This window comes from Purpureocillium takamizusanense, chromosome 6, assembly GCF_022605165.1.
Source record: "Purpureocillium takamizusanense chromosome 6, complete sequence".
NCBI lineage: Eukaryota > Fungi > Ascomycota > Sordariomycetes > Hypocreales > Ophiocordycipitaceae > Purpureocillium > Purpureocillium takamizusanense.
The window spans coordinates 1-500,246 of record NC_063073.1 but is presented as its reverse complement, the minus strand read 5'-3'; the positions used below and the strand labels follow the sequence as shown (position 1 = coordinate 500,246).

The 500,246-nt window shown below is 57.8% G+C and overlaps 167 protein-coding genes across 182 annotated transcripts; 79 read left to right on the top strand and 88 right to left on the bottom strand.

The window, feature by feature from the left end:
• Positions 1 to 1,219: 1,219 nt before the first annotated feature.
• ORM1 (sphingolipid homeostasis protein orm1) lies at positions 1,220 to 1,954 on the top strand (the record flags this gene model as incomplete). Its single annotated transcript, XM_047988041.1, has 3 exons — positions 1,220 to 1,361; positions 1,460 to 1,818; positions 1,907 to 1,954. The coding sequence occupies 3 exons, from the start codon at positions 1,220 to 1,222 to the stop codon at positions 1,952 to 1,954; spliced, it is 549 nt and encodes a 182-aa protein (XP_047844032.1).
• A 1,119-nt stretch (positions 1,955 to 3,073) lies between these two features.
• On the top strand, positions 3,074 to 4,174 carry JDV02_006628 (uncharacterized protein; the record flags this gene model as incomplete). Its single annotated transcript, XM_047988040.1, has 1 exon — positions 3,074 to 4,174. One exon carries the CDS (start codon positions 3,074 to 3,076, stop codon positions 4,172 to 4,174), a length of 1,101 nt encoding a protein of 366 aa, XP_047844031.1.
• A 2,613-nt stretch (positions 4,175 to 6,787) lies between these two features.
• Positions 6,788 to 8,200, top strand: JDV02_006627 (uncharacterized protein). Its single transcript, XM_047988039.1, has 3 exons — positions 6,788 to 7,108; positions 7,280 to 7,457; positions 7,616 to 8,200. Exons 1-3 carry the CDS (start codon positions 6,898 to 6,900, stop codon positions 7,992 to 7,994), a joined length of 768 nt encoding a protein of 255 aa, XP_047844030.1. The 5' UTR covers positions 6,788 to 6,897; the 3' UTR covers positions 7,995 to 8,200.
• A 925-nt stretch (positions 8,201 to 9,125) lies between these two features.
• On the top strand, positions 9,126 to 10,833 carry JDV02_006626 (uncharacterized protein; the record flags this gene model as incomplete). Its single annotated transcript, XM_047988038.1, has 3 exons — positions 9,126 to 9,791; positions 9,960 to 10,500; positions 10,607 to 10,833. The coding sequence occupies 3 exons, from the start codon at positions 9,126 to 9,128 to the stop codon at positions 10,831 to 10,833; spliced, it is 1,434 nt and encodes a 477-aa protein (XP_047844029.1).
• Positions 10,834 to 11,008: 175 nt separating this feature from the next.
• URA4 (Dihydroorotase) lies at positions 11,009 to 12,693 on the bottom strand. The gene is made up of 4 exons (XM_047988037.1): positions 12,501 to 12,693; positions 11,664 to 12,433; positions 11,538 to 11,564; positions 11,009 to 11,441 (listed from the first exon to the last, which is right to left on the bottom strand). The coding sequence occupies exons 2-4, from the start codon at positions 12,297 to 12,299 to the stop codon at positions 11,040 to 11,042; spliced, it is 1,065 nt and encodes a 354-aa protein (XP_047844028.1). The 5' UTR covers positions 12,300 to 12,433; positions 12,501 to 12,693; the 3' UTR covers positions 11,009 to 11,039.
• A 604-nt stretch (positions 12,694 to 13,297) lies between these two features.
• Positions 13,298 to 14,060, bottom strand: JDV02_006624 (uncharacterized protein; the record flags this gene model as incomplete). Its single annotated transcript, XM_047988036.1, has 2 exons — positions 13,298 to 13,799; positions 13,870 to 14,060. 2 exons carry the CDS (start codon positions 14,058 to 14,060, stop codon positions 13,298 to 13,300), a joined length of 693 nt encoding a protein of 230 aa, XP_047844027.1.
• A 1,386-nt stretch (positions 14,061 to 15,446) lies between these two features.
• Positions 15,447 to 16,189, bottom strand: JDV02_006623 (uncharacterized protein; the record flags this gene model as incomplete). Its single annotated transcript, XM_047988035.1, has 2 exons — positions 15,447 to 15,953; positions 16,034 to 16,189. 2 exons carry the CDS (start codon positions 16,187 to 16,189, stop codon positions 15,447 to 15,449), a joined length of 663 nt encoding a protein of 220 aa, XP_047844026.1.
• A 690-nt stretch (positions 16,190 to 16,879) lies between these two features.
• JDV02_006622 (uncharacterized protein) lies at positions 16,880 to 19,025 on the top strand (the record flags this gene model as incomplete). The annotated part of the gene is made up of 2 exons (XM_047988034.1): positions 16,880 to 17,260; positions 17,322 to 19,025. The coding sequence occupies 2 exons, from the start codon at positions 16,880 to 16,882 to the stop codon at positions 19,023 to 19,025; spliced, it is 2,085 nt and encodes a 694-aa protein (XP_047844025.1).
• Positions 19,026 to 20,007: 982 nt separating this feature from the next.
• On the top strand, positions 20,008 to 21,069 carry JDV02_006621 (uncharacterized protein; the record flags this gene model as incomplete). The annotated part of the gene is made up of 1 exon (XM_047988033.1): positions 20,008 to 21,069. The coding sequence occupies one exon, from the start codon at positions 20,008 to 20,010 to the stop codon at positions 21,067 to 21,069; it is 1,062 nt and encodes a 353-aa protein (XP_047844024.1).
• Positions 21,070 to 21,159: 90 nt separating this feature from the next.
• Positions 21,160 to 25,347, bottom strand: JDV02_006620 (uncharacterized protein). The gene is made up of 2 exons (XM_047988032.1): positions 23,659 to 25,347; positions 21,160 to 23,599 (listed from the first exon to the last, which is right to left on the bottom strand). The coding sequence occupies exon 2, from the start codon at positions 23,503 to 23,505 to the stop codon at positions 21,529 to 21,531; it is 1,977 nt and encodes a 658-aa protein (XP_047844023.1). The 5' UTR covers positions 23,506 to 23,599; positions 23,659 to 25,347; the 3' UTR covers positions 21,160 to 21,528.
• Positions 25,348 to 26,258: 911 nt separating this feature from the next.
• Positions 26,259 to 28,516, bottom strand: FMT1 (Methionyl-tRNA formyltransferase). The gene is made up of 3 exons (XM_047988031.1): positions 28,059 to 28,516; positions 27,760 to 27,875; positions 26,259 to 27,675 (listed from the first exon to the last, which is right to left on the bottom strand). The coding sequence occupies exons 1-3, from the start codon at positions 28,512 to 28,514 to the stop codon at positions 26,928 to 26,930; spliced, it is 1,320 nt and encodes a 439-aa protein (XP_047844022.1). The 5' UTR covers positions 28,515 to 28,516; the 3' UTR covers positions 26,259 to 26,927.
• A 275-nt stretch (positions 28,517 to 28,791) lies between these two features.
• JDV02_006618 (uncharacterized protein) lies at positions 28,792 to 30,554 on the bottom strand. Its single transcript, XM_047988030.1, has 2 exons — positions 30,323 to 30,554; positions 28,792 to 30,231 (listed from the first exon to the last, which is right to left on the bottom strand). Exons 1-2 carry the CDS (start codon positions 30,338 to 30,340, stop codon positions 28,903 to 28,905), a joined length of 1,347 nt encoding a protein of 448 aa, XP_047844021.1. The 5' UTR covers positions 30,341 to 30,554; the 3' UTR covers positions 28,792 to 28,902.
• A 225-nt stretch (positions 30,555 to 30,779) lies between these two features.
• On the bottom strand, positions 30,780 to 34,431 carry JDV02_006617 (uncharacterized protein). The gene is made up of 2 exons (XM_047988029.1): positions 33,302 to 34,431; positions 30,780 to 33,242 (listed from the first exon to the last, which is right to left on the bottom strand). Exons 1-2 carry the CDS (start codon positions 33,736 to 33,738, stop codon positions 31,322 to 31,324), a joined length of 2,358 nt encoding a protein of 785 aa, XP_047844020.1. The 5' UTR covers positions 33,739 to 34,431; the 3' UTR covers positions 30,780 to 31,321.
• Positions 34,432 to 38,948: 4,517 nt separating this feature from the next.
• JDV02_006616 (uncharacterized protein) lies at positions 38,949 to 43,189 on the bottom strand. Its single transcript, XM_047988028.1, has 3 exons — positions 41,545 to 43,189; positions 41,378 to 41,482; positions 38,949 to 41,323 (listed from the first exon to the last, which is right to left on the bottom strand). The coding sequence occupies exons 1-3, from the start codon at positions 41,657 to 41,659 to the stop codon at positions 39,435 to 39,437; spliced, it is 2,109 nt and encodes a 702-aa protein (XP_047844019.1). The 5' UTR covers positions 41,660 to 43,189; the 3' UTR covers positions 38,949 to 39,434.
• A 1,631-nt stretch (positions 43,190 to 44,820) lies between these two features.
• On the bottom strand, positions 44,821 to 45,153 carry JDV02_006615 (uncharacterized protein; the record flags this gene model as incomplete). The annotated part of the gene is made up of 1 exon (XM_047988027.1): positions 44,821 to 45,153. One exon carries the CDS (start codon positions 45,151 to 45,153, stop codon positions 44,821 to 44,823), a length of 333 nt encoding a protein of 110 aa, XP_047844018.1.
• A 2,544-nt stretch (positions 45,154 to 47,697) lies between these two features.
• Positions 47,698 to 50,071, top strand: INO1 (Inositol-3-phosphate synthase). The gene is made up of 3 exons (XM_047988026.1): positions 47,698 to 47,927; positions 48,014 to 49,485; positions 49,541 to 50,071. The coding sequence occupies exons 2-3, from the start codon at positions 48,170 to 48,172 to the stop codon at positions 49,836 to 49,838; spliced, it is 1,614 nt and encodes a 537-aa protein (XP_047844017.1). The 5' UTR covers positions 47,698 to 47,927; positions 48,014 to 48,169; the 3' UTR covers positions 49,839 to 50,071.
• Positions 50,072 to 50,324: 253 nt separating this feature from the next.
• Positions 50,325 to 54,628, top strand: JDV02_006613 (uncharacterized protein). Its single transcript, XM_047988025.1, has 2 exons — positions 50,325 to 53,434; positions 53,486 to 54,628. Exons 1-2 carry the CDS (start codon positions 50,490 to 50,492, stop codon positions 54,510 to 54,512), a joined length of 3,972 nt encoding a protein of 1,323 aa, XP_047844016.1. The 5' UTR covers positions 50,325 to 50,489; the 3' UTR covers positions 54,513 to 54,628.
• Positions 54,629 to 56,119: 1,491 nt separating this feature from the next.
• Positions 56,120 to 58,531, bottom strand: JDV02_006612 (uncharacterized protein). Its single transcript, XM_047988024.1, has one exon. It carries the CDS (start codon positions 57,440 to 57,442, stop codon positions 56,387 to 56,389), a length of 1,056 nt encoding a protein of 351 aa, XP_047844015.1. The 5' UTR covers positions 57,443 to 58,531; the 3' UTR covers positions 56,120 to 56,386.
• A 2,215-nt stretch (positions 58,532 to 60,746) lies between these two features.
• CDS1 (Phosphatidate cytidylyltransferase) lies at positions 60,747 to 63,564 on the bottom strand. The gene is made up of 5 exons (XM_047988023.1): positions 62,643 to 63,564; positions 62,205 to 62,574; positions 61,780 to 62,126; positions 61,252 to 61,710; positions 60,747 to 61,190 (listed from the first exon to the last, which is right to left on the bottom strand). The coding sequence occupies exons 1-5, from the start codon at positions 63,498 to 63,500 to the stop codon at positions 61,152 to 61,154; spliced, it is 2,073 nt and encodes a 690-aa protein (XP_047844014.1). The 5' UTR covers positions 63,501 to 63,564; the 3' UTR covers positions 60,747 to 61,151.
• Positions 63,565 to 64,782: 1,218 nt separating this feature from the next.
• JDV02_006610 (uncharacterized protein) lies at positions 64,783 to 67,722 on the top strand. Its single transcript, XM_047988022.1, has 2 exons — positions 64,783 to 66,098; positions 66,156 to 67,722. The coding sequence occupies exons 1-2, from the start codon at positions 64,929 to 64,931 to the stop codon at positions 67,407 to 67,409; spliced, it is 2,424 nt and encodes an 807-aa protein (XP_047844013.1). The 5' UTR covers positions 64,783 to 64,928; the 3' UTR covers positions 67,410 to 67,722.
• JDV02_006609 (uncharacterized protein) lies at positions 67,689 to 69,624 on the bottom strand. Its single transcript, XM_047988021.1, has 2 exons — positions 69,356 to 69,624; positions 67,689 to 69,296 (listed from the first exon to the last, which is right to left on the bottom strand). Exon 2 carries the CDS (start codon positions 68,718 to 68,720, stop codon positions 67,869 to 67,871), a length of 852 nt encoding a protein of 283 aa, XP_047844012.1. The 5' UTR covers positions 68,721 to 69,296; positions 69,356 to 69,624; the 3' UTR covers positions 67,689 to 67,868.
• A 1,113-nt stretch (positions 69,625 to 70,737) lies between these two features.
• On the bottom strand, positions 70,738 to 71,673 carry JDV02_006608 (uncharacterized protein). Its single transcript, XM_047988020.1, has one exon. The coding sequence runs from the start codon at positions 71,656 to 71,658 to the stop codon at positions 70,795 to 70,797; it is 864 nt and encodes a 287-aa protein (XP_047844011.1). The 5' UTR covers positions 71,659 to 71,673; the 3' UTR covers positions 70,738 to 70,794.
• A 3,442-nt stretch (positions 71,674 to 75,115) lies between these two features.
• On the bottom strand, positions 75,116 to 76,592 carry JDV02_006607 (uncharacterized protein; the record flags this gene model as incomplete). Its single annotated transcript, XM_047988019.1, has 2 exons — positions 75,116 to 75,372; positions 75,563 to 76,592. The coding sequence occupies 2 exons, from the start codon at positions 76,590 to 76,592 to the stop codon at positions 75,143 to 75,145; spliced, it is 1,260 nt and encodes a 419-aa protein (XP_047844010.1). The 3' UTR covers positions 75,116 to 75,142.
• Positions 76,593 to 77,868: 1,276 nt separating this feature from the next.
• Positions 77,869 to 80,674, bottom strand: JDV02_006606 (UDP-glucose 6-dehydrogenase). Its single transcript, XM_047988018.1, has 3 exons — positions 80,200 to 80,674; positions 79,542 to 80,017; positions 77,869 to 79,484 (listed from the first exon to the last, which is right to left on the bottom strand). Exons 1-3 carry the CDS (start codon positions 80,333 to 80,335, stop codon positions 78,213 to 78,215), a joined length of 1,884 nt encoding a protein of 627 aa, XP_047844009.1. The 5' UTR covers positions 80,336 to 80,674; the 3' UTR covers positions 77,869 to 78,212.
• Positions 80,675 to 85,158: 4,484 nt separating this feature from the next.
• Positions 85,159 to 86,736, top strand: JDV02_006605 (uncharacterized protein; the record flags this gene model as incomplete). Its single annotated transcript, XM_047988017.1, has 1 exon — positions 85,159 to 86,736. One exon carries the CDS (start codon positions 85,159 to 85,161, stop codon positions 86,734 to 86,736), a length of 1,578 nt encoding a protein of 525 aa, XP_047844008.1.
• Positions 86,737 to 87,500: 764 nt separating this feature from the next.
• On the bottom strand, positions 87,501 to 88,873 carry JDV02_006604 (uncharacterized protein; the record flags this gene model as incomplete). Its single annotated transcript, XM_047988016.1, has 2 exons — positions 87,501 to 87,882; positions 88,083 to 88,873. 2 exons carry the CDS (start codon positions 88,871 to 88,873, stop codon positions 87,501 to 87,503), a joined length of 1,173 nt encoding a protein of 390 aa, XP_047844007.1.
• A 5,794-nt stretch (positions 88,874 to 94,667) lies between these two features.
• JDV02_006603 (uncharacterized protein) lies at positions 94,668 to 97,214 on the top strand. The gene is made up of 3 exons (XM_047988015.1): positions 94,668 to 95,068; positions 95,203 to 96,483; positions 96,556 to 97,214. The coding sequence occupies exons 1-3, from the start codon at positions 94,916 to 94,918 to the stop codon at positions 96,682 to 96,684; spliced, it is 1,563 nt and encodes a 520-aa protein (XP_047844006.1). The 5' UTR covers positions 94,668 to 94,915; the 3' UTR covers positions 96,685 to 97,214.
• A 326-nt stretch (positions 97,215 to 97,540) lies between these two features.
• On the top strand, positions 97,541 to 101,358 carry JDV02_006602 (uncharacterized protein). Of its 2 annotated transcripts, XM_047988014.1 has the most exons (4): positions 97,541 to 97,999; positions 98,076 to 98,131; positions 98,210 to 99,266; positions 99,329 to 101,358. In XM_047988014.1, the coding sequence occupies exons 1-4, from the start codon at positions 97,717 to 97,719 to the stop codon at positions 99,949 to 99,951; spliced, it is 2,019 nt and encodes a 672-aa protein (XP_047844005.1). In that variant the 5' UTR covers positions 97,541 to 97,716; the 3' UTR covers positions 99,952 to 101,358. The 2 variants fall into 2 exon arrangements, with proteins under 2 accessions (XP_047844005.1, XP_047844004.1); XM_047988013.1 differs by having other exon boundaries at positions 97,541 to 98,131; positions 99,329 to 100,278.
• On the bottom strand, positions 100,137 to 101,735 carry JDV02_006601 (uncharacterized protein; the record flags this gene model as incomplete). The annotated part of the gene is made up of 5 exons (XM_047988012.1): positions 100,137 to 100,207; positions 100,306 to 100,410; positions 100,526 to 100,859; positions 101,015 to 101,352; positions 101,567 to 101,735. 5 exons carry the CDS (start codon positions 101,733 to 101,735, stop codon positions 100,137 to 100,139), a joined length of 1,017 nt encoding a protein of 338 aa, XP_047844003.1.
• Positions 101,736 to 105,677: 3,942 nt separating this feature from the next.
• On the top strand, positions 105,678 to 107,569 carry GIT1 (Plasma membrane permease, mediates uptake of glycerophosphoinositol and glycerophosphocholine; the record flags this gene model as incomplete). Its single annotated transcript, XM_047988011.1, has 3 exons — positions 105,678 to 105,836; positions 105,956 to 106,280; positions 106,506 to 107,569. The coding sequence occupies 3 exons, from the start codon at positions 105,678 to 105,680 to the stop codon at positions 107,567 to 107,569; spliced, it is 1,548 nt and encodes a 515-aa protein (XP_047844002.1).
• A 204-nt stretch (positions 107,570 to 107,773) lies between these two features.
• Positions 107,774 to 108,588, bottom strand: JDV02_006599 (uncharacterized protein). Its single transcript, XM_047988010.1, has one exon. The coding sequence runs from the start codon at positions 108,416 to 108,418 to the stop codon at positions 107,987 to 107,989; it is 432 nt and encodes a 143-aa protein (XP_047844001.1). The 5' UTR covers positions 108,419 to 108,588; the 3' UTR covers positions 107,774 to 107,986.
• An 824-nt stretch (positions 108,589 to 109,412) lies between these two features.
• Positions 109,413 to 110,111, top strand: JDV02_006598 (uncharacterized protein; the record flags this gene model as incomplete). Its single annotated transcript, XM_047988009.1, has 1 exon — positions 109,413 to 110,111. One exon carries the CDS (start codon positions 109,413 to 109,415, stop codon positions 110,109 to 110,111), a length of 699 nt encoding a protein of 232 aa, XP_047844000.1.
• A 420-nt stretch (positions 110,112 to 110,531) lies between these two features.
• JDV02_006597 (uncharacterized protein) lies at positions 110,532 to 111,286 on the bottom strand (the record flags this gene model as incomplete). Its single annotated transcript, XM_047988008.1, has 2 exons — positions 110,532 to 111,006; positions 111,066 to 111,286. The coding sequence occupies 2 exons, from the start codon at positions 111,284 to 111,286 to the stop codon at positions 110,532 to 110,534; spliced, it is 696 nt and encodes a 231-aa protein (XP_047843999.1).
• Positions 111,287 to 112,324: 1,038 nt separating this feature from the next.
• JDV02_006596 (uncharacterized protein) lies at positions 112,325 to 112,861 on the bottom strand (the record flags this gene model as incomplete). Its single annotated transcript, XM_047988007.1, has 1 exon — positions 112,325 to 112,861. One exon carries the CDS (start codon positions 112,859 to 112,861, stop codon positions 112,325 to 112,327), a length of 537 nt encoding a protein of 178 aa, XP_047843998.1.
• Positions 112,862 to 113,513: 652 nt separating this feature from the next.
• On the bottom strand, positions 113,514 to 114,425 carry JDV02_006595 (uncharacterized protein; the record flags this gene model as incomplete). Its single annotated transcript, XM_047988006.1, has 2 exons — positions 113,514 to 113,605; positions 113,699 to 114,425. The coding sequence occupies 2 exons, from the start codon at positions 114,423 to 114,425 to the stop codon at positions 113,514 to 113,516; spliced, it is 819 nt and encodes a 272-aa protein (XP_047843997.1).
• An 826-nt stretch (positions 114,426 to 115,251) lies between these two features.
• JDV02_006594 (Low-specificity L-threonine aldolase) lies at positions 115,252 to 116,884 on the bottom strand. Its single transcript, XM_047988005.1, has one exon. It carries the CDS (start codon positions 116,659 to 116,661, stop codon positions 115,498 to 115,500), a length of 1,164 nt encoding a protein of 387 aa, XP_047843996.1. The 5' UTR covers positions 116,662 to 116,884; the 3' UTR covers positions 115,252 to 115,497.
• A 56-nt stretch (positions 116,885 to 116,940) lies between these two features.
• On the bottom strand, positions 116,941 to 119,816 carry JDV02_006593 (uncharacterized protein). Its single transcript, XM_047988004.1, has 2 exons — positions 117,793 to 119,816; positions 116,941 to 117,710 (listed from the first exon to the last, which is right to left on the bottom strand). Exon 1 carries the CDS (start codon positions 119,642 to 119,644, stop codon positions 118,424 to 118,426), a length of 1,221 nt encoding a protein of 406 aa, XP_047843995.1. The 5' UTR covers positions 119,645 to 119,816; the 3' UTR covers positions 116,941 to 117,710; positions 117,793 to 118,423.
• Positions 119,817 to 119,956: 140 nt separating this feature from the next.
• On the bottom strand, positions 119,957 to 121,127 carry MET8 (Bifunctional dehydrogenase and ferrochelatase). Its single transcript, XM_047988003.1, has 3 exons — positions 120,974 to 121,127; positions 120,427 to 120,908; positions 119,957 to 120,380 (listed from the first exon to the last, which is right to left on the bottom strand). The coding sequence occupies exons 1-3, from the start codon at positions 121,067 to 121,069 to the stop codon at positions 120,185 to 120,187; spliced, it is 774 nt and encodes a 257-aa protein (XP_047843994.1). The 5' UTR covers positions 121,070 to 121,127; the 3' UTR covers positions 119,957 to 120,184.
• Positions 121,128 to 121,392: 265 nt separating this feature from the next.
• PEP7 (carboxypeptidase Y-deficient) lies at positions 121,393 to 124,193 on the top strand. The gene is made up of 3 exons (XM_047988002.1): positions 121,393 to 121,839; positions 121,889 to 122,768; positions 122,824 to 124,193. The coding sequence occupies exons 1-3, from the start codon at positions 121,567 to 121,569 to the stop codon at positions 123,675 to 123,677; spliced, it is 2,007 nt and encodes a 668-aa protein (XP_047843993.1). The 5' UTR covers positions 121,393 to 121,566; the 3' UTR covers positions 123,678 to 124,193.
• Positions 124,194 to 124,384: 191 nt separating this feature from the next.
• Positions 124,385 to 127,939, bottom strand: SWI6 (transcriptional regulator swi6). Its single transcript, XM_047988001.1, has 3 exons — positions 126,960 to 127,939; positions 125,208 to 126,900; positions 124,385 to 125,153 (listed from the first exon to the last, which is right to left on the bottom strand). The coding sequence occupies exons 1-3, from the start codon at positions 127,080 to 127,082 to the stop codon at positions 124,540 to 124,542; spliced, it is 2,430 nt and encodes an 809-aa protein (XP_047843992.1). The 5' UTR covers positions 127,083 to 127,939; the 3' UTR covers positions 124,385 to 124,539.
• A 628-nt stretch (positions 127,940 to 128,567) lies between these two features.
• JDV02_006589 (uncharacterized protein) lies at positions 128,568 to 130,663 on the top strand. Its single transcript, XM_047988000.1, has one exon. The coding sequence runs from the start codon at positions 128,679 to 128,681 to the stop codon at positions 129,795 to 129,797; it is 1,119 nt and encodes a 372-aa protein (XP_047843990.1). The 5' UTR covers positions 128,568 to 128,678; the 3' UTR covers positions 129,798 to 130,663.
• ats1_2 (FR47-like protein) lies at positions 129,785 to 130,637 on the bottom strand. The gene is made up of 2 exons (XM_047987999.1): positions 130,453 to 130,637; positions 129,785 to 130,381 (listed from the first exon to the last, which is right to left on the bottom strand). The coding sequence occupies exons 1-2, from the start codon at positions 130,490 to 130,492 to the stop codon at positions 129,870 to 129,872; spliced, it is 552 nt and encodes a 183-aa protein (XP_047843991.1). The 5' UTR covers positions 130,493 to 130,637; the 3' UTR covers positions 129,785 to 129,869.
• Positions 130,664 to 131,026: 363 nt separating the features above from the next.
• TNA1 (High-affinity nicotinic acid transporter) lies at positions 131,027 to 133,046 on the bottom strand. Its single transcript, XM_047987998.1, has 2 exons — positions 132,469 to 133,046; positions 131,027 to 132,400 (listed from the first exon to the last, which is right to left on the bottom strand). Exons 1-2 carry the CDS (start codon positions 132,692 to 132,694, stop codon positions 131,100 to 131,102), a joined length of 1,527 nt encoding a protein of 508 aa, XP_047843989.1. The 5' UTR covers positions 132,695 to 133,046; the 3' UTR covers positions 131,027 to 131,099.
• Positions 133,047 to 133,347: 301 nt separating this feature from the next.
• On the top strand, positions 133,348 to 136,590 carry JDV02_006586 (uncharacterized protein; the record flags this gene model as incomplete). Its single annotated transcript, XM_047987997.1, has 5 exons — positions 133,348 to 134,214; positions 134,266 to 135,133; positions 135,194 to 136,001; positions 136,237 to 136,323; positions 136,378 to 136,590. The coding sequence occupies exons 2-5, from the start codon at positions 134,856 to 134,858 to the stop codon at positions 136,588 to 136,590; spliced, it is 1,386 nt and encodes a 461-aa protein (XP_047843988.1). The 5' UTR covers positions 133,348 to 134,214; positions 134,266 to 134,855.
• Positions 136,591 to 136,631: 41 nt separating this feature from the next.
• On the bottom strand, positions 136,632 to 137,733 carry JDV02_006585 (uncharacterized protein). Of its 2 annotated transcripts, XM_047987995.1 has the most exons (3): positions 137,114 to 137,733; positions 136,964 to 137,032; positions 136,728 to 136,889 (listed from the first exon to the last, which is right to left on the bottom strand). In XM_047987995.1, the coding sequence occupies exons 1-3, from the start codon at positions 137,604 to 137,606 to the stop codon at positions 136,876 to 136,878; spliced, it is 576 nt and encodes a 191-aa protein (XP_047843986.1). In that variant the 5' UTR covers positions 137,607 to 137,733; the 3' UTR covers positions 136,728 to 136,875. The 2 variants fall into 2 exon arrangements, with proteins under 2 accessions (XP_047843987.1, XP_047843986.1); XM_047987996.1 differs by having other exon boundaries at positions 136,632 to 137,032.
• Positions 137,734 to 139,780: 2,047 nt separating this feature from the next.
• Positions 139,781 to 142,661, bottom strand: MUP1 (methionine permease). The gene is made up of 3 exons (XM_047987994.1): positions 141,728 to 142,661; positions 140,457 to 141,549; positions 139,781 to 140,386 (listed from the first exon to the last, which is right to left on the bottom strand). The coding sequence occupies exons 1-3, from the start codon at positions 141,810 to 141,812 to the stop codon at positions 139,936 to 139,938; spliced, it is 1,629 nt and encodes a 542-aa protein (XP_047843985.1). The 5' UTR covers positions 141,813 to 142,661; the 3' UTR covers positions 139,781 to 139,935.
• Positions 142,662 to 144,512: 1,851 nt separating this feature from the next.
• JDV02_006583 (uncharacterized protein) lies at positions 144,513 to 145,070 on the bottom strand (the record flags this gene model as incomplete). Its single annotated transcript, XM_047987993.1, has 1 exon — positions 144,513 to 145,070. One exon carries the CDS (start codon positions 145,068 to 145,070, stop codon positions 144,513 to 144,515), a length of 558 nt encoding a protein of 185 aa, XP_047843984.1.
• A 2,423-nt stretch (positions 145,071 to 147,493) lies between these two features.
• On the top strand, positions 147,494 to 147,817 carry JDV02_006582 (uncharacterized protein; the record flags this gene model as incomplete). Its single annotated transcript, XM_047987992.1, has 1 exon — positions 147,494 to 147,817. The coding sequence occupies one exon, from the start codon at positions 147,494 to 147,496 to the stop codon at positions 147,815 to 147,817; it is 324 nt and encodes a 107-aa protein (XP_047843983.1).
• Positions 147,818 to 148,869: 1,052 nt separating this feature from the next.
• JDV02_006581 (uncharacterized protein) lies at positions 148,870 to 151,098 on the top strand (the record flags this gene model as incomplete). Its single annotated transcript, XM_047987991.1, has 3 exons — positions 148,870 to 150,443; positions 150,499 to 150,873; positions 150,969 to 151,098. The coding sequence occupies 3 exons, from the start codon at positions 148,870 to 148,872 to the stop codon at positions 151,096 to 151,098; spliced, it is 2,079 nt and encodes a 692-aa protein (XP_047843982.1).
• Positions 151,099 to 154,973: 3,875 nt separating this feature from the next.
• JDV02_006580 (uncharacterized protein) lies at positions 154,974 to 155,569 on the bottom strand. Its single transcript, XM_047987990.1, has 3 exons — positions 155,352 to 155,569; positions 155,267 to 155,291; positions 154,974 to 155,203 (listed from the first exon to the last, which is right to left on the bottom strand). The coding sequence occupies exons 1-3, from the start codon at positions 155,537 to 155,539 to the stop codon at positions 155,084 to 155,086; spliced, it is 333 nt and encodes a 110-aa protein (XP_047843981.1). The 5' UTR covers positions 155,540 to 155,569; the 3' UTR covers positions 154,974 to 155,083.
• A 1,602-nt stretch (positions 155,570 to 157,171) lies between these two features.
• On the top strand, positions 157,172 to 158,802 carry JDV02_006579 (uncharacterized protein). The gene is made up of 2 exons (XM_047987989.1): positions 157,172 to 158,501; positions 158,559 to 158,802. The coding sequence occupies exons 1-2, from the start codon at positions 157,245 to 157,247 to the stop codon at positions 158,778 to 158,780; spliced, it is 1,479 nt and encodes a 492-aa protein (XP_047843980.1). The 5' UTR covers positions 157,172 to 157,244; the 3' UTR covers positions 158,781 to 158,802.
• A 5,641-nt stretch (positions 158,803 to 164,443) lies between these two features.
• JDV02_006578 (uncharacterized protein) lies at positions 164,444 to 165,463 on the bottom strand (the record flags this gene model as incomplete). Its single annotated transcript, XM_047987988.1, has 1 exon — positions 164,444 to 165,463. The coding sequence occupies one exon, from the start codon at positions 165,461 to 165,463 to the stop codon at positions 164,444 to 164,446; it is 1,020 nt and encodes a 339-aa protein (XP_047843979.1).
• A 2,166-nt stretch (positions 165,464 to 167,629) lies between these two features.
• On the top strand, positions 167,630 to 175,917 carry JDV02_006577 (Type I Iterative PKS; the record flags this gene model as incomplete). Its single annotated transcript, XM_047987987.1, has 11 exons — positions 167,630 to 167,632; positions 167,699 to 168,006; positions 168,061 to 168,403; positions 168,482 to 170,302; positions 170,361 to 171,045; positions 171,114 to 172,345; positions 172,403 to 173,463; positions 173,527 to 173,834; positions 173,911 to 174,846; positions 174,905 to 175,155; positions 175,216 to 175,917. 11 exons carry the CDS (start codon positions 167,630 to 167,632, stop codon positions 175,771 to 175,773), a joined length of 7,506 nt encoding a protein of 2,501 aa, XP_047843978.1. The 3' UTR covers positions 175,774 to 175,917.
• Positions 175,918 to 176,129: 212 nt separating this feature from the next.
• On the top strand, positions 176,130 to 178,604 carry JDV02_006576 (uncharacterized protein). Its single transcript, XM_047987986.1, has 3 exons — positions 176,130 to 177,473; positions 177,557 to 177,615; positions 177,680 to 178,604. Exons 1-3 carry the CDS (start codon positions 176,431 to 176,433, stop codon positions 177,703 to 177,705), a joined length of 1,128 nt encoding a protein of 375 aa, XP_047843977.1. The 5' UTR covers positions 176,130 to 176,430; the 3' UTR covers positions 177,706 to 178,604.
• Positions 177,921 to 180,071, bottom strand: JDV02_006575 (uncharacterized protein). The gene is made up of 3 exons (XM_047987985.1): positions 179,247 to 180,071; positions 178,817 to 179,188; positions 177,921 to 178,745 (listed from the first exon to the last, which is right to left on the bottom strand). Exons 1-3 carry the CDS (start codon positions 179,949 to 179,951, stop codon positions 178,008 to 178,010), a joined length of 1,815 nt encoding a protein of 604 aa, XP_047843976.1. The 5' UTR covers positions 179,952 to 180,071; the 3' UTR covers positions 177,921 to 178,007.
• Positions 180,072 to 181,060: 989 nt separating this feature from the next.
• JDV02_006574 (uncharacterized protein) lies at positions 181,061 to 181,522 on the top strand (the record flags this gene model as incomplete). The annotated part of the gene is made up of 1 exon (XM_047987984.1): positions 181,061 to 181,522. One exon carries the CDS (start codon positions 181,061 to 181,063, stop codon positions 181,520 to 181,522), a length of 462 nt encoding a protein of 153 aa, XP_047843975.1.
• Positions 181,523 to 181,820: 298 nt separating this feature from the next.
• On the top strand, positions 181,821 to 182,648 carry JDV02_006573 (Glutathione transferase; the record flags this gene model as incomplete). Its single annotated transcript, XM_047987983.1, has 1 exon — positions 181,821 to 182,648. One exon carries the CDS (start codon positions 181,821 to 181,823, stop codon positions 182,646 to 182,648), a length of 828 nt encoding a protein of 275 aa, XP_047843974.1.
• Positions 182,649 to 182,898: 250 nt separating this feature from the next.
• JDV02_006572 (uncharacterized protein) lies at positions 182,899 to 184,012 on the top strand (the record flags this gene model as incomplete). The annotated part of the gene is made up of 2 exons (XM_047987982.1): positions 182,899 to 183,603; positions 183,659 to 184,012. The coding sequence occupies 2 exons, from the start codon at positions 182,899 to 182,901 to the stop codon at positions 184,010 to 184,012; spliced, it is 1,059 nt and encodes a 352-aa protein (XP_047843973.1).
• A 114-nt stretch (positions 184,013 to 184,126) lies between these two features.
• Positions 184,127 to 184,543, top strand: JDV02_006571 (uncharacterized protein; the record flags this gene model as incomplete). The annotated part of the gene is made up of 1 exon (XM_047987981.1): positions 184,127 to 184,543. The coding sequence occupies one exon, from the start codon at positions 184,127 to 184,129 to the stop codon at positions 184,541 to 184,543; it is 417 nt and encodes a 138-aa protein (XP_047843972.1).
• A 1,769-nt stretch (positions 184,544 to 186,312) lies between these two features.
• On the top strand, positions 186,313 to 187,121 carry JDV02_006570 (uncharacterized protein; the record flags this gene model as incomplete). The annotated part of the gene is made up of 3 exons (XM_047987980.1): positions 186,313 to 186,360; positions 186,438 to 186,827; positions 186,963 to 187,121. The coding sequence occupies 3 exons, from the start codon at positions 186,313 to 186,315 to the stop codon at positions 187,119 to 187,121; spliced, it is 597 nt and encodes a 198-aa protein (XP_047843971.1).
• On the bottom strand, positions 187,108 to 188,506 carry JDV02_006569 (putative secondary metabolism biosynthetic enzyme). Its single transcript, XM_047987979.1, has one exon. It carries the CDS (start codon positions 188,470 to 188,472, stop codon positions 187,414 to 187,416), a length of 1,059 nt encoding a protein of 352 aa, XP_047843970.1. The 5' UTR covers positions 188,473 to 188,506; the 3' UTR covers positions 187,108 to 187,413.
• An 815-nt stretch (positions 188,507 to 189,321) lies between these two features.
• Positions 189,322 to 191,809, top strand: JDV02_006568 (Ubiquitinyl hydrolase 1; the record flags this gene model as incomplete). The annotated part of the gene is made up of 3 exons (XM_047987978.1): positions 189,322 to 189,562; positions 189,705 to 190,248; positions 190,477 to 191,809. The coding sequence occupies 3 exons, from the start codon at positions 189,322 to 189,324 to the stop codon at positions 191,807 to 191,809; spliced, it is 2,118 nt and encodes a 705-aa protein (XP_047843969.1).
• Positions 191,810 to 192,110: 301 nt separating this feature from the next.
• JDV02_006567 (uncharacterized protein) lies at positions 192,111 to 193,704 on the top strand (the record flags this gene model as incomplete). The annotated part of the gene is made up of 1 exon (XM_047987977.1): positions 192,111 to 193,704. The coding sequence occupies one exon, from the start codon at positions 192,111 to 192,113 to the stop codon at positions 192,927 to 192,929; it is 819 nt and encodes a 272-aa protein (XP_047843968.1). The 3' UTR covers positions 192,930 to 193,704.
• Positions 192,535 to 194,891, bottom strand: JDV02_006566 (23S rRNA (adenine(1618)-N(6))-methyltransferase). 2 transcript variants are annotated; one of them, XM_047987975.1, is made up of 4 exons: positions 194,638 to 194,891; positions 194,354 to 194,474; positions 194,118 to 194,283; positions 192,535 to 194,056 (listed from the first exon to the last, which is right to left on the bottom strand). In XM_047987975.1, exons 1-4 carry the CDS (start codon positions 194,862 to 194,864, stop codon positions 193,077 to 193,079), a joined length of 1,494 nt encoding a protein of 497 aa, XP_047843966.1. In that variant the 5' UTR covers positions 194,865 to 194,891; the 3' UTR covers positions 192,535 to 193,076. The 2 variants fall into 2 exon arrangements, with proteins under 2 accessions (XP_047843966.1, XP_047843967.1); XM_047987976.1 differs by lacking the exon at positions 194,638 to 194,891 and having other exon boundaries at positions 194,354 to 194,518.
• Positions 194,892 to 196,252: 1,361 nt separating this feature from the next.
• JDV02_006565 (uncharacterized protein) lies at positions 196,253 to 197,779 on the bottom strand. Its single transcript, XM_047987974.1, has 2 exons — positions 196,793 to 197,779; positions 196,253 to 196,696 (listed from the first exon to the last, which is right to left on the bottom strand). Exons 1-2 carry the CDS (start codon positions 197,557 to 197,559, stop codon positions 196,345 to 196,347), a joined length of 1,119 nt encoding a protein of 372 aa, XP_047843965.1. The 5' UTR covers positions 197,560 to 197,779; the 3' UTR covers positions 196,253 to 196,344.
• Positions 197,780 to 198,281: 502 nt separating this feature from the next.
• On the top strand, positions 198,282 to 201,532 carry JDV02_006564 (uncharacterized protein). The gene is made up of 2 exons (XM_047987973.1): positions 198,282 to 198,745; positions 198,811 to 201,532. The coding sequence occupies exons 1-2, from the start codon at positions 198,608 to 198,610 to the stop codon at positions 201,253 to 201,255; spliced, it is 2,583 nt and encodes an 860-aa protein (XP_047843964.1). The 5' UTR covers positions 198,282 to 198,607; the 3' UTR covers positions 201,256 to 201,532.
• JDV02_006563 (uncharacterized protein) lies at positions 201,512 to 202,404 on the bottom strand. The gene has a single exon (XM_047987972.1). It carries the CDS (start codon positions 202,080 to 202,082, stop codon positions 201,597 to 201,599), a length of 486 nt encoding a protein of 161 aa, XP_047843963.1. The 5' UTR covers positions 202,083 to 202,404; the 3' UTR covers positions 201,512 to 201,596.
• Positions 202,405 to 202,790: 386 nt separating this feature from the next.
• On the bottom strand, positions 202,791 to 203,875 carry JDV02_006562 (uncharacterized protein). The gene has a single exon (XM_047987971.1). The coding sequence runs from the start codon at positions 203,783 to 203,785 to the stop codon at positions 203,000 to 203,002; it is 786 nt and encodes a 261-aa protein (XP_047843962.1). The 5' UTR covers positions 203,786 to 203,875; the 3' UTR covers positions 202,791 to 202,999.
• A 388-nt stretch (positions 203,876 to 204,263) lies between these two features.
• JDV02_006561 (uncharacterized protein) lies at positions 204,264 to 205,410 on the top strand. The gene is made up of 2 exons (XM_047987970.1): positions 204,264 to 204,319; positions 204,381 to 205,410. Exon 2 carries the CDS (start codon positions 204,518 to 204,520, stop codon positions 205,370 to 205,372), a length of 855 nt encoding a protein of 284 aa, XP_047843961.1. The 5' UTR covers positions 204,264 to 204,319; positions 204,381 to 204,517; the 3' UTR covers positions 205,373 to 205,410.
• On the bottom strand, positions 205,378 to 206,949 carry JDV02_006560 (uncharacterized protein). Its single transcript, XM_047987969.1, has 3 exons — positions 206,705 to 206,949; positions 206,247 to 206,647; positions 205,378 to 206,127 (listed from the first exon to the last, which is right to left on the bottom strand). Exons 2-3 carry the CDS (start codon positions 206,472 to 206,474, stop codon positions 205,414 to 205,416), a joined length of 942 nt encoding a protein of 313 aa, XP_047843960.1. The 5' UTR covers positions 206,475 to 206,647; positions 206,705 to 206,949; the 3' UTR covers positions 205,378 to 205,413.
• Positions 206,950 to 207,114: 165 nt separating this feature from the next.
• On the top strand, positions 207,115 to 208,562 carry JDV02_006559 (Aminoglycoside N(3)-acetyltransferase). Its single transcript, XM_047987968.1, has one exon. It carries the CDS (start codon positions 207,158 to 207,160, stop codon positions 208,010 to 208,012), a length of 855 nt encoding a protein of 284 aa, XP_047843959.1. The 5' UTR covers positions 207,115 to 207,157; the 3' UTR covers positions 208,013 to 208,562.
• Positions 208,314 to 210,807, bottom strand: JDV02_006558 (uncharacterized protein). The gene is made up of 4 exons (XM_047987967.1): positions 209,690 to 210,807; positions 209,508 to 209,644; positions 208,532 to 209,460; positions 208,314 to 208,479 (listed from the first exon to the last, which is right to left on the bottom strand). The coding sequence occupies exons 1-3, from the start codon at positions 210,572 to 210,574 to the stop codon at positions 208,542 to 208,544; spliced, it is 1,941 nt and encodes a 646-aa protein (XP_047843958.1). The 5' UTR covers positions 210,575 to 210,807; the 3' UTR covers positions 208,314 to 208,479; positions 208,532 to 208,541.
• Positions 210,808 to 212,816: 2,009 nt separating this feature from the next.
• JDV02_006557 (uncharacterized protein) lies at positions 212,817 to 214,470 on the top strand (the record flags this gene model as incomplete). The annotated part of the gene is made up of 4 exons (XM_047987966.1): positions 212,817 to 213,138; positions 213,192 to 213,314; positions 213,368 to 213,629; positions 213,693 to 214,470. The coding sequence occupies 4 exons, from the start codon at positions 212,817 to 212,819 to the stop codon at positions 214,468 to 214,470; spliced, it is 1,485 nt and encodes a 494-aa protein (XP_047843957.1).
• A 1,076-nt stretch (positions 214,471 to 215,546) lies between these two features.
• Positions 215,547 to 216,006, bottom strand: JDV02_006556 (uncharacterized protein; the record flags this gene model as incomplete). The annotated part of the gene is made up of 3 exons (XM_047987965.1): positions 215,547 to 215,721; positions 215,784 to 215,859; positions 215,940 to 216,006. 3 exons carry the CDS (start codon positions 216,004 to 216,006, stop codon positions 215,547 to 215,549), a joined length of 318 nt encoding a protein of 105 aa, XP_047843956.1.
• Positions 216,007 to 216,705: 699 nt separating this feature from the next.
• On the bottom strand, positions 216,706 to 219,053 carry JDV02_006555 (uncharacterized protein). The gene is made up of 4 exons (XM_047987964.1): positions 218,857 to 219,053; positions 218,101 to 218,798; positions 216,792 to 218,050; positions 216,706 to 216,766 (listed from the first exon to the last, which is right to left on the bottom strand). The coding sequence occupies exons 1-3, from the start codon at positions 218,858 to 218,860 to the stop codon at positions 217,193 to 217,195; spliced, it is 1,560 nt and encodes a 519-aa protein (XP_047843955.1). The 5' UTR covers positions 218,861 to 219,053; the 3' UTR covers positions 216,706 to 216,766; positions 216,792 to 217,192.
• A 442-nt stretch (positions 219,054 to 219,495) lies between these two features.
• Positions 219,496 to 220,660, top strand: JDV02_006554 (uncharacterized protein). Its single transcript, XM_047987963.1, has one exon. It carries the CDS (start codon positions 219,610 to 219,612, stop codon positions 220,405 to 220,407), a length of 798 nt encoding a protein of 265 aa, XP_047843954.1. The 5' UTR covers positions 219,496 to 219,609; the 3' UTR covers positions 220,408 to 220,660.
• A 1,064-nt stretch (positions 220,661 to 221,724) lies between these two features.
• JDV02_006553 (uncharacterized protein) lies at positions 221,725 to 223,150 on the top strand. Its single transcript, XM_047987962.1, has 2 exons — positions 221,725 to 222,231; positions 222,292 to 223,150. The coding sequence occupies exons 1-2, from the start codon at positions 221,795 to 221,797 to the stop codon at positions 222,875 to 222,877; spliced, it is 1,023 nt and encodes a 340-aa protein (XP_047843953.1). The 5' UTR covers positions 221,725 to 221,794; the 3' UTR covers positions 222,878 to 223,150.
• A 1,655-nt stretch (positions 223,151 to 224,805) lies between these two features.
• On the top strand, positions 224,806 to 226,179 carry JDV02_006552 (uncharacterized protein). Its single transcript, XM_047987961.1, has 2 exons — positions 224,806 to 225,233; positions 225,298 to 226,179. Exons 1-2 carry the CDS (start codon positions 225,099 to 225,101, stop codon positions 225,871 to 225,873), a joined length of 711 nt encoding a protein of 236 aa, XP_047843952.1. The 5' UTR covers positions 224,806 to 225,098; the 3' UTR covers positions 225,874 to 226,179.
• Positions 226,180 to 228,600: 2,421 nt separating this feature from the next.
• JDV02_006551 (uncharacterized protein) lies at positions 228,601 to 229,836 on the top strand. The gene has a single exon (XM_047987960.1). It carries the CDS (start codon positions 228,987 to 228,989, stop codon positions 229,719 to 229,721), a length of 735 nt encoding a protein of 244 aa, XP_047843951.1. The 5' UTR covers positions 228,601 to 228,986; the 3' UTR covers positions 229,722 to 229,836.
• JEN1 (Carboxylic acid transporter) lies at positions 229,690 to 232,164 on the bottom strand. Its single transcript, XM_047987959.1, has 4 exons — positions 231,783 to 232,164; positions 231,471 to 231,683; positions 230,876 to 231,031; positions 229,690 to 230,804 (listed from the first exon to the last, which is right to left on the bottom strand). Exons 1-4 carry the CDS (start codon positions 231,966 to 231,968, stop codon positions 229,806 to 229,808), a joined length of 1,554 nt encoding a protein of 517 aa, XP_047843950.1. The 5' UTR covers positions 231,969 to 232,164; the 3' UTR covers positions 229,690 to 229,805.
• A 4,773-nt stretch (positions 232,165 to 236,937) lies between these two features.
• JDV02_006549 (uncharacterized protein) lies at positions 236,938 to 240,387 on the bottom strand. 2 transcript variants are annotated; one of them, XM_047987957.1, is made up of 3 exons: positions 240,034 to 240,387; positions 239,017 to 239,169; positions 236,938 to 238,956 (listed from the first exon to the last, which is right to left on the bottom strand). In XM_047987957.1, exons 1-3 carry the CDS (start codon positions 240,345 to 240,347, stop codon positions 237,318 to 237,320), a joined length of 2,106 nt encoding a protein of 701 aa, XP_047843948.1. In that variant the 5' UTR covers positions 240,348 to 240,387; the 3' UTR covers positions 236,938 to 237,317. The 2 variants fall into 2 exon arrangements, with proteins under 2 accessions (XP_047843948.1, XP_047843949.1); XM_047987958.1 differs by lacking the exon at positions 240,034 to 240,387 and having other exon boundaries at positions 239,017 to 239,799.
• A 7,971-nt stretch (positions 240,388 to 248,358) lies between these two features.
• JDV02_006548 (uncharacterized protein) lies at positions 248,359 to 250,417 on the bottom strand. Of its 2 annotated transcripts, XM_047987955.1 has the most exons (3): positions 249,891 to 250,417; positions 248,922 to 249,755; positions 248,395 to 248,758 (listed from the first exon to the last, which is right to left on the bottom strand). In XM_047987955.1, the coding sequence occupies exons 1-3, from the start codon at positions 250,126 to 250,128 to the stop codon at positions 248,595 to 248,597; spliced, it is 1,236 nt and encodes a 411-aa protein (XP_047843946.1). In that variant the 5' UTR covers positions 250,129 to 250,417; the 3' UTR covers positions 248,395 to 248,594. The 2 variants fall into 2 exon arrangements, with proteins under 2 accessions (XP_047843947.1, XP_047843946.1); XM_047987956.1 differs by having other exon boundaries at positions 248,359 to 248,758; positions 248,922 to 250,417.
• Positions 250,418 to 251,299: 882 nt separating this feature from the next.
• JDV02_006547 (Pseudouridine 5'-phosphatase) lies at positions 251,300 to 252,965 on the bottom strand. Its single transcript, XM_047987954.1, has 2 exons — positions 252,715 to 252,965; positions 251,300 to 252,601 (listed from the first exon to the last, which is right to left on the bottom strand). The coding sequence occupies exons 1-2, from the start codon at positions 252,729 to 252,731 to the stop codon at positions 251,776 to 251,778; spliced, it is 843 nt and encodes a 280-aa protein (XP_047843945.1). The 5' UTR covers positions 252,732 to 252,965; the 3' UTR covers positions 251,300 to 251,775.
• A 244-nt stretch (positions 252,966 to 253,209) lies between these two features.
• JDV02_006546 (uncharacterized protein) lies at positions 253,210 to 254,187 on the top strand (the record flags this gene model as incomplete). Its single annotated transcript, XM_047987953.1, has 2 exons — positions 253,210 to 253,302; positions 253,372 to 254,187. 2 exons carry the CDS (start codon positions 253,210 to 253,212, stop codon positions 254,185 to 254,187), a joined length of 909 nt encoding a protein of 302 aa, XP_047843944.1.
• A 72-nt stretch (positions 254,188 to 254,259) lies between these two features.
• Positions 254,260 to 256,594, bottom strand: JDV02_006545 (uncharacterized protein; the record flags this gene model as incomplete). Its single annotated transcript, XM_047987952.1, has 3 exons — positions 254,260 to 254,797; positions 254,867 to 256,316; positions 256,414 to 256,594. 3 exons carry the CDS (start codon positions 256,592 to 256,594, stop codon positions 254,260 to 254,262), a joined length of 2,169 nt encoding a protein of 722 aa, XP_047843943.1.
• Positions 256,595 to 258,301: 1,707 nt separating this feature from the next.
• On the top strand, positions 258,302 to 260,322 carry asa1 (Astra associated protein 1 Asa1). Of its 2 annotated transcripts, XM_047987950.1 has the most exons (3): positions 258,302 to 258,556; positions 258,677 to 258,965; positions 259,055 to 260,322. In XM_047987950.1, the coding sequence occupies exons 1-3, from the start codon at positions 258,336 to 258,338 to the stop codon at positions 259,955 to 259,957; spliced, it is 1,413 nt and encodes a 470-aa protein (XP_047843941.1). In that variant the 5' UTR covers positions 258,302 to 258,335; the 3' UTR covers positions 259,958 to 260,322. The 2 variants fall into 2 exon arrangements, with proteins under 2 accessions (XP_047843941.1, XP_047843942.1); XM_047987951.1 differs by having other exon boundaries at positions 258,302 to 258,965.
• Positions 260,220 to 262,760, bottom strand: ALD2_1 (mitochondrial aldehyde dehydrogenase). Of its 2 annotated transcripts, XM_047987949.1 has the most exons (4): positions 262,464 to 262,760; positions 261,845 to 262,405; positions 261,590 to 261,789; positions 260,312 to 261,539 (listed from the first exon to the last, which is right to left on the bottom strand). In XM_047987949.1, coding segments are annotated over exons 1-4 (1,938 nt in total). In that variant the 5' UTR covers positions 262,466 to 262,760; the 3' UTR covers positions 260,312 to 260,364. The 2 variants fall into 2 exon arrangements, with proteins under 2 accessions (XP_047843939.1, XP_047843940.1); XM_047987948.1 differs by having other exon boundaries at positions 260,220 to 261,539; positions 261,845 to 262,760.
• Positions 262,761 to 263,611: 851 nt separating this feature from the next.
• On the top strand, positions 263,612 to 267,042 carry JDV02_006542 (uncharacterized protein). Its single transcript, XM_047987947.1, has 6 exons — positions 263,612 to 263,770; positions 263,968 to 264,527; positions 264,719 to 265,107; positions 265,170 to 265,281; positions 265,346 to 266,377; positions 266,444 to 267,042. Exons 3-6 carry the CDS (start codon positions 264,811 to 264,813, stop codon positions 266,752 to 266,754), a joined length of 1,752 nt encoding a protein of 583 aa, XP_047843938.1. The 5' UTR covers positions 263,612 to 263,770; positions 263,968 to 264,527; positions 264,719 to 264,810; the 3' UTR covers positions 266,755 to 267,042.
• A 366-nt stretch (positions 267,043 to 267,408) lies between these two features.
• On the top strand, positions 267,409 to 269,034 carry pan6 (Pantoate--beta-alanine ligase (AMP-forming)). The gene has a single exon (XM_047987946.1). The coding sequence runs from the start codon at positions 267,577 to 267,579 to the stop codon at positions 268,804 to 268,806; it is 1,230 nt and encodes a 409-aa protein (XP_047843937.1). The 5' UTR covers positions 267,409 to 267,576; the 3' UTR covers positions 268,807 to 269,034.
• Positions 268,969 to 272,093, bottom strand: JDV02_006540 (uncharacterized protein). The gene is made up of 3 exons (XM_047987945.1): positions 271,566 to 272,093; positions 269,638 to 271,492; positions 268,969 to 269,572 (listed from the first exon to the last, which is right to left on the bottom strand). Exons 1-3 carry the CDS (start codon positions 271,739 to 271,741, stop codon positions 269,096 to 269,098), a joined length of 2,508 nt encoding a protein of 835 aa, XP_047843936.1. The 5' UTR covers positions 271,742 to 272,093; the 3' UTR covers positions 268,969 to 269,095.
• A 388-nt stretch (positions 272,094 to 272,481) lies between these two features.
• POP4 (Ribonuclease P) lies at positions 272,482 to 273,796 on the top strand. The gene has a single exon (XM_047987944.1). It carries the CDS (start codon positions 272,568 to 272,570, stop codon positions 273,303 to 273,305), a length of 738 nt encoding a protein of 245 aa, XP_047843935.1. The 5' UTR covers positions 272,482 to 272,567; the 3' UTR covers positions 273,306 to 273,796.
• On the top strand, positions 273,510 to 274,229 carry JDV02_006538 (uncharacterized protein; the record flags this gene model as incomplete). The annotated part of the gene is made up of 3 exons (XM_047987943.1): positions 273,510 to 273,743; positions 273,810 to 274,081; positions 274,142 to 274,229. 3 exons carry the CDS (start codon positions 273,510 to 273,512, stop codon positions 274,227 to 274,229), a joined length of 594 nt encoding a protein of 197 aa, XP_047843934.1.
• A 641-nt stretch (positions 274,230 to 274,870) lies between these two features.
• SMY2 (kinesin-like protein) lies at positions 274,871 to 280,550 on the top strand. The gene is made up of 4 exons (XM_047987942.1): positions 274,871 to 275,480; positions 275,730 to 276,135; positions 276,201 to 279,729; positions 279,791 to 280,550. The coding sequence occupies exons 1-4, from the start codon at positions 275,371 to 275,373 to the stop codon at positions 280,102 to 280,104; spliced, it is 4,359 nt and encodes a 1,452-aa protein (XP_047843933.1). The 5' UTR covers positions 274,871 to 275,370; the 3' UTR covers positions 280,105 to 280,550.
• A 235-nt stretch (positions 280,551 to 280,785) lies between these two features.
• On the bottom strand, positions 280,786 to 284,264 carry JDV02_006536 (uncharacterized protein). Its single transcript, XM_047987941.1, has one exon. The coding sequence runs from the start codon at positions 283,982 to 283,984 to the stop codon at positions 280,799 to 280,801; it is 3,186 nt and encodes a 1,061-aa protein (XP_047843932.1). The 5' UTR covers positions 283,985 to 284,264; the 3' UTR covers positions 280,786 to 280,798.
• A 3,729-nt stretch (positions 284,265 to 287,993) lies between these two features.
• JDV02_006535 (uncharacterized protein) lies at positions 287,994 to 288,530 on the bottom strand (the record flags this gene model as incomplete). The annotated part of the gene is made up of 1 exon (XM_047987940.1): positions 287,994 to 288,530. One exon carries the CDS (start codon positions 288,528 to 288,530, stop codon positions 287,994 to 287,996), a length of 537 nt encoding a protein of 178 aa, XP_047843931.1.
• Positions 288,531 to 291,097: 2,567 nt separating this feature from the next.
• JDV02_006534 (uncharacterized protein) lies at positions 291,098 to 293,501 on the top strand. Of its 2 annotated transcripts, XM_047987938.1 has the most exons (2): positions 291,098 to 291,915; positions 292,073 to 293,501. In XM_047987938.1, the coding sequence occupies exons 1-2, from the start codon at positions 291,419 to 291,421 to the stop codon at positions 293,256 to 293,258; spliced, it is 1,683 nt and encodes a 560-aa protein (XP_047843929.1). In that variant the 5' UTR covers positions 291,098 to 291,418; the 3' UTR covers positions 293,259 to 293,501. The 2 variants fall into 2 exon arrangements, with proteins under 2 accessions (XP_047843929.1, XP_047843930.1); XM_047987939.1 differs by having other exon boundaries at positions 291,098 to 293,501.
• Positions 293,502 to 296,645: 3,144 nt separating this feature from the next.
• Positions 296,646 to 301,008, bottom strand: TEF3 (translational elongation factor EF-1 alpha). The gene is made up of 3 exons (XM_047987937.1): positions 300,511 to 301,008; positions 297,188 to 300,144; positions 296,646 to 297,120 (listed from the first exon to the last, which is right to left on the bottom strand). Exons 1-3 carry the CDS (start codon positions 300,660 to 300,662, stop codon positions 297,065 to 297,067), a joined length of 3,165 nt encoding a protein of 1,054 aa, XP_047843928.1. The 5' UTR covers positions 300,663 to 301,008; the 3' UTR covers positions 296,646 to 297,064.
• Positions 301,009 to 302,670: 1,662 nt separating this feature from the next.
• On the bottom strand, positions 302,671 to 304,391 carry JDV02_006532 (Argininosuccinate lyase). The gene is made up of 2 exons (XM_047987936.1): positions 304,238 to 304,391; positions 302,671 to 304,146 (listed from the first exon to the last, which is right to left on the bottom strand). The coding sequence occupies exons 1-2, from the start codon at positions 304,290 to 304,292 to the stop codon at positions 302,801 to 302,803; spliced, it is 1,401 nt and encodes a 466-aa protein (XP_047843927.1). The 5' UTR covers positions 304,293 to 304,391; the 3' UTR covers positions 302,671 to 302,800.
• Positions 304,392 to 304,773: 382 nt separating this feature from the next.
• On the bottom strand, positions 304,774 to 307,143 carry GLN4_1 (Glutamine--tRNA ligase). The gene is made up of 3 exons (XM_047987935.1): positions 306,395 to 307,143; positions 305,082 to 306,322; positions 304,774 to 305,005 (listed from the first exon to the last, which is right to left on the bottom strand). Exons 1-3 carry the CDS (start codon positions 306,957 to 306,959, stop codon positions 304,922 to 304,924), a joined length of 1,890 nt encoding a protein of 629 aa, XP_047843926.1. The 5' UTR covers positions 306,960 to 307,143; the 3' UTR covers positions 304,774 to 304,921.
• Positions 307,144 to 307,260: 117 nt separating this feature from the next.
• Positions 307,261 to 308,750, top strand: JDV02_006530 (uncharacterized protein). The gene is made up of 3 exons (XM_047987934.1): positions 307,261 to 307,355; positions 307,415 to 308,438; positions 308,524 to 308,750. The coding sequence occupies exons 2-3, from the start codon at positions 307,528 to 307,530 to the stop codon at positions 308,543 to 308,545; spliced, it is 933 nt and encodes a 310-aa protein (XP_047843925.1). The 5' UTR covers positions 307,261 to 307,355; positions 307,415 to 307,527; the 3' UTR covers positions 308,546 to 308,750.
• On the bottom strand, positions 308,439 to 311,379 carry YVC1 (Calcium channel yvc1). Of its 2 annotated transcripts, XM_047987933.1 has the most exons (6): positions 310,878 to 311,379; positions 310,611 to 310,822; positions 310,440 to 310,555; positions 309,459 to 310,386; positions 308,745 to 309,406; positions 308,439 to 308,660 (listed from the first exon to the last, which is right to left on the bottom strand). In XM_047987933.1, exons 1-5 carry the CDS (start codon positions 310,990 to 310,992, stop codon positions 308,759 to 308,761), a joined length of 2,019 nt encoding a protein of 672 aa, XP_047843924.1. In that variant the 5' UTR covers positions 310,993 to 311,379; the 3' UTR covers positions 308,439 to 308,660; positions 308,745 to 308,758. The 2 variants fall into 2 exon arrangements, with proteins under 2 accessions (XP_047843924.1, XP_047843923.1); XM_047987932.1 differs by having other exon boundaries at positions 308,439 to 309,406; positions 309,459 to 310,555.
• Positions 311,380 to 312,168: 789 nt separating this feature from the next.
• On the top strand, positions 312,169 to 317,676 carry JDV02_006528 (uncharacterized protein). The gene is made up of 4 exons (XM_047987931.1): positions 312,169 to 312,567; positions 312,629 to 313,934; positions 313,995 to 317,068; positions 317,135 to 317,676. The coding sequence occupies exon 3, from the start codon at positions 314,245 to 314,247 to the stop codon at positions 316,801 to 316,803; it is 2,559 nt and encodes an 852-aa protein (XP_047843922.1). The 5' UTR covers positions 312,169 to 312,567; positions 312,629 to 313,934; positions 313,995 to 314,244; the 3' UTR covers positions 316,804 to 317,068; positions 317,135 to 317,676.
• Positions 317,677 to 321,179: 3,503 nt separating this feature from the next.
• Positions 321,180 to 322,931, top strand: JDV02_006527 (uncharacterized protein). The gene has a single exon (XM_047987930.1). It carries the CDS (start codon positions 321,547 to 321,549, stop codon positions 322,435 to 322,437), a length of 891 nt encoding a protein of 296 aa, XP_047843921.1. The 5' UTR covers positions 321,180 to 321,546; the 3' UTR covers positions 322,438 to 322,931.
• A 1,575-nt stretch (positions 322,932 to 324,506) lies between these two features.
• Positions 324,507 to 327,334, top strand: JDV02_006526 (uncharacterized protein). The gene has a single exon (XM_047987929.1). It carries the CDS (start codon positions 324,678 to 324,680, stop codon positions 326,358 to 326,360), a length of 1,683 nt encoding a protein of 560 aa, XP_047843919.1. The 5' UTR covers positions 324,507 to 324,677; the 3' UTR covers positions 326,361 to 327,334.
• Positions 326,552 to 327,309, bottom strand: JDV02_010861 (uncharacterized protein). Its single transcript, XM_047992602.1, has one exon. The coding sequence runs from the start codon at positions 327,125 to 327,127 to the stop codon at positions 326,723 to 326,725; it is 405 nt and encodes a 134-aa protein (XP_047843920.1). The 5' UTR covers positions 327,128 to 327,309; the 3' UTR covers positions 326,552 to 326,722.
• Positions 327,335 to 329,354: 2,020 nt separating the features above from the next.
• Positions 329,355 to 331,668, top strand: JDV02_006525 (uncharacterized protein; the record flags this gene model as incomplete). The annotated part of the gene is made up of 4 exons (XM_047987928.1): positions 329,355 to 329,759; positions 329,907 to 330,617; positions 330,699 to 330,720; positions 330,865 to 331,668. 4 exons carry the CDS (start codon positions 329,355 to 329,357, stop codon positions 331,545 to 331,547), a joined length of 1,821 nt encoding a protein of 606 aa, XP_047843918.1. The 3' UTR covers positions 331,548 to 331,668.
• A 363-nt stretch (positions 331,669 to 332,031) lies between these two features.
• On the bottom strand, positions 332,032 to 332,646 carry JDV02_006524 (uncharacterized protein; the record flags this gene model as incomplete). Its single annotated transcript, XM_047987927.1, has 1 exon — positions 332,032 to 332,646. The coding sequence occupies one exon, from the start codon at positions 332,644 to 332,646 to the stop codon at positions 332,032 to 332,034; it is 615 nt and encodes a 204-aa protein (XP_047843917.1).
• A 535-nt stretch (positions 332,647 to 333,181) lies between these two features.
• Positions 333,182 to 333,544, bottom strand: JDV02_006523 (uncharacterized protein; the record flags this gene model as incomplete). The annotated part of the gene is made up of 1 exon (XM_047987926.1): positions 333,182 to 333,544. One exon carries the CDS (start codon positions 333,542 to 333,544, stop codon positions 333,182 to 333,184), a length of 363 nt encoding a protein of 120 aa, XP_047843916.1.
• Positions 333,545 to 333,980: 436 nt separating this feature from the next.
• JDV02_006522 (uncharacterized protein) lies at positions 333,981 to 336,556 on the bottom strand (the record flags this gene model as incomplete). Its single annotated transcript, XM_047987925.1, has 2 exons — positions 333,981 to 335,711; positions 335,774 to 336,556. 2 exons carry the CDS (start codon positions 336,554 to 336,556, stop codon positions 333,981 to 333,983), a joined length of 2,514 nt encoding a protein of 837 aa, XP_047843915.1.
• Positions 336,557 to 337,056: 500 nt separating this feature from the next.
• On the top strand, positions 337,057 to 339,050 carry JDV02_006521 (uncharacterized protein). Its single transcript, XM_047987924.1, has 2 exons — positions 337,057 to 337,799; positions 337,938 to 339,050. The coding sequence occupies exons 1-2, from the start codon at positions 337,398 to 337,400 to the stop codon at positions 338,895 to 338,897; spliced, it is 1,362 nt and encodes a 453-aa protein (XP_047843914.1). The 5' UTR covers positions 337,057 to 337,397; the 3' UTR covers positions 338,898 to 339,050.
• LAT1 (Dihydrolipoyllysine-residue acetyltransferase) lies at positions 338,626 to 341,094 on the bottom strand. Its single transcript, XM_047987923.1, has 2 exons — positions 340,524 to 341,094; positions 338,626 to 340,402 (listed from the first exon to the last, which is right to left on the bottom strand). The coding sequence occupies exons 1-2, from the start codon at positions 340,839 to 340,841 to the stop codon at positions 339,341 to 339,343; spliced, it is 1,380 nt and encodes a 459-aa protein (XP_047843913.1). The 5' UTR covers positions 340,842 to 341,094; the 3' UTR covers positions 338,626 to 339,340.
• A 1,357-nt stretch (positions 341,095 to 342,451) lies between these two features.
• On the top strand, positions 342,452 to 349,367 carry SEC7 (guanine nucleotide exchange protein for ADP-robosylation factor). The gene is made up of 2 exons (XM_047987922.1): positions 342,452 to 343,972; positions 344,034 to 349,367. Exons 1-2 carry the CDS (start codon positions 342,725 to 342,727, stop codon positions 348,291 to 348,293), a joined length of 5,508 nt encoding a protein of 1,835 aa, XP_047843912.1. The 5' UTR covers positions 342,452 to 342,724; the 3' UTR covers positions 348,294 to 349,367.
• Positions 348,509 to 349,572, bottom strand: JDV02_006518 (uncharacterized protein; the record flags this gene model as incomplete). Its single annotated transcript, XM_047987921.1, has 3 exons — positions 348,509 to 348,805; positions 348,918 to 349,135; positions 349,305 to 349,572. 3 exons carry the CDS (start codon positions 349,570 to 349,572, stop codon positions 348,509 to 348,511), a joined length of 783 nt encoding a protein of 260 aa, XP_047843911.1.
• Positions 349,573 to 349,665: 93 nt separating this feature from the next.
• JDV02_006517 (uncharacterized protein) lies at positions 349,666 to 351,245 on the bottom strand. Its single transcript, XM_047987920.1, has 2 exons — positions 350,891 to 351,245; positions 349,666 to 350,825 (listed from the first exon to the last, which is right to left on the bottom strand). The coding sequence occupies exons 1-2, from the start codon at positions 351,039 to 351,041 to the stop codon at positions 349,858 to 349,860; spliced, it is 1,119 nt and encodes a 372-aa protein (XP_047843910.1). The 5' UTR covers positions 351,042 to 351,245; the 3' UTR covers positions 349,666 to 349,857.
• Positions 351,246 to 351,529: 284 nt separating this feature from the next.
• RPC31 (DNA-directed RNA polymerase III subunit C31) lies at positions 351,530 to 352,825 on the top strand. The gene is made up of 2 exons (XM_047987919.1): positions 351,530 to 351,762; positions 351,863 to 352,825. Exons 1-2 carry the CDS (start codon positions 351,649 to 351,651, stop codon positions 352,544 to 352,546), a joined length of 798 nt encoding a protein of 265 aa, XP_047843909.1. The 5' UTR covers positions 351,530 to 351,648; the 3' UTR covers positions 352,547 to 352,825.
• Positions 352,826 to 353,044: 219 nt separating this feature from the next.
• Positions 353,045 to 354,815, bottom strand: NUP49 (Glutathionyl-hydroquinone reductase). 2 transcript variants are annotated; one of them, XM_047987917.1, is made up of 3 exons: positions 354,619 to 354,815; positions 353,965 to 354,513; positions 353,045 to 353,911 (listed from the first exon to the last, which is right to left on the bottom strand). In XM_047987917.1, exons 1-3 carry the CDS (start codon positions 354,684 to 354,686, stop codon positions 353,116 to 353,118), a joined length of 1,413 nt encoding a protein of 470 aa, XP_047843907.1. In that variant the 5' UTR covers positions 354,687 to 354,815; the 3' UTR covers positions 353,045 to 353,115. The 2 variants fall into 2 exon arrangements, with proteins under 2 accessions (XP_047843907.1, XP_047843908.1); XM_047987918.1 differs by having other exon boundaries at positions 353,965 to 354,815.
• A 147-nt stretch (positions 354,816 to 354,962) lies between these two features.
• On the top strand, positions 354,963 to 356,425 carry FIP1 (cleavage polyadenylation factor subunit fip1). The gene is made up of 3 exons (XM_047987916.1): positions 354,963 to 355,215; positions 355,274 to 355,619; positions 355,671 to 356,425. The coding sequence occupies exons 1-3, from the start codon at positions 355,045 to 355,047 to the stop codon at positions 356,207 to 356,209; spliced, it is 1,056 nt and encodes a 351-aa protein (XP_047843906.1). The 5' UTR covers positions 354,963 to 355,044; the 3' UTR covers positions 356,210 to 356,425.
• A 158-nt stretch (positions 356,426 to 356,583) lies between these two features.
• JDV02_006513 (uncharacterized protein) lies at positions 356,584 to 358,963 on the top strand. The gene is made up of 3 exons (XM_047987915.1): positions 356,584 to 356,807; positions 356,868 to 358,186; positions 358,249 to 358,963. Exons 1-3 carry the CDS (start codon positions 356,645 to 356,647, stop codon positions 358,297 to 358,299), a joined length of 1,533 nt encoding a protein of 510 aa, XP_047843905.1. The 5' UTR covers positions 356,584 to 356,644; the 3' UTR covers positions 358,300 to 358,963.
• Positions 358,964 to 362,594: 3,631 nt separating this feature from the next.
• On the top strand, positions 362,595 to 364,159 carry CHT2_2 (Chitinase; the record flags this gene model as incomplete). The annotated part of the gene is made up of 5 exons (XM_047987914.1): positions 362,595 to 362,700; positions 362,754 to 362,810; positions 362,886 to 362,899; positions 362,956 to 363,074; positions 363,150 to 364,159. 5 exons carry the CDS (start codon positions 362,595 to 362,597, stop codon positions 363,826 to 363,828), a joined length of 975 nt encoding a protein of 324 aa, XP_047843904.1. The 3' UTR covers positions 363,829 to 364,159.
• On the bottom strand, positions 363,890 to 365,359 carry JDV02_006511 (uncharacterized protein). Its single transcript, XM_047987913.1, has 2 exons — positions 365,125 to 365,359; positions 363,890 to 364,911 (listed from the first exon to the last, which is right to left on the bottom strand). Exons 1-2 carry the CDS (start codon positions 365,344 to 365,346, stop codon positions 364,297 to 364,299), a joined length of 837 nt encoding a protein of 278 aa, XP_047843903.1. The 5' UTR covers positions 365,347 to 365,359; the 3' UTR covers positions 363,890 to 364,296.
• Positions 365,360 to 366,174: 815 nt separating this feature from the next.
• On the bottom strand, positions 366,175 to 368,580 carry INV1 (Beta-fructofuranosidase). Its single transcript, XM_047987912.1, has 2 exons — positions 367,777 to 368,580; positions 366,175 to 367,679 (listed from the first exon to the last, which is right to left on the bottom strand). Exons 1-2 carry the CDS (start codon positions 368,284 to 368,286, stop codon positions 366,384 to 366,386), a joined length of 1,806 nt encoding a protein of 601 aa, XP_047843902.1. The 5' UTR covers positions 368,287 to 368,580; the 3' UTR covers positions 366,175 to 366,383.
• A 1,996-nt stretch (positions 368,581 to 370,576) lies between these two features.
• On the top strand, positions 370,577 to 374,841 carry CHS2_1 (Chitin synthase). Its single transcript, XM_047987911.1, has 3 exons — positions 370,577 to 371,142; positions 371,674 to 373,355; positions 373,411 to 374,841. Exons 1-3 carry the CDS (start codon positions 371,003 to 371,005, stop codon positions 374,583 to 374,585), a joined length of 2,997 nt encoding a protein of 998 aa, XP_047843901.1. The 5' UTR covers positions 370,577 to 371,002; the 3' UTR covers positions 374,586 to 374,841.
• Positions 374,611 to 380,285, bottom strand: MET5 (Assimilatory sulfite reductase (NADPH)). The gene is made up of 4 exons (XM_047987910.1): positions 380,027 to 380,285; positions 379,693 to 379,841; positions 375,148 to 379,524; positions 374,611 to 375,077 (listed from the first exon to the last, which is right to left on the bottom strand). Exons 1-4 carry the CDS (start codon positions 380,118 to 380,120, stop codon positions 375,048 to 375,050), a joined length of 4,650 nt encoding a protein of 1,549 aa, XP_047843900.1. The 5' UTR covers positions 380,121 to 380,285; the 3' UTR covers positions 374,611 to 375,047.
• Positions 380,286 to 380,584: 299 nt separating this feature from the next.
• JDV02_006507 (uncharacterized protein) lies at positions 380,585 to 382,230 on the bottom strand. The gene is made up of 2 exons (XM_047987909.1): positions 381,984 to 382,230; positions 380,585 to 381,886 (listed from the first exon to the last, which is right to left on the bottom strand). Exons 1-2 carry the CDS (start codon positions 382,026 to 382,028, stop codon positions 381,146 to 381,148), a joined length of 786 nt encoding a protein of 261 aa, XP_047843899.1. The 5' UTR covers positions 382,029 to 382,230; the 3' UTR covers positions 380,585 to 381,145.
• A 154-nt stretch (positions 382,231 to 382,384) lies between these two features.
• RKI1 (Ribose-5-phosphate isomerase) lies at positions 382,385 to 383,995 on the top strand. Its single transcript, XM_047987908.1, has 2 exons — positions 382,385 to 383,308; positions 383,376 to 383,995. The coding sequence occupies exons 1-2, from the start codon at positions 382,606 to 382,608 to the stop codon at positions 383,813 to 383,815; spliced, it is 1,143 nt and encodes a 380-aa protein (XP_047843898.1). The 5' UTR covers positions 382,385 to 382,605; the 3' UTR covers positions 383,816 to 383,995.
• On the bottom strand, positions 383,913 to 385,426 carry ryh1 (GTPase Ryh1). The gene is made up of 6 exons (XM_047987907.1): positions 385,023 to 385,426; positions 384,933 to 384,958; positions 384,773 to 384,861; positions 384,588 to 384,717; positions 384,230 to 384,508; positions 383,913 to 384,173 (listed from the first exon to the last, which is right to left on the bottom strand). The coding sequence occupies exons 1-6, from the start codon at positions 385,067 to 385,069 to the stop codon at positions 384,118 to 384,120; spliced, it is 627 nt and encodes a 208-aa protein (XP_047843897.1). The 5' UTR covers positions 385,070 to 385,426; the 3' UTR covers positions 383,913 to 384,117.
• Positions 385,427 to 385,542: 116 nt separating this feature from the next.
• JDV02_006504 (uncharacterized protein) lies at positions 385,543 to 387,175 on the top strand. Its single transcript, XM_047987906.1, has 2 exons — positions 385,543 to 385,899; positions 385,967 to 387,175. The coding sequence occupies exons 1-2, from the start codon at positions 385,745 to 385,747 to the stop codon at positions 387,120 to 387,122; spliced, it is 1,311 nt and encodes a 436-aa protein (XP_047843896.1). The 5' UTR covers positions 385,543 to 385,744; the 3' UTR covers positions 387,123 to 387,175.
• On the bottom strand, positions 387,096 to 389,719 carry JDV02_006503 (uncharacterized protein). The gene is made up of 2 exons (XM_047987905.1): positions 387,445 to 389,719; positions 387,096 to 387,374 (listed from the first exon to the last, which is right to left on the bottom strand). The coding sequence occupies exons 1-2, from the start codon at positions 389,489 to 389,491 to the stop codon at positions 387,358 to 387,360; spliced, it is 2,064 nt and encodes a 687-aa protein (XP_047843895.1). The 5' UTR covers positions 389,492 to 389,719; the 3' UTR covers positions 387,096 to 387,357.
• Positions 389,720 to 390,595: 876 nt separating this feature from the next.
• URK1 (Uridine/cytidine kinase) lies at positions 390,596 to 393,286 on the bottom strand. 2 transcript variants are annotated; one of them, XM_047987904.1, is made up of 9 exons: positions 392,475 to 393,286; positions 392,332 to 392,409; positions 392,208 to 392,257; positions 392,002 to 392,146; positions 391,896 to 391,938; positions 391,752 to 391,837; positions 391,598 to 391,667; positions 391,303 to 391,534; positions 390,596 to 391,237 (listed from the first exon to the last, which is right to left on the bottom strand). In XM_047987904.1, the coding sequence occupies exons 1-9, from the start codon at positions 392,643 to 392,645 to the stop codon at positions 390,754 to 390,756; spliced, it is 1,359 nt and encodes a 452-aa protein (XP_047843894.1). In that variant the 5' UTR covers positions 392,646 to 393,286; the 3' UTR covers positions 390,596 to 390,753. The 2 variants fall into 2 exon arrangements, with proteins under 2 accessions (XP_047843894.1, XP_047843893.1); XM_047987903.1 differs by having other exon boundaries at positions 390,596 to 391,534; positions 392,475 to 392,751; positions 392,818 to 393,286.
• An 848-nt stretch (positions 393,287 to 394,134) lies between these two features.
• JDV02_006501 (uncharacterized protein) lies at positions 394,135 to 396,036 on the top strand. Its single transcript, XM_047987902.1, has 4 exons — positions 394,135 to 394,456; positions 394,521 to 394,597; positions 394,795 to 394,990; positions 395,217 to 396,036. The coding sequence occupies exons 1-4, from the start codon at positions 394,454 to 394,456 to the stop codon at positions 395,700 to 395,702; spliced, it is 762 nt and encodes a 253-aa protein (XP_047843892.1). The 5' UTR covers positions 394,135 to 394,453; the 3' UTR covers positions 395,703 to 396,036.
• NdufS4 (ndufs4 NADH dehydrogenase Fe-S protein subunit) lies at positions 396,031 to 396,951 on the bottom strand. The gene is made up of 3 exons (XM_047987901.1): positions 396,638 to 396,951; positions 396,474 to 396,578; positions 396,031 to 396,421 (listed from the first exon to the last, which is right to left on the bottom strand). The coding sequence occupies exons 1-3, from the start codon at positions 396,805 to 396,807 to the stop codon at positions 396,112 to 396,114; spliced, it is 585 nt and encodes a 194-aa protein (XP_047843891.1). The 5' UTR covers positions 396,808 to 396,951; the 3' UTR covers positions 396,031 to 396,111.
• A 49-nt stretch (positions 396,952 to 397,000) lies between these two features.
• ATP17 (ATP synthase f chain, mitochondrial precursor) lies at positions 397,001 to 398,251 on the top strand. The gene is made up of 5 exons (XM_047987900.1): positions 397,001 to 397,144; positions 397,226 to 397,240; positions 397,434 to 397,584; positions 397,641 to 397,706; positions 397,765 to 398,251. The coding sequence occupies exons 1-5, from the start codon at positions 397,097 to 397,099 to the stop codon at positions 397,788 to 397,790; spliced, it is 306 nt and encodes a 101-aa protein (XP_047843890.1). The 5' UTR covers positions 397,001 to 397,096; the 3' UTR covers positions 397,791 to 398,251.
• A 716-nt stretch (positions 398,252 to 398,967) lies between these two features.
• Positions 398,968 to 403,678, top strand: JDV02_006498 (uncharacterized protein). The gene is made up of 3 exons (XM_047987899.1): positions 398,968 to 399,476; positions 399,612 to 400,113; positions 400,178 to 403,678. Exons 1-3 carry the CDS (start codon positions 399,411 to 399,413, stop codon positions 403,294 to 403,296), a joined length of 3,687 nt encoding a protein of 1,228 aa, XP_047843889.1. The 5' UTR covers positions 398,968 to 399,410; the 3' UTR covers positions 403,297 to 403,678.
• A 151-nt stretch (positions 403,679 to 403,829) lies between these two features.
• On the bottom strand, positions 403,830 to 407,356 carry MCM6 (DNA helicase). The gene is made up of 3 exons (XM_047987898.1): positions 406,844 to 407,356; positions 404,332 to 406,786; positions 403,830 to 404,251 (listed from the first exon to the last, which is right to left on the bottom strand). Exons 1-3 carry the CDS (start codon positions 407,119 to 407,121, stop codon positions 404,135 to 404,137), a joined length of 2,850 nt encoding a protein of 949 aa, XP_047843888.1. The 5' UTR covers positions 407,122 to 407,356; the 3' UTR covers positions 403,830 to 404,134.
• An 855-nt stretch (positions 407,357 to 408,211) lies between these two features.
• JDV02_006496 (uncharacterized protein) lies at positions 408,212 to 408,821 on the bottom strand (the record flags this gene model as incomplete). Its single annotated transcript, XM_047987897.1, has 3 exons — positions 408,212 to 408,259; positions 408,307 to 408,611; positions 408,680 to 408,821. The coding sequence occupies 3 exons, from the start codon at positions 408,819 to 408,821 to the stop codon at positions 408,212 to 408,214; spliced, it is 495 nt and encodes a 164-aa protein (XP_047843887.1).
• Positions 408,822 to 410,112: 1,291 nt separating this feature from the next.
• On the top strand, positions 410,113 to 412,493 carry JDV02_006495 (Cyclopropane-fatty-acyl-phospholipid synthase). Of its 2 annotated transcripts, XM_047987895.1 has the most exons (4): positions 410,113 to 410,822; positions 410,886 to 411,553; positions 411,604 to 411,859; positions 411,910 to 412,493. In XM_047987895.1, the coding sequence occupies exons 1-4, from the start codon at positions 410,406 to 410,408 to the stop codon at positions 412,018 to 412,020; spliced, it is 1,452 nt and encodes a 483-aa protein (XP_047843885.1). In that variant the 5' UTR covers positions 410,113 to 410,405; the 3' UTR covers positions 412,021 to 412,493. The 2 variants fall into 2 exon arrangements, with proteins under 2 accessions (XP_047843885.1, XP_047843886.1); XM_047987896.1 differs by having other exon boundaries at positions 410,113 to 411,553.
• REX4 (3'-5' exonuclease) lies at positions 411,403 to 413,235 on the bottom strand. Its single transcript, XM_047987894.1, has one exon. It carries the CDS (start codon positions 413,082 to 413,084, stop codon positions 412,101 to 412,103), a length of 984 nt encoding a protein of 327 aa, XP_047843884.1. The 5' UTR covers positions 413,085 to 413,235; the 3' UTR covers positions 411,403 to 412,100.
• A 204-nt stretch (positions 413,236 to 413,439) lies between these two features.
• Positions 413,440 to 415,460, top strand: ESA1 (Histone acetyltransferase). Its single transcript, XM_047987893.1, has 2 exons — positions 413,440 to 413,923; positions 413,994 to 415,460. Exons 1-2 carry the CDS (start codon positions 413,506 to 413,508, stop codon positions 415,082 to 415,084), a joined length of 1,509 nt encoding a protein of 502 aa, XP_047843883.1. The 5' UTR covers positions 413,440 to 413,505; the 3' UTR covers positions 415,085 to 415,460.
• Positions 415,461 to 416,026: 566 nt separating this feature from the next.
• On the top strand, positions 416,027 to 417,803 carry JDV02_006492 (uncharacterized protein; the record flags this gene model as incomplete). Its single annotated transcript, XM_047987892.1, has 3 exons — positions 416,027 to 416,175; positions 416,251 to 417,461; positions 417,526 to 417,803. 3 exons carry the CDS (start codon positions 416,027 to 416,029, stop codon positions 417,801 to 417,803), a joined length of 1,638 nt encoding a protein of 545 aa, XP_047843882.1.
• A 656-nt stretch (positions 417,804 to 418,459) lies between these two features.
• Positions 418,460 to 419,928, top strand: YEY2 (Valine--pyruvate aminotransferase; the record flags this gene model as incomplete). Its single annotated transcript, XM_047987891.1, has 2 exons — positions 418,460 to 418,930; positions 419,014 to 419,928. The coding sequence occupies 2 exons, from the start codon at positions 418,460 to 418,462 to the stop codon at positions 419,926 to 419,928; spliced, it is 1,386 nt and encodes a 461-aa protein (XP_047843881.1).
• On the bottom strand, positions 419,751 to 421,691 carry cdc27. The gene is made up of 5 exons (XM_047987890.1): positions 421,530 to 421,691; positions 421,419 to 421,474; positions 421,161 to 421,366; positions 420,246 to 421,103; positions 419,751 to 420,187 (listed from the first exon to the last, which is right to left on the bottom strand). Exons 1-5 carry the CDS (start codon positions 421,581 to 421,583, stop codon positions 420,018 to 420,020), a joined length of 1,344 nt encoding a protein of 447 aa, XP_047843880.1. The 5' UTR covers positions 421,584 to 421,691; the 3' UTR covers positions 419,751 to 420,017.
• A 205-nt stretch (positions 421,692 to 421,896) lies between these two features.
• Positions 421,897 to 424,114, top strand: RAD18 (RING-type E3 ubiquitin transferase). The gene is made up of 2 exons (XM_047987889.1): positions 421,897 to 422,635; positions 422,691 to 424,114. Exons 1-2 carry the CDS (start codon positions 421,921 to 421,923, stop codon positions 423,515 to 423,517), a joined length of 1,542 nt encoding a protein of 513 aa, XP_047843879.1. The 5' UTR covers positions 421,897 to 421,920; the 3' UTR covers positions 423,518 to 424,114.
• On the bottom strand, positions 423,552 to 425,561 carry JDV02_006488 (uncharacterized protein). Its single transcript, XM_047987888.1, has 2 exons — positions 425,296 to 425,561; positions 423,552 to 425,171 (listed from the first exon to the last, which is right to left on the bottom strand). Exons 1-2 carry the CDS (start codon positions 425,343 to 425,345, stop codon positions 423,794 to 423,796), a joined length of 1,428 nt encoding a protein of 475 aa, XP_047843878.1. The 5' UTR covers positions 425,346 to 425,561; the 3' UTR covers positions 423,552 to 423,793.
• A 231-nt stretch (positions 425,562 to 425,792) lies between these two features.
• JDV02_006487 (uncharacterized protein) lies at positions 425,793 to 428,663 on the bottom strand. Its single transcript, XM_047987887.1, has one exon. It carries the CDS (start codon positions 428,351 to 428,353, stop codon positions 426,029 to 426,031), a length of 2,325 nt encoding a protein of 774 aa, XP_047843877.1. The 5' UTR covers positions 428,354 to 428,663; the 3' UTR covers positions 425,793 to 426,028.
• Positions 428,664 to 428,879: 216 nt separating this feature from the next.
• Positions 428,880 to 430,216, top strand: CWC26 (Pre-mRNA-splicing factor cwc26). The gene has a single exon (XM_047987886.1). It carries the CDS (start codon positions 429,166 to 429,168, stop codon positions 430,156 to 430,158), a length of 993 nt encoding a protein of 330 aa, XP_047843876.1. The 5' UTR covers positions 428,880 to 429,165; the 3' UTR covers positions 430,159 to 430,216.
• TFG1 (transcription factor IIF subunit tfg1) lies at positions 430,156 to 432,922 on the bottom strand. 2 transcript variants are annotated; one of them, XM_047987884.1, is made up of 3 exons: positions 431,263 to 432,922; positions 430,727 to 431,201; positions 430,156 to 430,638 (listed from the first exon to the last, which is right to left on the bottom strand). In XM_047987884.1, the coding sequence occupies exons 1-3, from the start codon at positions 432,586 to 432,588 to the stop codon at positions 430,427 to 430,429; spliced, it is 2,013 nt and encodes a 670-aa protein (XP_047843874.1). In that variant the 5' UTR covers positions 432,589 to 432,922; the 3' UTR covers positions 430,156 to 430,426. The 2 variants fall into 2 exon arrangements, with proteins under 2 accessions (XP_047843874.1, XP_047843875.1); XM_047987885.1 differs by having other exon boundaries at positions 430,156 to 431,201.
• A 445-nt stretch (positions 432,923 to 433,367) lies between these two features.
• Positions 433,368 to 436,929, top strand: JDV02_006484 (RNA uridylyltransferase). Its single transcript, XM_047987883.1, has one exon. It carries the CDS (start codon positions 433,720 to 433,722, stop codon positions 436,864 to 436,866), a length of 3,147 nt encoding a protein of 1,048 aa, XP_047843873.1. The 5' UTR covers positions 433,368 to 433,719; the 3' UTR covers positions 436,867 to 436,929.
• On the bottom strand, positions 436,708 to 439,019 carry JDV02_006483 (uncharacterized protein). Of its 2 annotated transcripts, XM_047987881.1 has the most exons (2): positions 438,633 to 439,019; positions 436,708 to 438,571 (listed from the first exon to the last, which is right to left on the bottom strand). In XM_047987881.1, the coding sequence occupies exons 1-2, from the start codon at positions 438,839 to 438,841 to the stop codon at positions 437,065 to 437,067; spliced, it is 1,716 nt and encodes a 571-aa protein (XP_047843871.1). In that variant the 5' UTR covers positions 438,842 to 439,019; the 3' UTR covers positions 436,708 to 437,064. The 2 variants fall into 2 exon arrangements, with proteins under 2 accessions (XP_047843871.1, XP_047843872.1); XM_047987882.1 differs by having other exon boundaries at positions 436,708 to 439,019.
• A 251-nt stretch (positions 439,020 to 439,270) lies between these two features.
• Positions 439,271 to 441,730, top strand: PRS1 (Ribose-phosphate diphosphokinase). The gene is made up of 3 exons (XM_047987880.1): positions 439,271 to 439,457; positions 439,559 to 439,706; positions 439,791 to 441,730. Exons 1-3 carry the CDS (start codon positions 439,347 to 439,349, stop codon positions 441,026 to 441,028), a joined length of 1,497 nt encoding a protein of 498 aa, XP_047843870.1. The 5' UTR covers positions 439,271 to 439,346; the 3' UTR covers positions 441,029 to 441,730.
• On the bottom strand, positions 441,457 to 443,373 carry JDV02_006481 (3-hydroxy acid dehydrogenase). Its single transcript, XM_047987879.1, has 6 exons — positions 442,637 to 443,373; positions 442,376 to 442,548; positions 442,189 to 442,325; positions 442,057 to 442,112; positions 441,860 to 441,968; positions 441,457 to 441,778 (listed from the first exon to the last, which is right to left on the bottom strand). Exons 1-6 carry the CDS (start codon positions 443,194 to 443,196, stop codon positions 441,743 to 441,745), a joined length of 1,071 nt encoding a protein of 356 aa, XP_047843869.1. The 5' UTR covers positions 443,197 to 443,373; the 3' UTR covers positions 441,457 to 441,742.
• Positions 443,374 to 443,762: 389 nt separating this feature from the next.
• JDV02_006480 (uncharacterized protein) lies at positions 443,763 to 444,464 on the bottom strand (the record flags this gene model as incomplete). The annotated part of the gene is made up of 1 exon (XM_047987878.1): positions 443,763 to 444,464. One exon carries the CDS (start codon positions 444,462 to 444,464, stop codon positions 443,763 to 443,765), a length of 702 nt encoding a protein of 233 aa, XP_047843868.1.
• A 442-nt stretch (positions 444,465 to 444,906) lies between these two features.
• On the bottom strand, positions 444,907 to 448,038 carry JDV02_006479 (uncharacterized protein). 2 transcript variants are annotated; one of them, XM_047987877.1, is made up of 6 exons: positions 447,500 to 448,038; positions 447,046 to 447,445; positions 446,679 to 446,978; positions 446,430 to 446,598; positions 445,659 to 446,365; positions 444,907 to 445,590 (listed from the first exon to the last, which is right to left on the bottom strand). In XM_047987877.1, the coding sequence occupies exons 3-6, from the start codon at positions 446,947 to 446,949 to the stop codon at positions 445,205 to 445,207; spliced, it is 1,533 nt and encodes a 510-aa protein (XP_047843867.1). In that variant the 5' UTR covers positions 446,950 to 446,978; positions 447,046 to 447,445; positions 447,500 to 448,038; the 3' UTR covers positions 444,907 to 445,204. The 2 variants fall into 2 exon arrangements, with proteins under 2 accessions (XP_047843867.1, XP_047843866.1); XM_047987876.1 differs by having other exon boundaries at positions 446,679 to 446,974.
• A 1,597-nt stretch (positions 448,039 to 449,635) lies between these two features.
• Positions 449,636 to 452,045, top strand: JDV02_006478 (uncharacterized protein). Its single transcript, XM_047987875.1, has 5 exons — positions 449,636 to 450,203; positions 450,296 to 450,465; positions 450,539 to 451,111; positions 451,174 to 451,483; positions 451,539 to 452,045. The coding sequence occupies exons 1-5, from the start codon at positions 450,014 to 450,016 to the stop codon at positions 451,892 to 451,894; spliced, it is 1,599 nt and encodes a 532-aa protein (XP_047843865.1). The 5' UTR covers positions 449,636 to 450,013; the 3' UTR covers positions 451,895 to 452,045.
• A 575-nt stretch (positions 452,046 to 452,620) lies between these two features.
• JDV02_006477 (RING-type E3 ubiquitin transferase) lies at positions 452,621 to 453,620 on the top strand (the record flags this gene model as incomplete). The annotated part of the gene is made up of 3 exons (XM_047987874.1): positions 452,621 to 452,697; positions 452,791 to 453,152; positions 453,205 to 453,620. 3 exons carry the CDS (start codon positions 452,621 to 452,623, stop codon positions 453,618 to 453,620), a joined length of 855 nt encoding a protein of 284 aa, XP_047843864.1.
• A 1,077-nt stretch (positions 453,621 to 454,697) lies between these two features.
• YND1 (Apyrase) lies at positions 454,698 to 458,352 on the top strand. Its single transcript, XM_047987873.1, has 2 exons — positions 454,698 to 455,125; positions 455,197 to 458,352. Exons 1-2 carry the CDS (start codon positions 455,113 to 455,115, stop codon positions 457,218 to 457,220), a joined length of 2,037 nt encoding a protein of 678 aa, XP_047843863.1. The 5' UTR covers positions 454,698 to 455,112; the 3' UTR covers positions 457,221 to 458,352.
• Positions 457,488 to 458,442, bottom strand: JDV02_006475 (uncharacterized protein). Its single transcript, XM_047987872.1, has one exon. It carries the CDS (start codon positions 458,301 to 458,303, stop codon positions 457,680 to 457,682), a length of 624 nt encoding a protein of 207 aa, XP_047843862.1. The 5' UTR covers positions 458,304 to 458,442; the 3' UTR covers positions 457,488 to 457,679.
• A 205-nt stretch (positions 458,443 to 458,647) lies between these two features.
• Positions 458,648 to 460,303, top strand: JDV02_006474 (Thiamine diphosphokinase). Its single transcript, XM_047987871.1, has 2 exons — positions 458,648 to 458,933; positions 459,071 to 460,303. Exons 1-2 carry the CDS (start codon positions 458,896 to 458,898, stop codon positions 460,035 to 460,037), a joined length of 1,005 nt encoding a protein of 334 aa, XP_047843861.1. The 5' UTR covers positions 458,648 to 458,895; the 3' UTR covers positions 460,038 to 460,303.
• Positions 459,748 to 460,809, bottom strand: RPB8 (DNA-directed RNA polymerases I, II, and III subunit RPABC3). Its single transcript, XM_047987870.1, has 2 exons — positions 460,352 to 460,809; positions 459,748 to 460,288 (listed from the first exon to the last, which is right to left on the bottom strand). Exons 1-2 carry the CDS (start codon positions 460,708 to 460,710, stop codon positions 460,183 to 460,185), a joined length of 465 nt encoding a protein of 154 aa, XP_047843860.1. The 5' UTR covers positions 460,711 to 460,809; the 3' UTR covers positions 459,748 to 460,182.
• A 1,898-nt stretch (positions 460,810 to 462,707) lies between these two features.
• On the top strand, positions 462,708 to 464,210 carry SEN34 (tRNA-splicing endonuclease subunit). Its single transcript, XM_047987869.1, has 2 exons — positions 462,708 to 463,004; positions 463,210 to 464,210. Exon 2 carries the CDS (start codon positions 463,218 to 463,220, stop codon positions 464,112 to 464,114), a length of 897 nt encoding a protein of 298 aa, XP_047843859.1. The 5' UTR covers positions 462,708 to 463,004; positions 463,210 to 463,217; the 3' UTR covers positions 464,115 to 464,210.
• JDV02_006471 (uncharacterized protein) lies at positions 463,780 to 467,622 on the bottom strand. The gene has a single exon (XM_047987868.1). The coding sequence runs from the start codon at positions 467,260 to 467,262 to the stop codon at positions 464,368 to 464,370; it is 2,895 nt and encodes a 964-aa protein (XP_047843858.1). The 5' UTR covers positions 467,263 to 467,622; the 3' UTR covers positions 463,780 to 464,367.
• A 6,247-nt stretch (positions 467,623 to 473,869) lies between these two features.
• ANP1 (Mannan polymerase II complex anp1 subunit) lies at positions 473,870 to 475,794 on the top strand. The gene is made up of 5 exons (XM_047987867.1): positions 473,870 to 474,147; positions 474,213 to 474,892; positions 474,946 to 475,265; positions 475,319 to 475,414; positions 475,467 to 475,794. The coding sequence occupies exons 1-5, from the start codon at positions 474,071 to 474,073 to the stop codon at positions 475,698 to 475,700; spliced, it is 1,407 nt and encodes a 468-aa protein (XP_047843857.1). The 5' UTR covers positions 473,870 to 474,070; the 3' UTR covers positions 475,701 to 475,794.
• Positions 475,795 to 476,542: 748 nt separating this feature from the next.
• On the top strand, positions 476,543 to 482,494 carry GEA2 (GDP/GTP exchange factor for ARF). Its single transcript, XM_047987866.1, has 9 exons — positions 476,543 to 476,805; positions 476,904 to 477,390; positions 477,445 to 479,978; positions 480,061 to 480,350; positions 480,417 to 480,756; positions 480,814 to 481,205; positions 481,262 to 481,368; positions 481,439 to 481,821; positions 481,887 to 482,494. The coding sequence occupies exons 2-9, from the start codon at positions 476,937 to 476,939 to the stop codon at positions 482,199 to 482,201; spliced, it is 4,815 nt and encodes a 1,604-aa protein (XP_047843856.1). The 5' UTR covers positions 476,543 to 476,805; positions 476,904 to 476,936; the 3' UTR covers positions 482,202 to 482,494.
• Positions 482,495 to 487,440: 4,946 nt separating this feature from the next.
• Positions 487,441 to 492,532, top strand: FIG4 (phosphatidylinositol-3,5-bisphosphate 5-phosphatase). Its single transcript, XM_047987865.1, has 3 exons — positions 487,441 to 488,777; positions 488,845 to 488,945; positions 489,051 to 492,532. Exons 1-3 carry the CDS (start codon positions 487,790 to 487,792, stop codon positions 490,926 to 490,928), a joined length of 2,967 nt encoding a protein of 988 aa, XP_047843855.1. The 5' UTR covers positions 487,441 to 487,789; the 3' UTR covers positions 490,929 to 492,532.
• Positions 489,927 to 493,018, bottom strand: JDV02_006467 (uncharacterized protein). The gene is made up of 5 exons (XM_047987864.1): positions 492,728 to 493,018; positions 492,431 to 492,566; positions 491,966 to 492,360; positions 491,422 to 491,871; positions 489,927 to 491,362 (listed from the first exon to the last, which is right to left on the bottom strand). Exons 1-5 carry the CDS (start codon positions 492,872 to 492,874, stop codon positions 490,937 to 490,939), a joined length of 1,554 nt encoding a protein of 517 aa, XP_047843854.1. The 5' UTR covers positions 492,875 to 493,018; the 3' UTR covers positions 489,927 to 490,936.
• Positions 493,019 to 493,073: 55 nt separating this feature from the next.
• On the bottom strand, positions 493,074 to 495,642 carry CCA1 (CCA tRNA nucleotidyltransferase). Its single transcript, XM_047987863.1, has 2 exons — positions 494,482 to 495,642; positions 493,074 to 494,374 (listed from the first exon to the last, which is right to left on the bottom strand). The coding sequence occupies exons 1-2, from the start codon at positions 495,329 to 495,331 to the stop codon at positions 493,512 to 493,514; spliced, it is 1,713 nt and encodes a 570-aa protein (XP_047843853.1). The 5' UTR covers positions 495,332 to 495,642; the 3' UTR covers positions 493,074 to 493,511.
• Positions 495,643 to 496,694: 1,052 nt separating this feature from the next.
• Positions 496,695 to 497,853, top strand: JDV02_006465 (uncharacterized protein). Its single transcript, XM_047987862.1, has 2 exons — positions 496,695 to 497,360; positions 497,418 to 497,853. The coding sequence occupies exons 1-2, from the start codon at positions 497,207 to 497,209 to the stop codon at positions 497,558 to 497,560; spliced, it is 297 nt and encodes a 98-aa protein (XP_047843852.1). The 5' UTR covers positions 496,695 to 497,206; the 3' UTR covers positions 497,561 to 497,853.
• On the bottom strand, positions 497,653 to 500,246 carry SYF1 (pre-mRNA-splicing factor syf1). Its single transcript, XM_047987861.1, has 2 exons — positions 500,145 to 500,246; positions 497,653 to 500,091 (listed from the first exon to the last, which is right to left on the bottom strand). The coding sequence occupies exons 1-2, from the start codon at positions 500,193 to 500,195 to the stop codon at positions 497,848 to 497,850; spliced, it is 2,295 nt and encodes a 764-aa protein (XP_047843851.1). The 5' UTR covers positions 500,196 to 500,246; the 3' UTR covers positions 497,653 to 497,847.

The window sequence follows — 500,246 nt, the reverse complement described above, 5'->3', positions numbered from 1 at the left end:
ATGGCACGCCTGCGCCGTTGCCGGCGCTGCTGCTGGCACAGATGCAAGCCAACAGCCCTGATCCCAATCAAACGCTCAATCAATCAAGCAAGCAAGCAAGCAAATGCCCCTGCCACGAGCTTCCAGGGCGACTTGCCACCGCGCTCCCATGAGTGAGGTGGTGGTGAGGCGGCGAGGATTGAACGGGGCGTGGAACCCCTTCCTAGGCAGGCACCCGGCTAGCAATAAGCATGCTAACAACTAGACCTACGAGTAAAGGTGGGTGAGCCGCTCCACTCCACTTCCACAGCGGCGGGCCTGCAGCGCGGTGCAGCGTGGTGCAGTGCAGTGCAGGGCAGCGCCACGCCACGGACCCCATTCGCCAGCAGCCTCCACCCGTCCCCGACGTCCCTCCGTGCTTTCCACCATTCCATTGATCCATCCCATCCATCCATCCATCCGGCATCATCGCCATCACCACCCGTCAACTACTCCCACATCTAACCCACCGCTGCCGCTGCCGTCGCTGCCGTATCTGCAACCCGCCCACGACTACCGGCACGCGTACGTGGGCTCGACTGCTCCTTCAGCCTCTTTTTCTTTTCTTCGTCTGTCTGCTGTGTCTCGTTTTCTACGCATCCGCCACTCCTCCAGCCGCCGCTCGGTCCAGGCGCTGTGCCCCTCGTTCATCACCATTTTCCCGTCGTCGCCGTCAGCCGTCGTGGTCGTCGCCTGACCCGACCCGCACCGACTTTGTATTCGTAACGCTGTCCTCCGCGCATCACCGCTCGCCTGCAGACATTTTTGCCATCGACATCCCGCGTCTTCCCGCCCACCCCATCCGTCCGATTGCCCGACCCTGACGACGGTTCTCTCTTGCCTCAGGCCGTGTCGGGGCTCGACGCGAGCTAGACGAAGTGCTTGCATCACCGGCTGTCGCCCACACACACACACACACACACACAACCTTTGCTGCCCGCCATCAGCACTCGCCTCCACCAACGCCGCCTCCGCGTAGCTGTTCGCTGACATCGGCGGGAGCCTCCCATCCACCCCCGTTCCGACCATCACTATCTGGGGGAGCCTGTCACCGCCCTCCCCTCTCCTCTCGCCCAGACCCGCCACCTTCCCCGACGAACCCGCCAATACCGCCAAACTGTCTTCCCCAATTCTCCTCCAGCGAACCGTCTCCTACGACGCGGGAACCCGCCCGCCGCGCCGAGGAAGCATCTACCTCGACATGGCCGACCGCGACAGTGGCGCCCGCCGGAGGAGATCGAGCAGCATCCTTCAGGTGTATCACGAGCCTCCCGAGACGCTCGAGCAGATCAGTGATCAGGCGGCTCTGCCCAATCTCAACGCGAACTGGACCAACGCAAAAGGTACCTGACGCCTCTCCCTTGGCCCCCCTCTCCCGGCGTGGGACTATCATGCCGCCTCGGAGTCGCTGTGTGCTGACATGATGCCGCCGCCGTCACAGGAGCTTGGACCATCCACATTGTCCTGATAGCCTGCCTCAAGATCTTTTATGATGTGATCCCTGGCGTGTCCCAGGAGACTTCGTGGACGCTAACCAACATGACCTACATGTTTGGCTCGTACCTCATGTTCCATTACGTCCGCGGTGTGCCCTTCGAGTTCAACAGCGGCGCATTCGACAACCTAAACATGTGGGAGCAGATCGACAATGGCGCCCAATATACACCCACCAAGAAGTTCCTGCTCAGTGTGCCCATTGTGCTGTTCCTTCTGAGCACGCATTATACCCACTACGACCTGGCCTATTTCATCATCAACTTCCTTGCGGTTTTGGGTGTCATCATACCTAAGCTGCCTTTTGTGCGTTTGACCCACGCAGCCCCAGCCTCCGGCTTTTGTGAACCCCCCAGAATCGTGCGAACCGAGCTAACCAATGTCCCACAAACAGAGCCATCGTATGCGATTCGGCCTCTTCTCAGGCCTCCCCGAGGAGTGAGGGGCACGGCGGTGGCTTGCAGCAGGGCGTACCGAGGTGATTTGCAGAATCCGCACGAAACAAGCACGGGGGCCGGCAAACTCAATATTAGTCCGCGGGAGGGGTTACGGAGCCGGGAGGCGGAGCCAGGGGAACCCAAGGCAGTCAGGGTGGATACATAACATAGCGAGCATCATCGGGCACAATGGCTCCAGGGGCTGTCGCCGCCGGGTCGTCGTGGTTCGGTAGCTACGCAGGCAGAATTGGATGCAGAGCAAAGATCAATAGCGTTTGTGTGCTTTACCCCCTTGGCTGACAGCCTCTTTTCTCTCGAACTACTGCCCTTGATACTCGCTGGTCATTGTTGAGAACGTGCTGACGCGAATTCAAGTGACGCTGGCCTCTGGCGCGTATCGAGGACTGGCGCCCAATATACCTTTGCTCGTGCATGCGTTGACGCGCCGACGTCCCCGCCCGCTGCAAGCCACGCGGGCACGCTTACGCCAGATCAAGATGGACATCACCAGTTCCCGAGGCCGGTGCGATGCGTTGCGGTGGTGACGGCCATTACCAGTTGACCCGTCCCATGGTGCCGAGGTGGCTTGCCTCCTTGCCTCTTTCGAAACCGCAGAAAGAGGGGGAAACTTGAGGAAGACTCGATGGTGCCATGGCGACATGTCGGGCGGGCATATACGACGTGCAGTCGGAGGCGCCTGGCGCATCATGCCCACACGCGCGCGCGCGAGAGAGAAAAGAAACAGAGTTTGTCTCCCCAACGAAGCCAGCTTCCTTAGGGCGCGGAATGGTGCGAAACAGAGTTGCCGAGTGAAGTCAACGACTCGATCACCAGCCCGCTCGAAAGGGGGGAGCGTCTGGGTATAAAGCGAGGTCATCTTGTCGTGTTTTTCTCCCGACTTCACAACTCACCTCCTATTCCTGTTTTCCCATACTCTGCACTCTCTAGGAGCCAAACACTCGCTCGACACGCACGTCTTGTTGTCACCGACGAACCACTACGTCCTCCTCTACTTGTTCAACTTGTTCATCGACGACACGCTCGTCTTGCTGTCCTTACTCCAACAACAGCCAACAACAACAAAAACAACCTTCCACCACCAACCTTTGTCCTGCACTCTCAATATGCACGCCAAGCCTGTTGCTGTGCTCGCCCTCGCTGGCGCCGCGGCGGCGGTCGTCACGTCCCAGCAGGTGCCCAAGGACGATCTGATGCGCGCCCTCGCCCAGTCTGAGGCGCGCGAGTTTGGTCGCCGCAGCGTTGACGACGACGACAAGGTGCCCCGGGTCAGGGTCGAGGAGGTCAAGGTCGAGGAGAGGGAGAGGGAGGAGCGCGAGGGCCGCCAGAGCCGCGAGGACCGCAAGCGCGAGCGCGAGCGTCTCCGTGAGATTAAGCGTCGGCGCAAGGAGCTTCAGCGCGAGCAGCGTGAGCGTGAGCGCAAGCGTGAGCGCGAGGGCCGTGAAGACCGCGAGCGTGAGCAGCGCGAGCAACGCGAGGGTCGTGAAGACCGCGAGCGTGAACGCGAGCAGCGTGAAGGCCGCGAAGACCGCGAGCGTGAGGGCCGCAAGGACCGCGAGGTCCGTGAGCTTCGCGAAGATCGCGAGCGTGAGCAGCGCGAGGCTCGCGAGGACCGTGAGCGTGAGCAACGCGAGGGTCGCGAGGAGGCGCCGGCCAGGATCCCCGAACTCCAGGCTGACCGTCACCGGATGCACGAGGTCGTCAACAACAACAACGAGGCCGACCTGGGCTGCCACAGCTGCGGCTGCAAGGAGCCCGGCTGCTGCAAGTGCCCGCCCAAGCCGACCAAGACGCCGTGCCCGCCCAAGCCCACCAGCAAGACCAAGGTCACCAAGACGCACACCATGACCAGCTGCGATCACCACAACCCCAAGTGCCCTCACCACACCAAGACCAAGAAGCCCACGAGCCCTTGCACCACGGGCAAGCCGGGACACCCGCACCCGCCCCCCAAGCACGGCCACAACTCGACCATGCCTCACAAGCCTCACCACCCGCCTCCCCACAAGACCGAGAAGCCCGGCCACCCAGGCCACCCCGGTCACCCTGGTCACCCTGGGAAGCCCACCAACAACCCCGGCAAGCCCACCAACCCCGGCGGCCACCCGGGCAAGCCTACCCACGTCCCCGTCAACAGCGGACACAGCATCGTCGCCTCGGGTCTTGGCCTGGCCTTTGCCGTCGCGGCAGCTTACTACCTGCTCTAAAGAAGCGGCTGAGTCGACACGTCACGGAGCAGCAGCGGCAGCGGCAGCAGTCGACAAGGACGCGGCCGCGGTTTTCTCCCTACTTGATCCACGGCAGGACATTCTTTTCGCCTCCTCCTTTGTCTTTTTGGTTTCGTTGAGTTTTCGGGGGGCGTCATGCTACACGGGACGGAGTTTGGTACAAAAAGGAGGAAAGGGGGGGACTGAACGTTTGTACTCTTGACCCAGACAACGGGAGGACGGTTGTGTTGGTCGATCGGTCTGCTACTCCTACAGGACCGGTGTGGGAGTGAGAGACACCCGGAGAGAAAGGGGGCAAGCAAAACGGAGGGCGGAAAGGGAGAAAGAGAGGGGCTGGGGATGGTCCAAAGGGGCAACTGGCTGTGATAATGGCGGAGGAGTTGTGGATACGATGGATCGGATTATGGGCGGTCGTGGTGTGCTTTACTGTTTTCTTCTCCTTTGTCGGTTTAGTTCAGGTATGAATAATTGGTGGTGTGATATTTGGCTTTCCATCACATGCAAAGAACAGTAAAGTTTGTATGTAATACCTAGTTAACAACAAACGGCGTCTGTATACTCGAAACTTTGTGCTGATGTGGCAGAACTTACAAAGTACGCAGCGAGGGCGACTGGCAAGGCAGCCTCAACTGGCGGGGCCGCCATGCACGCCACGACTCTATCCGCCGCCACGGGCAGTGAGTGTAGCAGCAGCATGTAGCAGCATGTCCGTCCGGGCCGGGGGCACCGGTGGAGGGGCGGGGGAGACGTGTGGCGTGCGGGACGGGACGGGACGCCGATTCGGGATGGTTCTTGGATGAGCGGCCTGATCTCGATTACGCGTATATTGTACACGGGGCAGGCATTCATGCCTGGGGATATGCTTGGTAGGCTTGCTGTTGTTGCCAACATGCATGCGGGTTCGTTCAAGTCGGGGACGGGGGGCTTGCGGATTTGGACTTTGACTTTGGGAGCGGGACGGACGGACGGACGGGATGCTGTTCTGCCGCGGGATGTCCGCCGTGTCGCTCAGTATACATGCATCTGCCTACATTGATCCTCTTGATGTGATTGATGGTCATGTCTGGGATCAGAGTGGCAGGACGACGAGGCTCCTCCTCTTTGAGGGGCATGGATATTTGGATCCAATGGCCTGCTGCTCCTCCATATCTTGGGCTTCATATCATGGTCAAGTTGGATACAGCAGCCAAATGCAAAGTTCCGCCATCTGCTATAGATACAAGACGCGGTGATGGCCGGAACAGGCACGTCTCGCACCCAGCGGCCTCGTTGTAAATAGCGCCGTGCCAGCCGGGCAGCTTTGAAGTTTCACGTCCGAGTGAGCGATTCACCTTGGTAACTAGCTCCCATGGACCTCACGGCTGGCTAACCTTCCGAACTGGGCCATGTCGGCCAACAGACGACTTGGACGTGCTGCGCAAAGAAGGGTCTTTGGTCCGGCGCGTGGCATCAAATGTGACCAGTACAGTCGACTACCCTGGACACGTCCACGACGCATTGCAAGCCATCATCAAATGCATGTTTCTTTGTCCGTGAATCCATGCACGCGCCATGCCAGTCGAAAAGGTACACGCAAAATTGACACAGAGCGAGCTTCGTTGGTATACTTGGCGGCCGTCGTCGTCCGGCCCTACTTCGAATGCCGAGCCGAGTGCCTCGCCGCACATAGTGGAGGCGCACTGACGATGGAGGAACCACCGGAACCCACAACGAACCACCACCCCTCATTAGACACGCTAGGAGAATATGAATAACTAGCAAAAGGTCCCTGGATCGTCATGCCGTGCTGCGCAAGACTATCAGGCAGCAGCAGCAGCAGCAGCAGCAGCAGCAGCATCGCAACACGAACAGCTGACGCGGCTGACGACCTCGCCCCGTCTCGGAGATGGATTTATTTCGTACGGAGCTGGGGAGCCAGCATCATCACCGCGCGCCTCCTCGCACGCCGACCGCACGCTGCGCACGATCGATCCCCTCCCGGCCCGTCGGGCACGCGCTGACTGACGGGTGCGGCCCCCCGGTCTCCGAGGTTGCGGGAACCGGGATGGCGGGGACCCCTGATGAGTCGCAGCCGCATATGGGGATGGCGCGTGTTCGGATCCCGGCGACTGCCCGTCCGGGAGGGATGGATTAATGGATAACGATGATGATGTTAGCTAGTACGTAGTTCATGATGATGATCAGGATGGCGTGCGCGCGCACGGCAACTTTCGGCGATGGGACCCAGTTCAATCTGACAGACCATCAACAAGTCGCACGCGCGGGGCACCGTTACCGGGAGATCGGGCTTGTGGGGGGTTAAAGCTACGCTCGGAGGTCCGAGCTAGTCCTCTCTCACACACACACAACTCCCTCATCCGGTCCGTGTGCTGTGCGCGGAGGAGCATGGGGCCTGCGCCGAGGCGGTTGAACCGTTGTTGGGGCCGGTCCGGTCCGGTCCAGTCCTCGCGGGGAATGGACGCGGATGGATTGCGTTTACGTGAGTAGAAGGGAGGGGATGACGAAGATGTCACTCGCATGGATGAATATACATATATATACATATATATATAAAGCCCAGATGGGCGGCCATCTTGTAGAGTATCGCCATCACCAAGCTCCTCACCCATCAATAACCCACGTACAAAGTCACATCATCATCATCATCATCATCTCCGACACGAACTCACCCCGCCAGTCAAACAAATAAAATAAAAGACACCATGAAGGAAGGCGGCACGCACCTCTACGCCACGCCCGCGCTGGGCGACGCCGTCACCGACTACGCCCGCGCGCACTCGTCGGCCCTGCCCCGGCACATTGTCGACTACCACGCCGACGCGTCCACCAAGCGCGACGACTCGGACATGCTGAGCTCCAACTTTCAGTCGCAGCTGCAGCTGCTGCTGGCCAACTCGATTGGCGCCAAGCGAGGTACGCATGTGAAGAGGAAGAAGAACAACAACTCCAAGGCTTCGTCACTCAACCCCTCCCCCTTCTTGGGCGTTTACTGGTCATGTCTTCTTCAGCTTCACCTGTTCCATCTTTGTATCCCTTTTCTGATCTTGAAACGAACTAACCCCCCCCCCCCGTCCCCCCGTCTAGTCCTCGAGATTGGCGTCTACGTTGGCTACTCGGCCATGGTCTGGTCCCAGGCCGTCGGCCCGGACGGCTTCGTCACCGGCCTCGAGTTCGACCCGGAGCTCGCCAAGATTGCTACCGACGCCCTCGCCGCCCGGGACATCAATAACGTCAACATTATAGTTGGCAACGCCGCGGAGACGTGCGTATTAATTCTCCTCCTTTCCTCTCCTCCTCCTCCTCCTCCTCCCGCCCTGCGTCGTGCCCTCCTCATGAAAGCCCCTTGCCCCGATATGAGATTCCTTGCCCCCGACGTGAAATCCTTGCCGCTAACAAACGCCCACGACAAACAATTCACAGCCTGCCCAAGCTTCCCCTCCCCCAGCAGGGCCCCTACGACCTCGTCTTCCTCGACGCCGACAAGACGGGCTACTCAAACTACCTGTCGGTGCTGCTCGCGCGCTCCGCCCCGTCCGCCGCGCCCGCCGAGCGCCTGCTCCGCCCCGGGGCGCTCATCATCGCCGACAACGTCCTCCGCCGGGGCTACGTCGCCGCCGCCGACTCGAGCCTCGCCGACGGCGCGTTTGGCCGCGTGGGCTGGTCCCACGACAGGGCCGGCTGGGACGAGCACATTGCCGCCGTGCGCAGGTTCAACGACGAGTGCGTCGCCGAGCCGCGCCTCGAGACGGTCCTGCTGCCGCTGTGGGACGGCGTGACCATAATGCGCCTGCGCGACTGAGGGCTGTTGGGGGCCTCCTCCCTCCTGGTGTCCTGGGTTTTTTTGCGAAGATGTGGCTGTGTGCACGGTCTTGAGAGCTTTCTTTTCTTCAAGCAAGTAACCGAGATGCATGAGGTCATGGCAGGTCGACGTGAGCTGGCTATATATATACAGTACACGAGACAAGTGCTATTCGAATAGACGCCTCCTTGCTGATTGTACAAATGGTCCCCATGATAACTGTTGTCTAAGAAGACGTAGTCGTCAGTCACTAGAGATTGACCTCTATGAGCCATCCGGTGATTGTCTGAAGGAATGATTGTAGTCGTTTCACTCTCGCAGCGGTGTATTGGCATCCATGGTAACCCATGTTGCACATACACGGGGCATCATGTCGGTATGTGGGCGTCGTTACACCGCAGGCGGCCCCAGCACCCGCATAACTTCACACACACAAAGTCAGTCAATACACTTCACATGTTTGGTGGACCGACGACGGCCACAAAAGACAGTTGAGACCACACCACCGTTGAATCGGTTGCCTGCCGTCGCCGCATGAGTGAGACTTGACGTGCCCCGCGCACGCAGCAGCAGCAGCAACATCAAAACGTCTCTCACCTCTCTCCCTCACCTCTCCTCTCTTCTCCTCTCGCCTCCCTGCAGCCGGCCGCACACCGCGCGGTACCTTGCGTCCTGCGTCGCAAACGGACCGTCGTCACCGCAAGTTGAGACGCTGGCATCAAGGTCAAGGGCCGCCTCCGCCGCCGACCTTTTGCGGTGCAACAAGAACAGAAAAATATCTTCTGTTTTTCCTGCTCCCATGGACGGACAGACAGACAGATATGTCCTGTCATCGTCCCTCGCTTGGCCGTGAGCGTGGTAGGTTCGAAAATCCCCCCCCCCCCCCCCAGTAAATCAGATCCCCCTCTCTATTTTACTAGGGTTCGGGTCAAATGTCATGAAAAAAGTTGTTATTGACTTAGTATACCCTCTTGTTGTCTTACACCCACGCAGTTCTTATCCGGAGAGCCAGCCAGTCCACCTCGTCTCTTTGTTCGCTTGCTTGCCCTGCCACATTGCTCGGCCCTTGTCGAAGATTCCAACCGGCAGTGCCCTTTTGTTTCCAGCCTTTGTTCTTTTTTTTCTGTGGCAATGCATCGGTTTGACAAGCGGTACTCGAGCCCTCGTCCTCCTCCTCCTTCGCCCACTCAAGTCCCGTGGACGGCCGAGGGACGATGCGGCGGCGGCGTTCGTGGTGATCTCGTCTCCGGCGCCTCGGCCAGCCATCTCGGCAACGGCAACGGCAACGGCGGCGGCGGCGGCGGCGGCTCCTACCCCACGGCGCGAAGAATGAGCGTACAGCTTCAGCAACGGGACCCCCGGCGCTGCTGGCCTGGACACCATGTTGCTGCTGGCGACTCCGTCTCTGGGCTGTCCGCATCGCTGCGACATGATACTACCGGCGGCGGTCGAGGGGTCGTTGTCGAGGGCGGCTGGACCCCTTCGTCGTCTGCGGGACGACAGCACGTACCGGACGGGGTGGTGGTAGTGCCCCAGGCGATGAGAGTGCTCGACCGTGGCGGCGACGAGGATGGCTCGGGGTGTTATTACCTGAGCAGGGGCAACGGGCAGGTTACGAGACTGATCCCCGCGGACATGCTGTTGCCGCCCCTCGGAGAGGTTCCAGCCAGGGAGATGTATCATCCGGGCATGGTCGTCCTCGGAGCGTTGCTGCCGCCGCCGCCGCCGCCGCCGGGAGGGAGTCGGCCGCATACCGGGGTCGTTGCTGACGCTCACCATGAGTTGGGTGCTATCAAGGTATGTTGTTATCATCACACCGTCCCAGTCCCAGATCCGTCATCCGGCTTGGCCCCTGGGGCGTTTTTGACTGCCTTCTTTTCTCTCTGTCTTCTTCTTCTCTTTACTCAAAAGGCCCGAGACGAGCGTGCTACCGTACCGCCGAGAACTGACGCTTACTTCCTCCAGAAGAATTCCGATCGCCACCACCACCACCACCACCTCGGCGGCGGCGGTCCGGTCGCGACGGGGTCAGCTAGCAACAACAGCAACGGCAGCAGTGGAGGTGGCAGTAGCAGCAGCTGCAGCAGCAAGACTGCCGCAACTGCTACTGCTACTGCTGCTACGACTAGCCGTCGCCACAAGGTATACTGCGACAAGTGGATCCACGAGGGCGTCTGCGCCTTCACGCAGCAGGGGTGCAAGTTCAAGCACGAGATGCCCTTTGACGGGGAGACGCAGAGGTCGCTCGGCCTCTTCCAGGGCCTGCCCGGGTGGTACCGCAAGAGCCAGGACGAGGACGAGGCGACGCGCGGCGGCGGCGGATCCATGCTCCTGGGCCTGGGCAGCGGCGGCGACGATAATGATGGACAGGTTGGGAGGCGACGACCGGCAGCGAGAGTAGCAACAGCAGTAGCGGCGACGGTGGGGGGCCAGGTGAGGCCCTCAGCGGCAAGGAGAGATGCGGTGACGGCCCAGCACCACCATCATCCGCTGGGCGACTACGACAGTAAGTTTCGGGACCTTCCCTCCCTTCCCCTTCTCCGCGCGTGCACACGCGAGCTACCTAGGCAAGACGGGCGAGACACGCTGACGACAGGCCTCCCTTTTGGCAGAGATGCGTACGGTGCAGCCCAACGGCGCAGGTGGTGGTGATGGTCCCCTCGTACCGTATAATTGGGGCCCGGTAGGCACGCCGGCGAGGAAGAGGCTCGCTGGCGGTCCTGGTGTGTGCATCGGGGGGCAGCACAAGGCGACGACGACGACGATGACGACGTATAGAGGTGTCTCGACACAACCTGTGGCCGAGTTTTGCAGGTACGCGGGCGGGACGTATCCGTGAGGAGGTAGCCATGTATGGGGAGGAAGGGGGGGGGGCTGTGGTCTGGTGGACGAGGATATATGATGGGGACAAGTTTGCGAGCAGGCAGCGAGGGTACAGCAGTAACTGGGCTGAACTTGTTGCATCTCAAGAAAGTCCATTGTAGCCAGGTGTTTTCCCATCCGTCATGTGCTATCCCCCCCCCCGCCAGAGGTCAAGTTCGTTCATCAGATCCACTCCACGGTCCAAGTCTGCTGGCCGCTCCGGAACGGGACCACCTCGACGCCCTCGCCCTTGATGTTGCCGCACACCGCCTCGTCGGCCTTGGACAGGCGGATCCGCTCCCCGGACCTGTCCTCGACGCCGTAAAAGGCCCGCCCGAAGCCGCCGAAGAAGCCCTGCAGCAGCTCCTGCGTGACCTGCTCCTCGCGCACCTCGCCGCGCGCAATGGCCTCCTCGAGCGCCGTCAGCACGAGCTGGCAGGCGTACGGCTGCGTGAAGACGCCCGCGGCCGTCTTGCCGGCGCCCTTCTTGGCGCTGATGTCGTGGGGCGCGCTGTCGGTCCCGAGGAAGAACTTGCCCTTGCTGCCTACGAGGGCCTGCAGGAGAGCGGTGCGGTCCTCGGGGGTCTGCTTGTTTGTTAGCAAGAGAACCAAAGTCTTAGGTACCAGCTCTTAGGCTGATGATAAATGTGTGCATGTATGTAAAGGGGGGAAGCTGCTTACCTTGGCAACCGGCTTGCAAAACGAAAACTATATGTTGTGTTGGATGGTCAGTCAAGCGGTCGCCGCAGTCTTTACGAGGGCAGAGCAAAACTGGGGATATATATGTATATATACACATGTACTCACCACTTCGCCGGCCCAGTCGTCGACCGTCAGAAACAGGTGATGGCACGTCAAGGTCCCAACGACCGTATCGCCGCACGCCTGGACGGCCTCGACGGCGTCCCTGGTGGAGCAGTGCTCGAGGACGATGCGCAGGCGGGGGAACCTGGCGTGCAGGCCCTTGAGCGTGGGCAGGAACCTGCTCTCGGCGTTGAGGATGGTGACGCCGCGCCCGGCGTCGCTGGGCAGCTCGCCGTGCAGGTTGAGCACGAGGCCGCACTCCTCCATGGCGGCGAAGACGGGGTAAAAGGGCTCGTACGACACCACGCCCGACGACGAGTTGGTGGTGACGCCGGCCGGGTAGCTCTTGACGCCCGACACGCCCGCCCGCGCCGCCTCGCGCACCGTCTCGGGCGTCGTCGACTCGTGCAGGTACAGCGTCATGAGGTAGTTGACCGACGGGTCGATGGCCTCGAGCCGCGCCCGGTAGGCGAGCGCCTGCGCCACCGTCGTCACGGGGGGCACCAGGTTGGGCATCACGTAGGCCGTGTTGACGCCGCCGCGGCGGATCGTGGGCACCACGGCCGCAGACATGGGCCCGTCGCGGAGGTGCACGTGGAAGTCGGCCGCGGCGGGCAGCTCAAACGGGCCGAGCGTCATGATGATGATGTTGCCTGCGCGTGAGCGGAAGGAAGAGGAGGGAGGAGAAGAAGAGGAAGAAGGAGAAGAGGAAGCCCGCAGTTTGGTAGACTCAATTCCGTCCGGTACGCTTGGTTCCTGTGCCTGTGCCCTCCCTGGAAAATTAGCCGTGAAAATCCGGCGCTCGAAGGCATCATGAGTCCATGACCAGAGTCTGCGAACCTGAGCTGTGAGCGTGTGTGCGTGTGTGCAAAGAGTCAAGGACTGAGGCCCCAAGCCAGAGCCGGTGTGCGGTGATGAGCGGATTGCCAGCCCCTTGACGAGTCGCTTCTCGTCTGGCCTTTGTCCGAGAAAAGGGCAATTCGTAACAGCCGCTCTTTTTTGTCCCAGTCGTGTGAATGTTTGAAGTCGAAATGACTTTCTCTTGGTAGCAAGTGATGCTATTCGCAAGGCAACCCCATCCATCGTCAGCCCCACCTGCCCACGTTTTTCGCCCAATCCCGAGTCGCCTTCTACTCTCGCTCCTAGAAGTCAGTGCAGAAGCGTGATCGATGCCACCAAGGACTGCAAACGAAGCCACGAAATGGCGAGGCCTATACTCGCTGCCAGAACCCCCAACGGGCATGGCAAAGGCCCGAGTCGTCTCAGACGCAGCTACAGCCAGCAATCGCAATCAACAGCACCAGAGGAGAAAGGAAAAGGTAGTTAGACAACCATCTTTGCGAGTCAAAAACAGCGCTTCCATGAATAGCGATTCTTTCTTATAGTATATAAGTTTCATATAATACTTGAGGGGCTTGCATAGACAACGTCAAGCCATCAATAGCAAATGGGATATCATGTCTCGTCTGGCGAGACCAAGCGTGCCGTCTTCCGTCCGGTCATAAAACATTATTGCCCGCTGTTGACGCCGCCCCTACCAGACCGACGCCAGCACATTACCACTTCCGTTCCACTTCCCGGCTCTCTTTGAGCGCAAAGTCGACCCTCGCGGCAGCTACATGTATCTTGCACCGCCACTAGACGCGAGCGCCACGCTGCCAGAAGCGCCGGCGAGCGGGTTCGCCGTATCCCTCCTTGGAGGTTGCCGCAGACCGGCGCTTCTTAGAGCGACCGGCGCAGCAGGTGATGAAGACGATGACGGCGGCGGCGAGCGTCAGGATGGCCGAGACAAGCATCAGCCAGATGCCGGGGCCCCACGAGGCCCTTGCGCGGTCGTCGTCGTTGACTGCGCGCTTGATGATGGCAAAGGCCACAAAGTCGCAGATCATGGCGATGATGGTAATAACAAAGGACAGCAGCGAGAAAATGGCGGCCATGAGCGAGCCGCAGATGCCCGTGCCGAGGCAAAGCAAAAAGGCGATGAAGCACAGGACCGTCGCGACCGGGTGCAGCACCATGGCCCGCGTGAGGCCCTTGGACGTATTCTCCGAGGCGCTAGAGAAGTCGGTACCGGCGACCGTGTTCATCACGGCCGCTGGATTGTAGCCGATCCTCGCGTTGGAGCATTGATCCGTGTTTCTGGACGATGTCAGTGGCCTGCGCCGCCATGGAGACCCATACACTGGGCTGGGCAGTACACGGAACATACCTGATGCCGCGGTGGCAATAACCATATGTGCCAAAGGTCACCTGCGTTCCTACAACGGTGGGCCCGAGGTCGACCTTGAGTATGGAGATGTTGTTGACGACGGGCGCCGTTATATTGACAATGATGAGCAGCACCGTCGCGACGAGTAGCAGCAGCGTGCCAATGTGGTGAACAAATGTGCCAAACCCCATCTTGATTGCTCGATTTCCGCGTATCCCTTTGGCTATGATTCGGCGCTTAAACGACGATTGTGATGATCGAAGCTCGCTGGTCAAGGGGTCCGTGATATGGCAAGGAGAGAGGGAGAGCTCGAGCAGACGGCCTGGGGGAGGGAGGGCGACGACCCGGGCTATATGTTCCCTTGTGAAACGAGCACCCATGCAGGTTCTTGGCTTCGGCAATCAAGACGCAAGCCCTTCCAAACTGGCCGACGTCATCAGGCCACATCCTGGTTGTGCTGCGTCCAGGAGCGCGGCCGGGGGGGGGGGGGGGGGGGGGTCGCACCCGGCCTGGCAACGTCGATGCGACGCAGCGCTGCAGCGCAGCACCGGGAGCCGTCCGTCGACTGGCCTGCCCTGCCCTGGCCTGCCCTGGACCGTACTCGTGTTGGGTAGGGCTGGTGGAGGAGGTGGTGTGTGGTGGTTTGTGATGGTGGTGCTGTGTGGGTGCCTGTTCTTCCGCCGTCGCGGCACCCCTGTCCCGTGCAATCGTCGTCGACGAAATCAAAATCATGGCCAGCAGGGGTGGGTGACGTAGCTTCGGCAGTGCTTGCTGCCAATGGGGGCGCGCTGGAGGTGTCGGGTGGGTCGACTAGTTGCCCTGATTTGAGCCACGCCACGCCCCAGGACGCCGCAGCAGACCAGGGGGGTGCCGTGGTCCGTGATGCGCGCTCTTGGTGTTGTGGCCGGGTGTCGGCTTGTGATGTGGCCCAGCAATTGCGCGGCGCGGCGCTGGGCAATGCTGGGCATCTTGGCGGCCCAACGTCAGAGCGGCCACACCAGCGCTGAAAGCAGGGAATGCCTGCGTGTCTTCGAGAGGTGTGAGCAGGGCAGACATGGCTGGGCTGTGCCTCGAGTGTCTCCACCTACAGTCCTCCCTCCCTCCGCAGATGGATGATGGGTGATCGATCATGAATGCTGACTGCGAGCTTTATTCCGTATCGGGCTATGCGTGGGCAAATGCCGCCAACCGAGGGCGTCTCGCGTGAGTACGCACACTGTCTCGAACCCAATTTCTGAAGCTGCGGTTTGGTGCGATCTTAGTCAACAACCCACCCCTAGCAACGGCGACAGGCCAACAACGTCGTCCGTCAATCGACAATCGAGGCGAGGGTCGCGACACTGCTGAGAAACAGATGGGCGCAAAGAGGTTCGAGAAGCCGCGTCCCGACCGACGTGCGCCCCGCGAGCCCATCCCATTGGTGTCGCGTTGCCCGTCTTCTGTTGTTTCTGTTCTGTTTCTGTGGGTGGCTGACGATTCGTGCGGGTCCCGTTTGGGAACGCTGCATCATGCTAAATCGGGCCACTTGGGGGGGTGCGCAGCGACACCCGGCGTAGCTATTTCGCGTTCGTCGTGGCTCAGACCTTCACCATCTTACTCGGCAGCCAGCTCTTCAGCTGGAGCCGTTTCGCCTTGGGATCCATTTTGGGACTGCGCCCAGTGTGCGGCAGCCAGTGAGACAGACCCTCGGCCGCCAGCGTCTTTGGAAGGGCCTGCTTCAGCGTCGCCGCCACGAAGGACCGGTCTGTTGCGTAGGCCTCCGGCCACGTATGATGGAGCGGAGACCCCGACATGGCGTACGCGTGGTTGTAGTCGGTCGCGGGGAAGATGTCGAGCCTGAACTCTTTGGCGTCGGCAGCAGCGTCGGCATCGGTCGAGGCGGGCGGGTCGGCGGCGCCCGCGTGCCCGCCCATTACGGCAGGCTGGTTCGCATGAAAGCTCGCGCCGGCGCCCTCGAGGCCCGCGGTGCTGACATCGACTCTCGCGCGAGGCGGCGGCAACCTGTACGTGAGGGGGCTGCCGCCGACGAGCCTGGTCGCCGTGGCCGCGTCTTTGGTGACGGACACAAAGTTGGAGTGAAAGCCCTACCGAGAGTCAGTGTCAGTGTCAGAGAGACGTCGCAGCCGCGCGACACTCGGTCGCGCAAAAGCCCGTGGCCTCATACCGGTTCCATGCGAAACAAGTCGACGCGGCCATACTGCTCGAGCACCTGAAGGACGGAGCGCCGCTCGGCAAAGGTCGAGGGCGCCGGGGACACGAGCACTCTGATGGACCGATCCCGCATGGAGCTGCGCGCTGCCCGGGCGGCGAGAGGGGACATGATGCGGCCGGCACAGAAGGAGGGAGGGGGGGGGTTGGAGTTGTCTGTTGAGGATGCAAAACTCGTTTGCTACGCTGCCGTCACTGAATAGATGGATTGGCGTGAGACCAGGACGGACAGCTCGGCGAACTGAAGCGGCAGCAAAAAAGCTACCAAGGTCCCGTCCCATCCCGTCCATCCAATCTGCCTAGGTAGGCGTCGGGCGGTGGGCAATTGAGTGCAACCATTGGTCACAGGAGGCAGCCGCCCTTGAGCTCCAGGCGGGCTGCTGCAACCACTTGACCCGACAGCGGGTGCTGGTTGTGGGGGCAGCGGTCGGGTACCTGTAGCAGGCAGCAACAGCGGCGGCCCAGAGGCGGGCGAGAGGCGGCGGGGCCCACAAGGTAAGGTATCTAACTGGTGGACTTGCCAGCCTTGCGCTTTGGACGAGGGGCGAGGCTGCAGCATCAATTCAACCTCCAACATCCAGCTTCCATCCCATCAATACTACGCCTCACCTGCACTCACCGCCCCAACTCACCCTCTCTCTCGCATCGCGACCCAGGGCTTCTAGATGCAGCTCTAGCCCAGCCCGCGCGCCGTCTGTTCGTTGCGGCGAGTGACGTCTGCCTCATTCAAGCCGCCGCACGGGCGACTCCCTTTAGATCACAACATCAGCCCGACGACAGCCGCGGCCACCACCGAACCATCATGTCGACTCCGACGCCCATGAAGCACGCGCCGTCGCAGCAGGGCCGTACGCCCTCGCAGTTGGCGGCCGCGACGCCCCCCGTGTCAACGCCCTTTTCGAATCCCGCCCACGCAGCCTTCTCCCCGCGAGGGCCTAAGTCGTCGCCTCAGCAGGTTAAGAAGTCGCCTGCGACGTCGGCCCTCATGGGGCAGCCGGCTTTGGGCGCCTTTAACTTTGACAGCCCATCGACGGCCGCTGCCATGGGTGCACTAGGCATAGGTGGCGCCTTCGACATTGGACTCGATAACAGCGTTGTCAACGGCCTCGACGCCATTGGCGCCGCCCTAGCCACCGAAGACGACAAGCTAAAGCGTCTCGATACCATCTTAAAGACCTTGTCTGTATGTGACCCCGACACTGTTGCTTTTGCCCAGTACCCATAATTCTGACGTCGAGCAACAGAAGCAGGGCCTTGTGAGTGAGGCCGGCATTGAGCGTCTCGCACAGCAGATTGGGCTCGAGCTCCTGTCCGAAGAGCAGACCACCGCCGACGGCCGCAAGACGAGGACCTTGGCTATTGCCGGATCTGCCATTGCCTTGGACATTGTACTCGACAACAACATTGTTCAAAGCATCTCGCTTGCCTACCACGGCTCGGCCCCGGCCGTGTCGCGCCACATGGACGACGCTGCGCAGATACTGCTTCGTGACTTGCAGCTGCTCCCAGGCCAAAGTCCGCTGACCAAGAGCTTGGGAGGCTTTGCTTCCAACTTTGGGCGCCTGGCAACCCTAGACAAGCTCAGCATCGTCCCCGGCCTAGATTGCCACGAGGCGCTATCGGGCATCTACGTCAGCCTACAACGGCTGTACGACTGGGACTTGTCCAAGCTGCGGGAACAAGCGAGCATGGCGGGCAAGTCCGACAGCTACGTCGCGGCCATGGCCATGTGTGCGCGACACGGCCGTCCTGTCATGCACGCGCGCGGCAAGGTTGGCCTGGCACTTCAGTACTGGAAGCAACTGCGGTTCGTTCCCCCAGCTTCGGACGCCATGTCTGCCTTTGCAGACGAGCACGAGAAGGTCTGGTCTTTGCTCCTCGGGTGCGCTCCCATCGAAGGCATGGGGCTCCCCCCTGTTAGGGTTTCAGAGAACTGGATCTCCAAGGCCATCGTCAAGGACGAGCCGTCGCTGGATCCCAGTGGCATCCCCTTGGATTGGCAGGAGCCCGAAAACATCTCTTTACCCCAATCCGAGGAGAACAAGGACGCAGGCATGGAGATGCTGCATCCCGATCTATCGACGACGCGCGTGCCCCGGGTCATGTTCACCGTCACCTTCGACCCTCCCGTTATGCTCCCGCAAAACGACTGGGCGCGACTGTACATGATCGCCAACATTGAGCCGCCCAACATTGAGATGAGCAATAGAGGCGGCCCACCGACGTTTGACAGTCTTCTGTTCCCCATACCTGCTGGAGTTAAGGTCGATCCTAGTGAGGTTCGCACGCTGTCGCGTCGGCGCGAGGTGTTAGTTTACGGCCAGGACGGCACGGCCACCACTCGCGTGCACAGAAACATCCTTTACATCTACAAACCCATATACTCACAGACCGTTTCGGAAATGCCCTTCTCTCATCCGCGACAGCTCATTGACATGATGCCCCTGCTACGGCAATACGCATTCCTCTCCACACTCCTCAACAGCAGCTTTGGCGCCACGACTGAACCGTCGGCATCAGTCAAAGAAGATACTACCAAGTCGAACAAGGACCAGGGCAAAGGCATGTCAACAACGACTACGACCCGAGATCAATTGGCAGACTTTTTCGGTAATGACGAACCTGCCGCCGCGAAAAGCAATGAAGCCAGCACCGAGGCGAGCAGCGACGCAGGCAGCGACGCCCAGCTGGACGTCATTCTCTGGGTCCACCCGTCGCCGCACCTGCAGATCGTGTTCCCGCTGAACACCTCGACAGCAGACGTTACCCTCAAGATCCGTGAGGGGGGGACAGTGGAAATCGTCGAGGACAACATCACGACGTCTAGTGGTTCTGAGGCAGCCGGCAAGGGCAAGGGCAAGCAGTTAACGAGAGAGACGCTGGGCAGGGCCCTAGAGCACCTCGAGGACTTGTGCAAGTGGGCAGAGTGGGTTCGCACACGCTACTGATGCTGAGGGAGTGCGAAAGATTTGTTACTTACTGCTTTAACGATACCCCATCTTATCTCACGGCGCTGCCGCGATCCGACATGCGACCGGTCAGGTTGGTACGGCAGTACTTGGGGCCGATTGCAAGGAAGCGCTGCACATGGTTATGCCGTCCTGCATTTAGAAGCAGCGTCACTCGATCCAGGGCTCATGACAAAGAGCAAACACTACACAGGTCGTCTGGTGGTCTATTACTGGTGTCCTTTGCAGTGGTGCTCTGACCGGCAGTTGATAAGCTCATAAAGCCAACTCCAGCCGCACATCGGCCTTCGTCTCAATATCCCTCCCTATCCCAATCACATACGAGCCGGCCAACGCAGAAAAGAAGTATAAATGGATGTTCCATTGCCAAGTTGGTTCTTTATGTATCTCACGACAGACTACCCCTAGCAACACCGGCAGCCAGGAATAGGCATTCGTATAAGTCTCTGCAGCGAACGGGTGCGGACTCATTCTGTACGGCCTCAACAATACAATACGTATAACAGTCTGCAAACTTGACCACTACCTGTCTCTCAACTTTGCGGCCAGGGTTCGAACGACCTGTGACAGGAGCTTCCCACGGCGGCCGCGTCACATACATATGGCGGACTCGAAGGCGCGGCAGCAACCTCGCAGGCTGGACAGCAGGACGCTCCGCCGCGTGGCCAGCAGCGGTCGCGCGTCTCTGCGCAGCAGCATCGTGCGCGCGCGGTCGACGTCCCGCGCGGCCCTGGACGAAGCCGTCGGCGTGCTGCGTCCCGCGGTGCCGGCACGGCGCGGCTGCTGGAGTGACGGCGGCGGCGGGGAGGAGCGGCGGGGGAAGCCGCAGCGAGAGCACCGGAGAGGTGGGAGACGTGCAGAGGCAGCGGCGGGGACGCGTTTGGGGGAGGGCGATGACGAGGAGAGGACGAGGCAGGGGACTATGGCCCGGGCACCGCCCCCGAGGAGGGTCACTAAAGTTATGATATCCTGGCCATTGGAGACGCCGGGCAGGGGCACGACGACGACGACGACGACGGACGATGATGGAGATACGGCGCGCAAGACGAAGAGGAAGAGGTACGGCTTCGCACGAAACAAGCAGAATAAAGGGGCGCCGAACAGCCCCCCGCCGAGTCCACCCCCGACGCCCCGACCGCCGCCGACGCCGCCTCGCACGCCGCCCCCTCCGCAACAACAGGACGGCACCGGCTCGGCACCGGCGCAGCGAGCGGAGAGGCCCGAGGCGGAGACGGGCTCGGAGGTGGTTGCGCTGCCACCACTGCTACTTAGCGTGATGACGGCCAAGGTGCAGAGCCCGAGGCGCAAGCCGCTGCCCGTACCGCCGTCCATCGCGCCGCCTCCATGCTCCCGCTCGAGCATCGCGACGACCGCCTTGTCCGTGTCGCCGTGCTCCCCGCGGTCCCCTCTGGACGTCGATACGCCCCCGCTTCCGTCACCGTCGTGGTCGTTGCGGGCCTCGTCGTTTCCCCTGCCGCCGCCGCCGACTCCTCAGCCGACGAGGAGCAACTCCGCGAGGGTGGCTGCGGCAGCAGTGGCAGGAACAGCAGGAACAGCAGCAGCAGGAGGAGGAGGAGGAGGAGAAGGAGGGCATGGGAATAGAGCCAAGGGAAAATGGGCAGGTAAGCACAGTCCTCGCCCAGACTCGACCACCCTGCCGCGCTCCCCGTCGTCGTGCCGCCACTCGTTCCCGCCGCGGAGCAGCTCCCTCGACCCGGAACGCTTCTACGCCCTGCTGCACCACCACCATCATCATCGCCGCCCCCGCCTCCGCTGTCGACGCGACGATACAGATGCCCCGAGGCCAGCCGCCGAATCGCAGACACAGACGCAGTCGCAGACGCACTACTGGCTCCCCGTCGAGGACGTCCTCGCCGGCCTCCCCGGGCGCCACCACCTACCCCCGGGCCACTGGGAGGCCATGCTCGACCTGGCGCACGCGGTGAGGCTGGCCGACGCGCGCGACAGCGGGTACGACTGGGTGCAGCTCGTGACGGGCTGGTGCGAGGAGGACGGGGGGTGAGCGGAAAGGGGGGGGGGAGGGCAAGGACGTAGTAGCGCGCAAGTTGTTGTCGGACAGACAGGCGGCGGGGCTGGGTCACGGAAGACGGCATTCAAGGGGTAAGGTACGTAGCATTAGAGGTACAGATAAAGGGGAGGGAGATGAAGAGGGACAAGGTGCAGAGGAAAAAGTATCGCAGCAGGGTCAAGCTGCTGTATTCCTCTTGCCTGCGTCTCGGAGCACCAAGCCACCTCACATACATATCATCTCTCCCGATAAGAGAACTAAGTTGAAGTACAAATTATATCAAAGTTACCATCAATGGAAAATTCCAAGCACTAAGTTAGTAGCCCACACTACACGGCAGATTCCCTAGCTCTATGGTATCCATGCTTCAACCCAATCGCAACCCCCGGCCCCCTGAAAACGCACTTCGCAACAGCCAGAAATCGTGCGCTATGAAACCGACGCGGTATCTCTCTACATTATCATGGCCACCAAGGCGCCCATGACGGCGAGGCCGCTAAAGGCCGTCTTGCCAGCGCCGCCGACGACGACCGGAGGCTTGCATTCGGAACCCGTGCAGCCCTCGTTGCCGCCCGGCGTCTGGACAGGGGGGATGCGGTCGGTCGGGACGCTGCTGCCGCTGCCGCCGGGCGGGCACGCGGGGCCGACGCATGGCGCGGGGGCCGTCGCGGTGGGCTTGTAGACGCCGGTGGAGTTGCGCCCGCCTTGCGGGATGGTGTGCGTCTCGAACACGACGGGGACCTGGCTCTTGGGAGGGACCGGAACCTCGGACACAGGAATCGCGCCAGGACCGGTGGGAACACCCGTCTGCTCGCCAGGGCAGTACGTCGTTGTGCTGACCTCCGTAGTGACTTTTCCAATGGGGCAGTTGGTCACGGTCGGCCCGCAGCTCGTGATGGTGTATATCTTGGTCACCTTGGTGGTGATGGTCGTCTGGCCTTGGCTATGGGCGGGCTTGTTGGTCTGCACCGCCGTCGTCGGCTCATGCGAGTCCGTCTTAGTAGCAGTGACCGGGCAGACCGTGGTGTACAGCGGGATCGTCTCGGTCGTAACGTAGCCGCCCGTGGGGCAGTGAACCGTAGGCGGGCACTTGGTGATGGTGCGGACAGTCGTCGTGTATACGGTAGACGTGGTCATCTCTTCCGAAGAGCTTGAGGTAGCCGACGGCGCGGGCGTGGTAGTGGGAGTGACAGGGCACACGGTCGTATACAGCGGAATAGTCTCGGTCGTAACGTAGCCGCCACTTGGGCAAGGGACATGAGGCGGGCACTTGGTCACTGTGTGGACCCTCGTGGTGTAGACCGTAGAGGTGGTCAACTCGACCGTAGAGCTATGCTTCATTGTCCTCGTGAAAGAAGCATGCACGCTAGAAGAGTCCGAGGCCGAGGCCGTGGACACGGATGAATCAGATGTGATGGATCTGGTGTGGGAATGATGGGTCCTAGTGAAAGATGAGGTGGCAGAATGGTTGTTCTCGTCAGATGTTGTCTCGGACGTGCAAGAGGTAGAGGCCGAAGTCGTCGTCTTGGTGGAGGCGGTCGAAGACAGGGTGTTCGAAGTTGCCTGGGTCGAGGAAGCCTTGGTCGAAGAAGGTGAAGTCGAGACCGTCGTCGACGAAGTGGCCGTTGAGGTGTTGCTCGTGCTGGTGTTGCTCGTGCTGGTGTTGCTCGTGCCGGTGGAGGTCTTGGTCGTCACGGTCGACGACCCCTTAGTCGTGACGGAAGAAGTCGACGATGCAGTGGTCGTGGCAGAAGTAGTCGACGACCCCTTAGTCGTCGTAGAGGTAGTCGACGAAGCCTTGGTCGTCGTAGAGGTCGTCGAAGAAGCCGTGGTCGTCGTAGAGGTAGTCGACGACGCCTTGGTCGTGGCAGAGGTAGTCGACGACACCGTAGTCGTGGTCGCAGTCGTCGTTGTGGAAGGCGACGCAGCCTTGAAGACGCGAATGTCCTTGATCTTGAAGAAGGCGTTGGCGAGCGCCTCGGGGTTGCGAGAAATGTAGGTCGAGCAGAGCGACTCGCCGGTCGAGGCCTGGCAGCTAGCCCAGTTGGGCTGCACGGCGTCGCCGCACAGGGCAATGTTGAGGACGAGTCGCTGGTTCTTGAAGATGCCGTCGACGTCACAGTTGTCGCTTCTCAGCGCCGCCACCGGGAGGCCCCAGGTGGAGGTGTCGACCGTCTCGGACGCGATGTTGGCGGGCTCTTGGCCGCTGTTCCACGTGAAGACCTTGATGAAGTCTTTGGTCCACTCCATGGCGAAGACGCCGCCCTTGTCGCTGCCCCAGGGGCCCTTCTTGTCGTTGACGACACAGCCCTGGTACTGCCACTGGTAAGGCGGGTTCTGATAGAAATTGTCACAGTTGCTGGTGACGAGTTCGCCCGTTGTGTTGACAGAGTCGATGTTGCAACGGCCGTACTTGGCGGCATCGCCCATGTGGAGAGCAGGCTTGTTATAGGGATCCGTGTTCCATCCTTCGAGGATGTCGACCTCGCCATTATAGGGCCATGTGGTGTCATCAACGGTCCAGCTGAAGATGGCATCAGTGAGTGGGTGTTGTGACGAGGGTAAATCCAGGAGAAGACTCACAAAGCAGGCCAGACACCGCACGTGTTCTCGGGGAGGTGGTTGAACCTGCCGATGAAGAGACCCTTGTTGAAAACAGACTTGGAGTAGACTCGGACACTGTCTCGCTTAACGTTGTCGGCGAGCTTCGTTTTGGCATCGACGCCCAGGTAAACCTCACCGCCGCTGGTAGAGAAGAGCCCCTTCTTCTCGGCGTCTGCCCTGCCCTGGTAGGTTACATGACCGTGGGTAGGGTCCGAATTCTGTTGTTCTCATGTGTAAGTGGGGTGTCAGTAATATACGTGCACCTCAGGCCCATACCGTAAAGAAATCAAAGTTGTCAACGAAGTTCTTGGAGTTGTAGACGTCTTGGAGCTGCCACTTCTCGGCGAAAGCGCCACCAGCGCAGGCCAAGGCGGCCACGCCAAGGCGAAGGATTGTAGAAGACATTACGATATTTCAAAGAGAGACTGGAAGGACAAAACTGAAAAGAGTGACTTGACGTTTACACACGTCAGAGAACGAATGTGAGGGCCTTTTATGATGGGCACCGGAATGAGTGACGTCCCATAGAGTTTTACGGATCGAGAAAGAAGGGCCAGGGAGAGAAAGTCGGGCGAGAGGGTCTAGTTTTGAGGAGCCGCCCGGAGCCGCCTCATCGAATCTCACGAAGCGTCCGGAGCCGCAGCCTAGGAGAAGCTGACTCGCCCACCATTGTCCATGGCGGTCAAGCCGAGAGCAGGGCTGTGATTTACCCCACTGGCCTACGAAGTACGGCCAGTGGAATGTGGCGGTTGTGCATCTATGGCCGTTCGGGTATAATCTAGCACCACCCATGCGTGATCTCGCGCGGCGTCCAATGGCGGCATGTTATCCCACCCGGAGCCAGCAGTATTGGAGACCTCGACCAGGAGTTGCCGCCGACAAGAGCAGGCCGTAGGGCCGGGCACGTCAGCCCAGGCCCACGGCGTGATGTCCCGAGTGGGTGCCAACCATGGGGCTAAAAGGGGCCGGGCAGGATGGGATGAAGGCGCCCAACGAACGTCCCTTGACTCGGCCGGATGGAGCCTAGCGAAGTTGTTCAACACCATGTGTAGAAGACGATACAGGAAACCTCCGAGGGTCCAGCACATGACGTGGTTGAGCCGCATGGCGCTAATGCAGGAACACTGTTTGTCAGGGACCATGGACGCAGTCTGGGCCAGGAACCAGATTGCGCCGTGGGATATCGTACTGCTGTGCGAACCACACTGCAGCTTGGTCTGTCGTCGCGAGCGTCGGGCACCCGTCCGGATCACCCAGGTTGGGCGCTGTTCTTGCAGCTGAAATTCCTATCAATGGCCTGGAAGCACGAGCCACGAGTCCAAGCTCCCACATTGTCCCACGGTGATGAAGGCATCGTGGACTCGGGCTATCGATTCTTGCCCCTCAGCTCTGCGGTTGGCCCACCGGCAGGGAGCAGGGGTTCTTCAGTAGTGCGTATCCGCCAACTCCGCAAGGCGTCGTGGGTCAAGGGAAGCAACAAAGCCGCCTTGTCCTGTTCGGGTTTCTCTGTGTCGGTGTCGGGCGATCCGGCTGGGCCCGGACGAGGTCCGCTCTGTGACTACCTACGTACCAAGCTTGCCCACCAGCACCAGCGACGAACCGCCCAGCGCTGGGCAGCGCCATCCTTTTTCAATGCAAGATTGGACCACGTTCGATGCGTGCTGTTCGTTAGCTTGGCGTGCGACGGCCGAGACAGGCAACGGCCGTGTCAGTTGCGTCGGGCTTTTGTCAGCTGCGCGTGAGGAGCAGGCAGTCGCCATGGCTTGGGTCGGACCCGAATTAAGGTCACGACTGGATGAAACCGTCTTGCCAGAACGGCCAGCAGAAGGCCCCCTAGTGGAAAGGGGGCACGAACGCGTTCGCGGCGAGGCAGGTGATGCTTGTGCTTTCAAGTTGTTGTACAAAGCACAAACGAACGAAAGGCGGAGCAGCGGCTGACAAGAGCCCCCTTGGTATTCCATGGTAGCCGGCGGGGTCTGCTGAGGTGGTCACTACTAGCCGCTGGCGCCTGGGCCATCCCCTGGCAGGTGCCCAGCGGATCGTACCTGCCCCTACCGCAGCGGCTATAATTCTCACCGACTTCCCAGGCAAAGCCTCCTTCAGCTTCCCTCACTGGTAGCTTTGCTTTTATTTTATTCTTTTTAATTAAGGTTAAGTTGTTATTTCTATCAACAGCGGTCATGTAGACGTCCGTCCCGGCGTTCGCATCTAGCGGGCGGCAGCTGAAAGGCTTTCACGTTTGATGGGCGGCGGACGCCACCAAGCCTGCCAAGTCGGCAGGCAAGTCGTGCCAAGCTGTCCTGTCCATGTAAACTTTGATTAATCGCGACGAACCCTTTATGCGTCCCACGGGGCCACGAACGTTTGCTCAGACGGCCCTGCTGGTCAACGAACCCCTTATGCGTCCTACCACGACGTTCACTCTGACAGCCCTGACTACATTTCAGGGGCTTTTCTTTTGGACCAGCTGTCCTGGCGTTTGACAGCAACGGCCATGCATCAGAGCTACAAGGCGCCTCGATGAGCGTGCCTCGTAATAACGACAGGGAAGGGGGACGGTCGCTTGCGAATACGCAAGGTATGTAGTAAGTATGTACAAAGTACGACGTACAAAGTCTCAAGACCCAGCCCAGCCCCTCGTTCGGTGGACACCAACAAACGAAGACGCCCGGACGAGTTCCGCGGGTCCATTTCCTCCTCCCTTCCGCGTGCTATTCCCGTCGCGCCGGTGGGCTCACCCTGGAGGCAGTGACAGTACCTCAATCTCACATAGACACATTCTCGTACGATCTACCGAGTCGTAAGTCGCAAGTCGCAAACGGAAAATACGTAGAAGATGCTAGGTTGATCCAGGGAGGCAAAGGGTACGACGTCTGATATGTTCTTGCCGTACTCATGCTTCCAAGTGGAGAGGCGCGATGGCGCGATTCCCTCGACGCAGATCCTGGACACGGCATCCGCGGCGAAGGGGCCCGCCTCGGCACAAGAGATCCAGCGCCGTGGTGTTGGGTTCCAGGCAGGCCAAGTTGCATCTGAGAATACGACGGCGATTCCAGGGGCCCTGGCATAGGCCAGTCCAGTAGGTATATACTGGGTCGACCCCGCCGCAGTCGAGTTCCATTCCTCGATACGGAGTACGAGGCCAGCCAGCATTCGAAGCCTTCCTTGTCGACCCTTGGGCTTCGCCTCACAAGGACAGCGGCCCCCCTTGAAAACTTCGTCGAAGCCTCGCCTAGCTTCGCTTCGCTTCACAGGGGCGGCCTCCTCAGGAATGGCCGAAGCCCAGTTGCAGCATTTTGCTCCTTCTTGCCATCCACCTTGACCCGTCGGACCATGAGCCACTCTCGGCAGTTGGCATCGGCTCCATCTCCCTCCCCCTCCTCCTCCACTCCCACTGCCTTGCCGACGCTCACCGCGCATGTTCCCGAGGCTTCGTCCACGATGACCCTCCTCAGATGCGTCGCCCAGTCCTCGCCCGACCCGTCATCGTGCGCAAACTCAACAATGACCTCCTCCCCACGCAAGTTCCCGGCGCCCACTGGCTCCGCATCGAGGAAGAGGACGCGCCTCTCGTGCCCGGCGTCATTCACCGCGTGCGTCCACACCGAGCCGAACACGCGCGCCCGCCGCGCAAACTCCTCGCCCGACGTCCAGGCGTCCCAGTCGACCTGCGCGTCCGCCTTGGTCACCTTGGGTGCGTGCGCGAGCGGCTGACCCTGCGGCGGCCGCCGCTGCTGCTGCTCCAGCAGGCTCTCGTACGGCGGCACGTGGAGCCCATTCCGCAGACCCTGCACGAGCAGCTCAGCACCCCGGGCCGCCGCGTCCTGGATGACCTCCTGCAGCGGAGCGCCTGGCCGCACGGAAATGCCGGGGTGCGGAGTCTGCGCGAGGATGGCGCCGTGGTCAAACTGCTTGTCGTCGAGGGTCTGCAGGGTGATGCCGATGTGCGAGTCACCACGCAGGAGGGCGTGGTGGATGGGCGCGGGGCCTCGTAGACTGTTTTTGTACGATCAGTATGAGCCGTGTTTCGTAGTGACGTAAAGCAGGCCAGTGTTGTTTATCCAAATGAAGGAGACATACTCTGGCAAAAATGACGGGTGAACATTCAGCCCGCCGTACTTGGCCGAGTTCAATATCCTCGGCGGCACAAACAGTCCAAACGAGACTACAACGACGAGGTTCGTCCCGTCGGGCAACTAGATGCAAACACCATCAGTCTCACTTCTGGATCATCCATCACTTATGTTTGCCCTCGGGCGGGACACAGGAAGGCCATTGCTTAGAGCTCTAGAAGAACATTGCCACCAGAGCTTTGGGAGAAGGGCACAAGGAGTAAATCAACAGGAAGAAAAAGCCAAACGAGGAAAATAAAGACTAACATTCCAGTTGCGAAACGTCTCCCGCTGATGCACCCTCAGCCCGAGCTCCTCCGCGACGGCCTTGCACGGCACCTCGCGCAGCTGCTTGAAGCCCCTGCCCGTGCGCCGCGGTGGCAGCACCAAGACGTCGAGCGCCGAGACGAGCGCCGGGTCGCGCGCGCGCTCCGCCTGCAGCGCGCGCAGCGACGCGCAGCTGAAGTCGTCGGAGCCGCAGAAGAGGATGCGCAGCGGGTCGGACGCGCGCTTCTTCTGCTGCTGCTGCTGGTGACAGCGGCACGGCGAGGAGGAGGAAAAGGGCCGTGAGTGGACATGTCGTGGGTATGTGGCGAGGGGGTGCGCCTGTCGTGACAGAGCGGCGGGCTGGACGAGGTGGTTGTGGTGGTGGAAGTGCTGGTGGTGGCGGTGGTGGTGATGGAGGAAGCCCAAGGCGGGCCGCCGGATGATGGGCAGTGTCATGACCGGAATGTCATCCTGTCGCAAAATCTATGGATTTGAGCGGCGGCAATCACGCTCGGTGCACAGAAAACATGCGCTTTGGCCCCCAATGGCTGAGTAAAGAAGCTTGAAATGGTCCCTTGTTGAGGTGTCGTCGGACGTGGATCGTCAATGCAGTGACGTCGTCGCGATAAGTCCACAATCACGCTTACATGCATACGTCACCATCACCAAGCAGTTTACACCCTTCACTGTCAACATCATCACAACGAGACAAAACACAACCCGCGCCGAATCACACGAGGGTTCGTAAAAAGTCGTCAGTCAGCTTCGTGCCGCGAGGCGTCTTTAATCTTATCCAATCCAAAGCTTGCAGTCCATCCAGCCCGTAGTAACTGCCTAGTCGGCATCATGATACTACACTCCAGTCGCACGCGACAGTCCACGTCTCGCCCCCAATGTCCACATCCCACACCGGCCCGCCCACGGCCACGGCGCTGCCCACGGCCACCAGGGCTCGCCGTGCGAGACCCGTCAGCTTGCCTTGGCCAGCGAGGATGATCCGCCGCGACGGCGCCGTCGTCCCGTCCCCAGGGTCGCCTCCGTCGCCCCGCGGACGCGCCCGGACGAGGTGCATCCTGCGCCCCGGGCGGACCTCCTCGACGACGAACTCGCGCGGCGACTGCCGTCGTCTGCTTCCGCGGCCGCCGCCTCCAGGGTCGGCGTGCCCTTGCGTGTCGTGAGCTTCCTCCTCCCACCCCTTGACCTCGGACAGCCAGCCCTGCAGCTCGGCGGCCAGCCCGTCGGGGACGTACCGCGGGCCACCCCTGCGCTGCGGCGTGAAGGCGGCCGGTAGCCCGTCCGTGGCCGCCCCGTCGTCGTCGTCGTCGTCCGTGTCTGCGACAGGTTTGAAGAAGCGCGGGGCCGGCCGGAAGACGGGCTGCTGCACCGCCGCCGCCGCCCGGTCGCGGAAGGCACGGCTTCGGTCTCTGTTCGCGGTGCGCTCCGAGGGGGAGTGCTTGCTCTCGTCGGCGCTGTCAGGCAAGTCCATGTCCTCGCTCCCTGCTGCCCGCGGCGAGGTTTCATGAAGAGGCTCTGGTGATGCCGCGCCCTGCTCGAGATGCCGGGTTAAAGGACTAGAGTCCGGTAAGGGCGACAGCGAGAGTTTCCTCCTCTTTGCCTGTCTGCCTTCTTGTGGCGACTCCTGCATCGTGTCATCCTGTTGCTGCTGCGAGTCCACATCAACAATCGCATCCAGTGATGCAGCATCGGCATCCTCCTCGCTTGCCTGCGCCATAACATCATCGTCGTCGTCCTGCGGCGCGCTCACGGTACCCTCGGATTCCACTTCAATCGAGTCCCGTGGTGCCACCATACTGTCATCTTCCTCTACGGGGATCAGAGCATCCGCAGCCCGGCCCCCGCCGCCATCCCCGTCCCGTTCCCTGTCATCTTCCTCCTCGTCGTCAACGTCGACCACGTCCTCAATGTCGAGCGCCCTCCGCTGCGTTCTCGGCCGCAGCACAGACGACGACGACAATGACGACGGCGGCCCAAAGCGCGGCGTCGACTGAAATTGCGAGTGACTTGGCGGCCCGCCAGGAGTCTGCTGCTGCTGCTGCTGCTGCTGCTGCTGGTGAAGGGCGAGCGGCGGCGGCAGCGGCTGAGTCTGCGGCTGCGTCCCGCCACCTCGGTGCGTGCTCCTCTTGGCCAACAAGAAGCGCCGCGGCGCCGGCGTCTGCGACAAAGTACGCGTCAGCTTCCATCGATGGGCATCTTGGCCCGCGTGGGCGGCAGAGGTACAGTAGACGTAGGAGCGCAAGCCTCACCGAAGGCGGTAGATGCATGGGAGCAGCTACCCCACGCTACATGGCCACGGCTGTTACGCTTTGACGGCCCAGCCAGACTTGGCGCACAGGCTGCAGTCGCGAGACTCACTCAATTCCTTGAGCTGAGGAAAAACAAAATCCGGTAGAGATGTGGCAGGAGTGCAGAATGGCGCAGCCAACGGTGTCCCGTGAGAGACGCCTCTGGTCACTGTGAGTCCAGGGTGGATGAGGTAATAGTAGTAGGTAGGCGGGCATTGACGACGCTAGCGGGCCCCGCGAGAGGCACCACAAGGCGCTGCCGACCGACCTCATCATCCGTGCATACAAACGATATAACATAACGTTAGTTCACGAATCTCGTCTGTGTGGAGCGAAGCCACGCCAAGGCGCAAAGCGATAGATGACCTGCGCAGCAGTGCCATGAGCAATATGGCGGAACACATACGCGCAGGCAGCTTGTGGATTCATTTAGGTATTATTTCTTCAACATGCATTCGTGGGGCCACGTGGGCCATTCTCTATACATCAGACAAGATAAACTGTAAAAAAGGAATCAGCGCGAGCTCCGTGCTCGAGCGCCGTGGGGCAGGCTGCCTTGCTGCGTCTACTCCCCCTCCGGGCGATGCGGCCAGCGACGAATCGCACATGCCATGAAGTACCAAAGAACCCTAACAAGATAACGCCGGGCTGTGCATTTTTCCGTCTCTGGATATCCCCTCCATGCGTGATGACATGCGCCGCGATCAAGTCTTCCAGCAATCATAGTACAGTTGAACGAACCCCTGGGTAAAACGGCCTGTCGACAGGCGTGTGTGGCAGATCCCGGCTATTGGTTGGCCTCGGATTGTCGGTGAAGGGGTGAAAAAAGGGGTATCCTTTTGCGGACGGTATAGTTCGTAACGTTTGAAAAAAAAAAAAAAAGGAAAGAAAGAGAACGCAACACATGCGGAAAGAGGCCAAGTGGCACAGTCGAGCGTCCGACCAGCGAGACAGCCCAGTTTAGCCGTAAGCCAAGCTGAAGCCTGACTTGTGGTCAGCTTCAGTAGGCTCCGTGTTCTTGACCTGGTGCAGCATGGCTGACGGCAGGCAAGGCCGCCCGTGCTGCTCTTCCCACCTGGAGCCGCCGACGCCGGTATCGATCCAGCCCATCCAGTTGTTGTACAGGCGATTCGGAGGCTCCGCACGGTAGTACCACGTGGTGCCTTGGTACCGGCGCTCGCGGCCCCAGCCCATTGGGCTGCCTCGGCCGCCACACTCGCCGTTGGGGCCTGGGTTGAACCACTTGTTGAGGAACTCGCCGCGCCAGTCTCGGTCCATGAAGACGGGGTGAGGAGCGAAGACCGCCTTGAAGCCGTGGAGGAGAGCGACGGTCTGCGGCGTCATTTCGGACGCAACATGATTGCCTCGCATGTTCTCCACGTGCATGATGTCTAGGAGCCGCTTCGAGATGCGCGACTGCGTGACGATGGTGGTGCGCCGCGGCAGATCGGTCGAGTTGTGGTTCTCGTCCTTGTAGCCCCAGATGTGGTTGGCGATAATCCACTGGCTGTCGATGGGGTCGAACATGGGGCCGACGGTGATGAAATCAGCCTCCTCGCCGACGCCCCACTCGTAGTTGTCGTCCTTGTACGACTGGACAGGCGGCTTGGGGCCCACGGCCTTGATGAAGGGCAGGTCTGGGGGTCCCCAGACGGTGTCGTCGCCGTGTCGCTTGGCGACATCGTCGCGGAAGGTCGTGTCGTAGTCTCCGTGGTATTCGGGGATATACCAGCGCTCGTTTCGCTCCCAGAGGTACTTGCGCGGCTGCTTCTTAGCGAAGCTCTCGAGGTTGTTGAGCAGGTCGTAGTGGTGACCGGTGTAGCGGAAGTCCATCTCCCAGTTCCAGATGAAGTCAAACTGCGGGTGGTCGTGGCTGAACTTTTGTACCGACAGCCACTGCGCCGTGTGCACGGTGCGCTCGTTCGGGTCCTTGAGCTCGGTATAGATGTTCCAGACCTGCTCGTCGTTCCAGAGGACGGTGATGCCGTGGAACTCGGTCGGCACGTTCTCGCGCAGCACCTTTTGGTACGCCTCGGCGTCGTCAAAGATGCGATCGTCCTTGCCCTTGGACTGGACGAGCAGGAACACTTCGTATTGGCCGCCCGTCTTGAGGTTGAGCTCGCTAATCATGGCCCGGATGACTTGCTTGTCGTTCTCGCTGTATTCCATGCCTGTGTAAGAGCGCAGCAGGATGGCGGTCCGCGACTCCTTAACGACTTCGCGTTTGGCGGGGGAGCGCCCCTTGATCTTAGGTGGCGGCTTCTCGTTATAGGGGACGTCGGGCTTTGCTTTCGTCTCTTGCTTGTCCTTGGTGTCATCCTTCTTCTGCTCCTCAGGAGTCGGCGAGGGCGTAGGCTTCGCAAGCTCGGGGTACGCGTCGAGATATGCGTTCTTCTTGGCGCGGGTCATGTCAAAGCGGTCGGCGTTCAGCTTGAGGCATCGCTGCTGGAGATCGCCCCAGTTGACATTGTCCCACTTGATGGCCTCGTACTCGCCGCCAACCTTTTTGCGCTGCTCGATTAAGCCGTATGGGCCTAGCCTCGTGTCGCGCTCCCAGCAAATGTTGGGATCGAAGCCGAGAAGCTCGTAGCTGCCGAACTTGGGCGCAGGCCACTTCTCGGGCCGGCCCTTGAAGACCAACAGATCTTCAACGAACTCACCAGTTGCGCTCTTGCATGGGACGTAAGCTGCATGGCCCTGCTGCTTCCATTCGTCGCTGTTGTAGTCGGGGTAAGGGTTGAAGCGCACGGGCTTCTCGCCAGCGAATGAAGCTTCGGACTTGGGGTCCTCTCGCAGCATGCGCGACTGCGTCTCAGTGCGGTTGTCTTTGAGGGTCAATGTCTTCATGGTGTTGCCGTAAATGAGGTTTGACGACTTGAGGCTGTGCGGAATCTGTGTCAGCATCTACCATGTCGAGGCTGCACGAGGCAAGCGACTTACTTGGCCGTGGTCTTGTAAGCGTAGCGCCACATCTTGCGCAGGTCCTTCTCGTGCTGCAGCCGACCAACGTCGCCGGGGGATCTGGAAGTCCCGTCCGTCTCGAAGCCCGGAAGAGTATCGTTGGGATCCTCCTTATCGTCGGGGTCGTTCCAAGAGCGGAGGTCCTCAATGTCAATGTCCCACTCGGCCTTGGTGCCCGTGGGCTCGTCGTGGTGGGAATCTGCGTTCATGTTGTCGCTCAAGGGCTTTTCAGGGTTTGTGGCTCCCTTGGCGCCCGTCTGGTCATGGAGGTAGGGCACAATATGCAGCTGCGGCGCTGGGCCGCTGAAGAGGAGAAACCATGTTGTGACGGCGGCGAGGACGACGAGGAGGATTATTCTCGGCCTCGGCCGCCCCAGTAGGGAGCGCCTGGGTTGTGGTTGCAGCATCTTGTCCATTGCTCGACAGCTGTAGGGTCCGGGCGCAGTGTCGAAGAAAGAGGTGCGTGTCGCCTGCTGGCCCGGTCTTTAGAATCGGTCGGGCGCAGTGTCGCAGACGTGCCGAGTCTGAGGCGCTGGTAAAACGAAGGTCGGGGGGGTTTAAGTGCTTGGCCTCACAGGCACATGGTGATCCAGAAGCGAACGTGAGCAACGCAAAGCCGGCTGCGTAATCCGCCAGTCCGCTTGCCGATGAAGCGACCAACGTTCTCAGTGACCTCGTCGAAGCGGGCGGAGCGAGGGACGGGGTGAGGCGGCGGCGGTTGGTTGTTGCGAGGACAGAGTGCAGCACCCGATGCTGCTCACTTGGTTGGAAGCGCTTCGCAGGGGAGGGGGTCCAGTTTTGCTTTATTATTTTCCAGATGTGCCAGCAAGTGCAGCGGCTGGCCTTTTGGAGGGTGGGATGGCGTCAGCTTCTCTGGCAACGCCCGCGGCGAGTCGGGGGTGTGTGTGTTCCTCTGACGACGTGGCGAGTAAAAGTATGAATCGCGGCGGCGGCGCCCTTCGTTAACGCTATTGTCTGCGGCACGCCTTTGTTTGATCGCGAAGTCGGCGAGAAATAGAGTTTGGGATCACAAGGGAGAATTGAGAAAAGGAACGGCAGCGACCACGTCGAGGGTGCGGAGAGTGGGAGAAAAAGAAGGAGGAGCACCACCACGCTGTCGAACACGGAAGGAGACAGACAGACAGAAAGACAGGCTGGAAGGTCGATAAGACTGGCGGACGCTGGTTGCGTCAGGGGGGTCAGTCAGACAAGTGAAAGGGTGGTGCAGCAGCGCTCCAGCTGTTTGCAGACTGCCTGGCGGGATCGAATGGATTGGATGCGCTGAAGCAGTGCTGCACTCTTCACCTACTATCCGCCTGCCACCCTGGGGGCGGGTCCACTGTAGGTGGCGGGGCGGCTTGGGTGGAACGCCTGGGGCTCGTCGGAGCAGAGTCAGCAACCGCTGGAGCACGCTGGAGCCCCAGTGACCTTCATCACTCTACTTACAGGTAGGTACCCAGCGCAGCGGGCGCTCCAATTCGCCGGAGGCCCATGCGCTTGCACGCCGTGGGTGGGCCGGGTTGATAGCGCAGTGTCCACAGGTGGGGGCGCCACCCGAGTCGAGCGTTGGTGTCGACGCTGAGGTGATGAATAGATCCCTGTCACGGGTGGTTGCTTCGAGGCTTGCACCCCCCGCGCGGCCCCCTAGCAGGCCCTGGCTGTTCCGAATAGGGGCCGGTTATCTTTCGACAGCGGCGCCATGGAGTGCAGTGGCCCGTCCGGCAGCAGAGCACAGCACAACACAACACAGCACAACACACGTGCAGTAGAGATCGACTTTCGGTGTGGGCACGGCTGGGACGACGGGTTGGGCTTGTTGCCAGTTAATTCGCGCGCCAGACGATCGGGAAGCAAGCAAATTTCGCAGACGCCGCGCCTACGGCGGCGATCTGCAGGAACAGGAACAGGAACATTTGATATGGGCACCGCCTGCGCGCGTGCGGGCCCCCCCCGGGCGAGGCATTGATGAACCGCGCCGGAATTTGGGCAGCGGGCGAGCCTCACATCTCGGCTCCTCAGAGGTGTAAGGCGACTTCGCTTGCAGCGCCTCTGCCGCCAGGGCGCCGGGGCATGTATATAGGTAGCAAGCGTGCAATGCAATACTCTGTACGCCATGCTTGGCACGATGCCGCCAGCGTGACACCGGTTCGATCAGCCAGCGTCTCCTGCGAACTGCCTAGCAGAGGACCGTTACGTTACGGGGGGTCGCGGGGCCATGCGGTTCCATCCTGCTGTCACCACCGCCACGTTCTCGCATTCTTGGCGCGGGGACCGGGCAGCCCCAAGACGGGCGCGGCGACTCACCCTTCTCGTGATAGTACCAACACAACCAACGCTCGCTCCCTCCAGGGTCTGAGGCTTGGCTGCGGTGCACAAACCCGCTCTCAATGCTTGGCATCAACTCTGTTTTGTTACCGCCTGTCATGACCCGTAGTAGGTACTAACGTAGCCCCATCTGCTGCGCATAAGCTTACCTATGTATCCTGCTGCCATGATATGAGTGAAGCGGCGGCGTATTCCTGCCCGTGCGTACGAGAGAAACTCGCATAAACATGCGAGCAGGCGACCGATACGATCAACAGCCAACAAACGGTGAGGACTTTTCCCGTGAGGAGACCCCCGCGCGCGGGCGCTCGCCTAACATCAAGGTCGCGACATCACCCAATTCTGCCGGTACTGCGCGGGCAACAACAGCCTCCAATCTCCTGCGCCCCTATTCCCAGCGGTGTCCGGCACAATGAAAAGAACCTTGAACGTTGAACGACGGGCTGCGGGTGGCTGGCTCTCTCTCATCTGGCGCGTGCCACTCCCCCCCCTCGTCTGTCCGTTACGTGCTCGCAGGGGGCCCGTCTTTCCCTCCCTGCCGCAGCCAGGAGATCGTCCGTAGATCGTGTTACAGGATCGCCAGTGCTGCGACATTCCTGCAAACAAACACAGTCAGGGGGGGACACCACTTGACAGCATGACAGCGTACCACACCCCCTTTCCAAACAAGCAAGTCAGCAAGTCGGCGTCAGCGGCAGCGGCAGCGCCTTATTATTACGTGCGCGTGCGCGTGTGAGTCCATGTATATCGTCCCCACTGCGCTCGTACTTTTTCGTTATTGTTGTGCTGTCCTACAGTACTTACCTACGCACTCGTACGTATATGCATCCTCGAAACCGGTACGTACCAGGTCGCAGGAGCACAGACGCACGACGAGGACCCGCCCGGTCGGTCGGTCCGCCCTCCGCGATGAATGTCGCGAAACCTCAAAACCTCATCCTCATCCTCGACTGCTGTTGCGGAAGACTCGGGCGCCACCGCTCGTGGCCGACTCTCGGCGCTGACCCCCAAGACACTTGGCATTGCACTTTATCCGCTGCTCCAGAAGCCACCAAGACGGGACGAACGGGGCGGGGCGGCCCCCCAATTGCATTGTGACGGGTGATGAAGAGAGAAAGTTTCTCAAAGCTCCGGGCCAAGCCAAGCCAAACCAAGCCAAGCCCAAGGCCAGCAAAGCCAAGCACCAAACAAAGACGCAGAAGCGGCGGCGGGCCTTGGAGATGCGTGAGAGTCAGCAGACAGAGAGATGGGCAAAGCCAGTCTAAGCCCTTTCGTAGTCAGGCATGACAGGGAGAAGCAGCCCACCCACGTGCGACCACTAATAATCAGTCCCATCCATGATCTCTCATTCCATGCCACCCGTCATCAAAAGGGAATATTAGCGGGCGGCGAAGGGCACACAATGAATGAAAGACGGCGGGGCGGCCCCCCCGAACGGGTGTCCCTGCCAAACTGGAACGGCCCCCCCGGTTGCGGCGTCGACGAAAAGGGGGGGAGGGCCCGCCCTGGCCAATCACGCCGTCTGGCTGCTTGCGTTCTAATTTCAGCACCCGGCTCGTCCTGGAATGCTGGGGCAATGATGACATGCCCGTCCACTGCTGGGGTGCTGAGTTAGTATTACTGTATTGCTGCTAGTAGTAGCACTGCTGCTGGCTGTCGGGACGGATGCGAGCAGTAGCAGCTGCAGCAGCAGCACCACAGCAGCAAACAGGTGAGGTGTTCTTTCCATGAGTCTGTCTGAAAGCCTGGCCGGGAGCAACAACGACATGCGTCGCACACGGGCGCACGCACGCACGCATGCAATGCAATGTCGCCCGGGACGACTGGCGCAGAATGCCGAGCATTCAAACGGCCCAGACAGACAGATAGACAGACAGAACAGAGCAGAACAGCAGGACACCACTGCGCGCGATCGTCATGCAGCCAAGCAGTACCGCACGTCATCGCTTGCTCGCTCACTCGTTCGTTTTGTGTCCCCCGGGGTGTCGTGCGACGTACTTACTTGCTGCGCGCAAGCAAACTTGTCGACGCACAAACACTCACACACGATGGGCGGTGACATCTGCACACCTTTTCAGCCACCGATCTACTATGGAGCTAAGTTTGTAGTACTGTTTACTACTACCTGACTATTCAGTACACAGCAGCGGGCAGGCACGTCTTCGTCGTCGGTTGACCCGTCGTCGTCTGTCTATCATCTATCATCCGTTCTCCCGCGTCGCAACCAACCAACCGCCCGCCTGCCAAACAGCCCGCCTGAACGACCTGCAGCGTGCAGCGGGGCAGCACCAACACTGGAAGGTGGACTCACGACGTGCATCATCATTTGTATCATCGTCAAAATCAACATCATCATTATCATCACCAACAACAAACACCACCTCCACCTTCCATAACCTCTAAACACCAAAGCAATAGTGTAGCGGCTCTCCACCACCAACCCAACCCAACCAACAAGGTACGTACATAGATACTTAACCAACAGCAACAAGCCAAGCCAAGCCACCGCGCGCCCGCCGCCACCCCGCGGCTTCTACAGAGAGACTGCAGACGCAGACGAAAATTGACAAAAAAAAAGCTGCTGCTGCTCCCCGCCGTCCCGCCCTCCGCCACAGGCGACGCCAAGGCGGCAGACCGGCGGACCGGGCAGCCGCCGCCCCCTCTGCCACCCCCCTCCACCGCCGCCGCCCACGCATTGTTTTTTCCCGCCGCGCCTTGCCCACCGCTCACCGTGGAGGTAGGGCCCTCGTAGCTGAAGAGGGGGGGCCAAGCGACGACGCGCGGCCCCCCTCCCCATCTCCCTCCCTCTCTTCCAGCGCTATCTGTGCGCCTTGACGTGCTGCTGCTGCTCCATGCGCGCCTTCTATTCAGGGAGTTTCGGGCCGGCAGTAGGCGGCGCCGACGCGGCCGGTTCTTTTGCCCTACGATGCGTCGAAAAAAGCCGTGCAATAGTATTTCCCCCCCTTTGCATTGGTCAAGTTTCTTGTTCCTCTTCGTGTTCCGACGTTGATAGTCTTGTTTTTTTTGTTCCCAAGGCTCTCTCTCGCTTGAGCCTCATAACGCTCCCGGGACCTGCCTACGTGTGCGCGATCGCTATGTATATCAGGTGTTGCGCGCGTTGCCTGCGCGGCTTCAACACGAGTACAAGCTATAGCACGAGCACAAGCTGTAGCACGAACGCACACACACAAACAAACACAATGCGACACATGATATCGAGTACAATACGCATATGCGTCACTTTAGATAAGCGGTAGCCATGGAGATCGCAAGGATGCCGATCCGTCACGTCGCATCAACCGGCTTGCACGCCGCGACGCAACCTCTCGCTGCCATTTTGCACATGTTTCGACAGCTCACAGGACAGAGAAGTCGTACAATGTAGACCTCCTCGTAGTTACCACGTCTCTACTTCGTGAGCTTTTCCATAGAAAGAGGCCCGGGCCTCTCTTCAAGAGCTCAAAGACGCCAGTATATGTCACATTAAACCAAAACCTGCCTACAACCAAAAATCAGACCGCCGGGGGGTATATAGGAGCAACAAGCCGGCGACCCAACGAATTAAATCCCAAAAAACCTGCCTAACAGTGCCCGGCTGCGAAACCACGTCAGGCCGAGCGCAACCGCTGTGAGTTGGTCACGTCGGCGGTGACAGATGCCGAGCACATACATTAGAATGCCTTACAGTGAAGCCTTGTGAAGAGTGGTTACCTGCGTAATGCAGACGCATAGAAACCTCGTCATACATCTCGTATTAGTCGCATCCGTGATTCGTGTCTCGTTCGCTTCACATCTGGCCCATGCGCGTCATGCGCTTGTTCATCCTCGGCCAGAGGCCAGGCCCAGCACTCGGTGGGCCGAGGCGGCCTCCGTGTGCGGGCCCGTACGGGGGCCGGGCTACACCGGGCTGCCCACCGGGTCCCGGCCTTGGCCCGGGACGACTCGGTAGACCTTTCATCATCCCCTGCGGCGGCCGTGGACCCGGCCTTCCTGGCTGTTGGCCTGCCGATGGCGATGGGTACGTATTATGCGATGGTGGTGGATACAGGGACGGAGAAGGTGGTTGCGTTCGCCTCCACGCGTCTCTCTCGCAATATGCCTTGCCATCGACCTCGAAGTAGCCATCCGAGAGCGACCGCCCACAGTCGAGACACCGGAAGCAGCCTGGGTGGTGTTTGACACTAGACTCATCTTCGAGGTACTGTCCCTCTATGCCTCGTCCGCAAGTTCCGCACAAGCTGCCATTCAGCTTGTGGTAGTGTTGCTCGCAGTATGGCTTGTTGTCGAGGACGTAGAACTCGGCGGATGAAAAGGGTTCTGAGCATGTCGTGCACACGAAGCAAGCTTTGTGGTACTTGCCCGTCAGTCGTCCGTCCGCCGAAGATATACTCTTGCCGCGGATGGCCAGACCGCACGCCTTGCAGTCTCCGCGAGAGGGAACCATCATGGGGTCACGCGATCCGTTTCCGACGGGAGGTGAATAGCTATATCCTGCGCGGGTCATCGTGGTCGTCGTGCGAGTCGAGTATTCATTTCTGTAATCTGATCTCATGTCCTCTGGCTCCCGGTAGTAACTGTCGCCGTACCTTGGACTCGGCACGGAACGATCATAGCCTCGTCCTTCCGAGTCCAATTTCCCAGCATGTACCGCAGGGTCGTTTCGCTCCCCAATTGATTTCCCGTATGTCGGCGTTACAAGTGGCGACGGTGTACGAAGAGGTGTGGGCAGATCGCGTGTAGTCAGATTCTCCATTGATTTCCCAAGGTTCCTCATGGATCGGTCTGATTGCACTGCAGGCTCAACGTCGCGGCGGTCTATCGGCGACCTCCCCGGGCTTGTCTGAGAGCTCGCCTGACTCGGATGGCTGAAGGTCGTGTAGCCAGATGAGGCCGAGTCAGATGGCGTGTGATACGGGTTTCCGACGCCGAATTCAGCAGCCAGGTCGACGGACACCGAGTTCTTGGGCTTGTGGTTCGCCAGCAGACTGGTCCGCGGTGGCGGCCTCCTCGACGTATCCGGACCCATCGACACCTTGCGATCGTGACCTGCGTCTCTCGATTGTCGTTGACGGTCCGACCGTGTTCCAGGAGCAGAAGATTTCCTCGCCGGCGACTGAAGGCTGGGAGAAGGCTTTGGATACGTCTCTGACCGGCTAATGAAGCCAGAGTTTGGCGGCTGAAGTTCGTCTGCGGTCCCCGGACGGCCAAATCCACCATAACCATTCTTACGTGGCGCTCTCGGGGGTGCAACGGGGTTGCCGGTACCTGATGTACTGGAGGGACTTGTCCTGGGGCGGTCATCGAACGGGGGTCCCAAATCCTCCAGCAAGGGGCCGTCAAGCTTGTCCAGAGAGTCCTTGCGCGTGGGAAACGTTGCGGCAGATGGGCTTCGGTTCGTGTCAAAGGGACCAGGGGCGATGGTATTCATTCTCTGCAGAAAGCCGTTGCCCGCCGATCTGCCGAGACTGGTGCTCAGGCCAGACTCGGGTTCGTCCTTTCTGCTGTCACCAAAGCCGCCGTACCCCCCTGGCCTCCGACTTGCGCCCGGCGAGCGTGAGGAGAGATTACCGGCACGACCAGTGGCAGACAGCCCGCCGTCTATTATGGGTGATGCACTGCGAGAGGTGCTGGGCTGGCTCACGGGCGTCAACTGGCCCCTTTTCATAAAGGCGCGGTCTGGACCAACCGTGTTAGTGGCGTACACACGAGTCGTGGGGTTTGACCACTCACTTGCAGCATCCGTATCTACCGGAGGCGGCGTCCGCCCATATTTTGCAGATATTGGTTGGCTAAGCTGGAGGCCGAAGCCCTCATCGGCCTCGGGCGGCGGTGACACTGCATGACCGGTCAGTCTGTGCGAGATTCGAGTGATGTAGTAGCGGTGGCACTGGACGTACGCTCAGCTGTCGGGCCGCCGCAGAGATGATCTCCCATCATGGAGATTTCCACATCTCGCCCGCATGACGAGCACTTAATGGTCGGCAGGAAAGCCGATTCCCTGGGCAGGGCCATGGCTGCCGTCGTCGTGTCCCTCTGGGGCGTCTTAGTGACCTCTTGACGACGGCGATGATGGCATCGGATCTCGACAACCGTATCCGCGGTTGAATAGGATTACAAGCCGCTCTTGACGTTTCTTTTTTTGAGCACGGAAAAGGCGGAGGAAACAAGCAGAGATGCGGATCTGCCAGGGGCGAGGTGCACAGGAAAAACCTGTTCAGACGTGACGTCTTGGCGATGTTGTCCTCGTGGGCGGCAGGGCTTTGCCTCGTTTCGCCCTGTAAACGTAGAATCCGATGACTCGCTGCGCGTGGTCGAAACACGCCCTCGCCGAAACGCCTCGAACCTGGCCGGGCAGTGTAGTACGTAGGTATGTACGAATGCCTACTATGATGCAAGCGACGGAGGCGACGCTGGCCACCGATGGGGTAGGAGGAGAGAAAGATGAAACCCCCGACTCGTGATCCTGCCGCAGCGCATGAAACGGGGTCTCTTTCGCAGAGGAGTCGGGCGGAGTGCTGGATTCCCGACACGACAGAAGGCTCGCGGATGGAAAGAAAGAAAAGAATGGCTTGTTTGAAAGATGGTCAGTCGGGCCAAGTGCTGCTGCGCTCCGTGTCTCGAATGCGGAGAGGTGGGCTGCTCGAGGGCCAGATGAGCTCCCGGGATGCGTGGCGGCGGCGGCGGGTGCAGGTGAGGTGGTGGTGTGCCTGGACCCCTGACGTCCCCTGACTGCAGTGGAGCTCGCAGGTGGCCGGTGCGCTAGTACCAAGTGGTGGACCCTGCCCTGCCCCTGGGGGGCCCTGGTGCTCTGGGCTCCTGCTCTCCCCAAACGGGCACCTCAGTGTCCAGGGGGGGGCCCTTGTCGGCGGCGGCGGGCTGGGCTGTCGTCAGCGGGCAACCCGCTAGCAGGTACCGTAATGTGGTAGTTGGAAGGACGGATGGAAGAGACGGGAAAGACAGGCGGAACGGCACAGTAGCTGCAGCGTAGGCCAATGGACCAACGTCCGCACGGCCAGAGATGGAATCGGGAGAAGCTGGCGATGGGAGCTCTAAAAATATTGGCGGGCGCGGCGCTGCATTCATATCACTCATAAAGAGGGCCGTGGGTCGCTCGTGTTCAAGGCCCGTACCTTTAATGCGGACGTAACAACTACAGTACTATCCATTTACTTCGTACTCCGTACGGAGTACATGTATTATTGCCTACGAGGCGGGCATGCCGTCATGCGAGGAGAGTTGCTTGTACGGAGTAAAGAGGAATGCGATGCTGCGCTACGTACTCATCTGCTCTTGTTCCGTGCCTTATACGTAAGTTGCCAGGCCTTGGTATCGATCAATGCCCTTTGATGGAGGACCCTTGGTCTCTGCCCTGCGCCACCTTGCCTGTGTCAGTCAGGTTGTCGGAATGGATGGACCCTCAAGACAGCGGCGCAAAGGCGAACTTTGCTTCTGGATGGAAGCCCCTTTGGATGCCCTTGGGTCGTGTTGCACCCTTTAAATGGACGTTGGAATGGCCCTCTCTTCATGGGCGTTGCCCTTTGCACGTCCCCCTTCTTTCTTGTCAAGGTTCCATTTGCTGCTTGCTCCCTGGCGCCAGTGGAGGGCGGGCGGCAGCCCCCTTCTGGTGGTGGGTGCCGGAGTGGCGTCTGGCGGCAGGCGGTGCCCGTGGTAGCGGTGGTGTGGTGGTGGTGCCACGGTGGTGGGAGCCCGGTGGCTGGTGAAGACACGAAAGACCCGAAGCACGGACTGGACTCGGCACCTCAGCTGCCGTCATGGCCCCTTGCGTCCGTGACAGCGAACCCTTTCTGGCTTACCTGTCTTCTCCTCAGATAGATAGATGGATGGTTGGCGATGATGCGAGCCACAACGGGGTGGATATCATCATGCGACACTCGTCAGCTTCGGAACCTGCTTCCATGGGGCGCGTTCCAGCCAGCCAGCCAAACAATTGAAGCTGCATCATCTCTGTGCAACCGCGGTGGTGTCCCTGGCCCACCACATCGCCCATCAGCATCGCAGCGCCCCGTCTCATCGCACTTGGCAGGGAGTCGGCGCAACTTAACCCAGAAGTCCACCCGGCCATTTGGGCAGACTCGATGAGGATGCTTGATGAGTCCGTATCCACTAGTAACAGGAGCAAGTTGTATTAGCAGGTAAGGTATCATTGGAGGAGGCGCACGGCGATGGCTCAGGCGAGTGCCCGGCCCGGCTCACTCACTCTCAACTGCACCTGGATCAATGGATCCTCAGGCCTTGTAATGAGGGCCCACCGCGGCGGCCACTCAGCGCCCCTCGTGGCCTCCGGGTACCTTGCACAAGCTCGGGTGGAGGCGCCGGGTCTCTTCCAAGTTGCTCGTAGTTAGGTTAGTAGTAGTGGTGAGCACCTGTAGATGCCGCTTCCCAATATGGCATTCACAGGCTCCTGTTGGTTCGCTTCCACATCGCGCCCAGCTCGGAATCACCAAGTCCACGGTATCAATCACTCAGTGGCTGGCGACGAAATCACCGCGGTCTGCATCTCGCCGGGAGACTCATCTCCCTCATCCCAATAAAGGCGACGTCGCAGCAGGCGCCCTCGACTTCGCACTGTCCCTTCCCATCATAGGCCATGGCGTCACCCCGTCCCGCGAGCGCCGGCGCGTGACCCATGGAAGGGATAGGGTAGAGTCACACCTACGGGGCGCCAAGGCACGGAAGGGATGCACGAATCGATCGAGAAGAAAGAACAAGGAGCCCTCGAGGCCGTACTGCTTGGTGCTGGGCCGCATGGGCGGACCATCCATCTCACTTGCGTGGGATACGAACCTTCGAGCACCCTCGCGCCTTGGCTTTGCAGGCCCGCCATGCCCGCTTGAGAAGAGAGCACCGGTCATGGTTGCACCCTCCGCCATACCATTTCCGCAGAGCTGTCCGCACGAGGCCACAGACCCAACTGTCGTTGTTCGTTTCCGTGTTCTTCAGCCTCAACCCGACGCCCACGCCAACCCCGGTTTGGCCCGCGATGGCTGCCTTTTATTTCCCATTTCGATCGGCCTTTCCCCTCAAAGTCGCCCGCTGGGTGAACGGATGATCGTCATATCGTGGCAGGAGATCCCCCACGGTTCGCTTCGCTCGCTTTGCAGACCCTCGGGCGGCCGACTTTGCTTCTTCCTCTCGGGACGGGCTTCCTTCTGTCACGGAGATTGGCGACTTACGCCATGTTCCAGAAGCGACGGCGCCGACGAGGAGATGCCACGCCTCTGACACTGGATGGCTCTGCTGTTGACGCGAGATCGGCTCCGCACGAGCAGAGCGCCGAACAAGGCCTTGGTTACCATGACGGGCACGGACATTGCGGTGCGTCGTGGTGCGTTTGCGACGCCGCGGTGGCGCAAGTGATATTGCTGGGCGTTGCTGGTGAGAATTGGCACCTGAGTAGTTGCCATGTACCTGCATGGATCACGGTCCGTCAAGATGGATCCTGCTAGTAGTGTCGAAGCCATGCGCAGGTAATTGCCTTGGGACATACAAAGTACCCTGTAGGCCCCGGCGTGGTAGATAGATCGCAGTCTGTGCGTGGCAGAAGGAAAGGTGGCCCGGCGAACCGCAAGAACTGCGTGTTCATGGCGTGATAAGGCCTCTCCAAGCAGGTTGGTCGTTCTTTCGTCGAGCTATCAACCCTTTCCGACCGAGTGGTAGGGATCCCACGTCCTCGGGTCCTGGAGGTTACAGTATATATGAAGGGTCCTCGTTAAAACTGGCCCGTCACGCACCACGCTCGACAAGTCTCATGCCAATTGATGGGCAGAATCCTTGGCCGAGCAATGTCGCGTGCCATGAAATGCGACGTGCCATGCGTTTGAAACTGCCAGGGCATGGTGCAATGCACTTCTTTCCTGCATCGCGTCTATCAGCCGCATAGCCCTGCTTCAAAAGCGGCTGGTTCTGGGCATACACAACCCACCTGGGTATCCCGATAATACCTCGCTGACGGCTGTTTCAGGAGCAGGTGCCCAGAGGCCCAGCTTTAAGCTTAGGTCCGCCTGTCCGCCGCCACCACCCCACTGCAACTGACAACGAATCCCACTCACTTACTTGAAGCTTGCAGACGGTGACCCGCGCACCTGCGGGAGACCACGCCAGGTCAGGGTGATGAGACAAAATGCTGAGCCTTTGGCGAAGGCGCCGAGATGGTCTAGGTTATCCATACCAAGTTTGTGCTGTAAAGGAGCCTCGGTTCGGAACTCCGCCGCCGCGTCACATAATAGATCCCTTGCAGCCTGTGAAGACTTTTGGCAAATGAATAGGCAGTTGACAGATCAGTTAGAGGTTGGCTGGTAACGGAAGCTACCTAGACAGCGGCCGCACGTTGTTGCCCAGATGGCCTGGAATCAACCAACAAATCTTGCTAGGGTCTAAATGCACTTCGTAGCCGAGGTCGAGGGCTTTCCAGGAATTGCTTAATAGCGCAACTAACAAGCTGACTATCTGATGATGTTTTTTTTTGTTACAACTACGGCAAAGACCAGCTTGTCGACATGAAGCAGACACCGTCAAGTCGACTCGGCAAAGGACGGTTGGCAAAGTTGAGCGCGAGCCCCTTTGACAACCCAAGTCGACCAAGCGGCACTTTTTCAAAGTCGGGTTGCCCAATGCTGACCGCCAAAGTGGCTCATCAACACCGGCAGCACACACCCAATGACACGCGAACGGTGCCTAGGATTCCAGGCAAGGTATGTATGTATGCGTATGCATGTTGGGAGCGATCATGGCAAGTTGCATCTAGGTTGCACCAGGGACGGCAACGGTTCGTACTCACAACCTTGATCTGCACTGCACTGCTCATGCAGGCCGACTGAGACATTTCCTGCCGGGGCACTGACGACCCCCGCTGTTGATTGTTGGGGGAGACGGCACCGGCGACCAGCTGTTGGCCTCTGGGAGCATTTCTGTGCCGCAGTGGGAACGTGACTGGACGCGCAGACAACAAGCCAAGGTTGTTGTTGGACGGTCAAGGCGTCGGCGTCCGGCGGTAGACTTCCAGCGGTTACCCGCAAAGTACTAAGATAGGAAGTGCTTGAGCAGTGTTGCACGGTATGGGCCATGCACGCATGCATGCAGCCGTGTCAGCCGAGGGCGAGATTGATCTGCTGCTTGGCCGACATTCGGCGAGCAGGCAAAAGGCTTCCTGCCCCATCAGGGTCCGCCTCGATTCTTCATCCAAATTGCTTGCTTCTTGGGGGGGCGAGACCGTAGATGGAGACGGTGAGGCCTATCTCGCGCGTGCCACTCGCGAGTCGGGACGAAAAGGCGCTAGCATAGGGGCGCGCTGCGGGTTATTGGCGCCGGCGGCGACGTTGGGGGGCCCGCGCGGGAGCCGAGGGCGGCTTCGTCCCATGTTTTGCTCCGTCTGTCCGTTTGCCATGGAAGGTATTGCGAGGGGCCAATGGAGGCTGCGCGAAAATGTAGCTACGCACGATGAAATGGCTTACTTTGTCCTAAACCTTGGGGCTCTAAATGGGTTCAATGGCCCTCACTGGCCAGCCGCAATGACGACAGCAGACGGCGGATCTGTGATGCTGGGCGCTATGCGCGTCGGCTTTCGCCGGATCAAATGAGATGCTACCCTACAAACAGCGCGTCGGGTCGGCGGGCTCGGGGCACGACATCGACCCGTGGATGGCACGGGGCAGCCGGTGGTCCAGCCCACTGCGGACCTCCGCCAGGCAGAGAGCGAGTGAATCACGGTAATAGGGTACCTGGAGATTGCCAGTCGACTACCTTAGAGAGGCAAGTACTGTTTGTTGGGGGACTAACGGCCCTAGCGGGCGGCCGCCAGCACTGGGTTTTAGGTACCTACCTGACCTCTCCGTTGCATCCGACGCCCGCCGCCCACGGGTTGTCTTCGCCCTGTCTGGTTGCAGATGCCCCTCTGGCGCTGTTATCGCGACCCACCTCGCTTCCTCACCGCCCTGGGGACTGCGGGCGTGACAGCTCCGGGGCTCCACGATATAATTTCACGCCGCACCTGCAAGCCCCTCCCCCTCCTTTTCCCCTTCCCTCTCTTTTCCCTCAACAGCCTTCAACTTTTAACAGCACTCTCCAAACACAATCTTCGACTCTTCAGTCAGAAACATCGCCGAACCTCGTGGCCGATTCAGTCCCTTGGTTTCACCCCATCGAACCCTCGTGTTCAACCCAAAACCGTTTATCCTAAAAAAGACACATAAAACCACAGATCGAGGCATTTCTTCCTCGATCACTCCCAAGTCGTCAAGACGTTTTCCAATCTCCTCAACTCGTAAGTGTCCCGCTGCTCGCCCTCCCCTCTCTACTCTGCCCGGCGTCCGCCCGTGAAGCAGCAACTCGCTGACCCCTTCTCCTCAGGGTGCACCACCCGTTCGCAGGAGCCCGTTGCTCAGCCGATTCCGGAGGAGCATCGGACTCGACCGAAACACAGTAAAGGTCCAACTTTACTGCAAGAACCCGTAAACATCTGATCAAGCCACTTCCGCGCCAAGAAGCCAAACTCGCCAATTCGCCATGGCTCCCCACGCGCAAGTCAGCACGGGCTCCTCGAACGGGGCGGGCCACGCCAACGGACACGCCGGCGCTGCTCGCAGCACCTTCGTCGTCAACTCGCCCAACGTCACCTACACCGATGCGGAGATTAAGTCCAAGTACACCTACCGCACTACTAGCGTCGAGACCAATGCCTCGGGCGACTTCGTCGCCACCCCGAAGGAGGTCCTCTACGACTTCAAGGTCGACCGCAAGATCCCCAAGGTCGGCATGATGCTCGTCGGCTGGGGCGGCAACAACGGCACCACGGTCACCGCTGGCATCCTCGCCAACCGCCGCAGCATCGTCTGGGACACCAAGGAGGGTCCCCGCGAGGCCAACTACTACGGCTCCGTTGTTATGGGCTCCACCATGAAGCTGGGCACCGACGCCAAGACCAACAAGGAGATCAACATCCCCTTCCACAACGTCCTGCCTATGGTCCACCCCAACGACCTCGTCATTGGCGGCTGGGACATTAGCAAGATGAACCTGGCCCAGGCCATGGACCGTGCCCAGGTCCTCGAGCCCGCCCTCAAGGCCCAGGTCAAGAAGGAGATGGCCGAAATGGTGCCCCTGCCCTCCATCTACTACCCTGACTTCATTGCCGCCAACCAGGAGGACCGCGCCGACAACGTCATCGAGGGCTCCAAGGCCTCCCTGGCGCATGTTGAGCAGCTCCGCAAGGACATCTGTGACTTCAAGGCCAACAACAACCTCGACAAGGTCATCGTCATGTGGACCGCCAACACGGAGCGCTACGCCGACATCATCCCGGGCGTCAACGACACGGCCGACAATCTGCTCAAGGCCATTGAGCAGGGCCATGAGGAGGTCTCCCCCTCCACCGTCTTCGCTGTCGCTTGTATCCTGGAGAAGGCTCCCTTCATCAACGGCTCGCCCCAGAACACCTTTGTGCCCGGCGCCATCGAGCTGGCCGAGAAGCACAACGCCTACATTGGCGGCGACGACTTCAAGTCGGGCCAGACCAAGATGAAGTCGGCTCTCGTCGACTTCCTCATCAATGCCGGCATCAAGCTCACCTCGATCGCCAGCTACAACCATCTCGGCAACAACGACGGCAAGAACCTGAGCTCGCAGAAGCAGTTCCGCTCCAAGGAGATTTCCAAGTCCAACGTTGTCGATGACATGGTTGAGGCCAACTCGGTGCTGTACAAGAAGGGCGAGCACCCCGACCACTGCGTTGTCATCAAGTACATGCCCGCGGTTGCCGACAACAAGCGCGCTCTGGACGAGTACTATGCTGAGATCTTCCTTGGCGGTCACCAGACCATCTCGTGAGTATTGTCAATCCCAATGTTAGCTTTGTGTGACGCGTGGCTGACCGTGCAGTCTGTTCAACATCTGCGAGGACTCGCTCCTGGCTTCGCCTCTCATCATTGATCTCGTCGTTATCGCCGAGATGATGACGCGCATCCAGTGGAAGGCGTCCGACGCCGAGGGCGACTATAAGAACTTCCACAGCGTCCTGAGCGTCCTCAGCTACATGCTTAAGGCTCCTCTGACTCCCCCGGGCACCCCGGTTGTCAACGCTCTTGCCAAGCAGCGCGCGGCCCTGACCAACATCTTCCGCGCCTGCGTCGGTCTCGAGCCTGAGTCGGACATGACTCTTGAGCACAAGTTGCTTTAAGCTCTCGAAGTGTGTGATGTCTTTGGACGGGCCGGCAGAGGACCTTGTGTAATGAGATGAGAGATGGTGTCTCTGGCCAGTCTTTACCGGATGCACCTTGGACAAGACGAAGACCAAAAAAGAAAAAAAGTAGAAACAGCCCGGGCTCGTAATACTTGCAGCACGGTGCAAGTCGAGAACGGAAATACCACTGCTGTTTCTTTAACTTGCCTCCTTCATTGATGCAATGTGACGGTAATCTGAGCATGGACTGAGGCGATTGAACGTGACATGTTATGTACCCAAGTCTGGATTAGATGTGTGCCGTGTCACCTGAGCGTAAACGACCGGCATGTGGAGTGCGGGCGGCAGAGTCGTGGTGGTGGCTAGAGGGTTCAGCGGCCCGTGCAGGACGCGGGAGTGGCTGAGGGGTGCGTCGCGGTCTGATGGGGCGCCACCAAAAGTCGCGTCGAGCGCGTCCAAGCCCCCCCACCCACTTAAACAGCACCGCTCCCTCGCCGCCTACAACTCGTCCACACAACCACGCACTCACGACCTGCCGCCAGCATAATTCATACCTATTCTGTGTCGTCCTTTCTATCCATTAGAAATAGGAAACGCCTAATGTATCTTCATTGCTAGATGACCCTCTCGTCGCGAATCTGAACGACAATGGCCTCGTCCAGAGCGTCCTCGCCCGCGTCGCGCGAAGCGTCGCCGGAGCAGTTGACGCCGCGATCCAAGATCAAGGCCCTGCTCGCGACGGTGGAAAGCAGCGACGACGAGGGTATTGTGGAAAAGCCAAATAAATCCCGCCATGAGTCTCCCACGACCAAGCACAACAGCGCTAGCAACCGCGACCTGCAACCAACGCACATGAACAACATGGACAACAGCGGGGACGACTCCGACGACTCTGACATTCCTGTTCGGCCTCGAGGCAAGCTCGCGTCTCGGATGCAAGGAAAAGCAGTTGCTTCCAAGGATGTCGAAGCTCCATCAGACGCTCCTGAAACGGCGAGGGAACGCGTCAGAAAGATGCTCGCACGCGAAGCAGATGCAGAGGCTGCGGCCACGCGTGGCGAAGAGGCTGGCCAGGACAACGATGACGACGACGAACTTCCCGTTGCTCCCCGTCGGTTGAAACGACGCATGCCTCGGGATCCCACACCTGATGGCGCAGAGCAGCCCGCGCCTCGCTCCCCCAGCCCCGGCCTCTTTGTCTCCTCGCCTGTGCGGCCATCTCCCACCAAGAGCGCCCATGCCGATCAAGACTCCGATAACGACCTCCCCGCCCTCAAGTCAGATCGCTTCAAGGCTCTGGTAGAGCGCAAGAGACAGGAGCGCCTGGCACGAGAAGCGGCAGAAGAAGCTCGCAAGGCTGAGCAACGGGCACGCCAGGAGAAGCTCGCGTCGGAGCTGGAGCCTCTCGACTCTGACGACGGCAATGATACTGGCATCACCGATGATGAGGGTGGGCGCAAGCTCACTCAAGAGGCACGCCCGACCCGGAAAGCCAGCAGGAAGGCAATCGAGGAGATGAACCGCGAGACGCAGCGCATCGCGCGGAACATGCAGCTCGCTCACGAGGCGCGCACCAGGAAGAAGATCACGAAAGCGAGCCTGTTCGAGAGGTTCAATTATAGGCCTGCTGGAGACGCGCAGCCGGAACCTAAGACGACGAGCTCCAGCCGACCAGGGACACCGCCTACCGACGTCGAGATGAAGGATGTCGACACGCCGCCTAGCTCGCCCCCGGCCACCAAGGAGCCGGAGTTGCCCGTTGTCCCGCCACATGGAGATGCTACGATGCCCGACGTTGATGACGAAGAACTACCGTCTCTGGATGAGATGATGAGTTCTTCGCAGCCACTCGAAAAGGGAAAAGGCAAAGCGTCAGCCTACGTCTCCGAGCAACCCGGCAAAACAACGCCGAAGCCCAAGCGTCGGGTTCGCGTTCGTCTGCCGACTGTCGCTGCCAATGTGGTCACCATCGATTCGGATGACGAGCTAGAAGTTACCAAGACGACAAGAGACAAGGTCATGGCGGTTTTCGACAAAATCCCGGCCAACTGCGACCACGAATCAAAGTCTATGAAGGCTCTCCGAGCACTTGCGTTGGTCAAATCACCGGGAAAAGATAACAGCCGTGGCCAAAAGGACCAGTCACGCATGACCGCTGGAGAGCTTCAGGCGCTGCTGTACCAGAGAGCAAGGCAGCAGGCCAAGATGGAGCGCGATCGTCGTCTCAATCTGCTCAAGTCTCAGGGCATCGTGATTCAGACCGCTGACGAGCGGGAGCGACAGCAACAGGAAGTCGAGGATCTCGTCGCGAAGGCGCGGGAAGAGGCCCAGAAGATTATGCAGGAGGAGCGGGCTGCCGCCAAGAAGTCTCGAAAGGAGAATGGAGAGTCAGATCCCTTGGCTTGGGATGATAGCGAGGACGAAGAGTATGAAGACCCCGCAAATGAGGCAGACGCCGAAGCATCTGCTGTGGAGCTCTCCGGCTCTGAAGACGAAGAAGATGAGGAGGATGAGGAGGACAAGGGGAACCCGCTGATTGATGAAGATGCGGAGTCCGGAGCGTCCGAGCACGAGTCCGCCGATGAGGGCGAGGCCGTGGAACATGAGGACGCGGACGATGCGCCGATGGTTAAGCGCAGACGAGGGCGCAACACGGCTGTCGTGCTGTCCGATGACGAAGCAGACGTCGAAGCCACACCTAGGCCAGTCAGAACCGCCACTCAGGTAACCCCTGGCGCGCCGAAGACCGTCTCTCCGGCCGCGCCCACATCTGTCCTCCGCTCAGCCAAGAAGACGTTCATCCCCGGACTGCCCGTGCAGGGTCCTGCCGGCTTGGGCTTGACGCAAATCTTCGCCGGCACCATGGACGACAGCCAAGCCAGTCCTTCTGCGGGCCCTACTCAGTCCATGATGCCCGACTTTGACGCGTTCCCGGACAGCAATTTCTCAGCTACTGCGGAGACGCAGGGCGAGGACGTCATCATGGATTCGCAGCCAGACACGGCTGTGCAAGAAACGCAAACTCAGGGCGTTCGGCTCAACATGTCTCAATCGCAGATGCATGGTCTGGACAGCTTGTTCCCAGTCGGGCTGACGCAAGCATCTGAGCCTATGGAGGCCTCGCAGGACGCTGGCCTGCAGGAATACACTCCCATTAAGCAAAGGTTCGTCGAACCGCCAGCCTCCACGGTTGACACTCTTCCTATGGGCCAAGATGAGGAAGATGCGCCTCACGAGTCGCCGCTGGTGCGGCGAGGTCGGCTTCGTCGCAAGATGGAGATGTCCGTCATTGAAGAGGAGTCTGTATCATCAATGGCCGCCCCAGCGCCCCCTCCCGGAAATGCTTTCAGCGCCATGGCCGACGCTGCCCGGAAAGAGAAGAGGAGACAACATGCCGAGGAGTTCAACCGCAAGAAGACGAAGGCGAGGGAGATGGTTGAGGAGCAGGCCGAGGAATCAGAGGACGAATATGCCGGCCTTGGCGGTGCCGACGGCGAAGACAGTGACAATGAGTCCCAAGGATCTCTGCAAGAAATGGTCGACGACGACGCCGCGAATGACGTGGATGGCAGCAAACTGGCAGCATTTTATGCGTGAGTATATATCCCAGCTCTTCGCTCATCAAGGAAGCTAACAAGATGCAGGGATCGCGAACGCGCAAGCGACGAAAAGGAGGTGGAGAAACTGTTCAAGGACATCACCACGGGCATGCTCCGTCGTAAGCGGGGAGCCGACTACGACCTCTCAGACTCGGATGATGGCGGCGAGGCTCGACGAAGAATGAAGCGCCGCCAATTCGCCAAGATGCAGAAGGCGTTGTTTGCGGACGAGCGCGTCAAAAAGATTGCCGAGAACCCGGGTAATCAGGCGTTCCTCCGGACTATTGAGGACCACGGCAGTGACGACGAAATGGACTTTTTGGACTTGGCGGCGGGCTCGCAGGAGCAAGCTGACTCTCAGTCCCAGGAAGACACGGACGCAGAGAAGCGTCCCGAGATCATCCCTGACAGCCAGCCTGCGAAGCAAACTCTGGTGCCGGGAGAAGACAGGGCCCCGGCGCACATGCGGCGCACCAAGGGGGCGGCGGCGAAGAAGCCAGCGAACCTCGGCGAGGTGCGAGAGACGCTTTCAAGCCTGCTTGAGGAGCGGCAACCTTCGGTGGTGCCGGCGACCGAGGTTGGCTCCGATAGCGAGGACGAGCAGGACGGTCAAGGGTCTCCGCGGAGCGACAAGGAGAATCGCGAGCCGAACCCGCGGCGTACGGGGCCAGCCGTGGTCGACCGCATCAGCCTCAAGCGCAACGCGTCTTCGTCATCAGCATCCGGGGCGCGCCTCGCCTTCGCGGCGCAAGGCACGAGCTCGTTCAAGGTCCCAGCGCTGCTGCGCCGCGCGACAACCAACTCGACCATCATGTCGGGATCGACGGCGAGCTCGGGCAGCGGCGGCTCCACGGGCACGGCGGTGATGGGCAGCGCGGGCGGGTTCGGCGAGGACGCCAAGATCAAGAGGGGAGCGGGCAAGGGGAGCGGCATCAACGGCTTCGCACGCGAGAGGGAGGCGGCAGGCGCGGTCAAGGAGAGCGAGCGGCGGAGGGAGCAGAGGAAGGTCAAGGGCGCGGTGAGGAGGGTGGGCGTGGTGGGCGGACTGTTGGGCAAGGGATCGTTTGAGTGATGGGGGGACTTGTTGGTCCGCGGCATGGGATGAGCGCATGTATGAATGGCGTTTGGAGCAGAGCAGGCTTTGATAACTTGAGCGACGATATCGGTTTTATGCAATGTAAAGGATCGACTGATCAATTGGATTGTGTCTACCATCTGGACTACCACTAGGGGTCTCTTATCGCCCCCTGACACGCTCTTTGATATCGGCGTGACTACTAACTTGCCGCAGTCGCCATCCATAGGGTATGTATTTTGAAGTCGTCGCCAGCCGCCCTCGAAGCAAAGTCTCTGAGCGTGATGATAAATCGGGTCGCCCCGGCCGTTATGTACGTTATGTCCCAGTCCCGTCCCCCCTGTTATGAACACAGATGGAATGAGGAAGTAAAAGGTAGACATCATGTGACGTGGGGACGGACGAAGCCTGATGAACCATCGACGCGGGCCGGTGAGGGGTGGACGTCGCATTGAAGCAGTTATTATTTACTTCGTACAAAGAGCATGAGATCATACTGTACTACGTACCTCCACCAGCACCATCACTTGCCAACCTAACTAAGAGGCAAACTCACGAACGAAAAGCAGCCGCCGCGCAAGGTACTTGCAGTACGACAGGCGTATACTGTACTACCACGCAGCTAGGTGGTAAAGCTACCTTTGTATACCAAAACGGCCGGACCCCTTTCTTCCACGTGTAGCAAGACCGACACGACGGTAACGCAGCGCAGACTCACTCACAGCAGCAGCAGCAGCAGCAGCAGTAGCAGCGAACATTCGAAAAAAAAAAAAAGGCTTCGGCATCATCGTCAGACCCGGCGGCGTGTCTGTGCGACTGCTCGGATGCGGCTGCGGCGGCGGCGGCGGCGGCGCTGCTGCTGCTGCTGCCCAACGAGATGCTCATCCAGCGTGCGTGATAACCCAAAGGGCGCCTCACTTTTTCTTTTCTTTCTTTTCTTTCTTTTTCTTCTCTTTTTGGCTTCTTCTGCTTGCTCGCTGTCTTACTTGCACACACTCTCTCACTCACACACACACACACTCTCTCTCCCCTCATTGCACTCACCACTCACACACACGTACTTCACGCACTCACTCACGCACTCACTCACGCACTCACTCACCTACCACCTACTCTCATACGTACCGTGTACTAACTAACTAACGCGCCGCAAGTCATGACATGCGCCAGCCTCGCCCTCTTGCTCGCCTGCATCACGCGTCCCCTGTGCGAGGGCCCGTCGCGCTTCTCCCACGGTACGTCGAAACACCCAACTTGACAAACCCAACCGCCCCTTCCCCCCCCCCCCCCCCTTCTCCCCCGCCCTTTGGACCCTGTTATCTCTATCTCGACCCCTCCCTCCTCCTTTGTACTTCGCACACCCTACCTTACTTTGACTGCCGACCGAGTTCACGTCACCGCACGCAAACACACGCACGCACGAATAAAACAAACAAAAATAAACCAAGGGGGAAAATGAAAGAAAATGAAGGGAAAAAAGAGGGCGATTCACCACTCGCTAACGCAAAAGACACACACACGCACTCTCAGCGACGTGGGTGTCCGCCTGCTTCGTCGCCACGGCCGCTCCGCCAGTGACTAGGAGAGCAGCAAGCAGTCATGATCTTCAACTGTCTTATTCACCTCTATAAAAAGAAAATAAATAAATAAATAAGAAGCCGCAGGGCTCGGTTCGACGCCCCCTCCCGGCAATCCTCACTGCGCCCCGTGGCATGCACCGCTGTGGAAATCTAACATGTCATACATGGCCCGACCTGACATGGAGTAAAAGCAAACATATATGAACCAACAACGCCGCGCTCGTGAAACCATTGATCAAAATACCACCTACTGTCGTCGCCGCTCCCCATGACCGAATGCACCACGCTGTTTCAAGCCGGCTTCTGCGCCGTCACCGCCACCACGTCAAACATGGCATGCACGTCCTTGCGCCGAGAGGCGGCTCTGACCCTCCAGTTGACCATCTCGACCGCCTCGGCGGGCCAACCCAGGATGTCACGCAGCAGCACCGCGGTGAAGGCCTCGACGCCGTCGTAAAAGTTCATGGCCATGAAGGCGCCGACTTCCTTGAGGCGTGGGTCTCTCGGCCAGGTGCCCACGGGCAGCTGGAAGCGCTGCTCGTCGACGCGCGCGAAGCCGGCGTCGCGTGCCCAGGTGGCCAAGTGAGGAGCCGGGTCCATGGTCCGGCCGATCTTGTCGCACGCTGCCTTGAGCCCGTCCATGAGCTCGACGAGGGGGTTGTCGGGGCGCAGGGTGCCATCCTCGGAGTAGACGGTGTTGTCGATTTCATGCAGCTCCACCCAGCCGCCAGGCTTGAGGCTGTCAAAGATCTGGCGGAAGAGACGGGGCCAGTCGCGGATGGAGGCGGCCATGTGGCGGACGTGGACGTAGTCGTAGCGCTCGGGCTGGGCCCAGTCGAGCTCGGCGTCGTCGATGATGAAGCGGACGTTGGAAGGCACCCAGGTGGGTTGGATGGGGCTGAGGTCGTTTCCGACCACATCGGCGCCGGGGCAAAGATCGCCGAGGTGGATGGGCCAGATGCCAGTGCCAGTTCCGACGTCGAGGACACGCAGGCCGTTGGGGTCGATGGGGGCGAGGAAGAGGCGGTCGTCGAGGAGGCGAAAGAGGGCGTGATGCATCATGTCGAGGCGGTCCTGCTCGCGCTCGTCGTTGGGAAACGGGTACGAGCCCGACTGATACGAGTGGTAACGGCGGCCGTGCTTCCACTCGAAACGGAGGATGCTGCTGCGGAGCGAGGTGCTGGCCGCTGAGGGGGCGGCGTTGCCGTACGTCGAGTCGGCCTCGTCCGTGTCCACCTCGACGCGCACGAGCGAGGGCGGGCGCTGCGTCACCTCCATCGGCACGGGCGTCGGCGTCGGCGACGTTGCTGCTGCTACTGCTGCCGCTGCGGATGTCGTGGCGTCCATCTACCTCGCAGCGGGTGAGAGGGACGACGACGATGCGCCCATGAGGGAGGGAGAGGGGGGGAGTGGCCTGCGTGTGCGTATGCGCGTGCGTGTGCGTGTGACGGGCGGCTCTCGCGGAGTGAGCTCCTCGCAACGCGAGTGATGAGTGATCCTCAGACAGGAAAGAGACGAGCGAGTCTGCCCGTGTGAGGGAAGCGAGGTGTGTTGGCCGGAGCGGAGCCAACAAGTCCGGAGCTCGGCCGAGAGGAGAGAGCAAAGCGGTGGTGATAGTTAGAGGGGACACCTCTCTCGTCGGAGCCGGGTGTGATGCGGCGGGACGACCGGCTTGAGATACGACACGAGAGGGAAGTGTGGCGGGATCAGAGGTGACCAGTAGAAGCCGGCGACGAGGCACGCGACGTCGAGGCTGGGGTTGGTTTGGTTGGGCCGGGGTGATGATGATGTTGTTGTTGTCAGGTGGAAGGAAGCAGGTCCAGGGACGAGGCAAGGAAGGCAAGCCAAAGTACCTAGGTATATTCGTACTTCGTACCTGGAGCCCGAGGTGTGAGTGAGCAGGGCCGCGTAATAAGGGAAGGTACGGCGAGTACTAAGAAAAGTAAGGTAAGATAGGTAGTTAGTGCCTGTAATTACCTCTTGGTAGTGGACGATGATGGTTGCCGAGGGTGCTGCACAGCTTCACAGAGCAAAGCGGAGCGGAGAAGAGCAGCGGCACTGTAGATATTATTTGTAGATAAATGCCCAGTGAATCCGACACTGGGTTGCCCTTGCGTGGCAAGAAGCAGAAAACAAGCGCAGGTGCCGGCGAGTCACGAAAGACAGAGCGAGACGGAGGCGGCGTCGCATAAGTTGGCACGGAGGGAAAATGGGGGGGGAGGCAGGGGCTGCTCCATCCAGCTGGGCGCTGATGCGATGGATTCGATGGATGGATGGATGGATGGGTGGATGGATGGCTTGGATGGGTTGTGCCAACGGCCGTTGAGGCCCCTGCGGTGCGTGCGGTGTGCAGCCAGGGCCAGTGAGTGGAGGAGGTGTGCAGTGCGGTGCAGTGCCCGCGGTGCAGTAGTTACCTACCTACGGTGCGGTGCGGTGCGGTGCGGCGCGATGCAGGTCCAGGTGCAGGTGCAGCACCTCCATCCAGGCTGCCCAAGGTACTACTAATAAGGTACGGGCAGTGGCGGGCCAATCCAGCGCCAGAGTTGGCCATGGATTCCATTGAATCATCAAATCAATCAAACCTTCCCACACCACCACCACCACCACCCCCATCATCATCATTCATCACCCACCACGAATCCATCCTCCTCCATCATCGGCCGTCCTCTGCCGCTGATCCCCCGGCGCCACGTGGAGACCAAGGTTTGAGGGGACACAAGGGCCCGCCGCCAGTGCCTGCTCGCCGTTGTCTTCACCGGCCAGGGGGGGGGGGGGGGGCCTCGCTCGTCTCTCGTCCGAAGGGGGACGGGCTCGTGCTGGACGGGCTCCAACGACGCCCGACTAGGACCGCTGCCACAGACTTGCACGCACCGCTGGACGACACGACGATGACGATGCCCCGCCATCGCCGCGGTGTGCTTGCTTGCCTGCCTCGTACGCATGGACGGCGACCTCTTGTTGTGTGTCTCAGCGGCTACTGCACACAGCCCTTCACTCCCTACCTTACCTCGTCGCTTCCCCTGCCTTACTCGGTGAGCTTCCTGCTGTGATGCTGCGGCTGTCCCTGAATCGGGGCTCTGTGCCTTGTCTCGCCGAATCGCCGGGACGCAACGCGCGCAGGTGATGCCCGTCTTGGAGGAGCCGTGGAGGTGATGGCAAGGACAGACCTGCATCCTTGATGAGGGGCGATGGGGGGCGCCACCGAAAGGGGGGAGGCCACGGCAGTTGAATACTGCTGGGGTCGTCTGCGGCTCGTGTGCTTCCTCGGCCAGTCTTCCTCGCGCCCGCGGCTACCATCTCATATCTCGCCCGCCGTCCTCATTGTGCGCTGCTGCGTGTCTGACCAGCAGCAACCTCATTCAGGCACCGAAAAAAAGCAGCAATAGCAGCGGCAACAACAACAACAACAACAACAACAAGCAATAACGGCTAGATCGGTTTTCGACTGCCTCGTCATGGCTCCCTCGAACCCCCCTTCAGCCGTCGCAAAGCGTCAAAGACAGCAGACGGCGGGCCCGCAGCAGCCATCCATCTGTCCCCATCCCCAGCGTTACCATCGTCGCCTGCTTCACACGCAACGACATGCACACGGTCGAGTCGAGCCAAGCCAAGCCTTAGCCCAGCCCCCGCCCCAAGCCCCAGGATGAAGGTCAAAGCAAAGCGTCACCTCCACCCGCGGCAGATCTAGCGTGTCTTCAACGGCGTTGCAGCCGCCCTAAAGATTGCGCCCAGTCCGCAAGCCACCCCTTTATCCGAGGCTTCCTCTCCTCACCCAAGTGCGCCCCACGGCCCCCGCCGGCCCAGTGTCAATTGGCATGCCCGCTAATAAGGCAAAGGTGCTGACAGAGGCTTTGCTTGGATGGGATGGACCCCGTTCACCCCCATGCATCATCCTCCGCAACCTGCTGTGCCTGCGTCTGCGCCTACGCCTGCGCCAGTCGCGTCATGCCAGTTTATTATATGTACATACCTTATGTGCTACATACGCCGTAGTGCTTTAGGTACCTTGGATGCTTGGGTTGCGCAAGCTCGTACGACTGCGCGTCCGCCGTCTAAACCTTACAGCCGCCCCCCCCTCCCCAGCCAGAGCTCTCGGCATGCATCCCTGACCGCTCATTGCCATCCCGAGCAAGTAAGTCCTGGCTGACCTGACTCTTGTTAAGGTTGGGGCTTTTCGTCCGTTTACGATGGGCGCCGGCTGTACTCCGTACATTAGATTTGTAGTATTCGCAACGCGACGGATGCTGTCGCATGGTGTCTCGCCTGAGTCGACATATCAGAGAGGAATCCTCGAGCGAGAGTCGTTCCGTTGACAATGCACAGTACATATTACGAGACCGAGGATCTGGGGGGTCTGTTCGCTCAATTTGGCTGGCCACTTCTTTGCTCTTGTAGGCGTTCGGCCCGGCCCTTGGTCTCGGTGTCTACCCAAACAGGCCGGGATGTGCAAGCCCAACCCAGCACACCGGCCGGTCCCCTCCCGGTCCCTGCCGTGCCCCGAGACCGTCAGTTTGGAGGGCATAATAAGAGAGAAACAAAAAGAAAAACCGCTGACAACGGTCTAGCAGCTTGCATGCCAAGCGCAAGGCGTGACTGAGAGGCCATGCGGTGCGCCCGCCGTCCACGGCCCAGGCCTTTCCCCGACCATCATCATCATCATCACAACCCCCTCCCTTCCTTGATCCGGCCGCACCCGATGTCGTACAAAAATACGCAGTAGGTACCTGATAACTAAACATTCTGCGGTTCGGGAACATGCACATGCAGCGCTGGATCTTTTTTTATTATTCCCCTTGTTGACCCTCATCGTTGCGCAAATAAATGCCCGTGGACAAAGTACGCCGTCCGTCCGTCCGCCCGCCCGCCCGCCCTGCCTGCACAATGCTGTCCCGTTCATCCGCCTCGCCTCCCTTGGTCCGACGAGGCATTATGATGCCGGGCTTCTTGTTTTGTATACCACTGTCCGACCATGACAAATCGTTTCAATGTTGAATATACCGAGGGAGAAAAAAACAGACTAGGGATACAGAGGATTCCGGGCGCCGGGTGCAGCCCATCACCGCTTGACAATCGTCTTTTCGACGCAATCGAGGAACTGACTACCGTTAGCACGCCAAAACTTCCGCGGGGAGCGCACCGGCTGCGTGCAAACTTACTGTTTCCGGCACGACGCCCTGGTTGCCGAGGTAGCGCGCCATGCTCTTGACGAGCTCGACCTGCTCGTCGGGCCCCAGGCTCGTGATGGCCGTCTCCAGCACCGACCCGAGCGTGACCTTGTGCACCGCGATGAAGGTATGGTAGTACATGTAGGCGAAGAAGCCCATGATGAACTGGCAGTCCATGCGGTCCGTCATGCCCCCATGTCCGGGGATCGAGTCGCCAAAGTCCTTGATCTTGAACGTGCGCTTGAGGCCCGACGCGAAGAAGCCACCAAACGGCGCGATGAGCGACGCAAACGACGCCAGAACCAGCGCGTGGATCTGCATCGGCGCAAAGGTGAGCGACAGGTTCGTGTTGGGCGGCAGGAAGAAGAAGTGCGGCAGCTGGTACGTGCGAGGTACGAAGACGGGGTTCGGGTCGCATTCGAGGCCCGTGAAGATGGTGGCACCCAAGTCCTGCGGCGTCCGCCAAGTCAGCCCTGCTGGTTCTCCTCCAACGTGTCAAACTTGCGCAGGTTCACTTACGTTGACGGGGCAGATAAAGTACTTGGACCGGATCATGAGGTTGACCAGCAGCATGGCCCACAACAGCGTCATGATCCATGCGCCGACGAAACCCTCGACCGTCTTCTTCGGGGACAGCTTGATGAGCTGCGTGCGGCCAAACGCGATGCCGCACACGTAGGCAAAAATGTCGTTGGTGATGACGAGCGCGGCGGGCAGGAAGAACCAAATCATGCCCTCAAAGATGTTGTTCATGACGAAGTGCGCCTGCACGACGATGAGGTATAGCGCCATGTGCGTCCAGGCAAAGTTGGTGAACTGGAACTTGTAGTGGCCGGCCTTGAGCGTGGCGACGAATGAGACGAAGCCTGGGGGTCGGTTCCTGTCAGCCTTGTATAACTTGGTTCGGCCGCTTTTTGGAGCGGCAGGCAGGCGAGCGAGCTTACCAAAGACGTAGAGGATGAAGCTGATGAAGCGGTGGTGCGTGGCCAGCGGCAGCAGCACCTTGTCTACCAGGACAATGTGCTTGAAGTAGTAGATGACGCTCTCGCCGTACAGAAAGTACATGGTGGTGGCCAGCCAGTACCAGTTGAGGCTCTTGGTGGAGCGAATGGAGCGGGCGCGGCTGGGTACGTTGGCGATGGCGATGACCTCCTTGAAGGAGACGATCTGGACGGCCGTGACAATGGCAATGATGTAGATGTGGCCCATGAAGAGGGCTCCGAAGAAGATGGCGAGCATGCTAAACGTCCAAAACGTGCGCGTCATGAAGTTTGCCTTTTTCTTTTGGTATTCCTCCTCGGGGGTGGGCTGCTTCTGGAGTCGGGGTTGTCAGTCACTCGTCGTCGCCCGACGCTCGCGTGCGCCCTTCCATTCAAACGCACCTCTTGGACCGGCTCGAGCTGGGCCTGGGCCCTTGAACGGGTCCTCGTGGGCGAGCCGGAGCCATCCTCGCTGCCGCTGAAGCTCGACCGCCGGCCGTCGGAGCCGGCGATCTGGCCGTTGTGGCTGAAGCGGACGCCGCGCCGCGTTCTGCCCATGATGAAGAGACTGGAAGTGCGGGCTGGAGGTATGCTGAAGGAAGGAGAGGGGGGGGAGGGGGGGTGACGGAGCAGCTGTGATGACGCGCGTATACGTAGTGGTCGAGGCAGAGTTGCTACCGCTACGTCGCGCGCATGCACGAATGTTGTGACTTCGGGGGCGCGGCAGCGCGGTGGACGATATGAGGTCCGCGGAGGAGACGGGGGGGTGGTGGGCGCCGAAGACAAGGAGCGCGGCGCGGAGTGCTCGGGGTATCTAGCTAGTCCGGGAAGAAAAGCTACTACGGAGTCGAGAGCGAGCGGAAGCGGACTTGCGGCGCGGTGCGATGGCGCTCGCGCTGAGGTCGTGCAAGGGGAAAACGGCGGCGGCGGCGTGTGGTCTCGACGTCGTGCGCTCCGGGTCGCGAGAGGAGGTTGTGGAGGATACCAAGTTCGGAGGGGGGGGGGGGGGATTGGTGGGTGGGAGTCGCAGAGCCAAGGCGGCGACTTGTGGTGGTGCTGGTGACGACGGGCGGAGAGCGCGAGCAGAGTCTGGGGGAGCTGGGGCGACTGCTGGGCTCGACAGGCTGATGCTGACGGGATGAGCTGGGCTGGGCGACTGACTGACTGCACTGTACTGACTGCGCTGGGTGAGTGGGTGGGACGGGATGGAATTGGGATATTTTTTTTTCTTTGGCCCGCCTGCGGACAAAGTACCTCCATCTTAATTACCACCTTGGTTGGGGCAGCTCCTGAGTGGCTGACGGCCTGCCCGGGCCCCCCGAGGCGGCCAATTGCGGGCGAGGGGCTGAGGTGCGCTGTTGCGCGGGCTTTACGTCACTCCCGCCGCCGCCTGGGAGGGCCCTACTAGGGCTGCTTACAGAAAGTAGTACCTCAGCACTCCGTACCAGCTGCATTGAGTTCACTGGCGGCAACGTTGGACGACCGAGCGGACGCTGGGCTGCAGCGGACAAAGCCGCTGAAGCTGGTCGAGCTGCATGCATGTCAGTGAAGAATTGTATATTCCACGGCATCGGAATCTCGCCCAGAGAGGGAAAGAGCCGCGTCACCTTCATTCACCCAACCCTCGCTCGAATGCCGGATGCCCTCTCCCCTCCCCTAGTAAAGTGATGGGACCCTAGGCTTTCGGGTCGCTGGGATAGGTATGTAGGTTACCTTACCTACATGAGGTAGGTAAGGTAGGTATCGTACGTACGTACTTTGTCCGCTGTAGACAGAGCTGACGGACGTGGCCGCCTCCGGAACACAACATGACATGCATGGCATGGGTTGGGGGCCGTCGTGGGTGCACAACAAGGTGGTAGCTCCCGTCTGTCTCCGCGCGTCAGCACGGCCCTCGCAAGGGTAAGAAGTTAGTAGAGGCGACGTGGCTGTCTCAACAACGGCTCAAGCTGTCTCCATGGGGCGTAGAAATACAAAGAGAAGCACACCAAAAATAATGCAAATAAGAGTCGTCACGGCGGACGAATGGCACCGACACCGTTCTCCATGGCTTTTGTCTTGACGCGAATGCGTGCTCGACGGCGTCGGAACCCTCGTGGCAGTTGCAGCGGCGGGCTATCAGGTCATGCACCATAGTTAGACAGAGACTCGACTTGAGCCGAAACCTTGCCACGACGCCTGAGCTAGGTGCCAATTGACATTTGCGAGCCTCGGGAGGCGCCGTGAGCGAGCTTCATTCTACAAGGAAGCCCTCTCTGTCTCAAATCACATGCCACCGCGGAAGAAAACAGAGTAACATACAGACGAGGTCGGAGTACGTAGAAGCTCAACAACAGCTGGTCCTTGCTCGACTCCACCATATGTAAAGTCCCCTGTCTCTTTTCCCCCAACAACGACAAGGGACTTGTCTTATGGAGTTCGTGCTTGCAAAAATCCGAAGCCTAGCGTTCTCATCCAATCAAGGCACCCAAGCCACACTGCCCATATTGCAACCATCAGCCACAACTGCACCACCAACGCCACACCAGCCCCAACTTGAGACGGGACTTTACAGGAAAACGTGACCTCGCGTCACAGCGCTCATCGTCGTTGCCGTTGAGCAACACGTCCGTCGCGTTCGCCCAACCCACCAGCACCGCCTGATGGACCTCGCCGCCTCAATGTCGACCGCGCGCCGTACCCGGAGCAATGGACATTGATGAGTTCTCAGACGACGGATTCGACGACCTCACAGACAATGTCCTGCAGGAGCTCGAGCGAAACGCCATTCAACTCACCCAAGGACATGCCCTGCGCCCCAGCCAGCAGCAGCAGCAGCAACAACAACAGCAGCCGAGTCAGGATGTCCTGCAGCACCGGTACTCCGACTACGGATGGGAGGAGGAGGACGATGATTTGGATACCACCGAGGTGACCAACGATGTTGGAGCTCCCATAGGCCGCCCAGTCGTCGACAAGACGTTGCAGCAACGGCAGCAGCAGCACCCCTCTGCTCCTCGTCGGCCCATTCCTCCCGTGCCCAACCCACGATGGAATCCCACCGTCGACCCAACGAGCCGTCAGGGCGGTCCCATGACTGCCGGCGCTCGGCCGCCCGGTGCGGTAGCCCCAAGTCAGCCGTTTTCCGCTTCTCAGGGTTTCCAGCCACAAGGGCCAGGCCGCATCACCCAGCCTCAGCCGAGCCAGTTTGCGCGGTCGGCACTTCCGCCCGGCGGCCGCTTCCCCGCGTCTCAGGCCTCCCAGGCGCCCTCGGGCGACATGGTAGCGGCCCTGCAGCAGCGGCTCAAGACCTTAGAGACGGAGTTGCACATTGCGCGAGGCGAGGTGTCCATCATCCGAGCCAACTCGACCAAGGCGCAACAGGAATACGACGCGCAGGTTGCGCGCCTCAAGAAGCTCAATGCGGAGCAGCTGGCGAAGCAGGAGCGCATCGTCGAAGCCGCCGTGGCGGCCGAGAAGAGCGCCAACACGGAGCTGCAGTTTCTCCAGCGGGACATGCGTGAGGTCAGCGACCGGGCCCGGAGGAGGGACACCGCCGGCCCCGCCGCGGCCGCGGGAGCTGTATCTACTCCAAAGAAGACCAACAAGACGTGGGGCATTGCCGACGGGTTTGACGAGATGGACATTGCCCTGAGCCCCAGCAAGGGTCAAGGGCGCGGCAAGGGCTCCGGCTCGGTGGCGGCCAACGTTGGCGAAAGGACACCGAGCAAGGGCAAACGGAAGAGGCCAGTGATGGATAGTCCAATAGCAGCTCTGGAGACGCACACCGAAGACGTGGAAATGGGACATGATAAACCGGCTTCACAGGGGCAGCAGCACCCGGCCGTCGTCATGGCGGTTCCGACGGCCCCGTTTGAGGTAAGTTGGAGATATGAAACCCCTGATTGTCCTGGTACTAACCCGCCGCCGCATCAGTTCCTCCAACTGGTGCTGGATCACGGATCTTTTCACCAGCAGCCGCCGACTTTCGACACGCTGTCGCGCTATTCCTTTCCGTCGGACCCAACAGGCACGTCATTTGCTGCCATGATCTTCGAGAAGCTGCCCCTAATGGGCAACCCGCACCGGCCGATGCAACTGCTGGTGGATTTTACGGAACACATCATCGCCATGTGGACTCGCTGTCTCGAGGAGCAGTTCTGGGAGCCAGTCAAGTATCTCGTCGCGCTGGTGTCCTTTACTTTTGATCTGCACGTCATCTCTGTGGCGCCGCTGGTGGTTGGCAATCTTGCCCCTGTCGCCCAGTCGACAATACTCGTTTTGGCTGAAGCACGTCGTCGCGCGCCAGACGGCAACCTCTCCAACAGCGACGAGTACGCGTTCTTCGAAGAGCACATTGACACGACGCAAATACTCTCGCTTCTCACACTTTGCGCGCTCGCATGCGCGACGACGCCCAGTGAAACGGGGGACGGGGTCGACTGCACGGCCAGCAGCTTCTGGAAGCTCATGTCACTGGACTTGGTGCTGCTTCTCCTGACGCCGCGTCAGTTGTTCAGCGACACTCTGGCCATGCTGGACTTGCTGGCCTCGTCCTCGTTGCCAAGCTCTATTGGGCCCGTCACTGAGGAAGCCGAGCCCGCCGTGATCGCACGAGCCATCATCGAGCGGGTGTCGGCCAAGTTGATAGAGCCTCTCCGGGCGAATATGACACCCGGACAACGTCGGAGACTGCGACTGGCTACATTGCGGACCTTGGCTGCTTTTGCGCGTTACCCCTTTGGCGCCATGCAGCTGGCATGTCACGACAACGCACTACCTCGTCTGGTAACGTGTTTGAGCGCGTCAATAGACGATTTATACGATCAGCCGATCCCAGCATCTGCCGTTGACCCTTTACCCCGGGTCATCACTTCGTCTTCGGTCAAGATTCCACACTCGAATACGTCGGCGGACCTGTTCAAGATCATTTCACAGAGCGTCGCGCTGATTCACACGCTAGTAACCAGCGAGAAGACGTCTAGCGTCGCAGACATAGGCCAGAAGCTGTCCATGACGCACGGGGGTAGCCAGCGATACCTCATTGCGCTCGGAAGGCTGTATTTTGCGGAAGATTTGATCATCGAGCATGGCATCGAATCGCAGGTGGTGGATGCGGCGCAAGAGCTGCTGGAGCTGGCAGTCACGCCGGATGAGGGATATGCCGTGGGTGAGGCGTTTGGTTTCTGAGGCACTTCTTGGAGGGCGGCTGAGCCGTTGGATGGTGTTGAATATACCCGTATTTGCAGGAGTAGGGGAGGCCAGTTAGGCAATATCCTAATGTGATCAGGACTCGAGCAAGAGGGGGGGCCTGTTTTGCTGTCGAGCTTGCGATGCGCACATATCAATATGCATCGATGACACAAGGGCCTCGGCAGCGCTTGTGATCAAGTTTGAATATACGGACACGGCCCGGGCATGCTGGGCGGCTCATATCATGTATACGAAAGCAGAGCACAACGTACTTCGTGGTCAGTGTATCGTTTTGATAGGAAATTAAACCGTGAATATTACGAGCATCTCGCAACTATGCTTGGCGAACCCGAGCCCGTCACTAGTACACCCAGCCCAATTCTGATCCTGACCGTAACGCGCCAACGCCTTGTTCACTCCAACATCGAACACGCTCCATGGTGACTGACACCACCTTTAAGGGTCTCCGAGAAAGTGGTCGATGATTTCGTGGCCAGAAGCTCCCACGACGTGTCCATCGGGCCCGACGCAGAAGGCGGTTTTGTCCGAACCATAGCACTGTTCACCATCGTCGTCGTCCTTTCCATCGCCATGATGAGGCTTGCCCTTGCCGGGAGCCTTGCCGGGAGCCTTGCCGGGAAAAGGATAGTCGCCAGAGGGAGGCCAGTCGTCGCCGCCAGGGGGTGGGTAGTAGTCGTCACCGGGAGGCGGATAGTAGTCACCGGGAGGAGGATAGTTGTCGCCGGGCGGAGGGTGATGGTAACCGGGGGTCGTGTACGGAGGAGGCGGAGGGTGGTTGCTGGAGGGAGGGTGGTAGGGAGGCGGGGGATGCTCGCTGGAAGGCGGGTGGTACGGCGGGGGAGGATGCCCGCTGGACGGGGTGCTGTGAGGGGGAGGAGTGTGATCCGGGTGACTGTAATGGGGATGCGTGGGATCCGGGTGGGTGTGATGCGGCGCGGTAGGCGTCGTCTTCACGGGGGTCGTGTGGTTGTGTGGCGTGGAAGGATGATACGAGTGCGACTCGTGGTGGCTCTCGTGCGGGTGGTCGTCCTCGCAACCACACGTCGTCGTGGCGTGATGCTGGTCATGGGTGGTGGGCTTCTCGAGCATGGTCTTGAAGCCGATGGGGCAGAGGTTGGCGCAGGCACCGTACTCGAGATACGTGGTGACGACGACCTCGACCGTCGAGACGTAGTGCGGGTGATGCTCGGGCTCGCCGGCTCGGGCTGCCGGCGCGGCCAGGAGAGCGGCCAGGGCGGCGAGCTTGGCCCAGCTGGGGCCGCCGCGGCGGCTGGTGTCGCCCATCATGGTGGTGATATGATGATGGGGGAACACACGTCCGGTGTTGCTCTATCTATCCGGGGGGGGGGGGTTGCTGCACGAGTCGTTGACGTGAGCGGGTTGTCGAGATGGGCGGTTGGCGTGAGTCTCACTCAGGGGGCAAAGGGGGGACCGCTTGGTTCGAGGCCATGGTCGGGTGGTGTTTATATACTGAGAGGGCTTGGGTCGTGTTCCTTTGCGGGTGGTTGACTTGACGGGTTGAGTGCGCGGGACGAACGCGACGGTCATCCCACGGGCGCCTCCCGACGCGATATGGAATGTTCGTTTATGGATGAGGGGGTAGGGGGGGGATGGTGAGAAACTACCCTCTTGTTGGAGATGATGGTTCCGGAGATACACTGCCCGCCTTGACCTTGCGAGAGGGCTTCGTGCTCTGAGGTACCAAGTTGTAAGTAGCAACCGTAAGCAGTAGTGGGAGTATAGTAGCAGAGTAAAGGGGGGGGGTTCATCAACCCAAGACAAGACACTTCGCGTGCCTGCATACCGAGAGGCCCAGCCCGTGGCGTCGTCGGAAAGGGAGCAATGCGTGTAAGACAGTACGTACTACGTACTGTTACCAGAGAGAGCGAGAGAGAGAGAGATTGGAGGCGGGACGGACGAACCGGCTCGGCGTTCCAGCAACCGCGTTCTCGAACGCCGTAGGCTCTCTCCCACCCAAGATTGTTTACATTTTTTTGCTGTCTCTTCTACTAAGGAAGGCTGCACGCGGGCAGAAAGACGGAAAGCTGTGCGTGCGTGCGTGCCCCGCTACGGAAACTCAAAATCGCATCCCAAAACGGGAGGGGAGGTAATTGCTGAGCTGCTTCCTGCGTCTCCCCCTTCGGAAGGAAAAAAAATAGAATGAAGTAAACAGTGCCGGCACACGTGGGCTTGATGAGAGAGTTGAACAACAGCGGTATAAGCAGCGCCGATCTGTCGCGTCTCCCCCAACCGACGGGAACGCGTTTTGAGCCCCCTCCCCCCCCTAACAAGGGTCTATCTGTACTGCTACGTGGCACATGCTTCCTCCTAAACGTCAAATGAGGGGTGCGTTCCTAGCACTACCTACTATCGTTACTATCAGCTAGCCCATCTGGAACATGGCCGTCTTTAGTCCCTTGGATGTCTCACCTGCGAGGCGGGTGGTTCAATGCCGGCGAAGGGCAGGTCGAGACCGCGGCGACGCAGCCCTTGATCCGGCGGTCGGCCGATAGTCGAAGAAAGGACGAGAGGGTAAAAAAAAAAGAGAGAGAGAGACTGGTGAGTCTCGAGGGAGCCACGAGTTGGCATGCAATTGCGATTTCGGGGCGGTTCCCCCGTTGTAAAAAGGAGGCGGGAGAGAGAGAGATCTCTCACTCAGGCTTCACGTTGATATCTCCTGCCACCCACGTAGGTAGACTCGAGGAATTTTAGGACGCGTTGGAAAGTGCTGGAGAGGAATTAGTTACTCTTGAGTCCTGACGGTTCGCGTTGAACTCGCTAGTATCCACAGACTCGTGGTGCGCAGGACGGCGCGCCGTCGTCGACGATCTCCCGCTCCGAGCTGCCGGATTCGCGTGCCCGCTTCGGGAGATGCGGTCGAAATGGCGGCGGCGGCGTGAAAACGGACCCCATCACGTACGGACTTTTCTTTGTTTACAATTTCAGCCAAGAGATTGAGACCGCTTCAGAGTCTGTAGTAGTACTAGATGCAGAAGCCTTGGGCCCCTGGCATGGCCGCTGGCTTGGGAGAATAATCATTATCATTACGTACGTATTCGTACATGGTAAGCACGCAGCTCCCAAGACGGACCTGGAGCGAGGCCGCCGCCTACTACCATGGAAAGCACAACAACAATGCTGTGTGGTATGAACGCAGCCCACGATTGTCTCAGTCGGCGGCTTCCAGCCCCCTGGTACTCCGTAGACTGTGCCGAAAAAGCCTTTGATGAGACCCTCAAACTCCGTGGGGCACCCTCATGAACGTGCCAACACATGTCCAAAAGCCCATAAACGCCTTGCTGCTGCTGCTGCCGCTGCTGCCGCTGCACCGACGTAGCTGCTCTCCCGTTGCTATTACTACTTACAGGCCCATGATGCGCCGGAGGCCGACATTCTCAATGACCCACGATGGGCCCAGCTTGAACGCCCCGGGCCCCTCGAGGTCGCCGTCGAGCTTGCCCGTGGCCATTTGCGTCAGGAAGGCGCCGAGCTGCTCGGTGGGCGAGTGCATGCCCCGAAAGGCGGTGCGGATGAGCGGGCCCAGGGGCACCATGCCGGCGCGGTAGAGCGCGCCCGGGTCCGGGATGTACGGCTTGATGGCGTCGTGGCGCGAGGCGTCGACAAAGGCCGGGCGCACCGAGTCGGCCTGCAGGCGGGAGGACAGCTCGCGCGTCAGGTCGGCGAGGGCCTGCTCCGTCTCGCCCTTGACGCGGGCGAAGATGGCGGAGAAGCGGCCGGGGGACTGGGTGGCGCCCTCGCCCGAGACGTAGATGAAGCGGAAGGGCCTGTTTTGCTGTTGATGTTGTTGTTGTTGTTGCTGCTGCTGCTGTTGCTTTGCGCCGCCGGTGTCGCTACCGGAGGAGGGAGGAGATGGAGAGGAGGACGAAGAAGAGGGAGACGAGCGCAGCGTGGCAAAGGAGCGGGCGGCCGCGAGGGTATAGTCCTTGGTGATCTTGACGTACTCGTCTGCCGAGACCTTTGTCTGGCTGATGCCGAGGGCCCAGACGCAGCCGTCGGCGTCGCGCAGCCGGTCGAGCAGCTGGGCGTCGTACGTCCCGAAGTCGCGGTGCAGGATGACGCTGACGCGCGGGTCGCGCCGGGCCTCGGCCATGGGCACGGGCTTGCGGCTGAGGATGGAGATTTTGGTCACGTCCTTGGCCTTGAGCATGGCGTCGAGGGCCGACGAGCCGACGAGGCCGGTGGCGCCGGTGAGAATGAGGTGCATGGTGGGATTGACGTGACTGTCTGGTGGGTGGGTGGTGATTTGAGTCGTGGTGATGGTGGTGATGGTGATGATGGCGGCGATGGTGATGGTGATGAAGGTGGTGGTGATGGTGGTGAATCGTGATATGGTGGTGGTTGGTGGTGTAGGACGAGATGGCAGCTGGGGGATGGATGCCGCGAGGCAATGTTTTTTTAAGAAAAATAAAATAGTACACGGATGGATGGATGCGAGCTCAAGACGTGAGGGTGTGTGGCTGCAGTTTGGATCAAGTTTGAGAGCCGTCAATTGTCCCGACTCCTGAGTGAGTTGTGTGAGATCCCCAGCCATCAATACTCATCCCGAGACCAGGCGCAATGGATTAAATACTCTCTCTGCCTCTGACGTCTGTAGCCGCCTCCTTTGCCTTGTCCAGCTACTGAGTTAACTAAGTTAGTAGTTAGAAAGCAGGCGGCGGGCCCTGAAGAGTCAAGTGTCAATGGTGTTTACGCACGTCGGAGATGGCGTTGCCGTTAACTCCACGGCAGGGCAGCGGGCGGAGGGCGTCCCTCCCCCCAGTCCCCGCTCTCCAACAAGTCCGCAAGCTAGGTTGTCTTACTCTTCCACTTCTTCCGCCGCCACCGTTGTCTGACCACTGGAAGGGTGCTGCCATCCTCCAGTCACGTCATGCAGGCCTTGATACGCGGTCAGCAGCCGCCTCGACCGCGCCGGGGAGAGAAGGAGAGAAGAGAGAGACCCGGAGACAAAGAGAGCGAGAATGAGGCATGGATTATCTTTTCATAAAGTGATTCCCCCATCCCCAACGTCTTTGCCGCATCGTGGTGCTGGGGAATGACCAAAGTCGATGACGAGACAGACAGTATCCCTTGGGCGAGGGAATCTTTCACGAATGGCTTTATTTGAATCCAGCATCGCGTTCCTGCAAGCCAAAGCTTCGCTTCACTCACTTTCGAAATCCTAGACAAGCTTTCGAGAAAGAAAGAAGGCCAACCCCCCCCCCCCCCAAAAAAAAGATTTGCTGTAGCTGGGCCCGTAGGTAGACCCCCAACCGACCTCTTCCGAGTTTTACATGCGGACGCGCAAATGCTATGCTGCATAGATCAGACACATAGTCTCAAATATTGTTCCCAGTCTCGTCGCAAGACGGCGGGGTTGAACTGGACTCGTCGTAGACTGGCGGTGAGGTGCCCATCGTATGGGGGTCGCAAACCACCGTGAGGAGCTCGATGCTATAGCTGCAGTGGTTGCCTTCCGCGCCGCACTGCATCTTGGACTTAGTACGGAGAATTCTAGAGAAAAATGGAAGGAATGGGCAATGCCAGTGCAGGCAGCAGCCGCGGCGGCAGCAGGAGAGAGAGGGGGGGGGAGAGAAGGGGGGGGTGGGGGAGGAGGCGGGACGGAGAGTCTTATATCAAACCTACCGAATGTTCTGCCATGCATGGCAACTCCAAGCTCACCCAAATCCAGCTCGGCGTGCCCCGTCCCTGCGCTGGTATAACGTGGGGGACACTAACGGTGCAGTTGTTGGTGTAGGAGGAGCAGGACTACACCCGCAAACACACACACGCACACCATCAGTGATTGCGTTAGCCAACGACCAGAGCAACAGCAGCGGCAGCAGCGGCAGAAGAAGAAGAAGGAGGAGGAGGAGAAGAAGAAGAAGAGGAAGAAGGAGAAGAAGGAGAAGAAGAAGAAGAAGAAGAAGAAGAAGAAGAAGAAGAAGAAGAAGAAGAAGAAGAAGAAGAAGAAGAAGAAGAAGAAGAAGAAGAAGAAGAAGAGGCGGAGGAGGAGGAGGAGGAGGAGGAGGAGGAGGAGGAGGAGGAGGAGGAGGAGGAGGAGGAGGAGGAGGAGGAGGAGGAGGAGGAGGAGGAGGAGGAGGAGGAGGAGGAGGAGGAGGAGGAGGAGGAGGAGAGAGAAAGAGGAAGAAGAAGGAGGAGGAGAAGAAAAGGTGGCGGCAAACAATGACAGAAAGATAGCAAGGAAAGAAGGAAAGAGTCTGGCTCTGGGGGGGTGGGTGACTCACGCCTTGAAATACGGTGCTCCCAGTGTCGGGATCGTGACATGGCTCCCATTTGGGGATCTTGCTGCTCCTGCTGCTGCCTTTGCCACGTGGAGAAAGGTGTTGTAGGGCCCAAGACGACGAGAGGTGGAGGGCAACGATGAGGGCGGTGGTCGGGCAAGGCGGCTTCATGGTAAAAAGGGGGGCAAAGACTTTCAATTTCGAATGGCGGCGGCGGCGGCTAGTGTAGTAGCCGTTCGAGTCAACAGCAAGTCGTCAGCATGGAGATTCCAGAGCATCGGGGAAGGGGGGCCATTGCATGTCGCACAACCTTATATATATATATATATATATATACATACATGTGCGCGCGCGTGTGTGAGAAAACCACGCACGTCATGTATTACGTACTGGCCATGTTCAACCCTCTTGAGCTTTTCCATATCTGTCTGTTTTCATGTTGTGATGATGATGATGTTGATAATGATGGCCCTGTTGGTGCAATGTAATGCTTCTTTTCCCGCATCTCTCACCCCCTGAATGTGTAAAAGTACCGGTAAACAACGAACCATGGTCCGCTGTCTGGTGGTTCTGCCCGGCGAGCCGCCGCCAACGAGGACGAAAGCCGTCCCAGAGGGCGGACGCTTGCAAAATTGCAATCCGCTTCACAAAGCCCAACAACGACCGGCCGGCCGGGCCCGTGCATACTGGGCGACGACCGCGTCAGGGTCATGTCAGGGGCATGGACCAGCCAACTCCCCGACGGGAGTTGAGCCTGGCCAGGACACGCCGGAGCTGGGCGTAGCGGACACTCCGCAGCACGAGCAGTGCGCTGAGGCGGCGAGGGTTTGTGGCCTGGCCGTCGCCCGTCCGTGGTGCAGCCCGCGTCGCGGGTGATGTGCAAAGAGGGAGGGGTGGCATCGGCGGGATGGATCGTGATGAGCGTCCTGTCCTACTGTGGGAAACACGAACAACTCTTTTTTTTTTTTTTTTTTTTGAAACGTTTTACAACTCGAGCTGGCTATACCGTCATACCAGGCACCAATGTATTCATACATATATAAGCTAGGCTTCAGTTGAGGCCGGCCCCCCTTTCCGCTCACGACTGGATTCGATATAAACCAACCCCACAAAGGCTGACAAACTCCTTGACAAGAGCCGCAACGTCCAGAGAGCCATCCAGGAATTTTGCGTCATAGGATTTCTTTGTCCCATCATTCAGAAGCTCATGTTTGTGTGTTCACCTTGCCTGAGAGCACGCACACACACATCCACACAACACCAGACAACATGCATCGTCCACATCCCTCCCCTCCCGTTGTGCCTCATGAATGCTACCCTGAACCCCCAACCACAGATACCAACGCCGCGCATCATTTGTCTAATCAAAAGGAAGAAGAAGACAGGGACAGGCAAAGGCCCCAAAGAGGGAAAAAAAAAAGCCATTGAAAAAATAAAAATAAAAAAAGTCTGAAAATGTCGGGGCGCTCAACCAAACACGCCCCCGCCCACGGCTAGAGCCACCACCGCCGCTGCCACCAGCGCGGCGCGCCCAGCGGCGGCGACGGCGTCCACGCAAGGCCCCGAGCCGCCGGACGAGGCCGTGCCGTTGCCGGGAGGGCGGATCGCCTTGACGTTGACGTTGACGGCGATGCTGTCCCTGGCGGGGGAGTAGCCGACCTTGGGGAAGTTGCACGTTGCCATGATGATGTTCATGTCTGTGGGAGGAGAGGCAAAGTCAGCAGGCTAGTTTTCTCCGGCAAAGAGATTTACATCATCAATCCCCTGGCTCGGAAAGGTGAGGATGCCGATGTGTGTGTGTGTGTGTGTGTGTGTGTGTGTGATACTCAAAAAGGGGAACATGGCATTCAGATACATAGGTAGAGAGATCAAGGGGGGAACACATACTGTTGTGCAGGTCGCCGCCCTGCATGATGCAGTCGGCGCACAGCCCGGCCACCTGCGCGACGTCGAAGCTGCGGTTCTTGCACACGCACTCCTCCTCCGGGTCCGGAGCGTCTCCGTCCCCATCTCCATCGCCGTTGCCGCCGTTGCCGCCGTGGCCGTCCTGCTCCATGCCCATGTTGCTACCGCCCGGAGAAGGACCCTTGGTCACCGCATCAGCCACACTTGTAGCAGTAGCCGCTGTCGTCGTAACCGTCGTCGGCGGCGGCGGTGGCGGCGGTGGCGGCGGCGGCGTCGCCGTAGAGTCGTCGCCGCCATCATCATCGGGTAAGGATTGCTGGCTCGTTGGCGCCGCTGACGACGGCATCACGGGCGAATTCACGGTCGAGCCCCGCGGCGGCCCGTCGGCGCCCAGGGCCAGCCCCGTCGTGCTGACGCCGATGGGCGAGGGGGGCGCTCCGGGCGTGGGAGTGGTGGTGATGTATTGGTCTGGCTGCCGCGCGCGCGTCGATATCACGGGCGTGACCCTCGATATCCGCGGCGAGACGACGACGCCCTGCTGGGCGGTCCAGGCCTCGGATGACGACGGAGTAGTATCCGGCGTCGACACCGTGAACCCGGGCGGGAGCGACGTCGGCGGCGCCACAATGGTCACAAACGACCTCTTTTCCAGCTCGCCGACACCACTATCGTCACCGGCATCACCGGCCACGCCCGCGACCTCGACCGATCCTTCCGCCCCCTCCCCTTTCTCCTCCGCCTGCTCCGTCGCCGCCGTCGTCGCAATCGAAGCCGTCCTGTGATTCTGCTGCCGCCCCGGTGTCGCTAAATTGTCGACGCGCCGCCGCTTCGCCATCCTGCCGGGGGACGGCACGCTGCACAGCGCCGTCAGCTCGACCATGGGCCCGCATATCGTCGCGCACCGCAGCGGGATGCTGTCCGGCGGGAGCGCGTTGCCCGCCGAGGCCACGGCCGCGAGCAGCACGGCGGCGGCGGCGGTCAGCCCGGCGGCGTGGTGCGGCGCTGCTTTCATGGGGGATGATGGAAGGATGGAAGGATGGATGGAGGAAAGTAGCCAAGTTCGCTGGCTTTGGCTCCTCGCCTCTCGCCGCTCGTGGGGAGCGCGCGCGCTCTCTGTCTGTCTGTCTGTCTGTCTGATGGGCGGATGCTGGTCCTCGTCCCTGGTGAGCGGTGTGCTTGTATCGTCGTGTTCGCATGTACCGTCTGGGCGGCCGCTCGCTCGCTCGCTCGCTTCTCACCCTCCTCCTCACCTCTTTCGATCGGTCCGCTCCCCCCCCTTTTTTTCCCGAGATGATGGTGAATGAATGAAACGTAAATCTCGCAAGTCGTTTTGTGAGCCCGAGCCGGACTGTGAGAAGGCTCTCGCGTGTCGGTCGTCCCCTAGAGAGAGAGAGAGCGGCGACGGGGGTTCGGAAAGGTCAGTCCGTCAGTGTTCAACGACGACGATCCGACAACAGCCTCAGACACTCTCTCTGTCTCTCGCGAGATCGTGGTCGTGATGCGAGGCAAGGTCAATGACACCTCCCTCCTTCCCTCTCGTCTTTCCCGCAACCCTCCCTCGTCCCCCGAAAAGACCTCGTGGCTCGTCCTCGGACCTGAAACGCCATCTGAAAGAGAAGCGATGTTCCCCCTGGGGGGAGTGGTTCTGCCTGGCTGGCCCATGCTGTTCGTGCGGCCCTCCCCCCTCCCCGCCCCCGTCGGGTGCATCTGCCCTCTTCCCCGTGCGTCAGTCAATCAACCCTCTCCCGCCAGGTAGGCTGCCTCACCATGCCGCGATCCGAAACTGCGCATCGTCGCCGCGGGTCGGTTCGGTTCGATTCAAATCCGCGGACGTGCCCTCTTTCTTTTTTTTTTGTTTCCGTCGGGGAGGAGGAGGAGGGGGAGGAGCGGCGAATGGGTGTCGTCATGGAAGGCTGAGACGCGGGTGGATCGCCGGTGAAACACACAAGGAGACACACACACTGAGAGAGAGAGACGAGAAAGCGCATCCGCCATCGAAACCCCGCGTGGCGCCGGGACCACGAACTGTGATATGCCGATGCCATGGGGAGAGCCGCCCCTCGCTGCGTCGGACAAACCTGTCTGTCGCGGGCGGTGCTTAGAGGCGTTCATCCTCTCTCTCTCCCTCTCCCGCACGCACGCGGCGACGGTAGCGGCTGATCATCCGTGATTGAGTTGCTTCAAACACTTGTTAAAGCCGACAATGCCTGTTGTCTTTGCAACAGGATGGGATGGCCAGTGCGCCGCCCCCGTCCGCCCTCACGTCTCATGCGGCCATGAGGCAAAAAGGTATCGCTGTAAATTGATCTAGCAATATGAAGCCACTCGTCCGGCGGCATGAATTTCTTCCAAGCCCCTCTAAATCTCGACAAGGTCTTTCTTTCTTGCTCCTCCTCTCTGGAGGCGGCGGTATTGTGGTCTTGGCCCCCTCAGGGTCTGCCCACCCACGATGAAGCAGTGCTATAGCCTGCTAGTAAACCCCATTCCTCCTGGTCCAAAACTTGTGCTCATGCCCGTTAAAACAATAACGGCGCAAGCCCTCCCGAGAGGAACGTGCGCCGATGCAACATCCAAGATTAACATGGTTTTCGGCCGTTGATATGCATGCCGTCGCTCACGTGCTGCGCCCAAATCAGAAGCGGTGCTGGCGGCCGACGCTCTCGACTCTTACGCCGAGCTTGACCATCTCCCGCGAGTCGATGACGCCTCGGCCGTCAAACACCCACCGCGGCTTGGCCATGGACCCGGCGATGCGCACCCAGTCGAGTCGCTCCTTGGGCTTGTACTCCTCTGCGCTGCCCATGCCCGTGGCCTCGCCCGTCTTCTCGCTCTCGCGCTCCGTGATGCAGTCGGGGCAGTCCGCCTCGCAGCTCGGCTCGACGTTGAACCTGTCCAGGGGGTCGGCTGAAGTCTCGCTCGGACGCTGCACCAGGTGCTTGTGCAGGGCCAGCAATTCGTTCTCCGTCGGTGACGAGCCCTTGAACGGCCGCGGGTCCGACTTGGGGTTTGGCTTGCGCCCAATCATCTTGGGCGCCGCCTCCGGGGCCAGCGCCGGTGCCGGCTTGGGGGCGGGCTGGTTTCGGAACTCGTCAAACTCGGTGGCGATGACGACGGCCGTGCTGCCCTCGCAGGCGTCATACGCGTTGCTATAGACGTGGACGCGCTGGCTGACCTCGGCGCCGAGGAGGTCCAGAATCTCCTTCTTGACCACCAGTGGGTTGCAGCATGGGTCAAACACGGCAACCTCCCTGGGTCGCTCCTCCAGCAGGGTCTTGATCATCTCCAGCGCGGGCGCCTCGCGCGTGTCCGACGTGTTCTTCTTGAAAGCATAGCCGAGAATGGTGATCTTCTTGCCGACCAAGGTGTTGTTGAGGCACCGGATGACGCGGTTGGTGAAGCGGTCACGCGCGTACTCGTTCATCTTGACCACCTGCCGCCAGTACTCGCCCACCTCGGGCAGGCCCATGGTGTCGGCCAGGTAGACCAAGTTCAAGACGTCCTTCTTGAAGCAGCTACCGCCGAAGCCGATACCAGCCATGAGGAACTTGTTGCCGATTCGCGGGTCGACACCAATGGCTTTGGCCACCTCGTCCACGTCGGCGCCCGTCTGCTCGCAGACGGCCGAAATGGAGTTGATGCTGGAGATGCGCTGTGCCAGCATCGAGTTGGCGACCAGCTTGGCCAGCTCCGAGGACCAGACATTGGTCGTAAGGATGCGCTCGCGCGGAACCCAGGCAGCATAGACGCTGACCAGCGCCTCGGCGGCCTTTTTGCCCGACGGTGTAGGCGCAGAGCCGATGAGGATGCGGTCGGGGTACAGCAGGTCGTTGACGGCCGTGCCGGCAGCCAGGAACTCGGGGTTGGACAGGATCTCGAAGCGGACGCCGGGTCTATGCATGGACAGCTGCAGGAAAGCATTAGCAGAGGCATTGAGCAAGGTTTGCGCGTGGGGGCCGCGTACGGTATCGGCGACGAGCTGGGCCGTCCGGCATGGGACGGTGCTCTTCTCGACGATAATGGCACCCTCGCGCGCGTACTGGGCAACAACGCCGGTGACGGCCTCGAAGGCGGTCATGTCAGTGGCGCTGCCGGCGCCGACACCGCGCTCCTTGGTGGGGGTGTTGACGGAGACGAGGACGATGTCTGCCTCGGCGATGCTCGTGGCGACATCGGTGGTGAAGAAGAGGTTGCCGGGGCGGGGCGGGACGACAGTCTCACCCTCGTCGGCCGAGGATCCCTCGCTGTCGGACGCGGGCTCGTTGGAGAAGGACGCCTCGCGGCCACCATCGCGGGCTATGCGCACAATGTCGTGGAGGCCGGGCTCGTAGATGGGAGGGTGGCGCGAGTTCCAGCGGCGGATGCGGGTCGTGTCTCTATCGACGACCGTCACCTTGATGTGCGGATTCTGGAAGGCGATGACGGCGGCAGTCGGGCCACCTGTGGGGAGCAGCAGTCAGTCAATTGCTCGTTCGTTGTCTGCGGCCCGCGCTGTTGGGAAGAAAAGAGGGCGTGTGCTAATGGCGGGGCGGCAAGACAAGACACAAGAAAGACCCTTGGCTCAACAGGCGCAGCGGGCGAGACATGCGACAATGCGTGGTGGGAGAGGTTGTGAGACGTACCGACATAGCCAGCGCCGACGCAGCAGATAGTGCGGACTTTGACGTTGCCATTGGAGGAGCCGTTGGTGTGTTCCGTCGAGCCGTTGAGGCCGAGCCTCTGGACCGAGTCGACGACGGCCTCAGGAAGTGAAGGCATTGCGACCCCGGGGGTGGTGGAGGGGCTCTCCCTAATAAAGCGAGCGGCGAGCGAGCACTGCGGGCTGTCTGTCTGTAAGGGGCGTGGCGCAGCTACAGTGACTGCGCAGCAACCTGCAGCTGTGGGATCCAATCCAAGAGGGAGTTAGGACGGCGTGTGACCGAAGTAGTCGCAGGAACGAGTGAATGCCGCAACGATGGAACCGGACAGCGTCGTCTCAAAAAGAAGGAGAGGACGAAGGGGGAAGAGGAAGTTAGTAAAGAGAAAAAAAAAAGGAAAAAAGAAAGAGGTCTAGCTGGCTGGCGGTTGGGAGGACGGAAAGGGGGCGGCGTGCCTCGGGAAGTGTGAGGTTGATCAGCCAGCCCAGCCCAGCCCAGCCAGCCAGCGCAATCAGCGCAGCCAAGAAGCCGGCCAGGCCAGAGAGGCGGCACGGGGTGGGAGGCGTTGACCTGACTGACTGAGGTGACGGACTGACTTGGCGGGGATCCGATGTCGATTGACGCTCGCGCAAATGCCACAAAGTAACATTCCCCCAATCTGGCACCCCATGACCCTCTGGCACCTCCCCCATCTCCGCTGCCCCTTCCGATCGCCAGGTACCTAACAAGGTACCCTCGTGCTGTGCCACTCACTGCTACAGAGCTGTACGGGTGGACCGAACCCCCCGAGATGGGCTGGGCTGCAGCCGGCACAGAGTTCTCAATGGGTGCAGTACAAGGGAGTCTCTACAGCGGGACGGCCGGAGCAGTACCTACCTAGGTCGGGCCCGACCACGGCGCACGCCGCGCGCTGAAGGTGTGGAAATTACGGGGCGGCGGTGAGCGCTGCCGCTCGGGGGCGCGGGTGCCAAGACGAACCACTTGGCACTCCAATCTCTAGGGCACAGTACAGCAGTATGTACTACAGCAGCACATGCCTGCCTACTATAGAACCGCTGCACTTGCCAGATGCCATCCACATCCACGGTGGGGGAACTATATCGGGGCCTCCATGGGGCGCTGGAAAGGCACCTCCACTATGATAAACCTTGCGCTTACCTTGACGCTGCTCCCAGGACGAGTCGAGGGGGGGGATGCGTTACCACCGCTGCTCATGATTCCATGCATGGATCTACGTACGTGCCTTAATGATTCACATCCTCGCTCTCCATGTCACCTGAGCGGCGAAGGAGGCACAACTCACCTCTTGCCCGGTTCAAGCCGGGGGCCTGCCCAGACGCTCCATGTCGACAGAGATGCGAACCGCTACGCACCGCTATGGCGTCTGGGCCACCACTGCCAGATGCTCGCCATCGCGACCAGCAGCCAAATCTCTAGACAGCGCTTAGTACGATGCAAACACCCGCCAAAGGGGGCCCCAGGCACCTCCAGACGCACCCGACGGCGTCGCCTTCAGTGGGTGGACCCCCGTGGACCCCCCCCCCCCCGCCCTTCCCAAGCCGCTAGGACGGTCGCCCAGGCCAGGCCAGTAGCACAGAGGTGTGCCAGGCCCGCATGCCCGGCGTCGTCGGGTGGGATGGACCTGGGACTGGCACTGGGTAGGAGCCGCAAGGGGCGGACTCGGCGTTGCCCCTATGGCCCGGCGCCGACAGCGGCAGGCCCGGGCTGGGCGATGCCGGCTGGTTGGCCGGACGGAGGTACCGTCTCAGGGCAGCACTGGAACGGAAGGAAGGAGTAGTATAGTAGTTAGCTACTGGTACGGAAGGTCCAGGGCGCCACCACGCAAGCAGCCCTGTACGAGGAGGGATGGCCTGAAGATGCCCCAAACAAGGCAGCTGGGCATCACACGTCTGGTCCGATGGCAGAGACGATCAGAAGATCACTCGTGGGACGTCTTTCCATCGATGGTCTTGGAGCCGTCCCATCCGGCCTGGCCTGTCCTCCCTCGCTTCCCCCTTCAACGCTCTAGTGTTGCAGTGTTGCTAAGAATATCGTCCTCCCGTCGCTGGTGAGATTCTGATGGTGGTGAACGCGTAATAAGTCGGCCACATTCTGCGTCGGCGTCGGCGCTCAGGCCAGCCACAGGGATAGTCGGTCCACTGAAATCTCGAAGTGAAGGTGGGGGACGACGCCTCCCACGCGACTCATCACGCGAAGAATTGGTCCCAACAGCACCTTCAACCCGCAGGCCTCTTGAGTTGTTTGTCTGGACGTCGGACCAAAGCGGGGAGCAGGACGAGACTCCCCCCTGGCCATGGCATTCGTCACGTCTCCTCACTCAGCCGTCGCGGCTGAAATGCCAAGCAGCAGGAGAGACATATGCCAAGACTTGACGCCATGAAAACTCATGCCGACGTGCCGGCACATGGTCCAGGGCATCCCAGAAAACCCAGCACGAGCTTGATGCGAGCAGCCCAGACCGTGCGGTGAGGAATACCTAGTAGTAGAGGTAGGCTTGACAAGGAACTTTACTGTAACGCATGTGTAATCTCTGCGCAGGATGCGAGGCACAGGCCCTCGCTGTGCCGTAATGATACCTGCCTAGGCAGTCCATCGTACTCTTTCAGTCCATCATCGTCAGACGACCGCCTGCCTTCCTCAGACGTCAGGACGTGGCCCGGCAATAAGCCCGAAAACCAGACCAGCCAGCTCCACAGCGTCGCCTCTTTTCACCCGCCAGCGCCGGCGAGATTTTCGCTCAGATAGGTACTGTACCAGCCCAGCCAGAAGCGGTCCACTGAGCCGCTAGAAGCCTGCTAATAAGGAGGGGAGTGTTGGTGACCCTGCTTATCTCGATCGGCGACCAATTGGTGAAGCCTAGTTTGCCCAGCCAGCATCCCGGGCAGGCACGCCGGCGGCCGGTTGCGAATCCCAGCATCGCGCGCCATCCGCTTGGCGCTCATTTGCCATGCTTACACGAGGCCACCTCCGGGCGCGCACGCGAGACTCGAAGCGGACGAACCACGGACGATGAACGACGAGCGCTGGGATCGTGGTGGGAGGATCCTGATCTAGTCCATCACGATCGTGGACGTCCGACTTGGACGCTCTCACGGTCGGATATACGATGAAACTTGGCACTCTGCGCCGGTGGCCCCCATCGCTGACGGAGCGGCTTTGGTGGTGCACAGAACCCGATTAACCGTAATTATAGGGCGTCCCACATGGCTCACCGCCCAGTTCCGCACTCCGCATACGATCGGGCAGTGTTGCGCGGTCGTTGCCAGAAGCTAATTCTAATTGTACTTGATCGTATTATTACTAACGGGGTGGTGACGAAGACGAGCGTTGCACTGCGCTGCGCTGCACCAACATTGTGGCGCCCCCGTCGCGCTTGAGCCACATCGACGGGAAATCAGCGGCCCCTGATGCGGCAGATGGCGGGAAAGAGAGCCCCAGTAGGACCGCCGTTCCTGCCTCCGATGCTACGAAGTGGGTTGCTGCGAACATGTTGAGGAAGGTGCCAAGGGTGTCAGGCGGGTGACACCTCGTCTCGTCTCGTCCCCGCCACCAGCCCCTCCTTCATTGCGGCACGTCCTTTAAATGCTCGCCTGTCTCGACTGGACAGGGTGCCACGATAACCTCGCACACACAAACCGATCGTCCTCTTCAGGCGCACTCGGCAGGTGTCGGTCGCATGAGGACGGCGTTTGACCGAGCCGTGCCCTGGTCCCGCGATGCTGTTTGCTGCGGACGGGACCGTACGGCGCGGGCGGCTGGAACAAGTCACGCTGCCTTGCACCCACGCAGCACTCGTCAGTTTCGGCAACCCCAGGCGATGCCGGAACTCGAGTATCCAATCGCCCAAGGCGCATGTCGAACTGACTTGGTTTCGAAGCCGGATCAGGACGAGTGTGCCCGCCTAGGCCCCTCCTCCGAGTCTCGATCGCACAGCTGTTTGCGGTGTCACGAGGGCCACCCGCTGCCACACAGGTGACATCAAGATGTCTTGCATTGACTCTTGCCGCTCTGTCCCCCTCGACATGACATCCAAACGAGGGCAGGCCGTCCAACCAGCGCGACCACGGGGGAACACAGATGGACGCCTATTCGCGACGCGATTCGGACACTTGGTGTGAAGAGCCGCAGACCCTTCGAGTGACGTCGATTGGCGAATGGGGCACCTGCCTCGATCCGGGTTTGTGATTGGTGCGTCGCCGATTGGTAGCCTCCGCCCACTTACACGTCTGCAACCAAAGGCCGTCCATGATTCGAGTTCCGAAACTGCGACTCTCAAACGCACTTTGCTACAACAAAGTACGTCGCAATAACGTACTAGTGATGGTGTACATTACCGCAGCATCGTGAGAGCAAAGCAGTGTCATCAGAAGAATATCTCATGTTGCTACTGTTGAATAGCACGCGGGAAGCGCTCAATCATCCGAGAATGCGGGACCCGTCGTTGCCTTGAATCATCAAACAAAGACTCTATGGCAACCACAGCCATGATGCTGTCTCAAAGTTCACCAACCGCACTCAGCCCCATCGTTACAACCTTACCCCTCCTCCGGCCATTGCCGCATCCCCGAGATCGTTCACGTACCCCGCTGGACCCTGGCTGCATCTGCCGACAAACGGCGGCCAACCCCCGAAGCCCGTGCCCACCATGGCCTTTCCCATTGAAGCCGATGCGGCCGCAATGGCAAACTATGATGCGCCCTTGCTGAATTGTAGATCTAGGCGCCTCAGCTACTGGCTTAAGCCACGTGCCTTCGCCACTTGACGTCGCAAAACAAAGAGAGGCAAAGAAAAGCACGTCCGTCGCGCCGCGTTCGTGACATGCGCTGATGTGCTGTGCAACCCAGCGCGTTATCCTGTGCGACTCTCGCTCTTCTTCTCAGTTCGGATACTCGTGCTGTGCCGACGACTTCGAACGCGGGCGTCATGTCGACAAAACCGCTCTTGGACGGCTATAAGCTGTATCCCGAGCACGATCTCTCCCAGTTTCCCGAATCGCTGAGGGGAAAGCGCATCTTGCTCTGCACCGAATCGTTCGGTCCCGTCAATGGCGTCAGCAGAACGACCCTCATGCTCGTGACGCACCTGCGGGAGCACGGCGCGCAGGTTGCTGTTGTTGCACCTCACAACCACACAAAACACAACACATTTTCACCCCCGCCATCGCCCAACTTGGGTCCCGCCGACCAGCAGCCCGAGGTGCGGGTTACGGGCTATCCGCTACCCTTCAACCCGGAGCTGTCCATTGTTTACCCCGTCCGCAACTCGACCCTATACTCGCGGACGTTTGGCGACGACTCGCCCCCGGACCTGATCTACCTCGCGTCCCCGGCCAGTCTAGGCTTCCAGGTTATGCTCCAGTTGAGACAGCAGCCAAAGGAGAACCAGATCCCCGTCATATGTAACTTCCAAACCGACCTCGCTGGCTACTGCTCCATCCTGTTCCCGGCGCCACTCAGTCACATCGCCGTATTTGCCTTTGCCGCGGTCCAGAGCTACCTCTTTCGTCACCCTTCCGTCAAAACCATATTCTATCCGTCGCGCTTTGTCAGGAGGTATCTCATCAGCCAAAACGTCCAGGAGAAGAAGCTCGACCTCCTGGCGCGCGGGGTCAACACGGAGCTCTTCAACCCCAAGAGCCGAAGCGAGCAGCTTCGCCGAGAAATTGCGCCAAACGGGGAAACCATCTTCGTTACCGTGTCCCGCATCGCCGGCGAAAAAGGCTTCGATTTTCTATCCAAGGTTGCCAAGGAAATGGACGCCCGTGGTTTGCCCTTCAAGTTTTACATTGTCGGCGGAAACAGGAATGCGGACGTGGAAAAGGAGGTCCAGGAACTTTTCGATCCGCTCAGAGAGCAGGGCAAAGTCGTATTTGCGGGCTTCAAGGTGGGCGAGGACCTCGCAACGGCCTATGCCAGCGGCGACGTATTCCTCCACTGCTCCGTTACAGAAACCTTTGGTCTTGTTGTGCTAGAGTCCATGGCTAGCGGCGTCCCGGTTGTTGCGCGGGATGAGGGCGGGCCGTCGGATATTGTTCAGCACGGCGAGACCGGCTTCCTAGTCCCGCCAAACGACCTGGATGGGTTCGTCGCCAAGGCCGTAAGGCTGGCGCAGGACTCACAGCTGAGGCGCCGCATGGCGGATGCGGCCCGCGCTGCGGCGTGTGAGGCTACCTGGGACAAGATCAACAACAAAGTTGCCTGGCGTATGGCGGATACCATCGCTGAGCGACAGCGCGAGCAGGGCGGGGCGCAGCAGGGTGTCCAGTCCGTGCCTGCGGTGGCACAACAGCTCGTCCCCGTCTATGGCTGGCTGATGATGAATGGGGCGATGCGTGACGTTATAATGCGCCGGGTCGTGGACGCGCGGCTCGTGGGCGGCCTGGGGGTCATCATCTCCTTCTGGGTGGTCACTGGCATTTACATGGCCTTCACTGAACTCCTGCTATGGACGAAGGGGCGCATGCGGGCCGGGGAACGCAGGGCCAGCGTGTCGGTCGCATAGTTGCCCTGGGCCCGTGATCATCTGGTGCTTTGGTACGTTGAAGAGGAATTGAACGGGTTTGGCATAGCGCATGGCGGATAGGGGCGGCCAGGGAGGCCTGCCATTCAACACGATGGTAAGGTCAGGCCATGTGTGTCTTGATTTGGATTGACTGTAATTTGAGGAGCATTCACTATTCTACGAGTGGAGGAGTCTTGGCGCGGTTTAGAGCTCTGCACTGTCATTACAGAGATGAGCACGGTGATGACTAGGAAATACCCAAGGCGGATATGATGACACGACGAGACTTTACGAGAATGCGAATGAAAGCACCCTAGGTAGTTATATCTGAATGATTTAAAGAGTGTCCGAATGGTGGTGGTGGTGTATTATGCAGCGCTTACAATGAGTGTCTAAAGGCTAGTAGTAAATGGATCTATGAGGGGTAACAAGTGCGGAACGGAACAAGAAGAGAAACAGTAACAGAGCTGAGGCACGGGAACTCGTCGCTGGTGCCGGTAGCGTCAAAGAAGAAAAGAGGCTTTTCCTCAGCCTGAGTCAGGGATGCCACGCGGCCCCGTCCGCGGACCCTGGGCTCGGATCCTCCTGCCATTCATGCCATAAATTCATTGCGTGCAAGTTGGTTGCGCCAGCGCACCGTCGCCATCGCCGTGGTGGTTTGGAGGCACAGGGGGGGGGGGATGGAACTGGCTCGGGCCGGCCGCCACCCGGGGGGCCCCGACGACGACGACGACGACGACCAAGACTGACGACGACAAACACATTTAAAACGTCGCCGCCACGGGCTTGCCGCTGACGCGCACCCTCCTCCTGTACGTCTCTGCGTAGTTGACGCGCTGCCAGGTGCCGACGGCGTAGGCGGAGACGCCGAGGAGGAGCCAGACGGCGGTGATGACGAGGCCGATGGGGAAGACCATGAGCTGGGTGCCGGGGAGGACGAAGGCGGCGGTGCCGTTGCGCAGGGCGGCGAGGCGGGCGTCGACGGCGGCCTGGGCGGCGGAGAAGTCGGAGAGGACGACCTGCGAGGCGAAGACGCCGGTGAGGAAGGAGGCCTCGTTGAGGGAGACGTTTGTGGAGATGGGGGTGCCGGAGCGGTCGGTGGCGGAGAGGGTGAAGGTGGGGATGACGAGGGATTCGAGGGCGGCCCTGGAAGTTGGGTTAGCTTTTTTGTTCCTGTCTCTTTTTCTCTCTGTTTCTGTCTCGTTTTCTCTCCGTCTGCGTCTTTTCTCTCTGTCTGGTTTTCGTCTCCATCTCTTCTCTTCTCTGCCTTGTTGCACGCGCAAGCAAATCACATCAAGTTTGGGGGGGAGGGTGTCAAAAGGGGGGGATATGTTGACTTCACTTACATGGACATGCTCTGCTGCATGCGCGCCTTGTCGATCTGGCCGACAAAGAGGTACTTGCGGAGCAGCTTGGGCCCACCGTCGGCAGCGGCAGCAGCAGAAGCAGCAGCACGGGGCGCGACGACGAGCCTGGTGCGGTTGGCGACGGCGCCGAGGCCCATGAGGTCGTCGGCGGCGACGGGGCTGACGGAGGCGCCGCGGTAGGCGACGCCGACGGAGATGTCGACGGGGGAGACGCCGGCGAAGGCGTCGCGCGGGGTGGAGATGCGGTAGAGGCGCAGGTCGGCCTCGAAGACGCCCGAGGCGGTGTCGAGCGAGGGGAGGTTGTAGCACAGGCAGTTGCCCGAGGGGTTGCTGCTGCGCGGCAGGACGGCCAGGGCGTCGATGCAGGCGGCGTCGGTGACGGCGTCCCAGTTGGAGGCGTTGAAGGCGGTGACGGCGCCGCCTGCGCTGGTTGTTACTCCCCCGGACGTGTTGTTGTTGTTGCCTGCTTGAGCGGCGGCGGCGGATAATGATGATGATGATGATGATGATGATGACGGTTCTTGAGAGACGAGGGGCGTGCGTCTCAGAAGGAGTAACGGGGCGCTCGGTTGGTGGGACTCGTACGGGAGGGAGAGGACGTCGTCGGCGCGGAGGAGGGTGTCGCTGGGGACGACGCGGGTGCGGAGGGAGACATGATGATGGCCGCCACTGCCGCCGCCGTCGCCGCCGCCGCCGCCGGCCAGGACGGCGGGGACGGATGTCGTGATGGCGACGGTGGCGGCGGCGGAGAGGGTGAGGGCGAGGCGCATCGTCGGCACGTCTGCACTCGGACGCTCAAGGGAGAGAGCGTGCGGTCGGCAGTCGAGTCTTTTGTTTTCCTTCCTCCACCTCCTCTACTCGTTTAGGCTAACCCACTGTCGTTGCCTTTTCGGGGTTTCGGTCCTGCGTAGGAGGATACGACTTCGATGGTGATGCTGCTGTCTCGCGGTTGGACAGGGGCGGACTATGTTTTCGCGCGTGCGTGTGTACAAGTCAAGTCGTGTCGTTCGTAGGGTTCAGCAGGACATGGCCGCACGCGCGTACACACAGGGGAAGCCGATATCCTGGCGCTGGAGCCAAGAGAGAATTATAATTTAAGGTGCTGTTTGTCCCCTTTTCGACGGGAGGGGTCAAGAGCAGGGCCGACTGAAACCGGCCCAGCGGTGGTTATCCCTACGGATCTCACGATATGAGAACGGGGGCAGAGCTGTGAGTGAGCGTTGAACCCGGACCGGCGGGCGTGTGTGTATCTGGTGAGCTGGCTCGTGGCCTCCTCTGTCTTGTCGTTTGAACGAAGGTTTCTTTCTCGTATGTCGCGAGGGCGGCGGCCGGTGGTGTGAAGAGCGAGCGGACGCACGGGTGACCAGCACGAGGCGGGGCGAACAGGTATTAGACGGACGGACGGGGGCGGGAGTCGAGTCACTGAAAAAGTGAGGGCATCCCGGAGTAGTAGCTGTACTCGGAGAGAGAGTGTGTGAAAAGGACAGGATGGTGTCTCAAGTCCAACGTCTGGAAAGCATTGGCATGAACACAAGAGGAACCGACGACGAGCACAGACACACGAAGAGAGGAAGGAGGAGGAGAAGAAGAGAGGAAGATGAAAGCCAAGCCAAGCCCGACGAACCGATTAGGCGCCTCGGGGGTGGTGGGTTCAAGGCAAGGGAAATGTCAACTGGGGGGCGCCGGCTATGCGTTCAAGAACATAGGTTCCATGCGCAGTAGCTACATACGTGCATACGTACTACAGGTGTCGGATGAGGACGGTACGCGACAAAGATGGGGCACATGTGCGCGCCAGCGGCGGTTCCGTACCGTACCGGGGGGGTATCGCGAGCGGGCTGTGCTGTTCCTTCTCTCTCCATCTTGACCTTGTCCGGTGACAGTGGTGAGGTTCACGTTTGGCGCCGGTTGGTTGGCCGAACGGAGGGGGGCGCGGGCCCGCGGGGCGGTGGTAACGAGAGTGGAGTCGGGGGGGGAGGGGCACGGATGATGGCCTGCTTGCCGTGCGTGCAGACAGACGGGAGGAGGGGGCGAAAGACGCGAGAGCCAAGAGGGTGGTGGAGAGTGAGAGACACACAGAGAGAGAGAGGGAGGGATACGTAGTGTCAGGGGTGGTGGTGGTGGCGGCAACGGAGACGTGTAAGAGAGGAGAGCGGGTTACGGAGGGTTTGGTTTGTCTTGCGACACATGGCACGACAGGTTGGCGTTTCGGCGCGGGGGTGGGTGGTGGGCGGACCGCGGAGCGAGACACGCATAGCCTGCGCTGTAACGGCGGGAAAAGGCAAAGAGGAAGAAAGAAGCAGCGGTAGTAGAGACGTGCAAGCAGGCAGGCAATTGCCGATGATGGGGGGGGGGGGACATCGTGACGACGTGTTACGGCGGGTGCTTCAAGGGGCGGCGTGGAAGGAGGAGATGCCGGCGCCGACGATAGGTAGGTTAGTACGTTTGTCGTCGACGGTACTGCATAACAAAGGGCCAGGCAAGCAGTGTATCTCGTAGAGCAACGTAGTAACGTAGTAGGTGGTTTCGGTGCGGATGGGTGAGACACGGCTTGCGGCGCGAGTGAGTGAAAGGTAAAAGGAGAGGGAAAAAAAAAGAGCCGTTTGTCGTGGGAAAGCGCGCGACTGGTTGGTTTACTCACTGCGGTCAAACGACGTTGCTGTGCGTGTGCATGCGTGAGGTGGTGTTTTGCGCCTCATACGATGGAGGCTCAGCTATACTATACCCTGTCTCTGCTGCGTAAACGAAGACACCAAAAAGGTCATATAGACTCTGTGCGGCGACTGTGCGCGCGACGTGTCACTCCCTCCCTTCCCCCACCCACCAGAAAGGCCGGCAACAAGCGACGAGAGAAGAATTCCCTACCTACTAGTAGTCAGCAGTCGACCGGCGTCTATGCATGACAGGCGCCTGCTCGCCCGTAGGGTTGGCAAGTTGGTTCGCCTATTGCCAACAGGCAGGCTCACGCTTCATCAACCATCATGCGTCGATGCAGAAAGTCAACTTGTGTGCCGCCCCGCCCCGCACCTACAACACCTTCTGCTTGGCAGGCAGGGGTTCCGCTGGGACGCAGAGGACCGGCGGGGCCATGCCGTGTTTCAGGTGTTGCAGAAAACGGCCAGTGGGTTGAGGTACGTACCTGCTGCGGCTGGTGTTAGTGTTCCCATGCCTGCTGCGGTCTTGGGTACGTACTCTTGGCCCACACTTGGTGGGAAGGGGACGCGAGCCGCTACTTACCCAAGGCAAGGTAAAGCCGGGCTGCCACCGGCCAGACCTGCTGCTGCTGTCTCTCTGTCTGTCTGTCTGCCTGGTGGCTGCTGCCACGCTGACAGAGTGCCCGCCCACCGGTGTGCGCTGCAACTCCATACCTGCAGGTATCGTCAGAGGCGGCGAGGCTGTGCATTGTATGTACGTCGCGTCGGTCCTGGGGGTAAACGCTGGATCAAAGAATGACATTGGCATGAATGCTGACGGCCAAATGTGACCATGTAAGGGAGCCCGTCCCGGATCTGTCGGGATGCTAACCGTGGTCGAAGACTCAGGACTCATCCTAATCAACCACATCGTATGGAGTACTGTGACAGAGAATACGCTCTACCTGCCGTCAAACCACGGTTCTCCAGTCGTGGGTCGAAAGCGAGTCCCGCACGTATCAAGTACCAACGTTAGTAGACAGAACACATGGCAGCAGGGACCCTTGCGGGCCCCAACTCTCCCTGTGTGCCAAGCGGGGGGGGGGCAATGAACTTGCTACAACTTGCGCGCGCGCGTGAAGAGGACCCTTTCCCGAGTCGAGGGATGCACCCGGTGCGCGTGCGCGTTGCGTCACGATCGGCGGCATCAGACGAACCCATACGATAGATGGCGCGGGAAGAGGGGGGGGGACCGTATCCGATACATGTCCAGCCCAGACCCGACCTCCGCGCCCCCGTTGTTGGCGTGGTTGCGCGTGCACTTGCCGATGAAGGGGTCTTGCCACTTGAACCAAGATACGACGATTGACTTGCGAAGCCGTCCGCGGCGCTCACACGCGAGAGAGAGGGAGCGGGAGAGAGAGAGAGACAGAGAGACGCCGAGGCAGTGGCGCTCGACGATGCGACCGCAGCCCGAACGGCGACGAAACAGAGGTGAGGCAGTCTGAGGCCGGCCCGAGGAGGCTGTCACGACATCTGCGACACCAAGGGGGGTCCGTCACGTTAGCACGCTAGTTAGCCCGTCGGCATCTGATGCGGAAAGGTAATAAGGAAGGGAAGGAAGGGGAAAAAAAGTAGACAGGCCATGCAGAACGCTTATATTCGCCCGTCTGCTAGCTGGTCTCTGTCAAACGGCCGAGGGAATCATGACGCGGGGCGAGACTACTACTCCCATGGCGACTATGCATGTAAGTCGATGCATCCTCAAAGCGCACCAGCTACACTGCTGCGATAGTGGATAAGTCGTCTACCTGTGATCAGTTTCCAACACTCTCACACAGCGTAGAATGGCTAGCCTTTGCCATTCATTTCCAAAAAGTTTCATGAGCCTGTGAGAAAACGGTGCTATTCGTGTCCTCCGCCGTGCCCGTCGCCGGTGAGGAGCAGCACGTGGGCTTTCGATTCCACTTGCAGATGCCTCGCGATGCCAAGGTACGGAACGCGAGGTCGGATATCATGACTGGCCGGATCGAATATCGCGATGAACTAGCGTTCTTGCGCCATGCGATGCGATGCGCGAGAATACCTGCTAGCGGAATCGCGTTTGTTGTTGTTTTTAATTGTTGTTGGTCTTGTCTTGTCGTCTGTGTGTGGCGTAGGCACTGTCCCGTATGCGGTGACGCCGGCGGAGACTTGATGGCGACATCTTTTGACCCCAATTCTCTATTCTCAAGAACAGTCAGGGGAGCCTTGAGAGGAGGGCAGGCCAGACCAGGCACAGCAAAGCATTGAGAGAGAGACGGTGGCTTGTATCCAAAGCTAACAGACAGCGCACGTTGAAGAGTGGTAGAGGTACGGCCTAGAGCGCGAGAAGGGCCGTCTTGAAAGGCGGGCCGTTGCAGCCTTGACCAAGCATATTTGATAAACAGTCTGCTTCCCGTAATGTGCCAGTTGGTCGGGTCGGCCTTGCTGCGATCTACGTGACATGCTTTGTAGGCAGATGCCTGTATGCGCTTTAAACTTACTTGAACTGCATTGTACGACCGTATCTAGGTCGGTAGGGACCAGCTGCAGTAGCATACGAAGTACGTGATATCACTGTAGCACTCGGCCGATTTGATAGACCTCGACAGCAGCAGCATAGAACGTCGCATCCCCTCCACGTGGAGGGAATGGCCGCCCCAAGAAAAAAAAAAGAATGACATCTTCTTCATGGCAATTGCTGGACCGAACTTGGGCTGCATCTGCGGCTCGGTCAGCCCGACGCAAAGGTCACACCGAACCCTGCTAGCAGAGGAGCACTAGGAGCGTTGGCGCCCGTGATTATGCTCCCCGGCCGATGGAATCATGGCACCGGGCGATGACGTGCTGGGGCGCGATGCCCTGAGAGGAGGGACCTGGGCTGCGTGATGCAGCACCTCACGGTGGGGTGGGGGCCGGCGCCAGCCGCGGGGCCGGGGGAAACCACCACTCCCAGGCCCGTGAGCCCACTGTAGTAAGTTGCTGATCAATCCATCCCATCCGCCCTCTCGGCGAGTTGGACCTTGGACCGGGCATTCATTTCTAGGTACGCGACACCAGATAGCAGCGCAGGCAAATAGAACCGCCAATGAGGGCGTTTGTTTCGTTCACCGCACACGGGTCTGTTGTGTCTCTTAACGTCCATAGGCGTCCGCATGTCCATTGACGAGAAGCCCCTCGCTGCTCTGCCGGAAGCGACGCATGCGGGCTTAGTAGATAGTAGGTACCCGGTCTCCCGCAGTGGTCGCCACCTTCAGGGCCTGTACCGCGCCCTCCACTCCCAGCAAGACGCACCCGTCAGGGCAGCGGGGATCGACACCCATCACCCGCACGCCCCCACCGCATCTGGCGCCCAGTTTCCATTAGCGGCGGCGCGGCGGCGCTGTAGCGAGCAGCACGCCCACTGTACCTTGCCTCAGACGGCGCGCACGCCATGGCGCCATGCCTCCTCCAGTTGGCCAAGCGGACAAGCTTCGTGACATTTGGAGACATGAGGTACACGAAAAAAAAAAAAAACGTTCACGCAGAAGAAGAGCAGGTGAAATTGCATCGTTGAGAAAATTTGACTACTAGGCAGCGGCCCCCGTCAACGGTGACATGCTGGAAAGCCCAAAAGGAAAGCTATTGCTCTTCGGGGGTGAACCTCCGGGAATCCTCCCCGCGGTGCTGGGTGAGGTGCTACCTTGGTAGTACTAACCTGCTGTTGTGCTACTGAGATACGCGGGTGCCTCCACGCCAGTGGCACCGGCGATCGATCCTCCGAGCTCCAGCCCGACGCCGCCCTGTGGGTTGCCCGTCCGGAGAAAGTAGTTACTTGTGGATGGGCATGGCCTTGTGCAAAAAAGATGGTGTGTCGTGACGTCCGGACGTCCATACCTACATATACTACAAGTACCTGTGGCTGCTGCTGCCCAGGGCTGCCTATTCCGGCCTCTTCCCCCCCCCCCTCGTCTGCTGTCTTGTTCACTTTTCACGACACTTGGCCGGCTTGTGTCCTCTCTCCCCTTGACGACGAAGATAGGGACGACGACGACGACGACGACGACGACGACGACGACAAGGCCTCCTTTGTTGGGAAGCGGTGACAGCAGAAGAATCACCATCATCGCCAGCTCCCGCAATCTGCGACAACCACCTCGGTGGTGAGACGAGACACCAATGGGTTCCGACAAGACGACCGACGTCGAGGACGTCACGCCGCCGTACCAGGCCGGCACCAGCAGCGACCTCAGCGACGACGATGCGGCCATTATCCCCAAGGGCGCGCTCGACCCCGTGTACGAGGCCAAGGCGAGGGTCCTCAACCGCGCGGTACGTCTTTTTGCCTTTTGCCTCTGTCTTTGCCTCACTCCTCACTGCTCACTATCGAATGAATCATTTTTAAAAAAAAAAAAAAAATCCTCCAAATTTGGGTAATCCCAAACTGACACGCCAGAGAGGGACAGGTTCGCGAAATCGGCATGGGCTGGTACCAGTGGCAGCTCTTCATCGTCGTGGGCTTTGGCTGGGCCAGCGACAACCTCTGGCCCATCGTCACGTCGCTCGTCTTCACGCCCATCGCCAACGAGTTCAACCCCTCGCGGCCGCCGCTCTTCACCCTCGCGCAAAACATCGGCCTGCTCGCGGGCGCCATCTTCTGGGGCTTCGGCTGCGACATCTTCGGGCGCAAGTGGGCCTTCAACCTGACGCTGGGCCTCACGGCTTTCTGGGGCCTCGTCGCCGCCAGCGCACCAAACTTCGCCGCCGCGGGCGTCTTCGCCGCGCTCTGGTCCTTTGGCGTTGGCGGCAACCTGCCCGTCGACTCGGCCATTTTCCTCGAGTTCCTACCCCAGTCGCACCAGTACCTCCTTACTGTCTTGTCCATTGACTGGGCCGTCGCCCAGGTCATCGCCAACCTCATCGCCTGGCCCCTGCTCGGCAACCTCACCTGCTCCCAGGACGAGAAGCCGTGCCCCCGCGCCGACAACATGGGCTGGCGCTACTTCGTCATCACCATGGGCGGCCTGACCCTGCTCATGTTCCTCGCCCGCTTCGTCCTCTTCTCCATCTTCGAGTCCCCCAAGTACCTCATGGGCAAGGGCCGCGACGAAGACGCCGTCCGTGTCGTCCACGAGGTCGCCCGCCGCAACAAGAAGACGACAGACCTGACCGTCGACGAGCTGCGCGCCTGCGAGCCCGACGGCTACGTCGCGCAGACCACCGCCTCGGTCGCCCTGCGCCGCCATCTCGAGAAGCTCGACGCCAAGCACGTCAGGGTCCTCTTCTCCACGCCGCGCCTCGCCCTCAGCACCGGCCTCATCATGGCCATCTGGGCCCTCATCGGCCTCGGCTACCCCCTCTACAACGCCTTCCTGCCCTACATCCAGGCCACCCGCGGCGCCGAGTTCCAGGACGGCAGCACCTACATCACCTACCGCAACAGCCTCATCATCTCCGTCCTCGGCGTCCCCGGCGCCCTGCTCGGCGGCTTCCTCGTCGAGCTGCCGCGCGTCGGCCGCAAGGGCACCCTGTCGCTCTTCACCGTCCTCACCGGCGTCTTCCTCTACTGCTCCACCACCGCGCTCAACAGCACCGCCCTCCTGGGCTGGAACTGCGCCTTTAACTTTTGCAGCAACGTCATGTACGCCGTGCTGTACGGCTACACGCCCGAGATCTTCCCCACGCCGCAGCGGGGCACCGGCAACGCCCTGGCCGCGACGTGCAACCGCATCTTTGGCATCATGGCTGTGAGTCGCCGTCTAGTTTTGTGATGTTTTGGTTTTACTCTTGTTCGTTTTCCCATGCTGACACCGTCACAGCCCATCATTGCCATGTTTGCGGATCTCAAGACGTCGGCGCCTGTGTACACGAGCGGCGCATTGTTCATCCTCGCGGGCCTATTAGTTTTGATTTTGCCGTTTGAGTCGAGGGGGAAAGAAGCAATGTGATTTCGGGATGCGGAAGAGTGACCGGATTGAAAGCTGTGTTTTTGGATACGACTGGATGCATGACTTGCCCCCACGGGGAAGCGAGAGGATGAAAGGATGGCGGTTGATGGAACGCGCCGTAAATACCTTTGCTCAGAGTCTTCGGACCAACAGTCTACGCGCAATGAACGATGGACTCGCCAAGCGGCGAGAGAACCGCGGTTACCCCGTGGCTGGACGCGATGGCGACGATTCATGCCTGCGATTACGCCGCACACCACGCTCACCCGCGAAGAGATGAATCACGGCCATGACGAGACCGGCGGATGCAGAGCCCCAGCTGCATACGCACGCAAATCAACAGACCGACGAGGCGCCGATGCCATCCCGACTACCAGGGCGTGTCTGAGAGATGAATGCTCGCTAACAAGTGATGACCTCTAGACGACTCGATTTAAGGCCGTGTCCGGCCACCGATGTTGGCCTCGACGGGTGTTCCGTGTCCAATGCCACGATACCCTCGGGGGAAGAGCCTGCCCTTTGCAAGTAAAGTGCTTCAGGGTGCTGCCTCCATAGTGTTTAGTGTACTGTTGAGTGCGGGCGCATGCCGCAATCCCAAGATCAGGCTCGTCTCGGGCACAGGTACAGTATACTTCGTACGTCGTAGGCTGTAGCTATATGACCTGAGAGGAGCAAGACCACGGACATGTCCAGCTTATACAAGACCAAATGCCATGGTGTGTTGTTTATTTGTCGATTGAGTGAGAAAAAACGAATCCGAGGGAGCCAGAGGTCATGGTTGAGGCGTCACGTGGGCATTTTCCATTGTCGTCCGTCCAGCGCAGCTCCAGTTGACACAGGCGGTTCAAGCTCCGCCACTCCACCACCACCTCCAATGATCATCTCTCCATTGTTACCTTATGCGCGCGCGCGAGCCACTTGGGCCCGACCCAACCGAGCTGACAAGCTGCCTGGTCAGCTCGCGCGCGTCCCGTCCCACCTGAATCAACCTCACCTTTTGTCTGCTTGCGACGCCCATCGCAGCAAATCGACATGGGCGAGAGACACGTACCCAGCTCGGCGCCGCAGTCCATCTTCTCGTCGGGCCGAGTACGTGACGGGAACAGCAGTGGCGCCCCCGACTTGCGCCTCTTCCACTACAACGATGTCTATCACGTCGACCGGGCCAGCGCCGAGCCTGTTGGCGGGGCGGCGCGCTTCCTGACGCTCGTCAAGGAGTACCGCGATGGGAAGCAATTCGAGGGGCAGCCGAGGCTGTTGACCTTGTTTTCCGGCGACGCCTTCAACCCGAGCCTCGAGAGCAGCGTCACCAAGGGTGCGCTTCCCCTCTCACCCCGCCTTGGCTGAACCGTCCTCGCTGCTGGATACGCTGATGCTGATGAGAGTTCAAGGCCGCCACATGGTTCCCGTATTGAATTCCATTGGCACCGACTGTGCCTGCGTCGGGGTGAGCGAGCATACATACACCCACCCCTTCGCCTCACGACAAAGGCGACGAGGCATCCCGCTGACCCATACCATACAGAACCACGACTACGACTTCGGCATCAAGCAATTCGAGCACCTCGCCAGCAAGTGCGACTTCCCCTGGCTGCTCGCCAACGTCCTGGACCCCGCCCTAGGCGACAACGTGCCCATGGGCAACGCCAAGCGCACGCACATGCTCACCACGTCCAACGGCATCAAGGTCGGCCTCATTGGCCTCGGCGAGCGCGAGTGGCTCGCCACCATCAACAGCCTGCCGCCCAATCTCATTTACAAGTCGGCCAGCGCCACGGCCCGCGAGCTCGTGCCCCAGCTGCGCGCGCAGGGCGCCGACATCGTGATATGCCTCAGCCACATGCGCGAGCCCAACGACAACAAGCTCGCCGAGCAGACCGACGGCATCATGGACATCATCCTCGGCGGCCACGACCACTACTACAGCCACAGCTTCATCAAGGGCACCCACGTGCTGCGCTCCGGCACCGACTTTAAGCAGCTGAGCTACATCGAGGTGCGCCGCAAGGGCGACGGCGGCGGCTGGGACTTTGACATTTGGCGGCGCGACGTCACCTCCGACGTGGCCGAGGATGAGCACGCCGCCCAGCTCGTGCGCGATTTGACGTCCAAGCTGCAGAGCTCGCTCTCGCGGCCGGCGGGGTGGACGGCCACGCCCCTCGATGCGCGCTTCAGCACCGTGCGCACGCGCGAGTCCAATATCGGCAACTTTGTGTGCGACGTGATGCGACGGTACCACAACGCTGACTGCGCCCTCATGGCGTCGGGCACCATCCGCGGCGACCAGATCTACCCACCAGGTGCGGTGCGCATCAAGGACATTGTGACGTGCTTCCCGTTCGAGGACCCAGTGGTATTGTTGCGCGTCAAGGGCCAGGCGATATGGGATGCGCTCGAGAACTCCGTGTCGACGTATCCGGCGCTGGAGGGCCGCTTCCCGCAGGTATCGCGCATCGAATTCGAGTTTGACCCGCGCAAGGAGAGAGGCAAGAGGCTCAACTGGATGAAGATTGGGGGAGAGCCATGTGAGCCGCAGCGAAAGTACACGCTGGCTACTAGAGGTTACATGGGGCGTGGAAAGGGTATGCACCCCCTCTCCTACCCGGGCGTTTTCTCCGTGGTGATACGTTGCTAATCGTCGCAGATGGCTACATGAGCTTGCTGGTCGCCTCGGAGGGGGGCGAAGCCGAGGAGCTAGTGGACGAGGAGAACGGCATCCTCATCTCGACCATGTTGCGGCAGTACTTTATGGGTCTGCAGACGGTGGGCCGGTGGAAGAAGCTGCCGACGCACTGGGTCGGCGTCGCTGAGGAGGCGGACGTGCCCAAGTCGCCGTCGAGCCCTCGAACCGACAGATCAGCCGCCGCCGCCGCTCTGCCGGCGCAAGCCCACAAAGAGGTCGAGTCAAGCAGTGAGCCCTGGCGCGAGTTCCTCCTGCGACGGCTGGGGCTGCGCAAGGAGCCCCTAGACGACGATGAGGACGACCACTTTGACCCGCACCGGGACACCCCGAGCAGCGGCAGCGGCAGCGGCAGCGGCAACAGCAATGGGGAGGAGAGCGACTCGACCGACGACAAGATGGACGTGCAAATCCTACTGATGCGCAAGTTTTGGGCACGGTGGGCGGCGCGGGCGGGCGTCAAGTCGTGCGTGTGCGACTCTGCCCAAGGCGATTGCACCGTCGACTGGACGAGGGTCATTGCGCCGTGCGTCGAGGGCAGAATCCGCATGGTCGGAGGAGGCGACTCGTCACAGCCACAGCAATAGTCTAACGAAGTCCAGTGGGCACGAAATAGATGGGTGTGGGCACACGGCAGCGTTTGCTCTATTGTGAGTCTTTGTATCCCTGGGTGCTATGTACATGTTGGACGGATTCCGAGTCTCCCGCCGATCTATCTATCCTCTTGCCGTGACGAGAGCTTCCTTCATGCGACCTCCTGGCATATCTTACCTCACTGGGCGCACTTGCCACTGCGGCAGACGAGGCTATCGGCACAGTCATTTTCGTTGCCGCACGACGCGCCTGTGTCATCGTCGTCAGTACTGCTACGGTAGGAGATGTCGAGAAGGGGAGGAGGAGGAGGGACAAAAGGGGGCGGGCAGGCGGGAAAGACGACTTACCTTCGCAGTGACCCTCCCACGTGCAAGTGCTGCGCGACGCGCTGCACTTGCCGCCGGAGCAGACGAGATTGTCGGAGCAGTCGTTGTCAGAACCGCAGGAGGCGCCTGATGGTCGTGTTGCGGGCCGTTAGTATTCAGCACGACAAGCAAGACATGAATCAACGACCCCTGGTCCGAGAGCGATCTTCTTCTGCTTCACCACGCACGCAACGCAACGCACCTTTGCAGTGGCCCTTCCAGGAGCAGTCATCCCCACCAGGGGGATTCGTCGGTGGGTTGCCTCCGTCCCCGCCGATGCGCTGGATGAGCCTGTCGCCGAGCCCCTCGATGCTGCGCTCAAACTCGTCGTAGCTCTGGGCGTTCCACTTGGCGCCGCGGGCCCCCGGCACGGCGTCCTTGCCGGGGAAGGCGATGTAGAGGACGTCGTTGTCGTCGTGGCCGGCGTTGCCGTTGACGCCGCGGCCGAAGCAGGCGGTGGCGAGGGAGATGGAGGCCTCGCCGACCATGGGCTGGTCGCCGTCGTCGCCGTTGGTGTCGCCCCAGACGCCGTAGATCTGCAGAACAGGAAATACGTCAGCCGCAGGTTAGTGCCTAGGCTCTCCCGACAAGGGTCTGTTTGCTGAGGGCAGAGAGACGGATACAGAGCGAGGGATACAGAGCGAGGGGGGGTAAAGGGGTTGAGGGGTTCTCAGAGACAGGCAGGACGCACGAGCTTGTTGTTGCACACCACGGCCATGACGCTCAGGGGCTCGACGCCGTACCGCCGGGGGTCAAACGTGCGCCACCCGGGCTTGGAGCCGTCGTTGCCGAAGACGACGTAGGGGTGGGCGTTTGCGTCGAGGTCGCGCTGGCCGGTGCCGTAGGAGGCGACGGTGTCCCGGAAGGACGTCTGCGACTGCGTGTCGCCCGAGGAGCCGCAGCGGCCGTCGTCGGCGGGGCCGCGCTGGATGCCGTCGCAGTCAATGTCCATGTTGGCGAGCTGCCCGCCGCGGCCCTGCAGGTAGATGACGTTGTGGTCTTGCGCGTGGTCGCCGCAGTAGTCAAAGTCTGGGGATGACGCTTGGTGTTAGCTAGCTGTTGAGATTTTCACACACAAAGGTCTTCTTCCCCCTCTGTGTCTGTCCTTTTAGCCCCTCTCTTCGGCCGCCGCCCCTTTTCTGTGACGAGAACTGGTTATGGTGATGATGAGGGTGAGGATAGGTGAGGGAGGGGAAGAGGAGGAAGCTGGTGGAGGAGGAAGAAAGGAGGACGGCAAACGTACTGCCAGAGTCGCCCTGAACGCTGTGGAATCCACCCGCGAGCACATTGCGGCACTGCCCCTGCGCGCGGACGCCGTCGTAGAAGCTCTTGACGTTGCTGGGCACGTCGCGGGCCGAGGTCACGGCGCCGAGCACGCCGGCCGTGACGGCGAGAGAACTGCGCAACGACATGGTCCCCTTCTTGTTGTTTGTTTTCTATTCACGTATGAACTTTTACAAAATGCGACTGCAGAAAGCGGAAAGAGAGATAAGAAGCCTTTATACTCTGGTCAGGGAGGGGGCAAGCGTTTCTGGTCAAGAGGATGGGCAAAGCTGCTGCTTTCCTTATATATTCTCCCAAAGATGCCCACCTCACTCCACGCACGCACAAAGGACGTACTATACATGGTCTTACTCGCGCTGCCTGTCTGTCCCCTGATGGGCTGGCTATTCGTTCCGGCTGGGCGTGCACGTCGCAGCACTAGCACGAAGCACGCAGCAGCGCCAGCGGCCGATGAGGCGCGTTAGCATCTCGCGCCAGCCATCTACCAAGTGACTACTACTACTACTACTACGAAGAAGCACGTAGATCCGGCTCGTTGGTGGATGCTGGTTGCCGGCAGTAGGCTCTGCGACCCGCCATGCATAAGCCATCCCGAGTCGGCCGCGCCCCCCTCCGGTGTTGCGTGCGAGATGGCGCTTGCTCCTCGGCCAATGCCGAGGGCAGCAACGAGGATGACCAGCCAGCCAGCCAGCCAGCCTCCCGTCTGGGGGCTTACACGCATGCGAATGCAAAGTACTATATACGGCCCGTCGCGTGGCCGGCGCTCCCGACTGGTGAAGCCGCTGTCTCAGCTTCCATCAGCCCTATATATATTGCATTGATACATGTACGAATGCGTAACTTAATACATGGCGCGTGGGGTTTTCGAGGACAATCGGTTGAGGCGGACATCAGCCGCACGAACACGGCTCACGCGCTGTGGGATCGCACTGGTGGAAAATCACATCCGGCTTTTTTGGTTTCCAGGACGGGTTGCACCGCGGGTGATGGATGGATGAATGGGTCAGGGTCGTATCGGTGACACCAAGCAAGGGGTAAAAGCATCAATCCTGGGCGACACCGACCACGGAGCTCTCCACTCTGGCAACATAATGCGGGACCCGGGTAGTCCATGTGACAGTGACGATGAAGCAATGGATCTATCTGTTCTTGCGCGCTGTGGGACTGGAGAAACGCCACGTCCCTTTTTGTTACCCAACCTCCGCAGCATTTTCTACTATCCCCAAGGGACGACGGGTGCGGTTCTGGAATTGGGTTCATGTTGCGGGAGTTGCCTTGCCAGCCAGCCAGCCAGCCAGCCATCACGGTTGGAGATTCGCGCTGGGGGTTTCGCGATAGTAGATGCCAACCGGCAGCCATTATTAGACTTTTGGCGCACAGCTCTCCTCTCCGCTGCGGCGCGGGACTGGGTCCGTAGTTAAGAGGGCAACCAGGGACGGAACGTTCGTTGGTCGAGAGCGACGCCGTGGCGTACGCCTCGGCTCCTTTTCGTGTTGACGTTCCTGGGCCAAGTCGTGCTCTATGGCGAGACTGCCAGGGCTGGGTCATCCGGACACGGCTCGCAACTTGAATCCATGATAAGAGGAGAGGTCAGATTGACCCTTGATCCCCCCGAGATCATTGACACGGCTCTTGCATGATTATTCGCTACGTAGGGTAGGCAAGGAATACATGGTAGCTGCCATGATCCGCAGCCTCATGGGATTGACGGGGGGACTGCGTTCATTGTCGACATCATGTTTGTCGGCGGCCCTATTACCCGACACACGAGTGGCGTCGCCGCGGCGCACAACAGACGCACCGGCCCGGTTGGTGGTGGTGGTTGACTGGCGTAAAAGGCAGACCCTCTTCAGATTCTCGTGGACGTGGGCGCGCCGGTTCAAGTCAATGGAATATCTCTTCGCTTTCGAGTGCGTAGGAAGAAGCTACGACTAGCCAAGCTTGAGAAAACGACCATGGCATGTCGCGTCGAGTACATGAATGGACCGGTGACTCGGCGTCTTGCTGCATGTGGATTTTGAGGCTCTTGGCTCTGGCTACTTGCTCTTTACCCATTGAAGAAGCACCAGATACTACTATTATCACTCTAGCAAAGTTGTTTGGTATTACGCGGAGAGCCACGACGTGACTGAGAGCCAAGATCCATCCGTCAATTTGCAAACACCGATTCAACGTTGGGATTGCGGGGATCAACCCCCCCGCGCTGAGCATGGGAGGTTGCCCCAGACTGCGATCCATCAGCTCAACTGTACATGGTTCTTCATACACATCTCGTATGTACATACACAGGCGGTAACAACAAAAATGACATCAATTGCAAAAGCCTCGGCGGACGGACACCGAGCTGCAGCCTCGCTTGCGCGCAAACCCCACACCAATACCAACAACAACAAGGCACGGGCCCCCAAGCCGTCAATGGCATCCAAGAGCTCCGACAAACCACATGGGAACCAGCGCCCAAGGTCCCTTTGTTGAACGCGCCCAACCCCACCAGAGCCGCGCGGGGCTCGACGTTCGCATGTCGATGCGCGAGGTGGGAAAAAGGGCGTTGGCTGTTGGGGTCAGGAAACGCGGTCGGGGACCCCGAGGCACAGCTAACACTACGAAGTCTAATGCTCCTCCTCATTACTTACCCTGGCCCTTACGCACGCGGCTGGGCATGGCCCAACGTGGGGGACGAAACGGCGTTGGTTGTTTGGCTGTCATATCATTGATGTTACGAAAGAAAGTAAGTTGGTAGTCAAAATTTGGCAGTGGCCGGCGGATTGGATATGAATTTGGCTGGCTACTTACATGGTGGCAAAAATGATGAGCATCGGACACACGACCAACCTCGGGGGTCGACGACGGCTGCGAAAGTCGAAAGTCGAGACTCTGAAGAGTGTCAGCACCGATGCAGCGCGATGAACCTTGTACTCCGCAGGCAGACACGAGACCCGCCCGTGGATATTACTGTACAAACAGCCTTCAATGTTGGGCACTGCCAAAAGACACCGAACTTGTAAGAAAGTGACGATGGCCCGGGCGAGAACGGCCCCCGCCCACCATAGATTTATGCCCAAGCAAGTACATACAGTAGCATTATTTCTTGTCAGTAAGTAACTGACTTTTAGTCCGTTCGCCTCTTCTTGTGAAACGCCTTGACCATCTTCACAAATCACATGCACCCACCCCGCGCCGTCGCCGCCTTCGCCCGCCACAAACGCCAAGCGAGGGCCCGGCCTGGCGTGGGGAGGAGGGAGGGAGGGAGGGGGGAGGGAGGGGCCACGGCACCTGGATCCCGTGTCCCCTGCACAGATTGGTTTCCCAATGGGGAAATGCTGCGCGCCTCCCGCTGGAACACGTGCGTCACACAGCAAAGATCTTCGGAGGGATCCCTTGGGAGGTGGGGGGGAGCAAGGGCGGGGGGGCAGGCAGTAAGCAGGCGGATATAACCAGCCGGGTTAGGCGAGAGACAACGGCAGGGAAAGACAAGAGAGAGAGACAGCACGACTAAAGATAAAAAAACTGACGCCAGCCAGGCCGGCACGCGAGAGCCGAGTTCAACACTCGTGTCGCTCCACCAGCCCTGAATCTCCATCACCACATGGGCGACCCCGCGACGCGCATTGGCTCCTCTCTTCTTCACCCTCCGTCACGAGCAGTACGAAAGGAAGGGAGCGGAAAGAAAAAAAAATTCGTGGTAGAAGCAGCAGCATATTCCATTGCTACGCCGCTGCCGAGACCGCCCCAACTGTGCCTTCTCGCTACTCGTGTGTGAGAAAAAACGTGAGCGTCTGTCTACCCACATCACAGGCTTCGTCACTTACACCATCCATCAAAGTGGGCGCCGAGGGAGGGGACTGGACCCAGGGCGCAGCAGCAGCAGCAGCAGCAGCAGCAGCAGCGAGGCCCCGCGACGTTGTGCGACATTGAAATAGCGAGCACGCGGCCGGTCGGCCCATCCATCCATTCAGATATCAAGATTCTTCTTCTTTCGGCGTGGACATTCCCTTGAGAAAAAAATACACAAAAAAACGGCCATTCATCATCACTGAACTACGCCCGACGCCGCAACACCACGCCACGCCATGGACGAGAACCAGCAGGAAAAGACGGCCGTCGTCGTCCGTGACGGCGCGCCGGCCGAGGACGGGGACAATGCCGCTGCCGCCGCCGTCCCCGTCGCCGAGGTGGCCGAGCTCCCGCCCGCCAGCAAGAAGCAATCCCTCTCGGACATTTTCACCATCGTAGGCCACCCTCGTCTCACACTTACTCACACTCTCTTTTTTTTTTCACTGTTGGCATAATAAGCCCCAAGAGAGGGGAGTGAACGGCTAACACATGAATGATGGGTGTTGCGTAACAGATCTGCGCCGGCTTCGCCCTCATCTCCGACGGCTACCAAAACAACCTCATGACCATGACCAACGTGCTCTTCAAAAAGGCCTTCTCCGCCGAGTACACGTCCGCCGTCAGCACGCGCGTGTCCAACGCCCTGCTCGTCGGCGAGATCCTCGGGCAGGTCGTCGTCGGCCTGACGTGCGACTACATGGGCCGCAAGACGGCCATTGTCATGACCACGCTGCTCATCGTCGTGGGCGGCATCCTGGCCACGGCGTCCCACGGCGCCACCGTCGACGGCATGTTTTGGATGCTGACTGTGTCGCGCGGCGTTGTTGGGTTTGGGGCCGGTGCGTGTTCCTTTGTGCCCCCTTTTTCAGATTCCTCTCCTTCCCCCCTTTGAAGCCTGAATATTGCGAATATTCCATCTCAAACACCACCACACACACCCTTCTCACGATACTACACACGCGCATGACATGTATACGGCAGCCATGCTCTCTCCCAGAACAAAAAGAGTCAACACAGGGCACAGTAAAGATACAGCTGACTGACCATGTCCCCACGCACCACAGGCGGCGAGTACCCCGCGGCCAGCGCCTCCTCCTCCGAGGCCGCCAACGAGCACACCCCCAAGCACCGCGGCCCCATCTTCATCCTCGTCACCAACCTGCCCCTCTCCTTCGGCGGGCCCCTCGCCGTCATCGTCTTCCTCATCGTGCTCTCCGCCGCCGGCGGCGACGACGCGGCCAACCTCTCGCTCGTGTGGCGCGTCTGCATGGGCTTCGGCGTCATCCTCCCCCTGACCGTCTTCTACTTCCGCCTGCGCATGCTCAACTCCAAGCTCTACCGCCGCGGCGCCATCAAGCGGCACGTCCCCTACCGCCTCGTCCTGCGCTACTACTGGCGCTCCCTCGTCGGCACCTGCGGCGCCTGGTTCCTCTACGACTTCGTCGTCTTCCCCAACGGCGTCTTCTCCGGCGCCATCATCTCCAGCGTCGTGCCCTCCACGGGGGACCACGGCCTGCGCACCACGGCCGAGTGGCAGCTGCTGCTCGGCGCCCTCGCTCTGCCGGGAATCTTCCTCGGCGTGTACCTGTGCGACCGCCTCGGCCGCAAGAACATCATGATGCTCGGCTTCTGCGGGTACCTCGTCTTCGGGCTCATCATCGGCCTCTCGTACGACCGCATCACCAACATCACCCCGCTCTTCATCATCTTCTACGGCCTCATGCAGAGCAGCGGCAACTTTGGCCCCGGCAACATGCTCGGCCTCCTCTCCTCCGAGAGCTACGCCACCAGCGTCCGCGGCACCTGCTACGGCTTCAGCGCCGCCATCGGCAAGACGGGCGCCGCCCTCGGCACCCAGGCCTTCAAGCCCATCCAGGAAAACCTCGGCAAGCGCTGGACCTTCATCATCGCCGCCATCTGCGGCATCGTCGGCGTCCTAGTGACGTGGTTCTTCGTGCCCAACGTCACGGGCGAGGATCTGGCCGTCCAGGACGAAAAGTTTCGCGTCTACCTCGTCGACAACGGCTGGAACGGCGAGATGGGGGAGGATGACCTCCAGGGGTTGGCCGAGAATGTGCAAGCAGAGCAGCTGCCTCAGGAGGGCAAGACGGCAAAGGCCGCTATCTAAGTTGGAAAGGGACAAGTCTCATGGACTACATGTGCGTTTCGAGTAACAACGCGGAGAGTGGGATGGGGAATTGGGGGTGGTGTGATATTCCCAGGTCTATTCCTTCGCCTATGAGCCCAAGCCGTGCTGAGCGTATATACCCAAACCACGCTTTTCGTACAATTAATCAAGCCATGCGCCATGTGTGTCTACCAGACCATGCTCCATATAATCGTCAAGTCCACGATTGTCATGTATAAACTCCAAAGCCCAAGCAAAGCATACCTTTCCAGTGAGTATCGTCATATATGCACCGATGTTGGAGGATCGTTCGCAAGAAAAGAACAGGCGAGTGTCCAAAGCCCTTGCTTTGAGATGGCCGCGGAACCGAACCAAGCTCCAATGCATATTGACGGAATCCCGCGTCGCCGCGTCGATCTAGAATGCAACAGAGCATTCATTACCATTTCCAAGCTCGGCCCGTGAAGCATCCAACATCTCGGGATCCAGCTTCAGTTTTTCCATCCACAAGTGTACCTCCATAGGCCTCGACACAACAAGTGCGCCCAACATATACGGCTCCTCCTCGCCTTGCCAGTCTGGCGACGACTCGCACGCGCAGCAAGTCGAGCACGACCATCGCCTTCGTGTCGCACGGCCGCCGCCTTGCGTTTCTCGTCCCATCTCCGCTTCGATCCAGCGCTCGTGGCACCGCTCCACATCCTCCTTCTCGATGATGGAGAGCTTCCGGAAACGCTTTACCGAGTGGGACTTGGCAGCGGTGAGCACCAGCCCAAACATGGCCAAGATGCAGAACCCGACCATGGTCAGGGCCGTCGCGTTGTCTCCTCGCAGGAACAGACAGGCCATGGCGGAGAGCGATGCCGTTGGTGTGGGGGATACGGCTGCGCTTGTTGTGTTCAGGGGGCCCCGCCAGACGTGTGTTGTCAATTCGTTGACCGCCGTTTAATCTTGTCGAAGTAAAAAGTCGTTCTGAAGGGGTTGTAATTCGCAGCTCAACAAGTAGTTGTCTTCTTCGTATACGGCTCCTCGTCTGATGACGCCCCCCTTGGGCGAGCGGTGTGCCTGCACGAGGGCAGCGTACCAATGTAGCACTGCCCGGCAGGCACTTCTGTGATCCCAGAGTCTTCTCTGCGCGGTTTGTTTCGGCTAATAGATGTGGTTGGTATTCTGAGGAGTGGCGGAGAGGGATGCAGCGGCGTCGACCCAGAACTGTCCCAGAGTCTCGTGTAGGATGATGCCTCTATGTGAAGAACGCACGGGTATCTTGAGGAGTGGCCGAGCAGGTACCCAACAGCGCCAAAGGTAAGCCGTCTCAAAAGGTGTCCAGAAGATGTTTGCGATGAGTAGGAGACGCGGGCGATGTCCTGAAAAGCTGCGAAGCGCGTTCACATAGGCGCGGCCGCGGTGCTATGCGTGCGGGTGATGTTGTGTACAGGCAGAGGATGCGCGTCGGAGCTCGACCAAGCCCTTCCTCGAGTAGACGTGTCCGAGTACAACGTGACTTGCTGGTCTTTCGAGGCATAAGGTTAAGGTTGGCTGGCGTGTCTGGCGCTACATGATGGCGGCGTTGCCCGGGCCGCAAACTCTCGTCTCGTCAGGGCCCAGACGCCGCTCCGGCGCCACTCGCGCTTCTCTTTCGGACAGGAGCATACGGTTTCCTTAAACCATGAAATCACCCTCTTCATCACCCTCTTCGTGCACTTGCTTGCTTGTTGTGGTTGACACCGTTGTGCTGTGCCCACTGTCGCAGCCGGCGCTTTCTCGCAACACCAGACCATAGGCGTCTTACCACGATAAACATCGCCCCAGACTCCCCTGATCAGCGACCAAACACGCAAACATGCCACATTACGGGACGACGGGCACGTACCGGATCGTCAGGGCCGCGCCTGTCGAGAACGCGCTCGGGCTTGAGAACCCGGCATCGGCACCTCCCCCCACGCCCATCACCGCGGCGACCAGTCCCGCCATACCTAGCTCGCCTGCCGTGTGGATGAACATTGTCTCCAGGTTCTATTCGGGCCCGGCCAATGTCTGCGTCCATGAAGGTGCCAGCCGTCCTGGGACGGCCAACATGAGCCCCGCGTCCGCTTACAGCGGCTACGACGCCTCCGTCTCCGACATGACTGAGGACGCCAACGACGACGACGATGAGGAACGAACCCTCTGTGGCGACGTCCAAAAGAGCGGGGGAGACTCTCCCGACGCAGGCTGCTTGCCGTGGTTTACGTCTGGGGGCGATAGATACCAGCTCACCTCAGCGACGACCGCCGGCCGGCCCAAACGAAGCTGCGTCTACTGCGCCTTGGTCTTCGCCACGACCGCGCTGCGTTTCCCCGTTGACATAATCCGCCGTATCGTCTTGGAAAATGGTAACGGCAACGAGACGGACGCGACGCCCCCTCCGCGACGCGATAATCCAAAGCTACGCACCCGACGCAACCGCAGCCACAGCCACCTTCGGCGAGACAGGTTTCCACCCGGGCCGTCGCCTCTATCTTTTCCTCCTCTGCTAGCGAGATCCCAGACATCGACGTAGGAGGAGGCAAATTCAACAAATGGAATACAACGTTTTGTCACTTCGAGCGACTGAGGAGTCAGCCGCCATGTCAAATCGATCATGGAAGGGAGGGGGCAAGCAGATTTCGAGCCAGCAGCATCTAAAATACTTTGAAGTGGGTAACCGCCTCCAGACGAATGGTTCCTGTTGATCAAGTTTGGCTCCGAATGAGATGTCACAGGCTTCTGGAACTGTGTAGGTTAAATGGGCGGTGGCGTCAGAAGTAAGGGGGCGCGCAAAAGAATGTATCGAGTTCTCGCTACAAGCCTTCTTAATTGGTCAATGCTGGTGTGGTACGGTACAAGTGAACTTTCTTGTTTTGAAGAGTATCAACGTTGCCAGTCGAGGGAAAATCGCCCGGATGCGTTGGAAGATGCTACCATAACTTGTTATGGCCGCTCACATCTTCACGAGGACGTGGTTCTCAAGAACGGAGTCTTTCCATCCATCCAACGCCACAGCGACCATGGCCTTGCCGACCTGGGATGATTCAATGGCAGCAGCCGTACTCTGGCTCCCAACTAACTTTTGGGTTGGCGTATTGGGTTGAGATGAGGGCATGTTGGAGACTTGGAAGCTCACAGGCCGTAGTATGTAGGCTTCAAATTGGGCCTTGTTGACGGCGGCCACCTCGCAAACACCCTTTTCTGCCTCTGTGACATATCGGCGCGGGTCATTGACGAATGGGAGGCTCTTTTTGGTCTTTTCCGCGTGCTTCGTACTGCACAAGACGAAGCGAAACCTTGTGCCTTCGGGGGTCTTCCCGGCCAGATGCTGGGAAAAGGCCCTGGACGCTGCAAGGGGAAGGTCCAGTATGACATGTCGACAGAGGTCCTTGTCGTGCTTGAGCTGGTCGACTCGGCCGCCAATGGCCCTGAGAATGTGATCAGAGGAGGAAGCGACGGCGCAACTGGAGCGGAGAAGAACACATACCATATACACGCCTGAGCCCCCTCAAGTCTTTTGAGTAAAGTCTCGGGGTATGACGAGAAGTCTCGGTGCATCACCACCTCGACCTTGGGATGGCTCTCGACATCGCCAGAAACGGCGGTTCGAGTAAGGACGACAATCTTTGTAACTCGGGGGTCTTGGATGCAATGTTGGACAACCTGTCGGCCAGCGTTGCCGGTGGCGCCGGTGACGATGACTTTCATGAACGCGCAGCCAGGAGACAACCGTGTCTATTGGCGGCGTCGGCCACGTGCCAACGAATTTTAGGATCGAGTTGTTCACGCTTCGATTCGTCGGAAAGCTTTTGAGCAACTGGGTAACGAAGGAAACCGGTTGTCAGCTCGTCCACGGCATAGCAGAGTTGAGAGCGTCGCGTGGGCGAGAATGCAGAACAAAGGCTGCGTGTAGCGGGTCGCCATGTGGGTTGGGGGAGTGCTGGCACGAGGGAAAGAAGCACGGGACAGAGTAGTCGACGAGCCACGAGACACACAAGCCGCATCAACACACGACGAGACGCTCCAATGCAAGTCGACGCCACGACATCGGCGGTGACGCCTTGGCATTAATCCTCAGCTGAAGCTGGCGGCGTGTGCAACTCACCTTGGCCTGCCCTGAATACGACAGAGCACAGCAACAACGCCTCAACTCGTCCGACTCGGTTGATTCGTGTGACGATACCGGACGGTGGCGAGGACTTGGCTTGATTTGACACGTCTTGTTGGGGGACCAAGCTAGGTCGATAGCTGTGCCAAGAGACGTCTGCCGGGTGTGGTGGGCTCAACGGCTGGATATTTGAGCGCAGTTGATCCTGGTGCGCTTCGTGTGACCGTTGCATGACGGTTGGAAGTCATGAGACGAGGTTCTTAAACCATGGGCGCGACGCCCAAGGTAAACAATTTTCAGACGAGTGTCTCCTCGGCTCGTGGCATCCGATCACTCGGCTGCAGCGTGCCGGGCCTTGGGGCGGGAATAAAGGAAGACCCCTCTCCGCAAATACAGACAAAGATGGGGGAACTAGAACTAGACGGTGTCTGTCAGCAGGAATTTGTGTATGCATGGTCTGGTCTGCTCTGGTGGCCACCTTTTGCTGTTTGCGTCGCCGTGCGCCGCCAGCACCCTCGTCATCGCCAGCCACAACCGCCGCCGCGATTGTTCCCCGGGCCAAGGCCTCTGGTGCAGTTGGTGTGTGTGCCTCTGCAGTCCGCAGATGCGGCGAGGGTGGGGACAGCGAACCGGCAGCTTCAGCTGACCCTTGATTGCGGAGCTGGTGGAGTAGACAGGTCGCGGAGCCTCGCTGCGGGACGATGGGATGAGTAGATCGCATTCTTTCCTTTGTCTTTCGATTCCACGTTTCCAACAAGTCGGCACATGTTAGCCGGAGCACAGATAGTAGCCACATTCTCGTCCATCATCTGTACTGGCATATTGGGTAAGCCGTCCTGGCATCTTCCATTCTGTGGGGGGTCGGGCAACGAACAGACCACTTCCAGAATGATTTTGGCCCCCCCTGCCCAGCGTCCAGCAGAGGCGCCACCCCGCACACGATACAGCGCCTTGCTGGACGTTTCGAGACGTCTCAAGCTGTGGCGATCCCGTTTCGCGCCCCCAGCTGCTACGGATGATGCACATGGACGCAGCCTGTCGTTGATGATGCCTTGCAGCCGGAAAGGATTGTCCGCTTCGGGCGGGCTGTTCAACCACGAATGGTAGCCCGAATTAATTTCCAGGCTGTCGAGGAGGCTGTCAGCTTCTGCCTGGCTTCGGAGTGTCTCATCCATGAAATATGGAGGATTATGAAATTCATTTTGTAGTTTCGGACGGCTCAAGCCCGCAGAAGACGTCTCGTTGGCCTTGTAGGGTGTATCCTGAGCTGTTGGAGGTTGGGCGTGTGCCGGGAGGCAAAATAATGGAACCGTACGGAGAGTCGTCGAGCGGACCTCTTCTACCGTGCGGCATCATGGCAATTTGGAAACTTGAATGTTTCCAATTCGACGGCACGAGCTCCGCGAGTAGTGGAGGAAGGGTAAGTCCCGCCGCCGACTCCCTGGTGCGCTGACGATACGTATATGGCACGCCCCTCTCTACACAAAAAGTTGGGAAGGAGCAAGCAAGGCAGGGTTGCGACGTTTCCGAATATGAATCTCGGGCACCGGGCACCCCCACCGAATGTACTTCGTACCTTAGGTTGAGCTTGTGGAACATGGACATCTGCCTCGTGCTCTGATTCATTTCTACCAAGGTCCTATGGGTGGCCTTGCCTTGGCTGCGGCCTGAACGATGCTGCAAAACGCTGTCCGTTGGTGGCCTCACCATGGTCTAAACGGGTCGCATGAACCCCTTCTCCTCCACAACGCGATAAAAACACACTCGTTACATTTGATGTGTCGTTATCATAACTGCCTCTGCCTTGATCAGAGCTCTTTCAGATTCTCAGATGGCAGCTGTTCCCAGCAGTCCGAGAGCCCCGCTCCCCAGGGCGGGTGTGTTGCCGAACATCCTCTTCTGTCCGGCGATTCTCTTGACTAGATACGCTGGTTTTAGCTGATTGTTTTTGCATGCAGGGGGCCCGGGCACTTCATCGGGCGGTCGGGCGGTCGGAACGCGGCTACACTCACAGTTGTCCCAAGTGAGCGGCTCCCGCAGGTCCTTCTCGGCCTCCTTCCACAGTCGCGCCGCCCAGCACGTCACCAGCAGGTCCAGGTCCATGTCGTCGAGCGGCTCGCGCACCTCGAGGCGCGGCGGCTTGTCGACGACGCCGTCGGGCCCGCGCGTGGGCCGCGTCTCGGCGGCGACGACGCGGCCGTCCATGTTGCGCCACAGGACCTGGGCGCCGCCGCCCTCGCCGCGCTGCAGGCGGGCCGCGAGGCGCACCTCGGCCTTGAAGTGGTCCTCGGCGGCGCAGCCCGACCAGCCCGTCACCGAGGCCGACACCTTGACGCTCCGGTACGTGCGCTTGCGGCTCGTCTTGCCCTCGACGACGACGGGCGAGCGCAGGTCCCGCAGCGAGTAAAAGTACTTTGTCTGGAAGTCGTAGATGTGGTGGAGGCGCGAGCGCAGGCGCGGCTCGTTGTCGTCGTTGTGGCCGCCGACGATGTGGTAGCGCACCTTTTGCACGCCGTACACCTTGGTGCCGGCCTCGCACGGCGGGTTGCTGAGGCGGTAGAGGGGCCGCGAGGGCGCGTCCATGGCGTAGACATCGCACCCGTCGAGCACGAGCGTGGAACTTGGGCCACCGCGGAGCTGCAAATTGCCAGGCTGCTGGTCGTCCAGGTCGTACGGCGGCGGCAGCTCGCCGGCATGTGTGGCCATTGCGTCTCTGTGGTCGTCTTCTGAAGCGCTCATGATGGACGATGTGATGTCGAAGCACTTGCAACGAGACGGGCAGCGAACTAACCCCCGTACACTATTATACTACTACGCACGTCCAAAGTACGTACGAGGAAAGCGTCCGGCCTTCCCCTCCATCTTGGCGAGGCCTTGGCGGGCGTCGTTGTTCAGCAACCTGGTCGATCAGGTGAGACGGCGAATTGTGGTTATTCGCAGCGCCCTGACGTCAGACGAGGCCGGCACTGGAGGCCCTGGTGCGCCCGACCGTCAGCCTGAGCACCGCTACTCCGTAGATTCCGTCAGCATGAGCAGCTACGACGTAGCCACAGCCCTGCGAGGCGGCAATGGCGGGCGATCGGCCATGCATGCGTGCGTGTGCGTGGAGAGAAAGGACAGTCGATGGATCGCAGCCCTGGTGCCTGGGTTGGCTTCAATTGGCCTGGCATGCTGGGCAGCCGAGTGGATGTCGGGCGTTGCCCAGGAAGGAAGGAATGGCAGTGGCGCCCGGCGCCCTCTGTGCGGGGGGCCCGAGCTGCCCAGGGACATCCATCAATGGATAGGCGGATCAGGGGCCGGTTCCACAGGGGCACGGGAACGAACCTACTGAGCCCTAGAGGCAATTGAACTGGGACTGGACTGCACCACAGTGGAACCTTATCAGCGCCCGTCCACTGTCACCCAGGGCTCAGTGTGGCAGAGTAGGAGGCGTTGAGGCGCTGCCAAAGAGGGAGGCGGTGCGAGACCCTTGCCCCGCGTCCAAGCAGTTGATCACCACGTCATGTCTTGTTAATCTCAGCAAATGCGATTTCATGGAGGATGATACTAGGAGTTGCGATATGCCACGAAGTGCAAGCTTGTGTCGTTTATTGATGCTGATGCTCTAATGTGGTACTAATGATAATGCAGTTGTAATGCGTGGAAAAAGCCATAGCCGCCAGTACGTCACCCATCCAACACCTTTCGTGTGCAAGGTGTAACTTTCAGCAGTACTATAAGGTAGTAAGCGTCATCAACACCAACCCACCATCACGATTCCCATCACCACCACCGCCGCCTACGAAATGCCCTCCAGCCTCCCCTCCCCCCCTCACGGCGCCCAGCTCAGCACCGTCTGGTTAAACTTCTCTAGCTGCACCGTGTCCGTCGCCCACGTCGTCAGCAGCCGCACGACGGCCCACTCGGCGCCGCACTTCTCCCAGACGTAAAAGGCAAAGTCGCGCTGCAGCTCCTTGACCAGCCCCAGCGGCAGCACCGCAAACACCTGGTTCGTCTCCGTCTCGGCGCGCAGCGCGTAGCCCGCGCCCACGACGGACCGCGACAGCTTCTCCGCCGCCGCGTTGCCCCGGCGCGCCAGCTCAAAGTACAGGTCCCCGCGGAACAGCTCGGCGAACTGCACGCCCATCATGCGCCCCTTGGCCAGCAGCGACCCGTGCTGCTTGACGTAAAACTCAAAGTCCTGCGCCAGCTGCGGGTGCTTGACCACGACGGCCTCGCCCAGCAGCGCCCCGTTCTTGGTCCCGCCGATCCAGAAGATGTCCGTCAGGTCCACGATGTCGCCCAGCGTCATGTCGTTGACCCGCGACGTCAGCGCCGCCCCGACGCGCGCCCCATCCATGAAGAGCAGCAGCCCGCGCTCCTCGCACAGCGCCTTGATGGCCGCCAGCTCCGCCTTGCCGTACACCGTGCCCACCTCGGTCGCGTTGGAAATGTACACGAGCCGCGGCTTCGCCATGTGCGGGTAGTGCCAGTTGTCGTCGAGCGCCTTCTCGATGCTCGCCGGCGTCAGCTTGCCGTTGGTCGGCGCCACGTTGATGATCTTGTGCCCGCTCGCCTCGACCGCGCCCGTCTCGCGCGTCACGATGTGGCCCGAGCTGGCCGCGATGACGGCCTCGTGCGGCCGCAGGCACGCCGCGATGGAGATGGCGTTGGCCGACGTCCCGCTCGGAACGAAGAAGATGCCCACGTCCTCGCGCCCCAGGTGCTCCCGGATGTGCTGCCGCGCCGCCGCGCTGTACCTGTCGTTGCCATATCCCGTCTCCTGCGTCCCGTTGCTCGTGATGAGCGCCTCGAGCACCTGCGGGTGCGCGCCCTCCGAGTAGTCGTCGAGGAAGCTGTACTTTTCCTTGGGCGGGAAGACGGTTGAGTCGGGCATCGTAGCGGTCGTCGTTGTTTGTCTCTCCGTCGTTGCGTGTGCCTGTGTAGGGTCGATTCCTCCGTCGTAGTCGTAGCCCGTCTCGTGTATTACGGCCATCTGTCGTGATGCCCTTTCCTTCTGCGCGTCTCTGCCACTGCCTCTCTCTGTTTCTCGCCCTCTGTCTCTCTTTCCTTGGGGTACAAAACAACGATCGACAGTCGACCAGCGAGCGAAGCCGTGTGGACAAAGCCAGTCAATCGAGGATGACGACGTGACTGATAGCAATGGAGCCTGATCGGACAAGTACGAGGTCGATTGCGCGTTACTTATCTATCATTCCTTCCCACTTGCTTGTTGGGGGGAAAAGCAAACGCCTCCGCCTCCGCCATCGCAGCACCACCAGTGACCACCACCACCACCACCAGCGTCGAGCAGCCACGCCGCCCGGATCGGTGGCCAGACCAAACTCTGCAGCGGGGGACCAGCGCCGCCGCCCATCCCGAGTCCCATCTCCACCGACGCCGTGGCCCGTCGGATGCCGACACGAGCCGGTAATTGATTGATTTCAGGGCCACGCGTGCCGGAGGCACCGCCAGGCCCGGGCAAAAGTGGGTTCGTGGATGCATTCTTGCCCCTTCGGGGCCGACATGTTAGTCAAGGGAATTGTTCCCCCCTCCCCCCCTCCAGTTGAGACGTGTGAGAGTTTAGTCTGGTACCATCCACCCCAACGGGCCGCAAGCGGCAGGTGTCGTGCCTGGCGTGTTGTGCTGTGTTCTCGCCGGATGAGTTGGCAAACATTCGCTTGACGTCTGACAGCTGGCAAGATAAGATGAGTATACATTGTTTCGTGAGACATGGGGCCCCAATGGTTTCCGTGGCCAATGTCACAAAGTTCGGCATCGTGAGAATGGCTGTAAATGCGTCCTTGGGGCACGCACTGAGCACGGGCACCTGCACCCCCGATGTCGGTACCGTGGGGTTTCGATGTCTAATGGAAAGGCAACTTCTATTTCCAGCACGGCACCTCCTTCAAAATCCCACTTACACCGACACACGCCACCGTGCGGGGTCTCCAACATGCAGAGAACCACGCGGTCGATGCCCTTTGTTGGCTGGCTGCCATGAATGGATGCTTTCCGAGCCGTCAGTCGACAGATCCCTTATTACTGTACCTGCCCACCATTACTATATGATGCAGAAGAACGATGAGAAAGCCGTTGGGGATGAGCCCGGCCAACAGACACGCACCAACAGCCTTTTCGGGATCGTCCCGGCCCTGCGCTAGCACATGCTGGACATGACTGCATGGATGCTAGCCAATGCTGACCGCTTGAACAATCTGCATCATGTCCATCCATCTGTCGACTTACGTGACAGCGAGGTCGCCGGATGTGCCTACCACGTGGCTTCAAGCGAGCTCACGATGTCGTCTCCAAGACGCTGGTTGTTTTCTCCCCCGCTCGCCTTGAAACTGAGGCGGTCTGCGCTTGGATCGAAGATGTTGGTGGTGGGCAAGGTATAGCCCGACGGCTTGGTCATGTGCCCATACATCGTGTTTGAGGTCGTAGTCGATGCTGCCCCCGCGCAAGCGATCGCTCTTCCACAAATCGCGGCGGTTGAGGCGCATTCTGGCTGGTGGGAGGCTCAAGCATTGTGTCGGTTGGGTTGTGCCACTAGCCATGCGTGTCAGGCCCTGTCCAGAAAACGAACGGCCACCATAAGGAGGCGTGTGCAACCGCGACGTTTGAGCAATGTGCCGCCAACCCCGCTGCCTCCGTGTCCGGCACTCAGCCACCAAGACTGGCAGCGCAGTAGCACGACTGGCTCACTTTCGCCTCTCCGGGTTGTCCGCGAGTGTCGCTTTGCTACCAGCTCCGGCTCACTTGACGGTCGCTAGGACGTCGTCTTGCAGTCTCGCGCCCAGCTGCGTCACAAACATCCACGCCGCACGCGCCAGGTCCGCCGTCACGTCTCCCAGCTTCACGACCTTGAGCTTGGACTGTGCCAGCACAAACGATCCGCAGGATATTTGCACGACACGTACGCCTGGATGGAACAGGTTCAGTGCCAGATGGTGGTCCAGGTATCTTGCGAGTGCCTCCGTAAAGGGCTGATCGGGAGGATGATCGCTCGAGCGCCAGGCCCATCCATCATCGGCGTTTCCCCCCACGAGCCTCCGACGTTCGCGGGCGTCGCTAGACCAGGTATCCGTAGTGGAGGATTGGTGCGATCCGTCTTCTTCTCCGGCGCGGACGAAGCGTCGCAGGTCTGACGGAGATATCGTTATCTCCAAAGCTCTCAATCCAGACTCCTCTTTCGAGTTGGCCTCATCATCGGAGTCCGCTATGGCATTCCGGGAGTCTGAGATAGGGGCATGGAAGGACAGAGTCAACACAAAGTCTGGTCCCTTGCTGGGGATGCCCCCAGTCTTGATCCAGCCCTCCCAGACGCTGACGAGCGTCTTGGTTCCCAAAACCAACTTGCTCACGCGGCAATCGAAGACAGTGGACAGCCACTCGCTGATGACAGCCTTCAATGCTTGCGGCATTCGTAGAAGGAGCAGCGGGAGTGAGACGAAGTGAGAGTCGTCGGCCTGCCCAGCAGCTCTGGCACCCATCTCGGCGTCCCAAGGAAATGACTTTGGCGCCTCCTGGCTTGTTGAGAAAGCTGGCAGCAGTATCGCCACATACGTTGCATTCTCGTGTCGGATTTCGACCCAAAGACCTCGTCTCTGTTCCTCCGACAGTCTACTCCATGAATCGTCTCGTTCCAACTCGTCCCCAGCTGTCGCGTCACCAAGGAGTCCATGCGCTTGGAACCAACGAATCGACACCGCCCTGAGGGCGCCGACTTGTCCCATAGGCGTATCGGCCGCCTCAAGTCCAACTTGGATGCCACGCACGACGTCGCCCACGAGCGTGTCGCGTAGCCGCCGTGCGAGATGCTGCAGTCGTGCGCTCGTCAGGCCCTCGGCACCGACGAATAGTGGCGAGACGCGGTGTGTTGAAAAGGTAGTGTTGAAGAATGGGGGAGTAAGCTCCTCGCCGGGCTCCTCGTGAGAGCTTGGCGCAACTCGTGGTCCCGCCCGTCGTGGTGGCATATTTGCGGCCGGGCCGGCGTAGGCTCACACGCGCTGACGGTTGACGCGCGCTAGGTGATTGATCGTAGAATGTATAGTGAGAACCGTTTCAGAAATTAAAATTTCAGCCAAAAGACGCGTCGTCCTTGTATTTTTGTTCGAGATGAACTGTTTTGGGAAGGCGATTGTATTGGGAGACTGTCCCGGTTGAGTCTCAGTCAGTGAGGTCGTCGCGATCCATCTCACAGCACCAACGCGGATGACTAATCCGCTAAGTGTGGCCATTGAAACACCCTCACGCGCATCGAGGCGACGACCGACAACCTGCTTTGTCGAGCATACATACAAGCAGGCGCTGAGGCTTTCTCTTACTATGAATTCAGTCTGGTAAAAGTTTCTTCCAATATCCATCCATGTACTGTTCCCATACACACAATACTCCAGGTGCTATCCATATACTTCGTACAATTGTACAACGAAACACACAACTCAGAGACTAGCAGTCTCGAGTCAATATACTAAGGATGCGAAGACATCGTCCAACGCCACACAATGCTTCCGTCAGACCCCAATGCTGAACCCAAACGATCCGTCAAACACGTCAAGCTTCTTAACGTCGGTGCCGCCCCGCAGCGCAAACAAGACATCGATGGCGGGAACCTTGTTAGCAGGATAGAAGAGCAAGAGGTTCTCCATGTCTTCCTCGGTGAGGTTGCACATGTCCTCCCACTTGTACGTATCGCTGACCTTGGACATCCTAGACCGTGTCAGCGCAGTCTCGCCGGCCTAGTTGTGATACTAACCATCGCATCCGCTTAGGCCCGTCCTCCGGATTCGGTGCAACCTTGCGTAACTTGGTTCTCAGCTCGCCGATGGCTTCGATTGCATTGCCGCAATTCTTGGGCAGTTGGCCAGCAATGAACCGCCGGAGAGACGCCGCCAGACGTGGCCCCTTGCCGTTCGTGCTGACCATAATCTGCAGCGGTCCATCTCGATGTACGCTTCCAAAGTAAAAGTCGCATTCCGGCGGGACGTCGGCGATGTTGGCGGGCACCTTCTTCTCCTTGCAGAGCTTCCAGATGGTGGTCGACGCCGCCGGGTCGTCGATGGCCACAAGCACCATGTCTGCCCCATCAAGGTCTGACGGCTCGAAGACTCGATCGACGTGTGTAACCTGTTTCTGTGCTACTCGGAAAGCGACTTCCTCGTTCAGGCCCGACGCTGGGCAGACGACGGTGATGTTGGCATCGGCATTGAGGCAGTTGAGGATTCGTCCGGCAGCGACCTGGGCGTGTTAGTTTAGCAGTGTCCTGGATGTACCTGCGCTGCGGCAGTCGTGAGTGCTCGTACTTCACCTCCGCCGACCACAAGGACCTTTCTGTCCTTGACCTGCCATGCAAGGATCAAGCTGCCGCCGGGCTGCACTTCGGGGAACGTCTTTGCCATTCCTGGACGCTGTGTGCAGGTGCAGAAGCAGGATCCGATTGTCGGCAGTGGCACGAAGCTAGTCGTGGACGCAGCCGGCGGGCGCTAAAACGAGTGAGCCTGAACAGTGAGGACGGTCAGGGCGATAAGCTGCGATAAGACGCTGGGAGCAGCCGGGGGCAAGCTCCCACCAAATACATAGCGGGGTACCCAAGCCGGCCACCAGTTGGCACCACAAAATCCCGTCCCTCACTAACATGGCGGGGGAACGCACGTCAGGCGGCGGCTGACACGGCTGCTGGCACGCCCTCGCATCCAGCGTTTCGTCACCTGTCGGTGTCTCCAGCTCTACCTACACCCTTATTACCTTGGCTGCGCAGCTTTCCGCATTCGTGGACGTAGCATGCTGCACCAAGCAGTCGAGGCACGGTCCGGCCAGCCGCGGTCATCTGCTCCCTCCGAGCCCGAGCTGCTGTGACCCGGCTAACACCTCGCTCGCCCCGTCGCCCGCCGCCGCCATGTCTGGCCGGAAGCTCGGCGGCGGTCGCATTCTGGGCAGCGGCAAAGGGCTTGCGCCGCCCGCGCCGCCGACGCTTCCTCGCTCTGCCAGCCCCTTGGCTCCCTCGGAAAGCACGATTTCGATCGGGTCGCCGTCCTCGTCGCCGGATGCCAGCGGCAGTCTCCCCGACTTTAGCCAGGACATTGGTTCAAGCATCAGCGTGGGAGCGCAGTCCAAGGGCAACGCGGCCGACGCCTCGGCACTTGTTTGCCCGATTTGCAACGAGGAAATGGTAGGCCTGGCAGTTTTCTCCATACACTTGCGACGATTAACAGGGTCAGGTCACATTGTTGCAGCTGAATCGGCACATCGACGACAACCATCAAGAGCTGCCCGAAGAAGAGCAGGACGAGGTCAAGACGTGGTTCGACAAGCAAGTTCTGAAGGCGAAGCGCTTCCAGCCTCTCTCTATCATCAATCAGAAAATTCGCGGTCTCGAGGTCTTCGAATCCAACGAGTCGAACCACGTTCCTACGCCGGCTTTAGCCAGCAAGATCAACCACGACGGGCCTGTCGACCCTGACGAACTCATAACACGAAATCACTGGCAGCGGTCAACTGCTTACGATGTTTGTACGGACCCTGCGTGCGGCAAGGGCCTCGGGCCCATAAACGGGAGTATCAACTGCAGGAAGTGTGGGCGGTTATTTTGCGAGGAGCACACCATGTATCAGATGAAGCTGAGCAGAAGCGCAAACCACGAACCGGTGCGGGGCTTCTGGGCTAGAGTCTGTGAGACGTGCTACAAGTCAAGAGAAGGCTATAACGACCACGTCGGGGTTTCTGTCGATCACATGGATGCCTTTGCGGAAATACGGCGGAAAAAGGTCGAGAGACAGAATCTGGAGGTGTCGCGGCTAGAAAAGCGGCTGACCAAACTGACGCGCCTCCTGGCGGATGCCCCCGAGAACACGACAGCGTCGAATGGCTCGCTCCTGGCTCCGGTGTCGTCTTTTATGGGCCAGAAAGACACCCGCAAGCTGCTGGAACAGTCCGTCGTCACATGGGAGGTGGACGAGACGGTGCCCAAGTGCCCCTTTTGCCAGCAAGAATTTGGCTCCTGGACGTTCAGGCGACATCACTGCCGGATATGCGGTCGCGTGGTTTGCGCTGACCCACAAACCGGCTGCTCGCTGGAGGTTGGGCTCAATGTCGCTGGTTGTATGTTCCGCCCTGTGCTTACCATCCAGCCTGCGCGAATGCTGACAGCAGGTAGCGAAGAAGACTTCAGAAGAGAAGCCGCAGGCCAACGGGGCAGATGCGATGCATGTGAGCATCAGGATGTGCAGAGAGTGCAACCACACCATATTCTCGGGCCGTGACTTTACAGCGTCCCTTCAACACAAACCCCGGGACCAGAGGGCGTACGAGACCCTCCGCCAGTTTGAGCGCGGGATACGCCAACTCTTGCCATCATTCCATCGAGCTCTGCTGGCACTGCAGCCGGAGAAGTCGAGCAATGGCGAAATCGACCTGTCGAAACCACCGCCGACGCATGCGCAGATCCAGGAGGCAAGCAAGATACGCAAGCGACTGATTGACAGCTTCGGCAAGTACGGCACGGCGGCCAAGCGGATGCGAAACCTGCCGACAGACAGCCCGACGCAGAAGCGGCTGCAGGAAGCCGTCTATCGATACTCGAGCACCTTCCTGCACACCAACATGCTACCGCTCAAGAGCCTACCGGGCCTCCTCCGCCACCGGTCCACGCCGTCGACGTCGTCGCGCTTCCTCTCCGCCACGCCGACGCACTCCACGTCCAGCCTGCGGCACACGGAGCTCGCGGACTCGGAGACGGCCTCGCAGGCCCCCAGCGAGACGAGCACCATGGTCAGCCAGCTCGAGACGGAGGAGAGGGAGCTGCGGGAGCGGCTCGCCGTGCTCGAGGAGCAGAAGTTCATGGTCGACGACATGCTCCGCCTGGCGACGCGCTCGCGCCGCTTCGAGGAGGTGAGCGCGCTGTCGAGGAACGCGGACGAGCTCGACGGCGAGATCGCCGAGCTCAAGAAGAAGGTCGGCAACGTGGAGGAGCGCTGGGAGGGCGTGTACCGCGACGGGACGCCGGCGTAGGGCTTGCGAGTTCCCTGTTCTGTTCCCCCCCTTCCTTCCTACCTCCATCGCGGCCCGTGACGGAACTACTTTCTCTGGTCCGTCCCCATGTGCCGAAGATGAGAATGGGTCGTATTATATGCATTGCGAGGCGTTGGCGGAGGCACCCCCCATCATCTACTACTACTACAAAGTACATCGTTGTATTACACAGCAAGCATGCGTCACGTCCGCTCGGCCATCGATGCAGCGTTTCCCCTTGGCACAAGCAAAGAGGTCTCTTTTCGCCACCCACTATCGAATAGGAACGTGTATACTGTACTCATGCTAGGTACTTAGACTGTCAAGTCAGGGTACTACTAGGTAGGTTAGTAGCTAGTTGCGTCGTGTATAAACCCACGAATCATGTACGCAGAACCTCGCAAGAACCGCACAGAATCGTGCACCCTCTTCTTTTGACACTATTCGGCACAATCCATGCCTCCTCCCCTATGCGGATGGGTTGCCAACGAAGCAACAGGGGAAAGGAAAAAAACAAGCCCAGTAATCCCGTGATATCTCCTCCCCGACGCCTACATGCGTGCGTAAAAGCCAATGCGAGCTCCTCATCACCGATACGCCAGCCCTCCGCCTTCGCCCACCGCATCGGCGGCTCGGCAAAGGAAACATGAAAGAGAGAGAGAAGAAAAAGGCCATGCACATCAAAGCCAAGCCAAGCAGCGCCCCCCCCCCGGTGAACACCTCATCGTACCCGGCGCATGGCCCTCTCCTATCCTGACATGGCTCGCCCAGGACAACAAAAGCAAGGAGGTATAGACATTACGAGTACATCGTCGGCGCGACGCGCGTGGGAACACACAGTTGATGGTGTGTGGCCGCGCTACTAGTGGACCACACCCTCGACGCCGCCGAGGAATCTCCTCACGCGCCCAATATCGAGCTCTTCTCGCTCGCTCTCGACTGCCTTGAGCAGGTTATCGACAACAGCGTCCACTTCGGCTTCCTGCACGCCTGTGCAGAGGGCGACGACGCGGCGGTATTTGACCTCAACGTCCCGACTGCGGAGCTGGAGGGCCTGCACCATCTTGCGCGTAAAGTCTCGCCGACCCTCGAGAGCGCGGATGCGTGCCCGTAGGACGCTCGCCGAGGGCAGCATGCCTTCGACGCCTCCGCCCGCGGCTGACTCGTCTGCGGCTTCGAGCATGGCCGACAGCTCTGTCTCCCAAGAAGACGAAGGGTTCGGCTGCGACGAGTGATTCTGCTCGTTCATGAGCCGTAGCTGCTCATCCTCACGCGCGTGAGCGAGATTCGCGACCTTTTGGCGGGCCAGTTGTTGCTTCTTCACCGTGGCAGTCAGATGCTCGATGTTGCGTCGCGCTTCACCGAGCTGAGTAGAGGTTGTTCGAAGGGTTGCGTGCAGGGCATCTAGGGATGCTTGTTTGGACTTCATCTCTTGCTGGAAAGTGGCGCCTGTTTCATTGAGCAAATGCGTAATTGCTACATCTTGGTCAGCGTTGTTCTCACAGGCTTGCCTGAGTAAGGAAGCCTTACAGGCGATGATCTCGTCGCTGCTCTCTCGGGTCCGCTGGCTGGAGCCCGGGGCGCCGTTCTTCTCAGCCGGCCCCTCCCCGTTCGTCTGCTCCTCCGTATTGTCACCGCCGATGCCAAAGTCAAGCGGCCGAAGGCCAACGCGGTTTGCAATGTTGGGGTCGGCCCCAACCTCGAGCAGTTGTGAGATGATGCTCCGGTTCCCGATTCTCGCAGCGATGTTCAGCGCCGTGTCACCCGAGCTGTCCTGGGCGTTGACAATCTCGGTCATGAACCGCGCAATGCCCATTTTCGGCGCCGCAGACTGCGAGCTGCTCGGTGGATTGCCGTTGGCTTGTGGGTTCTGACTGCTGGGAACGCTACCCTGCCGGACAACCCACTCAAGAAGGCTCTCAAGGTAGTAGCGACTGGCCGCGTTGCGTCCCTTGACTGCGCTGGTGACTGCAATGTGATGGAGCACGGTCCTACCCTTGTGATCGCGAGCCTCAATCGTGCTCCCCAGAACCTCGAGCAAGTCCGGAAAGGAGCCGTGGTCCATGGAGTTGGTGACCAGGCAAGCACGCATGAGCGCCGTTTCACCAGAAGCGTTCACACGATACGGAGATGCCCCAGCCGCTATGAGCGCGCGCAGGAGAGGCATGCGGGCAAGAGTTGCCGCCCAGTGGAGGGCGGTGTGGCTTTGAGGGTCGATGGGCATGTCGAGCTCGTGCGGCGTAAAGGTCTGGAGCATGTCGTGCTTGGAGGTGTCAGATGCCGAGGAGTCCATGAAGAGGCCCATGAGCATGCTGCGTTTCGTCTCGATATCGGGAGACATCTCGTAGGGGAGGGGAGGGAGAGAGCCATTGCCGTCTTCGTTCGGGGTTCGGTCATGCACGGCGCTCTGCGTGTAAATGAAAGACTCATTGGGTTCTGTGGGCGAGCCGGGAAATGTCGCGGCGTACGCTTCCACATTCTGGTTATAACTGCCTCCAAACATATCGGCCGGCGTCATCGTCACTCGTTGTCGCTTTCGCGGGGGCTCGTTGTCGGGTGCCGCGCCGTTTTCGTTGTTCTGCTGCTGGGTCGAGTAGGCCGAGTCCACCCCCTGCCCATAGTCGGAGGCGTAGCTCTGCTGGGAGTTGCCAGGGAATTCATCTCCATTCTGCATAGAAGGCTGCCGGCTGAAGCTGGGTGCTCGGGTCGGCCCGTTGCGGCTCCTAGGACCAGGCGAGTCGAATCGTGCCTTGCTAATAGCGGCGACAGCGTGGCTCGCGGTGCTGGAGATGTTCTTGAAAAAGGTGCCTGACAGGCCATTGGGTCTGCCATCGACACTGGAGTTGTAGAGACGCTTTCTCTGCGCAGCCATGGCTTGCTCCTTGGTGGGCGTGTTGAAGTCTCCCCTGCCAGCGACGCCGCCGTCTTGGCCCATGTCGTACGTCAAGAGCGGCCGAAGCATCTCTTCGACGCCGTATTGGCGGCATACTTCAACGCCACGCTCGAATTTTATCCAGGTGCCTTGGTACTTGCCGTAGCCGCCCTGGACCTTTTCGTGCTCACCAGTCTGAATCTCCTTTTCGAGGATCTTGGTGCGCTTGCCCTTGTCGACGCCGGCAACCTTGAGGATCTGGGTTGCGTTGAGCCATGAGTCGTGGCGCCGGCGCATGACGGCGACATTGTTGACTTCCATTTCGTACACATCGACGCCTGAGTACGAGGCCTGTGAGAAACGACAAATTAGCTTAGGGTCGGCCAGAAGTCTCGCTGCGGAGGACATACGGAGTAGATTTGGGGCGCTTCCGCCGGGCCATTGTAGCCCTGGTGGAACGAGGCAGAGTGCCTCGGCTGCGACTGTTGGCTCATGGTGAAAGATTGCTGTGATGACTGCGACGCCGACGGCATTGTGAATTGGCGAGAGCCTATCGTGCGCGGCGGGAGGGTGTTTGAAATGAAGGGGCGTCGAGGGATGGGCGCTTGTGAATGCTCGACGTTGCCGTGGGAGAACCCTGGCGGCTCGGGCTCGGGCCTGCAAGCGTGCACGCGGCGCGATGGCCTTTGCGTGGGCAAGGGCAGTCAGTGTAAATGGTGCCGTGCCGCAAGCGCGTGCTCGACGCAGCGCAAAAGTCGAGCTGCGATCGATCGCTCGTATCGTGGGCCGGCCTCGTCCTGGTCGTGGCAAGCGGTGCGATGAGCTGATGGATTGCGGTCGAGGCTCAGCTGGAGTGCGTGTAGGCAAGCGAGGGAAGCGCGGGCGGCAGAGGAAGCGAGGGTGGGCTTGTAACTAATAAGCGTGCCTCTTTTTCCGACAACTTATTTAGCGAGCCCGAAGAGGGGGGAGGGAGCGCCAGTCCAGTCCAGTCCAGTCCAGCACGCCTCCACTCGGCGACTGGCAGCGGGCGTGGGAGCACGAGCCCCGGGTTTGTGTGCAAGTGGCTCTGGCCTTGAGTGCGTGCAGGCAGGCAGGCAAGCCACGTCTTTGGCCTGATGAACAATGGCGATGCTGGCGATGGTGATGATGTCGTGTCGCAGCAGCGTGTGCGAGTCGTCGGCAGGCTCAGTCAATGGATGAGAACGGCCCGGCGTGGGGCTTGGGAAAGCTGCAGCGCAAACACCCAAACGCAAAATGACATGTACCAGTCATGCACAGGCCGTGCGGGACGTTGCGGGTGCTGCGACGGGATGCGACAGGTCTTGCGAAGCCGTGTAGCGCGTGGTGGAATGGGTGCGAGGCCGAGAAATCAATTAATCGAGACGTGTCGGTTTCGCGGTTGCCTCGTGTCGGGGCGTGTCGAGGACGCGCGACCGCGACGCTTTGGGGGGGAAACCGTGGTGAGGAGTCCAGTGGATGCGAGGGGTGGTGGCTGGGCGGCCGCGGCCCGGTGGGTCAGTCGTGCCTCTACTGAGAGGCGTCGGGGTCTGGACATGTTCAGTTACTAGGTAGGTGCTTTTAGGTGAGGTGAGGACCTGGAACGGGCTGCCCGCCAGTGCGCAGCGGCTTGAGCCAGCGCAAGCCAGCTCCTCGAGTCCACTGAGCAGTCCCGCCAGCTAGTAGAGAGTTCGCCATGCGGGAGCAACCTTCATACAAGCGCAAAAGTACGTAGGGATCAACTGATTATTCCTCGTAGATCAGAGTGAACAGCCCTCAATCAACATTCAAGGGCCCGCAAGCCATGGCAAGCATGGCTCCAGCTTGGGAAGCACGTGCGACTATCGGGCCAACCCGTGATGCAGAAGGACCCCGTAGAGTGCAGTGGCCGAAGTTCGAACCATCGGCTCTGTTTGTTCTGTCGTCGACCGGGTCCACACAGGTTGCCAGCGGTAGCATGACAGCCAGAGCACCTCCACCCGTTCCTTCACAAGGTCCATTAGTACTTTATAAGGAACAAAATTGTGCCTACCGAAGTTAGGCCATTCCCCTCCATGCACGCCTCAGACGGGTTCAAGCAACAACCACATTCGTCATGAGTTGGCGATAGCATCCCCATTACCTCCATCAAGATGCCCGCGCCTTCCTATCCGATCCCCCCTTTTCTTTCCCCCCTCCATCTCTACCGCCACATCCTCCGCGAAGTCTCATACCTCCCGCCTGCCTTCCGAGCAACCATATCATCCAGGATACGGAATCGCTTCCATCGACACCGAAAATATGACCCGCGAGCGAAGGCCCATCTCTCCAGGGCCTCGAACACCCTGCGGACGCTGAGAGCCGCCAACAGCGGAGACCCTCGTGCAATGGGTGGTCTCATCTCCAAAGGCTTCGGGCGGTCCGGTGGCCGTCGACGGGAGCTCATGGCCCAACTCGTCAAGCCTCAGGGGCCGAGTAATTCACAGGAATTGGAAGCGCTCCTCGATCAGCCCAGCACAACGCACAGCTCAGCTTCAACGAGCGCAGCCGAAGCACCGTGCCCCAAGAAACCGAAGAATGCCTTCTTCCTGAAGTGGGATCAGAAGAAGCTGTTACAACTCATGCAGTCGCAAAGAAAACAGCATAAGGATACCAGGGGCACCGCAAGCTGGCCCAGCAGGACACTCAAGGGCTCCGATCCAAATACAACCGTCCCGACTTCCACTATATGGGGCAAGCCTCCGGCCGAGAGCCTCATTCGAACAAAAAAGGCACGCTGGTGGAAGCTAAACGCCGATAAGATCATGCCTCCGCTGGGTAAAGGCGAGTGGGACTTGCTGGAGCGACTCAGTAATGGCGCCCAAGGCGAAGCCGAATGGGCGGTCCCTGCGAGACGGCCGACGGCAAAGCCAGTTGCAGGACCGGAGAGCATGGCAGAATCGTTCGACTGGGAGTCTTGGGCGACCCAACCTGCCGCCACGGTTGAAAGGCGAAACTCCATGTGGCAAAGAAAGCGGTCGGGCGGCAGTGACAACGGCCCGTACGCCGGCAGGGAGCAAACGAGTTACTTTCCAGCAAGGTGGTTCAGGAGAGCCTACAATAGGACCTGGCAGCTGACTCCAACAATGAGTCAAGATCCAAAGACCCTACGCTACTCCTTCAGATGGGGTTCGGTCCAACCCAAGTTTCCTCCTCCAACCGCGGCACAACTTGAGATCTTTGAGGGCGTGGACGAGCAAGGTCACAGGGTCCGCGAGGGTTCTGTTTCATGAGATCATCTCCATTACGCGAGTCTATACCGCACCCGCACGACTTTGCAACCCCTCGAAGCGGCGCGATCGATTTCAGTCCAGGAGGTGCGCCAGCTTCTCCAGGTTGGGGCCGTCGACTCGCATGCCAACCCACTCGTCGAGCGCCTTGGCTCCGATGCTCTCATAAAACTTGATGCTCGGCTCGTTCCACTTGAGAACCACCCATTCCAGGCGCGCACCCTTCATGGCGACCACCTGTTTGGCCAGCTCAACCAGCAACCTCTTGCCGTAGCCGCGGCCCCTCTCCGACGGCTGGACGAAGAGATCCTCGAGGTAGATGCCCGGCCGCGACCGCCAAGTGCTGTAATTGTAAAAGTACAGCGCCATGCCGACAGCCTTTCCCTCGGGCGAGAAGAGGAGCAGGCAGCGCGCGGGCCGCGACGGCGAAGTCGGCTCGGTGTGGGGAACGGTCGCGGTGTCGGAGTTCTCGCCCGAGGGCGCGAAGGCGATGGTCTCCTGGATGGACTCGACGGTCGCCTCGACGGCGTCGGGCTCCTTTTCGTAATCGGCGAGCGCCTGGATGAGCTCCAGGATCACGGGAGCGTCTGGGCGCGGCGGTTAGCTACAAACCGGTGAAACGAAGGTCCGCGACTTCTTTCTCTTCGCGAAGGCTTACCCTCGCGCCGGGCGTGTCGGACAGTCGCTTCGGGAGCCATTGCGGATGCAAAAGGTGTATATGTATACTGTATGCGCGCGACTGGATGTACTCGGTACTCGAAGCTTCCGGGGCAATTTGGGGCGACCCAAGATCTTTATAGTAGGAGCATGTAGTGGCAATTGGAAGGTTCGGCAAACCGCGTGGATGTGGCCCTTTTAGCGTGTGGGGGGGGGGGAGGCCAGCTCCGGTTGAAGGGCGCGCTGATGAGGTCTTTGGCGGGGTTGACTCTGTCCATGTACGTGGGGCATGGCGACCATCATCGCCCCTCGTCCAGTGCTGGATTCCCTAAGGCTGATGCTGACTACCCTACAGCTTGTTGGGCGAGCTGAAATCGCGACTGAATCCAAATTCAACCCCATTCGGTCCAAATGACATGCAAGTGTCCGTGTGCTACTTACTTGCAGTCGTTAGTTTTCATGTCTAAAATGTTCGTAATGTGTTTCAATAGGACGTGCGTCCAGACGCACGAGTCATGATGACGGGGACACTCGAATCACAAGTGACGTACATCGCTAGATGAGAAAAGGGATCCCACGATTAAGTAGAGGTAAATTATTATCCAATATTAACAGTGTCCAGATGACCTATATAACCTTGATGACTCTTTATAGCAGATATCGGTAGTCAGGAGACATGTCGCCGAGCTCCGTCTTCTGCTCCCGAGTAAGCTCCTGCCCGGCGCCAATCTTCTTGTTGCGCTCCTTGTTGGCTTTCCAGCAGGCAAAGGCGTACACAGAGCACGCCACAATCGAGAGGCAGGTGAAGCCCAGGGACACGCTAAGGCCGCGGACGAACCTAGGCCCGTCCTTCTTCTGGTAAATGTAGACGGCGACGATTCCGCCCAGGTTGCCGAAGCCGACCTGCCACGCGCTACCGACGGCGCGCCGGTGATGGCCGCCGAGGTTCATGTTGAACCAGCAGACGATGATGGGCATGGCCGTGTAGGCACCCATGGCGATGAGGAAGAGCGCCGAGTACTGTAGGTCCCGGTTGTCATCGACGGCAATCAGGATGGAAAAGCCCGTGATGGCGACGCAGGTGGCAAAGACGGAAAACAGGAAGCGATGCTTGATCCTGTCGGAGAAGAAGGCGATGAGCATGGAGAAGCCAAACGACGCAGCCCACGGCGGCACGCTATGGAGCTGGGTCTGGATCCTGGTGTATCCGTAGCCCTGGATGATGAAGGGCGAGAAGTAGGCATAGCCGTAGGCCGGGACAATTAGGCCGAGGTACATGAAGCCGCCAACGATGACCTTGTAGTCCTTGAACACGTTGCCGACGTCCTTGAGCGTGATCTTGCGTTCGCGCGCCGATCGGCCCTGGTCCAGACGGAGGCGGGCGGCCACGAAGTCCTTCTCGTCCTTGTTGAGCCACTTAACATCCTCGGGGAAGTCGGGCAGCAGGAAAAAGAAAAAGAAGCTGACGAGCACGGTTAGGCCGCCCTCGATGAGGAAAATCCAGCGCCAACCGCTATAGCCGCGCAGACCGCTCATCTTGCCGATGGCGGCGGCCAACAGACCGCCGAAAGCGCCGGCAAGGGTGGTGCTGTTGAAGAAGAAGGAATAACGCTTCTGAGCCTCGTGACGCCGGTACCACATGCCAATGAGGTAGAAGGCGCCGGGGAACATGCCCGTCTCAAACAAGCCAAGGAAGAAGCGGGTCGCAAGCAGACCGCTGTAGCTCTGGACGAGCCCCTGCATCATGGTGGTGAAGCCAAAGAGGAACATGTTGAGGGACAGCCAGACATGTGGGCGGAACTTCTTGAGCAGGATGTTGGACGGGATCTCGAAGACGCAGTAGGGCACGAAGAAGATGACCAGGGCCGTGTTGAACTTGTAGCCGTCGGTGCCGAGGTTCAAGTCCTTGGAGAGGTCGAAAATGTCGGCGTTAGAGATGTTGACGCGGTCTGAATTCGGCTTGTCAGCGGCTTTCTCAACGCGCAGAACCATGTCATGTTTCGCGACAACAACTTACCGAGGAAGGCCAGGAGATACATGACGCAGAGGAAGGGCATGACGTGCAAGTCAATGCGCGTGAGGAGCTTGCGCTCGGTCGTGTTCGGAGGGCAGACGGGAACAATCTCGTCGTCGTCGAGATACTGCTGGCCCTCAACGCCCGCGACGTCGCGTCCATTGTCGTTGGAGCCGTTGAGCGAGGCGCTGCCCGCCTTTTCGCGCGCGACCTCTTCCGTGACGGCCATGATGCGCGCGCACAACGATGAGCCGGCCTTGCGTTCTGGTTGACGGGCTACGCTCGGTGAGCCTGCTTCTCTCAGCTTGTCCGTCTTTCGCGCGAGCTCGGCGAGGATCAAGACGCGGTGCAGCCTCTGGGTCCGTCACAAACAGACAACAGTGTGGGAGAGGAAAACCCAAGACATGCGCGCGCGCCGAGGGGCAATGTACAATGTCTACCGAGGTCGGGGGGCTGTGTGCCTGGCTTTTATACCGCCGCTAGAGCCCTCGTGCGCAGCATTTTGGATCGTCCGTCTTGGTTCATCCCTGGACTGGACTGGACTGGCGTCTCGTCCCTCATCAGGCACCGCATTGCTTTCTCAGCTCGCCGAGTGGCACAGAACCGGCGGCTGCGACCGTGCCATCTTTCCAAATGATGACCACCCTCCTTCGGGCAAGGAAGGCGCGAAGTGGACGGGACTGCCGGCGATGGAGCGGCGATTCCACCGCCGCCTCTTACGGCCGCTGGGACTGGTCAGGTTTGGCCCTGGCCCCTGCCAGTTTACAGGGCTCGCGGGACACACCCCGCATCTCGTTTAGTGCCCTCCCCACCTGTGTCACCTCGCTTCTTCCAGGGCGCAATGCGAGTTTTCTCGACAGTCGCATCGTCGTCCATCGACTCCATCATCCCGCCGGCACTTCACCGCCGGGTACGACTACTATTCTTCGGCAGCGAAACCCGCGACGACATGATGATGCGACCTACATGCAGTGCAACGGAGCCATTGCGCGAGCGCAGATCCATCCCGCGCGCGAGTCAGCCGCACACGGGTGCTACTAGGCCCCCCCATCGCTGGACGCCAAGCTTAAATGCAGTCGCCCCCGCGTGGCGTTCGTTCCAGTCACAGAACTTGTCACTGACTCCGCATCTTCTCCATGGACCGGATCCGAGGTCCCTTGGGCCCCATATCCAATACTTTTAGCGGAACCGAAGTCGGCCGTGTTTACGTATTGTCAACGGCGTCTCGAGGACAGCTGGTCTGCGCAGTCAGAGAAGAGCCAACTCCCAGAACCCTTTTCTCGTTGAAATATCACAAGAAACAAGATTGCTGCGCATGTCAGCACTGATCTGTCATCAGGATGAGACGTGCGGCTCGATCCAGAAATCGGCAAATTCTGGCCAAGGCGGCATTGGTCTTCTCGGGCCGCTCTGGTGCAGCCTCTGGGCTTGCTACGCCTCACGGCCCCTGCTCACAGCTGGGCGTGGTGGTCAGCCTTTAAGCCACCGTAGGGCTTGCCAGCCATTCCCGCTTCGTCGAATGTTCCACGCCTGTGTTAGATCGCCAGGGTCCAAGGTGGCAACGGGCTGATTTCTGCACTGGGCCTGTCCGGATTCCAAACCAACTTCCTGTTCAAGATCTCAATCCTTGTTAGTGGACAATCTTCGACGAAAGCCGAGCAAACTTCGACTACTCGCTACAGGACGCCTATTGCAGCGCATAACGTAGGTATCTGACGTTGGGTGCGCCGTGGGGGCAGAGTGGCAATGGTGAGGAGCAAGCCTTGCATTGGCAGACAGACATCTGACTGTATCAACAAGGGAGCTATAATGCTGTGAGGACCACAGACTAGGACCCACGATGCCCGTTTGCGTACGGTCTTGCGATGCAACGCAACGGTAGCCGTATCGATATAAGAGTCCTGGCCGACGTAGGACATCCTCCGGGGCCCACGGTCGTCGTTGTCCGGTACGCCAACCTTGCCCGACCTTGGATGGTGTCGACCTCTTGAGACGCAAGCTTTCCTCATGTTATGGCATTGCCAATGCAACAATGCCGTCGTTACGACGGGTGGCTGCATCTTAGCTGAGTGCCACTGTTCCGCGAGCCCGAATGAAGACTTGGTCGCAGAGTGAGTGCCTGGGGCATAAACGGCTCGAGGGCAACCGGGCAGCCGAACTTGGTTGGCGTGCCGGACAACCAGCGAACAGCGTAGACGGCTCTGTTTGCTGCCCCCTATTCTCGTGTCCAAGCGAACCAAAACCTCTTCCTCACGCTTTCTCGCGTACCTGCTTTGCCCTTGTGGTGTTGCTCCCGACCGCACCCTCCCTTCAGTACCTTTCTCGTGAGCATCCTGAAGCCCCGGCATCTTTTGTGACTTTGCACTGCCTATGCGGCATTCTTTTTCGGCATGGACGATTTCAGACGCGACCGCACAAACGATGAACATGACTTTGCTGCGCTCCGATACGACTCGGCTGACTGGGGCAGCTTTGGATTCGCGTCTATCCACCACGAGGCCCCTGCACAACAACGAGCGCTCGATGAAGACCAGTGCGGACTTCCACCGCTTCTGAATACCAATGTGGTGGACTATAACTTCGCATATCTAGAACAGAGCCTGCAGTGTCCCCAACAACAGACGCAGAGGCCGATACTGCCTCCTTCGAACAATTTCCTGGCCATCCCGTACGTCCTCTGTCTGACCCTTCCTCGAAATGGGTTCTCTAATCAACGGCGATTGTATAGCAGTTATCATCAGACCGTGACACCAGAAATCATAACAAAGATTGCGAATCCGACTTTCGGCGATCACACGAGGCTGTGTCCCCTCCTCAATGAGGCTGATCACCCGTGCTACGAGCCAACTCGAATACCAGGTGGAGGCCCATCGCGACAACAGCGCGACCCGCTCAAGGTACATACAACTGATGCCCAGGAGGAGCGCGATCAATATAGTCGCTCGGTGAGCGCAGAGCATAGAGCGGAGGAACATATTGCCATCACCAGTTTCATGGAATCGACAATCAAGGAGCAGCTGAAGCGCTTCTGGAATCCTGAAGGTTATCGTGTGTTGAAACCCCGCAAGGAGCGTTTGACAATGACAGAGTACGAAACGAAGTTGGTCAACACCGGCAAAGAACAGACGGGACAATGGCAAGGACACTATCGAAGCTTGGATGAGGCAAGGATAGCCAGGATGACCCTCCAGAAAATCTACAGCAAGCCTCCCCACGAATGCACGAGCCCGGTAGACGACGACTCGTTCCCGACTTCAGACAATGCCTGGGTGAGAGTAGTAAGGCAGATCTTTGATGCCATCATGGACTGGAGGTACATTCTGGAATGGAAGAGCGCTCTTGACCGTGAGGGCAAGGCGAAGGCCATGGGGATGCTTTCCCAAAACGGCGAAGAAGAGTCATGTCCGGGCTTGGAACCTCGACCCAGTGCTTGCGATCTCGAAAAATTGCTTCCGAGTCGCGAGGAACAGCAGCGGAGGATTCTTGGTCAAGTCCCGAGCGATCAGACGATTGAGTTGGTCGCATGGGCGATAGTGGTAAATACCAGAGGCGACCGACCATGGATGATTGAAACAAGATCTGACGATATCACAGGAGGCATCGTTGTGCTCCCAGAGAGGAGAGACGCAGCTACCGACCTGGTGCGTGGCGGATGGGGCCTAGGAGCCTTTTCCTTCGTTCCAGGGACGCATAGATGCAATCAGCTTCGTGCTCAGGGTGAGTTATCAAGAGGTGTTGCTTGACGAACGGCATGCGGCTGACGAAAGATAGCACTCCAAGCAGCTTGTCAAATCCATCCTTACGGCAGGCGATGGTTGGAAGCTCAGGATTGTCAACGCTCCAAGGAAGGAATTTCGGGTGAGTTTTCCGAAACGGCTGGCATCGATGGACATGGCTAATCACGAACATCAGGCAAAAGGAAACAACAGGCGCGTGAATGCTGCCAAGGAGAGGCAGCGACAAGGCCTAAGCCAACTTCGAGATCAGGAGGAAGGGTTGGCCACTGGATCTCGGGGTATGAATCAGACGCCAGGCCCCGTGCCGCGCGGACAAGGCTGCCGCACGGGGAGCCGGGAGGAGACGGAGAACGGACAGGCCCCGGGCGAGCCATCGCTCGGCATGTGATGGACGAGACGTCGGCGTTAGGTGCGAACCGCGGTTCTTGTGTGTGAATATTGGCTGTGTTCAGCTCTTGTTTAGATGGGCTGCGGTGCTATGTATAAGAAATTGATTAGGCCAAACCCAGACGAATCATGACATCCTAACACCGTGCGCCCAAAAACCGGTTTGCTTGCATATGTCAACAGATCTGCCTCCCAGTCCCCATCTACCGGCGAACGCATTGGTGTGAGCCTGCGGCCCGCAAGGCTCCATCCCCGTCCTGTTGATCGAACTGGCGGCTCGTTTTGTCTATGTAGAGTCGCCTACTACGGCCATGTGGGTGTCAGCGACGCGCATACAAAGCAAATGGGTCGCCAAGGTAGAGTGCTGCCCGTACGTGTCTGTATCTGCCGCATGCTGGTGTCAAACACCATGAAGCCGTCACCCAGGGCGTCCACACCGGTGCCTTGGGTCAACGGAGAGAAAGAGTCAGCTGTCAGGAGCCAGATGATAAGGGAGGCTGCTACTGCTGCTGCTGCTCGCTCACCTGAGAGGGCGCTGCCCCGTGTCAGAAGCAGCACGGATGTGACGGAAGAGGAAGAGGAGGAGGAGGAAGAGGCGGCGTCGTGGTCTTCAGCCGGGTCCTCGACGCATACGGCCATTTCGCGCACCGCTGCGGTGGCGTCGCACTCGAGGCATGATGGGGAGCCGCAACAGCTCGAGCCTGCTCCTGCTGTTGTTATCGTTGTAGAGTCGACAGACTCTCTCCTGCTGTTCGTTCCGCCGCCGCTCGTGGCGCTGCTACCGCGCTGACAGCCGCTGCTGTTGCTGCTTGTGCTGCTGTCGCTATGCTGACGTCGTGGATAGACAGCGCCACCGACACCGCCGCCACCGCCGCCTCCGTTCCGGAGCAGGGCGGCCATCTGGCGCCGAGACGGGGTGGGATGGGTCGTGGTGCTGTCGGGGCCGAAGAGCGTGGGGAGGTCGCCGACGACGGGGCAGACGGTGAGGAGGCTCGTCGCGAGTGCCGAGGCGGCCATGGCTATCGCAGGGAGCGAGACTGATGTCGACGCATGTGGTGGGGGATAAGGAAACAAAGTGGAGGACGGTAACAGAGATAAGAAAGGGCAGTTGGGCGAGACGAGACAGATGAGGAGGAGGAGGAGGAGGAGGAGGAGGAGGAGGCTGTATATGTATTGTATTGCAGGTTGCTCTGGTCAGACTCCCGGTCCCCTTCCACCCCCTGGGCGGTTACGTCAAAAGCAGGAGAGAGAAGAAGACATGTACAGCCCTGCAGGCACGATGATAAGAGACGACGACGTCGGAAGCATGCTGGTGTGCATCAACAAGCCTCCATGTACGTAGCCCCGTACGAGTAGCACGCAGTACGCACACTAAGTGAGTCCTACCCTCGGAATGGCCCCACGAGAGCCGGACTCCGGGGTATGGCCTTAAACTTGCTTGCTCGCTCCGTTGAAGCCTAATAAGGGGGGGGGTCTCTGTACTCAGGAGGGAGCGAGTGGTCTCTCGGCGGTTTACGCTTCGAGCCTACGGTCGATGCACCAGACGGCGTTCCCCTGTAACCGAATCCCTGGGGCCACACACAGAGTTGGCCGACATGGGGCTGCAATTGCTCGGCGGCGCCTATTTCGAGCTCTGCTGGGGATTATGTTTCTGTTTCTGCCGAGCCCGGGCCGACGGACGTGTTGGGATGTCTCTTGATGTACTTCATTCGAAGTATACCATAGCTGGTCGACTGACGAGAACCGCCGTGCGCGCTTGCAGATGATGTAGTTGGTGGAAGGCAGCTCGATGGGTACATGCCCGCCCCCCTCCCCTGACATTGTCGCCAGTTCTTTTCATGCCGTTGATAATCAGCTCGTGAACAGAAAGGTCGAGCCATAAGGGCAGGCACAACTGAGCGACTGGTGATTGAGGTGGTGACTGCGAGGCACGAAAACCCCCACCATCGCCTTCGGCTGCGGACTTTTAGATTAACTCGTGGAGTCGGCCGCCGAGCCGCCAACAAGCAGCCCCATCATCAAAACGTCAATCGATCCCTTGGCGCGGCGTCTGTTTGGCCCTGTCGTCGCCCAACAGGCAGGCACGGCAGGCAGGGGAGGGGGGGGGGGGGCGTCATGCGCCGTCAGCAACCAGATGCGCCACCAGTCAGTCAGTCGTTGCGGCTGGAGGAGATGCGGGAGGGATGCAGGGGCAGGGGAAGGGGATGCAACTCTTGCGCGGATGGCGGGCCAGTGAAGCGAGCGGGGCGCGGCGTGGGAGGGAGCGATCGGCAAGATGCCTTTCCGGATGTGATTTCTATACGAGTATAGCGACCAAGCGCGGGATGGGGGGGGGGCTGAACAAGCGCGCGTGGGGATGATGATGACTTGTGATGATATGATGGGCGACGATGAGGGATGATCAATTGATGGACGCTCACTCACTTGCTTAGCCGCGATGATGAAACCTTTGCACCTTTGCTCCCGACATTTGATCGCAAGGGAGGAGGGGGGGAGTGGAGGGACGAAAGGGGAATATGTGAACCTCTGCCACCCTGTTCCCACGCCCGTTGTCGTTCTGTCTGTCTGCCTGTCTGCATGGATATGAATGGATGAACGGGCATGGTAATGGCCCAAGTCTTACACACCACCGCTCCTAGCGAGATGGCTATGCTCTCCTCGGCCGCGAATACGCGTGTTTGGGATCATCGCGATGTCCTCTGCTGACATCAGAGCAGCGACGGAACCAGACGGACACCCACTCACCTATCCACCCCCATTGACGACCGGGCTCGTGTATGTATAGCAGATATTTGGGGTTTTTGTTTTTTGCGTGCTGACTGCACTCACTCACCGGGCACTAAGTTAATTACCATTCACCATTCATTCACGCCATCAGCCCGCCTCGGGAGTCTTTAAGCCAATCTGCAGGCGGGGAACGAGATGAGCCTGAATGAATGACCGCACGACGAAGGGGGGGGGGGGGCAAATGTGAATGAGTGCTGTGCGAGGCTGGCTGGCGGGCGGCCCTGCGAGAGCCAGCGAGCGGCAGGCAAGGAAAAGCCACGTCGGTAGGCGCGTGCATGAGTGCAGAATGATGCATTTGCGGTGATGCACGTGAGGGCTTTCGGCAAGTGCAGTGTCACGTCATTGCTGTGGGTGATGCTGATGAACGATATCGAAACTTGATGGGTAGTGCTGCGTCTCAAGCCCGGGCACGCATTTGCACTCAGTTACATGTGTTGGTCAAGGTTGAAAAGAGTCATTGACAATATACATCATCTTCATTATGCTTTCATTATATATGATTCGCTTGTTTGTTGAAAACGAAAAAAGGGAAAAAAGAGACTCGCTGCACCTTGGCGCGTCAGTCTCTCCGTTCCTCCCTGCCGGTCGTCGTCCCGTAGTCCACGGGGGCTGCGTCGTCCTTGATGCTATCCCCCAGCGGCCGGGTGGAAAACTGCGTCCTCTCCCACCCGTCGATGTCGTCGACGACGGTCTCGCGGACGAGCTCGTAGCGGCCGACCCAGGGCAGCAGCTTGGCCCATATCAGCCAGTAGACGCCACCGGCGAAGATGATGCCGAAGCCGACGACGCAGTGGATGTAGTAGGGTAGGGAGTCGTAGACGCTCTGGCCCTCCTCGGGCGGGATGAATGGCGCGACGACGAGGTAGATGTTGCTGAGGAGGAAGAAGATGGCGACAGGCAGGGACGCCTTGAGCGGCGGGTTCCAGTTCCACGCGGCGCGGTGGCGGTAGAGGTGGATGAGGGCGCCGGCGACGAAGACGTTGATGATGGCGAGGGGGTATGAGATGAGGCTAATGGTATCGCTGGTTAGCAGCACGACTCATGAGACACGGATAGAAGGGGGGCGGGGTTTCTTCTTACTTGAGGACAAAGTTGTAGGCGTCGCCGGCGGGCGGGGCGACAATGGTGATGACGGTGACAATGTAGTGCTCGGTGAGACCGGCGAGCGGGGCGTTGAAGGGGCGGTTGCTGGCCCAGAAGCGGGAAAAGGGCAGGATGCCCTCGCGGCCGAGCTCCTGAACGAGGCGGCCCTGGGAGAAGATGACGCTAAGGACGTTGCCAAAGGCGGAGAGGGCGACAAAGACGCTCATGGCGCGCTCGGCGGACTCGCCAAACATGTTGCGGAAGAGGGAGGCGGCGACGAGGCGCTTGGCCTCGAGGATCTCTTCCTTGGAGACGCCGGCAAAGTAGGAGATGTTGGCGAGCATGTAGAGGACGGAGATGCTGCCGAGGGCGAGGGGCGCGGCGAACTTGAGGGTGCGGGTGGGGTTCTTGGTCTCGGAGAGGGCGTAGTTTGCGTTGCTGTAGCCGACGAAGCTCCAGATGACGTTGTAGAGGGCCATGACGACGCCGTAGCCGCTGCCGGTGGTGCCGTCAAAGGCGTGGTGGAAGTTGTTGACCTCGCGGACCTTGGGGAGGTTGACGAGGGGCGCGATGATGATGACGACGATGACGAGGATCTTGAGGACGCCGAGGACATTCTGCAGGCGGATCCCCCACTTGAGCGCGGTGCCGTGGATGAGGAACGCGGCGGTCAGACAGCCGAGGGCGATGCCGCGCTTGTTCCAGTCCGTCACCTCGACGCGGGCGGCGTGCAGGATGTACTCGCCGAACATGACGGAGTTGCCGGCGGCCCAGCCCAGCAGCAGCACGTAGCCCGTGTACAGGCTGGTGGTGAGGAACCGCGGGCTGCGGTAGACGTACTCGAGGTAGTTTTTCTCGCCGCCGTTGCGCGGGAGCCCCGTGCCGAGCTCCATGTAGACGGCGGTGCCGGCGGCGGCGATGCAGATGCCCGCCACCCACATGAAGAGCGAGAGCCCGACGCTGCCGCAGAGGGCGAGGATGGTGCCGGGCGTGGCGAAGATGCCGGTGCCGATGATGCGGTTGAGGATGAGGAGCGCGGCCGACGGGATGCCGATCTGGCGCTTGTTTTCGCGTGCAATCTCGAGGCGGCCTGGAGCATTGTCAAGTGTCAGCCGTGGTCTTTCTTTCTTTCTTTCTTTCTTGGCTGCTGCTGCTGCTGCTTGGGGTGGGGGACCGTTGGAGAAAAGAGAGTCAAGCCGAGATTTGCGAGGGAAAGAGATGGAGTGTGTGTGTGTGTGTGTACGTGAGGACATGTATACTGTACGTACCGACTTCGGTGTCGTTGGTGGCCGAGGCAGAGTCGCTGCCGGCGGCCACCTTGACGGCGTCGTGGTCCACGTTGGTGAGGCCCATCCTTGCGCGCGCGCAAGAGGACTGAACTGCGCTTCGTCTCGTGTCGTCTCGTCGATCGAGGTGGCGAGTGGTAGGATTTTTTTCGTTTCGGCACACGAGGTGATGGTCTTATGTGACGCCGAGGACGACAGTCGTCTTGTCTCCCTTAGGAGAGCAAGAGCAAAAATAAAGATGCCGACTACCGCGGACCGACGGCCATGCAGAAAAGAAAAGCTACAACGCGATGCAAGAAGAAATAACGTCCACGTCGTAGCAAATAATCCTACCCAAGCATCAAGATCCGGGGGAGAAGGAGGAAAAGCAAGTGGTGTGTGCCAACGCTAGCATCCCGCACCCCAAGTCCTTATATATAACTGACCTACTAAAAGCTCTATTCATGCTCGACGTCGTGTGTCCACGCCACCCGCCCATGAATGAGAAGCTTCTTGTTCTAGTACCAAGTTTACTACCGCAACGAGGCGGTCGATGGAGGGTCCGTTGCGGGTCGCGGGCGATGGTGCCATCGCCCCCCTCGGGTCACGACTTTGGATGCATTATTATTATATGCTAATGAATCGGGGCTGAAAGCAGCCATTGCCGCCCCGTCGTCTGTTCCACCAGTCCATTCCTTCATGTACAAGTACGTAGCTGGGTTTCTCCTCGGCGAGGTGATGTTGATCGAGCAGCACCCCGTCACACAATGTCTTCCAGAATTTCCAGAAAAAAAAAGGTTTCAGAAAAAAAAAGCCCTGTCTGCATGGCGCAAGCCACCCGCAGTGGAAGCCGTTGGAAAATGTGGTAGGGCATCCTCCCCTGTCCGTGCTGTCTGCCGCCCGCCGCCGGCACGTGGGATCAGCGAGGCCCAGACAACCTTACCATGCCCTTCTGCCAGAGGCTCGGCTTTTAGCGCCCATCTTCAGTGGCCCTGCCCTGTGCCAACATGGAGGGGACAAGGAGGGGCGCGGCAGCCAACGGCCGGGCAGCGTCCCCATCCATCCCTGGCTCTTGGCCCGATGACGCGATCGGAGCGCTCCCGGTCAGCGACCAATCAGCGCGCCGCTCGCTGCAAAATTTCACCACCAAAGAGTCAGACGGATTTGATGCCCGGCGGCAGTGGCAGTGACAAGCGGCGGAGGCTCGATTAGGTATTAGCTTTGTGGCTACTTGCCAGACCTGCGTGAGTCTGTCTGTCTGTCTGTTTGTCTGAATGACTGACCACCCGGCTGGCTGGCCGGAAGATACATAATTGTGGCTGCAGCTCCAACATGCGGCACATGCATGGAACGTTTGGTGGAAGCCTACCTGCCTGCATGGCCATCCATCCATTGTTTCTCTGCAATGGACGGGCATGGTGCTCACGAGCTGGGAAAGTGGCGGCTTGCCCTCCCTGTCTTGCGTCCCGCTTTCTTCTTCATCAGCGTCGCGTGCTGCTAGCTGCTCCGCTGCCCCCTCCCTCCCCAGCTGGTCATGGCGAGCCGCGATGGAGGCGCGGGAGATCACCTCATCTTTATTCCACGTAGTGCATACGCACGCACTTCTTTTTTTATCCCTCTACTAGCGCCGTTGTGGAACGACAATGGGCTGCTTCTAGAAGCGGGCCGATCATCATGCGTGCCAGATGCAGTGTCGGCTTGCTGATACGACAAAGTAGCTACGGTAGGTAGCACAGGAGATCTACGTACTTCGTACGTAACGTACGGTATACTTCGTACATACGAACTGCTCTGACGGGCTGTGGCTCCGGCAAACAACAAAGACCGCGAGCATGCATCGGGGTTCCAAGGCCGCCGGCCCGCATTATTACTACTTCGCAGGTCGGGATTTTTTGCTCTCATCCTGTCTCGTGTGGATTTGGCCCATCTGGCCATGCGCGACCCACGCGCGTCCGCGCCGTTGCGATGCTGGCTGCTCGTCTCCGACCCAACCCGATGCTGACGGACGGACTGAACGACGGACTGGCTCGCTGACTGCAGCAACGCCCACGGGTCGGGCTCGCATGATACTGCCGATGGCGTGCTCGCGTTGCCAAACACTTGACCCGGCCGGGAACGAGACCAGCTACCTCGGACTGTCGAACGGCGAAACTAGCATTCGTGAGATGCCTTGTTCGGGCTCGGTCAGGTTCTGGATGCCGCCCTCGCAAGTACGGCAGTTATTCACCTCTTTCGCCGCGGGGTAGCGATGTGTCGTATATATGCGACATAATTTTGGGGCTTGCATGTCGGTTACAGCATAATTGCCATGCTGAGGCCCGTAGGTATGGATCCTTACACTGACCAGCATGATTCGATGAACAACAGGTGGGTAGGCACCTGCTCGTTGCCAAGAACAGAGATCGCCAAGCCTGTCACTGTGTGGAGTACATGGCCGTTTGGATACTATCATTTTCCCATTAATCGTAGCAGCGTTCCGCCACCGTCTATATATTTTTGCCCCTCCGGGTATAAGTCATGATCATAAGGAGCGTTATCGGTCATCGTGTAGGTGTGATGCCGAGAGTGAATGCTGAAGCTCACGCCAGCCGCGCAAACAAATTCCCCAAAATACCATCAGCAGTCTAGTCGCATCCTCTCGCCTGTTCAAACGCCATTTTTTGTCGAGTGACGGGAGCGTGTCATTGCGCGTAGACCTAAAAATCGCCATACCGCCGCCGCCGCAGCTGTTGCTGCTACTACTACTGTGACGGGAGGGCTGGCACCATGCTGTGCATATAGTCTGTCTCTAGGCGACGCCACTCATCTCCTTGATGGGCGCCTTGACGGTGACCTTGTGGCAGTCGACGTTGCGCGACGAGTAAAATTGGCCGGGCTTCCAGTCGGGGTTCTGCCAGTTGGTGGTGGTGCACGTCAGGTTGAGGATGACGCCGCCGCGGGCGTCGAAGCGGCTGCCCTCGCCGGGGCAGTTCCACGTCTGGTTGAGCTTGAGCTCGCTGGAGGCGCGGGAAAAGGTGAAGGAGGCCTTGTCGCCGCTGCCGGCGGGGACGTCGCAGTTGTAGATGAAGTTGCCGTAGAAGAAGTCGCTCAGCTGGTTGGACTGGGCGGAGCAGACGGGGCGGTAGGACACGACGGGGTTGGAGAGGGTGAAGTTGACGTAGCCCCACGAGTTTTGGTGCGCGGGCGTGGTGAACATCTCGGACGAGTGGAAGTCGAAGTCGTGCACCGTCCAGGCGGTGACCTTTGTGGACTGCGACGTGCATCGGTTGTGGTTGTCGACGCCTGCTGTTGGCGCCGCGAGGGCTGCCGCGCCGGCGAGGACGACGGTTGTGAGCAGGGACAGCATCTTGTCTTGTTGTGTCGTTTTGTTTTGTTTTGTTTTTGTTTGTTGTTGGGAGGGAGAGAGCCTTTCGACGCGTCGAAAGTGGATAAGGTAGATAGCAGGGTGCGAGGGGGCTCAGTCGTCCTTTAGGGGGAGGGATACGGAGATGAAGAGAGGGAGGGAGAGAGGGAGGGATACAAGTGTGTGTCGAGTGTGCAACTCGAAAAAGAGTCTATAGGAGTAGGAGAGGCTGCGAGGGAAGGAGCTGAGGTCGTCGAACTCGTGTCCCGGGGCCGTGCTCTTATACATGAGGGAGGGAGACGGTCTGGTCGGTTCGCACTAGAGCCCGTGGGCGGAGAATCATGCCTTGCCGTGAGTGAGGAGGGAGTCGGCTCGGCTAACATGTACGTACTCTAACGTGTTATGCAGTGCGGCGGTGACGAGCCGTTGCCCGACTGCCTGTGCGAGGCGCGGAGGGGGAGAGAAAAAAAAAATCGTCCGTGATGCGCAAGAAAGCGCGTGGCGAGGAAGAGCCCTGGACTGGCGTGGGCCAAGATGTCATGACGTAGCAACGGGCTCGTATCGGTGATGCAGCGGTCAGGCCAGCGCAGGCCGGACCGGGCGGGCGAGCTGATCATTGAGCTGGGTTGGCTGCTGCTATGGATGGAGCTAGCTGGCTGGCTGGCAAGCTGCCCGTGCTGTAAGGTAGTGCTGGGCTGGCTTGGCTGCGTTCATACCTTAGTAGTTAGTACAGGGACTATACGGAGCATTGTAGGTGCTGATGGAGGGGGGAGGTGGGGGTGGGGTTCGGGTTCCCGCCCTGGACCCTGACTGCCCCGACTTTTGATGGAGCCTGCAGTGGATGCCCTGGACCGCTGCCGTTTTTTTTGTGCCCCTCCCCCCGGCGCGGGAGATGGCTTGTTGGGTCCGCTGCGTGCGCATCCATCCATCAACGCAGTCGGGATGCGCGCTCAGCTCGCGATCCAGAGCGCACTCTGCCTGCAGGTGGACAATGGGGCAGGGCAGGGCACGGCACCGGCTTGAGCCCTCGGTACCAACGTCCGAGACATGGCAAAGGTACGGTAGCATTTTGTGCGAGTGATATTAATAGCCTCTTCTTCCCCCGCCAGCGGTCGGTCGGTCGGGGCGGAGGACATGAGCATGTAACTTAATGTTGGTGTGTGTGTGATGTGTGGTGGGTGGTTAGTACATACTAGCAAACTACCTTAGTAGGTGGGTGAGGTGTGTCCTGCGATCGGCACTTGGGAAGGCTGGGTCCTCGTATTCCCCTCTTCAGCCGCCGGCACCTCAAAGTGGGTTACAGACCAAGCACTACAATCCCCAAGGTACGTACGTTACTTACGTTACTTCTTTTGTAGTACATGTCATGAACGTCCAGCCAAGAGCGCCGTTGCCGCATTGACCGCCCTCTTGCTTGGCCGGCTCCGCATCGACAAACACCTACGCAGCCAGGCAGGCAGGCAGCCTACGTAGCCGTCGATGCGTGACGTGCATTTGCCGCTGGCACGTGCGGTCGTGGCTGGGCGGGCAGTCCATGAACTAACGTACAGTACCAACGAGAAGATTCAACGTGTACATATAGGTATGAAGCAGCTCTCTCCCTTGGCTGTCGAGAACATCGTGACGTGTCCATGCGACAACACGACGGGCTGAGTTCCGGCGAGCAGGAGCGGCAGTACATCGTATTCTTTTTCCATCGCAACGATTCGTTCGTCCGGCACTCGTCGTCCACCATTACACTTGCAGCATCCAGTCTACGCCGTATGGCATGCCGCACAGGTCATCGTACGACCGCATCGGCCCGCCCAGATGCATGCATGCACGTCACTGGTGTCTCCGCTTACCGAGGGCACAGACCCGGCGTCGCCGGTTGTCGCGCCTGAGTACTATGATACTACCTACTTAGTAGTTAACGTAAGTATGTACCATAGGTAGGTACGTGCATGGAACGACGCACGTTGCACCGCCCGACGGGCCGCATGAATATTGATCGTGAGCGGCGCGTGCATCTTATCTGCGCAGATTTCCGCACCAGTCGCCATTGAACCTTGTTGCTGGCACCATGAAGACGCCCACGTCCACCGCCATGTCTGTTTTTCCACACTCAAAACGGCCCTCTAGCGGGTAACGTATTGGCAAGTAGGTTTAGTACTAGTTTCTCAAGTGATATCATGGCAAGCACAGCAGCATGACCGTGGCGGTCATGCGACGGCCGATACGGACTGGCCCGGCCGAAACCAGCGGCCGCCCCGACGATACGGATAGACTAGGTACAGTATACAAACGTAGGTATGGCAAACGTGGCCCAGCCCTGCTGCAGTCATACATACATACCTGCGTAAGGTATCTCCCTACGTGCATGCGTCTCTCTTCTAAGCGGCGCTGGGCTGCATGCTTACCTGCCCAGTAACCCCCCCCCCTCCGGGATGGATGGCTGGGTGCCGGACCCAACATCGTGTCAGCTCGGCACAGGCTCACTCTCTGTCTCCCCCGCCATCTCTTTCTCGGTCCAGAGCGGGCTACGCCGGTGCCTGCTGGTCAACAGCCGCGGTGGAGGGTCCAGAAGCTCGTATTCGTCCACGAATAGCGAGCAGCGGCAGACAAACTCTCGCCTCGCACGCGGATCGATCCCGACGATGCCTGGATCGGTCAAGGGCAGATCCGGCGACCCGGACCCCGTCCCGGCTTTCCGGGGATGGTCCCTGTTTTCCCTTGCTTGGCGAGATGCCGCCAAGTTCAAAGGTTGCTGAACAATACATATCTTGTGCGCTTTGGAGTCTCTCCCCCGGGCGCTCCATTGGATGTGGCCGCTATCGGAGCCTAGCGCACGAGTTAATCGGGAAGGAAAAAAAAAATCAAATTCCGCAAAGTCTGCTCGGTTTGTGCAACTCGACGCTTGGGGGAGCGTCGCATCTGGAACGTGGGACGCTGTGCAACCGTGAGTCTGACATGCACACGACCAACGCCCCCGCGCGCGCACAGGCTAGGTATGGTTCGTTTGCATTGTTCCGAGCCCTGCGTGCCCACCGCGGCTCCGAGCCGGTGGCCTAATGTTACCGAACCGTTGCCACTCACTGAGAGGGGGGAGGAAGCACCAGTACCGCCCGAGAGGAACGTTGGCGCTACGTAGCTACCCGTCTTGTTCCTGGAGAGCTTCGGTGGGGCGCTTGTCCACGGCCGCTTGCTGTGCGATCCGAAGACGTCGTTGTTTTGCCGCCGGCCGCCGCCAGCTCACGATCGGGTGAAGTGACTCGAAACCGCTCAACGAGAACCGCTTCGTCAATGTTCTGGAGACGTGCCAGGCCCTCGAGGACCCTTCGCTCCTCTGTCTAGCTCCCCAACGACAAGTCCAGATCTTCTTCTTCAGCGCTTCACTCACCCCGCCCTCAGTTGCGGCGGTGGGGCTATCGACATGTTTCGTACAAACAATGATCAACACCACATGGCACGCTGATTGGCATACCATCAGGATAAAGTGTATCCAGGCTCACATCGACGGAGTGGGGGTTCCACGGCTACGAGGGGAAGGGGAAAAAGACACATCAGCATCTTGCTGTGCGCTATTTAGCCGTAGATGCGTGGTCCATCTGATTCCATGAATCAATCATTCTCACGAGGCAACAAAGAAGCAGCGACGACTCGGTGGCTCCTTCCAGTCGTCGGATCTGTCGCACTTTCCTCATTCGTACGCCCAATAAACTGCCCCGCGACCGGTCAAGTTACTCGACTGTCGAGACAAAACCCTTGGTCTACGATCCTCCGCTCGCCGCCTCCTCCTCCTCCGGCACAACGGCACTTGACCATGCAAACAGGCGCACCGCAATACCCCCGTCCCGATTTCGAGCGCACGCGGCTCAAGTGGCAATCACTCAACGGCCAATGGGACTTTCTGTTTGACGACGACGATGTTGGCCTCATCCGCCAATGGCCCAACACGGGCGTCCCGGACGAGGTGACGTTGGACTCTCAGCCATCTGCGAAACAAACGGGCGCCGGGTCCGACAGTGACTCCATCGTACAGCGCATCGCAGCCGGCACCCAGGATCTCTTTCAGGGCAACGTCCTCGCCCGCAGCGCCGCCGCCGCACACCGCAAGCTGGCCATCACCGTGCCGTTTGTGTTCCAGTGTCCCGCCTCGGGCATCAATGACCGGGGCGTTCATGAGGTGCTCTGGTATGAGCGCCAGATCAGCGACCTGCGCAGTTCAGAAGAGAAGAGCCAAGGGCAGCGCCTGCTGCTGCGATTTGGAGCTGTCGATTACGAGGCTACGGTCTGGATCGATGGCCGCCTCGCCGGTTCGCATCGCGGTGGGCATGTGCCCTTCGAACTGGACATTACCGATATGATCAATGCCACAGAAGCAGCGAGCCCATCGCATCGGCTGACTGTGAGGGTATATGACTCTGCGTATGACCTCACCCAGCCCCGCGGTAAGCAGTACTGGGGTGCGAAGCCCGAAAGCATCTTTTACACCCCCTCGGGCGGCATATGGCAGTCGGTCTGGCTCGAAGTCGCTCCGCCCGCACGTCTAGCGGATAGCAGCCACGGGACCGTTCTTAGATCCAATGACATTGAGGCGGGAACGTTGTCTTGTCATATTGCCGTTCAAGGGCGGCGCGCAGGGCAGGCATGTGCAGTCGAGGTTGAGGCAGCCTATGCTGGAGTGACGGTGGCCAAGACAGAGCGCACAAGCCTCCCAAGGGAGAAGAACTCGGTTGATGTAGATCTTGGGATGCGATTGACACAGAACCAGCTAGCCGAGCTGCCACAGACTGCTCTTGACAAGGCCCCAGTGAGCTCCCCCCAGTGCTGGCGTAATGGCCTAGCCCTATGGTCGCCAGAGCATCCACTTCTCTATGACTTGACGATCCGTCTCCTCGGTGGCTCAAACAACACCTTGGACGAGGTCAAAACGTCAACGGGCATGCGGTCAATCGACTGGTCTCGCGGCGACGGCTTCTGGAGGCTCAACGGCAAACCCTACTTTCAAGCTCTGAACCTGGACCAAGGCTACTGGAAGGAGACATTCATGACCCCGCCCACAGATGACAGCACCAGAGTCGACATCGAACTGGCTAAGCGTATGGGCTTTAACGGCTGCCGCAAGCACCAAAAGGTGGAGGACCCAACGTTTTATTATTGGGCGGACCGTCTCGGGTATCTTGTATGGGCGGAAATGGCCAACTCGTATCAATTCAGCGCCGAGTATGTCGACCGCTTCAATCAAGAATGGACCGAGTCAGTCAGGCTGGCCATAAACCACCCCTCGGTGGTGACCTGGACCCCGGTGAATGAGAGCTGGGGATACACCTCGTTAGGTGTCAAGGAGAGCGCTGAACAGCGAGACCACATCCGTGCGCTATACCACCTGACCAAGTAAGCCTAGAAGACTAAGCAACGGTTTTGGTGTTCGTAGATGCTGACAAAGTAGGACTCTTGACCCCACGAGAAGCATCAACGACAACTGCGGCTGGGAGCACGTACTGACTGACCTCACGACGTTCCACGACTACAGTGATGGGCCAGAGCTGGAGAGGACCTGCGCTAGCCGCGACCTTATCCTCGGGCCCAAAGCTGGCCGCGACATGTTCGTGGGCGGTGTGCAACACAAAGACGGAGCGCCCATCATGTGTACTGAGTTTGGCGGTGTCAACATTGCGCCTGCCACTGCCACGCAAGGCGACAATGATCGCAACTGGGGCTACACGACGGCCAGCAATGCCGATGATTTGCTGCAACGATTCGAGAGACTGGTCAAAGCCGTGACCAAGGGCGGAATTTGCTGCGCCTTTGTCTATACGCAACTGTAAGCTCGATAGCGATCCGCCGCTTGCTCGATTTTGCGACTTGAGGCCGTGGATGGGAACCAGACAGGACGAGTAATGCTGACCACCCGATTAGAACTGACATTGAGCAAGAAGCAAACGGCCTGTATACCTTTGACAGGAAGGAAAAGTTGGATTCTGCCAAAGTCAAGAAGGTCATGGACCAGGCTTTACAGCTCTTTTACGACAAAGTAGCGGGTCTGTAACCGTACTCGTATCGAAGGAAGAACAGATGGATATGGACTTATTCCTAGATTTAGTCATTGCCTCGTCAATGTGACTCATGACCGGTCTCATAATCATAGTAAAAGAAGCAAAGGCAGCGGAACCCTGTACATGCTGCATGGAGTAAGTGGTAGCTGGTAGAGCAACCTGGATGCATGGTTGATGCGCAAACGTTCACGGACTACGAGAGCAGTTGCGCAAGTTTAGGGAACCATCTATATATACTCCGTGCACAATGCTCTAGCCGGCAGGAGTCGAGCACTTACAAATTCCAAGACGACAACCCAATCGACAAGATCTCACACCGAAACCCCTGCAAGTAAAACCGAGGCAAATCGAAGTCGTGCCCGTAGCGACCATGTCACACCCACCCGCTTGCGTGCCACTCACTCCGGGCCCCTCGCCCCCCAGCGGTGTGGTACTGCCTAGTCTGGACAATACGACACTGACGAGCCCTGATTCATGCTCAGAGAAAGAAGGAGCATCCAGGGACGCGATTTTCTTGTGTCAATGCTCGACCTGCATCTGCAGGAACCGTGTGACGATGAAGTACGCGTTCCTGTGCAACGCTTGCATGAACAAGGGCCACATGCAGGCGATTTGACGTGTCGAGCCGACTGGACTTACTACTGCCTGGCGCTTATGTGTTTGTTCGGTTCAGTCGTGCCTCGGATAAGGGCTCTTCAATTCATGTTGTATCGGGCTCAGTCAACGGACCCGGATCGATAGAAGTATAAATAACATGGTATTTTAATATTGATAGTTTGCCTTACGTTGGGAACGGAGATGCAAGTGTAGTACATTTTAATCCATAATCCGTGTTCATACATCGCACTGGTTTCAATGTTGCAAGGGGCTAATGCTTTTCCGGGCCACAAGAGCCTTGATTTTCTATCTGTTGTTGGGACCTATGCCCCCTATATATACGCATTTGAGGTCCGTCTATAGGGGCTGCATGACGCCTAGCTGGGCTAGCTGTAGGGGATGTATGACCCGTAGCCAGGGGTTGTGATGATATCAATGACCCCTATATGCGGGCTGCCTCCACATGTGCTGCTGCAGCCACGGGCCATGCAACATTCAAGCTGTTGTGGATCGGTCAGCCTCCCAGTTGGCTGGCTCTTTCACTGGTCTCTGTCTCTCTCTGTCTCTGTCTCTGTCTCTGTCTCTGTCTCTCTCTCTCTCTCTCTCGCGCGCGCGCGCGCGCTCGGCCACCTATGTAGCTCTCTTCTTCCTCCCTTCATAGCCCATCAAGCTCTCTTCATCAGCTGTGCGCCTGTGCCCCCTTTCTCACAAGCTTCACGGCGCAAGGACGCGATTCTTGAGTCTCAACATATAATTGCGAATTCTTGATGTTTTATGCCCTTGTGCACGATTGGCGTGGCCTTGTTGGACGACGAAATAACCCAAAAGCGCCACGGGGCTGAGCTTCCACTTTCCACCCAGGCCGACCGGTGGGCAGGGGAAGTCTAAATTCAATACAACACGTTAGCACTCCGTGTCGCAGCCTCAGCCTATGTTCCACGCGTCGATGCGTAGCAAGGAAATGCCACCACTGGGATTGCGGCAACGTCTATTGGTGTCAAGATTGGACATGCAGGGGGGTGGGGGGGCTTGTGGGTGACGGACCTTTTTTTTTTATTGACTCCGCTGCTGTCAGATTTATGCAATCTCTGTAGTCCGACAATGTTCTGTTGCCTGAGGACAAAACTTCGATATGGAAGGGAAGGAAACATAGTTCTCAGCAGGGCTCTCTCAACGACTGTCGAGAAGAGGCTGAGAGGCGGTTGGGGGGTGGGGAGGGAAGGCTGTTCGGGCGGCACACTCACGGTTCGCAGTGGCACGCAGCCTCGCAGGCGGCGACGACCGCCGCCGTCACCGCGCCGCCGTCGGCTTCGATGGTGTACCTCGGCCCGGAGCAGGAGCCGCTCGACATGCAGGTTGGGTGCGGCAGCATTTCGCCGCAGTGTGCCTTGTAGGACAGGTCGTTTTTGCTGATGGCTCTGGCGTGGAGGAGGGGTTCCATGTCCGCGGCGGCCTCTGGTTCTCGGGGCGGCGCTGCTGCTGCTGCTGCTGCTGCTGTAAAACCACTCAGAAGCAGCAAGGCGAGGCTAACCAGAGGAGTTGTGGAAGCATGCATGTTGGCGGCTGATTTCCGTATGGAGGTTCGCGGGGGGGGAGGGGTGTTGATATTAGGCTGTGAGACACACGAAGAGGACGCTTCTCCAAGGCTGGCGTGTCACACTAAGAGCGCCGAGAGACTCCTATATATACTGGAGTTATATATGGTCATCACGAGTAGATTGATGTGTGTAGGACGCTGCTCCATAGAGGTAGCGTGTCCAATCGCCATGACGTATGTAACGTGTTTAGCTTTTACATACTAAACTGGGTATATCACGCAGTATATTATGCGAATACATTATGTTCCGGTGAAACTTGATACCTGGTTGGGGAATTCTCTGTGTCATTGGCCTTCACGGCGATCCACTATCGGGGGCAAGTGTAATCCCGATGTCATCAAATCCGAGGGTTAATCCTCCTGATGCTGTCGACCATGGGGTGCCGGGCGCGCTTTCTTTTGCTAGGAGAGAACAACGGCAATAAACACCTACGTATGGCCGTTGCTTGTGAGGTCGGAGCGCAAGTCGGCCAAACCGTGTTCCTCGTCGTGGGCATGAGATTGCTTGAGGCCCGTGCCCTGCCCGAGCCCTTGATCAACGCCCAGTCAGAGAACAGAACAGATCGCGTAAGCGCATCTCGAGGAGTTGGCATTCAGTACGGAGCTCTAAGGGGGGTTGGCGACGAAGTTTCGGCAGCCTCATGCTGAATCATCGTGCTGCTTGAAGCTCATGCGATGACGCTTGTGATTTTGAAGGGGGGGAAAAACCCTTCTCGCATGCGTTTCTACATCCTCGGAGCGAGCGCTTGCGGGGATGAGGTCTGGTGATTCCAAGCATGGCGAAGTAAACAACACTTGGCAACATCAATAGGTGAAAAAAGTGTAGCATAGCTTGTTAATGCCTCACACTTCCAAGCATGGAATATGCACGGGGCAGTACTAGAGCCGACGCGCCATGGAAGTCTCACGGGGCTCGCGTTGCTCAGTGCTCACATCACTGCCCCCGAGGCAAGCTTGTTCCTTATCAGTCATCCTCTTTAATGCTGCGCCTGTGACGCTTGGCCGCCAGGCATCTGTCCGTTGAGTTGAGCAGAAGCGTGCGTTACCGCTGCCAAGTGTCCACTACTACCTTGCTGTAATACGGCTGACAGATGGAAACTCACATTCGTAGTCGCAGTACGTTGGTGCCGGCGGTGCATATAGCACTTCGTGCATGTATAGCAAAGAGTTGAGCGGAGAATTCAACGTACGTGGATGAACTAAAGAGAGCCCCTGCGAGCCATGACGTTGCATTTCGCCAAGGCGATATGATGTGGATAGGCCATTATTCACGGCAGACTAGACACAGTTTCGGGCGAGAGCTACTTGCTACACGACCAGACGTCAAGTTCGATCAGTACTGGCTCTGATATGGTTATAGAGCAGCGTGTGGGAAACTTCACAACACAGCAGTCAATGCAACTAGTATCCTGAAACGTTTCATTGACTACGGACTGATAAGACCCTGCTTAGTACTTATGAGATGTCGCTAACTCCAAGAATGTCCTTGGCATTTGATCAGCGAGCGAAGATGATACTCGAGGTTAAATATGCTATCTACTATAAGACTCTAATGCTCATTTAAGACATAGATAGCAGGGTTTCTATATAATGGAACACTTTGTAAGAGCAGCCTCAATCTGCCTATATATAGCTGCCGCAATGATAGTATATATCTATCAAGCTGGAGACTATGTAGCGATAAAGTAAAAAAGCCTTAACCGCACTTGAGACCGTTATAGACAGTAATGTCTCTCCAAGGGACCAGTGCTATTTCGTGTTGACACTTCAATGGTTCGCTTCTCCTACTCTCGTGCAGCATAGAAGCCGTCCAAGCGGTTAAACACCTCAATACGGCGCGGCTTCACAAAAAGCGTCTCTATAAATGCAAAATAGTCCTTGAACTCTTCCCTACCAGATCTTGCCTTTCAACGCGTAATGTTAGCCGCCATGGGACGTTGACAGAGCCTGAGTGTCAAGCAGATTACCTTGAGAAACTCTACTGAAGCATCCCTAGTCAAGTATTAGCTCACGGGTTTCGCCATGCAACTATCGAAAGGGCCCGCTACGTGCCAGTTCTCGACGAGGCGGATATGCCCGGGGTCATCGCTTGCCAGGTAGGCCTCGATGAACAGACACTCCGGCTCGGCCAGTGTTTTCTCGTATACGGGTTTGAACGCTTCGAAGAATCTGGACACGTTCTCTGGCGCGATGAAGAGAGAGATGTGGACGCTGAGCCCGCGCTTGGTGGTCAAAGTCATGTTCTTTGTCGCCTTGAGGTAGCAAGTGATGTGATGCGATGGAAATCAGGTGCGACAAGTGAGTGTGGAAGAAAGTGGCTGCACTTATATGGATTTGGGGGCTGCTTGGCAGGACGAAACGCCCCGTTTCTCGCCGCTTCGCTAACGACTTTTCTAGCCGACGGAGTCTAGACTCCTGCCCCCGCATTGTTTTTTGCTCGCATTCACTCGTACACGTAGGTGTGTGATGGGGTTCCAATTTGGACACAACATCCCATCGTCATTTCGGTGTCATTGATGGCGAACGGACTAGTCTGGTCCCTAGCCTACAACAATCGTTCGGTCTCGTGATTGTCGGCGCGTCTGCACCCGAGTCGCCCTTCTGTCTGCAACAGGGAAGACAAAGCGGTGCCCTGGCAAAAAGGGGTCGCTTCCAGGTTCAGGCAGCACGTGGCAGTTCACACTACATGTATACCTGGTGTGCCAAACTCAGTCATTCCTCGAGTGTCCAACTCCAAGAGCGTGAGTGTGGCTTTCTCAGGAAGGGATCCCAACCCACCTTCGTAATGCGGGCTCATCATGGGCTTTGGCTGACTGACACGGTACCCCGACAACATGAAATGCTTGAACCCCGTTGATCTGTGCTGTAAAGCCAGTTTGATGGCATCGGTGCTGCCAGACCGCAACTTGTATGCATAATCGGCATTCTATATCTTCTCTGGCAACGACCAGACTAGAATCTGTGCTAGTGCCAACGTTTGTTAGTGGCCTTGCGATGAGAACGATGGAACCGATGATATTTCGGAATTCTTCAAGGATCCTTTCCAGTTGATGGGTATATAACCTAGCAACCTGATTCTCCAAAACTAGAATGTACTTTTCGGCTAGCGGTGATATCTAGCCTCCTGCTCGAGGCAGAGGGATATTCTCTACTTGTCTACTAGGTGTTCCGATTCTACGATTAGCAATAAAGAGACGGCCCTTCGTCTATGCGGCCGCCGCTATTGCTGCATATCCCTGCCACTCCTTGTTCTTATGTGTGTCAAATCAATGCTTGCGACACGGCATGGCGATCTGAAGAGAAGGAGGTGGCGATGAAGCACATGACCCCGCAAGCCACACGAGCGGCCTTGGAACCCCCGTTGATTCTAGCCTGTGGTTCGGCGGGCGACAAGTGCCTTCATGCTGGCCAAAACCCCCACTGCGTAACATGGCACTATGCTACCTCTTGAGCACTGATGTTGACGACCTGTCAGACGGATCGCACAGTCTGCGAAACATGGCCGATGCTTCGTGTAAAGGCATGTCCTCCTAGAACTGGCCGTATCTGTGAAAGCGAAGTAGGCTCCGTCATCGGGGCACGCATAACCACTGAACTACGTTAGAACGAAAACCGGACAACTTCGGCAATGGCTCATATACCGACCGGCCCCCCCTCCCTCCTTTTATAAGCTTAGTCCCTGGCTTCTTACTAGCAAAATGTCTCACTGACCGGCGGCCCCCCACCCCGATAAGCGCTAACCAGAGGATAGCGGTCCCTAGACCCTCTATCTATGTGGAGTCTAACTCCATGATGCTCCGCTGTAGATATCCGGGGTAGCGAAGCAGCGGAGGTGCAAGTCCATAAATTGTTCCATACCTAACGCTCGTCCTTGTCAATCTCATTCTCACTGCAGTCCTGCCGTTCTGGTTTTCGAGTCACAATCATCATCCCCTGGCTTTCACAATGACGGTAAAGACGGACGGCCTCGACGCCCACACAGCAAAGGGGATGGAAGAGCAGCGCCATGCGCACGTCCGGGATGAAGTCTATATCGACCCAGCAGCCGAAAAGGCCCTCCTTCGCAAACTCGACATGTGGATCATCCCGCCCGTCATGCTCCTGTATCTTCTCAGCTTCCTCGACCGCGTCAACATCGGCAACGCGCGCTTGTACGGCCTCGAGGAGGACCTCGGTCTGACGGGAAGCCAGTACCAGATCGCTGTGTCGCTGCTCTTCGTCACCTACATTCTCTCCGAACTGCCTTCCAACCTGGTCATCAAGAAGTTTACACCCTCGCGATGGCTCTCGTTCATCACCACGGCCTGGGGAATCGTTGCAACCTTGACCGGCATCGTGCAGAGTTACGGGGGCCTCATCGCGTGCCGCATCATCCTCGGCGCTCTCGAAGGCGGTCTCTTTCCCGGTCTCACCATTTATCTCACCATGTTCTACACGAAGCGCGAATACGCCCTCCGAATCGGTTACCTCTTCGTCTCCGCCGCCATCGCCGGCTCCATGGGCGGACTCCTCGCCTACGCCATCGGCCACATGGACGGTGTTGCTGGCCTGCGCGGCTGGCGATGGATCATCATCCTCGAGGGCATTCCCACCTTCATTCTCGGCATCTCCATCTGGTTTTGGCTCGCTGACACACCGGACTCTGCATGGTACCTGACCATTCAGGAACGCGAACTTATCGATCTTCGAATGCGGCAGCAGATTGGTCATACCAAGTCTTCGAGCCAGATGCATAAGAAGGACGTATATGAGGGCCTTAAGGATTGGAAGATCTGGCTCTTTTGCGTCGGCCAATTTGGTGGCGACGCTATCCTTTATGGGTACTCGACTTTCTTGCCTACAATTATCCGTGGCCTGGGTCAGTGGAGTGCCGCTCAGGTGCAGGCTCTCACCATTCCTTGCTATGCATTGGGCGCCATCAGCTACCTCGTTGTTGCGTGGCTCTCGGACAGGAGCCAGCGTCGTGCCGTCTTCACTGTGATTTTCGGCGTCATCTGTACAGCCGGGTACGCCATTCTCGTCAGCGATTCTCCGGGGGGTGTCCGCTACTTTGGCTGCTTCCTTGTTGCCATGGGCCTGTATGTCGTGGTCGGTGTCCCTCTTGCCTGGCTTCCGAGCAACAATCCTCGTTACGGCAAGCGTACAGTTGCGACTGGTCTGCAGCTCACAATTGGCAATTCTGCCGGTATCCCGGCTCCATTTGTAGGTCCCCTCACAAAACAGAAAAGAAAATGGCCATGTTCTAATAGAGTACATTAGTTATATCCGACCACCGATGGCCCCCGGTTTGTCAAGGGACATGCCATCTCCATGGCCCTGATGGCCATGTCGACGGTTATCTATCTCGCCTTTTGGGCCTGGTTTCGCCGCCAAAACCAGAGGAAGGCTTCTGGCAAGGAGGATCATAGAATACAGGGTCTCACAGAGGAGGAGACTGAGGAGCTCGGAGAGTATAACCCTCGTTTTAAGTATACCTATTAAGCCGTTGGTTTCCTAATAAGGTAAATACTACGCAGGCATAGAGGATTCCTATGTAGGCATGACTGGTGATGTAATACGTAAGAATAAGGGCCTATATCGACGCATACCGTATCCGATCAATCCTGCCCTCTATCGAGGGTGCATAAATTCGTAGCAACTAGATTGTAAGAATATTAAGAATATTTACAACTTGTATTTGACCTAGCAGGCTTAATTGTCTGACATAGTAATTAGCGAAAAAGTTTGGATTGTGTTAACTAATTTGTAGGGCATGTTCTTCACGATCGTTGTCCACTTATCCAATTGATCGCGACGGGCGACACGAACCACTGAACAAACCGCATACGCCTCGACACTTGTCTATCTCGGTCGAAACCAAGGTAAATGGCAAGACAGCAGATCGGGCTAAGAATGCACAGATGAACCCGTCTCTCACATCCGCCCGTCCACCCTCCGCCCCCATCCTCGACTACCCATGATGCGAGATCGGAGCAGAAGCCGGATGTTTTGTGGTGGTGCACAAATGTGTGTGGATCTCGACTTGATCTTTTCTTCTCGCCACAAAGGCTGCATACTTCAGTGTTTGGCGAAGCGTGCAGGTGATCTGGGACGGGAAGTGGCTATGGGACTAGACTGGCTATCAGAAGGAGCTACATGTATTCATCATGTTAGGTGACTGGCACTATGAGACGCGGTCATAGACGAGCCGCGCAGCCGCGCGTCTTTCACCATTCTTGACAACCACACAAGCACAGTACAGCCTCTTACCACCCACTACTTGGAACCCAGAAACCTGCATGGCCTTCCATCCGTTGGCTATGCTTTTAGTGCTATTTAGAATTAGGCTGTCCCCTTCTTCGATCAGCCAGCCCTTCCTGAGGAAGTGAGCATCAAGCTCTTCAAGCTCGTCAAGCTCGTCAAGCCTTACCCACGAACACCTAGTTTCGAGGTCTCCGAAAAGCCAGTGATTTCGATGACGAGGTTCGTTGTCAAGGCAATAGCTTTCCTTTGTGCCTGCCAAGTACGATATCTTGTGAACGATATCGATGTGCGTGGCCATTGTTGATGCCTTGCTTGCCAGGGCTGGTACCGCTTCGTATTGGCTAATTTCTACTTGCATTGGGGCTAACATTGCGGCCTTTCTCGCTAGAAATCCAAGGCCTTGCAAGGAGAGAACTGACTCAACATCATCCGACAATGCCCTCTTCTGTGGAGAAGGGGTCTATTAGATTAGGGTGTAGTTCGAACGAATGGAGAATACCACTTACTAGTGCCCAAACGCCTGTGAGGTTCTTAATTTCTTTATCAATAGAGGTCGCCATAATTCCGACCAAGATATCCAGTCGACAACTGGCGTGGTAGGCCAAAAGCAGTTCTACAAGCTAACAGGAATATCGAGTCGAGACAGTTCCTTATGTGGCTCAGCTTCCTGCTTACACGGCGGGGCGTGACAGTGTTTCACATGTTGTTCCCAATGAGTTATGTAGTCCAAGTGCAGAAATTGGAGCACACGTCTCAACTGGATGTTTCAGTCCAAACTAGCAGAAACATGCGACGTGGCGAATGGTGGCGCTGATGTATAAAACATTTTGATAGAACAGTCTTATAATTTCTAGGCGAGGATCCGTTGGGCGAGAGTGGTGCACTCTAAACATTTGAAACGCACATGAAATTGGAGAGCTGAAGTCATTTAGGTGCTGTTGATTCTTGTCATTCGGGACTCGGTGGAGCCTAAACAACATCACAGCTGAGCGAATCGGAAATCTACGTCCACAGACAGTAGAAGACCAGCTTAGCTTCCTTACCTTGGTTGTCGGGGGCGGAGGGCATGTACTAAGAAACAGCCATAGACAAATGGATGCCGGTCTGCTGCGAGCAGATGTACGGAAACCTATTAAATAGCTGTGGATATGTGTGACTATACGAAGTACACAGAGGAGAGTTTTGCTTTATGGCGTAGAGTCCCTGTAATTGAGGCTGCTGTTCAACCAGCGTTTGAGCTTTGACCTCAGTAAAGACAAAGCACAACGCAAGCAGGCGCCCGACCTCAACACGCAGACTTCATAGCACCGGCCACCGCGGACAACTATCTAGGCGCAGATGGTATGCAACACAAGTCCCCCATACGGCAGCCGCTTTGCCGCCGCCCCTCCCCTGGGCCCTGCCGCTGCTGGCCTGGATTTGCCTACGTCTCGATCCCCCTGGGCCACACTGTTAGGCTGACTCAACTCCTGGTTCACGAAGGTGGCCTCAAAGCAGCCCTGGGACGAACCTCTTGGTTGACCGGTGCCACTTCTCCCACTCGCTACCAAATTTCTCCCGCAGCATTGCCTCTTCCTCTCTAATTCGCTGCGCCGTCAGCCAGCCCGCTATTAGTAGAGCACCTGCGCAAGCCCCGCAGCCCCTGCCACCCAAGTTTTCCTCCATGCTTGCTGGTAACACACACGAGACCGACGCATCCCAACGGAAAAATAGTGCCATATTAGCCACCAAAAGTATCAATAGTCCGGTGTAACTCGGATGCTGGACGTAGCGATAGAGACCGGTCGTAATGAGCTGATTCGGGGCCGCGAGTTTGAAGGTGAAGTTTTTCCCAAGTCCGGCGTACGCTGCCAATCGCAAGGGGGCGCCAACACAGATGATGAGGAAGAGACATAAGACTGTATGCAGATTCCACGCAAAGAGCCCGCCATTCAACCTGGTCGTGTCGCGGCACACTAGTCCTGCATCTGAGGATGATACAACGATGACAGCATGGAAAACAACCACTCCACCGACAAATATACGGCCTAATGCCGTTGCTTTTGGGCCGTTGTAAGCCCTGATGCAGTCCTGTGTCCAAAGTTGGCTTGGAACGGGGTTGGGTGATGCTAGGCAGCGCACTGTGAGGTACCCTGATAGTAACATCAGAAAAGAAAGGACAAACTTGGGGAGGGAATCCATTCTGATAGAAAGGTCTCACTGTATCGAAACACAGAATGAGCGGCCATCATTCCGGTCCACTAGAGAAGGACAGGGCGTTTTATATAAAACAAAGCAGCCGCACACTACGAGCACGGGAGGAAACTTGTCTGAACGGGTTGACTCCGATGGTTTCGCCCGCCTCACGGGTCGCTGCGGTCGTCAGGCCACGTCACATATTTTACGTCCATTCTGTTTCTGAGACTTGATCTGCTGCAGATGTAAGACACGTGCGTGGAATCATGAACGCCCCAATGTGCTTAGAGAGACGCTCGATTGTCCTGGAACCCGTTGATGCTCTTCACACTTTTGTCAAGGCAGACGCCTCGGTAGTCTGAAAAGAAAACGCCAAGTACATTGCAAAATACGGCTATAACGAAGCCATATCACAAGCAGACGTCCGCAATTATCCTGGTGATCCTCCAGCAAAGCGGCAACAGGTTGTGGAGTAGCTATATATGTCGATTGGGGAGAAAGAATTCTCGAAGTGTGTGTATTGAGCCAACAGACCTAGCCTGCTGCAGATTGGGTTGCCACCCTCAGTTATGTTCTTCTCCAGTGGGTCTCTCTTTGCCCCTTGTACGAAGTATATACAGCATACATCACGAGACCCCTGTCTTAACAAGGATCACAAGTAGGGCCGCAGCTGCCCCCCCCGTGCATCTCGCCATGTTGCCGTGGAGTCTCTCGCACGGATCCCATTGGCACCCTGGTGAGAGGCTCCCCCTTTCCCGCCTCGTGGCTTTAATGTCTCGGCCTAGGGGCGCCGATTGCAATCATCTATGCCGTCCCAGGTGGCTGGTCAGAGTCAGAGGAGAGACATGTGTCATACTGGGGGCAATGCTGCGCGAAGGGTTTGGCCGGCGATGATAAGCACCCGTGTGCCGTGCTATACGCACGCATGTAATACAGTACGATACTTGTTACACCGCCGTTCCGAGCCCAAAATGAACCCAGCCGGTGAACAAAGAAAACTTGTTACTGCAGAACCAACACGAGCACCAGACCGACATCGAAGCCACTTTGATGCCTCCAACGTAAGCGCCATAACAAAAACCATGACAGACCACATCAACCATGCGAACACCTATGCCGATTCTCTCTCCTTTCGGTCAAATACATCAGCTTAAAAATTTGAAAGATGGAAAACCTCCAAGTACTTACTCTACTCATTTTTCTCGGGCAGATGATACTTCCCGCCCTCCTAATTATTAATACTGCGAAGCGGTCACGTCTCCGCCTTCTCTGGTCAATTTGTTCACTCGTGCTTACCTACAAGTTTTACCGCCTGTCCGCGGGGTTCGTGGGCCGGCATACTTGGTATACTGGAGCCGGAGGACAAGTTTTCGTCGCAGCTATCCATGCTGCAAACGTGCTTGTACTTAATCCCCTAGCCGGGGAGGATCTCATACGGGCAGGGGTTTTAACTCCTTTCTGCCCGAAACTAGTTCAACTATGGCACACAATCGGATTTTTCGTCGCATCACGAGCCATTGGCACCCCGTGGCAAGTTAAGAACGTTCCGCCACATCCAAAAGTTCTTACCAAACGAGCGAGCCCCAATATATCCCGGACAGTATATCTTTCCCGGCAGATAGCCATTTTCACTTGGCAGTGCCTTGTCGTACTTTACGTTGTTCTTCTGCTTCAGAAACAGCCAAATTCGTCTTCCAAGAACTTCAACTATTGGAGCGTGGATGGGGCGGAGTGGACACGGCAGATTTTAACTGTATTCATTGCATGGTGGGTGGTATCACGCGTGTTCATTGATTCAAGTTATCGAGCATCAGCGCTGGTTGCTGTTGGACTGTGGGGGGCTGCCCCGGAAGACTGGCCCCCTGCGTTTGGCAGCATGTGGGATGCATATTCACTGCGAAACTTCTGGGGGTAAGTGCTCAATTCTCAATATCATTGTCATTCCCTCTCATAGTAGGCCGGTCTCGATGCCTGTCTAGGCGGAACAAGCCTGTCAGCCTGTTCTTGGGCTAATAGTTCGACGGGGATAACAGAAAATTTTGGCATCAGTTCTTCCGATGGCCGTTCACATCCGTCTCAAACTACGTAACCAGGGACATTCTGGGTCTCACGCCACGGTCTCGTCTGGTACGTTATCTTCAAAATCTCCTCGCGTTCATTTTGTCGGGGTGTTTACATGTGATGGTCAATTCCGCGCATGGCATACCGCCCCGTCAATCAGGTGCGATGGTATTTTTTCCCCTCTTCACGCTGGGCTTTTTGATCGAGGACGTGGTCCAGGAGGCTTGGAAGGCATTCCGGCCCTTGGACAAAACCAGTGGGCCGCAGCCCAACCCCAAGCTTTGGCAACGGGTATTGGGCTACGCGTGGGTCTTAGCTTGGTTTTCTCTAACATCCTCACATTATCTATTGGCGATGCAGCAGCGGTACAAGGAGGCTATACGTGTGGTTCCCATGAGCATTTCTACAGTTTTAGGAGATCGAGTGGGAATGACTGGTATTGCTGCGATTGGATTGATGGTTAGAGCTGTTTTTGGAGGGGAAATATGATGCCTAAGTCGTACTGATGCGCCCTATAACGGTCTTAAATCAGTGATGAATTGGGGCTGAGAAGCCATGCACGAGGGAAGTTTCGAGGGTATCTGCATAATAAGACACCCAATTTCACTCCAAACTGTCCTACGGATGACTTCAGAACGTTGACGACACAAATTAATGAGATGCTATTACAACTCGTCCAGAGTCACTTGGAGTAATTCCCAGGCTCGGCCAGGAAGTTCCCCAAACATCCAGCAAGCGTCGCCGTTGTAACTGCCCAACATGGTCATACGCATCATATCGAAAGGATTGTTCGGTATACTTAGGTAGCAGAAGTCTGCAGTCCCTATCGCATTCCTTCTGGCTTCCGATGTGTCGCCTTGGCGAACGACGGCTGAGCTGAAGTCGACATCCAAATCATTCGTAAACCTGTTCAAGTTGTTGATCAACAGCGGCAGTGCGTCGCCGGCACTCGCTATAGCTGTCGTATCAACATCAGCTTCAATGGCCCCGAGAACTGTGCTCAGTGATCGTGCTATATTCTCTGGAGTCGTGGACTCGGCGAGGCAATGTCGTTGAGACAGAGCTGTTCGCCAGAGAGGACCAGATGAAACCTCGGGAGATAGTCTGTTGGGCGCCACTAAGACCAAGTTTTGCATATAGATACCCTTAGCCTTGGCTAAAGAGGGCACAACAAGCCGTGCATTGAGAATGTTTAATAAGTTGAGTGGATGCGGCTCCGGAACCGCTCTCGCAACTTGTTGCACAATGAAGGCCAAAAACAGCTCGTCTGGTTGGTATGTTGTCCATGTCTCCTGGTCTCCATTGGCATCTTCGTCGACAAGGCGCTTTTGAAGTCGCTGCAGGATCTCGAACGGAACTCGGATAATGCGCTCCTCCAGAGGTGGAAGCCGTCTCTCGGACCGCTCCACCTTCTTCTGGCTCACCATCTTCAACAACAGATCGTCCTGATTGTGGCTTTTGTGCTGACTGGCTATCTCTGCCAGGATATCGGTTCTTGCCCCAAGTAAAGTGGGGACCTCATCGTCCCGACCATCAAGCACAAGCTCGAGCGCCTTCATGAAGCCTATAATACCGGAGATGTCCCAGGTGCAATGGGAAAACGTGGTCGCGAAAAGCGTCACATCAGTGTAGGTCATGAATTTGAAGCCTAGTTGCGGAGCGTCCCGGTCTATCATGTCCCCCATTGTGCTCGGGAAACTCGGACCCCTGCCATATTGTCCGAGCTCCTCGAGACTGGAGCTCAGTGATACCCCATTTCCTGTTGTCTGAGGAAAAAGCCGACTTGATGGGTGTTCCGCAAAACGGCAGTGGAACGATTCATGAGCAAATCTGAAGGCCGGCCGTGCCTCGGTATATTGCCTTGGAACATGAATTTCCAGCTTCTGTCCCTGCAAAGGGATTAGTTTGCCGTGATTACATAGAAAGATCCTGGCTGTTTATCACCTTGGTCCTGTACCGCCCTCCAAGCTTTCTCCAGTCTCCAACGCGGAGCAACTTTGAGAGCGCCTCCTTGATTTTTTGAGGATCCAATATGTCGTTGAACCTTAAGAATAAGGTCATGACGCAATGCTGGGCCTTTGTGCCGTCAAGCAGGTGCACAGGATAGATGTAGTCGTCCTCATGGTTATGGAACGGTATACTGTTCCCATTCATGTTGGCAGCCGTGCGCTGCTGGGAAGGAGCGGACATTGTATTTCTTGGGAGTCGCCTGAATATGTAGTCCTTTACGGCAGTTATTTGCGAAGAGTGAGGGCGAATATACAACTTTTGGTGAATCCTGCTAAATCCAAGCTTGGGAAGTGGTGGAAGGACTTGGGCGGCCCAGAGTACCCATCATTGAGCCTGATGGCCCTCCATATTCCAAGTGCTTCAGCCCTGACCCCCGTTTCCGGAAAATCCAGAAACTTGCGGCAATCCAATACGACAAGGGTCCCGAGATCCCAGGTCCATTGGAATGTGCCGGCGAGTCAGATGCTTGCACTGAGCGCCGCGTCAGTCATTGCTTTTCAGCTTTGTCTTGATGCAGTGCTGAGTCCCCAGTTAATGAATGCATCACCTCTTCGCGCCCGTTGAGGCAGTGACTTGCCGAGACTCTCGTTTCCGGCCAGACTGAATCCAGACATGCATACGGAACGTCTTGACTGTTGTCTGCTTTTTTATTTCTTTTTTATTTTTATTTTTTGGCGGAGAGGGAAAAAGCAGGGCGCCACCGTGCCGGGGTACTTGCGATTCGGCATGTTGTTGACATTTTTCCATCCCAGACCGCCTTTTATTAGACTCTTGTTCGCGAATAAGACGCTGTATGCATCTTGAACCCACACAGATTTTCAAGAGTTCATAGACAGCGGCGTTCATCGGTGCCTTACCGAGGCTCTTATCGCTTCAGTCGCATGTATAGCGTCTTAGCGGGGCTGACATGTTGATGCAAGTGGACGATCGAGGTTCATACGGTAGTCTGGGCTTGCTACCGCGAGCACCAACATGAACATCGTGTCATGTGCTTCTGGCTGGGCTAGCGCTGCAACAAGGATACGAAAGTTTGGAGGCCACGCGGCTCGCGTTCAAGACAAGCATCCAAGTGAGACCAGTCGCTGACCGTTTCTCAGTGTTTGTCACTTCCTTTTGCATGACCGTTGTGGCACGAGACGGAGGGATGTGAGGTCAGACAAGATTTGAGACGCGACACCCTGAGACTTTTTCTGGAGGCTTGCAGCCTATCCATTCTTGCAGCCGACTTGCTTCAGCCGCGTCGGTCGAAAAGAACCAAATCCAGCGGGTCTCGTTCCATCTGTCGACATGGACTTCGTCTTCCGTCGGAGCGACAGGGGCCGCACATGGCCTTCCAGGTGACTGTATGTGATCAATACTTTCACAAGGCAAGCACTAGCGGCAAGAGGCCTTTTATTAACGACTGAACCGGGCACTTGCTCCAGTCGCGTGGTATATATGAGGTCGAGACTACGACTCAGCCACCGCTGGAGGCAGTGGGCTACATCGAAGTCGAAAGTTCCCAACTCGTTCGCTCAATACCGAGTATTTAATTGACCTTCTGGGTCGCTGATTGGTGTTTCTCAATTTCCAGCGCGAAACAATAAACCTTTTGTCCTCATCCCGAGGAACTTCCGCCGTCGAAACTTGCAACCTGCGACGACCAATACCGGACGGCTTTCAACATGGCTCCAGCGGATATTGCAATCGTCGGCGTTGCCTGTCGCTTCGCCGGCGACGCCAGATCCCCGGAAAGTTTCCATGAAATGCTCCAAAGTGGAAAGGATGTTTGGAGTGAGGTCCCCTCGTCTCGGTTCAACGCCAAGGCATTTCAACATCCATCCCGTAATCGTAGCGGAACAATGGTATGCCATCAGATGCTCTTTCCCATCAATTCCAAGTTTGATGTTGTCCGTTGACAAATGTACAAGGTGTGCGACGGCGGCTACTTCCTGGATCAAGATGTGTCGAGATGGGACGCGCCCTTTTTCTCTTGCTCCGTTTCAGAGGCTCGCGCCCTTGATCCTCAGCAGCGCCTACTTCTCGAGGTTGCCTATGAGAGCCTAGAAAGTGCGGGAATACCAATCGAAGCTATAGCAGAAACGGATACCGCCTGCTTCGTGGGTGGCTGTTCAGAAGACTATCGGGCCGTCATCTCCAGGGACGCTCATGCGGCACCACAATACGCCAGGACTGGCAACTCGCTCTCCATGCTCGCCAACCGCGTCAGTTGGTTCTTGTAAGGTCCGATGAGCTCGCAAAAAAGTCGGACTGCATACTGAGATCTCAGTAGCAACCTGCGAGGTCCGTCCGTAACGTGCGATACGGCCTGCTCCAGTTCATTAGCGGCCCTGCACCTGGCTTGCGAGACAATACGGTCCGAGTCGAACCCAACCCGTTGTGCGCTGGTAGGAGGAGCAAACCTCATCTTACATCCTGATGATCAATGTGCGCTCAATGCACTCGGATTCTTGAGCCCCGACAGTCGCTGCTTCTCCTTTGATTCGAGAGCAAATGGCTACGCACGGGGAGAGGGCATTGGCATGATTGTTCTCAAGCACATTGATGATGCTCTTCGAGACGGTGACCCTATTCGCGCCGTGGTGCGCGGGACCGGTCTCAACTCTGACGGCAGGGTACGTGAAATTGAACGACCGTTTATAAGGCATTCCATTTACTTGGTCAGAGTGGCTAATAAATGAAGGACTCGCCAGACTGCCGGCATTGTCCTCCCAAACGCGGAGGCACAAGAAAGGCTAATCCGCGACACATACAAGCTTGCTGGACTTGGCATGTCGGACACGCAGTACGTCGAGCTTCACGGCACGGGTACCAAGGTTGGCGACCCTGCCGAGGTCAGCGCCGTTTCCAAGACGATTGCTGGCCATGGCAAGACCGTCTATTGCGGCTCAGTCAAGTCGTGTATTGGACACACAGAAGGTGCGGCGGGTATCGCAGCCGTCATCAAGTGCGTTCTCTGCCTCGAGAGAGGCGTCATCACCCCCAACCTCAACTTCATCAAAGCGAACCCTCGACTACGGCTCGGCGCCTCGGGCATTGAGATAGCCACCTCGACGATACCTTGGCCGCGGTGTAAAGTACGGAGATGCTCCATTAACAACTTTGGGTTTGGCGGCACCAACGCCCACGCCATCATCGACGATGCGTACAACTACCTTCGACTGCGAGACAAGCTGCCCGCCTCCATGTCGACAAAGCTGCTTCATCCGAGAGAGTCGGCAAAGATACCGCAATCTCGACTATTTGTGCTTTCGGCCCCCGAGCAGGATGCTGTCACCCGGCAACGCCTGGCGCACGCCGACTATGTCGAACATGAATCGCGCTTCACTCGCGATACGCTACCGCACCTTGCCAGCACCCTAAGTCAGCGTCGGTCCATCTTCCAGTGGAGGCATGCCGTCGTTGCGAGCTCAAAAGACGAGCTCTCGGTCCGATGGAGGGATGGCAGCGTCAAGCCACTCAAGGCCGGTGCCTGTCCGAACGTTGCCTTTGCCTTTACAGGGCAGGGCGCTCAATGGTACGCCATGGGCCGCGAGCTGGTTTCCTACCCTGTCTTTGCCTCCTCGCTTCGTCAGTCAGCCACGTGCCTGACTGGCATGGGGTGCTCGTGGGATGCTTGGGACGAGCTGATGGCCGGGGAGGGCGAGTCCAACGTGAACAAGGCCGAGTACTCGCAGCCGCTTTGCCTGGCACTGCAGATTGCCCTCGTCGACCTGGCTCGGCAATGGGGCGTCAAGCCTTCGGCCGTAGTTGGTCATTCGTCGGGAGAGATTGCCGCTGCCTACGCCGCGAGTGCGCTGTCTCGCGAGGACTGCCTCAAGGTTGCGTATCACCGCGGCCTTGCCTCCAACATGGCCAAGGCGCGCAAACCAAATGGCTCTATGCTGGCAGTAGGCTTGTCTCCACGAGACGTCGAACCATATCTAACAACAACCGGAGATGCTGTTGTCGTTGCCTGCATCAATAGCCCCGAAAGCGTGACGCTCGCAGGCGACAAGGCCGCCCTGCAGGACCTTGAGGCGCATTTCAAGGAGCAACAGATCTTTTGTCGTATGCTACAGGTTGAAAATGCCTATCACAGCCCCCAGATGTTCAGCGTCAGGGAAGAATACAAGGCGCAGATCAGTGACATTTCACCCCAGAGCGAGTCGTCGTCAGTCATGTTCTACTCCACGGTCCGTGGCTGTCGAATCCCGACGGCTCAGCTCACGGCCGACTACTGGGCTGACAACATGTGCTCGACTGTCCTATTTCTTGACGCTCTCGACGACATGCTATATGCAGATATTGAAAGCAGGCAACGGAAGCCCAAGTCCGAGACGCCGAGCTTGATCCTTGAGATTGGACCTCACGGGGCGCTGGCGGCACCAATCAAGCAGTTCAAGGTTGCCCGTGGAGGGATGGAGGATTTATCGTACCATTCCCTCCTCAGTCGGGGACAGGACGCAACTGTAACGTCCATGGGTGCTGCTGGGTCTCTATGGGCCAGGGGCGTTCCGGTCAAACTGAATATGGTGAGTAGCCCGGTGGCATGAGCTGGACGATTTGATGATTTCTTACAAATTGTGTCAGGTCAACAATGTCGGCGAGTTCTCCAACGTCCTGACAAACGCGCCCAGCTACCAGTGGAATCACTCAGCATCATACTGGCATGAGAGCCGGCAATCCAGAAACCACCGTTTCCCCGAGTTTCCCAGGCACGACCTGATTGGCATGCGGCTGGATACTTGTAACCCACTCGAGCCCGTTTGGAAGAACCACTTGCGTGTCTCCGAGCTGCCTTGGCTTCAAGACCATCGTATCCACGGAGACATTGTGTTCCCCGCAGCAGGGATGATCTGCTCCTTCATTGAGGCAGCCAAACAAGTTGCACACTCCGAGGGTTCCAGCCATGTCGTGTCAGGCTTCGAGCTGCGTGAGCTTTCCGTGACCAAGGCCCTCGTGATCCCCAACAATGATACCGGGACTGAAGTACACGTCTGCCTCAAACGGCGCAAGGTAGGCATGGACGATGCGGGGCCTTGGTTCGAATGCTCGTACTACTCGTGCCAGGAGGACGATGTGTTTGTTCAGCACGCCGCGGGGCTTCTGCAAATCGAACGCTCCAAGGAGGCCGCCGCAGTGGACAGGGGGAAAGAAGAGAGGGAGGAGATTTTGGCGTTTCAAAAACGTTGGGACTCACAGCGTGCAATGTGCGAGAAACCAGTGACGCGTTCCAGCCACTACAAATTCTGTGAGGATCAAGGCCTGTGTTTCGGTTCGTACCACCCACATCAATACTGCCCCAGAGTCGGTTGCGAGTACAACTAACGAGTTTCCTAACAGGCAAGACCTTCCAGGGCCTGACCAAGGTTCGGCAGAAAGAGTCGACTGTAGCTTTTGAAATCAAGATTGCTGACACGCGCGCGTGTATGCCGGAGTTTCGAGAGAGCGACTACGTGGTTCACCCGGCGACACTGGATGCGGTGCTTCAGGCCATGATGGTTGTGGTCCCCAGAATGGACGGCATCGAGAGCCAACTCTGGGTTCCCACGGGTGCTGCTTCGATGCGCATCTCGAATGACATTTCTCGGGCGCATGGCGCCGTATTGCAAGGTGTTGCCGAATCGTCTCATACAGGAGTGCGCGAGATGACGGGGTCTCTACTCGTAAGAGACGGGCGACAAGGCACACTTCCCGCCATCATCATGAACGACTTCAAATTCAGCGGACTTGGGACCGCGCAGAAATCTCCCTCTCAATCGGATGGCTCGCTCTCAACTCTGTACGCGTCTGTCACCTGGAAGCCGGACTTGAGCCTTGTCGACGACCAGAGTCTGCGAAGCATGGTCGTCCGGGACCACCAAGGCGAAGCTGCCAACATGGTGCAGTTCTGCTCGGAAGCTTACAGCCTTGTGAACCAATTGTGCAGACTGGCGCTTCCAAAACTTGACTGCAGCTCCACGTCCCTGCCGCCTCATCTGCGTAAATACGCCGCGTGGGTTCGCAACCGCTGCAGCTACAAGAAGGCGGGCATCGTGACACCCTCCGTCACAGCCGACGTCCCCAGTCCTCCCAATGGTAGTCTCTCGGAGCCCGAGAACGTGGCTGCCTTCATCTGCAAGTATCCCGTCGACGGAACGCTCTTACTTCATGCCTTCCACTCGCTGGGCGCCATCTTCGCTCAAGAGAAAAGCCCCCTTGCCGCGCTGATGGAGGCGGACAACTTCTCGCAAGCTTACCAAGCTGCCTACGGCTTGCACATCAACACGCAGCTGTTCCAGCACTGGTTCGATCTCAAGGCACACAAGCAACCGACTCTGCGCGTTATTGAAATCGGTGCGGGCACGGCTTCCACTACGCTGCCTGTCTTGCAGCGGCTAGGCCCGCGCCGGAGCGAGACGCCTCGCTTCTCCCAGTGGACGTTTACCGACATCTCACCCGGATATTTCGAGAATGCCATGAAGGTCCTTCAGGACTGGAAGGGTCGCGTTGAGTACAAGGTGCTGGACATCGACAATGATCCCACTGAGCAGGGGTTCGATGCTGAGTCTTACGACGTGGTGCTTGCTGTTAATGTACGTTTACAGTCTGCTCAACTATGCGCCTTTCAAGCTTTGTGCTAACAGTCCTAGGTACTGCACGCCACAAAGGACATCAACAGGGCGCTGAAGCACTGCAAGAAGTTGCTCAAGCCGGGCGGCAACCTTGTCCTTGGTGAGTACACGAACCCGGACGACTTGTGTCACTTCGTCTTCGGAATCCTGCCCGGGTGGTGGGCCGCCGAGGACGGTAGAGAAAACAGTCCGCTTCTCTCACAGTCCCAATGGCATGACGCGCTTCAGATTGCCGGCTTCTCTGGCGCGGACGTGTGCCTCGCAGACAACGACGACCCGACCGCTCACAGGATGTCGACCATTGTCAGCACCAAGCCACGCGAAAGGATTCCACTCAGAGACGTCATTGTGGTTGTCATGGTCAGCAGCAGCGGCTTGACCAAAAGTCTCGCCTCGGACGTTTGCCGTCGTTTTCAGCGACTTGGCCATCGTGCAACGGTCAAGGACGTTGCGGCGGCAGTTGCAGACGCCAGCGGCAAGACGGTTATCGCTCTTCTCGAATACGACGAGCCATTCCTTGGAAAAGCTCAACAAGTCGAGTTCGAGCATGCCAAGCATCTTCTCCTTCACAGTCGCGAGACGCTATGGGTCACCCGATCGGACCTTGCGGACATGCCCGGCCATCCTGCCAATCGCATCGTATCTGGACTCATGCGATGTCTGAAGACGGAAGACTCGTCGCGCCGGCTGTATGAACTGCACTTTTCTCGACCTCTGGATGGCGATGTGGAGACGGCCGGTGTTGCTGTGTGCCAGCGTCTTTGCACCATCTGGGACGCTGACGGGGATGGCGGCACGCTTGATGAGATGGAGACGGCGGAGCGAGACGGAGCCTTCTGTATCCCGCGATATACGCCAGACAGGACTATGAATGACAGTATAGCGCGTGCGACACGGTCTGTAGTCACGCCGGAAGTCGGCAGCCTCGTTCAGGCCGGCCGACCTCTGAAGATGACCATCGGACAGCCTGGCATGCTCGACACACTTCACTTCGTTGATGATGATGATGGCCCTTTGTTGCGGCCGTTGCTCGATGAAGAGGTTGAGATTGAAGTGAGGGCTTGCGGCCTCAACTTTCTGTAAGTATATGAGCCAAAGACTCATGTTGTCGAATGCGTACACGGCACATACTGACGGAGCAGGGACATCATGGTCGCCATGGGTCAGATCCCGCGGCTCCTCTTCGGTCATGAGGCTGCTGGCATAGTCCGTCGCGTGGGTTCCAAATCGACCAAGTTTTCTCCCGGGGACCGCGTCGTGTACATCGGCCAAGGAGCCATGCGGACTTGTATTCGCTGTCATGAATCCAGCGCCCACAGACTTCCAGACGCAGTGTCGCTCGTGGAAGGTGCTTCGATCCCTATTGTTTACGCCACCGCGTACCAGTCCCTCATCGAAGTGGCGAGACTGCAAAAGGGCGAATCCGTGCTGATCCACGCCGCTGCCGGAGGTACGTTGACACTCGAGCGGCCCGCTCACGCCCCTTCATGTTCCCGGTTCTGTGGCTGAAGACACCTTCCTTGCAGGCCTGGGCCAGGCCCTCATCCAAATCGCAAAACTGTTGGACGCAGACATCTTTTGCACAGTGGGCACTGAGCTCAAGAAGCAAGCCATCGTTGCTCTAGGTGTCCAGCCTGATCGCATTTTCAGCTCTCGTGATGTTTCATTCGCCAAGGGCATCAGGCGCATGACTGACGGCCGGGGTGTTGACGTTGTGGTTAACTCTTTGGCAGGCGAGGCGCTGCGCCAGAGTTGGCATTGCCTTGCCTCGCACGGCCGATTCATCGAGGTTGGCAAGAAAGATATGCTGTGCAACAACGGGCTCGACATGCAGCCGTTCCTCAACAATGCCATGTTTGCTGGGGTCAACCTCGAGGCCATGACGGTCAACGAGCCACTCCGGTGCTCCAGGCTCATGTCCAAGGTGCTCAAGCTCTTTGAGCAAGGTGCCATCGGCTCGATACGGCCCATTGCGGTGCACGAATTTAGCAAAGTCGAATCCGTCTTTCGAGAAATGCAACGCGGAAGCCACATTGGCAAGTTGGTCCTCCGGGTCACGCCTGAATCAAAGGTTCTCGTTGCACCGAGAAAATCGGCTCTCCTGCGGCTCAAACCCAATGTGACATACCTGCTAGTTGGTGGCCTGGGGGGATTGGGTCGAGCTCAGGCTCTTTTCATGGCAGAGCATGGTGCTCGCCATCTTGCATTCATCTCCCGCTCTGGAGCAGCACGGGCCGAAGCCGAAATGACCGTGGCCAAGTTGGTTGACTCGGGCGTTGAAGTCAGGGTGTATGCGGGCGACGTTGCCGACGATGCTCGGCTTAGGGAAATTATCGATGATATATCCCACAGCATGCCGCCCGTCAAGGGTGTCATTCAGGGAGCCATGGTACTTGCGGATAGCCTGTTCCACAGGATGAGCTACGACCAGTGGGTCGCCGCAACGCGACCAAAAGCGCAAGGTATGATTTCTCTTCGAAACGGGCAGCAAAGTTACGCGATGGATAACCGGGTTTTCAGGGAGTTGGAACCTTCACAAGCTCCTTCCAAATGATCTCGACTTCTTCATTCTTCTCTCGTCGCTGGCCGGTATTATCGGCTCCGTCTCACAGGCCAACTATGCAGCGGGAAACACCTTTCAGGATGCCCTCGTCCATTACAGACGGCAGAGAGGTCTGGCAGCCCAGAGTATCGACCTCGGCGTCATCAAGGGCATTGGTTATGTCGAAGAGCACCATGATTCCGGAGCTTGGCGGAGCCCGCTTAGACTGGTTCGGTTCACCCATTGAAGTCGTGCTTTGGCGAGCAAAGGCCACTAACGTCACATGTAGACGGGTGTCGATGAGCAACGATTCATACATACCTTGCGATGCGCATTGGACGGAACCGCTGACGGTGTCAACTCATTGGCACCGCAGCTGCTCGTCGGTGCGGGCAGTGGAGGCGTCCAACAGGCCTCGCGCAAGTCCGACCCCAGTGCCGGCTTTTACTGGTTGCGATCGCTGCCGCACTTTGCTTATCTGCGGCAAGTTGATGTCAAGGACACGGACGACGCGGGCGACAACGATGATGAAGTCGGCGAGAGCAGGGACATCAGACTGCTCAAGCTATGCAAATCCATGGACGAGGCGATCGAGGCGGTGCAGAAGATCCTGGTGGCTAAGATTGCCAGGATCATCTCCATCCCCGTGGCGGATATCAACACGACCAAGCCGGTTTACACGTACGGGGTTGACAGCCTGGTGGCCGTCGAGTTGCGAAACTGGCTGTCCATGGAGCTGAGGAGTGACCTGAGCATCTTTGACCTGACGAGCAGCGCCCCTATAAGCGATGTGAGCAGGAAGATTGCGGGCAGGTCTCAGTTGGTCCCTGCCGTCGTAAAGTCGTAGGAATCAGGATAGCGGAATGGACATGACTTCTTACAGTTGGAAAAGAGACCAGGCGAGAGCTTCCACTTTCGTTGTAGACATGATGATGCTATCGATATTGGGCCTGGCTGTGTCGAAGAGTTTACGGCAGCCATAAATTAATGGAAATTCCAGAAGTCGTATTCAGAGAATGGCATGTCAATATAGGAACATGAACAGAACCGTCATCGACTAGATGGTGTCCGAGTCAATGAGACGACCTCGATTTTAACCACCCCCCCAAGCCCCCTTTTTTGTCCGCCCGCACTTCTAGTCTCCGCGAGCGGGGCAAGTCCGAGCCCGTCCCGACTCCCGCAGCTCAGAACTCCCCATCCATCCATGGTTTGACCCTTCTTGGCCCCCAGCGCTAGGGCTGACAGGACATACGCAGCCAGCCAACCCCAGCCAGCCAGACAACACCAGGGGTTTCAGGGTCTTGGATCCCGAGTGCCCCAATAGGGCAATGCCCGCCGCTCGCCGTCTGTCGGGGCGACGCAGCGTCCCGAGACCGAACGAGACAACAAAACCGTCGCCCATCGCCGCTTACGTCTGGTGCTTGCCTCATCATGACTTTGTCAGGGACTACTATTCCGCGCGACATACGTCGAGCTCTGGCGTCCCGCCCGACGCGCAATCGAAATGGGAGCTCTCTTCTCGCGGCCCGGTCGTGAGGACAGCGCCCTTCCCACCGGCGCCTTCTCTGCCGGCAACCTCTCCTCGCTCGACAGCCCTTCCATCGCGCCGTACTTGGGCATCAACACGGGCCTCTACAATGGCATCCCGACGTCAGACCTCCCGCCGATTCCGTTCGAATGGATCGTGTCGCCTCGAAACGTCACCGACACGTGCCCGAACGGCGCGCGGATACTCACCTGGTTCGGCGTGACGGAGGCCGTCATCACGCTCCTCACGCCCCTGGTGGCGTACCGTCCGCTCATCCACTTCCTCTCGCGCGGGCTCCTCGGCCGCCGGTCCAAAAACTCCCTCTGGCTCGCCTGGACCGTCACCTTTGCGTGCCAGCTCGTCGCCAACGCCGTCGCGGCGGGCCTCATCGGCAACACGCCCGGGTACGGACACCTCAACATGCTGCACATCTTCACCGTGCTCATGGCCCGCCCGCGGTTCCACTTTGTCGTCCTGGGCCTGCTGCGGACCGTCGTGCGCGTGCGTCGGCCGCGCAGCTGGGACGGCGGCACGAACAACAACAACAAAACGACCATTATCCGGCGCAAGGACGACGGCGGCGTCGAGTTCCCCTACACGGACGCCTGGATCGCCACCTCCCTCTCCGAGATGCTGCTGCTCATCGTCTCCGCCATCTTCACGGGCGTGACGTGGCACCGCCTGCCCGAGGCCAGCAAGGCGCGCGAGTTCATCTCCGACCACGTCAGCTTCGTGGCCAGCGCGCCGGGCCTCCTGCTGCTGTGCATGGTCGCCCTCGTGCCCTTCCACAAGCGCTACGGGGAGGCGTTCCCGTCCGAGGGGAGGCGCTACGAGACGGGCAGGCATTGGGGCGTGCGCGTGCGCCGCGACGGCACGGCGAGGGTCGGCGTCAAGCACACGAAGCGCCAGACGGTGCTGAAGCGCTGGGCGAGCGCCGTCGTCGGCGGCATCGTCCTGGCGTACGTGACGCTGGTGCAGTTTGCTTACTGGGCGAGGTTCCTGGAGATGAGCGGTGTTTTGTGAGTGCATGTTGTGGCGGGCGGCGGCAGCCTTGCTGGCCTGGTGCATGTTGGTGTTGAAACTTGCTGACCGATCGTGGTAGGTTTTGTCCGCCAAAGCTCGTGAGCACTGGGATTGTCTGGACTGTGTTCACGCTTGCAGGTACGTCGATATTCTCCCCTGTTACTGGTACATATGGCTCGTGGAACTTACCGCGCCATATCAGGTCTCGTGGCTGGCGCTGCCTCCTAGATCCGATCGAAAGCATCCGCCAATCTAGACTATCCCAGGTGCATGGCGGAAGCCGAATGATGGTAATGATGATGATGCATTTGCCGAAAACAAAAAGCGCCGGATGGCGATCAGAGTTTGGATTCTATCGTGATTGCGAGGCGAAACTACTTTCGCAGGACTACTAACTACGCTACAAGCCTGTAAAAGGTTCCCATCTCCAAACCAACTCTATACTCAACAGTGGCAAGACTCATACAGACGCCTCCAACAGGGCCTCATCTTCTGTTTGAAGCCCAGCACAAACTATACACGCGTCTCGACTAGCCCGCCATGACGCTGCGGCCTCCATCCTGAGTGATGCGCTTCCGGACGCGAATTTTTATGAAGCCGTGTCCGAGCCGCACCAGCTCGGTGGTGGCCTTGGAGTCGCTATCCTCGGAGTTGACGGCTGTCTCGTGCGAGTCCTCGCTCTTCACCTCACTCGCTTCGCCATCGTCACTGGCGGGAGATTCGTCTGTGACGGGAGATTCAGGGGTGCGCTTGAGAACACCAACAACAGCGCTGGGCGCGAACATCAGTGCTTCGCCGGTGCGCAGGGAGACAATCTGCGAGAATAACTGCATCTCAGCATCGGGATACGCTGTGCAGTCGTCAACATCTTCATCGTATGGCTTGAAGCTGGCGCGGCCTTTGTTCAGGGCCGTTGCGCCCGCGAGATGGCCCTTGAGTGCGCGCAGCCAGTCTGGGGAGGTGAAGCGGTGCACCATGGTGACGGAGCAGAGGTCTAGGAGCTTCGGGGAGATGGTAGGTTCCTGCGTGGAGATGATGACCCGGGCCCCCTGATGGCGCTGGAGACGGATCGTGGTGAGCAGTGCTTGTGTCAAGGTCTCGCACTCTGCCGAGTTCGTCATGTACTTGTGCGCCTCGTCGAGCGCGACGACACGGCCGATCGTCGATGGCTGTTCCAGAAAAAGGCTGAGGCAAATGTTGAACAAGGCGCAGGCCGCTTCCGCGGTGACACATGGGCATGAGAGATCAACAATAGTTAGTTGGCTGGCCTGTAGGTAGACGCATCCGTTAGCAAGACAATTCAGGGCCTCATTTTTTTCGGGTTGCCCAGTTGACGAACCTTGGGAGTCCAATTGGTGCCTTGCCGAACCGTGGCCTTCTTCTTTCCTCCGCCGGGGTTGCCATATACCTGCTCGTTCGCCATGAAGCTCTCGAGAGTGTCGAGACGCTGTTGTAACGGGCCGCGCTGACCAGGGTTCAAGTCCTCCTCATCCAGGTAGCGCCTGAAGGTACTGTACTTGAAGCCCGAGCTGACACTCTGCTGCTCGACGCGAAGCTGGCGTAGAATGCGCGTGACGACGTGAAGGTATAGAGGCATGCCGCCGTGGATGGAGCTCACGGCCATCAAGTCGAGCATTCGCTTCGTGTTGAGGTCACTCTCATCGAAGCGTAGTCCCTCGACCTGAACATGTGGCAGCTTGCTGTAGATTCTCTGGGCCGGGTCAGCGGACGAGTCAGTCAAGATAGAGGGAACAGGTAAGAGGACGTACCCGAATCTGGACAATGTTCGTTGGCGGGCACAGCACGCGCACCTTGACCGCTGGATCCGATGACAGGTACGCAGCCTCGCATGGGGAGCCGCCAGCGTCCGATGTGAAGTAGTCGTAATGAAAAACGATGCCGGTCAGAGGCCGGGGGAGCACGTTTGCGTCAGATGGAAGCAGACAATTCTCCAGCATGCAGCTCAGCGTATGGCTCTTTCCGGAGCCTTGACTGCCACAGATGAAGACGCTAGAGGGCGCGCTGATGTTTTGGAAGATCCTTGGATCGTGGTGTGAGGAAATAATGCTGTTGCTGTACATCAAGCCTGACATCTTGGCCACATCGCCGCCCAGGAGGCCGTACTGGCTGAACGGCTTCGAGGGCAACGACTTGGCATGGCCGCGGGTCGTCTCGGTGAAGATGGGAACGCTTTTCAGCTCGTTTGCGTCCTGTGCCGAGCCATCCTCTTCGAGAAGCTGCAGATGCAACAGCAGCTTGTGCATGTCTACATCGGGATCGAGATTGAACGCAGCCATGGCGAGCCGCCGGCGCCGACAGCAGTGTCCTTCACTTTTCTTTTGTCGTTGCAGGCGAGGTGAGTTTAGGAGAGGGTTTTCTGAAGTCGCGGGCGCGAGGTACTGCGCGTGCGTATCGCAATGTTGTGAGGGGCGGTTGATGTGGCGAGTGGCGAACGAGTGAGTGCAGCAAAACATGATTGTGCCCCTAGCACTACTCTTACTTAAAGAGCGAGCCTGAGGCCCCAAGTGCCGGCCATTCTGGTGGATAGGATGAAAGACTGATTCATAGCAAACGGTAAAAGCAATGAATAACTGACTGAGCAGGCAAACGCCCGCTCACCGATGAGCAGGCTGCACATGTTCGCTCGCCGGCCTCCACGGCAACATACTGACCAATTTAGACCACGCTCGGGCTTACACATGAAGACAAATGCACCGGGCCTGTGTGAGGGAAAACCTAGTTCGAGATTATCGCCATATCGCTGCCAGGTTGGTCACATTGTATGGATAGTCGTGTTGTGTTCAGTGTCTGACGAGCTGACGACCCGCGTTGGCGGAGAAGCCGTCTAGGCGGCCTTTGAGGCCCCCGAAAGACTCATAAACAAGCAGAAACGCTTGGAGAGTACCATTGGGGCGGTAATCTAGCAGAGGGAATCATTTTCGGATGCGGTCGTCAGTCGCGAGCGCGGCAAAAGAAATGTCTTTTGGCCTCCCGGAGACTAGAACCGATAGGAGGCAATGTGTAGCCACCCTGTCACCCTTATCACCCATGCATCACAAGCCTGTTGAGTATGAATGGCTGTGGTAACTCGCATGGGGTAGGGCTTCAAGGCCTTCGCCATGCCCTAGGCTGGCACGGATGAACGAAGACATAACTGAAGCTGAAGCCATCACCGGACGCAGGCATGTCCAGATACCTTACCCACACCATCGGCTTTGGTGTCAATCGGTCTGCTAAGTTGCATGTTGTTGAATTGGCCATCTCCAAGACTTGCCCTCCGTCATCTCGCTCATGTGACAAGCCTGGGAGCCAAACGCCACCGTCGGCTATCGCTTGAGTCTCTGGAGGAAGCTGAACACTAGCTCGTCGCTCACCGGTCTAGACGATTCGAGGCTGAAATCGTTGCCGCTGGTGATGTGAGAGAGCTTGGTGTCAGGTAGGGCTGAAGTGCCGACGCAACGCAGACCGTCCAGCTGCCGACGTAAATAGTTGGCAGTCGCCGCACGACACCCGCGCAACTTCTGCCAGACTATGGCAATCGCTCCCCTTTCGTCGCAACTTTCGCAAAGGAGCCTCCCTCACCATGTCTCACTTAACCGACTCGATCCCGCGCAGCCTCATGGCCGCCAACAGCCTGCTCTTCTCGGGGCTGCTCTACGTGAAGAGCTGGAACGAGACGCACGTCTTCAACCCGCGCTGGCCGGCGCACGCGCGCTTTCACAACGGGCAGTCGCTGTCTTTCGGCGCCATGGCATCGCTCACAGCGACGTGGCTCTTGCACAGGCGCACGCTCACGGCAGACGCGGCGCAGGATTCGCTCCTCCTCGCCGCCATCGTGGGCTCCATGCCGGCCGCCTCCGGAATCACGGCCGTGTTCTACCCCGGGTCCTGGTGGGCGGAGCCAGAATGGGACAACGGCAAGATAATGGGCCCGCAGGGGTGGGTTTACGTCGGACAGGTGGTGCTTACCTGGACGTTGTTTTTGCTGGAGAAGTTGCGTCTGCAGGCCGAGGCGGAGAGGGCCGCAAAGGCCAAGAAGCAGTGAATTAGGTGACACGTTGAATGCTTTGTCGTTTTCTGTTATGCTATTTAGGAATGAACATAAACTGTGTTGAATGAGATGGCGTGTAAATTCGGTTTCACTGGGTGACAAGCCTCAGTCAATAACACTTGGATGAAGCGTCTTTGGAGTCCGGCGAGCGGCTTGACTTACCAAATCGATTCGTGAGCGATGTCGCCATCACGCCATGCATCCCCAACCATCTCCCCCTCGCTGGCGTCTGCGCCCAAATTCAGATCTTCATCTCTCATCATTGCTTGGGCAAACCTGCCACCATCTGAAAATGCCCAACGTCGACACGTCTCTCCCGCCCGAGACAACCGGGGCGGCGGCGGACCTGGCCGCGCGCCACGCCGCCGACCACCCGCTCAAGCTATATGGCGGTTGGTTCTGTCCATTCGTGCAGCGCTCCTGGATCACCCTGGTCGAGAAGCGCATCCCGCACCAGTACATCGAGATCAACCCGTACCGCAAGGAGGCCAGCTTCCTCGCCATGAACCCGCGCGGCCTGGTCCCGACGCTGGTCGTACCCGTGGACGCGAGTGGCAAGGGCCAGAAGCCGCTGTTCGAGAGCAGCATCATCTCCGAATATCTCGAAGAAGCGTATGCGGACGAGAAGCATGGACCTGCTTTGCTTCCCAAGGAGCCCTACGAGAAGGCCCGGGCGCGGCTGTGGATCGACCACATCAGCACGCGCATCATCCCGGCCTTTTACAAGCTGCTGCAGCACACGGCCGACAAGCCGTTCAGCATTGATGAGGCTCGTGAAGAGCTGCACCGCCATATTAGAGCCTTCACGGAGCAGATGGACCCGAAGGGACCGTGGTTCCTGGGCGAGCAGATCAGCCTTGTGGACATAAGCCTGGCACCGTGGGCGAAGCGCCTGTGGCTCATCGACCACTACAAGCCGGGAGGACTGGGCATCTCAAAGGACGGAGACGCTGTCTGGAGCCGCTGGAAGACGTGGATGGATGCCGTCGAGGGCCGTGAGAGCGTCAAGGCGACTTGGAGTGCTGATGAGCGCTATCTTGCGGCGTACAAGAGGTACGCCGATGATACCACCAACTCACTTGTCGGGCAGGCCACGAGGCAAGGGAACCGACTTCCGTAGAATCCTCGGGAGCACAAATTCATTCATGTTCATGTCGCTTTTAGCTGTTTGGAGCGGATTGGTGATCAAGGTGCCATTTATGCCTGCTACAAATCACACGGTGATGGCTGGGCTGCAGGCCTGCTTCGTACAGTGTGAATGGGCTTCTTTTGGCACTGTCTGTCCTGCACGCCACTCGAGTCCAAGCTCTGCACCTGTCCGTCTCACCAACATCGATCCGTCACCACTGTCCCTTCTCGCTGCCGCCGCCATGTCCGACAACACCAGCTCGCGGTTCGCGCCGCAGAACAAGTCTACCCACGAGCGGCTCTCGACGAACACGGTCGGCCTAGTCGCCCTCTCCGACTTTCGCAAGCGACGCGCCCAAGTCCTCGAGCAGCAGGAGCGCGAAGCCCGAGAAGCCGCCTTCTCTGGTGCATCAACGCCCGACCGCTCGCATACGGCGACTCCCGACAATGCTGGCAGCGACTCGGCGAGCGGTCCCGGGATGGCCCCGGCCAAGAAGAAGAAGAAGAGGCCGCAGGGGAAGAAGTTGCTGTCCTTCGATGACGAAGACGGAGACGAGGGGGACAGCTCTGCCGCCGAGAAGAACGGCCACGCCAAGTCCAAGTTCAAGGCCAACGCAGCCGTCGGCGTCATCCCCAAAGCCACCACAAAGTCGGCGTTACGGAGGGAGGCTGCCGAGCGGGAAACACTGCGCCGCGAATTCGTGCAGGTGCAGGAGGCCGTCAAGGCTACCGAGATCGCCATCCCCTTCGTCTTTTACGATGGCATCAATACGCCGGGCGGCATGGTGCGGATGAGAAAGAGTGATTTCATCTGGGTGTTCCTCGACAAAAGCCGCAAGGTGGGCGCGGAGCTGGGCGTTGGCGACCAGAGCACACCGCGCAAATCATGGGCGCGAGTTGGCGTGGATGACCTGATGCTCGTGCGCGACACGGTCATCATTCCTCATGTAAGTCAATTTCGCTATGCTCGCTATTTGCCTTGGCTAACCAATCCCCCCTCAGCATTATGATTTCTATTTCTTCGTCATGAACAAGAGCATCGGGCCGGGCGGCCATCGGCTCTTCGGCTACCGCAACGAGGCTCCTCCAGTGCCCGAGACTCCTGACGCCGGAACCGATAGTGTAGATGCGAACCGCCTTGTGCTCAAGGCATCAAAAGCGGCGGCTCCCGATATTAAGACACTCGAAGGCGCGACGGACGACCCGACGAGGACCAAGGTCGTAGATCGAAGGTGGTACCTGAGGAACAAGCACATATATCCGGCGAGCACCTGGCAAGAATTTGACCCGGAGAAGGACTATGCCAACGAGATCCGCAAGGACACGGGCGGCAACACCTTCTTTTATTCGAAGTGATGACGGCTGAGCTGACGGGCCGTATTGCTGGTCGGAATAGAGAACCGGGCTCATTATTGACCGCTGCTCAGACGGGCCCTTCGCTTTGAGCTGGGCTGTCCCTCGTTTGTCACCATGGACACGTCATGCCCAGAGACGATAGAGCGCCCAGATGGCTCCCGCGAGGACGAGCCACCCTGGCCAAAAGAGCAAGAGAATAAGGGCGTTGCCGCCGCCGAGGATGAAGACGGCGAATTCATAGAAGAGCCTTTGTCGAACCTGGCGCACCGTTTGCGAATCCCAGGCGTCGGCGACGGCTTTGCTGGACATGAGGAGACCGTGGAAGGCGCCGAGTTTTGCGGCACCGACGGCCCGAGCGACGAAGAAGCCGCTGGCGTACCAGGCATGTACGGAGGCGGCGTGGGCGGCGAGATAGGCGTGAAGACAGACGAGGTAGGAGAGTTTCGCGAAAAGTCGCTGGCAATGCGAGGCGAGGATCAGGCTCGGGCCCAGCCGGTGAAGAACGGTCGAGTGGGGACTTATGGACACTGACGGTTTCACTTTGGAAACCGTGAGAAGGGAGATTCGATCCATGGCGATCGCCGATGATGAGCGGCCAAACTTGGCTTGTGTTGAGGGCTTTCCATGGACGAAGCGGCGATGCAATGCGCTCGGCGGCGGCGACGACGACGACGACGATGCCGAAGCGTTCCGCCCCTTATAGCATGACGGACCTGTTCTTCCCCCGCCACGCTGCCGCCTTGACAAGTCCGCACACTCCCGGCGGGCGGGCACTTACACGGGCCCCTCTTTTCCGACGGCCCAACCACAGGCGCGCGAGAGCGCAGATGCAGAATCGGGCAGCCTAGGGGCCCGGCCATTGGGTCGGGGTCGGCCCTGACGGGCGCCGGGTGCGGCACAGGTGTGGCGGCCGGCGCAACGCGGGCATGAACACGGTGCCGGTTCGCGGCAGCGGAGTGGGAGGAGGACAAAGCGTCTCGCCGGCACGAGGCCCCGCGCGGGGCGAACCAGGGATCCGCGAGTCGCACGTGGGGGCGCTGACTCGCCGCTCCCTCTGGACGCCCATGTCGACGACATTCTGCCGGCCTCAGATCTCAAGTGCCTCAAGTGCCGCTCGCGGTGTCCATGGGTTGGTATCGCTTCGGGACGGGCGGGCCCTCATTGTCCGCGTCTGGGACGACTTGGCTTGACTCGCCTTGCGGGGAGAGCGAGCGGTCAGGTGCCCGCTTCGTGCTGCTCGCTGATCGGAGCCCCTTCCCTCTTGTCTAGCTATGTGGTTGCATGCATGGACGACGGGGACTTTTCGGAACGGCCTACCCTCCCTGCCAGGTGGGCGACTCGTTCTCGCAATAGGCATGAAGCCGTCCCTTGTTTCGGGAGCGCCGGTCGCGGCGGCGGAATGAAGCCCACAGGATACAGAGTCGCCCCGTGGCCTCTGTTCGCGATGTTGCAAGCACAAAGTGTGAAGCGAAAAGGACAAAGCACGCACCCGCGCCGCCAGCTAGCCACACTTACACCAAGTCAAAGACGCACGTGCCAACCAAGCCAGCCGTCCGTTCGTGCGAGCATCGACCGACCGACCGACACAGGTTCGACCCCGCGCGTCGGGACCCGGATCGGATCAATGGGCCTGTGCCCAGAGGGGCGGGGGAGGGGCCGTGTGCAAGAGCCGCATTGCATTAGCTGTGCCCTGCGTGCGGGTGAGACGTGGCGCGCATGCCATGGCAACCACCTGGCTTGTGGGCGGCAGGCAGCTCGTGAACTTGGGCCGCAAAGTCATGCGACTTATCTGGATCGCCATGTATTCTGATGGTGAACTATTGTCGCATGGAAAGCCCTTGGCTCGCCTGCGTCGGAGAGTACATATACGAGGTGGCATATGCAGAGATATGGCATTGTCAAACAGTCGCTGCAGCCAGGCACCCGCCACCCTACCTTGGCGCACCTAGTTCTATGTCACTCTCTGGCCTATGCTCGCGGCTGAAACCTCCCCCATAGTACACCATCACGGGCCCAGAGGGCAGAGCCGTTGGTCACTCACCCACCCATTATCAACCCGCCCGCCATTGATCAAACACGGAGCAACGCCGACATGGAGTCACGGGCGCACAGTGGGCTTGGGCAGCAGTCGCCAAACCGAAGAGCGCAAATCGCATCGCTCTTGTTCGCGGCTCTGCTTGCCTCTTCCTTACTTTAAATAGCGAGATTCGTTCCGGCATTTCCGTTGTCACGACCTGTGGTTGATCTCTACTCGAGTCTACAAGTCTCACCCAAGGTCCCGTGCAACCAGCACAGCCACGATGAAGTTCTCTACCAAGGCCGTAGCGCTTCTCTCCCTCGCCGCCCGGGTACGTTTTACACATCTTCAGCAGCAGCAGCAATGGGCCGTCTCTTCTTTGGGCTAACCGGACACGCCCGATAATAGGTGCTCGGGTCGGACATACCAGCGGACGGACATGAAGAGCCCATTGCGTGGGAGGTCGAGGTCCGGCCCGACGAAAAGGTGACGCTCCCCGGCACCGTGCAGGAGGTCCGCGCGCAGCTCCTCGAGCGCAACCCGGACTGGGACACGACCGTGGCACCGGTGCTCGCGGCCAGGGAGGCGGCGACGTCGATACGGTCCCGGATCAACCGTAGGGACGGCGACTATTTCCCCGTGATCCAGTGCGGCGTGGGTCAAGCGGCCGACATACAGGCGTACCTGGAAAACCACATCAAGTACCTCAGCAGCCTGAAGGGTAAGCCGATCAACGGGCCCGGAGGTTGTGGCAGAGTCAGCTGCCAGCACAGCGTCGGGGTGTGGTGGTGCAACGAGGTAAGTATCATCAACCCTCCACCCCTTCCTTTCTTACAACACCCTGGTCTTGTTGGAAGAAGAAGAAAAGGCAGCACCGGCACCGGTCCGGGTGGGGGTTTGAAGGATAGGCTAACGCAACTCTTGCCTCTCTAGCACAAAAAAAATCCACTCGAGCTGAACTCGTGGAAGGCGCTCAGCGATGGACTCGCGGCGCTTAGGGGTAGTTGCATTAAGGAGGGCTCCGGCGCGGCTGGCAGCCTGTCAGGCTACCGCGTCATAATCGCCGGTGCCGATTGCGGCAAGAAAGGCTGAGGGATGGCTTCGGAGTGCACAGCCTGGCGAGATACGCACGTAAACTTCTACAGACATATATAGTCGACCAGACATGCTATTTTAACTTTGCCCGAGCTGGGACTGAAAGCCGAGTGCCTGTTTCGCCGCGGGCGGGGGACGAGAATATTAGCATGTCAAGCCGGCGCGCCTCTCGTCGTCCAGTCTATCCAACACGGGGAGGGGGGCCGAGCACACGAAGACGTAGAGCAGTCTACGGCGCGCCCGCCCGCAACCGCGCGCGGCTTGTTCGGTTTCCGGCCTCTACGATTTTTCAGAAGACGGCGCCGCCGCCGTCGACGATGATGTCGGCGCCGTTGACGTAGGAGCCCGCCCTGCTGAGCAGCATGACGACGACGCCGGCGATCTCGTCGGGCCCGCCCATGCGGCCCGAGGGGTTGCGGGAGCGCCAGCTGGCGCGGGCGGCGGCGAGCCCGTCGCCGGCGTTGAGCAGGGTGTCGACGTAGCCCGGGCTGACGCTGTTGACGAGGATGCCGTGCCGCGCCCACTCGGCGGCCAGGCAGCTCTTGAGGGCGACGACGGCGGCCTTGCTGGCGTTGTAGGCGGCCTGCGGCTGGGGGTAGTTGACGCGGTGCGCCGAGATGGAGGCCGTGAGGACGATGCGGCCGCCGCGGCCACCACGATGGTGCCCAGCGGCCTCATCATGCCCCCCACGGTCTAGTACTGCTGGCGGTGATGCTTGGTCGTTCTGCCTGACCATCTGGCGCGCGACGGCCTGCGCGCAGATAAACGAGCCCGTGGCGTTGACGTCCATGATGCGCCGCCACTGCGCGACGGGCATGTCGAGGGCGTGGGCGCAGCCGACGACGCCGGCGAGGCAGACGAGGGCGTCGACGGAGCCGAACACGGCGACGGTGTCGGCGACGGCGGCGGCGACGTCGGCCTCGTCGGTCACGTCGGTGGCGCGGGCGCGGATGGCGGCGTGCGGGAAGTCGCGGCGCAGCGCGGCGACGAGGTCTGTTGCTCCTCCTCCTCCTCCTCCTCCTCCTCCTCCTCCTCCTCCTCCTCCTCCTCCTCCTTCATCTTCATCTTCGTCGTCGTCGTTGGAGCGGACGCTGTTGCGGACGGACAGGTCGAGCAGCATGAGGCCCGAGAGGCCATGCTGCAGGAGTGCGCGGGCGATGGCGCTGGCGATGGCGCCCGTGCCACCGGTGAGGATGGCGACGCCGGACACGGCGAAGCGCGAGGCGGCGTCCGGGGCGGGTGGTGGCGGGGCGGAGGTATCCGTCGCGAGGGTCATGAACGGGATGGAGCGCTGGGTGAGGGCGCTGCGCTCGGCGGCGGCGGCGGCGGCGGCGGATGAGGACGACATGGCGGGGGTAGATGAGGGTGAAGTGAGTGAGGTGACGGATCGTGAGATGAGGAGGGGCATGAGGGGCGTGGTGACGATGATGTGGGGGAGGGGCCCGAGTGTAAGTTGATGAGGGGTCGGGGGTGACGGGGTGAGGAGAGATGAAGTACATCGGCGAGAAACACTTAATAGAATAGACATGGGCTTTTGATGAGATGGTTGCTGCCAAACTTTGAGCCGCATCGTTGCGTGTCGTAAGGCCGGCACAGGCAACCAGCCATTGACATCGGCGAGCAGTGTCCAAGGCAGTGGCCTGCTTGCCTGCTTCACATTATGCTAGGCCTGTGAGCTGTAGCGATGCGAGGACATCCTTTTTGCCATTCACTCACGTTCGGATTTTCTTTTGGAAGAATTAAAAAGTCAAGACTGCGCCTCGTCAAGTCGTCTTTTCAGTTGCGGCGCATTGTGGCCAGATATTCGTTTCCCCCCGCGCGCGCGAGCCTGATGTAGGCAGCAGCAGTTTGGAACACACAAGTATCGACCAGGACAATGAGGCTGAAGAGTCAGTCACCAAGACAAGGATACAAGCAGGCGCTACGTTGGTAGCATCTCCACGTCATGTTGACAGCTTTCAACTACATACCTAGCTAGGTAGGCAGCATCATTCTCGGCATCGAAAGGCCACGTCGCGATGGCCTCTTCCTGACAAACCCACGCCCATGAGCGTCCGTCCGACTCACAGCGCAGGCTTCAAGTCACATAAATGACTGATACATCCATCACCTAGCCAGCGCATCGTCTGCGCCACTTTGTTTGTTCACCTGCGTGTCAAGAGCCGCCCACCGGCCATTCATCCATCCATCCTTCATCATGAGTGGACTCGTCACCCGCGGCACGGCTCTCGCGAAATGGCTCCTGCCCGCAACGCTCTCCCGTCGCGGGCCCGAGCGCCGCGGTATGCTGGTCGGCCTCGACGCCGCCGGCAAGACGACGCTGCTGTACCGCTGGAAGCTGGGCGAGACGGTCACGACGATCCCCACCGTGGGCTTCAACGTCGAGACCGTCTCCCGCGACGGTGGATTCTTCGACCTTGTCCTGTGGGACATTGGAGGTACGTGGTGCTCCTGATCTTCTTCCCGGTGCAATTACTTGTAGTAGCCAGGTCATGATCGAAGATAGGAAGAAAAAAGACCCGTGCTGCTTGCAACGTTCTGTTGTGTGCGTAACTGACGCGACGGGGTGTATAACTACAGGAGGAGATAGGATCCGCCCTCTGTTCCGACACTACATCCCCTCGACAGAATACATCATCTTCATCCACGACTGCGCGGACCACGAGCGCCGCGACGAGCAGCTCGACGAGTTCAACCGCGTGGCGCAGACTCTCGCCGACGCGGACGGGCGCTTCATCTGTGTCATCTTCAACAAGCAGGACCTCCTGCCCCCTGCCAAAAGACGCCGACACGTCGCCGACCTCGCAAGGCGCTACGAGGAGAAAGCCGCCACGTACGCCGGGAAGCTCGCCGTCGACGTCCTGAACCTGCCGGGGCTGAGCGCCACGAAGAGCTCCGACGCGGACTTGCACGTCGTCCTGGACCATGTGCAGGAGACGCTGCGGCACGGGCCTAAGCCGAGAGCAGCAGCAGTAGCAGCCAGCGCGGTCGAGTCGCGACTCGTGGTTAAGGTCCCCCGTCCAGACGTGGATGACTTGAAGAGAGAGGCGCAGCGGATGGTCGATGCGGATGGCTTGTCGGCGGATGAGTTTTGGCAGGCGCTCGAGCGAGGTGACTTGCAGGAGTGGAATCATTATATGCGCCTGCGTGCAGGGTTCTTTGGTTTGGTCCAGGGCGCCGCAGCTTCGACGACGCTATTGAGTTGCGCAGATGTGCTTCTCCAACATTTAGGACACCTTGAGGCCTTGAAGACGGATGGATTAGGCGACGCAACACCCCGGCAAGTGCTCCTCCTCTAAAGAGCTTCTCAACATGAAAGCCAACCAACCCGCTAACATCGACGACCACACAGCACCATGACAATCTTCTGGCTCCTCCAACTCCACCTCTCGGCAGCCAAGTACGTCCGGGAAACAAAACTCGACAGGCCGCTCAGACGCGAGGACTTTGCCAGCGTGCTGCTCCATGCCCCCGAGTTGTCCGACCCCGGCCTGTGGAGGGACTATTTCTCCCGGGATAGACTCTTCTCGCCCGACGCCCACGAGCGTTGGCTCTTTCCAGACCTGCAGTCCCTGCCGCCCATCTCCGCAATGCCCTTTAGTACCAGCGCAGCGACGCCCATGTGTCTCCATGAGGAACCCGACGAGAGTGATAGGCTCGTGAGCTTTGCCCTCGCCGTCGCGCAAAAGCAACGACAGCCGATAGGCACCGAGGAGTATCGAGGCGGCAGCGGTGATGCTCTCGGGCACGCGCTCGCCGCTCTGCAGTCGTCCATCATGCGCGCTCGCACGACGGACCGTACCATCGCGCCGTACTCGGCAACCAAGGCGCACTTTTGGATCCAGTTTGTGCGCGCGTGCCTCGGCGGCGTCGTCATGCCGCCCAGCGAAGGTACCGAGGACACCAGAAGGAGTCTCAACCCCGCCATCGGACTTGCACACGGCGGGGGCGCGGAAATCGAGCTCGACGAGTTCAGGGACATATTTGGGATCACGGGCGAAGAGTGGCGCGGGTACTACTCGCGCGTCGTGTGGGAGGGCGTGCCCGCGCGCGTGGCGTTTGCGAAGCCGGACCTGAAGCCGCTGCCGCACGCCCTGGCGGTGAAGACGGCGCCGCGGAGTAGTAGCATGGCGAGTGCGCAGCAGCCGACTCTGAGGGCCGCGAAAAATTTCATCGAGAGTCTGGATCCAAGTCATGGGGGGTCTGGTACGCATGACGTTGCCGCAGCAGACATAGCCAGCGATGATGAGGCCCAGCCGCCCTCCCGTTCGGAAGACGACCTCGCCCTCATGGCCGCCGCGGTGATTGACGAGGCCGAGATCATCGCGCTGGAAGACACCGAGGGCTCTTTGGTCAAGGGCAACAGCCACGCCAGGATGCTGCTGCGCCTTTATCGCGTCCTCGCGGCGGAGGAGACGTCGGACGAGGGCGCCATGGCCGCCGCGCTGCAGGTTCCCTGCCCGGGCGTCGACGGCGTGACGCAGAGGACGTTCTGGGCTAGGCGGTTGCACTCCGCGTGGATGGGCTGTGATGGGCGTCTGGGGTCGTTTGAAGAGTTTGTAGACGCGAACAGGGAGCTGGCGGACGAGGAGCTGCCGCTGGCGGTGTATTCGCACTCGCTGTGGGCGGGCGAGGAGGCGCGGAGGAGGTTTATCGAAGCGGATCGCAGGCCACTAGCGAGTTGATGAATATGGAGCAAAGACGAAGCACAAGCGTGCGCCGATTAACGACTGTCGTCCATCTGTTGATCGTGTGAGGTGAGGGGCCGTGTAGGTCGGGGTTTCGGCATATCCGGCCGCGAGCCGCTCGCTGGCTAGCCCACTCCACTTTGGTCCGCCATCACCAGTGACCACCAGGAACAGAAGCCACCCCTCCTTCATCAACAACATCACTTCGTTTGCGTCCTCGTCTCTCATCTCGCTCATACACTTCTCCAGCGGCCCCGGTCGGCCACCTCTCCCGCTTGAACAGGCTGCGCCAAGAATAATGGCGTCTTCCTCTTCGGCCGCCACTACCGCCACCGAAACCTCGCCGCAGCAGCAGCAACAGCAAAGGCACCACCAACAACAAGAAGAGGAAGAAGAGCAGCAACAGCAGGTCGCGCACGACGCCGAGCTCATCTTCCAATACCACCAGCTCCACCACGCGCCGCAGCCCTCCGACGTCATCTTCTGCCTCTGCAGCCTGGACCTGCGCGTCGCCGCGCGCGCCGCCCAGCTGTGGCTCGACGGGCTCGCGCCGTGGCTCGTCTTCTCGGGCGCCTCGGGCAAGCTCACGCGCGGGCTCTTCGGCGGGCTGCCCGAGGCCGAGGCCTTTGCCGCCGTGGCCCGCCGCATGGGCGTCCCCGGCGCGCGCATCGTCGTCGAGCCGCGCGCGACCAACACGGGCGAGAACGTCCGCTTCACCCACGCCCTGCTGCGCGAGCGGGGCGTCCCCGCGCGCTCCCTCATCCTCGTCCAGAAGCCGTACATGGAGCGTCGCACGTGGGCTACGTTTCGCAGGCAGTGGCCCGGCGCTGATGGCGATGGCGATGGCAATGGCGGTGATGGCGAGGAGGACGGGGCGGTGCGCATGTGCGTCACGTCGCCGCGCTTCGACGCCTTCGAAGACTACCCCGACGCGGAAAACCCCCGTCGTCTGGTCCTCAACGTCATGGTCGGGGACCTCGTCCGCATACGCGACTACCCCGCGCGCGGGTTCCAGGTCGAGCAGGAGATCCCGCCCGACGTCTGGGCGGCCATGGAGCGGCTGGTGGCGGCTGGCTACAACGAGCACTTGCCGGAAGGGTTCACGTTGGAAAAGTAGACGGACAGAGTTGAGTCCAACAGAGTCGAGGTATATGGCGGCAGTGTCCACGTCGAGAGCTGGACGCAGCAGGCACAAGATGTAAGTAAGTGGGTGGCATAGCTTCTGGTGTCGGCATGGCACTTTGTTGAGTTCAGGCCTTCATTTTCACTTGGGTTCCTTCGCTCTAGCAGTCGCCGCCTCTACAGTCGTCTTGAGGAACCCCTGAAAGCTCTCGAACGCGACGGCGTCGAAGCCCTCCATCCACCGACACTGCACGTCGAGGTGGTCGAGGGCTACTCGCATCCGCACCCTGAACCCGAACGCACAGACCGGTTCGGCCATGTTCTGTTTTGCCTCTCCTTCTGCGTCTGCTTTCGCCGTTCCCTTCTCCTTGGCCTCTGCCTCCGCGCGCTTCTTCTTGCGCCGCCACGCCCGCGCCCAGACGCGATCCGCGGCCCGTCCGGTCCCCTCCATGGCCTCGCTGTCCCACTCCCAGGACATGAGCTCCAAAGCGACCATGGCATCGCGCACATGCTGCACGAATGCGCCAATGTCACTGGGCAGCGGCTGCACGGGCAGGTGGTATTCCGTCTGCGGCGGCAAGATGCTGCCGCTGCTGCCCAGCTTCGCGGTCGCGGCCTTGGTCCCGCGCGCGACGGCCTGCGCCGGCCTCATGGGCGCGAAGCTCCAGGCCACGGCCCACCTCCGCGTCTTGTTCCCCTGGACGAACTCGGTGACGGCAAAGTTGTCGACGCCACTGTCGCGCAGCCGGGCCACCACATCGGCGACGCTCGACAAGAAGCCTAGCATGGCCGTGTACCAGCGCACGCGGTCGCGCAGTGCGAGCGACTCGTCGACCAGGCGACTCACGAAGCCGACCTCGCCGCCGGGTGTGACCATCTCGGCGGGGGAGCCGGTGCAGGCGGTGCGCGGTGGCCGGGCCTTGAGCGCCGCGCTAGCGAGCATGTCTTTCTCAGAGGCGTAAAAGGGCGGGTTGGTCATGCAGAAGTCGAGAGAGGTAAGGCCGAGGTCGTCAAGTGGGAGGAGGGGTGAGGATGGGTCCCGATGAGAGACGGTGATGCGGGCAGCAAGGTCATTGAGCTCGACGTTTTTCCTGGCCCAAGATGTGCTCTCTGCGTCGGTGTCTGTCCTCACAGTCGGTTAGCCATATAGGGTCCGCTGCCAACCGCAATGTGGTGGACGTACCGGTTGCGATAAAAGACCAGGGCCGCTGTGTGCATCCGAGAAGGGGGTAGATGCAGCTCGCCCCTGTGCCAACATCAAGGCCGACGAGCTTCTGGCCGGGCGGGCTGTACGATGAGGTGTCGAGCAGGTCTTTGAGCCAGAGGATGTAGTTGTGCCGGTTCGGAACCTTTTATTTACTTTTTCATCAGCGACCCTGACCAAGCCTTCAAGTCCGTCTTTTTTTTCGTCATGCATACCGGAGGACATAGCCTGTCGTCTGGCAGCTCCAGCTTAATCCCAAAGTCGAGCTTCAGCAGCGTCTTGGTGAGCTGCATGACGGCCTTCGGGTCGTTAAAGTCAAGCTCGCGGCCCTTGGTCCTGTTCTCCCCCCGCGCGGTACGCCGTGCCCAGCGTCAGCGACCTGAGCAGTCTTGCACCCCGCGTCTCCTCCCCCCCCCCCCCCCCCAGCGACGACCGGGTTGTGGAGGAGGAGGAAAGGCAGGGGACAACATGATGGGAAAAGGGTAGAGGCGCAGCTCACACGGCGGCAAAGTTGGGATCGCGGCGCGACAGGTCCGCAAAGTCTGGGGCGCGGGCGTGGTACAGCTCGCGGAAGCGGCGGTCCGCGGCGGCTTGCTTTCGGGCGGTGCTGTTGCTCGCATCGTGCGCTCGCGAGGCGAAGTCGCGGTCAGGTCGTGGGAGAGGAGGTGAGGCGGGTGCGGGAGCGGGCGGGTCGGAGCCCGGGGATGCTTTACGCTTCGGCCCCATGGCGGGTGGCCGGCTGTGATGGTGGTGGTGGTGGTTGGCGTTTGTGAGGGAGAGCCTGAGATGGAGAGAGTGATGAGTTTTGGTGGGGCGCCCAGCTAGAACTCACTCACTCACTGCACGCTGTGACGTGAATGAACGACGCGTGTGAGAGAGCTGACCATCCCCCATTCCAGGCTTCCTTCACCTACCGACAGGCCCGCACCATCATCAAGCTCGGCCCACGCGAGCAACGTACAATTTAATTCACAACGCCGAGATCGTGCAGACGCCGGAACCCTGCCAGCAACATGGCTTCCATCACCGATCTACCATATGAAATCCGGGCTCAGATATGGACATTGACACTCGAACCTCGGATGGTCCAGGTCCGTGTAAGAGCTCACATCAAACCCGGAGAAAGTCGATTCCTATACCTAGCCTCGTCAACGCCCGTGCCTAACATCATGCACCTCTGCCGCGAAAGTCGTTGCCGAGGTTCTTCTGACTATCACGAAAAGTTCTTTTTGTCGAAGAGATCACAACATATCTACATCTGGGTTAATTTGCATGTCGACATCATCGATATCGGGGATGCGTTCCATTACGCTCATTTCAAAGAATGCGGACGTCGCATCCGGCGGCTCAAATTCGAGGCAGAGAATCTCGCGGAATGGTGGTACCATGGCAGTGCCAACAATTTAACGGTGCTTGATGGGGTGATGCAATGCTTTATCCTTGCGGTGGACGGCTGGGAAGCATGGGAAGATGCCTTCAACGAGCATCATTTCGCATGTGCGGCCGAGGACTTGTTCATCATCGACAAGAGTAGAGGCCGGGTGCTAAGCTTCCCCGAGCTGGAAAGGCGGATGGAAGAGGACGGTTGGCCCCTGATCGTTGACAATTTAGGCGTGCCGTACAATGAGACTGCAATCGTACTCGGCACTAACGACATTGGATAGGATAGGGCAGTCAATTCGGGGTGGGCTTGGTGCCTCGTTAAAGGCAAGTCGTATTGATCGCGACATGAGTCCCACCAGCTCGTATCAAAGTGTATGGGAGCCCGTCGCGCTGCCAACAAGACCAACATTGCTTACTCCGAGGCGTAGAACTAACACCCAACGTACCTGCTTGAACATGAACGTTGACTAGATGAACGCTAGCAAATATACATGCACACTTTGTTTTTGCTAAAGTGACGGGGGATTTAAAGGTAAATATCAGTAGGGTCCAGGACCAATTTGCTGCGTGCATAAGAAAGATTCTCTCGGTATAATCGTAAAAGCCGGCGTGGCGTCTAATAAGGTATTTTTCGACGTTGCTAGCTATAAACGGTCGTTTTAAGACAGTGACGGCCGGCTGCGATAGCCTAGCATGCATACATATATAACCTGGTACCTTTATCCTCATCATCATCGTCGTAGTCGTCGTCGTCGTCAACCTTACAACATCTCGCGTTATAGAGTGCATCAACCCCCAAGCCCACCGCTCCGCTCATCGCTCCTCACCACAACAGCACCCGCCACCGCCAGCCGTCGAGCATCCTGACGTCCTTTTCGCCCACGTCCTCGTCCCCCCTCTCGACCCTCTCCATCAGGCGCCTCACGCGCTTCTGCACCGTCCGGGCCACGCGCAGCGACACCTCGTTCTGGAACACGTACAGCACGGCGAAGACGAAAAAGGCCATCTTGGCGAGGGAGCCCGAGCCCAGCACGCCGTCCTTGATGCGCGCCATGAGGCCCCTGGACCGGCGGAAGGCGTACTCGGTGCCGTTGGACGACAGCCGCGAGTCGGCGTCGGCGTCGTCGTGGCCGCCGCGACGAAAGATGCGTCGGACGGCGGGGATGAACGTTGCTCTACGTGAGGGTCAGCGACTCAGCGTCGAGCGACAAGTGAAGACGGGGTTCTGGTAGGCCACTTGTTTGTTGGGAAGACACTAGGGGGAATCGCACATTAATCCGCCAAAGATCCAGCGCCGCCACCGGTGATCCTCGGCAGCCTTGACGAGCCCACGGACCTCATCTTGCAGCGCGCGCAGGTCACCCAGCACGAGGCCGGCCTGGGCTCGGATGCGCGACTCGACGCCCGCCGCGCCGCCCGACTCGCGCCGCAGCCGCTGCATGCCCGAGAGCTCGCGCAGCCCGACCTGGCAGCTCGTCTTGAGGTCGCGCATGTCCAGGTCCTGGCCGGGGCCCGCCGCCGCCGCCGCAGTGACAGCCTGAGGAGGAGGAGCCACGGCGGGAGGAGGCGGATAGTACGCCTGCGGCGGCTGGACCTGGGGCACGCCGACCATGCTGCCCGGGTGGTCGGGGATCTGCGACTCTGGGCCAAGATGTAGGGCGATGCCGGCACCGGGAGGAATAGGGTCGGGGGGCGGCGGGAGATCTACCCGCGTCCCGGGCGCTGGGTCATCTGGGAAGCCGTGGCCGTGGCCCTGTCCGTAGTCCCACGGGATGCCGACGTTGGCGGGCGAGGAGCCGTGGGGGCCGGGGCGCCCAACGCCAGCGAGGGGCGGGCCGGATGAGCTCATGATGATGGATAGTGGGTGGTGCGCGGTTAGATTAGGCGCCTTGGGCCAGGGACAGCAGGGCCGTGAGGTCAGGTAACGTTGTGTGCTTGTATATGTGTTTGATGTGAAGGCCGTTGTTGTCATGGATGATGTCGGGAAGGAGTAATAATATTCGGTGGCTGGTAATAAAGAGCCCATCCATCCCTGCATCGTCCTGTCGATTGCCGCCGGCTGCTACGAACCAGCGGCGGGACATGCACAGGATATGGATTCAGACGGGCGGGACCTTCCCTTGGCCTCGCTGCGGGGATGCCTGACGACGCGCCCGAGTTGAGTTGCAGTTGATGTGGCCAGTCAATGTGGCCAACGTGTTTGACCTGACGACCGCCGACCGCGGGAAAAGAAAAGGCACCCAGAGACAGAAAGACGGACAGAACCTTACAAGGAGAGGCCGAGGCGGCATCGACTTACACTGGCGTCATGGTCGCAGCGGCAGCAGGCCATGATGGCGTCCACAGGCATCAGCCACACCGCTCACGGGGGCCGCCAGGGGGTTCCAGCGGGCTGTGCTGCCTGGCAAACACCCCAGAGCGCCACCACCACAGGTCCAGGGCTCTACCCATCCAGCTGCAGACAACCTTGGAACCTTGGTTAGGTGCCGACTTGCAATCAGCCTGGCCGTCCCCATGAAGACCCGGGGGGCCACGCCACGCCCACACACGACCTGCAGCACGGGCTGAGCCTCGACAGGGCTCTCCAGCCGCCGTCAAACAATGGACCCCCGCGGGCACAGCGCCAAGGATCCACCGACTTACACCAGGGACGATCGCCCTGGCGGCACCTTTAGTTAGAGCTTAGTAACGTTTAGTAGTATTCTCACTTTCAATGTCTCCGCTCCCACTACAGAACTCGACGACAATCTCGCTGCCACCCTCAAAGGACCCCAAAGGACCCAACGGGGCATCACTCTGGGCGAAATCAACGTCACCTCGGTGCTTCGATATCCCACCAGGCACTGCCGCAACAATGAAACCGGACCTTGCGTCGCCGTGGAGTCACACGCCCCCAGGCACCAACAGCCACCACCAGCCAACATCGTGGTGTGCCTGGCGCCAACTGTGTAGAGAGAGGTAGTGTACAGCCTCAAATCCCATGGCGCTTCAGCCGCCCGCCCGCCCGGACAGGGCATATATATAAGGCACTACGTATCGCCCTTGGCAGTCTTTTGTTCTGGCTCAGCATACAGACAAAGAGGAAGATGAATCACCCACACGCATCCAGCATGGACTCGGTCAACAAGCTCGAGTTCCACGTCCGCCAGCTCTCCACGCGCTCCGTCACCCTCTTCCCCACCAGAGCCCAGGTCGCCAGGGAGCTCGCAAACGTCCAGCTCAAGGTGAGTATTCCATTTTTTGTCAAGAAATAATCGTTATTCAAGAAACACACGCTGACCGCCCTCAGCCCGGCACTAATGAAATCACCGTCTTCGGCATCACCCCCACCACCGACCGAGACTCGGTCCGCGTCGAGACGGCCACCACCAGCGGCCTCGCCATCAGCGACGTCCTCGTCGAGTCGCTGCCGAACCGCGACATTTGGGAGGACATTTATCCCAGCGACCCCGACTGCGACTCGGACTCGGACGACGATGACGCCTGGGACAAGTCCTTCCGCTGGGAGAGGGCTCCCGAGCTCCAGGAGGCGTACCGCAAAGAGGATCACCTCTGCGACATGATGGAGGCCGCCTCGGAAAAGATCAAAAACGCTGAGGCCCGTCTCAAGTACCTCGACGCCTACGCCAAGACCTTGGACCGCAAGCGCAACGTGTCCGTCGCCGAAGAGCTCGAAGCGTACAAGCGAGAACGCGCCAAGCTGCATGAGGACATCGTGGACGGCAAGCGCGAGTCGCGCGACGCCGACCGCGCCAGAACCAGGCAAACGAGGAAGATCGAGGACCTCAAGGACGAATACAAAATCGCCCAAGCGAAGGCGAGCAAGGCATGGGACCGCCAACGCAAGCCCAAGACCAAGGCCCGGGAGCAGCGCGCGAGGCAGCGCATGGAGCGGGCCAAGGAGCGGGCGCGCATCTGCCGCGAGCAAGAGGACTTTTGGCCCAAGATGTGCTACGCGGTGCGCATCACCATCGAGGCTGCCTCGGCCCTGACCCCGGGATGCTCGCGCCGTGCGTCCGTGGCCACCACCATCGACGTGGACGTGACCAAGCAAGACGACGGCGACGTCTCCTCCTCGTCGCCCTCGCCCCTCACCTGCGACCTGCTCCTGTCCTACGTGACGTCGTCGGCGCACTGGACACCCTCGTACGACCTCAAGCTGTCGACGACCAACAACACGGCTGCCCTCAGCTTCGAGGCGGAGCTGTACAACGCCACCTCGGAGACGTGGTCCAACTGCCGCGTCTCGCTGTCCACGTCGCAGGCCACCTATTCCGGGCTCGACGACGCGGTGCCGGAGCTCGCGCCGTGGCGTCTGGGCCTCGCCGGGAACGACCGGTATTTCGGCCGCAATGACAACGCTCATCAGCAGATCTTGCGGAGCAACAAGGAGTGCGAGAGCGTCGCCAAGTGGAAGCAGCAGCGGCAGCGACAGGCGGACACGCAGCGACCCAGGGGGGACATGTTTGGCAGGCCGCGCGACCCGCCAGAGGATTCCCTTTTCGGCTGCGACCGGGGAGGCGTGATGCCGGAGGCTTTCCCGACATTCGGGGGGGAAGCGGAGGACATCTACAAGAAGAATCTCTTCGGGACACCGCCGATGCGTGCACTGGCCCCGCAACCGGCAGGGGCGATCCCTGCCGCAAAGTCGATGGCAGCGCCCGGCGCGAGCCTGGACATGATGGCAACGCGGTCGGATGTGTTGCAGCGGAACATCAACCAGGTTCTGGAGCGCGGTGAGCAGATGGGCGGCAGCCTCGGCAACGGCATGGACATCAGCAGAGCGGGCAATGGCATGGACGTCAGCAGAGCGGGCAACGGCATGGACAGCAGCAGAGCGGGCGGCCTCTTCGGAACCGCTGGCGCCGGCGGCGAGTCGTCCGACGAAGACGACGACGACGACGGGTCCAACAGCCGCACGGGCAGCGTCGTCGAGGAGACGGGCATGACGACGACGTTTGATCTCCCCGGGCTCAAGACGCTCGCGCCCAAGCACTCGTCGACCAAGTCACACGTGGCGCGCACCACCTTCACGGGCGTCGCCTACAGCCACACCGTGGTGGCCAAGTACAAGCCCGTCGCGTTCTTGCAGGCGCGGCTGCGCAACACGTCGCGCATGACGCTCTTCCGCGGGCGCGCCGGGCTGACGCTCGACGGCAGCTTCCTCGGCAAGGCGACGCTGTCGCGCTGCAGCCCCGGGGCCGACATGACGCTGAGCCTGGGCATCGACCCGGCCGTCAAGGTCGCGTACCCGAAGCCGGCGGTGTGCCGCGGCACGGGGGGTCTCTTTAGCAAGGAGAATACGTGGGTGTACACGCGCAGTGTCCTGCTGCACAACACGCGCGGTGCTGGTGCCGGAGCTGCGTCCAGGGGTGGCCCCTCGCACTCGGCGGCGTCGGCAGTGTCCATCACGGTGCGCGACCAGGTGCCCGTGTCGGAGGACGACAAGCTGCGCGTCGAGGTGCTCGCGCCGCAGGGCCTGACGCCGGGCGGCGGGGTCGTGGCGGCGGGGTCGGCGGGGCCCGAGACCCGGGACGGCTCCGGCTCCGGCTCCGGCTCCGGTGTCAGCGGGAGCGGCCGGGACTGGGGCCGGGCGGCGGCGAGCCTCAAACGCGACGGCGAGGTCAAGTGGGAGGTGAGCCTCAAGGCCGGGCGGGCGGTGCGGCTCGCCCTCGAGTTTGGCGTGGCGTTCCCGACGGGTACGTGGCCGTACAACGACGACCGCGAGCAGTGAGGTGATAAGTGAGGTGTGTTGACGAGGTGGGGAGGAGGGGGGGGAACTAGGAGTATGTCACTGCGCGTCCTGCAACGGCACTTGGCGCCGTGCTCGGTCAATGAGGGGATCAACTAGATGACAACACCAATGTGCGAGGGTACTTTGATGGAGGAGGATCCACGTCGATTGCCATAGTTTGTAGCGCCGTATTCGTAGGTAGCCACGTTCAATCCATGACAGATTGCAACACACCCTCGTGAGTCGTGATTTCTAAACCATCCATCATCATCATCATCACCACCACCACCACCACCACCGTAAGCAAACGGAAACAAGAACACGCCTTAGTTATTGAGTTATCAGAGACTCCTCCTCCATCGCCAGGCCGCCCACCCCAGGAACCCCAGCCCCGGCAGCCAGTGACCCCACGCCTTGCCGCGCAGCGCCTCCCCGCCGTGCGCCCAGATGACGCACCCGTCGCCGAGGGCCGCGAACGCGAGCACGCCCACGAGCGTCGTCACGGCGGGCTCGTTGCCCTGCCACTGCAGCGCCAGCAGGGCGGCGCCGTACGTGAGCTCGCGGATGCCCTTGAGGTACATGAGCGGCGAGGCGAAGCCGTCGCTGCCGTCGCTGCCGTCGCTGCCGCTGCCGCTGTTGTTGTTGTTGTTGTTGTTATGGTTGATGATGACACGCGCGGGTGTGGAGGAGGACGTCGTCGTCGTCGTCTCGAGAGGCAGGCCGAAGCGCGCGTATTCGCGGCGCGGGGCGAGGATGGCGCTGAGGCTGAGGCCGAGAAAGGCGGTGCCGAAGAGGTAGGACGGGAGGGGGGAGAAGGAGGTTGCCATGGTGGCGGCGGTGGTGCTACTGCCGTTGCAGCTGCTGCTACTACTATTACTGCTCCTACTACTGTGGTGGTTGTTGTTGTGTAACGCCTTTGTGGTTCACTCGTGCTCCGGTGTAATGTCCTGTGAGTGAGGCGCGACGTTTTTGCTCGGGAGTTGGAGGGGGAGGAGGAGGGGACTTGATGAGGGGGACGACGACGACGGGATGCGCATTGTCCTATGTATGCATATACGGCGTGCGGATGAGTGCTTTATATGGCCCCTACGGCCTAACAGAAATATAGGTTAGACGGCGAAATGCCCAAAGAAGCTGGACCATACCCGCGCATAAACGCACGCACGCATGCAGCGCCGAACTGAAGCGAACGCCGGCCCCCGCCCGCCCGACGTTGAGCATCGTGTTGTTGGCTGGCACGGCCCGGCCGCCCAGGGGTGAGTGGATGGCCGAGGGCGCAGCAGCCTGGAGGTGCCCTGTGAGGTGGGTTGGTGGGCTCGGCAGTTGCTTGACGGGGGACAGCGTCGGCGACACATGGCTTCTTTTGGCAGCTAACAATAAGGTACGTAGCGTAATCCCGCGGATCGTCCCGTTGTACGTATACCACAGCAGAATACAGGATGTCGAGTCTGGGCTTTTGTTGGTGTTTTCATGTCAGCTCCTGTCCTCCTTCTCCTCCTCCTCCTCCTCCTCCTCATGAGATAGCCAGATAAAGACGCTGCTAATAATGAGTATTCAATTCCGACTCCTCTACGGAGCTCATTCTGCGAGTCCCGTCCCATTCGGTCTACCCCTCATCTTAATGTATAATGACAGGGTGGATCGCAGTCAGGCGCACATCCCCAGGCCTTATTAGTCGTGGTGCCAACTGGCCATGGAACCAACAACACCACGACCACCTCTCCCATCATCATCATCATCCGCCTCATCCCCCACCGCCACCACCACCTCCGCCGCCCCCAGCTGCCGCGCGATGCCTCCGCCGCCTCGCCTTTTCATACAGCGCCACGCAGGTCGTCACCACCATGACCTCAAAGTCACGGCCCTCGTTGTTGTCGCTGTTAATCTGCAGCACGCCGCACGATGAGAACCCCCGGTCGCTCGTAAACACGGCGAGCACCTCTTCTCGCTCACCTTCCTCCTCTCCGTTACTGCCGCCACCTCCACCGCCGCCGCTGCCATGCACCTCCACCAGCTTCAGGTTCCGGCCGCTCAGCGACGACACGCTCGTCCCCTCGGCGGCCACCCGCCGCGTGCGCTTCCACATAAACTCCCGTCGCTCCCTTCGCCGCCTCTGCCCGCCGCCGCCACTTTCATCTCCTCCGTCTCCCCCTAGTGTCATCGCCCACCGGTGCCGCGAGTGCCGCACGTCCTCCTTGGTCATGTCCTCCCAGCGCGTCGTCGCCCCCGCCGCCCCCGCCAGCCCGCCCCCGCCGCCGAGCCCAATCTTGAAGTCGCCCGAGAGCTTGGGCATGTGCACGACGGCCACGACGCTGCCGCCGCCGGTTCCTTTCGGGCCCCCCTTTCCCTCGTAGACCGTCAGGTCGGGCTTTCCCGGCGTAAAGGACGAAATGTCGATGTAGTAGGCCTGCTGCTGCTGCTGCTGTCCGTCGGTGGTTGAGTAGATGTCGTAGTGGCGCGTGAAGGAGGTGCGGTTGATTTGGAACTGCCGCGGGCGGGCAGCCGCGGCGGCCTGTCGTTTTTGGTCCATGGCTGGCTGTGCCGTGTCCTATGGCGCAACGAATTTCACGTCTTTGAAGATGGCAGTAGGGGTATCTTTGATGAGAGTGAGATGGTGGTGGCGCAACTAGGTTGCAAGCCGTCCATGAACTGGCGTTGGATTGCTTGCCTCTTTATATTGTGCCAGATTATGGCAAGCTAGGCTGCCCTCCCGTCTACACTTTTCTCGACAGCGAGATCGCCGTGGCTTGGGCTAGCGATTAGCCCTTTGATCTGCGCGAGATGCCATCTCTACGTACGCACCAGTGGCATGTCTACCAGGCTAGATACTTGTTGCATGTCAAGATACGAATCACGACGTGACGTCAGGGGTAGGCCGAATCGGGGTTTTGGGATGCGCGGCTGCCGGTCCGTGGCTGACGGGGGCGGGGCGGGGCAGTCTAGGCTCATCAGTGGGTGTACTCCAGGGGATCGACTGCCGCGTTCCGGCTCTCATGCCCCCGAGCCGTCAGCGCTTGACGCCCGCCCGTTGTGGAAGACAAGACAACGGGCACTACCACCTTCAGTACGTCCTTCGATCGTATCGGATGTTGATACGCTGCAGGGCTGACGGGCGTCACCGCCAGCTCCCACTCATGCCATTGTCGACCGCCCCTCCTCACGCGTCAGCCGTCACGCACCCACGGAGCAGCCATCTCAAACTCCGCGCTCCACTCCCTCACTTATTATCACGTAGTCTTATACACCGCGCAACAACATCGCCATGGCCCGCTTCCGCCTCACCGAGGCCCTCATCGCCTCCGACCCGGACGGCTTCCGGCGCGCCACCCAGTCCCCCTTCCTGCGCAACGCCGCCCGCGGCGCCGTGCCCAAGGACGTCCTCGGCCGCTGGCTCGCCAACGACCGCCTCTACATCCACGGCTACATCCGGGGCATCGGCCGCCTGCTGAGCTTCCTCGCCCTGCCCGAGACGGTGCCGGAGCGGCGGCGGGGGGGGCCACACGCCGCTACAGGCAAGGACGCCAAGGCAGAGGCGGACGGCGAGGACGACGACGACGGCGAGGACACGCCGCCCACGCGGCTGCTGGCCTGGATGATCGACGCCCTCGTCAACATCCGCCGCGAGGAGCGCTTCTTTGTCGACACGGCGCACGAATTCGGCATCGCCGTCAACCTCCCCACCTCGGCGGACGGACGCGTCCCCGACGAGGCCAAAATCGAGGGCCTGCGCCGCTTCGAGGCCCTCTTTGCCGGCCTGGCGCCCGGGCAGGGCGACGTCCTGCCGTGGCTCGAGTGCGCCGTCGTCTTCTACGGCACGGAAAAGTGCTACCTCGATGCGTGGGCCTACGCCAAGGGTCTGCTCCGGGATGACAGCGGCGCTGACCCGGCCGCGGACGCCGACGGGGGCGCCCTGAGAAAAGAGTTCATCCCCAACTGGACGTCCGAGGAGTTTGTCGAGTTTGTGGACGAGCTCGGGGACCTCATCGACGCGGCTGTGGACGATGAGATACGCCGGGGCGGCGAGGGGGTCAAGCAGGAGCTGCTCCAACGGTCATTGATCAAGTGGCGGGAAATACTGGCTGCGGAACAGCCGTTTTGGCCCGCCATGGAGGGATAGTTGTCATAGGGGCTCATTTAATTCGTGTTATCATGCAGCAGCTATCTCTCGCCACGACCGCCCCAATCGCCACCATTGGACAGCCAGGTGGTCAGGTTTCGTATCGACTTGACTCGTAGAGCGCCATGTTCCTTGAAAAGCTCATCCAGCGTTTGCCCGCCATGGTCCTCCACGCTGGCGGTCCCGACAGAGTGGGCCTCAGGGTCGAGAAGCACGGGGCTCCAGCCCGCGTTCCTGGCGCCGACAACATCCTTGGCGTGCTCGTCGCCGACGTACACTCTACGCCACGTCCTGCCAATCTCCGCCTCGGCCTCGGCTTCGGACATGCCCTCCCGTGCAGCGAGGATCCGGACGAGCAGGCCGCTCGCCGCGTCAAAGATGCGCCTGTCGGGCTTCTCGACGCCTACATCGTAGGACATGCAGTGGAAGTCGACGTCGTAGTCGCGACGCGCGAGAACGCTAGTGTCCACGTCTGTGCCGTACCGCAAAGGGCTGACGTTGAGGTCAAACGAGGATAGGATGTCCGGGACGCGGTCGTCCGAGTTGGTGATGACGCCAATGACGATGCTGTCAAAATGCTTCGTGTGGTCCGGGCGCTTGAGAGCCCGAAGAGTAGACACTAGGTTCGGCTCGGCGTCGTACCCCTCCTTGGACGCGAAGCGATGCAGCAGCCGGGGAGCCAGTTCCGTTGGCAGCGAGCAGTGGTTATTGTTGTTCTTGCTGCTGATCAGCGGCGTAAAGGTCTTTTGGATAATCTACGCGTGCGTGCGGCGGCGGCGGCGTCGACACGCGCGGGTCCAGTCAGCTCCAAAGTCCATCCTGCACGCGATGGGATGGGACAAAGGGGCAGGCAGGCAGGCTGGTTGAAGCTGACATTCGTCCACCACTTGGTCGCGCCCAGGCCCGTCGCCCGGCCATAGTTGGGGTTCCGCGTGGCCTCGTCCTTGAACGCCGCCTTGAGAGACGCCTCGAGCTCGCCGTCGGTGAAGCCCGTGAGGCCGCATTGGCGCGCGACCTCGGCGTACTGCTGCGCGACGGAGCGCTTGGGACGGAAGAGGGTGCCGAATGCATCGAAGCAGAGCAGGAGATGTGGCCTCGCCATGGCGATGGCGGTGTCGGGCTTGGCTTCCCCTAGCGGTCCTTGGTGGAACTGGAAGAAGGTCACGACATGCAAAGTCACCGCCGACTCTATAGAAGTTGCGGATTTATTAGCTCCGGTAGGGTCGCGCGAGCTAATTAAGTAATAACGTACATAAATACCTAAGGCAAACCGCCCTAAAAGGTTACGCAATTAGTTATCGCGCGACCTAAACGATATATCTAATAATTTACCTATATATAAAAGAATCTATATAGTACGTAGTTAGCTCGCGCGACTCTATTAGAGCTAAATCTATAACTTTTATAGAGTCAAGCGGGACGTACACGGACTGTAGACGCGAGGGCGTTCGCCCGGACTGGCTGGGGGGCGTCGTTGCTCGGAACCGCCCCGCCTTATACGAGGGCAGCAGCACGGCAGAGAAGCAAGCGCGCTTTGCGGCATAGAAATGCGCAAACTCGGTCGGTTCGCTGCTCGGTGTGACGATGATGATAAGTCGATTATGAGTCAGCCGGGGAAGTCTGCTTGCCGGCGGCATCGACTGCATTGCGCGAGGGCGGGCTCGCGATAACGAAGGGGCGAAGAATAAATACACAGACCGTCATCCACGCAAGTCGGCCACTTATTAGACGCACTCGCTGCAATGAAACCCACCCCCCGTCACGTCGGCAACGCATCCTCCAGCCATGAAGAACTTGGAGCCCCGGTGCAAGACGCCCAAGGGCCCGCTCTGCACGCAGGCCTCGCTCGTCGAGGACCTCGGGCGGCTCGGCCTCCAAGCCGGCGACACGGTGCTGCTCCACTCGTCGCTCAGCGCCATGGGCTTCGTCGTCGGCGGCGCGCCGGCCGTCGTCCGGGCGCTGCTCGAGGTGCTCGGCCCGGGCGGGACGCTCGCCGCGCCGACGCATACGGGCGACAACTCGGACCCGGCCGAGTGGTGCGACCCCCCCGTCCCGCGCGACTGGTGGCAGCCCATCCGCGACGCGACGCCCGCCTTCGACCCGCGCACCGCGCCGTCGCGCATGATGGGCGTCGTCGCCGAGACGCTGCGCAACTGGCCCGGCGCCCGCCGCAGCGCCCACCCGCAGACGAGCTTCGCCGCCGTGGGCGCCCGCGCCGACGACATCGTCACCGAGGGGCCCGCCGCGCTGGAGTGCCGCCTCGGCCAGGAGAGCCCCCTGGCGGCGCTGGAGCGGCTCGGCGCGCGCGTCCTGCTGCTCGGGTGCGGCTTCGACCGCTGCACGTCGTTTCACCTCGCCGAGTACCGCAACCCATACACGCCCGTCGAGAATTCGTTTGCCGCGCTGGTCGAGGACGGCCCGGGCGGGCAGACGCGGCGCGAGTGGGTGACGGTGCACGACGTGCCCATCGACAGCGACGACTTTGCCGAGCTGGGGCAGCACTTTGAGGAGAGCGGCGGCGGCGGCGGCGGCGGCGTGGCGAGCGGCATGGTGGGCGCGGCCGAGTGCAAGCTGTTTTCCATGCCCGAGGCGGTCGCCTTTGCCGTGGAGTGGCTGAGCACGCATCGCAACAGGGGGTAGGAGGTTAGGTTCGTTTGCCATTTGATGCTGGACGCCAGGCGACGAGAGCCAGCCGCGGTATCTAACGGGGCGCCGGAAGGCAGTCTCCTGTATTGTTTGTACGTGGGCGAGCAGCTGTACCAGTTGCAATTGGCTCTATAAAAAGCGGCGGTGATGATGGCGCTGGCCCAGCTACGGCAGCCAAGGACGGAGAGGAGGAAGCTGGTGTTGTTGCGGGCACGGCTGGCCAGATTCATCTCACCACCAAGCTGCATTTACACGTCCGAGACAGCCAATGGACCAGGTATAGATATTTCATCAAGCATGTTCCTTTTCTCCGCTGGCAATCTATGGTTCTGCAGGTATCCCGAAGCTGCCGCAGCGCCGCTCAGTGAGTCTGCCTGTCTAAACGCATTGAGGACTGGAGAAACGACATGCGTAAGCATTTCGAGGTGATGGATTCTACGTAGTGTGTCATCGTGTCGCGCCTGGTGATGTGCGTTCAGCTTTGAGTACAATCGTACCAGTTGGGCAACGTACCAACGGGAGATCAGAAGAAATAGAGCCCGCCAAGTCCGGGCATGAGCAACCTTTGGTCCCAAGAATACTGCTGAACCGAGTGGCCGTCCAACGTTGTCTTGCGCCAGATGAGCTGCAGCACTGAGACCGCATCCAAAGGGCCCAAGACTCCCAAGTAATAGACAAGCTTCCTCAGCGAGTCGCAGATAAAGTCCCTGTCTGCCTTGGTGTGCGGTCCGGGATCCATCTCCATGCCGGCAATAAAGAGTGGCCAAAATGACAGCTTCCCACACCAGTGCTTGACCTTTGTCTCGTCGAGATCCCACAGCCTGTGCAGCGCAGCGAGTAGCATGTCGAGCGCAGACTTGTGCGCAAACTGAACATCAGTTGTCATGTCGTCAGAGACAGAAACGGAAGCTGGGTGTGCGACGATGCCGCTTGAGCTAGCTCGGTCTATGTGCAATGTGCGGATGCAATAGAGCAATACAGAGTACTGAATCGCCTTTATAAGATCTATGCACATATCCTGGACAGATTCGACGGCAGCATCGAGCAGTCGGTCAGCTGCATCACGCTCCTCGACCTGAAGTTGCTCGTCAGAACTTTCCCGGGCGGTGCCGTCCGAGGACGGGGACGAGGCCACGGATATGTTCGGAGACAGCAACTCTCGAACGTGCTGCTTCGTCCAGTCAGTGGCGTCGAAAGACAAGACGTTGGCGACGATCTGTCCGGAAAGGTCGTCAAGCGCAGTGTCGTGGCCACCCTCACGACTCAGTGCTCGGGCATTGTTTATATGAATGATGGCCTCCAGCAGCCTGGCCGGGCAGGGAAAGTCACAGTCCTTGCCGTTCCTGTAGACGGTGAAGAGATGAGATATATATTCGGTTTGGTCTGCTGTCCGGTCGTCCATCTGGGGCGAGGGCGTCATGACAGAGTTCATGATGTCAACCCTACAAGGTCAGTGATTGGGGCGTGTCTGGGGAAGGGCTCAACAGACAGCATGAAATTGACCAAGTCGATGCGACTATACATGTCGCAATTTGTTGCCAGCTGGCTGAAACCTCCCCGATGGGCAATGATTGCTCGGGCGGCTTCCAAGTGGGTAGGCCAAGCGCCGAACGCGGATTGCTGGATCTAGCTGGGGTCAACACATGTCGACAGATGGGGTGAGCTGCCTACCTCTACACGCATGAGTGTGATGACAACGGTAAGCGCCAAGTCCCCGTAGCGTGACTCCGGCTCGCTGAGCTCCTGATTAAGGGCTTTCAGGATACGTTGGAAATGTTTGTATATGAGAGGCAGAGAAGGGCCGTTGAACGAGCCCATTCGGTGCCTCTTGATAGGCACAAGACCGATCCTGTCCGTCTCAAGAGAGAGCTCATGGACCTGAGATCTAATAGCCTGGTGGGTGAGTGATGCGGCTATGATTATGTCCAAACTCATATCCGGGATGTATCGCCAGTACTGGAGTGGTAACCGGTGCGGATTTGCCGCTGTGTCGAGCAGCACCATGTCGGGGCAGATAAAGTTGTTGAAGTAGTCGAGGCAATCGAGCATGAGCCTGTGGTTCTCGTAGTCGAGCGGATCGAGTCCGACACGGGGTTTAGGAAAGCCTGCTCGGTCTGCCCCGGGTCGTTGCCCCCCGTTCGGGCCCCGCGCAATAACCCACTGCGATGGCTGCTGGGATGGCCGAGGTGGCAAGGATAGACGATCATCATTGCGCTCCTCGGGGTTAGACATCAACACCAGTCTCGGCCGACCTTGTTTCCTGGGTTGTTCGACTGTCCGTCCGCCAATTGTACCTTGATTCCCCAGGTCGACTCGCTCTGGTGCGTCCAACGATTTGGGCTGGACCCAGAGAAATGGCTGGGCGCCGTACCCCAGACATTTCACGCCTCTTGCGACGCACTTGTTGCAGCCAGGCTTTGCTCCATCACACCGTAGCCTTTGGCGACGACAAGTATGGCATGGGGGCGCCTTTGGGGGAATGGTTGTTCTCTTGTTAGGTTTCCTCGCAAAACTGGACGGCTCAGCAGCTGAGAATTGTTGCGTTTTAGGCGGCATAGTTTCCGAGTTTGTTGACCAGTCTCCTGTGGTGGGTGTGAGAGTAATAAGAGATATTCCGCGACTGATGGCGGTTGTGAATCAGGCGATGCTCCCCGCTCATAGGCCAAAGTTAAAACCGAACAACCTCAAGCGGACTCACAAGCAGTTGTGGACAGCAGCAGCAAGTTCAAGAGTTTCATCTCTATTGACCGGCGGAGAAAGACAAGCCCTCACCGTTTGGCCGGGACGCCGTTAGAGCGTTGAGGATTGCGGTGCCCACCCGGAGGTAGGGTCATACGTAATCATGACAATCAGCAACGGCTCGGTTCCGGCGTATTTGTACCCGACCTTAAGCCCTATGGGGCTGGCATGAGGCCGCCAGATCCGCGCATGGTGGCGCAGATGCCGGCACAACGGTACTGCAGGTACGGAGTAACTAGTAGTGCTGGGCAGTTGACTGGCCGCCGGCTCAGTCACTGCCGGACGGGCGCGGCAATGCTGGATTGATGCCACAAAAGTGGCGGGATATAGCGTTCCATGTCAAGGATGCGTCACAACCGCGAGGTTGCACCGAATGGACGAGGACGAAGGCTCCCCATAAAGGAAGGTCCCTCCGGGATTTAATAGCTGTTACGGAGGATAAAGAGGTCGCTCCATAACTCGATACGCGCCGTCCTGCGAGTCTAGAGCACGACGCCTATCGCCGCCCTATATCGAGAGAGTAGAATCCCACCAGTCGTATAACTTAGTTTCTCGAAGCACGTCGACTGCGCTTCGCAGCCTGCCTTGAGTGTCTCGATGCACCCACTAGCCCAGCAAGTCCTGCGCCCTATGTAAAGGGACCTGGGCCGCTGAACGGAAAATACAATAACAATAATAACCCACTACTCAAGTCCCCCAAAGCCTTCTGAGCAGCCCATTCCCAGTGCTCCAACCAACGCACACGAGTGACTACCATCATATAAAAGCAGAGGGCCAGGAAGGGCCAGACAAGTACATAGACACAGAACAGCGGCGCCATCAGCTCCAAATGCAAGATTTCTTGCTCTCGGCTGTCGTCACAATAATGTGTGACGGCGGTAACTTGACGCTACGGCAGAAAATGGGGACTTGCGTATGGTACCCCGTGGGCTTCATCGCTTGGTCCATTCGGCGGCTTCACGCCAACATACCGTATAAACTCATGAAATTCGGCACTACCCCACTACGGGAGGTCAGGGTTCATAGCAGGCACTTAGTTACCTCAAAGAAGGCATAGGACAGTTGAGCCAATGAATCCCTTAGGGCTTGACTTGAAAAGCGGGGCAGTGCCGAATCTCATGTGGTTATAACTACGGTAACTAGTCAGGCGTCGATCACCCTTTGGTTCCACAGCCCACAGCCTTGTGGGCAGTGGCTCTTGTGATGCCTCGGGATCCCCACTCCAAAGAACCCAAGGGCCAGACGATATCGGCCCATTCCGGGCTTCCATTGTCACGGAGCAACTCCATCTCACATGGCTTGTCTTCAGAAGGCGCCAAGGTATTCCTCACATTGCGCACGCACATCCGTAAGGGTGGTGGCTCAGCTACGACAAACCGAGCCTCCAGGTGAACGGCCCCGGTGAACTTGACCCGTCTTACGCGTCCAACGAAGTCTGCCATCGACTGTCACCCCGTTCGGGCAGTCGCGCAGTATTTGAACGGCGGGACAATACGAAGTAGAGTACGGTTCATGCCCATATACCCTTGAGTTCGCGCGGCTGGCGCCACTATCATGCTGCGCACTCGGTGGGCAGCAGCTTCAGCTCAACTGGGAGTATAACGCGGCCATGTCACTCCCAGCCCCGGAACTAACTTAGTGGCCCCGGCTGTCGGTAGTAAACATCGAGAAGAACGCAGCCAGGCGGCCTTCGCCCGTGACGTTGCTAATCATCTTGTTCCGTTTGAATGTCGTACACGTCAAGCTTGAATTTGACGACACGCGTTCGCATTGTCATTCCTAACAGCACTGCCCCGTTAGCAACACTACTTAAGCCAGCGCGAGAGACGTACAGCCATCGTAGAAAAGGGAAAGAGCACTAAGACCGTCAAATAAGTTATTGAACAACAGCTTTCATACTGTAAGGATGGTCATCAACGCTCTTCTCGCGCTCGTAGGAGCTTCTTGTGTTGCTGCGACAGCCATCGGAGGACACTGTCCTCCCGCAGGCCCAGTTCTTCCTCCACCCAAGTATCCGGCCAGGTTCGACCCGTCCGGGCTCTTCTCCAAAATCGAGGCCATGCTCAAGGCCCCGGCAACCAAGTGGAACGTCTCGACATCTTTTTCCGTGCAGCTGACATCAGTGGACGCAACATTGTTCGAGTACCACCACACTGCGTCTGTGAGGAATGCGACGGGCGTTACAAAGGTCGACTCGGATACGGTGTACCGCGTCATGAGCGTAACGAAAACGTTCAACGTGTTGGCGCTACTGCTGAATGCGCCGCACAAGCTAGACACGCTGATTGGGGAGTACGTGCCGGAGCTCAAGGGGTATGAGCCATACAAAGAGGTGACTCTGCGGATGTTGGCGAGCCAGATGGCAGGCGTGCCAAAAAACGGTATTGAGTCCATGGATGGGATAGTGGTGAGGCTCTGTGTCTGACAGCTTTAGGATTCGCCTTCGACGAGTTCATCAACCGCGGGAACGAGCTAGAGAAGGTCGGCTTCCCAAAGCCTGACCCTAAGGATGTGCCGACTTGTGACAACCTCTTTATGCCTATGTGCTCCCGCTCAAGTAAGCCCCGTATGTGTCACGATACGCGGCTTTGCCGTTCTGACTTCTACAAGAAATGCTTGAGGTCCTCAAAAGGGATCAGTTCACTGTCCTGCCCGGCGACAAGGCCGCCTACTCGAACCAAGCCTACATGCTTCTCGGTTGGGCTATGGAGAACATAACAGGCAAACCTTTTGACAGGATCCTGCACGATAGTATCATTGGTCCGCTGGGCCTCTCGGCTACGGGGTTCCAGGTGCCGGACCTGTCGCGGGGCATCATCCCGGCGGGAGTCGGGGCCAATTTTTTTGCCCTCGACATCGGCAACTTCAACTAGTGCGTCTTGAGGATCCCGTCTTGCTCACCCATTATTGCGTTGTAGATTCTGACGACATATAGCACCGCCGGCCTCTTCTCCACACCTCGGAACCTCACATCCTACACTCGTGCCATCCTCAACAGCACGCTCCTCTCTCCCGCGCGCACCCGGATGTGGCTCAAACCGGCGGCCTTCGCCGGCTCATACGCCATGCACGTCGGCGCTCCCTGGGAGATCTTCCGACTCGCACACCTCACACCGGATAACCGGCCCATCGACGTATACACAAAGTCCGGATCTATGCCCGGATGGACGTCGTACATCTTCCTCATCCCTGACTACGAAATCGGCGGAACCATCATGGTGGCGGCGGAAGAGGCGAGCAACCCGAGTATGAACTTGCTGGATGTCGTGACTGAAGCGGTGGTGCATGCCGCGGATGCGCTGGCGAGGGGACAGGCTGAGAAGGCCTACGCTGGGCGGTACGTCGGGAACGGAAACTCGTCAAGCCTAGAACTCGTCGTGGATAGTGGGCCCGGCCTGAGGATCAAGTCATGGACACTGGCAGGTAAGTCCATTCTCGCGGCGTTGGCAGACCAGAAGGGGATCGAGCCTTGCGAACTGGACGCGCGCATCTATCCCATCGAACATGGACGATGGCGGGTTGCACAGGAAACGGTCGGAGCCAGTAGCCCGACGCCGTCGAAGCCCAGTGAGGCGTGCAGCAACTGGCTCGCGGTGGACAGTTCACGCTACGGAAGCTTCCCGGTGGATGAATTCGACTTTGAGGTATCGCAGGATGGGGTCGTCAAGAGCGTGTCGAACACGGGCCTGCGTTCGACACTGGTTAAGGCATAGGTAGCCTCGCGTGCAATGTACCTCCCTCGGTACCTATAACCTATAACCTATAATTATTGGACGTCCGGGAGCCTAAAGCTCATGTCGCTTTTGGTCACTGGGAATTGTGTAGATTTTGGTGTGTGTCTGTATTGTGAGCCATACTGCCTGTCCATATACTAGTATATCGTCTTGAACAGTCGCGCGGAGAGGAAAGGAGGAGGCATGTAAAGACGAGGCGCCTCCCCCTTATACCCGGCTATATATTCTAGTCCTACCGCTCTCTATACCTATCTATATAGCTTAAGTCATATCGATGATATCTATTAAACGCTAATTATCCAAGGAGCGAGATCGGGGAGGAGACTATTATAGAGATCAATTATATTCGTGTAGTGCCGCTAAAAACGGTACCCAACACTTCCATTAACCTCGCATATGGCACCGCCGAGCCCGCAAGGATATCCCGCGGGCCGGCTCGAGTGTCCCAGCCGGAAGGACTCCAGCTGTAAGGGAGGTAGAATGAAGGTACCTTGGTGAAGTTGTAACCCGGAACACCGGCCAAGGTATTTTGACAATGCCCCACAGCCGTGCTGGAGATGCGCCCTCACTTCCCAGATGTGTCTCGTCCTCCACGGCCCAAAGCGGATATGTCTCGGCGCTTTTGTATTGCTTCTCTTTGATGTCTCTTGCGAACAGAGAATCCAACGAAGGGGTTGACCCGTTCATGAAGAAAGAGACGATCTTAACCGACGCCTTGACAGCTCCAGCACATATGTGAAGAGGAACGCTCTACTTTGAACCTGGATCCTGAAGCAGGGGAGGCCCTCCGTCGATTCTCCTAGGAGTTCCGAATAATTACGCACATTAGACGTTAGTACCGTTATGGCTTCCGGTGCATCGATATATCAGTTCTCCGAACAGACCCGCGCCGTACAAATACGGGAAGTCTTCCCGGGGTTTGTCTTAAAAGGTACCGTTGAAAAACAAGCTCCCGTTATTATTGAGAATGATGTCTGGGATATTGAGCCATTTGCCCTGCAGGCGGTCGCTATGCACCACCATACTATTACTCTAGGAGTCGTACGGATTGGGTTTCAGCCGTAGTGACCACCAACGGAGACAACGCCGGAGATGATGCCGAAAATGGTCATGGCCAAGTTGAGATAGGCCACGACAGACACTCTCCGATCAACTTTCTTGCTTGCAACGGATTTCGATCGGAGCAGCGATGGCCAGTCACTGGAATGCAGCTGCCGTGCTAGCACAGACCTGAACGGAGATCAACACTATACACCGTCCGGATGTGCGCCTATGCCCTTTCAGGATCTTACCAGCTTGCAGCAGATAATGTTCCATCTAGATGGTTCACCAAAAGAATGCCCAAGAGAAATGGTGCAGTAAACGTAACTTGAAGCACGTTGGTTGTGGTGCATATTGATTAGCCTCATGTTCTGGTTTAGCGACAAGTTGTCTTTGTAGATACGTACCAATCCAATTGCCTAATGCGATGAGGCCCGAAACCCGGTCCACCGTCAGTGACACGACGGTGCCCATGCTTGATGAGCCTCCTGGTCCTTTAGCCGGTATGTAAACCCAAGAAAGAAAATAATACTAGCATGGTTGCTGCTGTTCAGATGAGGGGACCTTCCGTGGGCGGACCCCTATATTACACCAATATCGACTGACAGCCGCGTGACAGCCTGACAGCCTGGCTACCGTTAACTGGAAAATGGAGCGTTGCACTGACCGCCCGTTTTGGCAAGAATCTAACAGGGACGGGTGAGGCGCAAGGCTGAACCACGACATCCAGGAGTGTAAGCTGTACCGTCTTCCGGCTTGATGTTCACCCGCTTCAAGTGACATGTTCCACCCTGCGTGTCAGGAGGATGGGACCATGCAGAAACATCAGTACCATCGAACACGATTTTTTGAATCAACAGCCACTCGCCGCACCGCAAGAGACATTCCAAACGATCCTATTAGATAGCTCAGCGTTTATCACATCGCCCTGTACGGTATCCCTAACATCGCCTCCTACGCATTGTCGACGGGGGCTCAGATTCTCTCCGCTCCTCCTAACCCCACGCGAGGATCGGCAATGGGCGGCTCGGATTCGATCTGAATGAGCAGGCTTTGTATGTAACCAAGATACCGGAAAACAGGAGTTAATACGATCCTAAAGACTCGTACTGTGGGATAAGTTTCCGTCTTATATATTATTTCAAAGACATGGCGAAGCTGGACAGGGTGCAACCTGTAAGCCCTTTCTTTACTGCCAAATTTTGAGCAACATATGTTGGTTGCTGAAGGAGACCTGAGTTACTCCTAGGTCAAAGTGCATGTTTCAGGCGATATGACATTGGGAATTGGCATGCTTAGGCAGTTCGGATCACCTAGCGGATCTCAAGCGCGGTGCCCTGCATCAACTCACTTGCAGGGAGCGGAACGAACAAGGTCGATGATACCCTTCCAACCACGTGCCGGACCAACAGTGGCGACAGCTGGCCCAGTTGTCTTCTCACTATATTTCATGATACCGTACTGCAATGGCGATGCAATATCGTAAAAATGGCTGCTGCGGCCAGGTGGGAAGCGCCTAGATAGGTTCATATTACGACCTATCATGGCGTGACGATTACTTCCCAACCAACATGCGTCCATTTCGATGCAGCCCACACGTCTCCGCCAGAGAGTGGGAAGATGCCAGGCCATAGGAGGCGACGATAGGTTTAAGACGGGCTTAGGGGCTGGAAACGTAGGGGCCGGCGAGAACCGAGAACTGCCCACCAGCTCCAGCCCACCTGAATGTTTTGTCCTTTACTGCTTTGCCGACGATACGCTCTGCGACGCTCACGTCGTCATCAGAGCCGAGCCCAAGCTGTCCTTCTGAGCCGAAGCCCGTGGAATACGCATGGCCATCTGAGCTGACGAATATAGTATGGTCGGTGCCGCAGGCGGCGTGGATGACCTTGCCGACGTGAGGCACCAGTGTAGGGCGTAGACATATGCGTGGCTTGTTGCGGTCATCACGACGCACGATCGCCTCGTCCTCAAGCTGTTCCGATGTAAAGCTAACACCAAGTTGCCCCCCGTCGATGCGGCCCCATACAAGGCAGTCATTGTTCGCCGCCACAGCCACCGAATGATGAGCGCCCCCAGCAAGAAGTGTGACACCCTTGCCACAGAGACCTGGAATCTTCATGGGAAACGGGAGAAGTGCTTCGTTGCCCCCAGCGGACTTTGCGTCGCCTGCTTGACCAAAGCTGTTGAGGCCCCAGCCCCAGACGTTGTCGCTTTGGTCAACGGCAAAGCAATGATACTCGCCACAGGCGATATACTTGGCGCTTCCCCTACACACCCGAACAATACGAGGAAGAAGGCTCTCCTGATGACGGCCAAAGAGGCGTTGGCCGAACTGGTTCTGATTGCCACGCCCCCAAGCCCAGATATTGCCGCTGGCGTCGAGGGCGAGGGCGTGATTGGCTCCACAGGCGATTTGCACAATGTTCTGGAGGCCACGGATCAGGGTGGGCGTTTCTTGCTTCTTGATCAAGGTGCCGTCAGGTTGGTATCCAAAACCCTCCTTGCCTTCTGGATCCTGCCTAATCATTAGTGGAGGTAGTACAACGAGAAAGAGTGCAGGCATACACGAAACGTGCCCCATCCATAGACGAGTCCAGTGTCTGTCAAAGCGAAGCTGCAACTGTCACCAGCAGCCACGTCCGCAAACTTCGTCCCTGGAGGGAAAACGGTGGAGTTTATTTTGGCGGGAGTCGACTCGTGAGGGTTGAGTTCGCCCTCATCGTCAGACTCTGCGTCAACATCCCGCAAACCGCCATCCCAATCAGTACCGCGCCCGAGGGCATTGTTGTCATTAACACCCCAGGATATAATCTTGTTGTCGACCGTCAACGCAATCGTGTGCATGCCGCCAGGAGCCAAGCGAACGACATGGAACCTGGACGAATCCGAAGGGTCAAGATATGTGTTCGCACGAGGCCTCCGTGCTTCTGTCTGTCTCGGCCCAAGGCCCAGTTCGCCGTTCTCACCGCCACCAAACATGAGAACTGCCAGGACCTCGGTAGGAATTTCGTTGATTGGGCTTCGAGCTGAGATCGGCTCGACACCAGGGTGGCGACCGCCCTTCTGAGTGGTTGTGACTGGCTTCGACGGCTTGCGCGGTGAGCTCACTCTAGATTTCTTTGCTGGCGGCTCATGGTGTTGACTAGTAGCTCCTTCGTGATCGTCGACGGCGCTTCGAGCGCGTTTGTTCTTTGTCGACGCGGTAGAAATCGCAGGCGCGACGGCATTTGAACTCCTTGTAGAGCCGCGAATGTTTGCTGACCCTACAGTGATTCGCGTTAATGATGGAAAGGCAGCATCATAGGATATCGAGAAGCTCACCCATCTTACGGTTTCTCTGCGTTCCGCGTCGTCAATCAATCTCTGGGTTGCTAATGTAGCGGACATTGGCAGCACACGCAGACTCGAGTCGCTCCCAATGCGAGCATCCAGAAACAGCAAAAAGCGGGAATCTGGAGTTGAGGCAGGCACGACGAGCTATCAATCTGAATGCGCAATTGCAGGACAAGAAGTTCGAGGTGGCCGGCGCGTCAATATTGGCCCAGTAACCAGCAGACCCGCGCTAGGTATATAGCTAACCTATTCTACTTTAAGACCCCATTCTATACTAATTTAATATAAATTACGATTATATATATATATATATATTTATAAGAAATATATTGATTAAATAAATAAAGCTTTATTAATATATTAATATTAAAGATATATTATAATAATATATTATAATTAAGATATTAATATTTAGAATATTTATATTATTCTATATTTAAATATTAAAAATAGCTAGCGTAGCATTTAGACGGGCAGCAGATATAGGAAAATATAGAATAGCTTTACGACTAGATAAAATAGGCTCTGCGAATAGCAAATACTCCTTATATAAGTCGGGATTACCTCGGTACCGCCGCTACATGAGAAATGAGAAGCGCGGGGAATCTCTCGTAGCCACATCACTAACGTGCTCGATCGCACGTTAGCGGACTTCGTCTATAATTGGTGACTGAAACGCACCCGACTCAAAGTATCCGAGCATTCACCAGACAGCACAAACCCTTTGACAACTTTTCCGCTATGGCGCCACAGGTTACCAGTTGGGAGGAACTGCTCTGGGTGTCTGAAGAAGTTGACGAGGATACCGGGGACTTCCAATATACCATGTTCGCACTGGTGGAAGACGACATGATATACTACGGCCAGTTGAACAAGCCAAAGGCAGACATCTCATTTCAACATGCTACCGATACTCTTGCTCGGATTCCGGACGAAGAGATTTTCCCCCAATGGTCCCAAGGCCTTAGTTTCACCAAGGCTCCTGAGGTGCTCCCACCAGACGTTTTCATCAAGCGGCCCAGGATCGCGCTGTACGACATCTTTTCGAAGAATAAGGTTGTGCATCTCCTCCGTGGGGGGTTGGCAGAAGAGGCAGAAGCAATGGAAATGCTGGCCAGCCAACCTCACCCAAACATCGTGAGATACCATGGCTGCCATGTGCGACGAGGTTATATCACTGGCCTCGTCCTTGACCGACATCTCCATGATTTGGAGAGCTACCTAAAGAGCGGCCACATCATCCAAGACAAAGAGCTCTTTATCAAATCACTGGAGTCAGCAGTCCATCATCTACATTCGCTTGGCTGGGCTCATAACGACCTCAACCCCACAAACGTCCTCGTGGCAGAAGACAAAAGACCTATTCTGATTGACTTTGGCTCTTCTCGTAGGATCGGGGAGAAGCTGTCCACTAGCCGGGGTACGAAAGGTTGGATCGACGGCGAGATGAAGGACTATACCATGTCAGAGACACGACATGACATTTCGGCCCTGACCAAGATTCGTATGTGGTTGAGTAACCCGACATTTGAGGAATGAGTACCATGCTATACATTTCAAGTTGGCAGCCAGCATAGATGGTGAAGATCGAATTCCAATGCAGAGAACCGCATCTATATATAGCGAGAGTTGAACAGTAAAGCGGATATTCACCTATCTATGCCACACAGGATGTAGGCACGGCCCTTTTTCATTGGCTTGCTTTATGTTCTAGCAAACGGCACCTTGGCTTGGATGGGAGAAGGCTATCTGCCACTAGTAGCCCGACAGCCTGATGACAAAGTGTTCGATGGGAACTACTTCATTCTGCTAAATGAGTGACTGTATCCTCCACACTGCACTGCTATCAATACAAGAAACAAAATATTCTGCTATCTTTGCTACCGCCATCGCAGTCATCTCCAAGTCGACCAAGCCATTGAGGGGGGCGAGCGTCCAGAATGTTAGGCAATGATTCCTTCCTGAAGAAGAGCCGCTTTCAACGTCTCCAGGGTCCGTGCATGTGCTTCTTGGGAGCATACACGTCGCCGCACTTGCAAGAAATGATTCTATCGTTCCCTACCTGGAAGAGCCAACCTGTAGTAACTTTGGCGGGCTCGAACCCGATGATATCTCTACTGTCCATCGTCAAAGTGCTCTGTGGCCCGACCAGGAGCTCAGTATTGGTCCCCTCGCTCAAGCCATCCAAGAGCTGTAGCGCAACCAAGCCTGCGAGGTTGGTCAGGTGCAAGAACTCAGCAGGGTCCTGTGGAAATGCCTGGGGATTCTGGGAGCAGTCGGGCGTACACACGTTTCAAGGTTCGGTAAAGTCTTCAGCGCTGGGCGCGTGATGAAGACCAGGGAGTTCTACAACTGAAAGGGTTTGGACAGAAGCCATTTTCATACTCGAGAGTTAACCTGATCGTAATTGGGAATGGGCACGCCGGCTATGAAGCGCGATAATGATGATGTCCAAAGTTACGTGTTGGAACGCTGTTGAAGAAGATATTTGTACTCCTTTTATATCCGGACGTGTAGCTCGTAACCGATACAGTCCCGGGTAACAGGCAATAGCTATTATTCACTTAATTATTAGAAGAGTAATGTTTGACCGATAATAGTTTCGGGCCCGAATACCTTCTAAGGTACCTATAAGTAGTCACTTCTACACGGTGACTTATCTATAATCAGAAATGTCAAATGGTGACAGGCCGTGGGTACCAACTTATCAGTCAGAGAAATCCAAAGCTCTGTCCTGCATCAAAGCGGGTTTGCATGAGGGGTTGCTGCCTGGTTTAATCCCAGCATGTTTGTTGCATCTGTTGTTGGTCAGGCAATCGTGACTTCCCCGCTCGCCAGAACTGCGACCCTCCACCACAGCAGACAACGACTCTTCACGCTGTACCCTCCACCGTTGGCACGACACGAGAAAACTACACCTTCGATAATGACCCAGGCTTCTTGGGCCCAAGAGGCAACCGACCGCTTCTTCAGCGGCCGCAAATCACCAACTCAGAAGCAATGTGACGAAGTTGCACAATCCGTCTCCGGCGCATCGACGGTTAGCCCCGTGGAGAGCCCAGGCTCAATGAGCTACACCGTCGTCTGCAAAGGCTGCCCTGGGCCACAAGATCTCGTTGTATCCTTCAGAGAACCAGGTGCCGCACTCGACGAGGGGATCGTGAAGTTGGCCAAGGAGATACATGGCGACCTTGTGCCGGAGTCGACCTGTCACGGCAATTTGGAGGGGGCTGATCCGCCGCTATTCATCTACTCCATGCCCTATCTGCGAGGCTCCCCCTGCATTGAAGTTCTGTCCTTTGAGGTAGAAATGGATCCCGGCGACGAAGCCAAGCATAGAGTCTTTGTCAAGCACCTGGCTCGGTAAACCCCCATATTAAACCGAGAACCATTCAGAAAGCCAGATTGCTCATATCTTCCAAGGTACTTTGCACGATGTTGGTCCAGCTCTCGATCGGTGCACCGCCGACCCCAGGCCAACCAACAAGAAGAAATCTGTAAACGGCTCTCTCGACTGGCGGAAGAACCACTGTCGTCTATTCTGCCGAACGCGACGCTGCCCAAACTCATTGAGGGTCTTCCCTCCCTCTTCAGCCGAGACTATCCACAAGTGCTCACGCACGGCGACTTCTCCGTAACGAACATTCTAGTCGACAGGGACCAATTCGAAATAACAGGCATCGTCGATTGGTCTCTAGCGGCGTTCAAGCCCTTCGGAATGGATTTGGACATCCTTTTTTTAACTACGGGGTTTATGACCAGAGACGGCTGGCATGACTATGCATGTAAGGCGCGGCTGCAACACACCTTTTGGCAGGAGTTCTGGGTCGTCTCCGGGATCGAAGGGGACGAACTTCGGAGCAGAATACGGGGTCTGGCTGAAGCTGCTGGCCGGATTGGCGCAATTCTCCGATTAGCATTCCGACGTAACGACGATGGGTCACCATCTGAGGAGGTCTTGCGATCAGAGAGTAGGATGAAACAGCTGAGGGCATGGTTCGGCGAATAAGCGGCGGCAAGACTTGCCTGAGGCAGGACGGGACGGGATTGGGGAATGCACGTCACCCCGAACAGTGGGCTGCAAGGTTGAAGTCGCTGGAGACTACGGAGCGCGGTCCGGGCCGCTCGTGTCTGAATCCTCGCGGTCGGAGTCGTGGGATCGTGCGGCCCTAACGGCGTCGATATCCTTGCGCGGAGGAAGGCTAGTAAACATGGTGCTGAAACGATCGTCGTCGATGCTAGCGACGCTCACGGAGCTGCAGCAGCACCGGATGACGTATCCCCGAGTGCCTCCATTTCCCGTGTCACCATGAAATCTGGCACTTTTTGGGCCGCCTCTATCGGCGTCACAACGGCGAAAGATGAGCTTGTGACAAGTGCGGAGCCTTGAACCTGGACCTCTGGCGCTGGAAGCCAGGCAGCGCTATAGCTGACTTCCAGTGCAGGTGGTCATCAATGGCAGTGGCTATGGCAGTGGAATGAAGTGGCGCAGCCGTGGAAGGTGAGGTCCCCTCCACAAGCGGGGCGTTTTTCGAGGGCTCTCGCTCGAGGCCGTTCCTGGTGTCTCTCGAGCCAACCTTCACGTACAAAGTAGCAGCTATTTTTAACCCTCCTTAGGCCGCAGAAGCCACGGTAGGTACTCGTCACATCTGCACTGCCATCTCCGGCATGCCCTGGGGATGCCGTCGATGCATCGCACCGCATCGGCTCCGCCCGCTCGCGTGACGACCTACCTGCCGGGCTACGTGGACCCTTACGGAGCCTCATATCGCCGCCGGATCTGACGCTCGCTCGTAGGACAAGGCAAGGAGAACGCAGCTCTGGCCGTCGGCACACGCGTCGGATCGGACTTGAGATGACGACGCCGAGTGGCTGGCAGCCATGCGCATGGCACAGCTGACACGTCTCCGGCCCCGCATCCCAATCACCTCATCACGGCTTCCGACTGGGTGTCTGTCGCGGCGTCAGGCAGACATCTCCTGGGAGAATGGGACGACTGCCATATCCTGTAATGAATCAATGTGCCGCTCACCTCCCCACCGCGTCTGCTCTCTTTTTGCCTCTTTTGGCACACGTTTCGCAGCCTAGGACTCGGTCAGACGGCGCATCCGAGCTACGTCTCTTTGACCGGGGCAGAAAATTACCCGACTGGGCCAGGCATACCCCGCCGCCACTGGCATCGATGCGAGCCGGCGGGGGTTAGGAGGCGGACATTGCTGGCGATGTTTACGGTGAAACCACCGGGTCCCGCACATTCGTGATGCCGTCAAAGGTGAGAAGGGTCCCTGCAGCAAGCAGACGCACGCACGCCAAGCCCGCTGGGGATGGGCCATGGCGATGCGGACGGCGATGCGAATGGCGATGGCGGGGCGGGGGGGGGGATGAGGGAGGGAGGGGTCTTGACCATGGAAGAAGACGATGGATGCACAATGGAATGCATGGAGACCCCGAAGCGCCTCGCCAGGTGCCTCGCCTGCCAGACCGGGGGTTGCCGCCCACGCTTACTGGCTGGAGGGCAACCTAGAGGGTCTTGAGGGTGCTGCGCCGGCTGCCTTTACAGTGGGTTGGGTTGCTTCGCCACGATTCCATTGATTGAGTCGGGGCACCCCTGGCCCTGGGGAGCGGACCCTGACCGCCAGCACAGCGGAACGCCAGGCCCCTCCACAGACCCTCCAATGGGTGCGCCAGCGCTGCATCGCATCGCACGTCACTTGCCCCCATGCCACCCTTACCATCCATCCATCCATCCGTCCCACCTTCACCACGCCCCCCGTCATCATGGGGTTCGCCGTGGCACCACGAGTGCGGCCACGCCAGCGCCTGGTGCGAGCGTGGCTTTTCGGGTGCCACCTGCTACTCACCAGGTATGGCGATTGGCAGGCACCGTGTTCAGCTTGAAGAGGGGGAGCTTCCATACTTGCAGGGGGGTGTTGGCTGCCTCTGGCTCCTCTCCGTTTCACTTATTAACTAGCAAGCCTCCAGCCTCGTCGGCGCTTTGTGTCTCCTCGGCTTTGCCATCTCCTCGACACCAAACACAGTAGCAACTGCTAGTGGCAGCTCGCTCAACCTACCGAAATACGAAGTGCCCATCCGCACATAAATACCGCTCGGTCAGCCCTTGGCTCGTTCCGCGCGCCGTCCTTTCTGTCGCCATCACCCGCCCACCTACGGACTGACTGCCTCACCCCGCCATCGCTTCCCCCGCGAACAAGAACAAGCTCCCCGTCTCAATGTCCGCCAACGACTACTACGGAGGCGGCGGCCCGCCCCAACAGCCCGGCTACGGCGGCCAGCAGGGCTACGGCGGTCAACCGCAACAGTACGGCCAGCAGCAGCAGGGCTACGGCAGCGGCTACCCGCAACAGGTGAGCCATATCCCCCCCCCCCTCCGTTTCCCCTCACCTCTGCTGACGGCGCCACCACCTGCAGCAGCAATACTCGCAGCAGTCCCACTCGCCATACCCCCAGCAGGACGCCCCCTACGGCCAGCCGCCACACCAGCAGGGCGGCAGCTACCAACAGCAGCCCACGTACGCCCAGGGGCAGCAGCCCGGCTACGACAACCGCGGACACTCGCCGCAGCCCTCGTATCACCAGCAGCAGCCGCAATACGGCGGCCAACAACAGCAGCACGGCGGCGGCGGTGGCTACGGTGGTCAGCCCCAGTACGGCGGCGGCGCGGCTTCCTCGTATGCGGGCGGCCCTCCCGGCCAGCAGCAGTACCCCGGCGGTCCCGGCGGTCCCGGCGGCCCTGCTGGGCCTGGTGGGCCTGGTGGGCCTGAGGGCGAGCGCGGCCTCGGCGCCACCCTCGTGGGCGGCGGCGCGGCCGGCTGGGCGGCGCACAAGGCCGGCGGCGGCATGCTCGGTACCATTGCGGCCGTGGGTGCTGGTGCCGTGGGCGCCAACGTCCTGGAGCACGCCTTCAAGAAGAAGCACAAGAAGCACAAGATGAAGAAGCACGGCAGCCGCGGCATGAGCAGCAGCAGCAGCAGCGACTCGGACTAAAGGAGGGAAGGATGCAGAGGGGCGGTGTAAACTGCTGCTTTTGTTATGGGTGCCTACGTCGGATGATCCTCAGACGATGAAGTTTTTGTCGCAGGGCGGGAGTCAGTGTGGGCGGTATCATGGTTGACTATGCCCGTGTAAGATTCACGACGGCAACGGATTTGCAGATTGACTTTTTATTTTATTTTGGGAGGATTAATGTATCCTGATGATGGATCAGGAGGCATATATACACCACTGCGCATGTCGCATATATATAAATATGACACCCACGAGCGTTGTTGCGCTGGTCGATTGATGAATCCGATTACGAATTTCGTTACTCTTTGTCTCGCAGCTTGCAGTGATGGTTCGTTTCTCGTGCGCTTTAGACGAGCGGCGAGCGGCGGCTGCTCTCTTTATTCCTCGTCGAGCACCGTCTGTCTCCACCGGCTCGACCAGATCAACAACATCCCTCCAGCGTGATGCCCCACGGCAGGCGGCGTTGCGCGTCGACATTGACAACAGACTCTAGAAGAGGGTAGAGCCTCAACGAGGTAGGCCAATTCTTCTCTCCCCCTCACTCTTAGTACATGGCGCTCATGCCGAAATGGGGGCACGCACGTATAGTAAGTAGCAAGGTGGCCAGGCAGGCAGGTAGCGACGTGATTTGATTACTTAGTAGTACGTACATAATATACGTAGTATACTGCACCTAGGCACACCCTGCGTCAGATAAGGTCGTAGCGGTACTACTCTCGGGAGCATGCCGTCTGCCGCCGAGGCAGTGGCAGGTGCGAGGCAGGTAGGGTAGCATTTTTCTTGGTTCTCGAAACGAATGAACCCGTCGTCGGCGAATGCCGCAGCCGGCGGAGAGGGAAAACAGGGGACGGATCGCCGCCCACCGAATGCCTTATTACGTAGGTATGTGACGTTGACACTGCACGGTCTACGGCAAACAACCCTGACCGGATACCAACTTACAAACATTACAATATATATGACAATTAACGACTACTACTACTTCGCAACCGCCATGACATACTTCCGTAGCAGGTCCGTAAGTGGCAGGTGACAGGCATGTCTTGCTCCCGCTCCCGTCACCGGCGCCGAACCCCCCCAGGCGGGGCGGGGCGGTGGTCCCCGTGCTGAAGAGAGCGTGAATCACTCGCTCGCAGTGGCTGCCGCACACGTAGGTACAAGGCAGGTGGTGTGCTAATGGATAGCCGGGAGTGAGTTGCGATGATGAGTGAACATTCGTGCGTGCCGCGCGCGGGCCGGACAAACGCCACAACCAATCCCATATGTGTGCATCACCACCACGTTGCCGGCAACAAAACGTACCTTTATATGTAAGAAGAAAAGCACGGGCACTTGACTAATAGAAAAAACGATATGTAGCATCACATGGGTACAATGAACTGTAGCAAGCCCGTGCGTGGCCTCGTCGTGTTGACAGATCATCTTTTTCGATTATGTTGATGCCACGGTTACGACACCCTCGGTAGTCGACTCGGTAACTACGCAGTACTACACGCAGTAGTCCATCGAGCACGTCTTCAAGGGAAGAGCCTACTACTAACTAACATACGGAGTAACATACTACATAGTACGCAGAAGACAAAGGCGGGCTGGGCCCAGACCCCCCCAGACGTCCCGCTCGCCGCGCCGTTGAGGGGGAGCCGAACTCGGGAGATCTCCGTCAAGGGTTCAGTCAGTCCCCTCCACCAAGCCGACGGGACAGGACATCATCTACCCTCCGGCCCCCCCCCCCAGCGTGTCCATCACTTTGTAGTTGTCACTTGTCTGTCGCCGCGACGTCCTACAGTAACTAAAGTAGTTAGTTAATAGCCCCTCCTCATCAGACGAACTAATAAGACGCTGCGGGCGGCGGAACCGCCCTCACCCCCCGCCCTCGGCGGCAGAATCCCGCGTCACAGAAAAAGATGCTACATACTAGCTCGGCAGCTGTCGTCTGGTCTTTATTAAGCATGTATGCAAGCACCAAGTCACTGCCGGTATATGGTAATACTGTACTAGTGGTAGTTAATATTTCCTACGTATGACGTCCCTGCGCAACCCCTCACCTCACCCCCGGAACCCCCCGGCCAGGCTCGAAACCACGCCATTGCGCCTCGTCGGGGCCCGCTGCCCAAAGATTGAAGGGGGCCAGGACCTATCTTCTTCGTTCCCCGCCTGCCTGCCGCTCCTCGCCGGCGCAGCATCGAATTGTCAGTACGTACTATGTCTTGTGACAACTGCGCTCATGTGTTACATCCGCCCGCTTCTTCCCCCTCCACTGTTCCTGTTCTCCCCCCCCCCCTTGCACGTTCCAACGCTCGGTGCCGAAAGAGTTCTAGGCTTAACTGACGTTGTTATAGTATTAGCCCTACTAGTAATAATAGTATCGGTTGTTCGAGCCCAACGCTCCGAAATGCCATCTCGTTCTGCACCGCCTGCCGCCGTTGCCGTTGCTCAACAGCAACCAACCCCCCCCCCCCACTTACCTGGCGCTTATTAGCGTAATAATGATATCGCGTCTCGCGGGCTCAAGTTTGGGGAGAAACGCACAGCGATGGAGACAATGAAACCACGCTCAACGCCCATCAGCTCACCATCGCGCTACTATGTATCGTGTGAACTGGGGGGGGGGGGGGGGGGGAGATAAGAAAAACAACGGAAATGAGCACGGATCCCACGGGAAACTTTTCTCACCGCTATGCATATTTGCAACATGCCACGTTCTGCGTTCTTTTATCCCACTCGTTGTCGTCGTGGGTCTCTAGCTGGCGCCGCTGTGAGCCTGGCCCTAGAGAGTAAAGATTTCTGTTTCTCTTGCTCTGCGACATGTATGCTGCGTCAACGTCGGTTGTGTGTGTGTGTGAATATCACCTTTTGTGTGACTGTGTATATATATATCCCCAAGTTCTGGCCCGACTTGCCAAACATCTCCAACAGTGTTCCTCCAAGCTTTCTCGCAGCTCCAAGCAAAACCAACTCTCAAGTCAACCATCCTTGAGATCAACAACACTACGCCAAGTCAAGACTACTTCACATCTCACTCCTTTGACCTCAAGGCAAACACACATCTCTTTCAACTCCCCTTGCAAGAACAACAATCTCAAGCCTCCACAATGAAACTCATGACCACCCTCGTCGCCGTGTGCCTCGCCGCACCTTCCACCGTCCTCGCCCTCGCCGGCCAGTCGTGGAAATTCGAAAAGGCCCCCCGCGACGGCCTCGACGACGTCACCTTCCCCATCAACATGAAGAACGCACCCCACAAGAATGGCTTCTACTTCGCCCAGTCCTTCTGGGTCTCCGGCCTCAAGCATTCATGCTACATAGGGATACAGCCCCGCTACAACTCCAAGGGCAAGACCATCGTCCACGGCACCTTTTCCTCCTTTCAGGGCGGCACGACCAGTCGGCATCCCAAGTGCAGTAACGGCGCCGACGGCAAGGCTGGCGTCTCCTGCTCCGTCGACATCGAGGGCGACTACAGCCACACCTATAACGTAACCGTCGAAAAGTCGGGCGAGCGGACGTGGAAGGGGACGCTGGTGGATACCGTCACTGGCACGGCGACCACTATCGGTGAGTGGACGCTGCCTGCTGGGTCGGGAAAGATTAAGAGCCAGCAAGCAGGCTTTATCGAGTACTTTCCCTGGAACGCCCACCGCCATGAGCCCTGCGACTCTCTGCCCAAGACGGAGGTAACTTTCTTCAGCCCGACGTCTAAGACGAGAGGTGCCAGTGGTGGAAGCATTCCCAGGACTTACGAATACGGTGGTCACTGCGTTGGCAAGGTAAACTACTCTGCGAAAAAGGTGTCATCGGGCTGGAACATCAAGCTCGGCTTTAAGTAAAGCGTCGACGTGAGTCTCGAGTTCGAGAAACTACAAGTTTTAATTCGTCCCTTATCCTAGTTTCAATTGATTTGCTGCTTCAGCCTAAATTTGCCTCGAGCCGCGCTTCTCCTCGTCCTGCTCAATTTCGCGCGCCTTTTCGTTGGGGTCGTAATAGTGGTCATCGCGCACGCCCGTCGTGTTCTCGATGGCGTCGGCACCAACGGCAGCCTTTGCGTCGAGGTCGTGTGCCACGTCGAACTTGCGGTTGAGGTGCTCCGGGCCGACCAGGGTGAGGATGATGACGTAGACGTAGACACAGGCCATGAAGATGCAGATGACCTTGCCGTACTCGTAGCGCTTGACACCCTCCTCGGTGGGAGGCAGCGGGAAGCGCTCGCCAATGCGGGCCTCGATGGTCGACGACGCGGACGACACGAGATTGCCGAGCTGGTACGCAGTGCCGACGACAAATGTGCGGAACGCGCCGGGCGACAGCTCCATGAGGTGAATTGGGATGACACCCCAGGCGCCCTGCACGCAAAACTGCTGAAAGAAGGCGGGCGCCATGATGGCAGGTGTCGTGACAAAGCTGTAGGGATACAGCAGCGCACCGCCGACGATGCAGCATATGATGATGCTAAAGCGACGGCCAATCGACTGGCTCGAGAAACCGATGACGGTGCCGCCAGTCATGGCGCCGAGGTTGGAGACGACCTGCGTCACGGTGACCTGGGTGGCGCTGAAGCCGAGCTGGTTTTCGAGCATCGTCGGGTACAGATCCTGGCTGCCGTGGCTCATGAAATTGAAGCCCGCCATAAGAAGGACCAGGTAGGTGAGAAGTAGCCAGTGGCGCACGAGCGCCACCTTGCCCTCACTGAGGAAGACGGAGCTGGCTGACTTAGTACCGGCCGCAACGACGCCGGCCTCGGCGCGAAGGCGCTGACGCTCCCGAAAGTTGTTTGTCTCGGGGAGGAAGAGACGCCAGATGATGAAGATGACTGGAGGGCAGGCACCGAACCAGTACAGGGGCCGCCAGTCATGCGACGTGGTGTTGACGAGGCCGCGCGCAAATGCAGCGCAAAGGAGATACCCAAAGGCGTACTAAGATGTGCGTGTCAGTTCATCATCACCCCTCTTTATTATCGATGGTGACTGTGACTGAGGCGACTTACACCCTGCTGCAAGATGCCACTCATGAGACCTCGCGCCTCCTCGGGCAGGTCCTCCAGAGCCGTCGCGGCGGCATTGCCGTACAGGCCGCCCATGGCGATGCCAAATAGCGCGCGGCAGGCAAGAAATTGCGAATATGTCTGGCAGAAGCCGGTTCCCTGTTGCGCGCGCCATTCCATCAGCATCATAAAAGTAGGTGCGAGCTGCACAATCGTGCCGCCGCCAAGGCCCCAGCGCAGCCGCATGCAACCCCTGCTTTGGCCAAGACGGGAGGCCCCGCCAGGCGTGTAGATCGTCGCCAAGCCATCGCCAGTCGACCTTGGGACACGTCCCTTCACGTGTCGCCGTTGCAATTGTCTCGCATCACTCGTGGTCGTGCCGGATTGGCGCGACGCGAGCACGACGGGGAAGGACCCAAAGGCTGCCCCCGTCCGCCCGGGCGACGTTTCGTCATGTCCGACGAAGAGGCTTGACGCCGCACCAAGTCGATCGACGGTGGCGTGCGCCCCCACGCGAAAACAGGACCCGACCGAAAGACAATTGGGCAGACAATTTTCATGGCGGCACACACGGGGTCAGGAGTTGGGCAGGACTCACCAGCTCCAGCGCGACAAAGAGCGCATTGTTGACAATGAAGGGCCACTTGCGGCCATAGCGATCGGCGGCGACACCAAAGAGAATGGAGCCGACGGAGCGGAACATGAGGACGAGGGTGATGCCCCAAGTGATGTCCGTCTTGGACCTGTCAAACGTCTTGGCCAGGCCGCTCACGGTAAGGGAGACGGTGAAGAAGTCGAAGGCGTCCCATGTCTGTTGCAATCGAGGTCAGCACTGCTGCAGCGAATGGGCAGACGGGACGAAACGGGATTGACAGGGGACGAGACGAGACGAGACGCAGATAGAACTCACCCAGGCCCAGAAAGCGAGGCAGAAAAAGGCCCACTGCTGGCGGTTGAGCATGCGGACCAACTTCCACGGGTTCGGCACCGACAGCATGGGCGGCTTCAATGACGAGATGCGCGTCGCCGCGTAGCGGCTGGCCGACATGCCCTCGTGCGGCGCCGCGCCGCGCTCCAAAGTGCCGGGGTAGCCCATTGTGAGGCCGTAATGAGGGGGCGGAGGGGAGCGCGCGCGCGTGTTGGAGGATTGTCGCCTCGAATGAGCGAGGTTGAGGTGGAAGTTGGAAAAGCGAAACCTGGGAAAGGCAACTGCAGAGAGGGTGCGTCACACGTCAAGGCGGTGCTGGCGTAACTTGGTAGTAGCCCTAGGGAAGGAGATGCGAGGGAAGGAGCGTCCAAGCGAAGGGGCGGCGGGCTCTCGCACGGGCTGGGGAGAGGAGGGGCAGGCGCAACTTGATATACCTGGGCAACACCTTCCCTTATGTACGAACGACCTCAGGTAAGGCGAGGTAGGAGAGATGAGAGCAAGGCCCTAACTAAGTTACTACCTAAGCTGAGGTACTAATAAATCGGGGTCACGCTCATGGCTGACACCTTGGGGCTTTTTTGTTTCGTGTCCGCCGCCGCATCGGGAGCTTCCTGCGGGCGCTGGGGCGCGCCCATGGAAGGCAGTCCTTCCTTGGAACATCCATCCATCCCATCCCGTCCCATTCATGCACTCGGGGCCCCACGAATAGGTACGTACACACGCTCCTTGGGCGGGCAGAAGCAGCAGCTCCCTTGTCGCGGTCCATCCACTCGCTAAGTTAGATTCCTCCAGCCGGGATGTCGGGCTACAGGCACTTACTGGGGCTAAAAGCCATGTCCGTCGCGCATGTACGAAGTAAACCATGCGCCGCCACGGCAGGCAAAGCGACTGACTCTAGTCTCCTCCTGCTCCTCCTCCACCAACCCTCCCTCCCTCGCCTCGAACGGTCTGCGTTCCTCGCACGAAGTAAATAACAGTGTGCCACGTACAAGCAATATCCTGCGTCCCTCGGCGCTCCTCGGCGACATGGCCGCCCGTTCGTCACAGCTGTCCACCATGCGCGATGCATCGCCCGTACGTTCTTTAACCGCAGCCATACATACACGCAGACGCATTGAGCAGCCCGGACGAGGCACAGCTGCTCGGCGCCGTTTGCACCGGCATGATCCCTGCCATGGTCACGCTCGCCTCCCACCTTGAGATCCACGGACGGACACCCCGCAAGAACATGATGCAAACTGGAGCTTCTTCCCCAAACCCACCCTCCCCTCCCGAGTCTTTGCCCCCCGGCCACCCCCGGCCCCCCTCCCCCAGGTCCCGGGGGTTATTTCCGCCAGTAGCAGATCGTCCAAAGAAGGCCTGTGACGCAAACGACGATCGCGAGTCACGCGGAGGCAGGCTCTGACTGCTGATAGCCACCGAGGCAAGTTGTCGCCATCATGCCTCCTCACCGAAAAAGGCACAAACGCACGCACGGGAGCCTTCTGATTACCAGGAGGCATTCATTGAATGTTGGCTTATCCACGGCTCCGCGGCACTTGAGCCGTGGCGGCTTACTGACGAATCTGGCCCGGCACCGACGGTGGGCCGGTGCGTGGGACCCTCTCTGGTCTGGAGTCTGGGGGAGCCACCTCGGCCGCGACGCAAATCATACCCACCTGGGTAGTCGCGAGCCAAGATGGTGGATGCATGTAAGACGCAGTGATGGCAGTGTGCCGCGTTGGGTTGGTGGGCGCGCCTGGCCAGACTGGGCTTGTACGAAGCCGCCTGGCGCGCCAAACAGGTGAATGATGACGCCCAGGCACTGGATCCCTTCCTCTGCGTCTCCACGGTCATAAGGTTCAAGGTAGCTGGTCCTGTGTGTTTACTTGAATCAGCTACCTACGCTAACGGCGGGTCCATCTCACGCAGATTGTCGTCGCCTTGGAACCTATGACTGATGCGAGTTTGTCAACCGGATGTTGACTGCTCATCCCGCGCGACCAAGAATGAGCCAGGCGGACGTCAGATCTGGGCCCCGGCCATTGACGCCACCTCTGCGCAGCGGAGATGGACGGCCCTGGAGATGGAATGGCACATTACACACACAGGGCTTCAGAGAGCCCTCCGACCAGGTGAACGACGGGGAAGCTGCCTGCCTGCCAAACGCCCAGAACCCCGTAAATGTGACATATCTGCGGCTACTGTTTGGGTGAGAAGTAGTACGGTCAAGTACTGAGTGCAAGCCGTGGTGTCTTGCGCCATGTGGCATGACGCCATGTCCCATTCATGCCTTCGCCAAGCATGGCGCGGGACGTTGGGCAAAGGATTCATTCCCCTTCCCGGGTCTTCACTCTTTCCACCTTGTCCCGCGCCTTGGCAGCGTCTGACTGCCGGCGTGTTGGCTCAAACATGGCGATCCTTGCCTCGTCCCAGGCTGCATCACGAGGATGACCCGGAAGAGGCGTCGGGGGACACGCACAACACTGGGCTGCCGGATTACCTTTTTCTTTTTCTCCGCGACTTCGCCATGTTGACAGGATGCGCTACGATTCATCAACGCCCCCGAGGACTAGGCTTCATCCCGGGAAACCCAAACATGAGCGCGTCGTGACGATAAGCCTACACACAAGCTTGTTCGCTCAGGTCCCCCTTCGGGACCTCCACGTCGTTCATCGTCGTCCTTCGCTCACCCATCCATCTTGGGCCGCCCTCCCAGAGCTAGGGCTAGTCCGGCATGGCCTACTCCTGTCCGGGCAGGCAATGACATGGCGCCCGGCAGAAGGTTGCCGAAAGGCGCCCACCGTCTTGGCGCGCCACCGCGCTGGTGGTACTCGGTGAGCAGCCCCTGCCACCATTTCCATTTTGGCGCTTTGGCGACCAGGCTTTCCTTGTCCACCTTGCCTCCGTCCACACATCTCGTCCCCGGTGACCGGAGCCTCTATGCACGGCCGCGCCGGCAGACTGCAGCTCCCGTTGGTCACGGGCACAAACATACACATATACTGTACATGCCGTATGCAGGCACTGCTGCGACACCGGCCCAGGGACAGATAATACGTACTACGAGCCTTTTGTTCTCCAGCCATTATACGAAAAGTCTTCGGGACGCGCAAGCTCCTTGATTACTCCAAGCATCCTCGGTCGACCGTGTACTAACTTAGTTACTGCTTGATTATTACTCCTACCAGCCTCGGTCGACCATGGCGGAACCCGAGCCCCGCCGGCCTTCCCCCCGCCGCCGCCGTCGTGACCGCGGAGGCCGTATTCCAGCGGACTTACAGTAGTACTCCGGCCCGGGGTCGACCACTAAGAAACCCGGAGCCTCCCTCCCTCCGCACGAGCCCATCTTCACCGCGACGCTCGCCCACGGCGACGACGAGGACGAGATCGGGAGGGAAGGGGAAGGGGCTTGGGCTTTGCTGCGCACGAGCAGCGCCGCAGCGGGCAATCAATCGCCTGCGCTCCCTGACAGGTTTTTGTCATTCGGTCTTTTTGTTCAAACACAGCACCCTGGCCAACCGACGACGAGCGCGGGGGATCGTCAACAAGCGACTCACCTTGCATCCGTTCTCCGGACGGACCCACCCCCTGCGGCCAGCGGCTACTGTTGTCGTGTAGGTCCTGTTTACGTGGACGGCGTCGCATCGGGCGAGACATTGCTGCGTCGATGGGCCGAAGCGAGAGAGAGCCCAGTTGGCCTACCTAGGCGAAGGCGGAGTCGCCGCCCCGTCTGTTCGCCAACACCCCCTGGGCCCCCCCCCCCCTTCGATGCCACCGTACCATTCCTATCAACTTTGCATAATGCCATGAGCGCCCGCCCGCTCGCTCGTTATGTCCCTGCCGACATACATACTATTACCTGAGGGGAGGGGGGATGGAAGCGTTCTAGAAGCATATGCTGTCGGCTGCGCTGCCACTGTACACAGTACTACCACTGGGCCAATATCCGGCGCTGCGCATCATGATGAGACGACTTACACAGCCTCCCCCGCGCCGCCCCCCCTCCGTCCATCTAAGTCAATATTCTTCCCCCGTATTTCCCCAGCAGCCCACCGAAACCCCCCAGAGGAAACACGTCCGGGGTAAGCTACGTACCAAAGGACGATGACGTACGTACGTAAACGTGTTGAGGGCTTGTTTCATGTGTATTGAGAACCCCCCCTTGCGAGATGCACGTGCCTGCGACGTAACTTAGTGATCGCCCCCAGTCAGTCAGTCCCCCCTTGTCCACGCTCGGCAGTTGAGGATCCGAGAATCCAGATCCGGGGGACCGGAGCTCGTCGCTCCCTCGTTCGGAGGGGCACACGCCGAACGCTACTTTGCGGAAGAACAGACGGACAGACAAGGGGGGCGTTGTATTCTTCTTGGACGCACACTCGCGCCCAACAAAGCTATAAAGCCATATGCACAGGGGGCTGGGTACTGCAAATGAATTGCCATCCCGTTCCATCCAGATAAGAGTCCCGTTCTATAGCATCACATTATCCATCCGCCTCGTCTTCTCCGTCCGGTCCGTTATCGCCACGCCGAGACAACCCAACCCAACCAAACCCTTACCTTCTACACCCGCAAACCCCTTGACTTTCTTCGCCCTACCCATCGCCCCAAACGGCCCCAAGGATAAAATCGATCCCGTCCCTTACCTGATGAGCCCGACCGGGCATCTCCTTGAGGGCAGCATGGGGCGGCAGGGTGGCAGAGTGGCGGGGACAAGGGCCACGGTCAGGGACGGCGGGTGCTACAAGACATCGAGGCTCTCTCGTTAGATTAGCACACACGCAGATAGATGATTCGAGCCACCTATGCACCTGAGAGGTACCAAATCTTCCCCCACGCGCCAGGGACCCTACTTCGTGGCAGCCACCGGCTCTATCTGTAAAGCAGTTGCAACTTTGGCGCGCTCTCTCAGCGACCGTCCCCCATGCTTGCTCGTGCCACGCGACCCGACGACCAGGATAGCATCCCAGATAGAAGAAAGGGAGAATATCGAGAAGAACTCAGTAGATACTTTACTTCGTAAACGGTGGCCCATCTAGAGACTAAGGAGGGGCCTTTCAAGGTACGTGCACGAGTTGCGGGATACATGGCGAGTGATACTTTGGTACTATTACATCGACGCATGCAAAGCGCATGCCAATGCTGCTACGACGAGCGTCTGTGCCAACGGCTAGAGTAGGACAACCCACCCCAACCGACGAGGCTCGAAAGGAGCCCTCACAGCAAAAAAGGAACAAACTGGAACCGTTTCCCTGTCGTCGTGCCACGTGACATTGCAGGTAGATAGCAACGGCCTTGGCGCCTTTCCCTAGGCGCCCCTGAATTGGTAATACCACCAACGCCTTCCGCCTTTGTTCCGCCATATCGGGTATCCCGCTGAGCTCCGTAAATCCTACAAAGTTCCCCCTTGCCGCTTTCCCCCTGGGCCTCTCAACCGTTCGCTTCTAACAAGACCAGCGGACAAAACGCCCACTTCGCGCGCCGGCGGTAGGCGCCCCTGATCATGTAGGAGTCGTCACTCGACTTCCGGCTGGCGCGTTAAACACCGCCACCCATAAACGCCGCCAGGTCGTCGAGATCAAGCAGCTGGCGCTCAAAGGCCTGGCACAGCTCCGGCGCGGTCATGTCCTGACTGGTGCTGGGGCCTTCGGGGGCAGCTACAACGCCATTGGAGCCCAGCTCGGGGCTTTGCTGCTTCGGCTCCTGGGCATGCATGGGGGCCGTGGGAGCGGCACCCGGCGGGGGCGAGGTGCCGCCAGTGGCCGGCGTGGAGACGCCACCCGAGCCGCCATTGATAGTGGTGACACCGGGTCGGCGAGGAATGGCCACGGGAGGCTCGCTGTCGTCTCGGCCCGACTCCGAGACCGACCGCTGGGGTGCACCGCCTTGGCCTGCGGCGCCGCCGGAACCAGTCGGCTGCTGGTCGTAGTCCATGGCGTCGGGGTTGGTATCAGCGTTGGACGAGAGCTCGTCCTTGATGCCGCCGTGCGAGTGGGAGCCGTGTCGCGATCCTCCATGGGCACTCGAGATGCCCGCACCGGTTGCCGCGTCGTTGTTGAGGACGCGCTGCATAACCGTGAGGTGGCGCAGCCAGCTCGTCATAAGAGGCCAATTCTCGGTGCCGTCGTGCATGAAGCGCAGACCATCCTTAACGATGTGCGCTGCCGTCTCAGCGGCGTTGGGCGGGGTAAGGCCCTTCAGAGACAAGTACGCGACCGTGGCGCTGGCCGTGAAGGACGAGAACAGCATGAAGATGGGGAAGCATGTGGCATGATCCTTCTCGGCACCTGCCTCGACAGCGTTAAGCAGAGAGATAGTGCCGTGGCAAGAGGTGAAGAGACGGTCGACAATGTCGTGGCATCGCGGGCTCGCTCGGAACGTCTCGAGGCTAAAGTTGGGCGCCGTCACTTCCTGGAGCAGTCGGCGGCGGTGCACGAAGACGGTGGCGCAATGGAGCAGGCAGTGCAGCATGGCATACGTGTATCCCGAGCCCATGGTCATGTGAAGGTTGATCTGGCCTGGCTTGTCGACGAACTGCATCGGCAGCGAAGACCGAAGTCCCTCGATCTTGACAATGAGGCTGCTGCAGTCCTCCTCACGGAAGTTGGCAAGAGAAGTGACGGTGAGCATGGCCACAACGTCGCGCCAGATGGTAGCGGCTAGGACAATCTGACCAAACTCACCCACCTCGCCGGGGAGGGCGTGGCCGGGGGAGATGGCGTGGTGGCCGAGCTGCTGGCCGAGCGTCTTGACGTAGACAGCATTGCCAAAGGCAAAGTTAATGTCGGAGCAAGGCAGGGACACGTCGGCCGTGTCCTGGACCGACAATGCCGGGAAGCGACCGGGAGTGCTCGTCAGGAGAGAGTCGAGTATGTAGATCAGCCACAGAGTGCGGCGGAAGGACTCGTCGCGGAGAAATTGGTCGGCAGAGTCCGAGGTGTGGTGGCTGTTGAGGATCCTGTACATCTGCAGCATGCGGGCGGCCTGGCCGAGATAGATGTAGGCGCGGACGGCATTCCGGGTTCCCCATTCGTGGATGATGAGGAGGCACAGAGACTGGATGTCTGCCAGGTTAGGGTGATCCATGTTCTGGTTGATGAGAGCGATGGCCTTGGTGGCAAAGGTCTCGGCTGCCTGGGTGGGAGAGCCATAGCGGCGAATGAGGCTTGGCGAGCTTCTGCGCGGGCGTCAGTGGCGCGTTGAGATGAGGCGAAGGGCAGAGGCGCCAATGACTTACCGGCCGGCGCACGTCAGGAGGCCATGGACGAGAGCAGGCTCAAGAGAGGCATTCTTGAGCTGCTGGAGGAACGAGGGCTTGTGGAAAGCCACACAGGCCGGGAAGGTCTTGGAGACGACGCGCTCACACTCGGCAATGAGCTCCGGGGTCAACCTGGAAAGGATCGGTCAGTACCATGAGAAAGAAGGCGGTGAAACTGAGACGAGATGCCATGAGAGACGTTGCACTGGAACGACGAAGGCCCAATCTCGAGGGAGGCCGCCGCTCCGGACACCCATCGACACGGGGCCAAGAGCCTGACCGGCAACGTGGAGCAGCGACATGGCGCTCAGAAGCCGGGCTCTCGAGGGCCGGATCGAGAATGGTGCAGGCGGGGAAGGGCAAAGGACGGGGAGCCGAAGGGTGCATGCAATTCGGGGCCACGTGCGTGAGACTTGGTGGCGGGCAGGCGACGACGGCGGCCAGAGCTCACACGGTCGGGCGGGCGGTCGGGGGTGGGAGGGGAGCAGCGAGGGGGGGCAAGTGACGGGAGTGAGTGAGTGGAGATGCGAGGCGCTGACGCATGAGGGCGAGCGACGGAGAGAGCGAGAGAGACGGCGGGCGGACGGACGGTGGTGCCTCCTCGGTGGCGGTGCGATGCGGTGCGTTGGTGCGCGTGGGTGGTGCGAGCGAGCCAAGCTGGAGCTGGAGACCCTCCAGGCCTGCGACGGGGCCGCCAGTGCAGCGCAGGTGCCGGAGAGGGGGGCGGCCACAGAAGGAAAACTGGAGAGCCCACGGAACGGGCCAAGGGGGCAGCGCCCGCCCCGTCGTCGGCCGCGACGGCGAGGCGCGAGTCGGCCACCACCCACCCACCCGCCTTGGACTCGCCGCCCGCCGCCGCCGCCGACCAGCGAGAGGGCCCCAGGTTGCGCGCAGTAAGGGGGGGAAACAGACAAAGGAAAAAGAATGCAAAGGGGTGGGTGCGCGCCAAGAGCAAAAGAGAAGACGCAGCAGCAACAAGATGGTTTCGGTACTCACTTTTCAGAGACGGCCGGGACGTGACGCGCCGAGCCAGCGCCCGCGACGGCCTGCCTGGCCTCAGAGGAGGAGCCGGCGCCGGCGGCCGGCAGAGAGTCGCGCGCTGGGCGGTGCGCGCTCGCGTGACGAGCTGGGCTCTGGCCGTGATGATGTGCCATGCTCTCCGAGGGCAGATAGCACTCGTGCATGCCTTTGGCGCAGTTCTTGCACGGGGCGCGCCCGTTCTCGTAGACGCACTTGGTCTTGCCCTTGCGGCAGCGCACGCAGGCGCCGCCGGCCCTGAGGGCGGTAGAGCGCACCACGCCAGACGACATGGCAGGAACGCGCAAAGGGGTCAAAAGAAGAAAGGAAAAAAAGACAATGGGAGAGGGTCGATGCCGGCGATGGGCGCGCGTGTGCGAAAGACGTCGCACGGCGATGCGTGATGATGCTGGAGTTGCGTGGGCGGTGCGGGTTGGGGGGGAAGGAGGAGGAGGAGGAGGAGGAGGAGGCAGACGCTCCGGAGGTCGCGACACGCCCCGTCCTCGGTCGGGCCCGGGGGCGAGAAAAATGGGCGGGCGGCCTGGGCTGGGCTGGCTTGATGAAAATGACGCGACAGGCGCAAGCGGACGGCGCGGCGACACGCCCACTATCAGCGGGAAAAAATGAGGACGAAGTATTCGACGTGCGAACGCGACGCAGACGCAGAGGCGATGACACGGTTTCCGAGTCCGTAGAGACGGTTCAGAGGAGAACCTGCAGGCGTGGTGGTTGTCGGAAGGAGGAGACGGGGGGGGATGGATGAGAGGGAGAGCGAGAGGGAAGGCAGAGGCGATGATGAGGGCTGGCTGGGCTGGGCTGGGATGGGCGGGGGGTGACAGACGGGGCGGGCGGGCGACGGCGGCGACGGCGGCGGCGGCGGCGCTGCTGCTGCTGCTGCTGCTGCTGGACCTGAGGTGGACGACTGGCAGGGCATTGGTGGGGGGGGGGAGGCAGAGGCAGGCAGGCAGGCGGGCGGGCGGCCTAAGGAGGCGAGCCCCGTCCACTGCCCGCGCGGAACGTGCAGCAGCGGCGGCGGCAGCAGCAGCAGCCGCAAGAAGAGGCGACGGCCCTCCTCAGCAACAGCAGGGCCGCCCGCACCACCCTTGGCACGGGCGGATCGGCCTGAGGTGCCGGGCCTGTGCTCCACCCCAGGTACCCGACCCCGACCTGACCAGCTCTGCCGTACCGTACCGGGAGGTACCCCAGACACACTGTGCCGCGTCGTCGGGAGGTGGGAGGGAACCTGCCCGTCCGCCCTGCCATGTCGGGCTGCCGTCGTCGTCGTCGCGCACCTACTTAGTAACTTACGGGCTGGGCGGTCGGCCCCTCGCGGAGGAGGAGGAGCAGGAGCAGGAGGCAGGTCCACGGCAGCAGGTATGTAGGTTGGTACCTGTGCCCGCGCGTCCGCAGCAGGGAGGTCCACATACCCAAACCTACGTGCGTACTTCCGAGCGGGCGCCGGCAGTTTTTTTTGGTCCTTTGTCGTCGTCGTCGTCGTCGTCGTCAACGGCGGCGGCCGCGCGCTCCAACTACTAAACGTCACAAGGCAGCAAGCACGTCACACTCCCGCAAGTCTTCCTCTACACCACGGGTGCCTTGCCCAGGTTGCCACCTACAGGTCTCTCGGCGCATGTTCACGGACGAGGCGACACCTCCCACCCCCACCGACTTGCCCCGAGGCTGGCGGCGGCGGCAGAGAGGGAGGAGACAGACGCGCGCGCGTCAAAGGCGCAAGGCAAAGAAGGAAGCGGGCCAGCGTCCCGGTTTCCTCGTCCTCTTTTATTGTCACACACATTGTCGAGGCTGCGGGCTGCTGGCTGCCAGTGAACGCGAACGGGAGCCACGGCGCCCCGAGGCGCCCGCGTCGAATCAGGGGCCACCGCCCACGGGGCATTGGCCTGTTTTCCTTGCCCATTTTTTTCGGGGAGGGGCCCCTCGCCCGCCCGCGCCCCCCCGTCCGGCGTCCACCTCGCGGCTCGCCCAGATATGGGGCCCGACTTCCTGCTGTGCATACCGCCGCCCACGCCCGCGCCCGCGCGCGCTCGTAGGTACCCGTCGCCGCGGCTCCTCCCTTCTTTTCCCCCCTGTCCGCCCGCGCACTGTGAGCCTGGTTGAGCGTCGCGTCACCTCGAAGCAGTTGCTGAGAGTTTCCCGAGGCGTTTCATGGCCTGCTGCCTCACCCGGAGCGTGAGGCGGTGCCCCCAGCTTGCGCCGGAGAGGTGGCGAAGAACACGGGGGTACGGGGGTACGGGGGTACAGGAACGTCACCGACGAGGGGGGGATGGCCGGGAGGCGCGTTGGATCTCTGGCCCCCCTCCCCTCCTCCTCCCTGCTCCCCCGGATGCGCCGCCGGCCATGGTCCCTCCTCTCCCAGCGCAGCGCAGCGCAGCGGACGGACGGGCGGACGGACGGACGGACCCGGGACCGTAAGCAAACTTGCGTCAAAGTCGTCCCAACTGTCCTGCTCGATGGGTTATAATTAGCCAGAGGATGTGTGATATGTACGAAGTACAGCACAGCAGGCGAACGAGGCACGGCTGCATGTCTCCCACCCAAGCGCTCGGCTGCGCCTGAGCGGCACCCCCGGCCGCCGGTGGATCGACTTTTCTTGCCCGTTGCATCGTGGCCGAGCAGTCACGGTACGCGCCGGCGGCAGGCGGCCAGGCAAGACAACAAGACCAGCCAGCCAGCCAGCCAGCGCTCAGCCCAAGAGACAGAATCCCGCCAGCCGGGAACCAGACACACATGTACTACAACCTAGGACACGCGCGCACACACGCTCCGCGGAGGGAGAGGGGGCTGTGACATCAGATCATCAGGTCAATCAGGTCCGTCACCACCACCACCACCACCCCTGCTGGAGCGTTCGCCAGCCAGTCATGACGATACTGTCAGTGCCTCAGGTCTTTCGTCATTTACGTACCTTACCTTCCATTCGGTTTCGTACAGTACAATGTACAGTGTCGATGCCAGTCGTCGCTATTTGGGGCTTAGCCTGGCCGCCTGGTGCCCGAGGCCAAAAAGGTCCGGCGCCCCGTGTGAGGAGGGTACTCTTGGGGGCCGCTCGCGAGCCGTCTATTTCGTTTCTTTCTCGGCGCCGGGCAGGCAGAATGGATGCCCGCAGATGCCCTGCCCTCTATGCGCCACCGTCGCCGCGCGAAAAGTGGAATTGGAGGCGAGGTGGGGCCGACGAGCTGCCCGCCCATTGATGCCCCCCGACGGCCGGGGCCACCGCAGGTCGGAGGGCGCTGGAGAGCGTTCCCACGCCAGCTTCCTTCTCGGCACAGCGGGACGGGCAGGGTCACTGGGCGGCGAGAGCCCTCGTAAACCCGCTGCCTGGGCTTGTCATATTAGCAGTGCGGGTTCGTACCGACCTAGGTTTGCTGGATAACCGCATGTCCAGAATCCGATGTTTTCTGTTGACATCTTTAGTAGGTAGTCTCTGCAAGGCACCGGTTTCCCCCCTCCTTCTTCTTGTCCTGCTGGTGTGTGAATACAGTGCACACGCGCATGCACCCGAAGGGCACCCGCACCCGCACCGGCGCCCTCACACATGCGCACACGCGCGCGCACACACACGACTCAAGTGGTCCCGCCGCCCTCTGGGCCGGGAACTCAACTCACCTCAGGTGCGTGTTGCCCTGGCCAGGCGCCTCCACCCCTCCCCCTCCCTCCGGAGCGCCGACCGACCGACCGCGTCACGCTCGAGAGAAACGGGGGCCCGTGGGCGCCAGCGCCATGTCCCGACACCGAAGCTTGCGCAGCGCCGCGCAGCTCAGCCCCAGCGAGTTGCCCGGGTGCCAGTGGTACTGTATTGCCGCCGCGACCGCCAGTTCCAAAACCAGGGCGGACCGGGTGGTCGACGTCGAGGAGCTGGCTGGCGGGCTGGCTGGGCCATGCGCCGCGTGGTGGTGCATTAAGGCATCATCAGCCAAGGGGTTCCCGTTTCGGGCTTCAGTACCCTCGGAGGGGGAGCTTGTGAGCACACGAGCGGGGACGGCAGCCAGACGTCCGACGGATGGGACCGGCGCAAGATGAGATGAGATGGCACGAGAGACGGGCAAGACGGGAGATGGAACCATGAGACGGGGGAGGGGGCGGCTGATGGAGGGCGGGAACGCCGCGCGACGGGCCCCCGAACCGCAACCCTCCTCCACCGACGGGACCGCTCCACCGACTCGAGCATGAGCGGACGCGAGGGCAATGGAAGACGGACGGAGGAAAGAACGTCAATGCTGCTGCGGCTGCGGCTGCGGCTTCTGCTTCTGTCACTGTGCCGTGCTGTACTGTACTAGGTACTGTACGGTACGGCACCTTACGGCAGGCACGGCGCGGTCGGTCGTCGTGGTCCTCCTTCCAGATTGCGCGTCGAGCGCGATGAATGTCTCGTCCGCTGCAATCTCGGCTGCACGAGTGCCGGGTGCGGCGGCCACTCCCGGCCCTTTTTGAGACAAAGGCTTTCGCCCCTCGCGCAAACAGTATACAGTATCGTGCTTGGGGGCTTGCTGCGTGCCGTCCCTGGGGGGGTCCAGTGGTGGCCCGCGCCCCCTCAAGGAGGAGGAGGAGCAAATTTTTCTTATCTTTTTTTTTGTTTTGAGGTGCTGCTGCGTGTGTCGCCGGCGCTCTCCCTGCCCAGGCTGCCTGCTCCGTGCGCCGCCTCAGACCTGTCGACTGAGTGAGTGTCAACGCACGCCGCACGCGCGTGCAGTACTTTGCCGCACTGTACTGCACGCACTGTACTGCACTACACCGATGATACCTTAGTAGAGGCCGTACAGTACTATACTAATTTAACTTAACTGTAGGTACATAGGTGCAGTACCGCACAATACCGATAGTGCCGTGCAGTGCAGTGCAGTGCCTACAGGTGGCCCGTTTGCGCCAGGACGGTCGGAGCGATATCCATCTCCGAACAGCGTGCGTGGGCCGCCCGCTTCGGACCTCGGCGATGGGGAAAGCGGTGCGGCGGCCACCACGAAAAAGGGCGGGCTTGGCTTCGCGGTGGATCAACCAATGTCCGGCGCCAATTGAATGCGTGGGGATTGGCTTCCGGGGCTCGTCTCCCGCCGGCCGGCCATGCCATGCCATGCCATGTCGTTCCTGGCTTTGTCTCTCTCTGTGACTTCCTCCCCCACATCTTTTGTCTATCCTCGGCGTTGCGACCCGGTTTCCCCCCGGCCGCCGAATGAAAGCTCGTGTGTGCCATGTCACAATATGGATGAACGACTGATGATGGATGGGTGGCTGCGCTGCGGCGCCTCGCTGCCCTGGTTGTGTCCCCCCCGCCCGGGGCGCACAGCGTTGCACTCCAGCTCCAGCTCCTCCTCCTCCGCGGAGGGGGGCATTCGGCAATGGCCTTCTACCAGTACGTAGGTACAATATAGATTAGTACTGTACAGTAAATAAAGTACAGTACGTAGCAGTATCGAGCATCTAGCATTGCTCGCCAGAAACTGTGCGCACATGCATCCGCGCCGCGCAGTCGGCAGCCCGGAGGGTCCTCCTTTGACGTCCGTCACGCAGGCCGTCACGTCACCTTCTTTCATGGTGGTGCAGCTTCTTTGTCCACCTCCATCCCAAGAGGCACCGAGGCCTGTCGGTGCCAAGTCTCTTGACAGGCGCGTGCCATGTGAGGAACTGACGGTGGTACCTACATCATTGCATGTACGGTGCTACCTTAAGGTACGTACAGTAAGTTACTTCGTACGAGCACACACACCCCGTCGGGGTCCCAAAGCCGCCGCCCGCCTGATGTCGGGGTTGCAGCACAGTAACCACTGCTTCGCTGCATCTCGCCTACGGGGACATTGTTTCGTCGCTTTGCTGCGCACTAGACTCGCGGAAAGGGGTCTTTGTACCGACGGAACCGCCGATGAAGGGGGTCATGGGCGGTTAATCATTCATCCAGGCATCGGAGTAAGTATCAGCGCCTCAACAACTCCAGTAAGTAGTAACTTGCTACTAGACGTAGAGCAGACAGACGGCGGCGCTACGCTGGGCCAGCAGGGGAATTGGCAGACTGGCTGGCCATGCAGCAGCATACAAAGTACTAAGGTAGGGATGGATGGCTTCCACTGCGTCGGTTTGTTTCGGGAGGAGCGCCACCACGGGCTCCTGCTCCGGTGCGAGACAGCGGGCCGGTCACAGGGGTCCTGTCTCTGGCTTTCGCCCTCCGTCCCATCGGGGGTCCGCCGGAGCGGAGACCCCTGTCCGCACCTACGCTTCGTCAAACACCATCCCACCCAGACAAGTCGGCCAGCAGAGCAACAAGCTGCCTGCGGTGTCCGGAGCCCACGCTCGCGACCCCGGGATTCAGGCAATGTGCAGCGTATACACACATACATACATACATACATACACACACGAGCACAAAGCCCAGAGCAACTCCGGTCACGCCGTCGGACGTGGCAGCAGCATGTGCGCACAGCCAGAAGGTGAGCCGGGGGATGGGCGTGGCCGAATGCCAACAACACGTCCTGCATGGTCGGCCTCGTTTTTTTGCGAGTCTCTGGACCTTCCCCCCTCGCGCAAGACTGGAGGGGCGCTGCGTCCTGCGTTCGGCCCGGTCGACGACGTATTGTCGCTATAACGGACCGTGGCCTTGCGGCGTCACGTCCGCCGACGGACAGACATGTGCTTCGCCTTTCTCGCGCCCATTGGGCAGCTGCGAGAGATACTGTTGTCTGGCAATCTCATAGACGTCGCAAGTCACACACACACACACAGACACGCACACGCACACATGCAGCCGTCTTCCGTGGATGATGTCTTTGCGCCCCTGCCTGAGCAATACCAATGTACCCCTACACTTGCAGCGTCCGAGCAGATATGTACCTAGTATGTAGGTTGCGGGCTCCCAACAACAAAAGATCGTCGTCACCGGTCAACGCCCACCAGTTCAACGCGAGTCGTCCATCTGAGACACCTTGGCCGGCTGCGATAGATGTTTGGTCGCCCAGCAAGCCATGAGACAGATACTCCTTGAAGCTGAGGGGCTGTTGATGTCATCCGCTGCGCGCGCGAATCGCGCCCACCTGGAGAAGAAGAAAAAACCCTCGACTCGAGTATTGCGCGCACTATACGATCCCATGATACCTCAAGGTAATACTAACTACCCTTATACCTAGAACGGGGGGTCCAATCCTGCCGCTAGAACGCATATTCTTGCGTCGACCCGCGGACAAGAAAGGGTGCCCCAGCAGTATTATTTATTATTCATACAACTTCAGTAGTAGTAGTAGCATCAAGCGAGAAGATGGCGACGTACGTATCCCCAGACATCCCGGCGCATATATGGGGGGGGTTAATATTACCCTGACCTGGCTGCAGATGGCATCACGAGACTGACAAGACCCGCCCGCCGCCGCCTTGGCAGAACGGCGATCCAAGCTTTCGGCAGACGCCAAGCCAGGTGCCGGAATTCTCCAGTCGATACTGTACGGTAACTTAGCAGTTGCCTAGACGGCAGCCCCGTTGGATCGATAACTATCCAGCCTCTAACGACGACGACGCTCAGCGTGGGATGTGAGGGAGTCAAAGACACAGACATGCCCAAAATGGTCAGTCACTCTCCTCCAGCCGCCGGTGTGGGTTGTTGACTGGTCGGGCAGCGAGCAAACAAAACGATTCTTCTCTCCTCTCCCTCCCGCGCGCGCGGTCCGTCCCCACGCACGGCGCGGCATCCGCTCCTCGCCCTCGGCACATGAAACCGAACACGGAGTCTTCCGTCAATGGTGGATCCGAGACGCTCCTCCCTGCAGGGCGAGGCGAGGCACCGCCGGGCTGCCAGAGTGACCTGACCTGACCTGACATGACATGACATGACATGACCACGACGACCAGCGACCAGCGACGGGGGTTCCTTTCCCTGCCCGGGACTGGGTCTCACCACAATCAGGAGACGGTACCGGCAGCGACCGACGTCAGCCGAGACACCATCCATCATGACTATCTAGTTACACGAAGGAGAAGCGCGGTCGATGGCCCTACGCATTCACGCACTGGCTGATACAGATTCTCGGCCGAGGGATGTCAACTGCCGCCTTGTGTACAGTATAGTGTGTACCTCGGGGCTCTTGTCACTTTGGGCTCAGCTTCTCCGTACTATGAGGTAGGTAAGGTAGGTAGGCAGTAAGTTATTAATTTCATTGACGAAATGCAGCGATAGGCGCGCGCCCCAAGTACCTATACTAGTACCGACTGGCAAACTGCCGCGTCGCTGGCGGAGTTGATGGGAGAAGACTCCACGGCAGGGACCCACATAAGCTATTCTCTCACTCCAGGGCCGGCGACGACGACTTTTTTCAACGAAAGATGCGCGTGCAATTATAAATTATTACGCCAAGATATGAACAGTTTCGAAGCCTCCCCCGCCGCATATACAAGGTTGTGTTGTAGCACCCTGTACCAGCCTGCACACAAGGCCAGGGCCCAGAGCATCCAGTGGGTATTCAACTCACTCACTCGCTCGCTCACCCACTCACTCACTCACCCGCTCCCCTCACGCTTCATCAGTCTCGTAGACTCAGTCACTCACTCACTCACTGGTCAAACTCGCCGGCGTAGAGCATGTCGTCCCGGCGCCCGTTCACGACGTCCCACAGCGACCGCGCGTGCTCGTCGACGCTTCGCTTGTGAACCGCCGTCGAATTGCCCTCGGGCAGCGCCGCGAGCTCCTTGGCAGCAGTCTCCCGCTCCAGCTGGACTGCGAAAACAACGGCGATCGACGTCGCCCCTCGTTAGCCCCCTTTTCATCTTCTCGTATGTACATACAGCTCGCCCCCGTCCCTACAAAGGGAAAGAGGGGGGGGGGGGCATGCGGGAGCCTGTGAGACCCCGGGGATAGGAAAAGTGAAGCCGAAACTCACCGTGCAGGTAGACAGCCGTGCGCTTACCGCTGAAGAGGGCGTGCGGCACGTTGGTCACATTGTCCGAGTTGGCGTCGCCGATGGCGTACACGCCGGGGATGTTGGTCGCCAGCCCCTTGGACGCATCTGCGGCGAGCCGCCCGCCGTACAGCCAGACGCCGATGTCGGGGCCCAGGGTCGACGCCTGCTCCTCCTTGAAGCTCGACAGGAAGGCGTTGCGGCGGACCGGCTCCCCGTTATCGTTACCGTTACCGCCGACGAAGCGCACCTCGAACAGGTCGTGCTCCGGCGCCGTCGGCAGCGAGGGGTCCTCGTCGCCCGTCGTCCCGTTGGCGAGCCGCTCGAGCGACTCGATGGTGCGGTTCTCGACACGCACGCCGTGCAGCGCGAGGTACTCCTGCCACCGCGGGTTCTTGTCCTCGGTGGCGGCGCGCGCGGCGGGCGTGTCGGTGCCGTTGACAAAGGCCACGATGTCGCGGTTCAGCGTCAGGATTTCCCGCACCAGCCCGGGGACCGAGTCGAGCGGTGCGAGCAAGCCCAGGCCCTGGTCGGCGTGCTCGTGGCCGTCGCACCACGGGCACCAGTAGATGCCCTTGCCCCAGTTCTCGCGGATGCCCGGCGTCGCCGGCAGGAGGTCGCGCAGGCCCGTGGCGAGGACCACCTTTCGCGCCGTCACGACCGAGTCGTCCCGCCCCAGGTACCGGCCCGAGACCTTGAAGAAGGTGTTGTTGGCCTGCGGCTCGACCTTGGTCACGGTGCCGTTGGTCATGGAGACGGTCGAGTAGTGCGCGAGCTGTCCGCGCGCGGCCCAGCGGTAGTACGCGGGCGTTACTCCTTTGCCGCCGCTCCCAGTCATCGGTTAGCAAAGAAACATGGCCTCTCTCGGGGCTCACCAAAGGATCCATTGCTGTTGTTGTTGTCGTTGACACTAGCTTGGAAGCTTGGGAAAGGGGAGGGACAACGGCTCACCATCATAGCCTAGCACGTCGTGCATGTGGCGGGTCGGCCCGTTGCGGTACTCTCCGGAGTCGATGAGGAGGGCGCGGCGGCGGACCCGAGCCAGTCCGCTCAACGCAGCCAGGCCGGCAGGGCCGCCTCCGACGATGACGGCATCGTAGTCGACGCGGGTCTCGTCCGACACGGGCGCTGCCGTCGCGAGCAGCGACAAGCTCGACAGGGCGAGCGCAAGTGCGTTTCCGAACAACATTGCTGGACGATGGCGGCGGCACGGGCTGCTCCTAACGGGAGACGATTACACCCTTTCTTTTCTTTCGTTCCTTCTTTCTCCCCTCTCTTCTCTGCCCGACGTGGCGCGGGCTCGAGCTCGTCTTTTATAGTACTTATGCTCATCGCGGCATGTTTCATCGGGCCGCCAGACTAGAGATGTTCGCGGCTAGCGGGCCAAGAGGGAGGTGAACACATCAATTTCCGCCCTCTGCCTCCCTACCAATTCTTTTTGCTAACCTCATGCTACATATCTCGATTCTTGTACGTAGTATGAGCGACGCACGACCCGCCGCGCCGGAGCCCTGTCCGTGCCGCACATATTCGTTGAAGGATCCGTGCCCATCCCCCGTCCATGCTCGAAGACGTCATGGGGCCGCGTCAGACGCTACATGAGGCGGCATGGACAGACACCACGCCTCAGGACGGGCAGGAAAAAACCAAACCAGCTCGCCCGGCCCGCTGCCGAGGCGAGCGATGCTTCAACGATCCCGTCCGTCCGCCCGTCCGCCCCCCGTCCGGCGGTCGCGCCCGACAGGGATCGCCGGCCCTAAATCGACGAAAAGAAAGCACAACGTAGAGACTAGTTATGCAGCCGTACCGGCAGTTAGGTAAGTTTGGAACGGGCGTGAGGGAATACATCACGTCAGAACGGTCGTGGGTCGGCGGACCGAGGTCACATCGTGCCAAATCCACCGAGGCAGCACGCAGTTTGCTTACCTACAGAAATTCGAGCGAAGGCTCGGTGTCAGTCCTCTTTTTATTCTAACGGTAAGTGATGTTGTTGTTGTTGTTGTCCTGCGTCGTCTCCGCAAAGGAAGAGCGACGTCGACTTTGGAAAAGGCTAGTAAAGCATGCTGTGTCGCGTCAGATAGACGAGAAACGTGAAGCCGATCGTGATGACCCTTCGTTTCTGGGTTGGGCATCTCGCTTGCAGATGCAGTGGCTGGACTGCATGCAGCTGAATGCCGGGGGCTGAATCGCCACGGACGGTACCGACGGAGCCATACATACATGTATGCGCGCGAGATCAACAGTTGTGCTACCCAGACCATCAACGCCAATGCAGTGGCTCGTCGGCGACTTGCATCTGGCGCTCGCTGGCCACGAATGCCGCACAGGAGCAGCAAGGCGTTGGTAGAGTGCCATGTCTCGTCCCGTGGCTCCACCGGTTGAGCACAATTGTCGATGAGTAGCACGCAATTCGATTCCCAAGCCAGAGGGCTTTTCGCAATTGTACGAAGTACTTGCTTGTAATCTCCTATGCTGAGTATTCATCGTGACCCAGGACACTCCTGCCGCTTGCCCGTTGAAGCTTCCCACCCTGCTGGTCTGCGCGGGGTCTTCAATGTGGCTTATGAGTCCATGGCTTGTGAGTCTGCTGGCAGTGGTACTATTACGGTCGGCCGTTATTGCGAATGCGGTCTATATGTGCTCTTCCATGCGCCGCCCCTGTCCATCTCACCTTGCCCAAAAGGACGTTGGGGTCGGGCGGCAACGTCATACTACTGGTAGTGGTATCTGTCGCCTATGAAGTACTTTGTACGTCTACGTCTGCCACAAGGTAGCAATGCATGCAGAGTCGGCTGGTCATGTGTAAGACCTCTCGGCATGCAACACCACCCCGGCTTTATTGACCCGCCGGAGCCACCACGATGCCATACTTGTCGTACGGGAACGCCTCGAGCGTCTCCAAGTACTCGGCCCACCCGTCGCCCGGCTCGCCTACCTGATGCAGGTCCACGTCTCCGGCCTCGCCCGTGCGCCCGGCCAGTACCTCCTCCTCGCGACCCGCGACCTCTTTCTTGAGCATCGGATGCGGGCACCATATGACGCGCATGCCCGCGCGGCGGCCCGCCTCGACGCCCGGTACCGAGTCCTCGAAGACGAGGCACTCCTCGGGCGCGATGGGCCGTTCGCCGGCAGGCAGCGTATCATTGATGGTCTTAAGCGCGAGGAGGAAGATATCTGGCAGGGGCTTACCGCGGCCAGGCTGCAGGCGCGTGTCGTCGCCCAGCACGCGGCGCTCCTCGGGAAACACGGAGAAGAGATCACCGAGGTGGCTCGTCTTGATGCGAAAGTTGCCCTCGTGCGAGCTGGTGGCGAGGGCCAGGTGTACTTTTCCAGCCCCAGCGCCGTCACCCTTGCCCGTAGTATTGAGGTCCGCGAGCAGCTGGGGGACTCCCGGCAGAGGCTTTGTCGTCGGGAACAGCTTCTGCTGAAGCACGCTCAGCTCGGCGATGTACTCCTCATGGGTGAGGGGCAGCTGGGCCCAGTCCTGGAAGATCTTGTTGGCAGCCGGGCCGGGCCGGCCCTGCAGGCGAGCCTTAATGGACCAGGGCATTGGGCCCTTGCCGTACTTTTCGAGCACCAGGTTGACGCACAGGGTGTAGAGGTCCTCAGTGTCGATGAGCAGGCCGTCCATGTCGAAGAGGCAGGCCCGAATGGGCGGGAAGCTGTGAGTTGCATCGTTAGCGAGGGCAGGCCCAGGGCCAGACGGGGCGAAGCATGGCATGGCTTCACTCCAGCCAGGGGTCGGGGCCTCGAGACGTCGCAGCCGGCTACATACTCGGTTCGCGGGGCCATCTCGAGCGAGGTACCAGTTGAGTTTGACTGATGGTAGGAGGAGACTTGTGTGCAAGGGCTGGTTGATTGGTGGCGGTGGCGCCTGCTTGAGCGTCCTGCTAGGAGGGAATGGCAGAGCGTGTTCTTTTAACGAGGTTTCCAAATCAAGCCGAATGCGGCGGACCGGCGGTGCGAATGAGGGCCAAACCGAGCGATGCGGGCAAGACGCCTCGGTGAATGAGTCAAAAGGAATGCAGGGCAGTGATGAGGTGTCGGTCGCAGCCATGGAGGGGCAGGATGCGCTGCAATTGAATTGAACGGCCAGCCCCACCACAAAGGACCTGCTGGAGCCCCGCCCCCCACTCTAGCATCCGCAATGGCCAGGCACAAGGAACCGTCGTCCACTGAAGGAGGCATTGGAACATCCGCCACCCACCATCATCTTCCGCCACGAACCGCCCAACCTCGATCCATCGGAACTCACCGGCGGTCGCTCAACATGGGGTCCTCAGCCGCCGACGGCACCAAGCTGCCCACGGCCCAAGACGCGGCCGAGGCAGAGACGAGCAGATTCACCCCCGAGGAAGAAGCGGTGCGATATTCCCCCGTTCCTCGATCCCGCATGCATATCCTCGTCCCCGAACTGACTGAGCGTCCGCAGGCGTTGCTCAAAGAGTCTCGCGATATCAAGGCCGACGCCAACGCCCTCTTCACGTCTCAAGACTATCACAATGCCCTCTCCAGATATGATGATGCCATAGCTACTTGCCCCAAGTACCTGCACTACGAACGCGCCGTGCTGCAGAGCAACATAGCTGCCTGCCACCTCAAGTTGGACGAGTGGAAGGGCGCCATCAAAGTTGCCACGGCCGCTTTGGATAGTCTCACCGAGTTTGAGAAACAAGACCCGGAGCTCTCACCTGCGAAGACTGAGGAAGGCTCAGATTCGAGGGAGAAGAATGAAACAGCCAGCGACACCCCAGCGCCTACGCAAACCAAGACAAACGATGCTAGCGAAGACGCCGAGGAAGAAATCATCAGCTCCGGCGCTTTGAAATCAGCGCCCGCACCTCCGAGCCCCCGACCCGACTCCGTGTCCAGCCTTGAGCAGAAGAAAGCCGATGTCCTCCGCATTCGCACCAAGGCGCTCCTACGCCGTGCTCGCGCCCGCTCCGAAGCAGGCGGGTGGCAGAACCTCGCCGGCGCCGAAGAGGACTATCGCACGCTCTCCGGCATGCCCGGTCTGGGCCCTGCTGACTTGCGCACCGTTCGCGCGCAGCTCGCGGCCCTGCCCCCGAGAACAAAGGCCGCTCAAGAGGCCGAGATGGCCGAGATGTGGGGGAAGCTTCGCAACTTGGGCGACGGGATCCTCAAGCCCTTTGGTCTGAGCACCAACAACTTTCAGATGGTCAAGGATGAGAATACTGGGGGTTACAGTCTCAATTTCTCGCAAGGCGGAGGCTCATCATCGTCATGATCTTCATCATAGCCAAGGACATACGGGCGTTCCATACCATACACGAACCCTAGACGGCATCGCTCCGAGGTTTCAAGTGCCCGTCGCTCGATACCAGGTCTTGTATGGCCGTTGAGGATGATCGATCCGGGCAGAGCTCAGCGGGTTCGCCGTGTGAGCGGTTTTGTCTTTTAGGCCGCGAATACTCGGCTTCTGCCACCGTGCTGCGTGTGTTGCCGCCTCAACTCGGCCGCTGTACACACCGGTGCCTCCGGCTCCGGTAATGGTATCCGCAGATGGCCATCTCCAGGCATGCTTCAGCCTCTGCTCGACCTCCCGAATGTATCCAAGGCCCCGGTTTGGGATGGACCCGAGTATGGACAGGGCCTCCAACTGCTCGGTCCTGTCTACCAGCGCCATGGACGCAACGACAATGGCCTGCATGACCATGGGAATCACCTTGCGCTCCCTGTTGCTAGCAACGATGCCTAGCACTTGGCGTGCGTGGTGCCGCTGGAGAGCTATCATCTCCCTGACCAGGGACGGAGGCTCCAGGGGCTTCATTTGTGTCAAGATACATTGCGCCGTGTGGTAGAAGAGCCGGCCCAGAGTCGCAGCATCTCGTGTCAACCTAGGAGCTCACGTCAGTGAACAGACTGTACCCATGCCAACGTTCATACAGCAGCAAGCATCTACTCACCAGAATCTTGGAAACGATGACTCTTGCTTTGCCGCTCCCAGGGGGAGATAGGCAACCGGCTGCATCGACCACGGGCACAAGTCGTTCCAGCTGTCGCAAAGGCGCTTCAGGTCTTGCCATACCGCCAGCTCGCTTCTCAGCCTGGCCTGCTGATCGTGAGGGTCCGTGTCGATGTATAGCGAGCTCGTGGCGCGAAAGTTGACCACCTTGGCCACGACGTAGAGCGCTCTGTGCATCCACAGCTCCTGTCGCGCTTCCACATCGTCGTCGCTGCCGTCGGCCATTGTCCACTTGGACCCGAGCCCCCATTCATCGGGATCCCAGGTCAGCACCCACTTGTACTCGAGGCACTGCAGCACTTCCATGCCCACGCTCAGCCAAAAGCACGCCGCGCCCGCGCCCACGCCCTCTTCGTCCTTACCCTTGCCGCCCCGGCTCCGGGAATCCCATTCGAGGTTGCGGATGAGGAGCCGCGCGCCCGCGCCGTGGCTCAGGTGCTGGCCGGCCATGACCTCGTAGACGTGCAGCACGAGGGACGTGACGGCGCACTCGGCGACGTCGCAGTCGCGGTTCTGGAACAGGCGCACCAGCATCATGGTGGCGGCGTTGTAGTACCACGCGGCCGTGTCGCCGAGCTCCGGGCTCGCAAAAGAAAGGTGCATGGCACCGCAGGCGAGCAGCGCGTTGAGCAGCGCGGGCGACTCGAGCGCGCGGTACGGCACCACCTGGCTGAAGTGCTCGTGCTCGCCCAGCGAGTCCATCCACGTGCCGACGCCGTCCACAAAGGCCTTCATGTACTCGAGCTCCATCTCCGTGGCCAGGAAGTCGCGCGCCGTGTGCGCCAGCAGGCCGCCGCCGCCGCCGCCACCACTGTCGTCTGCGCACGAGGGATCCTCCAGTTGGCTGTCGACGGGCGTGCCGCTGTATGGCGTCTGGCTGGTGGCCGCCGATGACCCGGCGCTTGAGCTCCCGGCAGGTATGCAGTTGTATCGCGCCGTCTTACTCTGCGCGAAAGCTCCCGTGTCTAGGCAGATTACTAGCTCGCTCCCCGGGCATCGATCATGGCCGCTTCTGGGCGAGGCATGGAGAAGTGACTCCTCTCCCATACCACCAAGCTGTATGTCGCTACCGCCGCCGGTGGTCCATAGGTAATCCATGACTCTCGCAACTCTCGCCCGATGGCAAGTCTTTACTCTTGACTGCTCAGAGTTTCCGGCGGTGGATCTGACACGGCATGTCGGGAGTGCTTGCGGGCTGTCGTTGTGTCCATGGAGAGAGCTGCAAGTTGAGACTGAGCGCACGAGGGCCTCGCCTTCGTTATCCCGCAACCTCGCATAAGGCCGTGTCTCCCCCCTCGCAGCGCCAGCACCAACGCGGTTCGCAGCCGTATACCGCTTCAAGCCCCCTTTATACTCGGAAGCTATATGCAGCGACTCGTCCAGGAAGCTGACTAGCAGAGTGTCTCCGTCATCAGCACAGCCAAATCAGAATAGACACTTGACATGGCCCGATGCACACACACACGCAAGAAAATGGCAGCAACGTACCTGACCACTCGCTCGACCGCGGAAGCCTCGCCGGCACGTGCACCACGATGTCGAGGAAGTTGACCTTGAGCCCCCAGCGGCAGTTTGCGCAGCTGGGCGCGGCCTCGTCGCACTTGAGGTGCCGCTCGCGGCAGGTCAGGCACCCGGTCCGCACGCGCTTGCCCTTTGCTACGTTTGTCATGACGTTGCCAGTCCCCAGTCCAGGTGTTTTTGGTTTCGGAACGGATGCCCGCTCTCTTCCCTGCCTTCTCTCTCTCTCTCTCTCTCTTCTCTCACCCTTCTCAACGGTAAAGAGCCCCCGATCGGTTCTTTCGAAGGCCGTGACGGAAACGAAGCGAGACGGACAGACGAAAAACGCCGACACAAGATGGCTGCTGTGATCCGTTGGGGGGAGAGCGTAGCCGGCCGACGGGAGGGGTTCAAGTAGCACTTTTACACAGGGCCATATCATCAAGTACATTTTGGAGAAGACGATGACCGAGACTTTGTCTGGCCTCTCTCTCTTTCTCTCTCTCACGGCGAACCCTGTTTTCGGGGAAGAGAGGACCGCCAGAGAGCCGCGCATGCCCCCCCCCCCCTCCATGACTCTCTGTGTCCACCCGTCCTCTAGCATAAGCGAGCCCCTTCGCCTCGGCAGTCACCCGCTTCATCGCTCGCAGCGAATACCGGGCTCCATGATATCAGCTACTAGCACGGTTCATTTGCCTGCTGCCCCCTCAGGTGAGACACAGCGAGGTCTCTCTCTCACACAATGGCCGCGGCCGACCGGCTGCAAAGGGTCAAAGAGGAGGCGCGCCGCCAAATATCTCGCTGCCACGTATTGCTTCCGCTCGCTCAGTCTGGTGTCACGGATCTGGCGGTGAGAACAAGATAGAGTGAGAGAGGGGGAGAGAGAGAGTTGCGCACACGTGGTTGAAGGAGGGCCGATTCTAGTAAATGAGTCTCACCAACCAGGGCCGGTCGGTCGGGCCGGGGGAAGCACTCGCTCGCTCTCATCCTCTGATATGAGGCTCCCTGCGGCGCTCGTTGTCGTTCCCTGCTGTCCCTGTCACCAAAGTCCCGCCATGGTGGTAAACGCAAAGGAGGCGACATGACAAACCAGATGGAACGGGTTCAACGCACAGCAGCAGCGTCGCCACAACGCCCATGACCAATGGCCTACCATAGCCCTCATGCCTCTTCATCGGAGTCGTTACAGAAACTAATCCCTCCCTAGGCTGTTGCACAATCAAGCCACATGTGTCGAGTGTCGAGTCGACCTTGATCTACCCGGCTCTTTGGAAGACGCACCCCGCGCGCGGGCAGCCGAGGCTGTGGATCGTGACATCTGAGACGTGGCAGCCGGACGAGACTGCCATTGGCCCTACGCTCGCTTCATGGCCGAGATGCGGCAGCGCCCGTGATGTTTGCGAGTTGCGTGCGTCAAGGTACGTAGTAACTAGTTAGGGGTTTGTTTGCTCATTAACTTGGCTGGGCATGACAACCCAACGACTCATCGTCGCCAGTCTCACTCACTCATTCTCGACGGCTCGCCACTCAAGCGTAAAGACACAATGACTATGAGAAATTCACGGCGCAGTTACATCATTGTGAACTACATGGACTTGATATCTCGAGGCGAGGCAACAGATGTAGTCAGTAGTACTGGGATGTGTTGAGCACCGTCCACGTGACTCCCCAAACGACAACTCCAAAGGCGTACGTACCAAGTCGCAACTGCTCCACCAAAAAAGAGGCATCTCCAACCTCCACCAACGGACCGCCATCCCTCCCCCCGTCGCGCACGCCACGAATCGTCCTTGGCGTCTCGCAACCATGACCAGCCCGTGAAACGCTCTCACCCTCTCGCTCCTCCCTCCCTTCCCGCCAACGAAGATCCCTCCCGGGGGCCACTGCCACCCCCCCCCTCCCCGCCGCGGGCCATGGCCGACGCACCGCCATCGCCCAAGGCCATCCTCCGCGGCCACAAGGCCCAGATCCACGCCGCCGCCTTCCTCAGGGATAATGAGCGCCTCGCGACCGGCGACGCCGAGGGCCATGTCGTCATCTGGGACCTGTCCATCATGCGGCCTGCCGCGTCCTGGCGCGCCCACGAGAACGCCATCCTGGGGCTCGAGGGCTGGGGACGGGGCAAGTTGATCACGTACGTACGATCCCCCGCCGAGGTCGACCGGCCGGGGCCTTGTGGAGCTACACGGCCTCTGCGCAAGTCACCCGGATGAGTGTATCACGGCTGACTCTTCAAAACACAATGTGGGAAAAGACACGGACGGGACCACAAGCTCATCGTGTGGAAACTCGCGGCCGAGGATGAAGCCGCCCTCGGCAAGGCCCTGCCCGTCGAGAGCGTCCCCACGCCGCGCCCGAACCCCTGGATGTTGCACCTCATCGAGGTCAACACGCTCAACTTTTGCTCCTTCGCCGCGTGTGCGAGCCACGAGGGCACAGCCAGCTCTTCTCCTGCTTCTCCTCCTCCTCCTCCTCCCCGTGACCTCGGCGCCTCGCCGTCCGACATCCTCATCGCCGTGCCCAACACGCTCCTGTCCGAGGCCGTACGTGTGCCACGCCACCTTATCCCACACCAGCATAGATAGTCATGATGATTCTGACTGACCGCCTCTTCGTCTCCCCCCGCCCTTAGATTGACATCTTCGCGCTACCCGGCCAGACGCGCGTGCACACCGTCAAGCCCGGCGCCCAGAACGGCATGGCCATGTGCCTGCGGCTGCTCCACCTCGGCGGGCGCCTCACCCTCCTCGCCGCCTTCGAGAACGGGTTCGCCTCTGTGCACCGGCTGGACGCCGCCTCGGGCGCGTGGTATACCACGTACCGCTCGCAGGCGCACTCGCAGCCCGTCCTGGCCCTCGACCTGCACCCCAGCCTCGACTTCTTCCTCACCTCGTCCGCCGATGCCGTCATCGCAAAGCATCCCATCCCCACCAGCCAGCAACCCCTCACAGAGGCCCCCGTAGACGATTCCGACGCGGATGAGGAAATCGTCCGCGACACAGAAGCCGCGCCGTCCCTCCTCTCCAAGGCGTTCAACGCCAACCCCTCGCAGCCTCCTCGGGCAACACCGCAAAAGGTGCAGCCGTGGGCTCACCCGCTCAAGACGGTCAACACCAGGCACGCGGGCCAGCAGAGCCTACGGATCCGCTCCGACGGCAAGATCTTCGCGACGGCCGGCTGGGATGCCAACGTGCGCGTCTACTCGTGCAAGACCCTCAGGGAGCTCGCCGTGCTGCAGTGGCACAAGGTGGGCGCCTACGCCGTCGCCTTTGCCGACGTCGGACAAGAGCATGCCGAGCGACCGCCTCCGACCGAGGCCACCGCTCAGCAGCACGCTATAGCTTCGTCAACGACGACGACGACGACGACTACGACGACGGACACTGTCGCCGCAAGCACCAGCAGGAGCAGCAGTAGTGGAGCTGGGAGCGCGCTCCTTGGCGTCAAGGAACGTCGCATCAGGCAAGCCCGAGAGGCGCACTGGATCGCTGCCGGCGCCAAGGATGGGAAAGTCAGCCTTTGGGATGTGTACTGACCAGCGGGTAAATGCATGGTCATCATCATTTTACCCTCCCGACATTTCGTGGCTTCAGACCAAAGAGTCCGAGATAAGGCCAGGCCTTTGGTGCAAAGCCAGTCTTACACACCATACCCTTGGCTTGCAAGATAGGCCCTTGCCAGGTATGGTAGCGGAGCCCAGGCTGTCAGCACTGAGATGCTCCTGACAATGGTTTGAGCAACGAAGATTTGCAAGTCTCACGCATTCACCCGCCAAGGGTCGCGCACGAGCAATAAATGCCCTCATATTAGTGCCTGCGCGTTGGCAGCGACATCAACGGGTGTTACTACAACCATGCTTCACTGCAGGTACAATCTCTGTTTTTCATACCCTTCAGCCAGCATTTATGACAGTATCAAGCCACCGCGCACGGTGGTGCGCGCTCAGATCCGGTTTCCCATGTTGACATGTACCGCCTTGATCTGGCTATAGGCCTCCAGGCCAGCCTCACCCAATTCTCTGCCAACGCCGCTCTGCTTGACACCCCCAAATGGCACACGAGGGTCGCTGTCCTGGGTGCTGTTGATCCAGACCATGCCGGCCTCGATTTCTGCAGCAACTCGATGGGCGCGCTCGAGATTGGTGGTGAAGACGGCGGCACCGAGGCCATAGGTGGAGTCGTTGGCTCGACCGACGGCCTCCGCCTCGTCGCTGAACCGGCTGATGACGACGACCGGGCCGAAGATTTCCTCCTGGAAGATGCGCATTTCGCTCTTGACCTCGGTGAAGATGGTGGGCTCGACGAAGAAGCCCTTGGAGTTGATGTCAAACGGCTTACCGCCGGACACCAGCTTGGCGCCCTCAGACTTGCCCACCTCAATGTAGTCCAGCACGCGCTGGTACTGCGCCTTAGATACCTGCGGTCCCTGGTATGTCTCCGGGCTCCACTGGTCGCCGACCCGGCTGACCGTCTTGGTGGTCTGCGTGAACTGCTCGACGAATTTGTCATAGATGCTGTCCTGGACCAGAATGCGCGAGGTGGCCGTGCAAATTTGACCTTGGTTCGACATGATACCCATGTGAGACCACTTGACGGCCTGCTCCAGGTCACAGTCGTCAAAGACGAGCAGGGGCGATTTGCCGCCTGTTTCCAGAGTGATATTCTTAAGCGTAGCGGAGGCCATCTTCATGATGCTCCTGGCCGTCGCGGTAGAGCCCGTGAAGGCTATCTTGTCTACCTTGGGGTGCTCGACCAAGGCAGATCCAGCTTCCTTGCCGTATCCGTTGATGATGTTGACGACGCCGGGGGGGAAACCGACCTCCTTGATGAGCGATGCCAAGAACAAGATGCTCAGAGGGGTTTGCTCTGCAGCCTTGATCACGATCGTGTTGCCACAGGCCAGCGCCGGACCGAGCTTCCAAGCGGCCATGGAGAGGGGGTAGTTCCACGGAATAATCTGGCCGACAACGCCGATGGGTTGTCGCAGGGTGTAGGCGAACTTTTGATGCGTGGTCGAGATGGTTTGCCCGAAAACCTTGTCAGCCCAGCCCGCATAGTAGCGAAAGGTGGTGATGGATTCCTCGAGGTCGCCCCCGAGAGCCTCGGCATAGGGCTTGCCTAGGTGAAGCGTAAGCAGATGAGCTACGGTAGCTGCAGGAGTTACTTGCCATTGTCCCAGGCGTCAATGGTGGCCAGAGTCTCCTTGTTGACCTCGATGGCATCGGCCAGCTTGTTCATGAGGTGGCCGCGATCCGAGGGCGCCAGCTGCTTCCAAGAAGGGTCTCGCAGGGCCTTGTGAGCGGCTTGAACGGCGGCGTCGACATCTTCGGCACCCGCGGCCTGGACGGTGGCGATGTCCTTTTCCGTGCTATCGCCAATCCTGTCAGCGAAACGGTGAGCTCAACGAGAGGCCAGATACATACGCAGGGTCGATTGAGGTGATTGTCTGACCGGAAGTGGCCTTGACGAATTCGTTGTTGATGAAGATGCCCGTGGGCTGCGTGTACCTGACGCCGTTGGGCGCCTGGAGGTCGACGGGCTCACTGGCGGAGCGGGTGGCCATGGTGGCAAATGGGAGTCGGCGGGGTCGTGTCGGTGATGTTGATGATGAAGGAAACTTCAAGAGCCTCCGCAGCGAGTAGTAGAAGCCTGTGTTATCTGGAATCGTCGTGAGCTGGCGGCGGGGTTGCCGACGCGGGGAAGCTGGGAATTGAGTGGAGGTAGCCGAAGGTCGCTGGTTCGAGATGGAGCCCGCGGGCCGCGATGGCAGGAGCGACTCGGCACGACGGCTGCCATCCGAGGTGAGCTGCGCGGGCGCGGCTGCCCCTCCTGGACTCGCCTCTATTGGCGGAGAGGAAGACCACGTTGCGATTGCCGCCCTCGAAGCTACTGTGCGACCTGGGAGCGCTCTGGCAATGACGATGCGCCGTTGCAGGCGGGCGACGCGCTGCAAAGGCATCGCGAAGAGAGCCTGCGCCGAACGCGTCTGCCCGATAACTAGTCAATGGCCGTGCACGACAGACGGGTGCGACGCGACGTCATATCCTTGAGCCGGCAATGCAATGCAGGTGAGCCCCGGCAAGACGCGGGCAACTGATGGATGGCACCGCAAACTAACAGTCTACCGTCCCAGGCCAGATTCAGCGGCCGGCGCTTTTACGATGATCCGGACAAATATCGTCTTCGTTCCGGCGTCGGCCACATATCGGACGCGGCGCCTGGAGAGCTGGACGTCTCGCTGGTGCGGCGCCAGACGACGCCTCCGGGTATCCAGTTGTGCCGGCGGCTACCCGGACCCAGACCACGGGGACCCGCCTGTCATGGATGACCCAACCATTGGATGCAGGTGATGAGCTCCTGTCCCTATCTTCAATCTGCTGACACGCAGATGCACGTCGGGGTCACGGTCGTTGACTGCCCATGGGTTGGGGGTGCATGGAGGTCTGTCAAGACCACTACTACTTGGTACGAGATGTCGCAAACGACAGTTGCCGTGGCCCCGAATACCGTGCCGGCTGTCGCTGCGATGCAGCTGGTTTGGCCCAAAACAGCAGGATGAGGGCGAAGGTCGTCAACGGGTCCTTTGAGAGTCCGCCAGCCCGCACTCACCCCCCGATAACCCCGGGCTCTTGTCAGCCACGAGGGTTTTTGACGTTGTCCAGGGAGACGAGTGCGCAGACGCAAGCGGTCGGTCAGACGCTGACTTAGACTTTCACTCGGTCGACGTCACGAACCAACAAACAAACGCAAGTGCCAGGATACAAGAAAGCGCAGCTTTGTGCGAGGCTTTGATTCCACCCCGTCGCCACCACAGGGGTTCGAGGATACGCGCGGCTGGCAGAATCGCAACATGGGCGTGGCACTACGTACGTGCTTGTAAGCTTCGAGAACATCGTCGTCCAAGGCATTCTTGTCAGGGTCGTCGTGCACTTTGTTGGCGTCGTCTCGCATGCACGGCTGCGCATCATGGCATTTTAAGTCCGCAAATGCCGGCCACCACCGGAAGTTACTGGGCCAATTTCATTTCACTCGGAGGCCTTGCTAGTCCGGAGATATCCGAATGGGACCGTAGCGCCGTTTCGCCGGCAGGGCAGCGCCTCGCATCTCACCCATCCCTCCATCCACATGAGTCACTTTGCATCTGCCTTTCAGGCGGCCAATTGTCGTTGGGATCCGCGCGGGCGTCATGCCGTGCGTGCGTGCGTGCGTGCGTGCTTGCTCACTCACCAGGTTACACACAGCGCGCTGCCAGCTACCATCGCATACGAAGGTGGTCTAGTCGCCTTGGTGGTTGGCGTTATGCTTGGCTCGTTATGCCCCCTTTTGGCGTCGCGTCTTCACACGTCATGGTGAGTGAAGTCGATCCCGTCGATTGATGGCCAAAAGTCATTCGACACGGTTGAAGTTCCGCCGTCATGTGGTCATGTTGCTGCGCTCGGGTGAGTGGCTTCACATTGCTGATGAATCGAATCAACAACGTCAGTGCCAAACTCCGCAGTCGACAATCGACGCAGCTGCCAGAACTGCTGGCTCATCAGCGTGGTAGTGACCGACCGCACAGAGGCGTTGACACACGCAAGGGGAGGGGAGGCCTGAGAAAAGTCTCCGAGTTGGTCCTTTGCGGCGCAACCATGGGTGCGAGGAGCGACTTTGTTCGGACCAGGACCCGCCCCGCCGCCGCGACGGATGCGCCAGCGGATTCCTCGAGACCGGCTTTCGCTCATCTTCGGACACCCAGGGCTCCACGTGTTGCGGAGCTTGTTTCTTAGCTGCGGCACCTTGTCAGAGCCGCCTGCTTACTGGGGACACTTGCGGCGCTCGACGCCGTCAGCCCTGCGGACTTGCCATGTCTCCAGCCTTGTCGCCGGCAGGCTTGCATGCGACCCCCGTTCCATTCGTGATGGCTCAGACTGATGTGCGCCGCCGCACCGACTCATCGTCGGACCCGCAAGGGATGGCAACTCGCGGTGCACCCTTGTAGTAGTAGTGGGAGCTGCCTTACACTGAGGCCCCGGGGAAGGAGGCTAGCAAAGTCCGCGCGGCGTGCCCTGGGTTCTGGCTCTGGCTCTGTCTCTGGTCCGTCTGCTTGCGATCTGCCCTGATTTGGTAGGTATCCGCAGTGTTTGCATGTCAGCATGTTAGCTGATGAGGAAATTTCACCATCGGGACGCCGTCCCGGATCTGTGTCAGATCCGCGCTCCGTTCACGATCAATACATATAGGCCTCTCCCCCTCGCTGCTTGGTGTTGATGTTGAGCTATCACAACCCACGACTAACAACACAGTCTGAGCTCCAGCGGCCCTGATAGATGCACGAGGCATCAACCCAGCAGCCAACATCAACAACGCCAACATTGCCGCCATAGAGTACCCACACAAAATAACAGCCATGGCCGCAACAACAACATCGGGCCTCGGCGTCCCCAGAGATACGGATCGGCCCGTGTCCTCGGCCGCCTCCACCTTGGCCGGCGAGCGCACGTCCGTCGACGAGAAGCCAGCGGACGGTAACAATGTCACCGCCGGAGCGAACAGCGAGAAGCTCGACAGCGAGAGCCTCAAGAAGGGAGAGCAGGATCAGGGCGTCTCTGATGAGCTCTCCGAAGACGAGTACCCCAAGGGTGTCAAGCTGGCGTTCATCGTCGTCGCCCTCGTCCTGAGCATTTTCCTTCTTTCCCTGGACATGGTACGTTACACAGCATTCAACCGTCGGCGCTGAAAGAGCCATCACAGCTAACAACGTGCCAGACCATCGTTGCCACGGCTATTCCCAAAATCACCGACGAGTTCAAGGGTCTTGACAAGGTCGGCTGGTACGGCGCCGCCTTCTTCATGACGGTCGGCGCTTTTCAGTCCACATGTAAGCTCCACCACTTCCCTCTCGCACTCGACACCGTTCAAACGAATGCTAACTCCCATTGTAGGGGGCAAGGTGTACAAATACTTCCCTCTGAAGACGTCCTTTCTCATCGCCATCTTCATCTTCGAGCTCGGCTCCGTCATCTGCGGTGCCGCCCCCAACGCCGAAGCCCTCATCACGGGCCGAGCCATCGCCGGCGTCGGCGCTGCGGGCCTCGGAGCCGGCGCCTATACCATCATCGCCTTCTCCGCTCCGCCCAAGAAACGCCCCGCCTTTACCGGCATTCTCGGCGCCTCGTACGGCATCGCCAGTGTCATAGGGCCGCTCCTCGGCGGCGCCTTCACCGACAACGTCTCGTGGCGGTGGTGCTTCTACATCAACCTGCCCATCGGAGCCGTCTCGGCCGTCGTCATCTTCTTCTTCTTCCAGACGCCCCGCAACGCCGTCCCTGAGGAGGCTCCTCTTCTTGAGAAGTTCCTCCAGATGGACCCCCTCGGCGTCGTTCTCGTCATGGGCGCCACCGTCTCCTACATCCTGGCCGTCCAGTACGGCGGCATCGCGTACGCCTGGAACTCTTCCGTCGTCGTCGGTCTCCTCGTCGGCTTCGTCGCCATCATCGCCGCCTGGGTCGGCCTCCAATGGTACCAGGGCGAGCGCTCGATGGTGCCCCCGCGCCTGGCCAAGGACCGCACCAACATGGTCATGAATGCCTTTTCCTTCCTCCTCGCCGGTGGCTTCTTTGCCGCCATCTACTACATCCCCATCTATTTCCAGTCTGTCCACGGTACCAGCCCAATAGCTAGCGGTGTCCGCAACCTGCCTTTCATCATCGCCGTTACATTCGGCACCGTCGGCAGCGGCGCCTTCGTTACCTCCACTGGCCTCTACCAGCCCATGCTCCTCGGCGGCGGCGTCCTGGCCACCATTGGAGCCGGGCTCCTGTACCTCCTGAACGTCGACACTTCTACGGGCAAGTGGATCGGCTACCAGATCGTCGCGGGCGCTGGCTGGGGCATGGCGTTCCAGATTCCCATGATCGCCGTGCAGGGCTCGACGACGCCCAAGGACCTTGCCTCGAGCACGGGCATGCTTTTGTGTGAGTAGTCCCAAGTCCCACTATCACCCAACCATGGTTGAAGCATATGCTAACTGTCCTCTCCAGTCTTCCAGTGCATTGGCGGGGCTTTCTTCGTGTCCGGCGCGCAGTCTGCTTTCATCAACCAAATGGTTCCAGCTGTGCTTCGCAATGCCCCCACAGTCGACATGGGCAAGCTCGTCCTCACGGGTGCCACCGAGATCCGAAAGGCGTTCCCCGTCGAGCAGCAGCCCATCATCATCGACGGCTACATGACGGGCCTCAAGGTCGTCTTTGCCATTTGCATTGCCTGCACTGGCATCGCGACCATGGTCGGCCTGGGTACCAGGTGGAAGAAGCTCAAGCAGGATTCCGGCGCCGCCGTCGGCATGGCTTGAGGGAAGTCTTCCCTGGATGATTCACGACGCGACACAGTAATAATATCGACCAGCGGTGCTTGTCGGCGAATGGGTGTTTGCACATAATAGACCAGTTACATTAAGGAGCGGGTTTAGAATGATTTCGGAGCGTGTTTAGATTGGACAACCGATTATTGGGGTTGCATGAAGTTGGTGGTGATACTCAGCCACTTAGTTATATGTGGCCTACCTAGAGAACATTGAGCTATCTTCTCTCCATGACGTTTACATCGTCTCCAATTTGTGACTCTATGGCTTTTGTTTTTACGTTGAAGCGTCTGTTGTGTCCTTGTTGTATATCGTCGTTGCCCGATCTCTTTAATACTTCGTCTTTGCTAGGTTTCGCTTCATGGCGGGCCTCGACCCGCCAGATCGCCGTAACTCTACCATCTATTAAAACCACCCCCTTTAAGAAAACATGCACAGTAAATGCCAGCATGGTATCCCATATCTATAGGACTCATGCCAAACCAAAAAGACTTATCACGATCAAATAGGAGAGCGTTTGGCCATATAAACTACGAAGGAACTTACTCCGTAGGGTAGGTAGGCCAGTCACGGCTGCTTACTCATCAGAATCGCAACACCAAGCCCGCTAAACATCGCTACCCATCGCACCGTCCTCAAAACTCCGCCGCAGAAACCATCACGAGATCAACCCGTCTGCCGAGGCATTGCGCCTCGACAATGGCCGCTTGGCCTCTTAAACCCCCCTGAACCCCGCACGCGCCCGACTCGCAACCTTACTCCTCTGGCCATTCCTCGATTCTCGACCCCGACGAAGACCACCAGCGACCGACCATGCTGCTGCGGCGGCCCATCCTCGCCGCCGTTGGGCGGTCGGCGTCGGCGTCGGCGTCGGCGGGGACCCCTCATGCCGCCATGCCCGGGATTCCATCCGCAGCCGCGCGGCCACCGCCGCCCCCATCGCCGACGCTCTTCTTCTCCCGCGCGCACCGCAGCAGCAGCGGCGGCGCCGGCAGCTCCCGCCGCCTTCAAGAAACCATCCCCTCGTCGCCCATCCGCGTGCTCCGCGCCGTCGACGCCATCCGGCGCTGGCGCAAGCCGCACGTCGTCAACCACCGCTCCGTCGGGCTCGTGCCCACCATGGGCGCGCTGCACGAGGGCCACCTCGCGCTGGTGCGGGCCGCGGCGCGCGAGAACCACCACGTCGTGGTCAGCATCTACGTCAACCCGGCGCAGTTTGGCGCCCGCGAGGACCTCGGCTCCTACCCCGTCACCTGGGACACCGACGTGGCGGCCCTGGCGCGCCTCGACCGGGAGCTCGCCGACGACGGGGCCAACCTCGGGCGCGTCTCGGCCGTCTTCGCCCCCGCGACCCAGGACATGTACCCCTCGGGGTTCCCCGGCCAGGAGGTGGACAGCAAGGGAAGCTTCGTCACCATCACGCCCGTCGGCGAGGTCCTCGAGGGCGCGAGCCGGCCGACCTTTTTCCGCGGCGTCGCCACCGTGTGCATGAAGCTCTTCAACATCGTCCAGCCCGACCGCGTCTACTTTGGCCAAAAGGACGTCCAGCAGACCGTCGTCATCCGCCGCATGGTCCGCGACCTCATGGTCCCCACCCACGTCGTCGTTTGCCCCACGGAGCGCGAGCCCGACGGCCTCGCCCTGAGCTCCCGCAACGTCTACCTCGGCACCCGCCGCCGCCGCGTCGGCATCGTGCTCAACAGCGCGCTGCGCGCCGCCGAGGCCGTGTACCGCGCCGGCCGCCGGCTCGACCGCGACGCCATCCTCGGCGCCGCCCACGAGATCGCGGGCACGGTGCTGCGCGCGCAGACGGAGCTGCCGCCCGACGAGCGCGCCCTCTTCGAGGTCGACTACATCTCGCTGGCGGACCCGGACACGCTCGAGGAGGTGGACGCCGTCGACCCGGAGAGGGGCGCCGTCATCAGCGGTGCCATCAAGATGCTGCCGCTGGAGCAGGCGCGCGAGGGGGAGGACGTGGGCCACGCGGGCGGGCCGCAGGTCAGGCTGATAGATAACATTATACTCAAGCCGACGAGTCCATAGAAGCGCACATTTAAGGGGAGTTTTACCCGTTTGTTCTACTGGAGATTTTGGAGACTACGCATGGCAGGAGCTGAGTGTGGGATAAGGGAGGGGGGATGGCATTCATGTCGGAGACAAGCATTGCATGGCGTTGCAAAACACTTTGGAGGTGACCCATCATCGTAGGCAACTTCGAGCGCGCGTCCACCGAATTTCGTTTCCTGGGTATATGAAGAGAATACATGTGCTGCAACAACATGGTACAAGAACCCCCGCCCCCAAGTGACTATCACGCATTGGTTGCTATACTCTACAAGTTCGGACGCCCCTCGGCCTTCCTCCTCCTTCGCGCGTCCTTGACGCTCCTGCGCAGCGTCTCCTTCTCCTCCCTGCTCAGCACGCTCGGCACTTTGCCCTTGCCCTTGTCGTCCTTGCCGCCTTCGACGGCATCGACAAAGAGCTTGCGCCCGAGCTCGTCCGTCAGGCGCAGCACGCGCGAACTCACGGTGGCGCCATCACGGCGATTCTTGCCCTCGCGGCGCGCGCTGGCCATCTTCTCGGTAAAGTCCCACAGCTTGCCGTCGGGCCGGAGCGCGCCCGTCTCCGGGTCGCGCGAGGGCCGCCATGCCGGGTCGAGCTGGATGCGCGGCGGTATCTTGGGGTCCTTGGACTTGACGACGTGTACTATTTGGTCCTGCTCGAACCGCGTGTACGAGTTCTTGAGCGTCTCCTTGTTCACGGCCTCGAAGTAAGAGAGGTCGCCTTGGTGGTAGAGTGTCTTGCCGAGCTGTAAAATGGTTAGTACGCGTGCTTGTGGCCGAGTATTGCTAGGAAAGGGGGCTCGACACTCACCATCTGGGCGCTGTTCTGCGCCTTGGTCTGCTCAATCCAAATGTCTTCCTTCTCCTCCAACGGCGGCGTCAAGCCCATGAGCGACACGGCCGCGAGCCAGCTGGCTTCGATGAACGGCCATATGAGGAAACAATAAAAGTCGTAGTTCTCGCGGCCAGCCTTCCTTTCTTGGTCGGAGAGGCCGATCGTTGTAAAATTACCCTCGGGGTCGCGGTCAAGGCGAACGACGTGGTCATTCTCCAAACCGCGCAATGTTGTTTCCAGGTTGGTTTCAAGACCCGCAGCCGAGAATATGAACTCGCCACGAAACAGTGACGAAAGGAAGAAGACGTGATCGCGGAGCTCCTTGTAGGAAATGTCCTGCATGGCGCGCCCGCCGCCTTGCTTGACCTTTGTGTACATGGCAACGCTGACGAGGGCCTCGTAGATGAAAAGGTGAATCGTCATGTTGCGATAAAAGGAGAGCTGAAACCGGTCGACGGCGTAGTAGGTTGGCTCGGCCAGCCCGTCTACGACTCCCACCAGGTCCTTGCCCAGCACCTCAAGGCCTCGGTTCACAATCTCTGACAGCGGCGCGCTGCCAAAGTGGGCGACACGACCACCCTTGGCGCGCACTCGCTCTGTCAACCACTCCACACGACGCATGAGCTCCTGCTTTCCGACACCGCGGCCGCGAAGAGTGAGGAGCACCGTGCCGATGAGAGCGGTGGGCATGACGACCGACACTGCGTTGATGTCACCGAGGACCTTGTAGCCCATTGTACGCAGGATCTTTTCCCTGACGGCGCGGACTTCGGGGTTGCGGTGATCGGTGTCCAGGCCGGGCGGGATTCTCGGCAGTCGCGTCAGCTGGTCGTCGATGAATTTTCGCAAACTCCATGGCTCATGGAAGCGGACATCGACTCGGCCTAGCTTCAAAGACAGGACTGAAGATCCGCCGGAGAGAAAGTCGGCCAGATTTTCTTTCTTCTTGGGCACGCCGAGAAGCTCGGTGACATAACCCTCCGTCTCGATGACCTTGTCGTACTGCGTGCTGACGGGGCAGATGATGGTGTCTTCGACGCGACCCGAGAGGATGCTGTCGAGGATAAAGCTGAGGATGCCAAACTTGGGTGGCAACAGCTTGCCCGTACGTGACCGACCTCCCTCGATGAAGCACTCGAAGTTATATCCTTCCTGAAGGAGCGTGTCGATGTAGGACTGAACAAGTGTCGTGTACAGCGCGTCATCGCCGAATGATCTTCGGATCCACATGGCGCCCGCATGCTGCAGAAAGCTGCCAACAAGAGGGAAGTTGAGGTTGTCTCCTGCGACGACCACGGGTAGGGTAAGACCGAGGCGGTAGCAGATGAGCTGGAGCGAGACGTAGTCGACGTGCGAGCGGTGGCTAGGCAAGAAGACGATGCTCTGCTTCTTTTTGGCAGCAATGTCGGCCACCTTCCTGAGGCGCAACACCTCCTCACTAGAGACATGAATGCCCTGGTGGTATGCGCGAGTCAAGAGCTGCGTAACGAGGTAGTAGGCCCCGCGAATGAATGTCTTGCTTTCCATCTTGCATATCATGTCGTCGGTGAGCTTCTCGGCCACTTCTTGCAGGCTACTCTCGAGCACGCTGCGCCTCTGCGTGCGCTTGATGGCGTAGTCCTTGTCATTCTTGTTCAGAAGGCCTTCCTTCTCCTCAACTGTGACACGGTTTTCGGCGAGTTGGCTGATGCGCTGCTGGAGCAACGGCGCAGAGAGGACCATGGACTTCATGTTCTCGGAGAAGCCTGGGTAGAATACGGGCTGCCCGACGACTCGATCGTAGGCCCGCCATCCTTGGCCGGAGACGTAGAGGGATACTTCGCGCAGAAACCTAGTAGGGGCAACCACCAGTCAGTATCGAATCATGCTATCTGAGCACCGTGATCCGGATCGACGAAACTCACTGTAGAGGCTCAGAGCGGAAGGAAGCAAACTGATGCATCAGAGCCTGCTCCTTGCCCTCGGCACCACCCTGCGGCTCGACATAGCCGCTCGGTTGGAGGGTGATTTCATCGCCGAGGATCTGGAGGTCCGGGGCCGAGCCGCTCGCTGGGTCGAACGTGTCGTCCTTTTTGGACATGGCGACAGAGGAGTCGGTCAATGGCTCGGTACTGTTTGAAGGCAATGGCAGTAGACGGCGGGCGAGCTAACGTGGGAGACAGACGACAATACAGGACGAGGAGCTCAAAGACTGCTTGCGGCGGTCGAGTTCGAGAAGTGGCATCAGCTGGAGGATCCGGTCGGCATGGTATGTCTGTCATGCATCAGCCTCGCAGTGGACGTTGCCACCAATCGCCTCGGTCGCGTTGCAGATTTTGTTGGCCCAACAGTTTGTCTGCCGCCCATGCTATAGCAAGAGCAGTATGGCATCACGAAGTAAGCGGGCACACGAACGGCGTCTCGGGGCAAAGACGACGAGAGACCGGGGGGGCACAGACGAGTGACGGGGGTGGGGGCGGGCACGGCTGTCGATGTCACTCCACAGCTCGCTGTAGCTTCTGAGCCGAGGACATGTGAAGCGCTGGAGCGCGATTGGGTTGGGGGGGCATTCTGGGGAATTTTGGACGGATTGGGGTGGCTTGGCCAGGTGGGGAGCTGCCCATTGGGTCCAGCCCAGCCCAGCCTGGAGCCCTGCGCTGTGCCACACCGGCTACAGCACGGGCGGACAGCGGCGCATCAGCCGCCTGCCCCCGCTGAGGCGCCAGGCCAGCAGTCGGACCACCCAGAAATCCAGCACGTGTAGTAGGTCAATCTGGGCTGGGCAGTGCAGGCTGGCGCATCGCGGGGCAGGCAGCCATTGAACAAATTGAAACTTGCACCATCCATTCCGAGGTGCCTCGGATCACCATCGCCATCACCAACCCCTCCCCGCCTCTGCTCTCCTCGGAGCCTGTCGTCGCGGCGCCATGGCGACCCCAATGGAGCAGCAGCAGCAGCAGCTCCTCGCCCAGCGGCAAAAGGAAAACGCCATTGCCACGCAGAACCTCCTCGCGCGAGCGCACTCGCCCGACAGCGCAAGCCGCATCTACGCCGACAAGATCCAACACCGCACCCTTCACCTCCGGCCTTCGTCACCTCCGTCCGCTGTCGTCAACGCAAGGGCCGCCAGGCGCAAGGCCCGCGAGGCGGCAAAGGCCAAGTGCAAAATCCGGCCCAAGCCCCTGTCGTCCCGCGAGCGACGCCAGCTCGGCCTCCACGACATCTCTCGACACGGTCACAAATACGAAATCTATGAGCCACTCAATGCCCTTTGGCGCGGATATGCCCGCGAAGTGCTTGGCAACGACATCTTCACCGGCGGTCCTACGGCCGCCGCCAAGTTGGCCAGCGCCGAGCTGCACGGCGCTCTTGTTGAGGTGGTGAGGAGCCGCTGCCCAGGCCGCGTCGGTATCCAGGGCATCGTCGTGCGTGACCGCAAGTTCGTCCTCGAAATCATCACAAAACAACGGGGACTCAAGCTCGTGCCAAAGGAGGGCACAACGTTCCGCATCCAGATCCCTGCTGCCGAAGCCTCAGCTTCAGAGCAACAGGCACTGGAGGAGCCCAAGCATTTCGCTTTCGACGTCCTCGGTGATCAGCTGATGTTGCGCTCTGCGGATCGAGCGAATCGAAAGTTTAAGCACCATTTCCTGACCAACCTCTAAATTCTCGGTACGAAGATGCAGCCGTCACTCATCATCACTGGCTCAAACCTTGCCTTTTGGCTTCTGCTTGGTTCAGGGGTGCATTGGTGCCTGGAACCGCAAATGGGCAGGTATAAAGTCGACTGCGGCCTACCGAGCGCGCCATAAGCTGTCTCCAGTCCCTCGGATATCGGGCCCTGCTACGCACCATCTGCCACGACGACGATGGAGCGGCAAACAAGGCCTGAACCAAGCGAAAAGGCAGTCTCGAATATGTTGGAGCCATGGGCTAGTGGGGAGGCCTGTCGCCATACACCCCAGCGCCTACCGCAGCCTTGCTGCAACCTAGTCCAGGGCATCATAGCAGTGCAAGCACTGGCCCTACTAGACAGCATCCATTTCGCGCTCTGGATGTACAGCAATGCAAGCGAGCGGGTATATCTAGGCAGTTCCATTCACGTAAGGAGAATCATCCCTTACAACGTTCGTTGGTTTAGCATGCTGACGCGGCGGGCTTGCTTGCAGCTGTTGCTCCATCTCCTCCTGCTGTTGAGGCTGTCTGGTTCACAGCCAAAACCAGACAGGGCCAGCACGCTGTACCTGATGATGGCCACGGCCGGACTCTGCCGGTTGACACTCAATGGCGTGGCCCTTGGGTTGGCGCTGCTCCAGTGCCGGAGTCCTGCATCACAACAGGCGCGGAATGGCAGCTGTCTCTTGCTGGGCAAGCCTGCTTTTGACAGTCTCGCGATAATGCTGGCGACGGCTCTCAAGTATTCCGTTTCCGGGTGGCAGATGTATGTTCCCCGTCAGCTGTCTCACAGTCAAGGTTGGCGATACGTACTGATCGACGACAGTGCGAGCTGGTATGCATGCTTCCGATGCGCGAGACGCGAGGCCGGGGTGCGGGACGCGGCGCGGGATACCGTTCGTGTGACGGAGTGACACGTCCTCAGTCGCGTCGCCCTGTGCTGTGCCACGTGCACATCGCGGACTGCTGGCTGCACGGACACGACTCTGTGCCGCTGACGATGCTTATCTCGCTTCGTCCGGGGGCTTCGCGGGGAGGCAACGACGCGCAGCGATGGACAGCATGCCTTCCCTGCGCGCTGCCAAGTTGCCGAGGTGGGAGGGTGATGCCGTCTTCGTACATGGGAAGATACCTCATCGGGGGCGGTAGGTATCTTGACGAACAAGTCCAATCCCATTATAATGCGTCCCTGTCCTCGTTGTGCATTTCGCTTCATTTGATGTCTTGCATGTATACTGTGCTTCGTACTGCTGGTAATTACTACTAACTGCTGCCTGCAACTCTCTTGTGCTAGACACGCCCTGCTCTGGGAGCGGCACACAAAAGCCCGTCACGATTTCCATCGCCGGACCTGCTGTAGCGTGAATAGAGCCCGCCTACTGGAACGATGTTCGCTGCACGCCGCCACTGGATGCCGCTAGTAGCTGATGCTGCTGTCCATTCTTTCCAGTACGTACCCTACCACAAGGGGGGCGGGGGGGGGTCGCATGTCCCAGCACGTCAAATGGAAAGCTGGTGGCTGATAAGGTTTCGTTGTCCGGTACTGTACTGCTAGGCCAAGTGTGTCTGACAAGCGTCGCCGGCTAAGGCACGGGTATCCTGACACCCGCCACGGTCCAATGACCTGCCACCTGAAAGCTTGGGCCACCCTCAGGGCGCCGGGGGCCGCTCCACTGCACGCTTCCCTAGACTGGGGAAACCTCCAATTTTGTCTTTTGCAAACCTACCCTCAGGTTTTTCCTCCCGCGACCAGCAAACATCCGCCCCCGTCATACTTTTCCACCTCCGCTCAGCCCTGCAAAGCCATTCACCACGTCGTTTGCCGGCACTGCGCGCGTGCATCTGCATCTACTCACCGCTACGGAGACGAGAACAGCGTTACATGTGCATACTTGTCCGTCTTTTACTTACGCCCTCGCGCCCTCGACTCGACCCTCGCGACCTTCACACGTCTACCGTTGCCTCTGCCACTCTCTATCCCCGGTTCCGAGGACGCTCAGCTGTGACCTCGACCTCGCTGCCCAAAGTTCGACACGCTTTGATTGACCGCGCAAAATGCCGACCAATTTACCTTCGAGCTTCGCCTCGGCTGCAGCTGGTCAGAACGCGAACCGTGATTCGCGAGGTGGGAGGAGTGATGGACGGGGAGCTGCGGGAGGTGACTGGTAAGTCTCAATCTGGAACCACGTTTCCGCTTGCCCTCAACGGACCCGGCGGCTTGTGCCTCGTTCGTCGTCGTGCTTCTGCTTCTTTACCTCGCCGGTCTGGGCTTTCCAATTCTCCCAAGGGGGAAAAGGTGTAGTCCACTGGCTGCGGGCCCCTCTCGTGCAGCCGACACGAACTTTGAGACCATGACACCCTGCAAGCACCGCAAAGCCCGGAATGCGTCACACATGCTAACATGCTCGCGACAGGTCACGACGAGATGGCCGCTCAGCCAACGGCACCCTGACCTTCCGACGTTCCTCCACGACCCCCATCGCCGGCCAAGCCTCGAACCCTCCGCCGTCTAACGAGCACGCGGTTCAGCACCCCAGCATCGACGAGTCGGCGGCCGCGCAAGCAGTCGTCTACGAAGCCGGCCCTGCGCGCTACTCAAAGGACGAGCTGCTCGACATGTTTCGCACCCAAAAACTTGCCGACGACCCGTCCCGTCTCTTCATACCAGGATGGGACCCCTCCAGTATCAATGGCAGCAGCGGTAGAGCCTGGGGCAAGAACAGTGACAATCACGTTCCGCAAGAGCCTAACGCCTGCTGGGAGCAAACGGGCGAGACTTTGCCGATGGGCTTACAGGACTTGACCGGGGAGGAAAAGGATGTTCGTTTTTGGTCCCCCTCCGACCTCGATGAGAAGTATTCTCGCTAACGATATCCTTGGCACAGGCATTCCTAACAGAGATTAATTCGCCGCTCAAACCCCCAACCCAGAACAAGGAGGGACATCAGGGCAACGTTAATGGCCGCAAGGCTTCCGTGTCGCACGGTTCGGGTAACGCCTACGGAGTCAATTCGCCGTCCTCAGTCACCCGACCGGGAACCAGACGACGTGAGACCTTGGACTCGAATCCGTTCAGTGCCGGCAGCGTTGCTTCGCCAACTGCTGGTCGCTTCTCACGCGAGGACTCATCAAGCTGGCTTCCGCGAAAGCCCACTGAGATGAAAGAGTCTGAGCCCGATGACGGCGAGGGCGAGCACGGTTCTCGCGAGGGCCAGGGGAAACTACCGTTTGGTAATCTGCTGCGTTCTAACACGACGGGAAATACCGTAAGCGCCATTTGGCCGACGTCGAATCAGGCCGCCCCCAGTGGTGGCGCGTTCGGCAACTTCGCCCTTCCTACGTCTGTTGGCGAGAAGCGAGGAGGAGGAGCTGCAGGTGGTAGCCGACTCGCCCATCTGATCCCCAAGGATAATCAAGACAGCGCAGCCCTCAAGTCGGCCGATAATGCCTTCTTTCAGCAGCCCTGGCGCTCACGTCCTCGGACCGACACCGATCCCTTTGGTGACGACGAGCTATCTGGCAGCGCTGTGCTTGGCGGCGCACAAGACACAGCTTCGGGCAATCCTGCGTCCGCTGGACGTGTGGGCATCCTCGGCACCCCCGTAAAAGGTTCCACCGGTGACTTCGGCATGTCTGGCTTGAACCTGGGAGCTGAACAGCCTGGGAACGACGGCCCCGTTAGCCCCTCGGAGACGAACCCTTATCGAAGCCCACCCGCCGAACGCCAGGGCCAAGATGACAACGATCAGGCAAGTTCCAGCAGAGGCCTCGGGCAGGACGCGAACGAGACCCACGGCAACTTCGGCTCCATCGGGCGAGGCTTCGGTGCGGCAGCGTTTGACGGCGGCGATCGCAGTCAGACGTCAAGCGCGGGACCCAAGAACTACCAGCTTGGAGGTTTGTCGGGTTGGCCCGCACCCGTGGCACCATCATCCGGCACACCTGATCGCGAGAGGCCCAACTTTGGCAACGCCTTTGGCAGCTCTCTGTTCAGTCCCATGGGTGAACTCCAGTCTCCCGGTTTGTCCAACCTGGGCAGCGTATTCGGCCCACCCAGCGCCGGTGGTATAGGCGCTGGCAGCATCGGCCGGGGCAGCAAGCTGGGATCTTTGTTCCCGCCCGCCATGCAGGCACAGATGCAGTCACAGCTTGAGCAGGATCACAGCATCTCAGACTCGGACCCACGTCAAACCCACCCTCTTGGCGCCATTGGCAGAGCGCCGCCACGAGACACAGAAAGCCCTATGCGATCCAACCGTGGAGTCTTCGAGGAGCTTTTCCCGTCCACCGACGCCTCACGATCGCATGGTCCGTTCAGCTCCGCTGAGCCCCCACAGTCGACCGGGACCGCGGCTGGTCCGCAGTCGTTCACTCCCGTCAGCGGCGGCCTTCCCTTCGGGGGGATTGGTCAAGCCGGGAACGAGCCGCCCGCCGCTCAGGTGCGACAGATGGTCATGCCAGACAGGATGAGATGGGTGTATCTTGACCCTCAGGGACAGGTCCAGGGTCCGTTCACGGGCCTGGAGATGAACGATTGGTACAAGGCCAATTTCTTTACGCCGGATCTGCGCGTTAAGAAGGTCGAGGACCCTGAGTTCGAACCGCTGGGTCAGCTCATCCGCCGCATCGGTAACTCGCGAGAGCCCTTCCTCGTACCGCAGATTGGGATCCCTCACGGCCCTGCGTCACAGACCGGGCCTTTTGCTGCAACCACTACGCCCGGCGGTGTTGTGCCTCCTCTCAGCGGCGTCTTCCCTAGTTTCGGCAGAACCCTGACCGCTGAGGAGCAAAACAACCTTGAGCGAAGGAAGCAAGAGGAGCAATACATCATGGCCCAGCAGAGGGAGTTCATGATGCGTCAGCAGGCCATGACAAAGTTCCAGATGCAAGGCCCCGGTCTGCAGCACCATTCTAGCGCTCAGAGCCTTCAGAGCCAGCCCAGCTTCGGCAGCATCTCTTCTCCGATTGGAGCGCCTTCGCAGCAGCAGCAGCCGCCGCAGCAGCCAGCTCCCATCGGCTCTATACCCCCTGGTGGCTACATGGACCAACCTGCAGGGGGGCAGCATGCTGCCAGACCTGGGGGTCCGGGAAACGGGGAATCTTTCCGGGTGGACGACCTGTCTAATCTCACAGCTGTCGAACGCCAGGTGATTGCTTCTATGCAAGGTGCTGCTGGCGATGATATGGGTCAACAGCAACAGCAGCAACGGGGTATGCAACCCGATGGTGCGGACTTCAGATCTGGCCTTCCCGAGGCTGACCAACTCTCGGAGGATCCCGAGGGGTTTAGGGAGCGCTTGAAGGAATTTGAGGATCTTCGTGCCCAGCACGAAGCCGAACTAGCCGCGAATGCCAAGATGAGCAAGGGGCTCGCCGATGGCACCGAGTCCTCGACGGTCGCCGCCCCGCATGGCACAGCGACTGGACACTCTGGAAAGGCCGGCAAATCTGGCAAGAAGAAGCACGTCGAGGACGCCACGCTGTCTCTGACCCAGCAGGTCCAGCAGGCTCAGGCTGCTGCTGCTGCTGGCTTGCCTTCCGATCCCGACATGCCCATGCCGTTCCCTGTTCCTTCGTCTTCCACTCCGCTCCCGGCGCCCACTGCTCAGCGTGTGCGCTCCAATCTACCCGAGCAGTACAGCCGCTCGCAGAGTGGTACGCCCGATGCGACTCAGCCACCTCCGCTGGCGCCCTGGGCCAGGGAGCCAGGCCACGAGGGGCAGAAGGGGCCTAGCCTCAAGGAGATCCAGGAGGCCGAGGCTCGCAAGGCCGCCAAGGCAGAGGAAGCCGCTGCGGCGCTCAGGAAGGCTGCAATGGAGCAGGAGGCCGCTATTGTGCGTGAAAAGGAGCGCCAGGCTCATGCCGCCGCTGCCGCCGGCTTGCCGCCCACCAGCACTTGGGGCCATGGTTCTCCTGTCTCCGCGACCAGCCCATGGATCAAGCCTGGAGCAGCCAAGGGTCCAGCTGCCAGCACCGCCACTGTGCCTTCGTCCACTAGTAAGAAGACGTTGGCCGAGATCCAGCGTGAGGAGGAAGTTCGCAAGCAGAGGGCTCGCGACGTTGCTGTCCAGTCGGGCTCTCCCGCCATCACTTCAAAGAGCTATGCGAACCTCGCTGGCAAGCCAAACCAGAGTCCTGTCCCGAGCGCCCCTTCGCCCAGCGCACCCCCGGCCGCTGGATGGGCTACCGTTGGCGCCGGCGGTAAAGTCAAGGCTCCCACGGGACCGGCCTCTCAGGGACGATCCGCCAGTGTCAGCAGTGCCAAGGCCCCCGCTCCCGTGAGCAAGCCCGTCTCGAAGCCTGCGGCTGCCGGCCCTACCAACGGCAGTGTTGATGCCGCCAGCGCGGCCATGGAGGAATTCAGCAAGTGGACTCGTCGGGAGCTCTCCCGCGGCCTCACCGACGTGACCGACAGTAAGTTTTGGCCCCAAAATGTGTGGTGCATCTATTGAATCTTGACTAACGTGCCAACTAGTCTCGGACTTCCAGGCCGATCTGGACGCGCTCCCCCTTGACACGGGCGTCATTGCTGATGCTGTCTACATCAACTCCAAGACCATGGATGGCCGCCACTTTGCCGAGGAGTACGTACGCCGCAAGAAGCTCGCGCAGAAGGGAGTTGTGGAGAAACAGCCTCCCTCGGACAACAGCAAATCCCCCAGCTCCGCCGGCGGCTGGTCTGAAGTCGCGAAGCGCAGCAACAGCACCCAGCCCAAAGAGAGCGATAACGGCAGCATCCAAGGCGCCGGATTCAAAGTCGTGCCCAGCCGCAAGAAGGGCAAGAAATAGGGCAGCTCGTCCTTTGATGTGTTGAAGCAGCGTCGGGCATGATAGTCGCATAGGTGATTTGCTTTGGCTTGCTATACTACTTGGCGCGCGTACGTGCTTTCCTGGCTGGTGCGTTCTGGGTGCTTGCATTCAAGGGACATGCTTTTTGCTGTCGGAGGGAACCCAACAGCAGCAATCCGTGGGTGATGGCTCTTGGGTATGGCAACATGGCTGATGAAGGTATTGCTAGCTAGGGCTAAGGGGTTTGCACCGGTAGTGGGCGAAGCTGTGCCCACGCGGCACGGGAGGGTCCGTCGAGGCGCGGTCTCTTTTTGTGTTGAGATGAATGGATGTATGTATGCGATACCTGTATAGTATGTACCTCAGCGTGTGTGTGATCCGACGGGGTTGCGAATAGCGAACTGGTATTGCATGGCGGTACTCTACGGTCTTTTTCCTCTTGTGCTTTGACTGTGCATGCAAGCCGAAGCTAGATAGAGCCCGAGGCGTGGCATGAATCTACTTTTTATGTGCATGCGGTTGCGTAGAGACGGATGTTTACTCTGTATTTTGTAATATGTATCGTGATCTTCTTCGTCATTGATGCTTTTGTCTATCCTGGAGCCCCGTCTATGCTCGCTAGATCATGTGATGCACAACAAACCCCCCCCCCCCTCCTTTTCCCCCTCTCTCCCTTCGTCCCTCCCTCGATCTCTCAAGCCGCCCCCGCCTTGAGGCCCTCCATGAGGCCCTCGAGCGTCTTCCACCCATCGGTGCCCTCCCAGCTCTCCCTGCCGCGGCCCATGACGCTGCGCACCGCGCTCCGCGCCTTGGACTTCCACCGGACGGCCTCGGGGCGGGCGCGGGGCCCGTAGTTCTCGAGCGCCGAGACGAGCTCGTCGGTGCGCTTGACCACGTCGGCCCAGGCGGCGGCGTCGCTCGTCCAGTCCGGGGCGGGCGATGACGACGAGGACGAGGACGGCTGGAGTCCCGCGCCGCCCGCGACGCCGCCCGAGGGGGAGGACCCGATGGCGGCGCGCCAGGCGCGCTCCGAGGCCTCGATCGCGCCCGTGTAGTCGCGGCGCCAGGCGCGCAGGCGCGAGGTCAGGGCCCAGAGCTCCGGGCGGTGCGTGATGATGGGGACGACCTCCTCCTCGATGAGGCGGGCGACGAGGCGCTCCGTGGAGCCGCGCGGAGGCTCGTAGATGCCCTCGTCGTTGTTGCTGCTGCTGCCGCCGGGCGCGTCGCGGTCCTTGGTCAGGACCACGTCCTGCAGCAGGGCGGCGAGCACGTCGGCGTCGACGGCGTCCTCGGACTTGCGGATGCGCAGGATGTGCTTGTACGCGAGGACAATGTCCGGGATGGGCGGCGGGCGGATGCGTGACGCGAGCGTGAGGACGTTGTCCCAGATGCGCCAGTTGTCGTGCGCGATGGACGCGCCCTTTTTGTACGCAGCGAGCGCCTGGGAGAGCAGTTTGCTCGGGCTCTTGCGCTTGCTCCCCGCGGCGACGCTGTCGTCATCGTCGCTATCGTGCTCTCCATCCTTGTCCGCTGCTCCTTGGTCGCTCCTCGTGTCGTCGTCGTTGGGCGCCTGGGGCTCGGCGGCGACAACCTCGCAGTACAGGCTCCAGAGCGAGCTGCCCAGGTTGCTCCACGTCTTGGCATCCTCGCCGCCGGACACGTCCGTCGCGCTGCCGATGCACCGGGAGTACGACTCGGCGGCCTCCTCGAACCTGCCCAGGCGCAGGTTGATGTCGCCGAGGCGGCTCCACATGTCCGGGCTGAGACGGTTCACCGACGTCGCGAGCTTGTACGCGGCGTGCGCCTTATGCCAGTCCTTTTGCCGCAGGTAGTGCTCGCCGAGCGACTTTTGGGCGCGGGCGTAGCGGCGCTTGGAGATTTCCCACGCCCGCTCGTAGTACTTCGCGTCGTCGTCGAGGTCGCCGAGGATGCACCACAGACGGGGCGCGTTGGGAGGAGGGGGGGTCCGTTCGGGGCCGGCGTAGTCGCTGACCCTGAGGCGAGTGACGTCCTCTACTCTCTCGTCGTCGGGGTCCGATGTCGACGCGCCGTCGTCCCCGGTCTTGTGGAACAACCGCCAGCGTATGATGGCCTTGGCCTTCTCTTCCCCACCGCTTCCGCGACCATCCTCATCCTCGACGGCAGCGGCACTGGCCAAACAAAGCGCAACCTCGGCCCACAGGCGCAATCGCTTGAAGATTTCGAGAGCAGACGCCAGGGAGCCGACTCCGGCCCACGCATAGGCGAGCTCCGATTCGAGGTGCCAACGAGGAGGCGTGCACAGCGCGTGGATATAACGTAGACGGACGTGAGCAGGAGCAGACTCCTCGGCCTTGGGGGCGGGCAGGAATGACGTCGGCTGCTGCGAGCTTGCGGGAGCGACTTCTTGTCCGGGCGCTGTGACCTGTATAGCCGGCACCTCGTCGCCCTCGGGGTCCTGACTCGGAGGCTCCGCGGGCTTTTTCGGCGGCGCCGTGGTATCCGTGAGGACCTGGTCCGCGACGGCCTGCAGCTGCAAAACACCGCGCTCGACCGTCCTGCTCCTGTGGACCTCTATCCTTGACCGCACGAGGAGCGCCTGCGTGTAAATCTGCCAGTTGGTCGACTTGTCGGCCAGCACGCGCACGGCGAAGGGGAGGATCTCCTCTGAAGTTAGCGTGTCCGCGGGAGAGAAGGCGTCTTTGAGCGTCGCTTCCGTGAGAAGGATGATTTGATCGAGTGGCGAGAGCTGTGGCTGGTCGTCGGGAGAAAGGTCGGCCAGCGAGGCAGGGAGATCTTGCGGCTTGGCCTCATGGCCATTGTTTTCTTTTGTGAAGTGAATCTCTTCCAGGAGCGTGTCGTTGTTGAGCTTCAACGCTTCAGGCTTGATATCCTCGTCCTGCCCGGCATCTTGTCCCGCTTGCTCTTCGCCTTCGCCGCGGCTGCGTGCAAGAACGACCAGCTGGCTCGTGCTGTTCTCCTGGAACCTCGTCCTCTTTCCGAGAGCTCCCGACAAGGCATACTCCAATCCGCTAGCGTGAGCCGCCTGCCGCAGCGTCTCCTTTGCCTTTTCGTGTCGGCCGAGGAGGATGTAGTTGTTGGCGGCTTCGACGAGGAGCTGGGCTTTTTCTTCGCAGCTCCACGACTCTGCGCTCGTCGACCACACCTCCTCGCCGGTAATGTGAACTATCAAAGCGTCCATGGAGTCGAGGATTGCGGATGCGAGCGTCGGTACGTCGCTCCATTGGGAGCTCTTTGCAAAGTTGGAGCCAGGGCCTAAGCTGGGCTGCGTGAGCAGCTTGTAGTGCCAGACATCGACGCGCATCCTCAACCAGCCTAGGTTGTACCTGCTCGACTTGTTCGGATACGGCGACGTAATCTCCAGCGTTTGCTGGCTCTCGCCGGCCAGTGCCTCGACGAATACATGCCTCGCGAGGGCGAAAAGCTCCAGTTGGGGTATGTGCGCATAGGGAGCGACGCCGTCCACTTCGAGGTGCGTCAGACAAGCCCTCTGAAGCTGCTGGAGACTCGATAGAGAAGCCTTGGGGCTAGAGCTCTTCGGGACGGATTCCCAGGCGTCGGCGAAACGACTTCCGAGAGACGCGATGCCTTTGGCGGGCAGAACGGGGCCGGTGACGTTTGCTTGGAGAAAGGCATCCAGGGCTGCAAGGCCGACAGCCGCAGTGTCCGCGGCGGGAGCTATAGGAGACGGCTCGGGGCTCGGCGTGGTCGCTAGGCGCGAAACGAGGCCCTCGATGAGCTTCCCGGCGACGTCGCCGTCAGAGAGCACCGCCAGGGCGCGCGCCGCATCGCCGTGGCTCTCCGGGGCATATCGTGTCGTCGACTCGTCGACCGGAGCGGCGCGCGCTTCGGGGCCAGGGCCGCTAGCGGCGGCATCCATGGCAGGCGTCTCGAGCGTAAGGCTGCGCAGCGTCTGTCGTGGCTCTCGGCGAGGGTGTTGAAGATTTTTGAGGGGCACGGAAGCTGCTCCGGCACGACTCAGGCCAAAACGCGGTAGATCAAGTCGTAGATGCGCACTGGAAGCTGTTCCGTGTATTTCACCTCCAACATTCGAGCTGACCGGTGGGCAAGGAGCGTGTCAATTGCCCGGCGCGATGCAGGAAAGGCTGGCCGGCGGGGGGGGGAACGACGATGCGTTGCGACGGGTTTCGACAACGACGATGGTGGGGGTGGGGCAGAATTTGGAGGGGTAAAATTGAAGTCGCTGTAGTACTCTCGTTTTTTTTTTGCAGGGCTGTTCTTTTGCTGCTGCAAGCATACTTCGTAGATAGCAGTTTCTGTCTCAGATGTCTCAAAGAACACAAACGATGACGACTGAATTCAGCCCAACGACATGGAATGTTTACGACCGAACGCGACAAGCCCTGTTGAGACAGCAGTTGACTTTGGCTGCCGCATGGGACAGGAGAGAGATAGGCAGAAACGGTAAATTGATCTCATTTACAAAACTTGGCTACCCGGTACCTAGGTGGTGATGAACGGGCGAGGCTCTCCAAGTTACAGATGCAGGGTCTTGAGAGCCAAGCAAAACATACACGGACGGACAGACAGGCAGACAGGGCCTCTTTATCCGGACCCCTAGCCTCGAGCACGTACAAGTGCCGTACAGGCAATAATACAATACCCCTGTCGGTCTTGACCCTTGGAGATCTCACCCAGCCAAGCTCTTTTTTCCCTCCCGGGCAATTGCCTCTGGCAATAAGTAACAGGCAAGCAACGAGGCTAGCTAGTAGGTGCCGTGCCGTACGACAAGGATCCGGGAGAGGACACAGAAGCATAACTGACCTACGAGGTACGTTGCTCCGTACTTGGACTCGTCGTACGTTTGTGCACATGTAGTTGAGTTGTCGCCCAAGCTCATGTCAGTCAAACTCATGACAGCCCGAGTTGGGCAGGTCTGGTCTGTCCCGCTGTTTCTTGCGGCAGGACTCGCAAGAAGGTAAGGCACGTAGCAGCAGCAGCAGCTCTACAAGTCTCCGTATCGCAGCACCACAGGAGGCGCCATTCAAATCGGTCCCGGTTTCTGGACAGCCCAGAACCGTTCACCACCCACAACGCCCTCCCTGCTGGCCACGATGGGACAGGCCAGGGTGCGGCCCAACGTTTGAAGTAGGAAACACAGGCCGGCACGTTCGCAGTCCGTTTCGCCAAGGCCGACAGACCGTCCGCCGCCTTCGCCCCCGACGACGCACACCTCCGTAAGTAATTTCCGCAGAGCTGGTAGCACAAAAAAAAAACTGGAAAAAAAAAATCGCAGGCGCCCCAGGGTCCAAGGAGGGAAGGAAAAAACTGTGTGTGGTCCTTGTCCTCCTCCCTAATGACGAGCGAGGCCCGTGGCGTGTGTCACCATCCATCGCGCCGGCGCAGCCTAATAAACCAACCACCACGCTACTCGGCATGCTTACGGCGTAACTGACAGAGAAGGCAAACCGGTACTTGTACCGTGGCGGAGACGACGGGGCCATGGGGGCGACTCGTTCGTGGGCTGTGGCAAGGGCGACGGGCTTCGGCCAACGATGTTTACCTAGGTACTCGCAGTACTATTAGTTACAGTACGTTAGTATTCACCTGTGATCACCATGTATCGGGCTGTTAGTGCAAAGGGCGGAAGAAAGAAAAAAAAGTTCTTTTCCCGCGCTGCCCCACTGTGCTCTGCCCAGCGACACGCCCGCACTTGCTCCGTCGCAAAAGCTCCCTGCCCACACTGTCTGTACGCCAGGAATAACGGAGGCAAACTTCACCCAGACCGTCTGATGTCGTCTGGGTCTGGTTGGCTGGATGGCCGGACGGGACGGTCAAAGGACTGCGCCCAAGACTCTAGCTTTGGTGCTAGCGAGCGAGCCGTTTGGGGCCAGTCCGTCAGTCACCACGCACCCATGTAGCCGTGCCGTTCTATTTCCTACGGCAGGCTGGAGGGAGGAAACATGTCACGTCTCGGGGAGAGCTGTCGTGCCACCTCTGTCCCGTTCCGAGGCTTCGGCGGCTTGCCTCGCTCCAGCGCCGGGCTGCAGCCGGCCTCCAACTTTAGTTCTGAGTAAATTATGAGGTGCTTTAGGTACTTGCCTTGCATGTCTGCGGTGCAGTAATGTTAGTAGGTACGTAGTATGTACCAAGTAGTAGATCGTGCGAGAAGGGTACTACGTAGTACTATCTTTGTACATCAAGCTGCACGGCGTAAGCGGGCTTGCAGCCAATCTTGACGAGGGTTTTTAACAAGCGTCGCGGACTTTTCATCGACTCGTCCTTTTCGCGCAGTCCAAAGTGAAAATAAAAATATCCCCATCGATTTCTCGGGGCCCACAGCCTGGTCGGCGACGGCAAGAGATTGGGCACGAAGATGTTGGCCCACGACGAGCCGGACGCCATCATGTTTCGCCCCTGATACGGCTGGGCTGGACTGGGCGCCCCCAGGCAAGACCCAAGTGGCACACCTCGTCGTCTTGTACAATATTGTACTTTGCTAGTCGTTCCCGCAAGGCCAGAATACTGCAACAGTATGTACGAAGCTGCATCTCGAGTCGGCGTCAAAGCTTGCTCCCCAATCTGCCAAGGCGGCAGCGGGCTACCTTGCACGAGGCATGCCCGCCCGGCTGGGCGAAACCTTACTCGCAGGTTCGGTATGTTGCATCTCCCGGTGGCTGCAAGTCATCACTGCCACCGCCAAATCAGGCGTGGATGTTGCCCCAACAGATACATATGCATATCGCATCAGGCAATCAGGAGAGGCAGCCACGTCCAAGGACCGGCTCTCCCTGTGGCCCGTGCGCGGCTTTCGAAACGCCATCATGAGCGTCTTGACATCGTATGAGCGTGAGCCTAGGCACTCGACAATACCTCCACCGCAGAAAATATGACGTCCACGACGATGTCAAGACCGCGAGCCGTGACATCTGGCTCCGTTGCCCGCTGGTCCCTGATCCCGCGACTTTGCAGCCCGTGTCGGCCGCAACCCCACGAAGCACTTCCGGGCCGCGGGAGAAGGCGCCTTCTGTCGGTTTGACAGCTCGCTCCCCGCCGGTTCGTCGTCATCGTCGCCGGTTGGCTACTCACCTTCGGGCTCCAGAAGGAATATCTATACGTATGTACCGCGGCTTCTTGGCGTGGGCCGAGTGCCGCCAGCGTCGGTAGGAGGACTACTTCCAGCAGGCAGCTCTCGAGATGCTGCACGAGCAAGGCATGGCCCCGCCAGATGTCTGCTGTTGGCGCGTGGCCGCAGTTGCCCAGCGGAAAAAGGCCCGCCAGCATTTTTAGGCTGCGCGGAGCGGGCACAGCGCAGCCAATTGTGGGAGCAAGACGCACGAGCGGTCATGATTGCGGCGCCAGTGACGTCAGAGTCGCGGGGGGCCCGGTTCCTGACAGCGATGCCGCTTTTCGCATCGTTTGACCGGGGGGTTCTTCTGAAAACGCGGGATGGCATGATGGCTGGCAGCTCCGTTTCGTCGAATCGTCCGCCGTTTCGTGGACAAGAAGGAGGGTCCCACCCGCCGGTGGAGGGAGAAGGGTCTGGAGAAATCGGCACTATCATCTTTCATCTGTCATTGCCCTGGTGAGGGATAAGGAACAGGGGACTGCGGGATTGTAGCAGAAGGTGATAATGGAGGGCCAAATCGGCCTTGAGAATAGTAACTTAAGAAAAGTAATGCGGCTGCCATCACTGCGTGGCTCCATCCATGCCAAGGAGTTGGTGATGTTGGTCGAAGCAAAAGGCTGTGCTCGTGGCTTGGAGTACGATGGCGTCCGGCTCGACCTTCCTACGCCATGCTCGACTGCTCCGTATCGAACGCTTGGTGGGTGTGCAGAGCGTCTTCTGGGACCGGTCTGACGCTCGGGGTGTCGGCAATATGTCGGGCCCAGCCCTCAGAGAAGTGCAAACAGAGGCTCTCCCTAGGTCAGCGATATAACGACGAGATCTCACGTAAGATACGGGGCAGCGGTGAAGAGACCGACTCAGAACGGTCAAAATTGCCAGGGACCGTGAAGGCAGCAGCGGTGACCCGCAATGGCGAAGAAAAAGGGCAAAGGCACTGGCTAGTATCGATGAGATGAATGGCTGGATGGGTCAATGGATGGATGGATACGAAGAGGTCATGGATGAGGTTGACAGCCAGACAAACGTCGTGAAAAACTGCAGCCTGATCGCGTTGCATGACTTTTGCTGCCGTCGCCGCTCCGTTGGGGCGCCTCCCACCCCAGGGCGGCAACGAGACCATGCCAGTTTGGCGATGGGCCGTCGGGGCGAGACCCGCCGAAGGGGGAAACAGGCCATCGCGCGAGATGGTCGACTCGATGCAAGCAAGATGGTGGCGGGACGCCAACAAGCCCGCAATGCCCACCCACCACGCTTCTTGTTCGTCGACGAACCCACCTGTGTTGTGCGGGACAAGCCTCGTCCGGGCAATAAAAGGCGCTTCCTGGGCATGCGTCATCGCGTAATGCACGCGACCAGCCTTCCTGCGCAGCGTCAGCGAGTACGAGAGCACAGGCGTAGGTTAGTTAGCACGTAGTGTTTGCGCAACGATTAGTAGTACCCAGTAGCGTTCCTGCGGCCCGCATGTCGTGCAGACTACCGGTCAGCTCTGGAGGCGGGCGTCGTCGTCGTGACGCCGCAGCGGGCGAATTCGATACATGTCCCGCTATAGACAAGTATTGCCCATGTATCCCGACGCAGATCGCAGGTCCTGGGCCTCCTCGTTCTCCCTGGGCACGACGCCGCGAAACCTCAGCCCGCCGTTGGGAAAAGAGCATGTCGTCGGTCGTGCCAGAAGCCCGACAGCGTCGCCATGTCATGTGCCGCTGGCTGGCTCCTCCCGTTTGTCGGTTGAAGCCGAGAGACAGCAACAGGCTCGCCGGGTCAGGGACTTTTACTGCGAGGGAAAGGGAACCCGCCAAGCCTTTGCTGCCGTCTCGGCAAGGTTCGCCCCTGTTCGCCTACGCGCACACCTAGGTACTCTTCCATCAGCCATCTCGTGGGGCTACTCGCACGTGCGGGCACATTGCTATTGGGATTCGAATGCCTATACGTAGATGCCAGGGTACTCGAGTCCTCGTGCGTGGTAGGTGGTGCAGGTGGGACATGGCCCATGGGGTCAGCGAGGTCCAGCGCAGAAATGGGTCCGTGAAAGTAGCAAGGCACGTACCTCCGAAGGTACAGTAGCACTCCTTCCACCAACTTCACCTTCGTAGACGTACCTAGGAAAGTAGTTGCAGTTGCTGTCAATGCCCGTCGCGCCAGGCTCCGGCGTGGGCGGTGGCGTAGGGTCGAGGTCGCAGCTCAACTCTAAGTGAACCATGGCGGCACGTTCGCCGACTCCGAAACAAAATAAAAAGGCGAAAGAAGCAATGGCGGGCTTCCAGAACCTCTCCGGCGGCGGCAGTAGCGACCACTCAAATCAGGTCACGAACTTGGTTGTACTTGTACCCTTTACATTAGGCTAGTCGTTACATCCTTCCATCAACTACAGGTACTACCACGCATCTTGCGATCCACCCGTCGCACTCACCCTCCTCAGGAAGCAGGTGGGGCAGATGTCGACTTGGTGGTTGGCTGTGGCGCAGGCTCCACACTGAACAGCAGGGCACCAAGGCGCTGCAGCAGGTTGCAGGTCGAGGTACAGGACCTGGCACCGCCTGGCCGACAGGAGCCAAGATAAAAAAACCTCCCGGGTGCTACTGCTGCTCCTGCCGCCGCCGCCGCCGCCGCATTTGCGTCGCAGACGCGGCCGCTCCGCAACTTCGCCACAAAAGTCATGTCTCTCCTGCGATTAGGCGCTTTAGGCCATCTCCGATCTGTGGCGGGCGACATACGGCCAAAGTTACTGCCGGCGCGACGCTACCGGTCTCGCCTGCGTCGCTCGCCGCCGCATGCAGGCAGTGCGGTGCGGTTCAGGGCAGTGTAGTGTCGGAAGTACTGATTCAGTAGGTTGTCGAGGCCGCCGCCGGAAGGAGCCCAGCCCAGCAGCGCTCGCGTGCGCGGGCCCCCCGTCCCCCCCCCCCCGGTCGACCATGCCCGCTGCGGCGCCAGGGCTGCCCGGTCGCCCATGTCCCCTTGCTTGGCGTTGCAAGAGCTGAACGCAATTGCTGCGCGTGCAGCACCACCATGCTGTGCCCGCCCGTCAGCGGCAGGCATGCAGCGCCCGAGAAGCGTGGCTCATCCCTGCGACAGGCGTTGATCCTGCTCTCTTTCGCGGGGGAGATGGAGGGCAGGAGGTCTGCGCCAACAGAGACCTCAGCAGCACGCAGCGGTACCGCAGCGGTACATGTGGCCGTTAGCGTCGCGTTAGCGCATCGCCCACGCCCGCCTGGTGTGGGTGGTGCAGGCTGTATGCCCAGGTGGGTGCGCGACAAAAACCACAGCCATTGTGCTGTGAGGTACTACAGGCAGGCAGGGCAGAGAGACATGTCCGGAGCAATGAGGCCCGGGCATCCAAGGTACCCAAAAAACCCAGCATCAGGGGCCCCGCAGCGGTGGAGGACGCCTGAAGGCTAAAAACGCATCGCAGCCAGCCCGCCAAGCCCGCCTGTTGGCCACTGCGCACCCCCCTGTGGTGACCTCCAGAACCCCCCCCCGCCTTTCTCCCAAAACCAGCAACGCCGGCCGACCTAGGTATCATGTACCATGTATCGTCGAGTAGCGCTGCAGCACTCAGCTGTTCCCCACTTCGGACAGACCCTGTCGGCCCCGGCTGGCGCCTCTTTTTCCCTCTGGCCGACTGAGAGCAGGCGACGGGAACCGCAAAAGATGCGTATTGTCCAGTGACGACGGACCGTCATGTGGTACCCCTGCACCCGGGTACCAGCTACGATGGACTTGGGACTTTGTTCCATCTGTTTTGTGTGTGTGTGTGTGTGTGTGTGTGTGTGTGTGTGCCGCTGCCTTCCGTCCCAGTCCCAGTCCCAGCAGGGTGAACAACTTGGAGAGTCGCTCCTTCTCCCCGTGGAACTGACGTATATACTCTTGTCGCCCACATCTCTCACCCATTCTTCTTTCCTGGGATCTCTTCCTTCCTTTTTCCCCTCTTGATACATCCGCGTCCTTCCTTCCTCCCCTTTCTCCCTCCCCCCCCCCTCTGCTCCTCACCCATCCCGCCTTCGCTTTCGCGACTGGCGTCTCATTCTACTTACACCGTCCCCCGAGCCTCACCCACCTCGCCATTGTGCTTGTGTGTGTGTAGCCGCACGAGCTTGCGCTTGTCGACGCTGGCCCGTCGAGCCACGAGTCCCCAATTCTCTCCTTCTTGACCTCGGGTCGTGGCCCGTCGCAATTCCGATTTTGCGTCTTCGTGAGCTCGGCAATCGCGCTGCGACAACCGCCAACATGGCGACCACGGACGAGGAGAAACAGTCTAAGATCCCCGGATCCCCCGAGGTGGGCGACCTCGTCTCCACCCATTTAGATGACAATGCCGATGGCCTTCACCGACGTCTCAACAACCGCCAAATCCAGCTCATTGCCATTGGCGGCTCCATTGGCACCGCACTCTTCGTCAGTATCGGCAATGGTCTCGCCCTGGGTGGCCCGGGCAGCCTGCTCCTGGCCTACACCATCTACCCCCTGGTCCTTGCATGTGTCAACAACTCGGTCGCTGAAATGACGACACTTATGCCCGTGTCCGGTGGATTCATCCGCCTGGCTGGCCACTGGGTCGACGACGCCTTCGGCTTCATGGCTGGGTGGAACTTCTTCCTCTACGAGGCATTGCTCATCCCTTTTGAGATTACGGCCCTCAACCTCGTCCTCTCGTACTGGGAGCCCAAGATGAAAGAGCCCGGCCCAACCGCTGGTATTTGCGCCGGAGTCATCATTGCCTATGCGTAAGACCTTGTGCTGTCAAGTTGAGGTGTGAGGAGAGGGAATCGGCGTCGCCCGCACCCCTAGCCTGGCGGGTCGCCCTCCTAATCCCCCCTCAGCCCCCCCTCCCCCTCGCCAAAGACAAGATTGCATGCTAAACATGAATCACCGAACTTGTAGTGCAATCAATATCCTCGCTGTACGTGGCTACGGTGAGGCTGAATTTTGGCTCTCGGGCGGCAAGGTCATTCTGATCTTCATGCTCTTCTTCTTCACCTTTGTCACTATGCTGGGCGGCAACCCCGCCAACGACCGATATGGCTTCCGTTACTGGAGAGATCCCGGTGCCTTTGCCGAATACCACACTAAGAATTCGCTCGGTCAATTTGAGGGTTTCCTCGGCGCGCTCTGGAACGCTGCCTTCGCCGTGGTCGGGCCCGAGTACATCTCCATGGTGGCTGCCGAAGCCAAGCGACCCCGAATCTACATCAAGGCCGCCTTCAAGACGATTTACTGGCGGTTTGGCATCTTCTTCTTCGGCAGCGCCCTTTGCGTCGGTATTGTTGTCCCGTACAACAACCGGATTCTCAAGGATATCTTGGACGGCAATGCGTCGGCCGACAACGCCGCTGCTTCCCCTTATGTCATTGCCATGCAGAACCTGGGCATCTCGGTGCTGCCCGACATCGTCAACGCTCTGATGTTCACGTCCATTTTCTCGGCCGGCAACACGTACACGTACTGTGCGACGCGGTCGCTCTACGGCCTCGCCCTGGAAGGTCGTGCGCCGCCTATCCTGCGCAAGTGCTGGAGCAATGGTGTACCCATCTATTGCTTCCTTGTCGTCATGTGCTTCCCGTTCCTGTCATTCTTGCAGGTCGGCAACGGTTCCGCCAAGGTTCTCGACTGGCTGGTCAGCCTCATCACGGCGGGTGGCATCATTGACTACCTCGTCATGTCGGTGACGTTTATCTTTTACTACCGCGCCTGCCAGGCACAGGGTGTCGACCGCAAGTCGTTGCCTTACTACGGATGGGGCCAGCCCTACTGCGCCTATATTGCGCTCTTTATCCAGACCCTGGTGGTCATTTTCTATGGATACGGAGCCTTCACGCCGTGGAGCGTCGACGGCTTCTTCCGCCACTACACGATGCAGATTCTCGCTCCGGTTCTGTTCTTCGGGTGGAAGCTTCTCAAGAGGACCAAGTTTGTCAAGCCTCTGGAGGCAGACCTGGTGTGGGAAAGGCCGACGATCGACCGGTACGAGGCTACGTTCACGCAGAAGCCGTCTGGCTTCTGGGAGGAAATGCTCCGACTTGTGGGCATTGGGCGCAAGAAGAGAGACCCGGACGAGCAGGTGATGTAAGGTCTGGCGCATATGGCGCAGAGCGCGGGACGTACATGTCTTGCCGCTCTGCCGCCTCACAGTCGGTGCGGCCGTGTTTGTAAATTGGTGCGCCGCTGTGATTTGGGTACAGTGACATTACGTACATGGATGGGACCGTGGCTTCTAGATCTGGGACAATGTGCCTAGGCGATGTTTTATACCCCAAGTGGCATGAGAATATGAACTTGAAGATTTCTAAGATGAATTTCCTTGGAAACCGAGTGTGGACCGGGCCGTCTCGTTCGCGCCATGTACATGAGGTGAGGTAGACTGCCGCTGCCTGCGTTTGTTCGAGTCTGGCCGAAGAAAGGATGCACGTAGTCAAGGGCCAAGGGATGCAGCTGGGACGTGAGAGCGGCCCTGTCAAGCACGCCCGACGTCACATCACAGGGCAGAGTGACCCCAGAACGGGCCGCAGCGGGCGTCGGAGCGCAAGCTGGGGTACAGTGGTTTGTGCGCGTGCCACCGGGTCGGGCTGGGCTGGAGCAGGGGGCAGGGGGCAGGGGGCAATGGAACATGGGGAAGCTCGGAGAAGTCCCGGGGTTTTTCAACAACAACGGGTTGTGCTCTTGGAAGTTTCCTGCTGCCTAGCGGGCTGAACCCCGACGAGCCGACGAGTTGAGGGTGGTGGCGTCCGTGTCTCTGTGTGGGGGAGGGGGGAAGTCGGCCATGTTCCCCAAGTTTTTTACGTAGTAGTTACTGTACTATCTAAGAGAAGAAGAGCGAGGAGGAGGGAAGAGAAGTGACGGGCGGCTACCGCCACCGCACGGATGGGGGAAGGGGCAGGGACCCAGTTACTGGTAGTTACCTCGTCACCCGTGTTGGTAATGCGTGAAGTGCTGTTGGTGGGAAGAAGGGTGGTGATGCTGGGAGAAAGGGGAGAAGGGGGGGATATGTCCGTGGGCGCGTGCGTGCGTGCTGCTATAGCGTCGCGCCGAGTCTCAGGCGGGGGGGGAAGACGGGCGTGCGTGTTATACTGCCCATGGAGGTGCCCGGTGCGGTGGCTGCGGTGTTGTCTTTCTCGCTTCCATTGAGAGATGTATACAAGTATATGTTGTTGTTGGTGTTGTCGAGGGGGGCCTTTTGGTCAACCGGCCCCCTCACTTCGCGTTCGGGCACGCGATGCAAGTGTATGTAGGTGATGTCTGCGATCCATGATACGAACTACGTACTGTTTTATATTGCCATGTACTGTACCGTACGGTACCGTCGCGGTGGCTGCGCATGATGAAGGTCGAGACGGGGATGGCGGAGAGGATGGGAATATCCCTGTTGTGGTGTCTTGGTATGCTCAAGGCGGGATTCTGGATGTTGACTATGGATGACTGGCCGGCTTCAAGGGGCATACATGTCCGCAGCTACTATCCGAGGTGCTGTATGTACGTTTCCTACTAGACGGTACTATGCATTGCTAAAAGCCACTCCCCCTCTCCCCCTTGTCTTCCGCCCCCCCCCCCCCCCTTCTCTCTCCTCGAAGCTGCTGCTGCGTCGCCAACGCATCCCCGTCTTCGTCGTCGCCCTGTCTACCTACCCACCCCCGTCAGGCACAACCTCAGTATGCATGCATGCATGCGTGCGTGCGTGCGTGCGTGCGTGCATGGTGTACGAAGTATGTATGTGTTTGCGAGATACGCATGTACGCACAGAGTATACATGGCAGTGACACCGGGGCCACTCCCGAGCTGGCGAACCGCCTTCTATCCTATCTAGACGATTGGATGAAACGCCAGCACGCGGTACGCACACGCCTGCCCCCTTTTTCTCGATTACCCCCCCTGTCGTATCTACCAACTACTGTTACTACTGCTATTATCTTTTCCTTTCTCGGCAAGAGACATAGGAAGGCACACCCCCTCCTTCCCCCGCGCGGGTGCTCTACGAAGCACGGAGCATGTCGTGTCCGCGCGCCCCCGCGGCGCCTTCATCCCATCGTGCGCGCACGGGGGCGCACAAGTGGCTCCCTCTCGGCTGATAGCACGTATGTAGCATCTCCTTTCAACTGGGCACGGGCACGGGCACGGGCGCGGGCGGTGAGATGGGAACAAGAAAGTAGGAAGCCATGAAGGGCGCAGACCTTGTCCCGCTTGTAGATCCCCACCCGTGGTCAGTCCCGTTCCTTGCCGAGCGGTAGACGAGGGGCAGGATGATGATAGACAGGCTGGTGAGGTGGGAGTTAGTGAAGCAGACATCAACGAACAGGTGCACGCAGAGAGAGAGAGAGAGAGAGCCAGAGAGAGAACTACGAGCTGCCAGTTATAGTACGGTACGGTACGGCACGATACATGAGATAGACTCGCGCTCCAGAGACAAGAGTACCCCTTGCAAGTGACAGAAACACCGGCCAGACGGCCGACCGATAGTCCCTTCGAGCCAAGCAAGTATCGTGTACTCTGCACATTGACCACGACAAAACCCTCCCGACTCCCGTGATGTCCCTTGTCGCCTCCCGGAGTTACACCCCCCCCCCCCCCCCGCCCCATCATCACCACCCGCACATATACCCGGACGGAGAATACTGCAGGTCCCATACGCACTACAAGGAAGAAAACGTGCAGCGGGCATGTTGACAATAGTTTCCCGTCGTCGTCGTCGTCGTGTGTCGTCTTCCAAAAAAAGATCACGGCCAAATATCCGCCTCCCCGCCGGTCACCTGACCGGCAACTACCCGGACTCCGAACCTCCATCCATCCATCCAGCCTCCATCTCACTCTCTCACTCTCTCTTGTCCGACTGGCCTCCGAGTTCCCATATGGCGGAAATACGTACCAACTCCCCGACGTCCACACGGATACGTACGGACTCCGGACTAGTTAATGTTGGGGCCGATTCTCGGGATGATAACGAGCGGGTGACAAGAGGCTTGCTTGCTTGCTTGCTGCTGGACAAAGCATCGACGATAACGAACAACACCAAGAAAAGTTACAACGGCGCGCGCCCATCCCTCACCCCCTCCTCTGCCCCGCCCCCTCCCCGAAGCCAGCAGCCATCTCCGTATGTGCGTGAAGCCCGTTCGCCCCGGCTCGGCGATGCGGACTCGGCTCGGCATTTTTGCGTCCGCCGTGCTGCCCTTCGCCTGGCGCTGGCTGGGGTCGTGCGAGGCGGGCGCGCGATCCCTAGGCTCCCTCGTGTTCGGGCCTTGCTCGACCTGCACATGGTGCGTTGGTCTAGGCTCGACCGTATCTGTAAAGAGCGTTTGCGTCAAGGGCGCGTTTCACCTGGCTGTCGGTGCTTGCTTGTGCAGTGATAGGCGGCCTGGCGGTTCTGCCCCTTTCGTTGACATGTACGGACCAAGGGACGTAATAGACATTATGTGTGCATGCATATACCTACTTGCTACCTTCAGGCATTAATGGCGCAGGACAACGAGGGCGAACAGACATGTTGCGGCCCGTCCCGGTATAAACGTGCATCTCATCACCCCGTCAACAACAACAACAACGGCTTGACAGATGATCTAGAAATTGAACTTCTACCGTCTATCATCCTCCAACCCGCAGCCCGAGAGCCTCGGCACAATCAGGGTCCTCCAATCCCAACCAAGCCGGGCCCCCAAGGTTTCCACGGGCGGCAACATCTAGTAAAGGGCCAACAGATGGCAATAACATCTAGTGCGAGGCCAGCTCCGGCGTGGCCTGGTCGTCAAACCCATTCCCAGAACCATCACAACTTTTGTTCTTTTCCATCCCGCGCATGACATGACAAAAGAAAATTAGAACATGGTATTGTCGTAAGAGAAAAAGAGAACGCTCGTCACAATGCAGCGCCGCGCGGTCGGTGCGTATCGCTTATTCGTCCTCATCGCTGAAGACCTCCTCACCGCGCTTGCGGCGAGCCATACGCTCTGTAAACAAAATTTGTTAGCTTGATGCTTCGTAGTCAAAAGAGGCAAATAGACAAGGTAGGCTTACCCTTCTTCTTCTTACGAGCCTCGGAAGAGGTCAGCTTGGCCTTCTTCTTGGTCGTGACAATCTTGTTGCCCATGGCGTCAAACTTGTCCTCCTCATCGTCGTCACCCTGCTTGAGGCGGGGGCCGGAGCCCTGGCCCGACACCCAGTTGTGACCAGAGGGCGTCATCTTGCCGTCCATGACAGCCCAGACTTCCTCAGTCAAGTCCTTGGTGAACTCGGCAGAGTGGGTAATGATGATCACACCACCCTCAAACTTCTTGAGGGCCTTGGACAGAGCACCCAGGGAGTCACGGTCCAGGTAGTTGGTGGGCTCGTCGAGGACGATCAGATGGGGTCGCTGCCACGAGCAGGCGGCCAAGACGGTCTTGACACGCTGGCCACCAGACAGACCACGCATGCGGGAGTGAGAGACCAGCTCGGCGTCGAGGCCAAAGTTGGCGCAGTGGGCCTCAATCTCCTTGCGGACCAGGGGGCGGAACTGGCCAGAGGCCAGAGCCTCCTTCATGTCCACATCGGCAACCATCTTCTGATGGGAAGCCAGGAGCTCGCTGCGGGGCAGCCAGACGTTGTCGGCCGTCATCATGGGCGTCCAGCGCTCACCCTTCATGCCGACGTTCTCACCCAGAGCGAACGAACACTCGTACTCGTAGCTGTTCTTGAACTTTCTGCGCGAGTTGATGCCAATGACACGGCGCTGGGTGCCCTCGATCTTGAAGATCTTGTCCATGGCCTTCTCGTCGGCCTCGGTGATGATCTTGTTGGCACGGTCCATGGTCTCGCGATCCTCGCCAGTCTGGAATCGCCACTGGATATACTCGGAAGGAGTCGAGTCCAGGTGGTTATCGATGTGGGCGAAGGCGTGCTGCTTGATGTAGGCGATACGAATGTTCTCGTGCTGGTAGATCTCACCCTCAGTGGGGATGAGCTCACCGGTCAGGACGTTGATCAGCGTAGACTTGCCGGCACCGTTGGGGCCAATGACGGCAATACGGGAGCCGAGAGAGCACTGGAAGGTGATGTCCTGGATCTGGGGCTTCGAGGTACCGGGGTACTGGAAGGACATCTTGGTGGCACGCAGGATGGCCTTGGCCTTGGTCTTGACACCCTCAAGGAAACCGGGCTCAGGGAAGGTGAACTCCATCTCGGACGCACCAAGCTCGTAGTACGACTTGGCCGAGGGAACACGCTTGACGAACTCGGCCAGGTTACCACGGTAGCGCTTGAGCTTGAAGCGCTCGTAGTGGACGATGTGCTGGCAGACGTTGTCGAGGAAACCCGAGTCGTGGGAGACGATGATGGACGTGCAAGGGGAGTTGATGAGGTACTCCTCGAGCCACTTGACGTTCTTCACGTCCAAGTGGTTGGTAGGCTCGTCGAGCAGCAGAATATCGGGAGCCTCGAAGACGGCACGGCACAGGGCCAGCTTCATCTTCCAACCACCGGAAAGGGCCGTGATCTCACCCTTGACCATGGCGTCGGTGAAGCCGAAGTCGTTGAGCTGCTTCTCGACGTCGTCCTGGGTGGTCTGGACACCAGCCTCCTTGAGCTTCTTCATGGTCCAGTCAATGGTGGTCATCTCAGTATCGGCGGAATCAAGGTCGTGCTCGACGAAGACGGTCTTGACCTCGCTCTGCTTGGGGAAGCCCTCGACCTGCTCGTTGTTGATGGCACGCATCAGAGTGGACTTGCCGGAACCGTTGGGGCCGCAGAGACCATAGCGCTGACCACGCTTGAGGCGGAGATGAGTCTGGTTGAGCAGGATCTTGGCACCGTAGGCAAGGGAGAAGGTGCAGTTGCAGAGATCCTCACCCTCCTCCTCGTCAGCCTCCTGCTCCTCCTCCTCAGCGGCGCCGGGGGAGGCGCGCTTGCGGAGGGTGTCAACGACAACCTCGGAGTTGTCAATGCCGGTGATGACGGCCATGTAGGGCTTGAGGTTCTCGACCCAGATCATGGCCTCGCTCTCCTTCTCGTCGACGAGCTGGCCAGCAATGGCAGCAATGTACTCGGCGACGGGGCCCATCTTCGCGAGGTAGTTGCCGTACTTGGGGGTCAGGACGTCCTTGAGCTTGCCGAGGACGATGTTGAGGTCGCCGTCGTTGCGAGCCTCGGGGATCTTTCCGTCCTTGACGTTGCCGACGCGGGTGAGCGTGTCGAGGGCCTGCTTGGTCTTCTCACGGGCCTCAGGATCAGCCAGGTTGTCGTAGTTCTTCTGGAGACCCGGCATCATCTTGGGCAAGAAGGGAGCGACGATGTTGGGGTCATCGACGAGCTTGCACATGTTGTCGACGATGACGGCAGCCTTACGCTTGATGGCGGTCTCGCGCTCGGCCAGACCACGATCCAGCAGGGGAACCATGAGGGCCAGGGTGGGCTCCTGGACCTCGGTGACGAAGGTGGTGGCACCGAGCAGGTGAACGGTCTCGGGGACGTTCTCAGGCTTGGCAATACACTTGATGAGCTCAGGAATGAAGCGCTCGATATCCCTGTTGACAATCAACTGGCAGATCTGCTCCATGGTCTTGTAGGCGCGCTCCTTGACCTCCTTCTTGGTATCCCACATGGACTCGGAGACGACGGGAATCAGCTCAGGGACGCGGTAAGCCAGCTGAGCGGGGGCCGTCTTGACGAGGGCGTCGATGAAGTCGAGAGCAGTCATCTTCTCGGGCCACTTCTGGGCGTTGCGGAGAGAGTCCATGATGGCGGGGAGGGCAGCCTTGGCGGCGTTGCCGCTGATGGCGCCAGCAATGGCGATGACAGCAGCGCTGGCGGCATTCTTGACGGCGGTGATCTTGTCGCCGACGGCAGCCAGGAGGGTGGGCAGGAGGACAACGAGGTAAGGCTCGACGGAGGCGGAAACCTCGGAGTGCGAGGCGATGGCCTCGATGGCCGTGCAGGCCCTCTCGCGGGCGAGAGCATCCTTCTTGTTGGCGAGCTGCTTCTGCAGGTTCTCAATGGTCCTGCCAAAAAAAAAGGTTTGGTTAGCGTCCTGCAGAAATGCAACGAAACTACCGCCATCCGTTGTTCTCGGTCCCACGATGCGCTGCATGCAACCTGGCCAGAGCGCCAATCGGGCCCCTGAGGCACAGGCGGTGGACAGCACTGACGGAGGCTGATTGGCGGGGTATATTTTGGGGTGCCGAGCGGGCGGCGGCGGTAGCGACCAGTTGGGAAGGCGGGGTGTGTGCGTGGTCGCTGGTCCCGGCAAGAAAAAAAAGTTTTTTGGCCACAGCGGCTCTCCTTTGTGCGTAGCGCAACGCAGCGTAGCGCAGACATGGGGGGCGATGGCGGCAGAAGCAGCAGAAGCAAGGGGCAGCAAGACTCACTTGTTGGGGACATCCTGGTCCTCAATGCGACCGTTGATGAAGCTGGCGAGCTCGTTGGAGGACTCCTTGATCTCGGCCGCCTCCTTGGAGACGGTGAGCTTCTGGAAGAGCTCGTCAAGGACCTTGACGGACTGAGCGTTTTCGGAAGGCATGTTGGCGGGTGGTAGGTAGTCGGGTATTAGTCGTGAGGGGTCGACGAGGATGAGGAAATATCAAAAAAAGAGACCCAGCGTCTATCGAGATCTATGGCCGGAGTCTTTTGTCTATCGTGACGAAAAAAGCCCACAGAGACGACGGAGGGATCGGCTCTGCTCTATCGCGGCTTTTTTTGTTGTGTGTGGGAGAAAATCTGTATCGGCGAGGCGGGGCTGTTCGGTGGAGGAGGATCCAAGGAACAACTCGGCGACGAAGAGACAAGACAGGAACGGTTCGCCTTGGAGGAGGACGACCAAAAGATGAGGATGAGGGAAGAAGGTGAAGGGAGGAGGAGGATGCAAGAGCGACGGGAGAAGGGGGAGTGAAAAATCTGGGGGCGACAAGTTTTATCTGTTCCCCGGCTCTGGCTCTGGCGCTGGCGCTGGCTCCTGGCTGTGGCCTCTTGGTATCAGCGGCGGCGGCGGGCAGCCACAAGATTTTTTTTTTTCGCTCTTCCAATCCCTTGGGGGCGGGCGGCGCTGGGCGGGACAGGCAGACTCCCCTTGCTGGCAAAACCGAGAAAAAAATTCGCAAGGTTTACCCCTCCATTGGGGCTTATCGGGTGTTATCGCACGGCGCTAAACCGAATGGGGGCGGATGGCGAAGGCGGTGAGTCGTGTCGGCGAGCCTCCCACGGCGGCCCCAGGGGACCGAGTGGCCACCCAGACAGGGGCCATTTCAGATCATGGACGCATCCATATCCGGGGCGCCGACACCCTCCAAAATGGGTGGCCCGGCCCCTGGTTGCCCTGCATGCTGGCCCCCCAAGTCTTTCCTTTGGACGACGTCGAAGGGGGGGTGCGGCGTGGTGCTACTAGGCGGTCGCGGGGGAAACAGACGGGGCGCCCCATCCCATCCTACCTCCTCCCCCTTCGCCCCTTGACAATGTCAATAGGTACGAAGTACTTCGTACGTAGGGACATGAATTCTTGCTTTGGATTAGTAGCGGTCCCCTCGAGGGATCTTTGGATGCTTGATCAGATCAAAGGGCGGGAGGGAGGTGACAGAGCCTCGTAAGGGCACTGCACGCGGCACATGTCGCCGTACCTACTGACTCGCAGTGCATGTTCCATCTGCTATGCCAGGTTGGTATCTACGTACGTCCAAAGCACCCTTTCAAGGCGGCCAGGCATTCAGCACAAGCCAGGTGATGCAATCAGACTTCGACATTGGTGGGATGTCCACCACTGACGGACGACCCTGCCTATGGGCGTCATCGCCTCCCTGGACGATTGGCGTCAGCGCCGTCCCTCCCTCCCTCCCTCTCTGTCGCGCCCACGAGCGTCTCACCGCGCCGGCAGCAGCGGTCTAAATTGTAGGTACACGGACCAGGCGGCCATCCATCCATCCGCCTCGCCTCGCCTCGCCTCGCCTCACCTCAGCTCATCTCGTCTCGCCTCGCATATCGTCTCGTCTCGCATCACATCTCACCCCCTCCCGCGGCTGCTGCCTCACCGGCTTGCATTGACGGCGACCCTCCTCTCTCCTCTTCCCCTGGCGCGCCTCGTATCAGGGTACCTAACCTTACTTCTCCCTACTGTAGGTACCTGTCTACTTAACGCAGTTATAAATACGTCGTCGTAGCATATCACCAAATGATGCCGCAATTTGCTGTTGGTCGACTCAACGCCAAAAGGTTGTACGGGCGCCCGGTACGCAGAGCCGCCGCTGCCGCCTTGCACGTGGCATCCGCGGGTTCCTGCCAGAAGGCTTTTTTAGGCGGCTCCACGGCGGCTCGGCCTCGCCGCGCGGTGCTGTTGAGGTGCCCGCGGCCGAAACTCAAATCACCCACCATAGGAAGGCTATTCCGTGACCCTTCAGCGCCGCGCCGCGCCGCGTGCATTCAAAATGGAATCTCGCTGGTATGGTACGTTACCCGGCCAGGCACAAGGTAGTCGTGGCTAGTAGGGGCGAGCCGAGGTTGTCATTCACACTTTGGCGGCGTAAAGAATGTCATTAAATAGACAAGCAACGAGCCTGGCCCGGCATTCGTCATCGATCGCTTTTGCATCCCATTTTGCTTCCCAATAATTACAGTACATGGCCCTCCTGCTCGTCGTACAACGCCACCTCACCGTCCCTCCTGGCTGGCCGCTCAGCCAAGCATCTCCTCGAGCACCTTGATTTGCTCCATGACGCTCGACTTGCTGGTGCCGCCCTTGGCAGACCGGCGCTCCACGCTCGTGTCGTAGTTGAAGGCCTCGGAAATGTCCTCCTCAAAGCGCGGGTCGATAGCCTTCATCTGCTCGTACGAGAGCTCGTTCATGGGGATGCCCGTCTCTTCCGATTTGGCGACGCAGCGGCCCGAGATGTGGTGCGTCTCACGGAAGGGCACGCCCTTGCGGACGAGGTAGTCGGCAACGTCCGTCGCCAGCATGAAGGGATCCAGGGCGGCGCGCATCTTTTCGGCGTTGGTGGTCAGGGTGGCCAAGACTCCGTTGGCGATCTGAATACTGTCCGACACCGTCTTGACGTGGTCGAGCATGGGCTCCACGCTCTCCTGCAAGTCCTTGTTGTACGTGCTGGGCAGGCCCTTTTGCGTCATCATGAAGCCCGCCATGTGACCAAACGCGCGACCGCTCTTGCCACGGAGAAGCTCGAGGCTGTCCGGGTTCTTCTTCTGCGGCATCAGGGAGCTACCAGTAGAATAGGCGTCGGCAAGGCGGACGAAGCCAAACTCGGCGGTCGAGTAGATGATGAGATCTTCCGCCCAGCGGGAGACATGCTGCATCAGCATGGACCCCCACTGCAGCGTCTCCGTGACGAAGTCGCGGTCAGCGACTCCGCCCATTGAGTTCCACAGCAGGCCGTCGAATCCCAGCTCCTTTGTGATCATGTCGCGGTCGAGGCCAAAGGGATTGCCAGCGAGGGCGCCACAGCCGAGCGGGTTGCGGTTGACGCGGCTTATGACTTCGCGCAGGCGCTCGAGGTCTGCGGCAAAGGCCAGGCCATACGATAGCAGCCAGTGACTCCAGCGGATCGGCTGGGCGCGCTGCAGGTGCGTGTAGCCGGGCATGACGAGGTCAATCTCCTGCTCAGCGCGCGCGGCAAGGACGCGGAGGAAGGCGACGAGGTGGCTCTCGATCTGTCGCAGCTCGTCTCGCAGCCACATGCGCATGTCGCAGACGACCTGCTCGTTACGACTGCGGCCCGTGTGCAGCTTGCCAGCAACCTGCTTGCCGATGATCTCGCCAAGACGACGCTCATTGGCTGTGTGTATGTCTTCGTCGACGCCGGGAACAATGGTGAAGGTGCCCGCCTGCCATTCCTTCTCGACCTCGCGGAGGCCACGCTCGATCTGCTGGAACTCGTCCTGGGTGATGATGCCCGCCTTGGCGTTGGCGCGAGCAAAGGCAATGCTCCCGAGGATGTCTTGTTTGTATAGGACGCGGTCGAAGTAGATGCTTTCGTTGTACTTGACCATAAGGGGATCGAGGCCGCCTAGACGTTGGAGCTCAGCATCAATACCAGCTCGTCTGACGTGGAGCGTTCCGGAGAGACAGCGACCATCTGGAGGGTCAATTGCACTCACCGGTAAAGCGGCCGCCCCATAGCATGCTTCCTTCGGGTTTGGAGCTCGAGGCCATTGTGAATGTGGTTGCGCTGTGCAGGTGACGATGCAGGGACGATGGGTGCGGGTTGGGACGAGGGAGGTGGTTGAGGCCCGGGGCGGGCTTTTTGTTGGCAGTGTCTTGAGACATTGCCGAAGTTCGGAGTCGTGCTGGGGCCCCAGTTCCAGTGGGAGTCACAGCAGCCACAAGCAAGATCTGCGCCTAAACTTGGGCGGCAATTGGCAAAGCGACGCCACCAACTTGCTTTGTCCCACCACCCACAAAGCACGAATATGCTGATGAGACGTGGTCCAATGCTACAGCTCACGGCACAGAATCCTATTTCAGAGGAGTGCCAAGCACTCTTCGTGGTATCAATTGGTCGTGTAATGCGTTCTTTGCCTCTGTTTGGCCCGATGCCTAGACAGAGTCCTTCATCACGTACTTCGTACAACTGTCATGGTCTCGCGTGATCATATCAGAGCTCCGTCCCGTCAACACGGAATGAATTCGTGCACTTGCATGCATGTCAATTCAATTGCCTTACTCTACCACGCCTTTTATCGACAGAATGCCATGGGAGCCCCGTTTCAACGGCTAACACGCCGCATCACTCCAACCTCGCAACGCCATGCACACATCGCTTCCTGCCATGTCCCGCACAATTACTGCTTCTTGCCGGCATCCTCCTTTAAGCTGACGATCCGATTGAGAACAATCTTGTCCTCTGTGCTGTCCGAGTCCATGGCCTAGCGCAGTCTTGGATTAGCGGCTGTCTTCAAGAAGGGCGTCAAAAGCAGGCTCTTGTTCGGAGGGTGTACTCACAAAATATGCTACTCTCATGGCCTGGAACCGCACACTCTCTGGTCCTCCCTTTCCAAGCTCATTCTCACCGGCCGCTTCCGGCCACGGCGCGCGACGCTTCACCTCGTCGAAACCAGCTTCGATCATGGCATCGGGATAGATGACCTCGCTGTCAGGGTTCAAGTCATTGAGAAAGCCGCCTTCTGCGTCGTCGGGCTTTTCCGACTTGAACAGCGCGTTGTGAATGCGCGCCTCCACCTTCCTTGAGCCTTCCGTTCCAACCCACTGGATGTACGTCTTGGCCTTCTTAGTCTCTTTGTCAAACACGCCGCGAATCTCCGTCACCCTGCCGGTCGCCTCATCCTTGGTGAATGAGGTGGCTTTCACCGGGAACGGAGCATTCAGGAGCCCAACAGTCTTGCCCGGCGCAAGGCGGAAAAAGTCTTTGCTATCCTCCTCCCGGAAATCTGACCTGTCAATGTATATGGTGGGGGTGAACTTGACGGTATGGTGTCCCATCTTGGGGTCTTTGGGGGAGAATGGCAGCTGCACATCGACAGGTTCCGCATCCTCAATGACCAAAGGTATGGGATCGAGAACCATCATCAGTCGTGGTACCGTCTTCTCAAGGTACTTGCGAATGGTCTGCTCGAAGCGGTGGGTCGGAATGGTCGTGATGTTCGTAGTCACGCCGAGCTCGTTGACGAACTCGAGAATGGCGCCAGGAGGTACACCACGACGGCGAATGGCGATCAAGGTGTACAGTCGAGGGTCGTCCCAGTCGCGCACAATCTTCTCATCAACCAGCTTGAGGATCTTGCGCTTGGACAGGACTGTTCCGGTCAGGTTCAAGCGCCCGTACTCTCTCTGCATCGGCTCATAGACTTCGAGCGACTTGTTGAGCCATTCGTACGAAACTCGGCTAAGAATAAACTCGGTGGTACACAGCGAGTGCGTCACACCCTCAAAGCTGTCGCACAGGCAGTGTGTAAAGTCGTAAGTCGGGTAGATCTTCCAGTCCCAGCCTGTCCTGTGGTGCGGTGTGTCGGTTTTGATTCGGTATGCCGCCAGGTCCCACATCTGAGGGTTTCCATCTGTGATGTCCTGCTTCATGCGTAGGAAGACCTCCTTGGGCTTGTACTTGCCGGCTCGCATGTCCCGGAACTTGGTGAGGTTGTCGTCAACGGTCTGTTCAGCGTGCTCGCACCGATAGCGAGGCTGAGCACCCTTTTCACCACCTCTCTGGAGCTTGATCTCGACATCTGTACAGCATTTTGTTAGTTTCCGCCGTCAGAAGAGAGGGGGCAAGAGGGGGGAGGCCAGCTCCATCTTACCACTGCAAGCACAAACGTAGGCCTTTCCAATTGAAATCAGTTTCTCGGCCATCTGATAGAGCTTCTCGAAGTTGTCGCTCGAGTAGGTAATCTTGAAGGGCTCAAAGCCCAACCATCGGACAATCTCCTGAATGGCTGTGAAATACCTTTCCTCCTCTTTCTCGGGATTTGTGTCGTCGTACCGCAGGTAGCAAACGCCGCCATGGTGCCTGGCGAAGCCAAAATTGATAGCAATCGCCTTGGCATGGCCAATGTGAAGGTAGCCGTTGGGTTCCGGGGGGAAACGTGTTACGACGTTCTTGGCGGGGCGGTCGTCGTAGACGTCGACGAGGAAGCCCTGCTTGAACATGGCATCGGGGTCGAGAGGCTGTTCCTCCTGCTTCGCAGCGGGTTTTGCGGCGGCGGGGGCAGGGCCGGCGGCAGCCTTCTCCTGGCGAGCCTTCTCCTGAGCCGCCTTCTTGGCACGCTTCTGCTGGCGCTTCTTCAATTCGGCCTTGGAGACCATCTCGCCCGTCTCCTCGTCAAGCTGGAGCTTGGCCATCGACTTGGTCGCGTCTTCGGCCATGGTGTCGTCTGCCGTCGAACAAGCGACTATGCACGGATCGAACGGGGGTGAACGCTTCGAGTTGTCGGATGTTATCGCAACGATGCGAGGACTGCGTTGAGTCAAAGGGGCGTTGACCACGACGAACGCGTGGCATCGAGACCGGTGAGTCAAACAAAAGAATTGCCGATAAGGGCGATGAAAGGACGGATGGCGGGGTCGAGAAGCTTGGAGGGGCTGTGGGCCTCGAGCTTAGTTAGGGTAGTGCTGTAGGTACGTTAGTACTAACCTGGTCGTGTGCGGCGCCAAATCCGTGCCACCATGGTAATAAGGTAGTTGAGCCCCTCCCTGTCCATCCAACATCATCTACAGCCCCAGATTGTTCCTCGGTCGAGAACCATCATTTCTCCTCTAGCTGTGTGATCTCTGCCTCTATATCTAAACAAAACGGGGACTCGTGCTGATCTTGAGAGGAGCTCCATTGTCTCTAGGCTCGTGACGAAGCACCATCAGTGGCGTCGTCCCGGAACTTCCATCGGCGGTGCGCAGTCCGTCCCTTGCTTTGAAGCGCTTAAAGAGCCTTTCCTTGATGCACCGGTCGCTCGATCCATTGAACTGGTTGAAGCAGCAGGTGAACAAAGTTCTGTTCGGGTCTGCGTTCTCGCCTGGAGCTTGCCTTGTCCCCTCTGCTTTCCGCCCTTTTCAGGTACACGCCGGTCATCTACCAAGTATAAGGACCCGGACCGTCGCAAGCTCCTTCCCTACTCTTGCCCCCCATCAATCCCCATTCCAGGCATCTTCCAGACACTTTCATTTTCGATCTCACACACACCAGAGTTGTAATCTTTCACTCACCAGACCATTCTCCGTCACCACCATGGCCTCCTCCGCAGCTGTCAAAACGCTCGCCGACATACCCACTCTCAATGACCTCTATCTATCATCCTCTCTGCGCGGCGTCTGTAACCCTCTAGCTGACCCCTCGGCCCCCGTGAATGCCCGCGTCAGCCTCATCCGCGCCGACATCACCAAGCTCCAGCTTGACGCGATCGTCAACGCGGCCAAAACGTCCCTTCTCGGTGGCGGCGGCGTCGACGGCGCCATTCACCGCGCCGCCGGTGAAAGTCTCGTTACCGAGTGCAGGAGACTCGGAGGTTGCCCAACTGGCCAGGCAAAGATCACCAAAGGTTACATGCTCCCTGCCAAGCACGTCATTCACACTGTCGGCCCCGTCTACGACCCCCACAATCCCAAGGAGAGCGAGCGTTTGCTCCGGAGTTGCTACGAGGAATCATTGAGGCTGGCGTACAGGAGTGGCGTCAAGACGATCGCGTTCTCCGGTATCAGCACTGGAGTCTATGGCTACCCGAGCAGGGAGGCCGCTGAAGTGGCTTGCGAGACGGTTCGCAAGTTCATGGACCAGGGCGGCAACCAGATCGAGCGGGTAGTCTTCGTTACGTTCGAGTCAAAGGACGTCACTGCATACAACCAGGTGCTTCCGTAAGTGAGAACCCAGACAGGAGCCTTGCTATTTTCCCCCGAACACTATACATGTGCGCTAACCAAGTCTCTTGCAATTGCATAGCATCTACTTTCCTGCGGCCTGAGTGATGAGGCAAGGGTCGCCGTGAGCCTCCTTCTCTCACGGCATGCACCAAGATTGAACTAGGGGTCGTAAGAGGGACGCCATCTTCTCAGCCGGGCGATTTAGACGTCCTTTTACTAGTGCCAAGATCGTTAGACAAAATAGAAGCTCTGGCGCGCGACCGCAAGTGACTATGCGGTGAGCAGGCGGGGCTAAATTACTCCTTGTTTCCTTCTCAAGAGCCAGAGCCAGAAGCTCTTTCGTCACTGTGTTCAGGTTCGGGGACCTTGGTGTCGTCACTGCGCTGAGACTCGTGAAGGTTGCTGGATGGCTCAGACTTTGACCTTGCCGCGTCGTTGTTGGCCCCAACATTGCGTCCCATATCAACCAGCAGACTCTTCAGCTCCTCCACCTCGGCGCGCAACTTCCTGACCTCCAGCACGGCAGGATCTTCTTCCAAGTTCGGCTTAACAGCGTCACATTTCTTGGTCCATCCCTCTGCCTCAAAGTCGAGCTCGTGCGCATCATGCTCCCACTCCTCTACCACGTCGTCGTCCTCTTCGCCTCGGGCACGATTGTGTCGGATGCGATGCGCCGTACGCGTTTCAAACCAGGCTGCGACAAACAGCAGTGGCGAATACAAGACGCCCATGACGCAGTCGTTGATGAACTCGTATGTCTTCTTCTGCATCCACCACTCGAAAAGACCAGATATTACAATCTCGAAGAGGTTGAGCGGGGCAATGTACACATTCTCGTCGGGAGCTCGCACGAATTGCATCGTCTTCTGAGAGAATAGGGCAAGGTATTCGTCGTCGGCGTTTTCGTAGATGTCTTCGTAAGCCGAGTTGTAGAGAGCGATGAGAATGTTGAGCAGAATAATCTGGTACACAAGTGAGACAACTTTCCTCGCGGCTGGCTTGTTCGGTACGTACCATGACAACAAATGTGAAGCAATAGTAGAGGATGATACCCCAAGGGGGGCCGAACCCCTCAAACCCTTCGAACTCTGGGCTCTGCAAGATTGCCTTCAACATGGACTCAACTATAAATAAGGCATCTTCGGCGACGTTGTCGTCGGCCAGATCAAGACCAATAAACGCCTGCAGAAAACCAATGATGATGATAACGAGCAGAGCAAAGAAAATGACCGACTCCTTCATCATCACCTTGAGGACAACGAGCATGGCGCCAAAGAACCTGAAGCTGTCCAAGTATAGCAGGAGGCGCGACCAGAACATGGGGGCGACAAAGGACAACATATTATAGCTCAGCTTGCTATAATGTTCGCGTTCATCCGAATCGGCTGGTGCAGCTAGCCCAATGATGCGTATGACCAGCGATGCCGTCAGAAAGGAGTATAAGAGGCCATTCAGCGCATTCCAAAAGCCTAGTATATGGTATCCTGCTTTGTAGAGCTTGACCAATTCATCGCAAACGTAGCCAAGGGTGAAAATATACATCAACACCTCCGCTGCGTCCAGTTCGCCGCGTGGGTTGACCGAATTGATTGCAGAAGTGTACAGTATGAGGTAGATGACGGAGAAGAGCAGCTGAGCGGCGTTCTGGTACCTCGGCGCCCTCATGCGGTCCGGGTCCATATGGACGAGAAAATTGGTGTTGTCCTTGTCAGCATAATCGACGAAGACGGAGGGATCGTTTTCATCCTGGACAAGCCAGCCTCGCCAGAGGTAGCCTATGCACTTCTGGTAGCCCGAGGAGCCAATGACCTTGACAGAATGCAAATCGACGGCTTTTTCAATGACATTGACAGGCATGGTCGGAGTGCCCTTGGAAAGGAAGGAGTACCGTCGGAGGAGAACAGCATGCAACAGGTAGTTTGTGTCCTCTTCGTTCTCGATGCTGCAGCAAGTCAGCCTCAGGACTGTTCGATATCAAGATGCAAAGGGCCATACATGGCCTTTGCAATAACGCCACAAGCCACAGCTCGTAATTTATGAAGGCCGGCATCCCAAAGCTCGACGAGAGCCTCATGTCTGAACCAACGCTCATTGACGAGCAAGCAGTAGACCTGAGACGCGCGTTAGCAGGCACAAGCGTATCGGCTCAGAGTGCATTCCACATACCACGCAGCCTTTGTATTCCTCACCACCAGCCTCTTTGGCGGCCTTGACGACCTTGGTCGTGACGATGCGACTGTGCGGCGTCGTGATGCGCGCCTCGTCCATTTCGCAAGGGATGCATTCCTGCAGCAAATGTCGCAGCCGGAGGCACACCTTGGTGACCTCGGCAGGCGGCACATTTGTCTGCAGGTGCTCATTTCGAAGCTGCGGGAGCACTGTGAGCAGGTCAGCTTTGGTTGCGCAATGGCGACGGGGCCAGTGAGGACCGACAAGCTTGCTCCTCTTGGTGAAGCCAGTCGCGATGATGGCCGCTGCCGCCGACTCCGGGTTGTCTCTCGAAACCCAGGGCGCGGTCAATGGCCTTCCAGCGAGATATGTTGGGCATCGTGCAGGTGCCCGAGGTTAGGTCAGGGAGCTAGTCAACGGCGCACGGCGGGCATCGGCAGCCACGGCGTTGTCTTTGTCGGCGGAGGCGGCGTCGCCGTCGACCTTGTAAGCTGGCTCGGATGGACGGTAGGGCCCTGGCAAGCCGCAACTGCGATTCCAGAGACAGACTGCGGTCTTCGTCGCAGTATAGGCGCAAGGGTAACCTCGTATGCTCGCCTTTGCGTGTTGCGCCGTTTCGAGACCGGGTAAGGAAATGAGGGGCCAGAAGCGTTGTGGGTGACGACGAGGCGAGACGAAGCTCAAGTCCATGAGCAGCTACTTTGTAACGTACCGGCTACCTAAACAGGGAAGCTTCAAAGCTTCAAATGACGTTGCGCGCAGGCACTTGATTGGGTGGAGACGCAAGCCACCGCTGGAAACTCAGCTTGCATTGCCAACCTGGAATGCGACAAACAGTGGGGTTACTGTACCCCAAGAGGTGGCGCTGATGAAGCTCGCCGCCTCCTGACTTGCTAATGCGGGGTTGCTCCAGCGGGCCGCCAACGCTCACGAATCTGGCACCTCACTCCATCCATCTGAGGCTGCTCTTGAGTGCGGTCGCTCGCCCTTTGGTAACTTGGCATTGCAGCCCTGTGGTCGTCTCAAGGAGAGCAAATCCGCGGACGATTCACGTCAGAGCCTGTTCCCCATCACCACAACGAACTCAGGCGGTGTGCACGCGACTCGAGATTGATGAGACGAGTGCTTGACCTGAGTTAGTAGCGAGTGAAGCACCCCTACCGCGCCAACGGCTCATGCACGTCGTCACATGGCGTCGAGACTTATTGACCTCCCTTTTCGTGGCTGCGGTATCGGAAGAAATGGTTGGGCTGCCGGGCGTCGGTATCCGGTGCCACTGGCGCCGAGAGAGTGTGTGAGGGTGTGTGTGTTTGCAAATGTGAAGTTGTGACATGGGCGACGAACACGGTCAAGACACTGATGCCATGGATAGAGTAGACAATCTGACGCTCTTGCTTACTTCGCACACGGCTGTTTTTTCGTTCTTTTTCTCTCCTTGCATCTCGTGGCTGGTCTCGCGCTCTCAGCGATTGACCTATGGAAGTATAGCGGCCTCGGTATCTATTTGGACACCACGCAGATCAGACTGAGCTGTCGACGCCAGTCGCGGTCAAGTATTGTCTCGTAAGGCTGTCTCCTCCGTGCTTCTGGCACTCTTATCATCCTTACCAGTGACAACGTCCGTAAGCTTAGTACAGTGGGCTGTACCTTGACCTCTACCTGTACACCATTATATCACCGAGGTACGAAGTCCTTTGTACCTTGCTTCGGAGGAAACATCCAGGCCTCAGCATGGGTGGGCAGGCAGGTGCAACCCATGAGCACTTCCCTCCCTGGCTGCCCAGGTACTCGCTGCCAACGCTTCACGCAATCGCCCGCCTCATCTGTCGTACCCGCAACCTCCAGCAGACAACCCTGAGTCTGACAACATTCCATGTGGAAGCCGACAGGCCCCTTCTTCTACATTGCTCAACAACAGCATGACGCTCGTGACGGCCCAGTGCCTGCCACTTTGGTAGGTCGGCAAGGCCCCGTGCTACGTGCCTTCTAACTTACCACTCCATACTGTGATGCAGTGAGTCATATACAGTACGACAAGCCGTGTCCGAAGTGGACCAAGGACTTGCGAACCGGCGGTCGCGATCTGGAGAATACCACCTTTGGACGCCCGGGCCAATTGCCTCCGTCACGTCGCGCTGGCTGACTTGCTCTGGTAGTTTGCGCACGCCTCGTTTCCGCCTTGCGCCAATCTGTTGGCAGCAGTTGCACAGGAACCGCCGCGGTCTGACCAGGCGGCCACCCCCTGCTGAGCTCCGGCGAGGCCCCCGCGCCCCGTCAACAGCCAGTCAAGCAGACGCAAGATGCATCCTCGCCTGACGACGCGAGGCCAACTCAACCAAGGCTGAGCCGACGAGACGCGACCCGCTGACCGGCCGTGCGTGGCTGCCTACCAAGACTAAGCGCGGCCGGTGCGAGGCCGTTGTCGCTCATCGCCGCGACATCAAGGCTTGGCCTGCCTGGTCTCATGTTCGAAGGCTCCAGGCTTGCACGACGCTGCAAGAGCCACGCAAGGCCGTTTCATTGGGCCATTCGCCCTCACCCTTTGGCTTTGCTCCACGACGCATTGGAGGGGTAGCGTCACTTGACGTCTCACCGGGAACAGTAGCTCGGCCTGCTTTCGACGGCCCTCAATGATGTTTCCCTTGACCCTTGCAGCAACAACCATCAGCCCGTGGGTTGCTTTTAAAGCAAGTCGGATGCCCCAGCAAACCGCTTTGCGCCCCAGATTGCCTCTCAGTCTGCCCGCCCGCTCCGCGCGTCGTTGCCTGACAAATTGGTGCCCAAGTGGCTTTGCCGCTCGTCCCATCCCAATTGCTCTGGTGGCTCGTTATCTCATCCGCCACGGCAAGCGGAGCAGCAGAGTCCGCATACTTCCTGCCTCCCATCTAGAGCAATCCGGCGGCGGGAAAGACAGGGGGGTAACAATTCAGACTACCGACGGCATCGGAGAGAGTAGGAGCGTGTGCTGCCTGGCCGGAGCTCAGAACCGGCCGAGTTGACCGGACTTGCTGCGCGTTTGCTCGTTCACGAGTGCCTGCCTACCGCGTTTCTCCCTCCAAGCCTGCATCACACGGTAGGGGGCGTGTTGGTTGATAAGTCGCCTAGGCCTTCCCAGGCGACTGACTCTGGTCATCGATTCCCGCTGTCGGCAGCCAACTGCGCACCCAGGCAGCCGGCTTCCACGGCCCGTTTGCCGCCGTTTGGGCCTGTTCGCTCACGGCCTTCCCATAGACAGTCCAAACTTCTATTTATACCAGCCTTCCTCCCTCTTGCTCCTGCTTCTCTCCGTCTCTCTCTTGTCAAATTGCACATCCCTCCGAGGTCAGTAATGAATTACGTACTGTAGTCTTGCATCCTATTGCTGACGAGTAGGCTCGAAAGATCATCGTGCCTCTTACAGTACACTTGGGTCATTACGCCTTCACACACTGGGCTTACAGGTTGCCAATCCTCACCGCATCCGCAGGCCACACATATTGTAACACTGCTAATGTGCCCATCTCCACATTCTCGACTCATTTCCAGCACTCGATAGCATTTAAACATCGTTCGGAACGGTACACAGCCTCAAGAGCTCTTCAGCAGCTGCGCCATGGTGACGTAACTCCGACTGAACCACTCATTTCTCATCATGTCCTCTCACGATATCACGATCTCTCCATCACGCGATCCGGCGGAAGAGACATGTCTGCAAGTGCCAACCGACAAGAAGGAAAGCCTCAAGGCAGACAATGCGCAGCCGGGCAACGAGCCCGATTCTACGGTGCTGAGTCGAGCCAGACACAAGATGAATGGCAGCGGTATCCAGGACGCCGCGTACAATGCAGCAAAAAGGGCACGATCGAAAACATTGAATGGCAAAAAAACCAGGAGAATACCATCGGCCACTCATCGCGGAAAGAATGACTCTGATTCGGAGGACGAACTGTCCCCTACTTCCGACTCCGACAGTTCGACGAGCGAGTCTGATTCCGACGAGCCCAATGAGTCGGTGACGCGGAATAAATCGTCCCACACTTCGAAGAAGACAAGGGCAGGGAGAAGGACCAGGAAGTGCAATCGCCACCGCGACAAGTCATATCAAGCTTCCGACTCAGACACAGACTCGTCCACAAGCGGGGATTCTGACCGCCGTCAGAGGCCCCCCCGCCACAAGGGTCGACGCCGAGTCGAGGGGAATACAGCGGGAGGCACCCAAATCTACGATCAGCTAGAGCGACTGGAGCTTCGACTGTTCCAGCTTCAGACGTCCATGGCCTATGGGGCAGCTGTCCCTAATATGGGAGTGGCCAGCACCGGCGTAGCCTGCGGTATACCGCCGTTAGGGACGCGAGTGCCCCAGCCAAGCGGTAGCAAGGGAAGCGTACCGGTGCTTCCGCCTTTGCCATCTCTACCCACCACTCTTCCTGCGTCTTCGCCTCCACATCCTGGGCGATCGGGTCGGTCACACAGACATGGCAAGAGCCCTCGCCGAGCAGCAACTTCATGTGACGAAGGGGATACAAAACGTGCGAAAGAGACCAAGAAAGGGACAAAGGCAGAATACAAGCGCGTCGACTGGGTATGGGACTCCTCTCGCTATACCTTCAAACTTCAAGACACCGCCGAGACGAGCACAAAGTCTCGATATGAAGATTTCATTTTTCACGTCCGGCGGACCTTCGATACTGAGGGCAAGTATCGCCAGACGTTCGTTGACGTCAAAAGCAAACTGCTGCGCGAATGCTTGCAGGACGTGATCGGCAATGTCCGCGGCGCAAGTCTGGTCGACGAGACGCCAAAGTTGGATCCCAACATGCTTTTCCTATATCTGGAGGATTTCCGCACCCATTTGAAACATCTCAAAAAGGCTGAGGCTGCTGGTGATGATAAGAAGGAGCGCCAGAAGAATCGTGCACGGTTGGAGAACAAGATGGAGCACCTCAAAATGCTCATCAAATATCTCGACAAGGACTATGCCAAAGTGAAAGAAAGCCTCTACCCCATGCTCGAGAGCGGTGTCATCACATTCGACCTGCTTTGGGCGTTGTGGAAACCCAACACTATCGTCTACGGCACGGCGTATGGCAACACGGAAGATCCCAGGGCTTTCAAGGTTTCTATGGCCTACCGGCAGACTTCCCTTATGAGGGGTGACTTCTACCTTATTGAGGGCAAATACCTCGACTTTGACGGTAAGAAATTTGGCTACGGTTCTGTCACCCAAGATATCCCAGCGTTTCATGGCGCTTGCAAGATCACGAGCTTGCCGTGCTATCCGCTCAAGTACCACAAGGATGAAGCCATGATTCGGCAGCAGCTGATAGCCAGAGGCCGGAAATTCGTCGCCCATGACGGGGTGCATTTCAAGTCCTACTCCGGAATTGCATATCAGAAGCGTAAGAAGAACTCCGTCATGCGGTTTAGCATCCAGCAAAGCCGAATTATGGTGGATCCAGCGATATTTCGACGCATAAATCCCAACTATGTTGTTTCAACGGTGCGACCAAAGGATCACGATATTCTCTCCGATGACGACCTGTCATGCGATGACGATTCAGGTGAGGCGGACTGCGCGTGCGGAACTGCAGATGAGGACGATTCAGGTCCAAACATCCAGTATGTGTCTAAGGTCATCAAAAGCGAGAAGGGGGCCATTTTCGTGGCCAGGCTTCCCAAACCAGGTGGTGAGGACTCGGAGGAACGAGATTTGGAACCTGTGCCACCAAAAGCAGGGGACAAGGACGTCGACACAACATCAGTCAACCCGCCAGGAGCCGACGATTCAAAGGCCAACACGTCGCCCAAAGGTGTCTCCGTGGACATGAATACATTCTCGGAGGAAAACCTCCTCATTGCCTCACCGGTCATACTTGGGTTTTCGTTCGCTGAGAAGCAGTGGCTTGAGTTTTCCGTTTCTGGAATCGACGAAATCAAGTGGAATGACAAGGCGTGGGATTCGCTTGTCCTGGAGACATCTACCAAGGATCTTATCAAGGCCCTCGTGCAGTCCCGGAAATACCACGCGGCTCAGACGGTCGATGATGTGATTCAAGGAAAGGGAAAGGGACTTGTCAGTAAGTATCTGTCGGCGCCACGCACAAACATACACGCGACTATCTTTCTCTCTCGGCGAAGGTATGATGCTGACACTCATGCTTGTAGCTGTACTCCATGGCCCGCCCGGCACGGGGAAGACGCTGACCGCTGAAGGCATCAGCGAGCTCCTCCAATGCCCACTCTACATGGTCTCCGCTGGGGAGCTGGGAACCGACTCCCGCTTTCTGGAGGCGGAACTGCAGCGAATTCTCGACATCTGCCACGCTTGGGGAGCGATATTGTTATTGGACGAGGCAGATGTATTTTTGGAAAAGCGTAACATGCAGGACATCCATCGTAATGCTCTAGTGAGCATATTCCTCCGCCAGCTAGAATACTTTCAGGGGATTCTGTTCCTGACGACGAACCGTGTCCAGGTAAGCATCAAGGACCATTGATAGATGCGGCGTGGAAGAATGACGCTGACGCTGTTACCATCGCAGACCTTTGACGAAGCTTTTCAGTCGAGAATCCACATAGCCCTCCGCTACGATGCTCTGGACTACAAGGCCAAGAAGGCCATTTTCCAAATGTTCATCGACCGGATCAAGGCCCTGGGCAAGCTCGATCTTGAGGCGTTCACCGATGATGACTTCAATACCCTAGCCAGACGCGATCTCAACGGGCGGGAGATCAAGAACGTGGTAAGCTCGGCGCAGGATTTGGCTGTTAATAAGAGCGAGCCGCTCAGCATGCGTCACATTCGCCAAGTGCTCGACGTCCACACCAAGTTCGGACATGACCTCCAAGGCGGACCCGGTTACGAGGATGCGATGAGGAGCTTCTTTTGAAGTAAGGAGAAGGACGACAAAGGGCTTGATTGGCCGTGGAGAAGCAGGCTGGGACGGCATGCCTCGCAAGGGGGGCAGTTGTCTTGGAGCAGCAACAAGGTGGTAGACGATTCCACTCCTAAGCGCATTAATTAGTATATGACGAGAGCGGAGTAGCGATTAAGATGAGCGTAATGAATACGACAAGTGCTGTTAATCCGTCTCCGCGCTCAATGGAGATGATGACCAGGTTCGTGGATGGGGCGCGGCAGGGGGCTGTCGGCCAAGCTTTGCGGTTAGTGACCGGTGGCCGCGCTCCCGATCGACGGCGCGGACGTGGAGCTTGCGGGCGACACGGGAGGGAGTGGAATCGACACGCTAGGCGACTGCAAGGGTCACAGGTCTGCCTTTGAAGCACGGCGAGGGCATTCGTCCCCCTTGTCCGTGGGCGATCAGTCCTTGGTAGACTCGTGCCACTCGGGCGATTACTTGCAACTGGGGTGCTGAAGGGTCTGATATCCAGCTTCGCGACAACACGCACGAAGCGGTGTAGTACGAAGTACGTGTAGGATGTATGCGGGCTATCCTGACGGGCCGCTCCGCGCTGGCCGGCCATTGCTGCGGTCAGCTCAGCCTCTATGTGGAGTACTCCGCCACAGAAAGGAGACGGGATGGTAAACGGGAGGACTGGGGGACCACGGAACTCACTGTGAGCCCCATATACAATACTATGATCCTGGCTCTTCGCTCACAGATATGGAGAGTTAAAGTATCCGTCATATATACCTTACTGCTTGGTTCGATATACTGACTACGAGAGGTCGCCCGTGGCTAATCATTCAGGGGTGGTCGTGTACGTGCTTACTTCAGCCACGTACCTACAGTATAGTTCCGTACTCAAATCGTGGACAACGCACCGGGGAGGTTGAACGTTTCAGGTGTGGGTGACGGCCAATAAGAGGCGGTGCGCCGCGTTGCCGAAGCCCCCCCAGCCTATGTGAGAAATCGATACGTACGAGGATGGACAAAGAAAGTGCGGCGGCATAGCAGCGTTCATCAGACGACGTCGTTGTCTTCGTCGTCGTTGCTGGGCAGGGGGGCCGGCCACCAGCAGTCGATCATCTGATCATCAGGCACAAAAAAAAAGCGATGGCATTCCGGGGCGTTTGTTCATGTTTCAGCCGATCCGGCCAGCTGCGGCGGGCGGCTACTGACGCACTGTCTGTCTCGGGGAGAGGGAGAGAGAACAGGGTGGCCGGGCCGGCCCAACTGATCAGTTTGTGTTTCGATTGACGCCACACAATCAGTTTCTTTTTTTTCCTCCTAATCGCCTGCGTCAAAAGGGCGGCGGCGGCAGCAAATCGACAGGTTATCGAGTTCCGGCGGCTTCCATGGCGGAAGGGCAGGGCAAAAGGTGACGCGTGCCCGCGCGCATGCATTGCGAGGCGCAGGACGCACTTCTAATTTCGGTACTGAGTTAGTGCACAGAGCTGGGCCACCACCGGCAGCCAGCAGCTGTACTAGCAGCAGCTTGATGAGCAAGGAGGATGAGGAGCAAAGACCGGCAGTCAAATTTGGCGCGCGACCAAGACAGGGGTATTCCGTAGAAAAAGAGCGCGGCAGAGGGCGAACGGCAAAAGACTCCTCCCGCCAGGATGTCGGATAATATTAGAATAGAATGATCATCGCCACGTCGCAGAGAGATCTGCCACGGCCACGCAACGGTTCACCGACGGAAAGTCCCACAGTCCACCATTGTCTCGCCCTGGCACCATCGCCGGGGTCAGTCAGGCCCGTCCTTGTTTGTTTCCCCCAAGCCCCCCTTGGCAGGCACGGGTCTAAGATGGCTGGATGGCTGGCTGCCGGGCGGTCACCGTGTTATTCATTCCAAAGGCGGGCGCGGTCCCCGGCCGGCGGCTGGCTGTGCCCCCCTCGAGGATAGAGTACCGTAGTCGTCGTCATTGTTCTCCTGCCTCCAAGGGGCAAAGCAGGGAAAATACGAAGTGCCACCGCGCGCCGATCGTCACTCACCTACCGGCGGACACGGTGAGGGTGTCATCGTATCTCCCGGCCGCGCCGCTGCCGCCGCCGGTTTTGATGAGGCACGGGCCGGGTGCCAGCGTGGGCGAGCTGCATGCATTGCGTACATGCTGTACACACTAAGTCAGGTGGCAGTATGATGGCGCACAACGACGACGACAAACGCCAAAACACATGCAGCTGCGTATCTGCTGGCTGGCTGCAACGTCGTCACGCAGCGGCCCATGATGCGCTGTCACCGTGGCAGGCCTCCCGACAGCGCGCCCCCCGTCGTGGTCGTCGTTCGCTGGCGCGAGCAGGGGTGAGGAGGAGGCAGCTTGGCAGGATCGCGGCGGTCCGGTCGGCGACCACATGCCCACCCCAAGCCCAAGACCGTGGATTGTTCGAGACGCGTGGCCATGGAGAGACGGAATCGACGGGGAGGGATGGATGCATGGAGCCTCGGCCGCAAACCGGTGGGCATGTGTGGGACGACGCCGACGACAACGCCGACGACAACGATGGGCCTGCGAGGCGTGGCGAACCCTAAAGTCCGAACGAACGCAAGGTACCGACGTTTCCAAGGCAGGGAAGGGTGGTACAGTGTAGTACTGACCTTGTGGTGCGGTACGGAGCACATGCAACGCTTCAAGTTGGTACACCAGCTGAGGGGGCGGGACAAGCAAAGCAGGCCAAGCAAGCCAGCCAAGCAAGCAAGCAAGCAGCCAGGCAAAAGCCGGTTGGCACAAGAAAATTCTCAACAAAGGCCTCACACCAACTGAATTTTTCTCCCCCCAGGGGAGCCTACCGGGCAGGTCATCCAGTGCAGCGTACTGTACTGTAGTGCTAAAGAAATGCGCACACGCTGGCTGGGGCCCCGATGACTGACTCTTGCCGGGAGGAGCCCAGTGGGCGAGCGGATGCAGCGATGGCGGCCGTTCCTGCAGGAGCTGGCTGGCTGGGTGGAGGGCCGTGGGGCCTGGAGCGCGCGGGCTGTGAGTGTTAGTGTTCCAGGCACCTTTGGCGCGAGTAGGTACCGACCTTCAGCCCGGGCATGGCACCCAGGCCCGGTTCCTGGCTGTAGTACCCTTTCAGCACGTGAGTCGTGGCCCCCAGCAGTGTCTGCCCGCCCAACGACTAACTGACTTCCTCTGGTAGTGCCAAGGTAAGGCTTCCCCCCCAAAGTACTTTGTACCGATCCTGGCCTGGTACTGTGCATGAGGATGGTCTTGCGCCCAACGTCAGGGCTGGCCCGACGAACGCGCAACTTGGCCCCAGTTCTTCAGCCCATCGGCCAATGACGGACGGCATGTACCTGGCAGCCATCGACACCTTAATGGCATTCCTGCAATGCCATTGGACCAGCCGCTGAGCCAACCCCTGGCGGCGGGTGGGGCACCAGGGCCACCCACGGTCATTATAGCGTGAGACCCGCCTGTCTAGCGGCCCCAGCGCCCCAGAGCGGGTTGCCTTTGCCAGTGCTGCTGGCACTGTCCTGTCCCCCCCAGACCAGACTCAGCGCTCGGCCTTTGATGATGGGGACGGGGTGGTGGGAAGCCCATGCGAATGGGGTCTGGCAACGTGCAAGCGCGCTGGCCTGTGAGGTGCTCCAGGGCAGGGTGCCCCCCCCCCCTTCACACTTCCAAGTTGGTAGTTAATAATACTACGCCCTCATCTCCCTCCCCCAGCCCCTGTGCCCCTTTACTCCCGCCCTCTCGTATCCATCTCTTCTGGACCTTCGTCCCAGCCCTTCTTTGTCCTTCAAGTCATTCCTTACCTCACGAGCCAAACGGTACCGCTGCGTCGGACCACACTCTCCTTCAAACGTTGCGGACTTTGTCGTCACCTGCCTTAAGGTTCTTGTTCGCAGCTCGCAAACGCCTTCGTCGCGTCGCTACAGCAAAACATCAACACCCACGCTCCCTCGACCCTTCACGGCGTCTCTCGGCTCTCGGTTGGACTCGGTATTCTGGGAATACGGACAACCCTGACGATACAGAAACAAAGAAGAAAAGCATCACTCGAATCGAAAAGTTTCGCAAAAACGAAACCCTCTCAACTTCACGATGAAGGTCTCTACCACCGCCATCTTCCTCGCGACCGCCCTCGGCGTCGCTGCCCACCCCAGCGGTGCCGCTCACCAGCATCAGCACCTGCACAAGCGCCTCGACTTCGTCAAGGCCGGCAAGCCCGCACCCGCCCCCGTCAAGGCCGAGGTCCAGCCCACGATTGTCGCTCCTCCTCCTGCCGCCACCTCTACCCAGGCCGCCCAGTCCAGCGCTGGCGGCTCCGGCGGCTCCGGCGCCGGCGTCAAGCAGTACACTCCCTTCTGCGGCGGCGGCAAGCGCGCCACTGTCGAGCAGATTGCCTACAAGGGCAACGTTGGCGGCACTGGCTCTCAGTACGGCTGCAACATGATGCTCGTCTCCCTCGACATCATGGACAAGTACGACTACCGCAACACCTTTGTGGAGACCCAGGGCAAGGATCAGAAGTGCGCCTGCTGGAACAAGATCGGCCCCGAGGGCCTCATTAACGGCTTCTTCGCCAACGCCAACCCCAACGCCCTCAAGTTCGACCTCCCCGCCAACAGCAAGCAGGGGGTTGTCTTCGACAAGAACAGCCAGGGCGCCTGCGCTTGCGGCGTCGGCGAGCTCACATCGACCAAGAATGGCATGTTTGGCGGCACCTGGTTCGAGTTTGACTTCGGCAACGAGTCCAACAACGAGTGGTCTGGCGGCGATGCCTCGTGCCTCACCGCCTTTGACGAAAAGTCGCCAATTACCGCCATGACGGTCTCGGGCGGTCCCTGCGACGGCTCTAGCCACACGGAGTCCATCGTCAACTCGGACGGCACGGGCTCCAACGCTTTCCTCGGCGGCATGAACAAGATGGACGGTATCGGCTTCAACATCCCCAGGACGTCGGGCCCCATTTGCTTCAAGATCAAGGTCTAAGCGACTTGTGTCCGCTGGCCTCGCAAATGAATGCTCTGTTTACGCACGGTGGAGAGTTTTTGGATTGGATTGTGCTTCGGACGGCGGCCGCGATGTGGCGCCGGCCTGGTGTTTGGGTGCGCAAGATATATGGTGCTAGGGTTTGGTTTCATTTCCCTTCTTGCGGCTCAGGCTCTGGCTTGACCCAAGCATGATCGGGACACACAAACACGCTTGGTCGATGCTGCTCTACCTAGGGTTACATATGCAGCTTTTTTATACATACGTTTTTCGTTTGCCTCTGAGCGCATTGCCGCGACACAGTCTGATCGATTCAGGGGGTCCAGTGAGCTACAGTAGAGCGGGTTGTGTGTTGCACGGAGAGACTTCAAGCCTTGTGCGGTTTGGGATCCAGGGAGTATCGCCCACGACGGCAACAAAGCCAGCCTCCAACTACATTCAACTTCAGACAGTGACAAAGAGGCACCGTCGGCGTACGGGCGGGCAGAGCTGGCAGTCCCGCGGTACTGCAGAGTCTGCCGTCTTCGCTCCGTGTCACCATGGGCCGCGTCCCTCGCTACTGAGTCGCTGCCATGGGCGCGCAGCCATTTAGGTAGGCGTCTGGGCCCGGTCCGGCTTTTCCCCCGTCGTTGGGCGATTGGGTCCTTTTGCTACGTCGTGATTAAGTGCCTGCCTGCAGAAAATGGGGCCGAACAACGTGGCCGTGACGTTTGCCAATGGGCCATCACGGGGGTGCGCGGACGTCGCGGTAACCCAGTCAGGCCAGACGTCCGCGAACCCCCCCCTCCCCCATCCCCATCTGTGCGCACGCAGAGAGACCGCGTTGTGTCAAAGTGACGAGAGGGGGCATGTGCGTTTTGTTCCGTCGGCGCGGAAACGGGGCCGGTTGGGAAGAAAAAAATGAGACTGTTTGAGTCATGGCCAGTGGGCTCTCTAGGGTAGGGTCGCCGTGCGTTGGTCGAAAAAACTTCCTTTGCTCCGGGAGGGTATGCAGTATCTGTGGCTCCTCCCTTGTTCACGTGGGGGGAATCACATGCAATGTCGAATGAGAGTATCTGGAGCCGCAGCCAGCATATACCTCGATTTTGTGTGTTCGAAGTGGAGGGCGGGGACTAACGTTAGTAACTCTATGCGTGCTGGATGGATACAGAACAGTACTACCGAAGAGGGACGGACCCCCCTGACGGTGGCGTCTTGCCTTTGCCCTTGGGCCGCGACGCCGGTGTGTAGCCGTTGCGTTACGTCCCTGATGTGGCAGGCAGGCAGGAAAAGGTGAAAGAGCACCCCGAAAAAAAGAAGGAGACTAAAACCAACGACCATGAAGCATTACTCGTGGCACGAAACTTTTAATGCGTGGGGCTGGCGCTGGCTGCCGAGCCCGCGAACCGTTTCGGCCGCCACCAGGAACGCACAGTGTCAGGACGGAGGGAGCGTGTAAGTGCGTGCGTGCGCGATCGGACTTGAAACACGGGTGAGCCGAGGCAAAATAAACATGTACGGACACCCGCTCGCTGCTCATGACTGCACGAAAGGCACTGTGCTGGTGTGCGCCTCCCGAGTCCCCAAAGCGTTGGTTGAAGCGGTGTAGAACGCCAACACTACTACGCCATGGGTGGGAAAAAGAGGCTTTTTGACAACGAACTTCCGTTCGACTGGGTGGTGGTGGTGGCTGCCGGCGGCATGAACGGCCCACCGCGTACAGTTTAGATGCGTAGAGCCCGCCGATGGTCGAGACTCGTCGAGCGTGCTGCTGGCCTGGGGCCGATGGAGCGGCGGCGAGGGTGGATGGGTGGCATGCTGTGGGCGTATTGTGCTTGCATGCTCTGCTCGTGTTTGGGTGCCGACACCTCTGGATGTGTTGGTGAGCGAAGAGATTCATACTCGTACACCGGGATGAGTTATCCGTAGCCATCTTAAAGTGCGAAGCAACTTAAAACTGGTATGTACGAAGTAGCATTGTAGGTAGACTCGTAGTTAAGAGGGGCATGCTAGAGCCGCCGGAACGGTTCAACCATGCGCCGAAGCCCTCCAAAACCTTGACCTCACTACCCGCTGCACAGGCGCGTAGGCAACAAGGCGACGAAAAGCGAGGTCAAAGAACTTTTTCAGATCCTTTCCAAACAATGAGACAATCCTGACACGAAACACGACTACTATGCCACTGGGAAGGAACGAACGGCAGGGCTTGGGCAGAGAGCACGGTTGGGTGTTCCAAGCGAGGTGATGACCGCGGACACGACATGACGAGTCTGACACCAACATCATCGCCATCGACGCGGGCAACGGGCGCCTTGCAAATTTGTGACGGCACCGGGCAAGCAGCCACGAATGCTGCAGGCAAGCCGACGTCCTCCAACTGTGCCACGACTCGCCATGCCATGTTGCAGACGGCGAAAGACACGCTCGCCGTGCTACAGCCCCTCGCAGACGAGGTTGGGCTACTCCTTGATGGCATGAGAGACAGGGTCAAGTCGGTGCAGACAACAGGGCTCCCTGCATTGCTACGAGACCTGAACAAGACGCAGCTCTCTCTCGAGCAGATGCGTTCTGACCTCGCGACACCTCTAGATGACCCAACCCTCAAGGCCCTCGGCCGGAGGCTCGAAGTCTGCACCATCGACGCGTCCCACGGTCGGACCAAGTGGGACATCATCAAGCGGTGCAAGTCACTCGTGGCCGTCAACCAGTCCTTCCAGGGCTCGGATAGGGATGCACGCAAGAGGGAGATCGCCCGCATGGCTGGCCTGCGTGGTCGCGAGAAGCAACGACTGCACCGCACGCTCAAGGAGCTGGCCAAGATTCAAGTCGACGTAGTCGACAGAGGTGCCGAGTGGCTTGATGTTCGCACGCTGCAGCCGGACAGACTGGCGCGTCAGATGACGGACAGTGGTTGGGGCTGGGGCGAGCATTCGGTCGGCGACGACATCGACCCGTCCGAGTGGGAGGACGTCCCGCTGGCGAGGCAGGTCAGACGACTGGCGGCGGCCGCCCTGATGAACCGACACGAGTATCGGGTCCCGCGAGTGCGCGTCGTGCTGACCAACATTAGTCGTCGGACGAGCAACGACGTCGACGCGTTCTTGGGCCAGCTGTCGAGAATCGACCCTGCGGTCCAGGTCGTCTTCGAGGACCAGGACGGCGACTTCCTGCAGCAACCTTCCCCGCCGCTCACAGAGGCCATCAAGAGTCTCCTGGGCAGTGAGCTGGACGGCCTCACGCAAACGCTGAACCTGGACCATACGGTACTGGTTGACCTCATCTCCGACATTACACACCTTCGCCTCCAGCCCCAGCCGTGGCAGGAGGAGACGACCCGGACGCAGATTGTAGAGGAGAACCAAAGCGAGGGAGGTGTCATGGCGCGGACGCTGTATCCCATACTCGACGGTAGGACCCTGGTGTGCACCAAGGAGGCGGCCGAGCACTTTCACGAGGTCCTCAAAACAGTCGGGACGAGCACCGAACGCGAGCGCGGGCGGCTGCTCGTGCCCTTTGACGACGAGACGCGGCTCATGTCGGACGCGGCTCATGTCGGACGCGGCAATTCGCTCACGGTTCGAGCAACTATCTATACACCGGCTCCCGGCCACGGTGCAGATGCCCGTCCGTGTCCTCGAGCAAGACTGGGACTGGCCCTTGATGGAGCGCGCCGTCTCCGAGGGCCGACTGCCGCCCGTGGCACTCGACGTGGCGCGTTGCGCGAGCTTCAAGAGCTCCAAGCTGTCCACGTACATGCATGGGTGGGCGACGGACGAGGTGACGGTGACATCGAACAAGGAGGTGCGCGGGCAGATTTGCACCTGGGTGGAAGCGAATCGGCGGGACGAGAGCGACTACGGGCCGCGCATTTGGAGAGTCGATGCCACGAGGAATCTGCTCGCCAAGAGCGCGACCCCACGGGGCGCCACGCCGCCCGAACATGAAGCGGAAGCGGAAGCAGACGCGGAAGCTGAAGCCGTCGATCAGGGAAAGAATGACGACATTGGCGCGACACGGCTACGAACAGCATCTGAAAGATTGCATCAATGCCGGCCAGTTCACGGGGCTGCCGAGCTTGACTTCAAAGGATGAGATTGTGGCAACGGCGCACGCAAGACATGATCTTGACCAATACGCCGACGGGAGCTATAGAAGGGAAATATGTACAATAAACAAGCGTTTAGTACGGAAGAACCGACGATGGAAATGCACCAGCCGGCATAACATGACCTTGCTGATTCTTCCCAAACCACCGACAACACCAACCAGGTCCGCGGGAACAGAACAGAATACTGAAGCTCTATACTCAGTGGGTGGGCGGCGCGGTTTCACGGGGCAACTGCCCGGCGTTGCACGCCAATACGGTGGTGGTGTAAGGGGTGGTGGCGGTGACGGTGGTAGTGTAGAGAATCTGGGGCCCAGGGCCGAAGTGAAGGCGGGCAAAGCGGGCCGGGGTGCAGGGCCCGCAATTGACGTGGCGGGTGTGCGTGGCCGTGGCGGTGTAGGTGGTGCTGGTCGGGCCCCAGGTGCCGCGGAGCCTGCCCATGATCTTGCGAGGGCATTTGGTCTCGTTCTCGCTGTAGCCGGGGTGTTTGTGGACGAAGTTTGGGGAGTCGATGAAGGCGCCGTGTTCTAGGCGAAGGCTGGCCGACACGTAGAAGAGAGAGCCCACGAGGGCCGTGGCGAGGAGATGGAACAGGGACGGGGCCATGTTGTCGTTGTCGTTGTCAATGTGTATATCTATATATCGTTGGGTTCGACAATGGCAGTGAAGCGTCGTTGCTCGGGGGGGCTATCTCTTGATGATATGGTTCGTGGGTTGGTGGCGACGACGGCGGCGGCGGCGGCGGCGACTTCGACGACGACAACGACGACACTGACGACACTGACGACACTGACGACACTGACGACACGACGACGACGACGACGACGACGATGAGGGGGGATGGCTCTTAGAGGGAGGATCCCCTGGCCGCATATATAACAGCCGGATGTGAGAGAGAGTCATCGCGTCCACAGACATCAGGCAGCGCCGTCGGGCGGACCAAGCGTCCGGATATGAGGCATTACAAGATGGCGGGCCATGTTTCGAGATGATCCGTCATTTCGAGGTTGGATCGAGCTCGGGTCGTCTGTGTTTAGTAGTGAGTACCTAACTTATTGCCTGCCTACCTATTTAGTTCGGGTAGGGGAGCCAGATCGATAGCCATTATAAAAAAAATAAAAAAATAAATAGAAACAAAAATCCATCCAGGGACAGTGACAGAGACAGAGACAGGGACATGGACAGTCTAGAGCCGTCTCGAAACCCCGACAGCATGACGAAATCATTACGAGCGTGCTTGATGTCGAAGACTCGAAACGAAGCGATGATGGCCCGGCGCGGTACGTGGCCCCCTCTTTCTTAATCACCCCCTTCCCTTCCCTTTCCTGATGAGGTCCCACATGCGATGTCGACGCCGCCGCCGCTGGGCGTCGTTTCGAGCGCGCGTGCTTGTGCCTCGGGGGGATCTTTGCGCGGCGCCACGACGACGACGGCGACGACGACGGCGACGAACGCTGACGATAAACGACGACGACGCTGACGATGGCGACGACAAACGCTGACGATAATAACGCGGGGGGGGGGGGGGGAATTGGCTACTTCCGCGGCGGGCAGCGGGCTGGGCGCGAGCGTGCGTGCGTGCGTGCGTGCGTGTGCGCGAAGAATGGGAAATGCGGGGTCGACGAAGAAAAAATGACGAAGAAGGGTTCAAAGGGAGAAGAGAAGAAACATCTACGTACTCGAACGTGCCTTGTTGCAGACGTCATGAGAGAGCATGGTTGTATGTAGTAGGCTTTTAGTTAGCATGCATGTGTGTCACTGCTTATCATGGGCGCTTGCTGAAGGTGGTGGCGTCGGGGGCACGAACGCCCGCCCTCCATCCATCAAGCACTCTTTTCCCCTCCGGTCCTCCGCTCGCTTCCATGGGTAGCGGATGGGCGAAATACCGCTGCTTCTGATGACAAGCCAGACCCCATCCTGGTGGTGCTCGGTGGTGGTTCCGTAACGCCCTTTTTTGGTCGTTTGTGTGTATCAATCAATGTGCCGCGGACGAGACGAGGGTGTCGGCGACATGGACATGAGCCTGGCGGCTGTTCCCACTGCTGCCTGGGGATGCCATGTATCTCAAAAAGGGGCGGCACGACTGAGGGGAAGGGGGCGTCAATGCAGGCCCAAAGGTAAAAAGGGGGGCGTCAAAGGCAAGTGCAGTATATGGGCCAGCCTGGCGACGGCTTGAGAGAGACAATGTATGTATCATGATTCAGCTGGTGCGTAACTAGTGAGTGTGTGTGTGTGTTCTCTCATATGTGGCTTGCGATGAACTCCAGAGGGCATGAAAGGACCTCTCGTACGTGACACACGAACGTGAAAATATGCGTGCATCTTGCAACGAATTCCACTTCGCTCTTGATGCGGCCAGGACGGGGAGGTGGTCATGTTTGACACGGACATCGAAAAGCATCCGGCCCCAGGACGCGTGACGCCGCAAAAAGCGTAAGAGACGCCGCGACTCTCTCTCACACTTTCTCTCTAGACCAAATCCACCGGGCTGTGTCCTGGCAGTCGGTCGTCGCTCACGAAAGGACCCAAAGTTCGAGGGGCTGGGAAAGGGGGGGTGGAGGGGGCTCGCGCACGCGACGTGCGTATAGTTTGCATGTACATCAACAAGTCCAAGAGGGGAAGCTTCAAGATGCGCCGCAGGAGAATGGTCATGCGGCCGTGGCCTCTCGTGCTTATATAAAGTCGTTCCCGCTTGTCCGACCCGCAGAGATGCTTCACGATGCTTCATGAAGCTGCGTATATCTGCATCGTTCTTTTTTCGGTGCCTCACAACGACATACCGGACGGACCTCCCCGGCAAAGAAAGAAGAAAGAGAAAAGGCCAGAAGACGACATGAACATACCAGACGGACACGACAAGCCGGTGGCGCAGGCGTGCGTCTCGCACGAGGACTCCCAGCCGTCGGCAGCGGCACCGCCCACGATCCTCCTCAACCCCCTCGAGCGCATGTCCGACGCCGCGCTGCTCGCCGACGCCGAGGGCTTCGTGGCCGCCCACGGGCTGGGCGGGGAGCACCGCGAGGCGTTCCGCAAGGGCGCGCTGCTGGCCAAGACGCACAACTGGCCGGCCGGCTTCGAGGCCGTCGACGAGCTCACGCCCGAGGACAAGGCGGCGCTGCGGTACGAGGAGGCCCACAAGTGGTCGTCGGCGCCGCGCATGCTGTACCTGCTGTGCGCCCTGTGTGCCGGGTGCGCCATTGTGCAGGGCATGGACCAGACGGTCATAAACGGCGCGCAGGTACGGGGGATTTAATTTTCTTTTTGTTGGTGTTGTTGGTGTTGATGATGATGATGATGCCGCTTCCCCTAACCCCTTTTTATCCGCGACTGCTTTTTGCCTTGACGCTGACACAACATCATCATCGTCGACGACAACAACGAATAGTCGTTCTACTTTGACGAGTTTGCCATCACAGACAAGCTCCTGCAGGGCCTCGTCAACGGGTCCCCCTACGCGGCGGCGGCCCTCGTCGGCTGCTGGCTCAACGCGCCGCTCAACAACCGCTGGGGCCGGCGCGGCACCATCGCCTTGTCGTGCTTCCTGGCCTTTGTCACGGCGATATGGCAGGCCGTGTCCACGACGTGGACGTCCCTGCTGGCGGCGCGCTTCGTCCTGGGCCTCGCCGTGGGCGCAAAGTCGGCCACGACGCCCGTCTACGCCGCCGAGTGCGCCCCCAAGACGATCCGCGGCGCCCTCACCATGATGTGGCAGATGTGGACCGCCTTTGGCATCATGCTCGGCCTCGTCGTCTCCATCGCCTTCCAGAACCTCGACGTCCTGGGGCGCAACTCCCAGTGGCGCTGGATGGTCGGCGTCACCGCCGTCCCGCCCCTCGTCGTCGGCCTGCTCGTCTACGCCATGCCCGAGAGCCCCCGCTGGTACATGGACAAGGGCAGGTATCCCGACGCCTTTCGCTCCATGTGCAAGCTCCGCAAGCACGACGTCCAGGCCGCCCGCGACATGTACCTGGCGCACAAGCTGATGAGCGCCTCTCAGGGCAATGGCGGCGCGGCCAAGTCGGGCTGGCAGCTGTTCAAGGAGTTTTTCACCGTCCGCCGCAACCGCCGAGCCGCGCAGAGCGCCTGGTTCTGCATGGTGAGATTCTGTCTCCTTTCCGTCTCTCTTATGTGAAAGAAAAAGACAGAAAGACAAGTGCTGACCGGCGTGCTTGTGTAGCTGATGCAACAATTCTGTGGTGGTGAGTTTAGTCCCCATATGCTCCAAGGCAATATATATATATATATATATATATATATATATATATATGCGTGGACCCCCTAAACACGCTCGAGACGAGCAATGCGTGGACGATGCCTTGCTGACCGAAGCGAAAACCACACAGTCAACGTCATTGCCTACTACAGCACCAAAATCTTCGTCGACGCCGGCTACTCGCGCGAAAACGCCATGCTCGTCTCCTTTGGCTGCGGCGCCTGCAACTTCCTGGGCGCCATCCCCGCCATCTTCACCATCGACCGCTACGGCCGGCGGCAGCTCCTGCTCCTGACCTTCCCCGCCATGGCCCTGTTCCTCTTCTGGACGGGGTCGAGCTTCCTCATCGCCGACACGGGCACGCGCCTCGCCTCCGTCGTGGCCAGCCTCTACTGCTTCATGGTCCTCTACTCGCCGGGCCTCGGCCCCGTGCCCTTTACCTACAGCGCCGAGGCGTTCCCCCTGCACATCCGCGCCGTGGGCATGTCCTCGGCCACGGCCATCACCTGGGCCTTTAACTTCCTCATCAGCTTCACCTGGCCCGAGATGATGGACAAGTTCACCGCCGCCGGCGGGTTCTACTGGTACGCCTCGTGGAACCTCTTTGGCTTCGTCTTTGCCTACTTCCTCGTGCCCGAGACCAAGAACCGCACGCTCGAGGAGCTCGACGCCGTGTTTAGCGTGCGCAACCGTGACCACGCCCGCCACTACATGCGTAGGCTGGAGCAGTGCTGGGCGCGGATGCTCGGCCGTGACGTCGAGCCCCTGCCGCCGCTGTACGGGTCCCTTTCCATCGCGGAGAAGCGGACATAGACGGCGAGACGCGCGGCTCACCAGGAGGGGTTTATGTTGAATGGGCTAGCGAGGTCGTCTATGGTATCGAAGTAAGGGGAGATTTGTTGCTTTATTCGTGAAACCTTGGTGTTTGGAGTTGCCGTGGGCTTTGGTGGGTCGCATTTTTGCCATTGTTTCGTGCCAGATCTAATGCTCAACTGCCGAAAGCTTAAGAGAAGGGCGTGGAAAAGCTATATGGATGATCTTGAATCGTAATATAATTTTAATTAGTTGAAATCCTCTAGAAACGGCTGTGACGATGCCGGGATGGGGAGAATCTATTATTCTATTCTCCCTGTGACAGCAACCACTGCAGAAGCAGCCCTTCGCCTCCAACTTGTAGCTCAACTTTTGCCATAGTTCCAAACCCAGCCAGCCCCTTCACTCCTTGCCCAAGCCATTTCAAGTTCCCCCGGAGCAAAAAAACGCCGCCGCCTGTATCCAGATGCACACGGCCCCTCCCTCACTTGGGCGTCATCAGGTAGCAGCAGTGGTACACGTCCGGGTCCGCCGGGCTCAGCTTGGGCGTCGGGACGCGGGCGATGACCTCGACGTCGAAGGGCAGGTGCTCGACGTCGTCGAAGCGCCGCGACGAGTAGCTGAGGGAGATCCAGGCCGCGCCGTCGGCGAGCCGCTGGCGCACGCCGCGGGCCATGCGGGCGAGGGCCTCCCCGCCGGCGCACGACACGGCGTCGACGGTGCTCTTGTCGACGACGAGGTCGAAGCGGGCGCGCGGGTCGACGCCGTCGCTGCCGCTGCCCAGCTGCGTGGCGTCGGCGACGGCGTAGCGCATCCGCACGTCGCCAAAGGCGCGGCGCTCGAGGTCCCGGCCGCGCTCCGCCGCGAGGGGCTCGTAGTCGACGTTGAGCACGTCGAGGAAGCCGCGCCCGCGCAGGTGCGTCGCCAGGTCGCTCGTCCCGGAGCCCAGGTGCAGGATGCGCGCCGACGACGGGTCCAGGCGGTCGAGGTGCGGCTGCAGCATGGCCATGAAGTCGGCCGAGGGGAGGAGCCACTCGAACTGCGTTTCGTGGGTGAAGCGCTCGCGCCAGTAGCTCTGGTTGCCAAAGTCGGCGGGCATCTCTTCGGGAGCATTTGCGTGCGTGCGTGCGTTTGTTCGTTCGTGCTGGCGAGCCTGTGTTGAGTTGTTGGTTGAGAATGATGATGACGCGTGCCGAATCGTCGTCGTCGTCGTCGTCGTCGTCGTCAACAGCAAATACGTAGCAGGAGCAACGGGCGGAGCGCGGCCCGGCTGGTGCTGGCTGCCGCCTCGGGACCGGGACCCCGTCGGCCCGGCAGCGGACCCTCATTAATAGACGGACAACGGGGTGTGCCAAGCCGGCGCCCGGCTGTGGGGTCCGGGCCCGACGCCGGCGGCCTGCCTCTCGCAGGATTCACATCAAACAACAAACACGTGTACAGGAAAGTGAAGCGAAGTGAATCATGTCCTTGTTGTAGAATTAAGCGACTGAGTAGTAGTTTCCTACATTCTTTTGCGGGCGGTCGGGCGGGCTGCCTCCAAGCCCCCCCTGCTTTTGGTCCTACTCCACCGCGTGCGTGATGATACCCTGCCCGTCGCTCCACGCCGCATATGCGGGCATCCATCATGTTCTCTCCTACCAACTCGCCGCACACACCGTCTTATGCTTCGTCGAAGGCGTCGCCTCCGTCACCGACGCCGTGATAATCATGGCCGGGCAGTGCAACTCAGGCCAGCCCCGTACCGCCACCTGATGGCACCCGTGGCAGTCGATCGAGTGCGTCTCCGTCACTGTTGACGTGTAGATGCGCTCCGTCCCGTCGAATGAGCACTGCGGCCAGTACGGCGGCGTCGACAGTCGTGAGTACGTCACCGTCATGGTGGTGATGCATCCGGTCGTCGTCGTCGTCGTCGGCTGTTCAGCCGGCGCGACTCGTGCTTTGCTCTGCGTTGCGAGGTAGGCCAAAGCCATCATGACAGCCATATTCAGTCGAGCCATGGTGTCGGCAAAGAGGAAATGCTAAGGAACGCGATGGATTACGGGTGGGGAGGAGAAGATGCGCAAAGGGAGAAGCGGGGATTGACACTACGTATTCGAGAAGCGGCTTTGAACACGACCAAGGCGCCTTGTGCCTGGCATCACAACGTGGAGCCTCAGCCGTCCTACTCGAGTACCACAACTGCAGCTGGTTGGTGAGCAAGTGCCTTGACAGGTGTGGCTGTGGTACAGCCTGCAGCCGTGTTTCGCCGAGTCGGCATCTCGGAGCCGATACAACAAAGTTCCTGCATCGATGACCACCCAAGTCGCGGGAAGACCCTTTGAATGAAATGCACGCAATGCAACATCTGCGGTGAGTGCTTTCCCGCCGTGTCTACTCGTCACACGGCATCGACCTCATAGCTGGCACATGGCTCGCGCGCGCAGCCCGCCCGTCTTACGGACCTAGAAACTGGTCCGGTTGCACGGCTGGCGAGCCATCAAAGGCACCCTGCGACCACTGCTGCCATGGCAACTCCACTGCGTTGTCCCAGGCCCAGTCCTCCATCCAGTCCAGCTGCATGTCCGTGACATCTCCCACCTTGTCGATTTCGGCCTCTTCCTCCTCGGCCGGAACGCCCTCCCGCTCGGCCACCTCCTTGAGAGCCTCCAGACACCGGAGAGCCGAGTCCGTCGCACGAGATGAAATAACTTCGTTGATGGACGTCTCATCCAGTCCAGCGGTGAGCGCATCGACGTGACCCAGGGCCGCCGCAAGGAAGCAGTGCACCTTGATGTTAGTCTCGCCTGAACGCACACGATCAATGGTCCATGACATAGCCTTTTCCATGCAAGAGCGGAGGTCCGAGTCTCCGAGAGATGGCAGATAGCCCAGGCTGGTTGACTGGCCCTTTTTCTGGTGAATAAGCTCGACGCCGATGTAGAAGAGCGCTTGCACTGGGATGTAGCGAAACATGCCCGACCCACTCGTAATGATGCGACGAAATTCGGCAAAGCCCTCGGCGGGATGCAGGGGGTGCGAGCCGGAAATGCCGTAGATGTGCATGAGCTTGAGCGCGCTGTCGAGACACATCCTGCGGGAGAAGTAGTACCGATGATCGTCAAAGGACTTGGCAATCACCGTCTGGTGCAGGGCGTGGAAGAAGCGGTACAAATACAGCTCGGCCATGGATATGTGAAAGGTGCTAATCTGGGCCGCCGGGTGGCTTTTCGCCTTGCTTCGGAGCGACAGCAGCCTCTGAGAGAGCTCTCGGCAGGCCTTTGTTAGCTCCGAGTTGAGTCGAAGCACCTCCTCGTAGGACTGGCCACGGCCAAAGTCGTTGGCCTTTTTAAGGAGATCGAGACGGAGAGGAAGGGATTTGTAGACTGCAATCTGCACCGAAGTCTGGGTCGGGACCTCGGGTGGCTCTTCAATTGGTCGCTCGCCGTCCGTCTCATCACCGAGAAGCTCGTCGTCAATGTTGGCGGGGGCGAGTGTGTCGTATTCGGACTGCTTTACCAACGGAGAGCCACCTGATTCAAAGGCGCTTTGGAGATTGAGCTCCAGAATGGTGGCCCAGAGACGTCGCCGGATCTCCGCCCGAAACGTCGTCATCTTCCCGAGGCGGCTGGGATCCCTATGCAAGCCCATGTACATGGCTTTCCGGACGAGCGAGCCACACGCGATCCATGTGAGATCAGGTCCGACGCCACAGACGGATTTGGCCAGGACCAAAAGGCATCCTATTTGAATAGCGGCAATGGTCATCCTGCTCTTCTCGGGAGGAAGCATGAGCCACAGCTGGGCCTCTTGAATCCACTGAACAGCCGTGGCCCTCATGCTAAAGAAGTCATCGTACATGACGGCGCCCAAGGCCATGCAGAGCTGCATCTGCATGACAAAGGCGTCGTTCGCGGCATCGGGATTCTGCCAGTAGCGCTCGTAGTCGGCGCGAAACGACGGTACATGAACGATGCGGAGGACGCCTTCAAAGGTGCGCAGATAGTTGTCGACAAGCTGGTCTGCAACAGATCGAGGCGGGATCTGCTTGCCCAACTTGTCGGAGGACAGAGGGCGGTAGCGCAGCTGCTTGATGCGACGGGCGAGGGCCTTGCACTTGACGAGGGCATGATAGACGTCAGTCTTTTCGACCTCTGCACGACCGAGGATGGCGAACTCGGTGGGGAGCTAGCCGACGGCAGGGGTTAGCTGTGCAGCGAACGCATGTGCAGAGGAGTGATGCTGCTTACCAAGTCTATAACGTTGATCCAGTGGCTCGTGCCAAAGTACCTCGTCTTGGAGACGGTACCGCCCAAGGGGGGCTCGGGCCGCTCATTGCGCGCCGTGTCGTGCTTGCTGGTGATGTGGACGACATTGGCAAGTTTCTCTTCGAGTTCATGGACCCTGGCTACGAGCCAGTCGACATTGGACGTGTCAGAGGCCGAGCCGGCCTTTGAGGAGGGCGCGCTCGACGCCGACGTGTTGGACGGCAAGACCATGGCGAGGCCGCCTAGCCTGCTTTTCGTCTCGGGCAGGATGCCACTGGCATCTGCGTGGATCCTTGTCGTGGTGCTTGTTGCGCTGCCCTCGGCGGCCGGCACTATCAGACGCTGCTGGGGCAGGGCCGGCTGCGGCGTCGGGGCAGCGGACGAGGCCGGATCCCGCGGCGGCGGCGGACTAGCGGCCTTGGACGCCAGGGGCCGCTTCGACTTGTTAGACGATCTTGAGGCGGGGATGTGGGTGGGTGCGTAGGTGCAGCTGGCGATGCGGGCCTTGGTGCAGTGGCCGCAGGGCGAGCTGCGGTCGCACTTGATCTTGCGGCTGCGGCATTGCTCACAGGCGAGGGCCGGGCGACGGCGCTTCTTTTCGGGAGTGGGCCGCAGCAGGTGAGGTTGTGATGTTGTCTGCAGTGGTGGTGGTGGTGGTGGTGGTGGTGCGATTTGGTGTGGTGGGTGATGATCTGTCTGGGCTTGAGACTGAGATGAGGGTCGAGGGGCGGAGCCCGCCTGATCTTCAGCTGGTGCACCCGCCATAGGACCTACCTCAGGTACCTAAGATAGGTACTCAGGCACCTCCTTTTAGCAGGGTCTTGTAGGCGTTTGTTGCGGGCAGTGGTGCTGTATCCACGCACAGGGCGGTTGGTAGTAAGGTTAGTCAGTAGGCACCTACACCCAGCGATGATGTCGGGTTCTCAGAGGGCGTGCAAGAGGCCACGGGTAGGCGGACGAGAAGGCCGAGCTTGTCGGGTATTTTCCTCTCCTCTCCTTGTTTTCTCTTTTCGTTTATGAAAGGAAACAAGAGCAGCGACTCGTTATCAATCAGATGCTTCCTCGCGGCCGGGAAAGGGTCTAAACCCTGTCAGCCCCGGCAGACGGGCTGTCGAAAAGGCCGAGAGATGCGTGGCTATCATTGGCCGGTCGTGGCGAAATTGCCGAACCCGGCGCTCGCTGATTGGCCTTGACGGCCAGGCGTGTAAGCCACCAAAGAACTACCACGATCAGGACCACGAACGTACTAACATCAGGCAATCCATCGTCCACATTGTTTAAGCTGTGGCTGACTTCTTCAGCCTGTCATACATACCTGGACCCCCCCCCCGTCTCAGACAATGGGCGTCACCAATGCGCCGCCGGTGGCACTGACATGGTCGGCATATTCGGCCTCAAGAGCCCGGACGGACTTGCGAAGCAGGGGCTTGTTGCTCGCCATGGCCTGGCTCATCGTGTACGGCCATGATATGGTATAAAGGACCTACGTCGTCCGGTTCGATGACGGCGCCCGACATAGATAGCTACAGCAGATCGGATACCCAGGTACGAATACAGTAGGAATAACCAGACACGCTGTGCACGGTGCCATTGCAGGAGCAAAATCATGCCTCTTTCGCCGCAACACCATGCACCACAGGCGCTTCCGGAACACGAAAAGACGGACGCGGACGCCTGCTCCTCCTCCTCCTCACCCCCCTCTTCCGCCGCCGCCGCCGTCGCCGCCAAAGTCATCAGTCCGTCCGCAGATGACAACGGCCCTCCGGATGCGACCAGCTTCCCGGACGGCGGGGCTCGCGCCTGGCTCGTCGCCGCCGGGGCCGCGGGCGCCTTCTTCTGCACCCTGGGCTACACCAACGCCTTCGGCATCTTCCAGGCCTACTACGCTTTTGAGCTGCTGCCGCACGAGGGCGCCGATCGCATCGCCTGGATCGGCTCCGTCCAAGCCTTTCTCATGTTCGCCACGGGTGCCATGGGCGGGCCGCTGTTTGACCGTTACGGAGCTTGGGTGAGTTGCTTGTAGTACTTGTGCTTTTGCTCGTGTTCGTGCTCGCTCCTCGCTTGTGGCACATGGAGCGGGCGGCGGCGGCGGCGGTGTTTTCTCAACGTTCTGTTCCATGCTGACCTTGGGCTGGGTTGGGCTCAGGTCATCCGTCCCGCCGCTGTCCTGTACGTCTTCGCCATCATGATGACGAGCCTCTGCACGCGCTACTGGCAGTTCATGCTCGCCCAGGGTGTCCTCACCGGGCTTGCCAACGGCCTCGTCATGTTCCCCGCGCTCGCCGCCGTGCCCCAGTGGTTTGACAAGCGTCGCGGCGCCGCCATGGGCATCGCCGTGGCGGGCTCCTCCATCGGTGCCATCGTCTTCCCCATCATGCTGTCTAACCTGCTCACCCGCACCGGCCTCGGGTTCGGCTGGTCCGTCCGCGTCGTCGGCTTCGTCATGCTGCCCGCCCTGGCCTTGTCCTCCCTCGCGGTCCGCTCGCGTCTGCCTCCCCGTCGCACCCGCTTCTTCCTCTGGTACGCTTTCCGCGATCCAATGTACGATCTGCTCGTCGCCGCCTTCTTCTTCGCCATGATCGGCATGTTCGTCCCCCTCTTCCTCATCCCCACGTACGCAATCACGCGCGGCATGGGCGAGACCCTGGCTAGCTACCTCGTGGCCATCATCAATGGCGCGTCCGTCTTTGGGCGCGTTATACCGGGCGTCGTGGGGGACAAATTCGGCCGCATAAACATTCTGACGGCGGCTGCCGCCACCACGGCCGTTTTAATCTTTTGCTGGCCCCATGCCCAATCTAATGCGGCCATCATCGTCTTCTCTGCCCTCTTTGGCTTCTTCTCCGGCGCAATCATATCAGGCGGCTCCGTCGCCGTAACTTTGTGCGTCGACCGCCCCGAGAATATCGGCACTTACATGGGCGTCGGCATGGCCCTCGCCTCCTTTTCCGCTCTCGTGGGGCCTCCGGTTAGCGGAAGCCTGGTTGAGAGATACCATGGCTTTCATGAGCTCTCCTATTTCAGCGGCGCAATGACCTTCTTTGGCGCGCTGCTAGCTGTTCTTGCTAAGCTGAAGTCGCCTGTTGGCCTGCTTGGAAAGACATAAAAAGAGAACACCCGATCACGGGCGTGATGCGTCACATGCTCGGAGAAAGCAAGGACCGGCTCTCCCCACCTCTCAGGCGGTGGCCAGCACGTCCAAGTAGTGCACCGTGAAGCGGGTGCGTCACCTACAGATTTAGAACATATCAAAAGTCTCTGCATTGAAGGCGAGGAGGAATAGCAAACCAATGTACAAGCTGCAAACCGGTCCCCGTCCCAAATGCGTCAATCAAGGGTCATTGTACACGGGCGCCTTGCCTCTGGGTTCTCGCAGAAGGCGAGAGATCAACCCTGTCTTCGTGCTGCGTCTTCCGCTGCTCCCGGACCCGCTTGTGAGCGGCCCAGGTCACCCACGCCGACCTAGTCTATAAGGTATTCAACCTCCCACCTCGTTTTCCTGTCGTCGTAACGCTCCCAAACACTTGACTTTACTCTGTACGGGCCCGCTTAGAGGAGCAGCTCCAGGGGGTTCTCGATGACCTTCTTGACCTCGCGGATCCACTCGGCACCAACGGCGCCATCAACGACCTTGTGGTCGAAGCTGGCCGTGACGGTGATTTGGTCCTCCCACTCAACACCAGTGGTGCCGTCCTCGTTCTCGACCGGGACAGCAACCTTCTTGGTGGTGCCGACGGCCAGGATAGCGGCCTGAGGAGGGTTGATGACAGCGGTGAAGTGGTCGACGGCGGCGTTCATGCCCATGTTAGAGATGGAGATGGTGCCACCCTGGTACTCCTCAGGCTTGAGCTTGCCGTCGCGAGCCTTCTTGGCGAGCTCCTTGACCTTTCCGGAGATGGACTCGAGGCCACGGGCATCGACGCCGGCAACGATGGGGGTGATGAGACCGGTCGGGGTAGACACGGCGACGGAGACGTCGACGCTGTTGAACTGACGAATGCTGCCCTCGCGCCAGCTGGAGTTGACGGCGGGCACCTTCTTGGACGCGATGGCAATGGCCTTGATCAGGAAGTCGTTGACCGAAAGTTTGTACTTGCCCTCAGACGAGCTGTTGAGAGCCTGACGCAGCTTCAGCAGCTTGGTCACGGACAGGGAGCTGGTGACGAAAAAGTGGGGGTTGTTCTGGACAGACTCCTGCAGGCGGTTGGCGATGACCTTGCGCATGCTGCTGATCGGGATGTCCTCGAAGGTGGCGCCAGGAGCAGCAACGGCCGGGCTGCTGACGGCCTTCTTGACGTCCTCCTCGGTGATCTTGCCGCCCTTGCCGGTTCCCTTGAGGCCGTCAAGGCTCACACCGTTCTCGCGTGCAAGTCGCTTGGCGGCGGGAGAAGCATTGGGCTCGCGGTCGAGGGCGGTCTGCAGCTTGCCCTTGGAGGAAGAGTACTGCTCAGGCTCGGGCGCAGGAGACGGGGTCGGGGCGGGGGCTGATTGCGACTCGGTCTTCTCTTCCTGCTTGGGCTGGGCAGTCTTGGCGTCGCCGCCAGCGTCCTCGAGTGTGAATTTCTCGAAGGCAGAAATGTCGGTTCCCTCCTCGACAAGGATGGCAATGGGCTAGAAAGAACACGTAGAGTCAGCTAGTGAGCCAATGCAGCATATGCGCAACTTGTACGAGGTCTGATGTGGTGCGTCTCGCGGGACCCAACAAGTATGGGGCAGAAAGAGGACAACTTACGCTGCCGACAGGAACATCCTTCTCGCCAGACTCCTTGAGAATCTTGGCAATGATGCCCTCCTCCTGGAACTCAAAGTCCATCTGAGCCTTGTCGGTCTCGATCTCCACCAGCACGTCGCCTGGGGCGATGGAGTCTCCAGCCTTCTTCTGCCAGGCACCGATGTTGCCAGCCTGCATGGTGGGAGACAGGGCGGGCATCTTGACGACCTGGTGGTCTGGGAAGGAGGCGTAGTACCTCACGACGTGCGAGGTGAAGCCCGTTCGGAGGGCATTGTGAGTTGGGGCGAGGACTCGCCTCCGAAGAGCGGCGCTGAGCATGTCGGAGGGGAGAAAATGGCTCTGCTTTGATGGAGGGGATGGACGGTCGACCCGGGTCCGTCGACAGGGGAGGCTGTGATGCTGAAAACCTCGCGGACGACGAAAGGTGGTGCGCAAAGGCAGCAATTGGCAAGCGGGTGTGAAGAAAGATGAGGTGCGCGCGCGCAGGAAATGTTGACAACGACGACGGAGGTGGACGGACGGGGTGGAGGATCGCGAGGCGACGGAGATTTCCTTTGGGGTTGTGGTTGGCCGCTCAGTTTTTTGCGTTGAGCTCCGTCGCGGACTGGAAGCTATGGGGCCTAGACCGCTTTCGGAGCTGGCCCAGGATATGGCTGCCGGGACCCTCCTGGACCATGCGGGAGCACGCCTATGGCATTTCGCGCGACTCCCCGAAGCCTACGATATGGGCCCTGCGATTGCGCTTTGCCATAACGTAACACGCTTGGCTCTTACAATGCCCTCCGATACGTCCATCGATCTCGCGACGTTGCCCGACATCGCGTACGCAGTGCAACACCGAGGCGACGGCGCCGTCGAGGTCCCAGTCCGTCTACAATGAGCGCCTTCCTGTTCAACCTCGAATGGAAGTTGTTGAGACGGAGCAGCCCAAGACATAGGGAGTTAGGGTCCTGGGAAAGGGCTCGTCCAGGCACCCGGGACTCCCTGCCAAGCGGTACTTGCTCCACAGCAATGATGCGTGCCGCCACCGATGTATGTACGTACTAATAAGACTCGCTGACGAGACTCAATGCGTGGCCTGACCGGCGGGCATTGCACGGATTCACGGACGGCGAGCGTGTGTGGGCGGGCCTGAGGCATGAGGACACTCCTTCCTCTCCTTTCTCCTCTGGGCCCCCCATCCACCGGAAGTCCACTTGAAGGAGCGGCGGTCCGAAAAAAAGTGTGAAGAATGTAATGCCGCCCCGGCCAGGCACTGGGGCCGATTTGTGGATGGGCCGCGACGCCGCCGTCACGCACGTCCGCTGGTGCCTCCGCCGGCCGGAGCCCAGGAGTTGGCGCTGCAGATGGGCCTGGATCCGTCCGTTCTTACCCTAGTACTTACCTAGTAACGTTAGTTACTGTAATGGTGACAGGTAGTAGTAGTACTAGGTTAGCGAGGCACACTACTGTGCACGCTGGTCAGTGGTGACTCTGTGAGTGTCCGTAGGCAGGCACACCGATGCCTGGGCAGGCTGCATTCAACCGCCGTGTGGTGGAGGCTGAATTCGAAGCATCACCAAAGTGCCGCGGGTGGGCGTGCTGTCAATGACCCGCTGGCTGCTTGGGTGCCCGCCATGCCCGCCAGCTGTAGGGACACTAGGGCCTCCGAGGTTCGACAGGCACCCAAGTACGTATTTGGGAGGTAGGAACGACTGGCACAGCTAGAAGCAAGAATCAGACAGGTATATAATACTTTTTATCTATAGTGATATTCAAGAGATTCAAAGTATGAGATACTTGATTGGTGTCACCGAGCACCAGTGTCGAACCACGGGGCGGGCGGGCTCTCGGCTGGCAAGCACAGCACCCTGGTCCCGCTGGGCCAATGGAGCCCGCCATTCCACATCAGTCAGCTGTCGCGTCAAGTTACCAAAGTGTCCCTTCGGCGCTTGTTCGTCAAGACATTGACGATAATACCCAAGCCATCGCGTCGTCGGCCTTGACGCAGCAGCCCAGCAGCACACTTCGCGACGTCCCAGGAACACTCCACGGGTCGCCTCAAGCTCGCATTTGCACCCGTGCGACGACTGCTCCGCGGGCAAACAGGGCAGCCATCTTGGCCGCGGTTGCTTGCGCCTCCCCCCTAATAAAACCTCTCGCTCGCATCCGCCTCACCCGATACCCTCGCGAATGGCAGCTGGTTGACCCTCTGCTCCCCGATGAGCTCCCTCAAGTTTGTGGTATCCTCCCTGGATGCCATTGCCACTTCCAAAGATGCCCAGCGCAACAAGCAGCTCGCCGACTCGGCTAAGAAGGCCCTCGATGCCATCAAGGAGCAGGACCAGCTCCCCGACCCCGACATCGTTTTTGCTCCCCTGCAGCTGGCGACCAAGTCGAACAACCCGCAACTGACAAATGCCGCGCTCGACTGCATTGGAAAGCTCATCTCCTACTCCTACTTCTCCATCCCCACTCGAGAAAACGACGCCAAGGACGGTGCCGAGCCCGCCCCGCCGTTAATCGAGCGCGCCATCGACACGATATGCGACTGCTTCCAGGGCGAGACTACAGCCGTTGAGATTCAGCTCCAGATTGTAAAATCCCTCTTGGCCGCTGTTCTCAATGACAAGATTGTCGTCCATGGCGCTGGCCTGCTCAAGGCCGTCCGCCAGGTCTACAACGTCTTTCTCCTGTCGCGGAGCACCGCCAACCAACAGGTCGCACAAGGCACCCTCACCCAGATGGTCGGGACAGTCTTCGAACGTGTCAAGACAAGGCTGCACATGAAGGAGGCGAGGTTGAACCTCGGCAGCCTCAAGCATAGCTCAAGCAACATCACGTTCGACCCGGCCGAGGCTGCCAACGGAGCCGTTGACGACGATGGGTCGATAGCGCCATCTGGCGAATCTGGCGACGCGAACGGGAACGGCGCGAAACTGACATTGAAGGACCTCGAGCATCGGAAGAGCTTCGACGACTCCAATCTGGGCGACGGGCCTACCATGGTCACTCGATTGACACCGGCTAAGAAGGACGAAACAGACACGTCAGTTTCCGGCCAGTCGGTTACTGACTACCCAACCCACGACGACGGCGATGCGCTGGACGCAGAAGACGAAGTGTACATCCGAGATGCATATCTCGTGTTTCGATCATTTTGCAATCTCTCGACAAAGGTCCTCGCCCCGGACCAGCTCTACGACCTGCGCGGGCAGCCCATGCGCTCCAAGCTCATATCTCTTCACCTCATTCACACCGTCCTCAACAACAACATAACTGTTTTCACGTCGCCACTGTGCACAATCAAGAGTTCAAAGAGCAACGAACCCACATCTTTCCTCCAGGCTGTCAAATTCTACCTCTGCCTCAGCATTACCCGTAATGGCGCCAGCGCTGTGGACCGCATTTTCGATGTCTGCTGCGAGATCTTTTGGCTCATGCTCAAGTACATGCGGCCGTCCTTCAAGGCAAGACACAACCCCCTTTTGGCAGTCCCCACTCACCCTCCAGGGCTAACAAACCGTGTAGAAGGAGATAGAAGTCATCCTCAATGAGATCTATTTGGCCCTGTTGTCTCGGCGGAACGCGCCGCTATCACAGAAACTCTACTTTGTCACCATCCTCAACCGTTTATGTGCCGATCCACGAGCTCTCGTGGAAATCTACCTCAACTATGACTGCGATCAAACAGTGGACAACATCTTTCAGACAATTGTCGAAGACCTCTCCAAGTTCTCTACCACTCCTGTCGCAATCACATCTATTAATGAGCAAGTATACGAGGAGTTGCGTGCAAAGTCTGCCCCAGCAAGCGAGTGGCAGCTAAAGGGCATCCTACCCCCACCATTGACCGTTGTGCACATTGTGCCGCAGCAAGAGGCCGAACCTGATTTCCCCAAAGAGTATGCGATAAAGCGACTGTCCCTCGAGGCCTTGGTGGAGTCCCTGAGATCTCTGGTAAATTGGTCAGCGTCGCTGCGAGCAGACGGCACCGAGACGGTGAAGGCAGACGGCGACACGAAGGCGTCGTTGGATGAACTGCGGCCATCGATCGACCCAACGGCAAGCGAGAGCGCCTCCCGACTGGAGACACCTTTACCGCCATCGACGCCTGTAGTGGACGATGATCCTGATCAGCTGGAAAAGGAAAAGGCGCGGAAAACGGCATTAATGAACGCCATCAGACAGTTCAACTTCAAACCCAAGAGGGGCATCAAGCTGCTGTTGCGCGATGGCTTCATCGCGAGTGAAGAGCCGGCAGAGATTGCCAGCTTTCTACTAAAGGAGGACAAACTCGACAAGGCCCAAATTGGAGAGTTTTTGGGCGAGGGCGATCCGCAGAACATTGACATCATGCATGCCTTTGTTGACTCCATGGACTTTACCAAGAAACGCTTTGTCGATGCTTTACGCCAGTTCCTGCAATCATTCCGTCTTCCTGGAGAGGCACAAAAAATCGACCGCTTCATGCTGAAATTTGCTGAGCGATACGTGCTGGGCAATCCCAACGCCTTCGCGAATGCCGACACGGCATACGTGCTGGCATACTCGGTGATCATGCTGAACACAGATCAGCACAGCAGCAAGATAGCCAAGAGGATGAGCAAGGAAGAATTCATCAAGAACAACCGGGGTATCAACGACAACGCCGATCTGCCGGACGAGTACCTAATCGGAATATATGAGGAGATTGCCAACAATGAGATTGTCCTCACCAGCGAGCGCGAGGCGGCCGCCGCCTCGGGAACGCCAGCTTCGCAACCCACTGGTCTTGCTGCAGGGCTTGGCCAAGCGCTCTCCAACGTTGGGCGTGATTTGCAGCGCGAAGCATATGTGCAGCAGTCTGAGGAGATCTCGTTACGGTCTGAGCAGCTCTTCAAGAATCTCTTCAAGAGCCAACGCCGCAACACCTCCAAGGCTGGGCTTAAATTTATCCCTGCAACATCCTCCAAACATGTGGGCTCCATGTTCGACGTAACCTGGATGTCCTACTTTTCGGCTCTCTCGAGTCAGATGCAAAAGGCACACAACCTCGAGGTCAACAAGTTATGTCTTGAGGGCATGAAACTTGCGACGAGGATCGCATGTGTCTTTGAGCTGTCCACGCCTAGAGAAGCGTTCATCTCGGCTTTGAGAAATACGACTCATCTGAACAACCCTCAAGACATGCTGGCCAAGAATATTGAAGCTCTCAAAGTTTTGTTGGAACTCGGCCAGACCGAGGGCAATCTTTTAGCCGAGTCTTGGAAGGACATACTCATGTGTATCAGTCAGCTTGACCGGCTGCAATTAATCACTGGCGGCGTGGACGAAAGCGCGGTGCCAGATGTTTCGCAGGCCCGATTCACACGGACCGACACATCTGACTCGAGGTCATCGACCCAATCCCGGCAGAGACCCCGCCAGCGGTCAGGCACTGGTTCCCGCGGGTTTTCCAACGAGATCGCATTGGAGAGCCGCTCGGATGAATTCATTCGCAGCGTTGACCGAATTTTCACAAATACGGCCAACCTCTCCGGAGAAGCCATGGTTCACTTCGCCAAAGCCCTCACCGAGGTTAGCTGGGACGAGATCAAGGTCTCAGGCTCCAACGACTCTCCGCGCACCTACAGTCTCCAGAAGATTGTGGAGATCAGCTACTACAACATGGACCGTGTGCGCTTCGAGTGGAGCAACATTTGGGACGTCCTCGGCGAACACTTCAACCAAGTTGGATGCCACAACAACATGAACATTGTGTTTTTCGCATTGGACTCACTACGACAGTTGTCCATGCGCTTCATGGAAATTGAGGAACTGGCTGGCTTCAAATTCCAAAAGGACTTTTTGAAACCGTTTGAACATGTACTGGCAAATTCACACAACATCACGGTCAAGGACATGGTCCTGCGCTGTCTTATCCAGATGATTCAAGCTCGCGGGGATAACATTCGCTCGGGTTGGAGGACAATGTTTGGAGTCTTCACCGTTGCCGCTCGAGAACCACACGAGAGCATCGTCAACCTCGCCTACGAGAACGTCAACCAAGTATATCGGACCAAGTTTGGGGTCGTCATCACTCAGGGGGCCTTCACAGACCTCATTGTTTGCTTGACGGAATTCTCCAAGAATCTGAAGTTCCAGAAGAAGAGCCTGGCGGCGTTGGAGCTGCTGAAATCCATTGTTCCTACAATGCTTAAGACTCCCGAATGCCCGTTGTCGCAAATTCCGAAGAAGGGCGAGTCGACCACCAAAGCTGCAGATGGTGTTGCCAAACCGGTGCCAACGAGAACATCGGTCGAGGAGGGCTACTGGTTCCCTGTGCTCTTCGCTTTTCATGACGTCCTCATGACTGGAGAGGATCTAGAGGTGCGTTCGAACGCACTGGAGTACTTTTTCGCCGCCCTTGTCAAGTATGGCGGGGACTTCACACCCGAGTTCTGGGACATACTCTGGCGGCAGCAGCTCTACCCGATCTTCATGGTGCTCCGGTCCCGGCCCGAGTTGACAAACGTCCTCAATCATGAGGAACTCTCCGTTTGGCTGTCCACTACTATGATCCAGGCGTTGCGCAACATGATCACGCTCTTCACGCACTATTTTGACGCACTCGAGCATATGCTCGACCGGTTCCTCGAGCTGTTGGCGTTGTGTATCTGCCAGGAGAACGACACAATCTCACGAATCGGAAGCAACTGTCTACAACAGCTGATCCTCAAGAATGTGACCAAGTTCACAGCCGAGCACTGGGCCAGGATTGTTGGGGCCTTCTGTGAGCTCTTTGAGCGAACCACAGCCTACCAACTTTTCACCGCGGCCAATCCGAACTCCACGGCGTCACTCTCACTCCAGTCCAATGGGTTCGACTTTTCCAGCAGCCTGAGCCCCCCCACCGATGCCCCTGCTGTCGACGAAAAGTCTCTGAAGATCAATGGCGCAGATGAGAACAGCATTTTGTCTGACGCCGAGTCCATGCACGGGCAGCCATCGCCGCATCTCAAGGGAGAAGAGCTACAGACGCCCACCGCCAGCCAGCCACTGGAGGAGTTCAAGCCCTCGTCCAACCTGCAACAGCAGCCTGTGGTGGTGACCGCCGCGCGCCGACGATTTTTCAATCGCATCATCTCAAGGTGTGTGCTGCAGTTGCTGATGATTGAGACGGTCAATGAGCTCTTCAGCAACGACGCTGTGTATACTCACATCCCGTCCACCGAGCTGCTTCGGCTCATGGCGTTGTTGAAGCGCTCTTTCCAGTTTGCCCGGCGCTTTAATGAGGACAAGGAGCTCCGCATGCGACTCTGGCGCGAAGGCTTCATGAAGCAGCCACCCAATCTGCTCAAACAGGAGAGCGGATCAGCTGCTACATACGTGTCCATTCTTTTCAGGATGTTTGCGGACAACGCGCCGGAGAGACTGGAGAGCAGGCCCGACATCGAGGCCGCATTGGTGCCATTGTGCAAGGACATCATCACTGGATACTCACTACTGGCGGAAGAAAGTCAGCATAGGAATATTATGGCATGGCGACCCGTTGTGGTGGATGTCCTGGAAGGCTACGCCACGTTTCCCGAGGATGCATTCAAAGCTCATATCCCCGACTTCTATCCTATGTCAGTGGAATTGCTGAACAAGGACCTGAGCCAAGACCTCAGGGGTGCGCTCCTGGCAGTTTTGCGGCGGGTCGGTGAAGTCGCCCTGGGTATCGAGGGCCTGACCAAGGCAGGGGACAGAAGACGGGAGAGTGGGGTGACCGAGGACCATGAGGAGCCCAGTAGCGAGCACGAGGCCGCCGCGCGCAAAATGCTCTAAGTTAGCAGCACGTGTTGATGTGTGAGGGGCGCCGCACCCCGGCGTTGCAGGGGAAGGTAGATCTCATTGGGTTTTTCGCAAAAGTATGTGCCAGGAAGCGGCCATGCTATGCTCCATGAAGTGTAAAAAAAGACATATTTCGCATTCTGCTTCACGATTTCCCCCTTTTACCCACAAGGAGGGTTCCCGCCTCGGCCTGGCCGCGCAATCAAGTCTTACCAAGGAGGCATGCGAAACTCGCCACCTTCATATTCCCAGAAGGTGCCTCCCGGAATTGCGCCTGCCCTGGATTCCAACAACTTGAGCACGACCTCGGCCCCATCAAGAGGATCCTTGAGGCCCTTAAAGCCGTTGAGGGCCGTCTTGCAGTGGCCGGGGCTGACGGCCCAGAACGTGATTCTCGCCTTCTCGACGGCGTTCTCATCGTTGTCCTCGGCGGCCTGTAGGTGAAGCGTGAGCATGTTGAGCCCGGCCTTGACGATGCAGTAATCGACGAGCGCGACGGGGGGCAGCTGATGCCTCGTCAGCCGTGATTTCCTCTCCTCTTTCTTGATGTCAAAGCCATGGTGCGTCGAGAGGAGAAAGGGGGGAGGAGGATGGACGACGAGTGAGACGTCAACGAACCTGCTTGGAGGCGGTGCGGCCCATGCTCCCCCTTGTGCTGGACACCATGACGACGCGTGGGCTCGCGCTCCTTCGCAGGAGAGGGGTGAATGCGCGCGTCACAACCGCGTTGGACGTGATGCCATTGTTGAAGCACGCGTTGGAGGCGGCCCTCGCGGCGGAGAGGCCGCACCCGGCCGTCGCCGCGACGTGCAGTTTTATGGCGTTGTTGACGAGAACTGGCGGCGTGTCCCTCAAGGGATCAGCAAGCAAACAAACAAGTGGGATAACACATATTCCATCGGTCGACTTTGGGAGGTGATGGATTTTCGTGCGCGCCGCAGCAGCGTCAGGGCACACACACACAAGACAGAAGAAGAATACACATGTACCGCGTATACCACGTACCATCGAGTCGGCCATATCTGTGTTCAATGGTCGCCACGGCCGCCGCAATGGACGAGTCGCTCTCAATATCGATTTCTACCACGTCCAACTTGACGCCGCCGCCGCCGCCGTCACCGCCAGCCGTCTGTAGATCTCGCATGGCGTCCTGTCCGGACTGCAGGCTGCGGCAGCCCAGGATGACGGTGTCGTTTGGGAGTCGCGCCGTGATGCCTCGGACTATGGCGAGGCCGATGCCGCGGTTTGCACCAGTAACGAGAATGACGGCCATGGTGCCTGGGTTTCGTCTAGCAAGGTTTATACAGTGATCAAATATTTCTTGGGGTCATAGAAACTGATTTACGGTCACTTTTTTTTATTGGGTTCGCCGTGATATCATGTATATGTATGAAAAGTAGGCATCGGCGTTCCGGACACGGACTTATAGCCCATGACCGATCACCCTATCTCCGATAACCCCTGCCAGCAGCTCACGAAGCTTCGAGAGAAAGAATGACCGTGAAACACAATATGGGGTATGAGTTAATGCTTCATAGAGTGCCCGCCAATGTGCGAATCACTCAAGTAGCTCTCCAATGTACCTCCTCAGCGCCTCGGCTTCCTCCTCCACAGTCCGGTCCGGGAGCGTCTTGAGAGCCGTTTCCAGCGCCATGTCGTTCCGCACCGCCGTTTTCACCAGGGCCTTTATGGCTCTGTCAACTCCCAGAGAGCGCGTCGATACCCGCATGATGCTGACGAGCGTCTCGAAGAAGTCAACGAGACTGAGATGCATCAGCATGTCGGATTTGTCCACCATGCCCAGCGCCACCCACTGCAGCAGACCGGATCCAACCTGCTGGGAAACAACTTCAGGCATCATGAACAAGTCCGTATAGGAGGACGTGGAGATGGTCGGCAAGTTGAGCGCGGCGAGACGTGGCAGCAGCCGAAGTAGCCGGCCTTGGGAGATGCTGACTGCGTGGGCAGAACGGGCCGACTCATCGCCGCCCGTCTCGAGGGTGCACCGGCTCTGTATGAGCAACAGGTTTGAATGAGTTTGTAGGATGAGACGCCATAAGCGCGCATGTCCTGGCAGACGACGCTTCACCACCTCGGTGCCATTAACCCCATCGACGTTGGCGACGCCATTGACCCCCTCGCCGCCAACCACTTCGCAATCCGTGTCCAGAAGATCTCCGATAACCTTGGCAGCCCTCTCGCCGACCCCTGTGTCGGGGCTCTCCAGCCAGCAGCGGACCAGTTCTTGGACAACTTCGGGGAGCGTGCTCAGGATGGAGGCGTCCGACGGGGCGCCTGCTGCCTTGTGAACAATGGCCAGGGCAAGGAGGTTCGCACCCGGCAGTGGGGAGCGCAGAGCCGTCAAAAGAGAGGGAGGATCAGCTATCGTGAGAGTACGAGTAAATGAGAGCGGCGACAGAAGCTTGATGGTGAGAGATAGGAGTGGTGTCGGATCCTGTGTCGTGGTTTTGAGGATCTGGGTGAGAGGCGGGAGGAGCGTCGGGAGAAGCGGAGGGATATTGTCCTCTGCGCACGCACAAGTCAGCTGCTAGTCTTGGGTGCCTGCATGGTTCTCCGTTTAAGAGGCCTACCTGTCAGCTGGAGTTCGACATCGTCCATGGCCTTGAGGTCGAAGGGGAAGGCAGGGTCATCAACGAGCTGCTGGAGGTGAGCCTGCAGCTCCTGCAAGCCGGAAATCGGGACGCTATCCATGGCAGCGGTCGGCACGATCCTTTCCGACATCTGGGAATACAGTATAACCGAGTTGCGAAGTAGACGTGACTGAGATGGCTACGATAGTTTGATCCGGATGGTGAGATGCGGGAGTTGAAGCTGGAGGAGACCTTGGCGGCGCGGCAGCAACTGTCCATGTAAGCCAGCGGCTGCCTGCTGGTGCGCCGATGCCGAGCTGGCCCTGTAAGTCGAGACCTTCAGTGGGCATAAAGCCACCTACCAGTGCCCGAGTAGGTGAGGTGCGGTGGCCGCCTCCAGGCTGCCCAGTGGCCATTGCATTTTTAGCACGTCCATAAGGTTATTGCCCGGGTACGAACTTGGAAGCCCCGTTCCTCCATTGCCGTTGACTGCCCGGCCGCCCACACCAGCACCACCCACTGTGATGGATCGTGCTGAGGCCTCGGAAGTACTTCCGTCGTACCCCACCAAGCAAAGTGTAGTGGCCTTGGTGCCGTAGACTGGCTGCATGCGACGAGAGCCTCCAGCGCCGGCTCCAGAAAAAAGGTACACCCCCAGCTTGACCGACCTGACGCCGACTCTACACACTTCCTTTACTCCGTCTCACACGCCCGCGTCGTCACTCGCTGGTCCGCCAACACCCCCGAGCGCTTCTACCATGTCTAGAGGCGGCCGAGGAGGCGGCCGAGGAGGCGCAAGAGGGCCCGGCCGCCCCAACGTACCCTGGGACACGGGCGACGAGCCCGACGCCCGTCCCTCGGAGCTGTTTCCCGTGAGCATCCTACCTATCCTCTCTTACTCGGGAGGTTTCTTTTCTTTTGCAGCAGCAGCAGCAGCAGCAGCATTGCTAACCTTTGCGCGCCGTCGCACAGCCCTACGCAGCCCCGACGCCGCGCGACCTGACCGCCACGGAAAAGAACGGCGTCCAATACTTCCTCCTCCTGCGGCACCAGCTGCACTCGTCGCCGCTCTACACCTCGAAGCGCGCCTCGCTCCACGATCCGACCGCCCCCCGCAAGCTGTACGGCCAGGCCCAGACAAACGCCCACTACGGCGTCAAGAACAAGGCCTCCCTCGACGCCTTTACCGCCGTCCCCACCTACTCCCAAAAGTTCGTCCGCGAGGGCCGCGCCCTGCCCGACTGGTCTTCGCGACCCGTCTGCCGCGAGCTCTTCCCCGCCGAGCTGCTCGACACGGTCGAGCCCGAGGACGACATCGGCGTGCGCAAGAGGCGCAAGCTCGAGCTGAGCAAGGTCAGCGCCCTGCCCAACGCCGAGGAGGCCTTTGGCATGCCCGCCATCGACGGCGACCTCGACGACGCCGGAGTCGCCGCTGCAGGCGGCCGGAGCCTGCTCGAGAAGCTTGATGCTATGCGCGACGACGAGGCCGACGACGGCGCCGACCTCGAGGAGGATGAAGGCGTCGAAGAGGAGGAGGAAGACGAGGCCTACGATGACGAGGATGCCGGCGACTACGACGCCGAGAATTACTTTGATAATGGCGACGAAATGGGCGACGACTACGGGGACGACGATGGGGGCGAGGGGACGTACTAAGCGACAAGTGGCGCGGAGAGGGTTGGAAACCCCTATGGCGGTCGATATGAAGAAGTATTTGAGCGGCGGGGACACAGCGCCGTGGCACATTGGGATGCATGATAGCCGAGAAGGACGCCGATACCCATTATTCACAGAAGCATCACGACTGTTTGCAGGAACGGCTGGCGCAATAGGCCAAAAAATGATTCTCTTGATCACTTGTCGCCGGCCAGGCGTCGTCCCGCATGTTTTGCCCGCCCATCATGCCGCCTTGCTCAAGTAGCACCCCTCTCTGAGTGCCCAATATCGCCATCCTGAAAATGCACCTTGCTCCACCCCCGACATGATTAAATAAATCCCACATCGAAACGCCTAGCGGCTCTCCCTGAACGGTTACTGCCGGGGGAAGTAGCAGCCGACGAGTACGACTTCGGCCATCTTCCATTCGTCATGGTATAGCACTTCATGAGATAACTCTCGCCGACTGCCCAGCCTTCAAGGCGCCGGTCGCGTAACCGAGCGGGTCGCACGCACCGCTCACCAATATCCAATCCCTGCGACGGATCCCAGGGGAATGCCCTCTACCCTCATACCTCTCGCTTCAATCCCAACGCATAAACGCCGCTGTCCACAATGCCGGCTTGTAGCCGCGACAGCCGCTCCCTCGTGTCAGCGATCTGGCCAGCCTGCGTGACAATTGCGTTGCCTGTTTCCCGGAGCGCCGAAAGCACTTGGGTGAGTTGATCCTGTACACCTCCGCCAGCTGCTGCGTGTCGGTCCTTGAGCGAGCGTATCTGCTCGTATAGGCCGTTTTCAACACCGGGCATGTCCCGCTCGATCTCGGCGCGGTACTCGTCCAGCCGCGTCTTGTACTTTTCGACATCGTCGCAGATGCGGTTGAAGTACGTGATGAGGTCTTGCGCACTGGCATGTGCCGATGACGCATTCGCAGGATTGGAGTCGGCTGACGGCGTAGGCCCTGCAAAAAGGCCCGTCTGATGGTAGTGAGTGGGCAGTTTGAGGTTGTCTGTTGCCTTGAACGACAGTTGCGCGTCGGTAATGTTCTTCTTCGTCATGTCCTGAAGGACCTTGACCGTCTGAATATCTCGGTTCAGAGCGACTTGCACGGTCCAGAACTTGGACTCGACAAACTTGACATCCCGCCCCAACTGCTCAATATCTCGCTCATGTTGAGGCATGAACTCGCCAATCTCATCCTTCATCTTGATCACCCGTTGAATTCCCTTATCAATGAGAGCAATCTCATCTTGGACAGGTTGGGCCAAGTCATCGAATCTCGTTCGCGGTTGGAGGTTGTCGTAGTTAATTTGTACGGCAGGAACATTGCTAGTTACTTGAGACTGCGGCGCCTGACTTTGTCCACTGAGGGTAATATCGTTAGTCGCACATAAGACGTGTGGGCGAGGTATACCTACAAAAGTCCTCCCGATGGCTTGGCTTGCGAGGCCTGCGACTGTCCAAACAGACCACCTCCAGTTGCTGGTTGAGTGGCGACTGTAGAAGACCCAAAAAGACCTCCACCAATCTGGCTTTGCTGCTGTTGCGGCTGCTGTTGCGGCTGCTGTTGCGGCTGCTGCGCGGACTGTCCGAAGAGGCCCCCGCTCTGTTGCTGTGGTTGGTTTGCGGCAGACCCAAAGAGGCCACCTCCGGTCGACTGTGTCGGTTGCGTCTGTTGTGCTGTGCTACCAAACAGTCCACCGCCTGTGCCTTGCTGACCTTGTTGAGCACCGGTCGTCATGCCGCCGCCACCACCACCACCACCAAAGAGGCCTCCTCCCGTGCTTGGCTGAGCAGTGGCAGTAGCAGTTGAGGAGCCGAACAAGTTAGAACCCGTCTTCTGCTGCGCTGCGCCAAAGAGGCCGCCGGTGGACGCCATGGCCCCGGTTGTCGTCGTTGGTTTGGCAGAGGAGCTGCCAGAGCCGAACAAGCCCCCCGCTGCCGGTTGCTGAGTTGCCGTCGTATTCCTGAGAATATTTGATATCAGTTGATACTCTTGAGGCGCGTGCAACTCCTAGCGCAGCGAGACGGGCGCTTTGAGTAGGCCGATGGGCAGAGTCCAAAACGCTTACAGAGAGTTCGCGACGCCGGTGTTGATTGTCAGACCACCAGGGACGCTGGCTGAACGCGCCAAAGACATTGGGCGACGAGCAACGGGTCACGGAATCAAATCGCACGGTAGAGGCCTTCTGGAAACGTTGGCAAGGCGCTGACCGGTGGCACGACTGGGACAGGAGGAAGGTGGGAGAGCTTCTGGAAGTTTTGAGCGGGCCGGGTTTGATAAAGGCTGCGATACGCGACGGAGCTGGGGCGGGTCAACACCCGACCCGGAGAAACGTCGGCCCAATTGGAGCTGCCCCGGACAGGTTCATTACCTGGGTACCTCCCCACCTGCGGGCAGCTGTCAACCCATCCATGTAACCTTTCCAGCTCCAGACTTACGTCGTGGGACAACATCAACCCTGCTTCTCACTGCTGTACAAGCAAGCGCTACCACCATGGCCGAACACGAAATGGAAATGGACGGGGACGACGACCTGTACGAACCTGAAGAGCCCAAGGTCCAACTCGACGACAACCAGCAGCCCCAGCAATCCAAGTCGGACGAGCTGGAAGAAGGCGAGGAGGAAGACGAGGGCGGCGCGATGGATGAGGACGACGACGACTCGGTAAGCCTTCACCACCACGAATACGAGCAAGGCTTGCCTAGCTAATCACTAATCACAGGATATTGACATCATCACTGAGCGCAAGGACGGCACCACAGCTGCCCCCCCGACGTATGCCCCTCGCTTTGCAGGGCCGAGATATCGTCGTCGCGCTGACTCCTCCACTTCTAGACAAGCAAAGTACAGCGAAATCAGAAATATACCACAACGCTCCACCTCTACGGACGCGCCCGCAAAGCCTCCGCCATCTAGGAAGGATGAGCCCTCAAAAACAGGCCCCAACGTCGCAGCACCGAGCGCGGATCGCGCCTCTGCAGCGGCGTCTAAATCTACGATAGATGTCAATGGGAACCCAACCTATCCCGCGACTGGGAAACCCATTACTCAGGTTAACATTGACGAAGGTGATTCATGACTCAATAGGGACCGGTAGCTGGAAGCTGACAAGGTCGCAGATCTTCCTGATAACGAGAAGCCTTGGCGGAAGCCAGGCACAGATATCAGCGACTACTTCAACTACGGCTTCGACGAGTTCACTTGGGCTCTCTACGCGGCCAAACAGGAAAGCATACGCGGCGAGTTCGGAGCGGACGCGTTTGCTACAAACAACAAGAAGATGATGGAGGACTTCAACAGCATGATGATGATGGGCGGCATGGGTATGCCCGGTGGCGGCGGCGCTGGCGGCGCGGGAGGTATGGCGGGCATGGACGGTATGCCGCCGGAGATGCAGGCCATGATGCAGCAGATGATGGCATCCGGCATGGACCCATCACAAATGGATCCCAGCCAGATGAACGCCATGATGTCCAGCATGCAGGGCGGCGCCGGTGCCGGCGCCCAAGGCAATCAAGGACAAAACTTCGGCGGTGGATTTGGAGGCAACCAGGGAGGGTACGGATACGACCAAGGCATGGCTGGAGGCGGCGCCGGCGGTGGCGGTGGCGGGCGTGGAGGCTTCGGAGGAGGTCGTCGGGGGCGAGGCCGATGGTAGGACGTGGCCGATAGCAGGGACACGGTTGATGGCAGTTTGCTTGCCGTGCATTGCATAGGATACCCGCATGTACCGAGCTCGGGAGAGCCGGGCAGCTTGGGACAAGGGACAAGGGCCTGGCGTTTGGGACTGGTGTGCATGTACAAGAACACGATCAAGCCCATGGCGCACGGACAAGATGCTAAAGTCTGAGGGAATCAAGACATCAAGTTTTATAATTTCCTTGCGCTGTCGCTTTATTGCAACCCCGTTGCGCTGCGTCGACATGTTGTGGTTAGGAGGCAGCTGGCGGGCTTCCGACTGCTGAAGTCACATCTGCCTTGCTGCCCCAAAGGCGGTGCCTCAGTCATCTCAACAATCAACTACCCGACCACCACGCCGACTCTCCATCACCGATATCCACCACCAGTTGTTCCACATACGCGGCCATGGTCTATGCACTCATTCCACACTCATGAAGGTCCCAGCAACGAAAAGCGAATCGGGATAACCTGCGCGGCGGCCAGCATGAACGTCGCGTGCTTCGTCTGCGGGTACGACGTCTGCGATCGTGATCGCCAAGGGTACTCGACGCGCTGGCTTGAAGAGTTCCGTCTTGGTGCGTTTGATTCGAGCTGGGTCACGTACGGCAGGACTACTCGCGGCTGACATTGAGCAGTTACCAATCATGACGGTCTGGGGGTGTCAATCTCGGGCATCGGCATCAAGAGTGACCTGGCGGGCGACCGATGGACCGCTCCCCTCGACTACACCAAGCACTGGGCCGACATGGGAGCACCGGAAATCGCTCGAGTAGGCGTCATGTTCCAAGGCTTCATCGACGGCAGATATGGCTACCCTGTCCATGTCGTTTGTTGGGAGCTCGCACGGAGGGTCTTTGCCCCAGAGGAGATTGACCCTCCCACTATGTTCTCGGTGCTGGACAGCCTACCGGCCCACGACCAGGACTTAGGCTTGGACTGGGGACACAGATATGGAGGGCTCTTGATGGCTGACCACGATCACCACGACCCTGCCCTGTCCACGCTGCGCATTGATTATCAAGGTCCTACATCGAATATCGCCAAGCACAATCCGTTGAACGTCATTGAACACGAGACACTCCACGATGGGAAGGCCGAGACGCCATTCCCTGTCCCGACCATCATGGACAGACACTACGCGGAGAGTCGTGACCCGTTTGCGAAGCTGCCACCAGAGCTTCTCCTCCTCGTGTCTTGCGACCTCTCAACCTTGGATGTAGCACGCGTCAGACTCGCCTCGAGAGCTTTCCGCCCCGTCTTTGACGAAAATCAGTTCTGGAAGTCGCGATTCACAGCTACTGATGAGCGGCGCTGGGTCTTCGAGGTGAGCGAATGGAGACAGCGTGCGCATAGCACCAACCAGTCGCTTGACTGGAGGTCGCTGTACTACCGGACCAGCTCTTCAAACGGCCCCGCCTCACTTCAAAACAGAGAGCGCATCTGGCGTTTACTTGAACACGCGCGGGAGGTCGTCTCTCTGCGCTGTTTCCAGTCCCCCGTTGAGTTCGGGACGTGGCTTATCCCGGATGAGCTCGCGTGGGATCGAGCAACAGCCGAAATACACGAGGGCGACAGCGCGCGAGACCGAACCTTTACTGAAGGATGTCGACTATTCCACACGCAGCAAGTTTTAATCCCAGACAATGTCACGAGCTTGGAAGTCTTTTTGGTGCACCTCGGCTCGGAAGTTTATGTAGCTGGACTGGCGTTCCGAGCGCCTCAGAGCGAGACCATAGCTCTGGGATACAAATCGACCAGAACTCAAACCGTGCACATGCAAGGAAGACTCTCTGGCCTCGAGGTGAGCATTGGAAACCGAGGGGTACATGGCCTGCAGTGTGTGTTCGAAGACGGGAGCATGTCGCAGCAGGTCGGACGCTGGGTTGACGTGCCTCAAACGGGCCGCTTGGGCACAGGAGGAGGCCCGATTGCAGCCTTGGAGGTCGGCTATGACGTAAGTTTTCTCACCCCCTGAGCGTTCGCGTGGTTGTTCAATGGCTCACACAAGGTCGGCAGGGGTTCAAGATTGTCAGTCTTGCCGTTGGAAGGGCTGCGTCGCCCCCATGACGAGGGTATGGCATTTACCATTTCCTCACTTGCAGAGTATTGGAGCCCAGCAGCCGCGCCATCCGCTTCTTAGTATAGAAGCCTTCTAAGTCGCACACGTGGGCTCGCAATTGTGAAGCCCTTTACACGGAGAGGAAACTCGGACCGGCGAACCCCTTCTACTAAGCTAGATGGAGAGGAACAACGGAAATATGGGTGACACCAGGACCAGAGCGTGCTACCTTCCCTCACGGAAGAGTCGGAAGGAAGATCAGCGCTGTCTCGCGGCCATTCGCTAAGCGGCGCCTACAAGTCGGGAATATGCCTCTAACAAGCTACGTAACTTAGTAGGCAGCTCAGAAATGATGGGCGACCCAACCAGTTTTAGCCGACGCGAGCGTTCCCCCCGCGAAAGGTGTTCCAGATACAGCGGGTCAGAACGCGTAGGCTCACGCCGGATCAGCATCTCCAACAAAAAGCATTAACAGGCATCCTATCCAGGGGCTGTGTGGGGGTTTTGAACAAGCGAGATCGAATGGAACGATCATGTCAACGTTGGTTCCTGGATACGTACGGAAGCCAAGAGGTCGATCTTGGCTCGGTTTCGAAGCACGTAGCGGCAAGGCCACGGAGCTTTACGCGGCCGCTAGAGGCTGTGTGGTACTACAGAAACAAATAGTTAATGGGTAGTGTCCAGAACGAACGAAACGCCATCGCTCAGACTCTTTAATACTTGTGATGCCAACGACAAAAAGTAGTCTTTGGGCGCTTGTTAAAGGATCGGAAAAGAGCCTTAACTTGGTACGCAGCTGCAATTGCCGACGTCATCGAGAGCCTCTGCATCAGCCGCACCAAGTCTCTCCGCTGCGGCTTGACGATTGCGGCTCAGGCAAGGAGGATGGTATGAAGGAGATAGCAGTAGCCTACAGTATCAGTTGGTAGGGTTGGGGGGGTAACGTTACTTGGGTTGCGACTATGTAAAAGTGAGGTCCGGTGTGAAGCCTTGGTGCAGGCATCACTCAACTGGGGGAGGGGGGGGGCTAACTTAGTTATCGCTCCCACTCCCGGCACCCTGGTCTGGTCTCGTGGGGTAAGCCGGGGTGACCAGGGTCTCAAATCGAGCTTCCCAGATCAGCACGGTCGCCGTCCTTGTGTGGTCCGAACCCTCACGACGATGAGGGCCGTGTGGCCCAAAACGGTTGAGCGGTGACCGGGCCTCTATCTGGCCTGCCAGGAACAAGGCAGGGCTTGCAGCAGCGTGAAGCCGCCCCCGACGCAGCACCAGCAGAGCAGCACCAAGTACGTAGTGGCGGCCGGTTGTCTCAGGCAGAACGGACCCCGTGTGGGGTATCCTGGGCCGGCATTGTACAGAGATTCGGCGGAGAGGGAGATTGTGAGCAGGGCGCATGACGTGCAGGCGAGGAGTCGATTCGTTGACACTCTTTGGTTTATGCGGCGCGCGGTGATGTTGGGGCACAGCAACACATGCGCTTGCGCCTTTGTGTTCGTGACTGCGTGCCGCTACCTTTCATGTGGTAGATCCTGCACACGGTGTCGATATACCAGAGTCAAATGTGCTAGGTATGCGAACCGCCCACGGCATGAAGAGGAGACTGTTACCTTGTCGGGCTCACTTTGAGAGAGGAGCATCACTGAGCCGCACACACATGTCTCGAATGCCAGGATCGCATTCGGATATGGTTGTGTCACGTACGTCGGCGCTCCGGGGGGGTTGATTGCGTCGTGGTTGTGACGCCTGACGTCGGTGGGTTAAAGATGAGTTCGCCACGGCGGTGGTGGTGGTGGCGGCGGAGGTGCTCACGAAGCGTCGAGCTGGAATTGCCGACACTAACGGGCGTCTTGATAAGTCAGTTTGGGTTGTGTAGGCACCTTGGCTACTTACCAATACCTGCTAGCCAAGGTACGGACCACACCTCGATGCACAATGAAAGGAGTCATGTGCTTGAGGGCGTGTCGTGTCGACAACATCGGCCCGTCGCCTGGGTTCAATGAGTGTCTAGTTGAGGCAAGCCGCGGGAGTCGCTCCTGCCTTGGTTGTTGCAGGTACCCAACTTACCTATCTTCTCAACGGCCTCAGGCCACAGCAGCCCAGCTTCAGACGACGCTTCGCAGGCTCTCCTTAATCACTGTCACCAAGGCCAAACACGAAACGCCCAACAGTCGTCGTCCGATGCCATCTCACGTCTCTCGTCTGGGCTGATGTCTGTTCTCTAGGCCAAAGCCCTCTGTCGTCCCAGCCAAACTGCGAGCGACGGCCGTGGTAAACGCTCATCAGCAAGGAGTCAACGCCATCGGAGCAAGCCAGCCACGGCCAACGTCACGCTGCGTGCGCCCCGATCTCTTACAAAGCTCAGCTCTCCGTGATCCGAGTCCAGTGGCCAGAGAGAGGCGATAAGAGGCTGCGGATGCACACCGTGGCGTGTCGTCAGTCTCCCAATCACAGCAGTGGACAAGGGGAAGCATCTCACCTGCAGCACCAACAAGGCGGAGAGCGTTTTGACATGCGCCATCTCAATGCTTGTCTCGCCCGTGACGGCGCGTTTGGGGTACGTGACACCCGCCAGGCCGCCGAGCACCTGCACCCCACGCACGGCGCAACGCCCTCTGACGCCGAACCGCCCGTTGAGTGCACGGCGAATTGCTATCGACTACATGTGGATGGAGCCTGACTGTCTGTCCCCTCACCCACCAGACCCTTGCCGTCCACCATCTCGGACTCGCGTCCTCAACCTCCGGCTCCAGTTGCTCTCCCGGCGCCGTCGCCGTCCTCCGCTCCGCAGATACAGGGGGGTCCGCCCCCGTCTCGATCCCTTGGAGCCCTACGCCTAACGAGGCAGCTCACGCCTACAGCCTGTGCTGATCGACACCAACACTTCTTTGAACCGCTGATTTCCCTACGAAGCTGGACAACCCGGCATCCCTCCAACCAGCAGAAGCTGTGGACGCGGCCCTTTCACGTCTTCGGTCAGTTGATGCCCCCCTTCCCACGTTACAGCACATATCAATGTCGCTACCAGAGCGAGAACGCCACGAGAGCGAGAACGCCACGAGCGGTTGTGCGAAGCGTCATGACTTTTCGTATCACCTTTGGGCTGGCGGTTGAACTTGATATTTCGCGGTGCTACGAGGTACAAGGCACATCGCAAGAGAACTGGAACAAACAGGTAGAGGGAAAGCAGATACCAGTCTTCGACGCTGGCCTCTGAGCGAAAGGCCTTCATGAGCCCACATCCGCGTACGATAATAACAAGCCTGTAGCTTCCGGTCCTCGGTCGCGCTGTCGTGAGTCTTCGATTCCTTCTTCGAAAACAAACCCGCATGGCGGGATGGTAATTTCCCCGTCTCCAACTGTCAGTCACAACGAAGCGTCCCCGCATTCCATTCATGTCAGAGGAATGAAACGAAGCTAAGCTCCTACCAATGTTTACCGGATCCGAACGTGCTAAACTGCTGCAGGAAAGGTCATCCTGGAGCTACCTGTATACCCTGCAGGTGCTGGTGTCTTCTTCGGAGCATCGCCGCATTTGCAAACAGCAAGCGGCAACAAGGGTAGCGCCGCGGTGGCTTGAGAAAGCCCCTAGAGCCGAGCGAGCGGCTTGGATTTCCTTCGTCGAATCAACCCAACGACATGCTGCCCTGATGAACGCGAACCCCTGCTGTCTCGGCACGGTCACCACACTTCTGCTAGACACCGGCCACGCTACCATCCACCATCCTAGCTACGCGCCTACTGGACATCTAACCCTTCTTTGCATCCTGTACCCAAGTAGGTAGCGAGGATGTCGTACGCACCTCAATCTTCAGACTTGCTCCTCGACTCCCCCTCGTGACAAAGGACACCCCTCCCACGTCAGCCTGCACCCAGGAAACACTCCCCGATCCCGAGACCCCCTTCCTGCGCCCTCCGTGGCATCCCACGCGCCGGTCTTCGGGCATCTGTTGTGGTCGTAGCGCCGCGGGCAGCTCACGTAAAGTAGCATCGGCGGCGGATCATGTAGTAGACCTCACTCGCTCCAAGTCCTCCGAGATGGTAAGTATGAGTTTGGACGGCGACTCTGATGTTGCTGCGTCCAACGTGACATACAACATGGGGACGGACGGCGCCCCAGTGCCTCAAAGCTCGGGCGAGACTTGGCCAGGCAGATGATCAACCCTACAGCTTTGGCATGTTGGCTTAAAATTTGTATATTAACATGCATGCCCTCGTGCAAAGTCACTGTCCCTTTGGTCACCCGCAGTCACCAACACTCACTTTCATCACCAGCACATAGACTTTGCGCTCTGCTGTCACTACCATGCCGTTTCGCTCCTTTGCTTCTGTCGCGAGCTTGCTCGCTACCCTGCCCTTGGCCCTGGCTGGCTTCGACCCCGGGTCGTCCAAGAACATTGCGGTCTATTGGGGTGGGTAGAACCAAGTCGTTTTTCACACCTCAAATCTAATATATATTGTTCAGGGCAGAATTCGTACGGCCAGAAGGACAGCCAGCAGAACCTTGCCGTTTACTGTGAAAGTGAGTCTCAGGCCCACCTGCTAGCGAGCAAGTTGTCGCCGCTAACTTGTGGCCGATCTTGGCCTGTCCGCCCAGACTCGGATGTCAATGTAAGTCGGAAATGTGTAGTCTGCTGCCACGAGCCCAGGCTGACGGCACCTGTCAGATCATTCCGTTGGCTTTCATGAACGGCATTACGCCGCCCATCACCAACTTTGCCAGCGCTGGCGACAAATGCGACAAGTTCCCCGACAACCCCAACCTCTTGAAGTGCCCCGAGATTGAGTGCGTTTCCCCCATCTCTTTCGTTGTCACTGGCCGCGTTCTAAAAAGAGATAAACCGTCTAACATTGTTCACAGGGCCGACATCAAGACTTGCCAGTCCAAGTACGGCAAGACACTTGTCCTGTCTCTCGGTGGCGCGACATACAGCCAAGGCGGCTGGGGCTCGACGGGCGACGCCGAGAGCGCGGCAGAGAGCCTATGGGCCATGTTCGGGCCCGTCCAGTCCGGCAGCAATGTCAACCGCCCCTTTGGCAGCGCCGTGGTAGACGGCTTCGATTTCGACTTTGAGTCGTCGACAAACAACCTGCCGGCCTTTGGCGCCAAGCTCCGGAGCCTCATGGACGGCGCGGGAGGCAAGAAGTTCTACCTGACGGCCGCGCCGCAGTGCGTGTTCCCGGACGCCGCCGTCGGCTCGACGCTGGACGCCGTGGCCTTTGACTTCATCATGATCCAGTTCTACAACAACTGGTGCGGCGTGTCCAACTTCCAGGTGGGCTCCGAGACTCAAAACGCCTTCAACTTTGACGTCTGGGACAAGTGGGCCAAGGGCAGCAAGAACCCCAACGTCAAGGCGCTGCTCGGCATCCCCGCCAACACGGGCGCCGGCGGGGGCTACACCAACGGCGAGAAGCTCAAGGCTGCGATCCAGTATTGCAAAAAGTACAGCAGCTTCGGCGGCGTCATGATGTGGGACATGTCGCAGCTCTGGGCCAACAACGGCTTCCTCGGCGAGGTGGCGGGCGACCTTGCGTAGGGCAGGGGCGCCGACAACGGGCCACAGGAGACAACCGAAGAGCACAACAGGTACATATATTGTTCATATGCTACTCACTTTCCATAGCTTCCTCACTTCTCCGCACATAGTTTTGGGCGGGCGGACGCCCCCCACGTCACTTTTTCTGTCTTTGCGCCCGGGCGTCGGGCTGTACATACATACCTTAGCTCTACATGTACATAGTCATGATACAAACCCCACGATCGTTACGCCAATGACATGCTCCTGCCTGGGAGCTGTAGCAGTAAAGGAAACTAGGTGGAATAATAAGATGTGACATTTCATCCGTGTCGGCAAGAGTCTAGGTAATAAAGGGTATCATCCGAAAAGCCGTCCCCGGCAACAAATCCTAACCCAGCCACACTTTCCAAATCAACGCCATCTCGACAAGGGAACAGTATCGGAGGGGGGGGGGGGCTCGAAGCAAGCCCGCAAGCCAGAACGATATCAGGTCGGAATAAACTTCTTGGAGTCCTCCTGCTGCTGCTCAAACGACTGCGAAAAGGCGGCTAGGCCAGCCACGATACCCACGGCCATGATGAGGACCGAGATGATGGACCAGATGACGCCCCAGCACTGAGAGGAGCCGCCGTAGCGCTTGGCGAAGACGCTGGCGTCGGACGAGTTGACCTTGCGCAGGATGAGATCGTCGCAAATGTCCCAGACGCTGTAGAGCGAGGACATGACGCCGATGAAGAGGACGACGAAGCGCAGGGCCTCGGCGTGGACGATGAACCAGCAGGCGACGATGAGGCCGACGGCGAGCAGGACGGTGAGGACGGTGAGCCAGTCGCGCTTGCCCCACCACAGGGTGAGGAGGAAGCAGACGCCGAGGACGATGCTGGCGACCTTGGAGGCGACGATGTTGAAGCCGCAGAAGGTGAGGAGGGCGCCGATGATGGAGGAGCCGAGGTAGCCGGCGGGGAGGGTGATGGCGCTGATGCCGCCCTGCATGTGGGTGACGCCGCCCTCGTTGGGGTCGAGGCTGATGGACTTGACGCGGCCGCCGGTGAGGACGGCGGTGATGGCGTGGCCGAACTCGTGGAAGGCGATGACGAGCATCTAGAGGCGCCAGTCAAGTCAGCAAGCGGAATATGGGGGAAAGCCCCGACCACCTTCCTCTCTCTCTCTCTCTCTTTTTCCCCATCGATCGCACCCGCGAGGCGGACGATGTTATGCGAGCAAACCCATGCAAGCACGTGCATCCAATCTATATAACGCAGAACTCCTCCACGGCAACGCACGGGCGATTTGAGAGAATGGGCGGCGACGAACCTTGAAGGGCCAGAGAATCATCTTGACATAGGGCACGTTCCACAGGATGGCAATGGCGACGACGTAGGCGGCGATGACGCCGAGCGTCACCTGCTGCGTGTGCGTCGGGTGCTGGAGGTCGCGCGCATGGTTCTCATGAAGGCTCCGCGTCGGCGCGCTGAAGTCGGCAGCGGCTCCGAGCAGCAGCGGAGAAGGGAGAATAATCGGCGGCGGCGGCGCCATGATGGTGGCTCAGGGGTCCCGCGAGCTGTGGGATGGTCGTTAAGCGGTAGAGATGGTGACGATTCAGATGCAGAACTACGCCTGCCTGCACTCGCGACGGGGGTGGAAACGACGTGCGGCGGTCGGTGGTGGATAGATGGATAGGTGGGTTGAATGAGTCGTCGGGAGCGGTGGTAAAAGGCGAAATGAAGGAACAGGTAGGTAGGCAAAGGTCACGATGGCGGGTGGGAGACGGAAAGGAAAGGCGAAACAAAAGTCAGCAGGTGTATGTGGACGAGCATCCATCCATCTCCATGTCGAATCATGCTGCGTCGTACGGCAGAGGTTGACGCGGCAGACAGTTCCCCCCCTGTACTTTTTGCCTTTCATACGAACTGGAAGGTGCCGTGCATAGCCCCCCTCCCCCTCCATGATGGACGCGCCATGCGCTGAAACAGATGGGATGAGTGGGAGGCTGGATGGCTGGTGGCTGGTGGGCGAGTGCCCGCACACCTTGGAGGCTCGTCGACGTCCACTGGAGGAGGGGACGGGCGTCATTCAGTGGAGGGCGGGATCCAGGGGCCGCCTGGAGCCCAAGCTGGAGTGTGTGGTGCTGGCTAGGTTGCCCGTGTGTGGCTGGCAAGTGGGCGCATGGGGCTGGGCCGGATGGGCAGTGCCTGAGAGTGGCGGTGCTGCCTCTCCCCATTCTGGCCTCCACCATTTCCGTTTTAGTGGTTGTATTTTTAGCACTTCGACGGCACTAACTATGTACCAAGCAGCTGTTGACACCTTCACGTTACGAGCTCGGCATCTGGGGCACTTGAAGCACTCAAAGTGTAGCATCTGCATCGTTCGTCCGAGCTACGTATGTACATACTTGATGACATTGTACCAACTTAGTGCTTCATCTGCCGCCCGGGCCATCGTGACTCGCCACTGTCGGCTGGCCTGGCCGAGCCCCGCCTTCCCAACGCGAGCACAAAGAGCCGGCATCCCCCATTTCCTACCTGCGGCAGTATACCTTCCTTGCCCCTCACACGGCGTCGCCACCGTCTCTCTCATCGCCAGCCAGGCAGCATGCGCCTCAGGTCCTCGGCCCCCGTGTCCCTGCTCGACTGGTTGCCGTGCACCAGCCCGTCGCTCGCGTCCTCCATGCCCGCCCAGGCGCTGCGGAGCGCGTTCACCCGGATACTGACGCGCGCCCCCGCGGGTAGCTCCGAGGTGGCGAAGACGGCGAGCGTCAGCGGCTGCGTCGGGAACAAGGTGGTGGTGGCGCTGTCGACGCCGCCGTCGAGGAAGAGCTCCAGCACCGAGCGGTCCAGGACGCCGCTCATGGTCCACGACCCGCCCGAGACCACGACGCTGGTCGACGCCTTGTCCGTGAAGAAGACGTTGTCGAAGCCCCGCGCGACGCCGCCGCGGTCGACGAAGAAGGTCGGGTCGCCGCCAAAGAACATGCCGCCCCGCACGTACTCGCCGCTCACGGGGCTGGAAAAGGTAAAGTTGGCCGTGGCCCGCGGCGAGATGCCGCCGGACGACGCCTCGGGCAGTAGCCCCGTCACGTTGAGCTCCCAGTACAGGGCGTTGGACGGCACGTCGGAGAAGTCGACCATGGTTGTGCCGTTGGCGACGCTGTTGTTGGACGCGAGCACCTCTCCCATGACGGGGCTCAGGTCGTACGGCGTCGTCACGAGCTTCCACCCGACGCGCGCCGACTTGGCGAGGTGCGTCCGACGCGGGAGGCTCATGGCGCTGCGCCAGCCCTCGTCGGCCGTCGGCACCGTCTGCGTGTACTGCCAGTTGGACGCCCACGACATCAAGACGGGGTCTTGGCCGTCGGGGCTGCCGTAGAAGTACTGCCCGGCGTAGCTGTCCTTTCCAAAGTCGGCGATGCGGGCCGCCGCGTCGACGGCTTCAAAGTGCGTGCCGTTGAACGTGCCCGGGAAATACTGCGCAACCGAGCCCCCCAACGGTGCGCCGGGGTTGATGGAGACCACCATGAGCCACATGTCGTCTCTCCTATCACCCTTGTCATCCACGTGCGGCATCCTGACGAGGTTGGGGCACTCCCATTGCAGACCCAGGAGCCCATGATGCGAAAAGTTGCTGGCTGGCGTCCAGTCGATGAGGTTGGGGGAGGTGAAGATGCCCACGGCAAAGTCGTGCGGGTAGGCAACGGCCATGACCCAGCGGTCCCCGTGCCGGACGACTTTGGGGTCGCGGAATTGAGGCGAGTTGCTGGGGATCACGGGGTTGCCATGGTAAGGGATGAAGCTGTAGCCATTGTCGTAGGAGTAGGCAACGGCTTGCGTCTGCGGGCCCGCGTTGCCGTCCTGGTCGAACTCGGCCAGGGTCTTTTTTTTTTTTCGGTTAACCGGCATCAGCAATTATGGTTGGAGAAAGAGAGCGTTCATGCATACATGAACCATGGGATCAGAACGGCCCACTTACATAGATTGCGACCACGCCGTTGGTCTGGTTGGGGAAGAAGCCGGACGTGTTGTTCTCATCTACGACGGCACTCCCGGAATAGACGTAGACGTTCTTCCGGGGCGGGAACAGGGCTATGGGCTGGTTCACCCAGTGGTAGAGATCGTTGGAGGTGGCATGGCCCCAGTGCTGGTTGCCGGCCACGACGGCGGTTGGATTGTACTGGTAGTAGAGATGCCAGGTGCCGTTGCCGTCTCGAAACATGCCGTTGGGGTCGTTCATGAAGTGTGTCGGCGGCGAGAAGTGGACTTGAGGCCGATGCTGGCCGCGGTAGTCGCCCACAATGGGCCTTCCGACCGTGACGTTGGGGCCGACATAGGCGCCTGCCGGTGTTGTTGTTGTTGTTGTTGTCGCGGCCGGGGCCGCCGACGTCGAGGACGACGATGAGTTGACCGACGACTGCGCGAGGCATGTGCCCGCAACGAGCTGCAGGGCGCCGCAGAGGGCCGTCACACGACGTAAACTCATCATGGATGCGTATCACTGTCGCAGCGGAACGGCGGCGTGTGGTGGTGGTACTACTGCGCAACGGCAATCCAACGGGAGCATCAACCACGCGGGAGGACAGGAGCTGCTTTTAAACGGAGGCATGTCGTCGGAGGTCCGCTGGTACGGACTAGGTCCCGAGTTTGTCTGTACTATACTACGAGTACGCAGTACGAACCTACTACGAGTTCGGCCAAGGCTAGGAAGGAAGATGGAGCCGGCAGCGCGGCGAGGCCATCGTCATTCGTCGAGAGCCGGTCCGACGGGGGGCTGTCTCGGGGGCAAGCAAGCAAGCAGCCATTGACGAACTGGACTCTTGGTCCAGAAAGCTTAACCGGCGCCCCAGACTAGTAATCGGCGAAAAGGCGGGGAGCCGTGGGCCGGCCGTGCATGAAAAAGCTGGGGATGAAGGGCGTCGTTTGTTCGGAGACACTACGTTACTACCTACGTAATGAACAGCTGGTTGTGCTCTGGACCCCGAAAAAAGGTGAGCGGGAGCAGTGTTGTGGAGAATGGATGGCGCATGGCTGAATTCTGATTCGAGCGCAACAGCGCAGTACGTTACGAATACTACCCGCTGTAGGTAGATGGGCTTTGCATGCTTGTTTGCCGCGAGAGGATGACAAGGACAGGCCTGCTTGTCAGGGCTCGATAGCGTCGTGGGGTTTTTTTTTTCGGTCCCAAAGGCCAAGCTATAACTCAGTAATGATATGGGGGCTTTCACTGCCAAACATGACTTGCTGCTGCGTGTGAATATGCTGAAGGCGGTTGGTCAACACCCAGCCACGTGCGCAATAACTCGCACACGTGGACGGTAGGTAGGTTCCTCTTGTTGGAGCCTTGAATCATGGCAGGCCGGTACGCATTGTGGGGCGAAAGAGTCTGGTTGCTTAGTAGGTCTACGATATATCTTGGCGTGCAAATGTGTCTATGACCCGAGGGTCATGACGCAACTCATGACCGCGAGAGAAGAAGCAAGCATTTAGATTGCATGATGAATCGATGAGGGCCATCAGAACGTTTTTATTACCGTGTATAATTTATAGGGCTGAGCAGGTGGTGGTGTGGCGGATAAAGCGCCCGGCACGCAGCAAGGATTCTTTGAGTGTTTGGAGCCCGCAGCACGTTTACCTTCATGTTCGCTCATCGATGGGACATTCAGATCAAGTTGGCGAGGCGCTTGGTTTGTATGTACGTAAGAAGTATAGAACTACGTGTCTCTTGACCAGCAAGCCCTTTCTTCTCACCGACCCCGTTGATGAGCCGCCCATCCATCGGCCGCTCACGGAGCCAGCTCTCCTCCCAGCAATGATTCATGCCCGGCACTGATGTCCCACGCGCGGGATTGGGGCGTTGGATTGGCCGGCGCTTCGACTCCAGGCGATGGTCTGCAACGATGGGACGGGGGCGGCCAGACCCGTTCCTCCTCCTCCCTTGTCAACGAAGACTATCAGTAGTAGTACTTCGTACACGAAGAACAGGACCACGTACAAAATTTCAAGCAAATTCGACATGGATCTCTTGTCGTTCTTATCAAGGTAGGACAGAAGCCCTGGCAGTGATTGCTTGTCGCGGGATCAAAGCGCGTGGGAAAACATGGTTTCTTATCATTGTTATGAGCACCGTCATCATGCTCTTCTTCACCGTTACGTCTCCCTTCACCCCCCACCACCTCCGTGTCGCAGCAACTTGAGCGATCATGACAGCCTCCCGAGCTAAGTCTCGGTCTACGCTGTGTAATCCGTGTTGGTTATTTGACGCGGCCGCGGCTGGAGGAAGAGCATGATGCTGGAGCGTGTCGCGGCCTGCAACGCGATAGATGCCAGCCAATTATTCCGTATAGAGCCCTGGGGTGCTCGAGATCAAATGCCGAGCAGTCATGTCACGTCCAACGCTTTATAAATGCTCCCCATCACGAGTAGAGGAGGAGCATGGCAGTTTCCCCCCCGGCGGGGGTGGTCATTGACCGTGCTAGCCCGTACAAATGCTACCGCACATACGAAGTACACAGTACGAGCCGTGCGCTGAACTCCCATTTTCGGCCCGAGCACAAGGGCCTTGTGCTGCGGTACTGAGTACGTACCAGGTGACGGGTGGGGCTGCAGCTGCAAGGTGCCCAGGGCTGGGATGAACTGCAGAGCCGCCCCTCCCTGCTGTGCTCCCTGCCAAGTTCCAGGTGGGTGGTGGGTTACAGGCGTTGCCGGGTCAACCCTTTGGTGCACAGCCGCCCGCCCCGTCTCACCATCAATCAATGTTGTTTGCATCAACCCACAGAACAGCATTGCGCCAGCGCACCTCAGATACTGGTGGTAGGTACTGTTGGTTCCCGTGCCTTGCCCAGTGTAGGCGCCGGGCGCCGGTTCCGCTTGCCATTGCCCATCTGTGTCCCTGGGCGAGCTTGTCCAAGGAAGGAGCCGCCATCGCCCTTCCCAAAAACACCCAACCTCACTCACCCTCACCTACTTCGTAACCTCGTCACCTTATTACTCTGCTTCGCCTGCTCCTCGCCTCCTCCTCCACAACTCTCCTGCTCGTGCGAAGCGTCAGCATTTTCTTCCCCAACACTCGCACCCACGCCGGCGAATTGAATCAGTAGTTCTGTCGCCCGTCCTTCCCGACTGGAGCTCGTCTCCAGCAACAGCATTCCAAACCTCCCGCGGGCGCCCGCCCGCCCGCCGCACAGCACAACACACGCTCCACCATGGATCGACCAAACACTCCCTCGAGGCCGCCGGACTATAGTCTGCCCAGCTATGATGATGATCATGATACTCCTACCGGCCAGAATTCCGCCGCCGTCAGGCTTCTAACTTCCGTCGAGGACCCCGTCGATAGTGCAGCGTACGTTGAGTCCCCACTCCCTGCTCTTGCAAGTGTTGTTGTCCGTGGATTCTCTTCTTCCTCTTCCTCTGCTGCCGCGTCTCCGCCCCATTGCTCCCACAAGACGTCGACCTCGCAATCGCCGACTCACCGGGGCCCTGCCTTCACGCATGTGCCAATCTCCACAGGGAGCCAAGGCGATAGCGACACGAATACGCCCAGACCTGGCCAGGCAGTCCCGGCGTCGTCCTGCGACAAAATCGAGCTGCGGGCGATTGCACCGAAGATCTTGCCGCCAGCTCCCGCACATCAACGTCACGAGGGTCGCAGCCAGTCTGCAAAGTTGCAGAAGAGGCTACAACACGAGCCGCCAGACCTCGGCCTTGCCCCTATCCGAGAGGCTCTGCCATTCATACCAGACGGACCGAGTGACCGTCTGCGACTGCGGCTCCAGCGTGTTACAAAGCCGCCGACGCTGCTGTCGTCGGCCTATCGCGTTCAAGCTCAGGCAAACATGGCCAAGAAATCACGCTCACACCGTCCACTTCCTAGTACCCGAGCTGCTCGTCGCTCATATCAGCCGAGCGTCACTGAGGCGCATTCGCGATCCAACTCCATCCTCGACGACGCACCCACCATGCCACCGCCGGATTCAACATACGTTCCTTTCGCTAGCAGGGAGCCGGGCACCCCTCGCCGACCCTGGACCCCGTCCACAAGGTCGCCCGAATATTCGAGACCGCCTGCCTCCACCGTCTCTTACGAGCCCTCGGACATCAACGGCAGCCCCAGGCCCGGTACTCCGTCGTCCCGTTATGGCGGCAGCCCACGGCGGCCACTGCCGCCGGCGCCTCTCTTCTCAAACTCAGCGCGACACTCGGAGGCTTTTGCCGACGACGCAACCGTATCTATCCCCCTCGGCGGCAGCGACGATGTCTTTGGACCTGGCTCTGGCTCGGACCTGAGCGACTCCCGTCCACTTCCAATGGACCGCGACTCTTTTATGTCGGCCTCCCAAGAGACACTGAGCGAGGAGCCCGAGGCGTACGAGAAATTTGAGCATTATGGTCCCGCGCCAGATGGTGCGCAAGAACGACGTGGCGTCCGAGCGCCGCAAATGTCCAAGAAGGAGGTGCAGCTCATCAACGGCGAGCTGGTGCTCGAGTGCAAGATTCCCACCATTCTCTACAGCTTCTTGCCCCGCAGAAGCGAGGTGGAGTTCACACACATGAGGTATACGGCTGTCACCTGCGATCCCGACGACTTCGTTGAAAGAGGCTACAAGCTACGCCAGAGCATCGGCCGAACCACAAGAGAGACAGAGCTGTTTATATGCATCACCATGTACAACGAGGACGAATTCAACTTTACCCGCACCATGCATGCCGTCATGAAGAACATTGCCCATTTCTGCTCACGCTCCCGCTCCCGCACCTGGGGTGAGAATGGCTGGCAAAAGATTGTCGTCTGCATCATCTCCGACGGCCGCGAAAAGATCCATCCTCGCACGCTTGATGCCCTTGCCGCCATGGGCGTCTATCAACACGGCATTGCCAAAAACTACGTCAACAATCGTGCCGTCCAGGCGCACGTGTACGAATACACGACACAAGTCTCCCTTGACTCTGATCTCAAATTCAAGGGAGCTGAGAAGGGCATTGTTCCCTGTCAGATGATTTTCTGCCTCAAGGAGAAGAATCAACGCAAGCTCAACTCGCATCGGTGGTTCTTTAATGCCTTTGGCAAGGCTCTCAATCCTAACGTCTGCATCCTGCTTGACGTCGGCACGCGCCCCGGTGGAAACTCGCTCTACCACCTTTGGAAGTCGTTTGACACCGACTCCAACGTTGCCGGTGCTTGCGGAGAGATCAAAGCAATGAAGGGGAGGCTGGGATCAAACCTGCTCAATCCCCTTGTGGCGTCCCAAAACTTCGAGTACAAGATGTCCAATATTCTAGACAAGCCACTGGAATCCGTCTTTGGGTACATTACGGTTTTGCCCGGTGCCCTCAGCGCCTACCGTTACCATGCCTTGCAGAACGACGAGACAGGCCACGGACCATTGAGTCAGTACTTCAAGGGCGAAACTCTGCACGGCCAACATGCCGATGTCTTCACCGCCAACATGTATCTTGCCGAGGATCGCATCCTATGCTGGGAGTTGGTGGCCAAGCGAGGCGAGCGTTGGGTGCTAAAATACGTCAAAGGCTGCACGGGCGAGACGGACGTTCCCGGTAAGCTTCGTGTAGTTTTACTTTCCCCGTCACTTCGTCTCTAACGCAACTCCAGATACGGTTCCCGAGTTCATCTCGCAGCGTCGACGTTGGCTCAATGGCGCCTTTTTCGCTGCCGTCTACTCCATCGTCAATGCGCGGCAGATCCTCACAACAGACCACACCATTGCTCGCAAGGTTCTTCTCTTCATCGAGTTCATATACCAGACCATCCAGCTCCTGTTCACGTACTTCTCGCTGGCCAACTTCTATCTCACATTTTACTTCGTTGCCGGTGGCTTGACGGATCCCCTGGTGGATCCCTTTGGCCACAACATCGGAAACATATTCTTCACCATCCTGCGGTATACGTGCGTGCTGCTCATTTCCACCCAGTTCATCTTGTCCCTCGGCAATCGACCACAAGGTGCGCGAAAGCTGTATCTGGCGAGCATGATTATCTATAGCGTCATCATGGCCTACACCATTTTTGCGGCGATATACATTGTCACGCGGCAGCTCGTCGCGAAGCGAGATCATGGCGAGGACCTCGTCATTGGCAACAACGTCTTCACAAACCTCATCGTCTCCATGGCATCGACCGTGGGCTTGTACTTCCTCATGTCCTTCCTCTACCTGGACCCCTGGCACATGGCAACGTCATCGCTCCAGTACTTCCTCCTGCTGCCCAGCTACATCTGCACCCTGCAAGTTTACGCCTTCTGCAACACACACGATGTGACCTGGGGAACCAAGGGCGACAACGTCATCAAGACAGATCTCGGCGGCGCTGTTGGCAAAGGCCAAACCGTCGAGTTGGAGATGCCCAGTGAACAACTCGACATCGACAGCGGCTACGATGAGGCGCTGAGGAACTTGCGAGATCGCCTTGTCGTCCCCAGTCCGGGCATCAGCGAGGCCCAGATGCAGGAGGACTACTACAAGAGTGTGCGGACGTACATGGTGGTGACGTGGATGATCGCCAACGGTATCCTCGCCATGGCTGTCTCGGAGGTCTACAGCAACAAGGGCATCGGCGACAACTTTTACTTGCGATTCATCCTGTGGAGCGTCGCTTCCCTCGCCGTCTTCCGTGCCCTTGGCTCGACCACCTTTGCCATCATCAATGTCGTCAACATCATCGTCGAGGGCAGGATACGCATGAGCATCAAGATGCCGCAGTGGATGGGCGGCATGGGTAGTAAGCTGAGCGAGACGGTCAGCAGCGTAGGGAGCAGTCTCAAAAGCTGAGGCGCCCGGAAAGATGGTTGCGCATGGTTGGATTGGTAATTTGGCTCGTCGGGCATTGGGTGCAGGGCGTTGATGTGTGTGTTTTGGTGAACCGGATCTGGGTCGCTGGGTGATGTCGAGGCTATATGTATGATGGTATGCTGCTATGCAAAGCGGGAATGATAATCAATGCCGCCGTATTGCATCCCTTGCTTGTGTCGGGCAAATGCTTTGATTCCGCCCATCAGGGTAGGAAACTCGTCGGGCCACAACGGACCTTGAAATTAACATTGTACCCCGGACAAATAGCGTGGTAACGGCGGTGCATTCAGCCTTTGCTTGTTCCGTTGTTGTTCATTGTCTAGTTCAGATTCATTTCCGCCTTGTACGCCAACCAGATACATCTATCCTTTTCCTACTTGCACAGAAATCAAGCTCCCATATCCCAAGGACCTGACTGAGCCCGCACATTCACGCCAGCGTCTACTCTTCGTCAGATTCTTCTTCCGCGACCTGTCATTCAGTGATTAGTTTTCGAACCAAGGCCTCTCTGCGTCACACATCACGGATGGGTTGAGCTTACATTGTCGTGGAAGTCCCGTCCGTCTGTCGTCGCCTTGATGACGCCAGCCCGGATGCAAAAGTCGCCAAACTTCTCATCATCGTGCCTCTCAAGCGCATAACGCTTCAGGAGCGGCTTCATGATGGAGAGAATCTCCTCCTCCTTGATGCTCGACCGGAAGAGCTTGTTCAAGCGTTGACCGTGGTACCCACCGCCCAGGTACATGTTGTATGCGCCGTACGCCTTGCCAACAAACGCCACCTCGGCGAGCCACGGACGAGCGCAGCCGTTCGGGCATCCCGTCATGCGCATGACAATCGAGTCTTGACGAAGCCCGTTCTCTTCCAGGCAGGCTTCCAGCTTCGAGATGAGGACTGGCAGATATCGCTCAGACTCAGCCATGGCCAGGCCGCAGGTGGGGAAAGCCACACAGGCCGATGAGCTGAGACGAAGGCCGGAAAAGTGGATATTGTCAAGCTTGTACTTCTTCATGAGCTCCTTCAGTGCTGGCAAGTCCTCATCCTTCACGTTGCTGAGGATCAGGTGCTGGTTACCCGTCAGGCGGAACTCGCCCTTGTGCACCTTGGCAATCTCGCGCAGGCCAGTCTTCATCTGGAACTCGGGTGTGTCCTCGATGCGACCGTTCTCAATGAAGAAGGTGAAGTGATTCAGCCCGGTCTCGTCCTTTTGCCAGCCAAAGGTATCAATGTTGCTCTTAAACTCGAAGGGGCGCTCCTTGGCAAACTTCTTCCCCCACAGCTCCTCCACCTTGCCACGGAACACGTCGACGCCCATGTCGTCGATGGTGTACTTGAGGCGGGCATGCTTGCGGTTTTTGCGGTCACCGTTATCTCTCTGAACCAGCATGATCTTCTCACACACGATGTGCGCTTCTTGGGCCGTGCAGTACCCAAACATCCGGCCGGTCTGAGGGTACGTCTTCTTGTTGTTGTGGGTGGCGCCCATGCCACCGCCAGCGAGGATGTTGAAACCTTCCAGGTTCCCGTCCTTGCCCTTGATGGCTATCAAGCCAATGTCGTGAGCATAGACGTCCGTGTCATTGTGTGGTGGAATGGCAATCGTGATCTTGAACTTGCGGGGCAAATATGTCGGACCGTACAGCGGCTCGAAATCCTGCACGGCCTCGCCAGCAACTTGCATCTTCTTGTCATTCTCATCCGTCAACCAGATCTCGTGGTAGGCGCTGGTAGAAGGCAATAAGTGATCGCTGATCTTCTGCGAGCAAACGTACACCTGTCTGTGATACTTGGACTGAGTCGGAAGCGAGCTGCACATGACATTGCGGTTGACGTCGCCGCAGGCAGCGATCGTCGTCATGAGAGCACGGTTGATGGCCTGCATTGCAGGCTTGAGCTTGCCCTTAACCACGCCATGGAATTGAAACGTTTGTCTCGTCGTGAGCTTCATGGTCTCGTTGCCCAGGGCATTGCTGATGTCGTCCATCTGCACCCACTGCTGAGGCGTGGAAACACCACCGGGAAGCCTGCACCGGATCATGAATGAGTATGCAGGCTCCAGACCCTGTGCCTTTCTCTCGTCACGGACGTCACGATCATCCTGCATGTACGTGCCGTGAAACTTGGTCAGCTGCTGGTCGGAAGCCGAAATCGCGCCAGTCGTAGGGTCATTGAGTCCCTCCACAATGGTACCGCGGAGGTAGTTTGACGCAAGCTTGATGTCTTCGTTGGTGATTGGCGGTGGTTCCTCCGGCAGCCCGTCAACCTTGTCCACGCCCAGGGCCTGCCAGACCTTGGGCTCCCATTCCTGGTAACCAGTCTGATAGCCATCGGGATCTTGATCATCGCCGAGACCAATATCTGCAAAACGCTTGCCACCGAGGTTATTCAGAACCCGATCAAGATCTTTGGCTGGCTTGTTGTAGTAAACCCTGTCCTCCTTCCTGGGCCAGTAGTGGCTATCACCCAGTCCAAACACGGAGAAATTGACCGTTGCAAGGTCAAGCTCAGTGTTGTCCTTGATGGCGTCCCAGAACGGCAGCCCGTTCTGCGGGAACTCGCCCTGACCAGCAGTCGAGGTCACAAAGACAATGTTCTCTTCACCGGGTAGGTCCTCGAGGGGGTAGTCCTCCATGGCCATAACAGTGGTCTTCAAGCCACGAGCCCTGCCCCTGTTGCCGAGTCGCTTGGAAATGCTGGCGGCATTTCCGTTATCTGACGCGAATAAGATGGTCAAGGGAGCGCCCAGGAGACCTTCCAAGAGCTGGTTGTAGGCATCCTTGGCTTTCCTCTTCTGCTGGGCTCGAACTTCGGTGCCAAAGTCTTGTGCCAGGGTGGCAGCAAACTTGGGCTCCTTTCGCATCAACTGCGTGAGCTGGTTGTCCCTGGCCAGGAAAGTCTTGAGCTCCTGCTTGATGAGTTCGGAGTCAAGCGAGAAGTTGGGCTCGCCCTTCTGCTCATTATTGGGGTTCCATCTATACAGCGGCCAGTAACCGGCGTCAACGGCCTTCTTAGTCTCCTGAAGAACCGTCAATGGAGAGTCGGTCTCGCCGAAATAAGGCAGGTAAGCCAAAACGACCGATGGACCGTCAAACTTGTCGGCCTCGAGCATCGCCTGTAGCACCTGGGTGTAGGAGCTGTAGACGGCCGTTGATGCGACATAGGCATTTCCAAAGTTCATGGCATACAGACCAATATCCTTCTTCCGCCGGTTGGCGTCGGCTACAGCCTTCTCGGAGTATGGGGTGGAGTCGATGATGAGCATGTTAACGTTCTCACCAGAGGCGAGGACGTGGTGCACTCCGGAATTCCCGAGATCGTAAGCCCATGCGTCAGAGCCGGTCAGCCACAGTGATTCTTTGCGAAACAAGTTGCTCTTGGACAGTAGGGCTTGAGCGGCGTCAGATCCATCCGCTTGGAGGCGTGAGATGAGCTCGTCGGCTATCTCGCCAGACTTTGCCTGGTCGTCGGCATTTACCGCCCAACGTGCTAGCCAGCTCTTAGGTTCTTCCGTCTTGAACGAGCCGTTGCTCGCAGAGTCCTTTACTTGGTTCACAAAACGCTGTCGGTATTCCTTTCTGGCCAGCAGGGAGCCAAATCCGAACTCGGGGCTCGCAGAAATCGTAGCAGAAACTCCAGCATTCTGGGCTCTGAGGGCGTTGGCAATATACGTCCGGCTTCCGAACAGCTGGTCCAGAATCTTGGAGTACGCAGTCTCGAGCTGTGGAGACTGCAGGCCGTATTCCGTGGCCTGCGGTGGAACATCCTTCACGCCAACTTCGAGGTTCTGAACCGGCTTCTCCGAGGTGAGATTCTGCACGACTCCTCTGAGCGCTTGGGTTGCGGTCTCCGACGCAATATAGCCCAGCTGATAACCCACAATGGCCTCGACACCACCGGGACCCCGATTGACGGATGATAGGACGTCGACAAGGAGGGGTCCCCATTTTGTGGTGGCGCGCTGGATCTGTTCCAAGACCGCAATTCGCTTCACAGACTGAGGAATGGCCTGGACAAGCTTGGAGCCGATCCATGGTCGATAAAGGCGGGGGGTCAGAATGCCGACGTTGGCGAAAACATCATCCGGCTTCGCGTGGCCAACGGCGTCGGCAAAGAGGCTCGTATCAGAACCGAAAATGAAGAGGCAGTTCTGGGCATTAGGAGGGCCCGTGTATTCAAAGGCATTGTACTGTCGCCCCAGTGCCGTCTTGATGTGGGACCAGATCCGGGTAGCGCAGGTATAAATGTCCTCCGAGGTGACCTGAGGGGGCACAGCCTCTACCGTCGTGGCAACCGAAGAAGGTGCAACGGGCGTAGATGACTCGCTGGCATCGCTAGACTTCACCGACGTGCCAGTAGATGTCGCCTTGGAGGCATCGGCGCTGGTAGGCGGCTGGAGTCCGACGTTCTTGGTTGAGCCACCGTTGAGAGTGGCTTCCGGATGGTCGGAGGAGACAGCAACGTGGCCATCATCGGCATATATTCCCGTGGCGGATATGCCACCCGACTGAAAGCGCCTCACACTCTCAATGTCGATAATGTCCCGGACAACCGCGGCATCCTCTGCGGCGATGGGCTCGTCATGGGCCGAGGTCTCGGGAGCGAAGAAGTGCACAACACCCTTTCCAGTGCGCACGGCCAGTGCATGGGCCGTAATGGCCATGTCCTGGGCCTGCTGCAGGGTTTCCGACTGCACGAAAGTCCATCCCGAGTTTCGAATAGCGGTGATGGCTGAATAATCGGCGCGGCCGCGAGGCTGAAGGGACACGTGGAGGACGACGGGGTAGTTTGCGAGCTTGTATAGGTGGGAGATGGCGGGGAGAAGAATGGTTGAAGCGGTGGTGACGGTGACGAGCTTCCCAGAGCGGATGGGGGCGAAGACGGAGAGCAGCGGGTCGGCATTGTGCCGAACTGGTTGGATCTATAAGCCCAGCGGCACTCGTCAGTTGGATGAGCCAAAAAAACGAAATAATGTCTTGGTGGATGGCAGGAGGGCGTGTCATGTTTCCGCATTGGGTTCATCTCAGGTGCTTGAATCCCATGCAATCTGTCGTGCCGAATCATCACATGGTGGTAGACGATGACTTACATCGGGGACAGAGTCTGGGGTGGCGGCAACCAGGCCGTGGTCTTTGCGAGCCGCGTATCGCTTCAGGTGTGTTGAGAAGTCGGAGTCGACCGCAAGCGACGGTTGCACCGAGACGATGACATCGCTAGACAGGTAGGCAATTCTGGCAACTGCAATTGCATTTCTGTCAGTCGCCCCTCGCGGTCGCGGATTGCATCTGATTCTGGGGGAGGGGGGGGGGGATAGTGGGCTGGCTGCTGCTGCCCACCGCGGGGCAATGGCGACAGCAGCTTCAAAGACGGCTCTCTCTCTGCACCAGGGGGGCCGAGGAACGCGGGACAGGGCGACGACGTACCAGCCTCTTCAGGCGTGCCAACTCGGTGCGAGGATGAAGCCTCCATGGTGCCGTCTCCTGGTGGCGGGTTGCTTGACCTGAAGAGAAAAGCCATGGCCACGCGGGTCTGGGCGAGCAAAGGTATTAAGGCAGGCGAGCAGGGCAGGTTGGCAGTCCGTCCGGAGAAAGAAAGGGTCCATTCCTCTCACTCCCGTGGGCCATGGATGAAAGGTGGATGTGCCCGCCGCCGTGTCTCGCCTGGTCGCGGCGGGCGCCTGCCTGTCTGCGTGTGTCTGCCGCCGCCGACCACCCGGTATGCCGCCATACGTGGGTGCGTGCGTGCGTTCTTGGGGTACAGTACCTGTACCGCAGTGCCTCAGATGCCGCTACCAGTGGGCTGCTAGGAGCGCGGCAGCAGCGTCGCCCAGCGTCTCCTCCGGCTCCTAACCAGACAGAGGTCGCAAGTAACCTCCGTGAGGCTAGGCGCCGCCACTGCCTGCTCCGTGGGCGGGCGCCGGCTCCACCGTGGGCTCCCTTGGGCGCTGCCGCGCTGCCAGTTCGCGGGCTCCCGGCGGGCCACTAAGCTCCATTCCCCGCATGCCCGCCAGTTTTTTCGAGAATTGCGTGATCGCCTAGCGCTGCCAAACGATTGCGAGATCGCACATTACAAATTTCTATCGTCGCATTTGCGGCTGGTCCAGCACGCACCACCCCGGACCGCCCCCCCAAGTCTAATAAGTGTCGCTCCTCCGACTTCCGGGCCCCGACAGTCCGACAGCTTTAATGATGTGATGCCTCATGACCCGTTTCCCCTTCCCGAATGCCGGCTGCTCGGCCCACCGCCCCGTGGGCCATGACCGACGCGCCGTAGACATTCCCTGTGTTCATACAGTACTGTACATTATATGCATGATATCCAAGACGTAAACGGATTCCGCCCACGCTCCCCTGCCCCCGGCCCACGCCTACCAAACGACTTTGCTGCAGATGGTGATACGTGGAGTTCAAATCGCGTCATTCAACCCTGGCCCGGTATGGATTCGGCGCTTTCTGCTGCTGTTGTTGTCGTTGTTGCTGCTGCTGCTCCTGCTCCTGCTCCTGACGCCATACCGGACCCAGGGCCAATACAGCAACGGGCCGTCAAACCTCGCCCGCCAGCGTGCCGCCGGCATGTGGCTTGCGAGTGTGCGTACTTCTCTCCCAATCCTCCATCTCGGCAATATCCAGCCAGTAGCCTCTGCCAAAGGACACCATCAGCCGTCCCAGGCGTCCCCTTCGGCCGTCGCCGTCGGGAAGATCCTCGGCGAACGGCCCGTCGTGTTCATCTACTCCAGGGCCCTCAAGGATCATCAGCTGCATGTACTTCTGCAACACCTGTCGAGCGAACGCCATGGCCACGACGCTGAAGTACACGCGGATCAGCGTGAAGACAATGATCAGTAGCATGCTCGTCGCGGTCTCTTGCGGGACCACTTTTCCATGCATCTCCGTCTCCCTTCGCAGACCATCCAGCCCCTCCACGACGAAGCCAGGGAGGGAGGTCGACGGTCTCGGCGAGCCATCGCCATCTGCCGTATCGCTGGCAAAATACCACTCCAGTCCGAAGGCGGCTGTGTAGGCCCCGTTGAGGAACGTGTCGAGGATATACAGCCATGCCAGCGCAAGGCACTCGAATGGGCTTTGTTTCCTGATGTGCGGGATGAGGTATACCAGCAGGCATAGCACGCCGATCGAGTAAACGTAGGTCGAGAGCTGCAGGAGAGAAAGCTGGTAGCCGGTCAGGATGGCGAGCAGCCCGTATACACCCGTCACTTTGTTGAAGATGAGGGCCAGCGATATGAGCTCGGTGCCTGTTTGAAGACTAATGAGGCCGAAGAGGCTCTGTGTGCAGCGTGTCAGCGTGTGCCCGCTCGAACAAACAAATGATCGCGTCTGGTGCTGTCGCCCGACGCTTCGTCGCCTTTGCCAAAACTCGTACCTGGGGGCGCGGTGTCCGCAGACATAGCCGCGTGAACTTGGACATTGCGGCTGCGCGCGACAACGAGACGTCTCGTTAGTCCAGCCAGCAAAGCACTCGCGATACCGTGGCTGCCGTCGTGTGCAGCGAAGAGGCTGGTGATGATGATGCAGATATTGGACGACTGGCCAGGGGTCTCTTGTTCCTAGTCCCCACTTCCCGTGGCTGCCGACGCGCACGCAGCAAAGCAAAGGCAGCGAGGCGACCCGCGTCAAGAGGGTGAGTAAGCGAGCCGCCGACTTCTTGCTTGTCCACCTACGTAGCTCTGCTGCCGAGTTGTCATATCACGTGACGCGACTGGCTGCATGCTCAATCGACTGAAAGCGGATCTCACTGGGGCCGGTAACGTCACTGTGGGTAGGCGACGATGCTGCTTCCGCCAGACGACTTGGGCATCCTCGGATGACCTGGGCGCCCACAATTGAATTGTCGTGCCGTAATCCCACACGTGGACGCCTATACTTCCCAACACCGTACAAAGTAACATACGAAGTACGTAGTGACTTCCCGGCTGATCAATTGAGCCCGCCTGCGCTGCGCAAGAACAACGAAGCGTGCTGCTGTCGTCCCATCGGCTCTTCATATGCCGCGTCTGCTCACCCGTCAGAGTCAGACCATTGAGAGCCTCGCAAAAGCTTTTCACCCACTCTCGTTCGCCGCAACGCCAGCATCAGCCGCCACCGCACCTCTTGGATCCAGCCAGTCTCTCAGACGGACTTTAGCTGCATCGACCTTCCATACCGCCCATCCTCGCGCCACATCTTCCCGCACAACGAACCGTCTCCAGCTGAAACCTCGACTACCCTACGCCGACAATTGCACTGACAGCCGTGCCCGCATCAACCCCCGACCCAGAGCCACGCAGTTGCGAGCCATGTCTGACGCAGCGACCGCCGCGCAGCTCGTCGAGTCTGCAAAGAAGCTTGCTGCCACCCGCGCAGTCGACGAACACCTTCTGCCTTCGTATAAATACGTTGGCATTGGGTCCGGCAGCACTGTCGTCTACGTCGTCGAGGCCATCGTGAGCAAAGGCCCGGCTTTTTACAGCGGCATGACCTTCGTGCCCACGGGCAGCCAGTCAAGAGGATTGATCAGAAACGCTGGTCTGACACTATGCAACTTGGACGAGCGGCCCGTCGTCAATAGTAGCCCAGTCGCCCTCGATGTGGCCTTTGACGGCGCCGACGAGGTTGACAAGGACCTGAACCTGATCAAGGGCGGCGGAGCCTGCCTCTTCCAGGAGAAGCTGGTAGCAATTGCGGCTCGCAAATTCATTGCTGTGGCTGGTGTGTATCTGATGGGCTACCCCGCCTGATGACTGGAGTCTGATCTGTGCTCACTAAATTATTGCAGACTCCCGCAAGCAGTCCGACCGGCTCTGCACCAAATGGAGGGCCATCCCTATCGAAGTCCTCCCCTTGGCCGCTCCCAGCGTGCTCAACCGCCTTCACGCCATGGGCTCTCCCGGGGCCGCCGTTCGCTCCGGACTGCCCAGCAAGGCTGGGGAGTGTGTGACGGACAACGGTATGTGGATCATTGACGCGCCCTTTCAGCCACTTCTGCTGCCGAGTGAGCTCACCCCTGCCGTCAATGGCAAGGGTGCCAACGGTGTCTGGGAAATCAACACACTGGCGGCAGAGCTCCTCGCCATCCCCGGCATTGTGGAAATTGGTCTCTTCCATGGCTTCAACGGCGAACAGGCCCTCGGCCTCGGCAAGGAGCTTCAGGCTCAAAAACCGGTCGCCGCCTATTTTGGGATTCCTAACGGTGAGGTTGAGGTGCAGCGAGCATAGAGCCAGCAGTGCACAAATGGAAACCCCAAACCGCCCCATTCGGACGATGCGGTACTGCATGCGCTTGTTCTCACCAGGGACCTCCGCCTGGTATCTTCCCACGCGCGTATTCGTAGTATTAATGATGATGCATGCATATGTAGCGATAGTTGGCTCGTTGTCCCTACGGTATTATACAAGCCACATGCGCCAGACGTCCACTCCCCCACCCCCGCTATGCAGGATATCCTATCATATGGGCTTCTTTGCACCATTTCCACACGCGCCAGTTCATGACACTGGTTCATGCGCCAATAGTGGTGTTAACATGAGCAGCCCTCCTGCGCCGGTTGTGTCGTGTTCGTCTTGACGTCAATCACTGTGCACGCAGTTAGGACGCTTCTGCCACCATGTAAACGCGGAGGGCCATCTTACTCTGACTCGAGGCTTGGGCAGCCGCATCACTGCCTTCCATGCCCGGGAGAGCCTGTGCTATCCTCTTGAACAAGTTCTTCACGTTGTGGCCAAGCTTGGCGCTGGTTTCCATGAACATGAGGTTGTTCTTCTTGGCTTCGTCTTCGCCTTGCTGGGTTGTAACTTCGCGCTTGTCGTTCAAATCGGTCTTGTTGCCCACGAGCACGATAATGACGTCGTTCCCTCGCTCCGCTCGGACGTCGTCAATCCACTTCTTGGTGTTTTGGAACGACTTGGCATCTATTCACCAAGCACCTGTCAGCACGACTGGGAAACGAACACTCGCTCAAATTGGTACTAGTCGACAGGAAGGACAAACTGGATATGTCGTAGACAACTACCGCCACGCTCGAGTCGCGGATATAGGAGGGGATGAGGCTTCGGAACCTCTCCTGACCCGCAGTATCCCATAATTGTAAGCGGACAGTCCTGTCCTCGAGATACATCGTCTGTATGTCTGTCAGCATGATTGCCGCACACACCACTGCTCAGCAACTCTCCCACCTTCGACAAGAAATCAATGCCGATGGTGGCCTGGTACATGTTGTCGAACGAGTCGTACATGAACCTCGTGATTAAAGAAGTCTTTCCAACTAGAGCGAACTGGCCGTTAGCAGGTAGTCACGGCCGCTGACCTCCAAAAAGGGGTGGCGCTGCTTCATACCACTCTGCTCCCCCAGAAACACCAGCCTGGTTTCATTGTGTTAGCGCGCCGCGTCTCTCTACCGTTCTTGCAATTCGACGGATCGCGTACTTGAATTTCTTCAAGGGGTTGTTGTAAGAACCACCGGCCTGCGCCATTTTGACGAGTCTGCGCCAGCACGGCTGGATTGACGATGGCGACGAAGGAGAGTTGTGGCCGACTGTGGTTGGGGGCCCAACGGCGGCGAGTGAGTGGGACGCGACAAGGGGCAAGCAGCTGGCAGTCCGACCGACCGAGGCTCCGCCTCGTCCTTGCTGTTCGGTCGCGTGCCACAGAACAAAGGGAAGTTCTTTCGCCGCCAGCGATGCGACTCTGTTTGAGTGGTTGTGATGTCGGTAGGTGTTCTGTCGCTAGCTGAAGGCGGGTCGCAGACGAGGTGGTATGCGGTGCAGCATCAAGTTGCCTAGGTGGCTTGGGAGTAAGGTAGGTAGCTACTAAACGGGGGATGCTGTCGACCCGCTGCTTGGCCGCTGACTGTACCAAGCAGGTACGTGCGTCAATGCCCGAGGCCGCACGTGGTGATAAGAGGCGGGTTGGCCGTCCCACCGTTTTTATCTGCGCTTCCGCCTCCGTTCTTTACGGTCTGGCCTTGGCTGGGACCCCTCTGGCGGCAAGTCTGCGCCCCACTAAAAAATTGGTTACCCTCACCGTCCCCGTGTGCAAGACTTCGCCTGCTTGTTCCCTCTCTGCGCTTCCCATTTCACCTGCTGCAAGAGTTCTCCTTATCTCATTTGCAGGACCGTCTCCGCGTCCACGGTCGCGCATTCTAAACCATGCCAGTCATAAAGGGGCCCTCCTCGGGCTCTGGGGACGCGCCTAAACAGCACAGCCAGCCGTCCCGAAAAGGCAAGAAGGCGTGGAGGAAGAATGTCGATGTGACCGACGTCCAACAGGGTCTCGAGGAACTAAACAAGGAGGTCATTCGCGGGTAAGCCTACTTCGATTGGCGATTGGTGTCTTCACTGCGCAAGCGTCTTTGCTCACATATCTGGCAGCGGTGTCATCAAGGAGAAGCCTTCGTCGGAACTCTTTACCATCGATGTCGCCCGAGGCACCAAGGAAAACGACAAGACTAAGCATGGCAAGAAACTGCTCAAGGCCGACGAAATCATTGCAAGGCGCTCTGCAGTTCCGGCTGTGCCGATGCGCAAACGAGCCGGAGACAAAACCACTGACGGCTTGCTGCCTACGAAGCGGCAACGCACCGACTGGGTGCCACACAAGGAGCTCGCCCGCCTCCGAAGGGTTGCCGACGGGCAGCACGAAACTACCGTTGTGGCCAAGGACGCCACGTTTGACATCTGGGACGCGCCCTCAGATGTCGTGGCCGAGACAGCCTACGATTTTCTGCCTGAGAAGCAAGTGGCTAAGCCCCCCAAGTCGATCAAGCAAGCACCACTGTCCTTGACTGCCACGGGCAAGCATGTCCCAGCCGTGCAAGCCCCGAGCGGAGGGTATAGCTACAACCCTGCTTTCACAGACTACGAAAACCGGCTCGCCGAGGAGAGCGCCAAGGCTATAGAAGCCGAGAAGAAGCGGCTCGAGGCAGAGGAAGCCGAACGAGTGAGGCAAGAAGCGGCTGCTCGTTCTGCTGCGGAGGCCGAAGCCGCCGAGGAACGCGCCAACATGTCGGAATGGGAAGAAGATTCGGAGTGGGAGGGCTTTCAAAGCGGTGTCGACGACGACAAGCCGGCGCAGAAGCAGCCCAAGCGCAAGACACAAGCCCAGCGGAATCGCATCAAGCGAAGAAAGGAGGAGGAGCGCCTGGCCAAACACAAAGCCGCGATGAAAGAGCGCCGGGTGCAAGAGCAGCGCATCAAGGCGATCGCCGAAGAGGTCGCGGAGCGCGAGCAACAAAGGGCTCTCGCTTTGGCTGAAGACTCGGATTCGGCGGGCGAGGTCACGGACGATAAGCTGCGAAGGAGACAGCTCGGCAAATTCAAGCTTCCTGAGAAGGACCTGGAGTTGGTTCTTCCGGACGAGCTGCAAGAATCGCTGCGGTTGCTGAAACCAGAGGGCAACCTGCTCAAGGACCGATACAGGAGCATGCTCGTGAGGGGCAAGGTGGAGAGCCGCAGACACATTCCTTTCAAGAAGCAGGCAAGGAGGAAGCTCACGGAGAAGTGGACACACAAGGATTTCGTATTATAGTGGCTCAGTTCATAGCTGGCGTTGTTCCTGGAAACATGAGAGACAAGCGGCTGAGATCGGTCGCCCACCCTCTGTTCTGTTGATCTGTATTTGGGGCCGTGAACTCGCGCTACAGTACCGTGCATCTAGTATATCGTCGCAAGTACAACACCCAGCAATCATGTCTGCTCGCCGTCAAGCAGCTGGGTCTTTCATGATTCTATGTTCCCATCGGGTCCAGCCCACAAATGCGTGCTCAGAAGCTCATCAAATCTGCGCCAAAGGTTAGCCAGACACGTTTCTTCTCGGATGGCTTCAATGCGACTTGTGCCTCGCCACTTACCTCGTCCAAACAGGCCTCTCTTAGCCCAGTCCATGGCCATCAGCGACCGGGTCCGGAAGCTCACGCTCTGCGCAAAGTAGACGGACCGCCAGGCGTACACTGCCCAAAGACCGCCAGCCACGCTCCATCCCTCGCCGAGGTCGAACACGGCAGAGTTCCCAATGTATGCCAAGCTACCCAAATGGTGGTACTCGAATGCCTTGTACACTGCCGCATCCACGTCACCCTCGCGGATGTCGTTGGCGGACAGGCCTTCCGACAGGCGGGCCAGCTTGTTGAACTTCTGCGCCAAGTAATGCCCTTGCTGGTGAGCTCGCTGTGCCGTGGCTGGCAGGGACGTCAGCTTGCTGTCGATCTGCTTCAACAGCTCGCGCAGCTCGCCGAAGTCAAGCGTGCCAGACTGATCCTTGTCGAACTCGGCGAAAAGCTTGTCCAGGCGCTTTAAATGGTTGATGGCTTGAGGAAAACGCTTCTTGACGTCTTGAGCGACCTGACGCCAGTCACTGAAGTGTAGCTGCAGAGTCTCTGGATCCTTGCCTCGCTTCCAGGCGAGAGCCCGCAAAAAGGTGATGATATGATCAGCGACATTGTTCTGAACCGTGGAGCAATCCCCAATGGCGTAGACATCGCCCAGCGGAGTGCCATTTAGGCGTAAGTGGGTGTCTGTCTCTAGGGCGTGACGGTTCGTCTGGAAATCCCCAAGCTTGCGCGACAGCTTCTGGCCAAGAGCAGTGGGCGAGACACCGGTAGACCACAAGCAGAAGCCAATTGGCAGTTCCTTGGTGACGAGGCTTCCATCCTCTTGCTTTTGCGTGAAAATGATCTTGTCAGGCTGCACCTCCTTCACCCTCGAGTTGGTGAGGACTCCCACTTGGTCGCGAGCAAAGCGCTCCTCGGCATACTTTGATACGGTCTCGTCATACGTGTTGAGGATATGACTCCGACTCTGGATGAGATGGACAGAGATCTCGTTTCTCAGCAAGCGCGGGAAATGGCGGGTCAGATCTTCGTTGAGCAGGTCATACAACTCGGCGGCAAACTCAACGCCCGTGGGGCCACCTCCGCTTATGACAAAGGAAAGGAGACGGCGGCGCTCATCGTCGGGCGTGGTTGGGAGACATGCGAGCTCGAGGTTGTGTATGACCTTGTTGCGGATCTTGCGGGCGTCGTCGATGTCCTTGAGGAAAAACGCGTTTTCGAGTCCCTTGACTCCATGCGGGTTGGTGACTGAGCCGACGGCAATCACAAGCTTGTCGTAGGGCACGTAGAAGCGCACTTCGTTGCCCTTGTGGTCTAATTGGGATACCTCGATGAGCTTGTCGGAGAAGCTGATGTCTTCTGCCTTGGCGCGGACAAAGTGTCCGTGAACACGACTTAGGATGCGGCGAATGGGCTCGACAAGAGAACGAAGCTCGAGTGTCCCTACCGTGGCCGAGGGTAGCATGGGTGTGAAGAGGAAGTAGTTGGTTGGGGAGATGACCGTGACGTGATAGTCATCGGGGTTCAGCTCCTTGAGCAGAGCAACACCGCCCCAGCCGCCACCGAGTACGACGAGCTTGGGCTTGTTCTTGGTGCGCTTCTTCTCGTCGCAGTCGTCGTCGTCGATGAAGACCTCGGCAATTGGCAGGTTCTTTGGTCCGCCGCGGCGTGGCTGGAGCGCCAGCTGGGAGACGTCAATATCGCTCTGGGTGGCATGCTCCTTGTAGGTGCTAGCGTCGTAGAGAAAGAAGCCAAGGACACCGACGCCAACGACGGTAATGGAGATGCCAACCCAGGCGGCGGCCCTGTAGCAGAAATTGAGGATCCAGGAGTTGGCTTGCGGCAGCGGCTTGCCTGAGAAGATGGCGCGGGTTTGGCGGCCGAAGAGCGTGGGCGGCGAGCGGCTCCCTGCCGGTCTTGGCAGCCTGGATATTGCGCGAGCCTGAGCGGGCGGACCATATCGCAAGGCATCGAAGAGACAGCTGCGGGCTTGTGGCCGGTTCTTCGCAGCGAGGCGTAGCACCACCGCCGAGACTGACCCCGTTGGCGGGCGCATGGCACGCTGCATGTGTGTCGCGCGGGAGACACGGGGGGGGGGGGGTTTGGAAGAGCTAGCTCAGCGATGCGACTCGCCGCAACGACATGCCCAGACGCGCTGCGCGGGTCGAGCGGTGCGGAGGTGTGATCAAAGGCTTGTGTGCGCTCCCGTACCCGAGCTTGCAGAGACGCAACAATGGTGAGGAAAGGGAGAAACGAGCGTGAGGCTGGACGACCTGCCTGGTGGTGAAGAGAGTTGATCAGGACGCGAGCGCGGACTGGCAGGGACCGAACCGCCGACGCCTGTGGCGTCATAGGCTTGTAGTGCACCTGGCACACCTCACTGGCGAATGTCCAGCCAGCCAGGCCCGCCGGTCCAGTGGGGTGGAGACCTGGAGGTTCCTTTAGGCTAGCGCCCGCAGTGACCGGCGAAGGCGCTGTGCCTTGGAGCCTGCCCGGCAGCTACCCAGGCTGCCTTGGATAGAGGCACTAAACCGCCCGTACTGCAGTTCCAATTGCCTCCACTGCCCGTACCTGTACGGGTCCGTACTACCTCCACCTAACTCGGGCAGTACCTTACTAGTAGGACCTGCGGAGTGCTCGCTAGATTAGTTGGCACAGTCATTAGAGCTGGAGGCTCCGACCGATCCGTGAACCGTCCAAGTCGCGAAAAGCGGGTGTGGTTTGGCCCTTGCCCAACCTTCGGCCATGGATGCCTCTTCTTCGTAGTGCCTCCTTATCGCCACTGTCCAGGTCCTACGAAGTACGTGTGCTTTGGATGGGGCTGCTGTATCAGCGGGCACTAGATACTAGGTAGGTCAGTACAAATAACCAGGTACGAAGCTCCAAGTGTAGGCATTAGGTGCGCACTTCTGCCTTAAACCTACACGTCGAGATGATGCGCATCGATCCACCGAGTTGGTTTCCAGTTCCACTGCCGCACCTGCTGTGCGGGCTGCAGGTCAAGGAAGTTCGGGCCGTTTCGCTCTTGTCATGTCCACAGCGAGCGCCCCGGCTCGGGAGTGGCGGCGGTTGACAAGGGGCCCGGGCTCGCCGGCCACGACAGTCGGTCTTCGGCATTCTAAGCCGACACCGGCGCCAAGCACACCGGCGCGGAGCAAAGGTACCATCATCACCTTCCCGCTCGCTCTCCAGTTCCCGGTCGCAACGAGAGCTACAACAACCCCGTACATTTCGCATTCATGCAAACGCCTCATATGCTGGTAAGCTAGACTAGCCATGTTCGCCCGCTGCATCTCTGGGTCAAGTCAGGGAACCCACGATCCCGCCATGTCAGCATCGGAAATACCGCTTCTCAACCCATCTCTGCTCCTGATCCCTCAGCAGGTTGCACACCACGACTGTGATTTCTGGGAACACAGTCATCAGACGGTGTAGCCCCAAGCGTCCGGCAGAGTAAGTGGCCAGAACGATCCTCTCCAGGGCCACTCCGTGATCGACCAGAACCTGCACCGCCATGAGCGCGGCCCCTCCGCTTGCCATCTGGGTATCTAGGAGCAGCACGCTTTCATGCTTGTGAATGTCGTCTGGCAACCGCAAGTAATGGAGTTCGGGCTCGCCGGTGGAGTAGTCTGACTGTATCAGAAGTCGCCCCGTTCGGCAGTCCGGAATTGTCTTCCGGAGGGCCGGCTCAAATGCCGAGCCACCTCGGAGAACGATTACGGCACTGACTTCCCCCTTCGACTTCAGTCCCTGATACTTGTATCCCTGAGGCGTTTCGATTGTCGTTGCTGTGAATTGTACGTTGTTGAGTGCCCTGGGCAGTTTGTCAGCAGGCCAGCGGCTATGGCGTGTAGCTGCGGATCGATCGCAAAAACCCACTGTTCGACGATGAGAGCCGCCAGCCGATCAAAGTAGAAGATGAAGTCCTCGGCAGAGGTATCAATGTTCTGGAGGATGGTATTCATGAATTTGAGCTGCGGCGTTTCCCCCAGCACAACCACTCTGTCGCTGAGCGGCTGCTCCTTGCTTGCTGCTTCGAGTCGCGAAAGCTCTTCACGATGATGGGTTGACTTTTCAAAAAGTTTTCTCTCGATGAATTGTACCATCATGTCTGTGCGTTCGCTGTCAGCAACGGATACGCGAGAGCTGAACTCGAGTGCCCCAGCGGACTTACCCAGGGCCACTCGATTCTCGATGCCTCGTGGTACAATCAAATCGGCGACCTTCCTCTGAGGCTCGACGTACTATTCGACAAGAATTGTCAGCAATACTTTCAGCGAGGAGCTTTGTGCCATGGAGGGAACGTATGATGTCGAGTAATTGAGTACCTTTTCGAAGTTTGGCTTGACGAAGCCGAACCACTGCTTGACACAGCCCTCAATGTCACGACCGCGTTCCCGGACGTCCCGGACAACTTGATGAGGTAAGTCAGCGAACGCTGCCATGGTCCTATACCAGAAGTGAGTACTTACTTCTTCGCGCCAGACATGTATCAGCATCCGCTTCGCAATAAATCTGCGTGGCTGTTACCCTGCGAATCTAGATGTAGCTATCGGCCTGCATGCTCGAACAACTTACGCCCATGTCAAGAAGTTCCGTGACCCTTGGATCGTACAAGGCAAAAATGCCCTCCAATATCAGAACATGCGGCGAATAGATGGAGGTGGTGTGTTCCAAGCGTTGATGCTTGGCGAAAGAGTAGACTGGAATTTCTGCGCGTTTCCTGTAACTCGCCCATTAGAATATGATGAACCGCGCCATCCGACGGGAACAAGGAATATTACCCTGCCTTGAGGTCTCGTAGACGTTCAACTAGGATGTCAAAATCGATGGCCTTGATTAGGCTTCAGGTCAGCAGGGGAAGAAGCTTGGCGAGGAGCCAGGTGGTGTCCACTGGGGAGGCGTTACCGCAGGAGAGTCGAAGTCGTACTCGTTGGCGAACGCCAACTTGGATTGCTCTGGCGTCAGAGTCTTGTAAAATGAGTCCTGGGAAATTCTACGTCAGCTGGGTTTCCGAGAGCCTCCTGACAAGCCTGCGAGGTAGCCTATACCATGGACAGAATCACAACCCAGGGAAGATTAAGCTTCCTGACGATCGCCTGAGACAACGTCGACTTGCCGGAACCAGAGCTGCCTGCAACGCCAATGATACTGACATCGGCCCATGGCGGAGAGTAGTATGCCCGCTTCTGAACGGTGACATGGCTCTCTAGCCCAGACATCCTCACGTGCCCCAGCGGACGGCTCGTTGGTGAGTCCAACTCGAGCGCGCCAGGAGCCTCGGCCACGGGCCTGACACTCGCTTACAGTTTCGAACGAAGGCTGGTTCTAATCAGAGGGAAAAGTTATACTTTTGTAGCCTGGCTGTAGTGGAGGGCTGTGAGCTGAACTGACGTCTGGTTCGCCAAGGCAGCGGAGTGCTCCAGCAGACAAATTGGTTGCTCGTCTTTTCTCGGTAGGCGCCCCAGCCTCGGCGGCGCGGTTCAAGATGGTGACAGGACGCAGATGGAAGACAAGCAAAGGTCAATGTTTGTGTAAACGAGCACCAGGACCTCGTTGGAAGCCCCAGTCTGAAGAGGGACATGTCAAAGGTAATCACGGCGCGCAAGGGTCCAGCCTCCAGAGAGGAACAACCGAAGACCAGCCCCGCAGAGTGGCCGCGAACTCGTGGCTTAACCAATCGCAGACGATGCACGAGCTCCGCCCCATGCAGAAAGGCGGACACACGAGCAAAAAGAAGAGCATCGCGGCGTGAGGTACGCAAGGTACGTAGTAGTTGCACGTATCGTGGGCGTCCCGTCAATTTGAGTGCCGATAAGGGCAAACTCTGTACGTGAAGCCAGTGTGGTGGGATGAGGGAGCGAAAAGTGGTTGATGGCAGACACTGTACGAAATATATAGTATCGTATACAGTATACATATACACGTGCAATGTACAGCCTACCTGCATATATTGGGATCCCTCATCGACAAGAACCGCAGTGCCCCGGCATGAACGGACGGTCAGCATCTGGTAGGGCCAGCCAGCATGCACAGCCAAGGAGGTGCAGGTGTTGGGCGAGGCAGCCACTGTGATGCCTGCGCAGATTTGTGCCCAAGGCTGCCAACCCACCTACCTAAGCAGGAGCCTTCTTCATCTTGCTCCTACGAAGGACGTACGGGCATGTTGTATTTTACTCTTTCCGAATTGCAGTTTCGTGCCTGGCAGAGCTCTAGCACAAGCTCTACCTTATCTTAGTAATGTTGGGAATGGTGGCGGCAGAGGGCCGGCGTGTATCCGGGCTTGAACCTGACGGGTCCCGCTTATTGTTAGAGCACAACATGACACAGCACAGCCCTGGAGCGCTGCACAGCACGTCACAACAGGGCGGACAGGCCCCAGGCTCCGTTACAGCAGCCGACAGTCGCGCATGGCGGGCAGCAAGCACGTCTGATGAGCCCTGGAGGTCCGTTAGGTATGGTCTGTCCACCCACTAACCGCCTGGGCACACAGCGCCGCAGCCACTGAATAAGGGACCTTACCTTAGTACTAACTGAGGGCAGACCAGGCTGACCTGCCCGGCTTGGGCTAACGGGCTACAGCAGCTCGGCCTTGAGGCGAACAGCCCTGCCCAGGCTCTGTGGCCCGGAGCCGTCTGGTGGGTGCCCAGGTGGAGCTCCACACACTCACACCAAACCACCTCCCAGCAGTGAAATTCGCTGCCACGTTCTGCTCCTCTTCCTCCACCATCTCTCTCTTCCCACACCTCCAACCACCCGAACGTGCTCCTTCCTGCGCGCTGCTTCCACGAAACGGCACAGCATCCTCTGTGGGCCATACCATCACGACTATAGCCTCGTCGCTGCCTCTGCACGCGTGGGCTTTCGTGGTTCCACGGCTCGGCTCGCAAATGCGCTGAAACGCCCATTTTCGGCTCTGCCCTCGGCTGCTGCTGCGCACCTCGAGGCTCTCCGACGTCGACGCCGCTGCCACTGTCGCACCGTTGGATACGGCCGCTACCGGCTCCTTGCGGGAGCGCATACCAACAGCATGGTACGGTGTGCAGGTCGCCTCGTGACGTCCAATGTGAGCTGCCGCTGACTCCTTGTGACTCCAGACTTCCACGGCCTCCACGGCTACCCCTGCCAAACATGCCTTCGAGAAGCGGGTTGAGGATGTCAAGTCACCCAAGAGGTATGCAGTTCCCACTTGCGCTTCTCCTTCGTTATCCATCCCAGGGCAAAATGATGATTGCTATATCAATGGGAATCTCTCCTAGCTTTTCCATGCGGAGAAAACGATACACTTCTTCTTTCCTGACCACCCTTGCTCCATTCCTCACTCCTCCGCACTTTTTGCGTTCTATCAACTCGAGCTGACCCGGTGCAAAGTGACATCAATGCCCTCATCCTAGACTACTTGACAATGGAAGGCTACCCCAACGCGGCAGCCAAATTTTCAAAGGAGGCGAACCTCCAGCCCCAACAAGACAGCGCATCCATTCGTGCCAGGCAAGAGATCCAGGCTTCCATACATAGTGGGGACATACAAGCTGCAATCGAGACGTTGAATGAGCTAGACCCTCAGGTACGACCCTTTTCCTTCCTTCCTCAAGACGCGGTCCCTGGCCCTCGCCTCCCCATGACCTGCTCTACATGATTAAAACAAGAGTTATACATGCACCACGCAAAGCGCCAGTTTACTGTCGTGTGCTGAGAAACACCACTTATTTATGATTTTCCATCACATCTCCCTTTCAGCCTAATGTGAAACCCGCACTGTTCTTATGGGGTTCGCTGACATTGGCTTCTAGATCCTAGATGACGATAAAGCACTTCATTTCTCGCTGTTGCGCCTCCAGCTGGTGGAGCTGATCCGGTCTTGTAATGCTTCGGGAGGCGATATTGGCCCAGCGCTTAAGTTCGCCACAGAGCAGTTGGGGCCGCGAGCCCCAACGAACCCCAGATTTCTGGAGGACCTGGAGAGAACCATGGCCCTCCTCCTTTTCCCTCAGGACAACCTCGAGCCTCAATTGGCCGCTCTACTGAATCCGGATCTTCGCCGTGATGCTGCCGACAGCGTAAATCGAGCTATTCTGGAGCGACAGTCCGCGAGGCGAGAGGCCGCTATTCGCCATCTCGTCAAGATGCGAGCATGGGCGGAGAGCACTGCTCGCGACAGAGGCTCAAACCTTCCAGAAACCCTGGACATTGGACTCAGGGGTGACGACCCGGAAAACACCCAGAGCCGACGACTGCTCAATACGGAAAACGGGCATGAGCCCATGGTGACAAACTGAAGTGTGCTTGCGATTCGTCGCAATTGGAGGTTTTTTTTTTTTGGCTGACAGGGCTGGCGACTGGGTTTTGCTTGGGACGGCGGCGTAATGATAACGACAAATACCGGCAATGGGTGTGTTCCCGCCAGGGTGCACGGCGTTCATGGGTTCTATTAAGACGGTTTGCAGCGCGTTTCTTAATGTATTATGAAGTGTATGAGGCAAGACTAGACGCAATGTCAAATATTAATTGTTACACCGTCGTCAAGGGGTTTTTTCTCTGCTGTCACGCGGCGAGGTAGTTCCCGTGGGCGGCATCTCACGCACAGCAACTCGCGCATCATTTAGTGCATGGAAATAAGGCAAGCATTGCATCATCTTCTTTAGTGAATCTATGTACAAAAGCGGGACTCCGTGTCTCCTTGGTGTTCTATTTCGTCCGGATATGCTTCAGCTTCTTGGGGGAGTAAAGGAAGTTGTTCGCGTAAGCTTTGGGCGTGAACTTGCGCGAGTTTGGCTCTTGAACAAAGTACTCATAGCCCTGCTTCTCAGCGAAGTGGATAGCATCTTCCTTGGACTTGAAGTTGATATGAGTCCCCTGCATGAAGTCGGCGGAGGATTGCCATCCCATCAAAGGGTTCTCCCATCGATGGCCTTTCGGAAGAATGTCCCAATCCATTCGCCAGCGCTCCCCCCTGAAGTCGCCGGATTGAGTTGCGGGTTTCGCTTCCTTGTAGATTCTACAATCATGTCAGTAGACACAATGGCTGGATTTCCATGGCTGGTACACACCGGACCGTTCGGGCCTGGAGCTCCATAGGGGCGCCAGAAATAACGGCCGCGGGGAGGATGTCCTCGCTCCCATCTTGAACTGCCTTCGGCACGGGAGAGAAAGTTCTAGTAGCGCTTTTAGCACAAACGCTCTTCGGTAAGCCATTAGAGACAGCTGCACATACGAAGTCGCCTTGTCTGCTGGGGCGTCGTAGTCAGGCTGGTTGACGCTGGGAACCGTGTTCGTGGTCGTGACCGCGCTCTGGAAACGCCGCGCTGACAGAGGCAGGCTTATACGCGCCGTAGTGGCACTTCGAAGCAGCTTGCCGGCTCCTTGGATTCGCAGCGACGCCATGGCGATTGTGGTCGTCTCACAATTGACGATGATGGGTTGCGCAGAGGCGGGTTCGAAGTCTCGCGGGAGACAAATGGGTGCTCCGATCGTGGTTGCGGTGGGGTATGCTGATTGGCTGTTGTGGAGCGACGTTTTACCGAGACGAGTGCTTTTCGGCAGGACCCTCGGCCATCCTGATCGTCAACAGATTGAACATCCAAAGCCTGCAATTGAGCGTCGGTCTAAACTCGAAGGACTGGGCAAAGCACGTCTCTGTCTTCACGGCATCTTCTTGCAAATCACCGCCATCATGAGCTTCGTCACCCGTCGGGCGCTCTCCACGCTCATTCCCCCCAAGGTAAGTCATTGACTCCTCTGCTGGCGTTCCGCACCCTTCATCCGCTGCGACTCGGCATGAAACTGACTGCGCTCAATCCAGGTCGCTTCCCCCAAGGTACGTCTCGACAATCCTACCGGTCGTCTATGTCATTGCGGCGGTCGATTTTTGCCCGCGTCGGGTCACGCTGCTCAATGGGTCACGCTTCATGCGACTGCCGACTCGAAACGACTGCCACCTCGACCCGACGAACCATAGAGCGAGCGCTTGTTGGAGCTGTATGAAGGACAAGTGATTGACACGGTTCTAGGCGATTGGCGGTGCTCCCGATGCTCTGCGAATGCAGCGTGTCGTCAGCTTCTACGAGAAGCTGCCTCGAGGTGCCGCTCCCGAGGCCAAGTCCCGTGGTCTTCTCGGCTGGTACCAGGCCAAGTACTTTGGCAAGAAGACTTCCGTTCAGCGTGAGTGGTGTTTTCTCGTGTTCATGTTGCGGGTTGATACTGACGTTGAAGCTTAGCTATCATCCACGCCCTCGTCTTCCTGGTTGGCATCGGCTACGCTCAAAACTACTACTACCATCTCCGTGAGTCCCGCGGCTTCTTTGAGCGAAGAAGTGCTAGTCTAACTGACCCTTGCGTCAGGCCATCACAAGAACAACGCCCACTAAACGATGGGGGGATTCGGCTCCTGTCATGTGAGATGACTTGCTATCAGTTGTGTAAATAGGTAGACTCTAGATGGTGCTGCCTCGCGCACCACGAGAATTCCCTTTGTACTCATAAATCGAAATCATCGACACTCCACCCGTGCTCTAGGATCATTGGAATATCAGTCGTGGGCTAGTGGTAGCCACAAAAATTCGTCTTGTGTGCGACAATTTGGCGGCACTGCGGCGATGAGGGGAATGGGCATGTGGACAACAGGCAGCTCCTCCTCCTGAGACCTCATCGTGTCTAGAGGTCAGTTTTGGATTGGCCGCTCATGTCCTTCTGTTCTGAACTTGACCAAGCAATGAACCATTTCCCCGTCGCGGTCGGCATCCCACGAACTGTCTCTTGTAGAGGCACCGGGGCCACGGGAGACGGAAGCGGCTTGTTCCTGTCCAGAGAATGACACGGGAAAGCGGACTCGGCGATCCAGCGCGAAGCTCGCTCGTAGACAAATTCAAGAAGCGTCTAATGTAGACGGGCCTCTATGATCATCGCCCATGGTACGATGGTGGCTGCAGGGGAAACGGACACAGCCACGTTGAGAGTACGAAGCACCATAGCGATCCTAGTGAACCCCTCGTGCGAGGAGCCCTGCAATGGGGTGCGTTGGGTCCCGTGGGGTCCAGGGCCTTCCAGCCATCGGACTCCAGATGCAACCCAGCAGCGGGCGCGCTGAATCATTGCCGGGCACACAGGTACTAAAGTCACCAGGTAGTGAGTACCGTACCAGTGTCAGGTACTACTAGGTAAGAGGTGCCTCCTAACTTAGGTCCCCAGGCCTACTCGTAACCGGGCTGGACGGTACTGCTGCTACCAGACGTGCCTTGTTACCCGCCTGAGGCGCGGCCCTGGGCGATCCTTCCCAGAGCGCAACAGCTGGAGGTGGGCACATCAGTCATGGGAACCTGAACTGTTCTGGCACCCGGGCTGGCAGTAGGGGGCCCGAGCCACCCTAGCACCGCCCACCACTGGCCGCCGCCTTACAACATCGAGGTCCATTCAAGTTACAGGTGCTGGGGGCCCCACCCACTGGCACACACGCACTATGCCGCAACCAGTCGCCTGCAGCTCCGAAAAGCAGAGCGCTTGTCCCAACTCACCACCATTCGCAGCCGCATCAAACCAGCTTTTGATCTTGACACTCCTCCAACCCAAACTGCCGACCCACGATCACGCATCGCGACCGGGCCCTGCAACACCCAAACCATCCAGCCGACACCTCTGTTCGGGAGGCCGGGATAGTGGCCGCGAGTCAGAGATAGATTGGTGGCGAGCCTGAGCACTCCTTGCGCCGTTTTGACGTGCGCGACAGCTTCCGCGACGAGTTCACGACCCCCGAATCACCTCACCCGCCTGGGATCTTGCCGACTGATAACTGCGGGCTGCGACGATTGCCACAGCACCCTCCATATCCGCAAGTGCTACGAGAGGACGTCCAGTGTCTTCTTGGGCCACTTAATTCACGACGTCGCCGTTTGAAGGCCGCCTAGCTCGCCTTGGAAATAGAGAGGTCCAAGGGTGACTCTGGCAACGTCATCATCGCACTGCGAACGGCGCATGCCTGCCACGATAACCGGATGATGGCAACTGAGTCCTCTGTCGCAAAGCCCGCTGATGTACCAGTCGCACCCGAGCTCCGACCTGTGAGTAGCCCTTCTACCCGGCTGCCTGCGATTAGATACGCCATGGCCTGGCCACTGAGCTCAAGCGGACTCTCCGTCAATGCCGAACGCGAAATGAACTGAGAAATGCTAACGGAGGAGTCGTTGTTGATCAAGCAGGCCGATCAAGCCCAGCATGTCCCTCCTGAGTCATCAGATGTGAACGGCGGCCCCTCCCTCGGCGCCGACGATATCGAGAACAAGCGCATCACCATCGTCGAAGAGCAGTCCAACTCGGCCGATGTCAGCGTCAGCGGAGGTTCAGATACCGAGACATCGCGCACGGACGGAGCGAGGCAGAAAGATAGTGACAAAAGCCATGGTCGGACCAGCTCTCTGGCGAGGAAACCGGCCACTTTCAAAGCCGTCTCGGTGAACAAGACGTTCCTCGCAGCCAAGGCTAGCCCTGGCGGCGGCTCCCCAAAGACGAGTGAGCGCCCAACGCCAAGCTCGAATACACCGCCGCCCGGCTTGCCAACGCTGTCGACATCCCGCCCCCGACTCGTCGCGAAGACTGGAAGTGGCGCCCGGGATTCTACACCGCGATTCTCTTCCGTGGTGAACGGTGCGAAGCCAGCGACTGCTCCAGACCCAAGCGTTGTTTGGAACAAGAATCGACGTACGCACACCCTTGAACACCGTCCAAACACTCCGCGAAGCTAGGCACTAATTTTCATTTCTAGCGCCAGAGCCGAAGAAGTTCACAGACGAAGAGCTCAAAAAGTATGGTATTCACATGGCTAGTCGCCTAAATGAAGAAGATGCTCAGGGCCAGAACAAATGGGCGGATATTGACGATGATGACGACGATTGGGCACCGGAGGCCATCACCTGGGGCGACGGAACCAAGACCACACTCCCACATCCTGACGAAGCAGCAACAGTGGTCTCTGACAGTGGATCAGTTGGCTCCAAAGGGAAACCTATGGAGAAACCAAAGTCTCCTACTCCTATGGGGCTCAGCGCTCCAGTGTTGACAAAATCCAGCAGCCTTGCCTCTGGAAAGGGCCTCGTGCTGAAGCCTGCCTCGCAAGAGAAGCCGGCCTTGGTCGCGAAGCCACCAGCCCCCCCGGCCCCGGCAAAATCTCCTTGGGCCACATTGCCACCAATCGAAAGAGCTTCGCCAGCCGCCGCAGAAGTCATACGAACCCAGACGAATACTTCCTTCAAAGGTGCCACCAAAGAGATTGCCGCTGATGAATTTGGCCGGCCATCTTGGAGAGAGGGAGGGTCTCACGGAAATAGGGAGCTCTACAACTCTCATTCCGGCCGCTACGAACCTGTGTTTGACCGACGTGGTTCCATGCGATCTGACACGCACTCTAAACATCCTGCCTTGCTACAGCGTCCACAGCCGGCAGACCAACCAGCGGAACCGTCTAGTGCGTTCCAGACCAATCGAATCTCTCAAGATGCGCCCTTTGGGCGACGTCGTGGATCTTCCAATGTCAGTGGCGGCAGCGGATCTTTCCTTCAGAGACTGAGTAAGGGGAGTGACGGCGCCGTGCAACCTTCATCGGAGCTTTTGAGCGCTCGACGTCCGTCTCTAGCAGGCTCTGGCGATAGTCCTCTCTCACCAGTCGCTAGCCATGCGCAACCCCGACAACAACCCCAGCAAGGTTGGGTGCCCAGATCATCACCCAGTACCACATTTGCTGCGCCCCATGATGGGCCTCCACCCGCCGAACCAAACATGGTCCCATCCGTGCCTGCTCAGCCGGTCGTCGACGAGGTTGAATACCAGAAGAAGTTAATGCGGGAGCGTGTGGAACTCGCGAGGAAGCGCCGTCAAGAACAGGAAGCCCGCGAGGAGGCCGAGAGAAGAGAACGTATTCAGAAGAAGCTGGAGGCCTTGGGACCGCTGCCAGATAAGAAGAGCGACAAGAAGGAGGCCGGCGCAAAGGCTGAGGCGGTCTTGAAACCAAAACATATTCAGCAGCGAGAACAGCCGGAGGGGTCCCGAGCACCAGAGTCAGCTTCTGCGCAAGGCCCCGGTCTCGATGTCGAGGCAAATGCTGGCAACGCTGATGATATCCATGACCCCAGCCAAAAGGATCTCTCTCCGAAGGGCGACCACCCACCCGGGCCAGCCACCAGACGCTTTTCCCATGGGCAGGACGGGAGGCGTGTTGACTTGTGGGTGGGCTCAGGGCCTCGACCAGACAGGTTCTCCTCGTGGGCTGGGGGAGCACCACCGCCATCACGCAACGTCTGGGGCTCCCCGGACAACGACAGGGGCCTTGGCAACGGAACATTCAACCCGGATCTGGGCCGAATTCCTGGGACGACTGTGGCGCCTTCGCCAGGCCACAAAGGCCCTGCTCCCATCGCTCCGCCAAGCACAGGTCGTCCGCCCACTCAGCGTCAAGCACCCATAGGTTCTTCAAGCTCGCGACACGGCCCACTGAACTCGGATCTTGCCCAGAAATGGGTGGCCGCGGTTGCTGAGAACGATAAGTCAATGAGCGCTGCTCGCCTAGCGGAAAGGGTCGGCCGAGAACGCCAACTAGCAGAACAAGGCCTGTCGATTGAAGATGCGCAGCCGACCATTAAAGACAGCTGGCGGCCCGTGCAGTTGCCCGGCGACGGAACGCGCAGAACCACAGGAACAATCGAGGTCCATTCTCATGGATCTGGCTCCTGGAAAGCGACACAGCCGAAAGGAGCCACGGCAAAGACTGCTATTCAGGATGTGGCTCCGTCTTCAAACGCTGGAGTAATAGGTTCTGGTGGCAGTTCGATCCTCTCGCAAGCCGGGTCCGGTACTCCGTCTCAGTCGCGGGCATCCAGGTTCTTCCCTGCTACCAAGGGCTCCCGTCAGGAAGCGGGCTCTGGCGTGCAGTCGTCACGTCCAACCTCTCCTTCTCCGCCGCCACCCACCATGGAGGGACACCCGGCATATGAGGGTGACGTATTGCATCCACATGTCTCTCTGCCCAGGCCTCAGCCAGTGGTGAAACTACCTCCCTCCATGATGACTTCACATGCGCCGCAGCTTCCAGGGCAGCCTGTTTGGACAGCTCGCGCGCCAGGCAAGGACCATCCGCGAGGAACCCTCGGGCAAGGCCATATCTCCCACAAGGAGAGCGACAGTTCTCAAGGTTCCTGGCAGGACAGGATCAATAACCTTCTCAACGGAGGAAAGGCGTCGCCCCCCAAACACATAGGGGTGGATCCAGCAAGTAGGAGCATGCTGGATCATGTGGTGCACGCCGATTCCGCCACTGTATCTTTGCCCAACATAAATACAGCCGTGAGTGGCGAAAACGAGGCCCAGCGGCGCCTCATCTCAAAGCCGATGGCGGAGGAGTGCTTTGAGGAACAGGAGATGGGATCTTTGCCTCAGATTCGGCTCCCGCACGTGGCCCCCGAGGCGGCGTGGCAGCCTGCCGTGGTTCAAGCAAAACCACTGCCCAAGAAATTTCTGGTGCAGGCATCAATCATGGAGCCCTACTACTTTGCCGCGGACGTGGTTGGGGGCGGTAATGCAGTGAAGATTCAGTTCCCCGGCATGACAGAGGCGAGAATTGCTACGATACCTTTTTCAGCGACTCGAGGCCATCGAGGCGGACATGGTCGACCCGCGCCGCGGCATCGCGGCTCTGGCGGTGGCTCTCGCGGCCCGAAGAGAGAGCCCTCGAGCTCCTACACAGCTGGAGAATCGACGTCTAGCGGCGGCACAAGCCGCGGCGGGACGCGTGGTAGTCATCGAAGCCGCGGCGGCGAAAGCTGGAACCGCCAGGCGGCCCCGTCGACGCAGTCACCAGCGCAGCCCAAGACTCAGGCTACGACGTCCACTTAATACTCTTCTGACCGGAGACAACCGCTTGATATGGGTCTGCTACGGCTTGTTCCACTGCAGCACGCTATCGGGGACGAGCGCAAATGGTCTTCATTGTCGGCCCAGTGTCATTACCCCGTAGCCGATGCTCGGGTTAAACAGGAGGCGCTATGCGCATTGGATGCGTTGGAGCTTGTCGTCTCGCAGAGGCTCGAGATGGCGTGTACAACTTGTTTTAAAGGCGCGGCGGGTGCCTGTCCGCAAAGACGTATCTGGCGTCGACGAGTGCTTCCGCGGTTGATTTTGTTTCACAGACGTCGAGTTCTGTGTTCTTGGCCGTAACGATGGTGTGATGATAGCCTAGGACAGACATCGACAACGGGTTCTTGTGTTGTTCATGACGTTTGCTGCTTTCCATAATGGCCAAATAGGCTTCGCTTCCCCTGTGCTTCGCCGCCGATAAATCCAACCGAAGACGGACGGAACCCCTGATCCGTCGCCACCGACAGCCTGTTACAATTGTAAACGCAACGGCTGCTACTGTGTACGTGACCCTGTTGTAATTCGATGGCTGCCCAACCCGTGGGCTCATATTTTGCTTACAGTAAGTACATCCTTTGTGCGGCTCCCTTTTACGGGCCGTGTTGGCTAGATATTGTCCCTTGCTGCTGACCTGCGGGTAGCCAGCACCTTTGCTCCCCAACTCCTCACTCCCCCATGTAGTGAAAGATTGTCCCGTCCCCGAGCATGCAAAAAGCACCCGTCTACCCCTACCCATCCTTCATTATACACAAACGTAACTCATGGCTGAAGCCGACCGCTGCTGCTCCACTCGCGGTGCGCGCGCGTCCGTGTCGCCTCAAAACTCCTCGACCGCGCAGTTGGGATGTAGTACGTAGACAACACCCGCAGAAGTCGCCGAAGCCGCCTCTCCGTCCACGAGGCCTTCTCCTCTGAGAGCCATAAGAATGTTGTCCTGTTTTTCGCCAGAGTTAGTCCCGCGTCCACTTTCTTCTCGAAGCCGCAACCACGGTGATGGGCGGATATCAAACATACCTTGACCATCTTCTTGAGCACGATGCTTGCCAGTGCCTTTTCTGCGTGGTAGCTATCTTCACCCTCGAGTTCATCCTCCTGCTGCTCCAAGTACCAGTTGATGAGGGCTTCACCCTCGACCCCATCGCCGCTCCCACTCTCGTCGTCGCTGATGCGCTGAACCAACATGTTGACCATCTTGATATACTTCTCGTAGGAGATGGTGTGTTTTCTCCTGGCGTCGGACGAGGCTTCGCCTGGCGCAGCATCCATCGGAGAATCACCCTCGCCATCTCTCCCAGACGCGGCATTTGCGGCTTGCCGGAGAGTGGCACTGTCCTCCTGGGTCTCCTCTTCATCAAGAACTTCCACGTCGTCGTGCTCAACGGAAATGATACTCTGACGAAGCAAATCGTAGGCTTCGACCACCATTTCAGGCGATATTTCCTCGACACAGTTGACCTTGGCAATAGCCTCACTCAGCCGAATCATACTCTCCAGCTGTCGGACGGTAATGCGGTAGGAGTTCTTGCCAACGCCACCTTGTGCGTCGTCGGCCCGCAGCTCCTTGTATTTTTCCACCAGTACCTCCTTGGCCTCGTCGGTAAACTCAGGTCGGAATGTCCTGGCAAAGCGAATGTACCGCTGCAGTTGCTCTGTGCTGAATTCAGGCTCGACAGCTTCGTCTCGCAGCTGATGAATGCCGACAATGTGCTCCGCCAGGTGGCGGTCAATTTGCTCGTTGCACTCGTCGAGGATGACGAAGAAGAGATCAAAACGGGACATGATGGGTGCGGACATGTTGATGTTGCTCCGGAGCGTGGACTTGCGGTTGTAGCGACCCCCTACTGGGTTGGCAGCGGCGAGAATACTGGTGCGAGCATTCAATGTTGCTTGGATGCCCGCCTTGGCAATGGAGATGGTCTGCTGCTCCATGGCCTCGTGAATGGCGACCTGGTCGGCGATGTCCATCTTGTCGAATTCGTCAATGGCGCAGATACCGTTGTCCGCCAGCATGAGGGCTCCAGCTTCAATCGTAAACTCTCCAGTCTCTTCGTCCTTGACCACTGCGGCCGTAAGACCGGCTGCGGAGGAGGCCTTGCCACTCGTGTACACAGCTCTAGGAGCGAATGAGCAGACATACTTGAGGAATTGTGACTTGGAAGTAGAAGGATCGCCAACGATGCAGATGTTGATGTCGCCTCGAAGCTGCATACCCTCGGCAGTCGACTTGTGCACACCCGACATGAGCTGGAGGAGAATGCCCTTCTTCACCACCTCATGGCCGTACACCATGGGCGCGATAGATTGTACCATGCGCGAGTAGATGTGGTCACCGTGCACCATGGCTCGCAGGTCATCGATCTCTGAGGGGTTCATCGACGCAAGGACAGCCGCCTGGGCCTCTTCAACGGACTCGGCGCCATCCGCAGCGTTGTTTTGTGTCAGAGCATTGATCACATCGGCGGCGCCACTGGCTGCAGACTGCCCAGTCGCCGTGGTGTCGGTTACAACCATGCAAGCAAGAAACGCCAACCGGTATGTTAGATCGCGAACACCGAGCGCCTTGAGGCCGCTGATACCGCTTCCGCCTGCATCAGCTCCTCGAGGGGCTCCGCGATCGTCTCGGATGGCGGTCGGTCGCAGTCCCGGTAGCCCGAGCTGGCTAACGTCTGGGACGACAATCAGAGCACCCGTGAAGATGCATTTCTCGCCTGCCTTGGCCCGATCGACAATCTCACCGCGCAGGATGACATCGAGGGTTCTCGGCATGCTACCCGTGGGTATCTCCGAGCTGTTTTCTTGAATGCGGACCTTTTGCCAATCGACAAAGGTACTGTGACGAATGTCGAGACGCCACCCAACGCGATTAGAGCACGTATCGTTGGGGCACTGCGTCGGTTCCGTATAGCGAAAAGTCTGCTCGACATTGGGGACGACGGCCCGGCATGCCTCACACATGAAGGTGGCCAAGGACAACTCGGGGCGCACTTCCGAGGTTCGCGTGACGGTTCCAGATATGGACAGAAGCTGACCAATGTTTGCCGCTCGGAGACTGCGGACACGAGAGACAAGGGGCAGATTGTAGAAGGCGATTGAGAAGAGCTTGTCTGTCTGCTGGTGTTCGTTCTTTCGGTGTGACGCCTCGCTCTGGCTGCCGGAGCCGACTTGGCTCGCAGCCGACGTCGCTAGATTACTCGAGGCTGTCGGCTGGCGATGCTCGCGAAAGTATTGGGGCTCGTATTTGGCGATCATGTTGTGAAGTGCCGCAGTGAGGAATGGCAGGAATCGGTAGTATTGGCGCATAATACCGTCCGCCAAGCTCCCATTCTCCCAAGATGCGAGATGGCGGTAATCGACATAGAAAGTCGACAGCTGGTAATTGCGCATGCCTTTGATTTGAGCGACGTAATATTTGTCGGTTGTGACAGCGCTCGAAGGGGGCGCCCCGGATGATAGAGGGTCCTCGACGAAGCTGAGTGAGAGCGTGGTTAGACCAAACAACCTTCGCGATGGAGAAGCGGCGGCTTACCTTTCGATGAAGGCCTCAAAGTGTTCTTGGACAAGAGAGCCAATCCTGTCCTCGACGCGGGATACAGTGGCGGCTTTGGCGCCGCGTGAGCTTCGCGGAACCTGGTCGTCGGCAAAGCCATCTCCTTCGTCGTCGCTGGCGGCTCCGAGGTTCTCGGACGGCGGGCCTCTGGGGCGAGCTGATGATGACGAGGGAAAGCCGAGCGGTCGTTTCTGTGCGGCAGCAGCCAGTGACGGCGCATCTGACATCATGTAGCCGGCATCGCTCGAGGCAGCCATGGCTGAAGAGTTTGCCTGTTCTCGTGTACCGGACTGCTCTGTGGAATAGCCGGCAGGGGGCGAGTCTGTGGGGAAAAGGATCCGAGACTGAGATGCTGTCTGCTCGAGTGACTCTGAGCACGAACTTTATCAAAGAAATGGTGCGGATGTCAAGGTTCTTAGGTAGAATATGGCAGCGATTCCGTCGCGGCAGAGGCTTGAGGTCGCTAGAGGCGCTCACGAGGGAGAGTGTTCCCGGCAAGAAAACGCGTCGCACACGCGCTAGACGCGTCCGGAGGGGTCGGGCGACACGCGTTTTAATTGATTGCATGACGGTGGGGCAATCGCGGAAACCAAGCACGTAGGGAGCCATGGGATAATACCTTGCATAGACTTGCATAATTATTTCGTGCAGTTAAAAAGTAGGCTGGTGCACAACTCATACACAAAATAGGTACTTCAACAACAGCGGCTCGCGACAACCATTTATAGTTCTCCGGTATTGTGTAGTACGTATATGCCATGGGCTTGTCTCGTCGTTGAAAGCTGCCTAGTTCTATATAGAGAACGACTCTAAACCTCGTGGCTTGCAGCCAAAGTCTGGTAGTCGAGCTACGGCGCTATACGAAGCCGAGGACGTCTTCTAGTAAAAACGGGGTGTTTTCGCATCCAAAGCGGCCGGCAAGACATGTTGAACGACAGAATTCACCCTCTCCAGGCAGAGTATTATGCTGATTGCTTTTGCTCATGCCTGGGCTCAGGTTTCTCAGTCTCTCGCCAAGACTTGTCTTGCTAATACCCAGGTGCGTCGTCCAGTCAAGTCTATGTTCGCTGGCAACTGAAGATGGTACTGTATCCCCCAACACATAGTATTTGAGACCTGAAGGGGTACTGCTCTGGATTGAGCGCGTGTCGGCCGCTCGAGGTGGCGAGGCGAGGCACCGGAGCGAGGCACTGAAACAGCGTCGAATCTCGTCGCGCAATGGCGTCGACTATGCCAATGGGTGCTGGCGTCCTGTTCCTAAGTAGTTGTCTGCGTTTCTGGCCCAGCAAGCAGAGCCCCATGTCGGAATTACCACGCGACTGCTCGTCGCATGTGTAACATTGATCCTTATTTGGCAGCGGGCTGCCCGACCTCGGTTTGGGAATGGGAATGAATCTGATTGGGGGTCAGTCGAGTTCCTTTGCTGTTCATGATGAATTCACCTGTTCTGATACGTGGAGCCATTCCTCAATGCTCCTGATGTAGGGGTCGAACGCGGAATCGGCGGCGACGTCGTGTGACCAGACGGCTATCTCATCGAAATGTGCAGTAACGCGCATGACCCCTTCCTCGGCGGCATCGGCGTCAGCATCCCCAACGACGCCGTGCCCGTGACCCGCCGGATCTGACGGTGCGACTGGGCCTTCTAGCTGCTTCCGCTCGACAACGACGCCCTCAAAATCGTTGGGGATGGGGACTGTCGTTCCTTGCAGTTTCCTCCCGCGGAAGTAAGCTGTACCGGTGGTGCCTGAAAGCGAGCCATCGTGTCAGTGCATGCGACCGTAGATGGAGTGACGCAGCACGACGCGGACTTACCATCGACACGCTCTGGATTCCAATATGAGGCTACGGGGTCGACGGGGCCGTTATGGTGGATGCGACAAGGCAGGAGATTCGGTGTAGCTTTGTTTGTGCGGGATGCGGCGTCGCGCTCGACGGCGAGAATAGGCTGCGACATAATTGTTGGGAGAGACGACGGCGCTGACGGCAGAAGATGCGTCGCGGCTGTTGAGCAGTGAGCCGACTCGCTTCGGGGATGGGGAAGCAATTGAAGGAATCGATCTTGAGAGGGCAATGGACGCGTGATGATGCGTGAGGAGACGCGTTTGATGCGGGAAGGGTGTAGCCTGTCTACCGGGCACTAGTGAGACCTTACTTTAGGTAGCTAGTACGTACTGTACTGTACCAATTCAGGTAAGTTGCTAGCCAGGTTCTCCATCGTGAGACAGGGCAGCCACACCGCTGCCGCGTTGGGCGTTTGGGGTGCATCCATGTGGCTGTGCTCTCTGCCGATTAGGGCATATGTAGCACTGAGCTTTCTTCGTGCTCAGCCTCAATGCGAGTGGGGAGAAACGCTGTTAGTACGAAGTATGATGGAGGAGAAGACAACAATTCCAAAAGATACTACGATAGTATCAGTATCTACCTTAAAAGGGATGCACGCATACTACCTTTATATGTCACGTATAGGATACCTTACCTATCAGGTACAGGTACGTTGCCTTCCAGTCTGAGTCAACCCTCCCCCTCAACTACTTCCGCGTCACTCCCGGTCTCACCACTGTGATAACAAGATGCATCCGGGCTCACCCTCACACTCGCTTAAGCTGCTGCCGCACCCGCGTACGTACTGTACTTGTACTGATGTTGCACACACGTATACTGTACGTATACGGCTGTCCGACGACGCCTCTGGGTGGCCCGTTTCCAGTTTCCGCTTGGCTGGGTTCGCCTTGCCGCGCGCGCGCCTTGCCTAAATGGGTGCGGTTGGCTTCTCAAAACTATAGGTAACTTGTAACTGCAGTAGTGATTGAGTACATACTTGCACACACTAGCGTCAAGATGGCTGGGCGTTTGCGACCGCTTCCGCATCGGCTTTTTTGATATCAATGACATCAAGACTCGGTGCACACTCGGACCCCATCGCAACTGTCTGCTCAATCCTCCACACCCCCTCCCCCCTCCCCCTCCCCCTCCCCCTCCGCTTTGCTTCGCTTCCAGGGACGTCCGTGCCCGCCTGTCGAGCCCCTGCAGCCCGACGATGCAGTGCGAGGGCGCGCGCGCAGCACGTTCGACATGACGCACGCCTTCGCCGAAGCAGCTTGGATCCCCGCCGCGCCGGCGCCTCTCCCGACCCTGACTCGGTCGTCCATCTTCCCAGTTAGACGGAACTTGACCCGCCTGTCTTCGATGTACGTAGTTAACTACCTCTACTATAAACGGCGATGACCCACGCTGGCTATCACCGAGGACGGGGCCCCTACAGCCAGATGCATCCGACCACACCCCCGTGTCAACACCAACTCAGTCCTCCTCCAGGCCCCATCTATGCCTTGACGCCGCACCTCGGGATTCCGGGCCCTGACCCTTCGACTCGCCGGTGCAATAAAGCCCCCTCGACCGCTGTTCGTTCCTGCCCTCGTTGCCATTGTAGCTCTCAGGCTCCCATCTTGCGCCTCGTATACTTGCAGTTGTCCGGCCTAGCAGTCCCCAGTTCTCGGGCTCATACCGCCCGGTCGCTGTCCTTTCCCTCGTACGAGTCATGCCTTCCTCCGAGTCCTCGCTCATGCCGGCTTTTGCTGCCAGCTTCTCGCGCCCCCTCTCCGCTGGCGCTGAGGCACTTAGAGGAACTCTCGGTGGTTGGACCTGGGCCCCGGCCCTCGCCGTGGCCAAGCCGGCTGTCCTTGCCCTCCTCTCCCGCGTCGACACTGGGACCCTACTCCTCGTTGATGAGCCCGGAGGGACGCGGCATGTATTTGGCCAGAGGCTGTCCGGTGAGCCTGGCGAGGTCGAGCCATACACTGGCCTGCCGCGCCGGGCCACCTCCGTCCCCCGCGTTGAGATCGTTGTCAAGAATGATGCCTTTTGGATGAGGCTCTTTCTCTTCGCCGACATGGGCTTCGCCGAGGCGTACATGCTTGGCGACTTCCAGTGCGAAGACCTTACCTCGTTCTTCCGTGTATGATCCATTGCTCGCTCTCACTCCCACTATTGCGTCCAGCTGATGACTTATACTCTCAAGCTCTTCATCGTCAATCGGGACCGCATGGATAATGGGACAACATGGATCTCAAGCCTCTCCTCGATTGTGTCCACAATGGCCCGCTCCACTAACACGCTCTCGAATGCCCTCCTCAACATATCTGCTCATTACGACATAAGCAACGACATGTTCGCCGCTTTCCTGTCTCCGGACATGACATACTCATGTCCCATTTGGCAGCGCGTCTCGTCAGGGCCAGAGCCTCGGGAGGAGTCGCTGGAGGAGGCGCAAATCCGAAAGTTGAACCGCTTCATCGATGGCGCCAGACTCAAGCCCACAGACCACGTCTTGGAAATAGGAACTGGCTGGGGCTCGTTTGCCATTGAGGCGGTCAGACGAACTGGATGCCGCGTAACGAGTTTGACGCTTTCCAAGGAACAAAAAGCCCTCGCTGAACAACGGATCGCGGCGGCTAGCTTCAGTGACAGGATCGAAGTCAAGCTTATAGATTACCGAGAGCTCCCGACGTCGCCCCGGCCGTACGACAAGATCGTTTCCATCGAGATGCTTGAAGCCGTCGGCCAAGAGTACCTGGCCACGTACTTCAAATGTGTGGACCGCCTGCTCAAGCAGGACGGCGGTATCGCAATGTTCCAGTGCATTACAATGCCTGAAGGCCGTCACGAGGCGTATTCCAAGTCCGAAGAGTGAGTAAAGCCGCCCCTTATCTGGGAGAGGCGTGTTGCTTATCGTCCAGCTTCATCAACCATTACATATTCCCCGGTGGTTATCTTCCATCCACCACACAACTACTCCATCATATCAGCCAGCAATCCTCCGGCACTCTCATCGTCGAGAACGTCGAGAACATCGGCGGGCACTATGCCAGAACACTGAGGCTTTGGAATGAAAACTTTCAAGAGAACTTCAACGACAGGATCAAGCCAGCGTTACTCAAGGAGCATCCGAATTTGACAAAAGCTGGGGTCGAGGTCTTCCGCAGGAAGTGGGAGGTGAGTGCTCAAATCTGCGTACGAACAGGACCAGTTCTGACTCTTGCTAGTACTATTTCACCTATTGCGAGGCTGGCTTCGTAACCAAGACTTTAGGGGATGTCATCATAACGGTTGGCCGTGAAGGAGCTCTCGAGTTGATGGAAGGCATCCCGCTATAGTGTTGTGGGTCAAAATGCGGCTTCGTGCGCCGTCATGCCGAATCGGAGACTCCACAAGCTTGGGCTGGTCGTCATTATGGTCATGTATTGCGACTCTTCGACTTCTTCGGCTTTCTGCTAGAAGCCTTGTGGTTATTCGGTGCTGGCTTTGGCGCATAACGATTGGCGTGGTCAACGTCGAATCCTGGCTTGTGCTTCCTGAACAGCAACATGGTAACCCTGGCATCCTCGATGCTTGAATGTGGCCCTTCTTGGATCTCGACTGCTAAGATCTCTCGGGCAAGTGTTCTGAGGGCTGGCTTGCGGCCGTGCCCGTACCTTTTGAACCCATGGTATCTGGCTGTGTCCCGGATATCCCTTGGTGGATGACTCAACTTCAAGGCTTCCAGGTCGTGCTTGATATCATGGCCTACCAGGATGCGGTCCTTGACAATGCTAAAAACAGCACGCTGAACCTCATCGAAGCTTCTGGCAAACCTCATTTCCTTCTGTGAAATCCCACTCACGGCTGTTCTCCAATCGGTGACTCGTTCCTTTTGCTTGACATACGAATCATAAACTTGCCGCCCGTTAAAGTCTACCAAACTGACACGCGCCAATGATGACTCGTGGCCGCCTGGTCCAACACCGACCATTTCGCAGTCCATGGCGACGTATTTGCCGATTTCGACGCCTTCAGAGAGTCCGTGGTTCACTTTGTCTTTTGCAGAGGCCATCATCATCGAATTGTCCCTTTGGGCGCCCAGCTCGTACGCCTCTGCCAAGGCCTCAGTAGATATGTCGTTATCCTCAGCCCAAAGCGCGAGGGAGGGCGATGGCCCATGTCGGGGGCCGGATTCCATTTTGGAACTGTGCACGCCACCCATGGCTCTCTTGGGACTGTGCTTCCGTTGACGAGCTTGACTGGCCGGGCTCGCGGTGTGGTCGGGAGGTTTTGAGGTCTTAACCCTCTTTTGGTGGGGGTTTGTCTCGTCTGTAGCCTTGCGCTTCCTTTGAGGTTGGGTCCCTTCTTCGGCCTTCAAGCGCGCCTGTAGTTCTTTCCAGTTGGAGGAAAGTTCGGCCATTTCTACAAGAAGTGGATGGTAGCCTTTAGCTACCTTGCTGCGGTATTCGCAACATGGAATAGAGAATAATGGGCCGCTAGGTTGTGTGAGCGGTAAGATAGGCCGTTTCGGTCCAGATCGATGAGCGCGAAGACTCCGTGGACAAGATATATTCGAAGTTGCTGCTACAAAGTATGGAGCACTTCGTACAGTATACGTACCAAAGCCTTACAGCGCTGGCATACCAGGAAAGGTGGAGTCGTATGCAGATATCAGTGCAATATTCAACTACCGGGGGTGTGATAACGGCCCTGACCGCCCCGCGATAAGAACCTTTTCTGCCTTCGCCCCGCCACCTCCTACTGACGTTGTTCTACTTCCCACATCAAGTGTCGCACGGAAGGTTTCCATCAAAAGCGCCCGCGCCCGCGCTTCTTTCATCATGGCTGCCGGTACGCCCGGCGGCGAGCCGACCGTTGGGTCTGACACGCCTCGCTTGCGGGGCAAAGCGACTCCTGAGACGCTCAAAACTGGGTGCATCGCTTGGGTGGAAAAAGAAGGACAACCACGGCGGGCCGAGATCCTCAGCATCAAAGAGACAAAGAGCGGCAAGCAATTCTACTGCAACTTCGACAACTTCAACAAGCGATTGGACGAGTGGGTCCCTGTGGCGAGAATCGACTTCACCCAAGACGTGGAGTGGCCGAATCCCGAGAAGGAGAAGCTGAAGGAGAGCAAGTCCAAAAAGGCGCCCTCGGCGCAGAACAAGAAAGCGCAAGTTTCGAAGAAGGCTCAGAAGCGCCCCGGGAAGCGCGAACAATCGGTACAGTCTGAGGCGACCACCCCTCATCCGTGGTCAGGTACGTTAGGAGCTGTCTCGCCTAGAGAGCGTGGTGGCATAATGAGGCTAACGCGCGGAAACACGTACAGAATTTGTCGAACTGCAAGGCCAGCGAAAATCTTCTTCTGTAGGACTCGATGGCGATTCCCAAGCACGGGCCAGCGTTGAGGCGAGCGCGACCCCCGCAGGGGCGGACGAGATGGACATTGACGACAAGGAAGAGGACAACAAGAAAGACGAGGGTACGTTCAACCGAGAGGATGAGATCGAAAAGCTGCGGACGTCGGGCTCGATGACACAAAACCCGGCCGAGATATCCCGCATTCGAAATATATCCAAGGTGCAATTTGGCAGGAACGATCTATTCCCGTGGTACTTTTCGCCGTATCCCGAGGCCTTCAGCCAAGAAGACGTCATATTCATATGCGAGTTCTGCTTGAGCTACTACGGTGATGAACACGCCTTCACACGGCATCGCAAGAAGTGCTCGCTGCTGCACCCGCCAGGCAACGAGATCTACCGAGACGATTACGTATCTTTCTTCGAAATCGACGGCCGGCGACAGAGGACGTGGTGTCGAAACCTTTGCCTGTTGTCAAAGATGTTCCTTGACCACAAGACGCTCTACTACGATGTGGATCCGTTCCTATTTTACGTCATGGCAACGCGGAGCGACAAAGGATGCCACATTGTGGGATACTTCTCCAAGGAAAAAGAGAGCGCGGACGGGTACAACGTGGCGTGCATTCTGACGTTGCCACAGTACCAGCGCAAAGGATTTGGCAGACTTCTCATCCAGTTTTCGTACGAGCTTTCCAAGATCGAGGGCAAGCTGGGGTCGCCAGAGAAACCGCTGTCAGATCTGGGGCTGCTGAGCTATCGTCAGTACTGGTCTGAGAATATCCTGGATGTTTTGCTGGGGTACAACGAGCGGGATGACAAGGTGACGATTGAAGGGATCTCGACGGCCCTGGCGATGACGACGCAAGATGTGGAGCATACGCTCCAAGCAATGAAGATGCAGGTGTACCACAAGAGCGACCACAAGATTGTTATCCCGGAGAAGCTCATCAAGCAGCGAGAGAAGCAGAGACTGAAGCAGAAGCGGGTACTGGATCCACTGAGAATACAGTGGAAGCCGCCTGTGTTTACAGCGTCGAGCCGGACATGGGGTTGGTGAAGTAGAGTCGGAAGCGACTCGGGTGTATGTTACACGCAGCATTGGATTTAGTCAAGATACCCTCTTTTGTGACGATGAGCCAGGGGTCAAACCTGTCTGCGTGCGTGTTCATCAGAAGTTGAGGAAGCGCAACAAGGATCAAGGCTCGGGCGGGCCAAGGTCTGCGTCTTTTGAGAGGCTCTTGCGGTTCGTTGGCTTTGTTGAGCATAGGCTCACTGCTCGGATGTGTGGGGAGTCCGGCGAGTCTCGGCACGCCTCCAGCGCTACTTATGGACCAGCACTTCGTGGTAAGGAAAGCACTGATGCATGAACTTGGAAAGGCGCAAGGCACATGCATTCATTGCCTTACCATGCATGGAAGCACTGGGCAGTGGGGATTTTAGGTATCTTGTCACGTACCGAATGAGCAAAGGAACCTACCAGGAACCCAGTATCGAAATAGCAGTACTCCGTACTCCGTAGAGGTACCTAGTAGTCTTGTTCTTGCCCCCGCCCCTCTCAGGTTACCTACCTAGTAGGTACCTTAGGCTATTGTGGGCACCTAAGCCCCTGGACAGTACGTACGTGGTACTACAGGAGGTACCTAGGTACTAACTTAGTATGGAGTCAAGCTGAAGCAAGCTACCTGAGCTTCCCGTCCACTCTGTGGGTCCAGGTCCCTGCCTCCACTGTGTCATTCCATTCCAGGTCCCGCCTGGGGCAGATCAAACGTCGTCGTGGGAATGGGCCGTGACTGACGATGGGTTGTCGCGAGGTGACGTCGTGGTCGCCCGCTTTCTCCCAACAACAACATGGCCTCTGCTTGAGGATTGTCGGATTGTCCAGCCCCAGTCATTTCTTTTGCAGTAGCTTTGCCCACGCCCTGCCCTACAGGCTGTCCTAGCCATCGGATTGGCATCTGTCGCGATGCTGCACCATCCTCCGCAAGGCCGTCCAGTCCGAATGCCTTCCTGGCGGCGGCGGCTGCTGATCGCCAGCTTCCTGGGCATCTGTTGCTCGACATGGCCTGTCGCAAGCGCCGCAAACGGCCACCACCAGGTGCCTCTGAGCAAGGCGTGTCCCAACTACGCCTCGTACGCCGCATATCCGCAGTGAGTCGAGTCGTCCTCCTTGGTCTGCTGGGCTTGTTTGCTCTGCCAACCGCCGCTGACCCAGTCCGAGTCAAGTCGCCCGCTGAGCACCGGCCCCCTCGCTCTTCCCTTCCAGCGACCCGACCCAAGATGTCGGACCTTTCACTCGGACGAAATCGAGAGAGTCATCAAAGATGTGACGTCGAGGATGGTAGACCCCGATCTGGCGCGATTGTTCGAGAACGCTTTCCCGTCCACGACGGACACGACAGTCAAATTTCACACCAACGGCAAGGACACAGCCTTTGTTCGGATGCCAGGCTCGCGCTCGTCTCAAGACGAGGGGGCCTGGCAGGGTCCGCAGTCCTTCATCATCACTGGCGACATCATAGCTGAATGGCTGCGTGACTCGACGAACCAGTTGCGGCCCTACCAACCGCTTGCCAAAAAAGACCCGGCCATTTTCGACCTGCTTCTAGGAGCCATCAATACGCAAGCCGAGTATGTTATCGAGTCTCCGTACTGCAATGCCTTCCAGCCGCCCCCCATCAGCGACCTGCCCATCAGTTCCAATGGCCAGGACGATGTGGTTCACCCGGCGTACGAGCCCAGCGCTGTCTTTGAGTGCAAGTACGAGCTGGACTCACTTGCCCATTTCTTGGCCCTCGCAAACGACTTTTATGACCACACCGCCTCGACCGACTTTCTCAATGATCGGTGGTTCCTAGCCGTCGACACGCTGCTCGAGGTCTTGGAGCAACAGTCGCAACCCACCTTTGACCCCGAGACGGGGCGGTACCGCAGAAACGACTACACATTCCAACGGTCGACCAACACGGGGACGGAGACGCTCAACTTGCAAGGCGTCGGCAACCCACTTAACAGTGGCACTGGGCTTGTCCGGTCAGCTTTTCGCCCCAGCGATGACGCGACCATTCTTGGCTTCTTCATCCCCGCCAACGCCATGATGTCTGTGGAGCTCGGCCGTACCTCTAGGCTGTTGAAGGCGGCAAACAAGGGGCCTCTCGCCGCAAAGCTTGGCAAGTGGAGCGAGAAACTGCGAGCCGGCGTGATGGAGCACGGGGTAGTGAAGCACAAAAAGTACGGCGACGTGTTTGCGTACGAGGTTGACGGGTACGGCTCGTCTATTCTCATGGACGACGCAAACTATCCATCGCTCCTGGCCCTTCCCGTCATGGGCTTCGTCGATGTCAAGGATCCGACGTACCAAAACACGCGGAAAATGTTACTCGACAAGCTCGGCAACCCTTACTATCTGAAGGGCAAAGATTTCAAAGGAATTGGAGGTGCGTATGCCGTCAGGGGCGGAGCTGGCCTCGCCATATTGGTCATGCTGACTGACAGAAACAGGACCGCACATTGGGTTGCGAAATGCGTGGCCGATGAGCCTGCTGATCCAGGCACAAACGTCCAACTCGGACGATGAGATCAAGGAGTGTCTGAGCTATGTGCTGAAGTCGGCCAAACTCGGGTTGGTGCACGAGAGTGTCGACGTCAACTACCTAAGTCAGTATACGCGCAGCTGGTTTGCGTGGGCCAACGGCGTCTTTGCGGTGACGATACTGGATCTGGCGAAGCGAAAACCGCACCTCATTTTTGAACAAGGGGCCGCGCCTTACGAGGTCTAGATGACGAATGCTCACGCACATGTATAGTAGGGAACGTGCGGCCCTGAGAGGTTGGCCAAACCTGATGGATGAAGGAAGTCATTGTCCTGGCCATGAATGCACTCCAGAGTTGCTGTTGTACGCATCATTGTCGTCTTACATACCACCGCCACCCCGCCTAATGTAACGCCCCCATCTGCCATCATGTAACTTAACTTACTTCATACTTCGAATGCATGGCCATACGGCCCAACACGCCCACCTTTCTAAAACTCTTCCGGCTTCGTTTCGACAGAATCTTGGCCGAAGCTGAGAGACATGCCCACTTACCGCCCGTCGATCCCCACCATGGTGGCTGGCTGTCTGTCTCTCCGCTTGTCGGCATCGATTGCCCCGCCACAAGCGTGGCCCCTCCCTTCGCCGTGAATAGTAGTACAAGCTCCTTGACCATCTGATCTGACACATGAGGCAGACATTGGCGACACCTGGATTCGGCGCATCATCTCACCAAGGCGATTGGTCTGAACGACGAGTGATACGCTGGAAGCAAAGACACTGACATGCAAGCCCACCGCCCGTTCTGCGAAACGCGCCCTTTATAGCTAGCATACAAGTCGTTTTGACTCTCTTTGCGCGCGTACCTCACTCACTCTCTCCTCTCCTCACACACACTCACCATGTCCCGGCCGAACAAGCCAGTCAATCTCATGCGCGGCTGGCCTTCGCCAGATGTGCTACCCGCGAGCCTCCTGGCAGCTTCTTGCCAGCGCGTCCTCTCGGACAAGGCCCAGTACACCCCGATCCTCCAGTACGGTGCCGACCCGGGCTATGAGCCGCTGCGCGAGGGCCTCGCCCGATGGCTGGGCCGACACTACCGCGTCCAGCCGGACCCGCGACGCATATGCATCACCGGCGGCGCCAGCCAGAGCCTTGCCTGCATCCTCCAGAGCTTCACCGACCCGGCCTACACGCGCGCCGTCTGGGTCATTGCCCCCTGCTACTACCTGGCCTGCGGCATCTTTGCCGATTCGGGATTGAACGGCAAGCTGCGGGCCGTGCCCGAGGACGACGAGGGCGTTGATCTCGAGGCTCTCGAGAGGGCGATCCGGCAGGTGGACGACGAGGCCGGCAGCAGGCCTGAGACGCAGGTTTGTCCCATGCTGTCCTGTCCCAGAGCTGTTCACTACTCGAACAAACCCTTGTCGGCTGACCCGCGATGTATTTCGTACAGACGTTCAAGGAGCCCGGGTCCCATCGAAAGCTGTACAGACACATCATATACACGGTCCCAACGTGCTCCAACCCCTCCGGAAAGACCATGTCACGCCGCCGCCGCGAAGCCCTTGTCCATTTGGCGAGGGAGCGCGACGCCCTCATCGTCTGTGATGACGTCTACGACTTCCTGCAGTGGCCCCTCGAGGGCGCACCCACCCCGGAGCGGCCACCAGAGCTGCGGATCCCTCGCCTGTGCGACATCGACCTGGCCATCGGACCTGCCGCAAACGACCCGCAGGGTTTCGGGCATGCCGTGAGCAACGGGTCCTTTAGCAAAATCTCGGGCCCTGGAGTGAGGACCGGCTGGGTCGAGGCGTCCCCGGCCTTCGTCAACGGGCTCAGCAAGACGGCCTCTACGATGTCTGGCGGAGCTCCCAGCCAGCTCTGCGCTGGTATCCTGAGCGACATGGTCCACCATGGGGACCTAGAAAATCATATTGAGACTACAGTCCGGCCGTCGCTGCAGCGGCGGCATAGGCTTATGATGGACGCCATTCGCGAGTTCCTCGTTCCCCTGGGCGTCCAGACGCGACAGAGCAGCCTCAGCGGGAGCCAGATTTACGGAGGCTACTTCATCTGGCTGACGCTTCCACCTGAGCATCCCTTCTCCTCGAGTTCGATAGCGGAGGTTGCCATGGAGGAGGAGAACCTCGCCGTTGGCCACGGCAACATGTTTGAAGTGCTTGGAGACGAGGGTGGTGCAAGATTTGATAAGTATATACGGCTATGCTTCGCATGGGAGCCCGAAGAGAGCCTCGTTGAAGGCGTTCAAAGGCTGGCCAGACTCCTCGGGCGAATGCAGGACAACGTGGAACTGTACCGAGCGCGGTCGAGTAGCGCGCAGGCGCCCGAACCAGACTCCTTTAAATGATACTACGACGGGTTGCGTGGGCTGCTCGTCATCTCGTACTCCCCCGCGCAAGGATCAGGCATGCGTGCTGGCCACACTGGAATGTTTGCCTACTTTTTGGAGAAAAACGACATGATGTTGCCCTGTCCGCTTTTGCCAGTAGGTTTCTTCGCCTTTGGGTTCGATGATGACGGAGTGGGTGTAGGGGCAGCCTTCTTGGCTGGTGGCTGAGCCACTTCATCCTCCGAGAAGGATTCCCAGCCCGGTTCTTGAATTGTTACTGCGGGACAGTGTCAGCGAAGGTGATTGGCAGTGTAATACGCTCCAAAGAAACCTACCCATATATCCTTGATCGTCCAGTATGCGCTTCTTCTTCATTATGCGACGTTTGCCCCGGCGTCGCCCATCTCCTGTGCTTGATACAACCTCGGCTGGCTCTTTGTCCTCGGGCTTATCTTGGGCCGGCGGCTCAGCAACAGTCTGCGTGTCAGGGTCCACAGCGTCCTGCATCTCTTCGTCACTCTGTTCATTGCTCCCATCCTTTTCCTCGTCTTCGTCCTCCTCCTCGTCCTCTTCCATCATACGCTTCAGTTCCTCCTCCCGTTCCTTTCTTGTCCTTCTAACAGCTGCTGCATCTGTGGATGTCTCCTTCGAGGCGATAATATCAGCATCGTCAGCCTCTCCATCGTCAGACAGAGCCATAGCAGAGTCGTCATCCTTTTCAGGGGCCGTCTTTGGCTTGCTGGGCGGTCTTGAAGCCGCTTTAGCAAAGGACTGCATGATACCCCCCGGCCCTCCGCGCTTGGACGTGGACACGGATTTCTTGCTGGAGCTCGACGATGGTGTAGGGTTCTTGGGCGCAGCGTCGGAGGGCTCCTTTTTTAATTTGGAAGGCGGGTCTTGCGTTGCCTTTGGCGGGGATGGGTTTGTCGGCGCCAGCTTCTGCACGGACTCGGCCTTAATTGGCTTCTGCGCTGCGGGAGCCAAGGTCTCTGGGCGTCCATCTCGAGTGCGCTTGCGAAGGTTTGGATTCAGAACTATCCCGAACTTCTGTGCCGCAGTGGCAGGGTCTTTCTCCTGAGGATATTCTGATATAGACTTGACAGCGTCGGTGAGTGAACTGCGGTCAGATATTGAGTGAGGGGCAAGACTATATATGTGAATTGCCGTCACCTCTTGATATGTGGACAGGGCATCTACGGGCATTGTCAGCGCACGCTTTAGCAAGTGACTGGATATGAGTTGATACAAACCTCGAAGGTTCCCCTCGCTGACAAGTGTGAGAGTCGAAGTTGGTATGTCATCAGAGAACGGGTCAGGCTCGGGCATAGAACTGGTCAACCCAACATCATTGTCGCCTTGCCGAGGTTTTGAGTGTTTGACACCAAAAATAAGATAGGTTGCATGGACCGAGTCTGGTCGCTGGGCGTTTTGGTACTGATAGAAGTCATAGAGCATGCTGCAGCCCGACAGTCAGCGCAGCTAGAAAGGTCAAGTCAACGAATTCATACCCTTTTGCAGTGTTCACATGAACGTCGAGGGCCCTGCTCAGTAGGCGGTATGTGATCTAAGTTTCAGCGACGTTAGAGACCAGTCTACTTAAGACGCGCACTGTCACGTACCGAACGCTGCTCGCTGAGCAAGCGATCTGCAAGAAACTTTTGGTGTTCGTCCATCCTAGCGGTAGAACTGTTGCGAAGCAATCGAGGACCGTGCCCGCCGTCGCTAGATCGATCGTTGCCAACGATCTACTGTGTGAGGGTGGACGTGACCCAGTAGAATGGACAGCGTCGGGGAACTTCCTAAAGCTGGCCGCGAGACGCGTTGAACGGGTGACGCGACATCACGTGCCCCTTCACCTTACAGCCACCCCGTTTTCTACATTGCCTTGATAGAGCGGCACCAAGCCCGACAAGAGGCACGGAGACACCGCTTTAAACGCAACTCTGCCTTTATCGATACGCCAGCGAAGGTCTCCATCCTCTATCCCGTTGACGCGTGCAGGCGCGAAGGATGCAGCGCCGTGGTGGGTCAATCGCCGCTCACTGCATGGTCCCGTTGCGCAGGAAGGGAATCATCGTCGCAAAGCCTCCGCTCCATCGATGGAGTAGCTGCCACCGAGGCAGCACAACTACCCTTATAGTCGTTGGCTTCGTATCTCTTGCGCGCACTTACATCACCACTAAGAATCCCAACGTCGAAGCAATGCCCGGCGACGACGTGCCGGACTCGACAGATTGGCTTTCCACGCCCTTGTCCGGGCTTGCCTCTGTCGAGGCCGCGATTCGGTGTCAGGTATGCAAGGACTTTTACAAGACGCCCATGATAACGTCGTGCTCCCACACGTTCTGCTCTCTTTGCATCAGGAGGGCGTTGTCCAACGACGGTAAATGTCCCTTGTGCCGGGCTCCGGAACAGGAGCTCAAGCTTCGATGCAACTGGTCCGTGGAGGAGGCCGCCGAGGCGTTTTCGAGAGCCAGAGAGGCGATTTTGGGTTTCGCGAGAAGTATACCGTCGAGGGAACGTTCGCCGAAGAGGAAGGCCGACGATCAAGCATCTCCTGCGACGCACGATCTTCCCGAGCCCAAGAGGATACGAACTTCCGCGCGCCTGAACAAGAACCGCACCGATCATGTAACAGTGGCTCCACAAGCGAGCAACGACGCACCGGAGGAGGTAATACAAGCATCAGACGACGAGGACGAGGACGAATATATCCCCGATGATCGTAAGTGCTCAAGAGTCGTTCAGCCCGAGGGCGGCCTGCTCACACCGTTCCGCAGCCGACGGCTTGGTTCCCTGCCCAGTGTGCGACAAGAAGATGAAGGCTTGGCAGGTATTCCAACACCTCGAGACCTGCCCTGGGCCATCACCAGTCGCGACAAATAGCAGTAGTCTATCATCCTTTGGTCATCGTCCCCAACGACAACACAAAGCCATTGAGCGTCTGCCTGCGCTGAACTACTCCATGCTTAAGGAAAATGCACTGCGGAAGAAAATGAATGAGCTGGGACTATCAAGCCAAGGGCCCCGGATATTGCTGGAGAAGCGCCATAGGGAATGGCTGACATTGTGGAACGCCAATTGTGACGCTGCCCATCCTAAAAAGCGTTCCGAGCTGCTTCAAGACATGGAGATATGGGAACGGACGCAAGGTGGCCGTGCACCTACGAGCAGCAAAGCCTTGCAGGCCGCTGCGGCCATCAAGGACAAGGACTTTGACGGTGCTGCCTGGGCTGCCAAACACGACTCCTCATTCAAAGACCTGATTGCCAGCGCGAGGAAAAGTCGAGCTGGGGCTACGAAGGCGCACGATGATGACGAGCCGCCGGACAAGGCGATGAGCATACGTACGGAAAGCCCCGAACAAAGAGTGCCGGTCTACCAGGAAGGTCAAAACACGGCGAGTCTAGCGGACAAGCTTCAGGACCCAAGGTTTGCCGATGCGCCATCACAATCCGAGTTCAAAGGACCTCCTAACGGCAATGATGTCATACATCAAGGTAATTCAGAGTCTCATCACAATGCGAAAGTTGCGGGGGTCTCATCTCCCTCTCTTGGGACCGTTGCTGCTCCGGAAAGTCGTCGGCACGATCTCGGCGCTGTTTGATCATAAAGCATACAAAGCATTCTATATTATAGCAACGACGGCTTCATCTTCTGGTACACGGTGGATAGAGGGGAAAGAAGAGCGACTCTGCACAGTGGTTCTAAGCACAAATTTCCTTTTGCTATGATCTCCATGCAATTATCACAGCTTAGCCTACTCCGTACATACATCCGTAATGAAGGCGGAGCTCGCTTGACGGCCGAACCCAAACGAAGTTGGCCAGGTTTCCTATTTCTGCGCTGCGATACTGGCCGAATATGTGCACGAGACCCTTCTTTATATGGCTTCGGCGCTTGCCTGCGGTCTCTCTTTAAGACTCTCCTCACTGGCCGAACCCCCCAAGGAAAGGTTGCCGATTCCAGTTTCAGACGTCGGAGTCGGCGATTTTTGCCTGTCTGGCAAAGCTTCCTGATCTGGCACCCGAGGCAGGCTGTTCAGCTGCTTCAGTACTTGCTCTGCCTCAGCGGCGGACTTCTTCTCTGCCTCTCTGCGTTGGTCTGCCAGTGTTGCGTTCCTCGCCTCCTGTTCCAAGGCCTCCAGTTGCTGATCAATCTCACTCTCGTCTATCACAGTCCCGGTCGCGTCGGCAAGGATGGCAGCCACCTCGTCCGTGTCGTTCATCTGCTCCCGAAGACGATCCACAACGCCGTCGACTCGTTCGGTGCCACCGACCTGGGAGTTGAGGCTCTGGAGTACGCCCGCGGAAGACTCCATCACCTTCACCAGCTGCACTTGGTCTGACGCTTGCTCAATCTTCGCCGCCACTTCTTCGAGCTGGTTCAAAGTTGTGTAGCGTTGAGCAAGCGAGGACTCGGCAATCTTCTTGGACTTGAGAGCCGCCAGTGCAGTCACCCGATTGTTGCGGGAGACTGCAGTCTTGGCCTCCCTACCCAGCTCGTCGATGCGAGCGTTGAGAAGCTCGGTCTGATGTTTGAGACTCGCTGTGAGTTCCTTGATGGACGCAATGGCCGAGTCCTCCTCCGTGATGCCTCTTAGCTCATTGGATGTTCCGCGAATCCGGATGGTACGACCGTCGTATTCGATCATGTTTCTATCTCTAGTCAAGGAAGTGAGTAGCACTTCGAAGTCGGTATCCGACAGTCGTACATGGCTTCCCAAAAGGGCCGTGCCAAAGTCGCGCTGAAACTGCGCTTTTGTAAAGATTCGATCAAACTTTGAGGGCCTATCCGCCATTCTATGTGCTAATTCGGCCGCTGCCGCGTCCACGTTCTGCACTATAACGTATCGGCCCTTTGGCAGTCGATCCTCGCCTCGCGCGGAGTCTACGACACCGAGCTGGCGCAGCGTCCAGCCGAGCGCATTCCACGGGAGCTCGGCCCAGGAGCGAGCGCCGATGCTGTGCTTCGATTGTAGAAATTCTTGTACCGGCAGTAGATCTTTGTTGGCAATGGCTTCGCGAACGGCGGTGGCGAGGGCTAGGGGCTGCCCGAACTGCCTGCTCTCTAACGAGCGCAGCAACGAGTCGTCGAGCTGTAGAACAAGGGGGCTTGAACCGGTAATATAGCGGGACAGGAGTCCGCTCGAAGCAAGGCTTGCGATGGCGCCACGCCAAGCCGAGACGTTGGCACGATAGCCATCGGGATTCAAGGTTCTCTGTGGGCGGAAGTCTGAGTAGAGCGCCGGTAGCCGAGCTCTGAGGCCGAGTTGTAAGCATGTTTATCTTTTTATTTTCTTTGAAAAAATATTACATGAATGAAGATTAAAATAAAAGGCCATCGCGTGATGCGTGCGCACATCGGGAGAAGTGTGCCACCTACTTCCGAAAGTTGGCGTCGTGTTGCACCAGGTAGTCGGCGAGTTCACCCATGTTGCGCCAGCGACCGAGGCGAGGTGGTCGATTCGGTGTCGCACGCGTGGGCGACGCAAACGCGTCTAGCTCTCTGTCGGGGTCGTCGCCGCTGGGAAGGAGAGGTGAATGCGCCGACCTTGGAGATAGACGAGAATGCGACGATACGCGATTGCGAGAATAGGCAACGCGTCGTGGGCTTCGTAAAAGGCGGCGGATGGAGGCAGGTGAATGAGTTGAAAGCGCGGGCCGGGCCAGGTCATGGAGACAGACCTACGGACGGGCTTTATCTAATCGCCCCCAGAGGAGAGAGAGACGTCATGGCCGCCCCAGCAGACCACCTTACCTGCTAGGCAGGCGAGACGCACTGCAACCACCAGCCAGCTCTGGTGCTGATGATGCAGTGGCAGCCTATACGCATTCGAAAGCAAATACATCCCATCACGATATTTTGCAATCAAGGTCAATGGCCTTGACATTATTATTGCGGCGCGAAGGCCCCAAGGGTTCTGCGATGCGCTTCTGGGCCTGCACAGTTCCGAGGCACCATGGAAGTCATTCCATTTTGTCTGCCCACATCGCATATCTCTTCTCTCTACTGCCCCCCGTCCCGTCTCTAAAATGCGCAGCCACCACCGTCACCTAGTCTATAGAGAAAATATCATAGCCGCCAGGAATGTCCGGGTACACAGCGAAGTATATAATCAGGCGAAGCCTTCGGAGGCTGCCGGCGCCAACGAGTCTTCGTCTCGCGCTCCCCCGTGAAGCGGCGCCGTCTCCAGCACTCCCGCCCGAGCCGTCACGCTTGCCCGGCGAGCGCGCATGTCCGTCAAGGCTTCGCTCTCCTCGTCAACCTCGTCCTCTTCTGCCTCGTCCCCGGTCTCGTTCCTCGCGGCGTCTCCCCACGACGGTAATTTCTCCGCCAGCTCGTGCTCCAGGGAGGCCATGTACTCCATGGCGCTCCCGAACGCGCTGATGCCACGCTTGTGCGGAAGCAGACTGTATGTCCTCTGCGCGTCGGCTAAGCACCTCTCCGCGGGAATGTACTTGGCCTGTTGGCACCAAGCATCCGCGGCTAGGACACTCCAGGCAGCCGACTTGCGGTGACGGCTACCCCAGCCGAAGCTGCCAAGGCCCGCCCTGGAGGCGTAGCATACGGCTAACCGCTCCTTGAATAGGGCATCCGCCACTCGACCGAGCATCTTGGACTCGAGCAATCGAAGACCCCACCTCCCGGCGTCGTCAATGTGCGAGCCGCCTCGAAGGCGTAAAAGCTCAAGTCCCAGGGCCAGGGATCGCGTCGCTCCGTACGGCGCGCTGCATCGAGTTCCGTATGAGTAAAAGGCTGACTCGAGCATCTGATCTATCGTTTCCGACCGGCTCTTGGAACTCAGATTTTGCGGCATCAGCAACAGACTAATGGCCGCCATCTCGTTGGCCGCCGCGTGGTACTTCCAAGCCTTGGACTCGCTAAAGTCCGATCGCAACAGGTCGTATGTGGAGTGAGCCAACTTCCAGTCGCGGAGCATGAAGGCGTAGTCTGCGAGCTTCCTCATGATGCTCTCAGGTGTGTCTGCTCGATAAAATCCTGACATGTCATAATTGTCTTTTGTACTGCCGCCAGCGCCCAACGACGACCGAGAGCCGCCTCCAAAGCCGGCCCATTTCCGTGACAGGTTGATGAACCTTCCAGTAATACCTCTGCGCCGAGATGCCACTTGGTCGTTCCAAATGGAGACGTGTCGCTCCATCGTCGGAATAATGGACTGCGTCACCATCTCCCTGACAAAGGTGCGGATGGCTGTGGCATCCGACTCAAATATGTAGCGGGTAGGATCCGCGAACTCTTCCTCGCTGTCACATCGGCGCAGCTCGGCCAGTTCTTCGCCCGCCGACATCCAGTCACTCCGTGGGAGCGGAATGCTATCGTCATCCGTCTCCGCGCTTTGACTGCACCGTAGACGAAGCAGGTGGCAGTGCAAGCCCAAGTGTCGCTTCATCTGCTCGAAAAGCGCTATGGATCTGCTGATGTCGTCATTCTCTTCATCATGAACCAGCACGTAGTACCTGAGGTATTCGCTGTCCACCCACGGCGGGAGTTTATGATCCCCCTGGTTGGTGTCGGCGTACAAGCTTCTGAGCTCCTCTATCGGAGCCTCGTTCCTGGAGCTGATGGCTATAATGCATGCCACTGGGTGTGAGAACGTTTCGTGAGGCGTAATAGGTAGCGCAGAAAGCAGTCGCCGCATGTACAGGGCATAATAAGGAGACGCCGTCTCTAGTTGTTGTCCCGGTCTCGCAATAGGTCCTTGGTGTGGTTGTCCAAGTGAAGATTCTTCAGCATATGATAGATGCCGCTCGACCACTGCCTCCACATCTGCGAGAGTTTTGCGGTCTCGGGAGGTGCTTTCCTGGATGTCGTTTGCACCACCAACCCCTGACAGCCTGGGTTGCTTCGCCCCCAAGATGGAGGGATCCGGATGCCCGACACCGTCTCCAAACTTGGTGAACCGAACCGAAAAGTCCTCGAAGGCCCGACTCATGCCGTTGCTGTCTCTTACGGTAACTTTGCCCTGGATTCTCTCTCCAAACGGCCGCAACAGTTCCCACAGACCACTCCGGCAGCCCTTCTCGCCCATGAGCGCCTCTGTGTCTTCGGACGCGTAAACAGCCACATGGGGGACAAAGGACTGGAGAATGAGGTTGAGGGGCTCGCCAGGATTGTCGGCAGAGTTGTCGGCAAATGTCCGACTCGACGACGGCTCGAAGACGGCACCAGATAGGGTGCGTGACGGCGAGCCGCGACCAGCCGGAGACATCGGGCGCGATCCTGGGGGTGAGAGTGTCGATGCATATAGAGACGCGGCGGAAGGGTTTGATCTCCGGTACGTCAGGTTTGATTCGGACCGCGACAAGGGAAGCTCAGACTCCATGGCTGAGGTCGAGTGTCGCGCCATAGGCAGCTTCATGGCCACAGCGAGCGCTTGAATCGGTTCCGGCGGCGACTCATCTTGGCCAGACGCTGGCATGAAGACGGATAGGCGAGTGCACCGAGGTCGCGATTCGTGTTGTTCGATCGCTTCTTTCTTCGCGGCAGCGGCGGCGGCGGCGGTGGAACAAGATCACGGGCGGTCGATGGTCGAAGCGGGCTCCGCATGATCCAGCCGAGGTGTCTTATTAGTCTCTGGACAGCACGGGGAAGAGACGCAGTTTCATTCGAGTCGGCAGTTATTGCCTAGTAAGAATGCGAGTCGCATGAGGTACCTATGGTGGAAGACGCAGCCGACACTGATGTTGGCGTAGCTACGGCATGGGCAAAGAAGACGTAAGACGGCTGATGTGAAAGCAAGCTCGATCCCATCCATGGGCCACCGTACTAAGCTATTAGGGAACCCACCTACGAAATCACTCAGTAGGACAGCCCGGTTGGTCGTTCTCGGTCCGCTGCTCACATTCCTGTAGCGGGGGAACGGGGCCGCGGAGGGACAGCTTTCTGCGCGCCCAGCAACTGAGCGCGCTCGTTTAAGTGCATCCCCCAATGCATACGAAGCAGGTCCCTGCTCGATACCGCCAACGTGTGACGCTGGGGTCCAGAGGTGGCACAACACTTATTAGAAAGGTCCCTTTCTTTCACTTACGCCCAAGATTTACCGTTGTTCACGCATACTACATTCCGCCCTTCGCGTGAGCGTCACATCACTGTCTGCGAGCCTGAACGACGACTTGTGCATTTCTGCCCCAGCCACCATTTCTATCCTGTGCAAGCCCAGCGTTTTGTTTCTTCCAGTTCGCGATCCCAACTTCTCGACGGCGCCCGTGTTCCCCAATTCCTCGGCCGAACATGCCGGCAGATCTTTCAAACTATCTAGCATCTCGCTATCTCGTCGCCGACCCGAAATCATCCTCCAAGAAACGCAAGCGAAAGCATGCTCCGCCGTCCGGGCTACTCATTACCGACGATGACGACGCGACATGGGCCAGCGCTGGCAAGCAGCAAGCAGACGACGACGAGGACGGCCCGGTAACCGTCGCCGGATCCACCGCAGAGTTTCGCAAGGCCAAAAAAAGCGGCTGGAAAGTGGTCGGCGGACCCAAGGACGCCGCTGGGTCGTCCAACGATGACACAGCTGCAGCAGATGCCATTCTCGCCGCCGTCGCCGCGGAGAACGCGGCCAAGGGGGACGACGACGAGGCACCGGTAGTCGAGGGGGGCGAACCGGCTGTCAAAATGAGCGACGGAACACACGCTGGATTGCAGACTGCCGCTGCCGTGTCGGCCCAGCTCAAGAGACGGCAGCGAGAGGAAAACGAAGAATTCGAGAGGCATCGCAAGCACGCAAGAGAAGAAGAGACGGTCTACCGTGATGCCACGGGTAGGAGGATAGACATCTCCATGAAAAGAGCCGAGGCCCGGCGAGCTTTGCTCGAGGCCGAGCGCAAGGAGGCCGAGGCCAAGGAAGCGTTGAAGGGGCATGTTCAGCTCGAGGAAGCCCGCCATCGGAGAGAGCTGCTCGAGGATGCGAAAGTCATGTCCTTTGCCAGGACGGCAGAAGACGAGGATATGAACCGAGAACTAAAGGAAAGGGAACGATGGAATGACCCAATGGCGCAGTTCATGAGTGAAAGAAGAGCAGCCCCAGGTGCCCGAGGCAAGTCGTCCAAAAAGCGCCCGGTCTACTCTGGCGCCCCTCCGCCCAATCGTTTCGGCATCAAGCCAGGCTATCGGTGGGATGGTGTCGATCGGGGTAACGGTTTCGAAGCAGAGCGATTCAAGGCCATCAACAGACGGGAGAGGAATAAGGATCTCCAGTATTCTTGGCAAATGGACGAGTAGGAGGCTCATGGCGTTTATTTAAATGATACCCAAAAATATATCTTACGTCTAGTCATTCAGTGCTTTCCTAGCTGAATCACTCGCACACAGCCATTTGAAGGTGACGTTCTAAGTCATTATTTATCCGCCTATGTATGCGCAACCGGGAGCCCGCAATCCCCGATAATGCCGCAAACAGCTGGCCGCTCATTCCGCGAATATCTCCAAATGCCCCATGGCGACGTCGTCCAGCGGCTGATGCCATGTGTAGATAGACAGGACACCGCTCTCACTTCCGACGGCGCAAGCGCTTGTCCGGTCCGTAGTCGCAGAGTTGCTTGACCAGATGAATCCACTCCGTCTTGGGCATCTGACCAGGTTTATCACCCACACGGCCCTGGAAAGGTTTGATGAGATCCCCGATAGCAATACCCTCGGGCGGAATCTTCTCCAATATCTCCCAAGACTCGATTGCTCCGCCGGCCTGTGAGGAGGGAGATGCTGCAGCTGTCGTTAGCCCATCTTCGTCGAAAAGGGGCATCACGCCTGTCTGATGTCACGAGGGTTGCGAAATATTGTATCAACTTACCACCAGGCGCAGGATTGGGGCTGCCCGCCCTAGAGACTGCTGGCGTCCCTTTGCCGTTGCTGCCCACAACCTTGATCTTCTTTCGTGGGCCGGCACCATCAGACATTTCGCCAGCTGTCGCCTCACCGTCACTGCCCGAGCCTGCCCCTCCAGCCTTAGGACGACGGACTGCGGTGCCCTGTGGCAATGGTGTGCCGGCACGGCTGCCCGGCGCCGTAGTACCAGACTTCTTCATCTTCTTCCGAGATGATTCATTTCCGCTGGATTCGGACAGAGCGGGGGATCCTGCCCGCTTCAGGGACTTTGTTTTCTTGACAAGGTCACCCTGTTTCTGCTTGCCTTGCGGCGTCAGCGTGCCTTTTGGGGTACCACCCTTGGCCTTGTCCTTGGCTTCGGCATGGCCCTCTTTCCCTTCACCCTCTTTCTTTTCGTCATCTTTGGCCTCTTCGTCTTCCTCGTCGCTAGAGTCATCAGACTGCAGGCAATTAGGCAATTAGCGACCACGCTGCATGGCTGAAGGAGTTGGGGAAACGTACGGAGCTGCTCCAGGGATTCTCTTCCGAGTCGTCACTCTGGTAAATCTCTTCGCGGTCCCTCTTTATAAGAGCTTTCTTTGTGGACTTTCCGTATTTTTGCCGCTCCAGCTCCTCCCTCAACTGCTCGTGGAGCTCTTTGTCGACTTCTTGTTCATCACCATCACCAAATAGGTTCGCACCAAGTTGTTCACGGCGGATCCGCTCTCTTGACTCTTTCGTGTCCTCGTCGTCATTGCGATCCACATAAGTCGCCTCGTCATCATCCTGGAATTCATCGCCAGAGACATCGAGCTCGTCGTGATCCATTTTTTCCAGCCTCGATGCGGCCTTGAAGGTGGCGCTCTCGGTCTTCACCATCTGACCACGGCCATACAGTAGTCGACGAGTGGCTTCCAAGTCGCTTTGGCCCGCTTTCTTCTCTTCATCCTTCATCACCCAACGCCCCACGTCAACCTTTCGGTTCATGAAGGCCTCGGCCTGATCAATGGTGAAGGGCTGAAAGGGTGGCTTTGAGTTGAACTTGTACCACTTCTCTAGAGGCACCATACGAAAGACGGACTTGTCGATCATGAAGGCGACGTTGGCCCGAGAGAGAGCGGCGACGTAGCTGCCGACCCACACGTTCTTACCGTCTGCATCCTCCAGATGCCAGGGCAGTGCCTCCTCGTAGCGTAAGTCAGCCTCTTTTTTGGCAGCGTCCGATTTGGGAGCCCTGTTGAACATGGTCTTCTCTTCCTTTTGCTTCTTGGGCCTCTGGGGCTTATTTTCTTTGACGACGGGCGCAATCTTGGCCTGATCAATGGCGCGTTGCGCCTCTCTCTCGGCCTTTATCTGCGCCAATCTCTCCCGTTCCTTCTCATCAACTGGAGTCGGCTCGGGTACTTCTTCCTTGATGGCCCTCCCCGGTGGTGGCTGTCTAGCATCCCGTCGGTGCAAGGTGACCGGTCGAGTGAAAGCGTCCTGGTCTGTTGGGTCGACGGATTTGTCGGTAATTTTCGATTGGGAAAACTTCATGAGATGGTAGCGGACACCTTCGAGCAGAGCCTTTTTGGTCGTCATGATTGGGATGTCGCTGTATTGATACTGAGGGGGGGGCTCTGACCAGCCACCATACTGCTTGCGTAGTTCCTCTATGGTGGGCTTGGCGCCGTTTGGCTTGGCCGCCTGGGAAGAGGCACCGGCGGAGGGATTCTGGCCGGCATTTGCTGGAGGCTTTCTTGCGACGAGCGGGTTCGCCGGCCGCGGCTTCCTGCGCATGGGACGCAGAGGATTCGGTTTTGGGGCTCGGGGCGGGCCATTTCGGCCACCTGGTGGAGGGGCGCTCATCGCGAAGGGCGCTGTGGTGCTGACCAGGACAAGTCGCGACGACACGGACGGCGCGAGGCGCGTCGATGGCTGTGGAAGACCGCGGCTCCTGAGTAGGGACGCGTGAGCCTCTCCGTGCTGCTCGGCAGCCTGCCTGTGGACGGCCGCTGGGCGCAATGGGCCGTGACAATATGGCTGGTGCTTGTCTGCGTATCGCGCCTGAGAGTCGGTCAAAGCTCGACGTGAGCCTATTCTGGGCCAGCACAATCGAAGCGCCGGTTCGCACACGCGAAAAAATGAAGTTTGGTCGTCGATGGAGAGGACGCAACCATGGATGCAGGACGTAAGAATCGAGAGCAAGAATGACGAGGTGAATAACAGGTGAGCGGAGCCTGGCCTGGCCAGAGCTCCCACTGCCTGGAGCCCACCCTGTTGCATGCTATGGCCAATCAGCGCAGAGGCGGGGAACAATTGAGTGCGCGGGTCTGCAAAGTATATTGTACCTGAGGCTGGCCAGCGGGTGGTTCTTCCAGCTTCACCAAAGGTACATAGGTAGCCCAGGCAGGTCGGCGTGTCTACCAAAGTACACAGTACCTAAGGTTGTGAAGGAAAGCCCTTGAAGGCGGCCCCACCTGTGCTTGAAAGTTTGGGATCCCCCAAACATACAACTAAAACGGTGATTGATTGTTGCACAGTAACTACCGTACCTCATTATTTTGAACGACAGTGATGTGTGGGACAGGCGTCGCTTGCTGCAAACGACAGTCGAACTCGGCCAGCTCCCCGTACTTCCAACATCTCCGTTTCAGTCAACTTGAGAGGAGCAGGCTATCGTCGCCGGCCTCGACTGAATTGAACACGGTTTATCCGTACAGTCAGTATACGCCGCATGGGATAGTATCTATTATCGTTCCAGCAGGCGCCTGTAGCCCCACGGTTGCAAGACAGACAGCCCTTGTCTCCATCGCCTGGAGCCCGGCAAACTAGGGAGACACTGCCAGCCACATCCGTTGAGGCAGCAGTCGGTTCGTTGGCCGGAACCTCACGAGATCCCATTGCATCTCATCTTACACCCAGGGAGTCCCGGTTCTATCGCGGTCGGAAGCGCCCGCATCTATCAAGGCCTTCACTCGAGGGTCCGGCCTCACCATCATGGCATACCAGGAAGACGGCTCGCCGGAGCCGCACAACAGCAACCAGGATACCGGTCTTGAGAGCCGTCTTCGGCGCGTCATAATCACGAACGCCCTTTCCAACGATACTGGGGTATCTTCTGCTGCGTCTGGGCCGCAGGCGCGACCGCCAGTGGCTGACCAAAACGCAGAGCCACAGCGCGATGCCCAACCGACAGGCTCCGGACACGACGAGCCGCGTTCGCCCAGGGCGGCCAGAAAGCGTCCAAACCAAGCCCAGAGGCGGCAGATGAGCTCGCAGCTGTCCATTCCGATAGATCGAGGACCACCGCAGGGACCCCCCCAGCATCCTCGACCGGGGCTCGGTTTCTCTGCCCCTCCGTCCAGGCCGTATGATCAGAGAAATTCCCCTGGCAACCCTCACTCGAGCTCTTCCTCGTGGGCAGCACGTCCAGACACGGCGTACGGCCACACTGCATGGCACAGGCCTGTCCCAAACAACTATGGAGGCGCACCCTGGGGCCCACGACATCGGCCACAGGATCGAAGCGTATCCTCCCAGGGGTCGTCTGCCTCAAACTTGGCGATACGACCCTCTGTTCCTGGCCAGAGGCCGCCGCAGAATCCGCGTCGACATTTGTTCCGACCAGAGGATGTGGCAGCGCAAGCCGCCATGTTGGACCGACTTTGCTATCATGTGGTCTCCAGCTCCGAGATCGAGAGACCGGAGATTGCGGAGAAGGAGGCATTCCGCCAGCGCATCCAAGCAATATGTCGACAAGTTATTTCTCTTCATGAAGTAGAGGAATGCGCGGCGACGGGTTTCCCCCCGACATCCGTGCAGCTCCAATGCTTCGGCAGCTTGTCATCGGGCTTTGCGACAAAGGCTTCGGACATGGATCTGGGACTGCTTTCTCCGCTCTCTGCCATACAGCCTGACGCACCAGGCTCCCCTATCCCGAGGCTGGTGGAGAAGGCATTCCTTGATGCAGGGTTGGGTGCAAGACTACTCAGCCGCACGCGGGTGCCCATCATCAAACTCTGCGAGCAGCCGCCAGCACCACTACGCGATGCACTGATCGCGGAACGCGAGAAATGGGAGAGTGGCGTAGATAATAGCCGCGGGGGCCTGGGTGAAGAAGCAAACGACCACGATATCGCCTCGCAAGCTCTCGAAGATGAACGTTATGAGACCAGAGAAAGCGAGCAAGGCCTTGTACCGGCCACTCAATTCGAAATACCCTACGCCAACGGAGAAACAAGATATTTTCAGCTCAAGCAAGGACCCAACAATTCTCTTACCTCATACTGCGGTTTGGCTAAAAGAATTCTACGGAGAGCCGGCGGACGAGACGTTACTTTCTCCAACGCTCATGAGTTTCTCGACCATGACTGGATCGTCCTAAACCGTGTGTGTGAGGCCTTTGTACGCGGCCTCTACGACACGAGATTACGAGAGCGACTCGAGAAGTTTCCTTCGCTATCATTCAGGCCCTTGTACAATACTCCTAGCAATCGTTCCCTCTCGGGCGTCTTGACGCAGGTAGAGGGCGAGGAAGCGCTCATGGCCTGGGAAATGTGGCCCGCCAAGGACCTTTTTCACGACTTCCAGCCTCACGTTGAGCAGACGCTTTTGGCATGGCAGAATCTCCAATGGAGTCGAAACTTCGGCGTCGATCCTGCCTCGTACGCCAGGGAACTGCAGCTGTGTCTCGACAAGATCAAAAGAATTCCGTCGATACAGCTTGCGATACTCACTCAAGGCCATGGTGAGACGTCGAGTCAGTATATGCAGAGGACAAGGACCATACAGGCCAACTTTCAGCAGGGAATGGACCCTCTCACGAGCGCGGCAAAGCTGGAGGTCAACGCCCGATATATTTCAGGCATTTTCGACAAGGAGACCCGAGACTTGGTCACGGCAGCGATAGGCTCTTCAGCCAATCAGGCCGAGCTGGAAGAGGTCGGGCAACTACACAAAATCTTTCAGCTCTCCAGAGATCTCGAGAAAGTGGTTGAGAAAGGGCCGTGCGACTCGGTGGACTTGGAACACATCCGGCGCTACATTGAACTGCTGCGCTCGCCCTTGTGCAGGGTCCAAATCGCACCTCGGGAATACAGCTACCGGATACCCGTTCCGCCGGAGCTATCGCAGGTCGTCGTTAGGATCAGAGAGCTGCCTGGATCTGTCTTTGAGACCTCCAACTCGCCACGGACAAGGCACCAAGATCCGCTCGAGTTTCCAGCCACCGGGGCTGGCGTACAATGCGACATCAACTTTTCAGCTCACCTTGCCCTCCACAACACCGCGCTTCTGCGCTGCTACTCGCTTACGGATCCCAGAGTGAGACCAATGGTCCTCTTCGTAAAACACTGGGCGAAGGTTCGGGCCATCAACTCCGGATATCGCGGAACCTTGAGCAGCTATGGCTACGTGCTGATGGTGCTGCATTATCTCGTCAATGTTGCTCGGCCCTTTGTCTGTCCAAACCTGCAGCAACTCGCGCCCCGTCCTTCCCCGGAGCTGTCTGCTGCGGAATTCGAGCGCAGCGTTCAATTTCGCGGATATAACATCCAGTTCTGGCGGAATGAGAACGAAATCATGCATTTGGCAAGCAATCACCAGCTCAACCACAACACCGAAAGCGTCGGAAGCCTGTTGCGCGGGTTCTTCGAGTACTTTGCTCAGACCGGCGTCTTGAGCAGCGGTCAAGGCAAGGGATTCGATTGGGGCAGGGATGTGCTAAGTCTGCGGACACAGGGTGGTCTTCTCAGCAAGCAGGAGAAGGGTTGGACCGGCGCAAAAACTGTCTTCGAAGTCCAAGAGGCAGCGGTTCCACCCCCAGGGAGAGGGGAGGCAAGGACTCTTGAGCATGCAGAACCCGGACAGCCCACCCACAAAGGCGATGAGGTCAAGGAGGTACGCCATCGGTACCTGTTCGCTGTGGAGGATCCTTTCGAGCTCGATCACAATGTCGCTCGAACAGTCACACACAACGGCATTGTTTCCATACGTGATGAATTCCGACGCGCTTGGAGAATCATTCGCACCGCGGACGGTGGAATTCCACACGAGGACATCTTGCAAGATGTCAAGGATGACCAAGACAGCCCAGGCTCGCTCTCTCGCCTCCTGGACGAAATTCATGGGCCCCAGCAAACTTAGACCCCTGTACAATAGTGTAAAGAAAACCAAGACTTAACCAGCATCTTGTGATGCACACAGGTGCCGCGGCCAACTCATACACGCGACAAAACCTTGCCCCCGATCATCTTTCGCGTTAGCCTACCCCCCACATGCTCGTGTCGTGTGTGCTTAAGTGCAGCCGAGCGTTTTCCACGTTGATCATAGCCATCACGCGACCTACTCTAGGGACAAAACGTCAAACATGTTTCGCCTTATCGAGTGGCCGGGCTCTGTTGGTAGAGCTTGGTTGGCAGGCTTACCAACACCACTAGCTGTGGCGTTGATACCGTGGTCTGTTTTATTCTGGCGCAGCTTTTGCGACCCGAGGCATTGTTCAAGACTCACGACAAGACCATTATACTCCGATAGCTTCCGGGCGCCGTCATTGAAGCTGTCGACGTCCGGAAAATCGTTCAGTTCAGGCAACTGTTCTAGGTATTGTTGTAGGGGCTTGATGTTTGCCGGGACTTTAGAGCAGACCGACAACGCCTGGCGAAGCAAGCGCAGAGAGTAGCACATGGCTTGCAGCTGGGCCACAGCGTGCACAGTGTCCCAAGAAATTCTGCTGCGGTTGGCAGCGGGTGACTTCGCGGGCTGCTGAAAGATGCTCCATGCAAGCGATCCCTTGTCTCTCTTCTGGCATTCGATCACATCAAGGACCAGGCAGGCCAGTAACCAGAATCGTGAGTTGTGTCCCGGAACAATTGCGGACACCTTGTGCAAGGGGGCCAAGAGCTCAATGGCATAGCCTTGAAGGTCAGGACCATCTAGTTCAACACGTCTACCCTTTTGCGTCGCGCTTTGGATTCGTCTGAATTCCAACACCGAGACAGTAGGATCAGGGCCGATCAGCAGCGAGTACGCCAGCTGTCGCACGCTGGTACTGTGCTCCCACGCATTGCCTCGAGTAGGGTCCTCTGTAAGCACCGGGAGGAACATGTGGGCGTGGCTTGTGGCGATCGAGGTTGACTGAAGCTGAATGGCAAGCTCAGCCAGTCTCGGATCAAGGCTACCGTTCTCGAGCGGGCCATGGCCACAAGGCAGCGGAATTTGACTGATGTCGGAGCTCCGGTAGTCCTCGCAGAACTCTGCATACTCCTTCTCGTGTAACGGAGGCGACGAGCAAGCCTGAAGTATCTGCGCCAATGATGCGTGCTGTAAGCGTTTCTGCTCATAAGCCAGCCGTACGAGGCCGTCCGTTGGTGACTGTCCGAGTTGCTCGCAGATACGCTTGGGCCCATAGCTGCAAACCATGATGGTGGAGTCGACTTGCCTCTGGATGTCACGAAAGAAGACAACCTCGGCGTCGCCAACTTCGTGCACCAGCAAGTCCGAGTCCGATGTCAGAACAACACCGCCATTCGATAAGGCATGTCTTGCGCAAAAAGTATCCGCCTCGCCGGGCACCATGAGGACTCGTTGCCGGTACTGTACACTTGACTTCAGGGCTTCAATGACGGCCGGTACAAGGAAGGCGGGATCTGCAAAGGATCGAGATGCAACGGCCCCTTTGGCGAACATGTCGGCGCTTCCGAATTCATGTCCGCAGGCGAGTTGCCGTACCGGACAGCCCTGAGGATTGCTCGAGCGCAGATGAGCAATCTGCGTGGTGCTCCTCAACAGCCTCTCCATGCGGACACGGCGTTTCGCCAACGGCAAGTGCCCATCGAAGTATATTGCCTGACTGAGGTGCGCCCTGTCAGCCCCTGCATCAGTCGTACATGAGGTGCATGGCGGTGAATTACACGTCGATCCGCTGGCGGGACACTTCGTCTAGCCACGCGATGGCCGTCTCCCCAAGAAGCCGATAAGATGGCTGGAGGTATCCGTTCAGTCTGCATTCGTGCAGTATATGATACGCTAGAGCAGGCCCGTCGATGACGACGGCCTCATCTCGAAGAGGGCGGACAACGCCGTATGGCTCCAGGGTAGCCGCGAGATGGGGGATGCCCATGACGCCGCGCTCAAAGAGCGATTGTTGAGGCGTTGAGAGCCGTTATTGATTCGGTTGCAGAGCCTAGGACCAGCTCTTGCCGTGTTTCCGGTCCATGAGAAGCCTCTTGATGCCTCGGTACCTGGGACAGGGCGACGAGAGATGCCGCAGTGTCTAAATTCCTCCAACCTTGTCTCCCTCCCAACAAAGTTGAAGGTTGCTAGCAAGAAGCAAATTGTACTTCGCACAGATCCACACTCACTGTACCCGGCACACTGTGTATTTCACGCGCCACGGAGCCCAAAGACGAGTGGGTGGATGCACTGCCAAGCTGGTCGTGCGAACTGTGCAGACCATAGATACGCACTGTATACATCACCCTGATTAACTGATCCCACGCATATCTGAACCGAGAAAAAAAAGGCTGCCTCCTTCGCCGTCTCGCACTACCCCAACCTCCCCGCCATTCTCCTCCATCTCTCTCCCACGAGCTTGTTGCGCGCTGCAAGGCACGGGCACGGGCACGATGCGCAACACGCTCATATTTGCCGGCAATTCGTGCCCGGTTCTCACGGGACAGATCTGTGAGAACCTGGGCATGACACCTGCTGACGCGGAGTTGACTCAATTCTCCAATGTGAGCATCCCACTAAGCTTCGTTCGCCCCCTCCCGCGAAGCTGAAGGACTTTGTCTCAGGCTATGTTGGGTTTGGATCTTGCTAACCCGACGGCACGAAGGGCGAGACCAGCGTCAGGATCTTGACTAGTGTTCGTGAAAAAGATGTCTTCGTCGTCCAGTCAGGCAGCCCTCGGATCAACGACTCCATCATGGAACTGCTTATCATGATATCTGCATGCAAGGGCGGCTCGGCAAACAAAGTAACAGGTTAGTCGTCTCCCAACCCGCGGCTACACACCTCTCCGTACCTCTTTCCATCTACCGCGTCCACATGGCTCACATTTCTGCTAGCCGTTCTGCCGTATTTTCCCTACAGCCGCCAGTCAAAGAAGAAGTCTCACAGGGGTGCCATCACTGCGCGCATGCTCGCCAATCTTTTGGGTGTTGCCGGTGTGAAGCATGTCATCACGGTCGACCTTCACGCGTCACAAATGCAGGGCTTTTTCAAATGTCCCGTGGACAACCTGCACGCCGAGCCCATAATTGCCCAGTGGATCCGACGTAACGTCGTTAACTGGCGGGAGGCCGTGGTGGTGTCTAAAAATGCAGGTGGCACCAAGCGAGTGACCTCGCTTGCTGACGCTCTCAAACTCAACTTCGGCATGGTCACAACAGATCGAAAGCGGGGGACAAACATGACTGCAAGCATGATCATGAGTCACCTGGATGCTGTTGAGCGGAAACCCGTACTTGAGCAATCCATGGATAACGCCGCAATCGACTCGAGCAATGTGGCGGAGGCACGGAATGTCAGTCGACAAGAGAGTCCGCCGCGGAAGACAAGGACCATTGCGGATCCCACCGGCTCGCCAACGAGGCGCGCCGAGGAACCCTCTAAGACGTCAAGCAAATCTTCAGCCGCGTGTAAGACGGATGCGACGCCGCCACGGCAATCTCTTGAGGTGCCTGCACCAAGCGATCAGGACTATGATGACCGTCGAGCACAAGAAGTCATCCATGGTCGGCTTGTGCAAGGTCGCATTGTCGAAGATGATTTTCCATCTCCCGCAAGGTCGGCGACAGACAATAGCATCCCAGACGACGACCCCATGGCCATGTCCCATGCCTCGTCATTCTTCGTACCCGAGCGGCAGTCGCTAGGGGGAGGTGGAGACCCAGCTACCAGCTCTGACGAGGAGGACAACGCCTTCCAGAATCCAAAGGCAGAGCACATGATCACTCTCGTGGGCGATGTGCGAAACCGGACAGTCTTTATAGTCGACGATATGATCGATAAGCATGGTTCTTGGATTGCCGCCGCCGAGACTGTTGTCAAGAAGGGACTGGCGAAGAAGGTGTATTGCATTGCGACCCATGGCGTCTTTGGAGGGGACTGCCTGGAGCAATTGCAGGCATGCGAGTGCATCGACACCATCGTCGTCACCAACAGCTTCCCCATCAACCAGGACAAGGCGAAGAACATCAGCAAGCTGGTGATTCTTGACCTTTCTTTTCTCTTGGCTGAGGCCATCCGCCGCAACCACTATGGCGAGTCTATATCCCCACTGTTCCAGCACACGGGAGACTAAGCTGAGTTGGCCTGGGGGCATGTGGTCTCCTTCCCGGGCTAGTGCGCGCGCGCAGAGCCACATATCGGGAATCCTGTGTTGCACCGTTTGCTTTTCTCCCTTCCCGGCAAGCGTGGCGTTTAGGATGAATTTTGGTAAGGGACCTGGAAGTTGTTTATCTGCCCCTTCCTGGGTTGATGAAAGCCTACAACTAGAAGGCAATGACGAACGGCACGGTGCACTGCGGCAGCGTAGGTCTTCCATCCCTCTGTTGGTGAATTGGTGCATGGCGGGATAGTGTATCCTCGATTCCCGTGACGTGACTCATGCCCATTACCACCGTCTCTTTATCATTCTGATCCCAGCGGTGCTGTCGCTTGCGACGGCAAGGGTCCGATTCAACCTAGAATGGATTCTTAACGGAACGTTGGTAGATAAAATTTCATCGACCCGAGAAGGCCCCTCTCCCAAACCCTTATGGTTGCGGCGCTTGCGCCGGTGGGATAGGGGCAAGAGAACTCGTCGAACATGACTGTGTATGAATTTTTCTATCTGCAGAAGACGTATAGCGTTGCATGGCGAGGCAGGAAATGACGAAGCAAGTACCTGCGCGGTTCTGAACAGTAAAGGGCCATCGTGGCGGACGTGGGGTGGTGCCTCAAATTTGTACCTGCAAATTACGAATGATCTCTACATCTATATAAAGATAGCCACTGAAAGCGCATTGAAAGTAACTCAAACGTTTTTGCGGTGCATGATGAGCGCAGATGCCTATTTGTGTGGCAAGTGAGCAAACGGGATTGATGAGTGTATTTTCAAGAGGGCCGGGAGGGAGCGCCGAGACACACTGACCTGGTGGTTGGGATAAATGAGAGTGTCGGCAATGACCACGTTCTCCCGTCTGGTGGCAGTGAAGACGATGGCCTCGGCAATGTCATCGGGAGTAAGAGGTTCGACGCCACTGGCAAAGATGTAGGGTCAGCCGAGCGCACAGGTGGGCGTACATGTGGTGCGTCTCAAGCAAAAGGGGCCATGGTTGAATGACTTACGCGTACACGGCATCGGCCTTTGCCTTGTCACCGTAGAATCTGACGAGAGAGAATTCCTGAGCGGGAGAGGGGCGTCAGCGCAAGCCCGACGCATGACAGCAAGTCGGGCACAGTGTTGGCGTTGGGACTCACAGTCTCGACTTGACCGGGGTCGATCTCAATGACCCTGATTCTGGTGGCGATGAGCTCCTTCCTTAGGGTATCAGTGAAGCTGCGAACCGCGGCCTTGCTTGCGCAGTAGATTGAGCCCCCGGGGTACGCCTCTCGGCCTAGGCAGTCAGCATAGACCAGTGAGGGCCAGCAGCGAGGGTGCTCATACCAGCAATAGAGCCGACGTTGATGATGTCTCCTTGACCGCCGCCTGGTCGGCCCTGGAAGATGGGGAGGATGGCCTGGGTCATGTTGATGAGGCCGGTCACGTTGGTGGAGAAGACGACGTCCATGTCTTGCTCATCAATATCCGGGGCCCGCGCCACGCCCTTTACAAGGCCACTTAAGGGAAATTGTCCATCAACAAGAGTCTGCCTACGGCGGTGATGACGGATGGAATACGAAAAGGGAGAGGAGGGGTTCGACTCACGCGTTGTTGACGAGGACGTGGATGTCCCTCCACTCTTCGGGCAGACAGGCAACAAAGCCGCGGATCTCGTCGGCATTGCTGACGTCGAGTTTGACGGGAAGGACCTTGACGCCTTGGCCGACCTCGTTGCGGATCTGGTCTGCGAGGTCGCGGAGCGCATCAACGCGGCGGGCGGTGAGCACGAGGCGCAAATCGTTGGGGCTTGTGCGAGCAAACTCCAGAGCGGTAGAGCGGCCAATGCCCGACGACGCGCCGGTGATGAGGATGGTCTTGCCGGCAAGGCGCTGGGACGCTGCCGAGGTCATGATTGTCCTGGCTGGCGGGAGGCGAGAGCGGGATGATGCGTCGACGGCGACGGTGGTTCTGGCGAAGCGGCCGGCGATGAGGGGCGGCGCGGGGAGACCACGACGTGCTGGCGGCGGTGGTGGTGGTGGTTCTAGTACTAGAGCCGAGGAAGCGATGCGGCGGCGGAGGAGGAGGTGGAGGTGCGGAAGATGCTGCTGCTGCTGCGGCTTGGAGGGGGGGCAGCGGGGAGCGAAACGGGCGACGATGACACGCATCAAGCCTCAATGCGCGGGCGGACGGTCCAGCAACGAAAGCCGAGGCGGGAGGGGTTCGCGCTCTCTCGAGGTCGGGCGGAGGCAATTCGAGTTGGAGTGTCAGGGGTGGTCGTGACACCTTGGCTTGGCTAGATGGCGAGCTTTTGGTGTGTGTATTGATTGCGGGTTGGTTGACTGATTCCCCGCGTGTTGCTCGAGTTGGTTATTAGTGGAGTACGGAGTACTTCGTACTACTACTGGTTATCAATCGGTCGACTGGCCGGGCGAAATCAAGCCCGCATGCCGAACCCGCTCTGCTGGCGGCGCGCGCCCTTGCTGGGTGTTGTTGGTCACGTCAATCATGCAATTTACTTTCTTATTTTCTTAAAAACATTTTCTTATTCTTATTCTTCCCCCCCCCCCCCCCCCCCCAGAACGACGTATTGTTTTCCACCCATCCAAACCAGAATACTAGCAAAAACTCGGATGCCCTGTTTGTCCACCAGACAGACCGACCCAACACGGACTTTCTTCACTTGCCTGCGTGTCACCGTGGCGGTCCAGTCACAGTCAGTTTATCATCAACCTCAGTTGCCGCCCGTGGACCAGTGATTGTCGGCCCCCCCGGTGAAATAGCTGGCTATGCCTTTCTTCTCGACGCCCCAGCCCCGGAAATACGTGCCATTGGGTGCGCCGGCGGGACAGCCGACGACGTAAAAGGTGCGCCGTTCTCGCTCGGCGACAAGCTGGCCAAACTGGATCATGAAGGCGACCAATATGTTCAAATGCTCAACGGACGCGGAGCTGCTCACCCCTCCCCACAACTGCAACATGGCCGTGGCATCGCCCCAGCCGCCCCAGCTGCCCCATTCGGCGTTGCGGGCGTTGACGTAGTCGAAGGCGAGTTCGCGCACGTCGCCGTCGGTCTTCTCCTCGAGGAAAGCGAAGAGATCACGGCCATCAGGGCCTGGCCAGCTGCCCCCGAAGTCGAACAGGTTGTTTTCCATCTGGTAGCGACACCGCATCCACATGAAGTCGCGCTCGTAGTACTCTCCCTTGTTGAGCGTCCTGGTGAACAGCTTGGCCGCCTTGTCTCGTGCCGCCAGCAAGGCCGCGCAGTTGCCCTCTGTCGGCCCCGTGGTGTTGCTCTGCTCGGCCTGCGATGCGAGCCTCGGTGTTGCCTCCATCTGCTGCTGCCTCGCTCGCGTCTGCTTGTTGGCACTCGCAGGCTCCTCTGGTGCCGCCTGCGCCCACGGCCAGCCAGTCGCCGCGACCGCCACTGCTGCCATGTTGACCAATCGCACCATGGCCTCTTCTCTTCCCCCTTGCGTTGGGTTTGGTTTTTTATCCCTTTGTCGTTGATTGACTGTTGACGTCGCCTTGGATTCGAGTCTTTGCTGTTGAAGATCGGCGTTTGGTGATGGCAGTCGCCGTCGTCAGACGTCAATTCAGGAGAGAGACCCGTCTATGGAAAGACGAGGTATCAGAGAGGAGTGACAGACGCCATGACCAGGGGAATATGTATATACAAGCCGAGACCGGCGCTTCAATTTTGCTTTGCCATTTCTCTCGTGTCCCGCCACTGCCAAATTACACTTTGCGCCGTCGAGACGTGCGCTACTTTACTTGGTCCGCAGCACCACGATGCAGACCGGTGCCGTGATTTGAGCGCACGTCATAGTCGCAATACATCATAGATGGACCTATTGACTCGGGTCCAGCTCGCTCTTTGGGGGCCGTGTGCCTCGCGCTGCCCGTCAACTAAAAATAAAATCGAGGCAACCCAAATACAATCTTATGCCGCCATCCAGAGCCTCCAAAATCTTCTGTGCCATGCTTTATACAGTGCGTCAATGTCAAACTATAAACCCAATGCCCATACCTCTCCACTGCTTCTCTCTTGGACCAGGCCTGGGTCCGTAATGGGACTTTGAATGCCCCCCAAAGTCGACTCATCAACCGCAATGAGGCCCACAGGTTGCAGGAGGGCCAACTTGTTGTCACGGGCCCATCGCCAAGTTCCTTGCCACTACACTGCTCCGGCCCTAGTCTGATCCGTCGGATTGCCCGGTATTACAACACTGCCTTCATCTTCGACCATTGCATCCCGCTGAGATTGGCTCCCTGTCGCGCGTTTTCGATAGCCTGCCAGCGCCACGAGGATGGCGGCTCCAGATATCGCGGCCGCGCATACCATGCCCTTGCGAAACGCCTCATCGTATGCCTCATGAACAGTTTCCAACCGTAAAAGTGTCTCGTTCCAGCCGTCTTTCAAACGTTCCGCATCCTGGGACCCCTGGGAGAGGGTCGGAGCATAGGGTTTGGCTGCCTCCCCACGCACCAGGACCGTCGATGTGGATATACCCAAGCTACCTCCAAGGACGCGCAGCTGGGCCAAGATGCCTTGAGCTGCGGCTGCATGTACTAGTTAGCAAGTGATCTGCACCATGTGGCAGCTAGCTGGCTCTGGAATCCTGACACACCGTGGTCCCTCTGGGGCGCTTCCACCGCCACGAGAATAGTTGCTGCAGCGGTCGACAATCCGAAGCCAAACCCAGCAAACGTGAGAAATCCAAGGGCCTTCTCGTCGTCCTTTGCTCCCGCAACACCCGTTAAAAGTCCGCAGCCCAAGGTCATGAAGCAAGCCCCGGCCAGTATGGTCTCACACTGCGCGTTCCTTGCTGTGTTCACCTTGCCACTAATGACGCTTCCAACCGCAGACGCCCCCAGCATGGGGAGTAGCGTCATACTCGAAAGTAGCGCACTCTTACCACTCACTATATGGGCTTTTAGAGGAAATGTATACATCAACAGTAGATAGGGATAACCGAGGAACATTGTTGACACTGCGGCCGCCGCGTAGGTCCTGTTTCTGAAGAGATCGACTGGGAAAGCTGGAGAAAAGCCACGATGCATTCTCCTCGTAGCAAAAACCTCCCAAACAATCAGTGCCAGCCAGCCTGTTCCGCCGCCTACAAGGGGACCGATAAAGACAGCACTGGCCCAGCTCGGGTTCTCAGTCTCTCCCATATTCTGGAAGGCGAAGACAACCAGTACAGAGGCAGTAATTATCAAGAATGAACCAGCATAGTCGAAGTTTTTCCATGAAGCGCCTTCTCGCAATGATAGCCGGTGAGTCTGCGGCCAGGCTGCGAGAAGAATGATGAGAGAAACAGTTCCAACCGGCCCGCTAGACATGGTACGTCAGTCCCCTCGCGCACTTTGTATGGGGAGGGAGTCCCCGCCGCCCTCACTTTATCCAGAAGACCCATCGCCAGCTCGCGTATTCTGTTAAGATGCCACCCAGAATCGGGCCGAGGACTCCGGAGCCCGCGATTACTAGGCCAATCAAGCTGCCAATGTGCTGTTGCAATTCTCGAGGGCACAGCTCAGGTAAAACGACCATTGAAAGAGCGTATAGACCTGGTGTTGGGTTGGCGGTCTGATTAGAACATCGAGTGACCGTCACACTCACGTATCCTTCCTTGTCCGGAGTCACGTACCTGAGCCCCCGATTCCTTGGAGGGCACGAAAGGCGATCAGCATGAAAAGACTTTTAGAAAAGCCGCAAGCCATGGAGAAGACCAAGAATAGCAAATGCGCGGCAACGAATGCATTTCGTCTCCCGATGACATCTGAGAATTGCGCGAAGGTCACGGCGCATCCGAGGTACGAAAGGGTGTATGCCAGCGCCACCCAGTTGACAGAATCAAAAGACCGAAAGTCCCTGGCAATCACGAAGAGACTGGTAGCGATGATGGTAGAGTCAGTCATAGACAAAAAGAGGCCGAGGCAAACACTGTCTCGTCCATGCGACCGTGTCAGCCGTTTTGCCACTGACGGCAGACTGCACTTTCACGCCCGACGTACCCAGTGCTAAGCAACCAGAAGCGCCATCGGGGTACTGAGGCACTCTTGATGGCCGCAGTCGATGAATTAGATACGCGTGGAACAGGTCTGCCGTCTTGAGGGAGTTCCGGCTGTCGGCGAGGGGTCATCTTTGACTGTGATGAGTTACTGTATTGAAGGGAGCAGAGAGGCCTCGAGGCCACGGCGAGATCAAACAGCTTTGCGGGGGACGATTTGCTCCCCGCGGTGCTCCCGGCGTGTTGGTGATTGCGTGCGAGTGGCGGTGGGCTCCTGTATCGAGATGAGCTCTGGATTCGAGCCTGAGGAGAGAGCAGCGAAGACCACGCAGCTCTTGGAAAGGCAGCCGGTCAAATAGTGAACGATGCTTTGTTCTCCAGAGAGCGAAGAGGATGTCTTGGAGCTGGCAAAGGGCATCCATCAGCCGACGGCCATTAGGCGGCAGGATCCCACCTACCTAAGATCCGGAGCTCAGGAGCGCCGCGGGGAAAGGGGGACTCCAAGCAGGGTGACTCGTCGAGCAAAGGATCCACGGAAAGCTACTGCCGTGCAGTATCTAAACATCTGTCCGGCCATGAATCCAGAGATTTCGCCGAGATGGCCGGAAGGGGGTAGGATAGGATACTAAGGTGCCGAGGGCGCAGACGGCCACCCTGCCCATCCGCCGCAGCGTGCCCGCCCGCCCTACCCGAATGGGTGATACCGGACGATGTGGCATGGGCGCAGAAGAGAGACGGCACGATGCCAGCGCAGCCTGCGCATTGCTGACCGAGAGATTGCTTGTTTGTCCAATTCGTGCAGCCCGGGTCGGCGAACAGGACGCAGCTGGAAGCGGTGCAAGCAGACAAGAAGGCAAGCTCGGCTAACCAACCAGTGCTAGGGCAAGGGACCAAGTCGACACTGCAGCAGGGCTGCAGCAGGATCTGAATGGCGCATGCGGCATGGAGATGTGCGTGGCACACCGTGACAAGGTGGCAAAGCGCCAACCAAGACGAGATGGGACAGAGGTACGGCCATCATCTCATGTCTTGCCTTAGGAGGCACTACAGGTACGTGTCTCCTTCAGGTAAGGTACAGGTACCTAGGTAGGTACTCACTTACAGGTAGGTAGTTACTACTTCAATACTACTAAATCTAGTAGAAGATTACCTTGATACCTTAGTAAGGTAGTAACTACTACCTGAGCGGCAAGGAGCAGCACCGGCCATGCTTGCCCTGACAGCCCGTTCCACACCCCGTTCCTGCCATCTCAAAGGACGACTGCGTTACGATCGACGGCCCTTTGGGCCTGCAGACAAGCAAATGGACGGCCGCCTTCGTAATCCGCTGCTCGCCTCGAAACGTTCGTCGCAGTCTAGTGCGCAAAGGCTACCAAGGTATAGCGATAATCTGTGTTAGATTGGACCCTGCAGCATCAAGTACCTCAGATATATATGGCCGGGCATGTGAGCAAGAACGAGCGTGGTATCCGGTGCAACCCGACGACCAAAGTCCGTGTACAGGCCCAGAACAGACAGTTACCCATGCAACACATGGCCGGTCATGGCCTACAAGCAAGCTCGTGTTATCAGCAGCCTTCTGGTCTGTGAGCGTGCTAGGCGTGGTGGCACGGTCGGACGCGTCGCTCACGGACACGCAACACGGACTCGGCCGGTTTGGCCCTTGCCGCATGCCCGCGTCTGCCAAGTCCATCTCGGCCGGGATACAAGCACAGCCCGTTGAGGCTGGCTGTATTCAGAAGCCATGGTACCGCATGCCGGGACTCGCCTACAGTGCAACCTTGATCCTTTCCTTTGCGTCCTAACCAACGAACTTGTGTGAGCGTAATGGCCCAACGCTCATAGCCTGCAGCGGTAATGGGCTGTCGCTTTGTCTTTGTGAGCCATCGCCCTGTCTAGTATCTTAGGCTGGTCCGCGTCGACGACGCTGAATGTGCTGGACGTTTCCCTTCGCAGGGTGTGGCCCATTGCTTGCTGGCATATCAACCGCCGCCTAGAGAGACCCTGGTCATGATGCTGTGAAACGTGAGGATGAGGATGAAGATGAGTGCCCAGAAGCCGCTGGCTACTGGCGCTCGAACTGTTTTGCGGTGCCTCGACCCGGATGGAAGTGCAGCCCGGGTTTATATTCGCATAAACGAGTCCGGCAAGGTGTCAGGCGAGACGAAGAGACGACGTTTGAGGTCGATCCGGGCTGCACGAGACTGACTAGAGGAAGAAATATAGCTGAAGTAACTCTATATAAAGTTTATATAGATATTATTAATAAAGCTTTTAATATATATTAAAGGCTATAATAATATATTTTTAAAAATATTAATTTTTTAAATAATTATATTTAAAGTATATTACTTTCTTAGTAATTTATAAATCTATAAAATTATAAAAAAATATAAATATTTATTCTAAGGTATTAGATACCTAACTTAGCTAATCTTAGTACTTAATAGATAGGGCTAGCAGTGTAGCTCTATTAGATAAGTACTTGCTCAAACTACCAGGGTGCTTAATAGCCATAAATACCTACCTTACCTTAGCAAGGTGCTACCCAGGCTGGGTACTTGCTGTACCTCGCCAAAAGTGTCGCCTCCACCCCGGGAACTCACCTCTACCTCAGTAGGCTCTGTCGCGTCCCTGGATGCCAATCCGCACGCTTCGTGGCGCCCACTACTCCCGCTCTCCTTTAGCTATTTACCAACTCTACAGCACGACAGCAATACTGGAATGCGCACGCCCAGTCGAGATCGACCTCAGATATCCATGCGCGGCCGTTTGCCAGCTGTGTGCGGACGCTCCCCTCGGTAGTATTGCTCTCCTCTCGGCGATCCAGGCAACCTGCCCATACGCATCTCTCGCCGGACCCTCGCGCGTTTGTAATCTAGCAGCGTGCCGTTGATTGCGCCATAAACTCCTCGTCTCATCTCCTCTACTTAAGCACAAGCTTTCACCCATCGCACCGTGCTCGGGAGAGGATGACTGAAGTCACCAACCAGACGCCACCTGCCCTTCATGGCCCTTCGGCCAAAGAGAGGAAATATGACCGGCAGCTGAGGCTCTGGGCCGCGTCTGGCCAGGCCGCTCTCGAATCGTCCAACGTTCTTCTCATCAACTCTGGGGGAGGCACTGTGGGCATCGAGGCATTGAAAAATCTTGTGCTCCCTGGTCAGTCACCCGCGCCCGGTGCCCCCAGGACGAGCCATTCGTCTGCTACAGCCGCCCCGGCGTACAACCGCTGACCACGTGTGGTCGGACAGGCATTGGCAGATTTACTATAATCGACGCCGCCACCGTTGACGACGCTGATCTTGGTGTCAACTTCTTCCTCGACGAATCCTGCCTCGGAAAGTCTCGTGCTGAATGCTGTGCCCATCTTCTTCAGGAACTAAACCCGGAAGTCGTTGGCGATTGGCATCCAAAGACCCGGGTATGCCTATGCTTGCTTTTTGAAGAGCCGTGTACGGTAATGTTGGCTAATGAGCGGTCTTCATTCAATCTAGAGACCCTTGGATCCAAATGAGGCCCTAGATGGCGTCGACGTCTTCACCATCATCCTGTACGTTCTGCCGCTTCCTGCAGAACAGATTGACGTGATCAGAGCATACGCTCGAAAGCACGCCACGCCTTTAGTCGCAATTCATTCAGCAGGCTTCTACTCCTACTTCAGAATTGATTTGCCGTACACCTTTCCAGTTGTCGATACGCATCCCGAAGAGACAGCAACCACGGACCTAAGGCTTTTGAGCCCGTGGCCGGAGTTGTCAGCATTTGCCAGCGAGATGACCAGGGGAATCGACGCTCTCGGCGACCACACCCATGGCCATCTCCCCTTGATTGTCATTCTCTTACATCATCTTGAGCTGTGGAAGGAGACCCACGATGGGTCTTTTCCAACAACCTACGCAAACAAAGTTGCTTTTCGAAACCAGATATTTGATGCTATGCGAAAGAATAATCCCGAAGGGGGCGAGGAGAATTTCGAGGAGGCCATCTCCGCTGTCATGAAGCACATCACCCCTTCCTCTCTACCCAGCACCCTGCAGCAAATCTTTGAGTTTCGCCATGATGCAGAGGTATGTCAGCACCCTTCACAGCCACCTAATACTGGAGTCTAAACCCCGCCGCTTGTGACTAGCATGGACCAGAGACGAGCTTTTGGATACTCGCACAGGCAGTGCAGGAGTTTTACCGCAGACACCAGCAGCTACCAGTGCCTGGTAATTTACCAGATATGAAGGCCGAGTCTAAGATCTACATTACACTCCAAAACCTGTACAAGGATAAAGCTCGCCAAGATGTCGCCGAGGTTCTGGACATTGCTCGATCCATCAATGGCGGGCTCGCACTTGATCCCGCCGAAGCCGCGCTGTTCTGCGCCAACGCAAAATTCATCAAGCTCATTAATACCGGGGAAGGAGACGGGTTGGCCATGCCGCAGATCGTGGGTAAGTTTCAACCATTCCATGTGACGCGGTACCGGGCAATACTGAGCCCGCACAGGTGCACAGTTGGCCAATGATGAGATAGCGGCCATTGCTGGCCCCGAAGTTCCCACATCACTCATCCAGATATACCTCGCTCTGGCGGCCACGTCCCACACTGCTTCGTTGTCTGCAGATGAGATTCTGGCCTACATGAAGGAGCAAGCGCCCGCTCTCGACAACAACGAAAAAGCCGCGCAAGTCGCCAAGGAGGTATCAAGAGCGGCAGGCGCTGAGCTACACAACGTCTCCGCAGTGACGGGAGGCATGGTCGCTCAGGAGGTGATCAAGATTATCACCCAACAGTACATACCTATTGATAACACGTGCATCTTTGATGGTATAGAAAGCCGCTGCCAGGTGCTGCGGATGTAAGTAGAAAGGCGAAGCTGGCAGGGTGTCCGGATGCGTGGCTCGGCAAGGGAGCATGTCATGCACAAATGCGAAACTCCAACAGAGTCCTTGCTTAGAAGAAGGCGAATAGGCCTTGGTCAAGGCTCGCTCAGTTGGGCTTGTTATGATTGTACTGGTAAGCCCAACGTGTGGTTCATCATCACCATCCGAGCTACTTCGTACGTGGTAGGCCATTCTGTTGCTTTGAGCGCGCCACACCGGTGCCGTTGCCCACACCCTGCTACAAGTCGAGTCGTCTGTGCCATTGCCGGAACGTGACTGTCGTCCCACATGGACGCGCATGTGAACGAGTTGAAAATCCGCTCGGGCCGGTCGCAGCTGCCTTGCCAGAGACCAGTCAATTCCACTTGACCCCCCTTCCCCCGAGACCACGCATTTACACAACACGAACTGCCGCGCTTATGGCCCGGACCCTCTAATCCTATCCGAGGAACGCTAGAGGTATGTATCCAGTCCAGATCCTTGGTGGTACATCAAATCACTGGTCGTTGTCAGGACGATCTGCCATACGATCATCACATCAGCGCCGAGCCGACCTCTTCCTGTGGTTCCGCCTCTGCGTTCGCGCCGGGGCCGGGCCTGGGCCGGAGTCAGAACCAACACATTGCGTTGACCCGCCGAGGTCGACAGTCAAGGAACCCGGAGCCCGCTCGCTACGGCAAAAGTCGCCCAAGTTACAGCTCCAAGATGGAGCACGCCCTCACTTGCAACAATCTCAAGTGCAGAAAGGAGCTTGGAGACCGCGCTCTGGTGACGACGTGCAGGTAAAGGCATCCTGCACTGCACCCCTTTACGGCCGTCCCTCGCTCAGGGTGATCGCTGCGCCACTGCCTCGTATAGTTTCTGACGTTGGGAAGCCATATTTTCTGCCTCGACTGCGTCCATGTTCTCGGTATCGCAAAGCAAGACGGGCCAAGGGGTACTGCCTGTCCGGCATGTAACGCCCACCTTTCCAAACCCGATGATGCAGTCATCACCAATCTCAATCCCAGCGAAGACTACAAAACTAGCGTCCTCAGCGGCCTGAGCCCGCACATTGTCATGGAATGCGCGGGACGCGCGCTGAGTTTCTGGGCGTACCAGACGACGCAGGAGATATACTATCAGCAATACCTGTACAGGACTTTGACGGAGAAGTACAGTGCCCTCAATGTCAGACTTGAACAAACCGTCAGCGACGCCAATGCGGAGATTGAGCGCTTGCGAAACAGGGTCAATGGTCAGTCTTGCTCCACAGCATAGCTGGAGTTGCCCAGGCTGATTTCGCAAAGCTTGTGAGGCTGAGAGCGAGATCATGCGCCGGAAAAACGAAGAATTGGCGCAGGCATACAAAGACAAGAGTCGGAGGTTACTTCAAACACAAGAGCTTTATGATCGCGTGAAGAGGAAGGTAGAAATGGGCCAGATTGAACGAGCGGCCTCCGAAGCCGTAGATTCATCGCTCAATGTCCCGCCGCGAGAGCATCCGCATCGCGAACACCACGGCCGGGCACCAGAGTTCGACGTTGCCGGACCTAGTAATCACGGCAACAACAGGGTTGATATGCGTCACTTCGGTCGTGGTGTCCCAGTCGCCGCCACATCCCAGGTTCCAGTGGACAGGAGCGGCTGGCCTGGCACAGGGCCCCGCCTGCAAAGCAAGTCGATGCCCCCAACTTGCCTCGCGGTCAACCGGGCCTTATACTGACAGTCACGGCAGCGGGGATGTTTGACCCCTCAGGCGGCCTAGACGCTCGACAAAGGCTTGGGCTTGTCTCACAGCTGGGGAATAGGAATCAACATGAGACTCGAGAGGCAGCTGCGCCTCTCAACATGGGTCCAAGGAGAGGCATGGTTCCGCCAACTTCTGATTTCTGCCAGGGGAGAGGCAGCTTGTCTGGCATTGGCCTTTCCTCTGGGCTAAAGGCAAGCCAGCCCGCCGACGTCACGGGTCTTGGTGCACCCGTCAGGTTACCATAGTAGGGGTCGCTTTGGTGCACTGGCCACACACACGATGACGTCTCAGTATCCATGCTTGCCATGTGAAAAGAGCTGGCGTAGTGAGGCCTTCGGGACTGTGATGAAGGCATATTTGTTTGTTCAGCTGCCAGGTTCTAGTTCGTCAAGACAATGGACAGTGAGCGTGTTTTAAGGCGCACATTTGGATCGATGTGAGTGCAGTGAGTGTTCATGGCACATGCGAGGCGGAGGCAGAAGGAGGTCACGCAGTCAAGGCGAAGGAGACACGGGTCAGCGAAAGGCCGTGGCTGCCATGGTGTGTCCCAGACTTCGAGGTGTCTTCTGGTCTCCAGCACAGTGGCCTGTTCTCGGCGGAGTAGTCTCAAGGTACCTAGGTGCCTACCTTGTAGAGAGAAACGATTGAAGCGAATGCAACTCGCACTTGTGGTGCTACCTACCTCGTAGCAGTTGCGAGGGTAAGATACATAGGTATACGCACCTCGCCGGTGCGCACCGAATGTGCTATATTGTACCTAAGTACCTCCCCAGTACCTAGGTACCTTAGGTACCTGGGGGCCTCAAGTAGATACCGTGATTAGGGGGCATGCCATGTGTCTAAAGGTACCTGGATGATGTCAGTTAGGTCCGTTGTGAGCGTTCCTCCGCGAAGGTACGACGACGGGACCTGAGGTGGGGTACCGCGCAGTATCAGTTGCACCAACCAAACCTGGCCTCGCGGCCCCGTGTGCCGCGAACGAAAGTCTGACGATTTTTGATGTGGATACGCGGCCTTCCCTCCTGGATGAATTGATTCAAACCGGCCTTTGACGCAACACGAACCACCACACGGCATCAACTCGATCGGCCATCTCTCGCTTCACCTTTCTTGTTTCAACGTCATCTCTATGCCCACGCCTACGCAGTCGCCAGAATTTTCCACGACGATTCTTGCGGTCTTTGGCAGCTGCCCTGTCCATCCGACCGTTTCCAAAACGGCGCCAGCCCGCGAGACGTTCGACGCCATTCGCCCCGACGCGTTCGAAGCAACTGCCTCCAATCGCCGTTCCTCCGCCCGTCCTTTCCCGACGCCACGGCCACGTATCGAGAAAGTTGCGTTTGCGTTGGACACTTAATTCTACTTCCGCTCGCATAGCGCGCCTGGGCAGTCGCTTCGTCACGGGCATACCTCGCCAATTGACATCGCCCGCGGTGCGCGGCCTCATGCGAGCGCTTGCGTCCCCATGGGTAAACACTGTACGTCGTCCTGCCCTTCTTCTTCACTCGAGCCTCAATGTCCTCTGACGCGCGGTTCTGACGCTGCAAAGCCCGGTATGGTGTCATCCTCGATGCCGGTTCCTCGGGGACCCGCATCTACGTGTACAAGTGGAAGCATCCCGTCGCCGCAGCCAAACATGCCTCAACGAGCGAGTTGCGGAGCTTGCCAAAGCTGAAATTGAAGAAGAGCAAAAAGATCCATCCCGGCGTGTCCACATTTGCCCAGGATGTCGCCTCCGTGGGACCGGACCATCTCCAAGCGCTCATCGATGTAGCCCTAAAGGAGGTGCCTGCAGCAATGGTCCCCGAGACCCCCGTCTTTCTTATGGCTACCGCAGGCGTTCGATTTCTCCCTAAAAATCAGCAGAGCGACCTTCTGCAGGGCATATGCGACTTCTTTCGCAAGAACACGATGTTCGGCCTACCGGACTGCAATTCGCACATCCAGGTTATTTCTGGCGAGACGGAGGGTCTGTATGGCTGGCTCGCTGCCAACTACCTCTTAGGTGGTTTTGATCATCCTGAGGAGCATGCCCACGGCAAAGGACATCATACATATGGCTTCTTGGATATGGGAGGGGCATCAGCCCAGATTGCCTTTGCCCCCAATGCCACCGAGGCTGCGCTGCATGCGAACGACCTCAAGCTTGTTCGTATGCGCCGCATAGACGGCTCCCCGGTGGAGCATCGTGTTTTTACAACCACTTGGCTTGGCTTCGGTGCCAATAAAGCTCGCGCCCGATACGTCGACAGCCTCAAGGAAAACTACGCAGACGATGCCCTGGAGATGCCCGATCCCTGCATGCCACGCGGCTTGCGTACAACGCTTGACGGCAAGCCCCTGGCCGGCAACGCGTCAAACAAGCCTGCTCTTATTGGCACCGGCGCCTTTGATGAATGTCTGCGAAAAACCCATCCCCTACTGCGCAAAGACGCCCCCTGCGACGATCGACCCTGCCTGCTCAATGGCCAGCATGTTCCCGCAATCGACTTTGACGTGAACCACTTCGTTGGTGTGTCCGAGTACTGGCATACCACGCATGGCGTCTTCGGCAAGGAGGATAGAGCCTACGATCTTTCCACATACCAGCATGCCGTTATGGAGTACTGCAGCCGCGATTGGACGGCCATTGAAAGTGGATTTGACAAGCGAAAGAAAACCCTCGAGCAAAAGACGCAAGACGCTCGAGAGGCGTGTTTCAAGGCCTCGTGGCTGATCAATGTCCTACACGAAGGTATAGGTATCCCGCGACTGAGTCTGGAAAGCGTTCCTAATCCCGGGATCAACGCCACCAAGGACGCTGCGGAGAAGGCAAAGGAAAAGGGGTTCCTGAGCCCTTTTCAACCTGTGGACAAGATCGACGGCGTCGAAGTGAGTTGGACGCTTGGGAAGATGGTCCTTTACGCTGCTGGGCAGATTCCGGACCAGTCAACGGCTTCGCTGCCGGTAGGGTTTGGAAGCAATGTAGCGTCAGGCACGCCCCCCGACTTTGAGCATGCCGGGTCAAGACCACTTCACTCCATCTCAAACTCGGACGATGGTGGCGACAATCTCAGCGTGGCGCCCAACAAACCGACTCTGGGCCTCGCTGTGATTATCCTTTTCCTTCTTATTGCGGCCTACATCCTCCGCAAGCCAGACAGAAGACGACGGCTGTTGAGTGTTGTTCGACGAAGGCGTCGATCCGGCTCGGGACGGAAGCCCACCAGAGGGGCGCTGTCCTTAGCCAGCAAATTGTTTGGACGCAACACAGTGGCGTATGAACGAGTAATGGAAGAGGGAGACGCCGCCGAGTTCGAGCTTGACGACGTGGATTCTGATGAGTACGACTACTCCGACGGCAGCGAAGGCTCGCGGACGGGGAAGAGCCGGGGCATCTCTACACCTCGCCTCAACGTTGAGCGATTCGAGACCCAGCCGACGTCTGTGATGGACCGGAATGGCTTGGCGCTTCGCACAGAGAGTCGCGAGAGACTAGCGCCGTCACTGCAGATGCTCAACGCCGGGCGGCGGAGCAGAGCAGGCAGTCCGACAAGACTTAAAAGCCCCTTTATCACGGCAGCGGAAGATTAGTGCCTTGGGCCGTCAAATTCGAGTGTTCGGCGGCCGGGAAGTCGCGTTCATAAGAGTCGTGCAATGTCGGTGTAGGTGTTGGCTGGCGAACCACATTCTCGACCTACCTTTGTCCGTCCAGCAGACGTCAGTCAGTCGATTTCTGGTAGCGTATTTATGCAAGCGGTAAGGCCTCACGGCGCGGGCCTTGGTCACGGCGTTTCTCTTGGACGTGGTTGCTCCATACGGGTGAAATTCAAAGTGTGCCGACGATGCTATGAATGCCCCCTCTTCCGATGCTGTCTCCGTCGCACTTCTCCGAAACACGACGGTTTTCCGTTTCCCTGCTCCCCGCAGCACGCTGGGCGTCGGGTCAGGGACATGGAAGTGACAGGCATGACACGCACAGTGCAATGTAAACGGAGGCGCTGCAAGCCCGGTACCGCCATGGCGTCGTAGTGATGTTGCAATTTGCTATCTTCAGTCTGTCTGTTTCTCGAGGAAACTTGGGTCAGCTCGAACGCGTGACTCGAACTTCCGCCACCAGTCCTCAAAAGCTCTCAACGGAACCACCTCGACACCCCCTGTGCCAGCTGTGCCGCTAAAACTGGCCAGGAAGTTGAACGCGTTTTGGATGATGCGTTGGGCAAGAATGGCCGTCGACGGCCGAGCGGTAGAAGCGACGGCACCAGTGGTCTTGCTGGCGGTAAGCTCCTGGAGACGTTGGCCAACGGTGTCGGCGGGCTCAACGGACACGCCGATCACAAGGCCGCTGGCCTCGGGCGACGAAGAGGCAGAGGCCGAAGAGCCGCCGCCGACCTTGAACATGGCGCTCTCCTTGCCGGGCCCGATGCCGCCGAGAAATCGGAAGTTGGGGGTGCCGCCAGACTGGGCGGCTGCGGCGACCTCGGTGGCGGTGGCGAGGTATATCGCGGCCGCTGTGTTTTCAGGAAGGACGACATTGGGGAGTAGAAAGACGACTATGTGCGAGTAGCTCTTGTTGGTGGGCAGCGCGTAGAGAAAGGACGTCACAGACGGCGTCGATGTCGGTTCCGTGATGAGTGGCAAGCCCGCGGGGACAATGCCGAAGAGCGGCCCAGACATGGCTCTATCTTGTTCGCTGCGTATGCATAGATGCGAATTTGCAAGCGAGAGGCGCTGCGTGCTCGCTTCACCTCTGCGCCTTCTGAGAAGTGAGAGGACGCTCCACGGCCCTTTTCAACCTGGAAGTGTTCAAACTGGCGTCCGGGCTTGAGGTAAGGGCAGGGCACCGTATAACTTAGTACCTATAGTAGATCTCCACAGGCTCCCACCTTGCTACTAAACTTGCTACCTAGTACGTACCAAGGTACCTGCCTACCTACTAACCTTAGGTACCTACCTACTGTAGGTAGGGCTCATGGCGCCCAGTATCCACAAGAAGAGTCGATACCAGGTACTTCCAAGATACTGGCCATCTCGCAGGTACAGCTGCTCCAACCTCTCCCCTCGCTCCTCGAATTGGCGGCGCTGGTCGGCCGAGCTAGGACGGCGCGACACGACTAGACCCCGTATCTTGTCATGATGCGAGGGACCGTGTTCTGATCGGCGCCTAATTCCCTCGAACGAAGTGGTTCTTCAGCTTGTCAAACTACTACGGCCTCATACCCATTTCTTCGCCCACCCATCGCATCGCGTTGGAAAAGTTCTTGCCGCCATGAAGTCCAACATTGAGTTAATCAGCGACACGGACCGGTACGTGCGATGCCCTCAATGTTTCCTGCGGCAAATGACTCATGTCTCGCCCGACGACTGCTGTTCATCTTACCGAGAGACCACTCTCGACCGGCCTTTCCTACTGTCCAGTCGACTGACCGCACCTCGTACCGCAGCTTCCCCCATGCTACAGACGACGATGAGGGCGAAAGGACCTTGGTGGCGAATGAGGGCTTGTACCGACTGATGTGGAAAGACGCAGACGGCCAGTACCCCATCGGCTATATGTTGGGTCGCGTCGTTCAAGAACTTGAGCAGGTGCCTGCTGATGTCGTGGGCGAGATCAAGGTCGACCACGTCCTCCGCACTCTGTCCCTATTCCAGCTCCCGACCGAGGCGGAGAGAAGCCGTTCCGCTGCTGCCCTAGCCAGTTATTGGCGTCAAAGGGACACGTTTAAGCTGCTCAGAGGCTGGCGAGACGAAGTCTGGCCCGTCTACAGCCGCAAGGGCGAGCTGCTCTTCAGCATTGAGCGCGCGGCCATGGGACTTCTCGGCACGATGCGTTACGGCGTTCACATGACGGCATACGTTACCGACCCCTCCGCGCCACACGGAATCAAGCTCTGGGTGCCCAAGCGCGCCGCTGACAAGTCGACGTTTCCCGGCATGCTTGACAACACTGTCGCGGGCGGGCTCATGACAGGCGAGGACCCCTTTGAGTGCATTGTTCGTGAGGCCGATGAGGAGGCGAGCCTTCCAGACAAGCTAGTCCGTGATGGAGCCCGCAACGTCGGCACAGTCACGTACATATACGTCACCGAGGAGAAGTATGTCGGCGAGGATGGCTTCATCTACCCCGAGTGTCAATGGATCTATGATCTCGAGCTACCTGACGATGTGATCCCTCAGCCTAAAGACGGCGAAGTCGACGAATTCTACCTGTGCGACGTAAATCAGGTCAAGAGGGATCTTGCCAACGACAAATTCAAGCACAACTGTGCTCTTGTCGTACTCGACTTCTTCATTCGCCATGGCATCCTGACCGACGACAACGAATCAGAGCTGCCTGCCATCAAGGACAGAATGCACCGCCGAATGCCCTTTCCGGGACCCCACCAAAGCGGCTGGAGGCACGCGCGATAGTGCGCGCGCGCGGGGGGGGGGGCCTTCTCGTCCCAGGTGTAGACTCTTTAGGGGTAGTAGAACCCAACTGGGCGAAGGGGCGCGGGGGTGCCACCGCGGAGAGAAGCGCTGAGAGCTTCGCCTGAACAGACAACGGGGCCATCATCTATTTTTTAATGAGTAGGTAGACGTTGTCGACCCGCAGCGGCGTGAGCTTTTTTACGGGACCCTGAAGCGACATGAGGAGACCGCCAAACGAGACGTATGCGTTACTGCAGCGAAACACCAATTAGCAAAGTGACGGCATAAGCTCGACGTCACAGTTTTGAGCGCACATTGTGTTTCCGTCGTACGTCTCCTCAAACTTATAGATCTTGCCATGGCACACGTAGTCGTAGAGGTCGGCGATGGTGGCGGGCGCATCGCCGCCCTTGCCTACATCGCGCCAGCCTTTGTCGTCGTCCTTGGTGCCATCGGGCGCGAGAGTCGTGGTCAAGACAACATGCAGGGAGTCTGACACGTTGCAGGGGAACAGCTCGATATTGATGTCGAGTACCATGACGGTCTGCGAGTCGGTCGAAGTACACGAGATGCGCGCGACGCGATCGTATTTGGACTGGTCGTAGTCGGTCACGGTGAAGCTCTCTTCAAAAAGGGTAGCATCGCCGCCACCGCCGCTGTTGCCGCCAGACATTATGAGCGTAGTGTGCGGTCGAGCGCGCGATGCGTTACGGGAATGGGGGAGGAAGTTTGCCTTGATCGCAGGGCGGGCAAAGAGGCAACACTAATAACGTGGATAAGGTAGTTGGCAGTAGCAGGTTTGTCGATGTACTGCCTCGACCTCGTAGTACTGGGAACTTGCATAAACGTAGGGAAGTAGTGCATATCGCCCAAACGGGGTTCGGCCAATCTGCATCGCGACTTACATATTGATGCCAGACGTACCGCTGACCAAATTTCAGACAGGCTTCGCCCTCAACAAACGCCTTTTCCTTCGCATTCGCTAGCCTTGAGGAGAAAGGGGTCTCATTTTCTTTGGTCGTGTCGTTGCGCCCTTGGTGGGCACATGGCAGGCTCGCATCCCATACCACTCCCTGACAGGACAGCACCCACCTTGGGTGACGGCCGTTGGGACGCGACAGCACCATGTCATTTCGCAAACGTAACACGGTGATCAGGACTTCTGGAGCGTCTGCGCTGCCAAAGCAGAACAAGGAACCCGCTCCAGGCACCCGCCCTTCTCCAGTGGATGGCAGGCCAACCACATCCACAGGCACTGCCTCGCTGGACCAGCTGCTCGCAGGACACTCAGGGCTTCCGCTCGGATCGTCTCTGCTCATTCAAGAAGCAGGGACGACTGACTTCGGGGGAACCTTACTTCGGTACTGCGGGGCCGAGGGTTTGGTCCAAGGCCACACGGTCCATGTCCTGGGCGTAGACGAAAGCTGGAGACGGGAACTGCCTGGCCTATCCAGCGTCGCAAGTGTCAAAGCGTCGAAGCCTGATGGAGGGCAGCCAGACAAGATGTTGATTGCCTGGCGGTACGAGCCCTTGTCCAGCAGCCCCCGGGCATCCAAAGGTACCTGTCAACAAGTGTTTATTTGACAGGCCAGCGAACGCTGACTACCTGTACAGATGTTGCCGCCGCGCCGTCCCAAGAGCATAAAGTCAGCAACCCTTATTGTCACTCGTTTGACCTGTCTCGGCGCCTAGAGCCAATGTCCATCTGCGGACAGCTTTTTTGCTATCCCATACGAGATACGGCGGTGGCATCTCCGTTCTCGGGCTTTCTCACCAAAATAATGTTGGCGTTACGCGATTCTTCGCCGTCCTCTATTCACAGAATCTTGGTACCCAGCGCACTCTCTCCAACGCTTTACGGCTCGGCGGCTTGCCAGCCGCGCGCATTTCTACAGTTTCTACACGGTCTGAGAGCCCTATTGCGGCAGTTCTCAGCAAGGGTCACGGCACTGGTGGTGCTGCCTGTCTCACTGTTTCCACGTTCCACTGGCCTGACCCGATGGATGGAGCTGCTATCCGACGGCGTCATCGAGCTTGTCCCTCTGCAACACCGCAATTGTGGCGATAAGGAGAAGGCTCAAGGCATGCTACGGGTCCATGCCCTTCCTACCTTCCACGAGAAAGGCGGCGGGTTTGAAGGCGAACTGAACAGGGAAGACATGTCGTTCAAGCTCAGCGCCTCCAGCGGCATGATCATCACACCGTACAGTCTGCCACCAATTGGAGAGGATGGCGATCCACAGGCGCCTGGCACTCCAAGTTCTAAGGTGGACACGCCGCGGTCGCAATCGCTAGAGTTTTAGAACGCGATATATATCTCACTCCCAACTGGCGGAGAACGTCTCAAGCGCCACGGAAAAGTCGCACCCCGGTGTCGGGACGCCGAATCAAGCCTTGCTTTCTTCAAGTGAGCCCATAGGCGTCCATATCCTAATACGTGGCGCGATCGTACGCGCATCAGTGAAAAACACAAAAGCCGAGGTTCTCACAATTACCCTTTGCTCCTCTATCCTGTACCAGACTACCTCTTATTAAAGTAAGTCACGTACTCTTCGTACTGCCATGATGCTGCTCGCAAATGGCTGACTCAGACGCGGAAGCCAAGCTTTGCCAAAGTTAGCGTTCACTTGGACATTCAATTGATACATACGAAGTACCCCCCCCCCTCCCCCGATAATCTCATATCAGCTTCTCATCCACCTGAAATTTCTGCTTCGCCAACCCACTGTCCCGGCTTTCTCGTCACCCTTCCTTTCGCCTACTTCGTAGCATCTTGATCTACAGAGGTGCCCCTTATGGCGCTGGGCATACCGTCGCCCGAACCAGTCCGCTCGCGTCACTGCAACTAGTCAGGAAAGCACTTCTGGATTTGGACGCGAGGGGTTGCGGTTGCGGGAATCCAGCCAGCAACTCGCTTGGTGGACACGACGGCCAGCGCCTCCTGTCTTGTCTCTTATCTTTGCCTCGGTGAGTCTCGCGCATGAATCTCTTTATCCCGCGTTTTCCGCCTTGGCTTGCATGATTATGAATTTGAATATCTGTCAATCCACTGAACCTTGTGATGACACAATCATCAATTACGAAGACGACTTATGATTCAAGCCACTCCCAGACCTCTGCTCGATACATCATGTCTTATTTTAGTCTTGTTCACCACTGACCTCATCCTCAGTCACAGTGATGCCTGATACGCCACCGTCGGGGGACTGGGACAATCCCGTGCGCATTAGCAAAATAGCAGGACAATACCTGGTGTTTGACCCTGCGGCCGCCGCCCTCTTGAGGCGTAGGGACAATGTCAGTGGTACCTTGGTTGGCACAACTCCCCAACAACCTACCCAGAATGTGTTTCTTGGCCTTCCAATCGAGCTGCGCCCCGAGGAGGCTGATGCTCTGATCCGCTGTAACACGGCATATGTCGTTGACGCTGCCACTGCCCACCTGTCGAGCTTGTCCTGTCGCGATGCCGATACTAGGAGAGCCTACAAACAATCGCTTTGGAGGAGAAAGCAGGTGGCGCAACAAGCAACGTCCGACCGCAGTGCCAGGAGAGCCGCCGATGTCGCAAGCCGTTTCGGCCGGCCTAGTGTCCCTATCGCGCCTATTTCATTGTCCATCAATGTCCATCAGAGCGATGACGACGCTGGAGTGCCGTTGTCCGGGTCCGATAAGACTGTTCGTCAGACAACCAACAACGTAAACATTTGTGGCATCACACCGATATCGAGCGGGGATCTTATTTCTTCAATTACTTTGCACCCTGCCTCTGATGTGGCCAAGGCTTTCGACGGCCCCTTGTGTCGATATCTTCAAACTACCAAGTTCTACATGACGCCCGGTCTTCGCTTCGGCGCCCGCTATAGCGTCTATCCTGGCGATCCTCTACGCTTCCATGCTCACTTCATGGCTAACCAGTACGGCTGGCATGAAGAAATACCAGTGCTAGATGTAGTGAGCGGTGGCAGACTTGCCACAGCGGTCAAGAAGGCATTTCTCATGGGCGGCCAGCACACCCCTCAAGGGACATTGTCCCAGCCGCTGCTTTGCACAATCAGTGTCGAATGGGCCGCCATGTAATTCTGACCTCGCTTGCCGGGGAACCAATTTGGTCGGTGTCCAAAGATAGCACTGCAGATGTTCAAGAACAAATAGAATTTAACGGTGTCGCTGTTCCGTGTGATACTGAAGCACGCTGTGCCAGAAATTCATCGCCATCATGATTTACAATAGCGCCGCAGCATCAGCCGCGTCCCCAAAGCTCGCGCACTACATCCCTCGCTGTACGCAGCCGCCCCTGCATTGCATACGGCGATAGCGATTGTCATGTGCATCAAGGCACGTATATCCGGCTGAAACTCATAACATCCCGCCGACAGCATACGCATTTGTCGAAATTGTTCATGGCCAACGACACCCGACAGTCGTCACAGAGGCTCAGGCAGCGGCAAGGCCAGACGATGATGGTCCTTGACGAACTCTGGCAGACCACACAGGGCGGACTGCCAGCACCATCGGCTTCGACGCCAGGAGCAACGGGCCTTCCCGCACTCTGTGCAACCCAGCTATTGCGAAGCGACGCTTGGCGGCGGGACAACAGAAGTTGTTCCAGCAATTGCTCTTCTTCGTCGGGGCTGAGTTTGGCATTACGAGACGTGGGATCTGCTGTTGATGATGGCCAGGCGCCCATCGTCGTCAGCACACGAGCTCGACGCACCTGTTCGGAGCGACGAAATGCGGCCCGCGTCATGATCGTGCTGCTCCGGAAATGGGCTGCAAGCGTCAGAGCCTCGTCCCGTGCTTCGTGCGTGGTTGGGTGTAGCAGCCGTGCCAAATCGCCCATAGCCAAAGGGCTATCATGAAGTAAGGCTTCCTCCAAAGACGGCCGAGGCGAGCGTCTGGTAGGCGTCTTCTGCCCATCGGCCTCTTCGTCCCATTCAGAGGCGGGTTCTTCCAGGTCGCTGCCTGTGCTGGCCGCGGTAACGACACTAGATTGATCCCAGCCCTCGTCGTTCGAGCTCGGTTCGAAGTCACCACTTGTGTCGCTGGATCCCCACCATCCGCCCTTCACCCAGTACTGATACAAGTCTAAGTCAAGAGCTTCTTCGTCTTCAAAGCAGCCTACTCGACGAAACTCTGCCTCCACGTCTAAGCTGTCATTCCCAACCATCAAGCCCTCGGTGTCTTGACGTGAGGGTAGTTGTTGAGCCCTCTCTCCTTGTTCACCGTCAGACGAGTTGGCGTGATCGTACGCGGCTTTGGGGCGGCGAGCTAGGCTGAGTAACCAGGCCGGCTGCACCCGTATGCGTAGCACACTCAGGGTCCAAAGCGCAGACAGAGCACCAACTCTTGCAACGAGCTTGCCAATACTCAGGAGGAACTCAACCGCCATTAACCAGCGAGAGCTTCTTTCTGTAGTCCCAGCGCCCACCCGCACCCCTCGCTCACCGCGCCCCTTGGGTAGCTTTTGCGCTGCACGTTCCCGAGTGTAACCGTTTGAGGCCAAGACAGAACCGCTCTTGACTGGTATCAATCCGATCGTGCCGATCTGATCATGGTGCGAACTGGGCAATCCCATGCCTATGCACTGCCTCTGCAGCTCTTCTGCCTCGCGAAATCGAGCTTCTTCCAACCAGGTATGTCGTTGCAAGCTCACACCCCGATCTTCGTTCAGATAGACCGCTTCGCTCGCCATAGTGATGGCCGCAAAGCCGGTCCGTAATAATGCCGTGTAGAAATCCATCTCTCTCGTGATTCGGATGTCGGAGAACGAGACGTTCGCCTGCATATTGTGGTGCGCATGCACCAGTCTCTGTCGCAGGGTCAAGGGAGGGCTGTGGCGGTCGGTCGGCGGAGACAGGGCTGACAACAGCAAGGCCAGGCTATAGATGCAGACGCATGTCGTGATTCCCAGCAAAACCAAAACATGCGGGACGAATCCGATGATGCATACTGTTGGAAACCTCAACAAGCCCTGTGCGGCCGGGTTTCCCAATTCGAAAGACCACGCACTCCAAACAATGCTGGCCATGAAACACAAGCCCCAAAATCCCGTGTTCACAAGACGATATTTGGCCTGGCAGTCGAACACGCCAAGTATGTGACTCGTGACGTGAGTCATGGCAGAGAGTGTCGCTACCATAAGAACCTCGGGGGCCGTGTTGACCCGTCGTAGTATCATCGCACGAGTCAGAGCAATGACACTGCCGGTGGGCGACGAGCCAGCGCCGAGACCTTGAGGTGATTTGGAGAACGAGTCCCAACCAAGTTGGTTGCTGACCGCTGCATCCGCTTCGGCAAAAGCTAGAGACTGCTCAAACAAAGTCATGCCCGTCTCTGCGGCCAGGGGGCGACCCTGTACAGCACAGGACACGGTCTCGAGAAAGTGACTCAAACAGAACGTGCCAAAAAGTGGCCAAAGCCGGGAAAGGGATCCTCGCAATAATCGGTTGTCGTCCAAGTCCTGGCCAAGTGTCATACCAACGGCCACACAAGACCGCTCATCCGTGGCTCCGAGGAGGACAGCGGAGGCGAGTGAGTTCAGAAACCTATTGGGATGCGCAAACATGAGCTCAGAGCTCCTTGCCGAATCTCCCCAGCGCAACCTGCCGAACTCCGCAGATGTCTGGCATTGGACGGATTGAACGAGGCGATAGACTTGAGTGGCAAGGAGCGCGATTGGAAGTATGCGGGCCAAGAAGCGGACATGCCATCGCAGCCGCAACCTCCGTCTCGTAGCTGCATATATGTGAGTTCGATTCAGAACGATGGCCATGGCAATGCACGATATGGCCCACTTGCTGGTAGCATAACTGAAGACGCTCCCGAGACCACGCGCCCCGTCGAGGGACAAGCGCGGAACATGCGCGAGCGGGTCGCCACCCGAGGCGGAGTCCGATGGCGGAACGGCCCCTGCATCGTCCATGAGAGTGTACATATTCGAGCCTCCCGAGTGAGGGGCCAGTATGTCGATGGGCGTTGTTGTCGATGTATGGTCTTGGCTCGATGGGTCCAACGGTTCGACCAAATTGATGTAGGAACCGAGTTTGGTGAAAACTCGCGGACCGGCTCGCATGAGATCCTCAAGAAATGGCGCGTAGCGCGTCACGTTGACCGCCCAAGCCGTCAGATTGTACCATCCTGACGCAGCTGCGGCATGTGAGTCCGGAGAGGGTGACAGAGAGGGATGAAGACGTCCCAAGCCTTGAGACCGCGTGTACTCTTCCATGGTAGCCGGTATCAGCGTTGGCGGCAACGCGATCCGAACGCAATCAAAGGTGAGGTGATGATTTTGATCGCCTGTTTCATTCGTCGTGATAATTCCTCGCCCGGCGATAGGGGTCAAGGCGGCGATGATTTCGGAGACTTAGGACGGCGGTCAATAGAGAGACATTGTCGAGCTTCAGGTTCCTATCCACACCAACCCCAGCTAGTCGCCCAATCGACGACGCGAACGGGCCGGCGGGACCAGTATACGGAACACAGTTCGAGGCGGAAGCGCACCCTCAGGCAGAGAAGCAACTGTTGACGATTGTGTCTCTCGAACGCTATGTTATGGAGAGGTGGGTAGAACAAAGACCGAGGGTCGCCCCGCGCGGATGTGGGAAGATGGGGGAGGGGGGGGCCAATGGCGAGAACTAGCCCGGCCATGCCTTCTGCCATTCTCTGCCTTGGGTACCGTATAAACTCAGCAGACTCGTCACTGCCCCGCTTTTAAATAACCCACTTTTAGAGCAAGCAGCCAATAGTCGTCTATTTAGAGAATTAGCATAAGATACCGACCTATAATTCCCTATACCGTTAGCCCTACTAGATTGGCCTTTTTAAATTACTTTATAAGGGGTCTATAGCTTCGCAATAGCCTTATACTTAATGCCTTCGAACGGCGTCGCTATTTAGTAGCCCCTTTTACGTCGTTAATATCGTAACTATACCTCTATAGTCTATTAGTCCTAACCTTATATATAAGAGGTCTAGGCCTATGCGCCTATTACTTTTTAAGCATTAACGAAAGCCTATAAAGTAAATTAAGCGCGTTAAGCGAATTTACTTTAAGACTATATAAATAAATATATTACTTTTCCTTAAGCGGGCTTTTAAATATAACCCGACCTTATAAGTAACTAACTTTACCGGCTATAGACCTCTAAACTATATAGAGATATCGAAGTACTTTAAGATTCCCCGAACGATAATTTAAGAATAGGATAACGCTTATAAAGCTAGTCTAAAGGCTACCTCTTATAAGCTAAAGTAACTAGACCTAAAAAAAGAGCTACTTTAGCGCTTTTTTATAGTAAGGGAAGAAAAGAAAGTTATTATAGTTAGCTAATTTAAATATATTATATAAAAGATCTTTTAATAGCTTTATTTATAGTTATTAATATCTTTTTACTTCTTTAATAACTAATAGGCTTAATTTCGATATTATTATAACTTTATAAAATATCGTATTATAAAGTAAATTATAAAAAGACCTAAAGAATATATTACTATTATAAATAACTTCCTTTACTATATTTAGTATATTAATAATTATTATAAGCCTTAAGCTTTTAATTTAATTCTATATTCTTTAAGCTACTATTTTTAAAAGAGTTATATTATTAATCTTAATAAGACTTTAATATTATTTAAGTTTAGTAAAGGCTTTATATATAAGGATTATATATAAGCTTAAAGGAAAGAAGATAATAGACTATAAATTTAACTAGTTAAGCTAAAATAAATAATAAATAACCTTAATTCGTTATGTTTTTATTAATAGTATCTATTATATAAAGCTAAAGATAATATTCTATAGCTTACTATATAGTTAGCTACTTAAGTAAAAAAGCTATCTTTATTTACTAAAAGTTATAGTTAAATTTAACGAAATAGTATATAATAATAAGTATCTTTTTTAATATTAAATTATTAATAAATTTAAACTATTATATTATAATAATAAAGAATACTTTCTTATTATAAATATAGCCTTTTTTTATAAAACTTATAATATATTTAATTAGCTTTAAGAGGTTAATATTATTATAGCTTTTATATTATTAGGCTATATAAGTCTTTTATAACCTCTCGATATAGCTATTAATAGACCTTTTAAGGACTAACTTTATAACGCTATAGAATAATATATTAAGGTATAAAAGGTATAAAGCTTAATAATATAGATAATTAAAGATAAATATATTATAATAACCTTTATTATTATAAATATAATAAATATATTAAAATCTTAGATAGATTTTATTAATTAACTATTTATATAATATAATATTAGCGTCTAACTTAATAATATAAAAGATAACTTTATTTATATTAAAGATATTACTAAAGAGTAAATCGATATTATAAATTAATACCTTATTAGCCTTATCTTAATTAAAGATAAAAAAGGTATCTTTATATAGCTTTATAGTAATAAAATTATCTTTTATTATAATAATATATTTAATCTAATAGATCTTTATATTTAGCTTTTTATATAGACTATTAAGGAACTTAAAACGCTATATTATAAGAGATAGCTTTTTATAATTAATATAAAGAAAGACTTAATTTCTTACTTAATTAAAGCTAGGTATATAAAAATAGCCTAACTTTATATAGTATAATATATACCTTTACCCTATAGAATAGTCTTTAATTTATTATCTCTTTCCTTAATTTAAAAGAAGGCCTTACCTTTTTATTACTTATATTTATAACCTTAATCTTATATTATATTTAACTTAATACTTACCTTAACGCTTAAGACGGTATAAATAGTATATTCTTATAGCTATAATAGCCTTAACTTTTTAATAACTATACTCCTTTATTTAGCTATAATAAATACTATCTTTAATTAAGGAAATACTTATTATAATACCTAGGCTTAAGAGCTCGAGGTATTAAAGTTAGTATTATTAACTAGGCTTAGAGTAAGCGGCGCTCTTAAAGTTATCTATAACGTCTATATAGAATAGTTAGCTAACCGCTAGCTATATGTATATAGCTAAAATAGCGGTATATATAGACGACGTTAATAAAGCCCGTCTATAGCGCTAGCGGTATCGTAATAGCTTTATTGCGTTATATTATATATATCGGGGCGGGTAGGGTACTTAATTATAGGACCCTTAAATTTATAAGTAAAATATACTTAACTAGAAGTAGTAGGTAATTAGCTACTCTGCCCTATACGATATAAAAGTAGGGTAGTAACGAATCTATTAAGTTTATACAGTACTTAGGTACTTCCTAACATCGGTACTTAATGCCTTTAGTACCCTAAAAGGTATCTATCTCTATAAGTATTAAGTTAATTAGGCAATTATATATATATCTATAGCATTATATCTATATTAATAAATATATAGCTTATTAGATAATATATATTATTATTATATAATTATATAGTATAATATAAAATTTTTAAGTACTTTATATAATAAGAAACTATTTACTCTTTATTATTTAATCCGTAAATATATATATATATATATATATATATATATATGATACTTTACGCTAATATAAGTTACTTTTTTAATATTTTATTAAATTATTTATCTAAAATAATTTACTTTATATTTTTACTTTATTACTTAAGCTTTTCTATGCTAAAATAATTTAGCGGATAATCTTATAGTTTTACCGAGTATATAAACTAAGAGATAAAAGCTTAGCTTCGTCTATTCTTCCGTATTTAATATTAGAACTTAAAGAATAAGCTAATTATTTAGATATATTACTATCTTAGACGGTTTTTTATAAGCTATACTCTATTAATATAACTATATACATTATATAACGACTTTCTCAGGAAGTACCGTCTATAATACTAACTAATGGCGGTGCTCTCTAATCGAAACGATTGCCATGAAAGTCATGTGGATGTTTGACACCTACCTAAAGTATTCGCCCTTACCTATGGCATATCATGGGCATATCATGAAAGGGCAAAGCATGAATCCTAAAGCACTTGCAAGAAGAGGGACTCGCGGACGAGGCCATCGCTTTTACATTGGTCCAGGCCTAGTCGAAAAGTTGCCATATTTCATCAGGCACCCTCAAGGGCGCTATTAAGTGAGGCGCTAAGCGCCTCGCTCGTTCCACGACTCGCGTGAACTGCCTGTGCCATGAGTGCCAGATGAGCCTCGGCGTCTGTCGGAGGCAAGCATCCCTTGAACCAAAGGTTGGTGATTTCATCGCGTGATGGCAGATATGCGACGCAGCACGCTGCAAGAATGGAGTGGTGCTCCAACGGGACAGGGTCGAGTACTGGTGCCGTGGCAGCTTGGCCTAGTTCATCTTCGACCAACGCAGCAACCCCACCACAGATTGAGTCAACACAATCAATCCCGGCATCTGCGATGGCAGCGCCAGCCACAGTGATGCATCCGCTCAGCACATTCATCATGTCCCACTCTTCAAGTCCATGTTCAGCTGCCGTATGCCGAGCCATTTCGCCTTCCACGACAGTGACAACGACATCAACACCGCTCTTCGGCCACCTATTTGCAATGACAGCTCCTCGAAGAGCGGTTTCCAGGTGAGTGCTCAAGTCTCGTTCAGTGGAGTCTCTCAAGTAGCCTCTCCTTTGGCGAGTTGCGAACGGCGCATACTTGACATGGGTCGAGAGCATCATGTGTGGCGCAAAGGGTGCTGACCGTGGCAAAGATCGCGGGCCATGAACCGTGCACGTGAGTTTCATGCCACCATTGACTCCCGGCCGCGACTCCATCTCCAAGTATGCCGACCCTGAGGCAGAAGGCGTCACGCCAGTCTTGAGATCTGGGAGGACTCGACATCAGCGCGCTTCACGCTGTAGGCAGCGTGCAATTACTCACATATCCCCCTAATACCGTAGGGTTTCCTTGTTCGTTGTGCATTGAATGAAGCTTCGTCATCGTAAACAGGCGGAGCTGAAAGGCCACCAGGACCGTTAACTCGTCGGCGGTCAGCCATGCTGCCAGTCCAGGACTCATGCTGAGGTTTCGACATCTGCCTTGGACCACCCCAAGATAAATGCAGCAAGCCCAGAGTCATGCAATTAGCTTAGATATGTCGCTAACGGGGCCGGCTGACCGGCTCTTTGTTTCCGACACCCTACCTTCCGGGTCATTACCTAAAAACTTTTTCCATGGCCGCACAAAACCTGGAACTGGTGGTGCAGTTCTCCCTCCTCCTTTCCTTTTCTATTATACCATGCGAGGCGTCTGCCTTGTCTTCGCGCTCGCCAGTGCGGAAGTAGGAGGAGCGAGCGGTTGACATCCGCCAGCGCAGCTGAAGCAGCCAATGCGGTTTGGGCTGGCCTCGAAAGCTATTGAGTATTCCTTTCCCGTTGTTGGCTGGTCATGCCTGCCTGCGACTGCTGTTTCAGCGGCCCCGTGGTGGTGAGTTCTCACGCTCTCGTGCCCCCAATACGGTCGACTTTGACCACATGATGATACCTCACACCACTGTTCCGCGATTTCTGAGCGCTTGAACAAACATGCACTACCATCTGACTTTCCCTTGTTTCCCGGTCCTCTTTGGAGTCGCATAGACACGCCGTCCATACTCGTCGATCCTTACTGACAGTCATTCGGCCAGGTCATCTCATACCGCCAGTCTATTCCAACTATGAGCGTTATGATTCGCATTCGTTCTCCTATCTGGTACGTCATGCACGACAGCACACATCGCTCGGTCGCCATCTGCCTGCCCGCTTTTTTCATGATGAGAACCAATTCATCCAGTTCTGCTACTGAATCTCTGTGATGACTCCCAATATACCATACCAAGATCTCTGATCTAGGCTCCTTTTTTGCGAACGTCGTTCTGTTGTCACATACCAATTGTCTCGATCGTCTGCTGACAAACATCTAGAGCGCGAGGCTCTTCATCATTTTCATTTTTCGTGGCGAAGTATATCTAGCCACAATGATAGGGTACGTCTCACCTAGCAACGGGATCTCTTGCCGCGCGGGCTATACCAGCTCGATTTGATGACACAAGTTCTATCCATTCCACTACTTCATGCTGGCCAAGTCGCCCTCCCGCACTCGAGCGAGATTACTCGCGATGATGAGTTGTGGAGTTGCTCCTCGGCGTGATTCGACTTTAGTGCTCCTGCAACAGGTTGCGCGTTCTGCGCTGCCTGAAGTGGTGGGCCGGTCGGAATGACTGAGTAAATTGGCTTGTCTGACCGACGCTCCCCGCTTGATTGAGACGCCCGTTGCTACTATTGTCGTTTTATACTCTTCTCTAACAATCCTAGCAGTGAGTTCTATAGGTATTCGTTATGAAGATTAGTCTTTTAGATATATACTCTTTATTTAAAATTTTTTTTAAAAAAATCAAGAATATTATAGTAAAATAAATTCTTTTCCTTATATTTATAATAATGTTAATATTTTACGCTAAGAGCTAATTATATTATTAAAGGCTAAAGTAATTAAAAGAGTAAAATAAAAGTAAGATAAACTTAATAGCCTTTTATATATTTTTTATAAATATTAAAATAAAAAGAATTTATTATTATTATTATTATTATTATTATTATTATTATTATTATTATTATTATTATTATTATTATTATTATTATTATTATTATTATTATTATTATTATTATTATTATTATTATTATTATTATTATTATTATTATTATTATTATTATTATTATTATTATTATTATTATTATTATTATTATTATTATTCTTAAAGCCTGCTCTCGACTAGACTATAGGTTAAGCCTAGTCACCCCCCTCAAGAGCTTATGAGCTCAGGGGGTCGAGTGGTTCGTAAGTTGACAGATACGCCCCACGCCCCGCCGCCCTGGTAAAGCAGCCACAGTCACCCCCTGCCCGACGCGCGATCCTCATCAATCGTGTTCGAAATCGGTTCTCACTGTCAACCGTGGGTTGCACGACGGTCAAGCCCGATCACCCAGAGCATCGCGTTCATCTCGTGCACCTCAAGAAGCCGAGACTACATTCTGCCATATCCAACTGCGCACGGCTCCGCCGAGATCGTCGCCATCTTCGCATGTCTTGCTTCCTGGCCACAAGATGATGCCACGGCATCACACTAGCGGATTTGCCAATGGCTATCCTAGCGGAAATACTTTTGACATCTCTCCTCATAGGTGACCGCGCCAGCTCAACTTGCTCCATCGTTTGCTGCGCTTCGCTAACCACGGGACCGTGGCAGATTCCAGCCTCGAAGCTCCGCCCCAGCAAACCGTCGTCGAAGAAAGATACTGATCCGTCTTGCCGCGGTCACCACAACAGTCTTCGTCTTCGGTCTGTGGTTGTGGCCCTCGAACCCTTTGGTCTCCGTCGTTTCTCTGGGCCTGTTGTCCACGACCGCCAGTCTCGAGCTCGAAACCGTGCGCTACTACGATCTAACAAATGTACAAGGCTCCGCTCGTGGCTGGGAGCGGGAGGAGCGCATCCTCCTCTGCGTTCCTCTTCGGGATGCCGAACCGCATCTTCCCATGTTCTTCTCTCACCTGCGCAACTTCACATACCCCCACCACCTCATTGACCTTGCCTTCCTTGTGTCTGACTCCAAGGACCGGACTTTGGAGGTATTAACCGAGAATCTTGAACGAATTCAAGCCGATCAAGACCCCAAACAGCCCTATGGCGAGGTGTCCATTATTGAGAAGGATTTTGGCCAAAAGGTCAATCAGGATGTGGAGAGTCGCCATGGATTTGCCGCCCAAGCCAGCCGTAGAAAGCTTATGGCGCAGGCGCGAAACTGGCTGCTCAGCGCTGCCCTGCGTCCATATCATTCGTGGGTATACTGGCGTGATGTCGACGTTGAGACGGCGCCCTTCACAATTTTAGAAGATCTCATGCGCCATAACAAAGATGTTATTGTCCCTAGTAAGTCCTTCGATTGACCGAAGCTGCGTACTGCTCTGATAACGACCCTGCAGACGTTTGGCGGCCCTTGCCTGACTGGCTCGGCGGCGAACAGCCCTACGACCTAAATTCGTGGCAAGAGTCAGAAACAGCGCTGGCTTTGGCCGACACACTGGATGAAGATGCTGTCATAGTCGAGGGCTATGCAGAGTATGCCACGTGGAGGCCGCATCTGGCTTACCTTCGTGATCCTTACGGCGACCCTGACATGGAGATGGAAATTGACGGCGTGGGAGGCGTCAGCATTCTCGCTAAGGCAAAGGTTTTCCGTGCCGGCGTCCACTTTCCCGCATTCAGCTTCCAGAAACACGCTGAGACTGAGGGTTTCGGAAAGGTAGGCTATGTTGTTCTAGGAGTTGTCGCCTTTGGCTAACAGGATGCGCGAAGATGGCTCGGCGTATGCAATACTCGGTTGTCGGCCTACCCCACTATGTTATCTGGCATCTGTACGAGCCGAGTGTCGACGACATCAAACACATGGAGGTAAGATATAGTGCATCGAATTGAGTCTAGCCTGTTGACTGACCGTGTATAGGAAATGGAACAAGAGCGGCTTGCTCGGGAAAAGGAGGAGCAGGAGAAAAAGGCGAAAGAGCAGAAGATCAAAGAGGAATTCGGAGACACGAACTCGCAATGGGAAAAAGATAAGCAGGACCTTAAAGAGCAGCAGCAGCATCAGAAACCTCGAGATGCTGGGACAGGGGACATGCGCGATGGAGCAGTAGGAAAGGCAGCTGGTGCGGCAGTAGCGAGAGGCGCTAATATATAGCTTAAACCCTCTTCTTTATTAATACTATATATAAGTCTTCTTAAAATTTAGAAAAATATACTAGGAAATAGTAGCTTATATAATTGCTTTATAGTTATTGCCTATAAGCTATTACTTTTTTTATAAGTTTAAACTCTTTAAAATTAAAGTTATTATATTTTTTATTTTTTTAAGTTTATAATTAAATTCTAATATATAATAAAGATAAAAAAAACTAATATAATTAAACTTTATAGGTTATATTATATTATATATAGTCTTTTATTAAATTTAATAAATATTAAAATATATAAAAATATTATAGTTTACTTAATTTTATTATCTTAAATATTTTTATAATATATATATTATAGTTAAACTTTTAGTTAACTTTTAGATTTTAAAAAACACTTAAATAATATAGAGAAACTTAAATATTTAAAGAAATATATTATATTTATTAAAGAATTAAATATAATTATATAATTTTAAGAATATTAAAAAAATAGAATACTTATATTAAAAGTACTAACTAGTAATATTAAATATATATAGCTCTTATTATTAAATTTTTGTTTAATTTTTATTAGAAGCTTTATTAAATAATTTATATATAATCATATTAAAATAAATAAAATAAAATATTTATAAGAGATAAGTTTAGACTCTAATATATTTCTAGCTTATATAGCCTATAATGTATTAGTACGACCTAGGTTTATAAAGGGACATAAAAATTGCTGACCTTATATGCCTAATACGGGCAAGTCGTCGTGAGCTAATCTGGGGCGCACCCAACCAATCACAGTTGACCGAGTGTGAACTGCTGGACGGCTAAGGAGCATTCAACCTACAACTGACCAGACATCGTCACCTCCTTCCCACTCCATACCGCAGCCTCGACGAGACTTGCCGCCGACAAGCGCGGGACACACCAGCAAAGTTTGATCGCGACAATCACCCACCTCTCGATGCGACTAGCCAACACCTCAATCGCACCTGGGCTTAGATTTTCTTTGCTTGCCTCGATCGTATCCCTGAGAACGGCCGTTTCGCCACAAGCGTCTGGCATTGGCGGCCCCAAGCCCCCGAGCCATTGCCTCGCGACAATATCCCGTGGGGACTAGTACGTGCTGGATTTTTTCTGCGTTAGGACCTTCAACGCCTTGATGCGTTGCCGAATAGGAAGAAGTTGGTGACTAACAGCACCGTGTCTTCGGCTAGGACTTTGTTGCCGCCCTGGTACGCAGACAGATCATGAGCCGCGATGCCCAGGTGTCTGGCACAACGGGTGGCTCCGTGCCCATCTCTGGCCTCATAGTTCGCTCGCAGGAATTTCACCACCATGACGCGCCGCGAATGCGTTACCGTAGCCGCCCAGTTTCCGTTGCCGTCGACCCCATCTCTCTCGTCATCTCAGAATGCATCTCGATTACATCGGCCATTCAGAAACATGCCCGATCGCCACACTCTTCCGTCTCGGCCATCCTCGGCGGCAATCCTAATTCTATACACTTGGGGCCGCCGAGCCCTGCCCTCAAAGGCCGCAGTAGGAGTCCTCTCGCCGCTTCCACGCTTTCCGCCGAAAACAGCACGGACGCCATCGCCAACAGTCGTTGGGGCCTACGTGGTCAAAAGGGCAAGAGCATGCAGGACAATCCCATGATTGCTGGATTTGGAAATTTGAGACACGAGATTGCAGCTGTCAAGGGTCAGTATATTTGCCATCCCTGTGTTCTGGCGCGGACATTGACCGAGTGAGCAGACATCCGGACATTCGACGGACCGACGCTGCTAGCACCTTTCCTCCTTGTCCTTCAGGCCAAGGGTACAGCGGCGCCCGTGACGATCCTCGCTCTCGGCGCTCTGAGGAAATTCCTTGCCTATGGTTTCGTCTGCTCCGAATCTCCTCGATTCGCTCTTGCGATGCAGTCGCTGTCCGCCGCTGTGACGCACTGTCAGTTCGACGTGAGCGATTCTGCGCAAGGCGAGGTAGTGCTCCTCATGATCCTCAATCTCATGGAGGATATGATGTCAGGGCCCGGCGGCGAATTTTTGAGCGACGAGAGTGTATGCGACATGATGGGTCGTGGCTTGGCCATTTGTTCCCAACCGCGGTTCTCTCCCGTCCTTCGGAGGACTGCGGAGGCGTCAATGGTGAGGATGTGTCAGATCATCTTCGAAGATGTCAAACATTTGGAGGCGGAGGCGGGGACAGGAAGTGACGATCTGGACCATCGAACACAGGACGGCCTTGAACGCATAAGGATGGATGAACCCACTACAGCGAACCCTGTAGAGGACCTCTCCGGCGACGAGAAGGAAGCCTTGCGCGGCAGCCGTGAGGCCTCTCCAGGCGCTGATAATCCCAACAGCTCCTCCGACCAACCCTCCACAGATGCGTCGACGGAAGACGGCAGCGACGGATTGGATTCCGTGGACCTCAAGCCCTACTCTCTGCCATCCGTTCGAGAGCTTTTCCGCGTTCTTGTCAACTTCCTTGACCCTAATGACCGCCAACACACAGACACAATGAGGGTCATGGCTATGCGCATCCTCCACGTGGCCCTCGAAGTTTCCGGGCCGTTCATAGCCCGCCACCCCGCTCTTGCGACAATTGCTGAAGATCGATTATGCTGCTTCCTCTTCCAGCTCGTCAGGTCTGATAACATGGCTGTACTGCAGGAATCCCTGATCGTTGCTGGCACGCTCTTGGCAACATGCAGAGGGGTCCTCAAGCTGCAGCAAGAACTCTTCCTATCCTATTTGGTCGCATGCCTCCATCCGACTGTGCCCATACCCCGGGAGCCGGGAATTGATCCTTCGTTGTACTCTGGCATACCAGAGACGCCAAAATTGGTCAAACCTCCCGCTTCACAGCAAGGAAGCGGTCGGTCCACGCCAGTTCCCGTCAAGGACAGGCAGAAGCTGGGCTTGGAAGGCGGGGCTCGCAAGCCTGACGCTCGCCAAGCTATGGTAGAGAGTGTTGGAGTCTTGTCGCGAATGCCAACATTCGTGACTGAGCTTTTTGTCAATTATGACTGCGACGAAGATCGGGCCGATATGTGCGAAGACCTGATCGGACTCCTTTCACGCAATGCCTTGCCAGACTCGGCAACCTGGAGCACCACGAGCGTTCCACCTCTTTGCCTCGACGCACTCTTGCGATACATTCAATTCCTAGCCGAGCGCCTAGAGGAGGCACCCACGTATGACGGCTATCCAAAGCCCGCTGTGCTGAGGGAACAGCGGCGACGAAAGAGAATTATTGTCAGAGGCACGAGCAAGTTTAACGAGAAACCCAAGATTGGCTTGGGCTACTTGGAAGCACAAGGCATCCTTGTGGATGCGAAGGACCCGGTTGAGGTGGCCAGGTTGTTGAAGGGTACATCGCGGGTTTCGAAGTCCGTTCTCGGTGATTTTCTTTCCAAGAAGGGAAATGAAGCCGTCTTGAACGCATTTATGGACGAATTCGATTTCTCGAACAAACGCGTCGACGAGGCCCTGAGGATATTACTGGAGACGTTCAGGCTGCCAGGAGAGGCTCCGCTCATCGCGTCAATAGTAGAGTCCTTCTCCGAGAAGTACTGTTCCGGAAATACCCCAGAGGTGGTGGCCAACAAGGACGCTGTCTTCATTCTCACCTACGCCATCATCATTCTGAACACCGATCAGCATAATCCGAACCTCAAGTCCTCCAAACGAATGACCTTTGACGACTTCTCAAGAAACCTTCGTGGACAGAACGACGGCCAAGACTTTCCGGTCGAATTCTTACGAAACATTTTTGACTCAATCAAATCAAACGAGATCATCCTCCCCGACGAGCACGACAACAAGCACGCCTTCGACTACGCCTGGAGAGAATTGCTGCTGAAGTCTGAGTCCGCTGGGGACCTCATTGTGTGCAACACCAACATTTACGATGGCGACATGTTCGCCGCGACCTGGCGACCCATCGTCTCAACATTGTCTTACGTATTCATGTCCGCATCCGATGATGCCGTTTTTGCCAGAATCGTTACTGGATTCGATGAATGCGCCCGGATCGCGGCAAAGTACGAGAACTCGGAGGCTCTCGACCAGATTGTCTACTCTTTAAGCCACATGAGCACATTAGCTGTCGACCTACCATCGAGCACGTCACTCAATACCGAAGTCCAGGTCGGTGATAACAGTGTGATGGTTAGCGAACTGGCGGTGAAGCTAGGGAGGGATTTCCGAGCACAACTGGCAACTTTGGTTTTGTTCCGAGTGATCACTGGCAACGAGCCATTGATCCGCCGAAGTTGGAAATACGTACGCTACACACCCTCATCTAGTCCACTTTTTGAAGTGCGGGACGGGACCAGCAGCTACTTGGATTACTGACAGTCTCAAGGTCATACAATTGTGGCGCAACTTGTTCGTGAATGCGCTTGTTCCGCCGTTTCCTGTACCCGATGGCTCACCAATACTGATCTCACCAATCCCCCTGCAAACGCCATCTCAAGTCATAGACAGAGCTTCTCGCTCGGTCGATACCGGGTTTTTTAGCGCGTTCACGTCTTACATCTCCAGCTACGCGGCGGATGACCCCCCTGAGCCATCCGAGGAGGAGTTAGAGAGCACGCTCTGCAGTATTGACTGTGTGAGGTCCTGCAACATGGACGTAGTTTTCAGCAACATCATGTGAGTTTGCTTTTTAAATGTCACTCGACATGATCCACCGCAATTTGTTGACATAAATCCCCACAGGAATATGCCCGCTACTCTGACCGCAGAGCTGGTGCAGTCGATGTTGGACCAGATTCCTGATGATGACCAAGCAGGTGTCATCAGTGTCAAGCAGGATACATCAACGTCCCCAACTAATGGACAAAATTCTGTATCGTCTTTACCCAGATATGATCCGGGCACACCGTACATCCTCGAGTTTTCTACCATCCTCGCCACCCGCGACGCTGCGGCGGTCGAGCGCATGGGTAAGCTGGTATTTGATACAGCCCAAAGAGTACTTCGCGAACCAGGACAGTGGCATCCAATAACGCTATCTCGCGCGGCATTTTATGCTCTTTACATTCTGAAGAAAGGATATGTGAGTCGACATTCTATTCTCGCGCTTCATCGTGAATCGTACTCACAACTGGTGTAGGATCACGACTTCGCAAATGTGCCCTTTTTATTGCATAGCATTTCAAGTTTGCCGCAAGACGTCGTCCTCAAGACCTCGGACACCATCCTCAAGGGCTTGGCCACGTGTACTGGCGAGCCTGGCCCTTTGAGAAGTGAGATGATGACCTCGCCTGACTTCTGGGCAATCCTGAGGATCCTAGCAGCACATGAAGCATCAGCTGCACTGGTCTTCGACATCCTTGAAAAGAGCGGTGTGGGCAGTCCTCCGGCGATTATGGCGGACAATTACCAGGCAGCCGTAACTCTGCTGGACTATTTTGCCTCCTCTGCATCTACGCAGCCAGTCTCCGCCAAGGCAGCGGATCCAGCCCATCATCGCCAGGGGGGGGGACAGGCGAAGCACACCACAGAGTAAGATCACTCAATCCAGAGTTAATAGGTCGGCTGACCCTGACGACAATGAACAGGCAGAACCAAACTATCGCCCGGGCATGCAGAGCGGTCAACATGCTGCACAGCATGACTGCCCGCGTGCCTCAGCTTATGCAGCAGTCACATCTCGAGACCAGTGAAGGCAAGTCATGACATGCATCTGCGTCTCGTTTCGCGATTGCGCGTTCGCTTACTAACGCCATGCGCTGAAGCTTGGTCCGCATATTGGCTCCCTATTTTCGAGGCTCTCATGACGCAGTGTACCAACCCGTGCCGTGAGGTGCGACAGCTGGCATTTTCAGCAATGCAGCGCTCGCTCTTATCGCCTGAGCTTACATATACGGATGCAAAGGAGTGGACGGCGATATTCAGCAAAGTACTATTCCCGCTGATCCTTCGACTCTTGAAACCGGAGGTGTTCACTGTGGACCGAGATGGGATGAGCGAGATGAGAGTACAGTCTGCCTCGCTCTTGTGCAAAGTATTCCTCCAATACCTGGTTCTATTATCTGAATGGGACGGCATGCAGGGCCTTTGGGTCAAGGTTATCGATGTCTTGGATCGCCTCCTGAACAGTGGCCAGGGTGACAGCTTGGTACGTACTATCTCTTAACAAGGCATCGCTGTGCTTGGATTGTGTGACTGATGGCTGCACTGCAGGAGGAGGCGGTGCGGGAAAACCTCAAGAATGTGGTTCTTTTCATGTCGAGCAGTGGCCTTCTTGTGTCCCCGGCGGAAAACCCAGCCAGACAGGAGCTGTGGGACGAGACGTGGAAGCGCGTGGACAGATTTCTCCCAGACTTGCGAAACGACCTCGCAGCCGAGGGTGCCGATGAGAGGGAAGCAGTTTCGAGGGAGACAGAGGAGGGGACGGACGTGGGTCACAAGACCACCTTGAGAGGAGCTGATCCAGCTCGGGAGGGCGAGGGGGATGAGCATGAGCTCGAAGGAGACGACCAAGTAAGCCAGGGCTGATTTCTTAGAGACGACAACTTGGCCCCACGGACACCCGCTTGTACGCAGAATCTGGACGCTGTCACTCGATCGCGGCAACGGGGCTGGTGGAGGACGCCCACTAGGGAGGAGCGTGAAGCCCGAGACAAGGCGGCGCATTGCCGTGGTTGAAGAGTTCAAGAAATGTAATACCAGACTCATTTCTGTAACCAGCTATCGCAAGCCTCACACAGGCAAAGCGTTTAAACTACCACGAGGTGACAATGCGTCCGTAACAGAGCTAAACGAACTATACTAATTTCGGTCGGAACGGCAATTTAAAAAGCTCAAGGCGTTATATTAATATTCGTTTAAAATATAGCCCGTAAAATACCTCTATACCTCTATTATATATTATTAATGTTTTAATAATATATATATATTTTATAGTTATTAATAGTCTATATAAAGCTAGTATCTTTTAGTAGTTTATTTAATATTATTTTATATTATATTATTATAATATATTATTCTTATAAAGAAAGATATATCTATAAGTAAGTATATTTTACTTTTTAGAGTTTATATCTTATTTATAAATTATATTAGCTATTTTTATATTTAAGTCTAAGATAAGATTAATATATTATATATTAATATATATTTTTTAAAAATTTAATTAAGTTATATTATTATATAATATAGCGCTTATATTAATATATTAATAAAGAGTAATACTATTCGTATAGATATAAAAGTCCAGCTATATAGATAATCTACTTTTTAATTTATTTCTAGTTAATTATATACTATATAGCTTACTATACTTATTTAAGGTTCGTAGCTTAAGTTAATATAAGAGCCGCTTATTAATCGCTTATAATAAGTATAGTATACCTACCTTTATATATCGTAATTAAAGCGCCTTAATACTATATTATACCTTATAAGGCCTATCTTATAAAGCTACCTTAAGATACCTTTAAATAGCTTCCCTTATAGTCTTAGCTATAATATAGATCTTAGCTTCCTTATTAATATACTATAGTTACTTACCGATAAATTACTTATTATTAATAAGCTATTTATTATTAATAAGTTACTTATTATTAATAAGCTTTTTATATATAGGCTTTTTATAGATAGGCTACTTATTACTTAAGTTAGTAAGTTATTTATAGGCTATAATATTAATAAGCTAATTAATAATATTTTAATATAATTAAAGATAATAATAATAACTTTATTAACGTATCGATATTACCTTTATTAATGCTATTATTAACCTTTAATACCTTTAAAGACCTTTTTAACTTCTTAACTAACTTTTATTACGAAAATAAAGCCTACCTTATTAAAGCCTCCTTTATTAAATATAAGATTAATAATATTAATTAGCTTTTATATATTATCTTCCGCTATAATTATAGCCTTAAAAGAAGGTTTAAAAGCGCTAGCTTTTAAAAGTTAATATTTTATAAGCTTAATTACCTTATTAAAGTTACTACTTTAATTATTAAGTTTATTAATTAAAAATAAGTATATAAAGTAAAGGAAGGTTAATATAATTATAGCTAATCTTTTAATTTATTTATATATATTATCTTTCGCTATTATATAGTAATTTAATAAAATAAAGGAAGGGAGCTTTTAATTAAGTATAATATATAAGCTTATAAAATAGTAAATATTATTTATAATATTAATTTAAACTTTTTTTTAAAAAGAGATATTTATAATAATAAATAAATAATAAAAAGAGAGCGCTTTAATAATTTAATAGCTATTTAAGCTTTCCTTAAAGAGCTTAAATAAAAAAGGAGATTAAAGTTAATAAATTACTTAATAATAAAGGTTATCTTAAAGCCTTTTTTTAAACCTACCTTTAATATTATAAGATATAAAAGAAGTTTCTAAAAGTTATTAGCCTTAATAATATATATATAAGATTAATTACTTTAAAATACCCTTCTTTTAAGTTATTAATATTATAGATTATAAAAGTATTATTAACTTTACTTTTAGCTTTATTAATAATAAAAAAGAATATTATTTTTAATAACTTATTAAATAGCTTAATAAGCTTTATAAAAGCCTTATAGTATTCGCTTTAAAAGTTATTATTATAAATAAAGAATAAGCTTTTTATATAATCTTTATAAAGGTCTTTATTAATATATAATAATAGGTATATATATTATATTTTTATTAAAAGGATAAAGTTAATAATAATAATAATAATAATAATAATAATAATAATAATAATAATAATAATAATAATAATAATAATAATAATAATAATAATAATAATAATAATAATAATAATAATAATAATAATAATAATAATAATAATAATAATAATAATAATAATAATAATAATAATAATAATAATAATAATAATAATAATAATAATAATAATAATAATAATAAAAAATAATAATAATAATAATAATAATAATAATAATAATAATAATAATAATAATAATAATAATAATAATAATAATAATAAATAATAATAATAATAATAATAATAATAATAATAATAATAATAATAATAATAAATAATAATAATAATAATAATAATAATAATAATAATAATAATAATAATAATAATAATAATAATAATAATAATAATAATAATAATAATAATAATAATAATAATAATAATAATAAACTTATTAACTTTAACCTTAATATTAAAGATTATAACTATATATAATAAAAGGTAAAAAAGGGTATTATAAGCTTATTAAATACTTATAATAATATTTATAATAGTATATATAAGGCCTTTTAAGCTATTATCTATATTATTAATTATAATCTCTTTAAAAAGGCTTAAAGGTCTTTATTAATACCTTTAATTATTATTATAGCTTTAATTAAAGGGTTAATAATTTAATTAAGATTACTTATATAAATATTAAGTCTTATTTTATAATTAATATATTAAACCTTAATTATTTTTATAAAGGCTTAAAGTTAATATTTAAAAATAAAGCTTAAATATATATTTAAAAAAAACTATTAAATAACTTTATAAATAATAGCTTTAATTTACTTAATAAGCTTAATTAAGTAAATTAAACTTATAGCTTATATATTTAATTATTAACCTTTTTATAAAATAATATTACTTTACCTTTATTATAATACTTAAGTAATAAAAGTTAATATTACTATAAGTATATATAAATAACTTTTAATATTAATATAGGCTACTTTATAGTTATATAATCTTTAAATACTTTATAAAGGAGTCTTAATTATAATATAATTAAATTACCTATTATTAATAGCTTAAAAAGCCCTTAATTTATATCTTTTATATTATTCTATTCTTTACTTTATATCTTACTTTAAGATTATTTATTAACTATTATTAAAACCTTTAAGATAGTTACCTTAAAATCTATAACTTAACTATTATCGAAAATACTTATAGCTAACCTTACTTTAATATAATTAATAAAAAGCTTAAAGTTTTATATTACTTTTAACTTAATAATAATAATAATACTAATAATATTAATAATAATAATATTAAAGCTAATATTATATAATAATATTAAGCCTTATAGCCTTAAGTATTATAATAAGCCTTACTTAATATTAAAGATAGTATTATAATAAGCTTATAATAAGCCTTATTTAATATTAAAGATAGTATTATAATAGGCTTATAGTAAGTCTTATATAATAGCTTTAATAATATTATAAGGTATTCGCTCTTAGTAATATAATAATAATATTACTTAAGGGCATTATAAGTTATAATAGTTAATATATATAGGCGCTTAGCTTAATATAGAATAATATAGCCTTAATATTATAATATTAAGAGAAAATAATAAAACGCTATTTTTAAGTAAGTTAGGCTTTATTAAAGAAAGGATAAATAAGGTTATAGGTATAGGTATAATTAATAAGTAATAGTAAGTATATATATAAGCGCTAATTAAGCCTAGCGGAAAGATTTAAAATGGAAGAATATCTATCCGAATATAATAATATTATATAAAAACTATAGAAATATATTTTAAGCGAATTAAGCCCAGCCGGCGCGTTAATATAGGCGCTATATTATAATAATATAATTTAATTAAGATATCTATATATATTATAATATATTAGTCTCGTCCTATACTTATATATTAAAAATAGCTAGCGCGGTTTAGAGGTAGGGCATAAGCCTAAAATAAAAGTAGATTATTTATATAGCTAGACTTTTATATCTATATAAATAGTATTATTCTTAATAAAACTTAATTTACTTAAAATATTTTTTATAGTTTTTTTTAATATTATTATATTAGACTTACTTTTTAAGTTAAGTCTCTTTATTAAGTTTAGTTAAGTAATATTAATATTATATATATATTTATTATTATTTTATACTTATAGCCTTATTTATTCCTTTATTAATTAGGCTTAGTTATTTTAAAATATATTTTTAATTTTTTATAATATTATAATATTTTAGACTTATTTTTCTAGTTAAATATACTTAATATTTAGCTAAGTATTAAAAACTATAAGGGTAAAAGTAATACCCTTTATAATATAATTAACTAATCTTAAGTAATAATACTATAAGTTACTTTATAATACCTTTATTATTATAATTATTATAATTATTAATAATAATAATAATAGCCTTTATATATATGTATATTTATAAAGGAGTTATTTAATACTTTATAAGCGGTTTTATAAATAACTTTAAAATATATTAGCTATAATATATTAAGATAGCTATTATATAATTAAGTTTTATAAGATAGCTTAATATTAGCCTTAATATTAAATAATATTTAAGTATAATAAGATATATAATATATAATTAATTTTTTTTTAAAAAACTAAGATAGTAAACTACCTTTATTAATAGACTATTTTTTCCTTTATTAATAATAATACCTTTATTATATTATATTTATAAATAATTAACTATTATTATTATTTTAAATAATATAAAATAAATAAACATTAATTTATATTATTAATTATATTTAAAAATAATATGGCTTTTATAATAAAAATATATTAATTTCTATTTTATATATATAAGCTTTATTTTTAATAAAATAATTATTTATTTAGGTTCCTCTTCTTAAAAGATATTTTATTTATTTATATTTATATTTATAAAAGAATATATATATATATTAGAACTATATGCCCTGTGCCCCTGCTAAACTCCACTCCCGCCCCTCCCTTGTCTATATGGAATCTTATATAACTCGCTAATCCCCTGCTACCTCTAGAGCACTCAAGGTCTCTCGTGTCACGACGGGCATTCGGAAGCTCTCCTTTGTCTCATTGCGAGTACGGCATCATAAAGAGTTGCGTTCCCTCGTCGGGGGACATGTACCGCCAACATAATTTTTGCGCCGTCTGCCGTCGCAATAGCGCCCTCTCATGGTTTTATCAGCAATCGTCCAAGCGATGAGCGAATCGCTGGAAACGAGCATTCGACTTCCAATCTGAGTTGGCCAGTAGTCTTACTTCATACCATTCAGCTATTGACGCGCACCAGCCCAGCCTTAGCTCCGGCGGTCGGTGTCGGGTCAGTCATCGTGATATGAAGCCAGCGCCGTTGCTTTCGCTACAACGAGCCGCAAGCAGGCATGGACGATTCTGCACCCCTGGTGGTTGGACAGGCACCGGCGGCGGCGGCGGAGCGGGTGAGCGCAAAGGGTTCGCGATCTCGAACTCCGGACCCGATCGTGGATGGCGCTCCCGTCTTTCCCCTTCTACAAAACAATCAGGCTGCGAGTCCACCATCAGCGCCTGCAGCAGCCCCTCGGATTGGAGGCGCCGAAGAGGACAACGACGGCGAACCCGCTGTTGCCATGCCCTTTGCCCGCACATCTAGCCCTGACTCAGCCTCGCGGATGCCCTCGGCTTCCGCCGCCCGCGACGAGGACCAGCTCTCGGATCGCCTCGTCTACAAGATGCACAAGTTCAGTCTCTACGAGACGGCGAGCCGCTACTACGTGGTTGGGGTCGACGTGAGCGAAAAAAAGTACAGGATCCTCAAGATTGACCGCACAACCGAGGGCGCAGAGCTCAACATCACGGACGACAAGATTGTCTACTCGCTCAAGGAGATGAACCTGCTTCTTGACACCATAGATGACGGCAATCGCGGCACCGGAGGCATCAGGCTTCGCTGCACCACCTGGGGCCTCCTCGGCTTCATCAAATTCACCGGCCCATACTACATGCTTCTCATTACCAAGAAGAGCACCGTGGCCATGATCGGAGGCCACTACATTTACCAGATCGAAGGCACAGAGCTGATTCCACTCATCCCTAGTCGCTCCAAGCCTGACCCTCGAAACACCGAGGAACAACGATTCTTGGGGATTCTCAACAACCTTGATCTCACCAAGTCATTTTACTACAGCTACTCCTACGATGTCACCCGTACCCTCCAATACAACGTCACGAGGGAGCGGACTGCCCTCGCAAAAGGGGTCCTACCTCCTTCAGATCAAGACTTCAACTCCATGTTTGTTTGGAATGAGTACCTTCTGCAGCCAGCCGTGACATCGCTACGAGACCCGTACGACTGGTGCCGCCCCATAATCCATGGCTACATCGATCAAGCAGGTTAGTCTGTCTCCCCACAGTCAAGTGTCTGGTAGTGGTATTGTGCGTAAGATAGTGATGGCTTCAGCTCTCTCCATATACGGACGTACGGCGCATATCACCGTGATTGCCCGCCGCTCACGTTATTTTGCTGGGGCGCGATTCCTGAAGCGCGGCGCAAACGATCTGGTACGTCAACGGCACCCATTTCTTAACTCTGGGTCACATCTCTGTGCCCGCCGCATCGGAGTGCCGTCCGTCCCTTGTCCAAGAGCTGACGAGGTCGTCTACCAGGGATATGTCGCAAACGATGTCGAGACGGAGCAGATCGTGGCCGAGTCCCTGACCACCTCGTTCCACGCTCCGGGACCCCGACTCTATTGCAGCCCGCAATACACATCTTACGTGCAACATCGCGGAAGTATCCCTCTGTACTGGACGCAGGACAGCACGGGAGTCACGCCGAAACCGCCCATTGAGCTTAACCTTGTAGACCCTTTTTACGGCGCTGCCGCCCTGCACTTCGACAATCTGTTTGAGCGCTACGGGGCGCCTATATACGTGGTCAATCTGATCAAAGCCAAAGAAAGGCAGCCCAGAGAATCGAAGCTCCTAGAAGAGTACACGCATGCAATCGACTACCTCAATCAGTTCTTGCCCAAAGGGGAAAAAATCATCCACAAGGCCTGGGACATGAGTAGGGCGTCCAAGGTCCGCGGTGGCGATGTCATTGGCAATTTGGAGCTTATTGCTGAGTCGGTTCTGAGTACGACTGGCTTCTTCCAAAATGGCGACGGCCGGACGAGCGCCATGACGGTTCAGAATGGTATAGCCCGCACCAATTGCATCGACTGCCTGGATCGGACCAACGCGGCGCAATTCGTAATAGGCAAACGCGCTCTCGGCCACCAACTCCACGCCCTCGGCATTATTGAGGACACCACCGTCGAGTACGATACGGACGCCGTAAACCTCTTCACGCACATGTGGCACGACCATGGAGACACTATTGCGGTTCAGTACGGTGGCTCTCAGCTGGTAAACACCATGGAGACATACCGCAAGATCAATCAGTGGACAAGCCACTCCCGAGACATGATCGAGAGCTTCAAGAGGTACTACAACAACTCCTTCCTGGACAGCCAGCGGCAGGAAGCGTACAATCTCTTTCTGGGCAACTACATCTTCACTCAAGGGCAGCCCATGCTCTGGGACCTTGCTACAGACTATTACCTGCACCACGCCGACCCCAAAGACTGGTCTGCCGCGAAGCAATTCAAGTACATAAACTGGTATACCTTGGCACATCTCCGCGACAGGCCCGTTCCCCCACGCTTACCCTTGCGCGGTCCGGTCGCCTCTCACCCAGTGGAGTTTTTCGACGACTATTGGCTCGAGTATTACCGTCCGGCGACTTTGTCTTCGTTCCCTAAAATGTTCGCTTACAAGATGAACTCAACAATCAAGTACATTCCGCTCAAGTCAACGCAGGACGGCCGCTACGACCTCAGCCCTTTCCGCGTGCGCACTGACGGGGACACCGAGGCCGACAAGAAGAAGACGAAGCGAGACCCATCCTACAGCAGCCCATCAGGCTCACCGCAGCTGCCCGCGCGCGATGACGATTCTGCCTCCATCGCTTCGGGACGAACAACAGCCAAGTCTATGTCACTGCAGCGTTGGCTGCAGCCACTGCATGATAGAGACCAAGCCGTTATGCCGGGTGCAGGGACCATGGTGGCTACCACTGGCCTCAGTTTGTCTCTAGAACGCAACAAGACCAAACCAACTGCTCTTGAAAAGTCCAAGGCCGCACAGTGGACTTTCACCACGGCAGTCCGCGACTCTCTCAACCCGTTTGTGAGAGAGCAGGAAGCTGAAGACTATGAGCGATATATATGCCATCCACAGAATTTGCCTCTCGTGGTTTCTACCGATGCTCCCATCGACATGGATTCATCGGAATACCAAGAGTACGTCAACGGCAGTTGGCGCGACCACGGGCTCATGGTGGCCGGCATTGAAGAAGAAGTGGATGTATATGCGGAGCTGCTCAGAGTCGGCGAGAACCCTCTCACTGTGACAGAGGAAGACGGTGCCAAGAAACGATACAAGGCGTATCGTAAATGGCTTCGCGGAAAGTCTTTCTTCAAACAACAGCCGCTCGATTAAGTCTTACCTCAACCTGGGAGTGTTGCGGCCTGTTCTCGCCTCCCATCGCCATGTTGCATGCCGCTCGCATCCTCTGCAAAGAGTGCAGTGAGCCGAGGCTCCTTTTTCATTGCTTCGGATATCTTTTGCCCCATTCCGGGCTTTTGCTCCCCCCAGGCAGCCATGAGCAACCTCGCCAGGTTGCGAAGCCGATCTTGGAGAAGCTGCCTGTCACCTGCCGACATGAGCTCGTTCTCGTGCTGCTCTTGATCCTGCAAGTTTAACCAACACACTGCTGCGGCACGAATTACGCGCGGTCCATGTGCCTGCCCAGACATCCTCGGCCAACAATGCCACATAATAGAGCATAACAGGTTGATCGCGGCTTCGATTGCGGGAGGATAGGCCACTGCGAATGGATCGGTCATTGTTGACTCAGCCATATCAAGCAGACCCTTTTGGACCCAAAGAGTCAGTCTCTGGGGAGCAGGTGGTTCTGCAGGTGAATAATTACCTGAAGATGTCGTACAGAGGAGAGACCTAAGCAAGACACGACGCTGGCGGCACTGTGCAACAAAATCTCAACGATGGTGGCGTACTCGACGGCATGATAGTAGCCTTGCAAAATTCCGTCTCTCAAAACTTTGTCCAAGACATTCTTCTTAAAGCGGTGATTGGGATCTGGATCTGCTTCGGCCAGCTGCAGGAACACTGGGTATGCGGCGCGGAGCAGCATAGCGGATTGACGCTCGGGTGTCACGCTCGGGAGGGACAGGAGAGTCGGAAAGATGGCATCCTGCAGGAGATCCCCAACTCCGCTTTTCTTGAGGATCCTGGCCGACAGTTTATGCAGAAAGATGGACACAAAACGGAGACCCTTTTCCCGCACCATGGCGTCATAGTCTGTCGTAAAGGCGAGAAGAGCGGGCAAGAAGAGTGGCCACTTCTCATCAACTAGAGTGTTCTGTTGACACCTGACGTTAGCTATGGCTTTCGCCTCCGTGCCCCTGCCCGATGGCAGTCATCACGATGTGGCAGAGGGAAGTAAATCGACCAACATTTGCCTTCTCTACTGCCCAGCCGAAGATGGTCATCACTGGGGGTTCGCAACGCTTCCATGGTGCATCCGGCAGGGCGTTTCGAGAGACGCCGGTGTTTTGATGAAACTGAACTGGTCTCCCTGAGCCAGTGAGCCTGCTGCACGTTGTCGATGAGATCATTGGGCGAATGTAGCCTTGAAGAAGGGGTCCGCTGATGAAATTATCCAGTCTCATTGGGTCTAGCTGTGACTGGATGAGTTCAGCCGCAAGACGAGCTCCCCCCTCGGTGGTCCAGGGTGCACTGTCTTCCGTATATGCTATGACAGTCAGTAGTGTAGAGTCATCCAGGGCGGGCGAGAGCAGGGCCAGGCAAGCCAGGGCGAGTTCTGCCGCAGGGCCTCGAGAGGCCAGATCTGGAGTGAGCAAGGCGTGAGTGGCATATCTGGGCAAGGCTCTCTTATCTTTTGTTTATCCGTCACATACCTGTTGTCTGATCAAGAGGGAGAAGTGCGGTAGTGATTACGTGACAGAGCTCTTCTGTATTGATCGTGCCACTTCTGCCACTGAGCGGCATGTTGGATAGGCGAGCGTGCAGCCTCAGCATCTCGTCGTGGCGACTCTGCGCATAAAACAAGTTACTAGTCAGCACCGCTGTCCTGTTGCACAGGTTTTATTGTTTCTCGAGGGCCCGATGAAGGCCAGCCACCGATGCTTCAGGGGGGGTGATATGTTGATGTTTATAGACGCTACACGCCGCACGCGCTGGACAACGCAACACACCTTTTCGTCTAGTGCGGACCGCAACTTGGCGACGGCATGGTCGAGCCAGAGTTCGGGGCCACGTCCGTCGGCCAAGTCATTGAGATCCATGTCGTCCGGCAGGTCCAGCCGCTCCAGGCTGCCACGACTCCGCAAACTTTCATTCATTGCAGTTGGCCGGCATCGAATCCCTAGACCACGAGTGGCCGACAGGCTTCGATATGAGGGGGGGGAGTAGATATAGGGTTTTCAGATACTATCGGTCATCAGTGTTGATCATGGACACGTTGAAATTGCCGCGCAGTTATCCATTTACTAAGTGATGTGGCACGCAAAGCAAACTAGACCCGAGATCAAACCTCGGAGACGGGCGAGTGCGCAGACTTTATTCGCACAGTGTGTATACACTGTATTGATATCCCCAGGCTTGTTAAACATAGACTTTACCGCTGTGCTTTAATGACCGTGCACAATGAGGAGGAGCTGCAAAACTGACCAACAGCCCCTCCCTACTCGCCGTCAAAGCCATGGTTGCACATAGGGTAGACGGACGAGCTAGCGAGGAGCTCGCAAGACCTTACGAGCAGAAACGCTGGAGGGCAGTTGCGAGATGTCCTGTGCGCTCTGCTCGAACAGCAGCCGCAATCCACAATGTATCTCAAGTGTTCGATAAGTCACAGCGGGCCTATCTATGTACAGCTGTTCATATGCCAGAAAGCCGCCGTGTCCCAACCGTGTCGAGGGCGAAATGCCTTGACTGCAGGTCTTGGAGCCAAAGCACATTTGTACACTGCGATAGGCAAACTCATGAACTGTCGAGAGGGATTCCCAGCTCGTCTCGTTTCTTTCGCACTTCCTCGATTGCATTGCTTGGGTCGAGTTCGTCTGGGTTACGTAGCTGCCAGGCCATGCAGATGTCAAGTGCCTTCCCCGTCCATTTGCCAGGTTTCGCGCCTAGTGCTTGAGCTAGGGCGTGTCCGTCGAGCAGGCGTTTCATGCTTGGCGCATTGTAGACGTTGAGCTCAACGACATGGTCCAGAAGCTGTTGCCACCCGCTTATAAACTCATCGCGCTTGGCTATGAACGGATCAAGGTTGTGTTCGTTGGGCTTGCTCGAATCACCGGCGCTCTGCCAAGAACCGAGCTGTTCCATGGCGTCCACAAGGAGCGTGCTGAGCACCTGTAGTGTCCAGGAGCCGCCCTGGCTGTCCCATCGACGGATCGCCATTCCGCATCTATCTCGATGTCGGACCCAAGACTCTCCATGGCAGACGGCTTCCTTAAGCTGAAGGATCTCCTTGCGATGTCGGTGACTGGCAGCCATGACGTCCGTGAGCTTATTCGGCGCTCTGAAGCCTTCGCGGGCAATCGCAGCGACAGGAGGGAGCGCGTTCGCCTTCTTTTTGACGCTGGGTGGTTCCTCGACAGGCATCCAGGGGCTCGCGGCGGCGAGATTCCATGCCACATAAACGGCCTCCTCAGAGGGCGCTAGCAGGGCGCCAATAGATCCCGGGCTGCGATTCTCCAGCAGGTAGCCCAGGCACTTGTATGCCACGTGCCATCGACTCACATCTGGGCGCTCCATCGATTCCCGCGCAGGATCCGTGAAAATGGCATGGTAAAGGTGCAGTTCATCCAGCAGCTCTAGAGCTCTTCGAGGTTGCGTGCCTTGCATGACTGTCAGTTCACGGGGAATATGGCAAGGTGAGGGTCTAAGGATGTGCTAACGAACGGCCTAGGCCGCAAGACTGAGCCTCGATCTAGGGCGCAAGTACCTTTAAGCATCTTCTCCAGCTCCACTCCGACCCTTTCGCGGCTTATCTTGACTCTCAGGGCCTGCAGGACGGCAGGGCGACCCATGACACGTTGTGTGGCTGGGTCGATGTCAAATTGCAAACGACTGGCGAAGCGAATGAGGCGAAGGACGCGGAGAGGGTCATCGGTAAATGTTTGCTGAGGGTCTAGGGGGGTGCGAATGACGCGGGCAGCCATGTCGGGCAGGCCGCCAGTGAAGTCCTCGATGCAACCTGTGTGCAGGTTGAAGAAGAGGGCGTTGATGGTGGCGTCACGGCGCAGGGCATCCTCCTCGGCTGTGCCGAACTCCATTGCCGGGTTGCGACTGTTGTCGGCGTATGTTTCCTTGCGCAGGTTGACGAAGTCGAGATCGAGGCCGAGTATCTTGACCATGGCGGTCTCGAGATGCTTGGACTTGTCCGGGTTCCGAGCAACGTTGTGCAGGTTCCCAACGTCAGATGGACCGATGCCATGCCTCGTGACGACATCGGGCAGGGCGCAGAAGTCGCACATGCGCTGAGCAAAGTGGACGCCCGTCATGGCGTTGATGGCAACGTCAATGTCATGGCTCTGGATGCCGAGCAGCTTGTCACGGACCCAGCCACCAGCCCAGCGAAGGACAACGGGTTGCGCGACATCGCCGGCAGCGTTGATGGAGCGGCAGACATCGAGCAAGAGGGCTCGGAGCTGCTCCTCTTGGGCATTTAACAGTATCGTGCGCGTGTGTGCCATGGCGACAGGAGGAGGCGCGGACTGCGAGTAAACGTTGCGCAGAAAGCTGTCCAGCTTTCTTTTCAAGGCCATCCGATGGCGGTTCAGGCGGAGGAGCATGAGGCGAATGGCTACCTTGCTGTCAGTGGACGGACAGACGTGCTCCGCATGCCGGCCCGTCTCGTTTGTGCGAACAGCGAGGACTCGGGGTGAGCACAACAGGGTTACAGGGGCGCTCGCGACACGCTGCCACGATGTAGCTTCATTGGAAGTTGAAACGCCCTAAAGGTGAACAAAATAAGCACATGGAGGGCATTGCCGTGGGGCGACTGGGAAGAGGACGCATATTACCTAGAACCTGAGCTTCGGTAGATACTAGTAGTACCTTACGCAGGATGTAACCTTTGTTTATATCAGTCAGTGGTCATACCGTGCGAGACGTGCGGAAAATTGGGCCATGGCATTTCGATCTAGGGTAGGTGGGGAGAGGCTCCTCAAAGCACCTACGTACGTCCCTTAAGTACTTGCCTGCCCTCCTTATATACTAGCTTAAATAGACCACTTAAGGTTAGAGGAATCAATAATATAAGCTTTTTAATTATTATTAAGAATAAATAATAATATATAATAAAGGGAAAATATATATAGGGAGTAAGTATAATAGGATATTATAGATAGTTATATATATTATTAAGTATATAGATGGGATAGAATTATATAAAAGGTATAATATACTTAGGCACTAAGTAAGCGCCCCGGTAACTTACCTAGGTACCTGCTTAGCGGACGTTCGTACGAAGAAGAAAAGCACATGGAAAGCTCGTAGCAGCTGCCTTACGTGGGTCGCGGAGATGCGGCCGAGGAACCGGACCCCGGTGGGCCGGTCGAAGCAGAGGATTGATGGCGACACGATCGTCTGTGGCAAGACACAACCTACGACACATGACGTCAGCAAGCGACGAACCAACAACTTACTCGCAGCATCACCGAGATGCAGGACAAGCCCCCCAACACCCCCTGTTCCCCCTCTCTGGAGTCTCGCCTTGCCCGTTCCGGCACGCGCGCACTGCAGGAAAGTGCCGGCCGGCCTTGGTACCGTAGATGTGCATACTGTACGAAGTAACTTAGGTACTCGATGCTTGCTACCTTACCAAAACGTGCAGAGGCATGCCTCAGAACGTGAGTGCAGACAGCTGGCAGTCCATACCATACACGTCGCCAACCTCCACAACCGGACACGCACCTCAAGGGGCGCTGTTGCAGGCCAGGCGCAACAAGATACAGGAGGAGGCAGAGCGGCAGTGCCTCCGGTGGGGGTGGGGAGAGTCACCCCCCCCGAGCTACACTGGACGGGACGGGGTGATTGCAGCCATCGGAGAGGCAACCCGTGATGTGATGCGGCGCCAACTCACCCGTTCTGCGGGGTAAACCTTGCCATCCACGTTCGAACCCAACCAAACCTGCTCCAATCAGTCCAAATCACCCTCCACCGGCCGCGGGCGGACAAACGCCTCGCTGCTCAGCCTACGTACCGCCCGCCACAATACACCTCATGTACTCGTACCTCACTCTACCAAGTGCCCCAAACTTGACGGTACTTCGCGCGCCGCTCGCTCGACGCCCCGCGCCCTTCGCCTGTGCCTACCTGGTATGTCGCGACGTGAAGCGAGGTTGGGTGCAGAGGTATGAGTACATATGGTCCCTAGCTGGGCCATGGTAAAGCGCATTCTAGAGTGCTGCCTTCCCTATATGAGCCACGACGCTGCCCGCGCCGCTTGTCCGCCCACCTCCTCTCCTCTCGCCATTGTCCATACAAAACTCCCCTCGGCGTGAGCACGAGCGATTGACTCTAGGCCCTTCCTTGTCCAACACGGGGCTGCCCTCGCAACCCTCGCCTCGCGTGATCCTCTTTCATCTCTCCAAAGCCCTTGGATATCGCCGTGACGTCTCTTCAGCTCCCGTGTCCCCTCCAGTGCCTGCATCCCCGTCTTCGTCATGGCCCCAGGAACGGACCAGCAGCACCACCAGCAGCAGTCGCAGCCGCAGCCGGAGCAGCACCAGGCTGCCGCCCCAGATGCACCCTTGGTCATGAACGAGTCACCTGTCTCTGGCTCCTCCAAGCAGGACCGCCGGATGAGCGATGAGTGGGGTTCGTCCTCGCCGCGCAGCATTGCCCTCTTCTTCGCGTTACTGATCACCAGAATAGATGCGTCGAAAGTGCCCCCGAGTCGTTTCCAGAAGCGCAAAGGGTCCATATACGCCACCCCCAACTCCCGCGACGGCCACATAGACAGGAACTATGCCGAGAAATACCATGCCAAGATTGCCGAGATGAAGGGCGGCAAGTGAGCATGTTGAGCACGGCCGGCGTAGGCGGCTGGCAGACAGCAAGTCAGCAGGCAGCACGCTCGCCGAATGGAACATCTGGGTTGCCAAGAGGATTGGTTACGGTACATTGTCTTATCTGGTATCATTTATTGACTTATGCCACTTACTCTCTGTCATTTCTTTCATGGCCGACCCAGTCACTCGACTCCCCACCTATCCAACGATACGGTGACTTGTAGCGCCTGTATCGTGCCAATACCTTGTCCTGTCGAGGGCCATCCGTGGTTGATGTGACGGATAATAGATGGCTATTCCTCGAGCCCATTAATGTCAATTGCCTCTGGGTTTGCAATTCGAGCAGCTTCGCCTGCAGCGTGGCCAACCTTTTGCGAAGCCGAACTTGCAGCCACGAATCCTTCTGGTGCTGCGACCTGTCTCTCAAGAGCTGCCATGGCGTCTGACGCCTCATCCCCGGCATTGCTGCCAGCCCTCTGTTGGCTGCGAGCCAAGGCCTGCGAAGCAATGAAGTTGACATCGGTATTGTATTGGGCCTGGACGCTCCTCTTGATCCGGAGCATTTCTTTGAATGTGTCCTCATTGCCATGCTGTACCTCAAATTGCTCCCACTTCGTCCAGAAGTCCACGTTCGTCCGAGGGTCGCAAAATTGAGATGCATGGCCGTAAATGGCCCGCGCTCTGTCGATTTCGCCCAGGCGCTTTTCCATATCCGCAAATTTCAGACACATGTCTTTCGCTTCTGCGTCAGGGAGCGCCGTGATGGCTCTTTCGTATATCGGCCGCGTTGACGGCAGGCCAAAGTTGGAGGCCGACTTGGTGATGTAGAAGTTGAACATGTCCGCACGATCCTCGTCTGCGACCGCTCGCGTTGCTCTCTCGTAGATACGCATCGCGTGCCGCGCGAGGCCACGCTCTTCCTCGAGGTTGCCATACATGAGATATATCGTTTTGGCAAACTTCGGGGGACAGTCCTCCACCGCTTGCTCGAAAAGATCCCTCAGTCGCTCAATGCCTATTTTTCGGTCGACGGCCTTCGTCAGGTACAGATTCCACAGCTCAAATGCCACTGGGTAGCTAAAAAGGTCCAGGCCTCGCTCATAGACTTTGAAGGACTCCTCGTAATAATGGTTCTCCTCCAACAGATTGGCGTAGTTGACAACAGTCTGTGGTGTCGCGATGCGAAGCTCAAAAATCCTCTCGTAAACCTTTTGCACCTCGCTCAGCGTAGAGACACTCTCCACAAGATCCACGTAGAAGCTCCAGAGCTTCCAACTTTTGTGGACGCGCTGTTGCGGCGTCAGGCTCTCATCAAAGTAGTCGACGGTGGACCTCTTGGGGGCTTGCACAGCCTTGGCCATGATGCGGATCGCGTCGTCAAAGTGCTCGTTGCGAAGCTCCATTTCCGCCCACTCAATCCACATGTCGGCCAGCTCCGCAACCGACTTGAACGGCACTTTGACAGCTTTCTCCATGATGATGCACGCATTTCGAAGATCTCCACCTCGTTCGTAGAACCTTGCGTAGTTTGCCCAGAGCTGGTGGAAAGAGCCCACGGCCCGCTTGGGATTAATTGATGATATGGCGTCGGTGTAGGTCTGAGCAACCTCTGCTTTGTTTTCACCCCAGAGGGCGACCCGTTTTTCCCACTCGGCGACATTGTGTGGGTTCTGACGGAGGAGGACATCGTTGAGAAGGAAAGGGCGACGGTCCATAAGATGCTCGAAACGGAGCATCCGAACATCAAGCTCAAAGTCGGCATTTTCGTCCACCAAGCCTTGTTCGGCGCGCGTCGATGCAAGCTCCATCAACGTTCCAATAACCGATTCCTCAAATTCCACATAGGAATCGAAAACGAGAGTGAAATCTCGGACGGTCATCACCGTGGTAATGCCCTCCTCGAAGACGTCTCGTGCCCGTTCAAAGCTACCTCGACGAATGCAGTAGGTGGCTAACCCGGCCCAGAGTCTGCCTCTTTGATCCGTAAACCGGGCTATGCCGCTCCTAATGATCTGCTCCACATCTAGTCCAGTCTCGTGTTCGACATCGATCTCTGAGGCATGCTCAACGAGCATATCGACCATCTCACCCCAGAGCTCATAGTGGCCCTTGCCAGTTTTGCTCGAAAAGCGAAAATTATTGAGAAGATCGACATACTGCTTTCCAGCTTCGGTGAAGGCTCTAGCATTGATGAGGAGTTCAATGAAGTCCTCGGCATCTTCCGGATGAACTTGCATATATCGTCGCCATACCTTGACAGCTGTTTGACCTGAGGCGGCGTTCGCGAAAGGAAGGTACAAGGCCCATATGCGATTGTGCTGCGTGATTGGAAGAGCCCTGAGAGCTCGGTCGAAAGTTCGGCGAGTAAGTGTAACGACCGGCTGCTGCATCAGGAATTGAAGATACATTTCCCAAATCCTGGGCATCTTGTGCAGCAGCGTTAATGCTCGCTCGAAAAGTACGTTGACTTTCTTGTAGTCTGCCGCGAACGTTACTGGGTTGAGCTCGGCGACATGCTTCATTCTGAAGTTGAGAAACTAGATATGTTAGGGACGTAGAGGTTACAGAAGGAGTAAAGTAAGGGCCTTACAAGTTTCCAGAGTTTATAAGACCGCGGTAGCTGAGCACATGCGCGTGCCATGATGAAATTTTGCTCTGGTGTAGTGCCGTCCCGAATCTTGAAGCCGATGTA

Coding starts and splice junctions, on each gene's coding strand:
- JDV02_006575 (XM_047987985.1), bottom strand. CDS start 179,951: ATGTTTTGCTGCACTCACTCGTTCGCCACTCGCCACATCAACCGCCCC. Junction 179,189..179,246: donor CGAACATTGTCCAGATTCGG/GTACGTCCTCTT, acceptor GACCCGGCCCAG/AGAATCTACAGCAAGCTGCC. Junction 178,746..178,816: donor GCACCAATTGGACTCCCAAG/GTTCGTCAACTG, acceptor GTCTACCTACAG/GCCAGCCAACTAACTATTGT.
- JDV02_006530 (XM_047987934.1), top strand. CDS start 307,528: ATGCACCGGTCGCTCGATCCATTGAACTGGTTGAAGCAGCAGGTGAAC. Junction 308,439..308,523: donor GCATACAACCAGGTGCTTCC/GTAAGTGAGAAC, acceptor GCAATTGCATAG/CATCTACTTTCCTGCGGCCT.
- ALD2_1 (XM_047987949.1), bottom strand. Junction 261,790..261,844: donor ATCACCTCAATCGACCCTGC/GTATGTATCTGG, acceptor GATTGGCGATAG/CACGGAAAAGGACATCGCCA. Junction 261,540..261,589: donor CATTGACGCCTGGGACAATG/GCAAGTAACTCC, acceptor CGCTTCACCTAG/GCAAGCCCTATGCCGAGGCT.
- RPB8 (XM_047987870.1), bottom strand. CDS start 460,710: ATGTCTGGCGGCAACAGCGGCGGTGGCGGCGATGCTACCCTTTTTGAA. Junction 460,289..460,351: donor ACGTACGACGGAAACACAAT/GTGCGCTCAAAA, acceptor GTTTCGCTGCAG/TAACGCATACGTCTCGTTTG.
- POP4 (XM_047987944.1), top strand. CDS start 272,568: ATGGCGACCCCAATGGAGCAGCAGCAGCAGCAGCTCCTCGCCCAGCGG.
- JDV02_006484 (XM_047987883.1), top strand. CDS start 433,720: ATGGCATACCAGGAAGACGGCTCGCCGGAGCCGCACAACAGCAACCAG.
- TEF3 (XM_047987937.1), bottom strand. CDS start 300,662: ATGCCTTCCGAAAACGCTCAGTCCGTCAAGGTCCTTGACGAGCTCTTC. Junction 300,145..300,510: donor GACCAGGATGTCCCCAACAA/GTGAGTCTTGCT, acceptor TTTTTTTGGCAG/GACCATTGAGAACCTGCAGA. Junction 297,121..297,187: donor GGCTCGTAAGAAGAAGAAGG/GTAAGCCTACCT, acceptor TTTTGTTTACAG/AGCGTATGGCTCGCCGCAAG.
- JDV02_006580 (XM_047987990.1), bottom strand. CDS start 155,539: ATGACTTTGACCACCAAGCGCGGGCTCAGCGTCCACATCTCTCTCTTC. Junction 155,292..155,351: donor ATCCGCCTCGTCGAGAACTG/GCACGTAGCGGG, acceptor ATACTTGACTAG/GGATGCTTCAGTAGAGTTTC. Junction 155,204..155,266: donor CTTCAGTAGAGTTTCTCAAG/GTAATCTGCTTG, acceptor ACGCGTTGAAAG/GCAAGATCTGGTAGGGAAGA.
- JDV02_006527 (XM_047987930.1), top strand. CDS start 321,547: ATGAAGGTCTCTACCACCGCCATCTTCCTCGCGACCGCCCTCGGCGTC.
- JDV02_006488 (XM_047987888.1), bottom strand. CDS start 425,345: ATGGGTGAACTCGCCGACTACCTGGTGCAACACGACGCCAACTTTCGG. Junction 425,172..425,295: donor CACGACGCCAACTTTCGGAA/GTAGGTGGCACA, acceptor ACTCGGCCTCAG/AGCTCGGCTACCGGCGCTCT.
- JEN1 (XM_047987959.1), bottom strand. CDS start 231,968: ATGGGCTACCCCGGCACTTTGGAGCGCGGCGCGGCGCCGCACGAGGGC. Junction 231,032..231,470: donor TCTTTGTCGCGCTGGAGCTG/GTGAGTCCTGCC, acceptor CGCGCGCAACAG/GGAACCGGCTTCTGCCAGAC. Junction 230,805..230,875: donor GTGGCATCTTGCAGCAGGGT/GTAAGTCGCCTC, acceptor CGCACATCTTAG/TACGCCTTTGGGTATCTCCT.
- JDV02_006465 (XM_047987862.1), top strand. CDS start 497,207: ATGGCCCCAGGAACGGACCAGCAGCACCACCAGCAGCAGTCGCAGCCG. Junction 497,361..497,417: donor CCGGATGAGCGATGAGTGGG/GTTCGTCCTCGC, acceptor TCACCAGAATAG/ATGCGTCGAAAGTGCCCCCG.
- JDV02_006503 (XM_047987905.1), bottom strand. CDS start 389,491: ATGCAGCGTGCCATGCGCCCGCCAACGGGGTCAGTCTCGGCGGTGGTG.
- JDV02_006511 (XM_047987913.1), bottom strand. CDS start 365,346: ATGGCGCCGCCGCCGCCGATTATTCTCCCTTCTCCGCTGCTGCTCGGA. Junction 364,912..365,124: donor TGATTCTCTGGCCCTTCAAG/GTTCGTCGCCGC, acceptor TGGCGCCTCTAG/ATGCTCGTCATCGCCTTCCA.
- JDV02_006495 (XM_047987895.1), top strand. CDS start 410,406: ATGCCTTCCTCCGAGTCCTCGCTCATGCCGGCTTTTGCTGCCAGCTTC. Junction 410,823..410,885: donor ACCTTACCTCGTTCTTCCGT/GTATGATCCATT, acceptor TATACTCTCAAG/CTCTTCATCGTCAATCGGGA. Junction 411,860..411,909: donor TCTTCCGCAGGAAGTGGGAG/GTGAGTGCTCAA, acceptor GACTCTTGCTAG/TACTATTTCACCTATTGCGA.
- pan6 (XM_047987946.1), top strand. CDS start 267,577: ATGCTGCTGCGGCGGCCCATCCTCGCCGCCGTTGGGCGGTCGGCGTCG.
- MET8 (XM_047988003.1), bottom strand. CDS start 121,069: ATGGCAAAGACGTTCCCCGAAGTGCAGCCCGGCGGCAGCTTGATCCTT. Junction 120,909..120,973: donor TTGTGGTCGGCGGAGGTGAA/GTACGAGCACTC, acceptor TAACACGCCCAG/GTCGCTGCCGGACGAATCCT. Junction 120,381..120,426: donor GGGCCTAAGCGGATGCGATG/GTTAGTATCACA, acceptor GACACGGTCTAG/GATGTCCAAGGTCAGCGATA.
- JDV02_006553 (XM_047987962.1), top strand. CDS start 221,795: ATGACCCAGGCTTCTTGGGCCCAAGAGGCAACCGACCGCTTCTTCAGC. Junction 222,232..222,291: donor TTTGTCAAGCACCTGGCTCG/GTAAACCCCCAT, acceptor ATATCTTCCAAG/GTACTTTGCACGATGTTGGT.
- JDV02_006474 (XM_047987871.1), top strand. CDS start 458,896: ATGAAGTCCAACATTGAGTTAATCAGCGACACGGACCG. Junction 458,934..459,070: donor TTAATCAGCGACACGGACCG/GTACGTGCGATG, acceptor CTCGTACCGCAG/CTTCCCCCATGCTACAGACG.
- JDV02_010861 (XM_047992602.1), bottom strand. CDS start 327,127: ATGGCCCCGTCCCTGTTCCATCTCCTCGCCACGGCCCTCGTGGGCTCT.
- INV1 (XM_047987912.1), bottom strand. CDS start 368,286: ATGATGAGTTTACGTCGTGTGACGGCCCTCTGCGGCGCCCTGCAGCTC. Junction 367,680..367,776: donor ACGGCGTGGTCGCAATCTAT/GTAAGTGGGCCG, acceptor AAAAAAAAAAAG/ACCCTGGCCGAGTTCGACCA.
- JDV02_006565 (XM_047987974.1), bottom strand. CDS start 197,559: ATGCAGGGATGGATGGGCTCTTTATTACCAGCCACCGAATATTATTAC. Junction 196,697..196,792: donor TGGATCTTTGGCGGATTAAT/GTGCGATTCCCC, acceptor ACCCTCACGTAG/AGCAACGTTCATCCCCGCCG.
- JDV02_006467 (XM_047987864.1), bottom strand. CDS start 492,874: ATGAATGAAAGTTTGCGGAGTCGTGGCAGCCTGGAGCGGCTGGACCTG. Junction 491,872..491,965: donor GGGCAGTAGAGAAGGCAAAT/GTTGGTCGATTT, acceptor AGGTGTCAACAG/AACACTCTAGTTGATGAGAA. Junction 491,363..491,421: donor CCTCTGTACGACATCTTCAG/GTAATTATTCAC, acceptor TGGGTCCAAAAG/GGTCTGCTTGATATGGCTGA.
- JDV02_006552 (XM_047987961.1), top strand. CDS start 225,099: ATGTCCGCCAACGACTACTACGGAGGCGGCGGCCCGCCCCAACAGCCC. Junction 225,234..225,297: donor GCAGCGGCTACCCGCAACAG/GTGAGCCATATC, acceptor CACCACCTGCAG/CAGCAATACTCGCAGCAGTC.
- URA4 (XM_047988037.1), bottom strand. CDS start 12,299: ATGACGCTCGGCCCGTTTGAGCTGCCCGCCGCGGCCGACTTCCACGTG. Junction 11,565..11,663: donor ACGACTGGGCCGGCGAAGTG/GTGAGTACATGT, acceptor CACAACATATAG/TTTTCGTTTTGCAAGCCGGT. Junction 11,442..11,537: donor TTTGCAAGCCGGTTGCCAAG/GTAAGCAGCTTC, acceptor ACAAACAAGCAG/ACCCCCGAGGACCGCACCGC.
- SMY2 (XM_047987942.1), top strand. CDS start 275,371: ATGCCGACCAATTTACCTTCGAGCTTCGCCTCGGCTGCAGCTGGTCAG. Junction 275,481..275,729: donor GGAGCTGCGGGAGGTGACTG/GTAAGTCTCAAT, acceptor TGCTCGCGACAG/GTCACGACGAGATGGCCGCT. Junction 276,136..276,200: donor TGACCGGGGAGGAAAAGGAT/GTTCGTTTTTGG, acceptor TCCTTGGCACAG/GCATTCCTAACAGAGATTAA.
- JDV02_006528 (XM_047987931.1), top strand. CDS start 314,245: ATGTCCTCTCACGATATCACGATCTCTCCATCACGCGATCCGGCGGAA.
- JDV02_006498 (XM_047987899.1), top strand. CDS start 399,411: ATGATGGCAACTGAGTCCTCTGTCGCAAAGCCCGCTGATGTACCAGTC. Junction 399,477..399,611: donor TCGCACCCGAGCTCCGACCT/GTGAGTAGCCCT, acceptor TTGTTGATCAAG/CAGGCCGATCAAGCCCAGCA. Junction 400,114..400,177: donor TGTTTGGAACAAGAATCGAC/GTACGCACACCC, acceptor TTTCATTTCTAG/CGCCAGAGCCGAAGAAGTTC.
- JDV02_006507 (XM_047987909.1), bottom strand. CDS start 382,028: ATGTCCAAGTTCACGCGGCTATGTCTGCGGACACCGCGCCCCCAG. Junction 381,887..381,983: donor TGCGGACACCGCGCCCCCAG/GTACGAGTTTTG, acceptor CGCTGCACACAG/AGCCTCTTCGGCCTCATTAG.
- GLN4_1 (XM_047987935.1), bottom strand. CDS start 306,959: ATGGCCGAAGACGCGACCAAGTCGATGGCCAAGCTCCAGCTTGACGAG. Junction 306,323..306,394: donor CTACGTTTGTGCTTGCAGTG/GTAAGATGGAGC, acceptor AATGCTGTACAG/ATGTCGAGATCAAGCTCCAG. Junction 305,006..305,081: donor CCATGAGAGTAGCATATTTT/GTGAGTACACCC, acceptor AGACTGCGCTAG/GCCATGGACTCGGACAGCAC.
- JDV02_006563 (XM_047987972.1), bottom strand. CDS start 202,082: ATGGCAACCTCCTTCTCCCCCCTCCCGTCCTACCTCTTCGGCACCGCC.
- REX4 (XM_047987894.1), bottom strand. CDS start 413,084: ATGGCCGAACTTTCCTCCAACTGGAAAGAACTACAGGCGCGCTTGAAG.
- JDV02_006617 (XM_047988029.1), bottom strand. CDS start 33,738: ATGGACAAGATGCTGCAACCACAACCCAGGCGCTCCCTACTGGGGCGG. Junction 33,243..33,301: donor GCTTACAAGACCACGGCCAA/GTAAGTCGCTTG, acceptor GATTCCGCACAG/CCTCAAGTCGTCAAACCTCA.
- JDV02_006602 (XM_047988014.1), top strand. CDS start 97,717: ATGGGCGAGAGACACGTACCCAGCTCGGCGCCGCAGTCCATCTTCTCG. Junction 98,132..98,209: donor CCGACTGTGCCTGCGTCGGG/GTGAGCGAGCAT, acceptor CATACCATACAG/AACCACGACTACGACTTCGG. Junction 99,267..99,328: donor TTACATGGGGCGTGGAAAGG/GTATGCACCCCC, acceptor TAATCGTCGCAG/ATGGCTACATGAGCTTGCTG.
- TFG1 (XM_047987884.1), bottom strand. CDS start 432,588: ATGAGCGCCCCTCCACCAGGTGGCCGAAATGGCCCGCCCCGAGCCCCA. Junction 431,202..431,262: donor AGAATCCCTGGAGCAGCTCC/GTACGTTTCCCC, acceptor AATTGCCTGCAG/TCTGATGACTCTAGCGACGA. Junction 430,639..430,726: donor CCCCAATCCTGCGCCTGGTG/GTAAGTTGATAC, acceptor CGACAGCTGCAG/CATCTCCCTCCTCACAGGCC.
- SEC7 (XM_047987922.1), top strand. CDS start 342,725: ATGAGCTCCCTCAAGTTTGTGGTATCCTCCCTGGATGCCATTGCCACT. Junction 343,973..344,033: donor ACATGCGGCCGTCCTTCAAG/GCAAGACACAAC, acceptor CAAACCGTGTAG/AAGGAGATAGAAGTCATCCT.
- FMT1 (XM_047988031.1), bottom strand. CDS start 28,514: ATGACACTGCCCATCATCCGGCGGCCCGCCTTGGGCTTCCTCCATCAC. Junction 27,876..28,058: donor AGACGTTTCGCAACTGGAAT/GTTAGTCTTTAT, acceptor GTTTGCATCTAG/TTGCCCGACGGGACGAACCT. Junction 27,676..27,759: donor CACCCGTCATTTTTGCCAGA/GTATGTCTCCTT, acceptor GTACAAAAACAG/TCTACGAGGCCCCGCGCCCA.
- JDV02_006616 (XM_047988028.1), bottom strand. CDS start 41,659: ATGGCCCTGCCCAGGGAATCGGCTTTCCTGCCGACCATTAAGTGCTCG. Junction 41,483..41,544: donor CGGCGGCCCGACAGCTGAGC/GTACGTCCAGTG, acceptor CCGGTCATGCAG/TGTCACCGCCGCCCGAGGCC. Junction 41,324..41,377: donor GGTAGATACGGATGCTGCAA/GTGAGTGGTCAA, acceptor CGGTTGGTCCAG/ACCGCGCCTTTATGAAAAGG.
- JDV02_006560 (XM_047987969.1), bottom strand. CDS start 206,474: ATGGCGAGGCCACATCTCCTGCTCTGCTTCGATGCATTCGGCACCCTC. Junction 206,128..206,246: donor CGACCAAGTGGTGGACGAAT/GTCAGCTTCAAC, acceptor ACGCACGCGTAG/ATTATCCAAAAGACCTTTAC.
- JDV02_006589 (XM_047988000.1), top strand. CDS start 128,679: ATGCCCGCGCCTTCCTATCCGATCCCCCCTTTTCTTTCCCCCCTCCAT.
- URK1 (XM_047987904.1), bottom strand. CDS start 392,645: ATGTCTGGGCTAGAGAGCCATGTCACCGTTCAGAAGCGGGCATACTAC. Junction 391,838..391,895: donor TACATGTCTGGCGCGAAGAA/GTAAGTACTCAC, acceptor TACCTCATCAAG/TTGTCCGGGACGTCCGGGAA. Junction 391,238..391,302: donor GCGGCTCTCATCGTCGAACA/GTGGGTTTTTGC, acceptor CAAACTGCCCAG/GGCACTCAACAACGTACAAT.
- JDV02_006542 (XM_047987947.1), top strand. CDS start 264,811: ATGGCCGCAACAACAACATCGGGCCTCGGCGTCCCCAGAGATACGGAT. Junction 265,282..265,345: donor CGGCGCTTTTCAGTCCACAT/GTAAGCTCCACC, acceptor CTCCCATTGTAG/GGGGCAAGGTGTACAAATAC. Junction 266,378..266,443: donor GAGCACGGGCATGCTTTTGT/GTGAGTAGTCCC, acceptor TGTCCTCTCCAG/TCTTCCAGTGCATTGGCGGG.
- FIP1 (XM_047987916.1), top strand. CDS start 355,045: ATGGCCGAACACGAAATGGAAATGGACGGGGACGACGACCTGTACGAA. Junction 355,216..355,273: donor ATGAGGACGACGACGACTCG/GTAAGCCTTCAC, acceptor CACTAATCACAG/GATATTGACATCATCACTGA. Junction 355,620..355,670: donor TCAGGTTAACATTGACGAAG/GTGATTCATGAC, acceptor ACAAGGTCGCAG/ATCTTCCTGATAACGAGAAG.
- JDV02_006585 (XM_047987996.1), bottom strand. CDS start 137,606: ATGGCCGCCTCGGCACTCGCGACGAGCCTCCTCACCGTCTGCCCCGTC. Junction 137,033..137,113: donor ACGGGGCAGCGCCCTCTCAG/GTGAGCGAGCAG, acceptor CGTTGACCCAAG/GCACCGGTGTGGACGCCCTG.
- JDV02_006562 (XM_047987971.1), bottom strand. CDS start 203,785: ATGGACCAAAAACGACAGGCCGCCGCGGCTGCCCGCCCGCGGCAGTTC.
- JDV02_006627 (XM_047988039.1), top strand. CDS start 6,898: ATGAAGGAAGGCGGCACGCACCTCTACGCCACGCCCGCGCTGGGCGAC. Junction 7,109..7,279: donor CTCGATTGGCGCCAAGCGAG/GTACGCATGTGA, acceptor CCCCCCGTCTAG/TCCTCGAGATTGGCGTCTAC. Junction 7,458..7,615: donor GTTGGCAACGCCGCGGAGAC/GTGCGTATTAAT, acceptor AACAATTCACAG/CCTGCCCAAGCTTCCCCTCC.
- JDV02_006593 (XM_047988004.1), bottom strand. CDS start 119,644: ATGCCACCACGACGGGCGGGACCACGAGTTGCGCCAAGCTCTCACGAG.
- JDV02_006483 (XM_047987881.1), bottom strand. CDS start 438,841: ATGGGCATCCCCCATCTCGCGGCTACCCTGGAGCCATACGGCGTTGTC. Junction 438,572..438,632: donor TCCCGCCAGCGGATCGACGT/GTAATTCACCGC, acceptor GGCGCACCTCAG/TCAGGCAATATACTTCGATG.
- JDV02_006487 (XM_047987887.1), bottom strand. CDS start 428,353: ATGCCAGCGTCTGGCCAAGATGAGTCGCCGCCGGAACCGATTCAAGCG.
- JDV02_006620 (XM_047988032.1), bottom strand. CDS start 23,505: ATGGGCGATGCCGCCAAGTACGGCCGTTGCAACATCGACTCTGTCAAC.
- JDV02_006479 (XM_047987876.1), bottom strand. CDS start 447,173: ATGACCCCTCGCCGACAGCCGGAACTCCCTCAAGACGGCAGACCTGTT. Junction 446,599..446,678: donor CCAAGGAATCGGGGGCTCAG/GTACGTGACTCC, acceptor ACCCAACACCAG/GTCTATACGCTCTTTCAATG. Junction 445,591..445,658: donor AGCGCCCCAGAGGGACCACG/GTGTGTCAGGAT, acceptor TAGTACATGCAG/CCGCAGCTCAAGGCATCTTG.
- JDV02_006566 (XM_047987975.1), bottom strand. CDS start 194,864: ATGGGGCCGAAGCGTAAAGCATCCCCGGGCTCCGACCCGCCCGCTCCC. Junction 194,475..194,637: donor GATCCCAACTTTGCCGCCGT/GTGAGCTGCGCC, acceptor GGGGGAGAACAG/GACCAAGGGCCGCGAGCTTG. Junction 194,284..194,353: donor ACGACAGGCTATGTCCTCCG/GTATGCATGACG, acceptor AGTAAATAAAAG/GTTCCGAACCGGCACAACTA.
- JDV02_006540 (XM_047987945.1), bottom strand. CDS start 271,741: ATGTCCAAAAAGGACGACACGTTCGACCCAGCGAGCGGCTCGGCCCCG. Junction 271,493..271,565: donor TTCCGCTCTGAGCCTCTACA/GTGAGTTTCGTC, acceptor TGCCCCTACTAG/GTTTCTGCGCGAAGTATCCC. Junction 269,573..269,637: donor CGCAGAACAGCGCCCAGATG/GTGAGTGTCGAG, acceptor ACCATTTTACAG/CTCGGCAAGACACTCTACCA.
- JDV02_006536 (XM_047987941.1), bottom strand. CDS start 283,984: ATGGATGCCGCCGCTAGCGGCCCTGGCCCCGAAGCGCGCGCCGCTCCG.
- asa1 (XM_047987950.1), top strand. CDS start 258,336: ATGGCCGACGCACCGCCATCGCCCAAGGCCATCCTCCGCGGCCACAAG. Junction 258,557..258,676: donor GGACGGGGCAAGTTGATCAC/GTACGTACGATC, acceptor ATGTGGGAAAAG/ACACGGACGGGACCACAAGC. Junction 258,966..259,054: donor ACACGCTCCTGTCCGAGGCC/GTACGTGTGCCA, acceptor CCCCGCCCTTAG/ATTGACATCTTCGCGCTACC.
- ATP17 (XM_047987900.1), top strand. CDS start 397,097: ATGAGCTTCGTCACCCGTCGGGCGCTCTCCACGCTCATTCCCCCCAAG. Junction 397,585..397,640: donor CAAGAAGACTTCCGTTCAGC/GTGAGTGGTGTT, acceptor GTTGAAGCTTAG/CTATCATCCACGCCCTCGTC. Junction 397,707..397,764: donor AAACTACTACTACCATCTCC/GTGAGTCCCGCG, acceptor CCCTTGCGTCAG/GCCATCACAAGAACAACGCC.
- JDV02_006576 (XM_047987986.1), top strand. CDS start 176,431: ATGGGAGCTCTCTTCTCGCGGCCCGGTCGTGAGGACAGCGCCCTTCCC. Junction 177,474..177,556: donor CTGGAGATGAGCGGTGTTTT/GTGAGTGCATGT, acceptor CGATCGTGGTAG/GTTTTGTCCGCCAAAGCTCG. Junction 177,616..177,679: donor GACTGTGTTCACGCTTGCAG/GTACGTCGATAT, acceptor GCGCCATATCAG/GTCTCGTGGCTGGCGCTGCC.
- RKI1 (XM_047987908.1), top strand. CDS start 382,606: ATGCCGCGTCTGCTCACCCGTCAGAGTCAGACCATTGAGAGCCTCGCA. Junction 383,309..383,375: donor CAAATTCATTGCTGTGGCTG/GTGTGTATCTGA, acceptor AAATTATTGCAG/ACTCCCGCAAGCAGTCCGAC.
- ESA1 (XM_047987893.1), top strand. CDS start 413,506: ATGGCTGCCGGTACGCCCGGCGGCGAGCCGACCGTTGGGTCTGACACG. Junction 413,924..413,993: donor CACCCCTCATCCGTGGTCAG/GTACGTTAGGAG, acceptor AAACACGTACAG/AATTTGTCGAACTGCAAGGC.
- JDV02_006555 (XM_047987964.1), bottom strand. Junction 218,051..218,100: donor ATGGATGGGGCACGTTTCGT/GTATGCCTGCAC, acceptor ATGATTAGGCAG/GATCCAGAAGGCAAGGAGGG.
- MUP1 (XM_047987994.1), bottom strand. CDS start 141,812: ATGGGCCTCACCAACGTGGACCACGACGCCGTCAAGGTGGCCGCCGGC. Junction 141,550..141,727: donor CACCAACGACACCGAAGTCG/GTACGTACAGTA, acceptor ACAATGCTCCAG/GCCGCCTCGAGATTGCACGC. Junction 140,387..140,456: donor GCCTACAACTTTGTCCTCAA/GTAAGAAGAAAC, acceptor CGATACCATTAG/CCTCATCTCATACCCCCTCG.
- JDV02_006526 (XM_047987929.1), top strand. CDS start 324,678: ATGACGAGTCTGACACCAACATCATCGCCATCGACGCGGGCAACGGGC.
- RPC31 (XM_047987919.1), top strand. CDS start 351,649: ATGTCTAGAGGCGGCCGAGGAGGCGGCCGAGGAGGCGCAAGAGGGCCC. Junction 351,763..351,862: donor GTCCCTCGGAGCTGTTTCCC/GTGAGCATCCTA, acceptor GCCGTCGCACAG/CCCTACGCAGCCCCGACGCC.
- JDV02_006513 (XM_047987915.1), top strand. CDS start 356,645: ATGCACTCATTCCACACTCATGAAGGTCCCAGCAACGAAAAGCGAATC. Junction 356,808..356,867: donor GCTTGAAGAGTTCCGTCTTG/GTGCGTTTGATT, acceptor GACATTGAGCAG/TTACCAATCATGACGGTCTG. Junction 358,187..358,248: donor CCTTGGAGGTCGGCTATGAC/GTAAGTTTTCTC, acceptor CAAGGTCGGCAG/GGGTTCAAGATTGTCAGTCT.
- JDV02_006554 (XM_047987963.1), top strand. CDS start 219,610: ATGGCGCCACAGGTTACCAGTTGGGAGGAACTGCTCTGGGTGTCTGAA.
- JDV02_006610 (XM_047988022.1), top strand. CDS start 64,929: ATGGACATTGATGAGTTCTCAGACGACGGATTCGACGACCTCACAGAC. Junction 66,099..66,155: donor TTCCGACGGCCCCGTTTGAG/GTAAGTTGGAGA, acceptor CCGCCGCATCAG/TTCCTCCAACTGGTGCTGGA.
- JDV02_006564 (XM_047987973.1), top strand. CDS start 198,608: ATGAATCACCCACACGCATCCAGCATGGACTCGGTCAACAAGCTCGAG. Junction 198,746..198,810: donor TCGCAAACGTCCAGCTCAAG/GTGAGTATTCCA, acceptor GACCGCCCTCAG/CCCGGCACTAATGAAATCAC.
- JDV02_006532 (XM_047987936.1), bottom strand. CDS start 304,292: ATGGCCTCGAGCTCCAAACCCGAAGGAAGCATGCTATGGGGCGGCCGC. Junction 304,147..304,237: donor ATGGGGCGGCCGCTTTACCG/GTGAGTGCAATT, acceptor TCCAACGTCTAG/GCGGCCTCGATCCCCTTATG.
- JDV02_006517 (XM_047987920.1), bottom strand. CDS start 351,041: ATGTCGGAAAGGATCGTGCCGACCGCTGCCATGGATAGCGTCCCGATT. Junction 350,826..350,890: donor TGTCGAACTCCAGCTGACAG/GTAGGCCTCTTA, acceptor GTGCGTGCGCAG/AGGACAATATCCCTCCGCTT.
- ANP1 (XM_047987867.1), top strand. CDS start 474,071: ATGATGCCACGGCATCACACTAGCGGATTTGCCAATGGCTATCCTAGC. Junction 474,893..474,945: donor CAAAGATGTTATTGTCCCTA/GTAAGTCCTTCG, acceptor ACGACCCTGCAG/ACGTTTGGCGGCCCTTGCCT. Junction 475,266..475,318: donor AGACTGAGGGTTTCGGAAAG/GTAGGCTATGTT, acceptor GGATGCGCGAAG/ATGGCTCGGCGTATGCAATA.
- JDV02_006548 (XM_047987955.1), bottom strand. CDS start 250,128: ATGTTGTTCGGAAACGCACTTGCGCTCGCCCTGTCGAGCTTGTCGCTG. Junction 249,756..249,890: donor CGACGTGCTAGGCTATGATG/GTGAGCCGTTGT, acceptor GCGGCGGCAAAG/GAGTAACGCCCGCGTACTAC. Junction 248,759..248,921: donor CACGGCTGTCTACCTGCACG/GTGAGTTTCGGC, acceptor TTGTTTTCGCAG/TCCAGCTGGAGCGGGAGACT.
- MCM6 (XM_047987898.1), bottom strand. CDS start 407,121: ATGGCTGCCTCGAGCGATGCCGGCTACATGATGTCAGATGCGCCGTCA. Junction 406,787..406,843: donor TTTGAGGCCTTCATCGAAAG/GTAAGCCGCCGC, acceptor GCTCTCACTCAG/CTTCGTCGAGGACCCTCTAT. Junction 404,252..404,331: donor TGCTCAAGAAGATGGTCAAG/GTATGTTTGATA, acceptor GGCGAAAAACAG/GACAACATTCTTATGGCTCT.
- LAT1 (XM_047987923.1), bottom strand. CDS start 340,841: ATGCTCAGCGCCGCTCTTCGGAGGCGAGTCCTCGCCCCAACTCACAAT. Junction 340,403..340,523: donor AGGATGTTCCTGTCGGCAGC/GTAAGTTGTCCT, acceptor TGTTCTTTCTAG/CCCATTGCCATCCTTGTCGA.
- FIG4 (XM_047987865.1), top strand. CDS start 487,790: ATGGACGATTCTGCACCCCTGGTGGTTGGACAGGCACCGGCGGCGGCG. Junction 488,778..488,844: donor TGGCTACATCGATCAAGCAG/GTTAGTCTGTCT, acceptor TGATGGCTTCAG/CTCTCTCCATATACGGACGT. Junction 488,946..489,050: donor AGCGCGGCGCAAACGATCTG/GTACGTCAACGG, acceptor GTCGTCTACCAG/GGATATGTCGCAAACGATGT.
- RAD18 (XM_047987889.1), top strand. CDS start 421,921: ATGCAGCGCCGTGGTGGGTCAATCGCCGCTCACTGCATGGTCCCGTTG. Junction 422,636..422,690: donor CGAATATATCCCCGATGATC/GTAAGTGCTCAA, acceptor ACCGTTCCGCAG/CCGACGGCTTGGTTCCCTGC.
- JDV02_006606 (XM_047988018.1), bottom strand. CDS start 80,335: ATGCCTTCACTTCCTGAGGCCGTCGTCGACTCGGTCCAGAGGCTCGGC. Junction 80,018..80,199: donor CGTCGGCGCTGGCTATGTCG/GTACGTCTCACA, acceptor TGCTCCCCACAG/GTGGCCCGACTGCCGCCGTC. Junction 79,485..79,541: donor CCCAGCTCGTCGCCGATACC/GTACGCGGCCCC, acceptor GCTTTCCTGCAG/CTGTCCATGCATAGACCCGG.
- JDV02_006549 (XM_047987957.1), bottom strand. CDS start 240,347: ATGTCGTCTGGCGTGGTGCGCTCTACCGCCCTCAGGGCCGGCGGCGCC. Junction 239,170..240,033: donor GTCCCGGCCGTCTCTGAAAA/GTGAGTACCGAA, acceptor GATCCTTTCCAG/GTTGACCCCGGAGCTCATTG. Junction 238,957..239,016: donor CTCCTGACGTGCGCCGGCCG/GTAAGTCATTGG, acceptor ACGCCCGCGCAG/AAGCTCGCCAAGCCTCATTC.
- YVC1 (XM_047987933.1), bottom strand. CDS start 310,992: ATGCCCAACATATCTCGCTGGAAGGCCATTGACCGCGCCCTGGGTTTC. Junction 310,387..310,439: donor GGCGTTATTGCAAAGGCCAT/GTATGGCCCTTT, acceptor GACTTGCTGCAG/CATCGAGAACGAAGAGGACA. Junction 309,407..309,458: donor GCTTCACATTTGTTGTCATG/GTACGTACCGAA, acceptor CTTGTGTACCAG/ATTATTCTGCTCAACATTCT.
- INO1 (XM_047988026.1), top strand. CDS start 48,170: ATGGCTCCCCACGCGCAAGTCAGCACGGGCTCCTCGAACGGGGCGGGC. Junction 49,486..49,540: donor GGCGGTCACCAGACCATCTC/GTGAGTATTGTC, acceptor CTGACCGTGCAG/TCTGTTCAACATCTGCGAGG.
- NdufS4 (XM_047987901.1), bottom strand. CDS start 396,807: ATGGCGTCGCTGCGAATCCAAGGAGCCGGCAAGCTGCTTCGAAGTGCC. Junction 396,579..396,637: donor CCAGCAGACAAGGCGACTTC/GTATGTGCAGCT, acceptor AAGCGCTACTAG/AACTTTCTCTCCCGTGCCGA. Junction 396,422..396,473: donor CTCCAGGCCCGAACGGTCCG/GTGTGTACCAGC, acceptor ACATGATTGTAG/AATCTACAAGGAAGCGAAAC.
- SYF1 (XM_047987861.1), bottom strand. CDS start 500,195: ATGGCACGCGCATGTGCTCAGCTACCGCGGTCTTATAAACTCTGGAAA. Junction 500,092..500,144: donor CTTATAAACTCTGGAAACTT/GTAAGGCCCTTA, acceptor TAACATATCTAG/TTTCTCAACTTCAGAATGAA.
- MET5 (XM_047987910.1), bottom strand. CDS start 380,120: ATGGCTTTTCTCTTCAGGTCAAGCAACCCGCCACCAGGAGACGGCACC. Junction 379,525..379,692: donor CCCCAGACTCTGTCCCCGAT/GTAAGTCATCGT, acceptor CTGGGCTTATAG/ATCCAACCAGTTCGGCACAA. Junction 375,078..375,147: donor GACGGGACTTCCACGACAAT/GTAAGCTCAACC, acceptor ACTGAATGACAG/GTCGCGGAAGAAGAATCTGA.
- CWC26 (XM_047987886.1), top strand. CDS start 429,166: ATGCCGGCAGATCTTTCAAACTATCTAGCATCTCGCTATCTCGTCGCC.
- PEP7 (XM_047988002.1), top strand. CDS start 121,567: ATGTCTGGCCGGAAGCTCGGCGGCGGTCGCATTCTGGGCAGCGGCAAA. Junction 121,840..121,888: donor CGATTTGCAACGAGGAAATG/GTAGGCCTGGCA, acceptor TAACAGGGTCAG/GTCACATTGTTGCAGCTGAA. Junction 122,769..122,823: donor TGGGCTCAATGTCGCTGGTT/GTATGTTCCGCC, acceptor GACAGCAGGTAG/CGAAGAAGACTTCAGAAGAG.
- JDV02_006551 (XM_047987960.1), top strand. CDS start 228,987: ATGAAACTCATGACCACCCTCGTCGCCGTGTGCCTCGCCGCACCTTCC.
- JDV02_006579 (XM_047987989.1), top strand. CDS start 157,245: ATGACGGTAAAGACGGACGGCCTCGACGCCCACACAGCAAAGGGGATG. Junction 158,502..158,558: donor CCGGTATCCCGGCTCCATTT/GTAGGTCCCCTC, acceptor AGAGTACATTAG/TTATATCCGACCACCGATGG.
- GEA2 (XM_047987866.1), top strand. CDS start 476,937: ATGAGCCGCGATGCCCAGGTGTCTGGCACAACGGGTGGCTCCGTGCCC. Junction 477,391..477,444: donor CGAGATTGCAGCTGTCAAGG/GTCAGTATATTT, acceptor CCGAGTGAGCAG/ACATCCGGACATTCGACGGA. Junction 481,369..481,438: donor ACATCTCGAGACCAGTGAAG/GCAAGTCATGAC, acceptor CATGCGCTGAAG/CTTGGTCCGCATATTGGCTC.
- PRS1 (XM_047987880.1), top strand. CDS start 439,347: ATGCGCAACACGCTCATATTTGCCGGCAATTCGTGCCCGGTTCTCACG. Junction 439,458..439,558: donor AGTTGACTCAATTCTCCAAT/GTGAGCATCCCA, acceptor GACGGCACGAAG/GGCGAGACCAGCGTCAGGAT. Junction 439,707..439,790: donor CTCGGCAAACAAAGTAACAG/GTTAGTCGTCTC, acceptor CATTTCTGCTAG/CCGTTCTGCCGTATTTTCCC.
- JDV02_006559 (XM_047987968.1), top strand. CDS start 207,158: ATGAAGAACTTGGAGCCCCGGTGCAAGACGCCCAAGGGCCCGCTCTGC.
- SEN34 (XM_047987869.1), top strand. CDS start 463,218: ATGCCTGATACGCCACCGTCGGGGGACTGGGACAATCCCGTGCGCATT.
- CHS2_1 (XM_047987911.1), top strand. CDS start 371,003: ATGGATCGACCAAACACTCCCTCGAGGCCGCCGGACTATAGTCTGCCC. Junction 371,143..371,673: donor GACCCCGTCGATAGTGCAGC/GTACGTTGAGTC, acceptor TCCACTTCCTAG/TACCCGAGCTGCTCGTCGCT. Junction 373,356..373,410: donor GGGCGAGACGGACGTTCCCG/GTAAGCTTCGTG, acceptor ACGCAACTCCAG/ATACGGTTCCCGAGTTCATC.
- JDV02_006478 (XM_047987875.1), top strand. CDS start 450,014: ATGACTGAAGTCACCAACCAGACGCCACCTGCCCTTCATGGCCCTTCG. Junction 450,466..450,538: donor ATTGGCATCCAAAGACCCGG/GTATGCCTATGC, acceptor CATTCAATCTAG/AGACCCTTGGATCCAAATGA. Junction 451,112..451,173: donor AGTTTCGCCATGATGCAGAG/GTATGTCAGCAC, acceptor GCTTGTGACTAG/CATGGACCAGAGACGAGCTT.
- JDV02_006608 (XM_047988020.1), bottom strand. CDS start 71,658: ATGCACCTCATTCTCACCGGCGCCACCGGCCTCGTCGGCTCGTCGGCC.
- ats1_2 (XM_047987999.1), bottom strand. CDS start 130,492: ATGGCTCCCGAAGCGACTGTCCGACACGCCCGGCGCGAGG. Junction 130,382..130,452: donor CCGACACGCCCGGCGCGAGG/GTAAGCCTTCGC, acceptor CGCCGCGCCCAG/ACGCTCCCGTGATCCTGGAG.
- JDV02_006569 (XM_047987979.1), bottom strand. CDS start 188,472: ATGTCGTCCTCATCCGCCGCCGCCGCCGCCGCCGCCGAGCGCAGCGCC.
- JDV02_006504 (XM_047987906.1), top strand. CDS start 385,745: ATGCCAGTCATAAAGGGGCCCTCCTCGGGCTCTGGGGACGCGCCTAAA. Junction 385,900..385,966: donor AACAAGGAGGTCATTCGCGG/GTAAGCCTACTT, acceptor CATATCTGGCAG/CGGTGTCATCAAGGAGAAGC.
- ryh1 (XM_047987907.1), bottom strand. CDS start 385,069: ATGGCGCAGGCCGGTGGTTCTTACAACAACCCCTTGAAGAAATTCAA. Junction 384,718..384,772: donor GCATTGATTTCTTGTCGAAG/GTGGGAGAGTTG, acceptor ACAGACATACAG/ACGATGTATCTCGAGGACAG. Junction 384,174..384,229: donor TGCCCAAGCCTCGAGTCAGA/GTAAGATGGCCC, acceptor CTGCGTGCACAG/TGATTGACGTCAAGACGAAC.
- JDV02_006612 (XM_047988024.1), bottom strand. CDS start 57,442: ATGGACGCCACGACATCCGCAGCGGCAGCAGTAGCAGCAGCAACGTCG.
- cdc27 (XM_047987890.1), bottom strand. CDS start 421,583: ATGGACGAACACCAAAAGTTTCTTGCAGATCGCTTGCTCAGCGAGCAG. Junction 421,475..421,529: donor TGCTCAGCGAGCAGCGTTCG/GTACGTGACAGT, acceptor GCTGAAACTTAG/ATCACATACCGCCTACTGAG. Junction 420,188..420,245: donor GGACGATCAAGGATATATGG/GTAGGTTTCTTT, acceptor ACTGTCCCGCAG/TAACAATTCAAGAACCGGGC.
- JDV02_006613 (XM_047988025.1), top strand. CDS start 50,490: ATGGCCTCGTCCAGAGCGTCCTCGCCCGCGTCGCGCGAAGCGTCGCCG. Junction 53,435..53,485: donor AAACTGGCAGCATTTTATGC/GTGAGTATATAT, acceptor AACAAGATGCAG/GGATCGCGAACGCGCAAGCG.
- SWI6 (XM_047988001.1), bottom strand. CDS start 127,082: ATGCCGTCGGCGTCGCAGTCATCACAGCAATCTTTCACCATGAGCCAA. Junction 126,901..126,959: donor AAGCGCCCCAAATCTACTCC/GTATGTCCTCCG, acceptor CGTTTCTCACAG/GCCTCGTACTCAGGCGTCGA. Junction 125,154..125,207: donor CAGCGACGAGATCATCGCCT/GTAAGGCTTCCT, acceptor ACCAAGATGTAG/CAATTACGCATTTGCTCAAT.
- TNA1 (XM_047987998.1), bottom strand. CDS start 132,694: ATGGCCGTCACGGAAGAGGTCGCGCGCGAAAAGGCGGGCAGCGCCTCG. Junction 132,401..132,468: donor GTATCTCCTGGCCTTCCTCG/GTAAGTTGTTGT, acceptor AGCCGAATTCAG/ACCGCGTCAACATCTCTAAC.
- JDV02_006558 (XM_047987967.1), bottom strand. CDS start 210,574: ATGCCGCCTAAAACGCAACAATTCTCAGCTGCTGAGCCGTCCAGTTTT. Junction 209,645..209,689: donor TCACACTCATGCGTGTAGAG/GTAGGCAGCTCA, acceptor GACCCCAGCTAG/ATCCAGCAATCCGCGTTCGG. Junction 209,461..209,507: donor GACTTGGTCAATTTCATGCT/GTCTGTTGAGCC, acceptor CTGACCTTGTAG/GGTTGACATCATGAACTCTG.
- JDV02_006599 (XM_047988010.1), bottom strand. CDS start 108,418: ATGGCCTGTCTGTTCCTGCGAGGAGACAACGCGACGGCCCTGACCATG.
- JDV02_006481 (XM_047987879.1), bottom strand. CDS start 443,196: ATGCGTGTCATCGTCGCCCGTTTCGCTCCCCGCTGCCCCCCCTCCAAG. Junction 442,549..442,636: donor CACGTCCTCGTCAACAACGC/GTGAGTCGAACC, acceptor ATTTCCCTTAAG/TGGCCTTGTAAAGGGCGTGG. Junction 441,969..442,056: donor AAGGCCGATGCCGTGTACGC/GTAAGTCATTCA, acceptor CATCTTTGCCAG/TGGCGTCGAACCTCTTACTC.
- JDV02_006521 (XM_047987924.1), top strand. CDS start 337,398: ATGCCTCTTTCGCCGCAACACCATGCACCACAGGCGCTTCCGGAACAC. Junction 337,800..337,937: donor TTGACCGTTACGGAGCTTGG/GTGAGTTGCTTG, acceptor GGTTGGGCTCAG/GTCATCCGTCCCGCCGCTGT.
- JDV02_006475 (XM_047987872.1), bottom strand. CDS start 458,303: ATGTCTGGGCCGCTCTTCGGCATTGTCCCCGCGGGCTTGCCACTCATC.
- JDV02_006609 (XM_047988021.1), bottom strand. CDS start 68,720: ATGATGGGCGACACCAGCCGCCGCGGCGGCCCCAGCTGGGCCAAGCTC.
- JDV02_006561 (XM_047987970.1), top strand. CDS start 204,518: ATGGCCCGCTTCCGCCTCACCGAGGCCCTCATCGCCTCCGACCCGGAC.
- JDV02_006501 (XM_047987902.1), top strand. Junction 394,598..394,794: donor GATGTCAAGTCACCCAAGAG/GTATGCAGTTCC, acceptor CCCGGTGCAAAG/TGACATCAATGCCCTCATCC. Junction 394,991..395,216: donor TGAATGAGCTAGACCCTCAG/GTACGACCCTTT, acceptor ATTGGCTTCTAG/ATCCTAGATGACGATAAAGC.
- JDV02_006534 (XM_047987938.1), top strand. CDS start 291,419: ATGGCGACCACGGACGAGGAGAAACAGTCTAAGATCCCCGGATCCCCC. Junction 291,916..292,072: donor GGAGTCATCATTGCCTATGC/GTAAGACCTTGT, acceptor CCGAACTTGTAG/TGCAATCAATATCCTCGCTG.
- NUP49 (XM_047987917.1), bottom strand. CDS start 354,686: ATGTCTTTGGCGCGTTCAGCCAGCGTCCCTGGTGGTCTGACAATCAAC. Junction 354,514..354,618: donor ACCGGCGTCGCGAACTCTCT/GTAAGCGTTTTG, acceptor AAATATTCTCAG/GAATACGACGGCAACTCAGC. Junction 353,912..353,964: donor AAGCCATCGGGAGGACTTTT/GTAGGTATACCT, acceptor TATTACCCTCAG/TGGACAAAGTCAGGCGCCGC.
- JDV02_006594 (XM_047988005.1), bottom strand. CDS start 116,661: ATGGCCGTAATACACGAGACGGGCTACGACTACGACGGAGGAATCGAC.
- CDS1 (XM_047988023.1), bottom strand. CDS start 63,500: ATGGAGGTACTTTGTCCGCAGGCGGGCCAAAGAAAAAAAAATATCCCA. Junction 62,127..62,204: donor CTTCATCCTCTACGTCTTTG/GTAAGCTCGCTC, acceptor ACCGACCCCCAG/GCTTCGTCTCATTCGTCGCC. Junction 61,191..61,251: donor AGGGCGTCGTGCCGGAAACA/GTAAGTTTGCAC, acceptor AACGGTAGTCAG/TTCCTCGATTGCGTCGAAAA.
- JDV02_006603 (XM_047988015.1), top strand. CDS start 94,916: ATGGGTTCCGACAAGACGACCGACGTCGAGGACGTCACGCCGCCGTAC. Junction 95,069..95,202: donor CGAGGGTCCTCAACCGCGCG/GTACGTCTTTTT, acceptor AGAGAGGGACAG/GTTCGCGAAATCGGCATGGG. Junction 96,484..96,555: donor GCATCTTTGGCATCATGGCT/GTGAGTCGCCGT, acceptor ACACCGTCACAG/CCCATCATTGCCATGTTTGC.
- CCA1 (XM_047987863.1), bottom strand. CDS start 495,331: ATGCTCCTCCGCCTGAACCGCCATCGGATGGCCTTGAAAAGAAAGCTG. Junction 494,375..494,481: donor GCTGGAGAAGATGCTTAAAG/GTACTTGCGCCC, acceptor CAGTCATGCAAG/GCACGCAACCTCGAAGAGCT.
- JDV02_006471 (XM_047987868.1), bottom strand. CDS start 467,262: ATGGAAGAGTACACGCGGTCTCAAGGCTTGGGACGTCTTCATCCCTCT.